Consider the following 567,500-nt stretch of genomic DNA (forward strand, 5'->3'; position numbering starts at 1 on the left):
CAGAAAGAGGCCATTTGGCCCATCGAGTCTGTACCCATTCTCCAAAAACCCTAACCTACGCATCCTGGGACACTAAGGGAGAATTTAGAATGGCCAATGCACGTCTTTCAGACTGTGGGAGGAATGGAGAGGATGTTTGCACTCGTAAGGAAAACTAGAACTACTACACACAACCTCAGGCTGAAGGGACGATCCTTTAAAACAGAGATGAGGAGGAATTTCTTCAGCCAGAGAGTGGTGAATCTGTGGAACTCTTTGCTGCAGAAGGCTGTGGAGGCCAGGTCATTGAGTGTATGTAAGGCAGAGATAGATAGGTTCTTGATTAATAAGGGGACCAGGGGTTATGGGGATGAGAAAAATATCAGCCATGATTGAATGGCGGAGCAGACTCGATGGGCCGAGTGGCCTAATTCTGCTCCTATGTCTTATGGAAACCGGAGCACTCGGAGGAAACCCACGCAGACTCCATACAGACAGTGACCCAAGCCGGGAATTGAACCCGGGTCCTTGGCGCTGTGAGGCAGCAGTGCTAACCACTGTGCCGCTGTGCAGTGCACCGACCATCAATGATTTCAAATGGAAATGGGGTGGTGGGGTTGGAGGGAAATTATCTTGTAGAGCTACAAGGAAAGAGCAGGGTGGGGACGGTAGAGTGGGATGGGCCTGCCTGGGATGCCGACATGAGTTTGGTGGGCTGAATGGCCTCCACCTGATAGATTATCACCAAAGATCGGTTATCTTTTCAGTCCTTTTGCTGGTTGTGGGATCTTGCTGTGCTGTGTGCACGTTGGAACTAGGATCTTCAAAATAATTTCACCTACTCATGGTCAAATTTAATGGTCAATGTGACATTTTCCTGGTGTTTGAACAGTCGAGTTTTTGATGTTTTTAAGTTTCCTTTGTACTTTGATTTCTGTTCGGGCTGTTCCCCCTCCTTTTTGGGGAGCTGCCCCTTTTACTTTGTCCTGATTTAATCTGAGTTTGTTTACTTGGTTTGGTTTGACCTAAAAAGAGGGCAAGATCAGGATATGGTGGATTACCTACTCATTACAGTTCTGTTTAATTGATGCCCTTACATCATTATCCTCAACATCGTTTTATTCCTATGTTTGGAATTAATTAAAAATTAACAAATTGTGCAACTGATTGTAGCAAGTAGTAATAACTGCTTGCTGTATATTTATTTCTCGGACAAATCAAAGCAGTAGTTGTGTGCTGTTTAAATTACTAGCACAGCGCTACAGTAATTAGAATCTTCCTTGTATCTTTAATACTGAGTGTCTTGTTTTAAAGTGTCACCAAAGGGATCTGTGTATTTCGTTGCTCAGTCTATCATCTGCAAAGTGGTGCGATACAGCAATAGTGAGAGACTACGGTTACTCTGATTGATGTGGGAAGACTGGAGTGTGTGGGCAGATTCAGAGAGAAACAGCAATGTAATCAAGTGGCGCCAACGCCACTACAAGGACGTAATAGTGGTGGGGCAGGTGGAGTGAGCCTATTTGTTCAGAGCAGAGTCTTAAGACTGTCTGTGACTTTACGTGATAGCATTTGAGTAGGTTCAGAGTGTCACTTCAGAGAGAAATAACTGGCGATGTTTGCACACTTAAGGTGAAATTGGAGCCATTAACTGCTTCCAGACCATTTGAGCCGATCGTTTGCAATCAAATTGCTTCGCATCTAAGCGGAAGAGTTCTCCCCAAGGTAAGTAACGCATTTGTTGTATAGAATGAAACTGGGTGAGCCTTTCCTCCATCTAATCCTCTTCCAGTATTGGCTGCCAGCTGATCTGAGCGTGTCATTTGGAGGAGAAAAAAATAACCCCGTGACAATTGTTTAGTTAATAGTTTGCGAGTCCTTGAGAGGGGGGAGGAGGGGGGAGTGCGGTTACTAGAATAGTTCCGGGGTTGAGGGATTTTACTACAAGGTTAGCTTGCAAAGGCTGGGGATGATCTTTTTTTGGAGCAAAGGAGATTGAATAGGGGTGTACAAGATTATGACAGGTTTACATAAGGTAGACAAAGAAAAGGTGCAGGGGGGATGTGAGAAATAATTTTTTATGTGGTGGGTGGTAATGAGCTTCAACTCTCTGTCGATCAATCAATGAATTCAAAAAGAAATTGGATGGATATATGAGGGACATAAGCGAGCAGGGCAAGAGCGGATGGGGGAGGGACTCACTGGATTGGGACCTGGTTCGATTCTGATCTTGAGTGACCATGTGTGGAGTTTGCATGTTCTCCCTGTGTCTGCGTGGATTTCCTCTGGGTGCTCCACAGTTTCCTCCCACAGTCCAAAGGTGTGCCAGTTAGGTGGATTGGCCATGCTAAATTGCCCCTTAGTGTCCCAAGATGTATAGGTTCAGGGAATTAGTGGGGTAAATATGTGGGGATATGGGGCCTGGTTAAGCTACTCCGTTGGAGAGTCGGTGCTGATGCGATGGGCCGAATGGGCTCCTTCTGCACTGTAGAGATTGCTCTAGAGACCCTGGCAGGGAGTCAGGGGGGGGGGCTGAATGGCCTCTACAATTTAAATCTGGAACACCCTCTTTAAGAATAGACAAGACACAGAAAAAATGAAGTAATTTGGAACTCGTGGGTTCATATTCTGACTTGATGCTGCAGGATAGGGACTGTAAAACTCAGATATCGGGCTGTACTCTGAGTCTGTCGCAGCCACAGGTATAAACAGAAGTGCTGCTGCACACATCTGTGTAAACACCTTGTGTCAATATATACTCAGTAAGAAGTTTAACAACACCAGGTTAAAGTCCAACAGGTTTATTTGGTAGCAAAAGCCACACAAGCTTTCGGAGCTCTAAGCCCCTTCTTCAGGTGAGTGGGAATTCTGTTCACAAACAGAGCATATAAAGACACAGACTCAATTTACATGAATAATGGTTGGAATGCGCATACTTACAACTAATCAAGTCTTTAAGAAACAAAACAACATGAGTGGAGAGAGCATCAAGACAGGCTAAAAAGATGTGTATTGTCTCCAGACAAGACAGTCAGTGAAACTCTGTGGGTGTTACAAATAGTGGGACATGAACCCAATATCCCGGTTGAGGCCGTCCTCGTGTGTGCAGAACTTGGCTATCAGTTTCTGCTCAGCGACTCTGCGCCGTCGTGTGTCGCGAAGGCCGCCTTGGAGAACGCTTACCCGAATACACGTTATACACGAGGACGGCCTCAACCGGGATATTGGGTTCATGTCCCACTATTTGTAACCCCCACAGAGTTTCACTGACTGTCTTGTCTGGAGACAATACACATCTTTTTAGCCTGTCTTGATGCTCTCTCCACTCATGTTGTTTTGTTTCTTAAAGACTTGATTAGTTGTAAGTATTCGCATTCCAACCATTATTCATGTAAATTGAGTTTGTGTCTTTATGTGCTCTGTTTGTGAACAGAATTCCCACTCACCTGAAGAAGGGGCTTGCAGCTCTGAAAGCTTGTGTGGCTTTTGCTACCAAATAAACCTGTTGGACTTTAACCTGGTGTTGTTAAACTTCTTACTGTGTTTACCCCAGTCCAACGCCGGCATCTCCACATCATCAATATATACTGCCATTCCCTCTCCAGTAAACCTTCCTTTTTTGATATCAAACAGGATCCCTTCTGGGAAGGTGCCCAGTTGATGGGACTTGTGAATAAGGCTGAGATCTGAACCTGGCAACATGTGGCTAATGCCCTTGGTCTCTGTTTAGTCTCAATCTGTGTACACCATTCCTGAATGTTTTAATTGCTTTGTTAATGCTTTGCCACTGGATCGCTGCAGTTTCCATTAAGCAGGTAAGTGGGTTGATCTTGAAACGATAAGTGGATTGGAAAATAATAAATGTTATCTGGGAATGAGCAATATCTCTGGCTATCTCTAATCTATATTCGTTGCTGCCAGAACCCTTAAAGATTTTTTTAAATTGAGTTTATAAATGATAAACTTATCAGTTCCTGAGATCCTTATTATTTTATAGAACCATTTACATCCTGAAGCTGTTGAGGAACCAGCCAGAGATCTCTGTAGAGAGCGATAAAGAGAAATTCAAACATCCAGTTAAATTCCCAAAGAGTGACAAGATTTCATGTTTTATAACTTTTACTGTAATAAATGACTAAAAAACTATTGACTAAACAATATTTTCTTTCTGTAGGCAATCTATGCTTTAAACTGCAGAAAATTGATTCCTCATTCAAACTTTTAGTACAACCGAAAATCTCCCGCTATAATTATGTTATTCTGCCCTGCTCCTGATGGCCTGCTTACTTTTTACTTAGTAAGAGTTTTAACAACACCAGGTTAAAGTCCAACAGGTTTATTTGATAGCAAATACCATTAGGTTTTGGAGCGCTGCTCCTTCGTCAGATGGAGTGGAAATCTGCTCTCAAACAGGGCACAGAGACACAAAATCAAGTTACAGAATACTTTTTACTTTCCCAGCTGGGTGACTCATGATCCCAGACTGACTTCCATTGCGAGGGATATTATGTGGGCTCCTTCCCTCTATCCCCACTCTTCTTTAAATCCTCTGAAACTCGATTTTCAATGTGTGTGCCAGCTCCACCCACATTCTGTGTGTTGAACAATAGAGTTAGCACTTTCTCTGTTTCATAAGACATAGGAGCAGATTTAGGCCACTCGGCCCATCGAGTCTGCTCCGCCATTCAATCATGGCTGATATTTTTCTCATCCCCATTCTCCTGCATTTTCCCCATAACCCCTGATCCCCTTATTAATCAAGAACCTATCTATCTCTGTCTTAAAGATACTCAATGACCCGGCCTCCACAGCCTTCTGCGGCAAAGACTTCCACAGATTCACCACTCTCTGGCTGAAGAAATTCCTCCTCATCTCAGTTTTAGAGGATTGTCCCTTTAGGTTGTGCCCTCTAGTTCTAGTTTTTCCTACAAGTGGAAACATCCTCTCCACGTCCCCTCTATCCAGGCCTCGCAATACTGGCAGCCCCTCTCTGTTGCTTTGTGTCTCTCTGGTGGTGACAAATCACACCCAAACCAAATACTGCTTTTTGTGATATTCATGTATTTTGTGGGGGGAGAGATCTGGAACTGGATCTCAGAACTGGGTTCCTCTGCCTCTTCCCCATGGCAACATGAAACACATTAGCCCCGTATCCAGGTACAAATGCTAATTAATCATCTTTGATCCCAATTTCATCTTCAGAGTAAATGAATAGTTTACAGCACACTGTGTACAACCTAACACCTCTTATACTTTTCTGGGACTTTGGGAGTCTCAGGGTTTACTCACGGTAGACTCAAACACACCTACTATTGTCTCCCTGCATAACACCTTACCTTCTCAGTAAAACAATCTAAGTCTATTGGTCTCTAACAATCAAATCACCCAGGCTTACTGTCGGGCAGACTTCACATCACATGACCCCCTTTATTTACCTTCATTATAAAACTACAATCCCAAACTAAAATAAGCCTCTTAATTGGGGCGGCGCGGTAGCACAGTGGTTAGCACTGCTGCTTCACAGCTCCAGGGTCCTGGGTTCGATTCCCGGCTTGGGTCACTGTCTGTGTGGAGTTTGCACATTCTCCTCGTGTCTGCGTGGGTTTCCTCCAGGTGCTCCAGTTTCCTCCCACAGTCCAAAGATGTGCGGGTTAGGTTGATTGGCCATGCTAAAATTGCCCCTTAGTGTCCTGGGATGTGTAGATTAGAGGGATTAGCAGGTAAAATATGTTGGGATATGGGGGTAAGGCCTGGATGGAATTGTGGTCGGTGCAGACTCGATGGGCCGAATGGCCTCTTTCTGTACTGTAGGGTTTCTATGACTTTCTATGAATTGTAATAAATGGAAGATATAGGGTTAGACAGGGTAGATTCAGAAAGAATGTTCCCGTTGGTGGGGGAGTCCAGACCTTGGGGTCATAGTTTGAGGATAAGGAGGTGAGGAGAAAGTTCTTCACCCAGAGAGTGGAATTTACAACCACAGAGTAATTGAGGTCAAAACATTGTGTGCTGTCAAGAAGAAATTAGATAATAGCTCTTGGGGTTCAAGGGGTATAATGGGGGGGAAGGGGGATCAGGATATTGAATTCGATGATCAGCCATGATCATAATGAATGGTGGAGCAGGGCCGAAGGGCCGAATGGCCTACTCCTGCTTCTCGGTTTTTATGTTTCTATATTCTCTGCAGTGAAAATGTTAATGAAAATCATAGAATCCCTACGGTGCAGAAGGAGGCCATTCAGCCCCTCGAGTCTGCACTGACCACAATCCCACCCAGGCCCTATCCCCATAACCCCATGCATTTGCCCTGCTAACCCCCCTACTACTTTTTAAAATATTCACCATTCCATTACAATCTCTCCATGTCTGATCATAGTTCAGTGATCTAGTCTCCTCGAATAATGTGTGTGGTGTAATTGATGGTGAGGGTATTCAGGCTGCTGTGACAGGGTTTGTGCCAGTAGCCGTGGTTTGGTTTTCGGATAAACGATGCCCCATTTATCTGCCTGACTATTCAGTCCCTCCGCCTCGCTGTTTTGCACACTCTGCATTTGAGGGAAGAAAGGCTGGATTTTCTATTGTCCAACCTCAGGACCTTCCCAAAACATTTCACATCAAGTTTTAATGCAATTGCTCGATGGGATGAATGTTGGCCAAGGCACAGGGGAAGAACTCCTTCTTCGTTGCTCTGTGTTGAAGCGTGGTGATTAGACTCAAAGTTGCTGTTTCCTCAGGAGGACTTTTTCGAGAACTCTGTACTTGACTCGCCCTTTCTGAATTGTCGAGCAGAGGGTGAGTGCGGTAGATAAGCGCTGAGGCTATTGCTCCTGTTTCCTCCCATAGTTGGAAAGACGTGCTGGTTAGGTGTATTAGCCATGCTAAATTCTCGCTCCGTGTACCCGAACAGGTGCTGGACTGTGGCAACTCAGGGATTTTCACCGTAACTTCATTACATTATTAATGTAAGCCTACTTGTGACACTAATAAATAAACTTAAACTTCCTGAATAAACTGATGTGCAGGATGTTGGGTTCTTTTTTTTTTTTTGCTCGCTGCTATTTTTAATGAAATTGGAAAAGTTGTGTAAATAAACATCTGAGTGGTTTGGGCGTAAAACACTTCAATTTTTATTTATTCTTTCATGGAATATGGGTGTCACTGTCAAAGCCAACATTTATGGTCCATCCCTAATTGCCTCTTGAACTGAGTGACTTGCTGGGCCATTCCAGAGGGTAGTTGAGAGTCAACCACATTGCTGTGGAACTGGAGTCACATGTAGGCCAGACCGGGTAAGGACGGCAGATTTCCTTCCCTAAAGGGACATTAGTGAACCAGGTGTGTTTTTACAACAATCGATTGATGGTTGTCGCAGTCGCCATTACCCAGCTGCCCCAATAGAATCTGACCCCGAGCGTTAGCCTAACCCTGTGGAGTGCTCATCCACCGACATTACCGCTATGCCACTGTCTCTCTCTATAGTGTAGCTGAAGCGCTGGACAGATAAATTTGACAGCTCTCAATGTGTCCAGAATCATTAAATGAGGGCATTTGGCTCATTCCTCCTTTGTTGGCTCTTTGGTATCGTTCGTCTGACTCCCCTGTTCTTTTCCCATAATGTGGAGATGCCGGCGTTGGACTGGGGTAGGCACAGTAAGAAGTCTCACAACACCAGGTTAAAGTCCAACAGGTTTATTTGCTACCAAGTAAACCTGTTGGACTTTAACCTGGTGTTGTGAGACTTCTTACTGTGCTTATCCCATAACCCAGCCATTTCTTTCCATTTCCCCTTTTGAAGGTTGGTATTGAATTTACTACCTCTTTTTGCTACCATTCATTGCTATCATTCAATCTTTCTCAGAAGACTAAGGAAATTTGGCATGTCGGCTACGACTCTGTCCAACTTATACAGATGCACCATAGAAAGCATTCTTTCTGGTTGTATCACAGCTTGGTATGGGGCTCCTGCTCTGCCCAAGACTGCAAGGAACTACAACAGGTTGTGAATGTCGCCCAATCCATCCCACAAACCAGCCTCCCATCCATTGACTCTGTCTACGCTTCCCGCTGCCTCGGCAAAGCAGCCAGCATAATTAAGGACCCCACGCACCCCGGACATTCTCTCTTCCACCTTCTTTCGTCGGGAAAAAGATACAAAAGTCTGAGGTCACGTACCAACCGACTCAAGAACAACTTCTTCCCTGCTGCTGTCAGACTTTTGAATGGACCTACCTTGCATTAAGTTGATCTTTCTCTACACTCTAGCTATGACTGTAACACTACATTCTGCACTCTCTCCTTTCCTTCTCTATGAACGGTATGCTTTGCCTGTATAGCGCACAAGAAACAATACTTTTCACTGTATGTTAATACATGTGACAATAATAAATCAAATCAAATCATTGCCCTTTCTTTCAGGCAACGGATTCTAGATTGCAAGCACTGGCTATGTCAAAAGAATGTTTCCTTATGTGGCCTCTTTCTTGTTTTGCCAATTCCCTTTAGTTTGTTTGCTCTGGTTACTGACCCTCGATCTACCGCCAGAAGCAGATTAAGGCGATGAGTTTAAATGGTATCGTGTTTCAACATAAACCACTTTCCATATCGTACTTTGTTTTTTTTTTAGAAAAAAGGTCTGCTCTCAAAATGGAGTCCTGCCCATTAAGAAACGATTAGGATAAGCTCACTGCGCTCTCCACTTGCTCGCAGTATAAGAATTGAAAAGTCTGTTTCTAATTTTGAAACAGGAAGTGTTATGAAGAGTGAGTTTGTTTTTAGCAGCATCCTGTCTGTTAGCTGGTGTAATCTCTTGCGTAGGAGCATAAAATGTTAGGCATAGGAATAGACCATTCTGTGTGTGCCTGCTGCCTTTCAATATTTTTCAGTTTGTTACTAGTTCTTGCTTTGAAGAGCAAGAGTTGAAAGTAAATAACGGCTACGCCGTTACAGAGTGACACGTTTAGCATCTGTATGGTTTCCGTTAGATGTCATTTCTTTCCTCAAGAATATGAAGTCCATTCCTGATTGGTGCATTTTTTTTAAAAAACGAGCAGTAATCGGGTCAGATCCTCCAGCAGGGTGGAGTGAATGACTCCAGTGGGCGGCTCCGGTTCACCTATCGGCAGCTCAGTTAGCAAAGGAAATAAGTGTCTGACATTGAGTGGAGCTGTACCCGAGCAGGGAATCCACACTGTCGGGAGGGCAGAAATGAGTAATAAAAGCGAGCAGCCTCTCCGAACCGCCCAGCATCTAATGGGTCAATTCCTCGACACTATCCTCATTGTATCCGAAAACGCAGCATGATGTGGAATAGTCAAACCAGAACTGACTGTATTTCAAAAGTGGTTTTATATTCACTTACAAAAATTTTTAAAAAACACTCTCAGAAGACAAGCGCAAGCTAAGCTAAGTTAAATTTAAAATTTATTCATTAGTGTCACAAGTAGGTTTACATTAACACTGCAATGAAGTTACTGTGAAAACCCCCTGGTCACCGCACTCTGGTGCCTGTTCGGGTAGACTGAGGGAGAATTTAGCACGGCCAATGCACCCTAACCAGCACATCTCTCGGACTGTTGGAGGAAACCGGAGCACCCGGAGGAGACCCACACCGACACGGGGAGAATGTGCAGACTCCACACAGACAGTTACCCAAGCCGGGAATCGAACCTGAGTCCCTGGCGCTGTGAGGCAGCGGCGCCACCCAAGCTAGTGCAACATACTGAAATATCCTGACTCCTGCATCTGTTGAACAGCTTTTTTAACAAAAAATGTTGATGGGAGGTGGTGTCACTGACACTGCCAACATTTACTGCCTGTCTCTGATTTGCTTCTGTCTCGCAGCTCTGAAATGGATCTGCTATTTACGATCGAGATGTTCGACGCTAAACAATGATCTCGAGGGGGAGGGATGTAGTTCACACAAAGGCTCATTCACATACAGTGACTGACTTTAACTCCAAGTTTAAATGTTCAAAACTGTTACAAGTCAGGTTGGATACTTCAGGGTGTTCTATGAAGCTCGCCTGACCTGTAACATTTTACATTGAATTTGGCTGGGACAAGCATGAGAGGCTTCACTCCAGGTGCGATTCCACTGACCCATGAGGAGCTTTTATCAAAAACAAAGTTTAATTAAGAATATTGTTGACATGTACAGTAAGACACTTAGAAAGAACTTTTAACAATTACAAACAAGGAAACCGCAACCACGATAATGTCTCAAGGAATAGGCAGCACAGTGGTTAGCACTGCTGCCTTACAACTCCAGAGACCCAGGTTCGATTCCCGGCTTGGGTCGCTGTCTGTGTGGATTTTGCACATTCTCCCTGTGTCTGCGTGGGTTTCCTCCCACAGTCCAAAGATGTGCGGGTTAGGTGGATTGGCCATGCTAAATTGCCCCTTAGCGTCCCGGGATGTGTAAGTTAGAGGGATTAGCGGGGTAAATGTGTGGGGTTGTGGGGATAGGGCCTGGGGTGGGGTTGTTGTCAGTGCAGACCCGATGGGCCGAATGGCCTCCTTCTGTACTGTAGGGTTTCTATGATTTCTAATATCTCTAATGTGTTCCAACCAAAGCCACCATCCAATACACAAAACCCTCCAAATAAACACAATACAGCCTAGGTTAATTCCCACTTGTTACAGGAATCCTGCCTCCTGGGCTGAATGCTCAAAATCCCTTGTGAAGAAACTCCGAAGAGGTTGTAGTCGAATCTGTTTCCCAAAACACAGCTTCTTTAATACAGAACCAAACAAAGAGAAAAAACACAGGGAGAGAAGGAAAGACTGCTTCTTAGCTTGCTGCTAAACTGCTTCCCAAAAACAAAACTAAAAACCCAAAGGAAAAAACCCCTATCACCTGACTGCCACAGCTTAGCTCCACCCCCAATGACATCACTGAAGCTGCATGATTTTTAAAAAGCCTTTCTTAAAGGTACACTCACATGACAAAACATCTCAGTAAATTGTTTACCATCTTAAAGTTTAAAGTTCTCTTTGTTTTCGAAGTATAGCCTTAGTTGTGATGTGAGGAAACCATAGAATCCCTACTTTGCAGAAGGAGGCCATTTGGCCCATCGAGTCAGTACCAACCACAATTCCACCCAGGTCCTATTCCCACAATCCCACGCATTTACCTGCTAATCCCCCTGACACTAGGGTCAATATTAGCATGGCCATTCCACCTAACCAGCACATCTTTGGACTGTGGGAGGAAACTGGAGCCTCCGGAGGAAACCCATGAAAACACGGGGAAAATGTGCAAACTCCACACGGACAGTGAACCGAGGCCAGAATTGCACCAATCTAATTGTACACAGCAAGCTCCCACAAGCAGCAATGTAATAAATGACCAGATAATCTGTATTCTTTCCAGTAATGTTGATTTAAGGGATAAGTATTGACTAGACCCCAGTCTGGCAGCATGATGGCACAGTGGTTAGCACTGCTGCCTCACAGCGCCAGGGAGCGGGTTCCATTCCCGGCTTGGGTCACTGTCAGTGTGGAGTCTGCACGTTCTCCCCGTGTCTGCGTGGGTTTCCTCCCACAGTCCAAAAGATGTGCTGGTTAGGTGCATTGGCCATGTTAAATTCTCCCTCAGTCTACCCGAACAGGTGCCTGAGTGTGGCGACTGGGGGATTTTCGCAGTAACATCTGTGTTAATGTAAGCCTACTTGTGACTCATAAATATATAAACTTTTTGTTAATAAGCCTTGTCTTAGTTTTCAAAGTAGCGCTGTGGGATCCGTCACATCCACCCGAGAGAGTGGACACGACCTCGATTTAATGTGTCTCTTGAAATAGCGTTGAATGTTGCGTAGTATAAGTGGGGCAACTCACTTCAAATAGTTATGGAATGTGGAAATTAAACAACAATGTGTTAACAAAGTGGTTAGTTTCAAAGTTGGGGCGGGGGAGCGGGAAACATGGTGGCACAGTGGTTAGCATTGCTACATCACGGTGCCAGGGACCCAAGTTCAATTCCCAGTTTGGGTCACTGTCTGTGCGGAGTCTGCACGTTCTCCCCGTGTCTGCATGGGTTTCCTCCGGGTGCTCCGGTCTCCTCCCACAGTACGCAAGACATGCTGGTTAGGTGCATTGGCCGTGCTAAATTCTCTGTGTACCCGAACAGGCACCAGAGTGTGGCGACTAGGGGATTTTCACAGTAACTTCATTGCAGTGTTAATATAAGCCTACTTGTGACACTAATAAATAAACTTTATCAAATGTAGCATTAGTTCATAAACTGCCTAGAATATTTTAGCTATATATATATAATTTCTATCTAAACTCATAAATATGGGAAGTATTTCTCTGCTACTGAGTAGTGTTTAGTGAACCACATGGAATGTTGTAATGATGGATTTTAAAAAAAATCTATGAACTGTTTTTGACACCTGATCTGTTATTGTGTAATTTAAAACTCAGATTCCCTTTCCCCTTGTGAATAGAGCAGGCTTCACTAAACTCCAACAATCATTTTAGTTGCACTATCCCAAGAGTGTGTTTGCTGTTTACGCGTTCAGTGGGACTGTTTTTATGCAGAAATGATAAATTTGGTGTGTGCTTTGAGAGCTATTTATATACGCGAACGCTCAGGATGATGGAATGGTTATGGTACAGAAAGAGGTCTGTTGTTTCTGTGTCAGCTCCCTGGAGATAATTTCACCCAATCCCACTCCCGTGTCCTTTATTCAGAGCTGTGAAAAAAATCTCTTAAGATAACAATCCAATTCCTTTTTCAAGCATCGGCAATAAGACTCTCTCTCTCCAGCAATATTGAGATATATCCTTCGGGATCAGGATGTCATTGACAAGACTGGCAGTTGTTGCCCAAGGCTTGCATAACCCTGTGAATGTGGTGGTGAGCTTCCTTCCTGGGTGGTCTTAGCTTTTGCCTTTGTTAAAGTCTGTCGTGCGAGTTCCACCAATAAGCCTGCACATTTTTTTGATGTGTTCCTGGATCATGGGCGTCGCTGGCTGGCCTGCATTTATTGCCCAACCCACATTGTCCAAGGGTAGTTGAGAGTCAACCACATTGCTGTGGCTCTGGAGTCACATGTAGATCAGGTCGGGTAAGGACGACAGATTTCCTTTCCTAAAGGACGTTAGTGAAGATGGGTTTTTCCAACAATTGACAATGGTCTCGTGGTCATCAGTAGGTTCTTCGTTCAAGATATTATTTTTTATTGATTTCAAATTCCACCATCTGCCATGGCGGGATTCGAACCCGGCTCCCCAGAACATTAGCTGAGCTTCTGGATTAACAGTCTAGCGACAATATCACTAGGCCATCGCTTCTCCCTTGTATTGCATGAGAATTCTCAACAGTCGGAAGCCTTGTAACTCTATCACAGGATTACATTGATGACTAATTCTCAGTCTGCCGCCATGACCATCAAATAATTAACTTTGGGTTCTGATGAGCTTAGAATTCACCAAGGTTGGTTCACCAATCTCTTTCTCTCTCATTCAAAGGTCTCTGAAACCTGAATAGCCACAGACTGATCACACAGCATTCCTGTTTAGTCTGGAGAGTAAATATGGCCGTGATCGCTCTGTAAAAATCATTATTTATTCTTAAAAAGCTTCAGATCAGCAAAACGAAATTGGGAAGTGTACATTTCCAAAAAAAGTGAAGTTTTTTTTTCATTCACAGGATGTGGGCTACGCTGGCAAGGCCAGCATTTGTTGCCCCTGGAGAAGGTGGTGGGGTGAACTGCCTTATTGAACCGCTGCAGACATTGTGGTGTATGAACACCCATAGTGCTGTTAGGGAGGATGTTCCAGGATTTTGACCCAGCGACAATGAGTGATATAGTTCCAAGTCAGAAATAAAATTAAAATGCTGGAAAAACTCAGCAGGTCAGGCAGCATCTGTGGGGAGAGAAGCAGAGTTAATGTTGACTTTTCTTCGGAATTGGTTCATCCAACAGATCTCCAGATCCACAGTGTTTTGCTTTTAGTTCCGAGTCAGGATGGTGTGCAACTGGAAGGGGAACTTGCAGGTGGTGATGTTCCTCTGCACCCTTATGCATCTGAGTGGTAGTGGGTTTGGAAGGTGCTTCAATGGAACCTTGCTGAGTTTCTGCAGTGCATCTTGTAGATGGTACACACTGATGCCACAGTGTCTCAGTGGAGGGGGTGAAGATATAAAGGGTGGAAGGGGTACTAATCAAGCTGGCTGCTATTTTTCTCAATGGTATTGAGTTTCTTGAGCATTGTTGTTTTGAATGTGTAGACTACTCCATCACACTCCTGCCTTGTGCCTTGTAGATGGTGGACAGGCTTTGGGTAGTTAGGAGGTTACTCACCACAGAATTCCCAGCCTCTGACCTGTACGATATTTATCTGGCTGGTCTAGTTAGGTTTCTGGTTGATGATAACCCCCTGGATGTTAATATTGAGGGATTCGGACATGGTCATTGAACATCAAGCGGAGATGATTGGATTCTCTCTCGTTGGAGATGGTTATTGGCTGGAACTTGTGTGGCGCCAATACTACTTGCCACTTATCAGCCCAAGCCTGAATGTTCTCTGGGTGTTGGTGGAGGACTGAACGTTTTATTAATTGTTTATTTTGTGTGATTAAACCCACTTTTGACAGTATTAATAAAACCAGATACTGCTCTTAAATACATCATATTGTGAAGAAAAGTTAAACGTCTTATTGAGAATGGGCTGGTTGATGGAAAATTTTGCATTTGTGATTTTTTTTTCACAGAAATTGAAACTGTAGACATTTGTGAAGACATAAATACATTACCTCTCGATCAGAGAAAAGTTAAAGTTTAGTTATTAGTCACAAGTAGGCTTATGTTCACAATGCAATGAAGTTACTGTGAAATTCTCCGAGTCACCACACTCCAGCGCCTGTTCGGGTAACACTGAGGGAGAACTTAGCATGGCCAATTCACCTAACCTGCACGTCTTTGGACTGTGGGAGGAAACCGGAGCACCGGAGGAAACCCATGCAGACACGGGGAGAACGTGCAAACTCCACACAGTGACCCAAGCCAGGAATTGAACCTGGGTCCCTGGCGCTGTGAGGCAGCAGTGCTAACCACTGTGCCATCATACCGCCCCTCTACAGTGTCAATTCTGTGCTGCTTACTCGCACAGAAACTCCGCTACCAATGTTCTTGAACTCCTAAACCTGGTATTGTTCTCCCTGTGGCAAGAAACTCATGGTTATGGGACCGGGTGTCAAATCTCTCCTTCAATCATGTTAAATGCCAACCAGCTGGATGTTAAATATTCCTACCTTGGGTGCACAGTGACAGAGAATTTGTTCCTCAACGCAGAACCTGATGCATTTACAGGGAAAGCAACCTACATCTTCATAAAATGTGCAGGGAGTAACATCAAACAGCATAATTAAGGACCCCACGCACCCGGACATTCTCTCTTTCACCTTCTTCCGTCTGGAAAAAGATACAGAAGTCTGAGCTCACGTACCAACCGACTCGAGAACAGCTTCTTCCCTGCTGCTGTCAGACTTTTGAATGCACCTACCTTGCATTAAGTTGATCTTTCTCTACACCCTAGCTATGACTGTAACACTACATTCTGTACCCTCTCCTTTCCTTCTCTATGCATGGTATGCTTTGTCTGTATAGCGCGCAAGAAACAATACTTTTCACTATGTTAATACATGTGACAATAATAAATCAAATCAAACTGACTCTGGGATCAGGTTGCTGATATAAGAATTCTCTGTTCTTCTCTGTATCTTACTCCATGGATGAAGTACAGCTATCCAGAAAGGAAGCTCATTGCTGCTAATAGTGCAGTCTAAGAAGCTTGTGGAAGGACAAGATTGGCCACTCAGCAGTGGGTCAGCATGCACCGCTCTGGCCATCAGTGGCTACAATCACTTGGCGACAGGTGCCAACACTGAAAACAACAACTAACGGTGATACTGGATACCCACTTCATAAGCAACACTTGCGGCAGAACCTGTCCCTTTCCAATTGGTCTCTTCACCCCATCAAGAAAAGTGCATCACATGAAGCTACCTCAACCTCATTGGATTTGATTTGCTGCATGTCTGTCACTTTACACAGAGGCAGGGTTCTGACAACCAACCTACTCTGCACAACTTTAACAGAACATTAGAAAGTGGGAGTAGACCTTTCAGCCCCTCTAGCCTGATTGGGAACACCTCATCTCAGCACCTACCCTGTCAAACTATCCCAGAATCTTGTTTCAAAGAGATTACTTCTAAACTCCAGTTAGTATAGATCTACTCTAATCAACCCCTCCTCATTGGTCAGTGCTCTATTGTTTGAGGGATTAATCTAATGATCCCAGTTTCATCACGGTGCCCAAAGTGAAATCGTGGCCGTGTTGCATATTTGGGGAAAATGTGCCAGAGATTCGCACCACTTCCAGTCTGGTGCTCCCTGTGAGTGGGGCGGCACGGTGGCACAGTGGTTAGCATTGCTGTCTCACAGCGCCAGGAACCCGGGTTCGATTCCCGGCTTGGGTCTCTGTGTGGAGTCTGCACGTTCTCCCCGTGTCTGCGTGGGTTTCCTCCCACACTCCGAAAGACGTGCAGGTTAGGTTGATTGGCCATGCTAAATTGCTCCTTAGTGTCCCGGGATGTGTAGGTTGGAGGGATATGTGGGGTGACGGGGATACGGCCTGGTGGGATTGTTGTCACTGCAGACCCGATGGGCTGAATGGCCTCCTTCTGCACTGTAGGGATTCTATGATTCTACAATTCTCAAAGGAAGCACCTGATTTGGCTGCAGTCTGGCCTCTGTTTAATGGTGAACATCTTTGCATGCTCACTTAAAATATGAATGCTTTACAACAATGTGTGCGTTTCAGTGATCACAGACTTATTGGGTAACAATCTAGATTGGGCGTCTGTACAAAACAGTGAGCTGAACTGCCAATTAAAATCCCTTGGCTTTGGAAGACTTGAGACTTTGGCTATGGAGAGTGCTGTATAAATTATATTTTATTCTGTTCTGTAAGTCAAACATATGCTAGACTTATTAAAAAAATTAAATTTGCAAATGGTGCACAAGGTTTTGAGGTGACTGACCAGTATTTTTCTAATTACTGGATTGAGAACTCTTCAGTAGTTTGTACCGGGAAGTTCTGTGATCGATTCCATCCCGACTTTGAGTAATTAATAGCTTCCCGCTGAACTAGAATGGCCGTCCCTTGTCCCCTTGAGTACCCTGTAATTTAAAATGTTGCAACTCGAGACTGATAACGTACATCTAATGACTGGTGGCACAGTGGTCAGCACTGCTGCCTCTCAGCTCCAGGGACCCGGGTTCAATTCCGGCCTTGGGTCACTGTCTGTGTGGCGTTTGCATGTTCTCCCCGTGTCCGCGTGGGTTTTCTCTTGAGTGCTCTGGTTTCCTCCTGCACTCCAAAGATGTGCGGGTTAGGTAGATTGGCCGTGCTAAATTAACCCTGAGTGTCAGGCGGTTAGCAGGATAAATATGTGGGGTTACGGGAATAGGGCCTGCGTGGGATTGTTGTCGATGCAGGCTTGATGGGCCAAACTGTAGGGATTCTATAATTCTGTTCTATTATTTCAATCAAATGTTATCTAAATCTATTTAAACTTCTGGATGAAGAGGAATTGAATCTTTTTTTTTGCTCCTTGGCCGCCACGGGATCCACTCTGCTCACAGACAAGTGGCTATGTTAGTATTTCCTGTTTTTCCTTTTTAATGAGACGGTGTCCAAGGTGGACAGTGCTCCCAGGGAACTGGAGTTTACCCTGTGACCCACTCAATAGACAAATAAATGCTATTTTTCTCGTTATTTTGGGAACTCTAAAACCGACAGGTGGAAGAACAACCCACTAAACGATTCTACATTTCAGGCTAAACAACAGGCTGTGTTTATTGTTATATAGATACATTAAAAAATTTATGTACAGAAATAGTCTGCTCACCCCGATTCCAATAATGTTGCTCTCCAAATGAGCTCTCCTGTATAATACCTCTGTTCTGATCATTCCCTGCACCCTGTGAGTTTGAGATGTAGTGTGTGGGGGCATGCGTATAATTTATATACGTCCTCTGTTCCAGTCCTGCCAATCCAGTTTCCGCTCTTGTCACAATGGCTCTCATCAAAGTTGCAAATGATATCCTGTGTGATTGTGCCAAAAGGTGCTTTCTCAATCATAAAAATACCAACATAGCCACTTGTCTGTGAGTGGATCCCGTGGCGGCCAAGGAGCAAAAGAATCCAGCAACTGAACTCGGAAAGCTGTTTTTCTCAGCTACAACCTAGCTCCTCCCATCTCTAGTATCACATGACTATATGACCCTCTATACCTAACTCACCTTCCATTCCTTTAATCAAGAAAACACCCCCAACAGTCGTCGTCTTTGATAAACAAAAGCTAATTAAGCTTTCTGCTAAATAAAGACTGAAATGGCTAAATTGAGTAATTATCCTGCTTTCCAGCATCTGTTGTATTCCCACCAGACAAACTGACTGCTTGTAGAAAAACACTGAATCTTAAAGCAGTCCCCCTTAAACATAAAATATATTTAAGCACAGTATCATCACAAGTGGGACTCGAACCCACAACTTTCTGACTGAGGTGAGAGTGCTACCCACTGAGCCATTGTTGACCATTGTGGTTAGCTTTGCTTTTGGGAACATGAAAAATTCTTACCTTTACATGTTCTGCTTCCAACTATGATACTCCTAAAATCCAGTGAAATCATAGAATTTCTACAGTACAGAAGGAGGCATTTCGGCCCATCAAGTCTGTACCGGCCACAATCCCACCCCAGGCCCTATTTCCATAACCCTCACTTACCCTGCTAATCCCCCTGACACTAGGGTCAATTTAGTATGACCAATCCACCTAACCTGCACATCTTTGGACTGTGGGAGGAAACCGGAGCACCCGGAGGAAACCCACGCAGACACGGGGAGAATGTGCAGACTCCACACAGACAGTGATCCAAGCCGGGAATTGAACCTGGTTCCCTGACGCTGTGAGGCAGCAGTGCTAACCACTGTGCCACCCGTGCTGCCCTTAAAATAGCGATGGTGTGGGATTTTTCTCCCTCTCCGCGGTGTGTTTTGGGGGGCGGAGGGCAGTGCGCTGCTTTTTGGCAGTGGGATCCTATGACCCCGCCATTGTCAATGGGGTTTCCCATTGAACGCACCCCTCTTCACCGGGAAACCCATGGTGGGGATGCGCCATTGGTGGGACCGTAAGATCCACTTGCGTCCGGCAATGGGCTTTTTGACTTACAATTATGGACGAATTCTGTACAAAAACAACCTCTCTGGGTTTACTGCAGGAACTGTTTTGAGTGTAAAAACTTGACAGATCTGTGGCTGATTCAGGAAATGCGTGGGATGCGCACTGAACAAATAAATCCATGAGGGTCAAGGCCAAGGATGAGCAGAAATCGATGGAACAGATGGGGGAATGTTAGCTCTGGTTACGTTCATGTTAATTTCAGTGTTTTTCAGTAACTGGTGCCTGGAGTAAAAATCCAAGAACCAAAATCGCAAATTAAGGTCAATTGAGATTTTTTTTAAAGAAAATTATTCGCAATGTGTGGGTGTTAGTAACCAACCTGGAATATACTGAAGGTAAGCATGCAGGTACAGCAGGCGGTAAAGAAGGCAAATGGCGTGTTGGCCTTCATTGCGAGAGGTTTTGAGTACAGGAGCAGGGATGTGTTGTTGCAATTATACAGGGCCTTGGCAAGGCCACACCTAGAGTATTGTGAGCAGTTTTGGTCTCCTTTTCTGAGGAAGGATGTTCTTGCTCTCAAGGGAATGCAGCGAAGGTTTACCAGGCTGATTCCGGGGATGGCGGGACTGATGTATGAGGAGAGATTGACTGGGTTAGGATTGTTTTCACTGAAGTTCAGACGAATAAGGGGGGGATCTCATAGAGACTTATTAAATTCTAACAGGACTAGACAAGGTAGATGCAGGGAGGATGTTCCCGATGGTGGGAGAGTCCAGAACCAGGGGTCACAGTCTGAGGATTCAGGGTAGACCATTTAGGACGGAGGTGAGGAGACATTTCTTCACCCAAAGAGTGGTGAGCCTGTGGAATTCATTACCACAGGAAGTAGTTGATGCCAAAACATTGAATGTATTCAAGAGGCAGCTGGATACAGCATTTGGGGTGAATGGGATCAAAGGTTATGGGGAGAAAGCAGGAATAGGCTATTGAGTTGGATGATCAGCCATGATCATAATGAATGGCGGAGCAGGCTCGAAGGGCCAAATGGCCGCCTCCTGCTCCTATCTTCTATGTTTCTGTGAATCTATCCACATCTCCAATTATCTCAAGGACGGGATCATTTAAGGAACAAATCTTTCTTCTCATCTTTCTCACGTGCACGCATGCACTCTCACACTCGCTCCCATCTCACACTCGCTCCCATCTCTCGCTCGCTCCCATCTCTCGCTCGCACGCACACACAGCCTCCGATTGGATGAGCTGGAAACAGCAGAAAACTCACATTGTATTAATCAGCTGGGCCTGCTGCTGAACCCAGTTTGGGCAAACCTGACATAAGGAATTGGCCTTGCTCAGCGCAGATGGCTTTTTGAAATTATCCTTGCGCAGACGTCTCTGGTAAGTGGATAGAGTCTTTGAGCCAAAGCCAAACACACAATGAGTCTGTACGAATCCTCACCGAGGAACTCATTAACCGATGGGCTGAAAAGTCTCCTCCAGTGCCTTTTATTTCGGGATGTGGAGATGCTGGCGTTGGACTGAGGTGAGCACAGTAAGAAGGCTCACTACACCAGGTTAAAGTCCAATAGATTGATTTGGAATCATGAGCTTTCAGAGCGCTGCTCCTTCATCAGGTGAGTCACCTGGAATCACCTGTTGAAGGAGCAGAGCTCCGAAAGCTCGTGATTCCAAATTATTTCCAACTTATTTTGAGAGTCTCGAATTGGGTTGAGAGGAGAGATTCCCAACACAATCCAAAACTGTTCTGATGATTGCACGCCAAGAATAAACTGAAGTTCAGCCAAAAGTGTCACGGTCAGGAATTGAAGGACACTGCATCTGTAACCCAGATGTTTTGGCTGGTCTAACCTACATTTTAGAGTGTTTTCTGCACTAGGTTACATCCCTCTGTAATTATTTACTGATCGCTAATACAATTTGTTCACAATACGCCAGTGACTGTGCTTTGGAAAAGGAACTTGATTGGCGGTCTAACATTTTGGGGATGTCCTAAGACTGCTCTAATAGCAGAACAAGTCCCAGTTAGTGCACTATTGCTGTGTTTGGTTCTGGTTGGGGAAAGAGCTGGAAGTTACGACTGGAACCCAAGAAAGTTTATCCCCCAAACAAGATGAATCTCATTTTTTGCTGTCTCTTTCTATTTCCCAGAATGGCAATGAATGAGGATCTTTCCAAGATACTGAATGAGCTTTGGAAAGCGGATGAAAATCGGCTTCTTCCTGGGAAAGACTATCAGATCTCTGTACAGGTTGGCATCTTTTTAAACCGGATCTTTAACAATTATGGTTGAAAATGTTGTTTGATGTGTTAACTGTGTTTTAGCCGTGTTGGGATTTGTATAGCGTGGTGTTGGACACCATTGTTTCTATTGGGATTTAACCAGAGCAGTTTTGTTTGTCATTTGTGAGATGTGATCATTGTTGCCCATCCCTAATTGTCCTTGGCGGTGGTGACCCGCTGCCTTGTACCGCTACAGTCTGTGTGCACTCGCAATGCTGTGAGGGATGGCATTCCAGGATTTAGGCTCTGTGACGGTGAAGGAACGGCGATAGGGTGGGGCTTGGAGTGGAGCTTGAAGGTGCAGTGTTGTGTAACATTGGTTATTTCTGCTGTGAGACCTGCAGTAAAAGCAGCCTCTGTGTCCCTCGCAGGGTAAAGCCTCTTATGTCCCTGCTGGAAGTAACAATGCAAAAGACAATGCCCGCAGACCACTCTTCTCCTACGTGAACGAGGAGCGTTTACGGACAATCAAGTCCTTTGCTGGTAAGTTCCCAAGTTTATTATGTAATATTCAATAACAGTTTCCCAAACTTTTCCAGCCACCGAATCCTTTTGGCTGCCCAAGAAAAGTGACGGAGCCCCTAAAAACATTCTTATTATGTTAAAGAGTTAGAACAGATATTGCACAATAGGTACACACATACAAAATAACATCTAGCGATTAGCGATCAATAAATGTTTACATTTATTATAATTAAAAAGATTTCTTATTCAACAAATACTTAAGTCTTACCTTTTTGTCGTTTGGAATGGGAGAGTGATGTTGATCTTTTGTTTACAAATTTGTTTACTGCTCGATAGAGGGCTGGATTCTCATACCAGACACGTACACACTCACTCTCACACCTAAAAGCATGCACGCACACACTCTCTCTCTCTCTCCCTCTCTCTCATGCTCCTTTCTCTCTCTCCCTCTCTCATGCTCCATTCTCTCTCTCTCTCTCCCTCTCTCTCTCTGTCTCTCTCCCTCTCTCTCTCCCTCTCTCTCTCATGCTCCTTTCTCTCTCTCTCTCCCTCTCTCTCTCACATGCTCCTTTCTCTCTCTCTATCCCTCTCTCTCCCTCTCTCTCTCTCTCCCTCCCACTCTCTCTCTCCCTCTCTCTCTCTCTCTCTCTCCCCCTCTCTCTCTCTCCCTCTCTCTCTCACATGCTCCTTTTTCTCTCTCTCTCTCTCACATGCTCCTTTTTCTCTCTCTCTCCCTCTCTCTCACATGCTCCTTTCTCTCTCTCCCTCTCTCATGCTCCATTCTCTCTCTCTCTCTCCCTCTCTCTCTCATGCTCCTTTCTCCCTCTCTCCCTCCCTCTCTCCCTCCCTCTCTCCCTCCCTCTCTCTCTCTCTCTCTCTCTCCCCCTCTCTCTCTCACATGCTCCTTTCTCTCTCTCTCTCTCTCTCACATGCTCCTTTCTCTCTCTCTCCTTCTCATGCTCCATTCTCTCTCTCTCTCCCTCTCTCTCACATGCTCCTCTTTCTCTCTCTCTCTCCTTCTCATGCTCCATTCTCTCTCTCTCTCTCTCTCTCACATGCTCCTTTCTCTCTCCTTCTCATGCTCCATTCTCTCTCTCCCTCCCTCTCTCTCACATGCTCCTTTTTCTCTCTCTCTCTCTCTCACATGCTCCTTTCTCTCTCTCTCACATGCTCCTTTTTCTCTCTCTCTCTCTCTCTCTCACATGCTCCATTCTCTCTCTCTCTCTCTCTCTCTCACATGCTCCTTTCTCTCTCTCTCTCTCTCTCTCTCTCTCACATGCTCCTTTTTCTCTCTCTCTCTCACATGCTCCTTTCTCTCTCTCTCCTTCTCATGCTCCATTCTCTCTCTCCCTCCCTCTCTCTCACATGCTCCATTCTCTCTCTCTCTCTCTCTCACATGCTCCTTTTTCTCTCTCTCTCTCTCTCACATGCTCCTTTTTCTCTCTCTCTCTCTCACATGCTCCTTTCTCTCTCTCTCTCTCTCACATGCTCCTTTCTCTCTCTCTCCTTCTCATGCTCCATTCTCTCTCTCTCTCCCTCTCTCTCTCACATGCTCCTTTCTCTCTCTCTCCTTCTCATGCTCCATTCTCTCTCTCTCTCCCTCTCTCTCACATGCTCCTCTTTCTCTCTCTCTCTCCTTCTCATGCTCCATTCTCTCTCTCTCTCTCTCTCTCACATGCTCCTTTCTCTCTCCTTCTCATGCTCCATTCTCTCTCTCCCTCCCTCTCTCTCACATGCTCCTTTTTCTCTCTCTCTCTCTCTCACATGCTCCTTTCTCTCTCTCTCACATGCTCCTTTTTCTCTCTCTCTCTCTCTCTCTCACATGCTCCATTCTCTCTCTCTCTCTCTCTCTCACATGCTCCTTTCTCTCTCTCTCTCTCTCTCTCTCTCACATGCTCCTTTTTCTCTCTCTCTCTCACATGCTCCTTTCTCTCTCTCTCCTTCTCATGCTCCATTCTCTCTCTCCCTCCCTCTCTCTCACATGCTCCATTCTCTCTCTCTCTCTCTCTCACATGCTCCTTTTTCTCTCTCTCTCTCTCTCTCACATGCTCCTTTTTCTCTCTCTCTCTCTCACATGCTCCTTTCTCTCTCTCTCTCTCTCACATGCTCCTTTCTCTCTCTCTCCTTCTCATGCTCCATTCTCTCTCTCTCTCCCTCTCTCTCTCACATGCTCCTTTCTCTCTCTCTCCTTCTCATGCTCCATTCTCTCTCTCTCTCCCTCTCTCTCTCACATGCTCCTTTCTCTCTCTCACACGCGCACTGTTTTGTTCAGATCAGAAATTCCAAATTGGAGTCCGCCTGGATCATACATTTTGCAATTTGAATTTACTCAGGTAAGCACGAGATGTTTCACTTCAGATATGATTCAAACGACCCACTAGGGAGCTTTTATCAAACAAAGTTTATTTAAGAATATAGTTCAACATAGGATCATAGAATCTACAGCACAGAGACGGGCCCTTCGGCTCCAACTGGTCCATGCCGACCAAAAAGCCTATCTAAGCTAACCCCATTTGCCTGCATTTGGCCCATATCCCCCTAAACCTTTCCTATCCATGTATCTGTCCAAATGCCCTTTAAATGTTGTCAATGTCCCTGCCTCAACCCCTTCTGACTCTAAAACCAAAACTGAAAGTGAGTCCTTGAATTTTTCTGGGCAGGAACTGCCTGACTTTGACTTTTCAATCAATCTTCCCTCTCACAATGCAAGGTCATAAAAGATCCCAGAGAGTATCTGAGGCCCAAAGTAACAATACGCAAAACCCCATTTAAGCCATTGAAGCAGCAATAAAAGGACTTCTAACCAGACAGCCCGTCAAAAATGAAACCAAAAGGCCTGCTTACAACTGCAGAGAACATGATTTAAAAAAAATACATTTCTTAAAGGTACACTCGGGTCACATGCGCGTGCGCGCACACACTCTCACATTCCGTCATCTCTCAGACATGCACAAACACACACCCCTCTATCTGCCCCTCAGAGCCCTCCTGTCTTCCCAGCCTCGGTCCCATCCACCCCCAGCCTCTGCGGCTGAGGGTGGATGCGACTTACTTTACTCCACCGTCTGTATACCTACCGTGGAAACTCTGGATGAGTACTCCGGAACCCAGTTTGGGAAATGATCCAATAGCTGACAGTGGGAATCTGGGTTTATTCAGTTTTATCATTGAATCTCAATTTGTAGATCTGACGTGATCTGTTCACTGCTTTCCTTCTGACTCTGTTTGATAACTGGCTCTGATTCGGGATTCTACGAGGGATTCCAAGCTGCTCACCAACAACAATTAACCTCACACCGATCTCTGAGTTGACAGTGGTTAAGGAACAGACCAATTAGTGGAGGGGGAGGTGATGGCCCAGTGGTATTATCACTTGATTATTAATCTAGAAACTCAGCTAGTGTTCTGGGGACCCAAGTTCGAATCCCGCCATGGCAGATGGTGGAATTTGAATTCAATAAAAAATATCTGGAATTAAGAATCTACTGATGACCATGAAACCATTGTCGATTGTTGGAAAAACCCATCTGGTTCACTAATCCCTTCCTTTAGGGAAGGAAATCTGCTGTCCTTATCCGGTCTGGCTGACGTGACCCCAGAGCCACAGCAATGTGTTTGACTCTCAACTGCCCTCAAGGGCAACGAGAGATGGACAATAAGTACTGGCCCAGCCAGCGACGGCCATGACCCATGAATGAATTTTTAAAAAGAGCACTGTTCCATGGTAGCAGAATAATGTATTGTGCAGTGTATGGTCTAATGTTCTTCAACTTACTGTGAGCAGGACCACAGACTAACTACAGCATTGTGGCTTCATTCCAGAACCATTCAGCACACGCTGAGTCCATGCTGTAGTTTTCCAGCATCTGTGCTGTTTTCCCAGGCAGACTGACTGCACTGTGGATTAGATTTCCCTTGACCTAGTTCTTCAATATCACTCTGGGAGTGGCTTTCTCAGAACATAAGAGCCAGGATTCTCTGCTCTCATTCACACACACACACAACATTTATCTGACCCAAATGGGCCTTTCTTCATAGAATCATAGAATCCTACAGTTCAGAAGGAGGCCATTCGGCCCATCGAGTCTGCACCGACCACAATCCCACCCAGGCCCTATCCCCATAACCCCATGCATTTACCCGAGCTAGTCCCCCTGACACGAAGGGGCGACTTAGCATGGCCAATCCACCTAACCCACACATCTTTGGACTTCATTGCTTCTACTTTTAGATTTTGCCAGCAGTGTAATTTTAAAACATATCTTAGTTGCGCTTTTTGTGTATTTTGAAAGGTGATTCTTTTGGTAAATTGTTCCATACAGTCGCGTAATTTTAACATTTAATCGTTTGTTTGAACAGCCTTCACTGCCCTCCTGGACAACTACGAGATGTCAACTGGAATTGCTGAGGTCGTGACTCCGGAAGAGAGAGCTGAAAACAGCCGCTTTCTCGATGTGATTCTCGAGACCAAGGTCATGCAGGTGAGTGCTGTCAGTATGTAGACCAGTGAATAGAAATTCAGCGATGTAAACTTTTCTTCCTGCTTTCACAAGCTGTGTGCAAAGTGCCCCGTTGTGGACCACAGTCCAACTTCCTTTCCTGAAGCAAAGTCCTGCCAAATCTCTCTGTGTTACTAAAAGTACTCATACAAACTCCAGGAAGTTTTTATAAAGCGTTACAACTTTGGCTGCATTCTTCAGTTTCACCGATCTGGTGTCCGAGCACTTTCACGTGCCCTGAAAGTGTTGGATATTTGTACCAACCATCCGCAATCACGTTCCTGACCAAATAATTGTCAAAGTTTTTATTTTTAATTCTTCGGCTATTCCTGCTGTGGTTTCTCCCACAGTCTGACACCATGGGTTAAATGAACCATTGGGTAACCAGTTGTAGCCTGCTCATGGGCGGCACGGCGCCACAGTGGTTGGCACTGCTACCTCACAGCGCCAGGGACCCGGGTTCGATTCCGGCTTGGGTCACTGTCTGTGCGGACTCTGCACGTTCTCCCCGTGTCTGCGTGGGTTTCTTCCAATTTCCTCCCACAGTCCGAAAGACGTGCTGGTTAGGGTGCATTGGCAATGCTAAATTCTCCCTCACTGTATCCGAACAGGCGCCAGAGTGTGGCAGCTAGGGGATTTTCACAACAACTCCATTGCAGTGTTAGTGTAAGCCGATTTGTGACACTAATAAATAAACCTTGAGCTTTGTGACATTGAGCCCAACAACCCGATCTGCTGCTGGTCCTTCTTATCCGTGTTTTGAAGGTGGCTGGTTGTATCTGATTGGCTGGGGGGTGAATTTTTAATCAGACCAGGCTGATTCCAGGGATGGCGGGACTGATGTATGAGGAGAGATTGACTAAGTTAGGATTGTTTTCACTGGAGTTCAGACGAATGAGTGGGGATCTCATAGACTTATAAAATTCTAACAGGACTAGACAGGGTAGATGCAGGGAGGATATTCCCGACGGTGGAAGAGTCCCAGAATCAGGGGTCACAATCTGAGGATTCGGGGGTAGACCATTTAGGGTGGAGGTGAGGAGACATTTCTTCACCCAGAGAGTGGTGAGCCTGTGGAATTCATTACCACAGGAAGTAGTTGATGCCAAAACATTGAATGTATTCAAGAGGCGGCTGGATATAGCACTCGGGGCGAACGGGGTCAAAGGTTATGGGGAGAAAGCAGGATTAGGCTATTGAGTTGGATGATCAGCTTTGATTGTGATGAATGGCGGAGCAGGCTCGAAGGGCCGAATGGCCTCCTCCTGCTCCTATCTTCTATGTTTCTATGACCCATGCAGCAGGAAACCACCAAGACCGGATCAGTGCTAACCACTGTGTAACGGAGAGTGATGTCAGGTTCAGTTGATCCCATCAGTCAGTTACCTACAGGTTGAATTAGGTTAAAACTCACCACCACCACTCTGGTGTCTGCATTGCAATTAATTGAGAAGATACAAAAGTCTGAGGTCAGGTACCAACCGACTCAAGGACAGCTTCTTCCCTGCTGCTGCTGTCAGACTTTTGAATGGACCTACCTCGCATTAAGTTGATCTTTCTCTACACCCTAGCTATGACTGTAACACTACATTCTGCACCCTGTCCTGTCCTTCTCTATGAACAGTATGCTTTGCCTGTATAGCGCGCAAGAAACAATACTTTTCACTGTATATTAGTGCATGTGACAATAATAAATCAAATCAGCAAATTAAACTGAGCAGTAACTGTTAAATCCAATACTTTAGCCATGACTCTCGCGATTGCTCTCTCTCTCCAGATAACTCACCAATACCTCACTAGTAAAAGTCTCACGTCGGCCAACCCACAGGAGTTCAAGCAACATCTGTACGACATCTGGTTTCAGCTTTATTCCCGAGGAGGAAACCGTGGGTATGTTTACGACAGTAAAGTGTCTAACAGAATTTAGTCTATTTCTAACATCTGCCTGCAGTAGGTATGATCAGCGTCCTTAAGCTGAGCTCTGTACAGTAGCAGCATTTTCCATTCTTTTGTGTTATTCATTCATGGGATGTGGGCATCGCTGGCAAGGCCTGCAGTTGTTGGCCATTCCCCTAGTTGTACCTTGAACTGAATGGTTTGCTAGACCATTTTCAGAGGTCATTTGAGAGTCAACCACATTACTGTGGCTCTACTGTGGAGTCACATGTAGGCCACACCGGCTAAGGACGGCAGATTTCCTTCCTTGAAGGACATTAGTGAACCAGATAGGATTTTACAACAATCGACAATGGCTTAATGGTCATAGTTAGACTATTAATTCTAGATTTTAAAAAAATTTCAGTCAAATTTCACCATCTGACACAGTGGGAATTGAACCCAGTTCCCCAGAGCATTACCCTGGGTCTCTGGGTGACTAGTCCAGTGGCAATACCACTACACCACTGTCTCCTCTAGCAGTGCATTCCTTATGGACACCATACAGAGAGTCATCACTGTGTAACCCTCAGGTAAAGGAAGGTCAGAGGGTTAATTGGTATGAGGCAGAAGGAAGGGGAGGAGCAGAGCATTGAGGAGGGGGGTGATAGTGAGGAGAGTAGACCGGGGATGGGCAGATGGGAAGGGGGTGAGGTGGGAGGCGGTGAAGGGAACAAGAGACAGAAGAGCAAACTGTATCAGGCTGGAGTGCAAAAGAGAGTCTGTCTTGAATGATAAATTCTGCAGGGGGGTTGTGAACTCTCTGTACGCAGGAAGGTTTGAGGGGCTGGAAACTCTGAAGCTTTCACAGTGGGGAAGGGGCAACTATCTGTCCAGAGAGGGAGGGGTGGGGAGGATGATGTTTGTGCTGCTGATGCAGTTGGCCGAACGAAGGAGTTCTGGGAACTACCTGAGAGGGGAACAAGCTACAAATCTTTGGTCAGTGGTTAATTTAAGAGTTCACTGAATTTAAACTCTCTGCTCCAGTTGAGTTGGTGACACTCTCACCTTTGTCTCAAAGTCCCAGGTTCAAGTCCCACTCCAGGACTTGGGTACAAAAATGAAGCTGATACTCCGGTGCTGTATTGAGGGAATACCGCACTGTCAGAGATGCCGTCTTTCAGAATAGGCATTAAACTGAAGCCCCATCTGCCCTCCCAGGTGGCACTATTGGAAGAGAAGCTGGGCAGATTTCCCTGATGTCCTGGCCAACATTTATCCCTCAATCAACACCACAAAAAACAAGTGATCTGGTTGTTATCATGTTGTTGATCGTGGGAGCTTGCTGTGCGCAAATTGGCTGCGTTTGTCCCAGGTTACAACAGCGAGTTTCAGAAGTACATAATTTGCTGTAAGGCACCGGTGGTTGTGAAAGGTGCTATATAAATGGCAAGCCTTTTTTTAAAAAGCACACTCCGCCATGCTAAGCTGTCAGGCTGCAAACAACAAAATGTGTGAACAGACTGAGCAACGTTTTTTTTGTGAGTTTGGTGATCGAATAGATTAAAGACATTTAACCGATTGATTTGGACTTAGAAAAGCCTCACATTGACCATATGGGCTTTGAGACGAGACTTTATATGTAGCCACCCAGTGGCTGGGCCATGCAAATGCAGAGACCCCAAATCATCTGTTTCAAATTCATAGAATAGAATCTTACAGTGCAGAAGGAGGCCATTCAGCCCATCGAATCTACACCGACAACAATCCCATCCAGGCCCTATCCCCATAACCTCATGTTTTTTATTCATGGGATGTTGATATCACTGGCTGGGTCAGCATTATTGCCCATCCCTGATGGTATCCACATTGCTGTGGATCTGGAGTCACATGTAGGCCAGACCGGGTAAGAATGGCAGATTTCCTTCCCTAAAAGTCATCAGCGAACCAGGTGGATTTTTACAAATATTTTTGGCAATGGTTTCGTGGTCATCATTTGCGGCACGGTGGCACAGTGGTTAGCACTGCTGCCTCACAGCGCCAGGGACCTGGGTTCGATTCCCAGCTTGGGTCGCTGTCTGTGTGGAGTTTGCACGTTCTAACCCGTGTCTGCACGGGTTTCCCCCGGGTGCTCTGGTTTCCTCCCACAATATGAAGGGTGTGCTGGTTAGGTGCATTGACACGAACAGGCGCCGGACTGCGGCAACTAGGGGAATTTGAATTAGGGCGGCATGGTGGCACAGTGGTTAGCACTGCTGCCTCACAGCGCCAGGGACCCGGATTCGATTCTTGGCTTGGGTCACTGCCTGTGTGGAGTTTGCACGTTCTCCCCGTGTCTGCGTGGGTTTCCTCCGGGTGCTCCGGTTTCCTCCCACAGTCTGAAAGACGTGCTGGTTAGGTGCATTGGCCGTGCTAAATTCTCCCTGAGTGTACCCAAACAGGCGCCGGAGTGTGGCGACTAGGGGATTTTCACAGTAACTTCATTGCAGTGTCAATGTAAGCCTACTTGTGACACTAACAAATAAACTTTAATACTCAGCTTTTTTTAATTGCTTCTCTTTGCCTTCTCCAGGAGAGATTCTTCAGGGTTTGAACACGTGTTTGTGGGAGAAACCAAACGAGGTCGAGAGATTATGGGGCTGCACAACTGGGTCCAGTTCTACCTGCAGGAGAAACGCGACCACATTGATTACAAAGGCTTTGTGGCCAGGAAGGACAAGAACAAGGTGTGAGCAGCAGCAGCCCTTGATCTACTGATGTTGTTGTCTTTGGAATATATTCCTGGCTCGTTCTCATGCATAGCCCATTTTTTCCCTCTTTTTATGAACTTTCTGGTGGTCCCTTGCTGCTCTTTAAAATGCTCACCACCCTCAGAGTTACTGCTATTCTTTGCAACATTATACAACCTCCTTTTATTCTGATTCGGGCGACACAGTGGTCAGCACTGCCGCCTCACAGCGCCAGGAACCCGGGTTCAATTCCGGACTCGGGTCACTGTCTGTGTGGAGTTTGCACGTTCTCCCCCATGTCTGCGTGGGTTTCCTCCGGGTGCTCCGGTTTCCTCCCACAGTCCAAAGATGTGTAGTTTAGGGGGGTTGGCCATGCTAAATTGCCCTTAGTGTCAGGGGGACTAACAGGGTAAATATGTAGGGTTATGGGGATTGGGCCTGGGTGGGATTGTGGTCGGTGCAGACTCGATGGGCTGAACAGCCTCATTCTGCACTGTAGGGATTCTATGATACTACCCTTAAGCACCTCAATGAACCTTGGATCGACCTTTCACACTGAGCTTTTGTTTTTCAATGAACCATATTTTTGTTGAGCATTTTGAATTATTTCCGTAGAAATTATTACTGTTCAGGGTTCCGACCAGCCTTTACTGATCCTTGTTATTCTTATTCTGCTCCCATACTGATTCTACTTCCTGATTTTTCTGAGCCAAGATCCTTTCTCACTAACGCTCTTGTGTCATTCCTTATGTCAGGGCTACCGCTCCTCCTTTCCCATTCTGCCTGTCAATGTTGTGTACCATGGAATATTTGATTCCCAGCCTTGGTCACCTTGTAACCATGTCTCTGTGATGGTGATTAGATCTAAACCATGTACCTCTATGTGCCACTAGTTCATTTAAGATTATTGTAAATGCTTCTGACAGGCAGATAAAGTGAATTCATTTTTTTTTTTTGCTGCTATTGTTTGGGTGGCACGGTGGCACAGTGGTTAGCACTGCTGCCTCACCGCTCCAGGGACCTGGGTTCGATTCCTGGCTTAGGTCACTGTCTGTGTGGAGTTTGCACGTTCTCCCTGTGTCTGGGTGGGTTTCCTCCGGGAGCTCCGGTTTCCTTCCACGCTTACAGGGTAGGTGGATTGGCCATGCTAAATGTGTGGGGTAACGTCGATAGGGCAGGGGAGAGGGCCTGGGTAAGATACTCAGTGACAGAGTCAGTGCAGATTCCTTGGGCTGAATGGCCCCCTTCCGCATTGTAGGGATTCTATGATTCCCTGCATGGACCTTTCACTCTGCACTATCACCGGTAAACTCTGTCCCTTCCTGTCCCACTCGGCTTATCTTTAGCCAAATCAAGATACGTTCCAACTGCTTCCAATTGGGTTGATGGTGAAACATACTCATCTTCTGCTTCCCTGCTGCTGAATTCACACTCTTGTCCACAGGAGCAGATTCAAGCTGATCCCTCTCAGCAGCGCCACCAGCGCTTAAACAAGCATTTTGAATTTTATACTGAGGTAGTATGGGGTGTCATGGTGGCGGAGTGGTTAGCACTGCTGCCTCACAACGCCAGGGACCCGGGTTCAATTCCGGCCTCGGGTGACTGTGTGGAGTTTGCAGATTTTACCCGTGTCTGCATGGGTTTCCTCTGGGTGCTCCGGTTTCCTCCCACAGTCCAAATTTGTGCAGGTTAGATGCGAAATTGCCCCTTAGTGTCAGGGGGATCAGGAGGGTAAATATATGAGGCTACGAGGATAGGGCCTGGGTGGGATTGTTGTCAGTGCAGGCTCGATGGGCCAAATGGCCTCTTTCTGCACTGCATGATTCAGTGTGTCTGCGTGGGTTTCCTCCGGGTGCTCCGGTTCCTCCCACAGTCCGAAAGACGTGCTGGTTAGGTGCATTAGCTATGCTAAATTCTCCCTCAGTGTACCCGAACAGGCACCGGAGTGTGGCGACTCGGGGATTTTCACAGTTACTTCATTGCCGTGTTAGTGTAAGCCTACTTGTGACTAATAAATAAACTTTATATTATTAAGAACATAAGAAATAGGAGCAGGAGTAGGTTAGGAACAGGAAGGGGTCGGTAACTTTGCTGGGTGTTTTCTATAGGCCGCCCAATAGTAACAGAGATGTTGAGGAGCAGATGGGGAAACAGATCCTGGAGAGATGTAGGAATAACAGAGTTGTCGTGATGGGAGATTTTAATTTCCCAAACATAGATTGGAATATCCCTAGGGCTAGGGGTTTGGATGGAGAGGAGTTTGTTAGGTGTGTCCAGGAGAGTTTCCTGACACAGTATGTGGATAAGCCTACTAGAGGAGAGGCTGTACTTGATCTGGTGCTGGCTAATGAACCTGGACAGGTGGAGGATCTCTCGGTGGGTGAGCATCTTGGGGATAGCGATCATAATTCTATCTCCTTCACGATAGCATTGGAAAGAGATAGGATCAGGCAGGCTAGGAAAGTGTTTCTCTGGAGTAAAGGGAAATACAGTGTCATCAGGGAGGAAATTAGACGGGTAAATTGGAAGGAGGCATTCTTGGGGAAAAGTACCGAAGGAAAGTGGAGGATTTTCAAGGAATGTTTGTCTGGAGCTCTGCATGACAACGTTCCGATGAGACAGGGGGGTGTTGGTAGGGTACGGGAACCGTGGTGCACGAAGGTTGTGATGAACCTGGTGAATAAGAAAAGAGAGGCGTACAGAAGGTTCAGAGAGCTAGGAGGTGTTAAGGATTTAGAGGAGTATACGGGATGTAGGAAGGAGCTTAAGAAGGAAATTAGGAGAGCGAGAAGGGGTCATGAGAAGACCTTGGCGGGTAAGATTAAGGAGAATCCCAAGGCTTTCTACAAATATGTCAAGAGTAAAAGGATGAGATGTGAAGGCATAGGACCCTTAAAAGGTGAAGGGGGAAAAGTTTGTGCGGAACCGTTAGAAATGGCGGAGGTGCTTAATGAATACTTTACCTCGGTATTCACGGTGGAAAGGGATCTGGGTGGTTGTACTGCTGGTTTGCGGTGGACAGAAAGGATCGAGCATGTGGACATAAAGAAAGAGGATGTGTTGGAACTATTGAATGGCATCAAGGTTGGTAAGTCGCCGGGACCGGATGGGATGTACCCCAGGTTACTGTGGGAGGCGAGGGAGGAGATTGCGGAGCCTTTGGCGATGATCTTTGCATCATCGATGGAGACGGGAGAGGTTCCGGAGGATTGGAGGATTGCAGATGTGGTCCCTATATTCAAGAAAGGGAACAGGGACAGCCCGGGAAATTACCGACCGGTGAGTCTAACCTCAGTGGTTGGTAAGTTGATGGAGAGGATCCTGAGAGACAGGATTTATGATCATCTAGAGAAGTTTAGTATGATCAAAAGTAGTCAGCACGGCTTTGTCAAGGGCAGGTCGTGCCTTACGAGCCTGGTTGAGTTCTTTGAAAATGTGACCAAACACATTGACGAAGGAAGAGCGGTGGATGTGGTCTATATGGACTTCAGCAAGGCGTTCGATAAGGTCCCCCATGCAAGACTTCTTGAGAAAGTGAGAGGGCATGGGATCCAAGGGGCTGTTGCCTTGTGGATCCAGAACTGGCTTGCCTGCAGAAGGCAGAGAGTGGCTATGGAGGGGTCTTTCTCTGCATGGAGGTCAGTGACCAGTGGAGTGCCCCAGGGATCTGTTCTGGGACCCTTGCTGTTTGTCATTTTCATAAATGACCTGGATGAGGAAGTGGAGGGATGGGTTGGTAAGTTTGCTGACGACACCAAGGTAGGTGGTGTTGTGGATAGTTTGGAGGGATGTCAGAAGTTGCAGCGAGACATAGATAGAATGCAAGACTGGGCGGAGAAGTGGCAGATGGACTTCAACCCGGATAAGTGTGTAGTGATCCATTTTGGCAGATCCAATGGGATGAAGCAGCAGTATAATATGAAGGGTACCATTCTTAGCAGTGTAGAGGATCAGAAGGACCTTGGGGTCCGGGTCCATAGGACTCTTAAATCGGCCTCGCAGGTGGAGGATGCGGTCAAGAAAGCGTACGGCGTACTAGCCTTCATTAATCGAGGGATTGAGTTTAAGAGTCGGGAGATAATGCTGCAGCTTTATAGGACCCTGGTTAGACCCCACATGGAGTACTGCGCGCAGTTCTGGTCACCTCATTACAGGAAAGATGTTGAAGCCATTGAAAGGGTGCAGAGGAGATTTACAAGGATGTTGCCTGGATTGGGGGGCATGCCTTATGAGGATAGGTTGAGGGAGCTTGGTCTCTTCTCCCTGGAGAGACGAAGGATGAGAGGTGACCTGATAGAGGTTTACAAGATGTTGAGAGGTCTGGATAGGGTAGACTCTCAGAGGCTATTTCCAAGGGCTGAAATGGTTGCTACGAGAGGACACAGGTTTAAGGTGCTGGGGGGTAGGTACAGAGGAGATGTCAGGGGTAAGTTTTTCACTGAGGGTGGTGGGTGAGTGGAATCGGCTGACGTCGGTGGTGGTGGAGGCAAACCCGTTGGGGTCTTTTAAGAGACTTCTGGATGAGTACATGGGATTTAATGGGATTGAGGGCTATAGATAGGCCTAGAGGTAGGGATATGATCAGCGCAACTTGTGGGCCGAAGGGCCTGTTTGTGCTGTGGCTTTCTATGTTCTATGTTCTATCTAGCCCCTCGAGCCTGCCCCGCCATTCAATAAGATCATGGCTGATCTGAAGTGGATCAGTTCCACTTACCTGCCTGATCCCCATAACCCCTAATTCCCTTACTGATCAGGAATCCATCTATCCGTGATTTAAACATATTCAACGAGGTAGCCCCCACCACTTCAGTGGGCAGAGAATTCCAGAGATTCACCACCCTCTGAGAGAAGAAGTTCCTCCTCAACTCTGTCCTAAACTTACCCCCCTTTATTTTGAGGCTGTGCCCTCTAGTTCTAGCTTCCTTTCTAAGTGGAAAGAATCTCTCCACCTCTACCCTATCCAGCCCCTTCATTACCTTATAGGTCTCTATAAGATCCCCCCTCAGCCTTCTAAATTCCAACGAGTACAAACCCAATCTGTGGGTTTGGGTTTGTGTCCGTTATCAAGTAGAATCTAATTGAATTTTGTTTCCTTTTACTGGGTTTTCACAGCCTGATGAAGATGACCACGTCTTGACCCTTCAGTTCAGCTGGAAGGAGATGGTGAAACCAGTGGGCAGCTCGTTTATCGGAGTGAGTCCCGAGTTTGAGTTTGCCGTCTACACTATCTGCTTCCTCCAGTCGCAAGCCAAGGTCTCCCGGGAGCTGGTGATGGTGGACGAATACCATTTGCAAATCGTCGTGTATCGCCACGGGAAGTACATCGGGACCTCCTACCCCGTCCTGCTCAGCAGCAACAACACACCCTTGGAGTGAACCCGCGGCAGTGCTGGTGTACTGCCCAATCTGCTCAGTTAGCATCCGTCCAATATGCAGGCTGTTTTTGTATGGTTGTGTATTCTTCAAGTCGCTGTAGGCTGTGCACTAAATTACTACATGTTTTGCAAAGACCTCAGTTAATTAATTAATTTGTTAGAAGTGCTGGAAAAACTCATCCCGTCTTGCAGTATCTGTGGAGAGAGAAACAGAGTTAACAGCTAGAGTTTTACTGCCCTGCCCGCCACGGGAATCAGAATGGGAGAGGGACGGACAATGGAAAGGATCTTACGGTTCCGGGATGAGTGAGGCTGTAAAAAAAAAAATCCCAACCTTTCAAGCCCAATGTGACTCTTATTCGGAACTGGGTCATGTTGGACTCAAAGTTAACTCTGTTTCTCTCTCCTCCGATGCTGCCAGACCCGGTGAGATTTTCCAGCTCTGTGTTTTTACTTCAGATTTTCAGGCTTCCGCTGTTTTTTGCTTTTATCGAATTGATTTGTTGCTGTGTGAAAGACAGCTCGGAACCAGCCTCCGAGTTAAAAATCCATTTGCCCTTTTATCTCTGGGATAACGTTCGGCGTGGAACTCGTTTCCAAAGTTGTCTAAGTGCCTCACGCTTCTAATAATCAACACATTCCACACAATATCTTCTTAAACGACAAGGCTGGCTGTTTGAATTTAATATTTTATTTTACCAGTCCTTTTTTAAATAATGCTGCAGTTCTGAAACTGCAGTATAAATTAGTAAAGTCTTTGTAAATTCTGTGAAGTTTTAAGAAAATTTAGGGTCACCCGCCGCCACTCACGTTAATAAAACCATGTTTTAATTTCTGTTAGAGTACAATCAGACTCCTGCTAACCCTCCGTAACCAGCTGGATTAGAAATATTTATTTCACTTCAAGTGAAATCAGTGCTTTATCTGACCCAGCGACCGAACGTTTTCAGATTGAATGTGAAACTCGGGCATGATTGTGAACTGGGAGAAATTTGTTCTCTCTCAATTCCACACACGAGCGCCAGAATTTTACCGGCAGGCCTGCCCTGATTCCGGGGACGGGCGCGGTTTGGAGCGCGGCATTCTCCGTTGGCCTCGGGCGGAATCGTGCGAACCTCGGGCGGACATGCCGGTAAAATTCCCCCCGAGGTTTCGCCAATCTGAAACAGACCTACGGCGATTAATTAGTTTGTGTTTCTAGCTGTTGGCAAGCATTTGCTTTTAGCTTCATGTAATTTATCTGCTTTAACCAATGAAGTAGTCAATGATTTAAGGGTTAACCCTATTTTGATAATCTGTATGATTTGTTCCATAGTCTGTGTACTAATATTAATGGAATTATTTGTACTGTGTTTGAACTTAAAACTTCTGCAGTTCAAACCATTTAGAAAGCGCACACTTTTTGATATTTCAGTTGGCCTTTTAAAACTAACTCAAGTTTTATGTATGTTTGTGTGGTCTTTTATCTGGTCCCCTTTGACCCTTTCTCAGTCACTGAGGTGAAAGTACAGTGCCTTAAACTTTTTCTTATGGAGCTGTTCCCGGAGTTCGAGATGGAGTGAGGGTGAATGAAGCTCAGAGGGAGTTCCCTTCCTGTTCAGAAACAGAGAGGTTTTTGACTCCAATATCGGAGTTGGTTATCGTGTAAACTGCCCTCCTGATCAGACCTTTTTCAGTAACTTATCACCTTGCACGCTGAACCTCCCGAGAGTTGCTGAGGTTCGAATCGGTGTCTGAAGTTTAGTTTTTGGATGTTTTGCTGAAAGACCTGTGCTTAAAGGTGTTTGGGGTTCACTTCGAGCTGGGGTGGGGGTGATTAGGCTTGCTCCAACCCAAAACTTGGGATTTTGAAAATCCTGAAATCATCCCTCTGCACAGCGGATCTGCTCCTGTTACACTCCCAGGACCCTCCAATCCTCACTCCTGAATCAGATTTTTTTAAAAATGTCAATACTTGTTTGACAATCTTCACTGAGGCTCTTTCAGAAAACATACTGCTTTATAAAATGTTCTGTTTTTATTTTAACCGGATGTGCCTGTGTCTCACACTCCTGGCTCAATTTCATATTTCAATGTTTGAGTTTGAAAAAAGAAGCTTCACTCCTGTTAAAGTTTAATCTTTGTTTTCCTGGAACCCTGAACACAGCAGTTGTGTTGTGTATGTTAATCTGAAAGGGTTAATTCCTGAGTAACTTTAGAGAATATTGGAGTAAGTGAAATGTTGATAAACACAGTTCGGCTATTGAAAGTTTTATCCTCTTGTCCCGAGCACTAACTAATACACGGCACGATGGCACAGTGGTTAGCACTGCTGCTTCACAGCGCCAGGGACCTGGGTTCGATTCTCGGCTTGGATCACTGTCTGTGCGGGAGTCTGCAAGTTCTCCCCGTGTCTGCGTGGGTTTCCTCCGGGTGCTCCAATTTCCTCCCAGTGTCTGAAAGACGTGCTGGTTAAGTGCATTGGCCATACTAAATTCTCCCTCAGTGTACCCGAACAGGCACCGGAGTGTAGCGACTAGGGGATTTTCACAGTAACTTCATAACTACTTGTGACACAGATAAATAAACTAATACAGGAGTTCTTGTTATTGTTGCTGTTTGGCGTCAGCCAGCTTTCATTCCTTAAAGTTCAGCAGAATTATGCAATACGTATTTGACTAAAGTTTACTCTGCAAATATTAACGCTTCCCAATTCTGCAATGCAAGTTCACCTTTTTATAAACTTGAATAAAGTTTGCTATAAACATATTAAACTTGATTTTTGCTTTATTTCTACACAGTTGTTTGAGGTTTTGGGACTGTAATCTGCTAAGATGTAATAACTTTCCTTCATTGTTATATCTCCACTCCTGAGAACAGCTCAAAGTACTGCACAGCTAGTTTTCAAACCACTAATACGACGACATAGTGCACAGTAAGATCCCACAACAGCAAAACTGATGACTGCCCAGTTTGACTCTGTTTTTGTGGAGTTGGTTGAACGGGAAAGGTTAGCTCACACATTGGGACTCTTGTCTCTTTGAATCAACCTCTCTGTCTTTTACATCCATCAGGGCAGTCAGGCTGAGTGCTGGGACAGCACCCAGCCAGAAAAAGGCAGCTGTAACAGTGCAGCACTCCCTCAGTACTGACCCTCTGACAGTGTGGCATTCCCTCAGTACTGACCCTCTGACAGTGCGGCAGTCCCTCAGTACTGACCCTCTGACAGGGCGGCACTCCCTCAGTACTGACCCTCTGACAGTGTGGCACTCCCTCAGTACTGACCCTCTGACAGTGCGGCAGTCCCTCAGTACTGACCCTCTGACAGGGCGGCACTCCCTTAGTACTGACCCTCTGACAGTGTGGCACTCCCTCAGTACTGACCCTCTGACAGTGCGGCAGTCCCTCAGTACTGACCCTCTGACAGGGCGGCACTCCCTCAGTACTGACCCTCTGACAGTGCGGCAGTCCCTCAGTACTGACCCTCTGACAGTGTGGCACTCCCTCAGTACTGACCCTCTGACAGTGCGGCAGTCCCTCAGTACTGACCCTCTGACAGGGCGGCACTCCCTCCGGACTGACCCTCTGACAGTGCGGCACTCCCTCCGGACTGACCCTCTGGCAGGGTGGCACTCCCTCCGGACTGACCCTCTGGCAGGGCGGCCCTCCCTCCGGACTGACCCTCTGGCAGGGCGGCCCTCCCTCCGGACTGACCCTCTGACAGGGCGGCACTCCCTCCGGACTGACCCTCTGGCAGGGCGGCACTCCCTCCGGACTGACCCTCTGGCAGGGTGGCACTCCCTCCGGACTGACCCTCTGGCAGGGCGGCCCTCCCTCCGGACTGACCCTCTGGCAGGGCGGCCCTCCCTCCGGACTGACCCTCTGACAGGGCGGCACTCCCTCAGTTGTGGCCATTCAGCCCACCTGCTCTCTGCTAGTGTTTATGTTTCATGTGAGTCTCCTCTGAATCCTCTTTGTGTAACCCTATCAGCATATCCTGTTACTTTCTCCCTTGGTGTTTATCCAGCTTCCTCTATAATGTGTCTGTTATTTACTTAACCACTCGCAGCCATGGTGTGTTCCACATTCTCACAGCTCTCTGGTTACAGCAGTTCCCCCTGAATTGGGGATTGGATTGATATGTGGCTACAAGTGAAACACCACCTTCCCTCTGTCTATCCCTATTGAAGAGCTGCAGGATTTTGGTAAATTTTCTCGAATCTCCGTGCTGGCTCCCGTTCACTATCATTTTCCACTTCCCTGCCCAGTTGATTGCGGTGGGAGTTGCAAGTTTTGACTTGTTGCAGAACCATAGAATTTACAGCACTGAAGGAAGCCATTCGGCCCATCAAGTATGTTCCCACCCTCTGCAAGTGCCATTCGGCTAGTTCCACATCCCTGCCCTTTCCCAGTAGCCTTGCGTCTCCAGTTGCATATCCAATTCCCTCTTGAAAGCCATCATAGAATCCCTGCAGTGCAGAAGGAGGCCATTCGGCCCATCAAGTTTGCACCGACCACAATTCCACCCAGGCCCTATTCCCGTCACCCCACATATTAACACTGCTAATCCCCCTGATACTAAGGGTCAATTTATTATGGCCAATCAACCTAACCCGCACATCTTTGGACCATGGGAGGAAACCGGAGCACCCGGAGGAAACCCATGAAGACATGGGAAGAACGTGCAAATTCCACACAGACAGTGACCTGAGCCAGGAATTGAACCCGGGTCCCTGGCACTGTTAGGCAGCAGTGCTAACCACTGTGCCACCGTGATTGGCCCTGCCCCCACCCCCTCCAGCAGTGCATTCAGACCAGAACCATCCGCTGCCTAAATATCTTTGCTCAGCCCCCTTACGTTCTTTCACCAATGCCCGTGTCCTCTCGTTCTCGAGCCTTCCACCAATGGGAACCCATTCTTTTTGTGTCAGCCGCAAACCTGGCATCAATGTCGCTGCCAGATAATCGCCTCCGGTGAGGAAGAGATACTTTGCGCCAATCTGGAACTCACAGTCTCGGAGGACGGTGGACGTGGGGACTTGAAAGTAAATTGGATGGATGCTCGAGTGGAGATGAATTTGTTCAGAGACAGAGCAGAGATGGGGCTAACTGGCTTTCCTGCCCAGAAGTGCAGTATGGGTTTAATGGGCCGAATGGCTTCCTTCATGCTATTCTGGAGTCATTTACAGCACAGAAGGAGGCCATTCAGCCCATGAAATCCATGTCAGCTCACTGCAGAGTAACCCGGTCAGTTCCACACCTCTGTTCGATTCCCATAGCCATGCAATTTTATTTTTTCCCAGCGTCCATTGATTTTCTTTTTGAAATTGTTGCTGTTCCCACCACCCTGGTGGGCAGTGAGTTCATGGTCGTTCCCATGTGGTATATGAAAGAATTCCTCCTCACCTTCCCCTGTATATCTTTCCCAAAACCTTAAATCTGTGTCTCTGAGTCCTCATACCATCCGCTAATGCGAAGATGTTTTTTTTCCTGTCTACCTTTATTTTAATCTCGTGCGCCTGGAACAAATCTCCTCTCAGTCTCCTTTGCTTGAAGGAGAACATCATGATGGGCCGAAGGGTCTCTTTTTGTGCTGTCTATGACTCTGAGTCTATGAAATTTTAACAACATCAGCCTTTCCATCCCAACCTTGTAACTAAACCCCCTCATCTGTGAAACCCTTCCGGTAAATTCCCTCTGCGTCCCTCCCAAGGACCCTCACATCCTTCCTGAAGTGTGGTGACCGGAACTGAACACAATTCTCTCGTTGTGGCCTCAGCAGAGTTTAATGACTCAATGTCACTGTCATTCCAGCCAGTAACTGGGAGGTATCAAGAACCGATCAAGTTACACATGCCAGACTAACTGTGTCAGATGGAAGCTGGATGTACTCTTTCAGTAATTGTATATCATAATAAGACCACCATCCAAAATTAAACACTAATCCCTGTTACTGATACCATGCCGTTATTTTTACTGTGTTATGGACACTGAGGACTGAAACCACTGCTAATAATAAATTCACAAGTAACACGCCAACATCTCTCATCTTGCATTTCAATAAGAAGTCTCACAACACCAGTCCGTACCGTCTTTCACAGTCTATGTATTGGTTGAATGAGGTTCAACAAGTACAGAACACACCTGGGGATACCTGAGAAATTTCCTCTTACACCAACATCCCTCATCTACTATTTCAATAAGAAGTCTCAACAACAGCAGGTTAAAATCCAACAGTCCAACATCACAATACTCGCCTGATGAAGGAGCAGCGCTCCGAAAGCTCGTAATTCCAAATAAACCTGTTGAACTTTAACCTGGTGTTGTGAGACTTCTTATCATACCCACCCCAGTCCAACCCCGGCATCCCCACATCATGGAGTCAATGGATGGGAGATTCAAGATCAACTGTAACTTTCATATGGGAGTTGGATAAGCTCAACATGTTCCAAGGGGCGAATGTTTAACTGGAGGTAGTAATTATTTTAGGATTCGAAATAGGGTTACCAACCCTCCAGGATTGGCTGGGATCCTCCAGGAATTGAAGATTAATCTCCAACACGCTGCTGTGTGTGAGAAAAGTCACCAGGACATTAAAATAATGATTGTTTTTATCCTCATTTCTTTGAGCATTTCTCTTTTCCAGATATTGCAGATGAGGGGAAAAAAGGAAGTTTGAGTGATGGTCAAGCAACTTCCAACTGGGTAATGAGTCTTTTTGCTTTCTGATTGGGGTAGGAAGGCCGTGTGTCACAAGAATGGACATTGTCAACTTTGACAAAGGGTCATCTGGACTCAAAATGTCAGCTCTTTTCTCTCCTTACAGATGCTGCCAGACCTGCTGAGATTTTCCAACGTTTTCTCCTTTGGTTTCAGATTCCAGCATCCACGGTAATTTACTATTCATACAAGGATGGACGTGTTGGGTGATTAATGGCTGAAGTGTGGGGACAAGTCATATGACGAAACCTCCAGAAATATATTTGATCACAGCTGCATCAAGTTTGATTCCAAAATAAGGAGAATCAAACCATGGTGGCATAGCGGTCAGCACTGCTGCCTCACAGTGCCAGGGACCCGGGTTCAATTCCTGCCTTGGGTCACTGTCTGTGTGGAGTCTGCACGTTCTCCCCGTGTCTGCGTGGGTTTCCTCCGGGTGCTCCAGTTTCCTCCCACAGTCCAAAAATGTTCAGGTTAGGGTTATTGGCCATGATAAATTGCCCCTGAGTGTCCCAGGGTGGGCAGGTTAGGGGGGATTAGTGGGACAGATACGTGAGGTCATGGGGATTGGGCGCGGGGTGGCCCTTGAGGGGATGCTCTGTTAGAGGGACAGTACAGGCTCGATGGGCTGAATGGCCATTTTCTGCAATGTAGGGATTCTAATTTGAAAAGAAACGTTGATTGCTGCAGGTTCAGCGGTGAGAGGGTGCAGTGAGGGAATAGAAACAGGGAAATACACAGCAGGATGGGAAAGATATCCCAGACACTAACACTCTGCACTGGCTGCCCAGCTCCACCCTCACACTGAACAGGGAGCGCGCCACTGCGGCGGGGGCGGGGCCAGGGGCGGGGCCTGGGGTATTGGGGCGGGGCCTGGGGCGGGGCATGGGGCATTGGGGCGGGCCCTGGGGCGCGCTCGGGGGCGGGGCATTGGGAAGGGTCGGGGCCAGGCGGTGGGGCCCAGGCCAGCAAAGAGGCGGAGCCAGGAGGCAGTGACAGTGTTCGGGGCCTGGAGGCGGGTCGAGGCCGGAGAGAGGGCGGGGCTACGGCCGAGGTGCGGCCAATGTGCAGGGGGCGGGGACCAAGGGCACGGGCGGGGAATGGGGCGGGGCCGAGACTGGATAGGGGCGGGGCAAGGAGGGGGCGGAGTCACGGGCGGGGCCAATGGGCAAGGGGGCGGAACCAGGGGGCCGGACCGTTTGTCCCGGAGCCCGGGGTTCCCGCCGGACGGTTTTGCCGAGGGAGTGGGTTCCGGCCGGTCGGGTTGGGGGAGCGGACACGCGGGGGGCCATGGAGTTTCTGGAAGCGGAATTCGGGAATCTGGATGCGGGATCGCTGGCGGCACCGATCCAGGCGGTAGAGGTGAGGGGGTGGGGACGAGGGGGTGGGGAGGGGGTGGGGACGAGGGAGTGGGGAGGGAGGGGGTGGGGAGGGGGTGGGGACGAGGGAGTGGGGAGGGGGTGGGGACGAGGGAGTGGGGAGGGAGGGGGTGGGGAGGGGGTGGGGACGAGGGAGTGGGGAGGGGGTGGGGACGAGGGAGTGGGGAGGGGGTGGGGACGAGGGAGTGGGGAGGGGGTGGGGACGAGGGAGTGGGGAGGGGGTGGGGACGAGGGAGTGGGGAGGGGGTGGGGACGAGGGAGTGGGGAGGGGGTGGGGACGAGGGAGTGGGGAGGGAGGGGGGAGGGGGTGGGCATTGCGGAGGGGTTGGAGGAGAGAGAGTGGTTGAGGGAGTGTGGGGGAGACAGGTTCAATCAAGATGCTTATCATAGAAATCATAGAATCCTATAGTACAGAAGGAGGCCATTCGGCCCATCGAGTCTGCACCGACCACAATCCCACCCAGGCCCTATTCCCATATCCACCCACTAATCCCTCCAACCTACGCATCTCAGGACACTAACGGCAATTTTAGCATGGCCAATCAACCTAACCAGCACATCTTTGGTCTGTGGGAGGAAACCGGAGCACCCGGAGGAAACCCACGCTTAGGAGGGAATTAGATGATTATTTGAATAGAAACAATGCGCAGAGGGACAGGGAAAAGGCAGGAGAATGGTACTATGTCATGATGCTGGCACAGTGGTTAGCACTGCTGCCTCACAGCTCCAGGGACCCGGGTTCAATTCCCAGCTTGGGCCACTGTCTGTGTGGAGTCTGCACGTTCTCCCCGTGTCTGCGTGGGTTTCCTCCGAGTGCTCCGGTTTCCTCCCACAGTCCGAATGGCGTGCTGGTTAGGGCGCATTGGACATCCTATATTCTCCCTCAGTGTACCCGAACAGGCGCCGGAGTGTGGTGACTGGGGGATTTTCACAGTAACTTCATTGCAGTGTTAATGTAAGCCGACTTGTGACACTAATAAATAAACTTTAAACTATAGCTCTGATGGGCCACATGGTCTCTTTGTACCGATTCTGAGTGCCTTTTACTCTTTGCCCTTTTTGTGGCATCAGCAATCTCTGTTTACAATGGCAACTTTAATGCACTAAAGTGTCCCGAGTGTAAATCAAACACACTTTGAGACTGAGCTGTATGTGCAGCAGTTGGGCCAGGTGACCAAAAACCTCATCAAACAGGTAGATTTTAAGGAATGATTTAAAGGTGGTGAGGTTTCGGGAATCAATTCCAGATGTTAGGATCCTGAAAGGGACCAATAACTTTTAAAAAGAGATGAATCTGCAGTCAGAAACAGGGGAATTTATAATAGAGAACAAAGAAATGGTGACCAACTGAATACATACTTTGGTTTTGTCTTCACAAAGGACGACACAAATAATGTACCTGAAATGTTGAGCAATACAGGGTTTAGTGAGAGGGAGGAATGGAAAGAAATCAGTATTAGTAGAGAAATGGTGTTGGGCAAATTGATGGGATTCAAGGGCGATAACTCCCCAGGGCCTGATAATCTACATCACAACGTATTTAAGGAAGTGGCCCGAGAAATAGTGGATGCATTGGTAGTTATCTTCCAAGATTCAATAAACGCGAACAGTTCCTACACATTGGAGGATAGCTAATGTAACACCACTATATAAAAGGGTGGTAGAGAGAAAGCAGGGATTATAGCTTGACATCAGTAGTGGGGAAGATTCTAGAGTCCATTATCAAAGATTTCCCAGCAGAGTACTTGATAAACAATGGCAGGATTGGACAGAGACGGCATGCAAAAGGGAAATCATGCTTGACAAATCTACTGGAATTTTCAAGGATGCAACTAGTAAACTTGATGAGGGGGAGCCAGTGGATGTGGTTTATTTGGATTTCCAGAAGGCTTTTAACAAAGTCCCACAGCAGAGATAAGCAGGTAAAACTTTAGCCAAGTGGCAGGCCGTGACTAGTGGGCTACTGCAGGGACTGGTGCTAGGGCCCCAGCTATTCACAATATATATTAATGATTTGCATGAGGGAACTAAATATAATATCTCCAAATTTGCAAGTGAGACAAAGCTGGGCGGGAGGGTGAGCTGTGAGGAATTTACAGAGATGCTTCAGTGTGATTTGGACAGGCTGAGTGTGGACAGATGCGTGGCAATTTTTTAAAATTATTCATTTCTGGGATATGGGCTTCACTGGCTGGCCAGCATTTATTGTCCATCTCTAGTTGCCCTTGGAGGGCAGTTGAGCGACAACCACATTGCTGTGGCTCTGGAGTCACATGTAGGCCAGACCGGATAAAGGACATTAGTGAACCAGATAGGTTTTTCTGACAATCGACAATGGTTTCATAGTCATCAGTAGATTCTTAATTCCAGATATTTTTCATTGAATTCAAACTCCACCATCTGCCGTGGCGGGATTTGAACCTGGGTCCCCAGAACATTAGCTGAGTTTCTGGATGAATAGTCTAGCGATAATACCACTAGGCCATTGCCGAGTATGATGCGGATAAATGTGAGGTTACCCACTTTGGTCGCAAAAGCAGGAAGACTGATTATTATCTGAACGGCTATAGATTGAGAGAGGAGAATGGGCAAAGAGACTTGGGTGTCCAGTTGCTGAAAGCAAGCATGCAGGTGCAGCAGGCAAATGATATCTTGACCTTCATAACAAGTGGATTTGCGTACAGGAGTAAGGATGTCTTGCTGTAAATATATACGGAGCCTTGGTGAGGCCACTCTTAGAATATTGTGTGCAGGTTTGGTTTCCTTATCTGAGGAAGGATGCTCTTGTTTTAGAGGGAGCGCAGAGAAGGTTTACCAAACAGACTCCTGGGATGACAGGTCTGTCTTACGAGGAGAGACTAAGTCGATTAGGATTATATTCGCTGGAGTTTAGAAGAATGAGGAGCGATCTCATAGAAACTTATAAAATTCTCCATAAAACTTTAGGAAATGTTTCACTGTGCAAGTTTTACTTCAACAGGTTTTTAATGTATTTTGATTAGACCACACCATATAATAGAGGCGTTGGAGAGGGTGCAGAGAAGATTTACAAGGATGGCACAGTGGTTAGCACTGCTGCCTCATAGCGCCAGGGACCCAGGTTCAATTCTGGCCTTGGGTCGCTGTCTGTGTGGAGTTTGCATGTTCTCCCCATGTCTGTGTGGGTTTCCTCCGGGTGCTCCAGTTTCCTCCCACAGTCCAAAGATGTGCGGGTTAGGTTGATTGGCCATGCTAAATTTCCCATTAGTGTCCCAGGATGTGTGGGTTGGGGGAATTAGAGGGGTAAATACTCGGGGTTTAAAGGGAGAGGGCCTGGATGGAATCACTATTGAAGAGTCAGTGCAAACTCGATGGGAAGAGTGGCCTCTTTCTGCACTGTAGGGATTCTATGATATCAGAAATCTATAGCTGCACACATCAGGAAAGGATTGACAGATTGTGCCTCTTCTCTGGAAAAGAAGGCGGCTGAGGGGTGACCTATCAGAGGTCTTTAAAATTCTGAAAGGTTTTGGTGGAATGGATATAGAGAAAATGTTTTTTCTTGTGGGGAAAAGCATAACCAGAGATCGTCAATAGAAGATAGTCACCAAGAAATGCAATTGGGAATGCAGAAGAAACTTCTTCACCCAAAGAGTGGTGAGAATGTTCAACTTGCTTCCAGCAGGACTGGTTGAAGTGAATATTATCGATACGTTTAAGGGGAGGGAAGCGAGACAATGTGTGAGGGAGAGGGAAATATGGCGTTCTGATGGTAGATTTGGATGAAAAAAGATGGGAGGAGGCTCGAGTGGAGCATAAACACCAGCATGAACTAGTTGGGCTGAATGGCCTGATTCTATGCTCTGTATCCTATTTAATTCTGTGTGCAAGTATTGATGTTTATTTTCTGTTATATTTTTCAGGAAAAATGGAAGCTGCTGCCTGCCTTTCTGAAGGTAGTTTTGGAGGTTTCTCTCTCATTGCTTTTGTGTTTTTGAAAGGGGAATGGAAGATGCCAATGCCTATGTTTAGTTGCTTCTGTGATTATAGGAATGTGTAACTCCCCCCATTCAGCCCACAGGCAACGTAACTGGGCTGGTGGGTTGAGCTGGGCAGGCTGTGGCTTTCTACTCCTGCTCCAGTGGGTGCAGCACAGATTCCGCAGAATCATATTGGGTTAAGTGCACACATACAACAGGCAGTAAAGAAGGTAAATGGCATGTTGGCCTTCACAGCGAGAGGATTTGAGTATAGGAATAGGGATGTTTTACTGCAATAATAGGGTGTTGGTGAGGTCACAACTGAAGTATTGAGTGCAGTTTTGGTGTCCTTATCTGAGGAAGGATGTCCTTGCTATAGAGGGAGTACAGCGAAGGTTTACCCGGCTGATTCCTGGGATGGCAGGTCTGTCACATGAGGAGAGACTGAGTCGGTTAGGATTATATTCGCTGGAGTTTAGAAGAGTGAGAGGGGATCTCATAGAAACTTATAAAATTCCAACAGGGATAGACAGGGTAGATTCAAAAAGAATGTTTCCAATGATGGGGGAGTCTAGAACTAGGGGTTATGGTTTGAGGATAAGGGGTAAACCTTTTAGGACTGAGGTGAGGAGAAGCATCTTCACCTGGTGAATGTGTGAAATTCACTACCACAGAATGTTGTTGAGGCCAAAACATTGTGTGGTTTCAATAAAAAAATAGATACAGTTCTTGGGGCTAAAGGGATCAAGAGATATGGGAAGAAGGGGGATCAGGATATTGAATTCGATGATCAGCCATGATCAAAATTAACGGCAAAACAGGCTCGAAGGGCCGAATGGCCTCCTCCTGCTTCTAGTTTCTATGTTCCTATACAAAAGGGTTAAGTTGCGAGGACAGACTGAATAGTCTAGGCTTGTATTCCCTGGGGTTTAGGAGGTGCGGGGTGATGTCACCAAGGTGCTTAAGACGTTAAAACGAGTTGCAAGGCTTGATGGAGGAAGCCTATATTTTGTAGTGAAAGTGTAACCTTCATATTAGCTAAGCCATCCAGGAGTGACAGCAGGAAACATAACGGGTAGTGGGAAATGGAACTCTCCCCCCCATCCCTCAGAAATCTGTGGAAAATTCCGTGATTAAACTGCAGTCGTGTTGTGTTGGATTAGCGCTTCAGATATATGGGTCAAAGGTGGGTGAATTGAGTTGAGGTGCTGATCACTCAGGTTCTCGTAGAATGATAGAGTAAGCTCAAGGGGCTGAATGGCCTCCTGTTCCTAACGTTCCCAAGTGCCACTCATTTATTTTAAAAAAGCTGTTTCTCTCAGGAGATGTGATGCAGACTCTCAGGGAGCCTGCATCTGTGTTAATACTAGCTCTTCCATTGGAGTCACCTGCTCCAGTCTCAGGTCTTTTCCTGTAACCTTTTATCATCCATATCCAGTTCCCTTTTAAATCATGTAGCCCCTGCCTGAACATCCCCTTATAATAATTCATTCCACATTCTAATAACCTTCCCTCTACATTGACACACTTTTTTTAAATGTTTGTCTTTTCTACTCTGGAATCTGCTTGATTTATTATTTTAATTACTCCATGGGTTGCTGTGTCTGAAGAGAAGTTTCTTTGTTCTTTGCAGGTCAAAGGCCTGGTGAAGCAGCACATTGACTCATTCAACTACTTCATAAATGTCGAGGTAGGAACGTCAGTGATACTCGGCACTGCAGCTCTGCCCTTCAGTCTCACCCAGCCCGACTGTTCTGCTCACTGCCTCTTCCCCTTTCTCCATAGATCAAGAAGATCATGAAAGCCAATGAGAAGGTGACCAGTGACGCTGATCCAATGTGGTATTTGAAGTGAGTGCCAAGGGCTGATTGTTTTCCAAGGAGAGTGATTTTTACTTTTGTAAAGAGCAGTTAAGGCTCAGCCACGTCATGTGAAGTCACAATGCAGAAAGAGGCCATTCAGCCCATTGAGTCTGCACCGACCACAATCTACACAGGCTCTTTGCCCATAAACCCTCATATTTACCCTGCTTATCCCCCTGACACAAGGGGCAATTTAGCATGGCCAATCAACCTAACCTGCACATCTTTGGACTGTGGGAGGAAACTGGAGCACCCGGAGGAAACCCACGCAGACATGGGGAGAACGTACAAACTCCACACAGACAGTGACCCGAGGCCGGAATCGAACCCGGGTCCCTGGCGCTGTGAGGCAGCAGTGCTAACCACTGTGTCACCATGTTGTCCCGTAAGCCAGACCGGCTGCTCCATTTCCTGAAGGGCCGTAGTGAACCAGGTCGGTTTTTAATGACAATCTGCTATATTTATTCCAAATTTATCTATTAATGAATTTAAATTCCCCAGCTTCATTGTGGGATTTGAAGGCTTGGCTCCACACATCGGCCCAGGCCTCTGGAATATTAGTCCAGTAACATAACCACTGTGCAGTCACCTGGTAGTGCAGAACATTGTTGAAAAGAGAGATGTTGCTGAAGCTTTTCATCTTGCACTCATCAGGACAAATGCATGAATACCAAATTTCAAACAATCGCAACAAGTTATATATCTCTCTTTTGGGTGCTGATTGGTTGGCAACTTGATGCTGATTTGCTGAGGCATTGCCATGGAGAAAACAACTATAGGCTCCCCAAACTCCAGATAATTCAAAAAAAGTCACAAGGCTTGAACATATTTTGTCTGTTGAGAGTGGGTTCCTATTTATAAATGTATGTTGCTTCTAGCAAGCAGAATGGAGCCACGTTACGAGCTCGACTGATTATATTAGATTGGTTGTTGGTGTAGCTATTAGCACAATCAAGATTGTTCAGAAAGTTCTGCCCAATCGCAGAATCCTATCAAACAGTCGACGTTTTCTTTTGGGTTTTGCAAGTGCGAGCTGGCTGCGTATGCTCTGTACTCTGCTGATTAGGAATAGTCAGAGGAACATGCTGTTTGATGCAATCAGCCAATCACTGGGACTTGCAGCCTGCATACCTGGCTTCACAGCGGCGCTGAAATTCACACGTGAGTGGGTGAGTTTCTGTGTCCCAGTCAATATTTATCCCTTAACCAACTTCACCAAATTCTCTAGGTCATTCATCTAATTTTGTTAGTAGGCAACGAGATAAACGACACAGAGAATGTGTTTTATGAAGTTTTCTATGGGCAGCATGGTGGCAGAGTGGTTAGCACTGCTGCCTCACTGCATCAGGGTTCGATTCCAGCCTTGGATCACTGCCTGTGTGGAGTCTGCACGTTCTCCCTGTGTCTGCGTGAGTTTCCTCCGGTGCTCCGCTTTCCTCCCACAGACCAAAGATGTGCAGGTTAGTTGGATTGGCCATGCTAAATTGCCCCTTAGTGTCCCAACATGTATATGTTAGATAGATTAGCCATGATAAATGTATAGGGTTACGGGGATAGGACAGGGGAGAGGGCCTGGGTAAGATCCTCTCAGGGAGTCAGTGCGGACTCGATGGGCTGAATGGCCTCTTCTGCACTGTCGCAATTCTATGAAGTTGGTTAAAGGATAAATATTGACTGGGACACAGAGGAACTCTCTCATTCCTCTTCAAAACAGTGCCATAGAATTTTTGGCATTCACCTGAGGGCAGAGGGGACTTGTTCAAATATGTGCAGCTTTGCTTCTGTGGATGTTTCTTTGAATGAAAAATATGTTTGTTGCAGATACCTGAATATTTATGTTGGAGTCCCAGATGTGGAAGAAAGTTTCAATGTAACCAGACCTGTTGCTCCACACGAGGTACAATGTGAAATTCTTCTCAATGGCAGTGTCTGATTTCTGGCTGTGGCTGTGGGTGTTTTTTAAATTAATTCACTGGCAAGACCAGCATTGGTTGCCAATCTGGAATTACCCGTTAGAAAGGTGATGGTGAACCCGAGTCTTGAACTGCTACAGTCTGTGTGGTGTAGCAATAATGGAGGAATGACCAATATATTTCCATATTGTGTGGTGTGTGTGTGTGGTAGGCCTCCACTGGATCAGACAAAGCATACCGTACATAGAGAAGGAAAGGAGAGAGTGCAGAATGTAGTGTTACAGTCATAGCTAGGGTGTAGAGAAAGATCATCTTTGTGTGAGGTAAGTCCATTCAAAAGTCTGACAGCAGCAGGGAAGAAGCTGTTCTTGAGTCGGTTGGTACGTGTCCTCAGACTTTTGTATCTTTTTCCCGATGGAAGAAGGTTGAGGAGAGTATGTCCGGGTGCGTGTGGTCCTTAATTATGCTGGCTGCTTTTCCGAGACAGCGGTAAGTGTAGACAGAGTCGATGGATGGGAGATTGGTTTGAGCAATGGACTGAGCTTCATTCACGACCCTTTGTAATTTCTTGCGGTCTTGGACAGAGCAGGAGCCATACCAAGCTGTGATACAACCAGCAAGAATACTTTCTCTGGTGCATCTGTAAAAATTGGTGAGAGTCGTAGTGGACATGCCAAATTTCCTTAGTCTTCTGGGAAGTCTTCTGACTTTGTCCAGTTTGCTGTGATTAATGGTTCTATTCAATTCAAAGTTTTCGACTCAGCAGTGTGACTACAATTGAGAAGTAATGATGCTGTTAGCAAGTATTGCAACCATCCTGTTCCCACATAACAAACACTGCTCCGAACTTGTAGCTAGTCTGCTAACCTTTTCTTGCAGTGACTGAATGAGTAACTGCTGTTTATGTATAATTTCTGTGTTCAGTGTCGCCTGAGAGATATGACGTACTCCGCTCCAATAACAGTGGACATTGAATACACAAGAGGAAGCCAGCGAATAATCCGCAATGCTTTACCCATCGGCAGGTAACCAGAACAATCTAACTAAAACTTTCACCCATGTTGGATATTTTCTTCTTAATTGCTAATATTTGATCTTGTTTCAATGGCAGGATGCCTATAATGCTGCGCAGTTCTAACTGTGTGCTTACAGGGAAGACCCCAGCAGAATTTGCAAAACTGAATGAATGTCCCTTGGACCCAGGTAATTAATGCTCATCCACATAACTGGAATTTTCACCCGTGTATCTTGGAACTCGGTGAATCCCATTCATTCGTGCCTGCTTATGCCATGAGCAATTTCTGCTCTTGATTGCAGTAGATTGTCTCCTCTTGAGGGCTTGTCACTAAAGAGATTGAACAGTTTCGGACCATACTCTGGAATTTAGAAGAATGAGGGGAGATCAACTTAAGATATATAAGATGATAAAAGGTATGGATAAAGTAGACGTGGAGCGATTGCATTCTAGGACGAGAGGTCATAGTCTTAAGATAAGGGGTAGCAAATTTAAAATAGAGTTGAGGAGAAACTACTTCTCCCAAAGGGTTGTGAATCTGTGGAATTCGCTACCCCAAAGTGCGGTGGATGCTGGGACAGTGAGCAAATTTAAGCAGGAGTTAGACAGAGTTTTAATTGGTTATGGGGATGAGGAGCATATCAGCCATGATCGAATGGCAGAGCGGATTCAATGGGCCAAATGGCCTAATTCTGCTCCTATATCTTAAGAAATTATAAACTATAAAGTTCACGAGCCTGCTTCATGAGATGAGAGGATCCTATGGGGAGAGGTTGAGTAGACTAAATTCCCAGGAGTTAGAAAGATTGAGAGGTCAGCCAATTGAACCATATGAAGTTCTTGAAGAGCTTGGCAGGATAGATGCTGAGAGAACGTTTTCCCTCACTGGAGAATCTATAACATAGGGTCCCAGTCGCAGAATAAAGAATCGGCCGTCCAGGTCTAGATGAGCAATTTCTTCATTCGCAGAATTGTGAATCTGCGTAATGACAAGAGTCAGAAATAGATGTAAGCCAAAGAGAGTACTGTTCGGACAAGTGAATGGTCAAATCTGTGGGTTTTATGGAGGAGAGAAGTTGAGAGGGTTATAGATTGGATAATGACGAACTTGGGGAGGGAAGTAACAAGTCAGCAATGAACAGTATCCAAGGATTTGGGATGACAGAATGTAAGGAAGAACAGGGATTGAATGCAGCGCTATGGGCTTTCTTGGAAGTGGCACCAGGCTGATGGGGTTCCACTGTGTCGGTGGGCAGGGCTGAAGCTGATGTTTTGTGAATAAGGTTTTTAACTTTTGTTATCGCCAGAAGGATTGCGAAATGGAGAAAGCAGTGCTTGTCTTTCTGTGTCGCGTTTGTCGCATTTCTCAAACAGCGCAACGCACTTCACACGCAGTGAATTGTCTTGACACAGTGTCTTATGTAGGCAAAGGTGGCACAGCAAGATCCCAGCAGTAGAATGAGTAGTCAGGAGGCATTTGCTGCTGTTAGGTTTGTTTGCAGGGAAGCTGAAAGGATTCCCTGCTTTTCAAATGGAGACGCGACAATTGGAAGGAATATGTAGCTTTGATAGAGGTATTTTTTAATGGAATATTTTCCCACGAAATCTGAAACCGAGTAGGTCTAATTAAATCTTTATGGTCTCTTGCAGGTGGCTATTTCATTGTTAAAGGTGTCGAAAAAGTTATTCTCATTCAGGAGCAACTTTCAAAAAACAGAATAATTGTGGATGCAGATCGGAAAGGAACAGTTGGTGCCTCTGTAACCAGGTACTGTGTTCAGTAATCTAAACTAAATTAGAACAGTAGAAGTCAGAGCCACATTTACTGATGAATGAGCTGTAAATCTTTAAATATTCAAGATCCCATATGTATTACAATTTAGTATTAAATCATCAAAAATGACAAGTGGTACATTTGAGCAAATCTGATTGCATAGGAAGGGCACAGTGGGGTTAACATAGAATCATAGAAACCCTACAGTGCGGAAGGAGGCCATTCGGCCCATCGAGTCTGCACCGACCACAATCCCACCCAGGCCCTACCCTCACATATTTACCCGCTAATCCCACTAACCTACGCATCTCAGGACTCTAAAGGGCAATTTTTAACCTGGCCAATCAACCTAACCCGCACATCTTTGGACTGTGGGAGGAAACCGGAGCACCTGGAGGAAACCCACGCAGACACGAGGAGAATGTGCAAACTCCACACAGACAGTGACCCGAGCCGGGAATCGAACCCGGGACCCTGGAGCTGTGAAGCAGCAGTGCTAACCACTGTGCTACCGTGCCGCCCGATTACACTGCTGCCTCACAGCGCCAGGGACCCGGGTTCAATTCCCGGCTGCTGCCTCACAGCGCCAGGGACCCGGGTTCAATTCCCGGCTTGGATCACTGTGTGGAGTCTGCATGTTCTCCCCGTGTATGTGTGGGTTTTCTCCAGTTTCCTTCCACACTCCAAAGATGTGCGGGTTAGGTTGATTGGCCGTGCTCAATTGCCCCTTAGTGTCAGGGGAATTAGCAGGGTAAATATGTGGGACTACAGTGACAGGGCCTGGGTGGGATTATGGTCAGTGCAGACTCGATGGGCCTCATGGCCTCATTCTGCACTGTAAGGATTCTATGATTCTCGTTATCAGAACTGTGGAGATCACGATGTTCATTTGAACATTGTTAACAAACTGTAACCATTCAAGCAATCCGAGGTATTGGTCCAGAGTTGAAAATTCGATGCATCGCTCTACGGGACGGGTGCTGTTGCATCTCACATTGGATGAGGAGGGCAGCCAATAGTGTTCGCCTCACCGTTATCAAGCGCGGAACAAGAAAAGTTTTAAAGTTAAAGTTTATTTATTATTGTCACAAGTAGGCTTATGTTAACACTGCAATGAGGTTACTGTGAAAATCCCCTAGTCGCCACACTCCGGCGCCTGTTCGGGTACACTGAAGGAGAATTTATCATGGCCAATGCACCCTAACCAGCACGTCTTTCAGACTGTGGGAGGAAACTGGAGCACCCGGAGGAAACCCACGCAAATACGGGGAGAACGTGCAAACTCCACACAGTGACCCAAGCCGGGAATTGAACCCGGGTCCCTGGCACTGTGAGGCAGCAGTGCTAATCACTCTGCCACCGTGCCGCCCCAAATATGTACAATTTGAGAAAGAAGCGCTCATTTAAATTTTTGGCATGAAAGGATTTCACCAGTACGAGTATGGCGGATAATTTACTTTGTTGATCCCAGGCCATTGAGAACCATTTTTGGTCCATACCAGGAAATTCCATCATTAGCTGCAAGTTGCCTCTAAAGATGGACGTTGATATTACCAGTGCATAATTATGAAATCAAGTATTGGAGATTGAAACAGCATGCCAACACAGATACCTTGTGGAGATTGTCATTTCAGCACAAAACCGAATCACAAGACCACTGCATTAAGATATTATATTTCTCCGAGGTAGAGAATGTCCAAATAATATTGTCTCAGGTGCAAAAGCACACAAGGAATGACCCGGTAATGGGCAGGGTCATGGACATGGCTTTAGGAGGAACATCATTGGGCAAACAAAAGAAGAATCCTAAATTTAGACCTCATATAATGAGGGAACTTGAATTAATTGTCCAAAATGAAGTGTTGCTGTGGGAGATCAGGGTGATCAGCCTTCCATACTTACTGAAGCCGAATCCTGGATCACCTGTACAAGGGTCATCGAGCTATAGTGTGGATGAAAGATCTCTCACAAAGCTGGGGCTTGACTCACAAATGGAAGAAAAAGTGGAGCAATGCCAGTCATGTACTAGAATACGGAATACTCTGCCTCTACAACCACTTCACCCGTGGGATCGGCCATTTAAAAAACCTTGGCAGAGGATCCATATTGACTTTGCGGGACTCAGTGAAGGCGACCTGTTCTTTGTCCTAGTGGACGCACATTCAAAGTAGCCTGAAGTCAGGATGATGAAATCCACCACGATGGAAAGAACCACGGAGGAGTTGGATGAGTTCACAAGATTTGGACAGCCTGAACAATTAGTCAGTGATAATGGAATGCAAGTCGCACCCCAGGAATTTGTGGATTACTTTGACAAGAATGGCACATAAGGACTGCTCCATAACATCTGTCTACTAACGGATTGGTGGAGAGACTAGTACAGTCACTGAAACATGCCATCAATGCGTCGAAAGGAGAAGGTCCATTATCCGAAAGACTTTCTCATGTCCTATCGGAACACGACTCAGGCCACCAGACAAAATTCACCCGCAATGTTGTTCCTGAGAAGGAAACTGAGAACTAAATTCGATCTACTCACAGCACCTGACACTACAATAGAGCAACAACAACAAGCACAAGTTACTCGCCGTGAATGAACATCGAAACTGAGGAGTTTTAAACAAGCAGAAAGAGTTTTAGCGAGAAACTACAAGTGAGAAGTGAGTACCTGTAACCATTCTAACTAAGACGGTGGATTTCTTGCACAGCGCGACATGTTGGAAGAGAATCTGGTGGAGACGCATGGATCAAATCCTCACTTCAAAAAGTGAATTAATGGAGACAATATCAGTAATCCTTGGTTCAGTGATTTCATGACCTCGGGTGTCTGAGGTCAGACACCTGAGGCCGTGAAATCACTGAACCAAGGATTACTACAGAACCGAGTTCAAATTCTACTCCAGTGGAACAAATCCTGGCAGCTGAAAACAAAACAACTTCACAAGATAAAGTACCCGATATTCGTGAGGAACAGGTTACCGAAGATGTCAAAGATCAGATTCTAAAAACATCTAATATATAACAGATTACATTTCTGTGTGTTATCAGGGGAGATGGGGGCATATTTGTAATGTCACTGGACTATAGCCCAGAGGCCCATGGGTTCAAATCCCACCGCTATAGTTGGAGAAAATTAAATTCAATTAATAAATCTGCAATTGAAAGCTAGTCTCAGCAACGGTGACCATGAAACTATCAGGACTTATCTTTATTGAAGGAAATCTGCCGTCCTTACCTGGTCTGGCCTACATGTGACTTCAAACCCACAGCAATGTGGTTGATTCCCAACTGCCCTCTGAAATGGCCAAGCGAGACACTCAGTTCAAAGGCAGTTAGGGATGGGTAACAAATGCTGGCCTTGCCAGCGATGCCCACGTCCTATAGAATAGGACTTTGTTTTAATATTTTCTTAAGGCGAGTGGGAGTGAGGCAAGACATATTTTGGGGCAGTGTTAGAGGAGGGAGCCTGTTTCCCTCAAATTCTGGTTAACTGACATCATGGACAAAGACACTCAAACTCTCGAATTATTAAATCTCCTTTATTGTACTCTACCAAGTTATCACCAAAGTATCAAACTCTGCTACACAAACTTTAGTAACCAGGCATCACACTTATACACACAGTATTTAACCTCTTTACTTTGTTACACATAAAGTAATTATCCTCTGACCTATTTCATTACACACAAAGTATTCAAAAGGTATCAAAAGCTTCACAAAATATCCAAACTCATGACTTGAACTTAAGAGATACTATCCCTGGCGAGGCGAATGAACTAATCAGATACCCTCCTGATGAGCTTTGTTCCGATGTCTCCGAACCCCAGACTCGGGGTCTTGCTGCTGCTTCTGCAGTGGTTGATCCCGGGTTACTGCTGTCAATGTCTCCAAATCTCTCCTCCTATACAGATGTTGCTGCCACTGATCATGTTTCCAGTCACGCCCTCGCAGGACAGGCACTGATCAATCACTGTCTTTTTGGTCACGAGTGCTGAGGAGTCGTGCCTCTGTCAGGGGGTTGTAATTCTCTCAGGAACACGGGGGTCTGTGTTCAACCACTATCTGTTCAGGCGCAGCAACAGCCACTGTCCAGTCAATGCCTGTGCTTGTTCCATGGCTACACATCCTGTTCCTTGCTGCTCCCACATCCCTTAGCCTGATACAGGGTTAGCTCTTTTAACCATCAGGCTGTGCTGGTGTCTTCACTTTGCTGGTGTCTTTATGAATACCCACCAAGCTTACGAGGCTTGTTCTGCGTCCAACTGTAGAAAGCCTGATTTGGGAACAGTTGATCCTTGGTACTGATTTCTCAAATAGAAAGCATTCCATCCTCTTGTGCTAACGCCCTTCACCTCAATCACCACAATAATTCAAGTTAAAAATATCATTAACTATTGATGTTAATCCTTTACCTAGTGACATGCTTTGGGTTTGTTGTTGAGGCTGTGAGTTTAGCTGCATCAATACATTATCCTGCAGCCCCTGTGTGCAGTTTGTACACATCGTGAAGGAGAATATCTTTAATATTAAATGGATTTTGGTCTGCTTTTAAAATAAAGATGCAATTTAGTTAAATAATTACATTTGGAGATCCCGGACCTTTTTTTCAAAGAAAATACACATCTTTTGAGTGTTTACTCTTCTCTCTGGAGCACCAGTAAGACAAAAATGGAATATGTGGGCTAATAAAATATAATGCCTTGCTTAGATATTCTACACTGTCCAATTCCTGTGGGAGAGACAGTGGACTGTACAGTGTCCAGGTGCTGTGGGAGTGACAGTGGATTGTACACTGTCCACTTGCTCTGGGAATGACAGTGGACTGTGCATTGTCCAGGTGCTCTGGGAATGACAGTGGACTGTGCATTGTCCAGGTGCCCTGGGAGTGACAGTGGATTGTACACTGTCCACTTGCTCTGGGAGTGACAGTGAAATGTGCACTGTCCACTTGCTCTGGGAGTGAGAGTGTGCTGAATCTTGTCCTGGTGCTCGCGAAGTGACAGTGGACTGTGCACTGTCCAGATGCTCTGGGAGTGAGAGTGGACTGTGCACTGTCCAGATGCTCTGGGAGTGAGAGTGGACTGTACACTGTCCTGGTGCTATGGGAATGACAGTATACAGTACGCTGACCTTGATCAACTATTGCAAAACAGAATGATTAGCTTTTAGTGAAAATATTTATATTATTTATAGACCAGCAAAGTGCATTTCTTATAGAACTTTCATCAACTCTGCAACGTGCATATCAGCGAATGTTTAGTAATGAAACTCTGCTCAAATTGCAGCTCTACACATGAGAAGAAAAGCAGAACTAATCTAGTTGTGAAGCAAGGGAGGTACTACCTGCGACACAACACTCTGTCAGAGGACATCCCCATTGCGATAATATTCAAGGTAATTGCGGAGCTTCATGATGAGATCTCTCCAATGTGAACATTTTAAATCCTATGTATTTGTATTTTGTGAGAATGGCCAGTGTAAATTGTATTGGCTTCATCAAGAACCCTCTGTGTTAACAAATAACATGACTAGAGTTTGAATTCCTAAGTATAGATAAATTCACTCTGCTCCAATCAGCTTTGTATATATATTTTTGGCTTTATCTATTATATCCTTAATTCATAAAATTGCACACTTATTCTTATCCAAGTCAGTTACTGGGAATTACATTCCTGGTTGGCTGAATGAATGTTTGAGAACTGATTTGAACTTTCATTCCGTAAAATGTGTTTGGTAAAATAAAGATAATCTCCAAATACATGGCAGGTCAGTCAGCACCTGTGAGAAGATGGGCTATGACAGGCCAAGATGGAACAGACTGGAAGGGCTGAATGGCCTTGAACTGTACTTTCAACTGTCTGATGAAGGGCGCTTGGCAAAATGCCTTTTCTTATTGCATTTTCAGACTAACCCGCTGTGCTTTTCCCACATTCGGTGCTCGTTTGTTTGAGAAGTGTGCTGGAACAAGTGAACAGAGTCCCCGGTGTCAGTAATGCTGTGCTTTATGAGCACACTCCATTCTCAAAGATGTCCATGCACGGCAAGCGGAAATAACTTTATACCCGCCCAGCCCAGAGACTTATGAGGGGCGTAGACAGGGTGGACAGGAAGGAACCTTTCCCGAGTAGAGGATCAATAACCAGGGGACATAGATTTGCGGTAAGGGGCAGGAGATTTGGAGGGGAGTTGTGGAAAAGCTTTTTCACCCAGAGGGTGTTAAGAATCTGGAATTCTCTGCCTGAAAGAGTGGTAGAGGTGAGAACCGTGACAACATTTAAGAAGCATTTAGATGAGCACTTGCAACGCTGCAGTATGCAAGGCTATGGACTAAGTGCTGGAAAATGGGATTAAAATAGATATGTGCTTGATGTCTGGTGCAGAGACGATGGGCTGAAGGGCCTCTTTTTGTGCTGTAAAACTCGATGGGCCAAAGGGCCTCTTCTGCACTGTCTGATTCTAAAACTCTCTGACTTTGGACCACAGACACAGAAGGAGACCATTCAGACTCAAGCTTGCTCCACCATTCAGTAAGATCATGACTGACTGATTTAACTTCATCCACCCGCCTTGAATCAGTATCTTGTCCAGCAAAATTCCAGCTCGGATTTAAAATTATTAATTGCGCCAACATCATCTCATTTTTGTGGAAAAGAATTCTGTAATTCCAGTAACCCTTGCAGGAGGCTTTAGGGTGAGAGATGTAGAGGAAAATGTGAGGGAGAGCTCTCCTCATTCAACGAGTGATATTGGTCTGGAATTCGCTGCCTTCAAGGGGGTTGGGAGGGGAGGCACACAGCTGTTTCAAAAGGAAATGGGATGGGCACATGCAGGGCTACAGGGAATGGAATGGCTGGGGAACGGGACTGATTGGGTTCCTCTACACTAAGCTATCCCTCTGTGCCATTATAATTTTATGATTCTAAGCCCCCTGTTCTCATTGCAGGACTTATCATGAAGTGCCTTCTTGAAAATCTTAAACTAGGACATCCACTGGATTTCTCTGGTCCATTGTGGCTATTGTTGGAAAAGACACCAAGTTATTTAAGTGTTCTGGAGTCCTTCCTGGCTGTCCTTTTATACTGTGGTTCTTCATTGTTAACCTGTAGTTTCATGAATATATTTTTAGGTTCTTTTATGGAACAATTACTCTCACTATCTGATTCTCTAGTTATCTCCTAAATCCAATTAACTTGCAACATGATGTTTTGCTAATTTCTATCATTATTTTCCTTCAAATATGATTATCCTTTAGAATGTATTTCACATCCTCAGGATATCTCCTGATGCCTTCTGAACTGCAGCCACTGTTATGATGCTGGGGAAATGTTGCTTTAAGAACATTAACCTCTTTACAGCCAGGCACTACCTTTCTGCTCTTTACAAGAATCTGATCCAAGACAGACGCAAGGTCTGCTGTTTGACAGCTTGCTATTTTCTTATGATCTGATTTCTGCTTCCTGTGCTGACCTTTGTGAGTGGACAGGTGTCACATCTGACCATTTTGTCTGTTGCCTATGGAGGCAGTAGTGCAAGGGGAGGCAGTGACACAGTGGTATTGTCACTGGGCTGGTAATCCAGAGACCCAGGGTAATTTCCTGGGGACTCGGGTTCAAATCCCACCACAGCAGATGGTTGAACGGTGACCATTGTCAATTGTCGATTAATGTCCGTTTAGGGAAGGAAATCTGCCGTCCTTACCTGGTCTACATGTGACTCCAGACTCCAGACCCACAGCAATGTGACTAACTCTCAACTGCCCCTCTGAAATGGCCGAGTGAGACATTCAGTTCAGGGGTCATGAGGGATGGGCAACAAATACTGGCTTTGTCAGCGACTCCCACATCTCATGAAATAATTTTTTAAAATTGGGGAAACTCTTTGGAGACTCTGGTGAAACTGACCCAGGTTTAAAGAACAAAGAAAATTACAGCACAGGAACAGGCCCTTCGGCCCTCCAAACCTGCACCGACCATGCTGCCCGACTGAACTAAAGCCCCCTACCCTTCCGGGGACCATATCCCTCTATTCCCATCCTATTCATGTATTTGTCCAGACGCTCCTTAAAAGTCACTATCGTATCCGCTTCCACTACCTGCCCCGGCAGCGAGTTCCAGGCACCCACCACCCTCTGTGTAAAAAAAATTGCCTCCGACATCTCGCACCTTTTTTTCCCCAGGGTGGAAGAGTTCATTTCAACTATCCATGACTCAAACAGCTAAATTAGTCAACTATGAAAGACCAGTTAGTTCAAATACCTAATCTCAATACTTGTGAAACGGTCAGCAGTCTGACTGGCAGTGTAACACTTTCTGGAACATCATTAACCACACCTCTCCCAAAACCTCTGGGTTAATTTGAGTTACTGGATTACTGTGTCCAATGCGCCTATCGGTGGGTGTCTTTTCCGTGGCTTTGCTATTTTTGCCGGCAATACTTTTCATCGTTACCCGAGATGTTTCTCTCATTCTGTTACCAGGAGAGGGCAGATGTTCCCCATGTTACAGTGGAACCTGGTGCTGTGTGTGAATGTTAATGTCTCTGTGGGAAGACAGCATAGCTCAAAGCCAGAGCTCTTGACTGCTGTACTGAGTCTCACGTTCTATTACTTGGTGCCCATTTCGACCCAAGATAGTGGTTTGCTGAATTTTTGTTGATGCTGTTGCCCTCTCTCCTGCTGGGTTTTTCTTGTGTAATCCAGCAATCCATGTAACCTGCTTCTCCCACAGTTTGGAAGCACAGTTCAATGTACAGAAAAGTGGCCATGATGTGGAGATGCCGGCGTTGGACTGGGGTAAACACAGTAAGAAGTTTAACAACACCAGGTTAAAGTCAGCAGGGGCAGTTCATTGTAGCATCCAGATGGTCCTGAAACGTCCCTTGTACGAGCTTCTCTGGAACTCTGCCATGTTAATACAAGTGAGGAAAAAGTCCCACAGAGGCTCCGAGCACCAGAGCAAGGATGGACCACTTGAAAAGTGGCCACAGGCACCATTTGTTCTCATCGAGCATCTTTTAACTGAGTGAGGCTGACTGCCAGTGCGACAGTGAGGTCAGATCCCATGAATTCATCCTATGCCCTGCGTTCTCTCCAAGCAGCAGAGTTTCACGATGCGTCCCTGGTGGAAATGAAGTGAATCGGGGGAGGGGTGTGGGGGAGGGGGGAGAGGGACATATCGAGAGAGTAAAAACAGTGAGGGGAGGAGGTTGGCTTCTGTGGCAACTTGGTGAAACTGAGCCCAGGGTCTCTGACCACGCAGCACTCCCTCGGCGCTTGCACTCAATTGCCTGATTTTGTACTCTGTTCTCTGAAGTGGCGAACTGTCTGACTTGGAGACAACAAAGCTACCCAATGAGTCAGGGTTGACACCTCCATGGGACGTGGGTGTTGCTGGCAAGGAATATTTATTGCCCATTCCTAATTGCCCTTGAATTGAGGTAGCTTGCCCTGTGATTTCTGTGGATCTGGAGTCACGGAGGTTTTGTGGTCATTGGACTTTTAATTCCAGATTTTTCTTGAAATAAAATTTTACCATCTGGCGTGGTGGGAGCATTACCCTGGGTGTCTGGATTACTGGCCCCGTGACGATACCACTACATCAGTCTGTTGGTGTGTTTTCCAGCATTGCTTTTTGCCAACAGTTTTGAGTCGAAGGTTTCAGAAAAATAAAATCACTGTCATGTTTGAATTGGTCAAATTGATGCGATTGTGTCATCTATACAAGTATCTGGCAACATCCCATAGTGATGCAAGGTACTTACGACTGATAAGAAATTTTAACACACACCCATCTGCCCCAGTCGCTGTAAACGCCCTCAGTCACGGTAATCCATCCTTGCTCTGGTGCTCGGAGCCTCTGTGGGACTTTTTCCTCACTTGTATTAACATGGCAGAGTTCCAGAGAAGCTCGTACAAGGGACGTTTCAGGACCATCTGGATGCTACAATGAACTGCCCCTGCTGACTAACATCCTGCAGGGCTGGCTTCTGTGAAAACTCCACAAAACCACTTTAGCATTTTCTTGGGTTTCACGCTGGCTTCAAAAGCGTATTCCTGTTATTGCTAAACAGCCTGGCACTAGGTGAGAAGTTGTAAAATAGTTCATACTTGGCACTGCAATGTGTTAAATAGGCAGCCGTCAAGACCACTTCATAAAGCAGTGCCTCAGTTCAATTTAATTACATTTCTGAGCCCCAAATTGTTGCAGTTCATAAAATGAATCAATATTTCCTCAAGCTTATTCCAAAGATCCGCAGAGTTTGAAGCATCAGTCACATTTGACATTAGAAACAGAAGCAGGTGTGGACCATGCGGCCCTTCAGGTGAAGAAATTTCTCCTCATTTCAGGCTTAAATAATCGGCCCTCTTATCCTGAGATTGTGCAGCCCTGTTCCCCTGATCAGGGGAAACAACACCTCAGCCTGTCTAGCCTGTTATTCTTCAAAATTCCAGAACATAAAGGCCAAATTTACTCGGCCTCTCATCAGAGGACAACCCCCTAGTCCTCAGGACCAATCTAGAGTACCCTCAACCTGGGATCAAAGGTTATGGGGAGAAAGCAGGATGAGGCTATTGAGTTGAGTCAGCCACGATCGTGATGAATGGCGGAGCAGGCGCGGAGGGCTGAATGGCCTCCTGTTCCTCTCTTCTATGTTTCTATATTTAAAAAGATACAATCCAAGTTTAAGAGACCACTATGCTAATTCCGGGGTGAAGGGGTTTGTCTAATGAGGAAAAGCTGAGCAGGTTGGGCCTAAACTCGTTGGCGATTTAGAAGAACGAGAGGTGATCTTACTGAAACCCTCTGAAGGGTTTTGACGCAGTCGATGCTGCCAGGATGTTCCCCTCATTGGGGAAATCTAGAACTTAGGGACACAGTTTAAAAATGAAGAGGAATTTCTTCTCTCAGAGGGACATTGATCTTTGGAATTTTCTTCCCCAGAGAGTAGTGGAGGCTGGGTCATTGAACATATTCAAGGCCGAGTTAGACAGATTTCTTGACCGAGGGTGTTGGGGGTTATTGGGGGGTTCAGGTGGGAAAGTGGAAAGGCCACAATTAGATCAGCCATGATCTTACTGTATGGCAGAGCAAGCTTGAGGGGCTGAATGGCCTATTCTTCCTATTTCTAACATTCTTATGATCTCTCCTCACAATTTAAGTCTTTTAGTCCTGGGATAATTCTGCTGAATCTGAGCTGTACTCACTCCCAAAGGCAACACATCCTTCCTGAGATTCCGTGCCCAACCTGAACAAAAGGATGCATTCTAATCAAGACTCCGTTAAACTGAAGCATAACTGCCTCACCTTTGTATTCCAATGCACTTTTGATAAAGTCCCACATTCCACAAGACTTTTTGATTATCATTTGTGCCACTCAATAATCTGTTGTTGGGAGGTACACTTTCAGCTAATGGTATCCATCCCTCCATTGGAACAGGAGGTGGCCAAATTATAATCTGATCTGCCATTTAATTTGATTATGCTTGATCTGCATCCTATTTCCCGCTGCTCCTTATCCCTCAATGTGCTCACCTAACTAAAGTCTGGTTGCTCTAACTTCAACATTTGAATTGGCCTCCAGTCTCGATGGCTTTCTGGAGGAGAGTTTTCCAGATTTCCACCACTTGTTGTGAAGAATCGCCCCTGAAAGCCCAGCACTAATTTTAAGGTTCTGTCCCCTTTCCCTCTCACAGGAGGAAATAGTTTCTATCCACTCTTTTCAAATTGTTTCATCACTTTAAATCCTCAAATTGGTTCACCCTTCAATCTTCCACGCTTGAGGACCAACAAATCAAGTCTTCCTTTTGTGTACTCGGTGTGTGTTGTGGAACTTCACATGGGTTGGTTCAGAATGGGTAGAACCTCTTACCGATTAGGATCAGTTGGTTGGTCAGTCACTTGGTGACTGAAATAAATCTCTCTCGGGAACTCGAACCCCCAGGAGCAGCCAGGGAATTGTGGGAGAAGGTGTCTGGAGGGTGGAAAGGGGGGGAAGGTTCAGTGGAGATGTGCGGGGGAAGTTTTTCACACAGAGGGTGGTGGGGCCTGGAATGCGCTGCCCAGTGAGGTGGTTGAGGCAGACACGTTAGCGACATTTAAGACTTATCTAGATAGACACAGGAACAGACAGGGAATAGAGGGATACAGGCGATTGGTTTAGATAGGACAATGTGATTGGCGCAGGCTTCAAGGGCCTGTTCTGTGCCGTACTGTTCTTTGTTCTAAGCAGTTGAGAAAAACGAATACTTGTTGCTGATGGTTTTTTCCTCATTGCTAAACATTTAGAGTAAATGAATATGCATTAAAGTATCTGGGGTGCATTTCAGCGAATAACTGGAAAATTAGCCAGCGCTCAAATCAGTTTAATATAAATTTGTATCATTGACAGGTGCCCTAGTTTAGAAATTGCAATTAGATTTCAAGGTTCTATATTGTCTGTTTCTGGTTTTAATAATCAGGCAGTGTGAGAAGCAGTGTTTGGTGCTGGACAGCTGTACTTGTTTGGGGAAATGTAAGGATGTATCACTCCTTAAACTGATGTATAGAATTGAGGACTTGACAAAGCCAAAGGAACAATCTAGTCGACCGTAGTCTTTATTGAATCATCGAGGGTGGCACAGTAGCACTGCTGCCTCACAGCACTAGGGACCCGGGTCTGATTCCCAGCTTGAGTCACTGTCTGTGTGGAGTTTGCACATTCTCCCCATGTCTGCGTGGGTTTCCTCCGGGTGTCTGGTTTCCTCCCACAGTCTGAAAGGTGTGCTGGTTCGGTGCATTGGCCGTGCTAAATTCTCTGTGTACCCGAACAGGCGCCGGACCAGGGGATTTTCACAGTAACTTCATAAGCCGACTTGTGACACTAATAAATAAACTTTAAAAAGCGTACAGCACAGAAGGAGACCATTCGGCCTGCCGCTCCTGTGCTGGCTCTTTGAAAAAAAGGAATCCTACTTAGTGTCATTTACCCTGATTTTGTCCATAATCCTGTAAGTGCCTCATCCTCACATAATTATCTAATTCCTTTTTAAAATTAATTATGGGATCCACTTTCATCACTGTTTCAGCTAGACCCTTCCAGGTCCCAACAACTTGGGAGAGAGAATATTCTCCTAATTTCCTCTCCAGACTTTTTGCCAATAATTTGGATTTTTGATCTAATCACTGATCTACAAGCCAGGAGGAGTCATCTTTCCTCTGTCTATATTATCAAAACCTCACACCATCTGCCTGGGAGGGTGGTGGAGGCAGGATGTCTCACATCCTTTAAAAAGTACCCAGATGAGTACTTGGCACGCCATAGCATTCAAGGCTATGGGCCAAGTGCTGGCAAGTGGGATTAGGTTTTGATTTGATTTATTATTGTCACATGTATTAGTATACAGCGAAAAGTATTGTTTTTTGCGCGCTATACAGACAGAGCATACCGTTCATAGGGAAGGAAATAAGAGAGTGCAGAATGTAGTGTTACAGTCATTGCTAGGGTGTCGAGAAAGATCAACTTAATGCAAGGTAGGTCCATTCAAAAGTCTGACAGCAGCAGGGAAGGAGCTGTTCTTGAGTCGGTTGGTACGTGACCTCAGACTTTTATATCTTTTTCCCGATGGAAGAAGGTGGGAGAGAGAATGTCTGGGGTGCGTGCGGTCCTTGATTATGCTGGCTGCTTTGCAGAGGCAGCGGGAAGTGTAGACAGAGTCAATGGATGGGAGGCTGGTTTGCGTGATGGATTGGGCTACATTCACAACGTTTTGTAGTTCCTTGCGGAGTTGGGCAGAGCAGGAGCCACACCGAGCTGTGATACAACCAGAAAAAATGCTTTCTATGGTTGTAAAAGTTGGTGAGAGTGGTAGCTGACAGGCCAAATTTCCTTAGTCTCTTGAGAAAGTAGAGGTGCTGATGGGCAGGTCAGGGCCTTTCTTGCGTTGGTGCAGACTTGATAGGCTGAAGGGCCTCTTCCGCACGGTAGTATTCTGTGATTCTGATTCTGTGATCTTGAAACACCTGCGTTTTGCTGCTGAAGTCGCAGTGTTTACAGTTCATCGGTAGGTGATTTGTGATTTATTTTATTAACTTTTTTGGAGGATTTCATTTTAATGGCCAAGATTGAAGTGCAGTTTCGGAGCAGTGAATATGAGACCTCTCATAATCTACACATGCACCCGTCCTTCTTTGTGGCCACCTTAAAGGCGACTCGTATTGAGTCTCTAATAGAGCTTCTTCTCCAAAGCCAGATGGCAAAGAGTGAGAGAGTAACACCAATCCTTGCTTTGAATCCATCCAGCCAACAATGCCTCATTAGCATAAGCAAATGTTACTGTGCCGACTGAAAAATGCTAATATTGTTGCTGTCTATCACTCCCATTGTAGGCTATGGGGGTAGAGAGCGATCAAGAGATTGTACAGATGATTGGTACGGAGGACCCCGTGATGTCTGCCTTTGCTCCCAGCTTGGAAGAGTGTCAGAAAGCTCAGATCTTCACGCAGATGCAGGTGTGTCTTTTTCCAGAAATGAACCCCTATTCCTTTGCCGTGTATGTTTAAACGCAGCCTGGCGTGCCTGACCCTACGCCAGCTGTCTAAACACAGTGAAAACACTGATTCCTGGACCTCAGTAAAGTCCCTCCTGCTGGAGCGCATGATTCCTTATTTTTGCTCATTAAATATTTTGACAATGATTTAACAAAAGTGAGCAAAACCAAACTTGTCATCAACCATAACACTATATTTCAAAGTCAATCTTAACACATCAAGGACAGCGCGGTGGCACAGTGGTTAGCACTGCTGCCTCACAGCGCCAGGGGCCCGGGTTCAAATCCGGCCTCAGGTGGCAGTCTATGTGGAGTTTGTACGTTCTCCCCGTGTCTGCTTGTATTTCCTCCGGGTGCTCCGGTTTCCTCCCACAGTCCAAAGATGTCCAGGTTAGGTGGATTGGCCATGCTAAATTGCCCCTTAATGTCAGGGGGATTAGCAGGGTAAATGTGTGGGGTTACATGAGATTGTCGTCGGTGCAGGCTCATAGAATCATACAGTGCAGAAGGAGGCTATTCGGCCCATCGAATCTGCACCAACTACAATCCCTGGGCCCTATCCCCATAACCCATACATTTACCCTAGCTAGTTCCCCTGACACTAAGGGGCAAGTTAGCATGGCCAATCCACCTAACCCGCGCATCTTTGGACTGTGGGAGGAAACCGGAGCACCCGGAGGAAACCCACGCAGACACGGGGAGAACGTGCAAACTCCACACAGGCAGTGACCCAAGCTGGGAATCGAACCCAGGTCCCTGGCGCTGCGAGGCAGCAGTGCTAACCACTGTGCCACCAATGGGCCGAATGGCCACCTCCTGCACTGTAGGGATTCTATGGTTCTATGATATCAAATGTAGAGAATTTTATGTTGGCATTCAATAAATACAGTAAGTGAAAGGCCTGCTTTTAATTTAAACATTGTTAAAGGTGAGATGTTTCTTAAGTCTTGCCCATTTAGCAGTGACATTGTGAGATATGATTTCATTCAGCTCCTTCCCTCTGACTTGCAGGCATTGAAGTACATTGGGAATAAAGTGCGCAGACAGAGAATGTGGGGAGGACCAAAGAAAACCAAGATGGAAGAGGCTCGGGAGCTGCTCGCATCGACTGTACTTACCCACGTCCCTGTAAGCAAGGCGCCAAGCTGGATAGGGCTGGTTGTGCAATGCTGGTATTTGCTGATACAATCCACAGTACTTTGAGCAAGTGAATTGCTGTGTACGCCATTTACCTACCCTCCGCAGTGAACTGTAAAACCAACAGAGGCACTGGAGAGAGTGCAAAAAACAGATTTGCCGGAACTGAGAGCTCGCGTCCAGCGGGAAAGATTGTACAGACTGGGAATCTTTTCTCTAGAAAAGAGAGGCTAAAGGTGACCTGATACATTTGTTTAAACAAAAGGGATTGACCGGACAGTTGTGGAGAAGATGTGCCCAGTTGTGGGGGAGATGAACTCGGGGGCTGTAAATATCAGATAAATAAGTAATAAATAACTCCCATTCTCCAGGGTGAAAAGAAGCTTGAGAGGAGATTTGATAGAGGTATTCTAAATCAAGAGCGTCCTGGACAGAGTGGATAGGGTGAAACTGTTCCCTTTGGTGGAAGGATTGAGAACCACCGGACACAGATTTTTGATTTGATTTATTATTGTCACATGTATTAACATACAGTGAAAAGTATTGTTTCTTGCGCGTTATACAGACACAACATACCGTTCATAGAGAAGGAAACGAGAGAGTGCAGCATGTAGTGTTACAGTCATAGCTAGGGTGTAGAGAAAGATCAACTTAATGCAAGGTAGGTCCATTCAAAAGTCTGACAGCAGCAGGGAAGAAGCTGTTCTTGAGTTGGTTGGTACATGACCTCAGACATTTGTATCTTTTTCCCGACGGAAGGAGGTGGAAGAGAGAATGTCCGGGGTGCGTGGGGTCCTTAATTATGCTGGCTGCTTTTCCGAGGCAGCAGGAAGTGTAGACAGAGTCAATGGATGGGAGGCTGGTTTGCGTGATGCATTGGGCTACATTCACAACCTTTTGTAGTTCCTTGCGGTCTTTTAAGATTTAAATTAATTGGCTAAAGGACCACAGGTGACATGAGTAAAAGTACTTCTACACAGCAAATGTTTAGGAACTGGGATACATTGTCTGAGTGTGTGGTGGAGGCAGATTCAGTCGTGACTTTCAAAGGGACTAGGTGACCTGTTCTTCCAGCGAGCCAGCACAGACACAGTGGGCTGAATGGATTCCTTCTGTGCTACAACCATTCTATGTTTCTACGATAGGAAATTCAGGTGAAATTTTATTCCGAGTGGTTAGAAAGTGGAGCTTGCTGCCATGTGGTTGAGACAAATAGCGTAGATGCAGTTAAGAGGCAATTAGATGAGTACATGTGGGCGAAAGGTATAGAAGGATGTGCTGATGAGATTTGATGAAGAGAGGTTTGAGCAGACTTGTAAGGAACATTAACACGCTGATAGACCACCAGTTGGGCTGAATGGTCTGTTTGTATACATTCTATATAATAGATTCTAAGAAAGAAACTTTAACTCTCTAGAACCTCTCCAGAGGATCGAGTGTAAACAGTTGGCTGGAGTTTGTAGATGGGCGCAAGGGGGGAATTGTAAATGATTAAAATGCTCAAAGAAAAAGGTACAGTAGAGGCCCGCTGTCAGACCCAGGGCACCGCTGTCAGACCCAGGGCACCGCTGTCAGACCCAGGGCACCGCTGTCAGACCCAGGGCACCGCTGTCAGACCCAGGGCACCGCTGTCAGACCCAGGGCACCGCTGTCAGACCCAGGGCACCGCTGTCAGACCCAGGGCACCGCTGTCAGACCCAGGGCACCGCTGTCATGTGGGCTCCCTTTCTTCTCTGTGGCATAATATTAAGCTTGGCCTTCGGTCCGTTCCTGTTAACTACCTTGCAGGAAAGCAGCCCCAGCGTGTAATTGGATCAGTCACGTTCCCAATCAAGAGTTTCTGTAATTTTAGAAAAGGCAAAGTGATTTTTATTCGCTGCGATTAATATGTTGTAAGCAGCACCTTTGTAATGGACTCCTGCGATGGTGGTAAATGGGTGGTCGCATTCCCCCCCTGAAATAAAAACAGACATTGCTGGAATTGGGGACTCGAGCACAAAAATCAAAACTGGCACGCCAGTGCATTACTGAAACAGTGCTGCACTGTTGGAGGTGCCATCTTTCAGATAAGATGTTAAGGAGGCCACGTTTGCCCCCTCGGGGTCAATGATCCTGTGGCACTATTTCAAAGAAGTGCAGGGGAGTTACCCCGGTGTCCTGATTAATATTCACCCCACAACCAAACCAAAATACAGATGATCTGGTCATTATCTCCCCGTGTGTGCGTAGGTTTCCTCCGGGTGCTCCAGTTTCCTCCCACAGTCCCAAGATGTATAAGTTAGGGGGGTTAGTGGGGTAAGTACATGGAGTTGCGTCGATAAGACCAGGGTAGGATGTGTTGTCAGAGTCGGTGCAGACTCGATTGGCCGAATGGCCTCCTTCTGCACTGTTGGGATTCTATGATTATCAAGTTGCTTCTTTTGCTGGGTGATTGAATATATCCAAGGCTGAATTAGTTGAATTTTTGATCGTCAAGGGCTAAAGGGATGTGGAGTAATAATGTGGAGTTGAGACCACAATCCGATCAGCCATGATTTTATCAAGTGGTCGAACAGGGTCAAGGGGCCAAATGGCCACTCGTGTTCTTAATCCTTGAGTTCTTGGGAGCTTGGTGTGTGCAAAATTCCTGCCACGTTTCCTGCAATACAACAGTGACTACACTTCAAAATGAATTAATTGGCTGTATATAAAGTACTAAGAGACATCTGGGGTCATGAAAGGCACTATACAAATGCAAGTTCTTTATTACTGTTTTGACAGTTGATGGATGTTTGAACGTTAACTGGTCCTGACCACACTGCAGTCCTTTTGTCAAAATGGATAAAGTTTGACACAAATGACATCAGAAATGTTCACCTGACATTTGTCCGCTACAATCTGGAATAGTGTAGGTTCGATGGGCTTTAGATTGGTTTCACTGGTCGGCGCAACATCGAGGGCCGAAGGGCCTGTACTGCGCTGTTATGTTCTATGTTTTCAGAATTTTCTGTTTTGATTTCAGATTTCTTCCCTTTCAACCATTACTAATCTCTTTAAGGTACATTTAGATCAAGGATAAAGTTTAATCCTCTGCTCGTTAATATTTCAGAGGCAGCTTGGACCCTTTTGCCATTTATTTTAATTGAAAAGCTAAATTTAGCAAGTTCCGTTTAAAAAAAAAAAGTGGACTAAATGACTAGCATCATTTCTGTTTGCAGTTTAAACTTGATCAATCCTCTAACTAATATCCCAAGAAGTGCGATAATGCTCGCTATTTCATTCAGCCAGTTTGACAGCACTATCTTAATCTCCAGCTTCCACGTTTACAAGTCTCTTGTGACGTACCCTCTGGGTAAATATATGTCTATATTTCAATCTCTCTATTATACATGCTTACAGCAGTCAGCACATGCCCTCTTTTTATTGGGCTATTTTATTTCCCTATATGAGTGAAACAAAGCTGCTATGATGATTCAAGTACTGGAACTGTTTCCTTACACATTGTGGACAATTCTGCAAAATGACAAATGTTCCCATAGTTACGCATTGTACTACCAATCAACAGCAGATTCCAGTTAACCAATTAAATTGGTCCCTACGCTTTCCATTACAACATGAGCGAAGCAATAACTTTTTCTTTTTCCCCCTTTTGAAAAGATTTGGATTTCATGAGGTTGGCCGCATCTTGGTTCATGGTACACCGCCTTCACTTTTATCACTGTTTAGTGACATTTCCTGAGGTCTATGTATGGTAAACAGCTTCGGGCTGGTTAAGACTTTGAGTCCACCAAGCTCTATTGCCAAGCTCTATTCCTGAATCCCATTTGTTGATGAGGACTGGCCTGGGGCAAGAGCCAGGCAAGGCACCCAGCTGTTTGTTGATGCCCCTTCTTGCAGTTTCCAGGACAGTACAAGGCAGCCGCAGTACAGAGCCACTGCCCTAAGACGGGCGGCACGGTAGCACAGTGGTTAGCACTGCTGCTTCACAGCTCCAGGGTCCCGGGTTCGATTCCCGGCTCGGGTCACTGTCTGTGTGGAGTTTGCACATTCTCCTCGTGTCTGCGTGGGTTTCCTCCGGGTGCTCTGGTTTCCTCCCACAGTCCAAAGATGTGCGGGTTAGGTTGATTGGCCAGGTTAAAAATTGCCCCTTAGAGTCCTGAGATGCGTAGGTTAGAGGGATTAGTGGGTAAAATATGTGGGGCTTGGGTGGGATTGTGGTCGGTGCAGACTCGATGGGCCGAATGGCCTCCTTCTGCACTGTAGGGTTTCTATGGTTAAGACATTGGTAGAGTGGATTGGAAATTGATTTTGGTTGATTTCCTGAGATCTCCAACTGTGCTTCTGTTTTCTTTAAATTCAATTATCCCTAAGATCACCTGACCAGCTTCCCATCTCCTACCCTCTCAGCACGAACGTATCCAAAACTCTGCCGTCCATGAACTAACTCATGCCAAGTTCTGTTGACCCCTCACCTCACTGACCTGTTCTGGCTTAAGACTATAAGACCATAAGATGCAGGAGCAGAATTAGGCCGTTCGGTTCATCGAGTCTGCTCCGCCATTCAATCATGGCTGATATGATTCTCATCGTAAGAAGTCTCACAACACCAGGTTAAAGTCCAACAAGTTTATTTGGTAGCAAAAGCCACTAGCTTTTGGAGCACAGCCCCTTCATCAGGTGAGTGGGAGTTCTATTCACAGACAGGGCATATAAAGACACAAACTCAATTTACAAAATAATGGCTGGAATGTGAGTCTTTACAGGTAATCAAGTCTTAAAGGCTTTGAGACTTGATTACCTGTAAAGACTAGCATTCCAACCATTATTTTGTAAATTGAGTTTGTGTCTTTCCATGCCCTGTCTGCGAATAGAACTCCCACTCACCTGATGAAGGGGCAGCGCTCCGAAAGCTAGTGGCTTTTGCTACCAAATAAACCTGCTGGAAATTAACCTGGTGTTGTGAGACTTCTTACTGTGTTTACCCCAGTCCAACGCCGGCATCTCCATATCATGATTCTCATCCCCATTCTCGTGCCTCCTCCCCGTAACCTTGATCCCCTTATTGATCAAGAACCTATCTATCTCTGTCTTAAAGACACTCAATGACCTGGCCTCCACAGTGCTCTGTGGCAATGAGTTCCACAGATTCACCACTCTCTGGCTGAAGAAATTCCTCCTCATCTCAGTTTTAAAGGAGCGTCCCTTCACTCTGAGGTTGTACCCTTGAGTTCAAGCCTCTCCCACTAGTGGAAGCATCCTCTCCACATCCGTTCTATCAGTATTCTGTAAGTTTCAATTAGATCCCCCCTCATCCTTCTAAACTCCATCAAGTATAAACCTAGACTCCTCAAATGCTTCCAGTCTGACAATGCCTTGATTTTAATATGGTCCTCCTCCTGTTCAAATCCCTCCATGGCCTCATCCCTTTGGCCTTGCAAACCTCCGAGATCTCTGCGCATCTCCACTTCTGGGTTCTTGCAAGTTTCTGATTTTCACTGCTGCACTGTTTGTTACCCTAATATCAACTGGTGGACCCTAAGCTCTGGAGTTCCCTCTCAAAACCCCTCGACCTCCTCCTTTAAATGACTTCTTAAAATCTATCTTTCTTGAACAAGCTTTTGGTCAGCTCTCCTCATGTGGCTTTGTGTCCAAATGTTGTTTGATTGTGCTCAACATAGGACTTGGGCGTGATCTGCTCAGCCTTTCGAGCCTGCTCCGCCCCTCAGTATGATGATGGCCGATCTGGTTGTGGTCCCAACTCCACTTTGCCTTCTGTCCCTCATAACCCTTGACTCCTCCGTCTGTCAAAAATCTGTCTAACTCTGCCTTGGATAGGTTCCGTGAACCCAGCCTCTAATGCTCCCTGAGTAAGGCAATTGTACATTCTTAATGACCCTTTGAGAGAAAAACATTTCTCTGCTGATCTTTGTTTTAATTTTGTCTCGGAGGAGCTATTATGACTTCTCTAAGGAAAACCCTGTGAATAGGTGGTTTAAAATCCATTGCTTTGCACAGCTTTCACTCAGCATTTCTTTGCTGGGGAATATTTGCGTTTTCCTCCATATTCGGATTATTATTAATCATGAAAGTGGAGTCACAGGTGGATAGAGTGGTGAAGAAGGCATTCGGCATGCTTGGTTTCATTGGTCAAAACATTGAATACAGGAATTGGGATGTCTTGTTGAAGTTGTACAAGACATTGGTATGGCCACACTTGGAATACTGTGTACAGTACCGGTCACCCTATTATAGAAAGGATATTATTAAACTAGAAAGAGTGCAGAAAAGATTTACTAGGATGCTACTGGGACTTGGTGGTTTGAGTTAGAAGGAGAGGCTGGATAGACTGGGATTTTTTTCTCTGGAGAGTAAGAGGCTTAGGGGTGATCTTATAGAGGTCTATAAAATATTGAGGGGCATAGATCAGCTAGATAGTCAATATCTTTTCCCAAAGGTAGGGGAGTCTAAAACTAGAGGGCATAGGTTTAAGGTGAGAGGGGAGAGATACGAAAGTGTCCAGAGGGGAAATTTTTTCACAGAGGGTGGTGAGTGTCTGGAACAAGCTGCCAGAGGTAGTAGTAGAGGCGGGTACAGTTTTGTCTTTTAAAAAGCGTTTAGACAGTTACATGGGTAAGGTGGGTATAGAGGGATATGGACCAAATGTGGGCAATTGGGACTAGCTTAGGGGTTTAAAAAAAGGGATGGCATGGACAAGTTGGGCCTGTTTCCATGCTGTAAACCTCTATGACTCTATGATAAATATTTTCGCTGGTCAGAGCATTCTCCTATAAAGTGTGAAAATATTACGATTGCTTGTATACATGGCTCTGAAATATTTTACTGTCACCGAGCACTACAAGAAGCAGCTTTGGTGCAGATTAGAATCATGCAATAAGCGGTGCTGAATTATTAGAAGCTGTGCCTAAAGGTAGAACAGTGCTCTGTCCTATCCTGATCAACATTCCTCCCATAACTGGAAACATGGGGTGGCACAGTGGTTAGCATTGCTGCCTCACAGCGTCAGGGACCCAGGTTCAAATCCCGGTTTGGGTCGCTGTCTGAACATAGAACATAGAACAGTACAGCACAGAACAGGCCCTTCGGCCCACGATGTTGTGCCGAGCTTTATCTGAAACCAAGATCAAGCTATCCCACTCCCTATCATCCTGGTGTGCTCCATGTGCCTATCCAATAACCGCTTAAATGTTTCTAAAGTGTCTGACTCCACTATCACTGCAGGCAGTCCATTCCACACCCCAACCACTCTCTGCGTAAAGAACCTACCTCTGATATCCGTCCTGTATCTCCCACCACGAACCCTATAGTTATGCCCCCTTGTAATAGCTCCATCCACCCGAGGAAATAGTCTTTGAACGTTCACTCTATCTATCCCCTTCATCATTTTATACACCTCTATTAAGTCTCCCCTCAGCCTCCTCCGCTCCAGAGAGAACAGCCCTAGCTCCCTCAACCTTTCCTCATATGACCTACACTCCAAACCAGGCAGCATCCTGGTAAATCTCCTCTGCACTCTTTCCAGCGCTTCCACATCCTTCTTATAGTGAGGTGACCAGAACTGCACACAATATTCCAAATGTGGTCTCACCAAGGTCCTGTACAGTTGCAGCATAACCCCACGGCTCTTAAACTCCAACCCCCTGTTAATAAAAGCTAACACACTATAGGCCTTCTTCACAGCTCTATCCACTTGACTGGCAACCTTTAGAGATCTGTGGATATGGACCCCAAGATCTCTCTGTTCCTCCACAGTCTTCAGAACCCTACCTTTGACCCTGTAATCCACATTTAAATTTGTCCTACCAAAATGAATCACCTCACATTTATCAGGGTTAAACTCCATTTGCCATTTTTCAGCCCAGCTTTGCATCCTATCTATGTCTCTTTGCAGCCTACAACAGCCCTCCACCTCATCCACTACTCCACCAATCTTGGTGTCATCAGCAAATTTACTGATCCACCCTTCAGCCCCCTCCTCTAAGTCATTAATAAAAATCACAAAGAGCAGAGGACCAAGCACTGATCCCTGCGGCACACCGCTAGCAACCTGCCTCCAATCCGAAAATTTTCCATCGACCACCACCCTCTGTCTTCGGTCAGACAGCCAGTTACCTATCCAATCGGCCAACTTTCCCTCTATCCCACACCTCCTCACTTTCATCATAAGCCGACCATGGGGGACCTTATCAAACGCAAACTCTGTGTGGAGTATACACGTTTTCCCTGTGTGTGCGTGGGTTTCTTCCCACAGTCCGAATGATGTGCTGATTAGGTGCATTGGCCATGCTAAATTCTCCCTCGGTGTACCCGAACAGGCGCCGGTGTGGTGACTAGGGGATTTTCACAGTAACGTCACTGCAGTGTTAATGTAAGCCTTACTTGTGACACTAATAAATAAACTTTTACTTTAACTTAACATTTTTGGAAGAGTAAATAGGGAGAAATTGCTTCTGGTTGTGGATTGGTTAGTAATCAGAGGGCACAGATTTGAGGTAATTGGTTAGAGAATCAGACTGGGGAGAGGAGAGTTTCTTTTTCTGCAATGTTCTGTCTGAAAGGGTAGTGGAAGCAAGTTGAATAAGTTTGAGGAGAAAATGAGATAAATGCACCGAGGGGAGGAAATTGCAATGCGGTGGGGTAAGGGGCAGAGGAATGGAACCAATTGGTAGCTCCTTCACAGAGCTGGCACAGATATGATGGGCTGAATGGCCTCATTCTTTTGCTGTATGCTTCCAACTTCCAACTCCTAATTAGCCTGATCTGCGTTTTGTGCCCCCATGCTATCTACAATTATTTCCCACTGAAGACAGCATTTCAGAAGTTTGTTCTAAGACACTTTAAAACATCCTCAGGATGCTATATAAATGAAGGCTTGTTCTTCCTCTAGGTCAAAGAATTCAATTTCCGTGCAAAGTGCATCTACACAGCTGTCATGGTACGCAGGGTAATTCTAGCCCAAGGAGCGAACAAAGTAGATGACCGTGATTATTATGGCAACAAGCGTCTTGAGCTGGCTGGACAGGTGAGTTTTGGTGCCCCTGTGTTTCTTCCATCTCCCCCAGCTTTTTCCCTTGTGTGGTCGTTATTTTCCCATTCCTGTTTGGATGGTCTTTTGTAACAGGTAACCATTTCCTCTGAATCCTGTGTTCCAGTCTACCCCAAAGCGATTCAAGAGAGAATGTAGCCCAGTGTCCTGAGCAGACTCAGTGAGCCGAATGGCCTATTTCTGCTCCCTGTGTCTCGATAGCGAGAAACTGTCCCTGCTGGTAAAAGGATCAAGATTGAGAGGGCATAAACTTGGTGATTTTCAAAAAAAAGCAAATGAGATGTGAGGAAAATCTTTCACGCAGTGAGTGGTTCGGATCTGGAATGCACTGCTTGGAACTGTGGACACAGGTTCAATCAAGGCATTCGAGAGGATATTGGATGATTGTTTCCATTCATATAATGTGCAGGGGTGCGGGCACAAGGCAGGGGGATGGCACTGAGTCATGATGCTTGTTTGGAGTACAGATGCAAACATGATGGGCCAAATGGCCTCCTCCTGCACTGTAACAGATCTGTGATACTGTGATCTTGTCTACATTCCAGGAATTCATCCTCCACAGCATTAATGCTAATTAAGATTAGATGTAAATTAAAGTCCCCCATGATTACTACATGGCCCTTGTTACATGCGCCTCTAATGTCCTGATTTATACCATGTCCTATATTGCCACTGTTGTTCAGTGGCCCATAAATAACTCCTGCCAAAGTTTACTGTTCTTTGCTGTTTCCATCTAAACTGATGCTGCATCTTGACCTTCCAATCCGAGATTCTCTCTCTGCAATGTAATGGTCAGATAGTTTCACAATGCTAGCCCACCTTCCTTTCCTTTTCACCTGTCCTTCCTAAATGTCAGATACCCTTGAATATTCAGTTCGCGACCTTTGTCACCCGGCAGCCACGTCTCCATAATTCGATCATCCACTTGTGTTTGTGTCGTCAATTCATCTGCCTTATTACGAATGCTACATGCATTCAGATAGAGTGCGTTTAATTCTGCCTTTTAACATTTTTCCATTTTTGACCCTATTTGATGCTGGCCATTGTCTCGCTGTCTTCCAATTGCACTTATTTTTTTCTCTGCCAACTTTGTTTCTCTCCTGTCTGAGTTCCCTCTTGGGTTCCCATCCCTCTGTCAAGATGGTTTAAACCCTTTCCAACAGCACTAGTAAACCACCCCACTTGGACACTGGTGCCGGTCCTGCTAAGTATACCTCGCCCTCCTTGTACACGCTGCATAATGTCCTACAGTGCACCATGACTTGGTAGACACATACAGTCCAAGCCACTCCATCTAATCACACCCAAAATCTCTAGTGGCAAAATAACGCTGCCCTGATCACCCCCCCCCCCCCCCCCCCCCCAGCAATCACCCCCACCTCCCCATCACATTCCAACCCCAATTTCCCCACCCACCACCCCAGCGCACTTGTATTCCCTCAGCACACTTTCAGCCCGACCCTTGCCACCAGCATATTCTAATTTGTACGCTGCTTGCACATTCCGACCTGATCCTCACCTTCCATTGAATCCTACAGTGCAGAAGGAGGCATTCGGCCCATCGAGTCTGCACCAACCACCATCCTACCCAGGCCCTATCCCCATAACCCTATGCATTTACCCTAGCTAGTCCCCCTAACACTCGGGTCAATTTTCCATGGCCCATCAACCTAACCCGCACATCTTTGGACTGTGGGAGGAAACCGGAGCACCCGGAGGAAACCCGCGCAGATACAGGGAGCACAGAGAAAGTGACCCGAAGCCGGAATTGAACCCAGGTCCCTGGCACTGTGAGGCAGAAGTGCTAACCGCTGTGCCGCCCCTGATGCACTGCAATCCTGGCTCATGCCAACCCCTGCTCAACCCCTGATGTGTGCCGACCCTCCTAACCCTGCCATGTGTGCAGTCAAATTTACAGCAAGCCTCAGCTAAATGGCTGTACATGCGAAGGAATAGCTAGGGAATTTCCTGGGCTTTTCACTGGGGGAGGGGGGTGGAGAGAGGGAAAGATGTATCCCACAGCTGCTGTTCATACCTCCCTGTCAGTAGGTTCCGAGTTATCCTGAAGGCCCCTCCCCCACCATCCTCAAGCACATGAGGTACCTACTCCAGATGTGGAGATGCCAGCATTGGACTGGGATGGGCACAACAGCACAACCTGGCGTTGTGAGACTTCCTACTATACATACTCCAGAGACATTAGAGCATCAAAGGAAAGAAAATTAGATTTTATTCTTTGTTTCGTCAATGAATGGTCAAACTCATAAACTTCATTAGCTATAACTTATCTGGATCGAGCAGGAAGGCTAAATATTTAATTCCAGTATAAAATTTAGTATTTCTATCTCTTTAATAATTGTCACTGTTGATAGCCTGGCTGTTGGTTTCAAACTTTCAAGGTGTTGTCATTTTGAAGTTAGAATGCAAACTTAACTTTCTCAATTACTCGGGGATAAGGCACGAGACTGCAATGAATGGTCCAAAGAGGGAGGCCTGGCTTCTATATTAGGAATGTAATGAAACAAAGAACTCTGTGTTCAAAATTGTGGAGACAATGGGTTTTAATTCCATACCACATGGGATAGAGGAAATCTGAATCTGCGTTGCCTTGTAGATAAGAATGGAGCGGCTAACAGTCAGCTCAGTTCCATAGTACCGCCTAAGCCCATCAACCACTTGAGATTTGGTAGGCTTTGAGCCAGTGGAGGTGTTTGTAAAACCTGCCAGTTTTCCGGCTTAATCTTTCACCTTAATATTCTGTGTTTTTAATGTGTTCATTATTTCCTCTATTCTTTGTTGTCAGTTTCTGTCCCTAATGCTGCTCGCTTTGTTGGTGAGAGATATGGAACGGTCCCAAAATCTGGGCACCCTGGAAAGCAAGGGATTTCCCCAGTGACAAAAGAATAAAACATTGACTTTGGAGATTGTCTAATCCTACCCTCTCCGATAATGTAATTAAATCTGCCCTCTGTCTTTAAATTCACAACGAGATTGTGTGAAAGGAGAATTTGGCACTCGGAAGGCTTCAAAGATAAATGGGGATTTCAAGGTACCTAATTAGAATTCCCTGACATTAAGCTAATTAGCGATGGTACATTCAGGAAGCTTAATTTCTATATTAAATATGTAATTGTTTTCCATGTATATTAAATGCCACTGACGCGCTGTTTGCAGATGGATGAATTAATTCCAAAGCATTACCAGATTTATTGAAACCCAAAGTGAAACCTGATATGAATGTTATCGTGGGTACTACATCCCTCTCTCTTATTTAACTCAACTCCTCATTGATTCCTTCCTCTCCCGTTCCACAGCTTCTCTCTCTGCTCTTTGAAGACTTGTTCAAAAAGTTCAATTCGGAGTTGAAGAAGATTGCGGATCAGATCATCCCCAAGCAGCGAGCAGCCCAGTTCGATGTCGTGAAACACATGCGGCAAGACCAGATCACAAATGGCATGGTTAACGCCATCTCAACAGTAAGCACTTCTGTTCCTGTGCAGCTGAAGTCTAAAGTTGCTTTTGAGTTTTGTTTATTTCTCAACCTTGTTTAAAAGTAAGAAGTCTCACAACATCAGGTTTGTTTGGAATCACGAGCTTTCGGAGCGCTGCTCCTTCATCAGGTGAGCGGAGAGGTAGGTTTCACAAACACGACATATATAGGCAAAGAAACAATTACAAGATAATTGCAAGATTGGAATGTGAAAAATGGTTGTAATGCAAGTCTTTACAGGTACAAACTGGTACAGCAGGTACAAATATGCCGTGGGTACAAATGATACAAACGGGTACAAACAGGTACAAATATGCCATGTTTGTGAACCTACCTCCACTCACCTGATGAAGGAGCAGTGCTCCGAAAGGTCGTGATTCCAAATAAACCTGTTGGACTTTAACCTGGTGTTGTGAGACTACTTACTGTGCCCACCCCAGTCCAACGCCGGCATCTCCACCTCTTGTTTAAAAATGTTTTGATTATTTTTTCTCGGAAGTGGCGTTATTCTCAAAGTATTATCACTGGTTTGTCTGTTGTAGGGAAATTGGTCTCTCAAAAGATTCAAAATGGACCGTCAAGGGGTGACTCAGGTGCTGTCGCGTTTGTCATACATTGCTGCTTTGGGAATGATGACCAGGATCTCCTCTCAGTTTGAAAAGACCAGGAAAGTGAGTGGTCCCAGATCACTCCAGCCATCGCAGTGGGGGATGCTGTGCCCATCTGACACTCCTGAGGGAGAGGTAAATACTCTAAATTTGAGGCTCTTAATGCTGTGCGTTATTTAGAAAATTCTCATGCCCACTGAGATTGTTAAAGCAACATGAGCGATAACACTTGAAGGGTAAAAGATTATAGGTTTAAGGAGAAAGAACAAAGGAGTGAGGATAGTCAGACTGCTCTTTCTAAGAGTCTGCACAAACCCATTGGACCAAATGGCCGCCCCCTGTGTGTTAAGATTCTATAATTACCTGGATTCTGTACATTTATTCATGGTGACATGATCAGGAAGAAGTAACTAAATTAATATTGTGTGTGCAAAGTGACTTTCTTAAAGTATGACAAAGAACAGAGAACAGTACAGCACAGGAACAGGCCCTTTGGCCCTCCAAGCCTACGCCGATCGTGTTTTTCTATCTAGACCAACCGCTTATATCCCGATATTCCCCGTTTGTTCATCTGTCTATCAAGATAAATCTTAAATGTGGCTAACGTAACTGCCTCAATCGCCTCACTTGGCAGTGCATTCCAGGCTCCCACCACCCTCCGTGTAAAAAAAACTTTCCCCGCACATCTCCACTGAACCTTTCCCCCCTTATCTTGAACTTGTGCCCCCTTGTAATTGTCATTTCTGCCCTGGGAAAAAGCTTCCAACTGTTCATCCTATCCACACCCCTCATAATTTTATAAACTTCTATCAGGTCGCCCCTCAGCCTCCGTCTTTCCAGGGAGAACAATCCCAGTTTATTCAATCTCTCCTCATAGCTAATACCCTCCATACCAGGCAACATCCTGGTAAAACTTTTCTACACTCTCTCCAAAGCCTCCACATCCTTCTGGTAGTGTGGCGACCAGAATTGGACACAGTATTCCAAACAACTTATGCTTTCTTCACCACCTTTTCCACCTGTGCTGTCACTTTTAAGGATCTGTGGACCTGTACTCCCAGATCTCTCTGTGTGTCGATGCTCCTGATGATTCTGCCATTTATTTTATGGCTCCCACCGGAATTGGATCGACCAAAATGCATCACCTTGCATTTGTCCGGATTAAATTCCATCTGCCATTTCTCCGACCAATTTTCCAGCCTATCTCTATCCTGCTGTATTCTCTGGCAATCTTCATCACTATCCGCAACTCCGCCAATCTTAGTAGTGATTTAAAGTTAAAGTTTATTTATTAGTCGCAAGTAAGGCTTACGGTAACACTGCAATGAAGTTACTGTGAAATTCCCCGAATCGCCACAGCCCGGCGCCTGTTCGGGTCAATGCACCCTAACCAGCACATCTTTCAGAATGTGGGAGGAAACCGGAGCACCCGGAGCAGACACGGGCAGAACGTGCAAACTCCACACAGACAGTGACCGCTGCTGGGAATTGAACCCGGGTCTCTGGCGTTGTGAAGCAGCAGTGCTAACCACTGTGCTACCGTGCCACCCTTAAAATTCCTTGCTTGGCAGCGGTGGGATTCGAACCCACGCCATCGAAATGACTCGAGCCTAAAACCAGCACCTTAGACCACTCGGCCGCGCTAGCACCTGGTAGCGACTGCAACTCGCATTCTTAATTTACTTCTGAATTATGGCCAATCAATGTGTGCATGGTGGGATCTGTTCATTGTCTTGAATTGGATTCAGTGAAGTCCATCATCGAAGTAGGTCTGTAGATATTTGACTGTAATAAGGATGTGAAGGATAGTTGGGTGATTTTACACTCCAGTTGTGGTGACTCACCAGCTGGGAGTGCTTATCAGGTATTCAAACTGTGCTCCATGATTCCTGACATAGAACGTGCAGCATTGGTGTATATTGGAAAGGGTTGCATGGTTACCTCAAGAGCTAATCACATAATTTGTAGTTGATGTCATTAGGGTGTTTGCAGAGGCTGCTGTTTTATTTTCAATTTGTACTTTGCAGTGCAGGAAAAAAATCTTTCAATAAATCTGATGTTGTCAGTTCAATCTGCATGTGCAAATTATGTTTTCTTTTTGTTAAAACCCACAACTCCTAACATAGTTTGGACATCACAGAGAGATAATTGACAACAGGTCGGGGTGTTGTTTCATCGAGAAAAGATGCTAAGTAGAAGAAAAGAATTGCGTCTCCTCACACTTCAAATATTAGAAGGCTGGGGAGAAGCGACAAGAGGATGAAAGATTGAAGTGCCAGTGAAGGAAGACCAAGTAAGGGAAAAAAAACTCTGGTTTTAAAAGAGGGATTTTTCCCAATATAAAGACAGAAGCTAGTGGCGTTTGCTACCAAATAAACCTCATCCAGAAAAACCAGGAATCAAAGCTTACGATGACTTGACAAAGATCCTTGAGGATCATCACTCTCCAAAGCCACTGATCATGACGGAATGGTTCAGGTTTCACTGAAGGAATCAAGTGGAAGGCGAAAGCATTGCTCAGCTTCTGGCAACCTTAAAAAGGCTGGCATAACATTGAGAGTTTGACATTGTAGAAGACTGTGTGCCACAAAGAAGCAAATCCATGTGTTCCCCAACCGGAAACCACGGATGAACAGGGATATCCACTGCTTGCTGAAGTCCAGGTCTGAGGCGTTCAAGTCGGGCGACACTGACCTATACAAGAAAGTCAGATACAATCTAAGTGACCATCAAAGATGCCAAAGGCTACCCACACCCACCCCCGCCAACTATGGCAAGGTTTGCAAGACAAAACAGGTTACAAGATGAAGGCATGTAAAATCGCCGGCTCCAACGCACCCCTCCCTGATGAGCTCAATGCATTCTACGCCCGTTTTAAGCAAGAGGTCAGCGAGAGCATGCCCTCCACCCTGGAAGCCCTGGATGAACCTGTATCTGCGGTCACCATTGCAGATGTCAGAGCAACTTTCTTGAAGGTCAACCCACGGAAAGTGACTGGGTTACCTGGACATGCACTCAGATCCTGCGCGGATCAGCTGGCGGGGGTATTCACAGACATCTTCAACCTCTCTTTACAACAATCTGAGGTCCCTATCTGCTTCAAGAAGACGACCATCATCCCGGTACCTAAGAAAAACCAAGCAGTGTGCCTTAATGACTATCGGCCGGTGGCTCTGACATCCATCATTATGAAGTGCTTCGAAAGGTTAGTCATGGCACAAATCAATTCCAGCCTCCCGGACTACCTGGATCCACTACAGTTTGCCTACCGCCGCAACAGATCCACAGCAGACGCCATTTCCCTGGCCCTGCACTCAACCCTGGAACACCTACATAACAAGGACACCTATGTCAGACTCCTATTTATTGGCTACAGCTCAGCCTTCAACACTATTATTCCCACGAAACTCATCTCCAAACTCCGTGGCCTGGGCCTCGGCACCTCCCTCTGTGCCTGGATCCTGATCTTCCCAACTCACAGACCACAATCAGTAAGGATAGGCAACAACACCTCCACGATCATCCTCAACACCGGTGCCCCACAAGGCTGTGTTCTCGGCCCCCTACTATACTCCTTATACACCTATGACTGTGTGGCCAAATTCCCCATCAATTCGATTTTCAAGTTTGCTGGCGACACCACCGTAGTGGGTCGGATCTCAAACAATGACGAGACAGAGTACAGGAATGAGATAGAGAATCTGGTGAACTGGTGCGGCAACAATAGTCTCTCCCTCAATGTCAACAAAACGAAGGAGATTGTCATCGACTTCAGGAAGTGTAAAGAAGAACATGCCCCTGTCTACATCAATATAGACGAAGTAGAAAGGGTCGAGAGCTTTGCGTTTTTAGGTGTCCAGATCACCAACCAACCTGCCCTGGTCCCCCCATGCTGACACTATAGTTAAGAAAGCCCACCAACGCCTCTACTTTCTCAGAAGACTAAGGAAATTTGGCATGTCAGCTACGATTCTCACCAACTTTTACAGATGCACCATAGAAAGCATTCTTTCTGGTTGTATCACAGCTTGGTCTGGGCTCTTGCTCTGCCGAAGACTGCAAGGAACTACAAAAGGTTGTGAATGTAGCCCAATCCATCCGCAAACCAGCCTCCCATCCATTGACTCTGTCTACACTTCCCGCTGCCTCAGCAAAGCAGCCAGCATAATTAAGGACCCCACGCACTCCGGACATTCTCTCTTCCACCTTCTTCCTTCGGGAAAAAGATACAAAAGTCTGAGGTCACGTACCAACCGATTCAAGAACAGCTTCATCCCTGCTGCTGTCAGACTTTTGAATGGACCTACCTCGCATTAAGTTGATCTTTCTCGATACCCTAGCTATGACTGTAACACTACATTCTGCACTCTCTCCTTTCCTTCTCTATGAACGGTATGCTCTGTCTGTATAGCGCGCAAGAAACAGTACTTTTCACTGTATGTTAATACATGCGACAATAAATTATATCAAGTCAAAAAGTCATTTGAAGATACTCTTCGAGGTTGTCTAGATTGTGGTGTCCAAAATGAGACTATCCAAAGCAGATTGCTTACTGATTTTAAAGACAGCAGCAGAAATTGCAGTGGCGATGGAACTGGCTACAAAAGAGGCTTCACAATTTGAAGGCATGAAGATCCACAAGTTGGGAACTGCCCATAAGAAGTCAAAACAGGAACAAGCATGTTACAGATGTGCCAGAAAAGGGCCATTCAGCAAGTGAGTGCTGGAGCAAGGACAGTCAATGCAAGAATTGTGGCAAAATGGGTCATATTGCAGAAGCTTGTTGGGCTAGACTCCGCTTTCTCTGAGAATGATATTCAGAAGAAGAATTTGGGATACCTTCAAGAAGAAGAACAAGTTGCATTCTACAGTTTAAAAAATACAACATGGAAGAAAAGAATTATGACTGTGAAGAAGAGAATGTTTAGAAATATGATGAAGATCTCCAACTGAGTGTCTTATCCGTACATGGTGAATCGCATAGATTCCGGGTGATTCCGAAGTTAAGTGAACAATATATTAGGATGGAGGTTGATGCTGGTGTTGCTGTATCTTTAATTCCCGAGACTACATACCAGCAAAGGAAATAGACCACCTTTGTCTCCTTTAGACCCCCGGGAGGGGCCTGTAATGCCACGGCAACATTTATATGTAGATTTTAGTGGTCTGTTTGAGGGTTACATGTTCTTAGTCATCATTGATGCCCACTCAAAGTGGCCTAAAGTTATCATGAGGTCTACTGCATCTGAATAAACCATCAATAAACTTGATGAAATGTTTGCAAGATTTGGTAAACTGGAACAGATTGTTAGTGATAATGGTTCACAATTTACTTCAAGCATTTGAGGATTATCTCAAAGTAAATGGTATTCAGTATATAAAATCTGCACCTTATCATCCATTAACCAATGGATTATTTGAAAGATTCATACATTCCTTGAAACGTTCTTTAAAAGCTTCAAAAGAGCAAGTTTCATTCTTATGTCGTGTGACTAGCTTTTTAGCATCGTATAGAGCTACTCGTGCAACTATCCAAAGTTCACCTGCATTACTACTCTTAAAGAGAAAGTTGAGAACTACTTTTAATTTGTTATTACCTCCAGAACCTTCAAAGATAGTCAACAACAATCTCAAGTTGCTGGATGGAGAGTGAGGGCAAAACAACGCTCATTTCAACAAGGAGATTGAGTATTAGTGTGCCATTATGCCACGAGTGAGAAATGGATACCAGCTATAGTTTTAGCAAAAACAGATCCTATTTCTTACACGGTTCAAACTGAAGGTTAACTAGTTTGGCGACGCCACGCTGACCAATTGTTGTAATTTCAAAACAATTTCTCAGAATCATCGTGTCTCAGGAAATTTGGCATGTCCACTACGGCTGTCACCAACCTCTACAGATGCACCATAGAAAGCATTCTTTCTGGTTGTATCACAGCTTGGTATGGCTCCTGCTCTGTCCAGGACCACAAGAAATTACAAAGGGTCGTGAATGAAGCCCAATCCGTCTCTCAAACCAGCCTCTCACCCATTGACTCTGTCTACATTTCCTGCTGCCTCGGAGCATAATCAAAGACCCCATGCACCCCGGATATTCTCTCTTCCACTTTCTTCCTTTGGGAAAAAGATACAAAGTCTGAGGATACGTACCAATTGACTCAAGAACAGCTACTTTCCTGCTGCCATCAGACTTTTGAATGGACCGACCTCATATTAAGTTGATCTTTCTCTACACCCTAATTATGACTGTACACTACATTCTACATACTCTCCTTCTCTATGAATGGTATGCTTTATCTGTATAGCGTGCAAGAGACAAACCTTTCACTGTATACTAATACATGTGACAATAATAAATCAAATCAAATCAGAAGTAACAACTCCTTTAGTCCCTGGTGTTGTAAAGACCACTAAGGATGACTTAATCTGAGTTGTCTGATTGTGTCTCTGCAACTATACCATGTGGGAATGATGTAGGATCGGTTCCAAGAGAAGATGCGTCTATTGAAGTTCCAAATCCTACTTCTAAGGCCAAAGACTGTAAAATTCCAGAGCATCATAAACAACACCAAAGAGGGATAGATGTCATCCTGATTGACTTTCTTATTGACTATGTATAATGATAATGGTACATAGTACTGTGTACAGAGAATTATTGATTTGATGTAAAACATTGTAGTAATTTGCTGTCATGACCACAGAAGTAAAGGGGGGAGGGAATATTATATATTTAAAAGGGTTGCAGGTTGCTTTAAGAGCTGAGCACATGATTTGATGGTAATGCCGGTTGGGTGTTCACAGAGGCTGCTGTTTTACTGTCAGTTTGTACTCTACAATGCAGAGAATATCTCCTTCAATAAAACCTGTTGTTGTTAGTTTGAATTGATGCATGTAAACCATGTTCTTTTGTTAAAACCCACAACTACCAAAATAAATAACCTCACGCTTCCTCATTTACTACTCCACCTGGCAAGTTGTTGTCCGTGGTCTTAACCTGTCAATATCTCTTTGCAGCCTCTTTGTGTCCTCCTCACAGTTTACATTTCCATCTAGCATTGCATCATCAGCAAACTTGGATATGTTGCTCTCGGTTTCTTTGTTGCCTTATCATAAGAACATAAGAACTAAGAGCAAGAGTTGACCATCTGGCCCCTCGAGCCTGCTCCGCTATTCAATAAGATCGTGGCTGATCTTTCGTGGACTCAGCTCCACTCACCCGGCCCGCTCACCATAAATCTTAATTCTTTTACTGTTCAAAAATTTATCTATCCTTGCCTTAAAAACATTCAATGAGGTAGCCTCAACTGCTTCACTGGGCAGAGAATTCCACAGATTCACGACCCTTTGGGTGAAGAAGTTCCTCCTCAACTCAGTCCTAAATCTGCTCCCCCTTATTTTGAGGCCACGCCCCTAGTTTTAACTGCCAGTGGAAACAACTTCCTTGCTTCTATGTTATTTATTCCCTTCATAATCTTACATGTTTCTATAAGATCTCCCCTCATTCTTCTGAATTCCAATGAGTATGCCCCAGTCTACTCAGTCTTTCCTCATAAGCCAACCTTCTCAACTCCGGAATCAACTTAGGGAATCTCTTCTGTACCCCCTCCGGTGCCAGTATATCCTTTCTCAAGTAAGGAGACCTAAACTGTACACAGTACTCCAGGTGTGGCCTCACCAGCACCTTATACAGCTGCAACATAACCTCACTGTTTTTAAACTCCATCCCTCTAGCAATGAAAGACAAAATTCCATTTGCCGCCTTAATTACCTGCTGCACCTGCAAACCAACTCCTTGAGATTCCTGCACAAGGACACCCAGATCCCTCTGCTGCAATTTTTTACTATTTAAATAATAGCCCATTTTGCTGTTATTCCTACCAAACTGGATGACCTCATATTTACCAACATTGTACTCCATCTGCCAGACCCTCGCCCACTCACTTAGATTATCTGTATCCCTTTGCAGACTTTCAGCGTCCTCTGCACACTTTGCTCTGCCACTCATCTTGGTGTCATCTGCGAATTTTAACATACTACACTTGGTTCCCAACTCCAAATCATCTATGTAAATCGTAAGCAATTGCGGTCCCAACACTGATCCCTGAGGCACACCACTAGTCACTGATCGCCAACCAGAAAAACACCCATTTACCCCCACTCTTTGCTTTCTGTTAGTTAACCAATCCTCTATCCATGCTAATACATTACCCATAACACCGTGCACCTTTATCTTATGCAGCAGCCTTTGGCGTGGCACCTTGTCAAATGCCTTCTGGAAATCCAGATACACCACATCCACAGGTTCCCCATTGCCCACTGCGCATGTAATGTTCTCAAAGAATTCCACCAAATTAGTCAAACATGACCTGCACTTCATGAACCCATGCTGCATCTTCCCAATGGGACAATTTATATCCAGATGTCTCGCTATTTCTTCTTTGATGATGGATTCAAGCATTTTTTCTACTACAGAAGTTAAGCTAACCGGCCTATAGTTACCCGCCTTTTGTCTACCTCCTTTTTTAAACGGTGGCGTCACATCTGCTATTTTCCAATCTGCGGGAACTACCCCAGAATCCAGTGAATTTTGGTAAATTACCACGAGTGCATTTGCTATTTCTCCTGTCATCTCTTTTAGTAGCCTGGGATGCATTCCATCAGGACCAGGAGACTTGTCTACCTTTAGCCCCATTAGCTTGCCCAACACTACCTCCTTCGTGATAATAGTTTCTGGGTCTTCGCCTGCCATAGCCTTCTTGTCATCAATTTTTAGCATGTTATTTGTCTTCCACTGTGAAGACCGACACAAAATACCTGTTCAATGCCTCAGCCATTTCCTCATTTCCAGTTATTACATCCCCCTTCTCATCCTCTAAAGGACCAATGTTTACTTTAGCCACTCTTTTTCATTTTATATATTTGTAGAAACTTTTGCGATCTGTTTTATATTCTGAGCTAGTTTACTCTCATCCGTCTTACTTTTCTTTATAGCTTTTTTCGTGACTTTTTGTTGACCTTTAAAGATTTCCCAATCCTCTAGTTTCCCACTAATCTTTGCCACTTTGTATGCATTTTCTTTCAAATAAATCCTCCTTTATTTCCTTAGATATCCATGGCTGATTATCTCTTTTTCTACAGTCCTTCCTTATCACTGGTACATGTCCTTCAATTTTATTTGTCCTCATGCATGCATCTAATTACCATCCTAATGGTTGCAAAATTGTAGTCAGCTGCCTGAATTCTGAGGTTTGCTCCTGTGTTGTAGCTCCACAACCAGTCCAAATTTCTACAGTGATCCTTTTTGTCGAATCCTGAAATGGTGAAGCAGAGGAGGAGACCACTTGGCCCACGTCTGAGGCAGTACTTCACTTGAGCATCTACTAAACTTTAAGAGTGGGAAACTAAGTTAACCATCTAGGCTGTTTATCGAGGGCTGGAGCTCTCCTGAATTTTCCTGCAGTTCAAGGAGTCTTTTCCTTGTCTCATATCTGCCTTCCTTTTACAAAGTAAATGATCACTTGTGTTGATATTTTAAAGTCATTGTTCCTTTTGCTTTGTTCTTGTTACAGGCTTGTGGTTTGGTGAAGAATTTAGCTTTGATGACCCACATCACGACGGATATGGAGGATGGACCCATAATCAAACTTGCCTTTAATCTGGGTGTTGAAGATGTAAATTTGCTTTGTGGGGAAGAACTTTCGTACCCAAATGTGTTCATTGTATTTCTAAACGGTAGGCATCTCTTATTTGTCCAACACTTGAGCATTTTTACAATCACTCTTAGCATTTTATTTATTTATTAATGTCACAAGCAGGCTTAAATTAACACTGCAATGAAGTTACTGTGAAAATTCCCTAGTCATCACACTCCGGCGCATGTTAGAGTACACTGAGGGAGAATTTAGCACGGCCAATGCACCCTAACCAGCACGTCTTTTGGACCATGCAGACACAGGGAGAACGTGTAGACTCCGCACAGAGAATGACCCAAACTGGGAATCTAACTTGGATCCCTGGTGCTATGAGGCAGCAGTGCTAACCACTGTGCCACCGTGCCACCTCTTAGTGAGAATGTCCTGAAAAGCCTGAACTGTGGCTTGTTCTATGGAATACCTAATAGTATCCCAGTGCTTGTGACCAAGTCTATTCTGAATATCACCTGTACTGTAAGGACCTAGATTCAAATTTGGCCCAAACCCAATGAATGTAACTCTTCTCAATCTCTGTAAGGATCCCAACTGAGTTGCAAACATCTCTGCTTCATTCTGCAGTGAATGCAGGATGACTTACAAAATCACCCCCAGGGCTGGATTATACACTGAAGGTGGACTCCCAGTATGTCAGCATAAATTTCAGAGGCGAGCCCACCTTCCATACATGAGGCATAAGCCTCTCCTGATGCCTCTTATATCAATCAGTGGTGGCAGGATTTCCCACTTAAGGGCCTCAATGAGCCGTGGCAGGCAGCCCAACCTACACTTCTGTCCTCGGCTGTCATAGAATTGTGTTGGGGCTGGATGAGCCCACTGCTGATGGCACGGTGCCATCATTTATGGATCCACCTGCTTGTTTTCTTGCCCGTGGGTGGCCCTTGGTTTCAGTATCCTGTGCTGAAGCCCTTTCCTGGTCTGGGAGTATTGCGAGGCAGGTCCGTGCAGCTGCTGTTGCACACCACCTCCATGTCTCTGCTGATCTGTCCTTGAGTTAAACTGTAGGCAGCCTTAAGCCCTGTTTATCTCTGCCTTTGTTTCTTTCAGGCTGCAATGATGGGGTGGTACAGTGGTTAGCACTGCTGCCTCACAGCCCCAGGGACCCAGGTTCAGTTCCAGCCTCGGTCACTGTCTGTGTGGAGTTTGCATGTTCTCCCCGTGTCTGTGTGGGTTTCCTCCGGGTGCTCCAGTTTCCTCCCACAGTCCAAAGATGTGCGGGTTAGGTTGATTGGCCATGCTAAATCGATCCTAGTGTCAGGGGGATTAGCAGGGTAAATGTGTGGGGTTAAGGGAATAGGGCCTGGGTGGGATTGTGGTTGGTACAGACTCAATGGGCCGAATGGCGGCCTCCTGTACTGTAGGGATTCTATAGTGAACATTGAAGCCAATTGAGAGGGTATTTTTGAGATGTCTGCTATGCATGGATGATAGCTGCCACTTTTGGCAGCACCAGGCAAGCATCTCCCTCTTTGTAACTAACTTAAAACTGGAAGAATAATCCAACTAAGCAGCCATTGGCGTGCATTACATCGAAGTTACAGACGGTTCCGCCCATCCAACTTTCTTGATATTTATCCTAATCCGATGTCCTCCTTGTTCCCAGATTCCGTTCTTCCTATTTCCCGTAAACCACTCAAACCTATTCCTCAATGTCGACATAGCTTCTGCTTCATTCATTAATCCCAGTCGTGAATTCTGCAACCTTGTCATCCTTGGTATAAAGGAAAATGTTACTCCTTTCCGTTCTACATCTCTTAGATTTAAAATTGTCCCTTAGTCTATACTTAATGCTATAAAATGCTTTTTTAGTGTTCCTTTCTACCTGAGGCACTGCGTTTAATATCTTCCCGACATGAATTTAAACCCCCAAATGCCCCTGCCCACTCTCATCGCCTAACTTTCCCCTATTCAAAGTATAATTATTATTTCAATTTTTTTTTATCTGAACATATAAGTTCGCACTTACTGCCAGTGAGTTTCACTTGTTGTCCATTCGACAATGACTTGTATTGCTAGTTGAGACTTTCGCCCAATAGAACATCCCAAGGAGTGTCACAGGAGTGTTATCAAAGAAGAATTTGCCATTGAGCCACAGGAGGTGGTAATGGGGAAGACCATCAAAAGCTTCTATACTTGGATCATATTCAAATTTCTTCTCTACTCCCTGTGCTGCTAGACCTAAATCATTGATGACAGTGCGCAGAAATGGCTCCAGAACCTTTGGTACCTTCTCGATATGTGTGAGTTAGGTGCATTGGCCATGCTCAATTGGCCCTTAGTGTCCCGGGATGCATAGGTTAGCGGGATTAGCAGGGTAAATATGTGGGGGGTTGTGGGGATAGGGGCTATGTGGGATTGTTGTCAGTGCAGACTCAATGGGCCGAATGGCCTCCTTGTGCACTTTAAGGTTTCTATGAATAGGAGCTAAGTTGACACTGCATAGGTTATAATTGACAGAAAGAAGGCAGCCCTCTGTTGTATCAGTTTGGGGTGAATTTGAGCTACAGCCCAGAGATGAAGCGATGCATTTTCATAATTGCTCGATAGAACCCAGAACATCTCTTTCACAGCCAGCATGTGGTAAACTGACCTCATTTCTTCTGGTAGAAATGTTTTACTTTCACGCGCGGTCTTTAAGGAAAAAGCAGATCAATCCATATCCAAGCTCAATAGAATTTTAAAGTACTCGTGAGCCAAATACATCAATGTGGATGACAAGATAGAGCACCTGTAATGGTTCAAAATATTGTTCACTCTCTCAGAATGGCTATGGTTAAACTGACTTCATTAGTGCGTACAACACCACACTAACAGAATAATGCAGATTCCACTCTGAAATGTTACTGGTGACACTTGCAGTAAATTCTGTGTTTACACAGATGATAGACTTTCTCCTAAGCTGTTTAATTCAATGGGCTGTCTATTCCTTTCCAATGCCACTGCAGCAGTGATAAAATACTTGCATTTCTGCAGCACCTTAATCACATCTAAACATTCCACAGTGCTTCTTACAATGAGTTATTTCACCGTCCTGTCCCACAATTAATACAAAACACAGAGAATCATAGAGGTTTACAGCATGGAAACAGGCCCTTCGGCCCAACTTGTCCATGCCGCCCTTTTTTTTAAAAACCCCTAAGCTAATCCCAATTGTCCACATTTGGCCCATATCCCTCTATACCCATCTTACCCATGTAACTATCTAAATGCTTTTTAAAAGACAAAATTGTACTCGCTTCTACTACTACCTCTGGCAGCTTGTTCCAGACACTCACCACCCTCTGTGTGAAAAAATTGCACCTTTGGACAACTTTGTATCTCTCCCCTCTCACCTTAAACCTATGCCCTCTAGTTTTAGATTCCCCTACCTTTGGAAAAAGATATTGACTATCTAGCTGATCTGTGCCCCTCATTATTTTGTAGACCTCTATAAGATCACCCTTCAGCCTCCTACGCTCCAGAGAAGAAAAGTCCCAGTCTATCCAGCCTCTCCTTATAACTCAATCCATCAAGTCCCGGTAGCATCCTAGTAAATCTTTTCAGCACTCTTTCTAGTTTAATAACATCCTTTCTATAATAGGGTGACCAGAATTGCACACAGTATTCCAAGTGTGACCTTACCAATGTCTTGTACAACTTTAATAAGACGTTCCAACTCCTGTATTCAATGTTCTGACCGATGAAACCAAGCATGCCGAATGCCTTCTTCACCACTCTGTCCACCTGTGACTCCACTTTCAAGGAGTTATGAACATGTACCCCTAGATCTCTTTGTTCTGAAACTCTCCCCAATGCCCTACCATTAACTGAGTAAGTCCTGCCCTGGTTCATTGCCCTTGCATTGGTAGAGTGCCTTTCACAAACACCAAACGTTTGGAAGTGCTTTACAGCCACTGAAGTATTTAGGATGTGTAATCAGCGTTGTAGAATTGAAAGCAACGGCAGCCAATTTGTACACAGCAAACTCCTGCAAAACAGCAAAGCCGCAGTCACTAGGTAAGCTGTTTCTTATAGTGCTGATTTCTGATTGAGGAGTAAATATTGGCCGGGACACCAGAGAGAAACAGCCCTGCTCCTCTTCAAAAACAGTGCCATGGGATCTTTTACATCTACCTGAGAGGGGAGAGGGAGCTTCAGTTTAACGTCTCGCCCAGAAGACAGAACCTCCAACAGAGCAGCAGTCCATCAGTACCTTTGGTCTTTATTTTTGTGCTGGTGTCTGGAGTTAACTTAAACCCAAAGCCTTCTGCCTCAAGCAAGAGTGCTACCAACTGAGCCACAGCTGCCATATAGAAATCTTTAGCAATAAGGTGACTGACAAGTGAAGACACCTTTTGGCTGTGTTGATTGCAGAAGGAATGTTGGCCACTACATCATCCTCGCTCCTCACCAAATACTGCCTTTAAACCAATTCTATAGAATAATCCCCTGAGTAATGAGTTCCTGACTAGCACCATGTCAGGGAATGGGAAGAGAGTGAGTGCCCTAACACGCTTCCTCACAGCAAGTTACAGACAACAATCTTCAGTCTGAGTTTTTGGATTTCTGGAGCTTACTTCATGTGTGAGAACAATGCCTGATTCACCGTCTGTGCTATGTTGGTTCTTTAAATGTAGTTTAGCTTCCAAATATTTGTACATCGGTACGTAGTTACAAATCCTTGCAGGTGACAGAGCAAGCTGATAACTTTGACTTAGTTGCTCCTTCATTAGAGATGTATGAGGCAGATAAAGCACGCCATTCTCTCCTATCCACAGCCAATGTTCTCACGTTGCTTCAGAGTCTGTCGTCCAGCTGGAGTTCTCTAACTGACGGTCTGGCACGAGTTCACCCTGGGTTGCCATCTGACCACAGCGTATCCTGATGAGTAGGCACGATGACAGACTCCAGCGATGTGGCCAAGTAGGCTGAGCCATCTTTTACAGATGATGAGTAAAATTGGAGGCTGTTCTGAGCATTTTCTTTCTTCAGTGCTGGGTATAAAATCCCACTGGTATATTCCTAAAATCCTTCAGACACAGCTGGTATCAAAGGCCTCCGGATTCCTGTCTTGGCAGGTTTTCAGGTTCCAACTATATGAGAGTGGAGAGCAAATCGCACTGAGCTTTGTTTTCCTGGAAAGCTTTGTACTGTTTCAAATCTTTTTTTTTGGTTGGTCGAAAGCTGATGATGTTTCCCCTGTTGTTACAACGAGCTATTTGTCCATAGCTCCTGAGATATTAGTGGAATTGCCCAGATAAATTAAGTCGTCTCAACTTAGTTATTATTCAGTCTCATAACACTAGGTTAAAGTCTAACAGGTTTATTTGGTAGCACAAGCTTTTGGAGTGCTGCTCCTTCATCAGGTGAGTGTCTCAAGGCAGAGCTCCAAAAGCTTGTGCTATGTGTTGGACATCTTGTGCAGGAGTTGGACATCTTGTTGAAGTTGTGCAAGACATTGGTAAGGCCACATTTGGTCACCCGATTATAGAAAGGGTATTATTAAACTAGAAAGACTGCAGAAAAGATTTACTAGGATGCTACTGGGACTTGATGGTTTGAGTTTTAAGGAGAGGCTGGATAGACTGGGACTTTTTTTCCCTGGAGTGTAGAAGGTTGAGGGGTGATCTTATAGAGGTCTATAAAATAATGAGGGGCATAGATCAGCTAGATAGTCAACGTCTTCTCCCAAAGGTATGGGAGTCTAAAACTAGAGGGCATAGTTTTAAGGTGAGAGGGGAGAGATACAAAAGGGTCCAGAGGGGCAATTTTTTCTCACACAGGGTGGTGAGTGTCTGGAACAAGCTGCCAGAAGTAATAGTGGAGGTGGGTACAATTTTGTCTTTTAAAACGCATTTAGATAGTTACATGGATAAGATGGGTATAGAGGGATATGGACCAAATGTGGGCAGTTGGGACTAGCTTAGTGGTAAAAACTGGGTGGCATGATCAAGTTGGGCCGAAGGGCCTGTTTCCATGCTGTAAACCTCTATGACTAATCACTGGTTAGGCCACAGCTGGGGTATTGTGTGCAACTCTGGGCTCTACGTTTTATGAAGATATCAGAACCTTGGTGAGGGTACCAGGGAAGAAAGTTATATAGAGAGATAGGAGAAGCTGGAACTGTTCCTCTTAGAACAGAGGAGATTAATCCCTTGCCAAGCTGTTCCAGGACAGCTACAATACTGGCATCTATCCAGCAATGTGGAAAATTTCTCAGGTATGTCCTGTACACAAAAAGCAGGACAAATCAAACCCGGCCAATTACCGCCCAATCAGTCTACTCTCAATCATCAGTAAAGAGATGGAAGGGGTCATCAACAGTGCTATCATGCGGCACCTACTCAGCAATAACCTCCTCAAGAATGCTGAGTTTAGGTTCCACCAGGGCCACCCAGCTCCTGCCCTCATCACAGCCTTGGTTTAAACACGCACAAAGGAGTGAATTCCAGAGGTGAGGTGAGAGTAACAGCTCTTGACATCAAGGCAGCATTTGACTAATTATGGCATCAAGGAGCCCTAGCAAAACTGGAGTCAATGGGAATTAGGGAAAACCTCTTCACTTACTGGAGTCACTTGGCAAAAGGAAGATAGTTATGGTGGTTGGAGGTCAATCATCTCAGCTTCAGGACATCACTGCAGGAGTTCCTCAGGATAGTGTCCCAGGGCCCAACCATCTTCAGCTGCTTCATCAATGACCTTCCTTTCATAAAGTCAGAAGTGGGGATGTTCGCCGATGATTGCACAATGTTCAGCACCATTCACGATGTCTTAGGTACTGAAGCAGTTATCCAAATGCAGCAAGACCTGGACAATATCCAGGCTTGGGATGACAAGTAACATTCACACCACACAAGTGCCAAGCAATGGCCATCTCCAACCAAAGAGGACCTGACCATCGCCCCTTGAGATTCAATGGCACCAGCATTTCTGAACCCCCCACTATCGACACCATTGACCAGAAACTGAACTGGACTAGCCATATAAATACTGTGGTGACCAGAATGGGTCAAAGGCTAGGAATCCTGCGGCGCGTAACTCATCTCCTGACCACCCCACCCCCCCAAAAAAACCTATCAACGTTCTACAAGGCACAAGCCAGGAGTGTGATGGAATACTGTTCACTTGCCTGGATGAGTGCAGCTCCAGACAACACTCAGGAAGCTCGACACTATCAGGAAACAGCAGCCCGCCATGTGTACCATCTGCAGGATGCACTGCAGGAACTCACCAAGGTTCCTTCGGCAGCACCTTCCAAAACCCTCGACCGCTACCATCTAGAAGCATAAGATACCTGGGAACACCACCACCTGCAGATTCCTCTCTGAGTCACGCGCTATCCTGACTTGGAAATATATCACCGTTCCTTCACTCTCGCTGGGTCAAACAGCACTGTGGATGTACTTACACCTCAGGGGCTGCAGCGGTTCAAGAAGGCAGCTCGCCAACCACCTTCTGAAAGACAAGTAGAAATGGGCAATCAATGTTGGTTTGGCCAACGACGCCCACATCCAGTAAAGTGAAAAGAAAATGGAGGCTTAATTGTGGTATTGTGGTGATTGTACCTCTAAGGATCAATCTGCAAACACGGGGAGCAGAGTGGGGAATCACCCTGGTGAGCTTGTGTTTCTGTTCCAGACCTTTCTCGGGAAATAGCTGCAAGCCGCTGTGTAGCCTTTACCTGTAAATAAACCTGTTGTTGTTTTTCCCTTAACTGGTGAACTAGAATTATTACAGGTGTTGAAAATTGAGGTGTTCCAATAGATCAAATGGGATGAAGTTGTTTCTGTCAAATGGCCTAGTAACCCAAAGGTCACAGATTTAAGATAATTGGCTAAAGAACTAGAAGGAAAATGAAAAATTTCCTCCGAAGATTGGAATGATCTGGAATCCTTGAAAGAATGGTGGGATCTGATTTGACAGCAACTGTCAAAGGCAATTAGGCATGTATTTTTTAATATTTGTTCATGGGACATGGGCATCAAGAGCTAAGCCAACATTTATTCCCTATCCCTATCAACCCTCGAAAAGGAAGTGGCGTGCTGCCACCTTGACACAGTGGCACAGTGGTTAGCGCTGCTGCCTCACAGCGCCAGGGACCCGAGTTCAATTCCTGGCTTGGGTCGCTGTCTGTGCGGCGCCTACACGTTCTCCCCGTGTCTGCGTGGGTTTCCTCCAGGTGCTCCGGTTTCCTCCCACACTCCAAAGATGTGCGGGTTAGGTGCATTGGCCATGCTAAATTGACTAATAGTGTCAGGGGGATTAGCAGGGTAAATATGTGGGGTTACGGGAATAGGGCCTGGGTGTGTTTGTGGTCGGTGCAGACTCGATGGGCCGAAAGGTCTCCTTCTGCATTGTAGGGATTCTATGATTGAACCACAATTTGTGGCACTGAATTGGATAGCTTTTTCGAAGAGATAGCACAGGCACAATGGGCTGAATGGGCTGGGAGATTCTGTCTGTTTCAGAAATCCACTTTGGGGTGGCAGGTGTTGAATATCTTCCAAATGTAACCTGTCGCTCTCTCTGCTGATCTCTAAAGGTAACATCTTGGGTGTAATACATGACCATCAGAAGCTGGTGAAAACCTTCCGTTTGATGCGGCGAGCGGGATACATAAATGAATTTGTTTCTATCTCCACAAATCTGACGGATCGCTGCGTTTATATTTCTTCTGATGGAGGCAGACTTTGCAGGTAGTAATAATCAGCGATTAATCATTTTGTGCAACTTCCAAGTGCAGCGCTGTTTTAATTCTAATGGTAGCGTGCAGAATCTCCCCGCATTGCTGTCTTTGTGCGATGTATGAATCTGTCCTGTTTGTCCTATTGAAGTACAGTAAGAGTTTTAAGAACACCAGGTTAAAGTCCAGCAGGTTTATTTGGTAGCAAATGCCATTAGCTTTCGGAGCGCTGCTCCTTCGTCAGATGGAGTGGAAATCTGCTGAGAGCAGATATCCACTCCATCTGACGAAGGAGCAGCGCTCTGAAAGCTAATGGCATTTGCTACCAAATACACCTGTTGGACTTTAACCTGGTGTTGTTAAACCTCTTACTGTGTTTACCCCAGTCCAACGCCGGCATCTCCACATCATGTCCTATTGAAGGGCAGGAACGATGGAATACAGTGCATTCTTTGGGATTTTCATAAAGTATTTGATAATGCTCGTAATAATGGGACAGGGAATTAAGGAGAAAGGAGGCGACATGAAGTAAAAGTTTATTTATTAGTCACAAGTAGACTTACATTAACACTGCAATGAAGTTACTGTGAAAATCCCCTAATCGTCACACTCCAGCACCTGTTCGGGTACACTGAGGGAGAATTTAGCACGGCCAATGCACCTAACCAGCACGTCTTTCAGACTGTGGGAGGAAACCGGAGCACCCGGAGGAAACCCACGCAGAAACGTGGAGAATGTGCAGACTCCACACAGACAGAGACCCAAGGGCGGGAATCAAAGCCGGGTCCCTGGCGCTGAGAGGCAGCTGTGCTAACCACTGGGTCACTGTGCTGGTGGATGAAAAGATGAAAGTTAGTCATAGAAGGAATTTGAGGATGGAAGGATTGATGAGGGGTGTTTGATGGTAAGTACCCAGGTTGGGCAACTCCTGCCTGGTGCATGAATAATCTAGAATTAGGAATTTAAATGTTCTTCAAATTTACTTCTACAAGGATAGTGGGAGCAGATTCAGTGGTGACTTATTTATATGTGTATATATTTTTAGATAAACTGGAGGAGAAGGAAGACTTTACAGGGCTGTGGGGAAAGAATAAGGGAGTAGGATTAATCGGATAACTCTTCCCAGCACAGGCGTGATAGGCTGAATGATCTTCTCCTATGCTGTATTATGTAACGATAACAAAAAATACTAAGGCACCAAGATGATTCGATGCTAATCTCTGAGCAAAAGAGGTAGACACGGAGCATATAAGCAGATACACATAGCAATAATAGGACAGGCGACAAAAAATTTGGTCAATGAGGTAGGTTTTAAGGAATGTCTTAAAGTAGGAGAGAGATTAATAGAAGCAGAAAAGCTTAGGGTGGGGCTTCTGGAGTTATTGCCCAGGCAACTGAGGATGCAGTTGCCAATGGGGATGTGCAAGGATCGAAAGATGTGTTGATTAATGAGGTGAAGGATGGTGAGAGGAGGCTTCTTTGGGACATAACGCCTTCATAAATTTGGTGGGTCAAATACCCGGTTTCTGTGCTGTGCTGTGCTGTAACTGGAGCTTGATGTCCAGTACCTTGTATATTCCACAGCATCCCAGTAGAAGAGAGAGTCACAGCTCAGCAAGCTAAATCCCTGGGCTAAAAATAATTCCTACCTTGGTACTTGTGACTTTGTGATTAAAGCAGGAGCTGGCTGCCGTTAACTGACTGCCTTACTAGTTATTATACATAATGGCACTTCCAGCGGCAAGGTAAATAAAGCAGAGTAAACTCATACTGCAGCCACCGGCCTCATTGTTTAGACGTATTGCAGAATGTTACAACTTATTTGGTTTATTCAAAATGCACAGCTTTTGGAAGAGAAAAATGTTAAACTCTCTTCCCTTGTCCGGTTGCCATGTGAATAGAGCATAAAACACATTGTTAATCCTACTTGGTACCAGCTAATAATCCAGAAAAGAAAAATCTCTTCGATTTCTGTGTTGTGACTTTGTGGTAAGAGTGGTAATTGTATTTCTGTTAGCTCTTTCCTGTAATACTATACTTGGGGTTGCATTGTTCCGATACAGTACTTAACTTTTTAAGATGTACTCATTAAAACTTGGGCGAGTGTTTGTACTTTATTTTTATACAAGTACCTACTGTTTATTTTCTGCTCCTTGCTGGAGCTTGCTGTACAAATAGCAAGCTTGCTGATGGTCCAATGTCGCATGCCCTTCTTTGTCCTCCTGGGTTGCTCCGGTGATAGTGTTAGAGCATGCGGGATACATGTCCCCATGTCAGACGCTGCAAATAGAAAGATTCGAAACACTTTCATAAATCTGCTCATTTTCATTAAGCCTTTCCAAGTTGCGCTCATTTTCTCTGACAGTCTATATTGACCAAGAGATGGACGGTGCACTCGCATTTTCCTGATTTTGTTTTGTACGGTAAATACAAAATGATATTGTGGGGGGAAAAGTCAGTCAATATAATTTAAAATTGAAATAAACTCAAGGTTATAAAAGTTGCACTGGCGATTCTGTTCTTTGAAGATGTTATGCAGAGTAGAACAATGAGGTTAAACCACATCTTATCCAAAGAAGGCATCATTTGCAATGCAGCACTCCCTCGTTTCTGTACTGGAAATGTCAGATGGCGTATGTGTTCAAGCCATTTGAATGGGACTTGAAGTCACTACCTGCTGATGCGGAGACAAGCGTGTTACTCATTGAGCCTTGGCTATAACCACTGGATAAAAGCAAATTACTGCAGACGCTGGAATCTGAAACCAAAAGCGAAAATGCTGGAAAATCTCAGCAGATCTGGCAGCATCAGATGTGCTGAGATTTTCCAGCATTTTCTCTTTTGGGCTCTTGGCTAGGTAACCCAGGTTGAGACACTTTGATGGTAACTAGCGGTATTTTGATAATTTTGGTTACAGTGACCAGATGGATGCACTGTGCAGTTTTTGTTTGTTTCTTAACTTAAATTCAAATTAATTTGTTATAACCAGAAATTGAAAGCAAATCGAATCACAGTACCTGAACTGAGTGGTCTGTGCGCCTCTTGTAATTACGCTAAAAATTTGAGAATGCACACTTGAACTTTGATCAACGGGGAGTCCAGGATTATGGGAGGGAGGGGCTGAATGGCCTACTCTATGCTTGCGTTGTGTTCTTGTATTTGGGATTTGGAGTGAAATTGCAATGATTTTTTTTTTAAATTCTCCAAATTCTTTGTTCTAGAAAAAGTGGCAGCTATTGATTGTACTGGAGAATGTTGCTCTCTAAGGGAAATTTCTTTGCTTAACTTTGCGTTTAGGCCCTACATCATTGTGAAGAATGGAAAACCAGCGGTAACAAATAAGCATATTGAAGAGCTATCTCAAGGCTACAGGTAACTCAATATCCATTTAATAATATTGATACCATGTTTTTGTTGAAGTGGGTAACTTGGGTGCACGCTCTGCAATGGCTGTACCGATATCAGGTCAGTCTGGGTGCTGCGGGGGAGGGTGGGGGAGGCACACGGTGGGCAGTGCTGGCTAATCTGTGCCGTTGGTGCTGCTGGCAAGCTTTACTATCTGGTGGCAAATTAGTACTTCCCCACAGAGGGAGGAAATTGCTGGCCAGCCCCCTTGCTGACCTTTTCTTCACTTAGTGACTGTCGAGCAGTTTTTCCATCGGTTTATTTGATTGCCCATCTTTTTAAATGTGTGTGGTTGTGTAGGAGGGGAGCGGGGGGAGGGGGGGGGAGGGGGAGGGGAGTGGGGGTTAGGGAATCTTGCATTTTGAGGTCTTGTTTTACTCTTCCTTCTGAATTGTTTTGCTGCTTGTATCATGAATCTGTCTCAGAGGTAAGTTCCAAATATCTCTGTCTTCAAGAGTATGTTTACTAACCTTATGAAATTGGTTTTTTAAAAAAATGATAAAATACAGGAAGAATAAACTAAAAATTGTGCCTCTGAATTACTTTAAAACCGAGGGATTTATTTCTGTGCCTCCAGGCTGTCTTTCCCGTCCACAACATTCAATATTAACTTATTTTCAGAACTATATTTTCTATTCTATTCTATTTGTTCATGGGATGTGGGCATCGCTGGCTGGGCCTGCATTTATTGCCCATCCCTGAGGACATTTAAGAGTCAACCACATTGCTGTGGGTCTAGAGTCACATGTAGGCCAGACTGGGTAAGGATGGCTGGTTTCCTTCCCTAAAGGACCTTAGTGAACCAGATGGATTTTTGCGAGAATCGACAATGGTTTCATGGTCAACATTCGACTTTTAATTCCAGATTTTTTATTGATTTCAAATTTCATCATCAGCCATGGTGATATTTGAACCGGGGTCCCCAGAACATTACCCTGGGTCTCTGGATTCCTAGTCCAATGACAATACCAGCCGCATTCGACCGAGTGTGGCATCAAGGAGCCCGAGCGAAACTGGAATCAATGGGTATCAGGGGACAAACTCTCCACTGGTTGAAGTCATACCTGGTACATAGGAAGATGATTGTGGTTGTGGGGGGGTCAGTCATCTCAGCTCCATGAGTGTCCGAGGCCCAACCATCTTCAGCTGCTTCATCAATGACCTTCCCTCCATCATAAGATCAGAAGTGGGGATGTTCGCCGATGATTGCACAATGTTCGACTCCTCAGTCCATGTTCAAATGCAACAAGATCTGGACAATATCCAGGCTTGGGCTGACAAGTGGCAAATAACATTTGCGCCACACAAATGCCAGGCAATGACCATCATCAATAAGAGACACTCTAACCACCGCCCCTTAACATTCAATGGTGTAACCATCACTGAATCCCCCACTGTCAACATCCTTGGAGTTCCCATTGACCAGAAACTCAACTGGATTCACCACAACACTGGCTACAAGAGCAGTAAGGAGTCTCACAACACCAGGTTAAAGTCCAACAGGTTTATTTGGTAGCACAAGCCACTAGCTTTCGGAGCGCTGCTATTTCATCGGTAAGTGGGAGTTCTGTTCACAAACGGCATATAAAGACACAAACTCAATTTTAAAATAATGGTTGGAATACAAGAGCAGGTCAGAGGCTAGGAATACTGTGGCAAGTAACTCACCTCCTGACTCCCCAGAGCCTATCTACCATCTACAAGGCACAAGTCAGGAGTGTCTTGGAATACTCCCCACTTGCCTGGATGGGTGCAGCTCCAAAAACACTCAAGAAGCTTGACACCATCCAGGACAAAGCAGTCAGCTTGATTGGTACCATATCTACAAGCATTCAATCCCTCCACCACCGACACTCAGTAGCAGCAGTGTGTACTATCTACAAGATGCACTGCAGCAATTCGCCAAAGATCCTTAGACAGCACCTTCCAAACCCACGACCACTTCCATCTAGAAGGACAAGGGCAGCAGATAAATGGGAACACCGCCACCTGCAAGTTCCCCTCCAAGCCACTCACCATCCTGACTTGGAAATTTATCGCCATTCCCTCGCAGTCGCTGGGTCAAAATCCTAGAATTCCCTCCTTAAGGGCATTGTGGGTCACTCCACAGAACATGGACTGCAGCGATTCAAGAAGGCAGCTCACCACCACCTTTTCAAGGGCAACTAGGGATGGGCAATAAATGTTGGCCAGCCAGCGACGCCCATGTCCCACAAATGAATCTAAAAAAATTACCACTACGCCACCGCCTCCCCTCTGGAACTGTATTAATATTTATTTAATTGTATGTATACATATATTTAGTGATATGTTATTTAGCTCCTCAAAAGTTAAAGCAAATTGCAAGTTGTGACTTATTTATGAATAAGCTTTCTAAACATATTTCCTTCCTTGTAACCTTGGGAGCTAGCTGACCCATCCTGCCTTTCTGTGAAATGCTCAGTTCTGTAACGCTCCTTTTTGTACCTTTTCAGCTCCCTCAATCAACTGTTGAAGTTTGATAGAACTTCATAGGTGCCAGCTGCCTTCAAAACAAGTTGTCATATGCGTCACTGAACCAATCGCAAATTCTATATAAATTGAGAAAGTAATGAGTAATGTAGATAAAGGGGAACCTGTAGTATGTGGTATACTTGAATTTCCAAATGGTGTTTGGTAAGGGACCGCATCAAGGGTTACTATACAAGACAAGAGCACCTGGTTGGTAACGTACGATAGAGGATTGGTTAGCTAACCGGAAGCAGAGAGTGGGTCATTTTCAGTTTGCCAAACTGTAACTAGTGGAATGTCACAGGGATCAATGCTGGGGCCTCAACTGTTTGCAATGTGTCTAAATGTCTTGGATGAAGGGACTGAATGTATCGTGGCTAAATTTGCTGATGATGCAAAGATAGGTGGGAGAGGATGTAATGAGGACTGGAGCCTACAAAGGGATTTGGCCACAAAAATTGGCAGATGGAGTATAATCTGGGAAAATGGGAACTTGTCCATTTTGTCAGGAAGAATATAAAAGCAGTGGTACAGAGGGATCTGGGAGTCCTGGTTCATGAATCACAAAAGGTTAGTATGAAGGTACAGCAAGTGGTTAGGAAGACAAATGAAATGTTGTCATTTATTTCAAGAGAATGGAATATGGAATTAGGGAAGTTGGTGAGACCACATTTGGGGTGTAGTGTGCAGTTTTGTTCTCCTTATTTAAGATGGGCTGTAATTACATTAAATGCAGTTCAGAGAAGATTCACTAGACTGATTCATGGGATGAAGGGGATATGAGGAAAGATTGGACATGCTGGACCTGTATTCATCAGAGTTTAGAAGAAATGATATTACTGAAACATTACGTGATCCTGAGGAGGTTTGGAGAGGGTTGATGCTGAGAGGATGTTTCCCCTTGGAGGGAGAGACTGAACCAGCGAACATGGTTTTAAAATAAGGAGTCTCTTATCTAAGATGGAGACAAGAAGAATTTTTTTCTCTGAAGGTCATTGGTCTGTTGAATTCTCTTCATATGTGGAGATGCCGGCGTTGGACTGGAGTAAACACAGTAAGAGGTCTCACAACACCAGGTTAAAGTCCAACAGGTTTATTTGGTAGCAAAAGCCACAAGCTTTCGGAGCGCTGCTCCTTCGTCAAGTAAGTGGGAGTGGATGGTGTTCTCACGTGAGATTTTGCAAGCCCTGTTGGGGAACACTTCAGCGGTCATGGGTATTCGGCCTCTGACCTTCAGGTAAGTGTTCTCCAAGGCGGCATTCAATCTTGGGTTCATGTCACACTATCTGTAACCCCCACGACTTGCTTGAGCTTGTAAATTCTCACTAACTGTCCTGTCTGGAGACAATGCACATCTCTTTAGCCTGTGCTTAACGCTCTCTCCACTCACATTGTCTGTACCTTTAAGACTTGATTACCTGTAAAGACTTGCATTCCAACCATTATTTTGTAAATTGACTTTGTGTCTTTATATGCCCTGTTTGTGAACTGAAATCCCACTTACCTGACGAAAGAGCAGCGCTCCGAAAGCTAGTGGCTTTTGCTACCAAATAAACCTGTTGGACTTTAACCTGGTGTTGTGAGAATTCTCTTCCTCAGGGACAAGTGGCGGCAGAGTCAATGAGATTGATTCCTGATTGACAAGGAAGTCAAAGGGGGCAGAGAGGAAGTCGATGTGAGGGCACAATCCAATCAGCCATGATTTTGTCGAATGGCCGAGCGAGTTTGAGGGGCCGAATGCCTTATTCCTGCTCTAATTCATATACTCATATGTTCAGAGTGTGCTAGTCCAGCCCTCAAACCAGTTACCACGGAAACTGCAATGACAAACAATGCAAGAGGCACAACAACATAGGCTGGTGCTTTTTGAAACTCTGAATTCAAAGGATAGGCTTCTGTACCAAAAACTGAGCAAATTTGTGCCATGGGGAAGAAGCAGCAAAAGAGAAGATGTGCATTTAAAGGCCTTGTTCAGTTCAGATGGATGTCACAAAATCTGCTCTGCAACATTGCCTTTGAGTTAGGATTTGCGCATCGTAAACTGAAGCAACGTCTTTTGGGGAAAATGAACAGAAAATGTAAATAGACCTCAAATAATGATGGGTTTAGGCATCGAGGTGCAGTGAACTTTTAAAACAGGGACACAAGTGGGGGAAAAAAAATCATGAGTAAGGGTGAATGGGATCCTTAGCAAATGGAATACAAAACCAAGATGGCTGCTTTGAAACTTCTGCACAATATGTGAGCTGAAATTTGTCCTTGTGATAAATATTGGCCAGAACATAGAGGATAACTCTCCTGCAGAACAGTGCCACAGAAACATTGTCTACCTGAGAGCAGCCTCGGTTTAACATCTCACCCTAAGGATGGACCTCTGGCAGCGCAGCACTCCTTCAGTACTGCACTGGAGTGTTGGTCTCAATTTTTGTTCTCTAGCCTTAGAGAGGAGATTGAACGCAGAGGCTAGTGACTCCATGATTAAGATTGATCTACTGAGCCACAGCTGACTCCCATGCCCTTTATTCCACTTTTTAAAATTTTAAAGTGAAAGTTGATTTATTATTGTCTCAAGTAGGCTTACTATTAACACTGCAGTGAAGTTACTGTGAAAATGCTCCAGTTGCCACACTCCAGTGCCTGTTTGGGTACACTGAGGGAGAATTTAGTATGGCCAATGCATCTAACCAGCACATCTTTCGGACTGTGGGAAGAAACCGGAGCACCCGGAGGAAACCCACGCAGACACGGGGAGAACGTACAGATTCCGCACAGATAGTGACCCAAGCTGGGAATCGAACCTCGGTCCCTGGCGCTGCGAGGCAGCAGTGCTAACCACTGTGCTGCCGTGAATTGTGCATAGTTTTAAATTATCCCGGGTTTAAAGCATGTTTTTGTGGTTTGTAAATTAGGATTGCTTTCCAAGTAGAGCTCCTCTGTTTTCGAATCTGTTCAGTCCATGCACACGCTCAATTTTTGTTTTAAAGCAGAACACAGTGTAGAGATTTGGATTCTGTACTAACCCCAGAGTATGAAAATTCTTGACAAAGAGTAACCATGATGGCAGAAAGCACAAACACTAATTTAGAATGCAAACTAGGAGCGTTAGTGGACAATAAAGATTGATACTTATGCCATTAGTCAGTTCACATGCCTGGCACAGTACACAAGTTCAACATGTGTCAGTGTGCCTTTCCTGTGGATCTCAGGACTTCTGGGATCATGGTTCTGTGAACCTGGTCACAACATCCTTCAAGATTTTAGCTTAACGAACCTGACTATAACATGCATACAGATCCCTTTGCAGACCATAACTCTCAACTTCCCAGTCTACCTTAATTGCTGAATCTTACAGTCCACCTTAACTGCTGAAGCTACACACTTCACAGCTGCCTGTTGAGTACTTTCTCTGTCTCTCCCTCGTGCTCCCTCGCTCTCGCACCCCCCCACTAATAGCTTATACGTTTTCTCTTCACTCTCTTAAATCAATTACTTTTAGCCCTGGCAATCCTGTATTTTACTGGATCGAGTGATCCCTAACACTGGGTTCTTATGGCAACCCCTGAGTTCATGACAAATACCCATTCACTGGCGATGTCCTACGCAAATGCTAACTTCTTAGCAAGTGCCCTGCTCCTTGCTCTGCACATAAATGCCTCCCAGAAAGTATCCTGTGACAAACACTAACCCTGGTAAGTGCAAAGACCTCAGTGATGCGCCCCAATTTTTATATATTTTATAGAGGTAGCTTTGTAACATTTAGCCCAAGTATGTGCACTGGATCAACACAACTAATGACTTCTAACCCAATATTTGCAGATCTTGACCAATGGAAAGAGTACTCCTTGGAGCCCCCACAACAGTTTTACCTTAATTTGTATCTCTTAGCCCGAGGTCCTCGGAACATCTAGTCTTCAGACCAGTCTTCCAGCCAATCGGTTTTGCGACCTTGGCTTCCCTTCTAAGCTATAACTTGTATATTTTGACCATTGTCCCTGGAAGGAACATCGAGTCTTCATGCCACCTTCCTGGCCAATCAGCATTGTAGTTTACTGTTGAGCTGGACTCACTGGAGTCCAAATGTGTCCGAGCTGTAACACCAAGTGTTCTTAAAGCTATATCACAGTATTTGGTACTGAAAGAGATGGCAACTTTAAGACTTCTCATCAACATATCCCAAAATTCACAAGTTAACCCAATACAAACAAATTAAGGCTTTCACCAATAAATGCATGTACAAAACAATTTGATAATTTAAATTTAAGCTTTGACAAAGATAATTGTCAAAGATAATTTAAGCATTATTTACTCAAATGAGCCAACAAGGTGTTTAACATGCCCTCCCTCTGCCGATTGACAACTTTTTAAGCATGGCTTTAGGCCATTGATGCTGATTCAATCAGAATTTAAGAGGGAATTAAATGATCATTTTAAGGAAATATCTGCTCAACATGGAGATTGAAATATCCCCAGCTGTAATAAAACACAAAATGCTGGAAATACTCTGAAGGCCAGGAAACATCAGAATATTTCCAGCATTTTGTGGAGAGAGAATCATAGAATTCCTACAGTGCAGAAGGAGGCCATTTGGTCCATCGAATTCATACTGACCAGCATCCCACCCAGGCCCTATTCCTGTACCTCTCATTTACCCTGCTAATCCCCGTGACACTAGGGTCAGTTTAGCATGGCCAATCAACCTAACCCGCGCGCCTTTGGATTGTGGGAGGAGACCAGAGCTCCCGGAGGAAACCCGCGCAGACACGGGGAGAATGTGCAAACTCTACAGAAACAGTGACCCAAGGTCAGAATTGAACGCGTGTCCCTGGCGCTATGAGGCAGCAGTGCTAACCACTGTGCCACCGTGCTGCCTTTAATACTTCAGATCGATGACCTTTCAGCAGAAGTGGAAGAAGTTAGAGATGTAACAGGTGGGTCAACCCATAGCACAGGGACTGCAGCAGTTCAAGAAGGCAGCTCACCACCACCTTCTCAAGGGCAACTAGGGATGGGCAATAAATGCTGGCCTAGCCAGAGATGTCCATGTCTCACGAATGAATTTTAAAAATGGTTTTAAGCAATCACAGGCAGTCCTCGACTTTGCTACGCTTGAGCTACAACAAATGGCACTTGCAACATGCATAATCTTGCGCCATATTTTGGCTTTACAACGCCAGTTTCAATGTTACAACGTCCTGCGCCGCCCACCTTTTATATTTTTGGGTTGCTGATCTCGAACGAGCCCATTGAAGCAGAGAAACCGCTGATTCTCTGGTAAAATGTGGCTTTACAGTACAGAGGTATGGGAACAGAGACAGACAGGGTGATAGATGGACTGGGAGGAGTGGAGTGGGAGAGGCACTGCTATCTGTCTTGGTTTTATGTGCCTAGTTTAGACAGACACTCAACGCCGAGAAAATGAGAGCACAGTAAATAGGCTCATCTCCTTGCATATCCGTGTGGTTTAATCTCCTGAAGTGACTCGCTGGCTGAAAAATAGCTTCAGACAAGTGGCTTACCAATACCGGGGACTGCCAGATAAACTCAAAAAACCCAACGGAAATTACATTAACATGTTCACGAACCAACCACCCATTTTTAACTTGTACTTATGGGAAAATCAGTTCCGAGGGACAAATAAAGGAACAAAAGCTGTCTCGAGAGGGAGTGTAAATACTTCGGGTGGTCAATCTCTGCATATTTTGCTTCTGTATCGGTGCAATAGTTGGTTTAATTTTTATGCTTTGTCTGCAGGTCTTTTGAAGATTTCTTGCACGAGGGGTTAGTGGAGTACCTCGATGTCAATGAAGAAAATGATTGCTATATTGCACTTTATGAGCATATGATCAAAAAGTAAGTTCAGAGACTGCTGCACTTGATGTAACTGCAGGAGTGAGTTTACACCAAAGTATTAACACCAAAGTACACCAAAGAGTGCAGAAAAGATTTACCAGGATGTTGCCTGGTATTTCTAGGGTATTAGCTATGAGGTGAGATTGAGTAAACTAGGGTTGTTCTCCCTGGAAAGACGGAGGTTGAGGGGCGACCTAATGGAAGTTTATAAAATTATGAAGGGCATAGATAGGGTGAACAGTTGGAAGCTTTTTCCCAGGTCAGAAATTACAAACACAAGGGGTCACAAGTTCAAGGTAAGGGGGGGCAAGGTTCAATACAGATATGCGGGGGACGTATTTTACACAGAGGGTGGTGGGGGCCTGGAATGCACTACCAAACAAGGTGGTTGAGGCAGACACGCTAGGATCATTTAAGACTTATCTAGATAGCCACATGAACAGACTGGGAATAGAGGGATACAAACGGATGGTCTAGTTAGGAACACATGATCGGTGCAGGCTTGGAGGGCCGAAGGGCCTGTTCCTGTGCTGTACTGTTCTTTGTACTTTGTATTCATTTCCAAGTATAATTGGTCAGTTCTACAAAAAAATATATATTTTTTAAAGATCCATGCCTTGGATGCTAAATGCTCAGAACACACAAAGAGGAGTAAGTCATTCAGGCCTTTCAGCCTGTTTCTCTGTCCTATCAGATGACTGATCTGTACCTCAATTCCCATTTGCCTGTCCCTATTCCTTGATATCCCAACCCAGTAAATTTCTGTCCATCCCAGTCTTGAAATTCCAAATTACCCCAGAATCCAAAGCCAATTGTGGGGGAGAGTTCCACATTTCCGTGAACAGTGTTCCTTATTCCATTCCTCAGTGGCCCAGCTCTGATTTTAAGATTGTGCCCCCTTGTGGTGAGGCAATGGCCTAGTGGTATTATCGTTAGACTATTAACCATAGAAGCTCAGCTAATGTTCTGGGGACCCGAGTTCAAATCCCACCACGGCAGATGGTGGAATTTGAATTCAATAAAAATATCTGGAATTAAGAATCTACTGATGATCATGAAACCATTGTTGATTGTTGTAAAAACCCATCTGGTTCACTAATGTCCTTTAGGGAAGGAAATCTGCCGTCCTTACCTGGTCTGGCTTACATGTGACTCCAGAGCCACTGCAATGTGGCTGACTCTCAATTGCCCCCCAGAAGCAATTAGGGATGGGCAATAAATGCTGTCCAACCAGTGATGCCCATGTCCCACAAATGAATAAAAAATGTTCTGCGTTTTGCAACCAATAAGAGTTCCTCAATATCTTGAACCTCTAGCATCAAAAATACCTTGATTGGATCACCCCTTCAACCTTCTAAACTCAAAGAAAATCAACTTATTGCAACCTGCCTTCACAATTTGACATTTGTAACCCTGGAATCATTCTGACATATCTATGCTGCAGCTCCTATGAGATGAATATACTCTTCCTGAGGTGTGGTGCCCAGAGCTGTGCACATTTACTCCAGATGGGGCCTGACCAGGGCTCCTGGCAGCCTGTTTCCTTATATTTTCATCAGGGCTCCATCTGTTCAAGGGTGTTGCTGCTACCAAATTCTCCCAACCATGAGGATGCCACACACTCCCACGTTGGTAGTCATGTCTCTGGCAAGGTCATTCTCGGGGCGATGCACGAGAGGTCCTCGCGGAAGGATCTGGTAACCGTCAGTCGGCCGAGAAAGCAGAGCTGTGTTGCATACAGTCGCGTTTGCGATTTAGTCCTGAGGCTTAACCTGCGCCATATGCAAGTTGATCTGACATCAAATCCATCCATTCACCTGCTCTGTGCTATAATATGGATATTATTAATGCATTGTAGAGCTGTAATTTTACATTGGAATATCCGCCTACTTAAACACATTAAGAGCTTTTTTTTTCATGTTAAAGGCACTTTATCAATACCAGCTATCCTTGGGACCTTACCACACAGTTGGAGGTCTATTGGCCCACCATGCCTAGTTAGCTCGTTAGTCAAGCTGCCTAATTGGTTAGTCCCTCACTTCCCTCTTTCCCTGTAGTCCTGCAATGTTTTCCCTTTCAAATATTTCAGAAAGGGAATTGGAGAAATTAAAATCTTCCTCAAATTTCCCTTTCAGACAGTGCATCCGAGCTGTCTAAAATGACATTCTCATCTCACCTCTGGTTCTTTAGTCAATGACCTTAAATCTGTCTCCTCTGCTTGTCGACCTGCCTACCATTGGAAAAAATCTGCTCCCTATTTACTGTCAAACCCCTCATTTTATGAACTTTTAAATCTTCCCTGAGCCACCTCCGTTCTGAGTAAAACTGTCTGGTGAAAATACTGCTTCCTGTTCTCGACATTACTTTTTTTTCTCATAATTATTCTAATGAATGCGCTAGAATTTATTAAATATCATACATTACCGCTGGACCTCTGATGTATGAGAGATTTTTCCATACACTGTTTTTCTGGTTAAAGTGTCCTAAATTAACTCTGTTGCTCATTATTACAGAACTACAACCCACTTGGAGATTGAACCGTTTACACTCCTTGGTGTATGTGCTGGGCTTATTCCCTATCCTCACCACAATCAGTCTCCGAGGAACACCTACCAGTGCGCCATGGGAAAACAAGCCATGGGTAAGAGCTGCTCACCTCATGAGAAATCCCTGCAATTCTTGCTTAAACAGGACGACGGAGAAACTCTGAATTACATTCCAATGTGACCAGCACATTCAGCCTGTCTCATCGTTTGGCTGCGACCTATTCAAATTTACCATTTATCAAAGAGCTCAGCTCAGAAGAAAATAAAGTTATAGTTGGGGAAGAAAGGCTCAGGAACAAGAGAAGGTGAAAGGGGGAATCTAATAGAGGTTTGCCAAGATCAGCTTTTGAGAAGGGGAATAGTACGGGTTTGTTCACACCACTTAGTTAATGGGATACAACAAAACGGGCTGCAAATCATCATTGGCTGAAATGAAGGGGGCGATTGGGGTAATTTCTGCTCACAGATCTGGTTATTCAAACAGTAAACACATTATCATAAGAAACTAGAGATATGGAGGCTGCAGCTTCATCTTAAAAGGAAATTTGATTTGATTTGAAAGGAAGATTGTAAAAGGATGGAGGGGGTGGGGGGAGAAAGGGCAGGAAAATAGGATTTGGAAAGGTCCAGTTTAACTGGATGGCTGAATGGCCATCTTTCCCCAGTGTAAATTCGATAAATCTGTGTTATATTGTGGAAGACAAGTTTATTTCTCACTGTTTCGGTCGTGATTCTGAGCGTTTGTTTCTCCAAGCGTTGTTTCTGTCACTGTTCTTTTCTGGGAGTGGGTCAGTGGTGCGAGACCGGCACTAAAGGTTTCTCCTAATTGCTTTCTGTGTTTGTACCCCGTTTGACATCATTTTCAAAGTGAACAGTTTGTTGCCACACACAGTTAAGTAGGATCAGTGCATACAGAACAGCAGATCGATATATATGCAGAGTCCCATTGTTGGTTTTGTGTGTGAAGCTTTTTGTGTTTTTGTTTTGGAGTGTCATTTGCAATTCATTGTCTGTTTTTTCTCCTCTCTGTGGCTGGTGTATTCAGCTGCCCAGACTCTGAGCTTGTACAATCAGCTCCCTGGATACGGTGCCCTGTCGTCACTTCTGACGTTAGCGAGCGGGGCGACTTGTCGGAACCTGGATGTAAATGTTGAGCAGGTTGAATGCATAGCTATGATTAATGGCACCATCACCACAATGTGCAGCCTTTGTGGAAAAAGAAGTTACGTTTAACTGGAACTGTGTTGACTATTGGCTGAACTAATGCACTGCACGATAAGATTTACTTAATGATGGCAGAGACAAGGGACTTCAGTTATGTGGAGACTGGACCAGAGAAGGTTAAGGGGAGATTTAATAAAGATCCTCAAAATTTCATGAGGTTTTTATGGAATAAATAGGGAGATTTAGGGACAGCACGGTGGTTGGCACTGCTGTCTCACAGTGCAAGGGACCCGGGTTCCATTCCGGTCTCGGGTGACTGTCTATGTGGAGTTTGCACATTCTCCCCGTGTCTGCGTGGGTTTCCTCCGGGTGCTCCGGTTTCCTCTCACACTCCAAAGATATGCGGGTTAGGTTGATTGGCCATGCTAAAATTGACCTAGTGTCAGGGGGATTAGCAGGGTAAATATGTAGGGTAACATGGATAGCACCTGAGTGGGATTGTGGTTGGTGCAGACTCAATGGGCCGAATGGCCTCCTTCTGCACTGTAGAGATTCTACGATTTAAAAGTTTTTTCCTTTATCCTATCATGGGATGTGGGTGTCATTGCAAGGCCAGCATTTGTTGCCCATTCCCTAATTGCCCTTAAATTAAGTGTCTCGTTAGGCCATTTCAGAGGGCAGTTGAGAGTCACATTGCTGTGGATCTGGAGTTGCATGTAGGCCAGACCAGGTAAGGATGGCAGATTTCCTTCCCTAAAGGACTAGACTGAACCAAATGGGTTTTCACAACAATGTCTTCAAGCGCTGTTAAGGAGATTAGCTTTATATTCCAGATTTATTAATTGAACTTGTATTTCACCAACCGCCATGGTGGGATTTGAACCCGTGTTCCCGGAGTGTTAGCCCCAGCCTCTGAATTACTAGTCTGGTGACATTACCACTGTATATCTCCTGGAAACTGGCAAAAGGAAGATAAGAATTTGTTTTACACAGCAGGTTGTTACAATCTTTGGAATGCATTGTCTGACAGGGGAGTGGGAGCAAGATGATTCAATAATAACTTTTAACAAGGAATTGGATATATTCTTGAAGGAAAATAATGCAGCGCAATGGGGAAGGGGAAACCCCTATAAACATTTCCTCTTAAATGCAGTAAAATGTACTCTAATTGGTCACTTTAATGTAAGGTACTAACATGAAAAAGCAGCTCTCACTTCAGCTTATAGATTTGCAGATTTGTGTTTTGAGATGTTCTTCATTGTGAGTTTTGAAGAGGAATTCTGCACTGACCCAAGTTCCGCAGAAACTGCTGATGGTTTTTATTTATTTCGCTGCTGTTTTAAATTTCGTATTTTGTTCAGGATCGAGGTGCATTCACAGTACCTTCCTCATGGCAAGTTTCAGAAGTTGTGTACCGATCAGAGTCCATCGGGAGCCAAAGTGGAGGATTTTTTCAGGGTTTTGAAAAAATGTTGGTAGGGCTCCCCAGCTCTCACTTCAGAAACCCCCATGCCGGCCTCAGTGGGTTAGTTTTGGAAATAAATCATAAAGCCATGGGGAGAATGAAATTGTTACATTTGACATATTTGTCCCTAAACTTTCCTACTGAGGTGCAAATTTACTAAGCAGCAATTTTCCAATATCCTGATCAACTATTTTCTTTTAAGTTTATTTATTCGTGTCACAAGTAGGCTTGTGAATAAATACATTAACACTGCAATGAAGCTACTGTGAAAATCACCGAGTCACCACACTCCAGTGCCTGTTCGGGTACACTGAGGGAAAATTTAGCACGGCCAATCCATCTAACCCACACGTCTTTCGGACTGGGAGGAAACCGGAGCACCTGGAGGAAACCTACGCAGACACAGGGAGAGTGTGCAAACTCCACGCAGACGGTGACCTGAGGCCAGAATTGAACCTGGGTTCCTGGTGCTGTGAGGCAGCAGTGCTAACCGCTGTGCCACCGTGCCACCCTACACATTTTACACCAGTAGGTGACAACAAGTGGATAATTTCAGCTATTGTACTCCCTGAGTGCAAGTGATTCGAAAGACAAATCTATGAACTCGGCTAATATAACTCGGGGGAAAACACTGAAACCCCGGTAAAAATTATTGAATTAAATCTAACCGAGGAAAGATCAGCTTTTATTTGTACCTGATTCGGAGTAGGACTTTGCTTTTTTTTCTCATTCTGATTTGATTTATACACCTGGGAATGAGATCACCAAAGGGCGTTGGTGTAGAATGGTCTGTAGGATTGCTTTCAGGAACGCAGACTGGTAATATTTTATTCATGTGTCCCTGCAGGTACGATAGGCTACAACCAGCGTAATCGCATTGACACCCTCATGTACCTGCTTGCCTATCCTCAGAAACCCATGGTGAAGACTAAATCCATCGAACTGATAGATTTTGAAAAGCTACCTGCGGGACAGAATGCCACAGTTGCTGTGATGAGCTACAGCGGTTATGATATTGAAGATGCTCTTGTCCTAAATAAGGCTTCTTTAGACAGAGGTATTTGAAGCCTTATCTTCACAACAGTGCGCGCATGCACCGGACTTGCAGGTAAAGTCGCCATAGTCCCAAATACCCTGAGGGTCACCACACCTCAGGCAAGCCGGGGCCTTCACAAATAACCTCAGCTGGTTCAGGGATTGAACCCACGCTGTTGGCGTTGCTCTGCATTTACAAACCAGACATCCAGGCAACTGAGCTAATCGGAATTTCCAAAGCTGACACTTTATTCTATGGACCGTCTGCCATTGCCGACCTGCCCTCAGCCGTGCTCTCCGCCCCTGCCTGCGCTCTCCGCCCGCGTTCTCCGCCCTCGCCCGCGCTCTCCGCCCCAGCCTGCGTTCTCCGCCCGCGTTCTCCGCCCCCGTCCGCACTCTCCACCCCCGTCCGCACTTTCCGCCCCACCCACCCATGCTTTGGTTTCTCAGTCCGTCAGTGCCACAGGAACAAACCTCCGAGGGGATTTTGGTGTCTGTGAGAGCTTTGGGCGCTGACTGATTGCGGCGTGATTGTAATAATTGTTGCGTTTATCTTTCCTCGAGGTTTTGGCAGGTGCCTGGTGTATAAGAACTCAAAATGTACGCTTAAACGTTACACCAATCAAACCTTTGACAAGGTCATGGGTCCGATGCTCGATGCAGCTACACGGAAGCCGATTTGGAGGCATGAAATTTTAGATGCGGACGGCATTTGCTCACCAGGTAAGGAAAGATGAGACGTGCTGGGGAAGGTTGAACAAACTAGCTTTTTTAAAGCACAGTGGATGGTGGGGGGTCGGGGGGTGGGGGGTGGCAATATTTAAGTGGAATTGGAGGTTAATATACTGGTGTGGATCAAACAGAATAGGAATAAATGGGTCATTCTCAGGCTGGCAGGCTGTGACAAGTGGAAACTACAGGGATCAGTGCTTGGGGGCCCTGCTATTCATAATCTCCATCAGTGATTTGGATGTGGGACCAAATGTAATATTTCCAAGTTTGCTGATGACACAATTTAATGGAAATGTGTCATAAAGTTTTACAGCGCAAAAAGAGGCCCTTCGGCCCATCATGTTCATGCTAGCCACCAAGCACCTATTTATTTGAACCCCATTTTCCAGCACTTGGTCCATAGCCTTGTATGCTGTGGTGTTTCAAGTGCTCATCTGAATATTTCTTAAATGTTGCGGGTTCCTGCCTCCACCACTCTTTCAGGCAGTGAGTTCCAGATTCCAACCACCCTCTGGGTGAAAAAGTTTCTCCTCACATCCTCTCTAAACTTCCTGCCCCTTACTTTAAATCTATGCCCCTGGTTATTTCCCCCTCTGGTAAGGGAAAAAGTTCCTTCCTATCCACCCTATCAATGGCCCTCATAATTTTTTACACCTCAGTCAGGTCCCCCCTCAGCCTTCTCTGCTCCAAGGAAATCAACCCCAGCCTAACCAGCCTCTCTTCATAGCTGAAACACTCCAGCCCAGGCAGCATCCTGCTGAATCTCCTCTGCATCCTGTCCAGTACAATCACATCCTTCCTATAGTGTGGCGACTGGAACTGCACGCAGTACTCTTGCTGTGGCCTAACCAGCGTTTTATACAGCTCCACCATAACCTCCCTGCTCTTGTACTCAATGTCTCGGTTAATAAAGGCAAGTATCCCATGTGCCGCCTTAACCACCTTGAGGACATTGAGGTGGAAGATCTGCCGTGATCTAGTTGAACAGAGAGTATAGAAGGTGGCAGGAATCTAACCTCAGGCAGAGTAAAAAAGGTGACAAGCATGAGAAGGGAGGTGGTCAACACAGTGCAAGGAGATGGTCTGAGGAAGAATAACCAGTCTGTCACAGGAAGGGACAGAGCATGCAAACAAAAGAATGCACTAACAAATCGGGTCCATATAAAGGCTAGCATAAAGACACTTTACCTGAATGCACGTAGCATTCAAAACAAAGTGAATGAGTTGATGGCACAAATCAGTACAAATGGGTATGATCTAGTGGCCATTACAGAAACGTGGTCACGGTGACCAGGACTGGGAACTAAATATCCAGGGGTATCAGACAATTCAGAAGGATAGACAGGAAGGAAAAGGAGGCGGGGTAGCTCTGTTAATTAAGGATAACATCAGGGCGGTAGTGAGAGACGATATAGGCTCTAAGGAGCAAAATGTGGAATCGTTGAGGGTGGAGATAAGGAATAGTAAGGGGAGAAAGTCACTGGTGGGCGTGGTCTATAGGCCCCCAAATAATAACTTCAAGGTGGGGCGGGCTATAAACAAACAAATAACAGATGCATGTAAAAATGGAACAGCAATAATCATGGGGGATTTTAACCTCCATATTGATTGGTCAACTCAAGTCGGACGCGGTGGACTTGAGAAAGAGTTCTTAGAATGCTGTCGCGATAGTTTCCTCAAACAGTATGTTACAGAACCTACGAGGGAGCGAGCTATCTTGGATCTGGTCCTCTGTAATGAGACAGGTAAAATTAATGATCTTCTTGTGAGGGATCCTCTTGGAATGAGTGATCACAATATGGTTGAATTTCTAATACACTTGGAGGGTGAGATAGTAGGGTCCCAAACCAGTGTCCTCTGCTTGAACAGAGGGGAGTACAATAGGATGAGGGCAGAGTTGGCTAATGTAGACTGGGAACACAGACTAATTGGTGGAACAGTGGAGAGTTTTTAAGGAGATTTTTCTCAGTACTCAGCAAAAATATATTCCTGTGAAAAAGAAGGAATGGAAGAAAAGGGATAACCAGCCATGGATAATAAGGAAATAAAGCAGAGTATCAAATTAAAAACCAATGCATACAGAGTGGCCAAAATTAGTGGGGAACTAGAAGATTGGGAAGGCTTTAAAAAATAACAAAGAGCTACTAAGAAAGCAATAAAGAAAGAAAAGATAGATTATGAAAGTAAACTAGCACAAAATATAATAACTGATAGTAAACATTTTTACAAATATATAAAAAGGAAAAGAGTGGCTAAAGTAAATGTTGTTGAAGGGGGATTTAATAATGGGAAACGAGGAAATGGCCGAGGCCTTAAACAAGTTTTTTGTGTCGGTCTTCACGGTAGAGGACACAAATAGCATACCAATAATTGACGGCCATGGGACTGTAGGGGGTGAGGACCTTAAAACGATCACTATTACTAAAGAGGTAGTGCTGGGTAGGCTAATGGGACTAAAGGTAGACAAGTCCCCTGGTCCGGATGGAATGCATCCCAGGGTACTAAAAGAAACGGCAGAAGTAATAGCAAATGCATTAGTTGTAACTTATCAAAATTCACTGGACTCTGGGGAGGTCACACAGTAAGAAGTCTAACAACACCAGGTTAAAGTCCAACAGGTTTATTTGGTAGCAAAAGCCACTGTGGGGAGGTGCCGGCTGATTGGAAAACAGCTAATGTAACGCCACTGTTTAAAAAAGGAGGTAGACAAAAGGCAGGTAACCACAGGCCAGTTAGCTTAACATCCGTAGTTGGGAAAATGCTGGAATCTATCATTGAGGAAGAAATAGCAGGACACCTGGAAAAGAATGGTTCAATCAAGCAGACGCAGCATGGATTCATGAAGGGAAAGTCATGTTTGACTAATTTACTGGAATTTTTTGAGGATATAACGAGTGCGGTTGACAGAGGGGGACTGGTGGATGTGGTGTATTTAGATTTCCAGAAGGCATTCAATAAGATGCCTCACAAAAGGTTGCTGCATAAGATAAAGGTACATGGAGTTGGGGGTAAAGTGTTAGCGTGGATTGAGGATTGGCTATCTAACAGAAAGCAGAGAGTCGGAATAAATGGGTGCTTTTCCGGTTGGCAATCAGTGACTAGTGACATGCCGCAGGAATCGGTGCTGGGGCCTCAACTATTTACCAGAGACATAGACAATCTGGAGGAGGGGACCGAGTGTAGGGTAACAAAGTTTGCAGATGACACAAAGATGAGTGGGAAAGCAAATTGCGTGGAGGACACAGAGTCTGCAGAGAGATTTGGATAGGCTAAGTGAGTGGGCAAGGATCTGGCAGATGGAGTATAACGTTGGTAAGTGTGAGGTTATCCACTTTGGAAGGAATAATAGTAAATTGGACTATTATTAAAAATTGCAACATGCTACTGTGCAGAGGGACCTGGGGGTCCTTGTGCATGAATCACAAAAACTCAGTTTGCAGGTGCAGCAGGTGATCAAGAAGGCAAATGGAATGTTGGCCTTTATCGCGAAGGGGATGGAGTATAAAAGCAGGGAGGTCATGCTGCAACTGTACAGGGAACTGGTGAGGCCGCACCTAGAGTACCCCTTATTTAAGAAAGGATATATTAGCTTTGGAGGGGGTAGAGAGAAGGTTCACCAGGTTGATTCCGGAGATGAGGGGGTTAGCTTATGAGGAGAGCTTGAGTAGACTGGGCCTGTACTCATTGGAGTTTAGAAGGTTGAGGGGAGACCTTATAGAGACATAAGATAATGAAGAGGCTGGATAGGGTAGAAGCAGCGAGGTTATTTCCACTTGCAATGGAAACAAGAATTAGGGGGCATAGCCTCAAAATACAGGGGAGTCAATTTAGAACAGAGTTGAGGAGGAACTTCTTTTCCCAGAGGGTAGTGAATCTTTGGAATTCTCTGCCCAATGAAGCAGTAGAGGCTACCTCGTTAAATGTGTTTAAGTCACAGATAGATAGATTTTTAACCATAAAGGGAATTAAGGGTTATGGGGAGTGGGCGGGTAAGTGGAACTGAACCCACTATCAGATCAGCCATGATCTTATTGAATGGTGGAGCAGGCTTGAGGGGCTAGATGGCCTACTCCTGCTCCTATTTCTTATGTTCTTATGTTCTAATTGCAGAGCAGGTTCAGGGGGGCGGAATGGCCTCCTCTTCCTATTTCCTGTGTACAGTTTGGCAATCCTTTCTTTTCAAGGTTGATTGCTGCTTTTAAGCTTTAATGAGATTTCTCTTGTCGTGTCTACATCACAGAAATAAGTCATTTGACCCAGCTGGTCAGTGTCTATCCTCCATATGAGCTGTCTCTCCCACCTATTCATCTCGCCCTATCACCATCTCCTATTTCTTTCTATCTTGTGTGTTTATCCCGCGTCCTCTTAAATAATCGGCGCTGTTTGCCTCTAACTCTGTGTGGGAGTGAATTTCACATTCTTACCATTTCCTGGGTAAGGAAGTTTCTCCTGAATTCCCTATTGGATTAATGATAGACCTGCTGCCTCACAGTGCCAGGGACCCGGGTTCAATTCCCGGTTTGGGTCACTGTGACCTTTGACAAAGTACCGCATTGTAGGTTGTTGCATAAGATTAAATCTCACGGGATCCAGGGTGAGGTAGCTAAATGGATACAAAATTGGCTTCCTGACAGAGAGTTGTGTTTTCAAACTGGAGACCTGTGACCAGTGGTGCGCCACAGGGATCGGTGCTGGGTCCACTGTTATTTGTCATTTATATTAATGATTTGGATGAGAATATAGGGGGCATGGTTAGCAAGTTTGCAGATGACACCAAGATTGGTGCCATAGTGGACAGTGAAGAAAGTTATTTCCGATTTGCAACGGGATTTTGATCAATTGGGCCAGTGGGCTGTCGAATGGCAGATGGTGTTTAATTTAGATAAATGCGGGGTGATGCATTTTGGTGGATTGAACCAGAGCAGAACTTACTCAGTTAATGGTAGGGCGTTGGGGAGAGTTACAGAACAAAGAGATCATAGAATCATAGAAACCTTACAGTGCAGAAAGAGGCCATTTGGCCCATCGAGTCTGCACCGACCACAATCCCACCCAGGCCCCATCCCCACATATTTACCCGCTAATCCCTCTAACCTACGCATCACTAAGGGACAATTTTAGCATGGCCAATCGACCTAACCCGCACATCTTTGGACTGTGGGAGGAAACCGGAGCAGCCGGAGGAAATCCACGCAGACACGGGGAGAATGTGCAAACTCCACACAGACAGTGACCCAAGCCGGGAATCGAACCCAGGTCCCTGGAGCTGTGAAGCAGCAGTGCTAACCACTGTGCTACCGTGCCGCCCACGGTAATGATCATGGGGAAATGTTCATAACTCCTTGAAAGTAGAGTCACAGGTGGACAGAGTGGTGAAGAAGGCATTCAACATGCTTGGTTTCATCGGTCAGAGCATTGAATACAGGAGTTGGGACGTCTTATTGAAGTTGTACAAGACATTGGTAAGACCACACTTGGAATACTGTGTACAGTTCTGGTCACCCTATTATAGCAAGGATATTATTAAATTAGAAAGAGTGCAGAAGAGATTTACTAGGATGCTACCAAGACTTGACGGTTTGAGTTATAAGGAGAGGCTGGATAGACTGGGACTTTTTTCTCTGGAGCATAGGAGGCTGAGGGATGATCTTATAAAGTTCTATAAAATAATGAGGGGCACAGATCAACTAGATAGTCAATATTTTTTCCCAAAGGTAGGGGAGTCTAAAATTAGAGGGCATAGGTTTAAGATGAGAGGGGAGAGATACAAAAGGGTCGAGAGGTGCAATTTCTTCACACAGACGGTGGTGAGCGTCTGGAACAAGCTGCCAGAGGTAGTAGTAGAAGCGAGTACAATTTTGTCTTTTAAAAAGCATTTCGACAGTTACATGGTAAGATGGGTATAGAGGGATATGGGCCAAATGCAGGCAATTGGGATTAGCTTAGGGGTTTAAAAAAAAGGGCGGCATGGACAAGTTGGGCCGAAGGGCCTGTTTCCATGCTGTAAACCTCTATGACTGTCTGTCTGGAGTTTGCACGTTCTCCTTGTGTCTGCGTGGGTTTCTTCCAGGTGCTCCAATTTCCTCCCACACTCAAAAGATTTTTTTATTAAAGTTTATTCGCTGGTCACAAGAAGGCTTACATTAACACTGCAATGAAGTTACTGTGAAAATCCCCTAGTCGCCACACTCCGGCGCCTGTTCGGGTACACTGAGGGAGAATTTAGCATGGCCAATGCAACTAACCAACACGTCTTTCGGACTATGGGAGGAAACCAGAGCACCCCGGAGGAAACCCATGCAGACACGGGGAGAACATGCAGACTCCACATAGACAGTGACCCAAGCGGGAATCGAACCCAGGTCCCTGTTGCCATGAGGCAGCAGTGCTAAACACTGTGCCACCATGCCACCCATATGCCAAGATGTGCTGGTTAGGGTGCATTGGCCGTGCTAAATTCTCCTTCAGTGTACCCAAACAGGCGCCGGAGTGCGGCGACTAGGGGATTTTCACAGTAACTTCATTGCTGTGTTAATGTGAGCCTACTTGTGACACTAATAAATAAACTTAAACTTAGTGTTAAATTAAAACATGCAGTTTATCCGTTTCTGTTGGTCAGAATAAGTCTTATTGATGTCAATTGCAATGAATCACTCAGTGGGATTTTTAGAAGGGTTTCATTCTTATCCCATGGTACAGTGTGAGCTCATGACTAGAAACCATTTCCACTTCACTTTTCTTTTTGGTTAGGTGAGAAAGTGGAAAACAGACAAGTGCTGGTGAACAAATCGATGCCGACGGTCACACAGACCCCACTAGAGGGAACCGCGCAATCTCAGCAGCCACAGTTCCGCGACGTTCCAATCACGTAGGTTTAAACACCGACCTCGGTCATGCCTGGAAGTGTGCCTCGGGGAAGAAAAAGGATGTTGATTGGCTGAATCCATGATGGAAAATTCTTACATTAAAGAGAAAAGAAAATACTACATTTATATAGCGCTTTTCACATCCTCGGGGATGGCCCAGAGTGCTTCACAGCCAATGAATGCTTTTGACCCTGCATATGTGGTGGGAGCAGATACGATAGTGGCATTTAAGGGGCAACTAGACGAATACATGAATAGGATGGGAATGGAAGGATACGGACTCCGTAAGTGCATACGGTTTTAGTTTAGGCAGGCATCATGATCACTGCAGGCTTGGAGGGCCGAAGGGCCTGTTCCTGTGCTGTACTTTTCTTTGTTCTATGTCTGGAGTAGCGTTACTCCCCCGTTCCTCCCGCTGCCCCCTCTCCAATCCTGTTGGGAGTGAGAGTAATCTGTATCCTCGCACTGAGCCTCTTTTGCTTTTGGCTGCGTAACACTTTGGGATAAATGAAATACTTTCATGTGATTGCATACTGTGCTGGACAGGATATAGCGGAGCTGACTAACCATCCTGGAATGGTCTTTAGCTCAGATTGCTAACATCACCAATGTTGCTTCCGTAACAGCTACAAAGGAGCAACAGATTCTTACATCGAGAAGGTGATGATCTCATCAAACTCAGAAGATGCGTTCTTAATTAAAATCCTGCTGAGACAGACGCGACGTCCTGAGATTGGTGATAAGTTCAGCAGCCGACATGGACAGAAAGGTAAGGTGGTAACATGTGGCGTGCAGTTCACGGTGTCCTTTACTCATTGTACACAACATAGATAAGTAACCGCTTACAGGAGGGCGGGCATTCAGAAGCAATAAAGAGATTCTTCTGTTGTACAGAGCTGTAGTCAACCCTCATTTGGAGTAACTGTATCAGTCGCAGTTGCCTCATCTCAGGACATTAACCTTCCAGGGGGTGCAACACAGCTTCTCCAGAACGGTACCATGGCTAAAAGGACTAAATTGGGAGGACAGGTTGTGTTAATGTGGCTTAATTTCCATAGAATAGTGGCTGATTTGGGGATCTGTTAGGGTAGGTACAAAGGAATGTTGGTGAAGGAATCCAGAACAAGATTTCACAACCTCAGAATTAGAGCCACTCCCTTCTACGCCCATGGATTTTGAAGTCTGGTGAAATTTTCATTTGGGTTGCCAACCCTCCTGGGATATCCTGGTGTCTTACTGGAATCGGCATCAATCTCCCGGTGACCAAAGAAAGCATTCCAGGAGATTGGAATGCTGTTTTCGCAGTACAAATGTGTCGTTGCAACTATTTCTGTTCATGGGAAGTGTGTCCCATGGACGCATCCTCCAACTCGGTTTGCGGCACGCTTGTGCACAGAAACACAGACTGTTCCCTTCCGAGTGGTCCCAGTCAGAAATCCATGCTTTCTCCACTGAATCCCAGTTACAGGTGCCTGTGTGTACAGGGCCACTCTGTGTGTGTCTAGATGGGTAAGAGCAGCAGATAGCTGGAAACTCCGCCACCTGGAGGTTCCCCTCCAAGTCACACAATGGCTACTCACCTCACTAAACAGATATAAACCAGAATAACCAAAACTTTTACATGCTGTGCTTTTCCAATCTTTTCCGATTCATGTTATTAATGTTGATATCGCTCATCATCCCGGCTACTTCTAATCTGTTGTTTTTATGTGATTCCGTTTTTTTTACTCCCTCTTGAAAACTCTTCATGTCTGCACACAAATAAACCTCTCTGAAGTAAAAGCTCATCCTGATTTGGAAATATATCGCCGTTTTTTTACTGACGCTGGATCAAAATCTTGGAATTCCCTCCCTAACAGCACTGTGGGTGTACCTACACCACATAGACTGCAGCGTTACAAGAATGCAGCTCACCGCCACCACTTCAAGAGGAAGGGGTGGGCAATAAATGTTGGCCTGGCCAGCGACCCCCATGTCCTGTAAATGAATAAAAAAATTACAAAACAAACCAGTTTTGATTGTGGCTATTTTAGATTTAGTGTGCAAAAAATCTTTGCCGCCCTTGATTTATTTTTCAGTGAGTTTTGACTTCAGAGAGGTTTATTTGTGTGCAGATGTGAAGGGCTTTCCAGAGGGAGTAAAAAAAACTGAATCACATTAAAAAAAAACAGATTAGAAGTAGCCGGGATGATGAGCGATATCAACATTAATAACCTGGATTAGAAAAGATGGGAACAGCACAGGGTGTAAAAGTTTTGGTCGTTATGGTTTATATCTATTTGATGAAGTGAGTAGCCATTGTTTTCTCTACTTTTTGAATCTAGCAGACTGCAAATTCATTCTGTCCAGTAGATATTGAGACGTCAAACTTGTTTCTCAATCAAGTGGGTCGGTGACCTGCCAGTTTTGAGGAGCTGCCCCCTTGCACTGTGCTGCCGGCTTTCCGTGATGTCATGTCCACCCATATCTCCTGGAATGTGTCCAGCCTGGGTTGGCAACCATCATTTCCATGGCTGAGGTTGCTAGATTTTTGTTGGGTAGGGTGTCAAAGGATACAAAGCGAAGGTGGCTAAGTAGAATTTAGATATATTAGACTACACAGGATATACAGCACAGAAATAGGCTGTTTGACCAAACTGGTCCCATGAATCTTAATTTTGTATAACCACCTGTGTGGCACCGTGTTGAATGCTTTTTGAAAATCCAATATCCTACATTCACTGGTTCCCCCTCAGCCATCTTGCACCGTGGTTAGCACCACTGCCTCACAGCGCCGGGGACCCAGGTTCCATTCCAGCCTTGTGTGACTGTCTGTGTGGAGTTTGCACATTCTCCCTGTGTCTGCGTGGGTTTCCTCCGGTGCTCCGGTTTCCTCCCACAATCCAAAGATAAAATAAAATGTATATATTAGTCATAAGTAGGCTTACATTAACACTACAATTAAGTTACTGTGAAAATTCCCTAGTTGCCACACTCTGGCGCCTGTTCAGGTACACTGAGGGAGAATTTAGCATGGCCAATGCACCAAACCAGCATGTCTTTCGGACTGTGGGAGGAAACCGGAGCACCCGGAGGAAACCCACGCAGACACGGGGAGAACTTGTGCAGGCTAGATGGATTGGCCATGCTAAATTGTCCCTTAGTGTCCAGAATTGTGTAGGTTAGGGGGATTTGTCTTTTTCTAGTCCATTCTTTTACTCCTTATCAATTTCTTGATCCTCCTTTTGCTGGGTTCTAAAATGCTCCCAATCCTCAAGCTTGCAATTATTTTTGGCACCATATAAGCCTCCCCCTTGACGTAATATTATTTGTAACTCTTCTCTGTTAGCTATGGTTGCCTGTTGGACCACCTTTTCTACAGGGTCTTTGTGCCTTAGAGGAATGTACTGGTATTTTTCTTTGCAATGATTTGTTACTTAAATCCTAGCCATTGCTTGTCAGCTGCCATATCTTTTAATCTAGTTTCCCAATCTATCCTACCAATTTGCCCCTCAAACCTAAGTAGTTTGATTTATTTTTATTTAATACCATAGTTTCAAGCTTAATTAAATCACTCAAATGCAATATTGAATTCTATCATATTATGGTCACTCTTTCCCAGAAGCCCCATTATTACAGGGTTAGTAAATACATTTTTGTTGCACGATAGCCCCTTTCCTAGTTTGTTCCTCGATTATGACTATTTAGTAAACATTCCATCAACTCATCCGCCACCTTTTCCTGTGAATTTTTTTCCCAGTCTATATGACGGTTGAAATCCCCCATGATTACTCTTTTACCCCTAATTACTTTGTGCTCTAACTTCCTGATTTATGACTGGCCTAATCCTTTGTCTTAATGGTGTTTCGAACTTTTAAAAGTAGCTCAGTGTTAATTATTACCAAGTTACTTGCTGCAGCGCGAACCCGAAGAATTTGACCATCGGAGGGTGATCAGAGACGTGCCCAGCATAAGGTGTGGAAATAAATAAATCACCCTAAAATGTTTTGTCCTGGGTGGTTTCTCCAGTTTAAAGTTGTAACTTTTTAAAATTAAGCACTCCTGCAATTTCCAGTAGGAACTTTTGACTTGTGCAACTCATTTTTCTTAAAAAAAGCCCCTTTTTTAAACTCTCCTCGGTCATTGTGACATTGCTGTGAAATGTGAATGGCGCAAACAGCTATAAAATGTCCCGCAGTGCATGTGTTCAGATACAAGTACTGAACTGGTAACCTTGTGACCTCCCAATTAAGTATGCAAAACAGTTACATTACCATTTTATGGAACATAATTGCCTCCCACAAACACAATCTGGGAGTGAAACAGTAAATGCAAACTGTGTAGCAAAGAAGCCCTTAACCCATTCTCTCCATTCGCAGCTCCGAAAGGCTAATTGTTTCGTAATAGCTGCTCACAAGAGCATTTTAATCTTTCTCTATTAATTAGCATTCACTCTCATTTGCTGCTTTATTTGGTGGGAAAATATAATCTGAAATGTTTTAAATAGAAGCCAGAGCACAACAAGATACAGAGATCAAAACGGTCTGATTCTTGTAGCAATTCTGGCTTTCCCTCCATTTAGTTACAGTCTTGGTGGGTTTTTTTTTGGAATTTTTGATAAGATCACAAGCTGTGACTTGAGTCGTTCCCGAGTATTACTTTAAATATTTAATTTCCTGACCGTCCGCTGAAAATCATATTGCTTTTTTAAAACGTTGTTGCAGGGTTTGGTTTCTTTTCACACGAGTGGTGGTGCATCTGAACCTTGAAGGCAATAAAATGGACTTGTGCAATTAAATTGGGGAAATGTTATTAAAATCCCTTGGATGTGGGTTAGCCCTGTCAGCACTTTCACTGGATCACAATAGGTTAATTATTTACTTTAGTCACCAGTCTCTTCATCTAATGAAACCCACAGCTGTGTTGGATCTGTGCTTGGCTATGTGGATCCCATTGTTATGCAGCTCACCAAAGGCTCCATGCTGCCTCTGATGAAGCAGCCTCGCTTCTTTCTGTTTTCCTGCCTTTCTGTGTCAATTTCATGCATCTTTTATCATCCCCTTTCACACAAAACAAACAACACACACTGGGTTCTCTGTAGCCTTCGCAGTCGACATTTTCCACAGTCTATTCACAGTTGTGCTTACTTCACCAGACAAGAAGGATGCGTAAAGTTTTCCCAAAGATGCTTATTCACCTGTTAAACCTGAAGTCAGAGTTGGCGAACTGGAGGGTTTTGTTTTTAACCCCCCCCCCCCCCCCCGCCCCACTTTTTGGCTGATGTTCATTGAGTGGCCTCACTAATCCACCACCCCCCTACCCCAAAGCTCCCCCATCCATGGGAATTTACAATCACGTGATTGGACCCTCGACCTTTCTGATCTGCTGCAGGTATTACCTGCAATACATTATCTCCCCTCCAGTTAAGCAAAGTTCCCTATTCTCTGGTAAAGTTCCCTATCTTAACGAGAATTCCCATCAGTGCTAGGTTTAAATGACTGTACCTGTAGCCCCGTCAATGATGTATTTGCTCAGATGCGAGGCAGCTCCTTGTATAGCGGAAAACCTCAATCCCCCCCCACTCCACACTGTCTAAGATTAATTCTCAGGTTGTGGTTGTCATTGCAGAGACCGGTGCTTACTGGCCGTTGCTGATTTGTTCTCCTGTAACTCCGACATTTATTAGGAGTTAGCGACATTGGTATGGGACTGGAGTCGGGTATCATTTTTACTGATACCAGCTCTTAATTTCCATATTATCTTAACCCATGAATTCAAAAGCTCAAACTGCCATGAACTTACATTCTCTGGATTTGGTCCCAGCCCCTAGTCCAGTAACGTAACCATTTAACGATAAAATTAGCCTACGAATGTGCTGACAGGGCTAACCATATCCAAAGGATTTTAATAGTTGTCCATTAGGTGTGTAACACCTTTTTAAAACCTGAAACTCTACAAACAGATGACACTCCACACTCGAGCAAAAATGTCCAAGCAAGCAGTGCAGTTTGGAAGTGTATCTCTGATAACCTAATCTTTGTGGCATACTGATGATTAGATAATGCATTTGTGAGTAATTGCAACACTGTAAGAACCTGCTGATAAATCTCTCTCTCTCTCGTGCTGCCTAGGTGTCTGTGGTCTGATTGTACCTCAAGAAGACATGCCATTCTGTGACAGTGGAATCTGTCCAGATATCATCATGAATCCTCATGGTTACCCTTCCCGCATGACAGTGAGTCTCTGATGTCTTATTGTGTGGTTTACTGCAGGTGTGTTGGAACGCAAGTAAACTGGTGATCTCCCTCAAGTTAATGGAATGGAGGCCAAATGTTGGTAAAGGGATTCCCACATTTGTGCGGCATTCTCTGAAAGCTGGAACACCAAGGGGCCAGTTACGCTGCTCGTTCGGCATCCATTCTGATGAATTCCACTTCATGCCAACACTAAGCTTGTAATTTAAATCTGGACTGGGGGTTCAGCTAGTCCTGGAGTGAGACTGCCTGGGGCCTGTATTATTGCAGCGCTCTAATTCGACATTGTAAATCCAATTTAGTGCCAACCCTGGTTTACAAAACCCTGAGGGGGTCAGTTAAAATTCTTGCACACTTTTTAAAGGTCCTTGATCCCGAGCTCATCATTTAGAGTTCTCACTGCACTTGAAATGTTTAATTTTAGTAGAGATCTGTAACAGTTGTGTATCCGAGCAGACAGAAGTTCACTCCTAAATGGCAGGGCTAGAGGTTCCAGCCAGTCAAGAGCGAATAAGTGCAAAGAGGGCACTGCCCCATTTTAACCCAAACAGCAGCTGAGACCAACAGCTGCACGGGTAGACACACATTCAAAAGACTTGCAACTCTTTGTGTTTCATTTTTAATGCGACCTCCAGGAAGCACACCGAGGGTGCCCAGTTAGCCTTTAATTCAAAAACACCAATGCAAAGTTTTTCTCAGTGTTATGGAATTCTGTAATAAAAGCAAAATGCTGCAGATGCTGGAGATCTGAAATAAAGACAGAATATGCGGGAAACAGATCTGGCAGCATCTGTGGAGAGAGAGACACAGAGGGCGGGATTCTATGGCTGTTCACACCCTGCCGCCGCTCCCAGAGAGGATAGGGAATTTGGCACTCAGCCAAATCTTCATTCACTGCAGCGGGACAGGAAAACCCCACTGGCCAGAAAATCCCGCCCAGAATTAACATTTCGAGCCCAGTGTGTTTCTGTGAAGCTGGACTACCGAAGAAGGGTCATACTGGACACGGAATGTTAACTCTCTTTCTCTGCCCACAACTGCTCCCAGATCTTCTGAGGTTTTCCAGCATTTTCTGTTTTTATTTATGGAATTCTGGAATTTTCTTTTCCAGAAAATTGTTGACGTTGGGGTCGATTGGGACTTTCAAGACTAAGATCGATGGATTTATGTTGGTATTGACAGGATATATTGTTTAAGGGGAATGTATGGAGTTGGGACACGGTCAACTATGATCCAATTGAGTATGCTTGAGGGGTTGAAAGATCTCCTCCTGTTCCGAGTGTTTCAAAGCATCTTGGGTGAGCAGGTTGTGCTGTCAAACACTGAATTATCACCAACAATGTCACTGCAATTAAATCAACAAATAACAAGTGAAGAGGATACTTTGAAGAGTGCATACCTCTGCCACACTGCGTTAACTCAATATTGTTACAGATACACAGCTCTTCCTTTAGGCTTTTCCCTGTCTAGTTGATGCTCTGTAACTACAAAGCAGGAAATATAAATATATTACTTAAGTGCTTCCATCTCCCCGAGGAGGTTTCCGGCCATTCCACATCCCAGCAACCTGTTCTGAAAACTCTGCTCACGTTTTGGCAGCTGTGACAAATTCCACTACAACAGCTTCCATCCACAGCATTATAAAAATGATCAGCAACATCACAGAATCATCATAGAATCCTACAGTGCAGAAGGAGGCCGTTCGGCCCTTCGAGTCTGCACCGACCACAATCCCACCCAGGCCATATCCCTGTAACCCCATGTATTTTCTCTTTGCTAACCCCCCTGACACTAAGGGGCAATTTAGCACGGCCAATGCACCTAACCCACACATCTTTGGACTGTGGGAGGAAACCGGAGCACCAGGAGGAAACCCACGCAGACACGGGGAGAATGTGCAAACTCCACACAGTCACCCGAGGCCGGAATTGAACCCGGGTCCCTGGCGCTGTGAGGCAGCAACGCTAACCGCTGTGCCACCATGCCAAATTCTCCGTCCTGTCTGGCAGTGGTACAACCCACTACGTTCTTTTAAATAAAAGGTCAATTTGCCCTATCAGCCAATGATCCTTTCAAAAATTCAAGGATCCAGGTCCAGATCCATAACTTCACCAAATACTAATCAGTTCTTCTTTGTCCCGTACCTTTCTGTGTACCAAGTTTTGTTGAAATACGTCCCAATATATTGTTTGCGAACCAGCCATCATAAATTGCCTCTGCCTACCTTCAATGGCAGGGGCATTGAAATATGATCAGAGTAAAATTAAAAGGGCGTTAAAAATGTTGATCGTGGTTTAATGATTTTAAAAGGCCTGTTGGAATATTTTTTTCATGATGTGGGTGATTGCGGCAAGGGCAACGTTTACTGTTTATCCATTAAGACAAAGGAGAGGCTCGAACCTCTCTCGTAATCAACTTCCTACAATCTCACCTTTCACCTTGTATGACATCGAAACAAAATTAGGACTGAATAAAGAGGTTTAACTGATGTCTAATTTTAATGTTTGTGTACGTGTTACAATCAGACAGATAGCAAAGGGACAGTTACTGGAGAAACGTAAAATAAATCCTATGCCTTTCCCAAAGGGCACCACTTTTGGGTGGGAGAGAATTGGCAAATGTTATAGAAAGCATGTACCAAAGGGTAGGAGCATGGTGGCTGAATAAGGGGCAGATAGAGTGGAGATGGAGGGATTTGATGTGGGGGTGGATGGGGGAATAGACAAGGGAGTAATCTGGAGTTTGGGGGGGGGGGGGGAGGGGCATATTTAGGAGAGTCACTAAGGTAGGGTTGACCAATGCAATGGCGGGATGTGAAAAAAAGGTTAAAAAGTGAGGTAGAGGTTATTGATTCTGAACTGTGGCTTTCCAGGAGTTGTTGGTGTGTTACTTGCTGTCACCTCCTTGTCTTTGTAGGTTGGCAAGTTGATCGAGCTGTTGGCAGGGAAGGCTGGCACCCTGGATGGCAGGTTCCACTATGGCACTGCCTTTGGTGGCAGCAAAGTCAAGGACGTTTGTGAGGACCTGATACATTACGGTTACAACTATCTGGGCAAGGACTATGTCACCTCTGGAATCACTGGGTATATCTAACTCTTGAACTTTGTTCTGATTCATTTTAATAAACCTCAGCACCATTCTGACTCTTGTGGAGAGACCAGGGAAATCGGGCTTGTGTCTGCCTCAAAGCAGTGAAGGAGAATTTTGGTAGATGTATTCAGCAGAGTAAATAAGGAGAAACTCTTTCCAGTGTCAAAAGGGTTGATGACCAGAGGACACGGATTTAAGGTAATGCTAACAGAACCAGAGGGGAAATTAATTTTTTTCACGCAGCGAGTTGTGATCTGGAATGAGTGTCTGGAGGTGGCTGGTCCAGACTTGATAGTCATGGAGAATTGGACAAACACTTGAAAGGCGATATATGCAGATCTATGGGGAAAGAAAGGGGGTGAATGGATAGCTCTTTGAAAGAACAAGCACAAACAAGATGAACTAAATGGCAGCTTCCTGTGCTGCATTATTCTGAGCGACTCCTGCACTCTGCTTCAATTACAGGATATCGTCCAGTCAGTATTACTGTAGGTATCCTTGGCTTTAAACAGTGAAAGTATACCCATATGTAATCTTGACTGCAAAGTATGCAATTCAAAGCAGTGTGACTTTAAGTGTGGGATTTGAAAACAATTGGAACTATCTCTTCAGTGTTAGCTTAAGACTTGTGCACACAAACTCATTCAACACCTCAGTGTAGTTCTGAGGGAGTGCCACACTGCCAGAAGTACCACGTTTTGGTCGAGAGGCAAAACGAAGGCTCTGTCTACCCATTTGAGTAAATGTGATAGATCACACGGTGTCTGTCTTATTCAGAGAACAGCCGGGCCGATCTCTTGGTGTCCTAGTGGATATTTATTCTTTATCAAAAAACAGATGAATGAATCATTTGTCTTGCTGCAGTGTATGCCAATGTACTGCTCTAGTTGTCTACACAAATGCACTTCGTAAAACATGGCTGTAGGTGCTCTCAGATGTCAGAAAGTTACAAAGCTTTGTCTAAGTGTAAGGTCCTTTTTTCAAATAGTGAAAACAAAGTATGGAATGCAAATTTGTTGAACTTTCTAGAGATGTAAGGATCTCTGAATAAACTGCAGTAAAAGTGATTATTCAATATTTTATGTTTATATTTGAGTGCATCTGATAGACATTAGATTTTCTGAGAGTAGAGTTCGAGGGAGTTAAAACAAACCACAGTGTCTCTTAAGTGCAGAGTTGCTGGGATTCCTGGACTGAATTTACATCACAACTGGAGTACGAATGTTATTTATATTCATTCATTCTGTGGACGTGGGCTATTGACAAAGCTGAACCTTGAGAGTTGCCCTTGAGAAGGCTGTGGTTGGCTATCTCCATGTTCCACTGTAGTCAATGTGATGATGTTACTCATTGGCCAAGTCTTGTTAGGGAGGGAGTTCCAGAATGGTGATCCAGGGTCAGGGTTTCACTTTGCACCAAGAACATAAATCAGTGTAAGGTGCTCATTATCCTGAACTCTGTCTCTGGCATTTTGTGCAAAGCCGTCGCCCACTATTGGTGGCTGTGCTCTCGGCCCTGAATTCTAGAATTTTCTCTGGAAATCTTTCTATATCTGGGATGGGGGTTGTGAGGTTATTTATCTTTCAGGAAAGTTTGGACAGGCCGGGCCTTTACCCATTGGAGTTTAGAAGAATGAGAGGTGATCTTGACAAAATAGATCCTGAGGGGACTTGACAGGGTGGATGCTGAAAGGATGTTTCCCCTGTGAGAGAGACTAGAAATAGGGGTTGAAAAATAAGGGACCTCTCATTTAAGACCAGGATGGGAAGGATTTCTTTCTGCGGGTCATGAATATTTTGAACTCTCTTCTTCAGAGAGCGGTGGAGGCAGGCTCAGTGAACATTTTTAGGGCAGAGGTAGATAGATTCTACCAACAAGTCAGTCAAAGGTTATCGAGGAGAGGTGGAATGTGGAATTGAGGCCACAATCAGATCAGCCAAGATCTTAGTGAATGGTGGAGCAGGGTCGAGGGGTCGAATCCTCCCAATCTGTACATCTGATCTTTGCATGGCTCATTCTCATTTTTACAAAGCACCCTAATATGTGTCGCTCTTGCTCGCCCACTCGCTCTGCTATTCTCGTGCTCAGATATGCTCAGTAACCAACTCCCCCTTTCGCTCTCTCTCCCAGTGAACCGTTGGAAGCGTACATCTACTTTGGTCCTGTGTACTATCAGAAGCTGAAGCACATGGTCCTGGATAAGATGCACGCTCGGGCACGAGGTCCCCGGGCTGTCCTCACCAGGTGAGTTCTCGTCAGTATTAGATTGATTTTGCGTTGATTATTAATCCTATTGTAGTGGAGACATCTGCAGGACAAATTACTGGCCAGCTGATTGGAACAGTTGCATTGTGTACAGAGAGACATACAACTCCTGAAGTTACTGGAACTGGATTTTAACTTTACACTTGTTGAAATCTATACCCTGTGTAGGTTAGTGAGAACTGGACTGTGGGTCCCCTCTCTGCATATTGAGTTCCTTGTACAACTTTCACTTAACAATGATCTGAAAATTAAATCAAAAGGACAGAGTTGAGGATTGGAATAAAAGATCATTAGATACACACAGGAGGAGGACATTCGGCCCCATGAACCCGTTCAATCACTTTGTTAAAGGTGGGCAGATCTGCCCCAAAACTCCCATTTATCTGATTTTGCTCCTTGATACCTTTTCCTAATGGAAATCTATCCGTTTCAAAGTGATAAAGGCATCAAGAGCTATAGGGAGAGAGCGCGAATATGTTGTGGAGATAGAGGATCAGCCATGATCACATGAAATCGTTGAGCAAGATGGGCCGAATGGCCTACACCTGCTCCGATTTTCTATGTTTCTAAAATTTAAACTTTATTTTATTAGTGTCACAAATAGGCTTACATTAACACTGCAAAGAAGTTACTGTGAAAATCCTCTAGTCGCCACACTCTGGCGCCTGTTCGGGTACATTGAGGGAGAATTTAGTATGTCCAATGCACCTAACCAGCACATCTTTTGGAGTGTGGGAGGAAAGTGGAGCGCCCGGAGGAAACCCACGCTCACACGGGGAGAATGTGCAGACTCCACGCAGAGAGTGACCCAAACTGGGAATCGAACCTGGGCCCCTGGCGCTGTGAGGCAGCAGTGTTAACAACCGCGCTGCCCTATATTCAATTTCAATTGGTCCAGAGCCAAAAAGAAATAATAAATAAGCAGAATGGATTTAATTGTGTTAAATAAACTGTTTTGAACTTACCACTGTGCTAGGTTTGAGTATCTTGGAGCAGTGTGTAGAATATTGAACGAAACAAGGTCCCAAATGGTATAGGTACCAGTGTTGGTATTTTCTATAAGAAGTCTCACAGCACCAGGTTAAAGTCCAACAGGTTTATTTGGTAGCACGAGCTTTCGGAGCAGCTCCGAAAGCTCGTGCTACCAAATAAACCTGTTGGACTTTAACCTGGTGTTGTGAGACTTCTCACTGGCCCACCCCAGTCCAATGCCACATCTCCACATCATGGTATTTTCTATGTAACTTGGCAGCTGGCAGAATTCTTTGAACTTTTAATATGGTAGTGATTCTTGCAAACATCTACCCCCCAGACAACCGACAGAAGGACGATCTCGCGATGGAGGTCTGCGTCTTGGTGAGATGGAACGAGATTGCCTGATTGGCTATGGAGCCAGCATGATGTTGTTGGAGAGGTTGATGATCTCGAGTGACGCGTTTGAGGTGGATGTCTGCGGGCAGTGTGGCCTCCTGGGGTACTCAGGCTGGTAAGCACAGCTGCTTTATTCCCTATGATTAAAGGCAGAACTGCGGATGCTGGAATCTGAAACAAAAGCAAAGCTGGCAAAGGGTCATCCAGACTCAAAACATTGGCTCTACTCTCTCTCCACAGATGCTGTCAGACCTGCTGAGTTTATCCAGCATTTTCTGTTTCTGCTTTATTCCCTTGTTGTGAGATGCCCCAAGTACATTAACTGCCCTTACCCCATCAGCCGTGGCTCAGTGGGTAACATTTCATTGCTTAGGTTAGAAAGCTGACTTAAAGTCCCTCCCTTGGGACATCAATATAAAGTGACTCCCTTAACACTGCAGTACAGCACTGAGGGAGTGCCGCACTGTCAGAGGGTCAGTCCTGAAGGAGTGCCATATTCCCAGAGGGTCAATCCTGAGGGAGTGCCACATTCCCAGAGGATCAATCCTGAGGGAGTGCTGCATTCCCAGAGGGTCAATACTAAGGGAGTGCTGTATTCCCAGAGGGTCAGTACTAAGGGAATGCTGTATTCCCAGAGGGTCAGTACAGAGGGAGTGCCGCACTGTCAGGATCAGTCCCGAGGGAGTGCCGCACTGTCAGAGGGTAGTACTGAGGGAGTGCTGCACTGTCAGAGGGTCAGTACTGAGGGAGTGCCGCACTGCCAGAGGGTCAGTATTGAGGGAGTGCCGCACTGCCAGAGGGTCAGTACTGAGGGAGTGCCGCACAGTCAGAGGGTCAGTACTGGGGGAATGCCACACTGTCAGAGGGTCAATACTGAGGGAGCGCTGCACTGTCAGAGGGTCAGTACAGAGGGAGTGCCGCACTGTCAGGATCAGTCCCGAGGGTGTGCCGCACTGTCGGAGGGTCAGTACTGAGGGAGTGCTGCACTGTCAGAGAGTCAGTACTGAGGGAACGCTGCACTGTTGGAGGGAACGTGCTGCACTGTCGCAGTTGATGCCTTTGAGATGAGGTGTTAATTCACAGCCTCATCTTTCCTTTTAGATATTAAAAAGCCACAACACTATTTCAAAGAGCGAGGGAATTCTCTGCAGTGTCCTGTCGCCAATATTTATCACTGAGACAAATGCTGTTAACACAGTGCTGTTTGTGGGATCTTGCTGTGCACACATTGTTTCCTACAGCAAAAGGACTTAATTGGCTGTGAAATGCTTTGGAAGGTCTTACGGTTGTAAAAATGCCAGTCTTTTCATTTTCTAGAGTCACAGAATCCCAAGAGTGCAGAAGGAGGCCATTCTGCCCATCGAGTTTGCACTATCTTTCTGGCCCTCTTTCTTTGAGTTTGGGTGGCCGAGTGAACCAATGTTTCACACACATTTCCAGAATGATTGACGTTTAACTCTATCACTGTGGCAGGATGGGAACTGAAGCTGATCTCTGATTGCTCATTTAGTGCCATAAGCTCCACACCGCTCTAATCTCTGATCTGTAGCAATTTGCTAATGCTTTGGAAATCTGATTTGTACTGTACATTTTACCAGAGTCAAAACTATATTTGAATTTTATCAAGTGTGCAGAGATGTGAGATTTTTGTAACGCTTAGCCATGTCGTGCAGTTTATCTGTAGCATGCTCGCAAAATATTAAATGTTTGTGCTTTCTTGAATAGTTTCTAAACGGTACAGAACTGCGCACACTGTGAACCCCCAGTGAATGTACTTTAATACTGGTTCAGTTCCTCTGCAGGTGAATTCGAGCCTTCGGCTCTCGTTGAAACCTACTGGGGTCTGGATATCTCGACTTCAAAGATTTGTTTCCTCCTGCATTCCTGGGGGGCGATGGATTTTTCTTTGCGAGAGCATTTTTGAAACTTAGTTGGATAATTTTCCTCTGTCCAGTTTAAAGCAGATGATTTAAGAATGTTTCGCCTTTCTAATTTAGTTTATTTATTAGCGTCACAAGTAGGCTTACATTAACACTGCAATGAAGTTACTGTGAAAATCCCCTAGTCGCCACACTCGGTGCCTGTTTGGGTACACTGAGGGAGAATTTAGCATGGCCAATGCACCCTAACCAGCACGTCTTTCCGACTGTGGGAGGAAACTGGAGCACCCGGAAGGAACCCACGCAGACACGGGGAGAACATGCAAACTCCACACAGAAAGTGACCCAAGCCGGGAGTCGAACCCGGATCCCTGGCGCCGTGAGGTAGCAGTGCTAGCCACTGTGCCACCGTGCCACAGTAACTTCATGCAATGTTAATAAAGTTTTATTTATTAGTCACAAGTAAGGCTTACATTAACACTGCAATGAAGTTACTATGACATTCTCCTAGTCGCCACAGGATGCCTGTTCGGGTCAATGCACCCTAACCAGCACGTCTTTCGGACTGTGGGAGGAAACCAGAGCACCCGGTGAAAACCAATGCAGACACGAGGAGAATGTGCAAACTCCGCACAGACAGTGACCCAAGCTGGGAGTCGAACCCGGGTCCCTGGCGCTGTGAGGCAGCAGTGCTAACACTGTGCCACCATGCCACAGTAACTTCATTGCAGTTTTAATGTAAGCCTACTTGTGACACTAATAAATAAACTAACTAAAATTTTCCTCCGTCCAGTTTAAAGCAGATGATTTAAGAATGTTTTTGCCTTTCTAGGTGTCATTACTGCAAGTCCTCGTGCCATGTCTCCTCGCTTCGGATCCCGTATGCCTGCAAACTGCTGTTCCAAGAGCTGCAGTCCATGAACATTGTGCCCCGATTGAAGCTGTCTCGGTATAACGAGTAATGAGTTCTGGAGAGAGCGGAAGATGTTTCGGCAGAAATGGCACAGATTCTCATGGCACAGAGCTTGTCTCCAGAATATCGCCAGCCTGGACAGGGGAGATGGAAACCTCTGATATGTCTGCTTTGAGCTCTCTGTTCTGCCCAAGCTGACAAGGAGCAAGAATAATTTGCTTGTGATTGATGAGTTGATACAATACAGCAACACTGAGTGTAGCTGCCTTCATAAAGATCTGGCCAGCTCTCTTGAACTGAGGGAGCAGAGTTAATAAATGGAAGGCCTTATGTTTGGTCACCAAAATTAGTTTTGCTATCAAACAAGAAAACAAAACCAGCTGACATTCAGTTAAAAGCGTCACAGCTGTAAATAGCTGAGTGGCCAAGGCAGACTCGGAGTAGAAGTGAGTTACTTAATTTAATATTTGGAAGGAAGGCTGTATTTTGTTTTATTCTGTACACTGTGAATACTTCAATTAAAAACATCTTTTATTTTACAAACAAAGTTCTGGAATTGAGTTTGCCTTGCAGTAATACTGCAACTGTGAACCTACCACAAGGAGAGGAGCTAAAGGAGGCCATTCAGCCCTCCTGAGTCCGCGCTCTGCCACTCTACAAGATCATGGCTGGCCTTCTATCTCAACTCCATCATCCTGCACTATCTCCATATCCCTTAATTCCAATTAATGACAAAAAATCTATCGACCTCTGTCTTGAATACACTCATGATGTGGGGATCCCGGCGTTGGACTGGGGTGGGCACAGTAAGAAGTCTCACCAGGTTAAAGTCCAACAGGTTTATTTAGAATCACGAGACTCGTCTGATGAAGGAGTAGCGCTCTGAAAGCTCGTGATTCCAAATAACCCTGTTGGACTTTGACCTGGTGTTGTTGAATACACTCAATGACTGATTATCCACAGCTCCCTGAAGTGGAGAAACCCAGTATTTCTGCGATGATGTCCAGTAAGATCTTTGCAACCAGTGGATGTGGGAGACTTCGTCATACGGGAGTTGTGGGAGCTCCAAAAGCCCTCATCGATGTTTGGCTTCAGCTTGCCCTCAGCGATGAGACTCGAGGTGTTCATCTCCTCCCCGGACACTTTTTCTCCACTTTGCACAGTCTCGAGCCTGGGATTCCCAGGTGTTGGTGAGGGTATTGCAGTTTTCCGAGGAAGCTTTGGAGAGTGTCCTTGAAATGTTCCCTCTGTTCTCCTGGGGCTGGTGTGCCATGTCGAAGCTCTGAGTGGAGTGCATGTTTTGGGAGGTCAGGTCAGGTCAGGTATGGGGATTATGTGGCCCTACCCAGTGATTGAGTGTAGTCAATGCTGGGGATGTCGGCCTGAGCAGAAACGCTGACATTGGTGCACCTAGCCTGCCAATGGATTTGCAGGATCTTGCAGGGTCAGCACTGGTGGAACCTCTCCAGGGTTTTGGAGGTGTCTGTTCTGCATGATCCGCGTCTGTGAGCCATATCGGAGGGCAGTATCGCTACTGCTCTGTAGACAATGAACATGGCGCCGGATCTGAGGTCCTGGTCTTCAAACACACATTTCCTCCGATGACTGAAGGCTGCACTGGCACACTGACTCCCATTGTCAATGCCTGTCCTTGTTGACAGTGGGCTCCCGAGATATAGAAAGTGCCCATATTGTCCAAGGCCTAGTCATGGATTTTAATAACTCGGGCAGCAGTGCTGTGTGGGCGGCACACTTTGCAGGAATGAGAAGCGACTTGGCTGAGGTGGACTGGACAGCACCGCTAGGAGATAAATCCGTGGAAAACCAGTGGGGGTACTAAGAAGTGAGATCCTAAATGTACAAAGTAGACATGTCCCCTCCAAGAATAAGAGTGATACTGCCAAATCTAGACCCCCCCCCCCCCCCCACCTTGTCTAGAGGAATACAGAGGAAGATCAAAAACGGGAAAAAAGCGTACAGCAGGCACAAAGAACGAAGCACTGCAGATAGCCGAGATGAATATAGGAAGTGGGAATATAGGGGGTGGCACAGTGGTTAACACTGCTGCAGGGACCCCGGTTCAATTCCTGCCTCAGGTGTCTGTCTGGGTGGAGTTTGCACATTCTCCCCGTGTCTGCGTGGGTTTCCTCCGGGTGCTCCGGTTTCCTCCCACAGTCCAAAAATGTGTGGGTTAGGTTGATTGGCCGTGCTAAATTGCCCCTTAGTGTCTCAAGATATGTAGGTTAGGGGGATTGGCGGGGTAAATACATGGGGTTATCGGGATAGGGGCTGGGTGGGATTGTGGTCGGTCCAGGCTCAATGGCCCGAATGGCCTGCGCTGTAGGGATTCTATGAAGTGCAGGGACGAGGGAGCAAGAAAATAAATCAAAGAGAGGGCGTGAGAAAAGATTAGCAAGTAAAGTAGCAGATAGATTTTAACACAAAGTGTGAGGTGTTGCCTTTAAGGGGGGTCAACAGATATAGGGAGTAAATAAATGGGAATATACTAAGAGGGGTAGATAAAGTGACAGATTTTGGCGTACAAGTACACATCTCTAAAGGCAGCAGTTCAACTAGACAAGGCTGTAAAGAAGCCTTATGGAATGCTCTCCTTCATTGGCAGAGGTATTGAAAATAAAAGTAAGGATATGATGTTGGAATTGTATAAAACATTGGTGAGGCCACAACTGGAGTATTGTGTGCAGTTCTGGTCACCACATTACAGGAAGAGAGTGCGGAGGAGGTTTACAAGAATGTTGTCAGGGTTGGAAAAGTGTAGCTATGAGCAGGGATTGGATAGGTTGGGGTTATTTTCCCTGGAACAAAGAAGGTTGAGGAGTGACTTATTGAGATGTACAGAATTATGAGGGGAAGAGAGAGAGTGGATAGGATCAAATTGTTTCCCTTGAGGGAGAACTCGAGAGCCAGGGGACATAGATTCAAGATAACAGGCAGAAAGTGTGGAGGGGACATGAAGAATTCTTTGACACAGAGAGCTGTGGGTGTTTGGAATTCACTGCCTGAGCTGGTGGTGGAGACAGAGATCCTAAACTCTTTTAAAAAGTACCTGGATCTGCACCTTGAGTGCTGTAAGCTACAGGGCTATGGGTCAAGTGCAGGAAGGTGGGATTAGAAAGGGCATCTGGGTGTCCTTGGGCTGGCATAGACAAGATGAGCCGAATGGCCCCCTTCTGTGCTGTAACTTTTCAATGGCTCTATAGCTGTTTAGTGTATGGCTCATGCTCTCGTACGCCTCATTCTAGGTGTTGACGATAGCTTGAGCCCGGCCTCTGAGTGTGTGTAGACGCAAGCATCGTCTGCATTCTATAGATCAATGCCAGAGGATAGGACGACCTTGGATCTGGCCTGCAGGCAGTGGCGGTTGAACAGATTCCTGTTTGTTCTGTAGTTTAGCTCCACTCCAGCAGGGAGCTTGCTGAGGGTGAGAAGGAAATCAAGAAGTGAGTCGGTGTGATCTCACAGCCTTGCTTGACCTCAATCCGAGCGTGAATTAATGATCATCTCTCCATTGTTAACCAGCAGTGGGGTGAGTCCCTGGGTGTTTGGGCCATAGGTGGTCTTGACTGCGCGAAAGAAACCTCATGCATCATTTGTTGGCTGGGTCTCCTGCACTTTCTTCACCCACCATCTGTTCTTTTGGGCGCAGGTATTTTATTGGACTTCACCTTTCAGCCGTCTGTGGAGCTGCTCTCTTGCTCTTGAGTTTAATTTCTGTTGGGTTTCTGGTTGAGGTTCAGAAAAGCCTTGTGCTTGCAACTGTCAGCTCCTGGATCTCCTGATCTTTCTGCTTGACCAATGTAGTTCAGATTTGCCAACTGTCATTAAATGTATTCATGGATTTGTCCCCAAACTCCAGCCATTAGTCAGTCAATACATCCATCCTTGTGACACACGGCCTTGTGAATACTACTACAGCAGACTTAGACACAATCTTCTGGCAATTCATATTCAACTATGTTACTATGCCATGTGAGAATGATGTAGAATTAGTTCTAACAGAAGATGTGTCTACTGAAGTTGCAAATCATATATCTAGGAGCTAGCCAAGTTCCAGAACATTGTATACAACCAGAGAGGAATAGACGTCCTCCTGACTAACTTTCTTATTGACTGTATATAATGATTAATGATGCACCGTGCTGTATCTAGAGTATTATTGATCCTAAGTATAACATTGCAGTAATTTGATGTCATGACCACAGAAGTAAAAGGGGGATGGATGTTATATATTTAACTGGTTGTATGATTGCTTTAAGAGCTGATCACATGATTTGATGGTGTTGTCATTAGGATGTTTCACAGGCTGCTGTATAGTTTGTTTCTGTTCTATGCAGCACAGAGAACATCTCTTTCAATAAACCTGCTGTGTGTTACTTTGAATCTGCGTGTGAAAACCGGGTCGTTTTCTTTTTGTTTAAAACCCACAACACTTAACATGGTTAGGACATTACATTCACCAACCTGCCTGTCGCAGGTGCATCTGCCCATGACAATATTGGTAGGAGTGAGTGAGCTACACAGTCCTTGTGGAGACAAAGTCCCAACTTCACACTGAGGATACCTTCCATCATGTTGTGTGGCACTACCGCCGTGCTGGATGGAATAGATTTTAAACAGATCTAGCACCTCAAAACTTGCTATTCAGGTGTTGCTGTGTGCCATTAGCAGCAACAAGATTGTCCGTAACCTCATAGTTCATCATACCCCTCAAATCAGCGTGACACTCAAATAAAAGCAAAATCCTGCAGATGCTGGAAATCTGAAACAAAAACAGAATGCTGGATAAGCTCAGAGGGTTTGGAAGCAAATGTGGAAAGAGAGAGAGAGAGACAAATGTGGAGAGACACTCTTCTACGGCGCTGAAGAAAGGTGGAAATGTAATAAATTATATTCAACCTGGTTCAATGAGGATTGTGGGAGAGCATGCTAGGAGCATTCATCTTAAAAGTGGTGAATCTACAATGGCGAATTCCTTGCATGCTAAACAGCAGACAAAGCATTCCAGAACTAACAGATTCCCACAACCAACAGATCAGAGGAGACTCGACAAATATTCCCATCCTGAATGATGGGGAAGCCCAGCATATTAGTGAAAAAAACAAGGCAGAAGCAGGACATACTGAGCCAATGGTTAGTAAAGCATATTTGATTTTGGGTTTCTCAAATAGGCATTGAGCACAAAAGCGGGGAAGTTATGCTGAACTTTTATAACACCAGGTTAAAGAACAACAGGTTTATTTGGAATCACGAGCTTTCGTAGCACTGCTCCTTCATCAAGTGAGTCACTCCTGCTCCTTCATCACTCACCTGATGAAGGAGTAGCGCTCTGAAAGCTCGTGATACCAAATAAACCTGTTGGACTTTAACCTGGTGTTTTGAGGCTTCTTACTGTGCCCACCCCAGTCCAACACTGGGGTGAACTTATGAACTTTTATAAAACTCTAGTTAGGCCACACAGCTGGAGAATTGTGCCCAGTTCTAATTGCCACATTTTAGGAAGGATGTGAGAGTCCCTGAGAGGATGCAGAGGAGATTTACCGGAATGTTCTCCGAAATGAGGGGTTTTAGTTACAAGGTTAGGTTAGGGTTGGAGAAGCTGGGGTTGTTCTCCATGGGGCAAAGGAGACTGAGAAGAGATTAGATCAAGGTGTACAAGATTGTGACAGGTTTAGATAAGATAGAGAAAGAAAAACAGTTCCAATGAGCTGATGGTACAAAGAGTAGGATTTAAGTTTTTGGGCAGGAGATGCAGAGGTTGCAGGGTTGAGGAGGGGGAATGGGGCAGGAGGAGGGAGATTGTGAGGAAGAACCTTTTTATGCAGCAAGTTGGATAATTTATAAACAAAATATCGTGAGTGCTGGAAATCTGAAATAAAAACAAAGTGCTGGAAAAACTCAGCATGTCTGGCAGCTTCTGTGAAGAGAGAAACAGAGTTAACATGTAGAGTCCAGTAGCACTCTTCTTTGGAACTGCAGAGAGGTAGGAATGTGACGAGTTTAGGCTGTTGAAAAGGCAGGGCGGTGGGACAGGTGGAATCAAAGGGAAGGTCAGGGCTAGGTTAGAGGGCAGGGGGATTAAATGACAAAGATGTCATGGAACACAAAGAAAAAATTACAGCACAGGAACAGGCCCTTCGGCCCGCCATGTCTGCACCGACCATGCTGCCCGTCTGAACTAAAACCCCCTACCCTTCCGGGGACCATATCCCTCTATTCCCATCCTATTCATGTATTTGTCAAGGCGCCACTTAAAAGTCACTATCGTATCTGCTTCCACTACCTCGCCCGGCAGCAAGTTCCAGACACCCACCACCCTCTGTAAAAAACCTGCCTCGTACATCTCCTCTAAACCTTGCCCCTCGCACCTTAAACCTGTGCCCCCTAGTAATTGACTCTTCCACCCTGGGAAAAAGCTTCTGACTATCCACTCTGTCCATGCCCCTCATAAAAGTGACATACAAGGCAAAGGGGATGGTGATTATAGTATTAAAATTTTAAGCTATGGTCCAGAGTACGTGTTAATAGTGAGATAAAGGTCAGCACTGTCTTAAAGCAAAATAGCAGAATATGTTAAGAGAAGAGGAAGGGTCAGCGCTGCCTGAAAGCAAAAACATGTGAACAAGATACAGACAGACACTTGGGGGAAACAAAAAATTAAAATAAAGAACAGGGTTCATGGTTCAGAGTTGTTGAAGTGAATGTTGAATAATGACCTAGAACGTGTATGGTGGAGACAACGAATGATTTCAAAGAGAAATAGTTTGGGCATTTGTAGATAATAAACTCGTAGGGCTACAAGGTTAGAGTGGGGGAATAGACTGACTGGGTTGCTATAGAAAGAACCAGAATATTTTCGATGGGCTAAAGGCCTCCTTCTGAGCCAGCATGACTCTTTGAAGCATTTGAAGTAAATTCAGCCAGAAGTGCTGAGTGGATAATCCATCTCAGCCTCTTGCTGAGGGCACCCCCCCCCCCCCCCCCCCCCCCGGCCCCCACCATCACAGATGTCAACTCTTCATCAATTCGATATACTCCAGGTTGTATCAAGAAACGGCTAAACAAATTATACTCAGCAAAGGCTATGGGCCCAAAAATGTCCCAGCAATAATCCTGAAGACTTGTGGTCCAGATGTAGCATGCCCCTAGCTAAACTGTTCCACTAGAGCTACAACACTGGCATCTACCCAGCAATGTGGAAAATTGCCCAGGTGAGTCCTGTCCACAAAAAAAGGACAAATCCAACCTAGCCATTTACCACCACATCAGTCTATTCCCAATCATCAGCAATGAGGTGGAAAGTGTAGTCAACAGTGCTACCAAGTGGCACTTATTCACCAATCACCTTCTCAATGATGCTCAGTTTGAGTTCTGCCAGGACCACTCAGCTCCTGACCTCAGCACAGCCTTGGTACAAACATAGAGAAAGGGCTGAACTCTAGAGGGGAGGTGAGAGTGACTGCCCTTGACATCAGGGCAGCATTTTCTCTTTATCTACCCTATCTATTCCCCTTCATTGCATGAAACCCATGATCAAATCACCCCTTAACCTTCTGAATTCCAGAGGTTACAACCCAGTAATCTCTCCCAATTTAACTCTTAGAGACCAGGTATTCTGGTAAATCTACACTGTACACCCGCCAAGGCCAATATAGAGTCATAGAGGTTTACAGCATGGAAATGGGCTCTTCAGCCCAACTTGTCCATGCCACCCATATCCTTCCTCAGATCCAGTATCCAGAACTGACCATCTTGCAGTCATGTCTCAATGCTGGCAAACACTTTATACCCTCCAAGTTTAATTTACATCTGGAATTCATTCTATTTGTTCCTTACACTTGGTGTATTTGAGCCATTCACTCTGACCTACCCTGCTCTGATGTTTTATCCAGCTATCGTATTTCATTCTCCTGGTTTAATCACTGTACGTAGTTTCACCTTGACCTGCATTTCTGATAGTACTTAACGCTATCTTTTCACTTATTTTTGAACTATTGTTAGTTAGAGTCAGCATAGCTTCATGACAGCCTGACTAATTTATTGGAGTTTTTTGAGAAAGTCCCAACCAGAGTGGATAGAGGGGAACCAGTAGATGTGTTGTATTTGGACTTCCAGAAGGCGTTCGACAAGGTACCTCACAAAAGGTTAAGTCATAAGATAAGAGCCCATGGGGGTAGCATATTGGCATGGATAGAGACTTGACTAATGGGCAGGAAACAGCAAGTTTCCCCACATCCTTCCTAAAATGTGGCGATTAGAACTGGACACAATTCTCCAGCTGTGTGGCCTAACTAGAGTTTTATAAAAGTTCATGAGATGAAGATGCCGGTGTTGGACTGTGGTGGGCACAGTAAGGGGTTCTTTTTCAGGTTGGTGACCTGTAACCAGATGGGTTCCACAGGGATCAGTGCTGGGACTGCAACTGTTTACAACACATATTAATGACTTGGAGGAAGGAAGCAAATATGTTGTACACAAAAATAAAGTAGAAAGGCAAGTTGTGAGAGGGATACAAACAGTTTACAAAGAGATATTGACAGGTTAAGTAAGTGATCAAAACATTGGCAAATGGAGTATAATGAGGGAAAATGTGAAATTGTTTATTTTGGAAGGGAGAACATAAGAACAGTATTATTTAAATTGAGAAAAACTGCAGAGAGCTACAACACAAAGGGACTTGGGGCGACTTCATAGAAATCATAGAAATCATTGTCCATGAAACACAGAAAGCTAGTACACAGGCGCAGCAGGTAATCAGGAAGGATAATGGAATGTTGATCCTTATTTCAAGGAGGTTGGAGTACAGGAGTAGGGAATTCTTGCTGTAACTGTACGATATATCGGTGAGACCACATTCTGAAATACTGTGAGCAGTTTTGGTCTCCTGATTTAAGGAAAGATATTACGAGGAAAGGTTAAAATGGTTCGGATTTTATTCATTGGAATTGAGAAGAATGAGAGGGGATCTCATTGAAACATATAGGTCTCTAATGGGCTTGACAGGGTAAATGCTGAGAGGATGTTTCCCCTGATGAGAGAGTCTAAGACCAGAGGCACAGTCTCAGAATAAAGGGGCGCCAATTTAAGACTGAGATGAGGAGGAATTTCTTCTCTCTGAGGGTTGTGGGTCTTTGGAACTCCTTGCCACAGAGAGCTGTGGGGGTGGAGCTCTTGTGTATATTTAAGGCTGAGATAAAGAGATTTTTGATCAGTAAAGGAATCAAGGGTTACAGGGAAAAGGCAGGAAAGCAGATGTGAGGATTATCAGATCAGCCAACATTCTATTGAATGGCGCCATTAGGCAAAGTCCAGTGGAGAGTCTATCCCAGTGGTACAGCTGTTTCCTGTCCCAGTACTGGGGGCACTGTCCCATCAAATGGAATTCCTCCTTCCCGCCCCAATCCTTCAGTCACGTGTTCACCTCCCTAAACTCTTCGTCCCTACACCAATTTACATGTGGCTTGGGTTACAACCCTTGAGATCCTGTTCTCTAATTGAGTTCAGCGTTAATGTTATTCTGTCGATACATGACCTCTTACCTACTCTTTCCCGTGTTGTTGGTCCCAGCAAGGATCACAAGAACTGGATCCCCCCCCCCCCCCCCCCGCCCTCTTCGCTCTCCAATACCAGCTGGTTAAAGATGTCCTTACCCTAACAACCAGCAGGCAACATATTGCAATCGGGGATGCGCAATTAATGTTAGCCTTGCTGGTGATGTCAAGATCCCATGAATGAATGATAACAAGAGATGGGTCTGACCAAAGTTCTTTAAAATTGAAGCATAACTTTGCTTTTAATTCATCCATGGGTGGTGAGCATCGCTGGCAAGGCCAACGTTGACTCATTGCCCTTGAGATTGGTGAGCCATCTTCTTGATTGCAGCAGTCCATGGCAAGTCTCCTCAGCATCTTATATATCTCAATAAGAATTACATAATCTCCTGAGGAGATTTGACCAGATGGATGCTGAAATGACCATTGATGGCAATGACCATCTCAGCAACAATCTAACCATCTCCATTGCCATTACTGAACCCCTCCACTATCAACATCCTGGGGGTTACCATTGACCACAAACTGAACTGGACTAGACATATAAATACTATGGTTGCAAGAGAAGGTCAGAAGCTAGGAATCCTGCAGTGAATAACTCACCCTCTGACTGTCCAAAGCTTGCCCACCATCTACAAGGCACAAGTCAGGAGTGTGATGGAATACTCTCCACTTGCCTGGATGGGTGCAGCTCCAAAAACACTCAAGGAGCTCGTTGTGGGAAAGACTAGAACTAGGAGACACAGTTGAAAATTGAGGTGTTGCCCATTTAAGACTGAGATGAGGAGAAATTATTTCAGTGAGAGTTGTGAGTCTTTGGAAATCTGTTCCCCAGAGAGGGTCAGTGAATATTTTTAAAGCAGGGGTAGATTAATTCTTGACCAAGAAGGGAGCCAAAAGTTATTGAGGGTTGGTGAAATGTGGAATTGTGGCCACAATCAGATCGGCCATGATCTTACTGAATGGCAGAGCAGGCTCGAGGAGCCAAACAGCCCACTCCTGCTCCTAATTCACGTGTTTGCATGCTCGTATGTGGTGTAAGTACATCCACAGTGCTGTTAGGGAGGGAGTTCCAGGATTTTGACCCAGTCACATTGAAGGAAAGGCGATATATTTCCAACTCAGGATGGTGAGTGACTTGGAGGGAAACTTCCAGGTGGTGGTGTTCCCAGATATCTTGTCCTTCAAGATGGTAGAGGTCGCAGGTTTGTAAGGTGTTGTCAAAGGAGCCTCGGTAAGTCACTGCAATGCATCTTGTAGATGGTGTGCATTAGTGATGGAGGGAGTGAATGTTTGAGGTGGTGAATGGGGTGTCAGTCAAATGGGTTGCTTTGTCCTGGGTGGTGTCAAGCCTCTTGAGTGTTTTTGGAGCTGCACCCATCCAGGCAAGTGGAGAGTATTCCATCACACTCCTGACTTGTGCCTTGTAGATGGTGGGCAAGCTTTCGACAGTCAGAGGGTGAGCTATTCACTGCAGGATTCCTAGCTTCTGACCTGTTCTTGCAACTATAGTATTTATATGTCTAGTCTAGTTCAGTTTGTGGTCAGTGGTAACCCCCAGGATGTGGATAGTGGAGGGGTTCAGTAATGATAATGGAGATGGTTAGGTTGTTGCTGGGATGATCATTGCCTGGCACTGTGAAGTGTGAACGTTATTGATCAGGTCCAAGCCTGGATGTTTTCCAGGTCTTGTTGTGTGGAACGGGAGTAAACAGCTTCCATTGGTTGGAGGGTTGGCAAGGGAGGGCTGCAGAGTTGGAGCTGCTTTCTTTTGGATGAGACCTAAAACTCAAGACACTGTCTGCCCGACCAGGTGGAATTAACAGACCCAATGTCCACTCTAAGAGGAGGTCTGGTGCTTGCTTTTACATCACTCCAACAGATTCCCTACTCAATGCTCTCTGTGGGATCTAGCCGTGCGCATCACCACATTATAAAGTGACTGTAAAGCGCCTGCGGGAAGTCCTGAGTGGGGGCAAGTCGCTATCTAAATGCAAGTCTTGTGTTTACTTCCGTGCTTGCACAGGGATAAGGGATCAGCCACGGTCCAGCATGGGAGCACACCGGAGGGGCCGAGCGGAGAGATTTATGATTTGGATATTTGTATAAGGTGTAATGTTGGATACAGATGAATGCTGTCAATGCTAATCTCGGTTTAATGAGGTGTGGGGCTGTAGAATCAGTAACCCATTAACAATCCAATTAGAATGAAAGTGATCAGCCTCTGGCCAGAGGAATACAATAAGATCAGACAACTCAGAGCGGCTCCGGCTCTGTAATGAGGGCGAGCACTTCAGTACATAGCCTGCAAGTCGTTACAGTTATAGATCTACAACAGATAGGAGGACACTGGGACATGGTGGAGATGTGTTGAAATCACACCCTGAGCTCTGATACACACACTGTCACACCCAAACCGTGACCATGAGGATTCTGGTAAAGCCCACATCGCAAACTGAACTTTCCTCGCATTTGGAGGTCTGATAGATTTCAGTCACTGAAGTGACCTCTGTTTAGCGTGTTATCAATAAAAATAAAGGATATTGTACAGTGTGTTGTGAACAGAAAATGAAGAATATTGTACAGGGGATGTCAGGTTGCCTTCTGGTGAAGACAGTGAGTGTGTGACTTGCTTTCCAGCCACACAACTTTGGACAAAAAAAAAACAGGTCCCAAGAATTCTCTCTTCGGTCAAATGTAGACAGTGTGACAGCCTCACATTGCCCTGAGATTGTCTTCTCTCTCTCTCTCTCTGGGTACAGCCTGTTTGCTGAGGGAGAGATTCGCCCCTAATCCTCCCCCCTTCGCCCCCCCCCCCCTCCCCTCCCTCCTTCCCCTCTCTCTCCCTCTCCCTCTCTCACACACACACACACAGCTTCATTCATATTCTAATCACTGCCAACTCCTGGCGAACACGCTTTGCATCAGGACTTTCCAGCGAGTCTTTTTTTGCACTTTAGACACGCAAATGTGAGCACAATTTCTTAAGGAAAGGCTTTGACCTTCCCTTCACTCCAACACATCAGCTACCTCTGAGAGATGCAATTTGAGGGGAGGGGGGATTCTATTGGGTGGGTGGGGGGGGGGGGGGGAGGAATGTGGACCACAAGGATACACAAAGTTCTGTAAAACAAGTGGGAAAGGGAAAGTCCCCCAGTTTGTAGAGAGAGAGAGAAAAGGAGAGTGGAGTACCCGGGTCTGGACTTGTGCGCCAGTGAATCAATTGGCACTGAACTGCATCGAGAACTAAGCCAACTTTCCTCCGGGAGTTTAAAACGGGCTGGCTGGAGGGAAGGACATTTCTTGGGGTATAATGGAAAGGGGAGGTTGAAATGCGAAAACTTGGCTATATCTAAGCCAACACACCCCCTCCCTCCCCTCCTTTTTTTTCCCAGGGAGAAAAAAAACCTTTTCTTATTCAAAATACCATCACAAAGGAACACAGTGCGCCCTGCCACATTGGCCCATATAGACTAGCTGCCATTCATCACGTTACTGGCCTATCAATGACACAGCTCTCATCGGGGTTTCTTCATCCCACTCCCCCCCCCCCCCCCCACCCCAGCATCGCCCCCTCCCCTCCTCCCCGGAACATCAGCAAACATTCTGACTCCGTTAGATTATACAGAGAGTTATCACAGAGAGAGAGTGAGAGTGTCTGGAACTAGCCCTACGCTACAAGGATGAACATGCATTGTGATATACTGGAAGATTCTGACATGGATTCTACAGGTTGGTTTCTTTGGGAAATGAGGATAAAGGCGAGGCGGGGGGAATCGGGGGGGGGGGGGGGGCAGAATTGAGAATTCAAGCTCCATCGCACTTAATTCTAAAGAAAAGTCGCTGTGATGCATTGAAAAAGATAACTTCTATTTTTATGTCGGATTTAAGTTATTTCTGCCAGTTAGTTTAACACTTTTGCGGTAAAGTCTGGTGCAGTCTTATTTCTTTTTAAAACGACCTATTTGGGATATTTCCTGGGGGTTTCCTGGGGGTCCCCCACCTCCCCCAGTTCCATGCTGCTGTGGCGGGTTGCGGGAGCTCAGTGCAGGCCCCACTCTCTCAAAGTGTGGTGAGAATTGATGGTGCCAGGACATTGGGAGCAAGTTCTGGGTGGCTGGCTCTGGGGGCAGGGGAGGGGGGCGGGGAGGTCGGTTTTGGGGGTGTCTGGGTGGGTGAAGGTGTGGGGGTGTCTGGGTGAATGTGTGGGGTCGGTTTTGGGGGTGTCTGGGTGGGTGAGGGTGTGGGCTGGATGTGGGCGGTGGGTAAAGTGGTACTGAATGGTCTAAACTGCAGCGATGTGTCTGTGTGTGTGAGTGAGTGGGTGAGTGTGTCTGTGTTTGTATTGGTGTGTGTCTGTGGGTGTGTGTGTGTGGGTGTGTTTGACTGTGGGTGGGTGAGTGTGTGTGTATCTGTGTGTGTGGGTGTGTGTGTGTGGGTGTGTTTGACTGTGGGTGGGTGAGTGTGTGTGTATCTGTGTGTGTGGGTGTGTGTGGGTGTCTGGGGAGTGAGTTGCCCCGGGTAGCTTCCTCCTGCCTTTGAGCTGCTTTCATGGACCTGGAGCGCCCAGGAAGAGGGCCATTCGGCCCATCCCACCGTGCTGGCTCTTGGAAGGAGCTATCCAATTAGTCGCACTCCCCTCCTCTGTCCCCACAGCCCTGTACATGTTTTCAATATATTTTGAAAGTTCTTATTGGTGATCACAGGCAGCGCAACCTGTGTTAAAACACACATTGCTAATTTTCCCTCAGCCCTGTATCCTCAGTGTGCCCGCTGGTTCCCTCCCTGCCAGGGAGAAGGTGCTCCTTATTTATCCTATTCAAGCGCTCTATGGTTTTGTCTTTATTTAATAAATTGCATTCTCTGCTCCAAGAACTTGAGACTTGCAAAAGGGAAACTCAGCATCTGTGGGGAAAGTGTTAGTGTTAAACCGCATTTTATCGCTCATTTCCCCCTCTGCTCAAGTCCCCAGGGAAAGTTTACATGAACTTTAAAACAGCTCCCAGAGAAATCCAGCCTCTCACTCTGGGATGTGCCTGTTTAACTGGGTGAGAATGTGCCTTTGTAAACTGGGTCTCACTTGCTGCACCGTGCCTATCCAAGCAAAGTGCAAAGTGCTCTCTCTCTCCCCCTCCCTCCCTCCCTCCCTCCCTCCCTCTCCCCCCTCTCTCCCTCCCTCTCCCCCCTCTCTCTCTCCCTCCATCTCTCTCTCGCCCCCCTCTCTTCCCCTTCTCATCCTCCCCATTCCCACTCTTTTCCTCCCTCTTACTCTATTCCTCTCTCTCCCCTCTGAGTCTCTCTCTCCCGCTGTTCTCACTCCCTCTTCCTCTCTCTCCCCCTTTCTCCCTATCCCCCTCTCTCTTCCTTCTCCCTCTCCCTCCACCTCTCTCTCGCCCTTCCCCCCATCTCTCCCCTCACTCTCCTCTCTCTTCCTCAACACTCTCCCTCTCTCCTGTCCTCCCCCATTCTCTCCCTCCCTCTCTCTCTCCCTCCCTCCTTCTCCCCCCTCTTCCTCTCCTCCTCCCTCTCCCCCCTTCTTTCCCCTCCCTCCCCCTCCTCCCCCTCTCTCCTCTCTCCCCTTCTCCTTCCCCTCTCCCCGCTCTCCCTCTCCCTCCCCCTCTCTCCCTCTTCCCCTCCCTCCCCTCCCTCTCGCTCCCCTCCCTCCCCCTCTCTCCCTCTCCTCCCCCTCCTCCCCTCTCTCTCCTCTCTCCCCTTCTCCTCTCCCTCTCCTCGCTCTCCCTCTCCCTCCCTTCCTCTCTCCCTCTGGCCCTCCCTCCCTCTCCCCCTCTCCTTCCCTCTCTCTCCTCTCTCCCCTTCTCCTCTCCCTCTCCCCGCTCTCCCTCTCCCTCCCTTCCTCTCTCCCTCTGGCCCTCCCTCCCTCTCCCCCTCTCCTTCCCTCTCTCTCCTCTCTCCCCTTCTCCTCTCCCTCTCCCCGCTCTCCCTCTCCCTCCCTTCCTCTCTCCCTCTGGCCCTCCCTCCCTCTCCCCCTCTCCTCCCCTCTCTCTCCTCTCTCCCCTTCTCTCCCTCTCCCCGCTCTCCCTCTCCCTCCCTCCCTCTCTCCCTCTGGCCCCAGTTCTCTGGGAAAGTTACAATGAGTGTAAGTCTGACAGACGCCCTCCATGAAACCCAAAGTGACTCCCTCTGTCTAAGTAGCGGACAACCCGCCCGGGTGCTCACACTGCCAAGTGGAGACATTTGAAAGAAGTTTACTTTTTGGAGACAGGTTGGGAAATGTTTTCGATTTCTGCCCAGGGTCCAAACAGTGAATTAAGGAAAACGGGATACACATTGCTCGCTTCGGGGAGCCGCGACTTTCACTAGTTAGAGGCTGAAGATTGTGGGAAACTTTCCGTTCATTTCAAACATCGGATTGAGAAGAAACTCCATTAATTTCAGCAATTGTATTCCAAAATAAATACAGTAATTTTCAAATCAATATTTAATGCTCTCAGTAATTAAATGCCAAATTAATTTCGAATAAAAGTATCACCTTAAGGGGTAATGTACCAGTAAATTACTCTGGTTCCCAATGTAACACAACATTGAAATATCGTTTCAGGAGTAATTCACCAAATAAATACTTCAATTTCAGGAGTATTGCATCAAATAGATAGACTACTTCACTACTGTCAGGAGTAATAATACATTGATAAATAGATACGTTTCAGGAGTAATTTCGAGTGTAATATGTGAATCTATGCATTCTTTGCAAGAGTAACATATCAAATAATTCAGTTTCGGGGTAATTCACTAAATGGCTAACCCCCTCACAGGTGATTTTAAACTCTGGGATACTTTTGGAGTCATTAATTTAGGATGATTTTAAATCTACAAACGCCTGTAAGATCCTTTCTGTGATCTTAAAATTTAAAAATATGAACACCCAAGGCGGAGAACACCCAAGGCCTTTACTTTTTAGTCTCAACACATTCCTCCGGATCCGACACTGGGGTTCTGAGTTTAACGTGTCTGCCCCATCTTCATCGAATCTTCCAGCGTCACAGAACTGGGGGGAACGGAATGGATTCAAGTGTTGTTCACTTTGCTTAGATTGGAGTGGATAAGTTTCTGAATCGCTCTCTCCCTGCCACCCCGAAATATCCGAATGTCTCCCCCTGGAGATTCCTCCAGAATCATTTGCCCTCCGTCCTGATTCTATTTGGAGTTTGACTTCCTCTGGGTAATTACTCTGAAAACACTTCCCAATCTTCCCTCAAACCCACTTTCGGTGTGTCGGTGCCAAGCGAGGGAATAAACCTGACTCAATTCCTAAATTCCTCGAAACTGCTCGAATTCAATCCCAAAAAATTCCAATCCTTTCTCTTAAAAAACCCCAAATTAAATCCGTTTAATCGAAATTTGGGGAAAATAAAATTCAGGATCGGGCTGTAGAAATAAAACCAATTTATTGTAAATTTATCCTGGGTGTCTTCACCAGTGATTTAAAAATTAATACATCATTAAAATTCAAAATGCACATCTTTTCAATTTACCTGCAGAGTTTATAGATTTTAGAATAAAGCATTTTACAACTAAAAATCTCAACAAAAAAAATGTTGGATTTGACCATAAAATATAAAGGATGAAATCCCATTTAAAAAGTTTCTGGGTTGTACTTGCAATGGTGAATGTATCTGCTACTTTCCCCCCTCTGACGAGTATCCGTGACAAAGTAAAGTTTCTTACAGTTCTCCCAGCCTCGCCTGTGTTGTTCCTCACTATTGTCCCAAACAACTGGCCAGAGAGGAGAGAGGTTGACAAATTAATGGGATTTACTCATGGAGTGACCATTGAGGTGTTTCGACTCTTGCAATTTTGTGATCTGCGAATTAAATCGTTCCCGGAATTTGCCACTCTGGGAATTAGTAATGTATCCAGCTGTATCCAGGGACAAGTTGCCAAGGGTTACCAGGACAGAGTCATGCTGCCTTGGTTACCGTTCGGCCTGTGTAGGGAACAGAATGGAGGGGTTTGGGGTGGACTCCAAACTGGCATTGGGGGGTCCCCCAGCCGAGTGTGAGTCCGGGGAGTGGAGTGGGGGCGGGGGGGGGGCTAATGTGGAGGGGACACAGAGAAATCCCAGAGGCTGGGATAGAAACCGGGAATGGGATAGAGGCAATGGGATTCCCCATTGAACTCAGCACCCTGACAGTCCAGTTCCTGCGATCATTGGGGAATCTGTGGTCATGTGGGCCAGGTCCCAGACTAATGTTCTGGGGTGAGACACAGGTTCAAATCCCACTAGGCTAGTTAATGGAATTTCAATTTGATGAACGCATATGAGGTAAGGTAAATTAGATATAGCTCTTGGGGCTGGGGGGGGGGGGGGGGGGTGGGGGGGTGGGGGGGGGGGGGGTCTGGATACTGAATTTGATGATCAGCCATGATCAAAATGAATAGCAGAGCAGGGTCGAAAGGCCAACTGCTGCTTCTATTTTCTATATATGTTAATCTGTACAATAATCTGACATGTTAATATGTACATTAATTTAACATATTAACCCATACAGTATTATGTATGTTAATCCATTCAGTGCAGGTTCGGTCACTTGACCTTGTAAAATTGTCCCTTAGTGTCCAAAGATGCCTGGTTTAGGGGGATTAGTGGGGTAAATGTATGGGGTTGCAGGGGTAGGGTGAAATACATTGGGTAGATACTCTGTCAGAGAGTTGGTGCAGACTTGATGGGCTTGATGGCCTCTTCTGCACTGTCGGGATTATATTCTATGATTCTACAGGAATTGAACCCGTGCTGTAGGCGTCGCTTTGCATCACCAACCAGCTGTCCAGCCAATAGGGTTAAACCAATCTAAAGCTAATCTCAGTGACATCAATTGTCATAAAACAATCCCATCTGGTTCACTCATGTCCTTTAGGGAAGGAAATCTGCCGTCCTTACCCAGTCTGGCCTACATTTGACTCCAGACCCACAGCAAAATGGTTGACTCTTAGTTGCCCTCTGAAAATGGCCCAGCAAAGCCACTCAGTTCAAAGGGCAATTAGGGATGGGTAACAAATCTGATGCCACAGCCCATGGAAAAGTAAAAAGAAAATCCCTGTCCTCGAGTTCCCCAGACCAAACGTTCGGGCTTCACAGATAGAGGCATTGAGCATAAAAGCAGGAAGGTTATGCTGCATCTTTACAAAGGCCACGATGAGAGAGTTCCATCCAGATCTGGTCACCACCCTTTCGACAGAATGTGAGGGTTTCTGAGAGTGCGCGCAGAAGATCTGATGGTTTCAGTGTCAAAGAGGTTTTAGCTCCAGGGTTAGGGTTGGAGGAATTGGGGATGTTTCCCTTGGAGCAATGGAGAGTGAGATTTGCTCGAGGTGCACAAGATTGATGGGTTTAGATAAGGTGGAGAAAGAAAAGCTGTTCCTGTTTGCTGAAGGTAGAAGGAGTAGAGGACACAGAGATGAGGTTTTGGGCAAGAGATAAAGTTTAAGTTTTTTTATTAGTATCACAAGTAGGTTTACATTAACGCGGCAATGAAGTTATGTTACTGTGAAAATCCCCTAGTTACCACACCCTGATGTTGTTCAGGTACACTGAGGGAGAATTTAGCACAGCCAACGCACCTGACCAGCCGGGGTGGGGAACAGTTTTACACAGTGCCTGATAGTGATCTGGAACCACCTTGATGGTGGTGGAAGTGGACACAATGAATGATTTCCAGAGGGAATTTGAGAGAATTAAACTTATTGATCAAGTGGGGAGTGGACATGACTGATTGCTCTACAGAGAGCTGGCAGGGACTCAATGGGCCGAATGGTTTCTGCCTGTACGATAATCACTCAATAACTCTAAGACTATTTATGATCCATATACCCAGGGCTTGTTTCCCAACTCGTCAGCACTCAGCCCTCCTCCAAGCCAGACATACACACCCAGGCACGCAGCACTCAGACACCCAGATATCCAGACACCCATCATCCAGACACCCATCACCCAGACACCCATCACCCAGACACTCAGACACTCAGACACCCAGATCCCGGACACTAAGCACCCAGACATTCAGGCACCCAGATATCCAGACACCCAGATATCCAGACACCCATCACCCAGACACCCATCATCCAGACACCTATCACCCAGACACCCAGACACTCAGACACCCAGATCCCGGACACTAAGCACCCAGACACTCAGACACCCAGATACACAGGCACTCAGACACCCAGCACCCAGACATCCAGACATCCCGAGACTGACTACCCTGAGACCCAGACACCCAGCACCCAGACATCCTGAGACTGACTACCGTGAGACCCAGACACCCAGCACCAGACATCCAGCACCTAGACACCCAGCACCCAGAAACCCAGCACCCAGACACCCAGCACCTAGACACCCAGCATCCAGACACCTAGCACCCAGACACCCTGACACCCAGCACCCAGACACCCAGTGATCCTGAGACACAGCACCCAACCCACACCCTGACCCAACACCCAGACACCCAGAACCCAGCATCCAGAGACCCAGCACTCTGAGACCCAGACACCCAGCAGCCTGATCTAGCACCCAGACACCCAGCACTCTGACCTAGCACCCAGACACCCAGCAGCCTGACCTAGCACCCTGACACCCAGTATTCTGACCTAGCACCCTGACACCCAGCAGCCTGATCTAGCACCCTGACTCCAGCATCCTGACACTCAGACACCTAGATCCCAGACACCCAGATACACAGACACTCAGACACCCAGCACCCAGACATCCTGAGACCGACTCCCCAGAAACCCAGCACCCTGACACCCAGCACCCAGACATTATGACACCCAGACATTATGACACCCAGCACCCAGCCCACACCCTGACCCAACATCCAGACACCCATCACCCAGTCCCAGCATCCTGTGACCCAGCACCCTGAGACTCAGACACACAGCACCCTGGCTTAGCACCCTGACACCCAGCACCCAGAGACCAAACTCCACCCCCAGCTTCCCAGTCCCCACAGGCTGCATGTGACCATTTTCAGCCAGATTTGCATACTTTAGGTCACTAGAGGTCACTTTACTCTTCATTCAAGCGGATGTTTCCTCGTGGGAGAATCTAGAACTAGGAGTCACTGTTTAAACATAAGAAGTCACCCATTTAAGACAGAGATAAGGAGAAATGTTTTCTCTCAGAGGGCAGTGAGTCTCTGGAACTCTCCTCCTCAGAAGGAGGTGAAGCAGAGTCTTTGAATATTTTTAAGGTGGAGTGAGATAGATTCTTGAGAAGCCAAGTGGCTTAATCCGGCTCCAAATTCATACGTTTATATTCTAAACATAGGGGGAAAGGATGAAATATTCCTCAATGTGAATTAAGAGGTTTCAGCACCTACCTGTGAGACAGTCCCAGACACTGGCCTGTGGGACAGTCCCAGACAGTGGCCTGTGGGACAGTCCCAGATGCTGGCCTGTGGGACAGTCCCAGACACTGACCTTGGGACAGTCCCAGACACTGGCCTGTGGGACAGTTCCAGACACTGGCCTGTGGGACAGTCCCAGACACTGGTCTGTGGGACAGTACCAGACACTGGCCTATGGGACAGTCATGATGTGGAGATGCCGGCGTTGGACTGCGGTAAACACAGTAAGAGTTTTAACAACACCAGGTTAAAGTCCAACAGGTTTATTTGGTAGCAAATGCCATTAGCTTTCGGAGCGCTGCTCCTTCATCAGATGGAGTGGAAATCTGCATTCCATGCATTTCCATTCCATCTGACGAAGGAGCAGCGCTCCGAAAGCTAATGGCATTTGCTGCCAAATAAACCTGTTGGACTTTAACCTGGTGTTGTTAAAACTCTTACTGTGGGACAGTCCCAGACACTGGCCTGTGGGACAGTCCCAGACATTGGCCTGTGGGACAGTCCCAGACGCTTACCTGTGGGACAGTCCCAGACACTGGCCTGTGAAAAGTCCCAGACACTGGCCTGTGGAACAATCCCAGACACTGGCCTGTGGGACAGTCCCAGATACTGGCCTGTGGGACAGTCCCAGATACTGGCCTGTGAAAAGTCCCAGACACTGGCCTGTGGAACAATCCCAGATACTGGCCAGTGGGACAGTAAGAAGTCTCACAACACTAGGTTAAAGTCCAACAGGTTTATTTGGTAGCAAAAGCCACTAGCTTTCGGAGTGTGCTGCTCCTTCGTCAGGTAAGTGGGAGTTCTGTTCACAAACAGGGCATATAAAGACACAAACTCAATTTACAAAATAATGGTTGGAATGCGAGTCTTTACAGGTAAGCAAGTCTTAAAGGTACAGACAATGTGAGTGGAGAGAGGGTTAAGCACAGGCTAAAGAGATGTGTATCGTCTCCAGCCAGGGCAGTTAGTGAGATTTTGCAAGCCCAGGCAAGTCGTGAGGGTTACAGATAGTGTGACATGAACCCAAGATCCCGGTTGAGGCCGTCTTCATGTGTGGGGAACTTGGCTATCAGTCTCTGCTCAGCGACTCTGCGTTGTCGTGTGTTGTGAAGGCCGCCTTGGAGAATGCTTACCCGAAGATCAGAGGCCGAATGCCCGTGACCGCTGAAGTGTTCCCCAACAGGAAGAGAATACTCCTGCCTGGTGATTGTCGAGCGGTGTTCATTCATCCGTTGTCGCAGCGTCTGCATGGTCTCCCCAGTGTACCATGCCTCGGGACATCCTTTCCCGCAGCGTATCAGGTAGACAACGTTGGCCGAGTTGCAAGTGTATGTACCGTGTACCTAGTGGATGGTGTTCTCACGTGAGATTTTGCAAGCCTGTTGGGGAACACTTCAGCGGTCACGGGCATTCGGCCTCTGATCTTCGGGTAAGCGTTCTTCAAAGCGGCCTTCACAACACACGATAACGCAGAGTCGCTGAGCAGAAACTGATGGCCAAGTTCCTCACACATGAGGACGGCCTCAACCGGGATCTTGGGTTCATGTCACACTATCTGTAACCCCCACGACTTGCCTGGGCTTGCAAAATCTCACTAACTGTCCTGGCTGGAGACAATACACATCTCTAACCTGTGCTTAGCGCTCTCTCCACTCACATTGCCTGTACCTTTGAGACTTGATTACCTGTAAAGACTCGCATTCCAACCATTATTTTGTAAATTGAGTTTGTGTCTTTATATGCCCTGTTTGTGAACAGAACTCCCACTTACCTGATGAAGGGGCAGCGCTCCGAAAGCTAGTGGCTTTTGCTACCAAATAAACCTGTTGGACTTTAACCTGGTGTTGTGAGACTACTTACTGTGTTTACCCCAGTCCAACGCCGGCATCTCCACACTGTGGAATGGTCCCAGACACTGGCCTGTGGGACAGTCAGAGACACTGACCAGTCGAACAGTCCCAGACACTGGTCCGTGGAACAGTCCCAGACACTGGCCTGTGGGACAGTCCCAGACACTGACCTGTGGGACAGTCCCAGATGCTGACCTGTGGGACAGTCCCAGACACTGACCTGTGGGACAGTCCCAAACACTGGCCGGTGGAATAGCCCCAGACACTGGCCTGTTGGACAGTCCCAGATGCTGACCTGTGGCACAGTCCCAGACACTGACCTGTGGGACAGTCCCAAACACTGGCCGGTGGAATAGCCCCAGACACTGACCTGTGGAACAATTCCAGACACTGGCCTGTGGGGCAGTCCCAGATACTGGCCAGTGGGACAGTAAGAAGTCTCACAACACCAGGTTAAAGTCCAACAGGTTTATTTGGTAGCAAAAGGGGCGGCACGGTAGCACAGTGGTTAGCACCGCTGCTTCACAGCTCCAGGGGCCTGGGTTCGATTCCCGGCTTGGGTCACTGTCTGTGTGGAGTTTGCACATTTTCCTCGTGTCTGCGTGGGTTTTCTCCGGGTGCTCCGGTTTCCTCCCACAGTCCAAAGATGTGTGGGTTAGGTTGATTGGCCATGCTAAAAATTGCCCTTAATGTCCTGAGATGCGTAGGTTAGAGGGATTAGTGGGTAAATATGTAGGAATATGGGGGTAGGGCCTGGGTGGGTTTGTGATCGGTGCAGACTCGATGGGCCAAATGGCCTCTTTCTGTACTGTAGGGTTTCTATGATTTCTATGATGAAAAGCCACTAGCTTTCGGAGCGCTGCTCCTTCGTCAGGTAAGTGGGAGTTCTGTTCACAAACAGGGCATATAAAGACACAAACTCAATTTACAAAATAATGATTGGAATGCGAGTCTTTACAGGTAATCAAGTCTTAAAGGTACAGACAATGTAAGTGGAGAGAGCGTTAAGCACAGGTTAAAGAGATGTGTATTGTCTCCAGCCAGGACAGCTAGTGAGATTTTGCAAGCCCAGGCAAGTCGTGGGGGTTACAGATAGTGTGACATGAACCCAAGATCCCGGTTGAGGCCGTCCTCATGTGTGCGGAACTTGGCCATCAGTCTCTGCTCAGCGACTCTGCGTTATCGTGTGTTGTGAAGGCCGCCTTGGAGAACGCTTACCCGAAGATCAGAGGCCGAATGCCCGTGACCGCTGAAGTGTTCCCCAACAGGGCTTGCAAAGTCTCACTAACTGTCCTGTCTGGAGACAATACACATCTCTTTAGCCTGTGCTTAACGCTCTCTCCACTCACATTGTCTGTACCTTTAAGACTTGATTACCTGTAAAGACTCGCATTCCAATCATTATTTTGTAAATTGAGTTTGTGTCTTTATATGCCCTATTTGTGAACAGAACTCCCACTTACCTGACGAAGGGGCAGCGCTCCGAAAGCGAGTGGCTTTTGCTACCAAATAAACCTGTTGGACTTTAACCTGGTGTTGTGAGACTTCTTACTGTGTTTACGCCAGTCCAACGCCAGCATCTCCACACTGTGGAATGGTCCCAGACACTAGCCTGTGGGACTGTCCCAGACACTGACCAGTCGAACAGTCCCATACACTGGTCCGTGGAACAGTCCCAGACACTGACCTGTGGGACAGTCCCAAACACTGGCCGGTGGAATAGTCCCAGACACTGGCCTGTGGGACAGTCCCAGATACTGGCCTGTGGGACAGTCCCAAACACTGGCCGGTGGAGTAGTCCCAGACACTGGCCTGTGGGACAGTCCCAGATACTGGCCTGTGGGACAGTCCCAGACACTGGCCTGTGGGACAGTCCCAGATACTGGCCTGTGGGACTGTCCCAGACACTGGCCTGTGGGACTGTCCCAGATACTGGCCTGTGGGACTGTCCCAGACACTGGCCTGTGGGACAATCTATTTCTCAGCAAAGAGCATTGGGTGCCCCAGGGAGGAGCCAGGGAAGCCTCAGATTTGGGCAGTGTGCTCAGTGGAGCAGGATGAGTGGAAGAGTCAGAAAGAGAGAGAAAAAGAATCAGAGGAAAAAAGAGAAAGTGACAGAGAGAGTCAGAGAGTTAAAGATTGAGACAGACAGAGAGCGTGAGCGAGAGTCAGGGTGAGAGTGAGAGTCAGAGAGAGAGTCAGAGGGAGAGAGTCAGAGAGACAGACAGACAGTGAGAGATGCAGAAAGTAAGACAGATAAAGAGAGTGAGGCAGACAGAGAGCAAGACAGACAGACAGAGAGAGAGGGTGGTTTCTGTCTCTCTCTGTCCATCTGTCTCCCGTTCTGTCTGTCTGTCTCTGTCAGTCTGTCTCTCTCCCTCCATCTGTTTTCTGTCCTGTCTGTCTCTGTCTCTCTGTTCTCTGTCTCTTTCTCTCTGTCCATCTGCCCCCTCTCTGTCAGTCGTTTTCAACCAGTCTGTCTCTCTCTGCCTGTCTTTCTCTGTCTCTGTCTGTCTGTCTCTCTCTCTGTGTGTCTGAAACAGAAACCAGACAGACATAGGGAGAGACAGACTGACAGCTAGAGAGAGACAGACAAGAAAGCGACAGGGGACAGATACAGGTAAAGATAGACAGACCGACAGACAGAGACTGAGACTGACAGACAGAGAGAGACTCACACTGACAGAGACAGACAGATAGAGAGGGAGACAGACTGACAAGAGAGACAGGCAGAGAGACAGCAATCTCTCTAGCAATGGGACTGCCTGAAACTAGGAATCTCCCTGACCTTGATTCTTTGAGCTAAGTTTACAATGCACTGCTCCATGCAGACTTATCTACATGATACTCCATGTAGATGCTAGTTATACTGCCTACACATCTGGCAGAGCACTTTGAAAGATTATTGGATGGGAGCAACCCCTTCCCCCCTTTAACAACAATCCAATCTAAAGGTATTGAGTTCCCATGAAGAGCGAATGACAGTTCTATGTCCTCACGGGAGCACACTCAAGTGAAACAAACTTGCAGCCTCGTGAGAGTGTTAGAAATCTGAAGGCAGCTGCTATCCTGGAGCTGTGATCCCCCTGGTAACTGGATCCAAACCAGTTGGGGAAGTATGAAACGAGACACTCTCTTTTCTTGCTGATAGGTTAATTCACAGAATGCCACATGAGATATCGCTATTCCTAATGACGGCAGCACGGTGGCACAGTGGTTAGAGCTGCTGCCTCACAGCGCCTGGGATCTGGTTCAATTCCCGGCTTGGGTCACTGTCTGTGCGGAATCTGCACGTTCTCCCCATGTCTGCGTGGGTTTCCTCCGGGTGCTCCGGTTTCCTCCCACAGTCCAAAAGACGTACTGGTTAGGGTGCATTGGCCATCCCCCATGATGTTGACAGTGAAGGATTCAGTGATGGTAATGCCATTGAATACAATACAGTGTACCCGAACAAGCATCGGAGTGTGGCGACTCGGGGATTTTTACAGTAACTTCATTGCAGTGTTAATGTAAGCCTACTTGTGACACGAATAAATAAACTTTAGTTTAACTTAATTAAACAGTGTCCCTCCCTGTGGAATGTAATTAACATACATTAACACCTCTCTGTTGCCAACTTGGGTATTTATAGATATGATTTCAAAAATTGGCCAAAAGAATAAAAAAGGAATTGCTAACTCTGAAATAAATACAGAAAAGATCAGAGTAGGAGTAAACCACTAGCGCGCTCTGCCAGTCAGTACAATCTTCGATCATCTGGATAAAATGATTCTCCTGAAATCTTCAGATGTGAATAATCCAACTGACTTTAAAACAACTGTCTCAGCGGGATGACTGAATGATCGGTGGACTTCCTTTTGTGTTTTTTTTTTGCAGAGAGTTGGATTGAAAGGTGCCTCAGTGAGAGCGAAAGCAAGCGGTTTCCAAACCACACCTCGTTGACGAATGTGTCCATTGGTGAGGAACGTGAGTACTGGGCAGGGGCTTTTACTGGGAACGGAACCCTGATACAAATCCCCAGGTAGGGCAGAGTTCAAGGACATTAGCAGTCAGTATGAATGAAATATAAAAGCACAGCGGCAGCACTGTGTGTCGTGGGAAAATGTGAAGTTGTTCATTTTGGAAGGGGGGATAAACAAATAGAGTGTTATTTAAATGGAGAAAAACTGCAGAAAGCTGCAACACAAAGGGATGTGGGGGTACCTGAGCACGAAACACAGAAAGCTCGCACACAGGAGCAGCAGGTAATCAGGAAGGCTAATGGAATGTTGCTCCTTATTTCAAGGGGGTTGGCTATAAGAGTCAGGAAGTCTTGCTGCAACTGCACAAAGTATTGGTGAGACCATAGCTGGAGCACTGTGAGCAGTTTTGGTCCCTTTATTTAAGGAAAGATATTATTTCATTGGAGGCAGTCCAGAGAAGGTTCACTAGGATGATCCCCGGTATGGAGGGATCGTCTTATGAGCAATTGCCCTTTAGAAGGTGGTGGTGAGCTGCCTTCCTGAACCGTTGTAGACAATGTGGTGTAGGTACACCCACAGTTCTGTTAGGGAAGGAGTTCCAGGATTTTGACCCAGTGATAGTGAAGGAACGGTGATTTATTTCCAAGTCAGAATGGTGTATGGTTTGGTACACACCGCTGTCACTGTGCGCCGATGGTGGAGGGAGTGGATGTTTGTGGATGGGGTGTCAGTCAAATGGGTTGCTTTGTCCTGGATGGTGTCGAGCTTCTTGAGTGTTGTTGGAGCTGCACTCATCCAGGCAAGTGGAGAACAATCCATCACACTCCTGACTTGTGCCTTGTAGATGGTGGACAGTCTTTGGGGAGTCAGGAGGTGAGTTACTCACTGCAGAATTCCCAGCCTTTGACCTGCCCTTGTTGCCACAGTATTTATATGGCCAGTCCAGTTCAGTTTTGGGTCAATGGTAACTCCCAGGATGTTGATAGTGAAGGATTCAGTGATGGTAATGCCATTGAATACATTAATGGGTGTGTTTGTTGGAGTGAGTGTGTTTTATGAGAGAGTGGGTGTTTGTGCAGCTACTCTATGGTTACTCTATGAATAAACATGCCATGTCACTGTATGGATTGCCATGATGTGGAGATGCCGGTGTTGGACTGGGGTGGGCACAGTAAGAAGTCTCACAACACCAGGTTAAAGTCCAACAGGTTTATTTGGTAGCACAAGCCACAAGCTTTCGGAACACTGCCTCTTCATCAGGTGAGTGAGAGTTGTGTTCACAAACAGGGCATATATAGATACAAAGTCAATTTACAAGATAATGGTTGGAATGCAAGTCTTTACAGGTAATCAAGTCTTAAAGGTACAGACAATGTGAGGAACACATTGTCATTGCCATGTCAGTTTACTGTATGATAAGTGTGTTGAGATTACCAAATGCATTATGTCACTGTGGTGATTAATATATTATGCTACAGTATGAATTAACATGCCAGGGTTACTGCATTGATTAACATGTCATCTTACTGTGTGGATTAACATGTTAAGGGGAGTTTTCCCGTCCCACCCGCCACGGGAATTGTAGCAGGCCGGGGGTGGGGGGGGGGGGGGGGGGGGCGCAGACCATGGAAAGGTCCATTGACCTTGGGTGGGATTTTCCGGTTTTGGGGCGAGCGTGGCCAGAAAATCCCACCCCTCATGCTACTTAATGGATTAACATGCCATATAACATCATGTGTCAGGTTATCATATGGATTAACATGTCAGTTTATTGTGTGGTTTAAATGTTGTGTTCCCATATGGATTAACATGTCCTGTTACTATATGGATTAATAAGTCGGTTTACAGTATGGATTAATGTGTCAGGTTACCTGTTTAATGTGCCATGTTATTGTGTTGATTAACATGTTTAATCCTGTTAGAAGTTTATAAATTTCTATAAAATCCCCTCTCACTTTTCTAAATTCCAATGAATATAATCCTAACCAACTTAGTCTCTCCTCATATAACAGACCTGCCAAGCCAGGAATCAGCCTGGTAAACCTTCGCTGCGCTCCCTCTGTAGCAGCAACATCTTTCCTCAGATAAAGACACCAAAAGTGCACACAATACTTCAGGTGTGGCCTCACCAACGCCCTATACAATTGCAGCGAAACATCCCAATCCCTGTACTCAAATGCTCTCACTATGAAGGCCAACATACTTTACAGCCTGCTGTACCTCTGTGCTTACTTTCAGTGACTGATACACAAGGACACCAAAGTCTCGCTGAGTATCCACTTCTCCCATTCAAATAATAATCTGCCTTCCTATTATTGCTACCAGAGTGGATAACCTCATACTTACCCACATTATATGTCAGGTTACTGTTTGAATTACCACGTCAGGTTACTAGAAAGATTGACATGTCATGTTAATGTACAGATTAATGTGTACGTATTAACATTTGATGTTACTGTATGGATCAATTGGGTTAATGGATTAACATTTCATGTTACCTATGGATTAACATGTCATGTTACCGTATGGATGAACATGTTAGAATATTGTATGGATTAGCATGTCATTTTACTCTATGGATGAACATGTCAGGTTCCTGTACGAATTACCACATCAGGACACTATTCAGATTGACATGTCAGGTTAATGTACAGATTAATATGTCATGTTATTGTATGGATTGACATGTCAGTTTACTGAAAGGATTAACATATCATGTTACTGAATGGATTAACATGTCTTATTACTGTATAGATTAACCTGTTGTTCTTTTGTAAGGATTAACATGTCTTGTAATTGTATAGATTAATGTGTCAGGTTACTGTATGATTAAAATGTCATGTTACTGTACATATTAACATGTCAGGTTACTGCATTGATTAACATTATTATATATTTAAATGGTTGTATGACTGCTTTAAGAGCTGATCACATGATTTGATGGCGAAGTGATTAAGGTCTTTCACAGGCTGCAGTTTTAGTTTCAGTTTGCACTCTGTACAGGTCCTAGAATAAACCGGCTGTGTGTTAATTTGAATTTATATGTGCAAACCAATCTTTACTTTTTGTTTAAAACCTACAACCCCTAACACAGTGAGGAATTATGAAAAGAATTGACTTTGAGTCAGGATTCTTTTTGTTTGAGAACATTGAGAAAAGATCCTAAGTAGAATAAAAAAACATTGTGGGCCCTCACACTTCAAATGTTAGAAGGCTGGGGAGAAGCAGGAACAGGATTAGAGATTAAAGTGTGAGTAAGGAAAAGACCAAGTAAGAAAAAAAGCACTCTATGTGTTTTTAAAAGAGGTTTTTTTCCCGATCAGAAAAGGGTGAGTCCAGGCAGTACCTGGCATATTTGAAAAGAAGGGTTGCTCTAATGTATGGCTGGGGTCATTTGGAAAAACTAATCAAGTCAATGGTCTCCGGGGTGAAAAGAGGAGTACTGGGGAAGACAGAAAAAAACAAATGTATGTACTGAGTAATCGTGAGTCGCTAATACCTGCAAGAGAATTGGCAGGTCAGTTAAAATTCACCGGCCCTTTCAATGAAGAAAATGAATCATTGAGTTCCTATGCAAAATGTTTTCAGTACTTTGTATGAGCGAATAAAATTGAAAACAAGTTGCTTGTACCAGCTTTTCTCAATACAATGCAAAGTAAAACTTGTAATTTGCTCCGGAGCTTGGTTCATCCAGCAAAGCCTAAGCTTACGATGATTTGACAAAGATCCTTGAAGAGCATCACTCTCCAAAGCCACTGATCATCACGGAATGGTTCAGGTTCCACTGAAGGAATCAACTGGAAGACAAAAGCATTGCTCAATTTTTGGCAACCTTAAAAAGGCTGGCACAACATTGAGAGTTTGGTGAGTTATTAGAAGATACTCTTTGAGAGTGAGTAGTTTGTGGTCTCCAAAATGAGGCTATCCAAAGAAGATTACTTGCTGAACATACTTCGACTTTAAAGACAGCAGTAGAAATTGCAGTGTCGATAGAACTGGCTACTAAAGAGGCTTCACAATTTGGTGCAGGAATGAAGATCCGTAAGTTGGGAACTGCTCATAGGAAGTCAAAACAGCAACAAGCATGTCATAGATGTTCCATAATGGGGCATTCAATGAGTGAATGCTGGAGCAAGGACAGTCAATGCAAGAATTGCGGCAAAATGGGTCACATTGCAGAAGCTTGTTGCGATAGACTAGCTTTCCCTGAGAAGAAGATTCAGAAGAAGAATCTGGGTACCTTCAAGGAGAAGAACAAGTTGCATTCTAAAAAAAGAATTTGCAATGTGGAAGAAAAGAATTATGACTGTGAAGAAGATAATGTTTAGAAATATGATGAAGATCTTCAACTGAACATCTTATCCATACATGGTAAATCACATAGATTCTGGGTGATCCCGAAGTTAAGTGGACAACCTATTAGGATGGAGGTTGATACTGATGTTGCTGTATCTTTAACTCCTGAGACTACATATCAACAAAAACTGAAGCATCTTCCTTTAAAACCAGCTGATGTAATTTTAAATACATACAAAGAAGAGATCATACCATTAAAGGGTTACATCATGGTCACCATAGAGTTGAGTGGTCAAACAGTGGAGTTGCTTCTCCATGTGATCCATGGTAATTTTCCAGCTCTATCTGGGAGACCATGGTTGGAGAAGATAAAACTTAACTGGAGTGCTGTCAACAGGTTAGTCAATGCCAAAACAGATCTACAGTATCTTCTGGATAAATACAAGAGTGTATTCGAAGAGACACTTGGCACAATGGGGGGAGTTCAAGTGAAACTCAGGAGAAGCCTAATAGTCAACCAAAAAGTCTCAAAGCAAGAGCAGTGCCATATGTAATTTGTCCCAAGGTTGAAGAAGAATTAGTGTGATTTGTTAACACCGGTGTGTTACAGCTGGCTACAATGAGTGGCTGGGCTACCCCTATCGTACCTGTCATGAAACCAGATGGTTCAGTTTGAATTGTGGTAATTTCAAAACAACCATCAATCTAGTGTTGTGTGTTGATTAATATCCGCTTCCTTCAATTGAAGATTTGTTTGCTGGGTTATTGGGTGGACAGAAATTCAACAAGGTTTATCTTTCGCAAGCATATTTACAGGTGCGTGCATTGTTGAATCTCAACCATTGCTTATCATTGCTACTCATAACGGTCTTTTTCATTATAAAACATTGCCTTTTGGAATAACATCCAGACCAGCCCTATCCCAAAGATTGATGGATCAGATTTTAAGTGGTCACTCTGGTGACAATGTTACCTGGGTGATATTCTAATTACAGGGTCCAGTGGACAGGAGCACTTGAATAATTTAGAAGCAACATTGGAACATCTTCAAGTATATGGTCTGTGTAACAAGAAGGAAAAGTGTGACTTTTTTCCAGACATCAGTCCAGTATTTGGATCATGTTATTGATAGTAAAGGCCTACATAAAGCAGATAAAAAGATGGACATTATTTTAAAAGAGACAAGTGATGCAATTAAGGTCCTTTCAAGGTTTAGTGAATTATTATAGCAAATTCGTTTCTAGCTTAGCTACATTATTGAAGCCATTGCCTAATTTACTGCGTGAAACAGTCATGGGGCTGGTCAACAGCATGTGAGAAGGCATACAGGGATGTCAAAGATACATTGCAGAAGTCTGAAGTATTGGTTTATTGTAGTCCAAAGCTTCCATTACTACTTGTTTGTGATACTTCACCTTATGAAGTTTCACATATTATGCCTTTGGGAGAAGAGCGACCAATAGCTTTTGTTTTGCGTACTCTGACTAGTGCTCAGCGAGATTAAGAAACATTGGGTGCACAAAGGTTTCGTCATGATGCATATGGTCATCATTTCACATTATTGACTGATCATTGGCCCTTAACTACAATATTGTGGCACAGTGGTTAGCACTGCTGCCTCGCAGCGCCAGGACCCGGGTTCGATTCCCGGCTTGGGTCACTGTCTGTGCAGAGACTACACATTCTCCCCGTGTCTGCGTGGGTTTCCTCCGGGTGCTCCGGTTTCCTCCCACAGTCTGAAAGATGTGCAGGTTCGGTGCATTAGTCATGTTAAATTCTCCCTCAGAACAGGGGATTCTCACAATAACTTCATGGCAGTGTTAATGTAAGCCGACTTGCGACACTAATAAATAAACTTCAAAACTTTAAACTTTAAAATATTTGGGCCGTATAAAGGCATAACATCATGAGCTGTTAGCCAATTGTAAAGATGGTCACTGACCTGATCTGCACTCTCCTACAATATAAATTATCCTCATTCAGAGTGCCATGCTAATGCTGATGCATTATCGTGCTTATCTTTACCTATTGAGAAGGTGCCACCAATTAATTTTGCTAATATTCTTTAATTTTTGTGAGTAGATCATTTCCCTGTGACAGCTTCTCAGGTTCACAGACATACCAGAAATGATCCTGTGATGGGGAAGGTGATGGATATGGTATTGAAAGGAATGATAGTTAGAACACATCGTACGCACCCTGATTTGAAACCTTGTGTCAGGAAAGCTTGAGTTGACTGTCCAAAGTGAGTGTTAATGTGGGGAATCTGAGTGATCATTCCTCCTAGTTTGCATTTCAGAATTCTTGAAGAACTACATGAAGGACATCCTGGTTATTATATTATATTATAGTCCAGATAAAGAAATTGGCACCTAATTATTTTTGGTGGCCAGGTCTGAATACTCAGATTGAAGAAAAACTGGGACAATGTCAATCCTGCGCATGAATAGGAACTACACCGCTGTTGTCCCCTTTACACCATTGGGAGTGGTCTAAAATGCTATGGCAATGATTGCATGTAGATTCTGCTGGTCCAGTTAGCCATATTGATGCATGCTCTAAGTGGACAGAAGTTGTTATCATGAGACCTGCTGCAGCTGAACAAACCATTGAAAAACTTGATGAAATGTTTGCAAGATTTGGTAAACCGGAACAGATTGTTCGTGATAATGGTTCACAGTTCACTTCACAAGTGTTTGAGGATTATCTCAAAGTAAATGGTATTCAGCGTATAAAATCTGCACCTTATCATCCATCAACCAATGGATTAGCTGACAGATTCATACAATCCTTGAAATGTTCTTCAGCGACTTCAAGAGAGCAAGGTTCATTATTACATCATGTAAATAGCTTTTTGGCATCTTATAGAAATATTACTCATGAAACTACCCACGTTCTCCTGCTTTACTACTCTTAAAAAGAAAGTTGAGAACTACGTTTGATTTGTTATTACCTCCAGAAATAGAGCATCAACAACAATCTCAAGCTGCTCGATGAGAAGTGAGGGCAAAACAATACTCATTTTAACAAGGAAATCGAATGTCAGCACGTAATTATGCCATGAGTGAGAAATAGGTACCAGCCACGAGCAAAAACAGGTCTGTTGGGGTTTTTCCAGAGGCTAACTTTAGCTAATACAAAGACCTGTGATTACAGCATCCTGGTGAAAGATGTTTCTTTATTGATCAACATACGCTGGGAGAAAAGGTTTGGGCGATCCAGCCCTTCTCTGGTTTCTGCCTGACTTTTCCAAGGCCACCTGCTCTGTACTCTTATCTGGTTTAATACTCTGCCTATTTATTAAGCTGGCTGGGATGACTAGCTTGTCCTTGCTCAATGAATGTCTCCTTCACTGAGCTGTCTGGTACCCATGCTGATAAGAGCTACGATTCTATGTGTGTATTGCTATAAAGAATGTGGTTCATTTTACTGGACTATTTTCCCTTATTACCTTAGAACTCTGTGCCATTAGCCAAGCTGTATGTCCTTAAAATAATACACTTGTCAGAAATACATGTATAAATTCTCTAACTGTGGTTATATGTGTTTCTATGCAGACGGTACCTCTGTAAGATATATATAAGACAGTCTGTGATTCTTATCCTAAACTAATCCACTCTGTTCTAATGATCTTTATTAGTGTTTAAATCCCAGAGTATTTTGTATCCCTCTAACAAGGTCCAATTTCTTACACAGTTCAAACTGAAGACGAGCTAGTAACTCCATGCTGACCAATTGTTGTCATCTCGAAATGAGTTCTCAGACTCATCTCCAGAAGTACCAATGTCTTTAGTCTCTAGTGTTGTGGACACAATTACAAAAGATCTAGTTGAATCTGAGTTGCCTGATGATTGTGTCTTAGCTACTATACAACGTGAGAATGATGCAGAATTAGTTCCAGGGAAAGAAGTGTCTACTGAAGTTCCAAATCATACTTGTAGGGTCAAGAAGAGCCAAATTCCAGAACATCATATGAAACCAAAGAGGAATAGATGTCCTCCTGATCGACGTTCCTGTTGACTGTGCATAATGATTAATGATGCATAGCATTGCGTCTAAAGTATTATCGATCTGATATATAACATAGTAGTAATTTGTTGTCATGACCACAGAGGTAAAGGGGGAGGGATGTTATATATTTAACTGGGTGCATGATTGCTCTGAGAGCTGATTACACGATTTGATAGTGATGCCATTAAAGTGTTTCACAGGCTGCTGTTTTAGTTTCAATTTGTTTCTGTACAGGGAAGAGGGCCGAGAATAAACCTGTTGTTGTTAGTTCGAATCTAGAGACCCGATTTTACCATCGTGTTGCGCCTGTTTTCAGGCACGAAAACTTGGTAAAGTCGGGCATGAGGTGAGTAGCATGATCTGCACCTGCCTTCACGCCGGTTCCCCCTTTACCAAGGCCCGAAAATGGCCGCGATCGGGCATGATGGCCATTTAAATGCATTTGCATGCATTTAAATTGAATTAATGGGTTGCACACCCAACTTTACCGGCACTTCCCCCTTTACCACCGTGTTCGCCCATCCAGAATCAGCCCGAAACAGACATGCTCCACTAACGTCCGATTCGGACGCTCCAGTTAGTGAGGAAGTAAGTGCCGAGCGTCCGATGGCTCTCTGCTTGAGATTGGTGGGGGGTGGGGGTGTGGGGGGTGGAGGTGGGTCTGCTGCCAGTCTGCCTGTGATCAGTGGGGGGGGAAGTGGGGTACACTGCCATTCTGCCTGAGATCGATGGGAGGAGGGGGGAGTGACCCGCGATTGGTCTGGGTGGCGAGGCTGTGGGGGGATAAGGGGGTCAGTAATGTTGTGGGTGGTGGGGCAATGTCTGTGGGGGCCAGCGGGAGGCATTATCCGGCCCGGGAGGGATGTGGCAGGGAGTCGCATTCTATCATTGTTTCTGCGCATGTGCAGTTGGAGGCGCCGATCGGAGCTGCAGGGTTTCGGGCACGTTAAGCCCCACCCACAGGCTTGTGCAGCGCGATTCGGAATCGCTGATATCTTTGCAGGCAGAGTGCGTATGGAGGCAACTGAGAACGGGTCTAAAAGATGAATCTGAAACACTCTCAGTTTCAAGTCCACCCAGCACTTAGAATCAAAATGGTAAAATAGGGCCCTACGCGTGCAAACCACATCTTTTCTCGTTGTGTAAAACCCACAATTCCCAACATAGTTAGGATATTACAAACGTGTTATTTAACTGAATGGATTAAGATGTCAGGATATTGTATGGTGGGTAACTCTATGAATTAACATCAGGCTACTCTGTGGATTAATGTGTTGTGTCACTGTAGGGATTAAGATGTGAGTTTACTTTAAAGCTAACATGACATTTTACTGTACAGATGAACATGTCCTGTTAATGTATGGAGAAAATTGTCATGTTACTGTATGGATGCACGGATCATGTTACTATATGGATTAATATATTGTGTTCCTGTATGGATTAACATGTCATGTTGCTGTATGAGTTAACGTCATGTTATCGTACAAATTAACTTGTCTTGTTACTGTGTGGATTAATGTGTTTGCTACTTTATGGATTGGGATTCCCACTTCTATTTGTTTCTTTATCTGCAGATGAAGAAAAAGAAAATAACCGAGCGTCAAAGCCCCACTCCACTCCAGCGACTCTGCAATGGTGAGTTCAGTGAGTTATTAAGTGAAGGAAGTTACTCTCCACTTTTACTCTTCCTCATGCTCTTGTCAATTCCCCTCCTTCTCCTCAGCTCTTCCTCCCACCACCCCCCACCCCCCCCTCACTCTTTCTACTTCATCATTAACAGTATTTCTAGTCCACATACCATCCTGTAATCAGCAGCAACTCTGCGTGGTTTCTATATAAATACTAAAGACTCCAGACTCTGAACAATCTGGGCTTGTGTGTGTGTCACTTGTCGATGTTAGCAGAGTGTTTCAGATAACTGTCTGAGGAATCACCATCAGGAAGCAACTTCTTAATGAGGTGATTTCTAAACGATGATCTCACTAACCATGATTTGCTGTTTCTGGTCCACATCTCCTGGAATGACCTGGTTAATCTGGTTTGTGTCCCAACTAGGCTGGAGGAGAACTATGAGATTGCTGAAGGGGTGTGTATCCCGCGCAGTGCTCTGTACATGCACTATCTGGACTTCTGTGAGAAAAACGACACGCAGCCGGTCAATGCGGCAAGTTTCGGCAAGGTGAGTAACGGATTGGTTACCGAGGGAGTGAGTTAGCTCAGTAACCGGGGGAGTGAGTTAGCTCAGTAACTGGGGGAGTGAGTTAGCTCAGTAACTGGGAGTGAGTTAGCTCAGTAACTGGGGGAGTGAGTTAGCTCAGTAACTGGGGGAGTGAGTTAGCTCAGTGACTGAGAGTGAGTTAGCTCAGTAACCGGGGGAGTGAGTTAGCTCAGTAACTGGGGGAGTGAGTTAGCTCAGTAACTGGGAGTGAGTTAGCTCAGTAACTGGGAGTGAGTTAGCTCAGTAACTGGGGGAGTGAGTTAGCTCAGTGACTGAGAGTGAGTTAGCTCAGTAACCGGGGGAGTGAGTTAGCTCAGTAACTGGGGGAGTGAGTTAGCTCAGTAACTGGGAGTGAGTTAGCTCAGTAACTGGGGGTGAGTTAGCTCAGTAACTGGGAGTGAGTTAGCTCAGTAACTGGGAGTGAGTTAGCTCAGTAACTGGGAGCGAGTTAGCTCAGTAACTGAGGGAGTGAGTTAGCTCAGTAACTGGGGGAGTGAGTTAGCTCAGTAACCGGGAGTGAGTTAGCTCAGTAACCGGGGGAGTGAGTTAGCTCAGTAACTGAGAGTGAGTTAGCTCAGTAACTGGGGGAGTGAGTTAGCTCAGTAACTGGGGGAGTGAGTTAGCTCAGTGACCGGGACTGAGTTAGCTCAGTAACTAGGGGAGTGAGTTAGCTCAGTAACTGGGGGAGTGAGTTAGCTCAGTAACCGGGAGTGAGTTAGCTCAGTAACTGGGGGAGTGAGTTAGCTCAGTAACTGAGAGTGAGTTAGCTCATAACTGAGAGTGAGTTAGCTCAGTAACTGGGAGTGAGTTAGCTCAGTAACTGGGAGTGAGTTAGCTCAGTAACTGGGAGTGAGTTAGCTCAGCAACCGGGGGAGTGAGTTAGCTCAGTAACTGGGAGTGAGTTAGCTCATAACTGAAAGTGAGTTAGCTCAGTAACTGGGAGTGAGTTAGCTCAGTAACTGGGAGTGAGTTAGCTCAGTAACTGGGGAGTGAGTTAGCTCAGTAACTGGGGGAGTGAGTTAGCTCAGTAACTGGGAGTGAGTTAGCTCAGTAACTGAGAGTGAGTTAGCTCAGTAACTGGGGGAGTGAGTTAGCTCAGTAACTGGGGGAGTGAGTTAGCTCAGTAACCGGGGGAGTGAGTTAGCTCAGTAACCGGGGGAGTGAGTTAGCTCAGTAACTGGGAGCGAGTTAGCTCAGTAACTGGGAGTGAGTTAGCTCAGTAACTGGGGGAGTGAGTTAGCTCAGTAACCGGGGGAGTGAGTTAGCTCAGTAACTGGGAATGAGTTAGCTCAGTAACTGGGGGAGTGAGTTAGCTCAGTAACTGGGAATGAGTTAGCTCAGTAACTGGGGGAGTGAGTTAGCTCAGTAACTGGGGGAGTGAGTTAGCTCAGTAACTGGGAGTGAGTTAGCTCAGTAACTGAGAGTGAGTTAACTCAGTAACTGGGGGAGTGAGTTAGCTCAGTAACCGGGACTGAGTTAGCTCAGTAACTGGGGGAGTGAGTTAGCTCAGTAACTGGGGGAGTGAGTTAGCTCAGTAACCGGGAGTGAGTTAGCTCAGTAACCGGGGGAGTGAGTTAGCTCAGTAACTGAGAGTGAGTTAGCTCATAACTGAGAGTGAGTTAGCTCAGTAACTGGGAGTGAGTTAGCTCAGTAACTGGGAGTGAGTTAGCTCAGTAACTGGGAGTGAGTTAGCTCAGTAACCGGGGGAGTGAGTTAGCTCAGTAACTGGGAGTGAGTTAGCTCATAACTGAGAGTGAGTTAGCTCAGTAACTGGGAGTGAGTTAGCTCAGTAACTGGGAGTGAGTTAGCTCAGTAACTGGGGGAGTGAGTTAGCTCAGTAACTGGGGGAGTGAGTTAGCTCAGTAACTGGGAGTGAGTTAGCTCAGTAACTGAGAGTGAGTTAGCTCAGTAACTGGGGGAGTGAGTTAGCTCAGTAACCGGGGGAGTGAGTTAGCTCAGTAACCGGGGGAGTGAGTTAGCTCAGTAACTGGGGGAGTGAGTTAGCTCAGTAACTGGGAGTGAGTTAGCTCAGTAACTGGGAGTGAGTTAGCTCAGTAACTGAGAGTGAGTTAGCTCAGTAACTGGGGGAGTGAGTTAGCTCAGTAACCGGGGGAGTGAGTTAGCTCAGTAACTGGGAATGAGTTAGCTCAGTAACTGGGGGAGTGAGTTAGCTCAGTAACTGGGAATGAGTTAGCTCAGTAACTGGGGGAGTGAGTTAGCTCAGTAACTGGGGGAGTGAGTTAGCTCAGTAACTGGGAGTGAGTTAGCTCAGTAACTGAGAGTGAGTTAACTCAGTAACTGGAGGAGTGAGTTAGCTCAGTAACCGGGACTGAGTTAGCTCAGTAACTGGGGGAGTGAGTTAGCTCAGTAACTGGGGGAGTGAGTTAGCTCAGTAACTGGGGGAGTGAGTTAGCTCAGTAACCGGGACTGAGTTAGCTCAGTAACTGGGGGAGTGAGTTAGCTCAGTAACCGGGAGTGAGTTAGCTCAGTAACCGGGAGTGAGTTAGCTCAGTAACTGAGAGTGAGTTAGCTCAGTAACTGGGAGTGAGTTAGCTCAGTAACTGGGAGTGAGTTAGCTCAGTAACTGAGAGTGAGTTAACTCAGTAACTGGGGGAGTGAGTTAGCTCAGTAACTGGGGGAGTGAGTTAGCTCAGTAACTGGGAGTGAGTTAGCTCATAACTGAGAGTGAGTTAGCTCAGTAACCGGGACTGAGTTAGCTCAGTAACTGGGGGAGTGAGTTAGCTCAGTAACCGGGAGTGAGTTAGCTCAGTAACTGAGAGTGAGTTAGCTCAGTAACTGGCAGTGAGTTAGCTCAGTAACTGGGAGTGAGTTAGCTCAGTAACTGAGAGTGAGTTAGCTCAGTAACTGGGGGAGTGAGTTAGCTCAGTAACTGGGGAGTGAGTTCGCTCAGTAACTGGGAGTGAGTTAGCTCAGTAACTGAGAATGAGTTAACTCAGTAACTGGGGGAGTGAGTTAGCTCAGTAACCGGGACTGAGTTAGCTCCGTAACTGGGGGAGTGAGTTAGCTCAGTAACCAGGAGTGAGTTAGCTCAGTAACTGAGAGTGAGTTAGCTCAGTAACTGGGAGTGAGTTAGCTCAGTAACTGGGAGTGAGTTAGCTCAGTAACTGAGAGTGAGTTAACTCAGTAACTGGGGGAGTGAGTTAGCTCAGTAACTGGGAGTGAGTTAGCTCAGTAACCGGGACTGAGTTAGCTCAGTAACTGGGGGAGTGAGTTAGCTCAGTAACTGGGGGAGTGAGTTAGCTCAGTAACTGGGGGAGTGAGTTAGCTCAGTAACTGGGAATGAGTTAGCTCAGTAACTGGGGGAGTGAGTTAGCTCAGTAACTGGGAATGAGTTAGCTCAGTAACTGGGGGAGTGAGTTAGCTCAGTAACTGGGGGAGTGAGTTAGCTCAGTAACTGGGAGTGAGTTAGCTCAGTAACTGAGAGTGAGTTAACTCAGTAACTGGTGGAGTGAGTTAGCTCAGTAACCGGGACTGAGTTAGCTCAGTAACTGGGGGAGTGAGTTAGCTCAGTAACTGGGGGAGTGAGTTAGCTCAGTAACTGGGGGAGTGAGTTAGCTCAGTAACCGGGACTGAGTTAGCTCAGTAACTGGGGGAGTGAGTTAGCTCAGTAACCGGGTGTGAGTTAGCTCAGTAACCGGGAGTGAGTTAGCTCAGTAACTGAGAGTGAGTTAGCTCGGTAACTGGGAGTGAGTTAGCTCAGTAACTGAGAGTGAGTTAGCTCAGTAACTGAGAGTGAGTTAACTCAGTAACTGGGGGAGTGAGTTAGCTCAGTAACTGGGGGAGTGAGTTAGCTCAGTAACTGGGAGTGAGTTAGCTCATAACTGAGAGTGAGTTAACTCAGTAACTGGGGGAGTGAGTTAGCTCAGTAACCGGGACTGAGTTAGCTCAGTAACTGGGGGAGTGAGTTAGCTCAGTAACCGGGACTGAGTTAGCTCAGTAACTGGGGGAGTGAGTTAGCTCAGTAACCGGGAGTGAGTTAGCTCAGTAACTGAGAGTGAGTTAGCTCAGTAACTGGCAGTGAGTTAGCTCAGTAACTGGGAGTGAGTTAGCTCAGTAACTGAGAGTGAGTTAACTCAGTAACTGGGGGAGTGAGTTAGCTCAGTAACCGGGGGAGTGAGTTAACTCAGTAACTGGGGGAGTGAGTTAGCTCAGTAACTGGGGGAGTGAGTTAGCTCAGTAACTGGGGAGTGAGTTAGCTCAGTAACTGGGAGTGAGTTAGCTCAGTAACTGAGAGTGAGTTAACTCAGTAACTGGGGGAGTGAGTTAGCTCAGTAACCGGGACTGAGTTAGCTCAGTAACTGGGGGAGTGAGTTAGCTCAGTAACCGGGAGTGAGTTAGCTCAGTAACTGAGAGTGAGTTAGCTCAGTAACTGGGAGTGAGTTAGCTCAGTAACTGGGAGTGAGTTAGCTCAGTAACTGAGAGTGAGTTAACTCAGTAACTGGGGGAGTGAGTTAGCTCAGTAACTGGGAGTGAGTTAGCTCAGTAACCGGGACTGAGTTAGCTCAGTAACTGGGGGAGTGAGTTAGCTCAGTAACTGGGGGAGTGAGTTAGCTCAGTAACTGGGGGAGTGAGTTAGCTCAGTAACTGGGAGCGAGTTAGTTCAATAACAGGGAGTGAACTAGCTCAGTCACTGAGAGTGAGTTAGCTCAGTAACTGGGAGTGAGTTAGTTCAATAACAGGGAGTGAACTAGCTCAGTAACTGGGAGTGAGTTAGCTCAGTAACTGGGAGTGAGTTCGTTCAATAACAGGGAGTGAACTAGCTCAGTAACTGGGAGTGAGTTAGCTCAGTAACTGGGAGTGAGTTAGCTCAGTAACTGGGAGTGAGTTGACTCTGACTGGGGGAGTGAGTTAGCTCAGTAACTGGGAGTGAGTTAGCTTAGTAACTCGGGGTGAATTGACTCGGTAACCGGGTAACTGGGAGTGAACTGCTATTTGAACACTTCTTCCTGGTCTGATTGTAAAATTGGGAATCAGTTAGTTCCTCTTGAAAGTTCCATCATATTGGAACAAACCATCTTAACAGGTAAACCCAAGAGGAAATGTTTCAAACGGATTGGTTTTTAGTTAATATTCATGCTGTTTTTTTCAAACAAGTATCTATCACTAAATCCTCTCTAAAGTCAGGTGAATAATATGTTAGACATTTAAATAGACAAATCAATTCTCTAAACCCAGGGAGATTTAGCCCGATTATCACCTCCACAAGGGGAACTCTCACTGTCCTGTGGATCCTTTCTCTCCCATTGTCACCTTAGAGTTTATGTCAATCTCTGTTTATCTCTCTGTCTCACTCTGTCTCAATCTCTGTCTCACTCTCTGTCTCACTCTCTGTCTCACTCTCTCCGTCTCACTCTCTCCGTCTCACTCTCTCCATCTCACTCTCTCCGTCTCTCTCTCTCTCTGTCTCACTCTCTGTCTCATTCTCTTTCTGTCACTCCCTCTCTGTTTTATTCTTCTTGTCTCACTCTCTCTATCTCACTCTCTCTGTCTCTCTGTCACTCTCTCTATCTCACTCTCTCTGTCTCTCTGTCACTCTCTCTGTCACACTCTCTGTCTCTCTGTCTGTCTCTCTCTCTCTCTGTCTCACTCTCTCTCTATCTCACTCTCTCTGTCTCTCTCTCTGTCACTCTCTGTCTCTCTCTCTGTCTCGTTCTGTCTCTCTCTGTCTCACTCTCTTTGTCATTCTCTCTCTGTCATTCTCTGTCTCATTCTCTTTGTCACTCTCTCACTCTCTGTCTCTCTCTCACTCTGTCTCTCACTCTCTGTCTCTCACTCTCTCTGTCATTCTCTCTCTGTCTCACTCTCTCTCTGTCTCATTCTTTCTCCCTCTCCATTTCATTCTTTCTTCCTGTCTCTCCCTCTCTGTCTCTCCCTCTCTGTCTTTGTCTCTCTGTCTCTCCTTCTCGCTCCCCCTCTCTCTGTCCCTGTGTCTTTAAGTTTGTGTATGTGTGTCTCTCTCTTTCCGTGTAACTCTGCCTGTCTTTCTCCTTCTCTCGCACTCCCTCTATCATGATTCTCTGATTATATATGCCTCCTCTCTGCCTGATGATCATTCTTGTGATGGTGTCCCTCTCTCTGTCTCTGTGACTCTGAATATTTCTCTGTGCCTGTTACATTCTCTCTCTCTCGCTCTCTCATGCTTTGATTCTGTGCATGTCTCTGTAAATCTCTGCCTCTCTCTTTGTGAAGTGGATTCGTGTTCAAACCCAATTGTTATGGAAACCACAACTTTTGTAACAAATAGATTTTTAGCCTGCTTTATTATTCTGACTCTTGCCAGTTTTCTCAAACAGATCAAGTCAAGGCTCTTTGAAGTTTAAAAGTTTGAAGTACATTAATTTATCTATTAATTTATCATTAAATTATACAAATGTATGTCCTTTGAACAAAGGTGGAGTCCCAGGTCATAGAGCAAAGCGGATGATTGCAGGGTTTATGCCGAACCCACCTGCTGATTGTCCCAGAGCAGATTCCCCAAAAAGTATCATCCCTAAATGATTTTACCTCTCTGTCACTCTCCGTCTCTCTCTCTGTCTCTTTCTGTCTCTCTCTGTCTCACTCTCTTTGTCATTCTCTCTCTGTCACTCTCTGTCTCATTCTCTTTGTCACTCCCTCTCACTCTCTGTCTCTCTCTCTCTCACTCTGTCTCTCACTCACTCACTAAAACATCAGAACTCGGCTGACCTCAGGTTTGCAAATGCCTGGGAGAGAACTGGGCGAGCTCAGGCTGGATGGGGTGGCACCGGCCGCAGAGGAGGATCTACGGTTTAAGCCTCTCCCGAGGAACCGACAAACCAGAGGTGCTGGGTGCGAGAGAAAGTTCTTTGTCTGCAAGGTTGGCCGGCGTAGGTTGTGTTTTCCCACAGCTTTGGGGAGTTCACTAAGACTGTACATGTGGATCTTAAAGCATAGGGGGGAGGGATTAATGTGTAATTAAAGAGGCAGTAGATGCACTGATGTTCTGGAATGTTAGATCAGTAGCTGGAACAGCGGGGGTGTCCTTTAGCCAAGCTCCATTGAATCTGTACAAAAAGCGAGGGCTGTCTATGTGTCTGCTCATTTATCACACGGCAACTTGCAAACTCCCATGTCCTGTTTCTAAAAACCTTCAGCAATGAAATTAAAACTAGATGCTTTGCCAGATTTGAGCCTGGCTTTTCACTAGGGAACATTTCCACCCTGACCATTTCCCAGAGAATCTGTTTGACTGCATGGATTTTACTACATTCCCCTGCAAACTCTCCCCCTCCCTCCCTCCCTCTCTCGCTCTCTCTCACGCAATATAATTTCCAGCCTTTGTTCCACCGGGATAGCCACGATTTACATAAATTTACATAAGTGAAATTATTCCTGGAATAAGTTTACTTGTGGAAGATATGCAAATAAGCAATATCCCTTTTAATCTCTCAGCGTGTACTTACTGAGAGGTTTCTGCATTTCAGACCTGATCTTACACTATGAGAATGAAAAACTTTCTCACAGCCTAATATGTGTGGAGAGTGACAGAAAACTATAGGTGATTGAAGCAATTTTTTAAAAATGGAAAATATCTACAGAAGCTGGAAAATTGCGATCAAAATCACGGTGGCACAGTGATCAGCACTGCTGCTTCACAGTGCCAAGGACCCAGGTTCGATTCCCAGCCTTGAGTCACTATCTGTGTGGAGTCTGCACATTCTCCCCGTGTCTGCGTGGGTTTCCTCTGGTTTCCTCCCACAGTTCAAAAGACGTGCCGGTTAGGTGCATTGGCCGTGCTAAATTCTCCCTCAGTGTACCCAAACAGTTGCCGGAGTTCAGCGACTAGGGGATTTTCACAGTAACTTCATTGCAGTGTTAATGTATGCCTACTTGTGACACTAATAAATAAACTTTAAACTTTTACTAGAAGATGCTGGAAGCAGTTTGCAGGTCGGAGAGGTTCCACAGAGAGATTGGACAAGTTGACGTATCCAGTGTGGATTATTGTCACTGCGATAGACTCACTTGGAGATATCCACAGCACAGGGGACATTTATTTTATCGGTTCATGGAGTGTGTGTGTGTCCTGGCAAGGCCAGCATTGATTGCCCATCCCTAATTGCCCTTGAGAAGGTGGTGGTGAGCCACGTTGTTGAACCGCTGCAGTGCCTGTGGTGTAGGTACACCCACAGTGCTGTTAGGGAGGGAGTTCCAGGATTCTGAGCCAGGGGCAGTGAAGAAGAGCCTGGTTTCTGCTTCACTTTCCAGTGAGTTGGAGGGTGGGGGGGTTAGTGTGCAAGTGAAAACTAAGGCGGTACTTTCAGATGATGTTGCTGAGATCACAGAATCCCTACAGTGTTGAAGGAGGCCATTCAGTTCATCAAGTCTGCACTGACTCCCACAGAGCATCCCAGCTACACCCTATTCCCGTAACCCCACGTATTTGCCCCATTAATCCCCCACACGAACACATAGAACATAGAAAAAATACAGCACAAACAGGCCCTTCGGCCCACAAGTTGCACCGGTCATGTCCCTACCTACCTAGGCTTATATATAGGCTTATCTATAACCCTCAAACCTATTAAGTTCCATGTACTCATCCAGAAGTCTCTTAAAAGACCCTATCGAGTTTGCCACTGACAGCAGCTGATTCCACTCACCCACCACCGTCTGAGTGAAAAACTTACCCCTGACATCTCCTCTGTGCCTACTCCCCAGCATCTTAAACCTGTGCCCTCTCGTAGCAGCCATTTCAGCCCTGGGAAAAAGCCTCCGAGAATCCACCCGATCTATACCTCTCAACATCTTGTACATCTCTATCAGGTCACCTCTCATCCTTCGTCTCTCCAAGGAGAAAAGATTGAGCTCCCTCAACCTATCCTCATAAGGCATGCCAACCAATCCAGGCAACATCCTTGTAAATCTTCTCTGCACCCTTTCAATCATTTCCACATCCCTCCTGTAATGAGGTCCTAGGACACTTAGGGGCAATTTATCATTTATCACCTAACCTGCACATCTTTGGACTGTGGGAGGAAACCTGACTCCTGGAGGAAACCCACGTAGATACGGGGAGAATGTGCAAGCTCCACACAGACAGTTACACGAGCCAGAATTGAACCCTGTGCTAAACACTTTGGCACCGTGCAGCCAAGATGCAGCATGTAGATAAGAAACATGCCAAATGAGTAAATCTCCTAGGAGACTGATACTGAGATTTGAGGAAAATTATGATCCAGGTCTCGGTGTGGGATTTGAATTCTGAACCCTTTGGCTGGGATTCTCCGATCTTGCCCGTGGCTGGGATTCTCCAACCTCACCCCACAGCTGGGATTCTCCAACCTCGCCCGCGGCTGGGATTCTCCAACCTCACCCACGGCTGGGATTCCCCGACCTCGCCCACGGCTGGGATTCCCCGACCTCGCCCGCGGCTGGGATTCTCCAACCTCACCCACGGCTGGGATCCCCCGACCTCGCCCGCGGCTGGGATTCTCCAGTCCCGCTGCTGTGAATGGAGGCTTGACTGAGCGCCAAATTCTCCGTTCTCGCTGACAGTGTTGGCTGGGCGAGCGAGACTGGAGAAGTCTGGCCTTTGTCTCACAGTGAAAAGAGCTGGCCAGCGAGCCACTGCTCACATGGACAGATAGATCTCAGGTAAGCCTTACGAGCAACACCAAATTAAATCCTCTCTGACAGACTTTCCTTTCTTTACTTAGATAATTCGTCAGCAGTTTCCCCAATTAACAACGAGGAGACTAGGAACAAGAGGCCAGTCAAAGTAAGCAATCAACTTCACATTTACGTTTGATGGGAATTTTACCTGGGCCGCTCTCAGTCTGAAGTGGTTTTTAAAGAAATTTTTATGTACCTCACTGAATAACAATTATTTACTTTTTGTAGAAGAAATTTAGTAACTGCAATAATCTAAGAAGACCCGGCAAATTCAGCCCCTCTCCTTGTAATAAATGCCAAATTACGAGGTATCTTGGATTAAACAGAATAAATAATATAATGCAAAAGAAATGGATTAAAATGTAATTGGAATGAAGGGTTTTGAATTAAGGGATAAATGGTACAAATATTAAAACAACGTAAAACAGGAAGTATTTTGCAGACACAAGTGCAGTGACTGCGTGTAAACTGAACCCAAATACAATGGCCATTATGCACACAACAAGGGTTTGGGCAGCACTTCTACTTAGCAGACCGTAGGCAAGAGGCAGATTTTAGAATCATAGAATCCTTACAGTGCGGAAGAAGGCCATTTATCCCATTGAGCCAGCACCAACAACAATTCCACCCAGGTCCTATTCCTGTAACCCCACATATTTACCCTGCTAATCCCCCTGACACCAAGGGGCAATTTAGCATGGCCAATCCACCTAACCCACACATCTTTGGAGCGTGGGAGGAAACCGGAGCACCCGGAAGAAACCCACGCAGACACGGGGAGAATGTGCAGACTCCACACAGTCACCTGAGACTGGAATTGAACGCAGGCCCCTGGCGCTGTGAGGCAGCAGTGCAAACTACAATGCAGATTGGCACAATTTTTTGATGAGACCAAAGGGTTAGATTTCCTTGTTTACTCCCACTCTGCCCATGGAACTCCTATTAACCTAGCCCCGTACAGAAATAGCATTTCTGCCAAAGTTGTGACAGAGATGGGCAGTGGGGGCGGGGCGGGGGGGGGGGGGGGGGGGGGGTGATGGAGGCCTGAGGAAACGTAAAGTCAGAACATCACACTGAGCCTTCTGGGTTAAGAGGATGAAAATGCTCATTAAAATGTATTTGCTTCAAGCTAAAAAACCACAAGAGCTGTCAATAGATTAGGTGTTGACCAGCAGAGTGATTTAACATCTCCAATTATGACTTTGGCCCTCCAATATTAACTGCTTGATCTTTATTTGTGGACATCTTCAATAATGTGAGCTGTGATATTTCAGTTCTGAGTGTCCAATTTTAACCCAGTGGCTTAGTGATTTATGTACTCTTTCATTCTTTCATGGGATGTGGGCGTCACCGGCAAGGCCAGCATTTGTTACCCATCCCTAATCGCCTTTGAACTGAGTGGCTTGCTGGGCCATTTCAGAGGGCAGTTAAAAGACAACCACATTACTGTAGGTCTGGAGTCACATGTAGGCCAGACCGGGTAAGGACAGCAGATTTCCTTCCCTAAAGGAAATCATAGAAACCCTACAGCACAGAAAGAGGCCATTCGGCCCATCAAGTCTGCACCGACCACAATCCCACCCAGGCCCTACCCCCATATCCCTACATATTTGCCCACTAATCCCTCTAGCCTACACATCTCAGGACACTAAGGGCAATTTTAGCATGGCCAATCAACCTAACCCGCACATCTTTGGACTGTGGGAGGAAACCGGAGCACCCGGAGGAAACCCACGCAGACACGAGGAGAATGTGCAAACTCCACACAGGCAGTGACCCAAGCGGGGAATCGAACCCAGGTCCCTGGAGCTGTAAAGCAGCAGTGCTAACCACTGTGCTACCATGCCGCCCCAGGACATTAGTGAACCAGATGGATTTTTACAGCGATCGATGATAGTTGTCATGGTCACCATCACTAAAACTAACTTTTCAATTCCAGACTTTATGGATTAAATTTAAATTCCACCAGCTGTCATGGTGGGATTTGATCCCATGTTGCCAGAGCATTGGCCAGGGCCTCTGGATTACATTACCGCTATGTCAACATCACCCTCTCCTGACTGTGAACACAGTCACAGGGCCTGAAATCCCTTTGCTGCTCCACAGTTCTGAATCTTTCACCATTGGAATATTCCACCTTGTCATGTTCAGATGGAACGTGGATGACCTCATATTCTCCCACATTTTCCTGCATGCAGTATGGTGGCACAGTGGTTAGCACTGCTGCCTCACAGCGCCAGGGACCCGGGTTCGATTCCTGGCTTGGGTCACTGTCTGTGTGGAGTTTGCACAGTCTCCCCATATCTGCGCGGGTTTCCTCCAGGTGCTCCGGTTTCCTCCCACATTCTGAAGGATGTGCTGGTTAGGTGCATTGACCTGAACAGATGCCAGAGTGTGGCAACTGGGGGAATTTCACAGTAACTTCATTGCAGTGTTAATGTAAGCTCTACTTATGACTAATAAATAAACTTATTAAACTTGGTCAGCCACTCCCTAAATCTCTCCTGTCTTTTTGTAACCACCTCATCACAACTTACTCTACCTCCTAACTTAGTGTCATCTGCAAAGCTGGATGTACAACTCTCAAATCCTTCATCTAAGCTGGCAATAAACACAGTGGAAAGACAAAACCCCAGAATGGTTGCTGGGGAACATCACTTGTTCCATTTTGCAACAGGAGCTCATTCGCACATTCATAGGACGGCACGGTGGCACAGTGGTTAGCACAGCTGCCTCACAGCATCAGGGATCCAGGTTCGATTCCAGCCTTGGGTCACTGTATGTGTGGAGTTTATACATTCTTCCCGTGTCTGCGTGGTTTCCTCCGGGTGCTCCAGTTTCCTCCCATAGTGCAAAGATGTGCAGCTTAAGTTGATTGGCCATGCTAAATTGCCCCTTAGTGTCCCAAGAAGTGTAGGTTAGGGGGAATTAGCCGGGTAAATATGTGGGGTTACAGGGATAAGGCCTGGGTAAGGTGCTCTGCCGGAGAGTTGGTGCAGACTCAGTGGGCCAAATGGCCTCCTTCTGCACTGTAGGGGTTGTATCCCTACTCTCTGTCTCCTGGCTCCCAATCCACAATCAAAATATGGCATAAGATCCCCTCCAATACCGTGTGCTTTTATTTCTGAGGAACAATTCTCTGCAGTTCTCCAGGGGAGAGTCCTATAAACAGGTGTCTGAAAACTGCAGCTGAGGGCAGGTGAACTGGTATTTATAGACCTTCTCAGGACATGGCATCACTGCTAAAGCCATATTTTTTGCACATCCTCAAATACCATAAGACCATAAGACGTAGGAGCAGAGGTAGACCATTCGGCCCATCAAGTCTGCTCCACTATTCAATGAGATCAAGGCAGATCTGAGAGAATCCTCAAATACATTTTCCTGCCTTATCCCCATAACCCTCGATTCCCTTACTGATTGAAAATCTGACGGTGTACCCTTGGTGAGTTACTGCAGTGCATGTTGTAAATTGTACACACTGGAGTCATGGTGCATCAGTGATCCCTTCTCTCTAAACAACCTGATAATCTTGGCATGGTGTAACCAGACCCCTGATCTTTGGAATATGGAAGTAAAGTGGGTGTTGAGTTCAGGGATAGGGGCACTGGCCAAAGCTGTTCCGTCCTGGCTAGTGTTGAACTTCTTGGATGTTGGTGTCCAGGGTAAGTGGTCAATATATTCATGTTCCTGATTGGATGCTGGAGTGGTTTTGTATGTCAGGAGGTGAGCCACTATCACAGAGTACTACCGACAACACTGTCTTAGTAACCACAGTGTCGAAACAACAGTTCCAATGAAATTTCTGATCAATAGAAATCTCTGAGATAGGGAGTCAGTGGATGTGACAATTTCAAAAGTCAAAAGGAGGAAAGATAAACGTGGGAATATTTAAATGTACAATGGTTTTGTTGATTAATGTATCTGTGGTTGATGATGTTTTGAGAAATCCAGATTATATTCAAATTGCCTCTTCCAGAAATACACACAGTGCAGGTTTACATCGGACTCATTTACAAATGTATTTATTAGTCACAAGTAGACTTACATTAACACTGCAATGAAGTTACTGTGAAAATCTCCTAGTCGCCACACTCCGGCGCCTGTTCGGGTACACTGAAGGAGAATTTAGCATGGCCAATGTACCCTAACCAGCACATCTTTGGACTGTGGGAGGAAACCGGAGCACCCGGATGAAACCCACGCAGACACGGGGAGAACGTGCAAATTCCACACACAGTGACTCAAGCCAGGAATCGAACCCGGGTCCCTGGCACTGTGAGGCAGCAGCGCTAACCACTGTGCCACCGTGCCGCCCTAGTGTTTGAGTGTTCTAGTGTTTTAGACACTATTCTTTTAGGATAAATTCAACCTAAACAAAAGCCCTGAAGGCTAGAGACTTAGAATTTGTTCAGGTATTAGATTCCTTTTTAAGCTACTGTCTATAACAATTATGGACAAATGGAATTTACCTTGCCTCGGCTTGAGTTGGTCCAAGTGAGTCAGAATGATGGGCAGGATTTGGGAATGCAATACCAGAAGCTTCATGGTCACAATGTCCTAATGGTGCTTTGAGCAAGTCTCGAGCTTGGCTTAGCATCAAAGCGATGTCCATCGAAATCCCAGTAGGCATGGCAACCAATCTAGGTATGATATGATAAATCGAATGGTCTTGGGGTGTAACCAATCTGGCAGCAATATCTCCATGGAAACCAGTCTATGACCAGTGTTGGTTTGTCTTTCATTAATGTTGGACAGGTGGCAGTAGTGTAAAGTTGACATGAATCCAGAGTGCCTTGTGCATTAATGCTGCAAGTTTACCACTGGTAGCAAGTGATTAGCTGAACTTCGCCTGGAGTGAAACAAGTTGACTCTTGAGGGAGTGGTGTCTCACCGCCTCGGAATATAAATCCTGCGTCGTATCGAACCTGGTTTACAAAGTCTGTTGAGCCTGTCCACCTTCAAGTTAAATGTTTAGAATGTAACAATGGCCCCTCCCTCACTCCCATAACATGTCAACACTCTAACTATTGGAGGAGAGATGTGCCCACGCTTGTGTTAGCTTTCTCCTAATAGAAGAGTGGAATCTAAATTTTCAAGGACCTGTTTATAGCAAGGACCCTCAAGAGACCAGAGACAGGTTTTCAGCCAAGAGGTGTGAACAGACCAGATATATGGTATTGTCCCTTTACCTGACCCCATGATGTGAGCTCAGTTTTAGTGTCCAGATATAGATGCAAAAACACATCAACGGTCATCATTTTCTCATTCATGGAGCCATTACTCCTTTTTAAAAATTCTTTCCCATCCCTAACTGCCTTAGAGAAGGTGGTGACGTGCTCCTGTATCTAAAGGACGGAGCTTTCCCTCTCCCCAGCGAGGGACTGGCTGCTCAAGCATGAAGGGAGTGAAATGTTTCCTCTGGGGTTAGACACATTTTGATTCAAGTAGTTCCGTTGTTGAACAAAAGAGAATGAGATTCTGGGAATGGGACTTCCCGGCTAGTCGAATACTGGCCTGTCACTTGCCACCAACGGTAAACTTGCAGCATAAATGCACAAATCACTCTCAAGATTCATGTCAAATTTACACTCCCGCCACCTGTCCAACATTAATGAAAGACAAACCGACACTGGTCATAGACTGATTTCCATGGAGATATTGCTGCCAGATTGGTTACACACCAAGATCATTCGATTTATCATTTCATACCTAGATCATAAAATCATGCTGCAGCTATCACAAAGCCCTGGTTAGATCACACCTGGAATTACTGGGAGCAGTTCTGAGTAGCACATCTTAGGAAAGGTATTTTGACCATGGAGGGGGTTGGGGGTGCGGATGGGGGGGTGGGGGGCAGGTGGAACAATTCACCAAAATGAAACCTGGAATTCAAGTGTTAATTTTCAAGGGGAGGTCACACTAGGGGCGTATTCCCTGGAATTGAGAAGATGAAAGGGTGATTTGAACAAATATTTCAAGATATTATGGGGAACAGGTAGGATAGATAAATATAAATTATTTCCATTGCTTGGGGAGCCTAGACTAAGTAGCATAATGGAAAAAGTAGAGCCAGTTTTGTTCAGGAGTGAATTTAGGAAACACTTCCACACACAACGGGCGATAGAATTTTGGAACTTTCTTCTGCAAATAGTAATAGATAATTAGCTACCTTATTCATTTTAAACTTAAAATTGATCACATTTTGTTATGCAAAGGTATTAAGGAATATGAAGCATATGTAGTTAGATGGATAGGAAACCTTTTGGAGCAGAGGTAGAACCCCCTGTCTCTGGACCAGAAGCCCCAGGTTCAAGTCCAACGTTGGGACTTGTTGGCTACGGAAGGAACATTCATAACGAGGTTCAATGAGCTGATAATCAGCTCAGGAATCCTTTTACCACCTTCTCCCCACTATTCCCCAAAGGGTAAAAAACATTGTTTGAGTGTCAAGCTACACTAACAAAAATGTTAGATGATCAGCCATGATCTCATTGAATGGTGAAGCAGACTCAAGGGGCTGAATGGGCCTCCTTCTGTTCCTATGCTCCTCTCTGCCCATAGGGAGGTTTGTATTGATGGGAGCAGATTAGAACCTGGCTGGTGTTTCACTCTGGGCAGTGTTGGCTGTTTATGGCTGAATCTCCATGACAATCCCACACAATCCAACCATACTTCTGTTTTACCTCAATTCAAAAGTTAGATTATTAGTTTTGAGTTGGAAAGCAGTTATGCTGTAACACATGGCATCTCCATTCATTTCAGACTCACTATTACAGGCTACTGTCCAGTTCCATCTCCTTGACTGGGGCAGCGAGTTCCAGATCAATGCAATATCCACTGGGAGATTGTGTAAGGAATTATCCAAAAGTATCTCTGGAGAGTTAGCCCCTGATCCCGGCCTCTTACTGTGAGGAGCATAGACCAGGAATTGCACTCATGAAGAGAAGCAGGGTTAGAACTGGGTGTTTTTCACAGTAACTTCATTGCAATGTTAATGTAAGCCTACTTGTGACTAATAAATAAACTTTAACTTTAATATCAGCAGTGATTTTACTGGGCCATTTAACCTGGGGACTGGACATTGCATCAATGCCTGGAAAGGGTTCATTCCCACATCGCAGGGATCTCAAATAGAAAGTTGCAAAATAATGAAAGATAATTTCTCCTTTCCTCTTCCTGCGCAGTTGGAGTCCCATTGGCGTTCTTGGCTCTGACTATATAAACAGAATCAGAAGGGGGCCATTCAGCCCATCATGCCCTGTGCTGGCTCCTTGTCAGAGCCATCCAATGAGCTGGTTTTTAGAGAATTTAGAGAACCTGTTATCTGATTCTGTAACGGTAACCCTGGTGTGTGTGTGTGTGTGTGCCGTTAACAGGTACCATTATTATGGGATAGCTGTGAAGGAGAGCTCCCCGTATTACGATGTGATGTATTCCAAGAAGGGTGCTGCCTGGGTAAACGAGACGGGGAAGAAAGAAGTGGCAAAGCAGACGGTGGCGTATTCACCACGCTCCAAGCTGGGCACCTTGCTGCCAGAGTTTCCAAATGTCAAAGACCTAAATCTGCCAGCGAGCCTCTCGGAGGAGAAGGTAAACACGCAATGAGTGACTGGTCCATTCTCTGCGCTGCTTCACGCCGATGCACAAATTAAATGTGGCTCATCCTTGTCTCACAGATAAAATGCGAGGGACAAAAACTGCGCAGCCTTTTTGCAAACAGAACAGTGTAGCTTTTAATGAGAATTCAGGAGCTGCCCCCTTGCTATCCATCAGAGACTGGGCAGATGGAAAAGTTAAATGTAGAATTAAATCCAATATACGCCAGGGATACAGGCCATTCGGCCCAACTGGATCATGCTGGTGTTTCTGCTGCACACCATCCTCCTCCCACTCGTCAATTCATTTTCCTGTTTCTTTCTCCGCCATGTGTTTGCCTTGTTTCCATTTAAACACACAAACTGTTCACTCCAATTACTCTATGACACAGGCAGTTCCACATTCTAGCACATGGCTTGTATATTTTATATCTCAAAGCTATGTGGCGATGGCACTAGTTTCTGTGTGTGACAGGTATCATTCACATTGCTTTAAAATGTCCACTCCATGCGTCCAACTCTTTGACAGCTTGCTCTGAGTTTACGCTCAGGTTTAACCAATCAGGCAAATCAGTTTCAATAGGAAACGGACTCAGCAAATACAACATAGTATACAACAATTGTCGCTACAGTTACTAATCTTCTATTTATGGGCCCCTAGTTTTGGGAAGGTTGAGGAGTGCAGCCTGTAATTACAGCTGTTCACTAGTTATTATAGCATTGCATTCGTGAATGTAGTCATTATTGTCTTGCAGTAATCATTGGAGTGTTGCATGAGTAATGATAGCATTGCATTAGTCATTGTTCCATTGCATTAGTCATTGTAGCATTGCATTAATAATTGTAGCATTGCATTAGTCATTGATTTGATTTGGTTTATTGTCACCTATACAGTGAAAAGTATTGTTTCTTGCGCACTATACAGCCAAAAACATACTGTTCATAGAGTACATAGTGGGGAAGGAAAAGAAAGGGTGCAGAATATAGTATCGCAATTACAGATAGCGTGAAGAGAAAGATTAGCTTAATATATAATAGGTCCATTCAAAAATCTGATAGCAGCAGGAAAAAGCTGTTCTTGAGTCGGTTGGTACATGTCCTCAGACTTTTGTATCTTTTTCCTGATGGAAGAAGGTGAAGAGAGAATGTCCGGGGTGCGTGGGGTCCTTAATTATGCTGGCTGCTTTTCTGAGGCAACCGGGATGTGTAGACAGAGTCAATGGATGGGAGGCTGGTTTTCGTGATGGACTGGGCTACAGTCACAACCCTTTGTAGTTTCTTGTGGTCTTGGTCAGAGCAGGAGCCATACCAAGCTGTGATACATCAGGAAAGGATGCTTTCTGCAGTACATCTGTAAAAATTGGTGAGAGTTGTAGCGGACAAGCCAAATTTCCTTAGCCTCCTGAGAAAGCAGAGGCATTCGTGGGCTTTCTTAACTATAGCGTCGGTGTGGAGGACCGGTTGTTAGTGGTCTGGACACCTAGAAACTGGCTTTTTATGAGTAATTTTAGCATTGCACTAATAATTGTAGCATTGCTTTAGTTAGTTCTGTTTTGAAGTGCAGAATGAATAGATGGGATGAATTATAGTCAGCGGTAAGGGGTATTGTTGTGGGATAAGAACATGTCTTGGAAAAGAAACAAGGCTTAATGTTGAGAATCTGGGAAAGGGTGGCTTTGTGTGAACAATGAAAACCACACGGATATTAGTTTTCTTTTAAAGTAATCTTTAAAAAAACAGGGTTTTTATGTCATGACAATATTATAAATTGTGAAACGCTTGAAATGGGAATTGAAAATCCATATCCTTTAGACTCTATGGTGAGAATCTTACCTAATAATCCATGGTTTACATAATCCCTTGATGTCAAGGTTTGCCTTACTGTTGCAAAAAAATCATCAAACTATGATGTAACATTGGACAAAGTTTGGTGTTTGTGAATATTATCAGACTTTTTCACCCTTTTTGATTTCTAGGTTTCCACCTTCATCATGATGTATCGAACTCACTGTCAGAGAATCCTAGACACAGTGATCAGGGCAAATTTCGATGAGGTAAGCATACTCCTCTGAGCCTAACTCTCGTCCGCTAATTCAGGGCCAACACCACATTTATTAACTCCTTTCTTCTCCTTCCCTGTGTGAACCAGGTTCAGAGTTTTCTTCTACATTTCTGGCAAGGAATGCCTCCGCACATGCTCCCAGTCCTGGGCTCCACCACTGTCGTGAACATTGTGGGTGTTTGTGACTCCATATTGTACAAGGCAATCTCCGGGGTTTTGATGCCCACTGTTCTACAGGCATTACCAGACAGGTTGGTCAAACCATCATCCATATCTACAGCATCCCCAATTCCAGACTCCAAGCAAGGGGAAGTCCAACTCCAGCCAGGGTGTGCAAGGGACAGTGGCACAGTCGTCTATTACACACTCCACCAATCAGGCAACTTTCCTGCCTTGCACCCCACTGTTATACCTGGGGGAAGCGATGGCCGAGTGATATTATCGCTAGACTATTAATCCAAAAACTTGGCTAATGTTCTGGGGACCCGGGTTCGAATCACGCCATGGTAAATGGTGGAATTTGAATTCAATATTTAAAAAAATCTGGAATTAAGAATCTACTATGACCATGAAACCATTGTCGATTGTCGGAAAAACTCATCTGATTCACTCATGTCCTTTAGGGAAGGAAATCTGCCATGCTTATCTGATCTGGCCGACATGTGACTCCAGAGTCACAGCAATGTGGGTGACTCTCAACTGTCCTCCAAGGGCACTAGGGATGGGCAATAAATGCTGGCCAGCCAGCGACGCCCATGTCCCACGAATGAATTTTAAAAAACACCTTATTAGCTCCCATCGAAGTCAATGGAGAGTAAAATCAGGGCCAGCCTCTGGTGGCTGATTGACCCACTAGTTTTACACTCCCGCAAATATTTACTTTCATTTCATAATTTATTCCCAGAGTTGGGAACAATCTTGGGTAAAATCCAACGGGACTCGGTTTATCCTGAGATGTTTCTATCTTTGTTGCTTTCCTAAACCATGATTGCACAGGTGTGTGTAGACACTTTAGTGTTTTTATATTGTAATCCATTCTCCAAATACTGTGAGATTACTGCCTGGAGGGTCCATTCCTCCCAACAGGTCACAATGGCCCCATTAAGAGTTAGAAGGAGCAGCAATTCCTGTAACTATTGAACCTAAACCAGTGAATGATATACCTGGAGGTTAGTTTCTGGTAGTTTTTCACATCAAGTCAATCTGGCAGCAATGAAGTACTGTATAAATGCCTTTATGTAATTGTTTCTAATGCATTCCACATGTCACACTTGGCTACAGATGCAACTTAAGCTGCTTAATATGAAATTAATCTTTGAATTCCGACCCCTGCTCTTCAAAATAATATCATAGAAACTTTCACATCTACCTGAGAGATCAGATGGGACTTCAATTTAATGTCTCATTGGAAAGACGGCATCTCGAGCAATGCTGCACTCCCTCAATGCTGCTCCTCCGACACTGCAGTGCACCCTCAATATTACCCTTCAACAGTGTAACACTCCCTCAGTGCTTGCCCTCTGACAGTGCAGCGCTCCCTCAGTGCTGACCCTCTGACAGTGCGGCACGCCCTCAGTGCTGATCCTCTGACAGTGCAGCGCTCCCTCAGTGCTGACCCTCTGACAGTGCGGCACGCCCTCAGTGCTTGTCCTCTGACAGCGCAGCACTCCCTCGGTACTGACCCTCTGACAGTGCAGCACTACTTCAGTACTGACCCTCTGACAGTGCAGCACTCCCTCAGTACTGACCCTCTGACAGCGCGGCACTCCCTCAGCACTGACCCTCTGACAGCGCAGCGCTCCCTCAGCACTGACCCTCTGACAGCGCAGCATTCCCTCAAGTACTGACCCTCTGACAGTGCGGCACTCCCTCAGTACTGACCCTCTGACAGTGCAGCAATCCCTCAGTACTGACCCTCTGACAGTGCAGCGCTCCCTCAGTACTGACCTTTTGACAGTGTGGCACTCCCACAGTATTGACCCTCTGACAGTGCAACATTCCCTCAACACTGACCCTCTGACAGTGCAGCACTCCTTCAGTAGTGATCCTCTGACAGTGCAGCACTCCCTCAGTACTGACCCTCTGACAGTGCGGCACTCCCTCAGTACTGACCCTCTGACAGTGTGGCACTCCCTCAGTACTGACCCTCTGACAGTGCGGCACTCCCTCAGTACTGACCCTCTGACGGTGCAGCACTCCCTCAGTACTGACCCTCTGACAGTGCAGTATTCCCACAGTACTGACCCTCTGACAGTGCAGCACTCCCTTAGTACTGACTCCTCGACAATGTAGACCTCTCTCAGTACTGACCCTCCCATTGTGCAGTGCTCTCTCGGTGCTGCACTGGGAGTATCAGCTGGTGTATCCCAGCCATTGAGTCAGAGCTGACGCTCATTAAGTTAACAGCTTCCCAACAATTTAGGATGCTCTTCTTGCGACCAGTATCTGATTCCCCCTTTCCTGTGTGAAAACAGATCCCCACCACTAAATCAATGAACTTGCAACATGCCTGAGATTAGGAACTCACCACATGAGAAGTCACAAATGAAAAGCTGCCCCTTGCAACTGCACAATCCTGAGTGTTGTGGAGTAAAGAGGACAGAAAGGGTTGGAAATGCACTGCAGCATCTATAAAGAGAAGAGATGGGTTACAATCATAGAATCATAGAATTCCTACAGTGCAGAAGGAGGCCGTTCGGCCCATCGAGTCTGTACCGACCACAATCCCACCCAGGCTCTATCCCCATGACCCCATGCATTTACCCTGTTAGTCACCCTGACACTAAGTGGCAATTTAGCATGGCCAATCCACCTAACCTAACCAATTGGTTAACATCAATATTGCGAGATAATGGTAATGATTACTTTTACATTAGACTCCCACTTACAGAAGGCTAGGTATGTATGTGATTGCTCAAATCAGTGACTGACTTGCTTTCTCTTTTTGCAAAGAGAAGATTATATTCAATCTGTAGCAATGTGTAAGGTCTACAGTGTCACATATTAAAAGTTTAAGGTTTATTTATTAGTGTCACAAGTACACTCACATTAACACTGCAATGAAGTTACTGGGAAAATCCCCTAGCCGCCACAGTCTGGCGCCTGTTTGGGTACACTGAGGAAGAATTTAGAAATGCACCTAGCCAGCACGTCTTTCGGACCGTGGGAGGAAATGGGGGCACCTGGAGGAAACTCATGCAGACACGCGGAGAAAGTGCAAACTCCACACAGACAGTGACCCAAGCCGGGAATCGAACCTGGGTCGATGTGAAGCAGCAGTGCTAACCACTGTGCCACCCCAAGAGAAGAGATTATTTTAAATCTGTAGCAACGTGTGAGGTCTGGAGTGTAACATATTAGTAATATTCCAGTATATTAAAGGTTTTATTTAAATGCAGAATGTTTTAGTGTGAGAATATCCTACAGGACTTGATTGATTTATTCCCTTTATCTCGTTTCAGTTTGACACAGGTGATTCGCAAGTTTGCTAAACAGCTGGACGAGTGGCTAAAAGTTGCACTGCATGAACTTCCTGAAAATTTAAGAAATATCAAATTTGAACGTAAGTTGTAGATCAGTGAAAATATTACCTGGGACATGCATGCACAACACGGGCATAAAATAAACCTCCGCGTGATTTATCTGTGTAACACTTTGTTACAGTGGAACTTGACTGAAGCAAACACAAATACCCGCGAGCTTGTATTGTATTGAATGGTAGGAGGTGAATAATATATACACACATTCAGAAATGTATATACAACTCTTGCACTTTGACCTACCCATCTCATTGTCTGGGAAAAACTGCAAATCTTTAACCCAAAGATTATCAAAAGAAACCCCCCTCCCTCCCCGAAAAACCATCAATCCCCATTATTGCCCAGTCTCTGTACAATGTACAATTGGTGGATTTGAGTTATACTGCTGGTTATACTGCTGCTGTTCTCTGATCATTGAAAAAAAGAACTCTGCAGCTGTTAGCTGTGGTTCAATGGGTAGCACTCTTGCCTCTGTCTCACCAGGTTCTATATTCATAGAAACATAGAAAATAGGAGCGGGTGTAGGCCGTTTGGCACTTTGCGCCTGCTGCATTATTCATTTTGATCTGATTTGATTTGATTTGGTTTGCTTTATTATTGTCACATGTATTAGTATACAGTGAAAAATATTGTTTCTTGCGTGCTGTACAGACAAAGCATACCGTACATAGAGAAGGAAAGGAGAGAGTGCAGAATGTAGTGTTACAGTCATAGTTAGGGCATGGAGAAAGATCAACTTAATGCAAGGTAGGTCCATTCAAAAGTCTGATGGCAGCAGGGAAGAAGCTGTTCTTGAGTCGGTTGGTATGTGTCCACGGACTTTTGTATCTTTTTCCCAATGGATGAAGGTGGAAGAGAGAATGTCCGGGGTGCGTGGGGTCCTTAATTATGCTGGCTGCTTTGCCGAGGCAGCAGGAAGTGTACACTGTGTCAATGGGTAGGAGGCTGGTTTGTGTGATGGATTGGGCGACATTCACAACCTTTTGTAGTTCCTTGTGGTCTTGGCAGAGCAGGAGCCATACCAAGCTGTGATACAACCAGAAAGAATGCTTTCTATGGTGCATCTGTAAAAGTTGGTGAGAGTCATAGCAGACATGCCAAATTTCCTTAGTCTTCTGAGAAAGACCACGCTGGACGAAATATACACCACTACAAATAGCCTTGAGACAAAACATCCCGAGGCCTTGAGCTGATATCAAATTCAATGGCATGGCTGATCATCAAATTCAGTATGCTGATCCCGCCTTCCCCACTCCACGACCTGAGCATAAAGGTCAAGGCTGAAATTGCAGTGCTGAGGGAGAGATGCTGTTTTTCCAGATTAGACATTAAACCGAGACCATGTCTGCCCCACCAGGTGGATGTCAAAGATTCAAAAGTGCTATTTGAAGATGAGCAGAAGTGTTATCTCTGATGTCCTGTTCAATGTTTATCCCTCAATCAACATCACATGAAAACAGGTCACCTGGTCATCATCATGTTTTTTTTGGGATCTTGCTGTGCACAAATTAGCTGCTGCATTTTCCACATTAAAACAGTGACTACACTTCAGAAGTAATTCATTGGTTGAGAGGGATTTGAGCTACCTGGTGATCAAGAAAGGTGCTATATAAATGTACAGCTTCCAGTTCTTTTTGTAAGCACCATGGACAGAGCCTCTTTCACCAGCTGGGAGAATCGGGTCAACTGCTATTAAAAACATTACCAGTTCCCTCTCCTTCAATGGACTGCCCTCGTCACTGTTACCTATCCAATTGTCATCATTGACAAGGTTGTGTCACCTACAGCAGAGGATCTGTGTGGTCCTCCAGAGGGGTCAGTCAGCAGAAACACTTCAGCACACCACTGTATCGATCTATTACATTTCGCATGACAGCATAACTTATATTGCATCAATGCTGCATGTGTGTGTGTGAGCGTCTGTGTGTGTATGTGTGAGTGTGAACGTGTGTGTATGTGTGTGTGTGAGCGTGAGTGTGTGTGTGTGTGAGCATGTGTGAGTGTGTGTGTGTGAGCGTGTGTGTGTGTGTGCTTTGCATACCAGAGTCATCAGCCGTGCGGCAATGATGACCCAATTGCCAAGGCTCCAAGTTTCCTTTCTTCTGCCGGATGACACCGTCAATGTGGTTGTCTCACTTAGTTTAATCAACATGTAACATCAAGTAACCCTGGTTTTTGGGGGGGTGTTGACTGAGGACTCTTCCTGAATTGTTGCTTAGTTCCCTTCTCAGCTGGATGGCTTTATTTTCCAATCTCTTTCTTTGGTCTTCCGTATTAACCGGTTTTCTGCTTAGACCTGAGCTGTCCTTCATTCTACACATCCACTTCCCCCTCCACTAGGTTTCCTGCACTGTGTCTTCACCAGTTGCAGTCTGGTCTGAGCCCATTCCAGCTCCATCTTCTCTGTTGGTTTTTAATAACTCGTTTCCTTTGTCTTGATAGTCATCTGAAGTATCCTGAGAACTGATCATTTTAAGTGGCTCCTCTTTGTTAAGAGAATTCTCTGCAGTGAATACAGTCCCTGTCTCCAAATTAGTTTCAACTTTGTTTTATTTCCCAATTGCTGCCTTCACAAACTGTTCTTCTTGGTTTCTGATTCTCATTCTCAGTGAGTGTAACGTTAACTCACAGTCCTTTCCTCTATCCTTTCAGTTTATCAGTTTCTGATATTTTCACCCAAGTTAAATCCATCATTCTCTCCTAACAACATTTGGTAACGATCTCTTCCTACTTATGCTTTGCATATTTTCAGACAACTGCCACATTCCTTTTGTTGAAGTTGCATCAAACTCTACTTCTACCTTCAACATTTCTTCCTCTTGTTTTATTTATTAGAATCATAGAATCTCTATAGTGCAGATGTTGGCCATTTGGCCCATCAAGCTTGCACTGACAGCAATCCCACCCAGGCCCTATCACCGTAACCCCACCTATTTACCCTGCTGATCCCCTTGACACTAAGGGACAATTTAGCATGACCAATGAACCTAACCCACACATCTTTGGAGTGTGGGAGAAAACCTGACAGGGCCAAGGACCCGGGTTCGATTCCAGGCTTGGGTCACTGTCAGTGTGGAGTCTGCACTTCTCCATGTGACTGATTGGGTTTCCACCGGGTGCTCTGGTTTCCTCCCACAGTCTGAAAGATGTGCAGGTTAGGTGCATTGGCTATGCTAAATTCTCCCTCAGTGTACCCGAACAGGCGCTGGAGTGTGGTGATTAGGGGATTTTCATAGTAACTTCATTGCAGTGTTAATGTAAGCCTTCTTGTGACACTGGTAAATAAATAAAATAATAAATACTACTGCTGTGGCTTGCCTGACTTTCTGACTGATTCTAGTTTTATCGTCTGCTTATAGTTTATTGCTAAAACTTCCAAGGACCTTCTCACTACAGTACACAGGATGGGATGCAGTTGAGTCTTGCTGCTTCAGCTCTTCATTTAGGGTCTTCTGTTGCCCTCATCCTGGGGACTTTCATTGCCCTCAAGGGGTTTTTCAGTGCCTTTCTTTACGGGTCTTCAGTAGCCCACCTTGTCTCCATGGCTTCTCAAAGTGGAAAATTTAAACTTACTGGAATATGGCAGCTCGTGTTGCAAGAAGGAAGAGTGACCCTGCTCGCTGATCCCACGCTGAGAAAGATTCAGCTCAATGGGGGAGGAAGCAACAATTAGTAAATCTAATTAAATCAAATTAGTAAATTGATAAATGTTGGTAATTTCATTACTCAGCCTGGAATTCCTGTTTTTGCTTTGATGCAGTGTGAGGGTCTATCACACAATGCAGATTACAAACAGTCCGAGGGTCTATCACACAATGCAGATTACAAACTGTCCGAGAGTCTATCACACAATGCAGATTACAAACTGTCCGAGAGTCTATCACACAATGCAGGTTACAAACTGTCCGAGAGTCTATCACACAATGCAGATTACAAACAGTCCAAGGGTCTATCACATAATGCAGATTACAAACAGTTTGAGGATCTATCACACAATGCAGATTACAAACAATGTGAGGGTCTGTCACATAATGCAGATTACAAATAGTTTCAGGATCTATCACACAGTGCAGATTACAAACAGTCCGAGGGTCTATCGCACAATCTGGATGACTAAAAGGCAAAATGCACACACAACAGAAGAAAGAAAAGTTCTGTTTGGAGGGATCATTAAACCTTTGGGAAGAAAGGTTAGAAGACATTGGAGGAGAGAATAGAATGCGTGGTATGTACCATATCAATCAATCAATATATAATTGGGCAACCTATCTACCCTCAGTGATTGAGCACAATAATGTGTATAATAATTTCCACAAGTGCACCAATTAACTCACTGTCTTCTCTTCACAGAGGGAGGGAGAAGATTCCTTTCACAAGAATGGAGGAGTTAAACCCTTTGGAGGACCCATTGCCACATCATGTCTTCCTTTATTGGGGAGATGGTGGCAAGTGTCATATCACTGGGCTATGCAGAGTCCCAGGCTAATACCCAGCAGCATGGGTTCAAATCCCAGCACAGCAACTATTGGAATTTGAATTAAATTCTGAAATTGAAAGCTCACCTCAGTCATGGTGAAAGCATTATCAATTATTGTTTTTTAAAAAATCTGGTTCAATGTAACACATTCCGATCTCTTAATGGACGCTCTTAGCACCATTCTCAGCCTTTATCACCATTTACATTCCCTTTGTTGTTTCGTCTATGCCATTCCAATCAGTTACAGCCCCCCACTCTCCCTCACCCTCACAGTATAAATCTTGTCTGATTTTCCTTGTCCTCAGCTTGGACGAACGGTCATCCAGACTCGAAACGTTGGGTCTATTCTTTCTCCACAGATGCTGTCAGACCTGCTGAGATTTTCCAACATTTTCTGTTTTTTTATCAGGTTCACTAATGTTGCTTTAGGGAAGGAAATCTGCTGTCCTTACCCGATCTGGCCTACATGTGACTCCAGACCCACAGCAATGCTGCCCTCTGAAATGGCCGTCACTCAGTTGTTCCAAACTACTACACCCTCACCCACCCATCTCGCCCCTATTCCACCCACAGAACCATCTGCCATTCTGCAGAAAAAATTCTAACACTGTGGATGTATCTAAACCACATGGACTGCAGCAGTTCAAGAATGCAGCTCAACACCACCTTCTCAAGAGCAATAAATGCTGGTCTGGCCAGTGACGCTCACATCCCAAGAAAGAATAATAAAATTTAGCAACACAGAGATATGGACTTTGTGAGAATGATGATTCACTTGTTCCTTCACATGGAGGGCAGGTTGTATGTGATGGAATGACTACAATTACACAATTGGAGTGTCTCTCATGAATGTTCCCATCTTGTCCACGGATGCTTTGCAGTCAGATCTCAAGAAGCATTTGGAGATTGTGGTCAACAAACTTCGTCTCTGCCTGAATTCTCTGCCTGAAAACATGTCCATAGTTCATGGCTCAACTTCCACCACAGGTAGACTAGGTTCCTCATCCACCCCAACTAGAACAGGGATCAAACCCCCTGAACTTGGCACTAATCTGATCTGAAGCAGCCAACCTGAGCCCCAAGGAGCCTGAGTTGCTGTGGCAACATTCACTTTTCCATGCATGTTGCAGCCTGGAGTTGGTGATGATAGAGGCTCCAACATTCTCTCTTCCGGACATTCTCTCTTCCACCTTCCAGACATTCCGAACATTTTATATACAAAAGTCTGAGGTCACGTATCAACCGACTCAAGAATAGCTTCTTCCCTGCTGCCGTTAGACTTTTAAATGTACTTACCTTGCACTAAGTTGATCTTTCTCCACACCCTAGCTATGACTGTAACACTACATTCTGCACCCTCTCGTTTCCTTCTCAATGAACGGTATGCTTTGTCTGTATAGCGCGCAAGAAACAATACTTTTCACTGTATGTTAATACATGTGACAATAATAAATCAAATCAAATCAACACTCTTTCCATCACCTGGCTGACTGCCATTGGCGTGTGGTGGAGGATCTACAGGTTGATACTCAACCTGTTGGGTCACGTTATGGACACATCTTCAAATGCTGGATCAGGACTTGAACACAGAGCTGAGAGGCAGGGACATTATCCGCTGCAGCACAAGACTCTCAGAAGACAATGTCAAGATGAAATCTATTCAATTATTTGTACTCAGCGGGAGATGCCTTCAGCAGTATTATTGGTGGAGCCAGTCAACCATAAAGAGTGAAAATCATGGAAGAGGCAGGTCTCTTGATCCAGTAAGAGTGTGGGCCCTGCCCTGAAAAGCAATGATCCAACAGCCGAGAAAGATCTCAGCGATCCAGGGATGGGTCTTTATTGCACATTTCACTCAGCAGCATCATTCTTACTCCCTCACTATGGGAGCAATCGGAACAGGAAACCAAGAAACCTAACACGCAGAAGGCCATGATATTTTTCTAAATCATATACATTGTTATCTGAAATGTGCTGCCAGAGAGGGAACTGGAAGCAGCTTCAATAATAATGCTCAAAAGAGAATTGGATCATTTGTAAAGGAAGGATTTGGAGAGCGACGGGGAAAGAGCAGAGGTCTGGGACTCATGGATAGCTCTTTCAGAGGCATGATGGGTTGAATGGTTTCCTTCTATCCTGTGTCATTCTATGGCAGGTGTCACATTCATAGAATCCATGGAATCATTGAATCCCTACAGTGCTGAAGGAGGCCATTTGGCCCATCGAGTCTGCACCAACAACAATCCCACCCAGGCCCTATCCTTGGAATCCCATGTAATCCCCCTGACGCTAAGGGGCAATCCCACCCAGAGCTGTTCCCCATAGCCCCAAGTATTTACCCCGCTAATCCCTCTAACCTACACACCTTGGGACACTTAGGGGCAATTTAGCATGGCCAATCCACCTAACCTGTACAACTTTGGACTGTGGGAGGAAACTGGAGAACCCGAAGCAAACCCATGCAGACACGGGGAGAAGGTACAAACTCCACACAGACAGTCACCCGAGGCCGGAATTGAACCCGAGTCCCTGGCGCTGTGAGGCAGCGGTGTGTTAACCACTGTGCCACCGTGCCGTCCCTACAGCTGCAAAACGCATTAAGCACATACGTCAAAACATGGAATAAAATGAACACAATTTCACCATTTTACCTTTTGCGTTTCTGTGCTGAAAGGAAAGTGTCTGTTGTCTGCAAGTGAACAGAATAGAGCAGGTGTAACACTCCAATGAAAAATGAGCCAGATTAAATAAATATAGGGCAAGTCTTTCCAGAAGGTAGGCGGTCCTGCCATTAGGATGCTCTGTATGGGCACGAGGTGGGATTTTGTCCGTATATTTGCCAGGAGAAGACGATTAAGAGCCAGCAGCTGGGGGTGATGTCCAATTAAAGATGGGGGTGAGGGGTGGGGGGCGCGCGGGGGGGCAGGCTTTCTATCCAGTCAGGGGACTGGTAGCTATGGAGCCTTGGCAATATCACTGAGAGAGCTGGTGACAGCAAGGAGAATGTAAGAGTGTCTCAATGTGCAGGCGTTCCTCGGAGAGCTGAGGATAACTTCCTTTTATTAATGGGCCGGGAAGTCCCAGCAAACAGAGAGGAAAACCCTCCAGCAACAGCTGTGGCCACACCAAAACACAAAGTTATCTGGTCATTATCATATATGGCTGTTTGTGGGAGCTCTTCGCGACAAACTACAAAGAACAAAGAAAATTACAGCACAGGAACAGGCCCTTCAGCCCTCCAAGCCTGCACCGACCATGCTGCCCGACTGAACTAAAACCCCAAATAGAACAAAGAAAATTACAGCACAGGAACAGGCCAATTGTGACACTTTCTGCATTACAATAGTGACTATACTTAAATTGATTGTAAAGTGCCTTGAGATTGTGAAAGGCATGAACACAATTTTTTTCTTTTTAATAATGCCCTCAAGACCCACCAAACCTTATTTTCACCAGCTTTTGCTAATGGATTTTAGGGGGTAGGATTCTGATATGAATCATTTGATTGTGAGGTGCAATCCCTTTCTGTGTAAATTTCAGCAGTTTTTTTACTCAGCTACCTTTTTACCGAGGGGAGGTGTTGTGGCGCAGTGGGTAGTGCCCCTGCCTCTGAACCAGGAGCACCAGGTTCGAGTCCCACTCCAGGTCTCGATGGCCAAGGAAGGTAGATTGATAAAATGATCAAACAGATTGGTTATCAGCCTGTGAATTTGTCCAATGGTAGTTGCTAAGACTGGGAGAGATTCCTGGTCAGTTATGTAATGGAAAGAATATCGTAACATCACCTTTCATAACTCCAGACTCAGGAATGTTTAAAAGGTGCATGTTGCCGCATCAACTCTGACCCCCCTGAGCGTACGGTGACTCACCACCACTGCTTTGTCACTCCAGTCTGCAAAAACGTCAATCTCAATTTTCTTTTTGTAAATTCGATCCAAACAGAGACGCAGAAAAATTCACATAAACGTTCCTTTAACAGAAGGGTTGAATCTGTTCAGACTGTCTCTTCCTGCGAAAGTCCTGATTGTGAAAATAAGCAGGTTTGCTGCTGAGATTGCTGAGAAGAGTTAAAGTTTAGCTGATAATGTGGGAAAGCATTGTAATATTTGTAATTTTATATCGTCCGACAAAACTAGGATATCCTGATTGAACTAAGTGGGGAAGTATGAATGGGATTGTGGAAAGATCAGCCGCCTCTTAGAGACTTGTCTGGTTCTTGACTATTGAAGTCAGGAGAATAAATAGTCGATGAGTTCTATAATGGGCGGGTGGTCAATTGGCCACATTATTTACGAGAAGGTGAAGTTGAAAATGACCAATGATTCCAGCCATTGGTCATTTTCAACCAATGAAAATGACCAATGGCTGGAATTGGTCATTAAGAAACCAATAATTAAGGAGATATTTTGTGATGTCCGGGACATTCTAGATAAACTTGCATTGGAAGTGGTCCAGTGAAGGTTCACTAAATAGATCTCTGGGAAGAGAGGATTGCCCTATGATGCGAGGCTGAGTAAATTGGACTTTTGTTCTCTGGAGTTTAGAAGAATGAAAGGCAACCTCATTAAAACCTTTAAGATTCTGGAGGGGTTTAATGGGGTGGATGCTGAGAGATTGTTTCAGCTGGTCAGGGAAACTGAAACACGGGGGACTATCTCAGGATAAGGGGTTGATCATATAGGACTGAGATGAGGAGGAATTACTTCATTCAAAGGGTTGTGAATTTCTGAAATTCTCTACTCCAGAGGGATAGAATCATAGAATCCCTACAGTCCAGAAGAGGCCATTCGGCCCATCGAGGCTGCACTGACTCCTTGACAGACTATCCTACCCAGGCCCTCTCCCCCACTCTATCTCCATAACCCCACACATTTCCCACAGCTAATCCATTTAGCCTACAGATCTTGGAACAAAAATGTGCAGGTAGGTTGATTGGCCATGCCAAATTGCTCCTTAGTATCAGGGGAATTAGCAGGGTAAATATGTGGGGTTATGGGGATAGGTCCTGGGTGGGATTGTTGTCGATGCAGGTTCGATGGGCCAAATGGCCTCCTATTGCATTGTAGGGATTCTATGATTCTATGACATTGATGGACAATTTATCGTGGCCAATCCACCTAACCTGCACATCTTTGGACTGTGGGAGGAAACTGGAGCACCCCGAGGAAACCCATGCAGACACCGGGAGAACGTGTAAACTCTGCACAAACAGACACCCAAGGCCGGAATTGAATCTGGGTCTCTGGCACTGTGAGGCAGCAGCGCTAACCACTGTGCCACCGTGCCGGGATGTTGATGCTCGTTGAATATATTTAAAGTTGAGATAGACTGATTTTTGGTGAGTCAGGGAATGAAGGAATGTGGGGAATGGGTGAAAAATGGAGTTGAAGCCCAAGATTGGCCATGATCACAGTGACGGAACCTATGTTTTGTTCCAGCTCCTATTTCTTGTGTTGTTGACTGCAGAGAACGACAAGTGGTTCGTTTCATCTGAATTTTACACGTGCACCTGTTATTTATTCCTCTGAAGTCTCCTTTGTGTTTCCCTTTCAGTGGCAAGAAGATTTTCACAGGTTCTCAGGCGCCAGACCTCATTAAATCACCTCTGTCAGGTAACGCATTCCATTGAAACACGAACCCATCTTTATCCTTCACCGTGGCTGGTTAGCCTGCTGATTATTTCCATCATTTCCTGTTTTTATTTCAGGTTTCTTACAAAATAAGTAATTCAGACATTTTTAAATGAACCATTTTCTCACAGTTTGTGTGGGCATTTAGGATAATTGACGTGTAAGTTGTCCACTAACTCATCCACTCCCCTACATTCCATATCCTTGACCAGCCTTTACTGCAATCACTACCCCCAAAGCATCAGATTATAAATCCTAATTCTCAGCTCCAAGCTTTTTGATATTTGGGTGTTGGGTATCAGTGTCGTTAGCAAGGTCAAAATTATTGCTCATTCTTAATTGCCCTTGAGAATTTTGCAATGCCACTTCAGAGGACAATCCAATTTCAACCATGTTGGTATGGGTTTGGAGCCGAATATAGGACCAGACTGGTTAGGAAGGCCACATTTCCTTCCCTAAAGGACGTTGGCGAACCAGTTGGGTTTTTATGATAATCTGACAATTTCATGGTCATTCTAACTGACTCCAGCTTTCTGCTTCCAGATTTGTTAAAACCCAATTCAAACTCATGGTGGGACTTGAACCCAGTTCTCTGGATTATTGGTCCAGGCCTCTACATTACTATTCCAGTAACACAGCCACTACATTACCCTCCGTGGCCATGCCCCACCCTATCTCTGCAACATGCTCCAGCTGTAAGTACCACTGCACACCCTCCACTCTTCCCACTCCGGACTTCTTTGCATCCATCCATTTCTTTGCTCCTTGTTTGGTTGCGCTGTTTTGGCTCCAGACTTTAGAATGTTCTCCCTGAACTCCTCCACCTTTACTAACTCCCCTGCCTCCTTACCACCTTTCGCTTTGGTCACATAATCATTACACAGAGTTGCATGGAATGTACAGCGCAGAAACAGGCCAGTTGACCCAACTCAGCCATGCTGGCCTCCATGCTCCTCCCAACTTGCTTCCACTCGCCCCATCAGCATAACCTTTTATTCTTTAGTCCCTCGTGTGTTTATTCAACTTTCCCTTAAATATATCTCTGTTATTCACCTCAACAATTCCACTGTGGGAGCAAGTTGCACATTCTCACTCCTCTCTGAGTAAAGATGTTTCTCCTGAATTCCTGAATAAATTTATTAGTGACTATCTTGTATTTATGGCCTCTGAAAGGGTTTGATGGAGTGGGTACAGAGAGAATGTTTCCTCTTGTGCAGAAGAGCATAATTAAAAAGCATCGCTATAATATAATCACCAAGAAACCCAACAGGGAATTCAAAAGGAACTTCTCCAACCAGAGCACGGTGAGAATGTGGAAGTCGCGACCACAGGGAGTAGTTGAAGCAAATAATGCCCATGATTCTCCGATCTCATTCGCCCCTCCACCACTGTCAGCGGAAACGGAGAATTTGACGTTCAGCCAAATCTCCATTCACTGCAGCGAGACCGGAGATTCCCAGATACGGACAAAGTTGGAGAATTCTGGCCAATACATATGTTTTTAAGGGGAGTGTGGATAAGCACAAGAAAGGGAAGGGAATAGAGGGTTTCACTGATCAATTTGGATGAGGACAGACAGAAGGAGGCTTGAGTGGAGTGTAAATGTCGCAAGGACTGGTTGGATTAAATAACCTGTTTCTGTACCACACATCCTATACCATCCTAATGGTATACCTTTTCCAAAGCCTGAGCTCCTTCCAATTTAAATTCTGAATTGAACATTTTTGCTTTATAACACTCAGCATGTTTTTATTCATTCTCCAGATGGGGGTGTCTCTAACATCCCAGTTGCCTTGAGAAGGTGATAATGGTTCTTCTTGAATCACTGGAGTACCTGTATTGACGGTGCTTCCACGATGATGCATAGAGGGTATTGAGGTGATGATTTTAAACACCCAAAGTCAAAATGGTGCATGAGGTGGATGTGACTGGCTGTTGGTGTAGTTATTAATGCACTCAGGATTGTTCAACAAATGCTGCCCAATCACAACATTCTGATTAGCTTAGTTTGTTGTTCAAGCCATTTCCCACTGCTATTATGCAGTCGCTATGTGAATTCTATTTTCTACTAACAGGATGCTGCCGTCAGTCCAAAAAGAAATGTTCATAAAAGGCAGAATATACACCGTACAACAACCAGCCTGCATTTGCAAAATCCAAAACTGTAATAAGTCCACGGAGGCGAAAGTCCCATCACCAAAGTTCCTTTATTTGCAAGATACCATACAGAGTGCTCACAGTGTGCTATCTGCATCAGGAGTGCAGAGGGACCAACACTCCTGTTTAAACACAGGACATGGGGCTCCCTGATTGGGCTGTCAATTAGCTCTCAATCAGGGAATGCTTTTCCTGAGCTCTCAATCAGGGAGTTCACACTCAAACAGGCCAACCTCAATTGCCTGATTAAAGCCATCACAAAAACAAAACATCTACTATTAGATGTGATTTCACGATTGGGCAGCAGTTGCTGAACAACTCTGATTGTGCTACTGGCTACACTAACAATCAATTGAAGATAATCAGCTCACAACGTGGCTCATTTACACTCATTAGAAGTGCCATGCATTGCGACCATCCTCTGCAAGCAAAATAAATACGTTTGAGCGCCCTGCCCTTTTCCCGTTACTCGGGAGCTTGGGGAGCTCATAGTTGCTCGTTACTTTCTCCATGGCAACATCGCAGCCAGTCAGAGTCGACTTGCCAATCAATCAGCACCCTTTACTCCTGTAGTATAAGTTGTGATTGTTTGAAATTTGGTATTCTTGTCTTTGTCCTGACAAGTGCAAGACGAAAAGCTTCAACAACATGTATAAACATATTTAACATGTATGTTAATTATACTTGTTTTGTACAAGTCTCCCTTTAGTATCACAGACCAGGAAATAACCATCGCAGACTAAAGAAGCCTGCTATTTGACCCCCTGTAGGCATCGCGGGCAGTGATCCACAGCGCGGATATAACTTTCCAGATGTTGGAAGACTGGCGGAATGTGGACCTGAACAGCATTACCAAACAGACCCTGTACACCATGGAGAATTCGCGAGAGGAGCACAGAAAACTCATCGTGAAATGTAAGAATGCAGTAAGCACACAATGGAAATTCTACCATAAACATTCTCTCTTAAATCTTTGTCGTAAAGACTTAGCAGCATTTAGAAACAGCCTGTGAGTGTGTGATCATTCCTCCAGTCACACTAGAATAAATGCCCCAAATTTCAAAGGTTTTCCAAATGGGTCAGTGCAGGCTCGATGGGCCGAACAGCCTTCTTCTGCACGGTAGGAATTTAACGATTTTATGGTTCTCTGTGCCTTGCTATTAGCATACAATGTATAACTTGTGTGGATCTAGCATGGACACGATTGTCTGAATGGCCTCATTTTCTGCTATGGCGTTGCTTTGTCTGTTATTTTATCAGAAGTTAAGTAATTTTTCAATAGCAGTCACTGTTGTAATGTAGGAAGCGGAGCTGCCAATTGGTGCAGAGCAAGATCCCATTAACAGCATTCCGATAGCTGTTCAGTTCACTTGTTTCTGGGTGGTTGGATGAGGATAAATATTGGGCCAGGGCACTGCAGCAAACTCCTGCTCTTCTTCGAAGTAATGCCGTGGGATCTGTTACACCCATCAGAGACAGCAGGTGCCTGATTTCAGACTGGCCAGGACCAGCTCGCTGAGATTTGTGTTGTAACCAAGTCCAGATTTAGACTGACCAAGGGGAATTTCCACCCCTTGTGTCTGGTGAAACTGGATCATTCTCCGCACTGAAACTGGATCACTCTCCGCACTGAAACTGGATCACTCTCCACACTGGAACTGGATCACTCTCCGCACTGAAACTGGATCACTCTCCACACTGAAACTGGATCACTCGCCTCACTGAAACTGGATCACTCTCCACACTGGAACTGGATCATTCTCCGCACTGAAACTGGATCACTCTCCTCACTGAAACTGGATCACTCTCCACACTGAAACTGGATCACTATCCACAGTGAAACTGGATCACTCTCCACACTGAAACTGGATCACCCACCACAGTGAGACTGGATCACCCTCCAAAATGAAACGGGATCACCCTCCATAGGGAAACTGGATTACCCTCCATAGTGAAACTGGGTCACCCTCCACAGCGGAACTGGATCACCCTCCACAGTGAAACTGGATCACTCTCCAATGTGAAACTGGATCACCCCTACAATGAAATTGGATTACTCTCCACAGTGAAACTGGATCACCCTCTTCAGTGAGACTGGATCCCCATCTGCAGTAAGGCTGGATCATCCCCTGCTGTGTGACTGGATTATCCTCTGAAGTGAGACTGGATCACCCTCTGTATCAAGACTTGATCACTCCCTGCAGGGTGATTTGATCACCCTTTGCACCAAGACTGGATCTCCATCTGCAGTGTGACTAGATCCTCATCTACAGTGTGATTAGATCATTGTATGCAGTAAGACTGGATGACAATCTGCAGTGTGACTGGATCACCTTCCGCAATAAGACTGGATCGTAATCTGTAGTGAGACTGGATCACCATCTGCAGTGTGACTAGATCCCCTCTGCTGTGTGACTGGATAATCCTCTGCAGTGTGACTGGATCACCCTCTTCAGTGTGATTGGATCACCCAATGCAGTGTGACTGGATCACCCATTGCAGTGTGACTGGATCACCACCTGCAGTGTGACTGGCTCACCCTTACAGTGTGACTGGATCACCATGTGCAGTAAGACCGGATCACCACATGCAGTGTGACCGGATCACCATCCTCAGTGTGACTGGATCATCTTCTGCAGTGTGACTGGATCATCTTCTGCTGAGTGACTGGATCACCCTGTGCAGTGTGACTGGATCACTGTGTGCTGCTGCGTGAATATCTGTGTAATTGCGAGTATTGTACCTGTGCCTTTACAATCACCATGGCTCACTCATCTATTTTGCTCCTTTTTGTCTCACTAGTGTATCAGGAATTTGATAATCTATTAGAGGAACAATCGCCCACTGAGTCCTACATTGAGTGGCTGGATTCCATGGTGGACAGATGTGTTGTCAAGGTTGGTAAGCTGAAGTTGACCTCACTTCCTAGTCCCAGAGCAGGTGACTATATTTAAGGATGAGATAGATGAAGTTTTGGTGTCAAAAGATGTGAGGAGTGGGTGGGAAGTGGAGTTAAAGCTCACGATTATATTGAGGGGTGGAGTAGGCTAGAGGGACTCTATGATCTACTCCAGCTCTTGTCTGTAATGCCCTTGCAAGTTGTGGTTTGCTGCCATGTAAAAAAGTCATAGGACAGATGTCCCACACACTGATGGGACCGTAGAGAGGGAACGTGTACAGACTATGCTAATCATTATAAAATTTAGATTGCAAAAATTAATTGACATGATTCGACATAAAAACCTACATTTATTGGCTGCCAATTAGTTTGCGGAAATAATTTAAAATCAAAGAATACAATATTCACATCTGGAAATGTAGAACATTAAGGAGTATTTTAAAAACCTTCTGTGCTGGTTCTTTCCTGGAATCTTAAACAGTACACCCCAGAAGCTTCTGCCCACAACTCCCTCCTCCACCCCCTCAATCCCTGAGCTGTTGATTCTAGTTGAAGTTTCAGAATATTTTGGTGATGTAGTTTGGGGAAGCACAGACTGAGGGCTCTCATTAGAGAAATGGAGGTGGAGTTAGACAAGCTTTCATTTTAAAAAGCCTGGGGAGATTATAACGTAATGATAATGTCACTGGAATTTCAGGCTCTGTGGGACGTGGGTTCAAATCCCACCACAGCAGTTGGTGGAATTTAAATTCAATTAATAAAATCTAGGATATAAAACTAGTATCAGTGATTGTGACCATGAAACTATCACCGTTTCCCATAAAAACCCATCTTGTTCACTAATGTCCTTTGTGGAAGGAAATCTGTCGTCTTTACCTGGTCTGGCCTACATGTGACTCCAGACCCACAGCAATGTGCTATGGGGCTAAAGGGATCAAGGGATATGGGGGAAGGTGGAATCAGGATATTGAATTGACAATCAGCCATGATCAAAATGAATGGCGGAGCAGACGCGAAGAGCCGAATGGCCTCCTCCTGCTTCTATTTTCTATATTTCTATGACTCTCAACTGTCCATGTGAAATGGCCTAGCAAAGCAGCCAATTCAAGGGCAATTTGAGATGGCAAACAAATGCTGGCCCAGTGATACCCACATGGGCAGCACGGTAGTTCGCATTGCTGCCTCACCGTGTCAGGGACCCTGGTTCGATTCCAGCCTTGGGTGATTGTGTGTGTGGAGGGTGCTCTGGTTTCCTCCCACACTCCAAAGATGTGCAGGTTAGATTGATTGGCCATGCTAAATTGACCCTTACAGTCCAAAGATGTATAGGTTAGATGGGTTAGCCATGGTAAATGTGTGGGATGGGGTTATGGGGATAGGATGGGGAGAGGGCCTGGGTAAGATACTCTGTTAGGGAGTTGGTGCAGACTCGATGGCCAAAAGGCTTCCTTCTGCACTGTAGGGATTCTATGACATCCCATGAAAGGTGATGGGCTGAATGGCCTCCTTTTGTGATATGCAGGTTATAATTTCCTTAAAAGGTAGAAACATTCATGTTTGTGCAGTCCCTTTTTAAAAGTTGTAATGACTTTAATCAGGCCATTGAGGTTGGCCTATTGGAATATGAACCCCCTGATTAAGGGGCGGGCGGCACGGTGGCACAGTGGTTAGCACTGCTGCCTCACAGCTCCAGGGACCCAGGTTCGATTCCTGGCTTGGGTCACTGTCTGTGCAGAGTCTGCATGTTCTCCCCGTGTCTGCGTGGGTTTCCTCCGGGTGCTCCTGTTTCCTTCCTCAGTCCAAAGAAGTGCGGGTTAGGTGGAACAATGTCCTTGATATCCCTGATTAAGGGGCCAATGAATGGGCCAAACAGGGAGTCTTTTCCTTGTATTTAACCAGGAGTGTCAGTTCCTCTGGCACTCTCGAAGGTAGACAGCTGACTGATAGCACTCTGTGCACTGCTGTTGGAATTGTAAATAAAGGGATTTTGGTGCCTCCGAGATCTTATTACAAAAGTTCTTCAAATTGTATTTGTTACAGTGAAGATGACCGCCTGTTTTTAATAGCTGTGGTCAATTTGCACGCAGCGTGGCCCTTCAAACAGCAGTGAGAAGATGGATTTGTTAATCTGATAGTCAGTGATAGTCAGCACTGAAGAGGAAGAGGATGAAAGAAGCACTTTGGAATGCGAGATAATTAACAAAAAACGCAGCCTCCCCCATGCCGACGTGCTAACAGTTTGAGAATGTTTATTTTGCAGGTTGCAGCGCTGAGGCCTGGGAGTCTGAAAAGAGTGGCCCGGCAGTTCCTCTTGATGTGGTCCTGCTTTGGGACAAGAGTTATTCGGGACATGACGTTGCACAGTGCGCCAAGTTTCGGTAAGCTGTCGCTAGGTCAGTCTTGTGCTGGAAAGTGGAGTTAAAGTCAAAATCAGATCTGCGGTGATTTTACTGAATGCTAGAGCAGACCCAAGGGGCTGAATGGCCTAACTCATGCTCCTAATTGTTTTAAATGATTTTATGTTCTTATTTCACCGTGACTGCCGATTCCTACCAGTGGGAAAAAAGAAAACAGAATATAGAGTAACCTATCAAGAATCATCGAAACAAGATCTTAAAAACTCCTACAAATGTGTCAAATGAAGGATTAAACCTGGGTCCCCAAGAGAAAGGGGCAGGAGCAATGGTAATAGTATAGAAATGGCGGAGGCATTAAACAAATTCTTTATAGCTATCTTCAGGGTAACAGAAACAAAAGACATGTCTAGAAATTAGGGGTCCAGCGAGAATGAGGAATGTGAAGAAATTAGCATCAGCAACGAAACAGCTTCAGAGAAATTAATGGAACTAAAAATCGACAAGTCTCCTGGACCAAACGAGCTGCATCCGAGGAGGTGACTACAGAGAAATTGTATTCTGGGAGATCATTGCATTGGCGATGATCCCCCAGAATTCCCCAGATTGTAGAACAGTTTTCCCAAGTTGGGAGGTAGCAAACATAAGAATGTCGACATTAAGAGCAGGAATAGGCCATTTGGCCCCTCAAGCCTACTTTGCCATTTAATAAGGTCATAACTGATATTCAACCTGAACATCATTTTTTGTCCAATCTCCGTATCCCTTTAAGATCCAAAAATATTTTGATCTCAGCCTTGACATATTCAATGTCTGAGCACTCAGAGCTTTCTGAAGTAAAGGATTCCCTGGATTCACAGCCATTTGGATGAAGAAATTTCTCCTCATCTCAGTCCGAAATGGACAATCACTTCTTTTGAGACTGTGACTCCATGTTCTAGGGTCTTCAGCTGATGAAACTTCCTCCCAGCGACTATCTATCAAATCGCTTATAAACTTCATAAGTTTCCATGAGATCATCTCTAATTCTGCTGAACTCCAGAGAATAGAAGCCTCATAGGACAATTTTCTCATCTCAGGAAGCAATCTAGTGAACTTGCTTTGAACTCTCTCTGAAGGCAAGTATATCCTTCCTTGGGTAAGGAAACCAAAACTGGACATAAGACTCCCGATGTTGTCTCAATAAGGCCCAGTGAAATTGAAGCAAGACTTACTTACTCTTATACTGTACTCCCTTTGAATACCTCTATCCAATCTCCCCTTAACCCTCTCTGCTCTGTGGGAAAGGACCCCGGCTTCTGCACTATCTCCATATTATAGAAGCCCCTCATCCTTGGGGGTGAATCCCCTCATTGCACAATCAGAACCAGGGCCATGGCGGTACAAGTGATGCAGTTGAACATGGGAGGAGGAGGAAGGGTGTGAGGGTAGGTGGGGGTTGTGAGGTGGGGAGGGGGAAGCAATAGGGGATTCTGTACTTTGGAAAACAGACGACGTCAGCAAACGTGATTCCAGGATGGTCTGTTGCCTCTCTGGTGCCGGGCTCCTGGATGTCACTGAGCAGGTGCGGAAGACTCTGAGGACAAGGGTGAACAGCCAGATCCATGATTCATAATGATACTAAAGACACAGATAAATAATTGGTTTATTGACAAATCATCTTGGCGGCAGGTGCTGAACTGTGATGACAATGCAAATAGAAAATGGTAATTCATAACATAGTTAGAGAGAATTATTAAAATAAAGTCTCAGATAATAAAAGGATTAGGAATTTGGAGCAGAAGTAGACAAATTCAGCCCGACGAGCCAGCCCAATTGTGGACATTCCAGTGTACAAGTATTTACAATCCGTTGCAAAATTCAGGGCTGGAATTCTCCGGCCATTCACACCGACGGGATTCTCCAGTCCTGCCGGCAGCACAACCCCACCTGCAGGTTTCCCACTGGCGGGGGGTGACATCAGTGGGAATTCCCATAGACAGCAGCGGGACCAGAGAATCCCACTGCTAGCAAACAACGCGCCACCTCCTGCCAGCGGGAAACACGCAACTGGGAGGCCAGAGAACCTCGCCCCAGATCTCCTTAATTTAAAGGTAGAAATCAAAGATCCACAGCACTGCATTTTGCTTGAAGTCCGTAGATCAAATATTGTCAAGTTTTATTAATTAAATTTGCTTAGAGTCATAGACGTACAGTTCAAGGAGCATCACTGCTTTTCTTGGTCTATAGCAATGACTCGGGCTTGGGTGTGCAAGTTCTGAAGTTGCAAGGTACAAAGTTTGCGGATGACACAAAAGGTGGAAGTATTGTGAATTGTGAGAAGGACAGTGATAAACATCAAGAGGGCATAGACAGGCTGAAATGGGCAGACAGGTGGCAAATGAAATTTAACACAATGAAATTGTTAAGGTACCAGATCAGAAACCCCAAAGTATGTTATAAAGCGTGACTAGATCCTAACATTTCCTTTATTTTGGCATTGGTGTGAGGATAAGGTGTTTCACACTAGGAAACTTTTATCAAAACAAACTTTATTTTAACAATACAGTTTAATTATAATGAATTAATTAGCTTAACATTTACCAATTAAACAATACTTAAACATGACAAGATACAGTTCTTAACTGCTGTCTTTATTAGTTCCAATACTCGTACAGACTTAAACTCCTCTTCACAATCAGTTAGCAAACAGTACAGGCTTAGGAGCTTGTACTTGGGCTGCCAGTTCTCAAACTCTGGAGAGAAAGATAGATAATTGGATAAGCTCCTGAAAAGAAAACATTTCTCCAAGCAGCTCTATCAAACAGCAGCCTCCAGAGAGAGAGAGAAAGAGACCTCTTGCTTCTTTCAGAACCTGCTTGTAACTGTCTGCTTTTCCTTGTAAGCTTAGCTCCGCCCCTTAAGCACATGACTCTGTCAATCAACCTAATCAAACTCCTACCCTGAAACCCCAGGAGAAAAACCAAATAAATAAAAATGCATGAACTCAAATTAAAACAAACACATTCCTAGCTAAAATCAATCGTTAGGCTGCATTCTCAGCATGTGAGCTGCCCGGTGCAGACAAATCAACGCCCTGTAAAACGGAGCTGAATTTTAAACATACCCTGCACAAGAAACATGATATAAATACATTTCTTAAAGGCACAGTATCACCACAAAGTGTAAAGTGATACATTCTGACCGAAAGAATGAGAAGAGAGAACATAAAATAAAGGAAACAACTAAGGGGGTTGCAGGAACAGAGGGACCTGGGGGGGGATTTTGCGCATAAGTCATTGAAGGTGGCAGGGCAAGTTGAGAAAGGATGTAGGAGCCGGGATTTTATAAATGGAACACACAAGTAAGGAAGTTATGGTGAACCTGTATAAAATGTTCCGTCCTCAACTGGAACATCGTGTCCAATTCTGGGCGCACATTTTAGGAAGGATGTGAAGTCTTTTCAGAGGGTGCAGAAAAGATTTACAAAAGTGGTTCCAGGGGTGAGGGACTTGTGTCATGTAGATAGGATGGAGAAGTTGAGGCTGTTCTCCTTGGAGCAGAGGAGTTTGAGAGGAGATTTCATAGCGGTGTTCAAAATCATGGGAGGTCTGGGCAGGCTAGATAGAAAATTGGTGCAAGGGTCAAAAACCAAAGCACACAAATTTAAAATGATTGGCAAATGATCCAGAGGCAACATGAGGATCTTTTTTTACACAGTGAGTGTTTAGGATCTGGAGTGCACTGTCTGAGATGGAGGCAGATTCAGTTATGGTTTTCAAAAGGCAATTGGATAAGCTCCTGGAAAGAAAGCATTTGCAATATTACTGGGAGGCACAGGAAGAATGGGACTAGCTAAATTCCTTTTGTAGAGATCAGGCAGGGACACAAAGGAATGAACAATCTCCTTCTTTCTAAAACCATTTATGCCCTGATGATGTGCGATAATATTTTGGACCACTATCTTGTTGGATCTTTAGACTCATAGAAGTGTAAAAACACAGAAGGAGGCCATTTGGCCCAACTGAATGAGCGATTCACCCAGTGCCATTCCTTCACCTTCTCTCCATAACTCTATACAATCTTCCTTCTCAGATAATAATCCAATTCCCTCTTGAATGTCTCGATTGATCTTGCTTCCACCACACTCTCAGGCAGTGCATTCCAGACCCGAACTTCTTGCTGTACGAAGAAGATTCTCCTTGTGTCTCTGTTGCTTCTTTTGCAAATCACCTTAGATCTGCACCCTCTCATTCTTGATCCTTCCACCAATGGAACAGTTTCTCCCGATCTCCTGTGTCCATGCCCCTTGTGGTTCTGCATATCTCCTCTCAACCTTCCCTTCTCTAAGGAGAACAGTCCCAACCTCTCCAGTCTATCCACGGAATTGAATTTGATGCCATCTTTCAACATCTTTCCATTTTCTTCCCCCTTTGTGGGCAGTTTTAAAAATTGCCATTCCTATTTTTGGAGAGAAAAGGCTGTTTTACATACAAGCTGGTAAACCTTGTCAAATCTTGCTGACTTTGTTCTTCCAGTGAGCTGCAGCGGAGAAGACAGCCAGTTTCCAACAAAGAGCTGCCCCCTCCTTGTCTCTGCATTTCAAAGGCACAGTTGGGGTTGGGGAGTATTTTGATAAAGGTTTACTCTTTCAGAAATGACTAATTGACAATAGCCACCCTCCAAGAATCACTGCATGTTAGTGTTTTATAGGGCTGCGTGTCGCTCTCTTTGTGAAGTGTCACTGATGTTTACAGTTGGTAACCTATAATATGGAGATTGTATTATCCAGTGCAACTTAATAGCATGAAGTCCCTTTCAAATCCAATTTCCTGGTCCCATCTGGTTAAGAACCTTTCTCGTTTAGTGTTGCTCTAGCCCTTTCTTGCTGTTCTATTCAGTCAATCCGTCATTTTTAATACATTAGCCGGTGCATTTTAATTAAAAGTCACTGGTTTGATGCAACTTAACACATTCATATTTCAATTGAAACAAAATCCACGGGAATTCCTTTGTTACAAGGAAATACCTAGTGGCACAAAAGAAAAGATTATGAATATTGATGCTTTATTCTGATAATTCTGAGTCTGGGAAAATCAACAGTAAAGATTGTATAATCCCCAAGAAACAAAGGAATAATTGGGAGCTTGAATGGGACCAGGTGAGCAGGCCCCTAGCCTTGCAAGAGCAACAGAAGAAAGGTTCAACTTGGCAGAATCACACCGCAGCAGCTGGTGGCATTTGAATTAGTGAATAAATCTGGAATATAAACCTAGTCTCAGTAATCATGACCATGAAACCATTGTAAGAAGTCTCACAACACCAGGTTAAAGTCCAACAGATTTATTTGGAATCACGGGCTTTCTGAGCGCTGCTCCTTCATCAGGTGAGTGGAGACGTAGGTTTCACAAACAAATCTGTTGGGTTTTAACCTGGTGTTGTGAGACTTCTTATTGTGCTTACCCCAATCCAACACCGGCATCTCCATATCATGAAACCACTGTCAATTGTTGCAAAAATCCATTTGGTTCACTAATGTCCTTTAGGGAAGATAATGCCCCAGACACCACCATCATCATTCCTGGATATGTCCTGTCCCCAGACCAGGAAGACTCAGCAGAGGTGATGGGCGGCACAGTGGTTTACAGTTGTGGGGGAATTGCCTAGGAAGATCTCAGCATCGAATCTGGACCACATGATGTCTCATAACATCAAACATAGACAAGGAAACCTTCTACTGGTTACTACCTATCAACCCCCTGCCCCTCAGCTGAGGAATCAGTACTCCACTTGCCTGCAGGGGTGTAGCTGCAACAACATTCATGAAGCTTGACACATCCAGGACATAGAAGATAGGAGCAGAAGGAGGCCATTGGGCCCTTCAAGCCTGCTCCGCAAAGGTCAAAGAGCTCACTTGATTAGCACCCCATCCACTACCTTATAAAATTCACACCCTCCACCACTGACGAACAGTGAGAAAATCAGCAAGGCAGAGGGAGGAAATTCCAACGCCTGAGGTCTGGACAATTGAAGGCACGGCCGCCAATGATGGAGTGATTATAATTGAGAGATCAGAAAGTGAGGAGAGCAGGGATGTTGGAAGAGAGATTGGAGGAGGAGGGGTGATGCCATGGAGGGATTTGAAAATGTAGATGGGAATTTTGAAGTTTGATAGGGAGCTAATGGAAATCAGTGAGTACGTGGGTGATAGGGGAAGCAGGACCTACCAGCCCAAATTTAATTGTTCGGCTCCTGGTCAAGCTGTGTTTTATAAATACCTCTGTGAAGTGCCGCAGGATGTCTCATTCTGTTAAAGACGTTATATAAATCTAGGGGAGAGGGGGGTCGGAATGGGAATGGCGGAGGTGACAGAGAATCAAACGGGGGTCCCAAAACGTCACTTATGATGATGGGATTCCCCTGCTCAATCATGCCTGCAAACCACCCCCCCATCCCGGCAATGACATAAGGGGCTCTTTGGATGCAATGGCGGGAACCCCATTGCAATACAATTACATATGATTAGCGGGCCTCCCCGCTGTGATAACTGCCCCCACGCTGGAAAGTGCCCTCCCCAACTGGCACTGGTAGGGTCACCTGCCATCGCTAATTAATTTTTTCTATTCTGGGCACCATGGTGGCACAATGGTTAGCACTGCTACCTCACATCGCCGGGGACCCGGGTTCAATTCCGGCCTCGGGTCACAATCTGTGTGGAGTTTGCACATTCTCCCTGTGTCTGCGTGGGTTTCCTCCGGGAGTTCTGGTTTCCTCTCACACTCCAAAGATGCGCGGGTTAGGTTGATTGGCCGTGCTAAATTGATCCTATTGTCAGGATTAGGAGGGTAAATATGTTGGGGTTACGGGAATAGGGCCTGGGTGGAATTGTGGTTAGTGCAGACTTGATGGGCCGAATGGCCTCCTTCTGCACTGTAGGGATTCTATGATCCTATTTATTCATGGGATCTTGGCTGTTGCTGGCTGGACCAGTATTTATTGTCCATCCCTCATTGCCCCTGAACTGAATGGCTTGTTTGGCCATTTCAGAGGACGGCTAAGAGTCAATCACACTCAGGCAACATCAAAATCTGTCCCACTGAACCAATACCCTCAGAGCATCTGGAACTGGATAATAAAAATGGCCTTCACAGATCCATCAGCAAAGAATTATTGATCAAAATGACAGTGCATCATAAATGTTTCAATAAATGTCTTTTATCTGTTCCAGGCTCGTTTCACCTCATCCATCTGACATTTGATGACTACGTACTTTATCTTCTGGAATCTCTGCACTGTCAGGAGAGAGCAAATGAACTAATGAGGGCAATGAAAGGAGAAGGCAGCTCAGGTAAAGACTGAAAATTACTATTGGTTTCATGACCATCGCTCCACCATTGGCGGCTGTACTTTCAGTTGCTTGGGCCCCAAGTTCTGAAATTTCCTCCCAAAACCAAAAAGTTACAGGAAGGATGTAAATAAGATTGAAAGAGTGCAGAGAAGGTTCACAAGGATGTTGCCGGGACTTGAGAAGCTGAGTTACAGAGAGAGATTGAATAGGTTGGGACTTTATTCCCTGGAGCGTAGAAGATTGAGGGGAGATTTGATAGAGGTGTATAAGATTTTGATGGGTATAGATAGAGTGAATGCAAGCAGGCTTTTTCCGCTGAGGCTAGGGGAGAAAAAAACCAGAGGGCATGAGTTAAGGGTGAAAGGAGAAAAGTTTAAAGGGAATATTAGGGGGGGCTTCTTCACGCAGAGAGTGGTGGGAGTGTGGAATGAGCTGCCGGATTAAATGCTTTTAACATTTAAGAAAAACTTGGACGGGTTCATGGATGAGAGGGGTGTGGAGGGATATGGTCCAAGTGCAGGTCAGTGGGACTAGGCATAAAATGGTTCAGCACAGACAAGAAGGGCCAAAAGGCCTGTTTCTGAGCTGTAACTTTCTATGGTTCTATGGTTCTAACCTCCCCGTCCCCTTTAAGTTGTCTATGAATGATCTGGACTTGGGTGTAACAGGCACAAATTTAGAAGATGGTAGATTTCACGAAACTTGGAAATGTAGTAAACAGTGAGCAGGATAGGAACAGATGTCAGAAATATAGAGACAGGTAGGTGACAGGAGCAGATGCAGGAGAGGTGAAATTAAATGTAGAGAAGTGTGAAGAGAGCTATTTTGGTTTGAAGACTGATTAAGGCAATCTGAACTAAATGGTACATTATAGAAGGAGCGTGCGGGAAATGTGCACTAATCTTTGCTGGCAGGGCAAGTTGCGAGGATTACAGTTACATAGAGTACATATAAGGAGAAACTTTCAGTGGCAGAAAGATCAGTATCCAAGGGATTTAGAATGATAGACAAAAGAACCAAAAGGAATAGGAGGAAATGTTTCTTCACACTGTCAACTGAATGCACTGTCTGAAACGGCAGTGGAAGCAGATTCAATCATAACTTTCGGAAGGACTTAATGAATACTTGAAAGAAGCATTCTCAATCAGGGGAATGTGGGACTAATTTGATAGTTTGTTCAAAGAGCCAGCACAGGGAAAGTGGGATGAATAGACTCATTCTGTGCTGCATGGTTCTATAATTCTAAGACTCTCTCAACTCTTTGACCAACCTTTTGGTCTTCTCTCCCCTTGTGTCGCTTGGCAAATTATGTTTGAACAAATTATGTAAGAGGGCCAATCCATGGCTTATAAAGGAAATTAAAGAGAGTACCCGATCTAAGGCAAAAGCATACAGAAACATGGGCGGCACGGTAGCACAGTGGTTAGCACTGCTGCTTCACAGCTCCAGGGACCTGGGTTTGATTCCTGGCTTGGGTCACTGTCTGTGTGGAGTTTGCACATTCTCCTCGTGTCTGCGTGGGTTTCCTCTGGGTGCTCCGGTTTCCTCCCACAGTCCAAAGATGTGCGGGTTAGGTTGATTGGCCATGCTAAAATTGCCCCTTAGTGTCCTGAGATGCGTAGGTTAGAGGGATTAGTGGGTAAAATATGTAGGGATATGGGGGTAGGGCGTGGGTGGGATTGTGGTCGGTGCAGACTCGATGGGCCGAATGGCCTCTTTCTGTAATGGATTGATTAGTAAGTTTGCGGACGACACAAAGGTTGGTGGATTTGCGGATAGCGATGAGGACCATCAGAGGATACAGCAGGATATGGATCAGTTGGAGACTTGGGCGGAGAGATGGCAGATGGAGTTTAATCCGGACAATTGTGAGGTAATACATTTTGGAAGGTCTAATACAGATAGGAAATATACAGTAAATGGCAGAACCCTTAGGAGTATTGGTAGGCAAAGGGATCTGGGCGTACAGGTACACAGGTCACTGAAAGTGGCAATGCAGGTGGAGAAGGCAGTCAAGAAGGCATATGGCATGCTTGCTTTCATCGGCCGGGGTATCGAGTTTAAAAATTGGCAAGTCATGTTGCCGTTTTATAGAACCTTAGTTAGGCCGCACTAGGAATATAGTGTTCAATTCTGGTCGCCACTCTACCAGAAGGATGTGGAAACTTTGGAGAGGGTACAGAAAAGATTTACCAGGATGTTGCCTGGTATGGAGGGCATTAGCTATGAGGAGAGGTTGGAGAAACGTGGTTTGTTCTCACTGGAGTGACGGAGGTTGAGGGGAGACCTGATAGAAGTCTACAAGATTATGAGAGCCATGGACAGAGTGGATAGTCGGAAGCTTTTTCCCAGGGTGAAAGAGTCAATTACTAGGAGGCAAAGGTTTAAGGTGCGAGGGGCAAGTTTTAAAAGAGATATACGAGGCAGATGTTTTACACAGAGAGTGGTGAGTGCCTGGAACTCGTTGCCGGGGGAGGTAGTGGAAGCGGATACGGTAGTGACTTTTAAGGACGTATTGATAAGCACATGAATGAGATGGGAATAGAGGGATACGGTCCCCGGAAGCGTAGGGGGTTTTAGTTAAGTCGGGCAGCATGGTCCGTGCAGGCTTGGAGGGCCGAAGGGCCTGTTCCTTTGCTGTAATTTTCTTTGTTCTTTGTTCTATAGATATGTGAAGAGAAAGAGGTTGGTGAAGACAAATGTAGGTCCCCTACAGACAGAAACGGGGGAATGTATAATAGGGGACAAAGAAATGGCCGAGCAACTGAATACATACTTTGGTTCTGTCTTCACAAAAGAGGACACAAATCAGATGCCAGAAATGTTGGAGAATGCAAGATTTAGTGAGAGGGAAGAACTGAGGGAGATCAACATTAGTAGAGAAATGATGCTGGAAAAATTGATGGCATTGAAGGCGGATAAATCCCCAGGGCCTGATAATCTACATCCCAGAGTACTTAAGGAAGTGGCTGTAGAAATAGTGGATGCATTGGTGGTCATCTTCCAGGATTCTATAGACTCTGGAACAGTCCCTGAAAATTGGAGGGTAGCTAATGTCACTCCAATATTCAAAAAGGGAAGGAATTATAGGCCAGTAAGCTTAACGTCGATAGTGGGGAAAATTCTCGAATCCATTATTAAGGACTTTATAGCAGAGCATTTAGAAAACAGTGGCAGGATCAGACAGAGTCAGCATGGATTTATGAAGGGGAAATCATGCTTGACAAATCTGTTGGAATTCTTTGAAGATGTAACTAGTAGACTTGACAAGGGGGAACCAGTAGATATGGTATATTTGGACTTTCTGAAAGTGTTTGACAAAGTCCTGCACAAGAGATTATCGTGCATGTGATTGGAGGAAGTATATTGAGATGGATAGAAAATTGATTGGCAGAGAGGAAACAAAGGGCCTGATTTTACCATTTTCATTCTAAGTGCTGAATCTGGGCGTAATGCAGATCCGACTTAGAAATCAGCTTTCAGGGGCCCCCCATACGCACTCAGCCTGAAAAAAAAATTGCGGGTCCCATTCGCGCTGTGGGCGGGGTTTAGCGCGACCAAAATGATCGGAGCTCTGAACTACGCATGCGCAGTTAGAAAAAAAGTTGAAAAAGCGCGCCCGTGTCAGATCGCTCCCAGACCGCAGAAAGCGAAGATAGCGGCCTGGGAGCGAAAAGCGGGAGCGATGGTCCCCACAGACATCACTGTCCCCCTTATCCACCCCCTCCCCCACTACCCACACCGATCGTGACCCCTGCCCCCTCCCTCTCCCCACCGATTGCCCGCAGAGTGGCAGCGGACCCCGCTGCCCCCCCCCAACCTGAGATCCATCTGCCCCCCCCCCACACCAGTGAGTGATCGGGCTTCCCTAACCCCCCCTCCACCAGAGATACATCTTACCCGACTCCCTCCTCCCCCCCCCCCAGAGAATGGTCTGGCCTTACTCACCACCTCCCCCGCACCCCCCCCCCCCCCCCCCCCCCCGCCCCACCGCCCGACAACGATCGGGCCTCACTCATCCTTCCCCCAGAGAATGGTCTGGCCTCACGCACTTCCCCCCCCCAAGACAACGATCTGGCCTCACTCATCTCCCCCCAGAGAATGGTCTGGCCTCACTCACCGGCCCCCCATCCCACCCCTCCAGAGGAACATCTGACCCACCTTCTCTGTTGGAAGGACTGAACGCGCTCTTCAGCAGCTGGAGCGCCCGATTCAGGCTTTTATTCAGCAGGTTCATTTTGGCGCGATTCCGGATCGACGAACGCGGCAGTAAAGGGGGAAATGTTGATAAAGTTGGGCGGGTAGTTCATTAATTCAATTTAAATGCATGCAAATGCATTTAAATCGCCGTTGCGCCCGTTTCGGGTGCGAATCAGGCCATTCCCGGGTTTCGGTAAAGTGGCAATCTGCGCGGACGTGGGCGCGGATCGCGTTAATGGCCTCACGCCCGACTTTACCATGTTTTCGCGCCCTTAAAGTCGGGACCCAAGAGTAGGAATTAATGGGTGCTTTTCAAATTGGCAGGCAGTAACTAGTGGGGTGCCACAGGGATCGGTGCTGGGACACCAGCTGTTCACAATATATATTAATAATTTGGATGAGGGAACAAAATGTAACATCTCAAAATTTGCAGATGATACCAAGTTGGGTGGGAGGGTGAACTGTGACGCGGATGCAGAATGATCTGGACAGGTTGGTTGAGTGGGCAAATCCATGGCAGATGCAATATAAGTTGGATATATGTGAGGTTATTCACTTTGGAAGCAAAAACAAGAAGGCAGATTACTACCTGAATGGCTGTAAATTGGGAAAGGGGAGTGTGCAGTGGGACCTGGGTGTCCTTGTGCACCAGTCACTGAAGGTAAGCATGCAGGTGCAGCAGGCGGTAAAGAAGGCAAATGGCATGTTGGCCTTCATTGCGAGAGGAGCAGGGATGTGTTGTTGCAATTATAGAGGGCCTTGGTGAGGCCACACCTAGGGTACTGTGCACAGTTTTGTCTCCTTTTCTGAGGAAGGATGTTCTTGCTCTCGAGGGAGTGCAGCGAAGGTTTACCGGGCTGATTCCGGGGATGGCGGGACTGATGTATGAGGAGAGATTGACTGGGTTAGGATTGTTTTCACTGGAGTTCAGACGAATGAGGGGGGATCTCATAAAGACTTATAAAATTCTAACAGGACGAGACAGGGTAGATGCAGAGAGGGTGTTCCCGATGGTGGGGGAGTCCAGAACCAGGGGTCACAGTCTGAGGGTTCAGGGTAAACCATTTAGGACGGAGGTGAGGAGACATTTCTTCACCCACAGAGTGGTGAGCCTGTGGAATTCATTACCACAGGAAGTAGTTGATGCCAAAACATTGAATGTATTCAAAAGGCGGCTGGATATAGCACTTGGGGTGAATGGGATCAAAGGTTATGGGGAGAAAGCAGGATTAGGCGATTGAGTTGGATGATCAGCCATGATCATGGTGAATGGCGGAGCAGGCTCGAAGGGCCGAATGGCCTCCTCCTGCTCCTATCTTCTATGTTTCCATGTAACATATGAACATACAAATCAGAAGCAGGAGTAGGCCATTGAATCCCACCAGCCTGCTCTGCCATTCAGTAAGATCATGGCTGATGTGATTGTGGCCCCAACTCCACTTCCCTACCTGCATCCCTTCCCCGCATTGACGCCCTTATCAATAAACATCTGTCTAACGCGGCCTTGAATACGTTCAATGACCCAGCACTGACCAATCACTGATGAAGACTCTGGATTTTTATGTGCAGGAGACAGAAGGGAAGATGCGGGACAGTCAGATCACAGTCCTCAAACACAATCACCAGGCCCTTTCTCTCCTGCAAAGTCTGTCTCTGCGGAAATTCAGCCAGCTTCACCTGTCAGCAGCCAGTCTCCCGAATACACTGGATTAACAGCGCCAGGTGAGCAATAGGATTACAACAGCCCTTGGGGCAGTGGTTCCCAACCAATGTGCCCCCAAGTGTTCTGGGAAAAAAGATTCAAAATGATTCAAACTTCATGTAATTAACCTAAAACTAACCTTCGTCTTCAGCTCTGCGGTCGGCATCTTCAAGACCTGATGAATCTTGGGCCTCCCGCGCAGGCGCTGGCCGGGAAAGAGACGCACATGCATGGTTTAGATATTTTATATTGATCAGGGCCATGCGCAACGAGACTTGGAGCTGAAGATAAAGTTCCACATGCACCCGCACAAAAAGCCAAAACTCAAAAAGGGCGCAAAAACCCTGGGAAAAACGAAAGACAGTAAGAAGTCTCACAACACCAGGTTAAAGTCCAACAGGTTTATTTGGTAGCAAATACCATAAGCTTTCGGAGCAATGCTCCTTCGTCAGATGGAGTGGTCTCTGACGAAGGAGCATTGCTCCGAAAGCTTATGGTATTTGCTACCAAAAGCTCCGAAAGCTTATGGTATTTGCTACCAAATAAACCTGTTGGACTTTAACCTGGTGTTGTGAGACTTCTTACTGTGCTTACCCCAGTCCAACGCCGGCATCTCCACATCAAAAACGAAAGAGACAGGGAGAGAATAAAAAGAATAACAGGCGAGAGGACAGGGAGAAGTTAGAAATGAAGTTCCCAGTAAGAGAAGAAGACAGAGAAAATAGGAGGGGTGTCTCAATTTTTAAAAATAGTTTGGAGATGTGCCACGACGTATAAAAGGTTGGGAACCACTGCCTTAGGGAATGGGCGGGGAGTACGTGCGGAATTGATGAACAGTGGAGAAAATCCGGTCAAATTTTGGTCTCCCAATGGAGGCACGAATCGGATTGTGAAAGGTTGAGCTTAGTTTCGTTTGCTGGAAAACCAATTTTCCTCTGCCTTCCTGACCCAACGTCATTTTTGCCATGGCCTTTTGGCGGGTCTTCTGAGATCAGAGTCCTCATTATGAGGACCACAGGAAAATTGTATTTCCTTCCCTTCCACACACTACTGTTGTGTGCTGATCCCAAATGTGTGGAATTCCTAAAAAAGAAACACACCTCTTTGGAGAGTTTGTGACTGCTGGGGGAAATCTGCTGAGGAGTCGAGAACGTTCTGAAAGGTAATTGTAAAATAATTTGACATCTTCAGATTTCAGTATTGGAGACTGTATTGTAATGTAGGTGTGTATAAATACAATGATTCATCATAGCGATCTGTCCAGCAAAGGTAAGTTGACCTTTATATTGGCCACCATTGTGTCAGTGTTGTCAGTGCTTTTTCCCTTGAAGAAAGTACCATAATGCATTAAAAATGTAAAATAATGTCAAAGAAAAGTCTTGTTAGCCTCTGCTATTGCATTTTGTGCTGTGATTTAAATTGACTGGCTATTAAAAAACCCTGCTTTTGAATGTTGGATAAAATATCTGCACCTGCTCCCCTGCATTAATTGTCAGGAACTCTTTTTTGCGAATGGAATGGGACACCATTCTGTTACGTTAGTGTCAGACAATGTAACTGGAAACCTTTAAAAAGGCACCCCGATGAGGCCGCCCCATCAGCATGATCCTGTGGGACCCACCCTTTAAAGTTTTAAAAACTTAGTTCCAAGCTACAGACTGAGAATAGGAAAGGCTGTTTCCATTGGCTGATAGTACAAAGACTAGGGGAACCAGATTTAAGGTATTGAGCAAGAGGAACAGGCTGATGTGAGCAAGAGCGACTTGGAATGACCTGGAGCCCCTTGGCCAATCAGGGAGGTGATAGCAGAGATGATGAATAATTGCAAAAGGACGTTGGAGGGAAATAAAGTTGTAGGGTCACTGGGATAGAGCGGGGTGAATGTGAGTGACTGGTTCTGCAGAGAGCCAGCATGGATTTGACGGTCAGAGTGGCTTCTTTCTGTGCTACGACTCTGTGACTCAACAATGTTGAAAGATCAGGAGTATATTGTTTTGTGATTTGGAGGAGAACCTGAAAGTGATGGCGGCGCCAAAGTTTGCTGTTTTTGGCTTCCATGGAACTGTACATCAGATACGCTGCATCCACTGTGTATTGGTGGGGCCCATTGTGTCTGTACAGGCTCTGTGCAAACTTTTGTACAAAATCCTCAGCTGACAGTCACAGTGTGGTACTGAGGGAGTGCCGCACTATTGGACTGTGCCGTCTTTCAGATGAGAATTTAGAGCGAGGCTCTGTCTGCTCTCGCAGGTGAATGTCAAAGATCCCACTGCACAATTCCAAAGAAGAGCAGGGGATTTCTTCCTGGACAATGTTTATCCCTCAGCCATGTAGACAAATGACCTCGTCATAATGTCATTGCCGTTTATGGGAGTTTCCTGTGAATAAATTGGTTGCCATGTTTCCTCCATTACAACAGTGACTGCTTTGCAAAAGTGATTCATTGACTGTAGAAACAAAGCCGCACACACTGGTGTTGGAGGCAGTGCACCATGAGAATGATTGGACGGAAGATCTTCCCTTTGATCTTATCCACAGATTTATATTCTTCACTCCTTGGTTAAGCTTGTTAACCAAATTACAGTCTTGGCCACAAAAATAATATTCCCTCCTTTATCAATTTGCATTAAAAAATCTCCAGTTAAATTGTTGCAACTTTACGCATTTCCCCCACACCAATTATTTGTTTGGAAATCCTGAACGTCATGAGCAAAGATATTTTTAAAAAAGCTATTCTCTAAGTATTCTCTCAATATGGCTGTGATTGTGTGCCCAGTTAAAACACCTGTTCTGGTTACGATTACATTCAATGTAAGGAATTGTGTGGTGGTTTAGTGTGTTGTCCCTATGTGTTTATGAATCTTTGTTTTGCCAGGAGCAGTCCAATCATACACTTGGTCTCTGACGTATACTGTTACAACAGGCTCCGCACCACCTGACAGCCCACAGCAGCTACCCTGTATGAGAAGCAATAATGTGCCCACGGCATCCTCAACTCACAGAATGCCAGTCTACCCCCACAGAGAGGAACACGGGTACGTCCTTCATTTCTTACTCAGCCCAGTTGTTTATTCGGTTTGGTTTCAGGCATTGGGTTGGTTTCCTTAATATGGCAGATCTGTAACCGGACATGAAATTGTGACTTAAATCACGGGCAATATGAATATGCAAACAAACAAGTTAGGGGCCAGAGTAAGCCATTCGGCCCCTCGAGCCTGCTCCCTCATTCAATAGGGTCATGGATGATCTGATTGTGGCCTCAACGTCACTTTCCTGACAACTTTTTATGTTTCTATACATATAGCTCTTGAGGCTAAAGGGGTCAAGGGGGGAGGGGGGGGGGGCGGAAGTGTAATCAAGATATTGAATTTGATGATCAGTCATGACTCGAAGGGCCGAATGGCCTCCTCCTGCTTCTATTTTCTATGTTTCTATTCCTAATATCCTTTGTCTCATTTGTTAGTCTAGAATTTATCCTTAAAAATATTAATTGACCCTGCCTCCACTACACTCTGGAGAAGAGAGTCCCACAGACTCATGACCCTCTGAGAGAAAATGTTTCTTCTCGTCTCTGTCATAAATGGGAGACCCCTTAATTTTAAAACAGTGACCCCTAATTCTAGTCTATTCTACAAGAGAAGACATCCACTCAGCATCCACCCTGTCAAAAACTGGATAAAAGCAAATTACTGCGGATGCTGGAATCCGAAATCAAAAGAGAAAATGCTGGAAAATCTCAGCAGGTCTGGCAGCATCCGTATGGAGAGAAAAGAGCTGACGTTTCGAGTCCAGATAACCCTTTGTCAAAGCTGCTTTGCACGTTCTCCCTGCTCTCTGGTCTCACCTCACCGGCTCTGTTCACCAGCAGCAGGCCATTTGGCCCTAATGTTCCTGGTGCATGTGTTCCTCCAGAGGGCCCTAGATCAGTGGGTTTCCCTCCCTAGTCAATGTGCATGGATATTGAGGGTGTAAAACCAAAGTTGCATTGCCCATTTTCCGACAGATAGGTTTGGCTGGAATCACAAATATGTAACGAGTAATACTTTTCTTTACATTTCTTTTGGTGTTGCCCTTTGAATGAAGAGCCAGCATTTCAACTGATGAACTAAAGTGGGCATTGTCATCCAATATAGGTTTTATATTTATGGCCAATGAATGATGCAATTTTTGAACTGAACCGTTTGTGCTGTCAACAGTGCAGATCATTGCGATAACCTGTTTTCTTTTATAGGTACACGGGAGGGTACAGCTATGGCAGTTACAGCAATCAGCCCCCCCTCCCCATTCAGAGTCAGTATCCAGCTCTAACACACGACAGCCTCTCCTCTCCATTGCCATATCCAGCTTATCACAGGAGTACCTCACAGGTGTGTCTCTTTGCTTCGCTTTATATTGCTGTATTTCACAAATACTCAGCTGACGTGAATTTGTCTGATAATTATGTGTTTGTAATGAACAAATGTAAAGAAAATGTTAATGTTGCAGAACAAGAAAATTGAATTTCAGAATTAATTCATTCAAAATGAATGCGGTTGTTACAAGGCGCTCTTTAAATGCACATAGATCGATCCAGATCTATAACTTGTGACTGGCTTGTGTTGACTGGAACGGGATCAAGATTGACCAGTTGACCAAATTCAATTCAACTGGAGAGAGACAGACAGACGGAGCAAGAGAGTGAGACAGACAGAGAGGGAAAAAACAAAAAGAGAGGTGGGCAGAGGGAAGGAAGAAAAAGAGAGAGATGGACAGAGGGAAGAAGGAAAAAGAGAGAGATGAACAGACAGAGGGACACAGAGCAAGAGAGACAGGCGGGCAGAAGGGGGAAGACTTCAGAGAAATTGATAAAAGAGAAAGAGAGAGAGAAAGAGACAGACCTTGAAAAGGAGTGAAGGAGAGAGGGACAGAGAGAAACCGACAGAGGTAGAGGAGAGAGAGAGACAGACACACAAAGGGACAGAGAGAAGGGGACAGAGGGAAGAAGAGAGAGACAAAGAGACAGAACGAGATGCCTCATTACTGCTGGTTGAGTTGAAACACAGATCCCTGATGTGAAAGGAATGTAAATGTAGCTGCTCTGACTTTCAGTCCCTTCAACTTTGGGTACTTTTCAACAACTCAACTATAAAAAAAGGAAACAACAGAATTAGTCTGTAAAAATTCATAGATTCTGAACTGCAATAAAAATTCCCAAGTGGAGGTAAAGATTTGCATGCTCAGGGCAAGCACAGTGTGACAATAAGGCTGTGGGTTCCCTGGGAGCTGCTCCCAATATGCGGTAACAGTTTAAAAAAATTTATAAGTGTCACAAGTAGGCTTACATTAACACTGCAATGAGGTTACTGTGAAAATCCCCAGTCACCACACTCCGGCACCTGTTCAGGTACACTGAGGGAGAATTTAGCATGGCCAACACACCCTAACCAACACGTCTTTCGGACAGTGGGAGGAAACTGGAGCACCCGGAGGAAACCCACAGACGGGGAGAACGTGCAGACTCTGCACAGACAGTGACCCAGGCTGGGAATTGAATCCAGGTCCCTGGCGCTGTGAGGCAGCAGTGCTAACTACTGTGCCACCGTGCTGCATGGTGGAGGTGAAATAAAATTCTGTTAGTGTTCATAAACAGGGTATATGGTGAAACTCTGGCAGAGTTATCAGGACAGCTCCAAGGAAATTCAACCTCTCGCCTGAATGAATCGTTCCCGTTTTATAAAAGAAGAAAGTGCCCGGGAAAAAGATACCAACACGGCTGAAATTCAAGATGGACTGTTCTGAATAGGCTTGGGTCACTGTCTGTGAGGAGTCTGCACATTGTCCCTGTGTCTGCGTGGGTTTCCTCCAGGTGCTCTGGTTTCCTCCCGCAGTCCCAAGGTGTGCGGGTTAGGTGGATTGACCGTGCTAAATTGCCCCTTAGTGTCAGGAGGACTAACTAGGATAAATGCATGGGGTTATGGGAATAGAGCCTGTGTGGGATTGTGGTTGGTGCAGACTCGATGGCCTCCTTCTGCACTGTAGGATTCTATGATTCTATGAATAAAAAGCTGCCTTTGAGTATTCCCAAGAGAGGCTTTCCCTCTCGAACAACAACAGATTGCATTTATATGGCATCTTTTAATATAATAAAACATCTCTCAGCAACAATAATCCAGAGAGAATTAATAACTTTGATGTGAAAGTAAGGTCCGCCAGATTGATTCATGGTATGAGGAAGTCTCACGAGGAGAGATTGAGTAGAATGAGCTTATATTCTCTGGAATTTGGGAGAATGAGAGGAGATGTCAGTGAAACAGGGTAAGGTAGTGGGCTTGACAGTAGATACTGTGAGGCTGTTTCCCCCAGACTGGAGAGACTAGAACCAGGGTACATAGTCTCAGGATAAGGAGGGCCGAAGGGCCGGTTCCTGTGCTGTAATTTTCTTTGATAAGGGGTCAACCATTTCAGATTGAGATGAGAAGACATTTCAATACTTGGAAGGTTCTTTGGAAATTCTCTATCCAATAAGGTTGTAAATGCTCAGTCACTGAGCATATTCAAGACAGAGGTTGGTAGATCTTTGGATTTTCGTTTACTCGTTCATGGGATGTGGGATGTGGATGTCGCTGGCCAGACCAGCATTTATTGCCTACACCTAATTGCCCTTGAGAACGTGGTGATGAGCTGCCTTCTAGAACCACTGCAGTCCCTGAGATGTAGGTACATCCACAGTACTGTTAGGAAGGGAGTTCCAAGATTTTGACCCAGCAATGTGAAGGATCAGTGACATATTTCTAAGACAGGATGGTGAGTGACTTGGAGGAGAACCTCCAGGTGGCGGTGTTCCAGGTATCTGCTACCCTTGTCCTATGAGATGATGGTAGCTCTGGCTTTGAAAGTTTCTGCCTAAGGAGCCTGGGTGAGTTGCTGTAGTGCATCTTGTGGGTGGTACACATTGCTGCCACTGTTTGTTGGTGGTGGAGGAAGTGAATGTTGAAGGTGATGAACGGGGTTGCTTTGTCCTGGACGGTGTCGAGCTTCTTGAGTGTCATTGGAGCTGCACTCATCCAGGCAAATGGACAGTACTCCATCACACTCCTAACTTGTGCCTTGTAGATAGCAGACAAGGTGTAGGAGTCAGGAGATCAATTACTCACCACAGAATTCCCTGCTTTTGTAGCCACAGTTCTGATATGGCTGGTCCAGTTCAGTTTCTGGTCAGTGGTAACCCCGCAGGATGTCGATAGTGGGGGATTCAGTGAGGGTAATGCCATTGAATATCATGGGGCGATGGTTTTGTTTTATTCATTTGTGGGACATGGGTCTCGCTGGCTGGCCAGCATTTATTGCCCATCCCTCGTTGCCGTCGTGAAGGTGGTGGTGAGCTGCCTTCTTGAATTGCTGCAGTCTACATGCTTTGAGTTGACCCACAATGCCATTAGGGAGGGAATTCCAGATCCCCGAGTTAGACTCTGTCTTGTTGGAGATGGTCATTACCCAGCACATGTGTAACGTGAATATTACCTGCCACATGTCAGCCCAAGGACTTTGGGAAACAAGGGATATAAGGATTTGGCAGGAATATGGAGTTGAATTGAAAATGGCGTTCTTATTGAATGCTGGAGCCTCCTCCGACTTCGATTTATTGTGTGAAGAGGGTTAATTTAAAACAGACCCCTAAAATTTCTCACTGCAGTTTAGGCTTTAAAACTTTATGCAGATCTTCGGAGCTGGTATTCTTTGATAAATCTGACCTATACTACTGACCCCACCAAGCCACAAGGGATCGATGAGAGATCATTCCATTTAAGTGTCAATGCCAGGTGCCACTGGGATTGCACTTCTGGTGAGGCCAGATGTTCCGGCAGACATACATAGAAACATACATAAAAAATAGATGCAGGAGTAGGCCATTCGGCCCTTTGAGCCTGCTGTGTTATTCATTATGATCATGGCTGATCATCAAATGTAATACCCTGATCCTGCCTTCCCTCACATATCCCTTGGTCCCTTTAACCCCAAGAGCTATATCTAATTTCTTCTTGAAATCACACAATGTTTTGGCTTCAACCACTTTCTGTGGTAGTAAATTCCATGGATTCACCACCCTCTGGGTGAAGAAATTTCTCCTCATCTCATTTCTAAAAGGTTTACCCCTTATCCTCAAACTATGACCCTGAGCTCTGGGCTCCCCCACCATTGGGAACGTTCTTTCTGAATCTACCCTGTCTAACCCTGTTAGAATTTTATAAGTTTCTATGAGATCCCCTCCCACTCTATAAACTCCAATGCATATAATGGATAGGCAAAGGCAAACATTCAAGGAGCGCATGGGGAAACTGCAGCAACTGTTTATTCCTGTCTGGCACAAAAGCAAAATGGCTCACAAAGGAAATTAGAGAGAGTATTCGATCTAAGGAAGAAGGATACAGATTGGCCAAGAAAAATAATAGGTCTGAAGATTGGGAGCAGTTTAGAATTCAGCAAAGAAGGACCAAGGAATTGATTAAGAAGAGGAAAATACAGTACGAAAGTAAGCTTGCAGGGAACATAAAGACTGACACTAAGGGCCCGATTTTACTACCATTCTACTACCGTTTTCGGGCGCGAAAACTTGGTAATGTTGGGCGTGAGGCGATTAGCGTGATCCACGACTGCGTCCAGCCCGGTTCCCCCTTTACCAAGGCCCAATAATTGACGCGATCGGGACGGCACCCGAAATGGGTGCAACGGCCATTTAAATGCATTTGCATGCATTTAACTTTACTTAATGGGCTGCGGGCCCAAACTTACCAGCACTTCCCCTTTACCACCCCGTTCGCTCATCCAGAATCGGCCCGAAACAGACATGCTCCGTAAAAGTCCAATTCGGGAGCTCCAGTTAGTAAGGGGGTGAGCGCCGAGCTCTCTCCTTGAGATTGGTGGGAGAGTGGGGGGGAATGTGAGTCCTCTGCTTGAGATTGGTTGGGTGGGGGGAGCAAGGGAGGGTTCCGCTGCCACTCTGCCTGAGATCAATGAGGGGGGGGTCTGCTGCCACTCTGCCTGAGATCAGCGAGGGAGAGGGGGGTCCGCTGCCACTCTTCCTGAGATCGGTGGGGGGGAGGGGGGAGGAAGGAAGGGCCTGCGATCAGTCTAGGTGGCAGAGGGTGGGGGGAGAAGGGGGTCACTAATATTGTAGGGAGTGGGGCAATGTCTGTGGAGGCAGGGGGAGGCATTATCCGGCCTGGGAGGGATGTGGCAGGGGAGCATTATTTTTTTTTTTCTGTGCATGTGCAGTTGGAGGCACTGATCAAAGCTGAAGGGGTTCGGGCGTGTTAAGCCCCACCCACAGGCTTGTGCTGCACGATGCAGAATTGCTGATATTTTTGCAGGCAGAGTGCGTATGGGGCCACCTGAGAACGGGTCTAAAAGTCGGATCTGAAACACTCCCAGTTTCAAGTCCGCCGAGCACTTAGAATCAAAATAGTAAAATGGGGCCCTAAGAATCTCTATAGATACGTGAAGAGAAAGAGGTTGGTGAAGACAAATGTAGGTCCCCTACAGACAGAAACGGGGGAATGTATAATAGGGGACAAAGAAATGGCCGAGCAACTGAATACATACTTTGGTTCTGTCTTCACAAAAGAGAACACAAATCAAATGTCAGAAATGTTGGAGAATGCAAGATTTAGTGAGAGGGAAGAACTGAAGGAGATCAATATTAGTGGAGAAATGGTGCTGGGAAAATTGATGGGATTGAAGGCGGATAAATCCCCAGGGCCTGATAATCTACATCCCAGAGTACTTAAGGAAGTGACTGTAGAAATAGTGGATGCATTGGTGGTCATCCTCCCAGATTCTATAGACTCTGGAACAGTCCCTGCAGATTGGAGGGTAGCGAATGTCACTCCAATATTCAAAAAGGGAGGTGGAGAGAAAACAGGGAATTATAGACCAGTAAGCTTAACATCGGTAGTGGGGAAAATTCTCGAATCCATTATCAAGGACATTATAGCAGAGCATTTAGAAAACAGTGGCAGGATCAGACAGAGTCAGTATGAATTTATGAAGGGGAAATCATGCTTGACAAATCTGTTGGACTTCTTTGAAGATATAACTAGTAGAGTTGACAAGGGAGAACCAGTCAATGTGGTATATTTGGACTTTCAGAAAGCATTTGACAAAGTCCCACACAAGAGATTATCGTGCAAGATTAAAGCGCATGGGATTGGGGGAAGCGTATTGAGATGGATAGAAAACTGGTTGGCAGAGAGGAAACAAAGAGTAGGAATTAATGGGTGCTTTACAAATTGGCAGGCAGTAACTAGTGGGATGCCACAGGGATTGGTGCTGGGACACCAGCTGTTCACAATATATATTAATGATTTGGATGAGGGAACAAAATGTAACATCTCAAAATTTACAGATGATATCAAGTTGGGTGGGAGAGTGAACTGTGACGCGGATGTAGAGATTCTTCAGAATGATCTGGACAGGTTGGGTGAGTGGGCAAATCAATGGCAGATGCAGTATAATTTGGATAAATGTGAGGTTATTCACTTTGGAAGCAAAAGCAAGAAGGCAGATTGTAAATTGGGAGAGGGGAATGTGCAGCGGGACCTGGGTCTCCTTGTGCACCAGTCGCTGAAGGTAAGCATGCAGGTGCAGCAGGCGGTAAAGAAGGCAAATGGCATGTTGGCCTTCATTGCGAGAGGTTTCGATTACAGGAGCAGGGATGTGTTGTTGCAATTATACAGGGCCTTGGCGAGGCCACACCGAGAATATTGTGTGCAATTTTGGTCTCCTTTTCTGAGGAAGGATGTTCTTGCTCTCAAGGGAATGCAGCGAATGTTTTTACCAGGCTAATTCCGGGGATGGCGGGACTGATGTATGAGGAGAGATTGACTAGGTTAGGATTGTTTTCGCTGGAGTTCAGACGAATGAGGTGGGGATCTCATAGAGACTTATAAAATTCTAACAGGACCAGACAGGGTAGATGCAGGGAGGATGTTCCCGATGGTGGGGGGAGTTCAGAACCAGAGGTCACAGTCTGAGGATTTGGGGTAGACCATTTGGGATGGAGGTGAAGAGACATTTCTTCACCCAAAGAGTGGTGAGCCTGTGGAATTCATTACCACAGGAAGTAGTTGATGCCAAAACATTGAATGTATTCAAGAGGCGGCTGGATATAGCACTTGGGGCGAATGGGATCAAAGGTTATGGGGAAAAAGCAGCTATTGAGTTGGATGATCAGCCATGATTGTAATGAATGGCAGAGCAGGCTGAAAGGGCCAAATGGCCTCCTCCTGCTCCTATCTTCTATGTTTCTATAATCCTAACTGACTTAGTCTCTTCTCATATTTGATTTGATTTATTATTGTCACATGTATTAGCAGACAGTGAAAAGTATTTTTTCTTGCACACCATACAGACAAAGCATACCATTCATAGAGAAGGAGAGAGTGCAGAATGTAGTGTTACAGACATAGCTAGGGTGTAGAGGAAGATCAACTTAGTGCGAGGTAGCTCCATTCAAAAGTCTGACAGCAGCAGGGAAGAAGCTGTTCTTTAGTCGGTTGATATGTTTCCTCAGACTTTTGTATCTTTTTCCCGACGGAAGAAGATGGAAGAGAGAATGTCCGGGGTGCATGGGGTCCTTGATTATGCTGGCTGCTTTTCCAAGGCAGTGGGAAATGTAGACAGAGTCAATGGATGGGAGGCTGGTTTGAGTGATGAATTCATATGATAGTCGTATGGCAGTTCTGCCATCCCAGGAATCAGCCTGATAAACCTTCGCTGTACTTCCTCTATAGCAAGGACATCTTTCCTCAGATAAGGTCAACAAAACTGCACACAATACTGCAGATGTGGCCTCATCTACGCCTTATACAACTGCAGTAAAAAAATCCGTTGGCCACTCTGCAGAGGCGTGGGGTTACTGGGTGAAGGAAGAAGCACCACCCCTGAAAACATCTCAATCCATCAGTCTCTTTTAACGGCGATCAAAGAATCTTCAGATATCATCTTCATGGTCAGGGATCCAGATCACATCCTGGGCCTGGACCCTCACAAGTGGGTTCCACCAAGCCCACTTGGGGGACTTGAGTCAAATCAAAATTATAACCTCTATGTAACTATCTATCAGCAGATGTAGGAGAGATGTGCTTTGCTTGTATGCTATGCATTGATGGCTTGGTTCAGTATCATATACTGGACACCCAGTTTAATGAGACTGTGGTTAAGAGTTCTTTGACTGTTGTACTATATTTATAAAACGTGGGTTGAGTCAAATTAATAATCAGCCCTTTGATTGAGGAGGCCATCAGAATATTTATGTGGAACAAAAAAAAAATCTATTTCAGGATGTGTCCAACAATTGCTGATCCCACAGCAAGCTATATCTGTGGAGTCCTCTGGTTTAGGGAGAGGAGGCAAAATGGGACCTTTTATTTTCTAAAACTGATTTTCCATGACCAATAATAGATGTAACAATGAAGAATGGTGTACTAAATTACAACTTGGAACTTTGGCCATCACTCACTCCTCAACTATTCTTGGCATGTGTTATTTAAGCAATAATGAACAAGCGTGTATATTGTCTCGCCAATTTGATGGTAGGTTTATTAACTCTAGGAAGGAACAAAATGTTGAGTCTATCAGACTTTCAACTATTTTTAAGACTCACACAAAGCTCATTGCTAATAAACATATTTATAAATGGTCTGTCTAATTGTTCACCAGTCAGAGGAATATCTATTTATTCTTCCCCCATATACGACCTCTCATTTTCATCAGCCACTTGTTATCCCAATGATAAAAGTGCCGGAATTCTACTGTCTTCCCGCCACGGAATCGGAGCGGGCGAGAGGCGGACAATGGAAATGCCCATTGACCTTGATCGAGAGGTGCTGTAAAATCCCGCCCAAGAGCTTATGTTCCGGCCTCTGTTGGCCATTGTCATTCCACCGCTCAGTTTTGCTAATGCAGTTTTGATTTCCGTCACCTTCTGAAGGATCTAATCTTCATCCAAGGGTACATACACTCTGCCCTTAATGATTTGTTCTCTCAGTGAATGTACATGTACTTTAGAAGTGGCAGTCTTCCAATCTGACAGGGCAACAGCTTTGTACACTTCCAGTTGATATCACAGCTGGAATTTTACTGCCCCGCCTGCCATGGTAATTTGAGCGGGCAAGGGGCGGATAATGAAAAGGTCCATTGACCTCGGGAGGGATTTTACAGCTTCGGGACAAGCAAGGCTGTAAAATCCCGCTCCATGTGTCTATCTCTCTCAAGATTAGCATAGTTATTTGAATAAAAAAAATGATACAAATACATAAAGGGCAAAAGAGTAACTAGGGAGAGAATAGGGCCTCTTAAGGATCAACAAGGTCATCTATGTGCATGCGGATCCATAAGAGATGGGTGAGATCTTAAATGAATATTTCTCATCAGTATTTACTGTTGAGAAAGGCATGGATGTTAGGGAACCTGGGGAAATAAATAGTGATGTCTTGAGGAGTGTACATATTACAGAGAAGGAGGTGCTGGAAGTCTTATAAATAAATCCCTGGGACCCGATGAAGTGTATCCCAGGATTTTGTGAGAGGCTAGGGAAGGAATTGCAGGATTGAATCATCGATAGCCACAGGTGGCTGAAGGTTGGAGGGTAGAAAATGTTGTGCCTTTGTTTAAAAAGGGCTGCAGGGAAAAACCTAGGAACTACAGGCCGGTGAGCCTCACATCTGTAGTCGGTAAGTTGTTGGAAGGTATTTTGAGAGACAGGATCTACAGGTATTTAGAGATGCAAAGACTGATTAGGGACAGTCAGCATGGCTTTGTGAGTGGAAAATCATGTCTCACGAATTTGAGTTTTTTGAAGGGGTAACCAAGAAGGTAGATGACAGCAGTGCAGTCGATGTTGTCTACATGGACTTTAGCAAGGCCTTTGACAAGATACCGCAGGGTAGGCTGTTGCATAAGGTTAAATCTCACAGGATCCAGGATGAGGTAGCTAACTGGATACAAAATTGGCTTGATGCCAGAAGACAGAGGATGGTTGTAGAGAGTTTTTCAAATTGGAGGCCTGTGACCAGCAGTGTGCCTCAGGGATCGGTGCTGGGTCCACTGTTATTTGTTATATATGTTAATGATTTGGATGAGAATTTAGGAAGTATGGTTAGTAACTTTGCAGGTGACACCAAGATAGGTGGCATAGCGGACAGTGAAGAGGTTATCTAGGATTGCAACGGGATCTTGATCAATTGGGCCAGTGGGCTGATGAATGGAGTTTAATGCGAAGTGATACATTTTGGTAGATCGAACCAGGGCAGGACTTACTCAGTTAATGATGGGTCACTGGGGAGTAGAACAAAGAGATCTCGGGGTATAGGTTCATAGCTCCTTGAAAGTGAAGTCACAGGTGGACAGGGTGGTGAAGAAGGCATTTGACATGCTTGATTTCATTGGTCAGAACATGGAATACAGGGGTTGGGACTTCTTGTTGAAGTTATGCAAGACATTGGTAGGCCACACTTGGAATACTGTGCACAGTTGTTGTCACCCTTGAAAGGATATTATTAAACTAGAAAGAGTGCAGAGGTCTATTAAATAATGAGGGGCATAGATAAGGTCAACATCTTTTCCCAAAGCTTGGGGAGTCTAAAACTAGAGGGCATAAGTTTAAGGTGAGAGAGGAGAGATGCAAAAGGGTCCAGAGGGGCAATTCTTTCACACAGAGCATGGTGAATGTCTAGAACGAGCTGCCAGAGGCAGTAGTAGAGGTGGGTACAATTTTGTCTTTTAAAATGCAGTTAGAGAGTTACATGGTTAAGATGGATAGAGAAGAATATGGGCCAAATGCGGATAATTGGGACTAGCTTAATGGTAAAAACTGGGCGGCATGGACAAGTTGGGCCCAAGGGCCTGTTTCCATGCAACAAACCTCTATGACTCTATGGGCAGGATTTTACGTGCTCGCTCAGACGAGACCGGAAATTCCTGCCCGAGGTCCATGGAGATTTCCGTTGTCGGACCATCACCCGCGCCGATTCTGCGACGGGCGAGGTGGTAGAGTTCAGGCCTGTGACTCTATGACAGCATAGAAAGATGCCTTCGTCCCTGTGATGGCTCTTTGAAAAAGCTGTCTAATTAGTCTCCTTCTCCTTAATCATAGCTGTTCAAATGTTCCTACAACAAGAAGGCGGCTCACCACCACCTTCTCAAGGGCAATTAGGGATGGGCAATAAATGCTGGAGCTTAGCCATCAACTTCTACATCCCATGAATGAATAAATCAAAAAAAAAGTTTTCTTTCCAAATATTTACCTTTTAAAAGTTTCTATTGAATCTATTTCCACTGTCCTTTCAGGCAGCGCCTTCCAGATCACAACAACTCACCGATTAAAAAAATAAAATCTCAACAAGTCACCTCTGATTCTTTTGCGAATTATCCTACAACTGTGTCCCTTGTTTATTGACCCTCTTCCCAGTGGAAACAGTTTCTCCTTATTTATTCTGTGTGAAATTTTCAATTCCTCTCTGGCCAAGGGGAAGGTGCCAGATGACTGGAGAACAGATAGTGTGGTTCCGCTGTTTAAGAAGGATTGTAGAGATAAACCAGGAAACTACAGGCCATTGAGTCTCACGTCAGTGGTAGGGAAACTATTAGAGAAACTTCTGAAGGAGAGAATCTATCTCCACTTGGAGAGGCAAAGCCTGATCAGGAATAGTCAGCATGGCTTCGTCAGAGGTAGATCATGCCTAACAAATTTGTTTGATTTTTCTAAGGAGGTGACCAGCTATGTAGATGAGGGTAGTGCAATCGATGTAGTTTATATGAATTTCAGCAAAGCCTTTGACAAGGTCCCACGTGGGAGACTTGTAAAGAAGGTAAATTCACATGGGATACAGGATAATTTGATAAAGTGGATTCAAAATTGGAGACAGAGGGTGATGACAGAGGGTGATGACAGAAGGCTGCTTTAGTGACTGGAAGCCAGTGTCCAGTGGCGTACCACAGGGATCTGAGGGACGGCACGGTAGCACAGTGGTTAGCACTGCTGCTTCACAGCTCCAGGGTCCCGGGTTCGATTCCCGGCTCGGGTCACTGTCTGTGTGGAGTTTGCACATTCTCCTCGTGTCTGCGTGGGTTTCCTCCGGGTGCTCCGGTTTCCTCCCACAGTCCAAAGATGTGCGAGTTAGGTTGATTGGTCAGGTTAAAAATTGCCCCTTCGAGTCCTGAGGTGTGTACGTTCGAGGGATTAGCGGGTAAATATGTGGGGGTAGGGCCTGGGTGGGATTGTGGTCGGTGCAGACTCGATGGGCCGAATGGCCTCCTTCTGCACTGTAGGGTTTCTTTCTTTCTTTCTTTCTATGTGTTGGGCCCCATATTATTCGTCATTTATAAAAAATAACTGTGGGGGGTAGGATTAGTAAGTTTGCGGATGACACAAAGATTGGCTGGGTGGTTAACAGTGAAACAGAGTGTCTTGGGCCAAAAGAAGATATAGATGGGATGATCAATTGGGCAGATAAGTGGCAGATGGAATTTAACCCTGAAAAGTGTGAGGTGATACACTTTGGAAGGAATAATTTGACAAGAAAGTACTCAATAAATGGTAGGACACTAGGAAGTTCTGTGGAACAAAGGGACCTTGGCGTCTTTGCCCACAGATCTCTGAAGGCAGAAGGGCATGTTAGTAGGGTGGTGAAAAAGGCATAGAGACACTTGCCTTTATCATCAAGGTTTAGATTACAAAAGCAGGGAAGTCATGTTGGAGTTGTACAGAACTTTGGTGAGGCCACAGCTGGAGCACTGTGTGCAGTTCTGATCGCCACATTATCGGAAGGATGTGATTGCACTGAAGGGTGTGCAGAGGAGATTCACCAGGATGCTGCCTGGGATGGAACGTTTAAGAGAGGTTGGATAGGCTTGGGTTGTTTTTGTTGGAGCAGAGAAGACTGAGGGGTGACCTGATCGAGGTGTACAAGATTATGAGACTTGGACAGAATGGATAATGAGCAGCTGTTCCCCTTAGTTGAACGGTTAGGCACAAGGGAACACAGGTTCAGGATGAGGGGCAGGAGGTTTAGCGGGGGATGTGAGGAAAAACCAGAGGGTGGTGACGGTCTGGAATGCGCTGCCTGGGAGGGTGGTGGAGGCAGAATGCCTCACATCCTTTAAAAAGTATTTGGATGAGCACTTGGCACATCATAACATTCAGGACTATGGGCCAAGTGCTGGCAGATGGGATTAGGTGGGAGGTCAGGTGTTTCTGATATGTTGGTGTGGACTCGATGGGCTGAAGGGCCTCGCCTGCATTGTTTGATTCTATGATTCTGTTAAAACCTTGCATGAATTTGGTGGATCGATGTTGCCTTTACTTTCGCTCATCGCACTGGAGTGGACAGCAAACCTTTCAAAGATAATCAGATTTCCACCACATTTGCAATATCACCTTGCTTCAGCTTCCACCAACCTTGTGCTTCCTCCCTCTGACCCCGCCTTGATGGTTTCCTCATTGACAGTGTAAAGACAACTTCCAATCCATTAAGTTCAGGTGCGCAAGCCCTGTTCCCCCATCAGTCCTGCGCGCGCTCTCGTAACTTGGCTTCAAGCAATGTCATGATTTTAAAATTCTCCCCCTCCTTTTCAAATCCCTCCATGGTCTCCTTGTTCCTTATCTCTTGCTGCCACTGTGTATCATGAAGGAGGGGTTGAATGTTAAGGTGATGGATGGGGTGCCAATCAAATGAGTTGCTTTGTCCTGGATGGTGGCAAGTTTCTTGCATGTTATCAAAGCTGCACTCATCCAGGCAAGTGGAGAGTGTTCCATCACATGTGCCTTGTAGATGGTGGACAGGCTTTGGGGAGTCAGGAGGTGAGTTACTCACCGCAGAATTCCCAGCCTTGCCCTGCTCTTGTAGCCACAATATCTCTCCACGTGTCATATTTTGTTTTATAATCTTCCTTGAAAAGTACATTGAGATGTTTTATTAAGTTAAAGACGCTATATAAATATAAATTGCTATTGGTCACATTCAAATGAGAAGGATTGTAGACAGTGTAAGAGGGAGAATAGACGGGTGATGGAGAAGGGGAGAGCTGAGACCAAAGGTTTGAGATGTGTCTATTTTAACGCCAGGAGTGTAGTGAATAAAGTGGATGAGCTTAGAGTGTGGATCGATGCTTGGAAGTGTGATGTGGTGGCCATTACAGACTTGGGGACAGGGACAGGACTGGATACTTCAGCTGCCGGGTTTCAGATGTTTCAGAAAGGACAGAGAGGGAGGCAAAGAGGGGGGGAGTGGCACTGCTGATCAGGGATAGTGTCACTGCTGTAGAGAAGGTGGAGGCCGTGGAGGGATTGTCTACGGAGACTCTGTGGGTGGAAGTTTGGAGAGGGAAGGGGTCGATAACTTTGCTGGGTGTTTTCTACAGGCCGCCCAATAGTAACAGGGATGTTGAGGAGCAGATAGGGAAACAGATTCTGGAGAGATGTAGGAATAACAGGGTTGTCGTGATGGAAGACTTTAATTTCCCAAACATCGATTGGAATATCCCTAGGGTAAGGGGTTTGGATGGGGGGGAATTTGTTAGGTGTGTTCAGGAGGGTTTCCTGACACAACATGTGGATAAGCCTACAAGAGGAGAGGCTGTACTCGATCTGGTACTGGCTAATGAGCCTGGACAGGTGTTGGATCTCTCAGTGGGGGATTTCTTGGGGATAGTGATCATAACTCTATCTCCTTTACGCTAGCATTGGAAAGAGATAGGATCAGGCAAACTAGGAAAGTGTTTATCTGGAGTAAGGGGAAATATGAAGCCATCAGGCAGGAGATTAGAGGCGTAAATTGGAAGGAGGCATTCTCGAGGAAAAGTACTGAAGTAAGGTGGCAGATTTTCAAGGAATGTTTGTCTGGAGTTCTGCATGACAACGTTCCGATGAGACAGGGAGGTGTTGGTAGGTTACGGGAACCATGGTACATGAAAGCAGCGCTGAACCGAGTGAGAAAGAAAAGGAAAGCGCACAAAAGGTTCAGAGAGCTAGGCGATGATAGGGATCTAGATGAGTATACAGCTTGTAGGAAGGGACTTAAGAAAGAAATTAGGAGAGCCAGAAGGGGTCACAAGAACATAGAACATAGAACAGTACAGCACAGAACAGGCCCTTCGGCCCACGATGTTGTGCCGAGCTTTATCTGAAACCAAGATCAAGCTATCCCACTCCCTATCATCCTGGTGTGCTCCATGTGCCTATCCAATAACCGCTTAAATGTTTCTAAAGTGTCTGACTCCACTATCACTGCAGGCAGTCCATTCCACACCCCAACCACTCTCTGCGTAAAGAACCTACCTCTGATATCCGTCCTGTATCTCCCACCACGAACCCTATAGTTATGCCTTGGCAGGTAAGAAGGCCTTGGCAGGTAAGATTAAGGAGAACCCTAAGGTGTTCTATAAATATGTGAAGAGTAAAAGGATGAGATGTGAAGGAATAGGACCTATAAAAGGTGAAGGTGAGAAAGTCTGTACAGAACCGGAAGAAATAGCAGAGGTGCTTAATGAATATTTTACCTCGGTATTCACAGTGGAAAAAGACCTGGGTGGTTGTACTACAGGATTGAGGCGGACTGAAAAGATTGAGTATGTGGACATTAAGAAAGAGGATGTGTTGGAAATTTTGAATAGCATCAAGACAGATAAGTCACCGGGATCGGATGGGATGTACCCCAGGTTACTGTGGGAGGTGAGGGAAGAGATTGCAGAGCCTCTGGCGATGATCTTTGCGTCGTTGTTGGAGACAGGAGGGGTTCCGGAGGATTGGAGGATTGCGGATGTGGTTCCTATTTTCAAGAAAGGGAATAGGGATAGCCCAGGAAATTACCGACCGGTGAGTCTAACCTCAGTGGTTGGTAAGTTGATGGAGAAGATCCTGAGGGACAGGATTTATGAACATTTAGAGAAGTTTAGTATGCTCAAAAGTAGTCAGTATGGCTTTGTCAAAGGCAAATCGTGCCTTACGAGCCTGGTGGTATTCTTTGAAAATGTGACTAAACACATTGACGAAGGAAAAGCAGTAGATGTGGTTTACATGGACTTCAGCAAGGCGTTCGATAAGACTTCTCGAGAAAGTGAGAGGGCATGGTATCCAAGGGGCTGTTGCCTTATGGATCCAGAACTGGCTTGCCTGCAGAAGGCAGAGAGTGGTTGTAGATGGGTCTCTTTCTGAATGGAGGTCGGTCACCAGTGGAGTGCCCCAGGGATCTGTTCTGGGACCCTTGCTGTTTGTCATTTTCATAAATGGCCTGGATGAGGAAGTGGAGGGATGGGTTTGTAAGTTTGCCGATGACATGAAGGTTGGTGGTGTTGTGGATAGGTTGGAGGGATGTCAGAAGCTGCAGCATGACATAGATAGGATGCAAGACTGGGCGGAGAAGTGGCAGATGGACTTCAACCCGGATAAATGTGTAGTGGTCCATTTTGGCAGGTCAAATGGCATGAAGGAGTATAATACCAAGGGTATGACTCTTAGCAGTGTAGAGGATCAGAAGGACCTTGGGGTCCGGGTCCATAGGACTCTTAAATCGGCCTCGCAGGTAGAGGAGGTGGTTAAGAAGGAACCTCTCCTGTCTCCAACGACGACGCAAAGATCATCGCCAGAGGCTCTGCAATCTCTTCCCTCGCCTCCCACAGTAACCTGGGGTACATCCCATCCAGTCCCGGCGACTTATCTGTCTTGATGCTATTCAAAATTTCCAACACATCCTCTTTCCTAATGTCCACATACTCAATCTTTTCAGTCCGCCTCAATCCTGTAGTACAACCACCCAGGTCTTTTTCCAACGTGAACACCGAGGTAAAATATTCATTAAACATCTCTGCTATTTCTTCTGGATGAAGGCCAGGTATGCTGGCCTTCATCAATCGAGGGATTGAGTTTAGGAGTCGGGAGATAATGATGCAGCTTTATAAGACCCTTGTCAGACCCCACTTGGAGTACTGTGCTCAGTTCTGGTCGCCTCATTACAGGAGGGATGTGCAAATGATTGAAAGGGTGCAGAGAAGATTTACAAGGATGTTGCCTGGATTGGTTGGCATGCCTTATGAGGATAGGCTGAGGGAGCTCGGTCTTTCTCCTTGGAGAGACGAAGGATGAGAGGTGACCTGATAAAGGTGTACAAGATGTTGAGAGGTATAGATCGGGTGGATTCTCGAAGGCTTTTTCCCAGGGCTGAAATGGCTGCTACGAGAGGACACAGGTTTAAGGTGCTGGGGAGTAGGTACAGAGGAGATATCAGGGGTAAGTTTTTCACTCGGAGGCTGGTGGGTGAGTGGAATCGGCTGCCGTCAGTGGTGGTGGAGGCAAACTCGATAGGGTCTTTTAAGAGACTTCTGGATGAGTACATGGGACTTAATAGGATTGAGGGTTATATGTAAGCCTATATATAAGCCTAGGTAGGTAGGGACATGATCGGCACAACTTGTGGGCCGAAGAGCCTGTTTGTGCTGTATTTTTTCTATGTTCTATGAGATGTAAATGAACTGCTAATTGAACATAAAAGTTGGAAACAGACAATTGGTGATTGTGGACATTTTCTGCTCCAGGTTTGATCCGTCTATAGTGGACTCCCATTTTTCAATTCTTCAGTTATAACCCTGGGTAATCAATGTCAGCAGCAGTTCGACTGTGGGAACAGCCGCAGTTGGGCATTGGAGATTATTTATTTCATGTATGTGTTCCTCCAATCTGTAGTAAGGCAGTGGTATCTACGATGGCACAGTTTTGTGACAAGCAAATTAAAGAAATGGATGCTAATGTGTGCAAAGCCCATCACAGACAAACTGGGCATCAAATAGACTAGCGTTCCCTAAAATCAGACTAAAAATTAGCAAGATGATTGGTGAGGCCAGTGCTCGGAAAAGTGAGAGTTGTTTTGGCTTTATGAAATTTAATTCTAACATCACCACTGTACATTAGAGGATTGGTATTATGTTAAAACATCCAAGCTGAAAATGTTCAGATTGTAAATCCTACTTTGTGTGCTGGGTCAGTGCAGAAACACTGCTGTTCTTATCAGAGGATTTCTCGGTGCGATGGGGGTGTGGGATTAAATGGGAAATAGTTAAATCGGGATTTAGCCAACTGAGTTAATTTTTTTTTTCTCTCTGAAAGGACGGTCTCAGAGTCTGTGAACCCAACGACGCACTTTGAAGGCAAATGTTTTGCTGCTTAAACAGAGCCCTCATTCACACTTTGCATAATGAGTGGCCCAGCAAATTTGAATAAGAGACTTTATTCTTTTCTCATGAACTTCAGTTCTGGGGAATTGTCGGCTGCTGGAGAGGGAGCTCAGATTTACATTACACTGCGTGTAGCTGTAATAATCTCCATTCGGTGCTATTTCTTTGTCCGTACACATCCCTCAAATCTTTCCCGTTCCTCAATGGGTTTTCAGATACAATCAAAGCGAAAGCCTAAACGCCAGAGAGTCCGAACTTTGTGCCCACGTCGTGAGTTGACCCGTCTAATGGTAACTTCCTGTGAAGGGCGCTCCAACAACCGTTGCCTTTGTGTTTGCTGGAGATCACTGGGACTCAGTGTTTTACGCCCAATGTGTTCAAGAACTCTTCAAGAAACCGGATGCAGAGTGTGAAGGGCAATTGTGACAGTCCAGGCAGACATCCGCACAGATGGCCATGCTCTGTGCACTATTGTGGGGTTCAATAGCTGCTTCACCAGCTGATGCGATGGTGGGGCGGGGAAATGGAGTGTTTAGGAAATGTTTTCCAGTGATCTGAGGAACAGTAAAGGTCTACATCCAGTCAGTGTCATTCGACAACACAGTTGCCGGTGTTAGGCTGGCTTTAACAGGAATCCTATTTTTGGGTCAGTTCTGTCTGCCCTGCTTTCATTCAGGGTTACAAATAAAATGTGGGCAGCTCCTCTTTCTTGCTGCTGTGGCAAAGAGTTAAACACAAACGCCATGGGCAGGACTGGAGCTCAGATTCAGCCTGGTGCTTCTCTGTTTGTCCAAATTTTGAACCTTTGCATCCAACATTGTGTACTGGATTTTTAATTTCCCTCAGAGGAAGGAGCCAGAGATGGGAAGGGCATGAAAATTGGCATGAGAGTGGCATGCCAGATTGCTGGCTTGTTTTTGGCCATTTTTGTTCAGATCAAGGGGTCAAATGGCTTACTCCTTCTCCAAGTTATCTGCTCCTGTGTTCTAGGATAAGGAGGTGGGTGGTGGGGGGTGATGGGTTCGGAAAGAGAGGGTTTGACAGCTGCCATGAATCCTGCAACAACAGATGGTGGAATTTGAATTCAATAAAAAATACCTGGAATTAAGAAACTACTGATGACCATGAAACCATTGTCGATTGTCAGAAAAACCCATCTGGTTCATTAATGTCCTTTAGGGAAGGAGATCTGCCATCCTTACCTGGCCTGGCCTACGTGTGACTCCAGAGCCACAGCAATGTGGTTGACTCTCAACTGTCCTTGGGCAACTAGGGATGGGCAATAAATGTTGGCGGCACGGTAGCACAGTGGTTAGCACTGCTGCTTCACAGCTCCAGGGTCCCGGGTTCGATTCCCGGCTCGGGTCACTGTCTGTGTGGAGTTTGCACATTCTCCTCGTGTTTGCGTGGGTTTCCTCCGGGTGCTCCGGTTTCCTCCCACAGTCCAAAGATGTGCGGGTTAGGTTGATTGGCCAGGTTAAAAATTGCCCCTTAGAGTCCTGAGATGTGTAGGTTAGAGGGATTAGCGGGTAAAATATGTGGGGGTAGGGCCTGGGTGGGATTGTGGTCGGTGCAGACTCGATGGGCCGAATGGCCTCCTTCTGCACTGTAGGGTTTCTATGATTTCTATGATTGGCGTATTGGAAGAATTTCCAAGTTGATAATCAATCTGTTTTGGTTGCGTTATGAATGCACCTTCCTTGGTCAACAAGTAGCACGATGAGAATTGAACCCAGAATTTTTGGCTCGGAGACAAGGACACTCCCCACTGCGTCAAAAGACCTCCAGAGGCAGAATACAGCGAACCGTAAGCCATACGTTAAACTGGCAGAGGTTAGATACTGGGGCAAACAGATGGAGGAGACTGCTCACACATGAGCAAGCAAAGCCCTGGGATGAAATGAAGACAAAGATGAGGACCCTGAAATCCTACTATTTTGGATTTCCTCATTTCAGTTACGTAGACGGAATGGAGAAATTGGGTCTGCTTTGATTGGAGAAAAGAAGGCTGAGATGAGATTAGACGGCGGTGTTCAAAATCATGAGGAGTCAGGGAAGAACAGAGAAGGAGAAACTGTTCCCATGGGTGGAAGGGCAAGAGGGCACGGATTTAAGGTAAGTTACAAAAGAAGCAACAATGACAGGAGGAAAATCTTTTTCACGCAGCGAGTGGTTAGGATCTGGAATGCACTGGAATGCACTGTGATGGAGGCAGGTTCAAGTGAGGCATTCAAGAGGGAATTGGACAGATATCTGAAAAAGGGAAATCTGTGTGGTGTTAGGTAAATTGGTTTCCTAAGCCGAGCTGGCATAGACACTGCGGGCCAAATGGCCTCCTTCTATTCTGTAACAATTCTGTGAATCTGCGATTCCTAATTGCTGGATTTTTGCTCTGGTCGACATTATTTAATTCTTGAAGAGAAATGTATTTTCTCAAGGAGGTGACTAGCTAACACTGTTTTTATTGTATTTCCCAGTATCCATTCAACAGCCAGGCACCGAGGATGGAACCCTGCCTAATGAGCAGTGCCCCAAGACTGCACTCTACTGCGGTGACACCCCGCTGGCCCGACGTGCCTTCAGCCAACAGCTGCTACAGCAATCCCACCATGCACTCGGCACGGTACGGGAACTCCAGCGAGATGTACACGCCCCTGGTCCCCCGGAGGAGTGCCGAGTACGAACATGCACAGCATTTTCCTGGTTTCGCCTACATCAATGGGGAAGCGACCACTGGGTGGGCCAAATAACTTCTTACCACAGTTGTGACCGCACCCAGACGGTGGAAATACAATTCCGCAAATACCTGGTCAATTATGGATTGCTATTGAAAGCGATGGACGAAGAAAACAAGACTTTTCTATTTTCTGCCAGTTGGGATTTGAAGAAATCCCTTGTGACACTGGCACCTCTGTAAAGGTCAGAATGGTGTCACTGGTCAACTTGATCAGAAACAAACCTGGGAATGGGGGTGGGGTGGGGGAGGGGTGACAGGGGAGAAACTATAATTATTTTTTCCTGTAAATTCTGCAGTAGCACTGCCTGCAATGTGGAGATCTGCACATGTAAACCTTTACCTATTCCTTTAGCACGTGTCCTGCTCTTTCTGACTCCTCTTTGGGATTTAACACTTGCTACTCGTCCGAAGTCAAAGCTATCGTGGACGTTCTGTGGAGTAATCTCATCAGCTCTTGGCCGAATAACACGAGGTGATGTTTACCACAGGCAGGAGTATGTTCCATTAGTGCCTCTCCATCCAGTGCCAATAAACATTCCGCCTCTCGGATCTGATCATCAAGACAGACATACTCGTTCCCTGTCCTGTCTTTTATCTGCGCTGATGTGATGATGGCAACTTTTGGGAGACCAGTTTTGCCTGATGCCCTACAGACCACGTTGAATATTAGGATTATTGCTTATTGGTCCACTCACCTTTCAGTATTAAAGGCCAGGAACATTCTACCGTGAGATTTTACACTTGGATTTAATCCTGCTCGACACTGCACAGCATGAAGAGGTACGGTACTGTGGACATCTGGGCAACTTCATTCGCTTGTTTTTTTGTGTATAGCCACAGAAACCCTTAAGATACTTAAAGCTGTGCCTTAGAAACTGTGCTATGTATGTGTGAAAATGTTTATCTAATTTTCTATTGTATTTTTGACAGACTATTTTGTAGAAATAATTTCTCTCTAGCCTGTCTCTAGTGTGTCTGTGTATACGGTTTCCATTATGGTTAATTAACATAGTATTTTTACCTGTACTGTTTTGCAATTACAAAATGCACTCAGCAGATTATATGGACAATATTACCCTATGGGTAAGGAGAATAATTGAAAGAATAACACAAGAAACTCTAGGCATTTTTTTTTTGTAAATAAAAGCACTGATAGCACCGAGTGTGGTAACAATGGCTGTGGATAAATCTGAAGTACATAGTATTATTTGTACAGATGTGCAAGATATATGAAGGCAAGACATTCTCAAAATGCAAATACATTTTTAAAAAAATATCCAGCCTTTACTGTTCTTAATATTAAAACTGTTCTCTCAATGCTTCTGCAGAAATGTATTCCAGGATTACACAGGTGAATGGGACACTGTATTTATTGAACAGGCTGGGTTGCAGGAGACAGAGGTTTATTAAATACAGTTTGTATATTTACATAGAAAATAGGAGCAGGAGTGGGCCATTCGGCCCTTTGAGCATGCTGCACCTTTCAGTATGATCATGGCTGATCATCCAACTCAATAGCCTGTTCCTGCCTTCCCCCATATATTCTTTGATCCCTTTCACCCCCAAGAGCTATATCTAATTCCTTCTTGAAATCACACAACGTTTTGGTCTCAACTAGTTTCTGTGATAGTGAATTCCACACATTCACCACCCTCTGGGTGAAGAAATTCCTCCTCATCTCAGTCCTAAAAGGTTTACCCCTTAGCCTCAGACTGTGACCCCTGGTTCTGGACTCCCCCACCATTGGGAATATCCTTCCTGCATCCACCCTATCTAGTTCTGTTAGAATTTTATATGAGATCCCCCTCATTCTTCTGAATTCCAACGAAAATAATCCTAACTTCGTCAATCTCTCCTCATACACCAGTCCCGTCATCCCCGGAATCAGCCTGGTGAACCTTCGCTGCACTCCCTCAATAGCAAGAACCTCCAATCTCAGATAAGGAGACTAAAACTGCACACAACATTCCAGGCGTGGCCTCACCAAGGCCCTGTATAATTGTATCAAGACATTCCTGCTCCTGTACTTGAATCGTCTCGCTATGACGGCCAATGTACCATTTGCCTTTTTTACTACCTGCTGCACCTGCATGCTTATCTTCAGCAACTGGTGTACGTACAAGGACACCCAGGTCTCATTGCAAATTTCTGCTTAAATGCAACCTAAGTTTGCTCCCTGTTGATGCAGTTGTGAATAATCTGCATCTGTATTTTCCCTGCAGGACTAACACCTTAATAAATGGGGGTTTGCTGATTCTTGTGTTGAATGGCCGGGGATTCTGGTTCACTAACGATGCTCCCATCCTCATGGGAGAGGCGGTATTAAGGCACAGCACTTTTCAAAGTTGTTGACACGATTAACAAACGGAGAATCGTAGAATCCCTACGGTGCAGAAGGAGGCCATTTGGCCCATTGAGTCTGCACCGACTTTCCAACAGAGCATCCCACCCAGGCCCACCCCACGCCCCATTCCCGTAGCCCCACGCATTTACTCCACTAACTCGCCTAACCTACACATCTTGGGGCACTAAGTGGCAATTAGCATGGCGAATCCACCTGGCGTGACCGCAAAGCGGGTCATCCAATCTGTGTTTGGTCTCCAATAGTTTGTTCCAATTTGGCAATTGAATATTACTATCAACAAAATTTTCTGCTGCTTTTGATCTCAGCTTGAAAATATATGGCTTACTTATTGCGTTAATAAAAGTGCACAGAAAGTAGAGGAGTCAAAGAATAGCACCCAAATAAATGCAAATCTTTTGAAGAAACTATAAAAGTGGGTTATTTTCATTAGCTTTAAGGGATGGAATCTTCAAGTTCTGATTATGAAAAGAGTGTCCGCTGGGAACCTGTCTCAGAGTAAAGCATGATATGGAGATGCCGGCGTTGGACTGGGGTGGGCACAGTAAGAAGTCTCACAGCACCAGGTTAAAGTCCAACAGGTTTATTTGGTAGCACGAGCTTTCGGAGCGCTGATGAAGGAGCAGTCCTCCAAAACCTCGTGATTCCAAATAAACCTGTTGGACTTTAACCTGGTGCTGTGAGACTTCTTACAGAATAAGACTGTCTGATATTACACAATACATTTGGAGAAATGGGATTAGCTAGCTTAAAAAAAAATAAATCAAAGGATTTGGGATCCTAACGACTGAATTTGCAACACTTTATATTATCAGGATCACAGGTCAGTGATTCAGTTCAGACTCTGAGACGTGCTTAATGGACATAGTTTCATTCGCGAGTCTTTGAATCAAACAAGCTTCTTTAAGTCTAATTAATCAAAAAGTACAAAGGAGAGGATTTCTATTTTAAAAGTTCTGTTGGATCTTCTAATTATGACGGCCTTTTGTGGTTGCATCTGATGGACAGTGACACCAAAGGCTTTGAAATCAGTTGAAAGGTGGGTGCGCAGCGCACCAGCAGAGTTCAGACAAATGTAAGTGCCGGCGAAGCCTGTAAAATCAGCTCTCAGTCGGTGTTGGGGCATCACTGCACACAGTGGTTAAAACATTTCATATCTCTCTCTAGAACATAGAACAGTACAGCACAGAACAGGCCCTTCGGCCCACGATGTTGTGCCGAGCTTTATCTGAAACCAAGATCAAACTATCCCACTCCCTATCATCCTGGTGTGCTCCATGTGCCTATCCAATAACCGCTTAAATGTTCCTAAAGTGTCCGACTCCACTATCACTGCAGGCAGTCCATTCCACACCCCATCACAAAATCTTAATAATGATGCAGTGTGGCTGCACAAAAGGAAATAAAGGAAATAAATCCTACACTCCGGATCCCACTGCCTCGGGGGACATCCTTGCCCATGTACCCAAAGATCTGTGGGTCAGGGTTCGGCCTGTTCTGTCACAAGAAGGCGCATGGCAAAAACTCACAATCCTGCGTAGATGTCATTCTCAAATTCAGGGACAGCCAGTGATCCAAGATAAACTGGCATGTTCCATCATCAAATGAACATCCAGTGCACGATTGTCCACCACAGGACTACAGAGAGAGAGACACGTGAAAAACTGCAAATGTGGAATTGAATTTGAAAGTGCTGCAAATGGACAGCGGGGATAATCGGTGTTTCGCAAAGGGAAGAGTTAAACATCTCAGAGTTAGATATTTCTTAACCTGAAACAACACTCTTCATTCTCCTTCCAGCACTGATTGGGTTTGCCGTGCACTCCCATTCACCTGATGAAGGAGCAATGCTCCGAAGGCTCGTGATTCCAAATAAACCTGTCGGACTTTAAACCTGGTGTTGTGAGACTTCTTACTGTGCCCACCCCAGTCCAACGTCGGCATTCCCACATCATCAATAATTTATGGCCTAACTTTGCATTTTTTGATATTTGAAGTTGTGTACATTTTACCCACTATATACCCACTGAAGGCAACTTGTTTGAATCTAATAGTGATGAAAGAAACAGTTTCTTGGTCATATAGACTTTCAGTGCAGGTGTGGTGGCAGGTAGGATAGAATTAATTGAACGTGGCCATTGAAATATGATAGAAAGATGGCATGGGTGGCAATTGTGCACTGGATGTTCATTTGATGATGGAACATGCCAGTTTATCTTGGATCACTGGCTGTCCCTGAATTTGAGAATGACATCTACGCAGGATTGTGAGTTTTTGCCATGGGCCTTCTTTGTGACAGAACAGGCCGAATCCTGACCCACAGATCTTTGGGTACATGGGCAAGGATGTCCCCCGAGGCAGTGGGATCCGGAGTGTAGGATTTATTTCCTTTATTTCCTTTTGTGCAGCCACACTGCATCATTATTAAGATTTTGTGACTCAAACATGATGCAGCTTGATGGGCAACTTGTCACCATTCTAAACAAAGGATGGCGGCTGGTGGCACCAGCCATTGACTCACCAAATCAGCAGAGTATAGAGCATACGGAACCAGCTCGCACTTGCAAAACCCAAAAAACGTCAACTGTTTGATGTGATTCAGCAATTGGGCAGCACTTTCTGAACAATCCTGATTATGCTAATAGCTACACTAATAACCGATTTAAAACAATCAGTTGAGACTGTAACGGGACTCATTTACGCTCGCTAGAAGTGACACGTGTTCGTACACAGGGATCCATTCTCTGCAAGCAAAAGGAATATGTTCAAGCCTTGTGTCTTTTTGAATTACCTGGGAGCTTGTGGAGCCTAGAGTTCCCTGTTGCTTTCTTCATGACAACACCTTGGTCAGTCAGAGTCAAAATCCAAAACAATCAGCACCCTTTTCCCCTGTAGTGTAAATTGTTTGAAATTTGGCATTCTTGCATTTGTCCTGATGAGAGCAAGATGAAAAGCTTCAACAACATGTCTGCCTTTTCAGCAAGATTCAAAAAATGTAAGATTTGTTACTAGTTTCTCATTCCTGTTTTGTTGCCTCCGCTATAAGACTTGTAACTCAGTTAGTCATTGGTAAAACCGCTCCTCGGAACACTTTACTACGGTAAAAGCACTTTATAAATGCAGGTTGTTGTTGCAATGTAATTCTGGGTTGCTAGCATAAGCCATCATCAATGTTGTCAGACTTCATTGGAGTTTTTTACCCCCAAGTTCCTGCCTTATGATTGTTTTCAGAAGTTGGTCAATGAAGAGGCTGCTGTTAGTAAATGCTCTGGGAGTTCATCCAGATAACGGTTAAGAGATGTGCTGACTCTAGGGCGGCACAGTGGTTAGCACTGCAGCCTCACAGCGCCAGGGACCTGGGTTTGATTCCTGGCTTGGGTCATTCTCTGTGTGGAGTCTGCACGTTCTCCCCATTTCTGCATGGGTTTCGGCCGGGTGCTCCGGTTTCTTCCCACTTTCCAAAGATGTGCGGGTTCAGTGGATTGGCCATGCTAAATTTCCCCTTAGTGTCAGGGGGACTAGCTAGGGTAAATGCATGGGGTTATGGGGATAGGGCCTCAGTGGGATTGTGGTCGGTGCAGACTCGATGGGCCAAGTGGCCTCCTTCTGCACTGTAGGATTCTATGATTCTAGAATTTTATTGTTCCTGGAGCCTTCCTTTGTTTCGTTATACATTTTTTCCCAAAGTGTGACACAATTAATTGAACGTGACCATTGAAATATGGTAGAAAGATGGCATGGGTGGGAATCGTGCACTGGATGTTCATTTGATGATGGAACATGCCAGTTTATCTTGGATCACTGGCTGTCCCTGAATTTGAGAATGACATCTACGCAGGATTGTGAGTTTCTGCCATGGGCCGCCTTGTGACAGAATAGGCTGAACCCTGACCCACAGATCTTTGGGTACATGGGCAAGGATGTCCCACGAGGAAATGGGATCCGGAGAGTAGGATTTATTTCCTTTATTTCCTTTTGTGCAGCCACACTGCCTCATCATTAAGATTTTGTGACTCAAACATGATGCAGCTTGATGGGCAACTTGTTGCCATTCTAAACAAAGGGTAGCCAGCTCTTCCTAGTCATTAATGTCAATGCCACTAGAAGGAGAGCTTCAGAGTGTCACTGAAGTGTTCTTTTTATCCTCTGCTGGAGCATTGGCCATTTGAGAGTTGGGAAAACAGGTCTTGGTGGGGGAGATAGTTTTCGACCATCTGGACACAATGTCCAGTCCATCAAAGTTAATTTTGCAAGAGTTATGCCTGATTGTTTATGGAGCTGATTTCAACAAGGACACTAGCACTTGTTCACTGTCCTCTCAGTGAATGGGGAGGATGCGGTAGAGGCATCGCTGATGGAATTTCTCCAGTTCTCTTATATGTCACTGATACACAGTCTCACTGCAGTACAGGAGGTTGGTGACAACAACTGCTCTGTACACTAAGACTTTCGTTGACTTGCAAAGATCTTTGTTGTCAAACATTCATTGCTATGGTTCCGAGAAAGCTAAACTGACATAACTGATCTGCTGTTGGACCTCCTGGCCATTGGTGGCCTTTTGACTCAGGTGTCTGTTGAGGTATGGGAAGTTCTCCTTGGATAACCTGGATAGATGGTTGAAAGAAGAGGGAGTGAAGGGATGTAAAGGCCAACAATGTTTAGAATTATTTGTTCCTGTGACCAGTACAGGCCCGTACAGGTTGGATGGGCTGAATGACCTGTTTTCACGTTATACATTCTGTGATTTTTTACATAACATCTGAAAACTCATTGGTCAAAATTAGTCAGAAACAAAATCCATTTAAAAATTCAATGTCATGATTTGTTGGGGTAATGTCAAAATTGAGAACTATTTTATTGTTGACCCAAATTTCCAAAACTACTTTCTCCAGGCATGGAAATAGAGTATAAATAATGAATAAACTGATTTTGTTCTGGGGATTCTCCAGTATATTATTGAACTAACTGGTAATGTCAAACAACTCGACTGATATGAAATAATTACATAAAAAAACAATTCAAATTAATCCCATTTGACTGCAGTGTAGTGAAACTTGATGAATTCAATGTTTCTTGCACCATAAAGTTGAAATTGTGCAACAATATGAATTCATCAATTTAACTGGCACAGTACAATGAGAATTTAACACTAAAAGTGAATGATTAGGGATCGGACTGGCGGTTATTTTGTGAACCTTAATATCACACAGCTGAAAAGAACAGATATGAATCAGTTAGTGGAAACAAACTGGACTCAATTCCAAGAAATGCCCAATTAAAGCATATTACGTATCATAGGATCACTACAGTGCAGAAAGAGGCCATTCAGCCCATCAAGCCTCCACCGACAACAATCCCACCCAGGTCCTATCCCCGTAACCCCATGCATTATCCTAGCTAGTCCCCTGACACTAAGGAGCAATTTAGCATGACCAATCCGCCTAACCCGCACATCTTTGGAACGTGGGAGGAAACCGGAGCACCCGGAGGAAACCCACGCAGACACAGGGAGAACGTGCAAACTCCACACGGACAGTCACCTGAGGCTGGAATCCCTGGCGCTGTAAGGCAGCAGTGCTAACCATTGTGCCCTCATGCCATATCATTTTTTTAAAGTACATAAACGTAACTCTTTTTATTGCTAAACGTGGAGTTGGGGATTTTGTGCAATGTGGTGTCGCTATATAATGGGGCTGAGTTTACAGCTAATAAAGAGTGTGGTGTAAGACTTACATTCACTTGAATCTGCCTGGGCTCTGATTGCCTTAAAGTGATTTGCATGTGCTTAGATTTTAATTTCGCAAGAAGCGGGTTTTCACAATAACTTCACTGCAGTGTTAATGTAAGCCGACTTGTGACACTAATAAATAAACTTTGAAAACTAAATAAAAACTTGTACCTGCCTGTGCACCATCCCCCCATCCCTCCTGCACCCCCCCATCCCTCCTGCACCTCCCCCCCCACCCCCACTCCTCCATCCACTCAGAGAATTAGTGACAAGGAGGCTTTTTACAAAAGCAGAAGATCTGTACTTGCGAGAATGAGTAACTTGCTTAAGGAGTGTTCATATTTCAAATGGGGGGGAAGGGGTATCGGGTTTTACATTTGGTGAGTTGCAGATGGGATACTCTTAATGTGGTGTGAACATCATTATTTTCAAACATCATTCAAACACCAGAGAGTTTATTAGCAAAGTGTGAAAGAGACCCAGCAAGGGGGAATGTGCAATGAAAGGTGCATGAGGCGGAATGTATTCAATCTCTTGGCAAGCTGTCTCTTGGTGGTGGGGTCAATGCCCTCCAACACTATGGCCTTTGACACAAGACCTAGTACGTCTGTTATAACTGACCCACAAATCCATGAAACTCACAGCCAGACACCGCTCGAAGGGTTCGGATTAAACAACTGCACATGGGAAAAGCACACAGAGTGTACTGCACAAAATAAGCACTGTCACGTCACTAATCGGAGGTGCAACTCACTATACCTTCCCCCCACCCCCTTCAATCCAGCGCTAAAGCAAAATTTTCTTTTCAAGTTAACTCTTAAAATGATGCAGCTGCTGAATTGTTAGAAGATTTAATCCAATAAAGCAGCCAATAAATCGGATTTACCCAACAGCAAAGTTGGATGATGAATGAAGTACACTAATCCGCTCAATGTAATCAGAAACCAGGAGCAGTGGCAAATTTACAATCTTAAACTTTTATTCAGTGGACAATGAGTATTCGTGAAATTTCCTGTTTCGACCAGCCCAGTAATGCTGTCTGTAAGTTGTGGTCTAATTGTGATATTAAAAGTTTATTTATTAGTCACAAGTAGGCTTACATTAACACTGCAATGAAGTTGCTGTGAAAATCCCCTAGTCGCCACACTCCGGCGCCTGTTCGGGTACACTGAGGGAGAATTTAGCATGGCCAATGCACCTAACCAGCACGTCTTTCGGACTGTGGGAGGAAACCGGAGCGCCAGGAGGAAACCCACGCAGACACGGAGAGAATGTGCAGACTCCGCACAGACAGTGACCCAAGCCGGGAATCGGACCCAGGTCCCTGGTGCTGCGAGGCAGCAGCGCTAACCACTGTGCCACCGCGCCGCCCTCTTACGTTACCGCTCTTACCAAATGGCTTCAGTCGCTCATCAGTGTGAAACCAGCATTGTAACTCTAAATTCAAACACTGATCTGAAGCCTGTGCAGTCCAGTGAGAGGCAGCTGAGAGTTTCACTGATGCACCGTCCACTTCACCCACCCTGTGCTCCCTGACCTGTGTTGGCTCCTGGCTTCTGAGTAATGAACTCCTTTCAGGTTTAGCATTCAGCTGGTCTATTAGACTCGATATACTTTTTTGTAAACATATTTAGAAGTATCGAGCAGAGAATATATTCGCATGAACAAAGGCAAAATACTGCAGATGCTGGAATACAAACAGAAAATGCTGGATAAACTCAGCAGGTCTGGCAGCATCTGTGGAGATTAACAGAGTTAAACCTTTCGAGTCCATATTTGTATCTGTGTTTCCTTAACATTAAAAATGATATGGTTGCTTCGCTAGTTCCACATATATCTAACGGTACTCCGAACTCTCTCTCCTCACTGGGCAAAATGCAATGATCCTACAACTGTACAGCACAGAAAGAGGAAATTTGGTCTCTCATGTCTGTGCTTCACTTTGAAACGGTTTGTACCACTTTCCCCATAACTCGCAATTTTATTTTCCCTTTTCAAGTACTTATCCAATTCCCTATTGAAAGTTACTATTGAATCTGCTTCCACCGCCCTTTCGGACACTACATTCCAGATCACAGCATCTCGCTGTGTTAATACATTTCTCCCCCTCTGGTTTTTGCTGATTAACTTCCACCCGTGTCCTCTGTATTATCGAGCCTCCTGCCAATGGGAACAGTTTCTGCTTATTTACTCCATCAAAAAAAAACCCACATGGACTGCAGGGGTTCACAAAGGTGGCTCACAACCACTTTCGCAAGGGCAGTTACAGATGGACAAGAACAAATAACAAAAAATATTGTCAAAGTTTCTTCGAAACTTCCTCTGTTCTAATGTGAACAATTTCAACTTCTCTCCTCCTTATTCCAATGCTCTCATCACCTGCGTCCCACCTTCCACCCTCCATAAAGTGAAGCCATTCCTAAAGAGCTGCCTGTGTCCTAATGTCCACCGTGCTTGTTGACTTACATTGGCTTCTAACCTCCAAATCCTCATTTTTAAATTCTCATCCACCACGGCTTTTCCCCTCCAAATCTCTTCAACCTCTCCAGCCTTGCAACTCTCTGAGATCTTTTCATTCTTTCAAGGGACATGGGCACTACTGCCTCGGCCAACATTTGTTGCCCATCTCTAATTGCCCTCGAGAAGATGGCGGTGAGATAGCTTCTTGAATTGCTGCAGTCAACATGGTGGAAGAACACACATATTGTTGTTAGGGAGTTCACAGACATTACTTCAGCTGCCTGCACCCTGAGCCCCAGAATTCCCTCTCAAAGACTCTCCATCTCTCTCTCTCTTCCTTGAGGATCCTGCTCAAAACCTTCCTTTTTTGAGGAAAACTTTGATTGCCTGTCCCAGTGTCTCCTCATAGAAACATAGAGGAGCAGAAGGAGGCCATTTGGCCCTTCGAGCCTGCTCCGCCATTCACCACGATCACGGCTGATTGTCCAACTCAATAGCCTATTCCTGCTTTCTCCCCATAACCTTTGATCCCATTCACCTCAAGTGCTACATCTAGCCACCTCTTGAATACATTCAATGTTTTGGCATCAAATACTTCCTGTGGTAATGAATTCCACAGGCTCACCACTCTTTGGGTGAAGAAATGTCTCCTCATCTCCGTCCTAAAAATGGTCCAGCCCAAATCCTCAGACTATGACCCCTGGGTCTGGACACACCCACCATTGGGAACATCCTCCGTCTAGATCATAGATCATAGAACCCTACAGTGCAGAAAGAGGCCATTCGGCCCATCGAGTCTGCACCGACCACAATCCCACCCAGGCCCTACCCCCATATCCCTACATATTTTATCCACTAATCCCTCTAACCTACGCATCTCAGGAAACTAAGGGGCAATTTTATCATGGCCAATCAACCTAACCCGCACATCTTTGGACTGTGGGAGGAAATCGGAGCACCCGGAGGAAACCCACGCAGACACGAGGAGAATGTGCAAACTCCACACAGACAGTGACCCAAGCCGGGAATCAAACCCAGGTCCCTGGAGCTGTGAAGCAGCAGTGCTAACCACTGTGCTACCGTGCCGCCCCTAAAAAAAAGGGGGAAAGTACCCAGGGAAAAACTATATTTACCCTGTTTAGTCCTGTTAGAATTTTATAAGTCTCTATGAGATCCCCCCTCGTTTGTCTGAACTCCAGTGAAAACAATCCTAACCTAGTCAATCTCTCCTCATACATCAGTCCCGCCATCCCCGGAATCAGCCTGGTAAACCTTCGCTGCACTCCCTCGAGAGCAAGAACATCCTTCCTCAGAAAACATAGAAACATAGAAACATAGAAACCCTACAGTGCAGAAGGAGGCCATTCGGCCCATCGAGTCTGCACCGACCACAATCCCACCCAGGCCCTCCCCCCACATATTTTACCCACTAATCCCTCTAACCTACGCATCCCAGGACTCTAAGGGACAATTTTTAACCTGGCCAATCAACCTAACCCGCACATCTTCAGAAAAGGAGACCAAAACTGCACACAATACTCTAGGTGTGGCCTTGCCAAGACCCTGTATCATTGCAACAACACATCCCTGCTCCTGTACTCAAAACCTCTCGCAATGAAGGCCAACATGCCATTTGCCTTCTTTACCGCCTGCTGCACCTGCATGCTTACCTTCAGTGACTGGTGCACAAGGACACCCAGGTCCCGCTGCACACTCCCCTCTCCCAATTTACAGCCATTCAGGTAGTAATCTGCCTTCTTGTTTTTGCTTCCAAAGTGAATAACCTCACATTTATCCAAATTATACTGCAACTGCCATTGATTAGCCCACTCACCCAACCTGTCCAGATCATGCTGAAGGATCTATGCATCCTCGTCACAGTTCACCCTCCTACTCAACTTGGTATCATCTGTAAACTTTGAGATGTTACATTTTGTTCCCTCATCCAAATCATGAATATATATTGTGAATAGCTGGGATCCCAACACTGATCCCTGTGGCATCCCACTAGTTACTGCCTGCCAATTTGAAAAGGACCTATCAATTCCTACTCTTTGTTTCCTCTCTGCCAACCAGTTTTCTCAGTAAGAAGTCTCACAACACCAGGTTAAAGTCTGTGTCGATATGCGCAATCTTCTTGGAGATCCTCTCCACTTGGAGCCGGCAGTTTGCGGTGTCGATGGTAGTCATGATGTGGAGATGCCGGCGTTGGACTGGGGTGAACACAGTAAGAAGTCTCACAACACCAGGTTAACCTGGTGTTTAACCTGGTGCTGTGAGACTTCTTACTGTGTTCACCCCAGTCCAACGCCGGCATCTCCACATCATGACTACCAGTTTTCTATCCATCTCAGTACACTCCCCCCAATCCCATGCGCTTTAATCTTGCATGATAATCTCTTAGGCGGGACTTTGTCAAACGCTTTCTGAATGTCCAAATGTACCACATCGACTGGCTCCCTCTTGTCGACTCTATTCGTTACTATTCCAACAGATTTGTCAAGCATGATTTCCCTTTCATAAATCCATGCTGACTCTGTCTGATCCTGCCGCTGCTTTCTAAATGCTCTGCTATAAAGTTGTCATTGTGTCCATGTCGGATTCTGTTTGATACTGTTCCTGTGGAGCACCCTTGGATGTTCCACAATGTTAAAGGTGCTATATAAATATAATTTGTTGTCGTTATTGAACTTTTGTCATTCACGTTCTCATTCCAGCAACCAGAAGTCTTGTATGACCTCACCCTTGCTTTCCAGAGTATAAAATCTTCTTCATCAGTCATAAAACAATAGGGAATGGTGAATTAAATTTTCTTTGGCCATGGCAATTTTCAGGCATCCAGGGAGGCAGCCGAAGAGTTAGGCCCTCTGCATAAGATGATGCTTAGTTTTTGTTTAATCATTTGTGGGACATGGGCATCGCTGGCTGGCCAGCATTTATTGCCCATCCCTAGTTGCCCTTGAGAAGGTGGTGGTGAGGTGCCTTCTTGAATCGCTGCAGTCCATGTGCTGTGGGTTGACCCACAATGCCGTGAGGGAGGGAATTCCAGGATTTTGACCCAGCGACTGTGAAGGAATGGCGATATATTTCCAAGTCAGGACGGTGAGTGGCTTGGAGGGGAACTTGCAGGTGGTGGTGTTCCCATGTATCTGCTGCCTTTGTTCTTCTAGATATAAGTGGTTGTGGGTTTGGAAGGTGCTGTCTAAGGATCTTTGATGAATTTCTGCAGCACATCTTGTAGATAGTACACACTGCTGCTACCGAGCGTCGGTGGTGGAGGGAATAGATTTTTGTGCCAATCAAGTGGGGCTGCTTTGTCCTGGGTGGTGTCGAGCTTCTTGAGTGTTGTTGGAGCTGCACCCATCCAGGCAAGTGGGGAGTATTCCATCACACTCCTGACTTGTGCCTTGTGGATGGTGAATAGTCTTTGGGGAGTCAGGAGGTGAGTTACTTCCTAGCCTCTGACCTGCTCTTGTAGATTAGGACCCCTTTGGCCAATGATGCCAGTTCCCTTGGGTTGTCCTGGAATAAATGTGGCCAAGCAAGATGACACCACCGAAAGTATAATTCCATTTGATCTGAAATTTGATTTGGAACCGGGAGGGAAAGGAACGCTTCCAGTGTCTTGGTTCCATCTAACACTTGAGCCCATGATCAGCATCCACCTTAATTGCACCGCTTCCACTCTCGCCCTCCCCTCCGTCCCCCTCATCCCCACACAGGACGCATAAAGAGTTTCCTCAAATCTGCTCCCACTGGCAATTTTCCAGCAGAGTTGAAATGGGAACATCTCTCAGGAAGTTTAGGCTGCTGCTGTGGATGTAAAAGATCACATGGTAGTATTTGAAGAAGAGTTTCTACCCGGCGTCCTGACTAAGAGTCATACCTCAGCTAACGCCACCAGAATCAGATTAATTAGTCACTCGCCGCATTATCTGTAACTCAATTGGTAGCACTCTTGTCTCTGAATTGCGTGGCTTTTGGTTTCGGATCCCAGGATCACAGAATACTACAGTGCAGAAGAGGCCCTTTGGCCCATCGAGTCTGCACTGACACATGAAAGGCCCTGACCTGCCCACCTAATCCCACTTGCCAGCACTTGGCCCATAGCCTTGAATGTTATGGCGTGTTAAGTGCTCATCCAGGTACTTTATAAAGGATATGAGGCATCCTGCCTCCACCACCCTCCCAGGCAGCGCATTCCAGATGGCCACCACCCTCTGGGTATAAAAGTTTTTGGCTTGAGATGTTAAACCGAGCCCCATTTGAATGGATATAAAAGACCTTGTGACATGATTTTGAAGAAGAGATGGGAGTTCTTCCTGACATCTTGGCCAAAACCTACTCCTCAATCAACATTACTGAAATGGATGATCACATTGCTGTTTGAGGGGCTTTGCTATGCGCAAATTAGCTGCCTTGTTTCCGACATTACAACAGTGACTATACTTCAAACAGTACTTCATTGGCTGTAAAGTGCATTCAAACATCCAGTGGTTGCGAAAAGTGGTAGAAAAGTGCAAGTCTTTCTGTTGTGTGGGATCTTACGCTGCACAAAATGGCAGCTATCTTCACAATACTGTGGGTGACTGTGCTTCATCATAGTTTAGCGGCACGGTGGCACAATGGTTAGCACTGCTGCCTCACAGCACCAGGGACCCGGGTTCGATTCCCGGCTTGGATCACTGTCTGTGCAGAGACTGCACGTTCTCCCCGTGTCTGCGTGGGTTTCCTCCGGGTGCTCCGGTTTCCTCCCATAATCCGAAAGGCATGCTGGGTTAGGTGCATTGGCCATGCTAGATTCTCCCTCAGTGTACCCAAACAGGCACCAGAGTGTGGCGACTAGGGGATTTTCACAGTAATTTCATTGCAGTGTTAATGTAAGCCTACCTGTGACACTAATAAATAAAAACTTTATATAGTTTTTTTTAATTATTAATTCGTGGGACATTTATTACCCCTCCCTAGTTACCCTTGGATGGCAGTTAAGAATCAACCACATTGCTGTGGCCCTGGAGTCACATGTCGCTGAGTTTCTGGATTAATAGTCTAGCGATAATACCATGACGTCATTGTCTTCCCTCCATTCCAGTGTTCTGGAATGTCCTGAGACATGTCGTAAGGAGCTTCAGAAATGCACCTTGGACAAAATCCTGCGGAATTACATTTAATATTTCACTGGCCTTCTGTTTGTTTGAGCCTCTTGAAAGGAAGAATGTCATTGCCGAGAAGTGGAAAGTGTTTCCGTTTTTATCTTCTGTTAGTCAGCCTCAAACCTTCCCAATGTGCCCAGGAGCAAGGGAATGGAACTGAGGGCAAAACCTTCTCAGAGAGTTGGCACCAGAGTGATGGACAAAATAGCCCCTTGTGGTGTTACAGAATTAATGGGCTCCAGGTTACATTGCTGTGCCTTAGCCCACGCAACTATTTAACTAAAGCATCGGGCTACACAACGGCTTTTAAAAGCTGTGTGTTTTTATTTTCTCATCTAAAACTGAAAGTGCTGATTTCCGCACGACTAAACGGTTTCAATTTGTTTCTATGTGTGAATTGAATCAGTTTCCATCAATTAACAGCAACAGTGAAAACTATTTTGTGGCTTGTGCCAGCTCTTTAGTTAACCGTACTTCACTATTTCAGCCCAGACGACCTAACTACCTTCTATTCACCCCTTGGTGGAAATGACGCACACACTTTCTTTGCCAGGATATGAATAATTGGTGCCCCTGGCATCACTGCAAAGGCTCCAGCTGAACCGCTGACAGGACAGAAATCCTCCTGATTTCTAGTTAGCCACAGGAAATTTTTCAGCACGGGAGGGAAGGGGGGGGATTCCTGATCCACATCAACCGAGTCCCGCACAAGCCCCCTACTTTAGCCTCACCCAAAATCATAGCATCCCTACAGTGCAGAAGGAGGCCATTCAGCCCATCGAGTCTGCACTGACCACAATCCCACCCGTGCCCTATTCCTGTACATATTTACCCTGCAAATCCCCCTGACACTAGGGTCAATTTAGCATGGCCAATCAATCTAACCCGCACATCATGCAGCAAAGAAAGATCTCCACAGAAGAAACTTTCTTCCAACTATTTTTACAAAATCTCACTAAAACTTTTACAACATTCTCTGAAAGGACCTCCTACCCAAAAAGTGTGACTGGAACCAATTTTTTTAAGCCCTTCTGCCCCTCAGGGGAACTTATCAAAAACATGACTTGCCTGCAGGACTTTCTGATTGCTACTTATAAGCAAGCATGTCTGATAAGGTGCTATTATTATGCAAAGTGATTCACATGGGGACCAAAATGCCTGTTCTTGCGCCATATTATTCTTTGTTCTTATCCAGACAGGACTCTAGAACCAATAAGAAGTCCCACAACACCAGGCTAAAGTCCAACAGATTTATTTGGAATCACCTGATGAAGGAGCAAGGCCCCAGAAGCTTGTGATTGCAAATAGACCTGTTGGACTTTAACCTGGTGTTGTTAGACTTCTTACTGTGCCCATCCCAGTCCAACACTGGCATCTCCACATCTAGAATCAGTTGTTTTGTTTGCCAGAGGAGACAGGAGGCAATGTTTGAGCTGGCTAAAAAGGTCTAAAACCTGGAAAGCTGTGTGAATAGATCGGAGATGCTAACCAGCTGGGTGTTTGCCCAGAAATGACCAAACCATGAATCAGTGTTATAGGTTGTTAGGTTGAAAAGGAACTCTGGAAAACTACACCATCAGGATTGTTGGGACCTGAAGGAGAGACATTTTGCAGAAGTATGTCTTGTTTATGATAATTGTGCGCATGAACCTTGAAGGTGAAAGCTGTTGTTGGACAGGACTCCTGACCTAGCCTGCACAAATAAAGAACAGTATATTGTGGGACTGTGTAACTAAGTAGTGCCACATTTACATGGGGAGTGATGCAGTTGCTTGTATCAGATGTATCTATTGTATCAACTATTGAAAGTGAAATTTATCTTTGTTTTTGGATTATCATTTGCTTGTTAATTCAAGTGTAATTTGCATTGGTTCTGATTCATGTCGAAAGAAAAGCTACAAAAAGTAGAATTATTTTGGTAATTTCTTCATTCAGTAATTTTGGTTTCAGATTGCTATTTATGTTTGATATGGTGCTATTATTATGCAAAGTGATTCACATGGGGACCAAAAAACCTGTTCCTATGCCGTATTGTTCTTTGTTCTTATCCAGGCAGGACTCTAGAACCAATAAGAAGTCTCACAACACCAGGTTAAAGTCCAATGGGTTTATTTGGAATCACGAGCTTTTGGAGCGCTGGTCCTTGGAGCAGCGCTCCGAAAGCTTGTGATTCCAAATAAACTTGTTGGATTTTAACCTGCTGCTGTGTGACTTCTTACTGGGCCCACCCCAGTCCAACGCCGGCATCTCCACATCTAGAACCAATATAACTGACCAGCCTTGCCACTTATGCCTGCAATCCAACAAATGAATGAATGAATATATAAGAAAAACTACCGTATCTTGTATTTTGGGGTCTTTGGAAGGTCAGTTATGGAACATATGTTTACGTTAACATTTCCTATAAGAACACAGTTAAATGGAAGTATGGAATGGATGTTTGCTCTTGCATTGAATCTATCAGATAGTCGAGTGGGTGGAATTTCCTGAAAGCCTCTCAATGGAGCTGGGGTGGAAACAGATGGAAGATCTGCCCATAGCAAATCTTCTCAGACAGAGGTCAGTTGTTTCGTTTGGCAGAGGAGACAGGAGCTCTTGGGGGCAACGTGTGAGCTGGCTAAGAAGGTCTAAAACCTGGAAAGCTGTGTGAATAGATCGGAGATGCTAAACAGCTGGGTGTTTGCCCAGAAATGGCCAAATCATGAATCAGTGCTATAGGTTGCGAGGTTGAAAAGGAACACTGGAAAACTACACCATGAGGATTGTGGGGGCCTGAGGGAGAGACATTTTGCAGAAGTATGTCTTGTTTATGATAATTGTATGCATGAAACTTGAAGGTGAAAGCTGTTGTCGGACAGGACTCCTGACCTACCTTGCACGAATAAAGAACAGTGTATTGGGGGACTGTGTAACTAAGTAGTGCCACATTTACTTGGTGAATGATACAGTTGCTTGTATATGTGTAAGATGTATCTATTCATATAATCCTTACAGAGCAGAAGGAAGCCATTCAGCCCATTGAACCTGCACAGACGACAATCCCATCCAGGCCCTATCCCTGTAACTCCACATATTTACCCTACTGATCCCCCTGAAATCCTCCTAACACTAAGGAGCAATTTAGCATGGCCAATCAACCTAACCCGCACATTTTTGGACTGTGGGAGGAAACCAGAGCACCCGGAGGAAACCCACGCAGACATAGGGTGAATGTGCAGACTCTGCACAGACAGTGACCCAAGCTGGAAATCGAACCTGGGTCCCTGGCGCTGTGAGGCAGCAGTGCTAACCACTGTGCCATCCTGCCGTATTGAAAGTGAAATTTATCTTTGTTTTTGGATTATTATTTGCTTGTTAATTCATGTGTAATTTGCATTGGTTCCCATTCATTTCAAAACAAGGTGACAAAAAGTGGAATTATTTTGGTAATTCCTTCATTCAAAGTGTATTTATTAGTCACAAGTAGGCTTACATTAACACTGCAATGAAGTCACTGTGAAATTCCCCGAGTCACCACAGCCCGCGCCTGTTTGGGTCAATGCACCTAACCAGCACGTCTTTCAGAATGTGGGAGGAAACCCATGAAGACACGGGGAGAACGTGCAAACTCCACACAGATAGTGACCCAAGCCGGGAATCGAACCTGGGTCCCTGACGCTGTGAGGGAGCAGTGCTAACCACTGTGCCACTGTGCCGCTCCAATTCCCACATGGGGAATTGCAAATCCTGATGTTGCCCCATTGTCTGGTCACCTCTGTATGTATTCCAGAGACAGATTTGGAACTGGATGGGAATATTTTCCCCTTTATCTTTGGAAAGCCTCTTTTGTAACTGAAACTGAAAAGTAAATCCTAGAATGAATAATGAGATAAGTAATGACCATCATACAAACTGGCCAATGATTGGATATATGACGTAGTTAATTTGCCTGTAATTAATCTTATTAAAATAATTAACAGCTTATTTTCTTTACCCATTAGGCGGTACAAAGAAATGACAACTGTGCCATTCTGTACTTGTTCGCAGCATTAATAGGCTCCACAATACGCCCTTACTTTAGAAGATGTTACAGGGAGGATCAACTGAGAAACTGGAGGAATTCATTTGTCTGTTTCACAGTGCGACTGTGTGCTTTGTTTTATTTTTCACACAAAGGAACAGAATAATTGAGCAGATTGTGCAGTCACCACTGGATAAAACACTGAATTGGACAATTAGTTTGGATTAATTGAATCCCTGAGAAGTGAGCATTTCTGTTTCACAAGCAGACTTTTATTTTAAAGTTTCAATCAGTTTAAATTCTTAAATTAATGTTTAATGTTTCATTGTGTTCAAATTCTTAAAAATGCTGTTCTGTGTGGTTGCTGTAGTGAGTCATTAAATTGTTTCCACAACACAGTATGGACGATCCGACAATTAACATTTAATTGCAAATTAATGTGGCTTTACATTATTTTACTGAAAGTTTAAAGTTTATTTATTAGTCACAACTAGGCTTACATTCACACTGCAATGAAGTTACTGTGAAAATTTACTAGCTGCCACACTCTGGCGCCTGTTCAGGTACACTGAGGGAGAATTTAGCATGGCCAATGCATCTAACCAGCACATCTAACCAGCACATTCCTCCAGCTGCTCCGGTTTCCTCCCACAGTCCAAAGATGTGTGGGTTAGGTTGATTGGCCAGGTTAAAAATTGCCCCTTAGAGTCCTGAGATGCATAGGTTAGAGGGATTAGCAGGTAAATATGTGGTGGTAGGGCCTGGGTGGGATTGTGGTCGGTGCAGACTCGATGGGCCGAATGGCCTCCTTCTGCACTGTAGGGTTTCTATGAATTCTATCTTTCGAACTGTGGGAGGAAACCAGAGCAGCTGGAGGAAACGCAGACATGGGGAGAATGTGCAGACTCCACGCAGATAGTGACCCGAGGCGGGAATTGAACCGGGTCCCTGGCTCCGTGAGGTAGCAGTGCTAACCACTGTGCCACTGTGCCCGCCCAGAGTCAAGAGAGGAATAAGAATGGATTTTTGCAGCGTCTGTTACTGTTTTGGAGGTACCAAGGTGTTGCAATCAACAGATTGTTTATTTTGAAATGCAGTCACTGTTTGAATGTGGATATATTTGGTAGCTGAGGGATCCTATGTATGCTTAGCCCTATTTGCTTCAGTCTATGCAAAGATTTCATTTTAAGATATTTCTGTCTATGCGACTAACTCTGCTAACTTGACTACATGTAGAATCAGAAGGCTAAAGGTTAGCTAAAAATTGACTGAATTCCTGAAGGGTACACAATGCAGCAGCTGCAAGAATTGTTTTTTCTAAGATGGAGACAGCCTGCGGAAAATATTTCTAATTACGAAATAAGAATTGAAGTATAGTTTGGATTTTAGCAGTGTTTTCAGTAGTGTGTTCCAGTTTCAGTGCGTTTAAGCTCAGTACAGGGCTGGCAGTAAAAGCCAGTCTCACAGTTCACTTTTCTTTTCGCTTCTGTCATGTTAATCTTTTTAACTTCTGTTCAATAAAAGAAAACCATTTTTAAACTTGTACCAAATCCTGTCCCCTTGTCTATTCAAACGAATGAATGGATAAAACAGTAGCTAATCGATGTACCACAACACTCCACATGCAGCAAAGAACTGAATAGTCAGTCGATCAGTCAGTTCAGATCAAACATGATTGACCTGAAACATTAACTCGAGGTGGGATCTTCTGTGCAACCTGCTGCGTGTTTCGCGTAAGCAGAGGTAGCTCACCATTTGCTGGCTGTGGGACCCGCCATTGTCAACAGGGTTTCTCCTTGAATGCACCCCCTCGCTGCTGGGAAACCTGTGGCAAGGGTGCACCTTCGGCAGGACTGGAAGATCCCGCCGGCATGACTGGCCGAAAAGTTCTGGCTTCTGTTTCTCTCTCTCCACAGATGCTGCCTGAGCTGCTGAATATTTCCAACATTTTCTGATTTTATTTCAGTTAATTTGCTTTGGTTGAGGAAGAAATGTTACTCAGGACACGGAGATAATCTTCTCTTATTTCTGGTAATTATACAAGGGCCGGAATTCTCTGGCCATTCACGCCGACGGGATTCTCCGGTCCAATCGGCAGCACACCCCTTCCCGCAGTTTTCCCAGCGGTGTGGGGGTGACATCAATGCGAAATGCCATTGACAGCAGCGGGACCAGAGAATCCTGTCGCCAGTGAACACCGCGCCACCTCCTGCCGCCAAAATACACACTCCTGGGAAGTCGGAGAATCCCGCTCAAGATCTTTTCACCATCCAACTAAGCAGGGTGATGGGACCTCGGTTTAACTTCCCTTCTAAAACTTGACGCCCTCAATAATGCTGCACTCCCCCAACATTGCACTATAGGGTCAGTCTAAATGATGAAAAAAACCCGCATTTATATAACTCCTTCCTCATCATAGGGATTCCCACTGTGATTAACAGCTAATTAAATACCGTTAAAATGTTGTTGCTTTTGTTAAGCAGAACACCACATCAGCCAATTTGCAAATGGTAAAGTTTTCAAAAATAGCAATTCAATGAGTTTCTTTCATTTTCTTGATTTATTCCTGGGATGTGGGCATCGTTGGCTAGGCCAGCATTTGTTGCCCATTACTAATTGCCCTTGAGACTGTGGTGGCGAGCTCGCTTCCTGAACAGTTTACTGCGCATTTGGTGTAAGTACATCCACAGTGCTGTTAGAACATAGAACATAGAACATTACAGCGCGGTACAGGCCCTTCGGCCCTCTATGTTGCGCCGACCTGTGGTACCAATCTAAAGCCCCTCTAATCTACACTATTCCAATATCATCCATATGTTTATCCAATAACCACTTGAACGCTCTCAACGTTGACGAGTCCACCACTGCTACAGGCAGGGCATTCCACGCCCTTACTACTCTCTGAGTAAAGAACCTACCTCTAACATCTGTCCTATATCTCTCACCCCTCAATTTAAAGCTATGTCCCCTCGTGCTAGCCAACACCATCCGAGGATAAAGGCTCTCACTATCCACCCTATCTAATCCTCTGACCATCTTGTATGCCTCTGGTAAGTCACCTCTTAACCTTCTTCTCTCTAACGAAAACAACCTCAAGCTCCTTAGCCTTTCCTCATACGATTTTCCCACCATACCAGGCAACATCCTGGTAAATCTCCTCTGCACCCTTTCCAACACTTCCACATCTTTCCTATAATACGGTGACCAGAACTGTACGCAATGAGAGTCGTTCCAGGATTTTGATCCAGCGACAGTGAAAGAACGGTGATATGTTTCCAAGTCAGGATGGGGAGCGGCTTGGAGGGGAACTTGTAGGTGTTCCTGCACATGTGCTGTCCTTGTCCTTCCAGACGGCAGAGGTCACGGATTTGGAAGGTGCTGTCGAAGGGGCTTTCCCTGAACTACTTCTAATATAATTATATATTTTTTTCAAATAAGGAGACCCAAACTGTACAAAGTATTCCAGATGTGGTCTCAGCAAGGCCCTGTACAGCTGCAGTAAAACCTCCCGACATTTAAATTCCATTCCATTTTCAACAAACATCAACATTCCATTTGAGTATAAGAAGAATTTTTGTCAAAGCTTTTTGCCTTGTACTCATCAGGACATTCGCAAGAATACAATTTATAGGAAATCAACAAATCTATACTGTATGAGAAGAGAGTGCTGGCTGGTTGAGGTGTTACCATGGAGAATGCACCAATTGATGGTTACTGGCATTTAACTGCCAAGGATTGATGAAATTTTCAGCATCAAACTTGCATGGTGTGCAAATGGCTTAGGCCCTATTTATAAGGTTGCTGAAGACTGGGCCCTGGTCCTTGCAACACTTTTAGGGGGAGTCAGTTTGTCCGTTTCCCATGCAAAACTGGGGTTACAGCGGTCCCAACAATACATAAAGGCTCCCTAGTGTATGTGGCCAGTCTAGCCTTGGTGTCCCGCAGGCTTAACGGCAAGATGCCCAATCTTGACGCCTAAAGGTTTGCTCCCCAATAATAGATACAGCGGCTCCTGTATCTATCTCCATGTCTAGGGGGTGGCCATTTTCCTGGAGTTTAATCTTGATTGGAGCTACTTTGGGTGCGGAGATGCAATTTAGCTGAATCAATTCCTCATTCTTGGTCTGGTTTATTTGCAAAGCCATGTCCTGAGATAGCTTCGCCCTTCAGGCTGGGCAGTATACATTTTGCCTGCATCGGTAGCCTTGTCTGGGGCAAACCCTATGCTTCCAACCCTATGCAGCACAGATATGCTCACTTTTCACTGTATTGCAGAAGAAACTTCCCGTCTAGTTCTAGAATCTCAGGATCTCCGACTCCAAATCGGTCTTTCTTGGCAGTAAATGGGAGGCATGAGCATTATCTGCTGGGGACTTGGTTCTGCGGTATGGGGTATGCCTAAGGCTCAGGACGGTACGATCAATGGACTTCTGAAGCTCCCAGGCCCTTTTTTTCACATTTTCACAGGAGATGGCCAGTCCTATGGCTTTTTTGAGGTCCAGAGTTGGTTCAGTCAGGAGCTTCCTTTGGGTCGCAATATTATCAATTCCACATACTCAACCGTCCCTTAACATTTCTGGAAGTGGTGACTTGTCTTCAATGTTCTGCCAAGCAGTCTCTTCAAGAATTCAGTGACTGGTTCCCCAGGCAGTCTAGTTGCCGGGTTAAACCTGTAGCATTGCAATATAACAGATTTGGGTCGTAATGGTCCATTATCATATCTATCAATTTGTCAAAAGATTTAGAATCCGGGGCTGCTGGGTAGGTTAAACCTTTTATGATGCTGAAAGTCGGGACCCCACAAACAGTCAGGACGATAACTTTTTGCCAGTCATCCCCTTCTATCCCCTTTGCCCAGATGAAATTTCTCATTCTTTCGGTGTACTGGGGCCTCGACATCCTCATCAAAGTTTCCAATTCGCAAACAGCAGCATTTTCAATATCTCCTCGTCACTGTCTTACCAGGTTTGTTGAAAGGCAAGGCAGTCTGAAACGTTTCTTGTTCCTTGTCACCAATGTAATGACTCAGGAAGCCCAACTGGAAAGGAACCTAGTTTATTACAGAATACAAAATAAAGCCACTACCATGGTATACCCACACCAGTCCCTGCATGGAACTATAGTTCAGCAGGCCCAGTCCTGGGCCTGTCTTCTCGAAGGCTCAGGTAATGAGTTCCAGCTGGGCAGGCCACTGCCTGTTACCAGGGAAACACATAATTAACATGCCCCACAGGGAGATCATTCAGTAATTCCCCATGGACCTTGTTGGGTTATCACAACAGGATTATTCAAGGCTGAGTCAGATAGATTTTTGGTAGACAAGGAGGTCAAGGGCTATGGGGGCACAGAAACTGAAGACACCCAGAAACAGATAAACTGCTGGGAACCAGACTGAAAAGAACATTGCTTTGTCATGTACTCTATTCAAACCATGGGAGAGGGATAATCTGTGGTGTCTTTTCACGCAGTAAACCGAATTTAAAGTTGAATTTTATTTATTAGTGTCACAAGTAGGCTTACATCAATATTGCAATGAAGTTACTGGGAATATCCCCTAATCATCATACTCCAGCATCTTTTCGGGTACACCGAGGGAGGATTTAGAATGACCAATGCACCTAACCAGCACGCGTTTCGGACTGTGGGAGGAAACCGGAGCACCTGGAGGAAACCCACGCAGACACGGGGAGAACGAGCAGACACCGCACAGTGACCCAAGTTGGGAATTAAACTGGGGTCCTGGTGCTGAGAGCCAGCAGTGCTAACCACTGTGCCGCCATGCTGCCCACACAAAGTGACCAAGCAGCAATCAAGAAAAGGTTTGCTTATACATTGTGATTTATTACACATCTGAAACATAGCAAGCAGTGGACAATGGGTCTTGCAGTTACTGTCATGTGGAAAAAATTGGAGCTATTTTGAATTCAGCAAGGACCCAGAGATAATGAGTAAATCTATTTCTGTTGGTCATTGAGTTAGCCAAAATATTGGGAAGGCTCGCATCCATCCTTCAAATAGTGCCTTTGGAGCCTCGTTTTAATATCTCAACTGAAAAGCAGAACCTCCAACAATGCAACACTCTTTCAGTACTGAAGTGTCAGCCTATATACTCAAGTCCTCGAGTGGGTCTTGATCCCATGACCTTCTGCCTCGGAGGTGAGTGTGCAGGTTAGTTCCAAGGGGGGTTGGGTGTTTAGTCTGCACATGATATCTTTGTCAGGAGCCTTTAACTCTGGCTGCTTAGACGATCTTGTCTTTGACTTGGTAATTCAGGGATGTAACCAAAAGGGTTCAAGTCCTATTGAGGTCAATTGGGTCAATCTGAGGTTCTGTTGTAATCTCTTGAGAGGGATGTAAGTGTTCCTCCTGAATGAGACTAGTCTTTGCGTGGGTGTTGTATGCATGCAGGTGAATGCATGTGTTCACTTTATGCCAGGTTACAGTCTCAACTATTACCAAATAGCATCCAGGTTTTGTATAGCACAATCTTTTACAGCAACTAACTAAATATACTGTGATGTAAACCAATATCTACAATGTCTGAAGAATTGTTCCTAACGCAGTTATATTGAAAGAATAGGTGTTTATATTTCAAAAATTCAAACTTCTGGAATCACAAAGAGAAAGAAGGAAATGTACCTTTATATATTCTGTTGTACATTCAGTTTGGGTTCTGCCAGGCCCATACAGCTCTTGACCTCATTACAGGCTTGGTTCAAACGCAGACAAAAGAGTTGAACTTCAGAGGTGAGGTGAGAGTGACATCAAGACTGCATTTGACCAGGGGGCCATCAAACAGCCCTGGCAAAACTGGAATCAATGGAATTCAGGGGCAAAACCCTCTGCTGGTTGGAGTCATACCTGCCACAAAGAAGATGGTTGTGGTGGTTAGAGGTCAATCATCCCAGTTTCAGGAATCCCACTGCAGGAATTCCTCAGGGTAGTGTCACAGGCCCAACCATCTTCAGCTGCTTCATCAATGACCATTCTTCCATGATAAGGTCAGGAGTGGGGATGTTCGCTGATGACTGTGCAGCTTTCAGCAACATTCATGACTCCTCAGTCCTGGAAACAGTCCGTGTCCAAATGCAGTAAGACCTGGACAATATCCAGGCCTGGGCTGACAAGTGGCAAGTAAAATCTATGCCACAACAAGTGCCATATTGTGGTCACAACAAGAGACCACAATATGATAGAATTTACCCTGCAATTTGAGAGGGAGAAGTTGGAATCAGATGTAACGGTATTACAATAAAGGTAATTACAGATACATGAGGGAGGAGCTGGCCAGAGTTGATGGGAAAGGGAGCCTAGCAGGGAAGACAGCGGAACAGCAATGGCAGGAGTTTTTGAGAGTTATTCGGGAGGCACAATTCATCCCAAGGAGGAGGAAACGTGCCGAGGGGAGGACGAGGCATCCATGGCTGATGAGGGAAGTCAAGGGCGGCATAAAAGCAAAAGAAAAAGCATGCAAAGTGGCAAGGATTAATGGGAAGCCAGAGGATTGGGAAGCCTTTAAAAGTGAGCAGAGGACAACTAAAAAAGCAATAAGGGGGGAGAAGATGAAATATGAGTGTAAGCTAACTAGCAATATAAAAGAAGATAGGAAGAGATTTTTTCAATATATAAAAGATAAGAGAGAGGCAAAAATAGACACTGGACCACTGGAAAATGAGACTGGAGAAGTAATAATAGGAAACAAAGAAATGGCAGAGGAACTGAATTGTTACTTTGCATCAGTCTTCATGGTGGAGGACACCAGTGGGATGCCAGAGCTCCAGGAGAATCAGGGGGCACAGGTGAGTGTAGTGGCCATCAATAAGGAGAAGGTTTTGGGGAAACTGAAAGGTCTGAAGGTGGATAAATCATCTGGACTGGATGGACGACACCCCAGGGTTCTAAAAGAGATAGTTGAGGAAATTGTAGAGGCATTGATGGTGATCCTTCAGGAATCACTGGAGGCAGGGAGAATCCCAGAGGATTGGAAAGTAGCTAATGTAACACTGCTGTTTAAGAAGGGAGGGAGGCAGCAGATGGGAAATTATAGGCCGGTTAGCCTGACTTCGGTCATTGGCAAGATTTTGGAGTCCATTATTAAAGATGAGATGGCGGAGTACTTGGAAGTGCATGATAAAATAGTACCGAGTCCGCATGGCTTCGTCAAGGGGACGTCATGTCTGACAAATCTGTTAGAATTCTTTGAGGAGGTAACAAGGAAGTTAGATAAAGGAGATCCAGTGGACGTGATTTATTTAGATTTCCGGAAGGCCTTTGACAAGGTGTCGCATAGGAGACTGTTAAATAAGTTAAGATGTTAAGGTAAGATCTTGGCATGGATAGAGGATTGGTTGACTGGCAGAAGGCAGAGAGTGGGGATAAAGAGGTCTCTTTCAGGATGGTAGCCAGTGACTAGTGATGTACCTCAGGGGTCGGTGCTGGGACCACAATGTTTCACAATATACATTAATGATTTGGAAGAAGGAACTGAAGGCACTGTTGCTAAGTTGCAGATGATACAAAGATATGTAGAGGGACATGTAGTATTGAGGAATCAGGGGGGTTGCAGAAGGACTTGGACAGGTTAGAAGAGTGGGCAAAGAAGTGGCAGATGGAATACAATGTGGAAAAGTGTGAGGGTTATGCACTTTGGAAGGAGGAATGGCGGCATAGACCATTTTCTAAATGGGAAAATGCTTAGGAAATCAGAAATCAGAAACACAAAGGGACTTGGGAGTCCTTGTTCAAGATTCTCTTAAGATTAACGTGCAGGTTCAGTCGGCAGTTAGGAAGGCAAATGCAATGTTCGCATTCATATCTAGAGGGCTAGTATACAAGAGCAGGGATGTATTTCTGAGGCTGTATAAGGCTCTGGTCAGACCCATTTGGAGTATTGTGAGCAGTTTTGGGCCACATATCTAAGGAAGGATGTGCTGGCCTTGGAATGGGTCCAAAGGAGGTTCACAAGAATAATCCCTTGGAATGAAGAGCTTGTCGTATGAGGAATGGTTGAGGACTCTGGGTCTGTACTCATTGGAGTTTAGAAGGATGAGGGGGGATCTTATTGAAACTTACAGGATACTGCGAGGCCTGAATAGAGTGGACGTGGAGAGGATGTTTCCACTAAAAGGAAAAACTGGAACCAGAGGGCACAACCTCAGGCTAAAGGGACGATCCTTTAAAACAGAGATGAGGAGGAATTTCTTAGCCAGAGAGTGGTGAATCTGTGGAACTCTATGCCGCAGAAGGCAGTGGAGACCAGGTCATTGAGTGTATTCAAGACAGAGATAGATAGGTTCTTGATTAATAAGGGGATCAGGGGTTATGGGGAAAAGGCAAGAGAATGGGGAGGAGAAAAATATCAGCCATGATTGAATGGCGGAGCGGACTCGATGGGCCGAGTGGCCTAATTCTGCTCCAATGTTTTATGGTGTTATAGAGTCTTAGAGTCATAGAGGTTTACAGCATGGAAACAGGCCCTTCGGCCCAACTTGTCCATGCTGCCCTTATTTTTTAAAACCCCTAAACTAATCCCAATTGCCCGCATTTGGCCCATATCCGTCTATACCCATCATATCGATGTAACTATCTAAATGCTTTTTAAAAGATAAAATTGTACCCGCCTCTACTACTACCTCTGGCAGCTTGTTCCAGACACTCACCACCCTCTGTGTGAAAAAACTGCCCCTCTGGACACTTTTGTATCTCTCCCCTCTCACCTTAAACCTCTGCCCTCTAGTTTTAGACTCCCCTACCTTTGGGAAAAGATATTGATTATCTACCATGTCTATGCCCCTCTATGCCCCTCATTATTTTATAGACCTCTATAAGGTCACCCCTAAGCCTCCTACGCTCCAGAGAAAAAAGTCCCGGTCTATTCAGCCTCTCCTTATAACTCAATTCACCAAGTCCCGGTAGCATCCTAGTAAATCTTTTCTGCACTCTTTCTAGTTTAATAACATCCTTTCTATAATAGGGTGACCAGAATTGCACACAGTATTCCAAGTGTGACCTTACCAATGTCTTGTACAACTTTAACAAGACGTCCCAACTCCTGTATTCAATGTTCTGACCGATGAAAACAAGCATGCCGAATGCCTTCTTCACCAATCTGTCCACCTGTGACTCCACTTTCAAGGAGCTATGAACATGTACCCCTACATCTCTTTGTTCTGTAACTCTCTCCAACACTCTACCATTAACTGAGTAAGTCCTCCCCTAGTTCAATCTACCAAAATGCATTACCTCGCATTTGTCTAAATTAAACTCCATCTGCCATTCGTCAGCCCACTGGCCCAATTGATCAAGATCCCGTTGCAATTGGAGATAACTTTCTTCACTGTCCACTATGCCACCAATCTTGGTGTCATCTGCAAATTTACTAACCATGCCCCCTATATTCTCATCCAAATCATTAATATAAATGACAAATAACAGTGGGCCCAGCACTGATCCCTGACGCACACCGCTGATCACAGGCCTCCAGTTTGAAAAACAACTCTCTACAACCACCTGGTCATTGTTATGGCCAGGCAATGACCAGCTCCAGCAAGAGAAAATCTAACCGCTGTCCCTTGACATTCAATGGCATTACCATTGCTGAATCCCCCACTACCAACATCCTAGGGGTTACCATTGACTAAATTGTTCTTTGTTCTTTGTAAAACAGAGCCAAAGAGACGGAGAAATGTAATGGATTTTATACTGTTGAAGACGCACAAGACAAAGGAAGTGTTAAAGGCAGCATTAAGGACTAAGGAAGGTGCTGATAGTGGCATAAAGATAAGATGGCAGAATGTGTTAAGATTGTTGCAATATGTCTTCAAGGGACGGCAGCATGACCTCATGAGATGGGAAGTGTGTCATTAGATCCAGTTTTAGTTTCGCTTTTGCCTAAGAGCAGAACACAGCATAGTTCTGATGCCTTCGACCTTTGTATATATGTTTCTATGTGCCCAGTCTTAATAAATGAACCCACAACATGTTTACACAATCACTTAAGAGTGACCGGTGCCTTTATTTCATTATAGAAACAAGACATAGTATTCTGAGGTGGTCAGAAATCCTGGCAGCAGGATTAAATACAGGTACGACATGGTGAACAGCCTTAGATCATGCTACATGGCATGAGACAATGCACCGATTTTGCAGCATCGGAGAGCATTGAAATCACAGCATGGTGACTGCACGGAAAAGCTTTGAGGATGCAGTGCAGGGATAGTGCTGAGGTAAAGATCCCTCATGGTGAGATTGCAGGCTATACACTGTAAATTCAACAAGTAAGTCTGTGGGTGGGATTTTCCGGCCACGCTCGCCCCAAAACCAGAAAATCCCGCCCGACGTGAACAGACCTGTGCATGGTCTGCCCTCCCGCCTGCTACGATTCCCGTAGCGGGTGGGACGGGAAAACTTCCCCCAGTGTGTCAAGAGGACCAGCAGTGGGTTAGCGCAGTGAAGAAAGACAAGTGATTTAAGGAAAGTAAAACAAAATAAAAACAAAGTCGCCATAAAAGACAGGCTGGCGAAGGTATCGATGTTGCTAAATAATCAATTGAATAAAACAAGCAGGAAGGTCAAAGGGATATTGTAACATCCATAAAATCCCCCATTTGAATTGGGATATATCTGACCCACACTCTGAATTCAAAATATTTAAACAGTTTACAGAGCAATAGTTTCTTGATACGGGTATATGGGATTAGCGTGTCTTTAGTGGTAGTTATTATTGGTGCAGACTCAATGGGCCAAAGGGCCTTTTCTGTGCTGTATGACTATGTCTGAGCCAGATAATGTGCCATAAAAATTCACCCAGCAATTGAGAATGAAGGTCTACACATCGGGATTAACAGCAGGAAACCCATGAAAGGTATGGAAGATCAGTTCAGAATCAGGTTAAACTTTTGTATTGATCAACTCGAGTTCATGTCATTTCAAGCACAGTCTACAGGATCCATAGACTACTTTATCTGCAGATGCAGAGAAAAGGGTACATACTGTGATCTTTCAGTCAGAGAGCTAACAGACAGAATTGTTGAGCTGATGACACATTCGTGAGAACACCTAAAGCTAGCAAAACATTTGGAAGGTTTGACCTTCTGCACCAAGGCAATGCCCAGCTTTCTTGACTTGTCTTGTAAGGCATGTGGAAGAAAGGGCCAGCTGCAGTGACAGTGCACGAAAGCAAAGGATGATGCAGCCAAAAAGAGCTGTGCACTAATCCAAACAAGCCATTTACAATGGGCACTTCAATGCGATTGGAATGACAACCTGGTGTCCAGTCAGAAACATATACATGAGATGAGTGACAAACTAGAAAGGGGCAATGATGAACAGGATTAGACGAAGGGTGGTTAACACATTTCACACCATCGGTCTCGTGGGAAGCATAGATGATGTCACTCCATCCAAACTGTTTGCCAAGATTCAAATGATCTGACTTAAGAAATTTGGCAACTTTGCGTTATTGGTCTAGACTGACACGGGGCAAGTGCCAACGTACTACCTCTGTGGAAGCTACAAGACATGTATCCATAGGCATGGAAGGCCATGGTGAAACCTACTACCGCACAACTTTCACCATACAATGGTTCGCTTATTCCATGTGCAAGATCCGTAGTTCTGGAATGCAAGTGCAATCAAGCTCCTTCGGTGCCACAGATGTTCTACATTGTGAAGACTGAAGATTGTAGGTCTACAGCCATGCCATGACTCGCACAAGTGATAATGGGTGGAATCAGTCAGACATCATGAAGCAGGTCAATCTATTCCTACTCTTATCACTAAGTTCACAACTTAACATTGAAATTTCCAGAACATTGTGACAAAATTGGCAGTTTCAAGGGCACGGCAACACTATACTGTTATGATCCCAGCTGATGTTACTAGTGGACAAGTCAAACCCAGGGTGGAACCTGGTTTAATAGATTATTTTTTTGGACATGTGGAGGGCGGCTACTGAACGAGCCTGGAGCTTTCAGTCCCGGGCTCGCTAATAGCATTTAAATACCTGTAAATGTAAATAACATGTAAATAATCAGGATGAGAGAATCACCCACAAGCTATTTTACACTATTCCTTCACCCCACTGTATCTAGACAGATATATGCAGATTGGTAAGGATAACACAAGTTATGAAATTTATCTTGTTCTCAGTAAGTACACAGTCCAGGTAAACTAATAGATGAACTGTGGTCAGGCACCCCACACTCTGAAACCAAATGCGATTCCCCCCAGGCACTTGTCACACTGGTCTCACTGGAACTCTGTCTTTCACAGAGGGGAAGCGATGGCCTAATAGTATTACCGCTAGACTATTAATCCCGAAACTCAGCTAATGTTCTGGGGACTCGGATTCGAACCCGCTATGGCAGATGGTGGTATTTGCATTCAATAAAAAACATCTGGAATTAAGAATCTACTAATGATCATGAAACCATTGTCAATTGATGGAAAAACCCATCTGGTTCACTAATGTCCTTCAGAGAAGGAAATCTGCCATCCTTATGTGGTCTGGCCTACATGTGACTCCAGAGCCACAGCAATGTGACTGACTCCCAACTGCCCTCTGAACAAGAGTAACTAGGAATTGGCAATAAATGCTGACCGGTGAGCAATGCCCATGTTCCACGAATGAATAAAAATAAACACGAGGTTTTCCAACCACCGCTCTCAAAGAACACGCCTTGGAATCTTCCCCCAAATGATGCTTTCTCTTGGTTATACTTACCAAAGATCCACCTCCAGGGTTTCAACCTCACTTCTGGTATTCCTCTGCCCTGAATTGCCATGTGCATTCAAGCTTCCATGCAATTCCTCAGATAACCAGCCATGCCAACAAAACATCAATGTTTCACACGGCCTATTAAGCCATCACCAAACTTTGGGTCGCCTTGGATCTCTCGCTTCTTGCAAGCTGACATGCCCAGGTCTGCATCTTGCAGTCCTGAATTTAACTTGGAGCCTCTCTGCTCCTCACTCTCCATTTTACTGAACAGAAACATTTTTCCAGATTCCTGTTCTTTTGTTCCTTGGCTTCACTGCCTTCCTGGAGCTTTCTTCTCGTTTCTGGACTTTCTTGTTGTTTAGTTTAGGATCTGCTCTCTGCAGTCTCCCTGTTTCATCAGGTTCTGTGAAAAGCTCCTTACCTCTGGGTTACATCTTGTCAACTGCTCAAACTGCTTTCTGTTCCCCTGTGGCCTCTCTGTTACCAGGCAACAGCCCACATTTTTAAACCCTGTGTTTGCTTTGGGGTCATAAAATCTCATTATAATGCAGGCATCAAAACAATGCCACAGACCTATAGGCAATCTTAAAAAATGAAACTAAAACTTAAAGCTATAGGTTATGTGCAACACAGATGACACTAAGATTGGTGGCATAGTGGACAGTGAAGAAAGTTATCTCCAATTGCAACGGGATCTTGATCAATTGGGCCAGTGGGCTGACGAATGGCAGATGGAGTTAAATTTAGACAAATGCGAGGTGATGCATTTTGGCAGATTGAACCAGGGCAGGACTTACTCAGTTAATGGTCGGGCATTGGGGAGAGTTACAGAACAAAGAGATGTAGGGGTACATGTTCATAGCTCCTTGAAAGTGGAGTCACAGGTGGACAGATTGGTGAAGAAGGCATTCGCAATGCTTGGTTTCATTGGTCAGAACATTGAATACAGGAGTTGGAATGTCTTGTTGAAGTTGTACAAGACATTGGTAAGGTCACACTTGGAATACTGTGTGCAATTCTGGTCACCCTATTATAGAAAGGATATTATTAAACTAGAAAGAGTGCAGAAAAGATTTACTAGGATGCTACCGGGACTTGATGGATTGAGTTATAAGGATAGACTGGGACTTTTTTCTCTGGAGCGTAGGAGACTGAGGGGTGATCTTATAGAGGTCTATAAAATAATGAGGGGCACAGATCAGCTAGATAGTCAATATCTTTTCCTAAAGGTAGGGGCATCTAAAACTAGAGGGCATAGGTTTAAGGTGAGAGGTACAAGTGTCCAGAGGGGCAATTTTTTCACACAGAGGGTGGTGAGTGTCTGGAACAAGCTGCCAGAGATAGTAGTAGAGGCGGGTACAATTTTGTCTTTTAAAAAGCATTTAGATAGTTAAATTGATATGATAGGTATAGAGGGATATGGGCCAAATGTGGGCAATTGGGATTAGCTTAGGGGTTTTTAAAAAGAAGGGCAGCATGGACAAGTTGGGCTGAAGGGCCTGTTTCGATGCTGTAAACATCTATGACTCTATGATATATAAATACAAATGTAACTTACTCATAACAGTGGATGGAATCTTACTGAAAAATGGCAAAGTGTCAGGATCTGACTGAAAACAGGCGTGCTTCTCTCCAGGGAAACAGGCAGGTTTTCTCTCCAAATCTTATGGAACTTTGTTAAAATAAAATCAGTTTGTGTTTTCATGCCACCATTTTTAAGGGCGGGACCGAAAGACACCAGCAAAGCTGGCTCCAGAGAGATTGGAGCACCTCCAATCCCTTTGTTAATCTCCCTCTCTCCGCGCTCACCCTCCCTTCCTCCCCCCAAAACAGTCGTTGCCAGCATCTCCCTCTCTCCCCCTCCAGCTTCCTATCATCATTAACACCTCCTTCTCTCCTCCCTGGACCCCCCAAACAATCATCGCCAATATTTCCCACTCACGTCCAATTATCACTGGCATCTCTATTTTTTTCAAAACACCCAACACTTCCTCCTTTTTTATATCGACATGCCCTAGAATATCAACAAACCCAGCTCGAGACTCACAATCCACCATATCCTTCTCCTTTGTGAATACCAATGCAAAGTATTCATTAAGGACCTCACCCACTTACTCTGGCTCCAGGCATAAGTTCCCTCCTTTGTCCAGAGTGGATCTACCCTTTCCCTAGCCACCCTCTTGCTTCTTATATAAGTATAAAATGCTTTGGGAGTTTCCTTAATCCTGTTTGCCAAGGACATTTCATGGCCCCTTTCAGCCCTCCTTCATCTTTGTTTAAGTACTTTCCTATTTTCTTTCTTCATATTCTTCGAGGGCTATGTCTGTCTTCAGTTTCCTAAACCTTATGTCTGCCTCCTTTTTCTTTTCGACTAAGCTCACAATTCCAGTAGTGGGAACTTGTGTATGGAGTCAGTAGAGATAGGAGAGGTGATGAATGAATACTTTTCTTCAGTGTTCACCAAGGAGAGGGGCCATGTTTTTGAGGAAGAGAAGGTGTTACAGGCTAATAGGCTGGAGGAAGTAGATGTTCGGAGGGAGGATGTACTCGCAGTTTTGAATAAACTGAAGGTCGATAAGTCCCCTGGGCCTGATGAAATATATCCTAGGATTCTTTGGGAGACAAGGGATGAGATTGCAGAGCCTTTGGCTTTGATCTTTGGGTCCTCACTGTCCACGGGGATGGTGCCAGAGGACTGGAGAGTGGCGAATGTTGTTCCTCTGTTTAAGAAAGGGAATAGAAATGACACTGGTAATTATAGGCCGGTTAGTCTTACTTCGGTGGTTGGTAAGTTGATGGAAAAGGTCCTTAGGGATGGGATTTACGACCATTTAGAAAGATGCGGATTAATCCGGGATAGTCAGCACGGATTCGTGAAGGGCAAGTCGTGCCTCACAAATTTGATAGAATTTTTTGAGTAGGTAACTAAGTGTGTTGATGAAGGTAGGGCAGTTGATGTCATATACATGGGTTTTAGTAAGGCGTTTGATAAGGTCCCCCATGGTCGGCTTATGATGAAAGTAAGGAGGTGTGGGATAGAGGGAAAGTTGGCCGATTGGATTGGTAACTGGCTATCTGATTGAAGACAGAGGGTGGTGGTGGATGGAAAATTTTCAGACTGGAGGCAGGTTGCTAGCGGAGTGCCACAGGGATCAGTGCTTGGTCCTCTGCTATTTGTGATTTTTATTAATGACTTAGAGGAGGGGGCTGAAGGGTGGATCAGTAAATTTGCTGATGACATCAAGATTGGTGGAGTAGTGGATGAGGTGGAGGGCTGTTGTAGACTGCAAAGAGACATAGATAGGATGCAAAGCTGGGCTGAAAAATGGCAGATGGAGTTTAATCCTGATAAATGTGAGGTGATTCATTTTGGTAGGACTAATTTAAATGTGGATTACAGGGTCAAAGGTAGGGTTCTGAAGACTGTGGAGGAACAGAGAGATCTTGGGGTCCATATCCACAGATCTCTAAAGGTTGCCACTCAAGTGGATAGAGCTGTGAAGAAGGCCTATAGTGTGTTAGCTTTTATGAACAGAGGGTTGGAGTTTAAGAGCCGTGGGGTTATGCTGCAACTGTACAGGACCTTGGTGAGACCACATTTGGAATATTGTGTTCAGTTCTGGTCACCTCACTATAAGAAGGATGTGGAAGCGCTGGAAAGAGTGCAAAGGAGATTTACCAGGATGCTGCCTGGTTTGGAGGGTAGGTCTTATGAGGAAAGGTTGAGGGAGCTAGGGCTGTTCTCTCTGGAGCGGAGGAGGTTGAGGGGAGACTTAATAGAGGTTTATAAAATGATGAAGGGGATAGATAGAGTGAACGTTCAAAGACTATTTCCTCGGGTGGATGGAGCTATTACAAGGGGGCATAACTATAGGGTTCATGGTGGGAGATATAGGAAGGATGTCCGAGGTAGGTTCTTTACTCAGAGAGTGGTTGGGGTGTGGAATTGACTGCCTGCAGTGATAGTGGAGTCCGACACTTTAGGAACATTTAAGCGGTTATTGGATTGGCACATGGAGCACACCAGGATGATAGGAAGTGGGATAGCTTGATCTTGGCTTCAGATAAAGCTCGGCACAACATCGTGGGCCGAAGGGCCTGTTCTGTGCTGTACTGTTCTACGTTCTATGTTCTATGTTCATCCAAGGTTCCTGAATCTTGCCATCCTTATTCTTCATTTTCACAGGAACATGCTGATCCTGAACTCTAATCAATTGGCCTTAAAAAGATTCCCATATGACAGATGTGGATTTACCTCAAATAGTGCCCCCCCTCCAATCTACATTCTCCAGTTCCTGCCTAATTTTCACAGTAACTTCATTGCAGTGTTAATGTAAGCCGACTTGTGACACTAATAAATGAACTTGATATTATCGTAGTTAGCCTTCCCCCAGTTTAATGCTTTCACCTGAGGACTACTCTTATCCTTATCCACAAGTAACTTAAAATTTATGGAATTACCGCCACTGTTCCCGAAATGCACCCACCCTGAAACTTTGATCACCTGGTCAGGCTTATTTCCCAATAGTAGGTCTAGTATGGCCCCTTCCTTAGTTGGACTACTTACATATTGCTTCCAGAAACCCTCCTGGATGCACCTAACAAATTCGCCCCATCCAAGTCCCTGGTATTAAAGGGAATCCGAGTCAATATAGGGGAAGTTAAAATCACCTACCACCTGTTTTTTTCCATTTTCCATGATCTGTCCACGTATCTTTTCCTCTATGACCCGCTGGCTGTTGGGAGGACTGTAGTACAATCCCATCAAAGTGATTGCACTCTATGACCTCGCTGGATGGGCCCTCCAAGGTGTCCTCCCTCTGCGACTGGATCCTGTACTTCCTAACACACAGACCACAATCAGTAAGGATAGACAATAACACATCGTCCACGATCATCCTCAACACCGGTGCCCCACAAGGCTGTGTTCTCAGCCCTCTACTATACTCCTTATACACCTATGACTGTGTGGCCAAATTCCCCTCCAATTTGATTTTCAAATTTGCTGATGACACCACCGTAGTGGATCAGATCTCAAATAATGACGAGACAGAGTACAGGAATGAGATAGAGAATCTGGTGAACTGGTGTGGCGACAATATCGTTCCCTCAATGTCAACAAAATGAAGGAGATTGTCATCGACTTCAGGAAGCGTAGAGGAGAACATGCCCCTGTCTACATCAACGGGGACAAAGTAGAAAGAGTCCAGAGCTTCAAGTTTTTAGGTGTCCAGATCACCAACAATTTGTCCTGGTCCCCCTATACCGACACTATAGTTAAGAAAGCCCACCAACGCCTCTACTTTCTCAGAAGACTAAGTAAATTTGGCATGTCAGCTACGACTCTCACCAACTTTGACAGATGCACCGTAGAAAGCATTATTTCTGATTGTATCACAGTTTGGTATGGTTCCTGCTCTGCCCAAGACCACAAGAAACTACAAAAAATCGTGAATGTAGCCCAATCCATCACGCAAACCAGCCTCCCAACCATTAACTCTGTCTACACTTCCCACTGCCTCAGCAAAGCAGCCAGCATTATTAAGAATCCCACGCACCCTGGACATTCTCTCTTGCACCGTCTTCCATCGGGAAAAAGATGCAAACATCTGAGGTCACATACCAACCGACACAAGAACAGCTTCTTCCCTGCTGCCAAAAGACTTTTGAATGGACCTACCCTGCATTAAGTTGATCTTTCTCTACATCCTAGCTATAACTGTAACACTACATTCTGCACTCTCTCGTTTCCTTCTCTATGAACGGTATGCTTTGTCTGTATAGTGTGCAAGAAATAATACTTTTCACTGTATGCTAATACATGTGACAATAATAAATCAAATCAAATCAGTACAGCCGCGATATTCTCTCTAATCAGTAAGCTGCCAGTCTTGTCCCTCTCTCAACCAAGTTTCTTTAATAGCTACAGCATCATGGTTATATGTACTAATCCAAGCTCTAAGTCCGTCTACCTTACCTGCTGTACTCCTTGCATTAAAACAAATTTGTTTCAGACGGTCAGTCCTGTTGTGTTCAGTAACCTCTCCCTGTCTGTTCTTCCTCTTAGCCTTACTGGCCGTAGTCTCTAACTCCTGCTAATAATACTTGCAGGAGAATGCATGCCCGTCAATTGATCCACTACATAAGTGTAGCATCCACTTGCAAGACAAATGAAATGTCAAATTAGACAAAAAGGAGAAAGATGGAATCATTTGGAGTGTACCACAGCACGCAGACTAGTGTGGATGAATTAAATGTCACATGAAGAAGAGATCTTTGAGATTATGCCTCAATCTGTGATGGTTAAACGCACCTTTAAAACTATATCCTTGTGAAAAACCCACATTAAAAGAGTTAAATCCGAAATTTGCAGATGCAAAGTTCTTCTTAAAGCTTGGTGTCAAGCATGGCTACTGGTCAGTACATTTCACGGAAAAGTCCCAAGAATTTACCGCATTTTGTACCCATGTGGACCATACTGTTTTCAATGAGTTCCTTTTGGGCAATTTGTTAGCCAGGATCATCTTTCAATCTCACTTGCGATACATGCATGTTGGCAGATGCATCTGAATTACCGACGGCATTGCTGTTGTAGGAATAACATCACCATAATTTGCACTTACTGATGCTAGTGGCACATAACGAAGGTTTGGTGTTCAACAATTTGAAATGTGACATTAAGGTGAAGCAGATCAATTTCTGTGGTTCTGTTTATTCCAGTGATGGCATACATAACAATCCAAGTAAGATGGGGGATATTAAAGTCATACCAACTTCTCAAGATAAAGAAGATCTTTGAAGATTTCTAGGTTTCTTCGTCTCTGTCATTCTCAATTTCGCTCAGAAATCATCCTAAGGAATTGTTCAAACCTGGTTGTTGGGTCAGAAAGTGGTCATCCAGACTAATAATCCACACACCCAGGTTAATGTTCTGGGGACGTAGGTTCAAATCCCACCATGGCAGTTGGTGGAATTTATATTAACTCAATAAAATCTATAATATAAAGCTAATCTCAGTGATAATGACCACAAAACCATTGTCAATTGTTGGAAAAACCCATCTGGTTCACTAATGTCCTTTAGGGAAGGAAACCTGCCATCCTTACCCGGTCTGGCCTACATGTGACCCCACAGCAATGTGGTTGACTCTCAGCTGCCCTCTGAAATGGCCGAGTGAGAATCTCAGTTCAGGGGCAACTAGGGATGGGCAACAAATACTGCTCCAGCCTCCATGTCCTAAAACATTACATTACCCCGACCCTGGAGCCGGGGGAGAGGGGCATTTATTGAGGTGAGTGGATAGGCCTGTTACCAGGGCAACAGAAAGGGGCGATTGTCAGGGTGAAAGAAGGTGGGCCCGAGATGAAGACGGGGGGGGGCGGGGGGGGTGAAGGGGCGGGGCCAGAAGGGGGGGTGAAGGGGCGGGGCCATTGTCATGGTGCCAGGGCGGGGCCGGGATGAATAGAGGGGCGGGGCCAAAGTGAAGGAGGCGGGGTGGTTGTCAGGGTGACAGAAGGGGACGGGGCATGGGTGGAGAGAGAGGTGGGGCCACGCTGGTTGCTGGGGTGACAGGAGGGGGTGCATGGAGGGCTGAGAGAGGGGCGGAGCAATTGTGGAGAGAGGGGCGGGGCCAGGACGTTGCCAGGGTGACGGGAAGGGACGGTTGTCAGGGTGACGGGAGGGGGCGGGGCAAAGGAAGAGAGAGGAGGGGAAGGGGTGGAGAGAGGGGCGGGGCCACGGCGTTGTTGGGGTGACGGTAGTGGGCGGGGCGGTTGCCGGGGTGACGGGACCGTGCAGGTCGGGGGTGAAGGGTCAGGCGGGCGGAGTCCTCTCCCTCAGGCTCGCTGCTGCCTCTCTCATCCAGGCCCCAGCCATGGATACTGACCCGGCGGCAGCGGCTCTGGCGGTGCTGGAGGGCGGGAACCAGGCGGAGATCGAGCGGCTGCTTCAGGAATACAACCGGCAGGTGAGCGGCCCGAGCCGGAGGCCCGGCCCGACTGAGGAGAGCGGATCGCAAACCTACCACCTCCCCCACCCCGCTTAACCTGTAATACACCCCCCCCCCACCCACCCCCACAATCAACTACCCCCCCCAACCCCGGGATCCACCTCCGAACCCAGGAACGTCCCCATTCCCAGACCCGGGAACATCCCCCATTCCCGGACCCGGGAACATCCCCCATTCCCGGACCCGGGAACATCCCCCACTCCCGGACCCGGGAACATCCCCCACTCCCGGACCCGGGAACATCCCCCACTCCCGGACCCGGGAACATCCCCCACTCCCGGACCCGGGAACATCCCCCACTCCCGGACCCGGGAACATCCCCCACTCCCGGACCCGGGAACATCCCCCACTCCCGGACCCGGGAACATCCCCCACTCCCGGACCCGGGAACATCCCCCACTCCCGGACCCGGGAACATCCCCCACTCCCGGACCCGGGATCATCCCCCACTCCCGGACCCGGGAACATCCCCCACTCCCGGACCCGGGAACATCCCCCACTCCCGGACCCGGGAACATCCCCCACTCCCGGACCCGGGAACATCCCCCACTCCCGGACCCGGGAACATCCCCCACTCCCGGACCCGGGAACATCCCCCACTCCCGGACCCGGGAACATCCCCCACTCCCGGACCCGGGAACATCCCCCACTCCCGGACCCGGGAACATCCCCCACTCCCGGACCCGGGAACATCCCCCACTCCCGGACCCGGGAACATCCCCCACTCCCGGACCCGGGAACATCCCCCACTCCCGGACCCGGGAACATCCCCCACTCCCGGACCCGGGAACATCCCCCACTCCCGGACCCGGGAACATCCCCCACTCCCGGACCCGGGAACATCCCCCTCCCCCGTTTCCCCCCAAAACCCGGGAACATCCCCCTCCCCCGTTTCCCCCCAAAACCCGGGAACATCCCCCACCCCCACCCCCCATAAACACGGGAACATCCCCCCCCAAAACTAGGAACTCCCTTGACCTGGGAGCCTAAAACGTGGATCCTCAGCACTCTCTGTCACTACCCCTATCAGGCAATAAGTGATGTTTCTATTTTTATATCTAATGATTTTCACTGTAAATATTTTGCAGAGATGCTGCTTTTTTTATCATTAGTTAAACTGGAGTCTTTCCTGCTCTATATCAATTATTGGCAAATTATTAGATGCTCCTCTGTACCAGCATGAAACATTCCTGATTCCACAACAACTCTTGCTCTTTATTTACTTATTAGTCACAAGTAGACTTATATTAACACTGCAATGAAGTTACTGTGAAAATCCCCTAGCTGCCACACTCCGGCGCTTGTTTGGGTACACTGACGGAGATTTAAGCATGGCCACTGCATCCTAACCAGCATGTCTTTCGGACTGTGGGAGGAGACCGGAGCACCCGGAGGAAACCCACGCAGTCACGGAGAGAACATGCAGACTCCACGCATTCACAGGGAGAATGTGTAGACTCCGCACAGACAGTGACCCAAGCCGGGAATTGAACTCGGGTCCCTGGCGCTGTGAGGCAGCAGTGCTAACCACTGTGCTGCCGTGCCACTTTACTGTCCGAGTATAATCCCCTGTTGGTGTCAAGTTATGGACAGTGTGTACTGAGATCTCTCTCCAGTCTGAGCTGATGCTGCAGGATACACTGGGGGCTGCTCCACAGACTCTGATTTCAAATCCAAACCAGAGAAATGGGAGTGAGTTAACTCCAGTGCTCATGTATAGTTCCAATAGACTTGTTGTTTGCAATCGTTCATGTCCAGTCTTTTGATGACTAAAGAAGATCTTCTGTTCTTAATCTTGAATCATTGCGGTAATTTTATATTGGACGTGTCTAAAACATATAATACAATATAAATATTATATATATAGTGCAAAGGGACTTGGGAGTCCTAGTCCAGGATTCTCTAAAGGTAAACTTGCAGGTTGAGTCCGTAATTAAGAAAGCAAATGTAATGTTGTCATTTATCTCAAGAGGCTTGGAATACAAAAGCAGGGATGTACTTCTGAGGCTTTATAAAGCACTGGTTAGGCCCCATTTGGAGTACTGTGAGCAATTTTGGGCCCCACACCTCAGGAAGGACATACTGGCACTGGAGCGGGTCCAGCGGAGATTCACACGGATGATCCCAGGAATGGTAGGCCTGACATACGATGAACGTCTGAGGATCGTGGGATTATATTCATTGGAGTTTAGGAGGTTGAGGGGAGATCTGATAGAAACTTACAAGATAATGAACGGCTTAGATAGGATGGACGTAGGGAAGTTGTTTCCATTAACAGGGGAGACTAGGACGCGGGGGCACAGCCTTAGAATAAAAGGGAGTCACTTTAGAACAGAGATGAGGAGAAATTTCTTCAGCCAGAGAGTGGTGGGTCTGTGGAATTCATTGCCACAGAGGGCTGTGGAGGCCGAGACGTTGAGCGTCTTCAAGACAGAAATTGATAAATTCTTGATTTCTCGAGGAATTAAGGACTATGGGGAGAGAGCGGGTAAATCGAGTTGAAATCAACCATGATTGAATGGTGGAGTGGACTCGATGGGCCGAATGGCCTTACTTCCGCTCCTATGTCTTATGGTCTTATGGTCTTATAAACACAATATCTGAAATGAAAAGGGCATTTCCACATTCTTCACACGCCTGCACCAATTGTCCATTCAGCCATTCACTTTGTTTTGCCATTCAGTTAGATCATGGCTGATCTGCACTGTGGGGTCCACCTGCAAAATTTTAAGTCTTTTTTACTCCGCAAGTGGAACTCATGACCACAAGGAGTGTTGAGGGGATTAGTATTTAGAGACACATTTAATGGGAACCTAGATAGATACTTGAAGGGGAAAGGATTAGGGGAGTATGCTAATGGGGTGAGAGGAGCTCTTGAGGTGAATAAATAAAGACATGGACCAATTCCTGTGCTGTATATATCTCGGGGGGGGAAAAAGCTTCTGACTATCCACTCTGTCCATGCCCCTCATAATCATGTAGACTTCAGGAAGTCTGGGACATTCACTGGGACATACACTCCCAAAGAAGCCCCACTTCATGGGGAACATTGAAACTTGCTGAGTAGCCACCTTCTTCACAATTCCAATTCTCTTCCTGAACCGAGTGGTGCACTAAGATAGACTTGCATCTGTTTCGGTAGCTACTTATTCCTGGAACAGGTTGCAAATCCTGGAACTCCCTCCCTAACAGCACTCTGGGTGTAGCAACACCACAGGGACTGCAGTAGTTCAAGAAGGTAGCTCACCACCACCTTCTCGAGGGCAATTAGGGATGGGCAATAAATGCTGACCCAGCCAGGGACGCCCACATCCTGTGAATGAATTTTTTTTTTAAATCATCACACAACCAGGCCCAGTGATTCTGGGATTAGAGTGCAGTATTGGTCCCCTTATATGAGGAAGGATATATTGGCATTGGAGGGAGTGCAGAGAAGGTTCACCAGGTTGATACCGGAGATGAGGGGTTTGGATTATGAGGAGAGGCTGAGGAGATTGGGTTTGTACTCGTTGGAGTTTAGAAGGATGAGGGGGGATCTTATGGAGACTTATAAGATAATGCGGGGGCTGGATAGAGTGGAGGCGGAGAGATTCTTTCCACTTAGTAAGGAAGTTAAAACTAGAGGACACAGCCTCAAAATAAAGGGGGGTCGGTTTAAGACAGAGTTGAGGAGGAACTTCTTCTCCCAGAGGGTGGTGAATCTCTGGAATTCTCTGCCCACTGAGGTGGTGGAGGCTACCTCGCTGAATATGTTTAAGGCGCGGATGGATGGATTCCTGATCGGTAAGGGAATTAAGGGTTATGGGGATCAGGCGGGTAAGTGGTACTGATCCACGTCAGATCAGCCATGATCTTATTGAATGGCGGGGCAGGCTCGAGGGGCTAGATGGCCTACTCCTGCTCCTATTTCTTATGTTCTTATGTTCTAGAGTCTGGCTTGGGATTGTCATAGAATCCTACAGTGCAGAAGGAGGACATTCGGCCCATGGGGTCTGCACCGACCACAATCCCACCCAGGCCCTATCCCCATAACCCCATGCATTTACCCTAGCTAGTCCCCCTGACAAAACGGGGCAATTTAGCATGGCCAATCCACCTCACCTGCACATTTTTGGACTTACATTTAAGGAACATTGTTTTTTTCCTGCATTTTCGAGTACCCCCCCCCCCCTTACTAAACTAGACTTCATTTTTAAACTTTTTGCTGTACCCTATGCTAGTTGAGGAACTCTGTGGAGTTTGTCTTTTGAATTAATTCTTTGCTGTATGGGGATACTGCTCTGTACTGGCTGTACCTGTGCTTGAGGAACCTGTTGTAAACTTGGTATTTTCAAGAGCTCTCTGCAAGGAAGAAGCCTGCAGGCGAGGCAACAATTATTAAGTCACTTGCTGCACTGTACAGTATTCCAGACTTGTGATCCCGCCTGTCTATGATCCAGAAACAACCAGCAAATGGTGGCAGTGAGCCTGCTGTAATAAGGAATAAGGAAAAACCATCACCTCACAGTGAAACTAGATGTTTTAAAATGGCTTGAAGCCAGAGAATGCATAGTGAATGTTGCAAGAGTGCTTGGGCTCTCCCCTGCGGCGGTGGGAACAATCTGTGGTAACACTGGCAAAATCAAGCAAAGTGTTCAAAGTCTTACACATTTACGTGCTGGCAGGGTGAGTCAGTCTGGAAGGAGCATCATGGAGAGTATTGGGTGGCTCTTAGTAATTTGGTTTGAAGACCAAAACCAGCGCTAGGTGACTCGTAGTGTGATGGTGATCCAAGAAAAAGCCATAAGCCCATAGAAAACCTTGCAGAATGAGCAGGGTGAGAGTTCACAGTCAGAAAGTTTCGATGCTAGTCATGCGTGGTTCAACCGTTTCAAGAAGCTTGCCTGTCTGCACAACATTCCAATGTTTGGCGAGGCAGCTACTGCTGATACACAAGTGCCTGTTGATCTCTCTGCCCATTTGAAGAGTCATTGAAGAAGGTGGCTACTCAGCAAGTTTCAATGTTCCCCATGAAGTGGGGCTTTGAGAGTGTATGTCCCAGTGAATGTCCCAGACTTCCTGATAGAAGTCTACATGATTATGAGGGGCATGGACAGAGTGGATAGTCAGAAGCTTTTTCCCAGGGTAGAAGAGTCAATTACTAGGGGGCATAGGTTTAAGGTTTAAAGGAGATGCACGAGGCAAGGTTTTTGCACAGAGGGTGCCTGGAACTCGCTGCCGGGGGAGGTAGTTAAAGCAGATACAATAGTGACTTTTAAGGGGCATCTTGACAAATACATGAATAGGATGGGAATAGAGGGATATGGTCCCCGGAAGGGTAGGGGGTTTTAGTTCAGTCGGGCAGCATGGTCGGTGCAGGCTTGGAGGGCCGAAGGGCCTGTTCCTGTGTTGTAATTTTCTTTGTTCTTTGAATGTACAAAATTGGGGGTTGTTGTAAAAGCCCTACAGTGTAGGAGGAGGCCATTCGGCCCATTGAGTCTGCACCGACAACAATCCCACCCAGGCCTTATCCCCCAAACCCCACATATTTACCCTGCTAATCCCCTGACACTAGAGTCAATTTAGCATGGCCAGTCCACTTGCACATCTTTGGACTGTGGGAGGAAACCAGAGCACCCGGAGGAAACCCACGCAGACATGGGGAGAACATGCAAACTCCACACAGACAGTGACCCAAGCCGAGAATAGAACCCAGGTCCCTGAAGTTGTGAGGCAGCAGTGCTAACCACTGTGCCACCGTGCTGCCCTGGTACATTTCACAAGAGGAGAAGATGGCACCAGGATTTAAAGCTGCCAAAGATTGCCCGGCTATTTGCAGATTCTAGGTTTAAGCCGAGCCAAGGTTAAAACTGTTGTACCAGTCCGTGACACCAGGGACACTGCGGGGTTACTCCATGGAGGATCTGCGAGTTACTTGGCGCTCAAATAAGAAAGCCTGGATGACGGGCACACTTTCAGGAACGGTTCTTTATACCATCCATGCCTGGAGGGCATTTTGTGCCCAAGAAAATCTTGCCTTCAAAATATTGTTCCTGTTGGAGGTCACCCCATCAGTCTTGATGAAGTCTCTGAAAATCTGAAGGTGATTTTCATACCACTCAACATGACTTCATTGATACAGCCCACAGATCTGGGAGCATTAGCAACATTCAAGGCCTACTACCTTCACCCAACTCATCAAGGACATGGTGAGAATGTGGCATTAGTCAGGACATTTTGGCATGGCTACAACATCCTCAAGGGCATCAACAACACCACTGACGCATGGGATGAAATCATGTCATCATGGCATGTGGTGGAAATTGTGTCCTGAGTGTGTTAATGGCCAGGGAAAACCTCATGACATTGTCGCTAAAGTTCAGCATGAAATCATGACCTTGACAAGGGAGGCTGGCTTTGCTGACATACTGGAATTGCTTGCATCCTGTGGAGAGGAATTGTCCAACGAACCAGAAACTTAACAAACTGAAGAGGAAGGCTGCACTGAAACACCAGCCGCTCTGTTTTGTCAAAGAAACTGTTAAGATTTTTCCAACTTGTAGATGAAGCAATAATAATAATGAAGAATGACCCCAACAGCGAACAAAGCGTTCATTGATGCCATGAAATGCTCCAAGACGATTTACTGGAAAAAGCAAAAGAAGGGTGTCTAACAATCATTGGATACGTTTTTCAAGCCTCCTGAAGATCTTGGCCTTTCATCCCATGAATTCCACCAGTACCTTGTTGCATGCTGCCTTCAATTCAAAACCAGTGGTGTCTTCAAAAGATCCTCAAAATCCAGTGACCAGAAAGGTTGTGTGACAGCAAGGTCTTCTCCCAAGTCACAATGCCCAGCACTGAGGTTCTAACTCATCAAAGCTTCCTCCTCTGAACAGCTTTAGGGATGTCCTCAGGTATTTCTGAAAATTTCAAACATCACCAGCAACTCATGGTGGCCAACCAAAATGGGAAAAGGTACCGATGAAAAGGGACACTTGCCTTCTAAGTTACTCTTGCCCTCGTGGTAGAGTCTGCAGATTGCTCATTGCACTTACTGTAACAGCCATCTCAACCCATCAGCCAGGGCAGAAGCAACTCATCCCTGAACCAGAGGGACTGTTTAAGAGAGATTGGTGAGTGTTGCCTTATTTAAATTTGTGCAGTATTTTATTTTGAGCTATTTCAGCTGGGAATGCACAGTGCTGCACATGTATGGTTTCAATTCCTGCATTGATTTTTCTGGGCAAAACATGTCCTCAGGAACCTAACTCTGGCTTTAACATTGATTCCTGTGGGAAATCGAGCTTCACTTGGAAGGGTTTCACTTGGTGACGATTTCTAGGAACACAACCAAGTGAGGACTTAACGTAATTAAAAATCTAGGGCAGAATTTTACGGCCTCATTCATCCAGAAACCGAAAAATTCCGCCCAAGGTTAATGAACCTTCCCCTCGCCCGCGCTGATTCCCGTGTCTGGCAGGGCGATAAAATTCCGGCCCTGGTGTCTCATTCTTCAGGTAGCAAATTGTTGGAGATTTATTCAAAAATTCACATTAAAATTATAAGTATTACATTTCCTTTCTGTCTCGTTTTTTTCTCGATCATTTATTTATCTTTCTGTATTTGATTTGACTCTAAATCATTTCACTCCTTTCTCTGGTGTTCTCTGTTCATGTCTCAGTGCTTAAATCTCATTGTTTAAACAGAGACAGTGTTGGTCCTGTCACTCAGCAAGGTCCCAGAGGCTCTGTTGCCATTGCTGTTCCATTATCAGCTCATACTTCCTGTAGTTTTGTGGGGGTTTTTTTAGCTGAAAGATATAGGAACAAGTCTAATTAATGGGGCATGCTGTGACATGTCCCATTCCAGCAAAAAATTGGGCCATTGTGATCTGATAAGTATGTGTTTGAAAAGATTAACATTTTCCAATGGAGAATTGTTGCTGCTAGATGCATGCCAAAGTTTGTTACGGAGTTTACTCCTTGTGGACAATACACATTTACTGCAAGGCTATCAGAATTCGATGGTTGAGATAGGAAAAGGTAATAATTGTCATAACTTCCTTGTCAACACCCAGGAGTTGCACAGAAAATTGGACTTGACTACACATTTCAATGCAGTGAATCATCCTTATGTATCACACAGAGATCAGAATGGGAAGTGTGCAGTACGGGTTTTGAAGCTAGTGAGATTTAGTAACCATTCCAAAGTGCAGGAATAAATTGGCTGAAGACTTTGTCACCAAGGGTGGAAGGAGAGGTGAGACTTCAGTGTCCATCGCCAAAAGTGGCCTGGTAGCACCACTTGACCAAGCTGGCCAAGATCTAAAGGACATAGCTGCTAGACAGGGTCTGCACCAGGTGGTGAAGAACCAACAGAGGGAAGAACATACTTGATCTCATCCTCACCAGCCTGTTTGTCACAGACACATCTGGCCATGACAGTATCGGTAGGAATGATTACTGCATAGTCCTGTCTTCACATTCACGGTGCCCTCCAGCATGTTGTGTGGCACTACCACTGTGCTAAATGTGATAACAAGTTAAGACTGGACATCCATGAGGTGCTGTGGGCCATCAACAACAGCAGAATTATACTCGACCACAATCTGTAACCTCATGGCCCAGCATATTGTCCTTACCACCAAGCCAGGGGATCACCCTTGGTTCAATGAAGAATGCAGGAGTGCATGCGAGGAGCCGCACCAGTCACACCTAAAGATGAAGTGTCGACCTGTTGAAGCTACAACACGTGACTACTTGTGTGCCAAACATCAAGTGTTACACTGAACTAAGCACTCCCACAACCAATGGATTGGATCTAAGCTCTGCAGTCCTGCCACATCCAGTCGTGATGGTGGTGGACAGTTAAACAACTCACTGGAGAAGGAGGCTCCACAATTATCCCCATCCTCAATGATAGAGGAACCCAGCACATCAGTGCAAAAGAGAGAAGGTTGAATGAAGCGTTTGCAACGATCTTCAGCCGGATGTACCAAGTGGATGTTCCATCTTGGCCTCCTCCGGAGGTCCCCAGCATAAGAGGCAAATCTTCAGCCAATTTGATTCACTCTACGTGATATTGAGAAATAGCTAAAAGTACTGGATCCTGCTGGAAGATTTTGATAAGTTTACGAATTTTTAGGGCCTGTATCACGTATGGATTTTGTTCCTTAACCACTTTTTCAACGGTTCAGTTTCAGTTTCTGCTAGTTGGGGTTCTTTGCAGGACAGCATTTGTTTGTGACAAACAGACATTTTATCATTTAACAACTTTTCCCGAACTCGAGTTGGAGCAGCTGTATGTTGTCTCAACTCACATAATACAGTTGTGCTGTTATAATCTGAAGGAGTGGTTTGAACTTTAGAATGGCACATTAGAATCATAGAATCTACAGCATGGAGACAGGTCCTTTGGCCCAAACTGGTCCATGCCGACCAAAAAGCCCATCTGAGCTAACCCCATTTGCCTGCATTTGGCCCATATCCCCCTAAACCTTTCCTATCCATGTATCTGTCCAAATACCCTTTAAATGGTGTCAATGTCCCTGCCTCAACCACTTCCCCCGGCAGCTCATTCCTCACACGCACCACCCTCTGTGTAAAAAAGTTGCTCCTCAGGTTCCCATTAATTCTTTCCGCACTTAACTTAAACCTGTGCCCCTCTAGTTCTCGATTCCCCAACCCTGGGAAAAATACTGAGTGCATTCACCCTATCCATGCCTCTCATTAACTTATACACCTCTATAAGCTCAACCCTCAGTCTCCTACGCTCCAAAGAAAAAAGTCCTAGCCTGTCCAATCTCTCCCTATAACTCACCCCCTTGAGCCCTGGCAACATCCTTGTAAATCTCTTCTGCACTCTCTCCAGTTTAATCACATCTTTCCTTTAGCAAGGCGACCAAAACTGAACACAATACTCCAGGTGCGGCCTCACCAACATCCTGTACAACTGCAACATAACTTCCCAACTTCTATACTCAATGCCCTGACTGATGAAGGCCAGCATATCAAAAGCTTTTTTCACTGCCCTATCTACCTGTGACTCCACCTTTTAGAGAACTGTACACCTGAACTCCAAGATCTCTTTGTTCCACGATACTCCCTAAGATCCTACCATTCACCGTGAAAGTCCCACCTTGATTTGACTTTCCAAAATGCAACACCTCAAACTTATCTGTATTAAATTCCATTTACCATTTCTCGGCCCACTTCCCCAGCTGATCAAGATCCTGCTGCAATTTTTGATAACCTTCCTCACTGTCTACAATATCACCTATTTTAGTGTCATCTGCAAACTTACTGATCATGCCTTGTGCATTTTCATCCATTATATATATTTTTTAAAAATGCATTACTTTAATTGATCTGTACCAGAAGGAAACCTTTAATTTTGATAATATAGTGTTGTTAACTTTCGATCTTAATGGCTTTTGTGTGGAGTTTGGGTTAAAATATGCTGGCAAGGGAATGTCTTGGAATCTCCACACAGACAGTCACCCGAGGCCGGAATTGAACCCAGGTCCCTGGCGCTGTGAGGCAGCAGTGCTAACCAATGTGCCACTGTGCTGCCCTTTGCCTTTAAATACAGAAAAGTCATAAATATAATTTATCATGTGTTTTGAATGGAATGTAAACTCTGAGGGTCCCTGAAGGGTTAAGCACCTCTTTAGCCTGAATGGTTCTCGTTACAAAGGTGGGATGACACAAGATGACTGAGACACTCTCGCCAATGGAGGAGGTGGATTTTGTTTATTTCCAAATAATTGACGAATAATGAGTGACTGAGGGATAAAAGTTGAGAAATTGTAGTCCTTGTTGGCATAGTGTTACTATGGCTTCTCGGTATGACTCATCTGGACACCGTTCAACATCACTTCAAAGGCAAAGAGAGAGAGGGATATCTGTGCTGACAACATCAAAAATTCCTAGGATCTTGAGAGATGAGAAACTTGTCTTCACTGCTCCCTGTTAAGTGTATTTAAAATCTTACTTAATAAATTCTACTTGATTCTTAGATACGAGTTATTCGTACCTTGTCGATCAAGAACAACTGAGCACCCTCATGTTAGACATTAAGAATTTGGACCTTAAAGTTTTTACTTGGGGGTTTTATACATCAAAATCCTGAAATCTTACGCTGCTAGGGCTATGGGCCCTGACAATGTGCCGGCAATAGTACTGAAGATTTGTGTTCCAGAACTTGCTATGTCCTTGGCTAAGCTGTTCGAGCAGAGCCACAACTTTGGCATCTACCCGGCAATGTGGAAAATTGCCCAGGTATGCCCTGTACGCAAAAAAGCAGGACAAATCAAGCCCGTCCAATTATCACCACATCGGTCTGCACTCAATCCTCAGTGAAGTGATGGAAGGAGTCATCAACAGTGCTACCAAGCGGCACTTGCCTAGCAATAAAAGTGCTCCTTGATGCTCAGTTTGGTTTTTGACGGTGTCACTCAGCTCCATTACACCATTGCAGCCTTGGTTCAAACAAAGACAAAAGAGCTGAATTCCTGAGGTGAGAGTGTCTGCCCTTGACATCAAGGCAGCATATGACCCAGTGGGGCATCAAGGAGTCCTAGCAAAACTGGAGTCATACCGAGCACAAAGGAAGATGGCTGTGGTAGTCGGAGGTCAAGCATCTCAGTTCCAGGACATCACTTCAGGAGTTCCTCATGGTAGTGGTCTGGGCCCAATCATCTTTAATGACCTTGCTTCCATCATAAAGCCAGATGTGGGGATGTTCGTCGATGATTACACAAAGTTCAGCAACATTACAACTCGGATACTGAAGCAGTCCATGTCCAAACACAGCAAGACCTGGACAATATCCAGGCTTGGGCTGACAAATGGCAAGTAACGTTCATGCCACACAAGTGCCAGGCAGTGACCACCTCCAGCAAGAGAGAATCTAACATCACCCTTGGCACTCATTGGTATCGTCATTGTTGAAGTCCTTGTTGCAACTAGGACTGGACAGCAAGGTCCCAGAATGGAACACTGGCTCAAAAGATCATAACATTTTACTATTTTTAGAAAACGTGGAGGAATAGAGTTACAGAACTGCCAATTAGTTTTTAATAAGGAAAAAACAGTTATTAAACATGAAAAGTTTAGTCATATTATAATACCCCTTCACTCCACCTGATCTTTATAGGCACGTAGATTTTAAGGATAAAACCCACTTAGAAACCAAATGGCTGATGCCTCTCAATTGATCTTTCATTGATTTTTTCTCTAATTTCCCAGATGACTTTCTCATGAATGTTTCCAAACTCCACTCTCAAAAAGACATACTTTGAAACCTTGTTTCAAACAATGTTTTCCATCTGCTGTTTTCATCAGGAATCCACCTCCAGGTTTTCTATAACTATCCTTTCAAACAAAGCTTCTTCTCCACTGTTCTAACAAGAATCAGTATCCAGGTTTTCCAACTCTCCTTTCACGATTCCCTTTGTCTTGAATGCTTTTACACAGACTCCAAAATCCAGCCACCGATTGCTCCACAATTGTTTCAACTAACGTCCAACAAACTGTAGTAAGATATTGGAAACCTTAGAACTACTTCACATATCTTTCCGGCTTCTCAACTCTGTCTGTCTTCACTGAATAGCGAACAGTTCTAGTTATGATTTCTCCATTTCTCTTTTAACTTCAGGCTTCCTGGAAACTTCTCTTCATTTGTTTAGTTTCTTTAACTAGCTGTTCTTTCAATTTTTGGCAGTGGCTTTCTTAACCACTACACCATTGTATGGCTTTTCTTTTAGCAAAGCTAACAGTTGCTTACCCTTCTTGTCATCCACTGCTATGAATTCAGTTGAACACAATCACAAAAATGTCTTCCTACCCTAAAAGTGCCCCTGGTTTCTAAGCAACCACTCATTCCTTCTCCAAGCTTTTATTTACTTTTCATGCCATAAACACACTCAGCACAATAGAAACACAGTTTTAACTGAAAGCAAAATGCCCAGTTGCAAACACCTTTGTCTAACATGAATCTAGCTATAAGTTTACCTTCCCTTACACAGAAACACTAAATTAAACCCACTTAAAATCTATAACTTATTTCTAATATTTAACAATACAAATATAGTTCATCTAAAACTACCTCTGTTTTTCTGATACACCCACTGTCAACATCCCATTGACCAGAAACTGAACTGGAGTATCCATGTAACTACTGAGGTTACGAATCCCGTGGTGAGTAACTCATCTTCTGACTTCCCAAAGTCTGTCCACCATTTGCAAGCCACAAGTCAGTAGTGTGATGGAATATACCTCCCTCGCCTGGGTGAGTGCAACTCTAACAACACTTGAAGCTTGACACTATCCAGGACAAAGCAGCCTGCTGAATGGCATTCCATCCACAAATTGTCACCCTCTCCGTGGTCAACACGCAGTGACAGCAATGTGTACCATCTACAAGATGCACTGCAGGAATTCACCATTGTTCCTTAGGCATCACCTTCCAAATCCACGACTGCTAACATTTAGAAGGACGAGAGCTGCAGATGCCTGGGAGCACCACCATCTGGAGGTTCCTCTCCAAGCCACTCACTGTCCTGAATTGGAAATCTAGTGCCCTTCGAAATCATGCAGCGCCCTCCCTAACAGCATTGTGGGTGCACCTACACTACATGGAATGCAGTAGTTCAAGAAGGCAGCTCACCACCACCTTCTTGAGGGCGATTAATGATGCCCGCATTCCATAAGTATCTGCATGGGTTTCCTCTGGGTGCTCTGATTTCCTCCCACGTTCCGAAAGATGTGCAGGTTGGGTTGATTGGCCATGCTAAATTAACCCTTAGTGTCAGGAGGATTAGCAGGGTAGATACGTGAGGTTACAGGGATAGGGCCTGGGTAGGATTGTTTGTCAGTGAAGGCTTGATGGGCCAAATGGCCTCTTTCTCCACTGTAGCGATTCAATGCTCTAAACTCCAGCTCCAAGATTGTAATGTGATGGGTAGCTGAGTGGGCCTGGCAGTACCCTGCATCATCAGGCAGGTTATTACAGTATAGGTGCTGCTTGACAGCACTGTTGATGGCACCTTCCATCGCTTTCCTGGTGATCGAGAGGAGGCTGGTGGTAATTAGCCAGATGGGATTTGTCCTGCTTTTTGTGGACAGACCAAACTTTGGCGTTGTCCACATTACCGGGTAGGGTATTTGATAAATTGAATGTGGGGGTGATTAATAGTTTTGATGAGGCTTTCAGCAGGGGTGTGCTGGAAGCGTGCAGTGTTGTGTAGTTGAAGGTCGGCAGTTTTGGTGATGGATTCCGGCTTAAACAGGAATTAATGAGCAGTTAGGAAGAGAACGGTAGAACTTTGCAGTCAAAGCATTTATTGCATCCTAATCCTGCATCTGCTTCTCTCTCAAATTGAGTAACTTTGGAATAAGTTAATGACTCTGGTACATCATTCTGTCCACTCACTCACAAGAAAAGTTTTTTATGTAAGGAAAATTTTTGAGAAGAATTTACCCGTAATGGTACAAAAACAGTGCTTTTTTTCTACATCTTGCTGCTTTCCTCAGTTGCTGCAGCTCAGGATGAAATATAAGCAGCAACTTAATACTGTTCTAATGAGAAGACTTGCTCTAATCCTGCCCTCTAATCTTATTCATGGGGCGTGAGCTCAATCTAAGATGAGGGAAGGTGCACAGGCAACTTAGATTTAAGTGATTTACACCAAGGGACATTAAAGCTTGTGGTCGACTTCCCGGGGATGCAGTTGTGGGCGTACTGTGTGGGGAAATTTAACAGAATTGGAGAGAAATTTGAGAAGACTTATTAATAAGTAACTCAAGGGTGAAAGAGTCAATTACTAGTGGGCACAGGTTTAAGGTGCGAGGGGCAAGGTTTAAAGGAGATGTACGAGGCAGGTTTTTTACACAGAGGGTGGTGGGTGCCTGGAACTCGCTGCTGGGAGAAGTAGTGGAAGCAAATATAATAGTGACTTTTAAGGGACGTCTTGACAAATTCATGAATAGGATGGGAATAGAGGGATATAGTCCGGGGAAGGGTAGGGGGTTTTAGTTCAGACGGGCAGCATGGTCGGTGCAGGCTTGGAGGGCCGAAGGACCTGTTCCTGTGCTGTAATTTTCTTTGTTCTTTGTTCAAGAGTTATTATGTTTTAAAAACTGGCTAGATGGATTATGGAGCTTTTCGTAATAGCGTGCTGTACTGTAATCATTTACTGTGTCTTATTAACAGAACAGTCGGACTTTCACCTTTGATCAAAACGAGGAAGAAGTGAGGAAGGTAAGAAACTGATCAAAGGCCTTTTATTGTTGAAAGGAAAACTTGCTTGAAATGCAGTGCCATTTAACAGTCAATAAATATACTGTTGAGTTGTATTGGCTTGGAGATCTGAAACATCAATCCTGTGGACTTGGAAATATCTGAAATGTGATCATCCCTGTCCATAAAATGCTTTTATATTTTGTTCAGTGCAGTTTTAGCTAAGAAAATCAGTGTTTGTGTTGCAAGAGGCCTGTGCAGATGACACAGGGTTTCTGAAGCACAGCAACAAGCTGAAAGTTTTAAAGTTTATTTACTATTGTCACAAGTGGTCTTACATTAACACTGTAATGAGGTTGCTGTGAAAATAGATAAAATTGCTGGGATTTTCAAAGACCAAAACCCTGATCTATCAGACCGCTGGTTTTAGAGTCCAATAAGAAGTTTAACAACACCAGGTTAAAGTCCAACAGGTTTATTTGGTAGCAAAAGCCACACAAGCTTTAACTTCTTACTTCTTACTGTGTTTACTGTTAAACTTCTTACTGTGTTTACCCCAGTCCAACGCCGGCATCTCCACATTTAGAGTCCAAAACAGCCTTTGCATTTAGCTTGGAACCTACTGCATGAGGCCAGTGGTGCAGGAACCTGAGAACAAAGTGCAGCATAAAGCCATCTCCACAACCTACTGTAGGGTTTGGTCTTCAGCTTAAGCCTCAAGGCGGCCTCTAGAGGTTCAAGTGAGGGAAGACTGATCTTTCGGCTCAGAGCTTCGTCGTTTGTTTTACTGTGTTGCGTTTTGCAATGAAACCGACTTGCAAATATCTTAAATGTACCAAAAGGCTCTTTAAATTTATTCAGTTTCTAGTTTGCAGCAAATATTAAATAATGATTTCACTTTGGTGTTTACCAAGGAGATGGAACAGGTTGACAAGACATTGAATGATGAGATCAGCAGCGAAATAAGGCCATTTAAAATATATTTAAAAAATGGGGGATGTATTGAATAAACTGAATGAATTCAGAGGGTAAAGATGTTGATTCTGATTGATTGCATCCATGTAGTTTAAAAGAATCTAGCGTAGAAATAGCAAAAGCTACTTCTCGTATTTAAGAACTCATTAAAAAATGGTGTAGTTCAGGGGACTGGCAGGCAGCTAATGTCGTTCTTATATTTAAGAAGAGGGACAGAATATGTCCACGGAATTATAGATCAGTCAGCTGAACATAAGTGATAGGAAAAGTAGTGGAATCCCTGCTAAAGGAGAGAAGTGAAAAACATCTTGAAATAAGAAATAGAAGAATGAATAGCCAGCATGGATTTCAAAAGGGAAAGATTTTCCTGGACCAATCTTATCGAATTTTTGACCAATCTTATTGAAATTTTTGAGGAGGTAATAGAATAGACAATCGTAATGCAGTAGATATAACTTATCTAGATTTTTAAAAGACCTTTGCTAAGGTGTCCCATGATAAACTAATGGATGAATTCCGAGAATTGGTGGAGAGGGTGGGGAGATGTTGATCAGAAACTGAACTGGACTAGCTACATAAATACTGTAGCTTCAAGAGCAGGTCAGAGGCTGGGAATCCTGGGGCGAGCGAGTAACTCGCCTCCTGACTCTGATGCCTGTGTCCGTCATCTACAAGGCACAAGTCAAAGTGTGATGAAATACTCTCCACTTGCCTAAATATGTGCAGTTTCAGCAACACTCATAAAACGCAATACTGTCCAGGGCAAAGCAACCCGTTTGCTTGGCACCCTTTTCACAAACATTCATTCCCTACACCACAGTTGAACAGTGGCAGCAATGTGTACCGTCTACAAGATGCTCTGCAATAGCTCACTGAGACTCCTTAATCAGCACCTTTGAAACCTACAACCACTACCATCTAGAAGGATAAGGTCAGCAGGCACATGGGAACATAGAATTATGGAATCTCTATGGTGCAGAAGTTTCCATTCAGCCCATCGAGTTTGCAGCGACCCTCCGAAAAGAACTGTACCGAGGCTCACTCCCCTGCCCCAATCATTGTAACCTCAATCCACCTGACTTACACGTCTTGGGACACTGCAGGGCAATTTATTGTGGCTAATCCACCTAACTGGCACATCCTTGGAGGAAACCGAGCACCTGGAGGAAACCCGCACAGGGAGAATATGCAAACTCCACACAGACAGTCACCTGAGGCCGTAATTGAATCTGGGGCCCTGGCGCTGTGAGGCAGCAATGCTAACCACTGTGCTGTGGAAGTTCCCTTCCAAGCCATTCGTCATCCTAACTTGCAAATATACCTACACCACAGGGATTGCAGTGGTTAAAGAAGGCAGTTCACCAGAATCTTCTCAAGGGCAGTTACGGATGGGCCATAAATGCTGACCCAGCCAGCGATACCCACATCCCATAGATGAATTTAAAAATTGGCCAACTTGTGTTGTATATCCAATGTATTTATATAATCTGCTGTCAAATATTAACTCTGACAGCATGATTACAAGGGCACACATTCAAACTAATAAAAGCAAAAGATCGGATCTGATACCAGGAAGGCGTTTACCCAGAGAGTGTAAAGGACTTTGGGCAAAAAATCCTGAAATCACATAAGGAGTTGGATTTGATGATGAGAGCTCTGAGAAGCTAAAAATGACCTTCCTCTCCCATATTCATCTTGTTACCTCGGGATGAAGTACATTTTTCCCTCCTTGGATTTCTGTTCCTTTTGTTCTTCGGGCACAAGTGATGTTTCGGTGTCACTTTTTCCACCCACTTTTGATCCCAATTCTAGCTGCAGTTCAGGCTGAGAGGAGATTTGAAAGAGATGTCCAAAATCACGAGAGGGCTGGACAGTAGATAGGGAGAAACTGTTCCCGCCCCTCGTGTAAGGATCAGGAATGAGCGGGCACAGATTTAAGGTGACTTACAAAAATAATGTGATAATGAGCAGTTCATTTGTTTTATGTGATCTTGGTTAGGGGAGAAAAACCTTTTCACGCAGCGAGTGGCTGGGGACTGGAATGCTCTGCTGGCAGGTTCAATCGAGGCGTTGAGAAGGGCATTAGATGATTACTTGAAGAGAAACAATAGGCAGGGATGCAGGTGGGAAAGAAGCCACGGAGAGCCAGTGCTGATATGATGGGCCAAATGGCCTCATTCCGCACTGTAACAATTCTGTGCTTCTAATTCTGAGTTTTTGGAATTTTGATTTTGTATTTATTCTGAGCTGTCTGATTTTAAGATAACTTGAGGGCCAATTGCTGCTTCAATATCCCAACGTCTGTGGGACAATAGGCAACAGAAATTCCCTGCTGCAGAAATGAAGAGGACACGGCTTGTGTATAAGATGCTTTCTACCTTTAGTGCCCAACTAAAAATCTGGGATTCTTGTCCTGCATGTCGATATGGTGCTTGAAATGGCTGATTGTTGTGTGTGTGTGTATATTTTCCTCGTTGCGTTTAAGAGCCCTATCTTCTCAATGAAGCACTGACAATGAGGGTTAATCTGGCTGAGCTCAAACACTCCAGGTGGTTCTGGCTGCTGTGGGTTAGTAAGAGAAGTGTAGGCAGCAGCTTCACGAAAAGCCCCCAAACTTGTTGCTAGGAGACTTGACTAAATACTTTTAGCCATTTGTGTTATTTATAGATTTTTTAAAAAATTGTCTGCCAGTGGTTGTGAACATGCAAGGCTTGTACAAATGCAAACTTCATTCAATGTGATTCTAAAGTCCCTTTTATCTTATTTCAACTCTTTGTACTTTCTTTTGTTTGCTTGTTGCACACCAGTGGCTTAGAGGATGTTTAGCTAGGCAAAGTTATGCTGCAGCGAAAAGACAAGCTAACAGTACAGTGGATCTCCTCGGGGCCCCTGAGCTGGCTGGCAAGGGCAGCAGAATCCTTTGTCCCTGCTCGAGATTTACGGTGACCTTCGGGCACCCTGTTATTCTGGTCTACTTTGTGCTGCTTTATAAGTCAAATGAGAAGGTGATCACCGACCACACCGTTTCTGATTCCTGGTACAGTCTCGGACACTTGGTTTAGCTGCTGCTTTCAAGATTAGCAGCGTGGGTGACAATGGGAATTCAAATCCCAGTTACGAATCATTGAGCCTGTTCGCCATTTAACCAGAATGCCTGGCTCATTCTAATTTCCTCTTGCCTCTTTCCCCGTATCCCTTCAATCGTTCTGCAGCAAGGATTTCCATGTGCAAGTGTGAGCAAAGGGACTGTCGGGGCACAATTAGCAACTAGACAACTATCAGAATCGGTGGCAACTAAGCAATGTTTAAGTTTATGTATTATTGTCACAAGTAGGCTTACATTGACACTGCAATGAAGTTACTGTGAAAATCCCCTAGTCGCCACACTCCGGCACCTGTTCGGGTACACTGAGGGAGAATTTAGCACAGCCAATGCACCGAACCAGCGCGTCTTTTGGATGACGGAAGGAAACCGGAGCACCCGGATTAAACCCAAGCAGGCACGGGGAGAATGTGCAAACTCTGCACAGACAGTGACTGAAGCCAGGAATTGAACCCGGGTCCCTAGAGCTGTGTCATAGAAATCATAGAAACCCTACAGTACAGAAAGAGGCCATTCGGCCCATCGAGTCTGCACCGACCACAATCCCACCCAGGCCCTACCCCCATATCCCTACATATTTTACCCACTAATCCCTCTAACCTACACATCTCAGGACACTATGGGGCAATTTTTAGCATGGCCAATCAACCTAACCCGCACATCTTTGGACTGTGGGAGGAAACCAGAGCACCCGGGGGAAACCCACGCAGACACGAGGAGAATGTGCAAACTCCACACAGACAGTGACCCAAGCCAGGAATCGAACCCAGGTCCCTGGAGCTGTGAAGCAGCACTGCTAACCACTGTGCTACCGTGCTGCCCATGTGTGTGGAGGCTTTTACAAAAAAAAATTGAAAAAAAAAAGAGCATTGTCAGTTTCTGGAAAGCAATCGTACATTTTCAAAGAACAAAGAAAATTACAGTGCAGGAACAGGCCCTTTGGCCCTCCAAACCTGCACCGACCACGCTGCCCGACTTAACTAAAACCCCCTACCCTTCCGGGGGCCGTATCCCTCTATTCACATCCTATTCATGTATTTGTCAACTCACTATCGTATCTGCTTCCACTGTCTCCCCTGGCAGCGAGTTCCAGGCACCCACCACCCTCTGTGTAAAAAAAACTTGACTCGTACATCTCCTTTAAACCTGTGCCCCCGAGTAATTGACTCTTCCACCCTGGGAAAAAGCTTCTGACTATCCACTCTGTCCATGCCCCCTCATAATCTTATAGACTTCTATCAGGTCGCCCCTCAACCTCGTCGTTCCAGTGAGAACAAATCAAGTTTCTCTAACCTCTCCTCATGGCTAATGTCCTCCATGTCGTGTGGCGACCAGAATTGAACACTATATTCCAAGTGTGGCCTAACTAAGGTTCTATAAAGCTGCAACATGACTTGCCAATTTTTAAACTCAATGCCCCGGCTGATGAAGGCAAGCATGCCGTGTGCCTTCTTGACTACCTTCTCCACCTGCGTTCCCACTTTCAGTGTACCTGTACACCCAGATCCCTCTGCCTATCAATACTCTTAAGGGTTCTGCCATTTACTGTATACTTCCTATCTTTATTCAACCTTCCAAAATGCATTACCTCACATTTGTCCGGATTAAACTCCATCTGCCATCTCTCCGCCCAAGCCTCCAACTGATCTATATTCTGCTGTATCCTCTGATGGTCCTCATCGCTATCTGCAAATCCATCGACCTTTGTGTCATCCGCAAACTTGCTAATCATCACTTTAACTTTGCAGTAAAGGGACAGACGTGAGTGGAAACCTCACATCATGGTTGGCAAGACTGGGAGTGGGGGGGTGATCCTCAATTGAGGAAAAAAGGAGGCACTTTGGAAGTGCCTATGTGGACGATAACGTGGTCAGCAGAGATGACAGGGAAACCAAAGAATGGGATAAAATCCTCAAAGGAAATTGTGGGTAGTGGTATAATCGAGGTAGCTGTAGGAGTCATCTGGCTCATAGTGGTACAGTATTTATGGAAGAAGACATTTTTTAGAATAGAAAGCCCACCTAGTTATTTTAAATTTATACTGTAAGTTAGCTAAATATTTTTGTGGAATATTCACAGCACAGAATTGGGCCATTCACATATTCCGGTTTCACGCAAGCAGTTTTAAATGCCTTGTCAAAACGTCAGTCATTTTCCTAACACAGTCGTGATCTTTTCAGGTGTTGGTTCTGAAATGTGATGTTTAACCTTTGCGGACAATTTCATAACTGCCTGTCATTTTATGGTTGACAGAAAATCTGTGACGAATTGCTGAAAGTGCTGCAGAAAGACATGGGACCGTCCTGCCAAGCCACCTGTTTAGAAACAATCCGTATTCTTTCCAGGGACAAGAAGGTTTTGGCTCCTTTGACGACCAGGCCGGCAATGTTGGCCCTAATGAGGCTGGCTGGATTGGAGTACACGCAGAGCTCAATGCCAGAGAAGGCCAAGTTTAGTGTTATAACTGAGGCTTTAAAATGTCTGTGCAACATTGTGTTCAACAGTGAGAAGGCGCAGCAACTTAGTGTGGACTTCAAGATCGCCGTTGGAGTCTGTGAGCGCTTAAAGATGCACAGAGACAAAAACTTGCCTCATGAGATTAAGTTCTTTGACTTGCGCCTCCTTTTCCTGCTGTCAGCATTGAAGATGGACATCAGGACTCAGGTAAAGGAAGAGCAGGGGCTCCTGTTGCTGACCGATATCCTGGAGAGTACACTGGACATCAAGTGGTCAGATACGTATGTGGTGGCCGAAGATTGCGGGCATGATCCCTTGTCTAAAGAGAAGGCGGATTTTGCCATGGAAGCACTAAAAGCTCTTTTTAACGTCACCTATGACAACAGCCAGAAGAAAACTGACGAAGTAAGCTTCCTGTATTAATCTAATGCTTCATGGCTTTGTGCAGAGATATTCAGATCGGAGAACAGATGTTTGAGAGATTATCTTGTGTTGCCCTCTGAAGATTTTGCTATGTTGAGGTACAGTAAACAATAGTAGTCTCAGTTTTGGAGCTGAGAGGGCATTGTGCCTCCTTAGTACCAAAGATTCACGACCCTTTGAGAGAAAAAAAAATCTCCTCATCTCTGTCTTAAGTGGAAGATTCATTTTTAAACAATTTCCCCTAGATCTCCTCAGGATCTTACATGTTTCAATAAGATCACCTCTCAATCTTCTAAACTCCAATGGATTCAGGCCTATCTTTCTTCATAAGATAACCAAACCCTCCCATTCCAGGTATTGGTTGATGTACCTTCTCAGAACTACTAACACATCAAAATCCTTTCTTAAATAAGAAGTATTGTGTACAGTTTTGGTCTCTAGACGTGGTCACACCAGTGCCCTGTACAACTGCAACAAAAGATTCCTACTTTAATATTCCATTTCTCTTGCAGTAAATGACAACATTCCACTTGCCTTCCTGATCATTTGCTGTACCTGCATACTAACGTTTTGTGATTTATGTGTCAGGACATCCAGAATCCTGTCTATCTTTTAAATATTTCCAGCTAGCTTACACTCGTATTCTAATTTCTCCCTTCTTATTAATCAAACCTTTAGTATTTTTTGCTGTTCTTTATATACTGTCCAATCTTCAGACCTGCCACTCATCTTTGTAGAATTATATGCTTTTTCTTTCAATTTGGTACGGTCAGTGACTTTAGTTAGCCACAGATGGTGCATCCTTCCTTTAGTCTTATTTTCTCACTGAAATGTATCCTTTCTAACTGTTCTGAAATATTTCCTTAAATATCTGCCCACTGCATCATGATTCATAGAATCCATACAGTGCAGAAGGAGACCATAGAAATCATAGAAACCCTACAGTGCAGAAGGAGGCCATTCGGCCCATCGAGTCTGCACCGACCACAATCCCACCCAGGCCCTACCCCCACATATTTTACCCACTAATCCCTCGAACCTACGCATCCCAGGTCTCTAAGGGGCAATTTTTTTTAACCTGGCCAATCAACCTAACCCGCACATCTTTGGACTGTGGGAAGAAACCGGAGCACCCGGAGGAAACCCACGCAGACACGAGGAGAATGTGCAAACTCCACACAGACAGTGACCCGAGCCGGGAATCGAACCCGGGACCCTGGAGCTGTGAAGCAGCAGACCATTCGGCCCAATCTACACTGAAAACAATCCCACCCAGGCCCTCACCCTGTAACCCCACCTATTTATCCCGCTAATCTCCCTGACACCAATGGTCAATTTTAGCATCGCCAACCAATCTAACCCCGCACATCTTTGGACTGTGGGAGGAAACTGGAGCACCTGGAAGAAACTCACGCAGACACTGGGAGAACATGCTAACTCCACATAGACGGTCACCTGAGGCCAGAATTAAACCCGGGTCCCTGGCACTGTGAGGCAGCAGTGCTTGCCACTGTGCGGCTCACTGACCTAGCCCTTAATTCATTTTAGCCATCTCTGCCTTCATGCCCTCACAATTACCCTTATTTAAGTTTAAAACATTAGTCTTAGATCCACGCCTCTCTCCCGCAAACTCAATGTGAAATTCACTAACAGTACGATCTCTGCTACCAAGTGGTGCCTTCACAATGAGGGCGTTAATTAATGCTGTCTCATTACACATTACCAGATCTCGTATATCCTGCTCTCTGATTGCTGTTGGAACATGCTGCTCTCAGAAACTGTTCAGAAAACACTATGAGCTCATCATCCTGGCTACCTCTGCCAGTCTTCCCAAACTGATTCTGCATCTTGATCACCAGAACTAAAGTCATTTCTCTCTGTTGTATCAATGTCATCCTTAATTAATAGTGCCACCTCTTCACCTTGTCCAGGTTCCCGTCCTTCCTAAATGTCATGTGCTCCCGAATATTCAGGTCCCAGTCTTTGTCATCTTACAGCCTTGTCTCTGTATCAGATAACGCATTTTCTTCTATCTGTGCTGTCAATTCATCAATTTTATCCTTTATCATTTACTATCCAAGGAACCTGCCATCCTTGTCCAGTCTGGAACTGTGTGTGTGACTCCACTCACCCAACAAAGTCATCGTATCTTTGTATCAAATTGCTACAATTAGCACAAATAAGGATGGGCGATAAGTACTTGTGATGCCCACGTCCTGAGAATTAATAACTTTAAAAACGAGAGAGCAAACATGTGCAGGCTTGTGTGAGAGCGCGAGTGAGGCTGAGAGAAAAATCAAGCTTAAAATCCTGCTGTACTCTCCTGATGCCATTCCCGCTGGCTATACAACAAGGAACACTTGCGATATACCGGAGCTTTTCTTTCCAGTAAATTGTTTATTTTAGTAGCACTAATTTCTTTCGGGCAGGATGACGTCCATCAACACCGAAACCTTGCTGCTATTCTCTGCCACTGCTTGCTACTAAAGGCCCAGACTGAAGACAAAACTGAAGAATTCCACAGGTGAGTACATGGCTTGTAACAGCAGCGCCTTTTTCCTTCCTTCCTTCCTTCCCCCGTTCCCCGCCCCCAACCTCACTTACCAACGATGTGGAGATGCCGGCGTTGGACTGAGGTCGGCATAGTAAGAGGTCTCACAACACCAGGTTAAAGTTCAACAGGTTTATTGATGCTACCAAATAAACCTGTTGGACTTTAACCTGGTGTTGTAAGACTTCTTTACTGTGTCATTTGCCGATTGCGCGCATGAGTGAAAATGGGAATGAAACTGGTGTGGAAAAACAATTATTTTGGACTTTTGCCTTGAAGCCTGTCTACATTAGTGGTCAGGAGGAAGCTTCGAACCAGCATTACAGTTGGTCGCATCTTCAGTCAGCACAGCTGTTACCTGACAGAGGGGATCAGAAAATAGCGGGGGGGAGGGGGGGGGGAGCGGTTTCCGTCGTGCCCAAGGTTTATTTTAAATTTGTTTCCAGGATGTGGATGACCCCTGGCAATGGCTTCATTTTACTGCCCACTTTCTGTCATAGTTGTTTGTGGAACTTGTGAAAAGGGCTAACCATGTCCTCGTGGGTGGACCCGTGTTCAAGGCTCCCTTTGCTGAGGGGTGTTAGTGAAGCAGTTGGGTTTTTCTGACAGCCTTGCAGCTTTGTGATCCGAGTCCCGATCTGTTGAAGTTGTTACTTGACTGCGTATTATCTTTTTCCAGCTGAGAGGTGCAAAGAAAGCTGCCCGTTCAGAGAAGGTTTTAGAATCTCATAAGCTGCAGTAGGGCTGCAATTTCATAATTCACATTTTACTCTCAAAATCGAGACAGTCGCAAGATGCCTCAGCACTTAGAAGTCACTTAGTCAAAGTTTGTTGATGTCTTTGCTCCTTTGAAGGGTTTTCATAAAATACCTCGCCATTAAAGTTAGAAAAGCGTGTTTCATCTGGGAGCTCACTGCTGTAGTGCAGAAATGTGAGCTTGTTTTATTTCTGTGCTTGCTGGGGACATTTCACCGAAATGAGGCAGGCATGGCTGTTTGTCACAGACTTGATGCATTCTCTCTCCTCTGGCAGGAGGCCTGAATTGTTGCAACTTTTTTTAGTACAAAAGTATGGCATGATTATTGCTGTAAAAAAAAGTACGGAACATTCATTCTCCTGAAGATAATTAACAATAATTGTGTGTAAAAAAAAAAATGAAACCCGTAATATAAAAGACTAACAATTAAATAAATGCACCCTATGTAGAAGGTATGGCGATACGACGGTTTGGAGATTGACCAGTGATTTTTTAAAAATTTGTTCATGGGATGTGGGCATCGCTGGTTGGGCCAGCATTTATTGCCCATCTCCGAGGGCATTTGAGAATCAACCACATTGCTGTGGGTCTGGAGTCACATGTAGGCCAGACCAGGCAAGGGCGGCCGATTTCCTTCCCTAAAGGACATTAGTGAACCAGATGGGTTTTTACAACAATCGACAATGGTTTCACGGTCATCATTAGACTTTTTAATTCCAGATATTTTTTATTGAGTTCAAATTTCGCCATCTGCCGTGATGGGATTTGAACCCTGGGTCTCTGGATTACTAGTCCAGTGACAATACCACTACGTCACTGCCTCTCCCTTGTGATTGTGAAGTCAAATCCCATCAAGAAAACGGTAGCACAGTGGTTAGCACTGCTGCTTCACAGCTCCAGGGTCCCGGGTTCGATTCCCGGCTCGGGTCACTGTCTGTGTGGAGTTTGCACATTCTCCTCGTGTCTGCGTGGGTTTCCTCCGGGTGCTCCAGTTTCCTCCCACAGTCCAAAGATGTGCGGGTTAGGTTGATTGGCCAGGTTAAAAATTGCCCCTTAGAGTCCTGAGATGCGTAGGTTAGAGGGATTAGTGGGTAAATATGTGGGGGTAGGGCCTGGGTGGGATTGTGGTCGATGCAAACTCGATGGGCCGAATGGCCTCCTTCTGCACTGTAGGGATTCTATGATTCTATGAAATTAAATTCAATAAGGGAAACACAGATGACCACTGCTGTAAAAATGTGACTGCTTCACTGATGCCTTTCTAATTAGGGGAACACGTCACCCTTCCACAGTTTGGCCCATGTAGTTTACTCTGAAGAAGCGTCAGAGCTGCTCTGTTAATAAAGAAAACGCAGTATCGGAAGGCAGCCCATCACCATTGGGGATGGGCAATAAGTAATCTTATCACCATCTCAAGTATGATTGTTGAAGCTCCACTCATTTATAATATTTTGCTGCTTCTATTGGTATTTGGCACGTTCATTGTGGATGGAGGGATGCCCAGGGCGCTAGAGGCGATGGGAAGTCTGCTGCCCACCTTTTATCCCCCCACTACCTGGAGACCTCTTTGTGAAATTGGCATCTAGAAGATCAGAGAAAATAAGCCCATCCAAATGGGGAAAAAATCATTGAATTTCTGATCTTTCTGTTCACATTGCAATTGCTACAAGCAGCAGGTGCGGATGTGATAATACAGGAGCCCTCATTATCAGCTTCGGGCTCACTGGAGATTGGGATTAAAATTGTAAAACCAGTGATGTTCACCGTGCTAAACCAAATCTCTTGTAATATGGCATCCACTTTCATCGCCAACCAAGGAGAATCTAGTCACAATCTGTCCAGTCACTAGTGTTTAAGCTGGCATTTATATCAACAGCTTGCCAGTTGAGTGGGTAGCCACCCAGTAATACTGCTCCTCCAACCTGGCAAGTACTCAGTACTAAAACATGTGAATGTTCACAAAATATAACGAGCAGTAACGCACATTATAAACATGTCCACCACTTGCCGACCTTCCACTAATTTCTCTCTCCTCCTCTGCTCTTGCGAGTTCAATAAAACCTCTGGTCCTATTGTTATCCTTCTCATAATCCTCGAGCAATGTATCTCCAAACTTCAATAACTCATTCTGCCCATCTTCCCTTTCTTTGGAAATGTAGGTGTATTCATTTAACCTGGAGAAAGATCATTCTCTCCCAGCCTCCCAATCATTGCCATCTGGAAATGCAGAAATATTCATGCAGGAGCTTTCACTGAGTTTCCTAATGTTATGGAAGCAGCTAATCACCTCCAATTATTCGTCAGATATCAGCCTGATCCATGATTGCCAGTATGTCCTTTGGTACAAAGCAGATTCTGGTGCTCTTTTCATCTTTTAATACACGTCTCCAGAATCCTGCTGATAATCTTCTGTTACTGTCCTGGTGATTTCTACATCCTTGAATAGAGCCTTGCATTTCTAAACACGTTAGCACTGTAAGGTCTTTAGTGCTGACTCTCTCATGGAATTGCATGTCCTACTCCTGCTCCTGTTTCTTAGTTCCTCTCATTGTTTTACCTCCATTACATGCTGCCAATCCTCCGACTCTTTGTGCCTTTGACTTCAGTGTTTCTTGGAGCTCTTTCCTGAAAATTGTTCCTGATCTAAGTTCCAGTTCCACTCTTTCACATGAACTTACTTCAGATTGTTTAATCTCACTGCTCCAAACCCTTCAGTTTTCTCAATAATTGAATTTTTAAAAATTAATTTGTGGGACATGGGCGTCGCTGGCTGGTCAGCATTTATTGCCCATCCCCAGTTGCTCTTGGAGAGCAGTTGAGAGTCAACCACATTGCTGTGGATCTGGAGTCACATGTAGGCCAGACTGGGGAAGAATGGCAGATTTCCTTCCCTGAAGGGACATGAGTGAACCAGATGGGTTTTTCTACAATCGACAATGGTTTCATGGTCATCAGTAGATTCTTAACTCCAGATATTTTTTATTGAATTCAAATTCTACCACCTGCCGTGGTGGGATTCGAACTCGGGTCCCCTAACATTAGCCGAGTTTCTGGATTAATAGTCTAGCGATAATATCACTAGGCCGTCGCCTCCTCAGTGCATCATTGTCTCACTGAAGACTGTGGAAAGGAAAATGTCTGCAAAGAATTGTTAGAAATGGGTTGTTCCTCTAGTCCCCTGTACCTCTAATCAACAGATAGCTCCAGTTATCCCTCGTGCATACATTTTCCTCTGGATGTTAAGATTGCAATAGTTGATTTTGACTTAGTAGCTCCCATGTCTGAGATGCATGAGGCATACTCCATTCTCTCTGTCCAAAGCCAATGTTCTCTCATCATTCCAGTGTTTGTTGACTATCTGACGATTTCTACGGACAGTCTGTTACCGGTTCATCTTGGGTTGCTCGGTCAGAGCTCACTGTGTGACCTGATGAGCCGTCCACGATGTTGGAAGTTTGACGACATGCCTAAACCAACTGTGAATGAAACTGGAAGCTGTCCTAGCATTTTCTTGCCTCGATGTTAAGTGTAAGATCCCACTGATACATGCCTAGGATGCTTCAGATTGGCATCAAAGGCCTACAGTTTCCTTTCTTGGCAGGTTTTCAGGTTCCAGACTTCACAACTTTATGGGAGAGTGGAGAACGCATCGCACTTTCAGACCTCAGCTTTGTTTTCAATAGTTTGTTTTTACAAGAGTTGGAATGCATGTAAAACAAACTTTTAAAAAATGTTTTTTTTCCCCCTTTATTAAGAACAACCAGAGGCAAATTAGATTTTTGTCCTCCGTTTATCAACATTCTTGACCTCCCTATTTTCCTCTCCTGGAAGTCTAAGTCTGTCCAAGAGTTGAATACTGCTCCCAAAGCTATGGAGATTCCCAAAGCATTTCTGTCTTGCTCCTAAAATTGATCCAGTGGAAAGCTGGCCATCGATTGAACTCCTCAGTGTAAGCTTTCCCTTTTCTTTTACTTGACCCCTTCTCCTTTGAACTTTCCTCGCTCATCTCATTCAGTCTCCTACACTGCTACACACTCTATCTGTGTTGAAACCGTGAATAGCCTTGCAAACTCTGACTCCAATTCATTCCCTGTCAGGACCATGGAAAGCTAAGCTAGTGAAATGTAATTAATACTTTGTGATGCACTTTAACTTGTAAATCTTTTCAGCTGCTGTGGTACTCTACAGAATGGACTGTCTTGTTTCTTTTACACTTTAGGGTAGCAGTGGAATTGAATTAAAAAATTTAAAATAGTATATTTTATTTGATTTTTATTTTAATAAAATTGCAATACAGACTGAATGTTTTAAACAATGAATATAAAGAATTGTTTCACTCCAGTCTGGATTATGATTCTTGGGGGAATACAGAATCAGGAATTTAAGAAACCATTATAATTTATGCTCTCACTTTTCTCTCTCAATTCAGCTTGCTAGTTGCTTGATTTTTGATTACCCGTTGTAAAGAATTGTGCATCCTAGACTACCTCCCCTTCATCACAGGCTCTGGGGGTAACAAAACAGTAAATAAATAACAAATAAGAGCAAATTGGGTCCCCTTTTAATGCAACGTGGCACAAGACAGATTAAATGGTTCTCGATCTGTGATTAACTGGATTTAATCTGCAGCAGGCCAGGAGAACCACGAGTCATAAGCTCCCTCTTTTGGAACGTTTGAGTTGTTAAATCGAGTTGAATATAGCCAGCTGACTGATCTGTGTCAATGTGTGCACATTGTGGACGGGTTATGAGAAGTGACTAGAAGTGTCGAGAGCTTTATTCAGTGTATTGGTCAGGAGGGGGCTGAGAGCTGAGGGGGTGAGTGTCATCCAGGGATGATTAATGGGCTCTGTAGGGTGCAATAAGGACTAATATATGCTCAATACCAGTGTGCATTTCTACCTCCTAGGGGAAGAATGCTAATGGCTTTGTGTCGACCTATGTATGGTGGCAGACTTGGTGGAAGCTCAGGAATTTCATACTCTTTTCTGCAAATAAAACTGTCAGTGGAGTGACAGAGATCAGAAAGTCAGGCATCCATTACTGAAAAGAATAACTGAAACACACTGATCCATAAAATTAAGTTTAAAGTTGTTGGAGAAGCTCCTTTGCATATTACTGCATGAAAGGGGACCTCACAGCAGAAAAGAGTGAAATATGCACACTCAGGAATTGCAAGGAGGCAGACTCTGGATCAGACACCTCAACCTCTGCTAGTTTAAAAGATCAGAAAATGAACAAAACATTTAGAAGATCAGACGAATTCCTTCCACAGGAGTTACTGGAGATAGCATTAGGTAAGAGCTTGGGCTACGTTTTACAGCTGTTTGCGAGAGCTGGTCTAAGCTAAGAATTGGGATAACACTCCTCGCTTCTGATTACGTATCCGCATCTGAAACCCTAGTGTTGGGACTTGTTGTCTTTTGAGAAAAGCGTGCAACAGGCTGTCTGCATTGTAGTATCTTCAGTCCCAGTTGTGTTCATCAGCTTGTAATGGCTGTTGTGTTAAACTGGACTAAAAACAAGTGATATTCAGGCATTAAATACAGTTTGTGACTTGTTAATTTTAATCTGAGGTCAGCTTTGTAATAATCCTTTGTGATGCTATCAGAACCAGTAATACTGGTGTTACCTGTGAACTGTTCAAAGCCTGATTTGGGTGCAAAGCACTTTGATGGGAGATGGAATACAGAATTAGAATGTAGCAGTCAGGCATGGAATACGGATTCAGAGTTGTGGGGGGTTCTCTGTGTGATTGGGAGAGCTTTTGACACAATGTACTGTTTGTGTGGACTTGTGAGTTTGTGTTTTTTTCACACAATTATTCAAATTTTACAATTGGTGTTCTTCACATGCCCTGAACGTGTTGCTCTATGGCAAGTTGCAGATGCTAAACTAATGATGGATGAGAATTGAGACCCTATAGGTTGCAAGTAGTTCTGTTCTTTTGAGAAAAAATGAGGGGTATATATACAATCCTACATTTGGAAGGTGGCACCATCATGCTGAACACAGCTGTGGAAAAAACCAAAATCCCGGTTAATGGTGAAAGGAAGCAGATTTCTTTCTGCTGGTGATAGCAAGCTGATGCAAAGAGTTGTGTCCATTTTGAATGGTTGATGTAGCTTTATCTGCTTGTTCTTTATAGTGGTGAAATTAGGGCTCAGGTTTTCCAGTCCACGCTTGCCAATCTTGCCTTTCTCTCATGAGCAACATTTGGTAAGAACGTAAGATATAGAAGCAGAATTAGGCCATTCAGCCCATCGAGTCTGCTCCACCATTCAATCATGGCTGATATGATTCTCATCCCCATTCTCCTGCCTTCTCCGCGTAACCCTTGATCCCCTTATTGATCAAGAACCTATCTATATCTGTCTTAAAGACACTCAATGACCTGGCCTCCACAGCCCTCTGTGGCAAAGAGTTCCACAGATTCACCACCCTCCGGCTGAAGAAATTCCTCCTCATCTCAGTTTTAAAAGAGCGCCCCTTCACTCTGAGCTCATGCCCGTCTCTCCCACGAGTGGAAACATCCTCTCCACGTCCACGCTATCTAGACCTCTCAGTATTCTGTAAGTTTCAATTAGATCCCCCCCCCCCCCCCCCATCCTTCTAAACTCCATCGGAGTATAGTCCCAGACTCCTCAACCGCTCCTCATATGATAATATGGTGTGCACGTAAAAGAAAGACTTGTGTTGCACAAGGAAGTAAGGAAATTATACTGGTGCAGATCAGAGTTCCAGAAGGACTTTCCCAACATGGGTAGTTAGTGTACTGCATTGTCTAATTTCCATTTATGATCAGTTTGAGAGTGGTGTAAATTATGGATCAGTTTTCCTGTTCTTGCTAGTAAAAGCACATGGGGTAGACACGTGAACTGAGTTTTTAGTTTGTTTCCTCTTGTTGTGTTTTTAATTATTGTGAACTGAATCCAACGGGACACTCAGGATTCTAATCTTCTTTCTTCAGCCACACAATCAATCTTCTGAGCAGCATTCCGGTGTCAGGCCTGGATCTCCTCTTCAGCCCGAACATCAAATGTGGAACAGTCGACTACGATGGGAAGAAAATGGATGCAATTGAGGTTTTGCTGGGTTTCATGGAAAAGAGAATAGACAGAGTAAGAGAATGGTCTGTTTATTTAACAGCACATTTGCCAGCGCGCTTGAGAATGATGTTATGTTGGTGCCGAGGGAGAGATTCCCCCAATTAGGTTAAGACACAACGTGTGCCAAAGTCTTCATATCAGTCAGCAGCCCATTTTTTGTTGTTGTTTTCGGCCTGTAAATGTTTTTCTTGGCTGATATCATTAATTGTAGCAAACATTTATTTGGGTTCAATAGGAATATAGTAATCCGTTTGCTTTCATCTGTCGCTAATCTTATGTCTGTGTATGATTCCCGTCAGTGCTTCCCATTATAAATGCCTGTAATCCCCTCTTATAATAGGAACTGTCCACATAAACGTACCACGTTCTAAGACCATAAGACATAGGAGCAGAATTAGGCCACTCGGCCCATCAAGTTTGCTCCGCCATTCAATCATGGCTGATTTTTTTTTTCGCATCCCCATTCTCCTGCCTTTTCCCCATAACCCCTGATCCCTTATTAATCAAGAACCTATCTATCTCTGTCTTAAAGATACTCAATGACCCGGCCTCCACAGCCTTCTGCAGTAAAGAGTTTCACAGATTCGCCACTCTCTGGCTGAAGAAATTCCTCCTCATCTCTGTTTTAAAGGATCGTCCCTTTAGCCTGAGGTTGTGCCCTCTGGTTCTAGTTTTTCCTACTAGTGGAAACATTCTCTCCACGTCCACTCTATCCAGGCCTCGCAGTATCCTGTAAGTTTCAATAAGATCCCCCCCCCTCAGCCTTCTAAACTCTAACGAGTACAGTCCCAGAGTCCTCAACCATTCCTCGTATGACAGGAACGGTTATATTCGCACCCCAATTTGTAAGTACAGTGCCACCAATGGCAGGAGGGCTTAATTACACTGTAACACGTTTACATCGGAAGATTTTACAATAAATGACAACACAGCCTAAGTAGGCCATATGACTTCTCAAGCCTGTTCTACCATTCAGTATGACAATGGGTGATCTTCTGTGTGAAGACATTTATCTTCATCTCAGTTTTAAATGATCAACTCCTTATCCTGAGGCTTTGTCTCCTGTGTTCTAGATTCCCCAGCCAAAGGAACAGCTCTATCTGGGGCCTGTTTGGCGCTGAGGCCAAGAGAGATGGGAAAACAACCTGAACAGTTCCTGAATATTGGCGTGGGAAGGACTTGTACAACAATTTTATTTTCACACAAGAGCTATGATTTTTAATTTGATTATTTACACCTTTTGTTTTTGGCAGGGGTCCAATTTAAAGGAAGGATTGACTCCAGTTTTAAGCGTTCTGACAGAAGGTTCCAGAAAGCACAGAGATATGAGAAAATATATCCGTTCACGGGTAAGGACTTGAGAAATTCATAAGAAAAATAAATAATTTGATTCTTGCTTTTCCCTTCCCTGCAGTAGAAGGTAACAGAATTCAAATGAAGTATTGTAAAACAATCTAGTTACCAACTGGGAGGTGAACATTCATATTAGAAAAATAAAGAGCATTCCGAGAACCCACACTTTTCCCATTTGTTGTGCAGCTTCCTCGAATCTCCATGGATTTCAAATTAATTAGTCATTTTCATTGTGAGGCTTTGCCAAAGAATTTCTGGAAGGTTAAATAAACTGCACCGTACAAGCTCTCCCCATCTATTCCACCTGTGGCATCTTTGAAGTCAAGGAGGTTTGTCAGACAGGATATTCCCTGTCCTAATTCCATGCTTATTCAGTGATTACTGTGCCGGTTCCCCTCCAAACGACTCCATAGCACCTCTGTTATAGATCTCTTGCAATTAATCTTGTATTAATGGCCCCTTGTCCTTAATTTCTCAACTATGATTTTCTTATTGACTTCATTGACATAATCACAGAATTGTTACAACTCAAGAGGCAGACATTTGGCCCGTAGTGTCTATACCAGCTGTCTGAACGAGAATCCCGCTGGGAGCCACTGCCTTGCCTTCTCCCCTCAATCCTGATGTGGAGATGCTGGCGTTGGACTGGGGTGGGCACAGTAAGAAGTCTCACAACACCAGATTAAAGTCCAACAGGTTTATTTGATAGCACGAGCTTTCGGAGCACTGCTCCTTCATCAGGTGAGTGCAGGATTTGGTTCACAATCAGGGCATATATAGACACAAGCACAATTACAAGATAATGGTTGGAATGCGAGTCTTAACAGGTAAACCCTCAACCCTGAACATTCTTCCTTTTAGATAACAATCCAATTCCCTTTTGAATGCTTCATACAGAAAAAACATAGTTCGCAATTTAATATTCAGAGTATAACAACATAGAAACTAGAATCAGGAGGAGGCCATTCAGCCCTTCGAGCCTACTCCGCCATTCACTTTGATCATGGCTGATCATCAAATTCAATATCCTTCTCCCCCCTTTACCCCATATCCCTTGATCCCTTTTGCCCCAAGAGCTATATCTAATTTCTTCTTGAAATCTGACCGTTTTGGCCTCAACTATTTTCTGTGGTAGTGAATTCCACACATTTACCACCCTCTGGGTGAAGAAATTTCTCCTCACCTCAGTTCTAAAAAGTTTACCCCCTAGTTCTGGACTCCCCCACCATTGGGAACATTCTTTCTGAATCTACCCTGTCTAACCCTTTTATAATTTTATAAGTTGCTCCTCTCACTCTTCTAAACTCCAGTGAATATAATCCTATCCGACTTAGTCTCTCCTCATATGACAGACCTGCCATCCCAGGAATCAGCTCAGTAAACCTTCGCTGTACTCCCTCGATAGCAAGGACATCCTTCCTCAGATAAGGACTCCAAAGCTGCACACACTACTCCAGGTGTGGCCTCACCAACACTGTACAATTGCAGCAAAATATCCCTATCCCTATACTCAAATCCCCTCGCTATGTAGACCAACATGCCATTTGCCGCCTTTACTACCTGCTGTACCTGCGTGCTTACTTTCAGTGACTGATGCACGAGGACACCAAGGTCTCGTTGAGTATCCACTTGTCTCAATTTACACCCATTCAAGTAATAATCTGTCTTCCTATTATTGCTACCAAATTGGATAACCTCACATTTATCCACATTATACTGCATCTGCCATGCAGATGCCCATGCACTCAGCCTGTCCAAATCACACTGAAGCATCTTTGCATCCTCCTCACAGCTCACCCTCCCACCCAACTTTGTATTATATCCAAATTTGCAGATGTTACATTCAGTTCCCTCTTCCAAATCATTAATATATAATGTGAACAGTTGGGGTCCTAGCACAGATCCCTGCGGAACCTTGCCAGTCACTAACTGCCAATCAGAAAATGACCCATTTATGCCAACTCTTTGCTTCCCATCTGCTAACCAGCTTTCTATCCATCTCAAGACATTACCTGCAATCTCATGTGTTTTAACTTTACATAATAGTCTATAGATTAGATCAATTAGTTTGCTCTAATACAGCAAAGCTATGAAGTGTGAGCTGAATGAATTCACGTACCTGCGTGTTAAGTATTTCCTTGCAATATATGTGATTTTTAAGATTAATAATACATAAAAATATCCAAGCACACTTTAGTTAAAGTTGCATTATGTGACCCAACAAAACAATTCCAGCTTCACCTCCCTTTCTCTGCACTGAAACCGTTCTCCACAGGTTCTCCAATCGTCTCCACAGTGAACTTTTGGGATCCACTCTGCATGTACTCCAGCCCGGCCAGAACTCCAACATCCTGTCCTACAATGAGTCCCAATTGCTTGTCACATGTAACTTCTGCTATTGCGTTAAATTCATCATCATCATTCCCCTTTGTAGATCACCCTGGAGCCTTGTGCCAGTCATCTTTGATAAATCCGTGTTCTCTGGTTCTTGGCCTTTCTGCCAATGGGGACAGTTTCCCTCTATCTCCTCTGTGTCCACTCCCTGGTGATTTTGAACACCTCCTAAGAAATCCCCTCTACACCTTCTCCATGGGGGGGGGCAAACCTAGCTTTTCCATTCAATCCATGTAATGCGAACCCTTTCAAAGAGCATAGCTGTAAACGCAATCCAACTGCATATCATGGTGTTCCTGATCTGACTTTGAAATGTTGCTGTCGTGAAAATAAATAATTTATAATAAAGTGCGAGTTTTACATGGTTAACTGACTCTGCTAACTATGAAATGACAAAGCTGATTGATTAAGTAAAGACAGAAGCTGGTGGCAAGGCAGAGAATAGGGAGTGTCCACATAGCAGCTGCCACACATCAAATGGCCAATTACACAGCTTCAGACGAGAATAACATTGCAGAGATGGAATGATGGTGGAACCCACTCAAAATACGAAAAATTTAATATCTGGTTTATCTTAACATTTTTAAGTATTTTAAGGTTTGCAATTCTCAAAGCACAATCAGGAACCTCAACTTGTATGTGATATGTTTTTGTGACATTTGAGGTGTGAAGAAGTGTTGGTATAAATGCCAGTCCATTTTTAAAAGTTTATTTTTCAGTTGTATTCAATATCTGGTGTAATCTAAACTGTTTGCCCTGCAGTTATGTTGATAATTGCCAATGAGTGATCTACCATTAAATAAATATTACCCAGTAAGTTCAGACCATTTGTGTTGTAGTTCATCTACTATCGTGTCAAAACATCTTCCTAAACTATTGTCATTTTTTGCATTGGCAGGTCCTTCCTCCTTTAAAGGATGTAAAGAATCGTCCTGAAATTGGCACCACGCTTAGAAATAAGCTGGTACGCCTCATGACCCACATCGACACTGGAGTGAAACACACTGCAGCAGAGTTTCTGTTTGTACTGTGCAAAGAGAGCGGTGAGCATGACTGTATCTCCTCCTCCTGTATCCTTTATAGTGGTTAATGCGAGAGGCTGAGCATTTATCATAGAATCCTACAGTGCAGAAGGAGGTCATCTGGCGCATCGCGTCTGCACCGACCACAATCCCAGCCAGGTCCTATCCCCATAACCCCATGCATTTACCCTAGCTAGTCCCCCCCTGACACTAAGGGGCAATTTAGCATGGCCAATCCACCTAACCCACACATCTTTGGACTGTGGGAGGAAACCGGAGCACCCGGAGGAAACCCACGGAGATTACGTGCAGACACAGACAGTGACCCAAGCCGGGAATCGAACCCGGGTCTGTGGCGCTGTGAGGCAGCAGTGGTAATGACTGTGCCACCGTGCTGCCCATAAAATAGTACCGCCCAACATGGGGCTCGAACCCACAACTCTGAGATTAAGAGTTTCATGCTCTTATCGACTGAGCTAGCCGGGGCCATTTAGTTTCTGATCAACAAGACATTGATTAGTGACACTTTGGTTGCTAAATTGTATTAAGCCATGTGATGGGAAAGCAATATCTGGTCACTATCTATCTCAATGTATTAAAAAAAAATCTGAGATTACATTCTGTCAACTGCTTTCAGTGAAAACTTTCTATATAAAACTGTCACATTGTAATCACACCCTGCCACCAATGGTGGTGGCATAGGGCCTGGTTTTTACATGGAATAGAACAAAATAGCACAAAGGAAGGACATTGGTTCATCGTGCCTCTGCCAGCTCTTTGAAAGAGTTATCCAGTTAGTCCCATTCGCTTGCTCCTTCGCTCAGCCCTACACCTCATGTCTTCTCTATCTGCACTACCACAGAGAAGCTGTCAATGCTCCAACCATTTGGTCTCCCAAATTGTTATTCCTTTCTCCTCTTTAACTAAATGAAAATGCAAAATCTTAACTACTATGATAAGTTCATGACTTTTTAAGATGCCAGCTCAGTCTCATCTGTGCACACTGGGCCGCTCAACCTGTACCCTTTAACCGGAAGAGTCTATGTTGTCTTATTCCCCGAGTGCTAATAGATAGAAGCAGGTATTTTGGCATGTGGATGGAGGGAAGAAAAAAACTGGGTAATATTTTGGATGTAGCATCCATAACAGAACAGGATCTGAGCGTGGGCAATTGGTGAGTCTATGGTCAAATAAATATTTTGTTACTAAGAAAACCAAGACGAAGTTAACTCTCCCTTTCAAATATTTTGCTTATCCCCAATTGATCAAGTTAGTGGCAGCATAACAACTTAATTTACATTTTTCCTCTTGACTCTAAACGATGCTAATTGATTTTCAACTTCTATTAGGAGAATATATGTCCAGGAATGTATGTAACATACTGACGAATGTTGCTTTCTTCTAGTTGATTGCTTGTTGAAATACACAGGCTATGGTAATGCAGCGGGACTACTTGCTGCCCATGGGCTACTGGCTGGAGGGAGGGGCGACGGGCAGTATTCTGATGATGAGGACACGGATACCGAAGAGTACAAAAGTGTCAAATCTTTGTAAGTATCTTCTCAAAGCTATTTTGGTGTTTTGAGGAATGCAAGTGTAAGGAGTATTTAAAACCTCAGTTTTTGCAACATTGAAGAGGAGTGGTTGCTAGCAAACCTAGCAGAGGGTGGGTGAAAGTATTGTTTAGATTTAGGCAAAGGGTGTTGAACTTATGGGACGGGCTGCCAAGGGAGGGAGAGAAGCTGTGAGCTGGGGTGAGTCTTTGGAGAAGAATCTAATGGGAGAGATAATGTAGGATATGAGAGTTCCTGGACACTGATGCTGCCATGGCCTTGTATGTTCCCACACTCCTGTGTCCATGTTCTTGATACTTTGGTGAGAAAAAAAAATCTATTCCTAGTTGTGAAAATAATCCCATTTTCATGGTAGAAATCGAGGAATAGACTTGTTTTGGAAATAGAGATCGTTTTAAGTAAGTTGTATTTGTAGGTGTTAGGAATAAGCTATAGCTTTAAGTTTAAGTCTCAGCTTTAAGTTTCAGTTTAATTTAGATTTCTATATTTGAGCGATAAGAAAGGGGGAACCTGAGTTTTAGTTTCAGTTTAAAATATGCCTGCATTCTATTGAGGTTTTATGGACTTTTGAAGTCTTGCAACAGGAGCCCCACAGAAACAAAATAACAGGTTGGAGTTAGTTGGAAGAAGGTGCCCGAACAAGCAGCACAGGAAAGGGACGAATAGCAAATCCCAAACTGAGGAAGAAGCCCCAAAAACCAGGGAGTGGGAGCATGAAAAAACCCCAAGGTGACTTGCTAAATCAAGGAACAGGGACAGAGAACAAAAATGGGTCTTATTCAGTGAAGCTGAAGTAAGGAGCAGAGCAAAAAGGCTGAAAATTTAAGAGAAAAAGCAGCAGGAACAGGTGAAAAACAAAAGCTTGTGAGAAGCCAGAGATCCAAGAAGACGAGCAAAGGTCTGTCATTCTTACTATGAACCTGTGAAGCAGTGGTGTCCTGTTGGCGTCGCTGAGCGTTTAAGATCAAGTATGTGAGGCAAAGTTTGAATGTACGTGGCGATCCAAGGGAGATAAACATCAGAAGGAGAGATTGAAACCCTGGAGGTGGATCCTTGTAGAAGGAGTCCAAGTGAAAGCATCGTTTGGGAGGAAATTCCATGGTGAGTTCTTCAAGAGAGGAGATTGGAAACCCAATTTAAAACCTCAATGAAACCTGGTGCCTCACAGTGTGATAGGCATTGGCAGGGAGGGGGTCCATTGTGGTTGCTTTCAGTGGCATCTGTGGTGATGTCCGACCACAGTTCGCCTGTTGGTTTACACTTACTGTGAATGTTAGATTATAAGATGGCTTTTATAACTTACGTTATCCTTATAAATTTGTAAAGGTATAGTTGGGGTGAAGGAGGTGTAATATAGTTCATCTTGTTTGATAAATGTTTTATTCTTTTGTTAAAAGTTTTTAAGCAGTGACTATGTTTAGTAGCTGAATTCCAAATATCTAAACAAAAAGTAAAAGTTAGGATCTATCCAGCTGGGTTCCACCCTGGGATCTGATTTGCCCAGTACCAATATCAGCTGGGATTGTAACATTTCGAAATTCTGCCCTGCATCCTTCAAACTGAGTCTCTGCTATTTACAAAACCAGAGAGAGGCGGCTTGACCCTTTTCCTGACGGCTTGTTGTAGGAAGCTCTAAATAGAGACTTCTCAGTTAAACCACCAGATGAGGAGAGAGGAAAGGGAGCTGGTATTATTCCAGCTGTCATTATAACAAAATTAACTCTCCTCTTGCTTGGAGCAAAGTCTGTGTAATGTCCGTTTGCTAATTCCTGATTCTGTGCATCATTTGATCTGCAGTATTAATCCCATCACTGGTCATGTAGAAGATCCGATGCCCAATCCTATGGATGGAATGACAGAGGAACAGAAAGAATATGAAGCAATGAAACTCGTCAATATGTTTGACAAGCTGTCCAGGTATTCCTGCCATTGCTGCTTGTAACACAGGATTGTAACAGATTTAGTTAATAGATAATTGCTTCTGTCAGTGAATAATTCCTCGTTTTCCAAAATTGAAAGTGTGTTTGTTAGGTTGTCCTGTCTTAGGTCCACGCCTATCTTTTACATTCCCTGGATAATGCATTGCATTTGGCCTATTTTCTTTGGATTACTAAGAATGGCTTGATCTTGTTAGCAAAGGCAGCAGGTCCCCCTTTAATTCCAGCTACTCTGGAACAGAGCAGTGTTTTATATAACACCAGCTACTCTAGAACAGAGCAGTGTTTTATATAATACCAGCTACTCTGGAACAGAGCAGTGTTTTTCATAACACCAGCTACTCTGGAATAGAGCAGTGCTTTTCATGACACCAGCTATTCTGGAACAGAGCAATGTTTTATATAATGCCAGCTACTCTGGAACAGTGCAGTGTTTTTCATAACACCGGCTACTCTGGAACAGAGCAATGTTTTATATAATGCCAGCTACTCTGGAACAGAGCACTGTTTTTCTTAACACCAGCTACTCTGGAACAGAGCCGCATTTTATATAACACCAGCTACTCTGGAACAGAGCAGCGTTTTAAATAACACCAGCTACTCTGGAACTGGGCAGTGTTTTTCATAACACCAGCTACTCTGGAACAGAGCAGTGTTTTATAAAACACCAGCTACTCTGGAACAGAGCAGTGTTTTATAAAACACCAGCTACTCTGAAACAGAGCAGTGTTTTATAAAACACCAGCTACTCTGGAACAGAGCAGTGTTTTTCATAACACCAGCTACTCTGGAACAGAGCAATGTTTTATATAATGCCAGCTACTCTGGAACAGAACAGTGTTTTATAAAACACCAGCTACTCTGGAACAGAGCAATGTTTTATATAATGCCAGCTACTCTGGAACAGAGCAGTGTTTTATAAAACAACAGCTACTCTGGAACCGAGCAATGTTTTATATAATGCCAGCTACTCTGGAACAGAGCAGTGTTTTATATAACACCAGCTACTCTGGAACACGGCACTGTTTTATATAACACCTGCTACTCTGGAACAGAGCCGCATTTTATATAACACCAGCTACTCTGGAACAGAGCAGTGTTTTTCATAACACCAGCTACTCTGGAACAGAGCAATGTTTTATATAATGCCAGCTACTCTGGAACAGAACAGTGTTTTATAAAACACCAGCTATTCTGGAACAGAGCAATGTTTTATATAATGCCAGCTGCTCTGGAACAGAGCAGTGTTTTATAAAACACCAGCTACTCTGGAACCGAGCAATGTTTTATATAATGCCAGCTACTCTGGAACAGAGCAGTGTTTTATATAACACCAGCTACTCTGGAACAAAGCTGTGTTTTATATAACACCAGCTACTCTGGAACACGGCACTGTTTTATATAACACCTGCTACTCTGGAACAGAGCCGCATTTTATATAACACCAGCTATTCTGGAACAGAGCAGTGTTTTTCATAACACCAGCTACTCTGGAACAGAGATGCATTTTATGTAACACCAACTACTCTGGAACAGAGCAGTGTTTTTCTTAACACATGCTACTCTGGAACAGAGCAGTGCTTTTCATAACACCAGCTACTCTGGAACAGAGCCGCATTTTATATAACACCAGCTACTCTGGAACAGAGCTGTGTTTTAAAAAACACCAGCTACTCTGGAACAGAGCTGTGTTTTAAAAAACACCAGCTACTCTGGAACAGAGCAGTGTTTTAAATAACACCAGCTACTCTGGAACAGAGCAGTGTTTTATAAAACTCCAGCTACTCTGGAACTGAGCAGTGTTTTTCATAACTCCAGCTACTCTGGAACAGAGCAGTATTTTATATAACACCAGCTACTCTGGAAGAGAGCCGCATTTTATATAACACCAGCTACTCTGGAATAGTGCACTGTTTTTCATAATATCAGCTACTCTGGAACAGAGCGGTGTTTTATAAAACACCAGCTACTCTGGAACAGAGCAGTGTTTTTCATAACACCAGCTACTCTGGAACAGAGCAGTGTTTTTCTTAACACCGGCTACTCTGGAACAGAGCAGTGTTTTTCATAACACCAGCTACTCTGGAACAGAGCACTGTTTTATATAATGCCAACTACTCTGGAACAGAGCAGTGTTTTTCATAACACCAGCTACTCTGGAACAGAGCAGCGTTTTTCATAACACCAGCTACTCTGGAACAGAGCCACATTTTATATAACACCAGCTACACTGGAACAGAGCAGTGTTTTATAAAACACCAGCCACTCTGGAACACAGCACTGTTTTATAAAGCACCAGCTACTCTGGAACAAAGCAGTGTTTTAAATAACACCAGCTACTCTGGAACACGGCACTGTTTTATATAATGCCAGCTACTCTGGAACAGAGCCGTGTTTTATATAACACCAACTATTCTGGGACAGAGCAGTGTTTTTCATAACACCAGCTATTCTGGAACAGAGCCACATTTTATATAACACCAGCTACTCTGGAACAGAGCCGTGTTTTATATAACACCAACTATTCTGGGACAGAGCAGTGTTTTATATAACATGCCATTGATCAGGAGAGATAGAATTCGAGAAATCAAAGGAGGAAAGAAAAGAAGTTGGGAAGCTCGGAGATTGCTGAAATCATTGAGGAAGTGCCAGGGACAGTCAGTTACTGAGAAAGGGAGTGACGCAGGAATGACTTACATTTTGGTAGCACTTCTCCAAAAGACCATAAGACATAGAAACAGAATTAGGCCACTTGGCCCATCGAGTCTGCTCTGCCTTTCAATCATGGCTGATATTTTTCTCGTCCCCATTCTCCTGTCTTTTCCCCATAACCCCTGATCCCCTTATTAATCAACTACCTATCTATCTCTGCCTTAAAGACACTCAATGACCTGGTCTCCACAACCTTCTGCGGCAAAGAGTTCCACAGGTTCACCACTCTCTGGCTGAAGAAATTCCTCCTCATTTCTGTTTTAAAGGATCGTCCCTTAAGCCTGAGGTTGTGCCCTCTGGTTCTAGTTTTTCCTACTAGTGGAAACATCCTCATAATTGTGCCAGATTTACTTCCGTGTGTCATTTTTATTAACTTGCTGTTAGAGCTCAGTTTTAAACTAGTGAGTTTAAATTAATAAATCAAACTGTCATATCACTAGTCTAGCAGGATAACTAATTAGAGATTCTGTTGATATTTTTGTAGAAATGTATACTGTTGAAATGGAAAGGTGCCAGACCGCGGAGAGTGCGCAGTGTAGTGAGTTTAGTTCTGAATTTCTCCAGCAAAGAGCCAGCATGCACTTGATGGGCCAAATGGCTTCTGGCTAGACTGCAAATATTCCAGGTTCGTTACTGTAACCCTTGCTATTTGGTATGTATATTCTCATTACCTTCCAATCCCAGAATTTTCAAACTTACAAAAACAATGGGTGGAATTCTGCCCATGGTCCCGCCAGTGGGTTCGGGGGGGGTGGGGGTGGCTGGTGGTTGGGGAGCAGGGACAAATTTAACATGAGTCCAAAAATCAGTTTTACGCTGGCATGAATTTATGAATTTCCCACGGGATCCTCCGCTGATGCCTGCCGTGGCAGATGGAGAAACCCACTGGAGACTGGCATGAAACTGATTTGTGTCCCGCTAATGGGATGCAGATGAAAGTTTGCTTGGAATCTTCCACCCACTCCTGATTCTCCATGACACTGGCTGGAATATCCGCCGGTCCAGAGCACATCAGGAACAACATGGCGGACAGGAGTCGGAACTCACCTGACCAATGCTTGGGACCGCCTCCAGAGTTCAGGATGGAGGTCACCAGCAACCCTAGACCCTGGAACACCACACAAGGGGGTGGGGGGAGCCTCTACAGGTGGATCTTCCAGATTCCGTGTTCATCGAGGTCGTCCATCTTCCAGCTTTAGATCGAGGAAGTCCATCTTCCAGCCGGAGATCCATCTTCTGAATTCAGGAGGTCCATCACCTTCCTTCAATGGTGGGTCCATAATATTGGGCACCTGTTCAATATGGCACCCAGATGTGATGGTGGGACTCATGCCATCATGTCCGCCCTGCCACGGAATACGGCGCTAAACCCCCGAGTGCATAATTAATGAGGTTGGAGCCAGAAGATATGGCGTGGTTTCCCATCAGCCTCTGCAGCGGGAAACATTCCTCGTTCCCGCCCTCTGCCACAGGACGGGAGAATTCAGCCCAGGTCACTTCCAAAGTATATTTGTCATCTGGCTCTTTTTGTTCTTTCCCTCCTTTTTAAGAAGAGTTCCACACTGATATTGTCCAATTCCATAGGGGTAGAGCTGCATGTACAGCTTGGCTTAGAAAGAGGTAAAAGGACAACGTTCATTTATTAGTCACAATTCGCTTACATTAACACTGCAATGAAGTTACTGTGAAAATCCCCTAGTCGCTACACTCCGGCACCTGTTCGGGTACACTGTGGGAGAACTTAGCACGGCCAATGCACCCTAACCAGCGCGTCTTTCTGACTGTGGGGGAAAACCGGAGCACCCGGAGGAAACCCACGCAGACACGTGGAGAACGTGCAGACTCCGCACAGACAGTGACCCGAGCCGGGAATTGAACCCGGGTCCCTGGCGCTGTGAGGCAGCAGTGCTAACCCACTGTGCCACCGTGCCAGTAATGTGTAGCAAATAGGGGAAAAAACCTGTCTTAAATGTGAAAAACAGCTTTGCAATAAGTGGAAAAATGGTGTGGGGGAGAATAAAACTCGGGGCCATAGTTTTAAAAATAAACGGTCTCCCGTTTAATATGTCCATGAGGAGAAACTTTTTCTCTTATAGAGGGTGTTTGGTGTGTGGAACTCTCTTCCCCAGAGAGCAGTGGAGGCTGGGTCTTAGAATTTACTCAAGGCAGAGTTTTGTTTGGCATGGGATCAAAGGTTATAGGGATAGATCGAAAAGTGGAGCTGAGACCACAAACAGATCAGCCATGATCTTATTGCATGGTGGAGCAGGTTAGAAGGGCTGAATGGCCTACTCCTGCTCCAATGTCCCTACAAAGGAAGCTAATTGAGAGCTCATTTACATGTTACAATATTGAAGGATTCCTTTACTGTTTTGCTATTTAAATGAGAGGCATCTGAATGGTTTCAAAAATTTGCATTACTTTTTGCACAAACATTACAGGCAAATGCGCAGCGTCTGTGAAATGACAGCTTAGTGTTTTGGGTGAGTTCCTTTTCGTCGGAAGCCAAGCAATTGTTTTGCCTTTCCTATCAGTCAAACATTAACCCTTGACACACGGATGTAGGAAGAGGCTGTCTAACCCTTTGAGCCCGTGCTGCCATTTAAATGAAATCATTGCCAATCTCCAAGGTAACTCTATTTACCTGCCTTTGCCCTGGATCCCTTAGTACCTTTGACTAACAAAAATCTGTCACCGTTTTAAAATTAATGATACATTGTCATTAAATGATTCCTTGCCAACCTTATCCAGAAGCCTGGAATCTGTGTAAATTAGTGTGGACCAATTAACTTGAGCCAGACATAGGCGGAAACTCAAACAAAGGTTAAAACTGAGCAGATACAGCAGGACCTGTGCGACTGGCAACCTCTCATTAAAAGCACCGGTTTAATTAACAGATCATTCAGGCCGACAGTACAGCTTTGAATTTTTCTTTCTTCAGAATGCATCTCACAGTCGATGCCTTGTGAAAAGGTCGGAACTATTATGTGGCACTCAATTAGAGAAAGATAAACTAGTCCCTCCAACACTAACCAAAGCGATTTACCCGGGGAGAGCGGGGTTTTGCTTTGTTAAACTGGCAAAGGTACGAACGGTGTAATTAATTCCAGGTATTGGCACTGACAGACGCACAACAGGCCAGGAAGATTGTTGTACAAAAGGGTCTGACTCACAGTCATAATCAGGCTAAATGGCAAAGCGAAGATGTAACCTGCATCAGTGAAAGGGGCTCTCGGGAGACCTGAAGCCGCAGGCAGGAATGCAAGTACCCAGCTCCTTTAATTGAGACCTCCTTTCCACAAAGCCACTCAGAAGATGATGTTTTATTTATAGTGAATAATTAGCAAAGTGAGCTGGAATGTGATGCTGGTGGCTATGTCAGAGGCAGGTTGGAGGGTGCATACACTTATTTCTCAGGATGTTATCGTGTCCTTTCTCCCTTCCTTCCTGCAGCCACGGTTTATACACCTGAGCTACCTGAATGCACTCATATTCTGAATTACACATTCGATAAAGCCCTTTCTGTTGGCTAACAGTCAGTGCACACACATTCCCAGAGATTGTGACAGTAATGATTCATGAGTCTGACTTGTTGAAGTATTGAACTTTACACGAAACAATTCTTAATCGAATCTCCAACAACAAAAGCTTGCATTTATATAGCACCTGCAACATTGTAGAACATCCCAAGGTGCTTCACAGGTGCGTAATCAACTAAAATTTGACACTGAGATATTAGGACAGATGACCAAAGGTTTGGTCAAAGTGGTAGCTTTTAAGGAGCATGTTTTTGATTTGATTTGATTTATTATTGTCACATGTATTAACACACAGTGAAAGGTATTGTTTCTTGCGCGCTGTACAGACAGAGCATACCGTTCATAGAGAAGGAAATGGGAGTGCAGAATGTAGTGTTACAGTCATAGCTAGGGTGTAGAGAAAGATCAACTTAATGCAAGGTAAGTCCATTCAAAAGTCTGACAGCAGCAGGGAAGAAGCTGTTCTTGAGTCGGTTGGTATGTGACCTCAAACTTTTGTATCTTTTTCCCGACGGAAGAAGGTGAAAGAGAGAATGTCTGGGGTGCGTGGGGTCCTTGATTATGCTGGCAGCTTTGACTTCATCTTGGAGTCATCAAAGGAGTGGCTGCTGAAGTAGTGGACAACACAACGGTACAAAAGGGAAGATTGAAATATTTGCAAAAATATTCAGCCAGAAGTGTCAAGTGGATGATCCATCTCGGCCTTTTCATGAGGTCCCCAGGATCACAAATGCCAGTCATCAGCCAATTCGATTCACTCCACATGATATCAGGAAACAGCTGAAGGCACTGGATACCGCAAAGGCAATGGGCCCTGGAAATAGTCCGGCAATAGTCCTGAATACTTGTGCTCCAGAACTTGCCCTCCAGAATCCCAGCTGTTCCAGTACAGTTACTACACTGATCTCTGCCTGACAATGTGGAATATTGCCCAGGTATGTCCTGTACTCAAAAAGCAGACAAATCCAACCGAGCTGATTACTGCCCCATCAGTCTATTCTTGATCATCAGTAAAGTGATGGAAGGGGTCCTCAACAGTGCTATCAAGCAGCACTTACTCAGCAATAACCTGCTCACTGGCACTCAGTTTGGGTTCAGCCAGGATCACTCAGCTCCTGACCTCATTAAGCCTTGGTCTAAACATGGACAAAAGAGCTGAACTCCAGAGGTGAGGTTTTAGTCACTGTTCTTGACATCAGGGCAGCATTTGACCGAGTATGGCATCAGGGAGCCCTAGCAAAACTGGAGTCGATGGGAATCAGGTGGAAAACTCTCCACTGGTTGGAGTTGTACCTAGCACATCCAGAAGCTGATTGTGGTGGTTGGAGGTCAATCATCTCAGCTTCAGGACATCACTGCAGGAGTTCCTCAGGCGAGTGTCCTAGGCCCAGCCATCTTCAGCTGCTTCATCAATGACCTTGCTTCCATAATGAGGTCAGAAATGCAGATGTTCAGTGATAACTGCATAGTGTTCAGCACTGCTTGCGACAGCTTAGGTACTGAAGCAGTCTATGTCCCTATGAAGCAAGACCTGGACAATATTCAGGTTTAGGCTGCTAGGAGGCGAATAACATTCATGCCACACAAGTGCCAAATGACGACCATCTCTATCAAGAGAGAGAATCGAATAATCTCTGCCAACACATAATGGCATTGCCATTGCTGAATCCCCCATTATCAACATTGTGTGTGAACTGGACTAGCCATGTAAATACAAGAGCAGATCGGACACTGGGAAATTCCCCCCATCTACAAGGTACAAGTGGAGAGTATGATGGAATACTTGCCTGGATGAGTGCAGCTCCAACAACATTCATGAAACTTGACATCATCCAGGACAAAGCAGTTCACTTGATTGGTACCCCAATCCACCACCATAAACACTCACTCTCTCCATCAATGATGCACAGTGACAGCCGTGTGTGCCATCTACAAACCCACAACCTCTTGCACCCAGAAAGCGATGGGCAGCAGCTGCATGCGAACACTATCATCTACAAGTTCCCATCCCAGCCACAAACATCCTGATTTGGAAATATATGGCTGTTCCTTCACTGTCGCTGGGTCAAAATCCTGGAATCGCCTCCCTAACAGCACTGCGGGGACGTCTCAATTTAATCGAGGTATGCAAAATCATGACAGGCCCAGCTAAAATGGAGAGGTAGACCTATCTGAATAAGCAGCAAGGCCAATAACAGGGGACATTGTTTTAACAGAATTGGAGTGGAGTTGAGAAATGATTTTGTCCAGAGGGTAGTTGAGGTCTGGATTTCGCTGTCTGAAAGGGTGGTACAGACAGAAACCTTCATTATATTTTTTAAAACATTTGAATAGGCACGTGATGTGCAATAACCTACAGGCTACAAACCAAGAGCTGGAAAGTGGGATTAGGTTGTCTCTCTCAGCATTGCATTTTTCGAATTAGATATCACAGAATCCCAACAGTGCAGAAGCCCCATTGAGTCTGCACCGACTCTCCGACAGAGCATCTTACCCAGGCCCACCCCCTACACTGTAACCCCACACATTTATCCCACTAATCTCCCTAACCTACACATCTTGGAACACTAAGGGGCAATTAGCATGGCCAATCCATCTAACCTACACACCTTTGCAGTATGGGAGGAAACCAGAGCACCCGGAGGAAACCCACATAGACATGGGGAGAATGTGCAAACTCCATACAGTCACAGTCACCCGAGGCGCAAATTGAACCCTGGCACTGTGAAGCAGCAGTGCTAACCACTGTGTCGTCCTTACATACTGGAGAGATTATAGAAACATAGAAAACGACAGCACAAAACAGGCCCTTCGGCCCCACAAGTTGTGCCGAACATATCCCTACCTTCTAGGCCTACCTATAACCCTCCATCCTATTAAGTCCCATGTACTCATCCAGGAGTCTCTTAAAAGACCATATTGAGTTTGCCTCCACCACCACTGACGGCAGCCGATTCCACTCGCCCAGCACCCTCTGTGTGGTCATTCCGCCACCCATCTCAGCAATCCCATTTCCCCATATTCTTTTGTCGTCTTCATTTTGTTACAGTCCCCTTAGAGTCCAATGACTTGTAAAAAGTGAACTGACTCCAAAGATTGCACTAGATTCCACATTAAGATTTTTTTACAAACGTAGACTAAACATTACTGAATAGGCAACTAATCTACAAAAAAGGTGTCCTCTAGTAAGTTCCTAGCACTGAAAATCCTCACTGTGTTTATATATTACACCGCACTGTCCACGGACATGAAGTCTGAGTTCAAGTTCAAAGCTCCTGGCTTTAACAGGATCATCTTCTACCTGCTTTACTCAGGTGAATCTTTCGGGATCCTTTTAAACCAAGGCCTCTTTACTCAACACTGAAGATAATAACATGGATTTCCTGTTGCCAGGTTTCCTCTGATGATTCCGTGCTTGTCAACTCTTCACGCTCCTCGTTTCCTCCAACATGGATTCCATCCTCACCAGCCCTCCACTCGGATGTTCCCACAAAACCAATCCTTTACTTCTGCCTGGCATCAAAGTACTTGCCTTCCCCAAATCTTTCAATCTGATGACCTCTTGAGAGACTGCAAGCAGCAAGAGCAACAGTCTTCTCCTTTTCTGTTCAGATGTTAAAACTTACTGCACCGTACTTTCAATAACATTTGATTTGGGCCTCTGCCACCATGACAAGCAGGTCATATGGGCTTGTCTCTAGGCAGACTTTGAGGTTGCATGCCCATCGCCACGACTCCAGTTTTGCCTTGAATTAAAGGCGACAGGTTAAAACAACCATCTTCTGTCTGGTGGTCATCATTCTCAATTTAGCTGATGTTACGATCACTCCCTCTGCAGTGCCTTTGTTTTGATCTCACTGTCGTATCATGGTATGATTGGATTGTAACTTTGTGGCCTAGTTTTGAAAGTGATGGAAAGGGTGAAGTGTCTGGTATAGACCTGCCCTTCAGTGATCACAAGGCAAGTCCCAGATATATAGATGTGATTTAGGAGGGGAGGAAGAGGAGGAGGCCATAGATTTCCAGCATTTTTACTGCTGTTGTGGTAATCTGCGTGTTGTGTGGATGGGTGAGGAGCATTTTTGTTATTCAGTGTGGAGTATGTGGGACATATTTTATATATAAGCAGTAACTTGTTGAGAATGTACACTTGATCAGTTCCCCATTCACCACCTTAAACATATATTTCCTCCGTCACCAATGCACAGTGTCAACAATGCGTACTGTCTGGAAGATGCACTGCAACAACTCACCAAGGCTCATTCAACGGCACCTCCCAAATCCATGGCCTCTACTCCCAAGAACATGATGTGGAGATGCCAGCGTTGGACTGGGGTGGGCACAATAAGAAGTCTCACAACACCAGGTTAAAGTCCAACAGGTTTATTTGGAATCACAAGCTTTCGGAGCGCTGCTCCTTCATCAGGTGAGTGCATTGAGTAATTCCAGATAAACCTGTTGGACTTTAACCTGGGTGTTGTGAGGCTTCTTACCAAGAACAAGGACAGCGGATATATGGGAGCACAACTACATGCAAGTTCCCCTCCAAGCCACTCACCATCCTGACTTGGAAATATATCACCGTTCCTTCACTGTCACTGGGTCAAAATCCAAGAACTCCCTCCGAAACAGTACCGTGGGTGTATCTAGACCAGATGGACTGCAGCTGTTTAAGAAGGCAGCTAGCTCATCACCACCTTCTCAATTAAGGATGGGCATTAAAAAGATGTCCTTAAAGGAAATGCCTACAATCTATGAAAGAATTTAAAAAACACCTTAAATTCACAAGATTGAGTGAAGACTGAAGCATAAACGTATGTGCATTAAAAGTTTTATTGGATGCTTTTTGTTGTATTTGTGCACAAACAGCTAATGTTTTTAATTAATGTTTAATCTTTAAGGCAGAACACAGGATAGATGTAATTGGATTAACTGTGAAGAGGTATAAAACGTTCCTCTGAAGAGATTAAACTGACTGACAATTTTACAATTAAACTCTCCCGAACAATGACGGTGTGCGATGGAGCTTGCCAGAGTCAGCTAGCAAACACTTAAACATCACTCGAGTTTACAGGGAATGCATTCTGGAGGATGTCATCACTCGATTTGCTGAAATTAAACAAATGTACTTGCGAGGGAGCATTTAATAATTGGGTTAGTCGCAGATACTTGAGGGGTGGGCACACTGGGGCAGCAGGTTGTGTAAGGCCAGGAGCGTGGGGGCGGTGAATTATCCGAAACAATAGCACTGCATCCTGTTCATTAGGATTTGACTTTCCATTCATTACTTAATTGGCTTAGTGGGTCTAATGAGACTCTTGGAATGAAGACTTGTTTTGAGGATATTTTGGCTTTTATTTCTGCCCTAAGCTTTTGGTAAGCACCAGCCACCAGTCAGGAACCCACTCATGGAAATTAACTCTTTTATTTTACAGGGAGCAGATCATTAAGCCAATGAGAGTTAAGCCAGACGGCACAATGGGCCCATTGGAGGAAGTAGCCAATGAGTACACCAGTGATCACGACTCCGATTCTGAGGAGAATATCTAGCGGTGTACCTGATATCCCTTTTCCAAACTCTACCTTTATTTAATTACTTTCACAGGACGTGTTTGGCAGAAAAATAAATGGTTTCCAGCATGGAGCATGGGTAACGCATTCAGTCACCTCTTTAATGCTGTATGTACAGAAACACAGCTCTTACCCGCAGAGAGGACATTTTCTACCTATTTCTTTTTCACTGTGTTTATACCGTTGTTTGTAAAGCCAGACAGACAATATTCGATTTCCAATGTCGTCCAGTTCCATCGCTGACAGCATGAACAGTGCACACTGCCCAGCAAGTACATTCCCAGGCTGGCACTGGAATTGGAATGAGAGGAATGCCATTCTGGATCGATTTCTGCCGGGAAGCAATATGAGCAGAACAGAATCAGTGCCTCGTGCCAGAGGGGGTGAAGTGACTGCTCCAGAATTAACACTGTACAGAATCATGCTTCACTTTGTATATTTAAATTATCCAGCATATTGAAATTATTTCCAAGAACATCTAAATCTTAAAAACTTGCATTTTCAGGGTACTTCAAAGCATGTCGCAACCAGTTCTTTATTCCTGAAATGTAGTCACTGCCGTTATGTAGGTAAACAAAACAGCCATTTTGTGCACTGCGGGGTCCCACAACTAACACGAAGGACCAGTTGATCTGTTTTTGCTGCTGCTGTTGTAGATAATGTTGGTCAGGACACCAAGAATGCTCTGTTCCCCAAAACATCGTGATGCTTTCTTGAAAAGAAATGAGACCAGAGGATTCAAAATTAGTGGCAGGAGGAAAGATCTAGTTTAGTATCAATTATAAAAATGAGTGGAAAGAACACAGCAACGCAGTGTGATGCTGAGCAATGGGTTGATGCCTCCTTGTGATCCAAATTGTACTAGTCTGGCTAAAGCTTTAATCTGATCTCTGTCTTGCCTTCAGTGAGGAAGGAACTTAAATTTAATTAAATATAATGGAATATCACAGAAGCTGTTTGCAATGCAGCAGAAAGGGAGTTTGGGGAACCTGTAGTTCCCTGTTCCTTTCTACATAACGGCATGGCCAGAGTTGATTTGCCAGCACCCTCTTCTCCTGTAGTATAAATTGTGATCATTTGAAATTTGGCATCCTTGTGTTTGTCCTGATGAGTGCGAGACAAAAAGCAGTATTCAAATTCTGTACTAGTTAAATAGAATTGATTAAATAGTGTGTTTCAGAGTTTGCAGGTTTGAGAAATAGATATATTCTATCAAATGCGCATCCAGCAGAGTTTATTGCATGTGTGCAAACTTATATCAGGCAATGGTTTAAACAAAGCTCAAACTTTAACTTTTAACAGCCCGAATTGGAAATGGGAAACGTGATCCTATTGTTTGAGTTGGGTTATTTATAAATTCTGGAATTTAAAAACTTGCCCTGATTTTTAATGTTTTAAAGGTGGGATAATCAGATTTCTCATTATCTTGTAACTGAAAGGGAGAAAAATGGCTTCTTACCTCCTGAGCATTAACCAGTCCAAAGATATGCAGGTTAGGTTGATTGGCCGCGCTAAATTGACCCTAGTGTCAGGGGATTAGAGGGTAAATGTGTGGGGTTATGGGGATAGGGCCTGAGTGGGATTCTGGTCAGTGCAGACTCAATGGGCCAAATGGCCTCCTCCTGCGCTGTAGGGATTCTATGATTCTATGAATTCTCTTTGGTGTACCCTGGTGATGACTCTATAGTAGCCACTACAGTTTCTGATCTGTTTGAATATAATCAGCTTAGGCTGACACTCTTTCAGGAAGGCTTACTGCCAGATCAGCACCACAAGTTCAGCTTTAATCACTGGCCGGTTTTTAATCGTCAGTATCTGAAGTCGATCTTTTATTCTGGTGGAAACTACAACAAGTGTTGATAGAAAACTTGCATCTGTGAAACTTTCAATACTTTTATAGGTTTTAGTGATTGGAAGAGAGGTTTGAGAATCTGCCTTCCTTCAGTACTTCACAAATTTGCACCCTGTATCATGTTAGTAGTGATAACTGAAATATATCTCAGTCCAATGGAGGCTTTGGCTTCAGCTGAACAGTGGCCCAGGCTTGATAGATTGAATGGACACCACCTGTACTGTCACTCCCATGATTTATATCTACATTAAATCTCTAAGCAAAATATGCTGTGTTGTTCTTTTTTCAGAGCTTTTTCTAATTTCTCAAGCCTGTGTGTGTTAAAAGATGCACCATCAAGATTGTCCAATTTACAGGAGGTTGTCCTCGTATTAGAATCCAGGTCAGAAACTCCAAGATGTTTTATGAAGTCAGTCTAGATCATAAGTTTTGCATTTTGAATTTTGGCTTGGGTGAGCATAAAAATGTGTTTCTCTCCAGGTATGATTCAAATGATCCACTAGGGAACTTTTATCAAAGTTTATTTAAGAATACAGTTAACACTGAAAATTAGCAAAAACTTTTACCAATTACAAACAAGAAAAAAAGCAACCATGATATTGTATAAACCTTAACAGCTCAAAGTACTGTTCCAACCAAAACAAACTACCTTATAAACAAACACCCGTCCCAGGTTTAGCACAGAAAATAAGAATGCTCACGTGCTGCTTGCAGCTTTTGCAACACCTGCTATGAATGAGTCCTTTGGATGGAGAATTGAAACTCTGACTTCCCTGTCCTGGAGCTCCCAGCACACCAAGGTAGAAGAGAGAGCCACTGCTGGCCAGCAAACTACTGACAGCAAATGTTTCACTCCAGAGAGGCAAAGAATGCTTCCATTGGTGAGGCCGCAGCTGGAATACTGTGTGCAGTATTGGTCCCCTTATTTGCGGAAGGATATATTGGCCTTGGAGGGAGTGCAGAGAAGGTTCACCAGGTTGATACCAGAGATGAGGGGTGTTGATTATGAGGAGAGACTGAGCAGATTGGGTTTGTATTCGTTGGAATTTAGAGGGCTGAGGGGGGATCTTATAGAGACCTATAAGATAATGAAGGGGCTGGATAGGGTAGAGATGGAGAGATTCTTTCCACTAGGAAAGGGAACTAGAGGGCACAGCCTCAAAATAAAGGGGGGTCGGTTTAGGACAGAGTTGAGGAGGAACTTCTTCTCTGAGGGTGGTGAATCTCTGGAATTCTCTGCCCACTGAAGTGGTGGAGGCTACCTCGTTGAATATGTTTAAATCACGGATAGATGGATTCCTGATCGGTAAGGGAATTAGGGGTTATGGGGAGCAGGTGGGTAAGTGGAACTGATCCACTTCAGATCAGCCATGATCTTATTGAATGGCGGGGCAGGCTCGAGGGGCTAAATGGCCTACTCCTGCTCCTATTTCTTATGTTCTTATGTTCTAACTGATCAGCAGAATTTCCAATACCCGGGAGAGAGACAAACACACCTTTTGCAGTCTGGAGTCCGACAGCTTCTAACTAAAACGGAAAGTAACTCTGGATTTCCCTATGTCCAAAGCACCAGACCTACCAAACAGTCATAAAGCTAAAAGGTTGTAAACTCCAGGAGAGTGCATTAGGCTCAGATTAAAAATAAATAAGAAGCCTATTATGACTCTGACGGCAACAAAAGGACATCGGTTCAGACAGCTCAGCAACCAACACAAAAAGCCAGACCCTCTTTTTAAAAATAATTGTAGAGAAACAAGATTAAAATACATTTCTTAAAGGCACAATAGCATCACAGAAGACCCAACCATCTTCAGCTGCTTCATCAATGATCTTCCGTCCATCATAAGGTCAGAAGTGGGAATGTACGCCAATGATGTTCAGCACCATTCGTAACTCAGATACTGAAGCAGTCCAAGTCCAAATGCAACAAGATCTGGTAGGCCATGTGTATCTCCAACAAAATATATCCTAACACTCTCCCCTTGACATTCAGTGGCATTGCTATCACTGTCTCCTCCACTATCAACATTCTGATGGTTACCAGTGACCAGAACTGAACTGGACCCAACCATACATTGGCCTGCCCTTGCAGCCAGAGTAAGAGGCTGGAATCCTGCAGCAAGTCACTCACCTCCTGACTCCCCAAAGTCTGAGCACATCAACAAGTCAGGAGTGTGATGGAATGCTCCCCACTTGCCTGGATGGGTGCAGCTCCAACAACACTCAAGAAGCTCGGCACCACCCAGGACAAAGTGGCACACGTGATTGGCACCCCATCCACCACCTTCAACATTCATTTCCTCCACCACTTACGCACGGTGACAGCCATGTGTACCATCAACAAAATGCCCTGCAGCAATGTGTAACGACCCTTTTGACTGAACTTCAAACCTGTGACCACCTAGAAGGATAAAGACAGCAGGGACATGAGAACACCACCACCTGCAAGTCCCCTCCATTACATATATTCGCATATAATTCCTGACTTGGAACTATATTTTGACTTGATTTATTATTGTCACATGTATTAGCATACAGTGAAAAGTATTGTTTCTTGCGGGCTATACAGACAGAGCATACCGTTCATAGAGAAGGAAACGAGAGTGTAGAATATGAGCACTTTCACATTATTCACTGCCGCTAGGTCAAAGGTTTAAAGTAAATCAACTTAAAGGCACAAACTGCAGTGGTTCAAGATGGCAGCTCACCACCACCTTCTCAAAGGTAACTAGGGGTGAGAAATAAATGCTGGTCTTACCAGGGATACTCATCCTCTGAATGATTTTTAATGAACTAAGGAAGAGGAGGAATTGTGGTGTTACAATACTGGTCTGAGTAAATGGTGTGTATTGTGATAACTGAGTTTAAAGTTTATTTATTAGTGTCACAAGTAGGCTTACATTAACACTGCAATCAAGTTACTGTGAAAATCCCCTGGTCACCACACACTGGCGCCTGTTCGGGTACACTGAGGGTATTTAGCATGGTCAATGCACCTAACCAGCAGATATTTCGGACTGTGGGAGGAAACCGGAGCACCCGGAGGAAACCCACACAGACACGGGGAGAACGTGCAGACTCCACACAGATAGTGACCCAAGCCAGGAATCGAACCCGGGTCCCTGACGTTGTGAGGCAGCAGTGCTAACCACTGTGCCACTGAATGGTGTATTATCAGAGTTTTATATGAACAGATCTAAAGATAAGTCAGAGGGAGTAAGTGGTTCTGAATTTCATTTGGATGAAACATAATTATTTCAAGTTCTTTCTGCTAAGTTCGTTGCATGTGGATTAAAACAGCAACAACACAGGTCACATTCTAACTCGCTTCCCTCATACTTGTTACACTTCTGTGTTTGAAGATTAAATGGACCAATCTTCTGGTTCTTTTCCGATGACTTTCCCAATCAGTTCCTGGAGGCTGTTCCACTGTTGCAATCAGATCATCCTGGATTTGTCTCTCCACTTCATCGACCCACCTCAACATTTGTACCCACAGTTTTGACATTTTCAGTTCACCCCTAGCCCCAGCACTTTGGAGAAAGTTTACCAGATTTCCACCACCCATCGTGTGAAGAAGTTCCCCCTACTTTCACTCCTGAACAACCCAACTCCAATTTTGAGGCTATGGCCCGATTACTCTGGACTCACATTGAATATAGTTTCAGTCTAATCCATTAATCACCTTAGAATCATAAAATCCCTACAGTGCAGAAGGAGGCCATTCAGCCCATTGAGTCTGCACTGACAACAATTCCACCCAGGTCCAATCCCCATAACCCCACGCATTTACCCTAGCTAGTCCCCCTGATTTGATTTGATTTATTATTGTCACATGTATTAACATAGTGAAAAGTATTGTTTCTTGCGTGCTATACAGACAAAACATACCGTTCATAGAGAAGGAAACAAGAGAGTGCAGAAAGTAGTGTTACAGTCATAGCTAGGGTGTAGAGAAAGATCAACTTAATGCAAGGTAAGTCCATTCAAAAGTCTGACAGCAACAGGGAAGAAACTGTTCTCGAGTCGATTGGTACGTGACCTCAGACTTCCGTACCTTTTTCCCGACGGAAGAAGGTGGAAGAGAATGTCCGGGGTACGTGGGGTCCTTAATTATGCTGGCTGCTTTGCCGAGGCAGCAGGAAGTGTAGATAGAGTCAATGGATGGGAGGCTGGTTGGCGTGATGGATTGGGCTACATTCACGACCTTTTGTAGTTCCTTGCGGTCTTGGGCAGAGCAGGAGCCACACCAAGCTGTGATATGGTGCATCTATAAAAGTTGGTGATAGTCGTAGCTGATATGCCAAATTTCCTTAGTCTTCTGAGAAAGTAGGTGGGTGGCAGAAAGGAAGTTGGTGGGGCTTTCTTAACTATAGTGTTGGCATGGGGGGGGGAGACCAGGACAGGATGCTGGTGATCTGGACACCTAAAAACGTGAAGATTGATGCCTCTCAAAACAATAGATTACATACTACATTTGTAAAAATAATTTTATTAAGTTAAAATAGATTCACAATTTGCGCAAAATTATAAAAATACCTTTTCACAATTTGGTGCAGTTAATTTCAGAGCTAAACTGTATTATTTGTCCAATATTCATCAGTTTACTATCAAACGTACTGCAGAGTTTCAGAAATAAATTGTACATTAAAATTTAAAATGAACAACTCATTAAAACACTTCATGTCAATAGTGGACAATGCCATTCCTACAGTGCTGAAGACATTGAGAAAACATGAAGGTGAGAATCGCGTTGAGAAAACTTGGTGTGATCTCTACACCGTACATCACATCAAAGTGTGGTTAGAATGAATACCTCATCGACCACCTTGCCTGTTGAAAGTTGCTTTTGTCAACAGCCCAGGTGGTAAAACTTCATTCAGTCTCCGATTCAGATGTTCCTGATGTAGGAGAGCTCTCTCCAGAGCTGCTCTAAATGCAACAGTGCTTGGTGATGTTAGTGGATGAGCTTCTTGATGCAGTACAGTTCTGCCCCTGGGCATTTCTACCTGGTCCCGTGTAGAGTCTGGATGCCACTTGGGCAGAAATGGGTGGCCTGGTCCACAGCAGATGTTTGTTTAGCTCAGGGTAGCCTGGAATCCTGGGTCAGCTCTGTTCTACACAGGAGCACCAGTTTCACCCTGCGATACATGTGAATAGGTCAGGTGGTTTATTACAGGACACAAAGGCACTTGCAGCCACATCTGGAAGTAGGTTCCTGAAAGGCTAATCTCACCACAACGTTAATCAGATCTTTAACTGAGAAGTACAAATACTGCCAAACAGGTGTTACAAAAAGCTGCTCAGCCAATCACCACGCTCCCTCACCTCCAGCCAATCACCACGCTCCCTCACCTCCAGCCAATCACCACCCTCCCTCACCTCCAGCCAATCACCACCCTCCCTCACCTCCAGCCAATCACACGCTCCCTCATCTCCAGCCAATCACCACGCTACCTCACCTCCAGCCAAACATCGCCCTCCCTCACCTCTGGCCAATCGCCACCCTCCCTACCTCCGGCCAATCGCCACACACCCACCCCCCCCATTCACCTCTGGCCAATCGCTGACCTCCTCACCTCTGGCCAATCACCACCCTCCCTCACCTCCAGCCAATCACTGCCCTCCCTCGCCTCCGGCCAATCACCACCCTCCCTCACTTCTGGCCAATCGCCACCCTCCCTCACCTCCAGCCAATCGCCGCCCTCCCTCACCTCCGGCCAATCGCCGCCCTCCCTCACCTCCGGCCAATCGCCGCCCTCCCTCACCTCCGGCCAATCGCCGCCCTCCCTCACCTCCGGCCAATCGCCGTGCTCGCTCACCTCCAGCCAAATGGGATCAAATTGGGGTGAATGGGATCAAAGGTTATGGGGGGAAAGCAGGATGAGGCTATTGAGTTGGACAATCAGCCATGATTGTGATGAATGGTGGAGCAGGCTCGAAGGGCCGAATGGCCTCCTCCAGCTCCTATCTTCAATGTTTCTATGTGCTATCTCACCACCATTTCCTCCTCATTCCAATGAAGGCTCATTTGGACATTTTTCATCCCGGTTCTGAAACCTCCCTCCTCCTCACCTCTGTAACCTCCTCCAGCTTAAACTCTGTGTGATCTCTGCACTCCTCCAATTTTGATTGGAACCCCATTAGTGGCTGTGACTTCAGCTGCCTGGGTCTTGGAATTCCTTCCATGAGCTACTTTACTCCGGTCTCTCTGACAAAGAGTTTAGTCACAATATCTGTCGCAACATCTACTCTAGCATTTAGGCCAATCATCAAGTCTGCTTTGACAGAGCATCTTACTCGGGCCCGATTCCCGTAACCCTGTGTATCGACCCCATTGACCCCCCCTAACCTACACAGTCTGGGACATTAAAGAGGCAATTTAGCATGGCCAGTGCACCTAACCCACACATCTTTCGACTGTGGGAGGAAACCGGAGTACCCAGAGGAAACCCACGCAGACACGGGGAGAACATGCAAACTCCACACAGTGACCCAAGCCGGGAATCAAACCTGGGTCCCTGGCGTTGAGAGGTAGCAGTGCTAACCATTGTGCCAGATAATGTCAGGAGTGTAATAGATTTGCAAAGGTATCCAGAAATACAGGAGATATTGCAGATTTGAATTGACATCGATGAGACCTTTCCACAAGCACCCACCTTGATCAGTTCATCCAGGTCAGTGATCCATCCCACAAGTTTCACCAACAGTCGCACGCTGTCGATCAAGTCGCCTAATTTTCGCACATCTGTTCGCTTCAGAGGAATTTGTTTAAAGGGGCCAACGGCATTCCGGTTCAGGAGCAGGCGAGGTATGTGAGGCTGCACAGAATTCACAATGCTCGCAAAGGGTTCAATCTGCATTCAGGAATGGAAGGTGCGTAAGATTACATAGAGCATGCAGCACAGAAACAGGCCATTCGGTCCAGCCAGTCAATGCTATCGTTTGTCCTCCATTCAAGCCTCCAATCTTTCCTCATCCATATCAGTCTAAGCCTCGATTCCCTCCCCAGTTATATGCTAACCCTTCCCTTAAATATATCTGTGTGAATTGCTTCAGCCACTCCCTGTGGTCACCAGTTCCCACGCTATGGATGAAAAAGTTTCTTCTGAATTCCCGACTGGATTTCTTGGTGACTATCTTATATTGACCTTCCCCAGTCATGCTCTTCCCCACATTCTCTCTGTATCTATTCTATCCAAGCCCTTTCAGAATTTTAAATACCTCTCTTGGGTCAAGAGAAAAAGGATACAGGTTCTGCAATCTCTTCTGAGAAAATAAAAATCAAACCTCTGCCTCCTGTTATCATCCTCGGAAAAGATTTTTGTTTCGCTCCTTCTCCAGCACCTCTCTTTTTTACAATATGGTTTCCAGAATTGTCCATGTGGTTTAACCAAGGTTCAGTTCAACTTTCAAACGGCTTCCTTACATTTCCATACTTCTTTTAACCCATGCTGCCATTGTTAATGGTTCGTGTATTTTGCATTCCCAGATTACCAAAAACTCAGAATAAATCCAGCAGGGCTGGACAACGGCACGCAAGAACACGCAAACTTGGGGTCAAGTCAGATGTTAACATTTTACACAATCTAATCTCTGCTCCCCCCTCCCCGCCACCTGTCCCATGATGGTTTCACCAGGATTGGGCTACTAAGCTGCTTCTCGAAGGCATGTTGGCAATTTAAATTTTATTTTATTCACTAATGGGATGTGGGCATCCCTAAACCCAGCATTTGTTGCCTATCCCTAATTGCCCTTGAACTGAGTGATTTGTCAGGCCATTTCAGAGGGGCAAAGAGCAGTACAGCACAGGAACAGGCCCTTCGGCCCTCCAAGTTTGCACCGATCACATTTACCTGTCTAGACCAACTGCCTATATCCCTCTATTCCCCGTCTGTTCATGTGTTTATCCAGATAAGTCTTAAATGTCGCTAATGCGTCTGCCTCAACCACCTCACTTGGCAGTGCATTCCAGGCCCCCACCACCCTCTGTGTAAAAAACTTCCCCCGCACATCTCCACTGAACCTTTCCCCCCTCACCTTGAACTTGTGCCCCCTTGTAATTGTCATTTCTGCCCTGAAAAAGTTTCCAACTGTTCACCCTATCAATACCTCACATAATTTAATAAACTTCCTATCAAGTCGCCCCTCAGCCTCTGTCTTTCCAGAGAGAACAATCCCAGTTTATTCAATCTCTCCTCATAGCTAATACCCTCCATACCAGGCAACATCCTGGTAAACCTTTTCTGCACTCTCTCCAAAGCCTCCAGGTCCTTCTGGTAGTGTGGTGACCAGAATTGGACACAGTATTCCAAATGTGGCCGAACCAACGTTTTATTCGACTCTAACATAATTCGCCCACTTTTATACTCGATGCCCCAGCCGATGAAGGCAGGCGTGCCATATGCTTTCTTCACCACCTTTTCCACCAGTGCTGCCACTTATAAGGATCTGTGGACCGGTACTCCCAGATCTCTCTGTGTGTGTCTATGCAGTTAAGAATTTCCCACATTGCTGTAGCTCTGCGTCACATGTAGGCCAGACCGGGTAAGGACAGCAGATTTCCTTCCCTAAAGGACATTAGCGAACCATGTGGGTTTAGTTTCATGGTCACCATCACTGAGACTATCTTGTATTGCAGATTTAATTCAACTTAAATTCCACCAGCTACCATGGTGGGATTTGAACCTACGTCCTCAGAGCATTAACCTAGGCCTCTGGATTACTAGTCCAGGGACATTACCACTATGCCACCATCTCCTTCAAGGCATGGTAATGAGGCTGGCAGCCTCAGAATTCACCTAATTTTAACCCACACATGAGGAAATCCAGACCTACATCACCTGCTAATCTGCAGACGGAGCTGAGATAGGGCACAAGATGGGCTGAATGGCCTTTTTCCATTCTGATTTCCCAGGGTTTGCAGGGGGACACACACTCACACACCCTTCCGGTTATTGCACAGAAATGACCATAGAGTCATAGAGGTTTACAGCATGGAAACAGGCCCTTCGGCCCAACTTGTCCATGCCGCCCTTTTTTTTAAACCCCTAAGCTGTTCCCAATTGCCTGCATTTGGCCCATATCCCGCTATAGCCATCTTACTCATGTAACTGTCTAAATGCTTTTTAAAAGACAAAATTGTACCCGCCTCTACTACTACCAGCTGAACAGTACAATAGAAGCAGGAATCTCTACCTCCAATGATGTTCCCATTACAATCAGCAAGTCACTCTGTTTAAATTCCTTTCTGTATGAGTAGAAATCTTTCGGGAGACTTTCCCCGAAAAATGCAACGTCTGGCTTCACAATTCCCAAACAAGTTTCGCATCTTGGAATTTCGTCCTGTAGAATTGCCGCCTGGAAGAGAAACATGTTGTAGCAGCAACAACAACATGGCCATGTGAACTTTCGCACAGTGTTCAGCGCGATAACTGAGCTACAGCGATTTTTAACATTTATTTATTAGTCACAAGTAGGCTTACATTAACACTGCAATGAAGTTACTGTGAAAATCCCCTAGTCGCCACATTCCGGCGCTTGTTCGGGTACACAGGGAGAATTTAGCATGGCCAATGCACCCTAACCAGCACGTCTTTCAGACTGTGGGAGGAAACCGGAGCACCCGGAGGAAACCCACGCAGACACGGGGAGAATGTGCAGACTCCACACAGACAGTGACCCAAGCCGGGATTTGAACCCGGGTCCCTGGCAGTGTGAGGCAGCAGTGCTAACCACTGTGCCACCGTGCACTCAATCTAATGACATTCTTCATTTTTATCATGAGATATTTCAGAGCACTGAGCTGATAGATGATTCCTAAAGTTCTTTTGTCATTCGTGAGTTTGTCCCTTCAGTGAAACTTGGAGTGACAGCAGGTTTTAGCACAGCTGCAACAACCAGTGGTTACAGGACTGAGGCCAGTGAATCAAGAACTCAGAGAGCGAGAGTTCAAAGGCCACCAGGTCAAAGTGTGAAAGTGAAGTTATTAAAGTGTGTCCAGTTCCCTGATGCCGTTCAGAGAAGGAACCAACGCAGTCACTATGGACCAAAGGGCATATTTCTGTGCTGTAAAACTCAGATGACTCTATTAGGGCGGCCCAGTGGTTAGCACTGCTGCCTCACAGTGCCAGGGACCTGGGTTCGATTCCGGCCTCGGGTGACTGTCCATGTGGAGTTTGCACATTCTCCCCGTGTCTGCCTGGGTTTCCTCCGGGTGCTTCAGTTTCCTCCCACAATCCAAAGATGTGCTGGTTAGGTGGATCGGCCATGCTAAGTTGCCCCTTGGTGTCCAAAGACGTGTAGATTAGGAGGATTAGCCGTGGTAAATGTGGGAGTTTATGCATTTAGGGCGGGAGTGGGGTCACGGGAGTGGGCCTGTGTAAGATGTTCTTTTGGAGAGTTGGTGCAGAATCAATGGGCTGAATGGCCTTCTGCACTGTAGGGATTGTATGGATTCTATGACTTTGACACTTTACCTAATGTGATAGACAATGGGCGGGATTTTAAGGCCTCGCTCGGGCAAGACCGGAAATTCCCGTCTGGGATCAACAGAGATTTCCGTTGTCGGACCCTCGCCCGCTCCGATTCTGTGGCGAGCGAGATGGTAGAGTTCTGGCCAATGTGTTTTATTAAATTTGTTTTATGGGATGTGTGTCACTGTCTAGGCCGGCATTTATTGTCCATCCCTAGTTGCCCTTGAGAAGGTGATGGTGAGCTGTCTTCTTGAACTGTTGCAGTCTGTGTAGTGTAGGTACACCCACAGTGCTGTTAGGGAGGGATTCCAGGGTTCTGACCCAGCAACAATGAAGGAATGGAGATATATTTCCAAGTCAGGATGGTGAGTGGCTTGGAGGGGAACTCCAGGTGGTGGTGTTCCCATGTGTCTGCTGCCCTTGTCCTAGATGGTAGCGGTCGTGGGTTTGGAAGGTGCTGCCTACGGAGCCTTGGTGATTTGCTGCTGTGCACCTTGTAGATGGTACACACTGCTGCTACTGTTTGTTGATGGTGGAGGATTGAATGTTTGATGAAAAGATAGCACTCAAATGGGCTACTTTGTCCTGGATGGTGTCGAGTTTCTCGACTGTTGTTGGAGATGCACCCATCCAGGCAAGCGGAGAGTGTTCCATCACACTCCTGACTTGTGCCTTGTAGATGGTGGAAAGAATTTGCGGAGTCAGGAGGTGAGTTACTCACCACAGGATTTCTATCCTTTGAGGAAGAGGGAAAACGAGAGAGGGGGAAACGAAAGAGGGGGAAAACGAGGGAGAAAAAGAGAGAATGAGAGAATGGGGGAGACAGGAGAGGAAAAGAGAAAGCGAGAGAGAGGGAAATAGAGAAATATTCTGTCAGTGCGACACAGGAAGTGTCAGTCTGGATTTGAACCAACAAATTTCTGGCTCAGAGCAAAGAGAGAAATACACTGAGCTATAACTAACAGCTTATAGAGCACGGCCGTGTGGATTCCAGAGCTCAGAGTGACTCTCCGCCAGCCACTCTGTCCATTTACCTTCGCTTTTTCTGATGGATATGGTGAGTTACACAAGGAACACGAAGCAGTAGAAAAAGTCCCGTGAGCCTCGATCAGTTTCTCCGAAGGAATCCCAGCCGCTGCACAAAAACACGGGCACATTAACCGCCAGCACCCCAACCCCCGGCACCACAACCCCCGGCACCCCAGCCCCCGGCACCCCAACCCCCGGCACCCCAACCCCCGGCAATTCCGAATTCTGAAATGGAAACATTATTCTAAGTCAGTATAATTTACATCAATGTCTTCTCCCATCATCGTGTCATCATCGGGGAACCCCTTCTCACTATCAGGTGTACTCTGGGGCCAATGCACAGGAAAGGCTGGAGCTCTGGCCCTTTTAATGAACCAATGTCCTAGAAAGTTCTAGAAGGACAAGGGCAACAGAAACCTGGGAACACCACCATCTGCATGTTCTCTTCATGGCCACTCACCATCCTGACTTGGAAATGTATCGGCCGTTCCTTTACTGTCGCTGGCTCAAAATCCTGGAATTCCCTCCCTAACAGCACTATGGGTGTACCTACACCACAGGGACTGCAGCGGTTCAAGAAGACAACTCACCACCACCTTTTCGAGGCCAATTAGGGATGGAGAATAAATGCTGGACTAGCCAGTGACTCCCACATCTAGTGAACAAACAAAACAAATTGTTACACCTGTCTGTGGAGAATTAAAAGGCTCCCTACCTCGCTCCAGTCCGTCGATGTTCTGTGTATATAACCGCAGTAAGAGACCCTTGTCATGCAGAAGTCGCAGGAAGTAATGGATGTCATTGGGCTTGTAGTTTCCAGGATAGAGACTCTTTGCGAGACAGAAGAATGGCTTTGGATTCCAGACGAAATAGTCAATGTCGAAGATGGCCTCAGGGTATGGGATGTCATACTGCTTCATATTATCATACAGCCCAGTGCCTGGCGTTCTGTTTGAGGGGGAAGAGTTGGGGGGTGGGGGAGTTAAGGATGCAGTAAAAGACTGTGGTCACTTTCACTAAAGATGCATCCCCTTCTAGTGAGTCACATAACACAGAGCCACGCAATAAAACACCTCAATGAGTGTCCCAGGAAGCAGGTGTATTCATGAAGATAATGTCCATTGCGCTTTCAACCCTGCTCCTGGGCTCCAAGTCCTGGGTAACCAATTGAGAATATCTCAAGACTTGAGCTCCTGCACCAAACCTTCTTAGGAACATCATTCTTCCAATTCGCTGGAGTGGTAGAAAAGCCCTAGTGATTGCCCTCTTGGTTTGCCCTCTCATTTGCCATTGTAGCTGTTCTGGAAATTGAAGCCCTATCTCACTGGCCAGACCACATGGGCCAAAATTTCAAAATCCCAAAACAAATATTAGGGACCAGATCAGAAACTCCAGGGTATTTTATGAAGTTAGACTAGACCCCAACTATTTTGATTTTGGCATTAGTGTGAGGGTAAGGTGTTTCACTCCAGGTGTGATTCTATTGACACACTAGGAAGCTTTTACTAAAACAAACTTCATTTAACAACACAGATAACAACATGAACTACTTTAATTTTTACCAATTGAAATACTTAAACATGACAAGATACAATTCTTAACTGCTATCCTATCTCCATTAGTTCCAATGTAAGCAATATTCCTCATATAGACTCTTTGGCCATATTTTTGGTCACCTTCCCCAATATCTCATGTAGGTCGGCGTCAAATTTCACTGGAAATTCCTGGGACTTGGATGGTTTATGCTGAAGGTGCAATGTAGACACAGGGGCAGGACTTTCCCCATTACCCTTGGCGTATCTTCCGGTGGTGGAGGTGGCCCGCCATTGGCCAGCGGTGTGATCTTCCAGTCCCATATCTATGGGGTTTTACATGTCCCACACCTTCCACCGGCAGGGAATGCACTACTGGGTTGGATGGCGATGGGGGGCGGGGGGGGGGGGGGGGGGGGTGGTTTGCCATCAGCAGGTTGGAAGATCCACTGATGAGAAGGGCCAGAAAACTTCTGCCAAGTTGTTGCTGGAGAAGACGGCCATTCAGCTCCAACCTGCTAGCTCTTTGAAAGAGCTCCCTGATTAGCTGCACTTGCCCCAGAAACCTGCAATGATTCCTTCTTCAAGTGCTTATCCAATTTTGAAAGATACTATTGAAAGATACTGCTTCCATTGCACCTGGCTTTTGAAATATTTGAGCTCCCTCCAGGATTCCACTGACGGAGAGAGTCAGCCTTTCCGAATATTGTCTCTCCGATTGGACTCACCTGAAATCAGGGATCCCACTGGGTGTGCTGATTCCCGCTCCGGTCATCACCACAATCTTCCTGTAATCACCATTCCCAATTTGCGCAGCGATATCGCGGAGGCTCAACAGCTTCTGGCCAACCTTGACCGATGAATCTGGGAGACTTTTCAGACGGGAATCGGTGGTTTTTTTCTTTCTTTCTCTTTATTACAAATTGACAGAAGTTCACTCACAAAGTTCAAAACCACATTTACAATAAAGCTAACAGCAAGGTACTGCCCTCGTCACCCACAGATCTGATGGATTCTCAGTTCTGTCTGAACATCACCCCCAGGTGGTCTTTGCCATCTGTTTGTACAATAGTTTGTATTTTAACAAGTGGTCAGAAGACAATTGTTTTCAAACAATCGCTTGGCAGCACATGGATGGCACAGTGGCACAGGTTAGCACTGCTGCCTCACAGCGCCAGGGACCCAGGTTCAATTCCAGCTTCGGGTCACTGTCTGTGCGGAGTCTGCACGTTCCCCCCGTGTCTGCATGGGTTTCCTCTGGGTGCTCCAGTTTCCTCCCACAGTCCAAAGATGTGTGGGTTAGGTTAATTGGCCACACTAAATTGCCCCTTAGTGTCAGGGTAAATGTGAGAGTGACGGGGATAGGGCCTGGGAGGGATTGTTGTCGGTGCAGACACAATGGGCCAAATGGCCTCTTTCTGCACTGTAGGGATTGTCTGAATCTATGACTTGAATCTTGCTGAAAAGACAAACATGTCGCTGAAGCTTTTCATCTTGCACTCATCAGGACAAACACAAGAATACCAAATTTCAAACCATCACAACAATTTATACTATGGGAGAAAGGTTGCTGATTGGTTGGCACGTTGACTCTGGATTGGCCAATGTGTTGCGATGGAGAAAGCAATGGGGAACCGAGGCTTGCTGAGTTCCCTGGGAATTGAAAAGAAGTGAAAGACTTGAATCTATTCCTTTTACTTGCAGAGAACGGGTCTCCGTGTATGAATATATATCACTTTCAGCAAGCATAAGTCAGCCACATTATGAGCTTGACTAACTATCTTAAATCAGTTTGTTGGTATAACTATTAACACACTCAGGGTTGCTGTGGTAAATTTGTTTGAAATTTGATATTCTTGCATTTGTCCTGATGAGTGCAAGATGAAAAACTTTGGAAACACGCTTCTCTTTTCAGCAATATACAACTGCATTCGTATAGCAACTTATTACATCCTCAGTGCAATTGCACCCAAGACAACCCAAGTTGTAATTGTATAGGGTGTTGGTGGGACCACATCTGGAGTATTGTGTCCAGTTTTGGTCTCCTTATTTGAGGAGGGATGTGGTGACATTGGAGGCAGTTCAGAGGAGGTTCACCAGATTGATTCCGGGGATAAAAGGGTTGACGTATGAGGAGAGATTAAACAGTTTGGGTTTGCACTTGCTGGAGTTTGGAAGGATGAGAGGGGATCTGATCGAGGTATATAAAATTTTAAAAGGGATTGATAAAGTAAATGTGGACCAAATGTTTCCTCTTGTGGGGCAAACTAGAACAAGAGGTCACAGGTATAGGTTGAGAGGCGGTAGATTTAAAACTGAGATGAGGAGGAACTACTTCTCGCAGAGGGGGGTGAATTTGTGGAACTCGCTGCCCCATCGCGCGGTGGAGTCTGAATCATTGAATGGTTTCAAGGAGGAGATGGATATATTTCTAATTTAAAAAAAGGAAAGAGGGATATGGGGAACAGGTGGGGAGGTGGATTGGAGACCAGGGAGAGATCAGCCATGATCTGAATGAATGGCGGAGCAGGCTCGAAGGGCTGAATTTGCCTTTTCCTTCTCCTAATTCCTATGTTCCCATGAACACACTTAGTGATTCATAATCACTTCACAGTCAATGATTTATTGTTACAACATGGCTGTTAGCTTTCACACAATAAACTTCCACAAACAGCGTGCTGAATAACCATTCTGTGTTTGCTCCTGCTATTTGAGGGAGGAATGTTGGCCAAGATACTAGATAGCAATTCCTTCTTCTCCATGACATGGGACCCATCACCTCTGACTCTTCTATACAAGCCTAGTCGGTCTCATTTTCTCATAAGACAATCCGCCCATTCTTGTTATTGGTCTCATTAAGAAGTCTCACAACACCAGGTTAAAGTCCAACAGGTTTGTTTGGAATCACGAGCTTTCGGAGCACTGCTCCTTCACCGGGTGAGTGCAGCAGCGCTCCGAAAGCTCGTGATTCCAAACAAACCTGTTGGACTTTAACCTGGTGTTGTGAGACTTCTTACTGTGCCCACCCCAGTCCAACGCCGGCATCTCAACATCATGGTATTAATCTGGTAACCCTTCTCTGAACTGCTTCCAATGCATTTCCATCCTCCCTTAAATCAGGTGACCAATACTGTACACAGTTCTCCAAGTCTGGCCTCCCCACGCCTTTTGCGTGGCTTGCCCACCCCGCCACCGGGGAACCTGTCGTGGTGGGGTGGTCTTCAGTGAGACCTGTACAACTGAAGCATTATCTCCCTACGTTTGTATTAAATTATCCTCACTATTCTATTCGCTTTCCTAATTACTTGCTGTACCTGCATACCAGCATTTTGTGATTCCTGTCCTCTGACACCCAGATCCCTCTGTATCTCAGAGCTCTGCAATCTCTCACCATTGAGATAACGTGCTTCTTTATTATTCTTCCTGCCAAATGGACAATCTCACATTTGCCCACATTATGCTCCATTTGCCAGATGTTTGTCCACTCACTTTATATCTTATTACAACCTCTTTCTATCTATTTCATAACTCACTTTCCTACTTGCAAATTTGACAATCATTCCTTCAATCAAGTCATTTATATAAATTGTAAACAGCTGAGCTCTCAGCACTGATCCCTGTGGCCCACCATTCGCCACACCGTGGCAATCTGAAAATGACCCATTCATTCCGATTGGCTAGCCAATTTTCTGTCCATGCCAATATGTGCGGCGCGGTGGCACAGTGGTTAGCACTGCTGCTTCACAGCGCCAGGGACCCGAGTTCAATTCCCGGCTTGGGTCACTGTCTGTGTGGAATCTGCACATTCTCCCCGTGTCTGCGTGGGTTTCCTCCGGGTGCTCCGGTTTCCTCTCACATTCTGAAAGACATGTTGGTTAGGGTGCTTTGACCTGGACAGGCGCATGAAATTGCATGAAGAGATTGCATGAATTTATATTTTTTGCAATCTTTGTTGTGACACTTCATCAAATGCCTTCTGGAAATCTAAGTACATCCACAGGTTCCCCTTCATCCACAGCATAAGTTACTTCCTCAAAGAACTCCAATAAATTGGTTAAACCTGATTTCCCTTGTGCAATACCATGTTGACTCTGTCCAATAACCTTGAGCTTATCCAAGTGTCCTGCTAAAGCTTCTTTAGTAGTTTTGAACATTTTCCCAATGGCAGATGTTAAGCTAACTGACCTGTGGTTTCCCACTTTCCGTCTCCCTCCCTTTTTGAATAAAGGAGTTGCATTTGCGATTCTCCAATCTAATGGGACCTTCCCCACATCTTGGGAGTTTTGGAAAATTAAAACCAATGCATTAACTATCTCACTCGCTACTTCAGTTAAGACCCTAGGATGAAGTCCATCTGGACCTGGGGACTTGTCAGCTACAGGTCCAACAATTTACCCAGTTTAAACCCAAGGAACTCACGTTCTTCCCACCTTACCATGCCCTGGTTACAGCTGCCTCTGGAATGTTACTTGTATCCTCAATAGTGAAGACCAAATATCTGTTCAATTCATCGGCCATTTCCTTGCTTCCCATTATCAATTCTCCAGCCTCAATCGCTTCAGACCAATGCTCATTTTGTTATCTCTTCTTTAAAGATTTATAAAAATTCTTACTTTAATTTTTTATATTTCTGGCTCGTCCTCTAATTTTTCCTTCATTAATCTTTTAGCCACCCTTGACTGTTCCTTACATCCTGTCCCACTCTTCTGACCTTCAACCTATTTTTGCACAAGGGCATGGGTGGCACAGTGGTTAGCACTGCTGCTTCACAGCGCCAGGAACCTGGGTTCGATTCCCAGCTTGGGTGACTGTGCAAACACCGCACATTCTCCCCATGTCTGCATGGGTTTCCTCGGGGTGCTCTGGCTTCCTCCCACAGTGAATTGGCCATGCTAAATTGCCCCTTAGTGTCAGGGTAAATAAGTAGGTTTATGGGGATAGGACCTGGGTGCAGACTCGATGGGCCGAATGGCCTCCTTCTACACTGTGGGGTTTCTATGATTCTATGACATGTTTTTTTCTTTAAGTTTAATACTATCTTTAATCTTTCTGGTTAACCACAGACCTTTTCTTACTTATTGGAATGTGCCTATTCTGTGTATTCTGAAATATCCCCTTAAATGTCACGTTTGACCTGTGCCTCACCCTCATTGGCCAGTTCACTTTAGCCCGCTCTGTTTTCACGCTCTCAGAATTGCCCTTGTTTCAGTTTAAAGACATGCAGTGGGATTTTCTGTCCCTCCTGTGGTGTGACCTCATTGCACAATGACAGGTCCAGTATAGCCCCCTCTCTGGTTAGCTCCAGAACGTGCCGTTCTAAGAAATTATCCCGGAAACACTCAATGAACTCCTCACCTTGACTACCTTTGCCGGTCTGACTTTTCCAGTCCCTGTGTAGATTAAAATCTTGCATGATTATTTTGACTAGCTCCAATTACTTCTTTTTTTTATGCTTCACCCTACCATGCGGTTACTGTTCGGGTTCCAGTACACCACTCCCACAAGTAACCTCTTTGGCTCCACCATTTCTGGCCTCAACCCAAACCGTCTCCACATCCTGGTTTCCTGAATTTAGGTCATCGCTTTCTAATGTGCCAATCCCATCACAGAGCTACCCCCTCCACCTTTTCCTACACATCCTGTACTGCCTACACATCCTGTACCCTTCATATTCAGGCACCCTGGTGCCCTGGACATTAGTGCATCCACCCTGCAGCCCCCATTCTCATCCAAACAAGCTGAATAAAAACTCAAACCTGTTGAACAATTGTAAAGGTTGAGCCTCCCATTTCCCTGCCCTCTGGGTCCGCTGGCCAGCCTCACTCGCAGTCACATTCTCCTGTTCCTGACTGCTGATCAAATCAGAAGACCCTGACCCAAGAGGCGTGACTTCCTCCTGGTACAGAACCTCCAGGTAACTCTCCGCCTCCCTAATGTGTCTGCAGCTCAGCCTCCAGCTCAGTAACTCTGAGTTAAAACTGCCAAACGCCTACTGCAGACACCTTTGCCCTGGATAAAACCAACTGAGACATGGCTAACACACTGGAATACCCTCTTGGGGACATTGTCCTACATTAAATCCGCTATGCAAATGCAAGTTGTTGGTGTTTGTTGTTGAGGACTCGCCTACCTGGTTACAGAAAGTGGTTTTTCATTGACCGCTAATCGACTGATGTTTTTCACCAGTTCTGCTGTCTTCACTTTCACCTCAGCCAGGGGCCTGGTCTGTCTGATCCCAGTGACTGGTTTCCCTGTACAGAGCTTCCCAGGATCTGCTCCTTTCCCAGTTTTCGTCCCCTTTCCCGTGACTGTTGCAGAGCTGCACGATGAAGCCATGGGGAGAGCTAGATGGATGTGGATAAAACAAGGATAATTAGATCCCGAAGTTACAAAACACTTTATATTAAGAGAGAAGTCCAAGGAATCGCAAAATTATACCCCAACATCAAGATTCAACTCAAACTGTTCAGAACAAATAACAAAAATAAAACCCCAATCACCAAAAATAAATCCCTTCAAAATGAGACAAGTTCCAAGTATTAAAAACTCTATCTTTGTCGCAATTTCTATTTATGTCCATTAGTATTCAATGAGGCGATGGCCTAGTGGTATTATCGTGAGATTATTAATCCGAAACTCAGCTAATGTTCTGGGGACCCGGGTTCGAATCCCGCCACGGCAGATGGTGGAATTTGAATTCAATAAAAAATAAATCGGGAATTAAGAATCTACTGATGACCATGAAACCATTGTCGATTGTGGGAAAAACCCATCTGGGTCACTAATGTCCTTTAGGGAAGGAAATCTGCCATCCTTACCTGGTCTGGCCTACATGTGACTCCAGAGCCACAGCAATGTGGTTGACTCTCAACTGCCCTCAAGGGCAACTAGGGATGGGCAATAAATGCTGACCAGCCAGCGACGCCCATGTCCCACAAATGAACAAAAAATATTAAAAGATTTCACCATGAAAGACCCCCGCAGGGGTCACCATGAAAGACCTCCGCATGAACTTTCCCCCCACCTGCAGGATTCCCCCCCACCCCCGCGGGATTCCCCCTCCCCCCACCTGCAGGATTCCCCCCCACCCCCACGGGATTCCCCCCCATCCCCGCAGGATTCCCCCTCCCCCTGCCTGCAGGACTCTCCCCGCAGTCCCCGGGGTTCCACCTCTTGAACCACTTCAGATCAGGGTTGTCAATAGATAATCCCATCCAACGGGAACTGCACAAAATATAAATCAACAGAGGGAAGGACCGTGGGGAAGTTAACGAGTGGCCGATGGGCACATCATCATTAGCTGGCTTCCTGACTGAAATAAGAAACTTGGTGCAGAAAAACTCCTGGGCAACAGGCAAAAGGAGCTGCAGATTAACATGACTGAGGGAGGGGCTTGGACAGACTTAATGAAAGCTTTGTGTTGTGTGAAAGGTCGATGCTACTCATTCTGACACGCTTTGACATTTGTGACGACTGAGCTTGTCTAATAAGAGTGGCATTAACATGTGGGATGGCGGGAGCGTTAGTTTGAGCAGGTGTGACAGCATTAACTAAATCGACTCCCAGGGTGAAAGCCAGAACTTTCCAAACTCAAAGTGTCAGGCTGAACATGTCAAAGAAAACTGGAATGGGAGCGAAATGACCTCAGATCCACCGGGAGGGAACCGTGAGCAGTTTTAGTCCAAATAAAGATATACCAGCATTGGAGGCAGTCCAGGCAGTCCAGAGAAGGTTCATTTGGTTGATCCCAGGTTGAACCCAGGAGAGGTTGAGTAGGTTGGGCAGAGAATACAACAGGATATAGATAGGCTGGAAAATTAGGCGGAGAAATGGCAGATGGAATTTAATCCAGAAAAATGCGAAGTGATGCATTTTGCTAGAACGTAGGGGGAAGCTATACAATAAATGGCAGAACCATCAGGAGTATAGACACACAGAGGGACCTGGGTGTGCAAGTCCACAGATCCTTAAAGGTGGCAGCACAGGTGGAAAAGGTGGTGAAAAAGGCATATGGCATGCTTGCCTTTATTGGACGGGGCATAGAGTATAAAAGTTGGCATATGATGTTGCAGTTATATAGAACGTTGGTTAGGCCACATTTGGAATACTGCGTCCAGTTCTGGTCGCCACACGACCAGAAGAACGTGGAGGCTTTGGAGAGAGTGCAGAAAAGGTTACCAGGATGTTGCCTGGTATGGAGGGTATTAGCCACGAGGAGAGATTGAGTAAACTAGGGTTGTTCTCCCTGGAAAGACGGAGGTTGAGGGGCGACCTAATAGAAGTTTATAAAATTATGAAGGGCATAGATAGGGTGAACAGTTGGAAGCTTTTTCGCAGGGCAGAAATGACAAACACAAGGGGTCACAAGTTCAAGGTAAGGGGGGGGGCAAGGTTCAATACAGATATGTCGGGGATGTATTTTACACAGAGGGTGGTGGGGGCCTGGAATGCACTGCCAAGCAAGGTGGTTGAGGCAGACACGCTAGGATCATTTAAGACTTATCTAGATAGCCACATGAACAGACAGCAATGAACAGAGGGATACAAACGGATGGTCTAGTTAGGAACACATGATCAGTGCAGGCTCAGAGGGCCGAAGGGCCTGTTCCTGTGCTGTATTGTTCTTTGTACTCATTGGAGGTTAGAAGAATGAGAGGCGACCTTATTGAGACATATTGGATTCTCGGGGTCTTGACAGGTTAGATGTTGAGAGGCTGTTTCTCCTTGTGGGAGAGTTTGGGACCAGAGGGCAGAATCTCAGAGTGAGGGGGTCACCCATTTTTAAGACAGAGATGAGGAGGGATTTTTTTCTCTCAGAGGGTGGCGAATCTGTGGAATTCTTTCCCGCAGAGGGCTGTAGAGGCTGGGTTGTTAATTATGTTCAAGGCTGAGACAGACAGGTGTTTAATAGAACATAGAACATAGAACATTACAGCGCAGAACAGGCCCTTCGGCCCACGATGTTGCACCGACCAGTTAAAATAAAAATAAATAAAAAAACTGTGACCCTCCAACCTAAACCAATTTCTTTTCGTCCATGAACCTATCTACGGATCTCTTAAACGCCCCCAAACTAGGCGCATTTACTACTGATGCTGGCAGGGCATTCCAATCCCTCACCACCCTCTGGGTAAAGAACCTACCCCTGACATCGGTTCTATAACTACCCCCCCTCAATTTAAAGCCATGCCCCCTCGTGCTGGATTTCTCCATCAGAGGAAAAAGGCTATCACTATCCACCCTATCTAAACCTCTAATCATCTTATATGTTTCAATAAGATCCCCTCTTAGCCGCCGCCTTTCCAGCGAAAACAATCCCAAATCCCTCAGCCTCTCCTCATAGGATCTCCCCTCCATACCAGGCAACATCCTGGTAAACCTCCTCTGCACCCTCTCCAAAGCCTCCACATCCTTCCTGTAATGTGGGGACCAGAACTGCACACAGCACTCCAAGTGCGGCCGCACCAGAGTTGTGTACAGTTGCAACATAACGCTACGACTCCTAAATTCAATCCCCCTACCAATAAACGCCAAGACACCATATGCCTTCTTAACAACCTTATCTACTTGATTCCCAACTTTCAGGGATCTATGCACACATACACCTAGATCCCTCTGCTCCTCCACACTATTCAAAGTCCTCCCGTTAATCAGTAAGGGAATCGAAGGTTATGGGGATAAGGCGGGAAAGTGGAGTTGAGGATTATCACATCAGATCAGTCATGATCTCATTGAATGGTGGAACAGACTCGATGGGCCGAATGGCCTACTTTACTCCTCCGTCTTACGGCCAAAACCAGGGGCAGAATTTTACGGTTTCTGGTGAAGGGGGTAGAACAGGAAGTTTGTGGTTTACTCAATCTAGTCCCTCACCTCAACGCGGCTAATCGAGCAGCACAAAGGTGGCCAATCAGCATGAGGGGAGGTTATGGGGGGAGGGGAGGGGGAGGGGAAGGGGAGGGGGAGGTGCCCAATTGGGCATCTAGGGCAGGGTGTAGAGGGCAGAGGGGTTATACCATGAATCAGAAGTCAGTCCTGGTCGCCAACTTAATGGTTGCCTGATATTTCACACTCTCAACCCAAACAGAAACTGTAACAATGAGGTCCACCGGCAGCCGAACTCTCCCACCTTCTGCAGCAGCCTCTGTGAAGTAAAGTATATTTATTAGTGTCAAAAGTAAGGCTCACATTCATACAGCAATGAAGTTACTGTGAAAATCCCCTAGTCGCCACACTCCGGTGCCTGTTCGGGTACACTGAGGGAGAATTTAGCACGGCCAATGCACCTAACCAGCACGTCTTTCGGACTGAGGGAGGAAACTGGAGCACCCGGAGGAAACCCACGCAGACACGGGGAGAATGTGCAAACTCCACACAGACAGTGACCCAAAGCCGGAATCGAACCCGGGTCCCTGGCAGTGTGAGGCAGCAGTGCTAACCCACTGTACCACTGTTGTTGAAATCTCTTGTGCCAATGTTTCATGCAAATTAATTTATCGATGGCGTCATTAGTAAAAAACGTTTTCTATCAGTAATCCCCACAGGCCCGCAGTAATCCATCGAACTTTACCTTTAGCAAGTTAAATGGTTGGATCAATGTTCAAGTTAGTTCAGCAAAATGGTTTAAAAAGTTCTGGAGGCAAAATCTATCGAGGCTCATTGTTTATCTAAGACACTGCCTCATGTTTGCAGTAACACTGCTTTTCAAGCCTTGAACTTTTCCACCCTGCTCCTGATCTATATTTAAAAGCATTTACAATTAAATTAGTGCTTTTCATTGGTGGTTCTAGCTTGCAGTGTGAAAGGCCAAAATGTTTTATAACTGTCACCTTTAGACAGCAGGGACGAAAGGCCATATATTTAGTCCCCAACAGGTTTTATTCAGTGAAGCTCTGCCAATAATGACCACAGCTGTAGATGCTTTATGGACCATTGGGGAGGGGGGGGAGGGGGGATGGGGGGGTCCCAGAGAGACGACACCATCAACAAATGCAACCTAGAGAGAAAGGAGTGGCTCTTTGAAAGCTTTCATCGTGATGCGGAAAAAAAAAAGCACAAGATAAATTATGCTCCTATTTAAGAGCTCGATGTGGAATTCAATAAAGGCGCACTATAGGGCATTGCCAGACCCAAAGCCTTTCTTTACTTCCAGACAGCTTGCAAGAGAAATGAGCAAAATTAGCTGAAGAATAAAGGATACAGGAGCCGCGAATGAACACAAAGGATCCTTCCAGCAAAACGTTTGAGAATCGCCACAAAAGGGCGAAGTGTGTTAACTCTTCCAATCCTGGTTCATCGGTGGCACAGTGGTTGGCACTGCTGCCTCACAGCGCCAGGGACCCGGATTCAATTCCCGGCTCGGGTCACTGTCTGTGCGGAGTCTGTACATTCTCCCCGTGTCTGCGTGGGTTTCCTCCGGTTTCCTCCCACAGTCCGTAAGACGTGCTGGTTAGGTTGACTGGCTATGCTAAATTGCCCCGTGGGGTCAGGGAGATTAGCAGGGTAAATATGTGGGATTACAGGAACAGGACCTGGGTGGGATTGTTGTCAATGCAGGCTCGATGGGCCAAATGGCCTCCTCCAGCACTATAGATTCTTTGACGTGCTAGTTAGATGCATTGGCCATGCTAAATTCTCCCTCAGTGTACCCGAACAGGCGCTGGAGTGTGGCAACTAGGGGATTTTCACAGTAACTTCATTGCAGTGTTAATATAAGCCTTACTTGTAACACTAATAAATAAAGTTAAAAGGGTGGGCCATCGATGGAACAGAACCGCTTCTCAAAACCAGGCAGCGTCGATGGCTTGACCTTGTGCCACTGACATGCCCCAATCAGGAAGATCCCACTTGCGTTCCACAGCCCGTGTAGTGTCTGTGGATCTCAGCTGCCGTGATGGTCAGGAGATTATAGAATCTTGCAACATGCAAGGAGGTCATTCAACCCATTGTACCTGGCTCTTTGTAACAACTATCCAATAAGATTCACTCGCCATGCTTGACTCTTGAATCTTGCTCCCTCAAAATCTAATCATGTCCCAGTACAGAACTGTCTAAAATAGAACTAAAAAGATATACCCAGTTGTACTGGTCAAAGACAGCCCTTGTCCTCAGATCCTCAGGGTGGGGGGAGGTCATCATCCAAATTGCCCCCTGATCCGTGGATAACGAAAAGTGTCTATTGGCACCCGCTGTACCTATTCCCAGTACATAGCCACATGGGAACACCACCATCTAGGGGTTCCCCTCCAAGTCACTCACCATCCTGACTTGGAAATGTATCACTGTTCCTTCACTGGGTCAAAATCCCAGAACTCCCTCCCTAACAGCACGGTGGGTGTATCTACACCCCATGGACTGCAGCGGCTCAAGAAGGCAACTCACCACCACCTTCTTGAGGGTAACTGTGGATGGGCAATGAATGCTGAGAGCCAGCGACGCCCCTGTCCCATGAATGAATTTTTAAGAATTGACCTCAGTGTGGACCAAATGGACTGAGTGACCTGATTCCGTGCTGCGAATGAGCTGCTCATTGGTCCGTGTATTTCACCTGTTGGCCAAAATGCAAAGTATTTCACTGGGCTGGGAGAAGGTAAAACCAAGAGAACATTTAATTTGTCCATATCCCCTTGCCTTTCAAACTAGTCCCATCGTTCTACACTCCCCCGACACCAATCTCTTATCCAAGGGTTAACTCAACTCATGGCCATTCTTCTCTGATGATAGAATTGAGCCAGGAATATGAAGCTATGCCAGCAGGTCACAGTGCGATGGATGAGAGGTGCAGTCACAAAGACAACATGAAGACAATTTTTCTATCAGCCAGACAGATAGCTGCAGCCAGGCTGCACCGAAGGACGGCACTGCCAGTAATGGCCAGGATTACTGTCACCCTTAACCATTCACCCTCCCACATTTCCAGACTGCAGGAGCGCCCAATGTGATGACACAGCAATTTGCCTTTGCAAAGAAGGTCTGGAGACAGATGCTGTGCCATTTCAAGGAATAATAGAATCCCTAAAGTGCAGAAGGAGACCATTCAGCCCATCGAGTCTGCACTGACTCTCCACCAGATTGTCTTACCCAGGCCCTCTTCCCCACCCTATCCCCGTAATCCCAAACATTTCCTATGCCCAATTCATCTAACCCACATATTTTGGGGCAATTTAGCATGGTGAATCCACCTAGCCCGCACATCTTTGGACGCTAAGGGGCAATTTAGCATGGCCAAGCCACCTAACTTATACATCTTTGGACTGTGGGAGGAAACCGGAGCAGCCGGAGGAAACCCACGCAGACACGGGGAGAACGTGCAGACTCCACCCAAGCCGGGAATCGAACCCGGGTCCCTGGTGCTGAGAGGCAGCAGTGCTAACCACTGTGCCATCCACAAAGAAGCATCTTAAGTTTTCATTTAATTATGTCGTGAATTCACTTGCACGGGGAAACCCCATTGGATTTCAGGTCCAACGCCCTAAACCACTCGGCTATCACAGCTGGGCCATGGCTCATCCTGAGCAGCTGAGTAACACGAGAAGGACTCTGTGCTCTGCGGGCTGTTTCCAGGGATGCACTAACAAGACAAACATTAACTGCTGCTGGAGGAGAACTTGCTGAAAGACACTCTTTGGGTCTCTGCGTGACACTTGTTGGTGTCACGGTGCAGAGGGCTGTCCGTGACCATGTGTTGGACACTGGCACATTTCAACGTTTAGAATTGCTTACTGAGGATGTGCTAAAGCTTGGGACATCCTCCGCAAAAAAGGGGAGCTCACCATCTAAGGCCCTCCTGCCGTCCACAGCACATTGAGGGTTAAGAACCTAGGTAAAGATCTTCAGCACCAACTATTGTTTGACATGAAAACATAAGATGTAATAATAATAGAGTTGTGTACCACGTTGAAAGGAATTTAACTGTATTATAGAATCATAGCATACCCACAGTGCAGAAGGAGGCCATTCAGCCCAATGAGCCTGCACCGACAACATAGAACATAGAACATAGAACATAGAACAGTACAGCACAGAACAGGCCCTTCGGCCCACGATGTTGTGCCGAGCTTTATCTGAAACCAAGATCAAGCTATCCCACTCCCTATCATCCTGGTGTGCTCCATGTGCCTGTCCAATAACCGCTTAAATGTTTCTAAAGTGTCTGACTCCACTATCACTGCAGGCAGTCCATTCCACACCCCAACCACTCTCTGCGTAAAGAACCTACCTCTGATATCCGTCCTGTATCTCCCACCACGAACCCTATAGTTATGCCCCCTTGTAATAGCTCCATCCACCCGAGGAAATAGTCCCACCCAGGCCCAATCCCCGTTACCGCACATATTTACCCCGCTAATCCTCCTGACATCCCCCTGACACTAAGGAGCAATTTAGCATGGCCAATGCACCTAACCCGCACATTTTCGAACTATGGGAGGAAACCGGAGCACCCGGAGGAAACCCCCGCAGACACGGGGAGAACGTGCAGACTCCACACACAGAGTGACCCAAGCCGAGAATCGAACCCGGGTCCCTGGCGCTGTGAGGCAGCAGTGCCAACCACCGTGCCGCCGTGCCGCCCCTTTTGCATTTATTACAATCCAGTTGATGTTATAAGTGGATGAGGAGATCCCAGAATGGAACCCTGGGTTTTTTTTTAAAACATGGAGGAATGGGGTCACAGGAGAACTTTGGTAGCAAAAACAGGAAGGCAGATTCTTCTCTGAATTGGTATAGATTGAGAGAGGGGGAATGTGCAACGAGACCTGGGTGTCCAGTCACTGCAGGTCCAGCAGGCGGTAAGGAAGGCAAATGGAATGTTGGCCTTTAAAGCGAAATGTTTCGAGTACAGGAGCAGGGATGTGTTGTTGCAATTATACAGGGCCTTGGTGAGGCCACACCTAGAATATTGTGTGCAGTTTTAGTCTCCTTATCTGAGGAAGGATGTTCTTGCTATAGAGAGAGTGCAGCGAAGGTTTATTAGACTGATTCCTGACGTATGAGGAGAGATTGAGTCAGTTAGGATTATATTCATTGAGGGAGGATCTCATGGAAACTTATAAAATTCTAACAGGACTAGACAGGGTAGATGCAGGAAGGATGTTCCTGATGGTGGGGGAATCCAGAACAAGGGGTAACAGTCTAAGGATAGGGGGCAAACCTTATAGGACTGAGCGGAAGAGAATTTTCTTCACTCAGAGTGGCAAGTCTGTGGGAATTCACTACCACAGAAAGCAGTTGAGGCCAAAACATTGTATGTTTTCAAGAAGGAGCTAGATATGGCTCTTGGGGCTAAAGGGATCAAAGTGGGGGAAAGCGAGAACAGGTTACTAAATTGGATGATCAGCCATGGTCAGAATGAATGGCAGAGTAGGCTCAAAGGGCCGAATGGCCTCTTCCTGCTCCTATCTTCTATGTTTCCAATTAATTTTAACAACACGAAACAAACCTTTATTAAACATTAAACAATTGGATTATGGTACAATGCTCCTTTACCCACTCCTTAGTTTAACAATTACACACAGATTTTAAGATTAACCTGGATTACAAAGTACATCTTAAACTACAACTGTCTCATTAACACAAAGTCCTTTTTAAATGCACAGGATGACTGTGGTCAAATACACGCACTGTGCGCTGAACCCAAGTTAGTACCCGTGGATCCCCAGATAATTGTCACAAGAGGGTTTCTAAACTCTGCTCCCAAAACACACTCTAAAACCTTCTCTCACAATAAAGCTTTCCCTCAGCGGTTTGCAATCCGAAATCCAGCTCAGGTTTTCCAAATGACACTTTTAAACAAAGCTTCTGCTCCACCTTTAATAGCAAATCCAGTCCAGGTTTTACACCACCCACTTTAGGATTTCTTTGTCTTGACAGCTGTACAAACTGTTCAAAATTGCTTTAAGTCGAGATTCCCAGACTCTAGTAAAATGGCGTCGGACATTTGTTTCACCCTTGAAGGCTCCTGTCCCACTTTAAATCTGGTTACTACAATTGTCTCTTTAACTCAGAACATTTTGCTTACTCTTCCTCGAATTCTTCTGAACATTATCTTGGTCTCTGTTCACTTAACACCAGACTTCTTGGACATTTCTCTAGTTTGTGTAACCAGCTGAACTTTAGATTCCAGCTTGCTTGACCAATTCTCCATAGTATGGCTTTTCTTCTAGCAAGGCTGAGAGAGATGTTCCCTCTTTAGCCGTCTAGAATCAACTGCTTCTCGCAGAGCTGTAAGAGCTGCCTTCTCTCTCACTACCTATCTTCAACTGCAATCAAATTAACTAAACTAAAATTTAACAGCTTTTCTATTTTACAAAGCCCCAGTTGCTAAGTAACCACTGCTGGTTATTTATTCTTCATGCCATAGCCTCTCTAAGCTCAGTAGAGAAGCAGTTGGAACTTGATCAAACCCCATACATAGGAACATCTTTGTCCAGCATGAATCTAAGTATAGGTTGTACCCTTCCAGGAACAGAAACATTAAATTAAACACACTTAAATACAAATATTCACCCCATAAAACTACCTTTGTTTTCCCAACACACTTTACGGAACAGCAGATTAGACTGTTATGTATTTTTACAAATTTATGAATATACTGGCCAGGATTTTCCAGATTTCCCGCCAGCAGAATCTTCCGGGTCCGTAGAATGGGAAATCCCCACAGGCCAATGGCAGGCCACCTCTGCCACTGCGAACATGCCGCAGGGGGCATGGAAATTCCCACCCCCTTTATTTTTGCAAAAACAATGCGATGATACATGCATCCACTGAGCACAGGAGGAGGCCATTCCAGCCATCATGCCTCTGCTAGCCCTGTGAAAAGGCTTTCTAATTGGTCCCCATCCATTGCCCTTTCCCCCACCGTCCTGTGGACGTTTCCTCCTCAGTGACCCAGCAAGGAGGTGAGCTTAAAGACCTGTCCAGTTCTCCACACCTAACCCTGGACTGGACTTTTACTCGCAGACAACTTGAGACAACTCTGAGCCAGTCTGCCAATGACAGGAAGCAAAGTTCCCAACATTGCGAACGGTGCATGAAAAGAGATTTTAAATCCTGAATCCCGGGAGAGAGAGATAAATACGAAGAACACTATAGATCGGTCAGCCACTGAGGGAAGAGGAGACTGATTGAGAGCCCAATCACACACAGCGGTGTGTACAATATACGAGATGTCCTGCAGCAATTCACCAAGGCTCCTTCGACAGTGAAGTAAAGTTTATTTATTAGTAAGGCTTACATTAACACTGCAATGAAGCCACTGTGAAATTCCCCTAGTCGCCACACTCCGGCACCTGTTCGGGTCAATTCACCTAACCAGCGCGGCTTTCAGACTGTGGGAGGAAACTGGAGGAAACCCACGCAGACACGGGGAGATCATGCAGACTCCACACAGACAGTGACCCAAGCCGGGAACTGAACCCGGGTCCCTGGCGCTGTGAGGCAGCAGTGCTAACCACTGTGCTACCGTGCCATCCTGTGCCAGCGTGCTGCACCTTCCAAACCCACAACAACTACCAACCAGGAGGACTGAGGCAGAAGGTGCATGGGAACGCCACCACCTGCATGTTCCCCTCCAAGCCACTCAGCATCCTGATTTAGAAATATATTGCCACTGGGATTCCTGGAATTCCCTCGCACTGTGGGTGTACCTACACCACATGGACTGCAGCAGTTCAAAAAGGCAGCTCAGCACCACCTTCTCAGGGCAATTGGGGATGGGCAATAAGTGCTGGGCCTGGCCAGTGACACACATATCCAGTTAATACATTTTTAAAAGTTTGGGTGCTGAAAATAGCCCACTTACTCACACGAAGGGGGAAACCTGGACTTGGATAGAAAAGTGATCTCAGAGCAGAATCAGAACCGAACTGTTGTGTTTGTGGAGCCTCTTCCTGCAACCGTCAGCAACATCACACATTAATATCCCGCGTCTGAAAGCAGGAAGTTTGTTTAATTATAAACCTGCTGAATCAACAAACAAGACCATTGTGAAAAAAAACCTAAACATTTCAAAACAGAGAACAGCAGCTGATTTGATAGGAGAAAAGTTAGCTTTGACAAAGGGTCATCTGGACTCGAAACGTCAGCTCTTTTCTCTCCTTACAGATGCTGCCAGACCTGCTGAGATTTTCCAGCATTTTCTCTTTTGATTTGATGGGAGTATGTGCGCACTCAAACCAACTCACCTTCATGATATTGGCAGGACTGATGGTCACTTGTTAACTGCTTTGGTTGTGTGGGGTCAGAGTATTGAGTGATTTCAAAAAAAATTCTGAGTTAAGTTTATTTATTAGTGTCACAAGTAGGTTTACATTAACACTGCATTGAAGTTACTGTGATAATCCCCTGGTCGCCACACTCTGGCGGGTACACTGAGGGAGAATTTAGCATGGCCAATGCACCTAACCAGCACAGTCTTTCGGACTGTGGGAGGAAACTGGAGCACCCAGAGGAAACCCATGCAGACACGGGGAGAATGTGCAGATTCCGCACAGACAGTGACCCAAGCCGGGAATCGAACCCGGGTCCCTGGCACCGCAAGGTAGCAGTGAAACATAGAAACCCTACAGTACAGAAAGAGGCCATTCGGCCCATCGAATCTGCACCGACCACAATCCCACCCAGGCCCTACCCCCATATCCCTACATATTTACCCACTAATCCCTCTAACCTACACGTCTCAGGACACTAAGGGCAATTTTTAGCATGGCCAATCAACCTAACCCGCACATCTTTGGGAGGAAACCGGAGCACCCGGAGGAAACCCACGCAGACACGAGGAGAATGTGCAAACTCCACACAGACAGTGACCCAAGCCGGGAATCGAACCCGGGTCCCTGGAGCTGTGAGGCAGCAGCGCTAACCACTCTGCCGCCGAGTTAGTTCAACTGAGCAGGAAAGCTGCACTGATTTCTCGGGCAGAGGTTACAAAGTGTGGAGGTGAAAAAGGGGAAGGAATCGTGTGTCTTTGTGAATGTTTCGTACCCTGACGTTGGAGACAAAGCCAATAGTGGTGAGAACTGGGACAGGTTTTAAAAACCGAAGCCAAGGGATGAGGTGGTATAGCTCTGATTCTCTTTGTGAAATCCTCACCGTCAGGCTCGGGGGGGGGGGGGGGGGGAGAGAATGAGAGACCTGTCCCGTCCAATTAGATGAGGAGCAAAATATTTGGTTGTGGGTGAATGGAATTGCAACAAAAGAGCAAACAGGAGAGTGACAATCAGACGTGACAAAGGCCCCGGATGCAAAGTGTCACCACCTCCGCAAAGCCGAGATTATCTCTGCTGGACAATGAGGCAGTTCCACGCGGGACATGAAAATGTCCTTGTTTGTGATCCAGGTTTGGACATTCCCAGCTCAGATTCTGAAGGCGCGCAAGAATCTGCTCCAACTATCATCATCGTTTGCTGGCAGGCTTCCACCGGATTGTTTAGCCAGCGATTCCCGTCAATAATCTCCGACATTTCCACACAGGAAAGTTGGCTTCTGGTATCCGTGGAGATGGGACATTTCTATCCATAGGGAGCAAAATGCAACAATCATTGGAGTTTCTGTTTGGTTACAACTATAGTGAGGGTGCTCCACAAGTTCACATAACAGCCCTTTTCTGAAGTTACCTCAGGGTACGTACAGAAAGTTAATTCAATTTAAGCACCATCGCATTATATACTTCCCGTCTTTCCTGAATCATTTCAGAATCAACCCGAGGATAATGCAAATCAAGAGGGTGGGGGTGAGAGGGGAGACGTGGGAAGAGATACAGAGACACTTTCTTTTCCCATTCATTTATAGATGTGGGCATCGCTGCCTGGGTCCAGGATTTATTGCCATCCCTAATTACCCTTGAACTGAGTGTCTCACTCAGCCATTTTCAGAGGGCAGTTGAGAATCACCCACATTGCTGTGGCTCTGGAGTCACATGTAGGCCAGACCGGGTAAGGACGGCAGATTTCCTTCCCTAAAGGACATCAGTGAACCAGATGGGTTTTTCCGACAATCGACAATGATTTATTGGTCACCATTAAACTTTTAATTGCAGATTTTTATTGAATTTCAAACTTGCGCCATGCTGGAATTCAAACCCGGGTCCCTATAGCATTAACCCGGGTCTCGGGATTACTAGTCCAGTGACAATACCACTACACCACTGGCTTCCCTGCAGAGATTAGATGGATTGGTCATGCTAAATTGCCCTTTGGTGTCCCCAAGATGTCGAGGTCAGATGGGTCAGCTGTGGTGAATGTGCAACGTAACAGTTTTAATAACACCAGGTTAAAGTCCAAAAGGTTTATTTGGTAGCAAATGCCATTAGCTTTCGGAGCGCTGCTCCTTCGTCAGATGGAGTGGATATCTGCACTCAAACAGGGCATATAGAGACACAAAATCAAGTTACAGAATACTGATTAGAATGCGAATTTCTACAGCCAACCAGGTCTTAAAGATACAGACAATGTGAGTGGTGAATGTGCAAGGTTACAGGGATAGGGCCTGGGTAAGATTCTCTGTTAGAGAGTCGGTGCAGACTCGATGGGCTGAATGGCCTCCTTCTGAACTGAAAGGGTTCTATGATTCTATGAGGGTAGTACAAGTGCGTGGTTTACAAGATGTTGCAGATTTTAACACTCCATCTCTCTCTCCCCCAACTCTTCCCCCCCCAATCCCAGGTCTATTCTCCCAACCCCTAGGTGTCTCTCCTTTGGACTCTGAGACGTTCGCAGTAATTGAAAAATCAGCCATTGTTGAAAGGAATATCTGGCTGTTTCAGGCCACGTGACAGGTGTCTGGATCAAGGGCAAAATCATTCATTTACAGCAAGAAATTCAGGCCATTCAGCACATCGTAGCTTATCAACAGGAGCCCGGGGCTCCACGTATCAGGGCCAGTGGCGATACTTGGCGCATCAATGCTGCTGTGACCAATGGGGGTACCCCACCCTAACCCCTACCCCCACCCCATCATCCACACCCTTTGCCACAAGGACATCTGCAAAGAGAGACAGGAAGATAGCGGACATCCACCCAGACTTCTGGGTGACAGTAACCGAGTAATCTGCCATTTGGCCATTCACACCTTCTATTCTCTCTATGGGCTGCCATTAGCAGCCTTTCCCCCTGGTTTCTGTGGCTATTGACTCTTTCGTTCCCTCCCCCTGCAGTATGAATATCTCCCACTGTCTCTGCCTTTTAGCTTTGACAAAGGGTCATCTGGACTCGAAACGTCAGCTCTTTTCTCTCCTTCTGGATGCTGCCAGACCTGCTGAGATTTTCCAGCATTTTCTCTTTTGGTAACTGGGTGACAGTCGCTGAGGGACATGAGATCGAGGGACTGGCTGCTCAGGAGAGGCAAGGCGAAACTGGAAGTTCATCTGGTTGAGGAGAGAGCCCAGAGGAAACTAGATGTCAGTAAATTCTGCACCTTCTCAGCTCCCCCCCCCCCCACCCCACTCCCCCCGCACTGTCTTCGTCTGGACAGCACTCCGAAAGCTAATGGTATTTGCTACCAAATAAACCTGTTGGACTTTAACCTGGTGTTGTTAAAACTCTTACTTTGTCTGGATGCCCGTGGCAGAGTGGCCCTCCAGAGCCACGGCAGGCGATGTTGAACCACAGCACAAACCACAGTCACACGGGACAGAGGCTGCTGGGAGATGGTGACCAATAGGCCCACTTTTCCTATCCTAACCTGCTTGAGCAGCCACACACGGAATCATAGAATCCCTACATTGCAGGAGGAGGCACCTGTACAAGAGGGAGGGGTCACAACTAAGTTGGAAGGGCACAAATATCCTGGCTGGGAGCTTTGTTAATGCAGTTCGGGGGGGTTTAAACTAGTATGGCAGGGGGGTGGGGATCAAACTATTAGGTCTATAAGTGTGGTGGCTGGGGACGAGCTTGGGGCTGGGACAAGGCTGGCAAAGAAGAAGAGCACTCTGGGGGAGGACGACCTCACTGAGCCTGGGGGTCTGGAGTGCTTATACTTCAATGCAAGGAGCGTAGCAGGTAAAACAGACAAACTTGGGGCCTTAATGCGCACGAGGAATTTGGATGTGGTTGCGGTGACGGAGACTTGGTTGAAAGAGGGACAGGACTGGCAGCTGAATATTCCAGGGTACAAGTGTTTTAGGCGAGACAGAGGAGGGGCCAAAAGAGGTGGGGGAGTAGCGGTATTGGTTGGAGAGCATATTACAGCGGTGCAGAGGGAGGACAATTCGGAGGAGTCGTGTAGCGAGTCACTCTGGGTGGAGCTTAGAAACAGGAAAGGCGCAGTCACTATGTTGGGGGTGTACTACAGGCCCCCCAACAGCCCAAGGGAAGTGGAAGAATGGATATGTCAGGAGATACTGGATAGGTGCAGGAAATATAGGGTTGTTGTAGTGGGAGACTTCAATTTCCCTGGTATAGACTGGAAATCGCTGAGGGCAGGGACTCTGGATGGGGAGGCATTTGTAAAATGTGTACAGGAGGGTTCGTTGGAACAATATGTGGACAGCCCAACTAGAGAGGGGGCTATACTGGACCTGGTGCTGGGGAATGAGCCCGGTCAGGTCTTCAAAGTTTTGGTCGGGGAACATGTGGCAAATAGTGACCACAATTCTGTTAGCTTTAGGATAGTGATGGAAAAGGATGAGTGGTGTCCCAAGGGTAAGGTGTTGGATTGGGGGAAGGCTAACTTTATTGGGATCAGGCAGAAATTGGCAGCTCTTGATTGGGAGAGGCTGTTTGAGGGTAAATCCACATCTGGTATGTGGCAGTCTTTTAAGGAACGGTTGTTAGGGCTACAGGACAAGCATGTGCCTGTAAAAAAGAAGGATAGGAAGGGTAGGATTAGAGAACCGTGGATAACCAGGGAAATTGAGGGACTGGTCAAAAGGAAAAGAGAGGCGTATGTTAGGTCCAAGCAGCTAAAAACAGAGGGAGCTCTGGAGGAGTATAATGAAAGTAGGAAAATACTCAAACGGGGAATTAGAAGAGCAAAAAGGGGTCACGAAATGTTCTTGGCGGACAGGATTAAGGAGAATCCCAAGGCATTTTATTCATACGTTAGGAACAAAAGGGTTGTAAGGGAAAAAATCGGACCTCTCAGGGACAAAAGTGGGGACTTATGCTTGGAGCCCAAAGAGGTAGGGGAGATCCTAAATGAATACTTTGCGTCGGTATTCACTAAGGAGAGGGATGTGTTGACTGGGAGTGTCTCGGAGGGGAGTGTTGAACCGTTGGAGAAAATCTCCATTACAAAGGAGGAAGTGTTAGGTTTGTTAGAGAATATAAAGACTGACAAATCCCCAGGGCCTGATGGAATCTATCCAAGGCTGCTCAGGGAGACGAGAGGTGAAATCGTTGGGCCTCTGACGCAAATCTTTGTCTCGTCACTGGACACAGGTGAGGTCCCAGAGGATTGGAGGATAGCTAATGTGGTCCCGTTATTTAAGAAGGGTAGGAAGGATAACCCGGGTAATTATAGGCCGGTGAGCTTGACGTCCGTGGTGGGGAAGTTGTTGGAGAAGATTCTTAAAGATAGGATGTATGCGCATTTAGAAAGGAATAAACTCATTAACGATAGTCAACATGGTTTTGTGAGAGGGAGGTCATGCCTCACGAACCTGGTGGTGTTTTTTGAAGAAGTGACCAAAATGGTTGACGAAGGAAGGGCCGTGGATGTTGTCTATATGGACTTTAGTAAAGCGTTTGACAAAGTCCCTCATGGTAGGCTAGTGAAAAAGGTTGGATCCCATGGGATAAAGGGGGAGGTGGCTAGATGGGTGGAGAACTGGCTTGGTCATAGAAGACAGAGGGTGGTAGTGGAAGGGTCTTTTTCCGGCTGGAGGCCTGTGACTAGTGGTGTACCGCAGGGCTCTGTATTGGGACCTCTGCTGTTTGTGATTTATATAAATGATCTGGAAGAAGGAGTAACTGGGGTGATCAGTAAGTTTGCGGACGACACAAAACTGGCAGGACTTGCAGATAGTGAGGAACATTGTCAGAGGCTACAGAAGGATATAGATAGGCTGGAAATTTGGGCAAGGAAATGGCAGATGGAGTTCAATCCTGATAAATGCGAAGTGATGCATTTTGGTGGGAATAATGTAGGGAGGAGCTACACGATAAATGGAAGAACCATAAAGGGTGTAGAGACGCAGAGGGACCTGGGTGTGCAAGTCCACAGATCTTTGAAGGTGACGTCACAGGTGGAGAAGGTGGTGAAGAAGGCATATGGCATGCTTGCCTTTATAGGACGGGGCATAGAGTATAAAAGTTGGGGTCTGATGTTGCAGATGTATAGAACGTTGGTTCGGCCGCATTTGGAATACTGCGTCCAGTTCTGGTCGCCACACTACCAGAAGGACGTGGAGGCTTTGGAGAGAGTACAGAGGAGGTTTACCAGGATGTTGCCTGGTATGGAGGGGCTTGGTTATGAGGAGAGATTGGGGAAACTGGGGTTGTTCTCCTTGGAAAGACGGAGGATGAGGGGAGACTTAATAGAGGTGTATAAAATTATGAAAGGCATAGATAGGGTGAACGGTGGGAAGCTTTTCCCCGGGTCGGTGGTGACGTTCACGAGGGGTCATAGGTTCAAGGTGAAGGGGGGGAGGTTTAACACAGATATCATAAGGACATATTTCACACAGAGGGTCGTGGGGGCCTGGAATGTGTTGCCGGGCAAGGTGGTGGAGGCGGACACACTGGGAACGTTTAAGACTTATCTAGACAGCTATATGAACGGAGTGGGAATGGAGGGATACAAAAGAGTGGTCTAGTTTGGACCAGGGAGCGGCGCGGGCTAATTGTTCCTGGTTTCTCGTTTCAAGGCTTCATTCTACGATCATCTTGCTGGTGCCAGTACAGAGTGAGACTGCGGATAGTTGGGAACCTGTCTCGGGGGCAGGGAATTCATATGGTGTTCGTGGAAGTGGAAATGACTAGGGTTGGGAAGCATTTTCCGATCGGGGCCATTGTGATCTCCTGGACTCGTTTCGATCGCCTCAGGGGGTCGGAGAGGAATTTCCCAGATTTTTTTTTTTTCCCCATATTGGCCCTGGGGTTTTTCACTCTGGGTTTTCGCCTCTCCCTGGAGATCACATGGTCTGGAATGGGGGGGTGGGGGTAAGTTAATAGGTTGTAATGAACAAAGCATCATAGCTGTGAGGGACAGCTCGGTGGATAGGATATTGGTATGTAGATAGGCTGGAAAATTGGGCGGGGATCCTGGATTCAGGATTCAATCCTGGACCGGGGAGCGGCGCGGGCTTGGAGGGCCGAAGGGCCTGTTCCTGTGCTGTATTGTTCTTTGTCTTTGTCTTTGCCATTCGGCCCATCGAGTCTGCACCGACTACAATACCACCCAGGCCCTATCCCCGTAACCAAACGTATTTACCCTGCTAGTCCCCCTGACACTAAGGGGCAATTTAGCATGGCCAATCAACCTAACCCGCACATCTTTGGACTGTGGGAGGAAACCGGAGCACCCGGACGAAACCCACGCAGACACGGGGAGAATGTGCAGACTCCACACAGACTTTGACCTAAGACCGAAATTGAATCCGGGTCCCTGGCGCTGTGAGGCAGCAGTGCTAACGAACCCGGGTCCCTGGCGCTGTGAGATGGCAGTGCGAATAACTGCCACGTATCATGCTTATATTCCAGAAAGATCAAAACATTTTTCTCCACGGTTGAGCTCATTCCTTTTTTTACATTAAGAGAGAAGTGGTTAGCACTGCCATCTCACAGCGCCAGGGACCCGGGTTCGATGCACGGTGGCACAGTGGTTAGCACTGCTGCCTCACAGCGCCAGGGACCCGGTTCGATTCCCGGCTTGGGTCACTGTCTGTGTGGAGTTTGCACGTTCTCCCCGTGTCTGCGTGGGTTTCCTCCGGGTGCTCCGGTTTCCTCCCACAGTCCGAAAGACGTACTGGTTCGATGCATCGGCCACGCTAAATTCTCCGTCAGTGTACCCAAACAGGCGCCGGAGTGTGGCGACTAGGGGATTTTCCCGGTAACTTCATTGCATTGTTAATGTAAGCCTACTTGTGACCAATAAATAAACCTTAACTTTAAGACCAACATGTCTGTGGCGGAGAGGTGATTTCCAGGGAATGGTGATAACTAACCGGTCCTGGCCTTTAACGGGGCAGCAGAGAGAGACAGGGCTGCCACGCAGAGAAACCATGGTGAAGAAACGGCGAGGGAGAGGGCAGATTGGAATGAGTGGGGAACAGCTTTTCAATGTGTAACTGTGTCTGTTCATTTCCAAACACATTGACCGATTGTTAAAAGGGTGTCGACTAATTGACTCAAATTAGTTTAGCATGGGCTGGGCAAAGTTTAGGCTTTCAGAATCCTGCAACATAGCAACAGCAGACAGAGAGACAGAGAGAGAGTGCGAGAGAGCAAGAGAGCCTTTTGATAATCTCAAACCAAGGAATAAAATAGTTACAAATGAAATCGCTGCAAATTCGACAACACTTGGAATGGTTCATTTCATCCCTGCCTTGTTATTGGATTCTGAAACCAGTGCGCTTTCTTGATTTAATTATGCTGCTTGAAGCAGGCGAAATCCTCTTGATTGTTACTTAATGACAACTAAATCCCCCGAGAGAATTGCAAAATAGATTAGAAAGGATTTTCAGATTTTCACTCCGCATTCAGTCAGACTGCAGAGGCACAGGAGAGTGCAATCCCCCAGTGCCCTGGGACCTTCGGACCACCAGGATAAACTACTTATTCTGCTTACAGTAATCTAATTACACCTGCCCTCAATTCACAGCCCATCTTCAGTCAACAGCTTTGCTTGGATCTCCCTTCCCCCAGCCTGGAGCACAGACTAATCCCTTTAACTGAAGTACTTGCTGAAACAAAAGTGGCCTGACTGTTTGCTCAGTTTGGACCAGGCCAGGCAGCAGCTGAACGGGGAGATGAATACCCGCCTTAGTGAACCCACACCACACTCAAACCCAGGCTCCGTCTCCCGCTGTCTCCAGCGCCTCGCAATTCTCCCAACTCCACGCCACATTCTCCATTCCTGCTTTTCCCCATCCGGTTGCAAACTATCCCAGCAGGGTGGCACGGTGGCACAGTGGTTAGCACTGCTGCCTCACAGCGTCAGGGACCTGGGTTCCTTGGGTGACTGTCTGTGCGGAGTTTGCACGTTCTCCCTGTGTCTGCGCAGGTTTCCTCCCACAGTCCAAAGATGTGTAGGCTTGGTAGATTGGCCATGCTAATTTGCCCCTTAGTGTCCCAAGATGTGTAGATTAGGTGGATTGGCCATGCTAATTTGCCCCTTAGTGTCCTAAAATGTGTAGATTAGGTGGATTGGCCATGCTAAATTGTCCCTTCGTGTCCCAAGATGTGTAGATTAGGTGGATTGGCCATGCTAATTTGCCCCTTAGTGTCCTAAAATGTGTAGATTAGGTGGATTGGCCATGCTAAATTGTCCCTTAGTGTCCCAAGATGTGTAGATTAGGTGGATTGGCCATGCTAAATTGTCCCTTAGTGTCCCAAGATGTGTAGGTTAAGGGGATTAGTGGGGTAAATACGTGGGAATGCAGGGTAAAATACTCTGTTGTTAAGTCGGTGCAGACTCAATGGGCCCAATGTTTCCCTTCTGCACTGTTGGGATTCTATGATTCAAAGGGTAGTGGGTATAGATAACCTCAAGGTTGTGGAGAATAGACCCATCCGTTGACTCTGTCTACACTTCCCGCTGCCTCGGAAAAGCAGTCAGCATAATCAAGGACTCCACGCACCCCGGACATTCTCTCTTCCACCTTCGGGAAAAAGATACAAAAGTCTGAGGGCACGTACCAACCGACTCAAGAACAGCTTCTTTCCTGCTGCCATCAAACTTTTGAATGGACCTATCTCGCATTAAGTTGATCTTTCACAACACCCTAGCTATGACTGTAACACCACATTCTGCATTCTCTCCTTTCCTTCTCTATGAACGGTATGTTTTGTCTGTATAGGGTGCAAGAAACATTACTTTTCACTGTATGCTAATACACGACAATAATAAATCAAATCAAATAGAAATTAGGAGACCAGCCAGGAATAGTCAAGTTCAGATCACAGAATTACAGGGCAGGAGGCGGCCATTTGGCCCGTCGAGTCTGCACCAGCCACAATCCCACCCAGGATCTATCCTGTAACGTCTGCCTGACACTTAGGGACAATTTACCATGGCCAATCCACCTAACCTGCACATCATTGAACTGAGAGAGGAAACTGGAGCACCCAGAGGAAACCCACGCAGGCACGGGGAGAATGTGCAAACTCCACACAGTCACCCAAGGCCGGAATTGAACCCAGATCCCTGGCACTGTGAGGCAGCAGTGCTAACCACCGTGCACCCGTTTTCCCCATGTGTGCGTGGGTTTCCTCCGGGTGCTCCAATTTCCTCCCACACTCCAATGATGTGCAGATTAGGTGGATTGGCCGTGCTAAATTGCCCCTTGGTGTCCCAAGATGTGTAGGTTAGGGGGATTAACGGGGTAAATGCGTGGGATTATGGGGTAAAATGCTCTGTTGGAGAGTTGGTGCTGACTCAATGGGTCGAATGGGTTAATAGTGAGGAAGAAAGCTGTGGACGGCAGCAAGTCATCAAGATGGACTGGAGCAATTTCCCAACCAGAAATCCAAAAGTCTGAAACACTAGAAACAGGAGCAGGAGGAGGCCATTCAGCCCATTGAACCTGCTCCATTATTCAATACGCTCATGGGCTTCAACTCCATTTTGCTACCTGCTCCCCATGTCCCTTTATTCCCTGAGACCCCAAAATGTCTCTCCGCCCCCAGCCTGGAATATATTCAACAATGGAGGACCCACAACCCTCTGGGAAATTCACAACCCTCCGAGTGGGGTAAGGGTAACTTCCTAAAAACACTTAAACAGTTAAGCCCCAAGCAGAAAGCCAGGCCACAGCTGCCCCTCTTCCCCTCTAACCGTCCTTCCTTGGTCATCCTCTGAGCAACTTACATTACCGCTCTCAATCGTAGGCCGACACGCCCCACAAGGACAATGCGGCGGCAACTCACCGTTCACCACGGAAGAGGGCTAGCTCTTCGAGTACACGCCACTTCGTTGGGAAAGTGAACACAACGGTGGGGGGAGGGGGGGGGGGGTACTTAATTCCGGCCAAGTGGGTTTTTAGTGAGCTTGCATGGCTTGCAAAAGGGGTTTCCCGACATAAGGGTGGGTTGAGTTACTCAACGAACGAGATCTTAATTCCTAAAGTTCATCCTGCCGTCAGAAACTGATTTTTGGGCCTCACGCCATATCCCCCTCCCCACCAAACTCCCCCACCGCTGATGGGGCCAGCACACTCTGCCCCTGGTGTCTGATCAGATATAGGAACGTATAAAATTCTAACAGGGTTAGACAGGGTAGAAACATTCAGAAAGGATGTTCCTGATGGTGGGGGGAGTCCAGAACTAGGGGTCATAGTTTGAGGATAAGGGGTAAATCTTTTAGAACTGAGGTGAGGAGAAATTTCTTCACCCAGAGGGTGGTGAATGTGTGGAATTCACTACCACAGAGAGTAGTTGAGGCCAAAACATTATAAAAGTAAACTTTATTTATTAGTTACAAGTAGGCTTACATTAACACTGCAATGAAGTTACTGTGAAAATCCACACTCCGGCACCTGGGTACACTGAGGGAGAATTTAGCATGGCCAATGCACCTAACCAGCACATCTTTGGAATGTGGGAGGAAACCGGAACACCCGGAGGAAACCCACGCAGACACGGGGAGAATGTGCAAACTCCACACAAACAGTGACCCAAGCCGGGAATCGAACCCGGGTCCCTGGCGCTGTGAGGTACCAGTGCTAACCACTGTGCCACCGTGGCATCCCATTGTCTGATTTCAAGAAGAAATTAGATACAGCTCTTGGGGCTAAAGGGATCGAGGGATATGGGGGGGGGGGAAGGCGGGGATCAGGATATTGAATTCAATGATCAGCCATGATCAAAATGAATGGTGGAGCAGGCTCGAAGGGCCGAATGGCCTCCTCCTGCTTCTAGTTTCTATGTAATAGGTTTTAGTCAGATTAATGAGACGCACTGAGTCAATGTTTCATGTGTGGTTCACTGTCTGAATGTCAGAAACAAGGCAGGCAACTTGTGAGCAGCAAGCTCAGACCGACTACTTTTCAGAGTGATGTTGATGGAGGGAAAATTCTCCTTCTCCCCTTAAATGGCACCATGGGATCTTTTACAGCCACCTGGGGCCTTGCATTACTGTCTAATCCAAAACACATCACCACTGACACTGCAATTTGGAGGAATATTAACATAAATGGGAGAGGAAATCTGGTAGGAAAAAGCTTCCTGATGTCATTCCTAATTGGTCTTTCTCTAATTTTATTATTGCCCCTTGTTCTGGACTCCCCAGCAGAAGGAAGAGTTTCTCTCTATCGACACGGTGGGGGCGGCACGATAGCACAGTGGTTAGCACTGCTGCCTCACAGCGCCAGGGACCTGGGTTCAATTCTGGCCCCGGGTCACTGTCTGTGTGGACTTTGCACATTCTCCCCGTGTCTGCGTGGGTTTCCTCCGGGTGCTCCGGTTTCCTCCCACAGTCTAAAGATGTGCGGGTTAGGTTGATTGGTCATGCTAAATTGACCCTAGTACCAGGGGGGTTAGCGGGGTAACTATGTGAGGTTGTGGGAATAGGGCCTGGGTGGGATCGTGGTCAGTGCAGACTCGATGGGCTGAATGGCCTCCTTCTGCACTGCCGGGATTCTATGACATTATTAACTCCTTTAAGTTAAAGTAAAACTATAAACTCATCCGAGAGACAACTAGAGCATGATCTAAACGAAAAAATATCCTAAGCTACTTCATTTGAATGACATGGACTTTTCAGGGAATGAGGGAGGGAAGTCGGGAAGGGGATTCCTCAAACTCTGGATGTATGAGATGACAATCCTCATCAGGACGTAACCCTGTGATCTGGTGTCTGGAAGAGAAGCCTTGGCTCGATACAGAGATGCTGTGAGCGGGGGGGTCTGATGTATTCCGTTAGCTGTGAGCATCCTCTGCAGTCCAGACCAAGAACTACATCAGAAAACGAGACTGTTCGAAACACTACATGAACTATTTTCCTTTAGCGATGAGCAAAGCTCATTAAAGCAAAAAGACTGGTTGTTACTGGACAAGTAATTCAGAGAAGACGGCTTTCCTAACCGATTGTGGTCTATGGGGGGTATATAATATCCTCCTGAAGAGAGCTTGGTGATAAAAACACAGGAACTAGAAGCAGGAGGAGGCCATTCGGCCCTTCGAGCCTGCTCCGCCATTCATTTTGATCATGGCTAATCATCGAATTCAAGACCCTTTCCCCCATATCCATCAATCCCTTTAGTCCCTAGAGCTGTGGTAATGAATTCCACACTTTCATTACCCTCTGGGTGAAGAAATTTCCCCTCACCTCAGTTCTAAACGGTTTACCCCTTATCCTCGAACTATGACCCCGAGTTCTAGACTCCCCACCCAACCCTGATGGGGTGGGCACCCAACCACCTTCCTGCCTCTTTTCTGATCAAGAACAAGGCGAGAAAGCTCAAGAATGGCCTTGTCACTCTGATGCCAATTGAGGACACTTAATTGGGCAATTAACAGATACTTAACCAGCAATGAACAATGGGCAGTCACCGTGTGGTGAGTGTGGGTTTGCCTGTAGCGCGATCACACCAGCCCTGTTCTGACCCTCCCTCTCTCTATGAGCTGTGACTGAACTGTCCAGATATAGATCCCCCCTCTCATACCTGTCAGAATGTCTCCAACTCACACTGCCGCCCAATGACACCGAGGCAGATTCCAGATGGTTCACGGTCCACAACCTCCCACAAACTGCAGTCCAGACATGCCACTGCTCTGATAGTCTAGACTATACCTAGACTAAAATAGCTCAGGAAACTATTCCATCCACCATGCCTATTCCAGCTCTCCAAAGAGCCATCCATAGTGACCTAGTCTATTCCCGTATCTCTGCAAGCTTATTTCCCTCAAATGCCCATCCAATTCCCTTTTGAAATGATCAGTCCATTCGCCCTCAAAGACAGAGAACTCCAGGTCAGTCCAGCCCCTTGCATTTAAACCTGTGTCCCTTATCCTTGTACCATTAGCAAATGCGGACAGCTTTGCCTTGACTGCCTTACCTAAACATTATCTTGTCCACCTCAGTCAGATTCCCCCTCAACCTATATAGAATTCCTACAATGCAAAAGGAGGCTATTTGGCCCATCGAGTCTGCACCGACAACAATCCCACCCTATCCCTGTAACCCCACATATTTACCCCACTAATCCCTCTAACCTACACATCCTGGGATACTAAGGGGCAATTTAGCATGGCCAATGCACCTAACCCGCACATCTTTGGACTGTGGGAGGAAATTCACGCAGACACGGGGAGAACGTGCAAACTCCACACAGACTACTTATATCTACTTTTGTTTCAGATATGGTCACTTGCTGGTACAGAACTTGAATATTGCTGAGGAGAGGCATATTTCCCAAGCTGCAGGAGCCTGGCCTGTCTGTAGTTCCACATGGCAACCCCTCAGCCAATCAGAACCAACTTGACAACCATTCAGTATATAAATTGTGATTGTATGAAATGTGATATTCGGGTATGACTGTAACACATTCTGCACTCTCTTCTTTCCTTCCCTATGTACAGTAAGAAGTCTCACAACACCAGGTTAAAGTCCAACAGGTTTATTTGGAATCACGAGCTTTCGGAGTGCTGCTCCTTCCTCAGGTGAGTGGAGATAGGTTCACAAACACGGCAGATATGAAGGAGCAGCACTCCGAAAGCTCGTGATTCCAAATAAACCTGTTGGACTTTAACCTGGTGTTGAGACTTCTTACTGTTCCCACCCCGTCCAATGCCGGCATCTCCACATCATGTCCATCTCTATGAACGGTATGCTTTGTCTGTACAGGGTGCAAGAAATAATACTTTTCACTGTATACTAATACATGTGACAATAATAAATCAAATCAAATCAGTTTGTCCTGGTGAGTGTGAGATGAAAAACTTCAACAACTCGTGTGTATATTTTTGGATTGCCCAGGATATTTTTTCTCAACAAATGTGCACTAAACTACTGGAGAAAATGTTAAATATTTACTGCCTCAGGTTTGTATTAATTATCACAATGATTGGAGGTGAAAAGCCCAATTCTTACCTCTGCATCACATCCCACTCTGAGCCAATTTCCTCAGATTTTTCACTCAATTTACAATATCCCTGCTGTTCAGGTTCCTCTTCAAACCTCTCACCCCTCATCACTCTCTGTGCAAAGATATTTGATGGTGCTTATTTGACATTTTTGTCCCTTTGGTTTAGTTTTACCCACAAGAGGAAATTGTTTCTGCAACTCCAAACAATCCAACAATTCCAGCATTTAAACCTTCTCCAGCCCCCTGCAACCTCAGCCTCTCCATCTTTCCAGAATATCGAATGTTCTTCATCCTCATCCTGAACTAATTCCTCAATGTCATATTTCTGGTTTCAAAACCCGAACATGACACAATAATCCAAAGCTCCAAATATCAAAAACATTTAAGGTCATGTCTCTGCTTTCGCCCCGAGGGGTGAAGGGCAAGGGCAGGGGGGCGAAGGGCAAGGGCAGGGGGGCAAAGGGCAAGGGCAGGGGGGCAAAGGGCAAGGGCAGGGGGGCAAAGGGCAAGGGCAGGGGGGCAAAGGGCAAGGGCAGGGGGGCAAAGGGCAAGGGCAGGGGGGCAAAGGGCAAGGGCAGGGGGGCAAAGGGCAAGGGCAGGGGGCAAAGGGCAAGGGCAGGGGGGCAAAGGGCAAGGGCAGGGAGGCAAAGGGCAAGGGCAGGGGGGCAAAGGGCAAGGGCAGGGGGGCAAAGGGCAAGGGCAGGGGGGCAAAGGGCAAGGGCAGGGGGGCAAAGGGCAAGGGCAGGGGGGCAAAGGGCAAGGGCAGGGGGGCAAAGGGCAAGGGCAGGGGGGCAAAGGGCAAGGGCAGGGGGCAAAGGGCAAGGGCAGGGGGGCAAAGGGCAAGGGCAGGGGGGCAAAGGGCAAGGGCAGGGGGGCAAAGGGCAAGGGCAGGGGGGCAAAGGGCAAGGGCAGGGGGGCAAAGGGCAAGGGCAGGGGGGCAAAGGGCAAGGGCAGGGGGGCAAAGGGCAAGGGGGCAAAGGGCAAGGGCAGGGGGGCAAAGGGCAAGGGCAGGGGGGCAAAGGGCAAGGGCAGGGGGGCAAAGGGCAAGGGCAGGGGGGCAAAGGGCAAGGGCAGGGGGGCAAAGGGCAAGGGGCAAAGGGCAAGGGCAGGTGGTGAAAGTGTGGGGAACAAAGGGGGGGGGGGTTAAGCAGAGGAGGGTCAGGAATTGGCTCCGTCGGTACCTGAACCAAATCCGGTTGCAATTTCAGAGAAATTCACCTCAGAATGAAAACTCCCCAAACTCTTGGCAGTTAGACCCAGCTCCTCTCTGCCTCTATCTATCCCTGTCTCCCTCACTCTATCACTCCCACTCTAGCACTTCCCCCCATTCTCCCTCCAACTCTCCCTCCTGCAGACTCTCTGTAACTCTCCCTCCCTCCATCACTCTTTGTATCTCTCTCTCTCCCTCTATCTCTCCCTTTCTCTCCCTACCTCCCTCTATCACTCTCTCTCCCTCTATCACACTCTCTGTAACTCTCCCTCTCTGTAACTCTCCCTCCCTCTATCTCTCACTCCATCACTCTCTGTATCTTTCTCTCCCTCTATCACTCTCTGTATATCTCTCTCTCTCTCCCTCTATCACTCTCTGTATCTCTCCATCACTCTCTAAAGCTCTCTCTTACCTGCTCTCAGCTCTGTGTTCAGGCTCCGCCCCTGCATTGACCGGAAGTGACCAAGATGAAATGTTGACACATGAAATTAACGAGTTGGTTGCCATGGTGACGGGTGTAGCGGCTCCTGCCCCGGGGCAGCTGACTGTCAGTTGGAGCGGGGATGCGGAGCCTGTCCCGGGACCATGGAGCTGCCCTGTGTGAGTTACTGAGACTGCCAGCACCTTCCGGGGCTACACTGGGGAATTCCCTGGATAGTTTACTGGGGATTCACTGGATAGTTCACTGGGGAATTCCCTGGATAGTTTACTGGGGAATTCCCTGGATAGTTTACTGGGGAATTCCCTGGATAGTTTACTGGGGAATTCCCTGGATAGTTCACTGGGGAATGCACTGGATAGTTTACTGGGGAATTCCCTGGATAGTTTACTGGGGAATTCCCTGGATAGTTTACTGGGGATTCACTGGGGAATTCACTGAGTAGTTCACTGGGGAAGTCACTGGACAGTTCACTGGGGAAGTCACTGGGTAGTTCACTGGGGAAGTCACTGGGTAGTTCACTGGGGAAGTCACTGGACAGTTCACTGGGGAAGTCACTGAGTAGTTCACTGGGGAAGTCACTGGACAGTTCACTGGGGAAGTCACTGAGTAGTTCACTGGGGAAGTCACTGGACAGTTCACTGGGGAAGTCACTGGACAGTTCACTGGGGAAGTCACTGGGTAGTTCACTGCAGTCTAGACTGTAGCAGAGCTTTAGATGAAAGACAAGGAGCCGAGCCTTGTTCATTCCTGTGATTAATCTGCTTTGCGGAACTAAACCACTACAATCTTCGAAAATTATCATAAAAGTTTCACATACGGGCAGCCATTTTCGCCAAGAAATTTAAAATGTTTCTGGGTTCTCCCTGGGAAACACGGAGGAACAACAGTCCAGCTCCACATCCCCCAAACAATTATACATCGACTGGGAAAAGATTGGGTGATGTGGGGGAGAGATCTGGGGGTTCCAGTTTCAGATTAACTGGACTTAACTGGCTGTAAAAAACAAGGTTTTATGGGAATAAATAGAGTGTAATAGTTAAGATGTAATGGTGAATCTGTGTAAAATGTTCGTAAGGTCACAGTTGGAGATAGAGTATATAGAAACTAGAAGCAGGAGGAGGCCATTCGGCCCTTTGAACCTGCTCCACCATTCATCACGATCATGGCTGATCATCAAATTCAATATCCTGATTCCCCCGATCGGTAGGTTTAGGCTTCACACTGTCGGAAGGATTTTGAGGCTACGTAAAGGGATTTATTTATGCTTTCTGCCAAAATGCACCACTTCGCACTTCTCTGTATGAAATTCCATCTGTCTCCTTACCATAGAACCATAGAACCATAGAACCCCTACAGTACAGAAAGAGGCCATTCGGCCCATCGAGTCTGCACCGACAACCATCCCACCCAGGCCCTATCCCCATATCCCTACATATTTACCCACTAATCCCTCTAATCCTCCCTGTCCTCCCTGCGAGCCTCTCCATGTCCTGTTATCGTTGATCTGTATCATCCTCACCATTTGCCATATGGTTTACAGTCAATGAAATATTCTCACAGGGTGGTCGCTGTTGTAATGTAGGAAGCTCAGCAGCGAATCTTTTTTTTACACAGCAAGATCCCAAAAACAACAATCTGCCAACAACAAGATGTTTGTGATGTTGATTTAGAGATAAAACATGGGGCCAGGACATTTTCATACCTTAGGTATGTATGCTGTGCTCAAAGACAAGCTCTCTGCCTCACTGTCTCCTGAGACTTCAATCTGAGCTGGATTTTTGGCAGTGATAGTTTGCCATTGCCTTCCTGTGCCAGGGACAGAGCCGGGGGCAGGCCCTAAGGAGGCAGGCCCCAAGGAGACTGGCCCCAAGGAGGCAGGCCCGAAGGAGACAGGCCCCAAGGAGGCAGGCCCCAAGGAGACAGGCCCCATGGAGGCAGGTCCCAAGTCTCCCCAAGTCAGAACAGGAATTGAACCCAAGCTTCTGCCAAAGGAGCCTTGGCGAGTTCACGGAGTCACAGAACCACAGAATTGCTACAGCGCAGAAGAGGTTATTCAGCCCATCGTGTCTGCACTGGCTCCCAGAATGGGCATTTCACAGTGCCAGATGCTAGGGAACCAAGTTTGAGTCCCGGCTTGGGTCACTGTCTGTGCGGAGTTTGCACGTTCTTCCTGTCTCTGCGTGGGTTTCCTCCGGATGCTCCGGTTTCCTCCCACAGTCCGATAGATGTGCTGGTTAAGTGGATTGGCCATGGGAAATGTGGGGGGTTACGGGGATAGGACGGAGGTGGATCTGGATAAGATGCTCTTTCGAGAGTCGGTGCAAACTCGATGGGCCGAATGGCCTCTTTCTGCACTGTGGGAATTCTATTCTATATAATATAGGATGAAGAGAAAGTGCAGTTATTTAATCCCAAGTTTTGAACTGCACAGCAGATACTCGGTTGGTCTTAAGTCACCCCGGTGGGAGTTCAGAGGAAAGAAACTATTTGTTTATAGCATAAGGAAACTAAATAAAGATTTATATCATTAGCAATTGTTCTGAAATGCTTAGCATAGCAAACTAAAGAACAATCATGAGTCCCTGCTTCAGGACTGCTAACTCTGCCAGGATGGTATTCTGGAGGTTTCATCACATGACCTTTACCCTCCAATTGTCCCGCCCCAACTCTCCCCCAATTGGTCAGCTGACATCCATCCTTGCGACTCTCTGCCTTACCACAGCCAATGGGAAAGCAGCGAACATGCTCCTTATTATCTGATTGGATGATTCTTAACTGTTTGGAAAACAGCCATTTCTCATAGAATCCCTACCGTATCGGAGAGGCCATTCTGCCCATCGGATCTGCACTGACTCTCCGGTAGAGCTTTTTACCCAGGTAATATCCAATACCCTATCCCTGTAACCCCACACATTTCCCATGGTCACTCCACCTAACCAACACATCTTGGGACACTAATGGGCAATTTATTATGGCCAATCCACCCAACCTACACATCTTTGGAGTGTGGGAGGAAACTGGAGCACCCAGAGGAAACCCACGCAGACACAGGGAGAACGTGCAAACTCCACACAGACAGTGACCCAAGAACAGAATGGAACCCTGGTCTCTGATGCTGTGAGGTCAGCAGTGCTAACCACTGTGCCACCGTGACGACCCAACTCTGCCATTTTAGTTAACAATCATAGAATCCCTACAGTGCAGAAGAAGGCCATTCGGCCCATCAAGTCTGCACCAACCACAATTCCACCCAGGCCCTATCCCCATAACCCCAAGTATTTTACCCTAGCTAATCCCCCTGACACTAAGGGACAATTTAGCATGGCCAGTCAAGCTAACCTGCACATCTTTGGACTGTGGGAGGAAACTGAAGCACCCGGAGGAAACCCACGCAGACACGGGGAGAACGTGCAGGCTCCACACAGACAATGACTCGAGGCTGCAATTGAACTTGGGTCCCTGGCGCTGTGAGGCAGCAGTGCTAACCACTGTGCCACCGTGCCGCCCAATGAAAGAGAATGAATTCATTTAGTTGGCCCAGTGATCCTGGGATTTATCCCTCTCCTCTGCAGCTGTGCCTTGGAGAATCTTCAATTTTGTGTGAAATGAAAGGAGAGAACACTTTGAAAACTTCCTGTGACCTTTAACTTCCAAACCAGGTGATGGGGCAGTGCGGTGGCACAGTGTTTAGCACTACTGCCTCACAGCGCCAGGGACCTGGGCTCGATTCCCGCCTTGGATCTGTGCAGAGTCTGCACATTCTCCCCATGTCTGCATGGGTTTCCTCCGGGTGCTCTGGTTTCCTCCCACAGTCCGAAAGACATGCTGGTTAGGTGCATTGGCCGTGCCAAATTGAACCTTGTGTCAGGGGATTAACAGGGTAGCAGGGTGGGATTGTGGTTGGTGTAGACTCGATGGGCCGAATGGCCTCCTTCTGCATTGTAAGGATTCTATGAAACTCACAATGCCTGCTGAAATAATTGGGAATAAACAGTCCCCGGACACTCCTGTTGCCAGTGGGATGATGAAGGTTCCCTGCTGATGAATACCGGAGAATTCCCCACCCTCCAGATCCCCGGACTGCAGCAACCCTGCGGTTCCAGGCACTGGGTGCCCTCAGGAATTGTCTCCAACTCTGAGAAGCACGTCAACTCCAAGCCCAGTCTTTCACCAGAGGCCTGAGGCAGGTACGTGATGTGGGAGCCACATTTTCCGGGTGAACTGAGTTCCGGAGTTGGGAAGGACTTCTGTTAAAACCTTTGCTCTTGTTGATTTTTCGCACAGGACCTCCCAGCTGGCTTGTACAACATCGGTGAAAGAACAGAGAATGCCCCTCAGAGACGACGCAAGTATATTGAGGTGAACTTGTCCTGAAATCCCGCGGGAATTTCCTTCCCCTCCTGCCCTCAGGCCCCCCTCCCACCTTCCCCACTGCACATTTCAAAGCAATGTTCTCCTGCTCTGGGCTTCTGCAAGGTGCCTAACCAATAGAGGTGGGGCAGGAGTCAAAGAATCATGGAATGAAACAGCACAGCAGACATTCAGTGCAATGAACATAAGATAAGGAATGGAGCAGGTGTAGACCATTCAGCCCCTCGAGCCTGCTCCGCCATCCTATAAGATCATGGCTGATCTGACTGTGGCCTCAACTCCACTTTCCTGCCTGTTGACCACTGTCCACCCCCTCCTCACCCGATGCCCACCCCCTCCATCCACCCCCCTCTCCACCCGCTGCCCACACCCCTCCATTCATTGTCCACCCCCCACCCGCTGCCCTTCCCCACCTGCGGCCCACCCCTGCATCCATTGTCCACCCCCTCGACCTGCTGTCCACCCCCTCCATCCACTGCCCACTCCCCATCCACTGTCCACCCCCCCCCTTCATCCATTGCCCATGCCCCTCCATCCACTGTCCACCCCCTCCATCCACTGTCCACCCCCTCCATCCACTGTCCACCTCCCTCCATCCATTGTCCACCCCCTCCATCCACTGTCCACCCCCTCCATCCACTGTCCACCTCCCTCCATCCACTGTCCACCCCCTCCATCCACTGCCTACCCCCCCCATCCACTGCCTACCCCCTCCATCCACTGCCTGCCCCCTCCACCTGCTGCCCATGCCACTCCCCATCTGCTGCCCAGCCCCTCCATGCACTGCCCACTCCCCTCCATCCACTGTCCACCCCCTCACCACCCGCTGCCCACCCTCTCATGCCTACTTCCCATCCCCCTCCCCATCCACTCTCCACCCCCCCCACCTGCTGCTGTTCCCTCTGCCCCTCCTGCAGAGGTCAGTGGCTATCAAAATGAAGATGTTTGACTGCCAATTCACTGTTCCCCATTTTACCCCATCACTCAGAGTCAGGATTTACCCCAATACATGACTGAATTGGGTCCGTTATCCCTTCCCCAACCCTCTAACCACTCTGCACCCACACGCCACTAGACCCGGGGAGTGGGCCCTTACAGGAAAGCCACTAGACTTTAGAAAATGCACTCCATCTGAATGTCTCCTAAGACACTCCATTTTTTTCTTGATTGAAGCCAATTGAACAAGTAAATGGAGATCAGAAGGACATTCCCTGGTATCTGAGGGAGCTTCCATCAGAAGAGGGTGAGTACCATGACTGAAGGTCACACCAGACACATTAGCAAGAGCTGCGTCTGCTCCCTCGGTAGTCAATGTAGGAACCAATAAAACAACCGAGTGACAAGTCAACAGTGGTGCCCTAATGCACCTTTGAGCTTGTCAGGTTTGAATTTGAACAGAGGTTTGGCAGTTAACTGTTCCCTGGTGCCTTCTCTGTGCCAATGACTCTACCAATTCGAGTCCAATTGCACTCTCTTCTCATGCAGTATAAATTGCTGTTCCCTTTACAATTGGTATTCTTGCAAATTCTCCTGATGAGTGCAAGGTGAAAAGCTTCTACAGGGCGTCTCTTCTTTCAGTGATACAAAAGGATTTGGGATATAAAGAAACTAGTTCCTCGGGATTGGACGTTTCATTGTTTGGGTCACGGTGCTGGATGAGTGACGGCACTTCCACTGGGGGGAGCCATTGGATCACAATTTGTGGGAATGCCGACTACTGGACAATTCCGGTATTCCACAGATTCCCGGCTCCTCGGGTCCGGGAGTGCAGAATCGACCCAGGGTAACCTGCATTTCTTCAGTTTAAGAACATAAGAAATAGGAGCAGGAGTAGGCCATCTAGCCCCTCGAGCCTGCCCCGCCATTCAATAAGATCATGGCTGATCTGACGTGGATCAGTACCACTTACCCGCCTGATCCCCATAACCCTTAATTCCCTTACCGATCAGGAATCCATCCATCCGCGCTTTAAACATATTCAGCGAGGTAGCCTCCACCACCTCAGTGGGCAGAGAATTCCAGAGATTCACCACCCTCTGGGAGAAGAAGTTCCTCCTCAACTCTGTCTTAAACCCACCCCCCTTTATTTTGAGGCTGTGTCCTCTAGTTTTAACTTCCTTACTAAGTGGAAAGAATCTCTCCGCCTCCACCCTATCCAGCCCCCGCATTATCTTATAAGTCTCCATAAGATCCCCCCTCATCCTTCTAAACTCCAACGAGTACAAACCCAATCTCCTCAGCCTCTCCTCATAATCCAAACCCCTCATCTCCGGTATCAACCTGGTGAACCTTCTCTGCACTCCCTCCAATGCCAATATATCCTTCCTCATATAAGGGGACCAATACTGCACACAGTATTCCAGCTGCGGCCTCACCAATGCCCTGTACAGGTGCATCAAGACATCCCTGCTTTTATATTCTATCCCCCTCGCAATATAGGCCAACATCCCATTTGCCTTCTTGATCACCTGTTGTACCTGCAGACTGGGCTTTTGCGTCTCATGCACAAGGACCCCCAGGTCCCTTTGCACGGTAGCATGTTTTAATTTGTTTCCATTGAGATAGTAATCCCATTTGTTATTATTTCCTCCAAAGTGTATAACCTCGCATTTATCAACGTTATACTCCATTTGCCATATCCTCGCCCACTCACTCAGCCTGTCCAAATCTCTCTGCAGATCTTCTCCGTCCTCCACACGATTCACTTTTCCACTTATCTTTGTGTCGTCTGCAAACTTCGTTACCCTACACTCCGTCCCCTCCTCCAGATCATCTATATAAATGGTAAACAGTTGCGGCCCGAGTACCGATCCCTGCGGCACGCCACTAGTTACCTTCCTCCAACTGGAAAAACACCCATTTATTCCGACTCTTTGCTTCCTGTCGGATAGCCAGTCCCCAATCCACTTTAACACACTACCCCCAACTCCGTGTGCCCTAATCTTCTTCAGCAGCCTTTTATGGGGCACCTTATCAAACGCCTTTTGGAAATCCAAAAACACCGCATCCACCGGTTCTCCTCCATCAACCGCCCTAGTCACATCTTCATAAAAATCCAACATGTTCGTCAAGCACGACTTTCCCCTCATGAATCCATGCTGTGTCTGATTGATCGAACCATTTCTATCCAGATGCCCTGCTATCTCCTCTTTAATAATGGATTCCAGCATTTTCCCTACTACAGACGTTAAGCTGACCGGCCTATAGTTACCCGCCTTTTGTCTCCTTCCTTTTTTAAACAGCGGCGTAACATTAGCCGTTTTCCAATCAACCGGCACTACCCCAGAATGCAACGAGTTTTGATAAATAATCACTAACGCATCCACTATTACCTCTGACATTTCTTTCAATATCCTGGGATGCATTCCATCCGGACCCGGGGACTTGTCCACCTTCAGTCCCATTAGTCTACCCAGCACTGCCTCTCTGGTAACATTAATCGTATTAAGTATTTCTCCTGCTGCCAACCCTCTATCGTTAATATTTGGCAAACTATTTGTGTCCTCCACCGTGAAGACCGACACAAAAAACTTATTTAAAGACTCAGCCATATCCTCATTTCCCACTATTAACTCCCCCCTCTCGTCCTCCAAGGGTCCAACATTCACTCTAGCCACTCTATTCCTTTTTATATATTTATAAAAACTTTTACTATCATTTTTTATATTAATTGCTAGCCTAGCTTCATAGTCTATCCTTCCTTTCTTTATCGCTTTCTTAGTCTCTCTTTGTTGTTTCTTAAATTTTTCCCAATCACTTGTTTCTCCACTATTTTTGGCCACTCTGTACGCAGCTGTTTTTATTTTAATACTCTCCTTTATTTCCTTCGTTATCCACGGCTGGTTCTCCCTTTTCTTACAATCCTTGTTTTTTGCTGGAATATATTTTTGCTGAGAACTGAAAAGGATCTCCTTAAAAATCCTCCACTGTTCCTCAGCTATCCTACCTGCCAGCCTGCTCTATTTAATTCTAGTTTATTTCTTGGATTTGACGGGTTGGACAGTGTAATAATTTAACCGGCGCTGGGTAATGGGTTGATGTTTGTGGTGAAGACGTGGGGCACATTCAAGCTTTCTGTGAGGGATCAGAGATGTAGGTTTTTATAAGGTTGCCTCACAGCGCTGTAAGTATGGGAGTGAATTCTCCGGACAATGTTAGTCTGTGTCAGGGGAAAGGGAAACTCTGAAACTGTCTCTCAAGACAGCAGTTTTGCTTTATTCATTCATGGGATGTGTGAGTCGTTGGCTGGGCCATAATTTCTTGCCCATCCCAGAGAGAACATAAGAACATAAGAAATAGGAGCAGGAGTAGGCCATCTAGCCCCTCGAGCCTGCTCCGCCATTCAATAAGATCATGACTGATCTGATAGTGGTTTAGTTCCACTTACCCGCCCGCTCCCCATAACCCTTAATTCCCTTATTGATCAGAAATCTATCTACCTGTGACTTAAACACATTTAACGAGGTAGCCTCCACTGCTTCAATGGGCAGAAAATTCCAGAGATTCACTACCCTCTGAGAGAAGAAGTTCCTCCTCAACTCTGTTCTAAACTGACTCCCCCTTATTTTGAGGCTGTGTCCTCTAGTTCTTGTTTTCTTTCTAAGTGGAAAGAATCTCTCTGCCTCTACCCTGTCTAGCCCCTTCATTATCTTATATGTCTCTATAAGATCTCCCCTCAGCCTTCTAAACTCCAACGAGTACAGGCCCAATCTACTCAATCTCTCCCCATAAGCTAACCCCCTCACCTCTGGTATCAACCTGGTGAACCTTCTCTGTATTCCCTCCAAGGCCAATACATCCTTCCGCAAATAAGGGGACCAATTTATTGTAAGAGTATTTAAGAGTCAACTGTATTGCTGTGAGTCTGGAGTCACATGTAAGCTAGACCGGCTAAGGCACATTTCCTTCCCTTGAGGGTGGCACAGTGGCACAGTGGTTAGCACTGCTGCCTCACAGCGCCAGGGACCTGGGTTCGATTCCCGGCTTGGGTCACTGTCTGTCTGGAGTTTGCACATTCTCCCCGTGTCTGCGTGGGTTTCCTCCGGTTTCCTCCCACAGTCCGAAGATGTGCAGGTTAGGTGGATTGGCCATGCTAAATTGCTCCTTAGTGTCCAGCTAGGGGACTAGTTAGGGTAAATGCATGGGGTGGTGGGAATAGGGCCTGGGTGGGATTGTGGTCCATACAGACTTGATGGGCCAAATGGCCTCCTTCTGCACTGTAGGGATTCTATGATTCTAAAGGACATTAGTGAACCAGATGGTTTCATGGTCATCATTCGACTTTTAATTCCAGATTTTTATTGAATTCAAATTTCACCATCTGCCGTGGTGGGATTCGAACCCGGGTCCCCAGAACATTAACCCAGGCCTCTGAATTACTAGTCCAGCGACAATATCACTATGCCCCCACTTCCCCACAAGGGCAAGTTCACACGTCAACTCATAACATTCAATGTTCCTATCAATGGGGCTGATGATAACTGTTCTATTACTGTGGTTGTAATCATTCACTGCGATGGGGATCAGGTGCTCAAACCTCCAAAGTCAGGCCTCAAACCTAACCCTGAGAACGTAACAGAATCGGAGCCAGGAGTAGGCCACATGATCCATTGAGCCGGCTCCACCATTCAAAAGGATCGTGGTGAACCTCATCTTGGCCTCAACCAAGGTTCCTTAGGCTGCACTTTCCAATCCCATGACCACTACCATCTGGAAGTCAAAGGCATCAAATACCTGGAAGTTCCCCTCCAAATCACTCACCATCCTGACTTGGAAATGTATCAGCCATTCCTTCACTGTCACTGGATCAAAATCCTGGAACTCCCTCCCTAACAGCACTGTGGGTGTACCTACACCACATAGACTGCAGGGGTTCAAGAAGGCAGCTCACCACCACCTTCTCAAGGGCACTTTGGGATGGGCAATAAATGCTGGCTTAGCCAGCAATGTCCACATCCTGTGAATTATTTTTAAAACTGCGCATTCTTGCCCTCCTCCCCATGACCTTTGACTTCTCTATAACCTTTGCCTCCGTAACCTTTGACTTCTCTATGTTTAAAGATTTGCCCATTCTCATCCTTGAATATACTCAATGACCCAGCCTCCACTGCCCTCTGGGGAAGAGAATTCCAAAGGTTCTTGACCCTCTGAGAGAAGAAATTCTTCCTCATCTCCGTTTAAAATGTGTCGCGATCGCAGCAGATGTTATTTACCGAGTCAGCAAGATCCCAGGGGGAAAACTGTCTAACTGAACCTTTTACCTGTACTTTGAAAATGAGGAGGAAGAGTTACTGACCCCAAAAGCATAGAGTTCCAGTAACTCCTTTGGATTTTAAAAATGAAAAGATTTATTAACAAGTGAAAATCTTTAAAGATGTAAGATTACACAACTAAAGAACAACATCCAAAAAACTCACTTGGTCAGAACACACAAGTAAATGACTTTCTTGGCAACAACTGCACCAATAGATTTTTAACTAAAAAAATCCAGTAATATTACCCAAAGCAAAGAACTTAAATAAAGTCAAACATGATTTCTCTTTCATGAATCCATTCTGACTTTGTCTAATCCCGTTGATATTTTCTAAGTGTCCTGTTATCACATCCTTTATAATAGACTCCAGTATTTTCCCGACTACTGATGTGAGACTAACCAGTCTGAAATTCCCTGGTTTCTCCCTCCCTCCTTTTTTAAATAGTGGGGTTACATTTGGCACCCTCCAATCTGCCGGGCCTGATCCAGAATCTTGTGAACTTCAGGAGATGACAATCAACGCATCCCCTCTTTCCACAGCCATCTCCTTTAGTACCCTGGGATATCGATTATCAGGTCCCATTAATTTCTCCCGTACTTTTTTTTAGTAATACTAATTCCATTAATTCCTCCTTCTCATTAGACTCTTGGTTCTTTAGCATTTCCGGGAAGTTTTTTGTGTCTTCCTCCATGAAGACAGAACTAAAGTAGTTGTTTAATTGCTCTGCATTTCCTTGTTCTCTATTATAAATTCTCCTGTTTCAGACTGTAAGGGACCTACATTTGTCTTCACTAATCTTTTTCTTTTATATACATATAGAAGTGTGGTAAACCACTGTTAGCTTATTGCCTGTGTGTGTGTGTGTGACATACCTGGACATGCCCCTGCCGGCCTTGCCTGGGACTACTCCTCCCCCCCTGGTCCAGGTATAAAGGTGACTGCTCCCCACCCCCTGCCTCAGTCTCTGGACCAGTTCATCGGCATGGGTGTGCTCCAAGTCTTTTGCTAATAAAAGCCTATTTGTTCTTGCACACAAACTAGCCTTTGCTTGATTGATAGTGCATCAAGAAGATTTTTATGTCTGTTTTTATGTTACTTACAAGTTTACTCTCAAACACTTGTTTTCCCCTTTTACTGAATCTAATTGTCCTCCTTTATGGAATGTTGAACTGTTCCCAATCCTTAGGCTTGCTACTTTTTCTAGCAACTTTATGACTCTTTTGATCTAAAACTATCTTTAATTTATTTTGTAAGCTATGGTTGGGCCTCTTTTCTTGTTATGTTTTTTCACCGTATTTGGATCCAATAGACCTGTTGGACTTTAACCGGGTGTTGTGAGACTACTTACTGTGCCCACCCCAGTCCAACGCCGGCATCTCCACATCATGGTTTTTCGCCAGAAAGGAATTTAACATACAATCAAAGTGCTCATTTTTAAATTTGTTCTGGGAGTGTGGGCGTCGCTGTCTAGACAAGTATTTATTGCCCATCTCTAATTGCCCTTGAGAAGGTGGTTGTGAGTTGCCTTGAACTGTTGCAGTCCGTTTGGTGTAGGTACATCCACAGTGGTATTAGGGAGAGAGTTCCAGGATCTTGACCCAGCGACAGTGAAGGAACGATAGATTTCCAAATCAGGGTGATGTGTGACTTGGAGGTGAATGGTGTTCCCATTAAATAACCCCTCTGAATAAAGGATTCACACCAATATAGCTTTACTTCCAGTGACCTGTGCAAACCTCCAGATTAATCATAGAATTCCTAGCGCGCAGAAGAGGCCATTGGGCCCATCGAATCTGCACCAACTCTCTGACAGTATTTTACCCAGGCCCTCTTCCCCTGTCCTATCCCCGTAACCCCACACATTTACGACGGCTAATCCATCTAACCTATATATAGGAGCAATTTAGCATGGCCAATCCACCTAACCCACATATCTTTGGAGTGTGGGGGGAAACCGGAGCACCCGGAGGAAACCCACGCAAACATGGGGAGAACGTGCAAACTCCACACAGAGAGTGACCCAAGCCGGGAATCGAACTCATGTCCCTGGAGCTGTGAAACAGCAGTGCTAACCACTGTGCTACCGTGCCGCCCTGCTTCATTCCCAGCTGTGGCAAGCAACCTCAACCCATCTGATACTCACCGGTCGAACTACTTCGATGAAACACAAATCAATAAATTAAACTAAAAAATGAAACTCAGAGAAACAAATTAAATAGTCTTTCCCGGGGCAGCTGTTGCTCCACAGCTATTCCCAATGTAAATGCTGTTTATGAAACCAATAAAACAAATAAACTAATTAACCAGTTGAAACACCTTAACACAGGGGCATTGTACAAAAAGACAAAATTTCGAAGAAAGTTTATCAGTTCAATTAAAATCCAGTCACTTATTCATAGACTTTTTCGAATAAAATAAATGATCAATAGGATGAGAAATTAAAAAGGGGCGATGTCCCCCGGTGGTGCGACCCCTATTTATACATTTTTTTTCAAACGATAATCAAAAATTAAATAAAAATTACAGGTTGACAGCCCCTGGTGAAGTAAAGTAAAAGTTTATTTATTAGTCACGAGTAGGCTTACATTAACACCGCAATGAAGTTATTGTGAAAACCCCCTAGTCGCCACACTCCGGTGCCTGTTCGGGTACACTGAGGGAGAATTTAGCACGGCCAATGCACCTAACCAGTCTTTCGGACTGTGGGAGGAAACCGGAGCACCCAGAGGAAACCCACGCAGACACGGGGAGAACGTGCAGACTCCACACAGGCAGTGACCCAAGCCGGGAATCGAACCTGGGTCCCTGGCGCTGTGAGGCAGCAGTGCTAACCACTGCGCCACCGTGCTGTTGGTGCGGCAACAAAAGGAAACTTGATAAATTAAAGCAAAATATCAATCCTGGAGTGATGCTGCTCTGCACTAACCGACTCAAGAACAGCTTCTTCCCTGCTGCCATCATCAGCCTTTTGAATGGTCCTATCATATATTAAGCTGATCTTTCTCTACACCCTATCTGTAACTGTAACACTACATTCTGCACCCCATCCTTTTCCTTTTCCGCTATGTACTTTATGAATGGCATGTTTTTTCTGTATAGCATGCAAAACAATCCCAATACATATGACAATAATAAATCAAATCAAATCAAATCAAAATGTTCTCCACCCCTGACGATGCCCATCAGTCACGGAATAGAGTCAGAGAGGTTTACAGCGTGGAAACAGGCCCTTCGGCCCAACTTGTCCATGCCGCTTTTTTTTAAACCAATAAGCTCGTCCCAATTGCCCGCGTTTGGCCCATATCCCTCTATACCCATCTTACCCATGTAACTGTCTAAATGCTTTTTAAAAGACAACATTGTACCCGCCTCTGCTACTACCTCTGGCAGCTTGTCCCAGACACTCACCACCCTCTGTGTGAAAAAATTGCCCCTGTGGACCCTTTTGTATCTCTCCGCTCTCATCTTAAATGTTAAATGCCAAAAGATGTGCGGGTTAGGGTGCATTGGCCGTGCTAAATTCTCCCTCAGTGAATCCGAACAGGCTCCGGAGTGTGGCGACTAGGGGATTTTCACAGTAACTTCATTGCGGTGTTAATGTAAGCCTACCTGTGACACTAATAAATAAACTTTAAAATTGCCTGAAGTAATCCCCTCTTTATACGTGCTCAAAGAAGATTAATACCATCACCCGTTTCTCTCAACCTGAACAATGACATTAACAAACGGTAACAATGTAATTGTGAGGATGTGAACAAGGGAGAATTGTGCAACTAGTTCTGCCGATCGGGAATCACGGAATCTTGCTGGAACCCGTTCCAGGAATAATCAGTTGCGGTTACGCTGAGGCAGCTTTAATTGAAGTCTGTCCCACAACAAATGCCTGACTTTCAAAACGCGAGTGCTCGCTCGGTACGACACTCATCCTGCAATGCAGACCCAAATTATATTGCAGAGAGACTGCGGAGTGAAGGAATAATCCCCATTAACCACACTCCGTTCCCTCGTTCTCAATAAATATTTCAGATGGTTTAGAAAGATAACTGCCTGACAGTCAAGGTGCCTTGTTAAGTCTCTGTGGTACCCCTGCATACTTCTTGCTGTTATAAATTATGAATTGTTTTCTGTTTTGATTTGCCCAGTGCACCTGCAGTACCGAGTTATTCTCCAAGAGAAGCTACTTGAATGGGAAAAACGATAACTCCAAAGATTTTCATTAGTTTTATTCTGGTTTGCCACTGCACTTTACAGTGCACTTTACAGTTGGTGCTATTAGCTTTTGAAGAAACTTTTGAGGAAGGACTTGCAAATCTATCTTGCAAAGAACTTGCATGTCCTGCATGACCCCAGGATACCCGAAAGAGCTTTACGTCCACTGAGATACAGAGACATTGTCGTAACAAACTGCTGTTATGAAGTAACTCCTCCTTACACATTAGTGCTGTAAATGCATGGGGTTTTGGCAGAAGGTTTGGGCTTAAGGAACTCAGTGACAGAGAGTTGGTGTACACTTGATGGGCTGAATGGCCTTCTTCTGCACTGTAGGGATTTGATTTGATTTGATTTATTATTGTCACATGTATTAACATACAGTGAAAAGTATTGTTTCTTGCACGCTATACAGACAAAGCATACCGTTCATAGAGAAGGAAATGAGAGAGTGCAGAATGTAGTGTTGCAGTCATAGCTAGGGTGTAGAGAAAGATCAACTTAGAGCAAGGTAGGTCCATTCAAAAGTCTGACAGCAGCAGGGAAGAAGCTGTTCTTGAGTCAGTTGGTACGTGACCTCAGACTTTTGTATCTTTTTCCCCACGGAAGAAGGTGGAAGAGAGAATGTCCGGGGTGCATGGGGGCGTTAATTATGCTGGCTGCTTTTCCCTGAGGCAGCGGGAAGTGTAGACAGAGTCAATGGATGAGAGGCTGCTTTGCGTGATGGATTGGGCTTCATTCATGACCTTTTGTAGTTCCTTGCGGTCTTGGGCAGAGCAGGAGCCATACCAAGCTGTGATACAACCAGAAAGAATGCTTTCTATGGGGCATCTGTAAAGGTTGCTGAGAGTCGTAGCTGACATGCCAAATTTCCTTAGTCTTCTGAGAAAGTAGAGGCGTTGGTGGGCTTTCTTAACTATTAGTGTTGGCATGGGGGGACCAGGACAGGTTGTTGGTGATCTGGACACCTAAAAACCTGAAGCTCTCGACCCTTTCTACTTTGTCCCCGTTGATGTAGACAGGGGTGTGTTCTATGATTCTATGATGAAAGATAATGGCAGCAGAAGCCTGGGAACATCACCACCAGCAACCCCACCCCCCGACACCCCAAACACACACCCCCTTCAGAATTCCACTGCACCCCCTCTTCCCCATGCCCCCTGCCATACCCCTACTCTCCCCGGCACTCCTACCCCCAACTAGCCTCCCAATGCCCTGACCACCTGCCCCTCCAACCCTACAACTCTAGAACCATAGAATCTCAACAAGTGCAGAAAGAGGCCATTTGGCCCATCAACTCTGTACTGACTCTCTGGAAGAGCATCTCACCCAGGCCCTCCCCTCTGTCCTATCCCCTTAACCCCACACATTTACAATAGCCAATCCACCTAACCCGCACATCTTTGGAGCGCGGGAGGAAACCGGAGCACCCGGAGGAAACCCACGGAGACACGGGGAGAACGTGCAGACTCCCCACAGTGACCCGAGGCCGGGAATCAAAGCTGGGTCCCTGTGGCTGTGAGGCAGCAGCACTAACCACTGTGCCACCGTGCCACCTCCAAAACTACCCCCCCCCCCCCCCTCCTTTCCTAACCCACTTACCTTACATTCTCCCTGGCTTCTCAAACTGGCTGGAACCTGTAAACTTACCGCTTTACCGCAGCTGCTGTTATAAAGAAAGGGCTGCCTCACTTCGCCCCAGCACTGCTGCCCGGTACTGGCAGGAGCCAGGAGTTGCTGCCCTGCACATTTCCTCCCAGGCCCTTCTTCAGGCGAAGAAGGAGCAAGACTCCGAAAGCTTGTGCTACCAAATAAACCTGTTGGACTTTAACCTGGTGTTGTGAGACTTCCTCGGGACTAGAGGACCAGTGAGCAGTGACTGTGATTCACCCTGAAATCAAACCCACCAGCCACCCTCTTTTACCTGTTATGTTGTTTCCAATGTTTATATTCAAAGAGGGTTATTGACCAGGGAGTTCCCTAATCTTCTCCAAACGGTGGCTCAATGAGCAAGCAGCTGAAGCGTGTGACGACATGGTGGCTCAGTGGTTAGCACTGCTGCCTCACAGCACTAGGGACCTGGGTTCAATCCCCAGCTTGGGTCACTGTCATAGAATAGAATCATAGAATTCCTTCAGTATAGAAGGAGGCCATTCGGTCCATTGATCCTGCACTGACAACAATCCCACCCAGGCCCTATCCCCATGTATTTACCCTGCTAATCCCCCTGACATTAAGGGGCAATTGAGCATGGCCAATCAACCTAACTCGCACATCTTTGGACTGTGGGAGGCACCCGGATGAAACCCATGCAGACACGGGGAGAACGCGCAGATTCCACACAGATGGTGACCCGAGGCTGGAATTGAACCTGGGACCCTGGCGCTGTGAGGCAGCAGCACTAACCACTGTGCCATGCTAGCTGTCTGTGCGGGGAGTCTGCACTTTCTCCCCGTGTCTGCGTGGGTTTCCTCCAGGCGCTCAAGTTCCCCCCCACAGTCCAATAGACGTGCTGGTTGGGTGCATTGGCCATGCTAAATTCTCCCTCAGTGTACCTGAACAGGCACCGGAGTGTGGCGACTAGGGGATTTTCACAGTAACTTCATTGCAGTGTTAATGTAAGCCTACTTGTGACTAATAAATAAACTTAAACTTTAATGTTTCATCCAAACATTGGTGCCTGTGACAGTGCAGCGTTCCCTCAGCGGGCTCGCCCTTTCAACGTGGATTGAAGTTTCTGGTCTTGACTTTCCAACTCAGGGGCAAGAGAGCTTCCCATGGAGCCCAGGCTGCCACCCGAGCTGCTGTCCCGTGCTGTAACCTCCCGTTACACATACGTACAATTAGGGAACAGTTAGTGTGGAGGCCATTCAGTCTATCACAACCATGTTGGCCCTCTGCAAAGGCTTCTCAGATGGTTCCACACTTCCCAATCCTTTCCCCGTCGCTCTACAATATTTCTGTCTTCAGGAGCTTATCAGGAGTTGGAATACTGTGTACAGTTCTGGTCACCCTATTATAGAAAGGATATTATTCAACTAGAAAGAGTGCAGAAGAGATTTACTAGGATGCTACCGGGACTTGATGGATTGAGTTATAAGGAGAGGCTGGATAGACTGGGACTTTTCTCTCTGGAGCGTAGGAGGCTGAGGGGTGATCTTATAGAGTCTATAAAATAATGAGGGGCATAGATCAGCTAGATAGTCAATATCTTTTCCCAAAGGTAGGGGTGTCTAAAACTAGAGGGCGGCACGGTAGCACAGTGGTTAGCACTGCTGCTTCACAGCTCCAGGGTCCTGGGTTCGATTCCTGGCTCGGGTCACTGTCTGTGTGGAGTTTGCACATTCTCCTCGTGTCTGCGTGGGTTTCCTCCGGGTGCTCCGGTTTCCTCCCACAGTCCAAAGATGTGCGGGATAGGTTGATTGGCCAGGTTAAAAATTGCCCCTTAGAGTCCTGGGATGTGTAGGTTAGAGGGATTAGCGGGTAAATATGTGGGGGTAGGGCCTGGGTGGGATTGTGGTCGGTGCAGACTCGATGGGCCGAATGGCCTCCTTCTGCACTGTAGGGTTTCTATGTTTCTAGAGGGCATAGGTCTATGGTGAGAGGGGAGAGATACAGAAGGGTCCAGAGGGGCAATTTTTTCATAGAGGGTGGTGAGTGTCTGGAACAAGCTGCCAGAGGTAGTAGTGGAGGCGGGTACAATTTTGTCTTTTAAAAAGCATTTAGACAGATACATGGCTAAGATGGGTATAGAGGGATATGGGCAATTGGGACTAGCTTAGGGGTTTAAAAAAAAGGGGGGCATGGAGAAGTGGGGCCGAAGGGCCTGTTTCCCTGCTGTAAACCTCTATGACTAGATCCGGAGCTTTTGAAATTCCACAGTTGAATCTGCCTCCATCACACACGCAAGCCGCAACGTTGTCGGTAAGTCCTCATGTTAAACATTTAACTAAAGCGGGAGAGGAATATTCTGCTTCATTCCCTGCGTGCTGATTGGAAGAGGTCTTGTTCCACAATCATACTGGGACGTTGTATCCTGGGTGTTGTTCTGCAGATTGTAAATGGGACAGTTCCCCGTTGTGAGCCAGCAGACCTGATGATACCTCCTCCCGGGGATTAGCTACACACTCGGATATTTTCACTCCGCTCCGTGCCAACTGATGCTCTCATTTTCAAGCATCGTGCTCCGCGCTGTCGCAATTCGCACCAATCCCCCAGATTCACATCTGGGTTCTGATCTGTCCGACAAATGTCCCGGGGGGGTCCAGGATATTGCCGATGCTTTCACCCTAATTGAGACTTCAAATAGGCAGAGCGTCACAATTTGTGAGACTGAATTGGATGGGGGAATGATGTGTCTGACAAACCCAATGGCCTGCTGCTCACCATTTTACCTGCAATAAAGTTGGACTGGTATCACTGAGCTGATTCATGATCAGAAATGGAAGCCTTGTTTTAACATTAAGTTGTAATAAAGTGCATTAATCCCCTAAATGTCTCTGATTCTCATTGATATGAGAGGCAACAAGGAGGCAGATGGTGGACGATGCGGTAGAGTTTTAAAAAAAACTGGAATATGTTGTCAATGCAGCAAGCAACCTCCCAGGAGGGATCTGAGGGAGTGTTTGAGCAATGCCACTTCTATTGAAATCGTTCTTTACCCTATCACTAACTAGTAACTGGATGAGGAGAAATTGCTTCTCTCAGAGAGTCAAGAGTGTCTGGAACTTCCCTCCTCAAAAGGCCATGGAAGCAGAGACTTTGAATATTTTTAAGGATAGAGCTAGATAGAATCATAGAATCCTACAGTGCAGAAGGAGGCCATTTGGCCCATCGAGTCTGCACCGACCATAATCCCACCCAGGCCCTATCTCCATAACTCCCCGTATTTACCCTACCGGTCCCCCTGACAACTAAGGGGCAAGTTAGCATGGCCAATCCACCTAACCCGCACATCCTTGGACTGTGGGAGGAAACCGGAGCACCCGGAGGAAACCCACGCAAACACGGGGAGAATGTGCAGACTCCACACAGACAGTGACCCAAGCCGGGAGTTGAACAAGATTCTTGATTAACAAGCGGGGGTTGGGGGGGGGGGATGCTGTGAAACGTTACCGGGAGTAGGCAGGAATCTTGGGTTGAGAATCATACAGTGCAGGAGAGGCCCTTCAGCCAATTGATTCTGCACAGGCTGAGAGAAACACCTGAACTCCCACCTAATCCCATCTGCCAGCACTTGGCCAATAGCCCTGAATGTTACGATGTGCCAAGTACTCATCCAGGTACTTTTTAAAGGATGTGAGGCATCCCGCCTCCACCACCCTCCCAGGCAGCACATTCCAGACCGTCACCACCCTCTGGGTAAAAAGGTTATACCCACATCCCCCCTAAACCTCCTGCCCCTCACCTTTAACCTGTGTCCCCTCGTGACTGACCCTTCAACTAAGGGTTGAACTAAGCTGCTCCCTATCCACTCTGTCCGCACCCCACATAATCTTGTACACCTTGATCAGGTTGCCCCTCAGTCTTCTAAGCTCCAATGAAAACAACCCAAGCCTATCCAACCTCTCTTCATAGCTTCAATACAGGTTACAATCTTCAATACTGTTTACAATGAGATCAGCCATGATCTTATTGAATGGGAGAGCAGGCTCGAGGGACTGAATGGCCTGCTCCTGTTCCTAATTTGTATGTTCATAATGTAGCGGCAGAAGCTAAGATGTGAGACATTTCACTGGAGTTGCAAAATAAAGAATCAGAGTTCAAATTCTAACCAGGGCAAATAGTGAAATTGAATTCACAGCACCTGGTTATTGTGGGAGGTTAACTGTCTCTCAAAGCAGGAGTCTTGATGGAAGGATCAACTCCATCATCAACACTCTTCAAATCAGGAAACATGCTGACCTCAGGATAAGGTGACTCCAGCCCCACATCTTTCTTCTGGCCGTCACAGAGCAGCATAGGACGGGTACTGATTGTAGATGATATGGGTAACAAATATATCTTGCAGGCAAACCACCAACAGCTGATTAGATAGAATTGCATTTATATAGCCCCTTTCACAACCTCAAACATGCCCCAAAGTGACTGAGAGCCAGTGAAGTACTTTTGAAGGGTAGTCACCATTGCAGTTAGGGACCAGATTAGAAACTCCAAGGTGTGCTATGAAGGTAGATCAGACCCCAACTATTTTTGATTTTGGCATTAGTGTGAGAATGTGTTTCACACTAGGAAGTTTTTAGTAAAACAAACTTTATTTAACAATATAGTTTAACGATAACAAATTAATTAGCTTGACTTTCACCAATTGAAATACTTAAACATGACACGAGACAAATCTTAACTGCTGGCCTATCTCTATTAGTTCCAATTTAAATAATATTCCTCATAGACGTAAACTCGGCTGGTACGCAGGCTGCTAGGCCTCCAGTTTCCAGATAATTTCTGCAGAGAGATAGCTACTTTCTTGCAGGTCCCAAACTAGAGTCTCCAGAGAGAGAGAGAGAAAAAAGAGCTCTTGCTCCTTGATGACCCAAGCAGAAAACTGCCTGCTTGTCTCTTCCCAGTAGCACATGACTCATTCTTATCAATCAACCTAATTAAACCCTACTCTGAAACCCCAGGGGACAACCCAAAAAAAAAACTACATTAGCTCAGATTAAATAACACCCCAATATTTTGGAGCAGTTATGCATTCTCAGTGGGCTGCCCAGCAGACAGATTGGCACTGTAAAACAGAGCTGAATTTTAAACATACCTTTCACAAGAAACATGACACAAATACGTACCTTCAAGGCACAGTATCGTCACACAATGCCGGAAACCTGTTCTGCCAATTTGTGGGCAGCAAGATCCCACAAACACCAGTTGGATAGATGATTTTTTTTTCCCTGATATAAGGTGAAGGATAAATATTGGTCCCCAGATTGCTGCCTGCCGTCCACTAACTGTGGAGAGTTCTGAGAAGAGAGGGTAAAGGGTTGTGTTTTTGCCATTTTCAGATAACAAGAAATGCCACAAGGAGGAACAGGCCGGGCTGTTTTCGCTGGTGACCAGTGGCATCTTGGGAGTGACCAGAGGAGCCGTCAGGGCCACGGTGGGCGGAGTGGCCTGGCTGAGCATCAAAGGCTACCGAGTCACCAAGACAGCAGTAACGGCGGTGCCCTCGCTGGGCATTGAGCTGGTGAGAGGCGGGGCCTCCAGCCTGGCCGGTGGTGTAACCACAGTGGGATCTGTGGTCAAGTATAAAGTGCCGCTTTCCGGGAACAGTAAAGACAAATCAGATTAAAAGCTGCCTGTGGAATCCATCATTTCCAAAGCTGAAATGAGTCGACTAATGGCGAAGCGGAGAGAGCGGGGGCGGTGCGTCAAAGACAGCGGCTGGAATCTTACCACCGTTCACACCAGCGGGATTTTCCCATCCCGCCGCAGTGAACGGAGATTTAGCCGGCCGGCAAATTCTCCGACCTCGCTGCAGCGGGAGCGTGGCGTGAAGGGCCAATAAGATCGTGCCCTGTGTTCCCTCGCACTGCGCCAACGGGTATTATTATAATGAGGCGCTTCCAAAATAACTCACGATAAAAACAATTCTCTCAGTCTCCGGTTCTAGAAGTGAACTCAGACAGAAAATCAGTGCAGAAACAGGTGGTTGGATGTTGTCGCGCTAAACAGACAGAAATCCAGGATCTAGATAGCCTCTGCCAGAAGCTGAATTAAATTTAGCTTTCATTCCCCCCCCCCCCCCCCCCCCCCCCACAACCGCCCCCCCTTCCCAAGAACAGTAATTGACAAGCGAAAAGAGGAACAAGTGAGAATCGGGTGAATTTATGCACTGGATTGAGTGAGACTCGTGTCTCAAAGTGTCAATTTTATTTTTAATGAGTTTGCCGGCATGAAGCTAATGGTTTCTTTAATTCATGATCATTCTGTGAGACATTCAGGACACCTCTCTCTCTCTCCCTCTCTCTCCCTCTTGATTAGGTAGTGCCAATCCCGGCAAATCTCGATTTGAAATGTAATTGTGGGAGTGGGGGAGATGTGGGAGGAGGGGATAAAGTGGATGACATGATTTTGGTGTCGCCGATGGTCGAAAGGAATATAATGAATCATCCCATTGAATCTTTCAGCGTTGAACCATAGGATCCCTGCAGTGCAGGAGAGGCCATTCAGCCCATCACATCTGCACCAACTCTCCGAAGAGTATCTTACCCAGGCCCTCTTCCTCACCTTATCCCTGTAATCCCAGACATTTACCATGGTTAATCCCATCCCAGCCCATGGTGGCACAGTGGTTGGCACTGCTGCCTCACAGCGCCAGGGACCCGGGTTTGATTCCCAGCCTTGGGTCACTGTCTGTGTGGAGTTTGCATGTTCTCCCCGTGTCTGCGTGGGTTTCCTCCGGGTGCTCCAGTTTCCTCTCACAGTCCGAAAGACGGGCTGGTTAGGTGCATTGGCCGTGCTAAATTCTCCCTCAGTGTACCCGAACAAGCGCCGGAGTGTGGCGACTAGGGGATTTTCACAGTAACTTCATTGTAGTGTTAATGTAAGCCTACTTGTGACACTAATAAACAAATAAAAAATCTTACTTACATATCCTGGGACACTAAGGGCCAATTCACCTAACCTGCACATCTTTACCCTGCGAATCCCCCTAACCTGCACATCTTGGGACACTTAGGGGCAACTTAGCATGGGCTAGTCCACCTAACCCGCATATCTTTGGACTGTGGGAGGAAACCGGAGCACCCGGAGGAAACCCACGCAGACACGGGGAGAATGTGCAGACTCTACACAGACAGTGACCCGAGGCCAGAATTGAATGTGGGTCCCTGGCGTTCTGAGGCAGCAGTGCTAACCGTCCTTTGAGATCAGGGACGCGTGAATTTTGAACGTGGGGAATTCAGCACTGTATGATTTGAGAATTGCAACATTGCAATACAGTTACATTCATGTGGTAGGTACGTGAAAGTGTAACAGACTGTATTGGGGTTTAGCTTCAATGAGGATCCTCGAGCAATGCAATAAAGATTTCCAGCTTACCGGTGAACATGTGTCAACGCTAAAAGACTCAAATCATATCGACTGTGAGTCCAATAATATTATAAATAAAAACTGAATATGCTGGAAATTCTCGGCAGATTTTAGTTGTGGGGAGTTTGGAACTTTCCACAGAGTCCCAGAACTCAATGTCGAGTGAGATCCCTATCCCGGTGTGGGATAGAGGCTGCCTCACTGAGGGAGTCTGAGGCTGAGTTGGATGGATTATTTTGTCTGTGAGGGTGCCGAGAGTTGTGGAGGGTGGGGAGGCGGGAGGGTGGATGCAAACGGGACCACGGGTCAGGTCAGTCACCTCGCTGGGTGGTGGACAGGCTCGAGGGGCCGATTGGCTACTCCTGTTCCTATTCTTCATGCTCAGACCGTAACTTCGGTGACCATTTTGTTTCCTTTCCTTTGGCATGTTCAGATTCTCTCTTATCCGTTCTCAGACTCATGAAGACCAATTTCCAATTCCCAGGGAGGAAAATCTCTTCTGTCCTTCAATCTATTCTGCCTGCCCCACTCCCCCCGGCGAGGCTATCACGACTGGTCCCCGTTCTTGGGGAGGGGGTGTTTTCCTTGCCGGAGAGAACCTCCCCGAACGAGGCCACAAAGGCGCGTGAGCCCAGACGATTGCGGCCCAGACTCATCTGTTACATTAAAATGAGCATTGCCATACTCCCTGACAGAGCATCTTACTCACATCCTATCATAACATCTCAGAATCCCCACAGTGCAGAAGGAGGCCATTTGGCCCATCGAGTCTGTACCGACCACAATCCTACCCTGGCCCTAGTCCCGTAACCCCACACATTTACCCTGCTAATCCCCCTGACACTCGGGGCAATTTAGCATAGCCAATCCACCGAACCCGCACATCTTTGGACTGTGGGAGGAAACCGGAGCACCCGGAGGAAACCCACGGGGAGAACGTGCAAACTCCACACAGACAGTGACCCGAGGCCGGAATTGAACCTGTGTCCCGGGCGCTGTGAGGCAGCAGTGCTAACCACTGAACCACCGTGCCGCCCTATCCCCTAACCCCACATATTTACCCTGCTAATCCCCATAACCTACACATTTTGGACACTTTGGAACACCCAGAGGAAACCCACGCAGACACGGGGAGAAAGTGCAAACTCCACACAGACAGTCATTCAAGGTTGGATTTGAACCTGGGCCCTGGCGCTGTGAGGCAGCAGTGCTAACCATTGTACCACCGTGCCAAAGGATCATAATTCCATTCTAGAATTATGGAGTCCCTATAGTGCAGAAGGAGGCCATTCAGCCCAATGAACTTGCACCAACAATAATCCATGTAACCCCACGTATATATCCTGCTAAACCCCCTGACACTGAGGGTAAATTTAGCATGGCCAATCCACCTAACCCGCACATCTTTGGACTGTGGGAGGAAACAAGAGCACCCGGAGGAAACCCACGCAGACACTGGGAGAACATGCAAACCCCACACAGACAGTCACCCAAGGAATTGAACCCAGGTCCCTGGTGCTGGAAGGCAGCAGTGCTAACCACTGTGCCACGTGCCACCCATTCTCTGTATCCCTGTACAATTCCCAAATTATCTCTCTGCCCACAAACCTGTACCAATCCCAAACTAACCCCACTGTCCCATTCTCTCCCCATATCCCTGTATCAATCCTCAAACTAATCCCACTGCTCCACTCTCTCCCCATAGCCCTGTACCAATCCCAAACTAATCCCAATGCCCCACTCTCTCCCCATAGCCCTGTACCAATCCCAAACTAATCCCAATGCACCAGTCTCTCCCCATAGCCCTGTATCAATCCTCAAACTAATCCCACTGCCCCACTCTCTCCCCATAGCCCTGTATCAATCCCAAACTAATCCCACTGCCCTGATCTCTCCCCATTGCCTTGTATCGACCTCAAACTAATCCCACTGCCCCACTCTCTCCCCATAGCCCTGGATCAATCCCAAACTAATCCCCCTGCCCCCACACTCTCCCTATAGCCCTGTATCAATCCCCAAACTAACCCCACTGTCCCACTCTCTCCCCATAGCCCTGTATCAATCCCCAAACTAACCCCACTGTCCCACTCTCTCACCATAGCCCTGTATTAATCCCAAACTAATCCCACTGCCCCGTGCTCTCCCCATAGCCCTGTATCAATCCCAAACTAATCCCACTGCCACACTCTCTCCCCATAGCCCTGTATCAATCCCCAAACTAATCCTACTGCCCCGTGCTCTCCCCATATCCTTGTATCAACCCCCAACTAATCCCACCGCCCCTACTCTTTCCCCATAGCCCTGTATCAATCCCAAAACTAACCCCATTGCCCCGTCCCCCCTGGTATCAATCCTATACTAATCCCAGTGTTCCACTCTCCTGTGGCCCTATGCCCATTCCGTACAGCAGGCATTGTAAATTATTCATTTCTGAAGCCGGTTCTAATGCACATAATACTTTTCTGTTTTGCGACTGGGAATAAAAGTAAAAGTTGTAAATTCTGATGAAAGCTAATCAGAACTTTGAGTCCAAATAAATTGTTTCTTGAGCTCTGACCCAACCCTCTCCAGACTTCCTCCTTTCCATCTTTTTGAACATAAATGGATCCCAGGGCAGCCAGTTACGAAGTTGAAATCACTGCTGGATTTTAGCTCCCCGCAGGGGATGGGGATGAATTATCCGGCTTGTTTCCTGACAGAAGCACTCAGAACATTCCAGAAGATATATTTACATTCAGCCTGGGGTGGGCAATAAATGCCGGCCCTGCCACTGATGTATCCATTCCGAAAATTGATAAGGAACCAGCCTTCCCATTTGCTTACGAGCTCATCAAACAACCCTGAGAATCTCAACGTTCGAATCTCTCGTTTATTAATAATTAACTGCACTGATTATTTTATTTTATTTTGTGGGAATAAAAGCAAAATACTGCGGATGCTGGAAGCCTGAAATTAAAACAAAGTGCCGGAAATGACAGAATCACAGAATTGTTACGGTGAAGGCAGAGGCCATTTGGCCCATCATGTCTGTACTGACTCTCTGAATGGTAACATGACTCACTGCCATTCCCCTGCCTTTTCCCCGTGCCCCTGCACATTGTTTCCACTCAGATAATTATCTAATGTCCTCTGGAATGCCTCGATTGAACCTGTCTCCACCACACCCTCAGGCAGAGCATTCCAGACCCCAACCACTCGCTGCTTGAAATATGTTTTTATTCACATCGCATTTGCTTCTTTTGCAAATCACTTTAAATGAGTGCCCTCTCGTTCGCGATCTTTTCATTCTCAATCCTCTTGTTCTCAATCCTCTCGTTCTCGATCCTCTCGTTCTCGACCCTCTTGTTCTCGATCCTCAGTGGCTCTGCCCAATGTCACTCACACTGGGCTAATGCTTCGTTTCTTTAATGCCACCATTACAACCCCCTTTACCTTTTGTTCCATGACATATTTACCATTTAATCTCTCCCACCCTCTATCCCCCACTCTCTGTCCCTATCCTATCTCCCACCCATCTCCCACCCTATCTTGCACCCTCGATCCCAAATCCCACTCTTTATCTCCCATCATCTAACTCCCATCCTCTAACTCCCACCTTCTATCTCCCACCCTCTGTATCCCAGCCTCTGTCTCCCACCCTCTATTGCCCTCCATCTATCCCCACAGTATCTCCCACCCTCTATCTCCCACCCTCTATCTCCCACCCTCTATCACCCACCCTCTATCTCCCACCCTCTGTCTCCCACCCTCTGTCTCCCACCCTTTATCTCCCACCCTCTGTCTCCCACCCTCTGTCTCACACCCTCCGTCTCCCACCCTCTGTCTCACACCCTCTGTCTCCCACTCTCTATCTCCCACCCTCTATCTCCCACCTCTGTCTCCCACCCTCTATCTCCCACCCTCTATCTCCCACCCTCTATCTCCTACCCTCTATCTCTATCTACCCGATCCCAGATCTCCCCTTTTGTCCTTCCCTCACTCTGTCTCTCCGCACTTTAGAACCTGTTGTGTATTGATGTTATTTTTAGTGTTTCCTCACTAGCAGCTTTGCAGTGGAACAGGGGCACTTTAAGAAACCGATTACATGACATCACTGATGCCATCATCAGTTGTCTGCGTGGACACACGGACATTAGCAGCCTGTAGACTTCACATCCTTTCAATAAAGCTCATTGCTCGTTTGAACCATCAAGGCCTGCAGTCTACCTTTAAAAACCACCTCATAGAAAACTGGCGACGAGGACCACACTTGCAGCCTCTCCAAAAGAAAAGAATAAGTGGAAAAGCTCTGACAGTTTTGTAGACAGCCGACAGAAGAATAAACAATTGAAATCATCGCTACACGCAACAGGGTTGATGCCAAATAATGGTCACAACCAACAGAAGAACCGAAAAATAATCAAAGACTGTTGAGAAAATAACCTTGGAAAGAAGCTCACCACGTACTCTGCTCGAAAAGATCTGTAACAGTCACGGAGCAACGTGAGTAGCAAGTATCCTGCAACAAGATGTTTTGAGTTAGGAGCATTGCAAAACACAAAGGAAAGCAGGCTAAGCTCAAATTTACCTCGGTTCATGCAGGTCCTTTCCATAGTAAAAATGGTGGGAATTTTTTATGTGATGAGAATACAGAGCGACGGAGCTCATACACAGAGAGATTCAAATATCTTGTCCATGTGAACAGACTAGTGGCAGATATAGTGGTCCCGACTTTCCTGAGCATAATGGGGGGGGGGGTGGCGGGGGGGAAGTATTTAACCTTCTGAGAAGCCCGGTACAGCCAGGAATGAAAACCTATGATGCTACAGTGGAAATATTGCAGGGTCACTATTCACCAAAATCTTTGGTCATCAACAAAAGGTTTAGGTTCCTTCGGCATAACCAACAAGAAGGTGAACATCCCCAAACAAGAAGGTGAATCGATCACGCAGTTTGTAGCTACCTTGAAGAGACTAGCTGAACACTGAATTTGGGGATGTCTTGAACGACCCCATTAGAGATAGATTAACCTTTGGCTTAAGGAGCGAGGCTATTCAAAAGTGGTTGTTAATAGAAAGCAACCTAACCCTAAAGAAAGCTTTGAAAGTTGCTGCATCCATAAGACCATAAGACATAAGACATAGGAGCGGAAGTAAGGCCATTCGGCCCATCGAGTCCACTCCACCATTCAATCATGGTTGATTTCAACTCCATTTACCCGCTCTCTCCCCATAGCCCTTAATTCCTCGAGAAATCAAGAATTTATCAATTTCTGTCTTGAAGACGCTCAACGTCTCGGCCTCCACAGCCCTCTGTGGCAATGAATTCCACAGACCCACCACTCTCTGGCTGAAGAAATTTCTCCTCATCTCTGTTCTAAAGTGACTCCCTTTTATTCTAAGGCTGTGCCCCCGCGTCCTAGTCTCCCCTGTTAATGGAAACAACTTCCCTACGTCCATCCTATCTAAGCCGTTCATTATCTTGTAAGTTTCTATCAGATCTCCCCTCAACCTCCTAAACTCCAATGAATATAATCCCACGATCCTCAGACGTTCATCGTATGTCAGGCCTACCATTCCTGGGATCATCCGTGTGAATCTCCGCTGGACCCGCTCCAGTGCCAGTATGTCCTTCCTGAGGTGTGGGGCCCAAAATTGCTCACAGTACTCCAAATGGGGCCTAACCAGTGCTTTATAAAGCCTCAGAAGTACATCCCTGCTTTTGTATTCCAAGCCTCTTGAGATAAATGACAACATTACATTTGCTTTCTTAATTACGGACTCAACCTGCAAGTTTACCTTTAGAGAATCCTGGACTAGGACTCCCAAGTCCCTTTGCACTTTAGCATTATGAATTTTGTCACCGTTTAGAAAATAGTCCATGCCTCTATTCTTTTTTCCAAAGTGTACGACCTCGCACTTGCCCACGTTGAATTTCATCAGCCACTTCTTGGACCACTCTCCTAAACTGTCTAAATCTTTCTGCAGCCTCCCCACCTCCTCAATACTACCTGCCCCTCCACCTATCTTTGTATCATCGGCAAACTTGGCCAGAATGCTCCCAGTCCCGTCATCTAGATCGTTAATATATAAAGAGAACAGCTGTGGCCCCAACACTGAACCCTGCGGGACACCACTTGTCACCGGTTGCCATTCTGAGAAAGAACCTTTTATCCCAACTCTCTGCCTTCTGTCTGACAGCCAATCGTCAATCCATGTTAGTACCTTGCCTCGAATGCCATGGGCCCTTATTTTACTCAGCAGTCTCCCGTGAGGCACCTTGTCAAAGGCCTTTTGGAAGTCAAGATAGATAACATCCATTGGCTCTCCTTGGTCTAACCTATTTGTTATCTCTTCAAAGAACTCCATGGAGTTAGTAGGCAAAGAAGCTCAACAGTTGAGTTCATGCACAAGAATTCATAAAAATTCTTGTGCATGAATGGGTGGCGCGGTGGCACAGTGGTTAGCACTGCTGCCTCACAGCTCCAGGGACCTGGGTTCAATTCCAAGCTTGGGTCACTGTCTGTCTGGATTTTGGACATTCTCCCCGTGTCTGCGTGGGTTTCCCCCGAGTGCTCTGGTTTCCTCCCACAGTCCAAAGATGTGTGGGTTAGTTTGGTTGGCCATGCTAAATTGTCCCTTAGTGTCCCGGGATGCGTGGGTTAGAGTGATTAGCAGGGTGAATATGTGATGTTATGGGGATCGGGCCTGGGTGGGACCGTGGTCGGTGTGGGCTCAATAAGCAGAATGGCCTCCTTCTGCACTGTAGGGGTTTTATGATTATATGATTCATAAGATGTCAGCTGAAAACTGAACAGACTTGCGATTGCTGCAGGCTTGCAAAAATCAGGCACCCAGTAGCACATCATTGGTTCAAGGATTGTGACTAAAACAGACCCATTGAATGTGCTCATTGGAAAAAGAAACAAGTTTCAGATCAGAATTACAGGAACCAAAAGCCGAACACCTCAAATAGAAAGCTGAATAAGGGAGAAAGTATCCAGGTGGTACAAAAAGGGCAACGAGAAAGAACCTGAGTCACATTCCAAAGGTAAACTGTCATTAAACGTACTGGCTATTGGTGAAGCTAACCATTACCGGGTCCTTCTTTACTGGATGGGCAGCCGGTGAAAATGGAGGTGGAGCCGCAGTTTTGTTGGTACCAGAAACTGTTTACCAAGAAAAGTTTCAACATATTACCCTGATGCCCTCGAAGATAGCATTGAAAACCTATACTGGACAAGTGGTTCTGTTGAGGGGACGTATTGATGTAACCAGGCAGCTGAATGGACAGACTGCAGACTTGTCCTTGCATATCATTAAAGGAAACTATCCAGCACTAATGGAAGGAATTTGGCTGGAAAAGATCAAGTTAAGAGAGCTGAGGTAAATTATGTGACAGATTCCAACTGTGGAATCAGAGTGTGAGCAAGGCCAGATTTTTCCATAACAAATACATAAGGTGAGATATGGGGATATGCTGTGCAAATGAAGGATTAATAGAAGTCAATTTTTCATCGAATGAGAAAGGGCGAAAAGCCAGGATTTAATTGGCAAATATGTGAAAAATCGCTTGTTCCTGATTTGCTGTCATTGACTTTGATGGCTAAGTTGTTTTTCTGTAATGTCAGAAGCATTTCAAAGAACAAAGAACAAAGAAAATTACAGCACAGGAACAGGCCCTTCGGCCCTCCAAACCTGCACCGACCATGCTGCCCAACTGAACTAAAACCCCCTACCCTTCCAGGGACCATATCCCTCTATTCCCATCCTATTCATGTATTTGCCCGGACGTCCCTTAAAAGTCACTGTCGTGTCTGCTTCCACTACCTCCCCCACAGCAAGTTCCAGGCACCCACCGCCCTCTGTGTAAAAAACTTGCCTCGTACATCTCCTTTAAACCTTGCCCCTCGCACCTTAAACCTGTGCCCCCTAGTAACTGACTCTTCCACCTTTCGATGGCGAGGAGGGGGGTTCTCCTTGTGCACAAGTCATTAAAGGCCTCGTGTTGGATGCATGGTGCCTAGTGCTGTTTGTACAAGAGTTGACTAAGAGTGCCTAAGGTTTCTGGTACCCAGGATCTCTGACACAACCAGAAAAGAACAGAAAGTGGCAGCGGCTGCGAAAGCTCTAAAAGCAGCTGTGGCCAAGGCTCAGGTTGGAGCCAAGATGACAAAGACTCAGCAATTCTGTAACAAATCTTGTTCAGGATCAAGAAACAGAAGATGAAGAACTTTGAAGAATACTTTGACAAAAAAACCTGAGAAGTACGGTGAAGATTACCAGGATGCATTTCCGTGCTCCCTTTGTAAATTCCAAACCTACAGAGGACCAGGAAATTGGGGCTCACCTCAAAACTCCTTACCATAAAGAAACTCTGGAGTTCATTGGAAAGAACATTGGAACAAGAGATGGTGACCAATGGTGAACAGGAATAAAAAGATTGCTGATCAGAAACAACGACAGCAAAAGCAGTCAGCACAGAAACTCACACAAGATGTTTGGATGAGAGTTTCTCCAAATGAAAAGAGTTGGAGCTGCTCAGAGTGCAGTCGACAACCCCAATATTCCATTCCTATTTCACACTGTACAGCAGCATCTGAAGTCCAGTGAACTTCAATGAACAGCAAGAAGGATTACCATGATGTGACCTTGCTCGCCAACCCAACCCAGAAGGCTAAATTTGATACGTTCTTAAAGGGTCAGAACCCTTTGTTATAAAGCGGAGGTTGATTCCCCCTCTGAGAACTAACACTGGAACAGCCGAAGAGGAATACCTCGCCTTATAATCTGTAAAAAGTGTGTGTGAAGTGGTGTGACCTGCTCTTCAGCAACTTCTGGTGGTTAAATACAAAATAAATCCCTGACACTCTCTCTAAAATCAACACGTAACAATTTATTTACCTAACTAACAATGAACAAATTAACTAAACTATTAACAAACCGAGTAAATTCCTTCTAACTATTAACTATTCCTGAATGAAACAAGATTCTAAAACTGCGCTATTCAAATAAATACAACTCCCACTCACTAACAAAAAATAGAATTTAGTCACTCTCAAAATTACACCCAGGTTTTGTGTCTTCTGGAATATTCTCGGCCTTCTCTGTTGATTCTTCTGTCTGGAACTTTTTTCTTCTTTGGTACCTTTGCTATCTGGATGGAGCTTTCTCTAAGACATAGATGAAGCTGTGAGAGCCAGTGATTCTCTCTCTCTCGAGAGAGAGAGAGAGAGAGAGAGAGAGAGAGAGCTGAGTCTCTGGCAGGTGGCAGTTATTCTACCTCTCTATCCCACTGCCCCTTCTTTTATATCTGTGATGACATATCAATATTTCCCACAATAGGATTGGTCCTTGGTTGTCGAAACCATCAGATTTAAATTTAATAGGTTTTTGGTATCTAAGTGCCTGATTCAAATTGATTGGCTAAATTCAAAAGCCCTTTGTCTTGGTAACCTTGCTGCTTGGCCTTTCGATACTAATGTTTCAGTCTGGGCTCTCTGTGTGCTTACATTTTAAATCTCTAAGCACAGAAAAAGCGCCTTTTAACGTACAATTTTACTAACACCAGATCTGCAACATCTTTTGGAAATCCTCAGAACCAGCAACTTCAACTGGATAGTTTAGAAGTTGCATTCCAGAAACGAAACCTGAAGTGTGAAGGTGAATGTAACCCCGAGAGGAGCGACACAGGGCGGAATTTTACCAGCACGTCCGCCCAAGGCCAACGGAGAATGCTGTTCTCCGAGCCTCGCCCGCCCCCGGAATCAGGGCGGGTGTGCCGGTAAAATTCCGGTCACAGGGTCTGATGGAGGCAGGCCCACGAGATTCAGGCAAAGGAGGTTCTGAAATGCAGCCTGGAGGGGCAGCTGTTGGCAGAGCTAAAGAAACTGGAAACTGAGCTTGAGCAAAGTCAAAGAATTCCATCATCCCGCAGGACACCAGCTCCACCTTACTCCAGCTGAGATCTATCCTGGGGAACCACATTCAGCAGTGCGAATGAAGGTTTGAAATAAACCGCAAGGAGGGAGAGAAGAAGGAGTCGCCTATGGCGATACTAGCCCAATCTCGTCTGATCTCAGAAGCTAAGCAGGTTCAGGCTTGGTGAATACTTGGATGGGAGACCGCCTGGGAATACCAGGGGCAGTAAACTTTGGGTAGCACCGTGGTTAGCACTGCTGCCTCACAGCTCCAGGGACCCGGGTTCGATTCCTGGCTTGGGTCACTGGTTGTGTGGAGTCTGCACGTTCTCTCCGTGTCTGCGTGAGTTTCCTCCGGGAGCTCCGGTTTCCTTCCACAGTCCAAAGATGTGAGGGTTAGGTTGATTAGCCATGCTAAATTGATCCTAGTGTTAGGGGGATTGGCAAGGTAAATATGTGGGATTGCAGGAATAGGGCCTGGGTGGGATTGTGGTCGGTACAGACTCGATGGGTCGAATGGCCTCCTTCTGTACTATATGGATTCTATGGAAAGTCAGCCTCTGAAGTGGAAGCTCTGGAAAAGCAGCAGGATCATGTTATACAACAAGAGAACAAGACAAAACGTTGTGTTTTTCATCAGGGTTGAGAAGTTCTGGTGAGGAACTATACCACAAATGAGAAATGGATACCTGCAATCGTCTTAGCACAGGCAGGAGCGGTCTCCTACAACATACAGACACAAGACAATGTAATATAGAGGAGACGTGTGGACCAACTTTTGGCAACAAGAACCAATCTGCCAGAGACAGAACCGACAGAGAGTTTGCATCATTGATTGATTTTTGATTGATTTGATTTGATTTGATTTATTATTGTCACATGTATTAACGTACAGTGAAAAGTATTGTTTCTTGTGCGCTATACAGACAAAGCGTACCATTCATAGAGAAGGAAAGGAGAGGGTGCAGAATGTAGTGTTACAGTCATAGCTAGGGTGTAGAGAAAGAGCAACTTAATGCAAGGTAGGTCCATTCAAAAGTATGACAGCAGCAGGGAAGAAGCTGTTCTTGAGTCAGTTGGTACGTGACCTCAGACTTTTGTATCTTTTTCCCGAAGGAAGAAGGTAGAAGAGGGAATGTCTGGGGAGCGTGGGATCCTTAATTATGCTGGCTGCTTTGCCAAGGCAGCGGGAAGTGTAGACAAAGTCAATGGATTGGAGGCTGGTTTGCGTGATGGATTGGGCTACATTCACGACCTTTTGTAGTTCCTTGCGGCCTTGGGCAGAGCAGGAGTCATACCAAGCTGTGATACAACCAGAAAGAATGCTTTCTATGGTGCATCTGTAATGAGAGTTGTAGCTGACATGCCAAATTTCCTTAGTCTTCTGAGAAAGTGGGGGCATTGGTGGGCTTTCTTAATTATAGTGTTGGCATGGGGGGGACCAGGACAGGTTGTTGATGATCTGGACACCTAAAAACCTGAAGCTCTCGACCCTTTCTACTTCATCAAGACCTAGACCTTCCTGAGAACCTAACACGACCCTAACCAATTGGGGAAGGCAGTACCTCAGTGATGAACACTTCAACACCAAGTCAACCTCAGAATACCTCACCAACTCCGGTTGGGATAACTACGGACAGCATTCAAACCAAGCCAAAGACGCCAGAGATTGCAGTAAAGACTAAAAAGCTGATGCCTGAAGTTCGCTGACAACCACACAGAGAACGGCGGCCTCTGGAACATCTGACCTTTTGTTGTTTATTAACTGCCCATATTGCTAATTGTAATTGAGAACGTTATACTGTTACTGTTGTCAGGAACCTTTGACTTAAAGGGGGAGGGAAGGTGTTGTATATTGATGTTATTTCTGGTGTTTTCTCCCCGGCAGCTTTGCAGTGGCAAGGGGCACTTTAAGAGGCTGATCACATGACATCACTGATGATGTCATTGGCCGTTTTTGTGGGCAAACGGTCAATCTTAACAGCCTGTAGCGTGAATGTCCTCTCAATAAAGCTCATTGTTTGTTTGAACCTTCGAGGCCTACAACTAAACCACCACAAAACCCATCACATCTCCTCCCACCTTCTGTTCTGTAGAAGAATCGAAACATTAACTCTCTTTCTCTCTCCACGGATGCTGCCAGATTGGCTGAGTAATTCTACACTCACTTGCTATCTGACTTTATGCTTTTCATTGTCTATGCCCTGTTCACTGCAGGCAATGACTGGGTTCAGTATTGAAGTTATACTAGGAACAGGAGAGTTGGCCATTCTGCCCATCCAGCTTGTTTCACCATTCAATTAAATCATGGCTGATCATCGACCTCAACACCAATTTCCTGTGTTATCTCCAGATCCCTTTCTGTCATTAGATCTCAGAAATTTACCGATTCTATTGTGAACACAATTACTGAGCTCCCTCAGTGGGAGCAAATTCCACCCACTGGCTGAAGAAATTCCCCCTCATCTCAGTGTTAAATGGCCTGCGTCTTATCCTGAGATTGTGGTTCCCTGCGTCTACACTCACCAGCCAGGGAGATATCTGGAGGGGGGAGAGTTCTCTGGCCTCCGCGTGGTGTTTTTCTCATGGTAGGGGAGGGGTGGGGGGGGGCGACACACCATTGGTCGCCGGCAGGAACTTCCAGTCATGCCATTCTTTATGGGATTTCCGATTCACTCCACCCCATGCCATCTGGAAACACGCAGTGAGGATGCTCCATCAGTGGGACAGGAAGATCCGGCCCCGCTGGAAAGTTCCTGCTCTTATCTATATCTTCCTCGTCACGCCCTATAAGAATTTTGTAAGTTTCAATGAGGTCACCTCTCATTCTTCAAAATTTGAGAGATTACGGGCCCAGATTCCTCAATCTCTGCTCTGAAAACAATCTCGGCACCCAGCGATTAACCTGGTGAACCTCCATTGCACCGTGCTAAGTATATACCTCCTTAAATAATAAACTAACTTGCGGTAAAGATTTACACTGTCTTAGAATTCATGCGGGGATGCGATGGCCTAGTGGTGTTATCGCTAAACTATTTACCCAGAAACTCAGCTAATGTTCTGGGGACCCGGATTCAAATCTCACCACGGCAGATGGTGGAATTTGAATTCAATAAAAATCTGGAATTAAGAATCTAATGATGACCATGAAACCATTGTCAATTATCGGAGAAACCCATCTGGTTCACTAATGTCCTTTAGGAAAGGAAATCTGCCATCCTTATCCGGCCTGGCCTACATGTGACTCCAGAGCCACAGCAATGTGGTTGACTCTCAACTGCCCTCGGGCAACTAAGGATGGGCAATAAATGCTGGCCAGCCAGCGATGCCCATGTCCCATGAATGAATGAAAAAATGAAGAGAGACTTACACACAAAGGAGAAGGGGGAGAGATTCAGGACCATGTGGGAAGTGGGAGTTTGAACAGGAGGGGGCTCATGTGGCGTTTACTCATTGGGTACAGTGTCATGGTGTTTATGTTACTGGACATGTAATTCATAGAAACCCTACAGTACAGAAGGAAGCCATTCAGCCCATCGAGTCTGTACCGACCACAATCCCACCCAGGCCCCAGTCCCATAACCCCACACATTTTCCCTGCTAATCCCCCTGACACTAGGGTCAATTTAGCATGGCCAATCAACCTAACCCGCACATCTTTGGAGTGTGGGGAGGAAGCAGGAGCACCCGGGGGAAACCCACACAGACACTGGGAGAATGTGCAAACTCCACACAGACAGTGACCCGGGACTGGAATCGAACCTGGGTCCCTGGCGCTGAGAGGCAGGCAGCAGTGCTAACCACTGTGCCACCCAACAATTCAGAGGCATGGATGAATAACCATGATGTGGAGATGTCGGCGTTGGACTGGGGTAAGCACAGTAAGAAGTCTCAATACACCAGGTTAAAATTCAACAGGTTTTCCAAACCTGTTGGACTTTAACCTGGTGTTGTGAGACTTCTTACCATGGATGAATAATCCAGAGAACATGAGTTCAAATCCGACCAGGGCAGTTTCATAACTTCATTCAGTTAAAAATAACTGATACATGAACGTGGAACTGATTTAAATACCCACCTGGTTCATTAATATCCTTACCTGGTCTGGATCTATCTGATCATGAGCATCTTAACTGGGGTCTAAAGTGGCCAAGGTGGAAATTCACTTGGACCAAATCTGCTGCAAAAATACCTTTGCCTCAGAACTGCCAACGAGAAAGGAAACTTTGCCAAGTCCTTGTCAGCAACACCCACATCCCACAAATAAAAGACCAGCTTAACCAGTTCCTTCAGTGTTATATATTTCACACAGACCAGATTTTAATTTGCTGTTACAAACATCAGTGTTGGAACGTTTGATTATTATTCTGAGGCGGGGAGCCTCAGTGTTCGATTGATAAACACTGGCAGCCATTCATAACTCAGAGATACAGCGGCACAAATCTGGGAGGTGTCTCTGCATCTGCAACTTTAAAACTTACACTCGCAACTTGGCTCAGTGCTGAGGGAGTGCTGCACTGTCAGAGGGTCAGTGCTGAGGGAGTGCCGCACTGTCAGAGGGTCAGTGCTGAGGGAGTGCCGCACTGTCAGAGGGTCAGTGCTGAGGGAGTGCCGCACTGTCAAAGGGTCAGTGCTGAGGGAGTGCCGCATTGTCAGAGGGTCAGTGCTGAGGGAGTGCTGCACTGTCAGAGGGTCAGTGCTGAGGGAGTGCCACACCGTCAGAGGGTCAGTGCTGAGGGAGTGTGTACTGTCAGAGGGTCAGTACCGAGGGAGTGCTGCATTGTCAGAGGGTCAGTACTGAGGGAGTGCCGCACTGTCAGAGGGTCAGTACTGAGGGAGTGCTGCACTGTCAGAGTGTCAGTACCGAGGGAGTGCTGCATTGTCAGAGGGTCAGTACTGAGCAGGTCTGTAACTGTCAATTTCTAGGTTACAAACAGCATGGAAAAGTGCACCTCACACATTGTTATCAACCATCTACTAATATATGTTACTTATAGGAGCAGGTGCTGGCACATTGAGTCTGCTCCACCATTCAATGTAATCATGGCTGAAGCTCCTCTCAATGCCAGGTTCCTGCACTCTCCCCACACCTCTTGATACCTTTCGAGTCTAAAGTCTATCTATTTACTTCCTAAACATATCCAGTGACTTGGCCTCCACAGTTTTCCGTGGTAGAGAATTGCACAGGTTCATTGAGGAAGAGCGCTGTCAAAATACACACTTTTCACATTTAATATTGAGGTGTGGTGAATGAGGCAATTCGACTATAGATCGAGCAGCAAGGAGGAATCATTACAACCCTATTTCCATTCAACAGGAGCCCAAAATCTATCTGGGTAATAATTCTCTGCACTAATCTCCAAATCCTTCAGAGTGCCGAATGAGCAAAAAAACCTTGTGACAAATTGGAACCAATTTTTATTTGTTTCAAAGATCAGATGGAATTCTGTTCTGATTAACTTCCTTCTGCATTGTAAGCATTTTCCATGTCTGCTGATTTATATTCAATCATTCAACTGCATGGATATCATAGAATAGAATCCCTAGAGTGCAGAAGGAGAAACATATCAGCCATGATTGAATGGCACAGCAGACTTGATGGGCCGAGTGGCCTAATTCTGCTCCTATGTCTTATGGTCTAATGGTCTAAGCTAGTCCCAATTGCCCGCATTTGGCCCATATCCCTCTATACCCATCTTACCCATGTAACTATCTAAATGCTTTTTAAAAGACAAAATTGTAACTGCCTCTACAACTGCCTCTGGCAGCTCGTTCCAGACACTCACCCACCCTCTGTGTGAAAAAATTGCCCCTCTAGACACTTTTGTATCTCTCCCCTCTCACCTTAAACAGATGCTCTCAATTTTTGGACTCCCCTACCTTTGGGAAAAGATATTGACTATCTAGCTGATCTATGCCCATCATTATTTTATAGACCTCTATAAGATCACCCCTCAGCCTCCTACGCTCCAGAGAAAAAAGTCCCAGTCTCTCCAGCCTCTCCTTATAACTCAAACCACCAGGTCCCGGTACCATCCTAGTAAATCTTTTCTGCACTCTTTTTCTAGTTTATTAATATCCTTTCCATAATAGGGTGACCAGAACTGTACACAGTATTCCAAGTGTGGCCTTACTAATGTCTTGTACAACTTCAACAAGACATCCCAATGAAACCAAGCATGCCGAATGCCTCCTTCACCACTCTGTCCACCTGTGACTCCACTTTCAAGGAGCTGTATCCCGTGATCTCTTTGCTCTGTAACTCTCCCAATGCCCTACTATTGACTGCGTAAGTCCTGCCCTGGTTCAATCTACCAAAATGCATCACCTTGCATTTATCTAAATTAAACTCCATCTGCCATTCATCAGCCAACTGGCCCAATTGATCAAGATCCTGCTGCAATCCTCGATAACCTTCTTCACTGTCCACTATACCACCAATCTTGGTGGCATCTGCAACTCGCGTCAAGAACTGTTCTTGCATTACACCTGTGCTAGCTGACCTAGTTCCCAGTCCTGCAATACTCACAAGGGCAGATGGTGGTGTTGTGGTAATGTCATTGCGTCGGTTAGGATTGTTTTTGTTGGAGTTCAGACGAATGAGGGGGGAATCTCATAGAGACGCATAAAATTCTAACAGGACTAGACAGGGTAGATGCAGGGAGGATGTTCCCGATGGTGGGGGTGTCCAGAACCAGGGGTCACAGTCTGAGGATTCAGGGTAAACCATCTAGGACGGAGGTGAGGAGACATTTCTTCACCCAAAGAGTGGCGAGCCTGTGGAATTCATTACCACAGGAAGTAGTTGATGCCAAAACATTGAATGTATTCAAGAGGCAGCTGGATATAGCACTTGGGGCAAATGGGATCAAAGGTTATGGGGAGAAAGCAGGATTAGGCTATTGAGTTGGACAATCAGTCATGATTGTGATGAATGGCGGAGCAGGCTCGAAGGGCTTCCTCCTGCTCCTATCTCCTATGTTCCTATGTCCCTATGTCACTGATGAAGTGACTGATGAAGCAACTGAAAATGGGTGAGTCGGGAACCCTGCCCCGAGGCACGGTCGCGATGTCTTGGGGGCTGTAATAATTAGGCTCCTTTGTTCCAGGTTCCTCCCCCCGGTTCTCAGTGACCTCAGTTTGGTCATGACTCATCGATCCAATGCTGTCTTGATGTCGAGGGTAATCTTCCTCAACGAGGGTGGACAACCCTCTCAAACTGGCTGGGACCTTCCTGAAATTGTTAACAGGTCTCCTGGTAGATATTGAAAGGAATCTGGGCGATTGTAAACCATTATTTTAAACAAATAAATGAATATGCACAATAATTCACACACAGGAGCCCAGCTCACTGTCGGACGATGATCTGCTGGCGTAATTGGCAGCATGATGACATCGATTTGATTTGATTTGATTTAATTTATTGTCACATGTATTAACATACAGTGAAAAGTATTATTTCTTGCACGCTATACAGACAAAGCATACCATTCATAGAGAAGGAAAGGAGAGAGTGCAGAATGTAGTGTTACAGTCATAGCTAGGGTGCAGAGAAAGATCAACTTAATGCGTGGTAAGTCCATTCAAAAGTCTGACAGCAGCAGGGAAGAAGATGTTCTTGAGTTGGTTGGTACGTGACCTCAGACTTTTCCCGACGGAAGAAGGTGGAAGAGTGAATGTCCAGGGTGCATGAGGTCCTTAATTATGCTGGCTGCTTTGCCGAGGCAGCGGGAAGTGTAGAGTGTCAATGGATGGGAGACTGGTTTGCATGATAGATTGGGCTACATTCACGGATCTAGCAGTGTAAGGGACTTCACCTCACAGGGTACAATGTTCCAATGTTTCTTTTTTGATGTGAAATGCCCTACAAAACCTAACTACAGCTTATACATTGGTTTTAATGGGAAAAGGTGATTCATTTAAAGTTGTTTCATTTAAAGTTGCAGTTTTCAGGAACGCAATTACAACTTTAAGAGACAACTTACAGTAATATGCCTACCATAACCTGGTGTTGTGAGACTTCTCCAGGAACATTCATTTTACATTGTCTTGGGAAATAAGGGGGATTGAAACAATAAAGGAGTAATTTGTCCCTGGTGGTTTGGGGAGAGACAGATTGCATGGCAGAAACTTCTGAGACACTTGTCAAATGTGATTCCAAACTTATTAAGCGACATCGAAACAGAAAGTGCTGGAAACACTGCAGGACTGACAAGAGTCGGAAGACAGAAATGTTGGGTTAATGATTTGAGGATTCTAAAGCTGATAGATTACCCACTGCTCCCTTGACAGGCAATTGGGAGGAGGCCATTCAGCCCCTCCAGGCTTGGCTGGCATTCAATTAAATAATGGATGACCGGTACCTCAACTCCACCTACCTTAGTCACCCTTTCCAAATATAAATCCATTCATAGGATTGCAGGAGAAAGGCCATTCAGCCCATCCAGTCTATGCTGGTGTTTATGCTCCACTTGGACATTCACCCATCTCTCCTCGTCTAAACCTATTGTGGGAACCTCTTCCCTCCTCTCTCATCGGTTTGTCCAGTCTCCTCTTAAATGCGTTATAATCTTCACTTCAGTCACGCCTTGTTCTAGAGAGTTCCATACTCTCACCACTCTCAGGATAAAGGCGGTTCTTCAGAATTGGATTTCTTGGCGATGATATTATACTGACGGTCTCTAGTTTTGCTCTTTCCCTCAAGGGGAGACATTCTCCACGGGCAGAAGTTAATGGTCCCCCAGGAGAAGGCTGCAAGGCAGGGCTGCCTTTCAATGGGGCGAGGTGGAGAGAGAGTTGTGGCCTTCTCAACTACCTCCCCCCTCAACAACCCCACCACATCGCCTTCCCACCCCCAGGCCCTCCTCTGTCAGCCTGTATCCCCTGTACAATTGTACCATTTATTTCACATTGTCTCTCCTCCTGTTTCCTATCCAAATGTATCACTTCCTGTTTAGCTCTCTCTGTGGTGTCTAAACTCTCCTGAAGTCTGGCACTATCCTCCACACTGATGACTACGTTTCAGAGTTTTGTAACAGCTGCAAACTTTGAAATTGCCTCCCTTACAGCCTGGTCCAGGTTATTAATAGATATCAAACAGAACCGTGATCCTAACACTGACCCTGGAGAACACACTGCGTACTCTCGCCCTCAGAGAAACCACCAGCACTCCCCTCCTTTCTGTCCCTTAGCCAATTCTGTATTCGTGCTGTCGCTGTCCCTTTGTATCACAAAGTTTCCTTTGGTTTCCAAATCAGTTGGAGCAGCCTTAGATAGACAGGGGAGAATCTTCTGCCAATTTCCATTTGGATCCTGAGTGGTAAAGAGTTCTCGGGCTGATTGGGAAGAATATTGAACTGTCTTCAGTTATTTGTGAGCATGCGGTTGATAATGTGACACACGGTTGGCGAGTCGGTGTGTATCTGCTGCATTGTTACATCAATCCTTCCTGAGCTGCCATCCCCCTCGACTGGAACACACACGGTCCAGGGTGGGGTGGCGGGGGGGAAGGGGAGGCGCTAGGCTGGGGTGCAGGGGGGCTCGGGGGTGTCACAAACTTTCCTATTGCGTTAAGTGGTTGACACACAATCAGCAGCTCCTTTTTTAACATGAACCCCATTCGGGGGGGTGGGGGGGGTGGGGGGGGCGGGTATGAGATGAGCTCCCAACATACAATCTCCCCCAGTGTTACACAGCCAGACAAAGTCACAGTGACCGCAGTGTTTCCCAGCCCGTTTAATTGTGGACTCGTATCACGTGATAGTTATCAACGATATCACATGCTATCGTGTGATGGTTCTCAATGTTATCACATGTTATCACACGATGGCTATCATGGTTATCGCATGTTATCACGTAGGTTAGGTTGATTGGCCATGCTAAATTGCCCCTTAGTGTCTCGAGGTGCATAGGTTAGAGGGAGTAACGGGTAAATATGTGCGGTTATGGGGATAGGGCCTGGGTAGGATTGTGGTCGGTGCAGACTCGATGGGCCGAATAGCCTCCTTCTCCTCTGGAGGCATTCAATGATTCTACGATAGTTATCAATGTTATCACATGTTATCTCATGATGGTTGTTAATGGTTTTTTTTATTTGATTTATTATTGTCACGTATTAGTATGCAGTGAAAAGTATTGTTTCTTGCGCGCTGTACAGACAAAGCATACCGTTCATAGAGAAGGAAAGAAGAGAGTGCAGAATGTAGTGTTACACTCATAGCTAGGGTGTAGAGAAAGATCAATTTAATGCGAGGTAGGTCCACTTAAAAGTCTGACAGCAGCAGGGAAGAAGCTGTTATTGAGTCGGTTGGTACGTGTCCTCAGACTTTTGTATCTTTTTCCTGACGAAAGAAGGTGGAAGAGAGAATGTCCGGGGTGCGTGGAGTCCTTGATTATACTGGCTGCTTTTCTGGGGCAGCGGGAAGTGTAGACAGAGTCAATAGTTGGGAGGCTGGTTTGTGTGATGGACTGGGCTTCGTTCACGAACCTTTGTAATTTCTTGCGGTCTTGGGCAGAGCAGGAGCCATACCAAGCTGTGATACAACCAGGAAGAATGCTTTCTATGGTGTATCTGTAAAAGTTGGTGAGAGTTGTACCTGACATGCCAAATTTCCTTAGTCACCTGAGAAAGTAGAGGCAAGGGGAGCTTTTTTCACTCTGGCATTGGCATGGGAGGGAACCAGGACAGGTTGTTGGTGATCTGGACACCTAGAAACTTGAAGCTCTCGATCATTTCCACTTTGTCCCCATTGATGTAGACAGGGGCATGTTCTCCTTTACGCTTCCTGAAGTCGATGATGATCTCCTTCATTTTGTTGACATTGAGGGAGAGATTATTGTTGCTGCACCAGTTCACCAGATTCTCTATCTCATTCCTGTACTCTGTCTCGTCATTGTTTGAGATGCGACCCATTAGCAAACTTGAAAGTGAAGTTGAAGGGGAATTTGGCCGCACAGTCATAGGTGTATAAGGAGTATAGTCGGGGACTGAGAACACAGCCTTGTGGGGCACCGATGTTGAGGATGATCGTGGAGGAGGTGTTGTTGCCTATCCTTACTGATTGTGGTCTGTGAGTTAGGATGTTCAGAATCCAGTCGCAGAGGGAGGTGCCGAGGCCCAGGCCACGGAGTTTGGAGATGAGTTTCATGGGAATAATGGTGTTGAAGGCTGAGCTGTAGTCAATAAATAGGAGTCTGACATAGGTGTCCTTGTTATCGAGGTGTTCCAGGGTTGAGTGCAGGGAGATGGCATCTGCCGTGGACATGTTGTGACGATAGGCAAACTGTAGTGGGTCTAGGTAGTCCGGGAAGCTGGAATTGATTTGTGCCATGACTAACCTTTCGAAGCACTTCATAATGATGGATGTCAGAGCCACCGGCCGATAGTCATTAAGGCACGCTGCTTGGTTTTTCTTAGGTACCAGGATGATGGTCGTCTTCTTGAAGCAGATAGGGACCTCAGATTGTTGTAAAGAGAGGTTGAAGATGTCTGTGAATACCCCCGCCGGCTGATCCGCGCAGGATCTGAGTGCACGTCCGGGTCCCCATCCGGGCCAGTCACTTTCTGTGGATTGGCCTTCAAGAAAGCTGCTCTGACATCTGCAATGGTGATCCCAGATACAGGTTCACCCAGGGCTTCCAGGGTGGAGGGCATGCTCTCACTGACCTCTTTCTCAAACCGGGCGTAGAATGTATTGAGGTCAGCGGGGAGAGGTACACTGGTGCCGGCGATTTCACATCCTTTCATCTTGTAGCCTGGTATGCTTTCATGTTATCACATGTTATCACATGTTATCACATGATGCCTATTTCTCCAGCCTGTCCATGTTTTCCTGAAGCCTGTTACCATCCCCCCCTCAATGTTCACTACACTCCTGGCCTTTGTGTCATCTGCAAATTTTGAAATTCTGCTCTATATACCCAAGTGCTTAAAATACATTCGAAAGAGCGTTGGTGCTAATATTCCCCGGGGAGCACCATTGTATTTCATCCTCGAGCCTGAATTCACCTTGACTCTGCTCTCTGCCGCTAAGCCAATTTCTGACTAACAGCCACTCTCCACGTAATCTCATGCAGTTCCAGGTCACTAACAGGTCTATGATGTCGTACATAACCAAACGCATTTAGAAATTTGATATATACAACATTATTTGCACTCCCTCATTCATTAAGAACTCACTCACCTGAGTCAAACATGAATTACTTTTCACACATCCATGCTGAATTTCAAATACTGCTCCTATTTTTCTGAATGCTGATTAAATTTTGCCAGATTATTGTCTCTGAAAGTTTCGCCATCACAACATTGACCTGTTGTTGCTAGGTAGTTGTTATAGTTGCTAGGTAGTTACTAGGTAGTTGCTAAGTAGTTGTTATAGTTGCTATAGTTACTAGGTAGTTGTTGCAGTTGCTAGTAGTTGCTAGGTAGTTGCTAGGTAGTTGTTATAGTTGCTATAGTTGCTAGGTAGTTGTTATAGTTGCTAGGTAGTTACTAGGTAGTTGCTAAGTAGTTGTTATAGTTGCTATAGTTGCTAGGTAGTTGTTGTAGTTGCTAGTAGTTGCTATAGTTGCTAGGTAGTTGCTAGGTAGTTGTTATAGTTGCTAGGTTGACCCCTTCCCCATTTTTAAACAATGCTCCACCACCTGACACCAATGGAACTGTGCCTGGATCTCAGCTCCCAAAGCAAGTGCCGTAGAAGCCATCTCAGGTCCCGCCTATTTCCACGTTGTTTAAGCACACAGAATCTACGAGACTTGTTTAGCTGTGTAACCAGTAACCGATACATTACCAGTGAGACTAGATCATTGCATCGTCAAATAACTTGTTTTGGTAAGAGCAGCTTTGCTAGTTTAATGAGAATGAGGATAAAATGTTCCATGGTGCAGATCTTAATGGAAAGGCGCTCAGAAACAATTATCTTCTCAGGGTGGTAAGAAATACGATTAAATTAATGGTCACAACACAAGAACACAAGAAGAAGTAGGAGTGGCCACCAGCCCCTTCAAGCCTGCCCCACCATTCAGTACAACCCTGGCTGATCTATGCCAGTCTCAGCTCCTTCTCTGCGCCATTTCCCCCGTCGCCCTCTATTGCTCGATCTATCAAATATTTATCCATCTCCACTTTAAATACTTCTGGGCAGCGCGGTGGCACAGTGGTTAGCACTGCTGCCTCACAGCGCCAGGGACCTGGGTTCGATTCCCGGCTTGGGTCACTGTCTGTGTGGAGTTTGCACATTCTCCTCGTGTCTGCGTGGGTTTCCTCCGGGTGCTCCGGTTTCCTCCCACAGTCCTAAAGACATGCTGGTTAGGTGCATTGGCCATGATAAATTCTCCCTCAGTGTACCCAAACAGGTGCCAGAGTGTGGCCACAAGGGGATTTTCACAGTAACTTCAATGCGGTGTTAATGTAAGCCTACATGTGACACTAGTAAATAAACTTCTAATGATCCAACCTCCACCACCCACGGACAGAGAATTCCAGAGATTCACCACCCTCTGCCAGAAGAAATTTCTGCGCACCTCAGTTTTAAATGACCAGCCCTTTACCTTGTAGCGATGTCCCCTTGTTCGAGACTCTCCCACTAGTGAAAACATCTCACCATCTACTCTGTCAAGAATTCACTCGGTAGATTTCAAAATAAATATTTTGTACAAAACGGTTATTAGTTTTGTGTTAAACGCAGCAATTAGTACAAATGATAAATGCCCCTGTTTGCTGGAGGCTGTTTCATTTCCCCCATTCTCGGGCGATAGTTTCTGAAGCCATGGGCTGGATTTTCACATCCTGTCAAGGAAATAGAAATTGGGATTGTTTCCGGAGACTGAACCCATCCCCTCAGGGAATCATAGAATCCCATAGAATCCCTACTGTGCAGAAGGAGGCCACTCGGCCCATCAAGGCTGCACCGACCACAATCCCACCTAGGCCCTAATCCCATAACTCCATGCATTTACCCTATCTCATCCCCCTGACACTAAGGGGCAATCCACCTAACCTGCACATCTTTGAAGTGTGGGAGGAAATCGGAGCACCCGGAGGAAACCCACGCAGACACGGGGAGAATGTACAGACTCCACACAGACAGTGACCCGAGGCTGGAATTGAACCCGGGTCCCTGGCGCTGTGAGGCAGCAGTGCTAACCCACTGTGCCACTCTGCCACCCCTTTTGGATCAGACCCCTTTGGGATTCTCATGGAGACAACTAACTGAGAGGAGGCATCAACATGGAGGGACCCTCTCACCAACAGTTTAAATTTTTAAATAAAAATCAGAAAAGAAATCAGGCCACTGCCGTGTGTGAGGCAGTGTGGGGGGTGGGGGGGGGGGGGGGGGGGGCTTGCTACAGGGTGGCACGGTGGCACAGTGGTTAGCACAGCTGCCTCACAGCGCCAGGAACCCGGGTTCGATTCCCGGCTCGGGTCACTGTCTATGTGGAGTTTGTACGTTCTCCCCATGTCTGCGTGGGTTTCCTCCGGGTGCTCCGGTTTCCTCCCACAGTCCAAAAGACGTGCAGGTTAGGTTGATTGGCCATGCTAAATTGCCCCTTCGTGTCAGGGGGGTTTACAGGGCAAATATGTGGGGTTACGGGGATAGGGCCTGGGTGGGATTGTTGCTGGTGCAGACTCGATGGGCCGAATGGCCTCCTTCTGCACTGTAGGGTTTCTATGTTTCTAGGTTGGGGGGTGGATCTGGGTGGGTGTTATTGGTTGGCAGCAACAGAACATACAAACACACAGGGTTGCCAACACTCCGGGATTGACCTGGAGCCTCCAGGAATTGTAGATCAATCTCCGGAACACTGCCGCGTGAGATCCCGGAGAAATATCATCCGGACGTTAAAACAGGATTGGGGTTTTTTTTTGTCATTTTCTGTGAACATTTCCCTTTACCAGATATAAAAGTATCAATAAATGGGGGGAAAATGGCTGATCACCAGCCATTTTGGAAAAAATTATAAGGGATAGGATTTATAGTTATTTGGAGAGTAATGAATTGATAGGTGATAGTCAGCATGGTTTTGTGGCAGGTAGGTCGTGCCTTACTAACCTTATTGAGTTTTTTGAGAAAGTGACCAAGGAGGTGGATGGGGGCAAGGCAGTGGACGTGGTATATATGGATTTTAGTAAGGCGTTTGATAAGGTTCACCATGGTAGGCTTCTGCAGAAAATGCAGATGTATGGGATTGGGGGTGATCTAGGAAATTGGATCAGGAATTGGCTAGCGGATAGGAAACAGAGGGTGGTGGTTGATAGTAAATATTCATCATGGAGTGCGGTTACAAGTGGTGTACCTCAGGGATCTGTTTTGGGGCCACTGCTGTTTGTAATATTTATTAATGATCTGGATGAGGGTATAGTTGGGTGGATTAGCAAATTTGCTGATGACACCAAAGTCGGTGGTGTGGTAGACAGTGAGGAAGGGTGTCGTAGTTTGCAGGAAGACTTAGACAGGTTGCAAAGTTGGGCCGAGAGGTGGCGGATGGAGTTTAATGCGGAGAAGTGTGAGGTAATTCACTTTGGTAGGAATAACAGATGTGTTGAGTATAGGGCTAACGGGAGGACTTTGAATAGTGTGGAGGAGCAGAGGGATCTAGGTGTATGTGTGCATAGATCCCTGAAAGTTGGGAATCAAGTAGATAAGGTTGTTAAGAAGGCATATGGTGTCTTGGCGTTTATTGGTAGGGGGATTGAATTTAGGAGTCGTAGCGTTATGTTGCAACTGTACACAACTCTGGTGCGGCCGCACTTGGAGTACTGTGTGCAGTTCTGGTCCCCACATTACAGGAAGGATGTGGAGGCTTTGGAGAGGGTGCAGAGGAGGTTTACCAGGATGTTGCCTGGTATGGAGGGGAGATCCTATGAGGAGAGGCTGAGGGATTTGGGATTGTTTTCGCTGGAAAGGCGGCGGCTAAGAGGGGATCTTATTGAAACATATAAGATGATTAGAGGTTTAGATAGGGTGGATAGTGATAGCCTTTTTCCTCTGATGGAGAAATCCAGCACGAGGGGGCATGGCTTTAAATTGAGGGGGGGTAGTTATAGAACCGATGTCAGGGGTAGGTTCTTTACCCAGAGGGTGGTGAGGGATTGGAATGCCCTGCCAGCATCAGTAGTAAATGCGCCTAGTTTGGGGGCGTTTAAGAGATCCGTAGATAGGTTCATGGACGAAAAGAAATTGGTTTAGGTTGGAGGGTCACAGTTTTTTTTTTAACTGGTCGGTGCAACATCGTGGGCCGAAGGGCCTGTTCTGCGCTGTAATGTTCTATGTTCTATGTTCTATAAAATTTGATTGGCGTCGGGAGGACGTGTATCACAGGGATGGATGTGTTGGCCGACTAATGGCTGGAGCGTTCAGGCAAGTTAATCACAGCTAACAACTCTAACGTACAAATTTACAAATTAGGAACAGGCCATTCGGCCCCTCAGGTCTGCCCTGTCATTTGATAAGATCCTGGTTGATCCTATAGTTGTCTCAATGTCACTTTCCTGCCCACCCCTGATAACTTTTGACTCACTTATTAGTCACGAATCTGTCAATCTTTGCCTTATAAATATTCAACGATCCAGCCTCCACCACTCTCCGGGGAAGAGAGTTCCAAAGATTCATGGCTTAATGAGAGAAAAATGTAGAAAATAGGACATCACATCAAATACACAAAAATGAAATATTTTGATCATATCATATGGGCGGCACGGTAGCACAGTGGTTAGCACTGCTGCTTCACAGCTCCAGGGACCTGGGTTCGAATCCCGGCTTGGGTCACTGTCTGTGTGGAGTTTGCACATTCTTCCTGTGTCAGCGTGGGTTTCCTCCGGGTGCTCCGGTTTCCTCCCACAGTCCAAAGATGTGCGGGCTGGGTTGATTGGCCATGCTAAATTGCCCCTTAGTGTCCCGGGATGCGTAGGTTAGAGGGATTAGTGGGTGGATATGTGGATAGGGCCTGGGTGGGATTGTGGTTGGTGCAGACTCGATGGGCCGAATGGCCTCTTTCTGCACTGTAGGATTCTATGATTATAGCAGATGGTAGACGGGGATTATTATTGGAAGGAAAGGTCAACAGAAAATGGGAGGAGAGAGAAGCAGAAGAGAAAAGAGATGATGGCTAATAAGAATTGGATGGATTGAAGTATGTGGAATGTGTAAGACCAGCATAAGACAAACTGAGGTGCGGGGGTCCATTGTAATCAACCTTCTGGGAAAAAGGTGACAATAATTAACAAATTAAACCATCTCCATCTTAAATGGGAGTTCTTGTCTCTATATGGTGTCCCCCAGTCCTAGATTCTCCCATGAGGGGAAACATGCTCCCAGCACCCACCCTGTCAAGTTCCGCCAGGATCTTACATGTTTCAGTAAGATCACCTCTCATTCTTCCTAAATTTCAATGGATGCAGGTCCAACCTGTCAGTCCTACATTACTGGAGGAATCCCTTTGGCTGCACCCACACCCAGGCGGGCAAGGGAGGCCTCAAGGGCTACCTGGAGCATTGGCATTCTGGCCCACTGCTAGGTGCCTGCCTCTGCGCAGCTAACCTACCCCTGTCAGTTTGTGGGAGGTTAGGAAAATTCCAGGCCTCCTTACAGTGGGTTCAGCAAGGGCTGATGTTCATGTTAGCTATACTCCCCAGTTTGCTGGGGAGGGATCTGGGTGTGCAAGTCCACAGATCCTTAAAGGTGGCAGCACAGGTGGAAAAGGCGGTGAAGAAGGCATATGGCATGCTTGCCTTTATTGGACGGGGCATAGAGTATAAAAGTTGGCATATGATGTTGCAGTTATATAGAACGTTGGTTAGGCCACATTTGGAATACTGCGTCCAGTTCTGGTCACCACACTACCAGAAGGACATGGAGGCTTTGGAGAGAGTGCAGAAAAGGTTACCAGGATGTTGCCTGGTATGGAGGGTATTAGCTATGAGGTGAGATTGAGTAAACTAGGGTTGTTCTCCCTGGAAAGACGGAGGTTGAGGGGAGACCTAATAGAAGTTTATAAAATTATGAAGGGCATAGATAGGATGAACAGTTGGAAGCTTTTTCCCAGGTCAGAAATGACAAACACAAGGGGTCACAAGTTCAAGATAAGGGGGGCAAGGTTCAATACAGGTATGCGGGGGACGTATTTTACACAGAGGGTGGTGGGGACCTGGAATGGACTACCAAGCAAGGTGGTTGAGGCAGACACGCTAGGATCATTTAAGACTTATCTAGATAGCCACATGAACAGACTGGGAATAGAGGGATACAAACGGATGGTCTAGTTAGGAACACATGATCGGTGCAGGCTTGGAGGGCCGAAGGGCCTGTTCCTGTGCTGTATTGTTCTTTGTTCTTTGCTATCATCTGAAAATGTTGACACTGTGTGACTTATTCCTCATTTCAAACCTTATTGAATACAAATTATGAATAAGAGTGGGGCCAGCACTGATTCCTATGAAACACTGCTTTCTATCTTACTCCAATGTGATTAGCTATCCTTTGCTCCTACTCTCTGCTTTCCAATTTTTTAAGTCAAATTTACAATCAGTCAGATATTCATTCTCCTGATTTACCACCATGTCCGAACCTTTTTTCATGAGACTAACATGCTGTGTCTTATCAAAGGCCCTTTGCAAATTCAACTACATGATCTGCACTGCACCACGCTTATCCTATCATTCATTTCAAAGTATTTTATCGGTTTAATTAAGCATAGCTTAGCTGTTTGGAATCAATTCTGACTGTTCTTTTATGTTATACTTTCTGAATTTTCCATTACTTTTTTGTACTGATTCCAGTATCTCTCACTGACATTAGGTTGACTGGTCCATAGTTCGCAAGTTGTGTTCTGCCTCCCTTTTTATGTATGAGAAGAACAAGATGGCACAGTGGTTAGCGCTGCTGCCTCACAGCGCCAGGGACCCGGGTTCAATTCCGCCCTTGGGTCACTGTCTGTGTGGAGTTTGCATGTTCTCCCCGTGTCTGCGTGGGTTTCCTCCGGGTGCTCCGGTTTCCTCCCACACTCCAAAGATGTGCGGGTTGGGTTGATCAGCCGTGCTAAATTGACCCTAGTATCTAGGGGATTAGCAGCGTAAATATTGGGATTACAGGGATTGTGGTCGGTGCAGGCTCGATGGGACGAATGCTCCCCTTCCACACTGTAGGGGTGCTATGATTATCTGTATTCAGTCAGTTCTTTGTCACTGTGATACCTACCCTGGAACTTCTTTGGGTACGTGTGGACACATATCATCCCACACCCCAGGGTTTATTTTTTTAGTTTTGGTATCTATCAATTATTTTCCCTATTTTTTCCCCGACTGGATTGACATTCTTTTAAATTTCAAGCTCGTTTAAACTCATCAGGGTTTGGACACTACGGGAACATTTCCTCTTGTGGGGAAGAACATCACCAAGAGACAGTCAATATAAGATAGTCACCAAGAAATCCAAAAAAAAGTAAAGTATATTTATTCGTCACAAGTAGGCTTTCATTAACAATGCAATGAAATTACTGTGAAACTCCCCTAGTCGCCACACTCCGGCACCTGTTCGGGTACACTGAGGGAGAATTTAGCACGGCCATTGCACCTCACCAGCGTGTCTTTCGGACTGTGGGAGGAAACCGGAGCACCCGGAGGAAACCCGCGCAGACACGGGGAGAACGTGCAGACTCTACACAGACAGTGACCCAAGCCAGGAATCAAACCCGGGTCCCTGGCACTGTGAGGCAGCAGTGCTAACCACTGTGCCACTGTGCCACCCACGATTGAGAATTACAGAAGAAAATTCTTCACCCAAAGAGTGGTGAGAATGTGGAACTGGCATCCACAGGGATAGCATCCGAGGAAGAAGGAACTGTTGGGATTTGATGATAGACTTGGATCAGGACAAGGTTCAGATTCAACATAAACACCAGCATAGACTGATGGGCTGAAGGGACTATTTCTGTTCCGGATCTCCAATGTAATTCTATGCTCTGGTGAAGTTCCAATTTCATTAGATTCTTTAATTAAAAGCTGATGTGGATAACCATTCAACACGTCTGCTATTTCTCGGCGAGCTTATCTTGCTCATTCTTTCCCGCTCTATCCCCAGTTTAATTTTTTATTTATCTGTGGAGAATGTTTGATTATTTTTGAGGTGTATCTATACCTCAGGGACTGCAGCGGTTCAAGAAGGAAACTCACCACCAGTTAGGGATGGTCAATAAATGTGGTTGAGCCAACAATGCCAGCATCCCATAAAATTAAACGTTAAAAAAAATTCCACGGCATTATTTGGTTGAAGAGCGGGAGGATTCTCCCTGATGCCCTGGCCAATATTTATCCCTCAAGATACATCACTGAAACAGATGATCGGAACATTGTCACTTTGCTGTTTGTGGGAGCTTGCTGTGCACAGATTGGCTGCCACATTTGCTGCATTATAATGGTGATTACAATTGAAGAGTATGACATTAGCTGTAAAGTATATTGGAAGTGTTCGATAATCATAAATAGTGTTATAAATGCAAAATATTCCTTACCTAATTTCTCTTCTAAGTTCTGGACATCCGTACTCTACGGCCGGAACTTTCCGTTCCCACGCAGGGTGATTCACAGCGGTGGAGGTACCCCGCTATTGGCCGGTGGGGGGGGGGGGGGGGTCTTTCAGTCCCGCTGCAGTTAATGGAGTTTCCCATAGCATGCACCTTCCCCCTCCCCCACTGCTGCCGGGAAACCCACTGCATTCACCATTGTCTAGACCGGAAGATCCCACCGGCAGGAATGGTCGGGAAATTCCAGCCTATGTAGGTGGACGATCCGTGCATTCCAATGTCTAACGACATGAGTAGCAGCCTGGCTCAGGTGTAGAACACTTGCCAAAGGTTCCGAGCTGCGATGTCCAACACCCAATTCCTCATTGACAAAGGGGCTACCAACAGAGGGAAATCTGGCTGAGATATTTGTCCAATTGGATCCCTTTCCCAGGCTGGAGACTGTGTAAGTAAACAAATCAAGGTCGCACATCATTTTGATGGTGAAATTAGCAGGACGCTTCTCACACCTTCTCCCAATGGACTATTTGCCATCCCATTCCATGTGCACTCTGCCCCCAGGTTGGCGTTGCACCCTGACCTCTCTTATTTTTGGCAGTTTTTGGCCAGTGGCTATTTCCATCTATTCTCAGGGGCAGGTGCCAGGTTTACCTCAGCTGGAACAAGATTCAAAACTGCACATTTGGTGTTATTCTGAACCATGTACTGGCTATCTGCCCAACTGAGCCACCTGGCCCCACTAGTGGCCTAAGCAGCGGCTCTTAAAGGGACCCTCAGAATGGCTCACCAAGCAGACAATGCATTTCCTGTGTTCATTTTCAGAAAGGTTCTGGGCTCATTGGGGCCAGGAGTTCTCTCATTCCACCCATTCCAGAACTTGTGTCGATTATTCGATTGGGCATTCTCCCAAAAGGCACAGTGCCTCACAGTGCCAGGGTCCTGGGTTCAATTCCCGGCTTGGGTCACTGTCTGTGTGGAGTTTGCACGTTCTCCCCGTGTCTGCGTGGGTTTCCTCCGGGTGCTCCAGTTTCCTCCCAGAGTCCGAAAGACGTGCTGGTTAGGTGGATTGGCCATGCTAAATTCTCCCTCAGTGTACCCGAACAGGCACCGGAGTGTGGCGACTAGGGGATTTTCACAGTAACTTCATTGCAGTGTTAATATAAGCCTACTTGTGACACTAATAAATAAACTTAATTAACATGAATTCTGGGATGGGTGGAATGGGAAAACTCCAGCAATGTTTCCTGGTATCCGATGGCCCCCCGCAAAAACATTTTAAACATCTTGAGAAATTAAGGGGGCGATTCTCCCAAAAGTGCTGAATTGGCGGGAAAACTGGTCTAAATCCCGACAGTTCTGACAGTTCAACTTCTCACTCGAATCTCCGCCCTCTGTGCAATGCAGAGGTCCCAGTCGTGAATCTCATTAAAAACATGCCGGAGTTTGAAAGTTCTGGAACTCTGTGCATGCGCAGTTGTCCTGATCTGTCAGTCTTCCCATTTGCTGGCTAGCCCGATCGCTGGCCAGCCCGGGACCCCCGCAGTGCTGCCCCTCCAGCCCCTCCTCCCCCACAGCCCGATCGCTGGCCAGCCCGGGACCCCCGCAGTGCTGCCCCTCCAGCCCCTCCTCCCCCACAGCCCGATCGCTGGCCAGCCCGGGACCCCCGCAGTGCTGCCCCTCCAGCCCCTCCTCCCCCACAGCCCGATCACTGGCCAGCCCGGGACCCCCGCAGTGCTGCCCCTCCAGCCCCTCCTCCCCCACAGCCCGATCGCTGGCCAGCCCTGACACCCCCTGCCCCGGAGCGCCCCAATGTCCAGCCCATCCCCCAGCAGTGGCGATCCCCCCACCCCCCTCAACTCGGCTGACCTCCCCACCCTCCCCCCCCCCCCACCCCGGTCAGACCCCCCAGAGGCAGCCCCCTGTCCCGGCAGACCACCCCCTAACTCACCCCAATCGCTGCCCTCCCTCCATCCCAGGCCGATTCCAATGCAGAGTGGCAGTGGGATTCCCCCACCTACACCGATCACCCCTAGGCCCCACCCACAATAGGCCCCACCCCCTTGGCACTGCCCGATGCCTGATGGGCTGTGCCAAGGTGCCCCCTGGGTATGGGCACATTGCCCCTTGGGCAGTGCCATGGGGGCACAGGTTGGCACTGCCAGGGTGCCCATGCTCAGGGGACACCGTCCCCTGCCACCCCATCCCCCAAAGGGCCCCCGATTGCTCCCCCTTCATTCCTGTTGGGTCTCCTGCTAGTTCCCCGAACGTGGGGAGCTAGTCTGGACCCCTCCGGGATGAAGTACTCCTGGTGGGATGGGAGAATCAGGTCCCGATAATTAACGAATCTACATATTTAAAATCATAGAATCATAGAAACCCTACAGTGCAGAAGGAGGCCATTCGGCCCATCGAGTCTGCACCGACCACAATCCCACCCACCCAGGCCCTACCCCCACATATTTACCCACTAATCCCTCTAACCTACGCATCTCAGGACTCTAAGGGACAATTTTTAACCTGGCCAATCAACCTAACCCGCACATCTTTGGACTGTGGGAGGAAACCGGAGCACCCGGAGGAAACCCACGCAGACACGAGGAGAATGTAAAAATACAATTTAAAAAGATTTAAATTACTGACCTGCCTTCCTGCCGGTTTCCAGTGTGGTCTGACCGGCGGCTGCTCGCCGGCTCTGGGAGATGTGCATGTATTCCCCGCGTTTGCACAAATCCCCGTTCAAGGCCGCAGATGCGCACCTCCTGGCCGGACTCACCAGGAAAGTGGCGGGCGCGGATGAGAGAATCGCGGCCTAATTATCTGTTTGATCAATGATGAAACTCGTGCCTTTCTCCCGCAGCCTCCTTCGCCACAGCATCAGGAAGCTTCGCTGCTTGAGCCTTTCTACAATATTTTAAGCCTGGGATTGAATGTAATCATTCCGATATAAGTGTTTGTTTATCATCCAGAGAATTCTGAAATGAGGGGCAATTATGACGGAGACAGATGCGGGGAGCTGAGTCCCGCTTAATCTCATGAATTTCAGGCAGATAATTGAAATTTCTCTAAATGACAAACAAAACCCAGGAAAATTCCCTCGGGAATGCTCTTACAGGTTGGAACAGCGATCTCGATTCCGGGATTTACTGAGGTACTGCTAAACTCGCTGAATTTTGGCAGTGGTGTTAATTAGCCTTTTCCTTTCATTCATATCTTTCTTGTCGCCAGATGTGATTATTCTAATACATTCCTGACCTGCCTCCCACCCTCTGCCAGCTTCAACATCCAAAACTCACGGTGGCACAGTGATTAGCACTGCTGCCTCACAGCTCCAGGGACCCAGGTTCGATTCCCAGCTTGGGTCACTGTCTGTGTGGAGTTTGCACGTTCTCCCCGTGTCTGCGTGGGTTTCCTCCGGGTGCTCCGGTTTCCTCCCACAGTCTGAAACACATGCTGGTTAGGGTGCATTGGCCTGAACAGGCGCCAGAGTGTGGTGACTTGGGGAATTTCACAGTAACTTCATTGCAGTGTTAATGTGAGCCTTACTTGTGACTAATAAATAAACTTTAACTTTAACCTGTCCATTCGCCCATCACCACCTCTGATCATTGACCTGCTCTTAGTGAAGCAACGCCTTGTTTTCAAATTTCTTCATGTCTTCACCCCTCCCTATCTCTGTAATCTCCTCCAGCCCCGGCGCCCCTCCCTATCTCTGTAATCTCCTCCAGCCCCAGCACCCCTCCCTATCTCTGTAATCTCCTCCAGCCCCGGCGCCCCTCCCTATCTCTGTAATCTCCTCCAGCCCCGGCACCCCTCCCTATCTCTGTAAGCTCCCCCAGTCCTGACACCTCTCCCTATCTCTGTAATCTCCTCCAGCCCCGGCGCCCCTCCCTATCTCTGTAATCTCCTCCAGCCCCGGCGCCCCTCCCTATCTCTGTAATCTCCCCCAGTCCTGACACCTCTCCCTATCTCTGTAATCTCCCCCAGCCCCAGCACTCCTCCCTATCTCTGTAATTTCCTCCAGCCCCGACACCTCTCCCTATCTCTGTAATCTCCCCCAGTCCTGACACCTCTCCCTATCTCTGTAATCTCCTCCAGCCCCGGCGCCCCTCCCTATCTCTCTAATCTCCTCCAGCCCCGGCGCCCCTCCCTATCTCTGTAATCTCCTCCAGCCCCGGCGTCCCTCCCTATCTCTGTAATCTCCTCCAGCCCCAGCACCCCTCCCTATCTCTCTAATCTCCTCCAGCCCCAGCACCCCTCCCTATCTCTGTAATCTCCTCCAGCCCCGGCGCCCCTCCCTATCTCTGTAATCTCCTCCAGCCCCGGCACCCCTCCCTATCTCTGTAATCTCCTCCAGCCCCGACACCTCTCCCTATCTCTGTAATCTCCCCCAGTCCTGACACCTCTCCCTATCTCTGTAATCTCCTCCAGCCCCGGCGCCCCTCCCTATCTCTCTAATCTCCTCCAGCCCCGGCGCCCCTCCCTATCTCTGTAATCTCCTCCAGCCCCGGCGTCCCTCCCTATCTCTGTAATCTCCTCCAGCCCCAGCACCCCTCCCTATCTCTCTAATCTCCTCCAGCCCCAGCACCCCTCCCTATCTCTGTAATCTCCTCCAGCCCCGGCGCCCCTCCCTATCTCTGTAATCTCCTCCAGCCCCGGCGCCCCTCCCTATCTCTGTAATCTCCTCCAGCCCCGGCGCCCCTCCCTATCTCTGTAATCTCCTCCAGCCCCAGCACCCCTCCCTATCTCTGTAACCTCCTCCAGCCCCTACACCACACTCTACCTCTGTAATCTCCACCAGCCTCACAGCCCTCCCTATCTCTCTCCTATCTACATCAAGGGGCCGAATGGCCCTTAACTCATATGTTCATTTATTTTAACAGCCAAATCAAACACTGCTGAGTGGCATACATTCGGGTTACTATTTTAAAGAAAGATATTGTGAAGCCGAGGGTTTATTTTTTCCTTACAATTTGAAGAGATTATTTCTGAAGAAGGCTATGCTGATTTGACATTGATAAATTTTTCAGCAATGTCCCAGGAACCTCGCTGTCAGTGAATTGTAAACACTCCCGTTCCGTGGGTGAACATGGTTTTCAGAATTAATTGATCAACAAAGATCAAACAGACTGAGCACAGCACTGGCATCACAACAATGTGCTGGCTGATTCCAGGGACACTGCACTGAAAACTAACAGAAAACCATGTCTGTGATAACCCTCCATGGTGAATCACTGATTGATCTCCCTCTGGGGCTCGCTGAGTTCCCCTGGTAACAGGCAGTGGCCTGCCCAGCTGGAGCTCATTACCTGAGCCTTCTATAAGGCAGGCCCAGGACTGGGCCTGCTGAACTGTAATCCCTAGCAGGGACTAGTGTGTGTACTCCATGGTAGTGGTTTTACTTTGATCCTGTAATAGAAACATAGAAACTAGAAGCAGGAGGAGGCCATTCGGCCCTTCGAGCCTGCTCTGCCATTCATTATGATCAGGGCTGATTATCAAATTCAATATCCTGATCCTGCCTCCCCCCACTATATCTCTTGATCCTTTTAGCCCCAAGAGCTATATCTAATTTCTTCTTGAAATTAGACAACATTTTGGCCTCAACTACTTTCTGTGGGAGTGAATTCCACACATTCACCACCCTCTGGGTGAAGACATTTCTCCTCACCTCAGTTGACCCTTTATCCTCAGACTATGACCCCTAGTTCGGGACTCCCCCACCATTGGGAACATTCTTTCTGAATCTACCCTGTCTAACCCTGTTAGAATTTTATAAGTTTCTATCAGATTCCCTCTCACTCTTGCAAACTCCAGTGAATATAATTCTAACCGACTTAGTCTCTCCTCATATGACATACCTGCTATCCCAAGAATCAGCCTTCTCTGCACTCCTTCGGTGGCACAGTGGTTAGCACTGCTGCCTCACAATACCAGGGACTCAGGTTCGATTCCCGGCTTGGGTCACTGTGCGGAGTTTGCACATTCTCCCCATGTCTACGTGGGTTTCCTCTGGGTGCTCCGGTTTCCTCCCACAGTCCAAAAGACGTGCTGGTTAGGTGCATTGGCTGTGCTAAATTCTCCCTCAGTGTACCCGAACAGGCGCCGGAGTGTGGCGACTCGGGGATTTTCACAGTAACTTCATTGCAGTGTTAATGTAAGCCTACTTGTGGCACTAATAAAATAAATTCTACAGCAAGAACATCCTTCCTCAGATAAGGACACCAAAACTGCACACAATACTCCAGGTATGGTCTCGCCAATGCCCCATAAAATTGCAGTAGAACTGCAGTAGAATGGGGCGGCACGGTAGCACAGTGGTTAGCACTGCTGCTTCACAGCTCCAGGGACCTGGGTTCGATTCCTGGCTTGGGTCACTGTCAGTGTGGAGTTTGCACATTCTCCTCGTGTCTGCATGGGTTTCCTCCGGGTGCTCCGGTTTCCTCCCACAGTCCAAAGATGTGCGGGTTAGGTTGATTGGCCATGTTAAAATTGTCCCTTAGTGTCCTGAGATGTGTAGGTTAGAGGGATTAGTGGGTAAATATGTAGGGATGAGGGGGTAGGACCTGGGTGGGATTGTGGTCAGTGCAGACTCGATGGGCCAAATGGCCTCCTTCTGCACTGTAGGGTTTCTATGATTTCTATGAACTATGTTCCTTACCAGTCGGGTTTCTTGAGTTATTACAGTTTCAAAGAAATCCCGAGACTGTTCACCTAGCCCGAATAATTATGGTCTGGGAGCTTTAGTCGGTTAAATATCTTATCTCCGTTGAACACGTTTAGAGTGTGCCTCCCTCTTGTGGCTATGGACTCTCTCTCTCTCTTATCTCCATCGACTGCTCACACCTTTGATGGGTGTCTGTGATCCCTCAGGGCTGGACCCTTCAATCTTAGGAGCCCACCCATGCTCCTTAATTGGATGCACCCTGGCCACTGATTGGCCAACCTTTCAGAAATTACACTGGGCCCCAGAAAATCCCGCCAATTGAGGCAGCTTTGATGGACAAGTTATTTCCGGATCCATTACCCCCATGTTCTGCTCCATGTTCCCAAAGATCCTCAGCCCAGTAGTCGGCCTGTTCAGCCACATGAAGACCCGTGGCAGAAACTCACGACCCTGAGGAGACGTCATCCTCGAACTGGGGGACATCTGGTAGCGGTGGGATATTGGGCGGGATTTTCCCATCCAGGGCTAAGTCCCATGGCGGGGCTGGACCCCGTTTCCTGCCACAGAAGCCACAAAGAATTTGTGAGGTATCGCGTGCCCCCGGCCTCAATAATTATGCTGTCGGAGGTTCCCTCACATATCGAGTGGTGGTGGGGCAGGGGTGGCCTGGATGGCGTGTGCCTCACTGTCTAATCCAGGCACCATTTTGTGTGTGGAAGTAAGGTGTCACAACAATGAAGTAAAGTACTTTCCACAACCAGCTAGCTTCATGTGAAGCAGTCACTAAGTGTACAGGGCAACCAGTCTGATGCACACTGTTAGCGGGGTTTTCCAACGAGGTGGCAATTAGACTCAGGAAACCAGTGTTACAGTATAAAGGAAAAACTTTATCATAAACAGTGATCAAAGTTAAGATTATTTATTAGTGTCACAAGTAAGGCTTACATTAACACTGCAATGAAGTTCCTGTGAAATTCCCCTCGTCGCCACACTCCGGCCCCTGCTTGGGTCAATCCACCCTAACCAGCACGTCTTTCAGGCAGTGGGAGGAAACTGGAGCACCCAGAGGAAACCCACGCAGACACGGGGAGAATGTGCAAATTCCACACAGATAGTGACCCAAGCCGGGAATCGGACCTGGGTCCCTAGCGCTGTGAGGCAGCAGTGCTAACCCACTGTGCCATCGTGCTGCCCAACGGGAGAAATTATATCGATGGTCTCAGATACAGAATACCCGGACCACTCGAATAAGTTCTAATGTTATCAGTAAAAAACAGGACCCTAGTTATACATTTTCTTAATCTGATTCTCTGCCTTACATTAGTTTAAAAATAATTTAATTTAATGCCCATACGTCAATATAAATCTTTGTCAGATAAATCAGCCAATTGCTTAGTATTTTCCAGCATAATGGTTTCTCATTTGTCCATTACTAACTGGACGTTATTCCCATTCCAGCTATGACTACTTCCCTGTTGCCTGGATACGGCAGACATTACTGTAAGGGCCAACGTGGAAGTTCCCACCGACTCACTGCCAAACTGAATAGACATTTGTCCCGCCTCCAGGGTTACGCCTAATCTGCGTCTAGGCTGCGAACCAACTATTCATAAGGTTACAAAATATGTTCCCTTATAATGATCTCCCAGATATGAGGTTGCAAACTAAGGGTTCCCAGACCTTTGGCTCTAAACTATTCAACTTTCCCATCATGCCTTTCGGGTACCTTGCATTGACTGAAAGCAGAATCATAGTAAAATACTTCGAAGTGCATTTAAAATATCGACTTATATGTCTGAAAATCATAGTTACTTGTTTTAATTCATAGAAATCATAGAAACCCTACAGTGCAGAAGGAGGCCATTCGGCCCATCGAGTCTGCACCGACCACAATCCCACCCAGGCCCTACCCCCACATATTTACCCGCTAATCCCTCTAACCTACGCATCTCAGGGACAATTTTAACCTGGCCAATCAACCTAACCCGCACATCTTTAGACTGTGGGAGGAAACCGGAGCACCCGGAGGAAACCCACGCAAACACGAGGAGAATGTGCAAACTCCACACAGACAGTGACCCAAGCCGGGAATCGAACTCGGGACCCTGGAGCTGTGAAGCAGCAGTGCTAACCACTGTGCTACCGTGCCGCCCTAATTCTCCAACTGCATTCAGAATAAGTTATCATTCCTCCTCCTGTTGTTAGCTCCGTCAGTGTCGATATTCTGTCTAAACTAAGAGAAATCTAAAATAATCGCTTCCAGCCACAATATCATTGAGCTTCTCCCTGGGGCAGAGGGGGTTAAGGGGAAGGATGACAGAAATACTCAAAATTGGGAGAGGCTTTGACAGAGGGAGTAGAGAGGAATTATTTCCTCCGGTCAGTCTCAAAACAAAATACTGCAGATACTGGAGATCTGAAATTAAAACAGAAGATGCTGGAAACACTCCGCAGGTTATGGCAGCGTCTGTGGAGCAAGGAACCAAGTCAGGAGTAAATGCAGCTAAGCTCTAGGGTTCAGTGATTGGACGAAGCCAGGTTGTAGGGTCATAGGGTCACAGCGTTTCACAGAACAAAAAGGGGCCCTTCAGCCCATCATGCCTGTGCTGGCTGTCCAGCACCTACTTATCCTAATCCCATTTCCCAGCACTTGGTCCGTAGCCTTGTATGCTATGACATTTCAAGTGCTCATCTAAATACTTTAATGGATTGGAACTGCACACAGTGCTCGAGCTGTGGCCTAACCAGCGTTTTATACAGCTCCATCATAACTTCCCTGCTCTTGTACTCAATGTCTCAGGTAATAAAGGCAAGTATCCCATGTGCCGTCTTAACCACCTTATCTACCTGTCCTGCTGCCTTCAGAGATCTTTGGTCCCTCTGGTCTTCTGTAATTCCCAGTGGTTCAGCCATTGGAAGAAGCCAGGTTGTGGACAAGGACTGCAGCGGTTCGAGAAGGTACCTTCTCAAGGCAGTTAATGATGGACAGTAAACGCTGGCCTCGCCAGTGACGCCCACATCCTGTGAATGAATCAAAGAGAAGGGTTCAGCTATCGGAGGAAGCCGGGCTCTCGGCAGCCAGCTATCGCCCTGTCGGGACTGGAGGCTGCGAATACTGGAGGTGTGTGTTGTGAAAGAATGAGTTAAGGAGACTCTAAGGCTGCCTCACTTTTTGAGGGAGATGTAGGAGTTGGTGAGGCTGGGAATTGGCCATGTTTTCATAGCATCATAGGATCCTACAATGCAGAAGGAGGCCATTCGGCCCATCCAGTCTGCACTGACAACAATCCCACCAGGCCCTATCCCCATAACCCCATGTATTTACCCTGTTAATCTCCAGACATGAGGGTCAATTTATCATGGCCAATCAACCTAACCCATACATCTTTGATCTGTGGGAGGAAACCCACACAGACACGGGGAGAATGTGCAGACTCCACACAGACAGTGACCTGCGGCTGGAATCGAACCTGGGTCCCTGGCACTCTGAAGCAACAACGCTAACCACAGTGCCACCGTACCGCCCCACATCATTCCTAAAGTGTGGTAACCAGAACTGCGCACAGTACTCTAACTGTGGCCTAACCAGTGTTTTATACAGCATTTGCAGCTTTGACAAAGGGTCATCTGGACTTGAAACGTCAGCTCTTTTCTCTCCTGACAGCTGTTGTCAGACCTACTGAGATTTTCCAGCATTTTCTCTTTTGGTTTCAGTGTTTTATACAGGTCCATCATGACACCCCTGCTCTTGTATTCTATACCTTTAACACGGATATCAGAAGGACGTATTTTACACAGAGGGTGGTGGGGGCCTGGAATGCGCTGCCGGGCAAGGTGGTGGAGGCGGACACACTGGGAACGTTTAAGACTTATCTAGACAGCCACATGAACGGAGTGGGAATGGAGGTATACAAAAGAATGGTCTAGTTTGGACCAGGGAGCGGCGCGGGCTTGGAGGGCCGAAGGGCCTGTTCCTGTGCTGTATTGTTCTTTGTTCTACCTGAGTGCATATCTGATCATATAGAGCATTACTGACTATCCAAACTTGCTCTGGAGGAGGCGACTGCACGATGACCTTAAGTGAAATTATAGTGCCAATGTCTCGTTGGGCCCGATTTTGCCATTTTCACTCAAAGTGGCGAATCCGGGCGTAATGCAGTTCTGACTTAGAACTTTGCTTTCAGGGGCCCCCATACGCTCTCAGCCATCTCCAGTCCCATTTGCGCTGTGGGCGGGGTTTAGCGCGGCCGAAACGATCAGAGCTCTGAACTGCCCATGCGCAGTTAGAAAAAAATTGGAAAAAGCGCGCCCGTGTCAGATCGCTCCCGAGCCGCAGAAAGCAGAGAAAGCGGCCCGGGAGCGAAAAGCGGGAGCGAGGGTGTATCTCGGGGGGAGGGGAGGGGCAGATGGATCTCTGGTGGGGAGTGGGGCTGATGGATCTCTGGTGGGGGGGCAGGGGGGTCTGCTGCCACTCTGCGGGCGATCGGTGGGGTGGAGGGGGGCAGGGGTGGCGATCGGTCTGGGTAGTGGGGGGGTGGATAAGGGGGACACACACACATCACTGTCCCCCTTATCCACCCCCCCACTACCCAGACCGATCACCACCCCTGCCCCCCTCCTCCCCCACCGATCGCCCCAGAGTGGCAGCGGACCCCCCAGCTCCGCCCCACCCCCACCAGAGATCCATCTGCCCCCCCCCCACCAGAGATCCATCTGCTCCCCCCACCAGAGATCCATCTGCCCCCCCACCAGAGATCCATCTGCCCGCCCCCCCCCCCCGAGATACATCTGAACCGCCTCCTCCTCCTCCCCCCCGCCCCCAACCAGACAACGATCTGACCTCACTCCCCTCCTCCTCCTCCCTCCAACCGGAGAATGATGTGACCCGCCTCCACCCCCACCCCCACCACTGATCTGAGTCAGGGAGCCATTGGAAGGTCGGAACGCGCTCTTCAGAGGCTGGAGCGCCCGATTCAGACTTTTATTCAACAGGTCCATTACGGCGCGGTTCCGGATTGGCAAACGCGGCGGTAAAGGGGGAAATGCTGATAAAGTTGGGCGGGCAGTTCATTAATTCAATTTAAGTGGATGCAAATGCATTTAAATCGTCGTTGCGCCCCTTTTGGGCGCGGATCGAATCGCTGCCATTCCCGGGTTTCGGTAAAGTGGCGATCTGCGCGGGCATGGATCGCGATAATGGCCTCACACCCGACTTTACCACGTTTTCGCACCCGAAAACGGGCACGAGGCAATGGTAAAATAGGGCCCTTTGTTTCTCTCTCTCTCTGTTAATAATTGTACTGCTGTGTTGCTTTATGGTTAGAACGAGGCAGAATTAATCTCCAAAACAACAGGTTCATCGCTCAGGGTGAAGTATTTATCAGCGCTGACAGCACGGGGGAAGGAGATTGTAAAGAATTGTCTCAATTGATCCACAAGAAATCCTTCAAAATCAAACGGACATTATCCATTTTAGTTTAAACTGCAAGATATGAACAACAGCAGCACTGGGTCAGTGAGGCACTGAGAATTGTGTGTTAACAGAGGTGGAGATTATAAAAGACTTTTATGAACAGTTAGGTTCAATTCTGACGGTGTTGTCCATTGATTTAGAGATACTGTCTGCTCCGTAAATGTTCCTGTTGCAGGGAAGACAGACAGATATTTCTCAGAACCTCCTGGGATGCTAGAAGCTGATTTTTCAACACTTTTAATGAGTTGGATGTTCTCGGTATAAACAAGGAAATCATTCACTGCCCTCCCATAGCTGCAGGAGCAGGAAAATAAACCCAGCCTAATTCCACCGATGTCCCAGAAAATAATCAGCACAACGGCACAGTGTATTAAAAATTAAAAATAGCAAATCACTCTGGAACGCTGCCACTTTGGTTTAACTGAGATTCATGCGCCGTGGGACAAGACTTAAACAATTCATTAAGTTAAAGATCCCGCCCCCCGGAGACGCAGGGTTTGCTTTGCTCTTTTCCTCTATATCCCGAGGAATCTATATTCAGGGTTGGGATAAATCGCTGCCCCCTTCCTGTGGCGCTGTCAGTCGGTGTGACAAGGGGCAGGATTTTATGACCACGCTCCACCCAAGACTGGAAAATCCCGCCCGAGGTCACTGTAGCTTCCCATTGTCCGCCCCTCGCCCGCTCCGATTCCCGTGCTGGATGGGGTGTTAGAGTTCCAGCGAAGGTGCCAGTGTTCGCCAAGGTGTGGGAAGTGTTTTTTAAAATTCATTTATGGGACGTGGGCATTGCTGGCAAGGTCAGCATTTATTGCCCAGGGAGTCGGTTTAGCTTCGTTGGGTTGGATGTTTGGTTTGCGATGCAGAGTGACTCCAACAGCATGGGTTCAATTCCCAGTACCGGCTGATGTTATTTGTGAAGGCCCCGCCTTCTCAACCTCGCCCGAGGTGTGGTGACCCTCGGGTTAAATCACCACCAGTCAGCTCTGCCCTTTGCGAGGGTCTATGGTCATCTGGGGCTATGGTGACTTTTACCTTAATTTCTTGCCATCCCTGATTACCCTAGGGTGAGCTGCCCTCCTGAACTGCTGCAGTCCGTGAGGTGTAGGTACACCCACAGCGCTGTTAGGAAGGGAGTTCCAGGATTTTGACCCAGTGACAGTGAAGGAACAGTGATATATTTCCAAGTCAGGATGGTGGGTGACTTGGAGGGGAACCTCTAGGTGGTGGTGTACCCATGTGCCTGCTATCCTCGTTCTTCTGGATGGTAGAGGTTGTGGGTTTGGAAGGTGCTGTCTAAGGAACCTTGATAACAAACACTTCCATCTAGAAGGACAAGGGCAGATACATAGGAACACAACTACCTGCGCCCGAGTGTGGCGACTGGGGGGTTTTCACAGTAATTTCATTGCAGTGTTAATGTAAGCCTACTTGTGACACCAATAGATAAACTTTGGGAGAGATTGGGAGAGATTCCTGATCAGTCATGTGATGGAAAGAAATACTATCCACGACATACTATCCACGGCTCCAGACTCCAACATGCATGTAACAGTGCATGTTGCCACAGCAACTAGGACTCCTTATTGGTGGTGGCGGTGGTGGTGGTGGGGGGGGGGGGGGGGGGGGGGCGCTAGGTTGGGGGGGGGGGTTGAGGTTAGTGGATACTCTCGGGTCAGTTGGCCGGATACCGGTGTGGATCAGTTTGGTGGCAATGCTATGGGGTTTGATTCCCCTTCTGGGCTGAGGCAGATTCGGGACCTTCCTCCTGGTCCCTTCCCTTGATGTCAGTCATGGGTCTGTGGGCGGCCTGCACTGGGGCAGAGGACTGTAAAAGATTAGCTAGATATTCATGTAAAGGTGTGTGTAGCCGAGTTCTGTGAGCGATCTTCACCTTCATACTCTGTTGATCTTCATTCACAGGTGACCTTCGTCCGTTGGAAATGTTTGTTCAGATCAGACAGTGGCCCAGTGGTAAAGTCTCTGGACTATAATCCAGAGACACAGGCTCATGCTCTGTGGATATGGGTTCAAATTCCACCATGCCACAATGGGAGCTGGTGGAATTTAAATTCAATTTATAAAATCAGGAATATAAAGCTACCCTTAGTAATGGTGACCATGAAATGATCATTAATTGTCAGAAAAACCCATCTGGTTCACCATAGGGAAGGAAATCTGCTGTCCTTACCCAGTCTGGCCTACATGTAACTCCAGACCCACAGCTCTCTGCAATGGGATAGGCAATGAATCCCAGCCAGTGATTCCCACATCCCGTTAATGAAGTTTAAAAAAATCATCGGATCACAAGCCACCAACCAGGACGTAGATTGGCCATTCCGTCTTCATTGCTGGATGGAAATCCTGGAATTTCCTCTCTAATTCCGATATATTGGATGGGGTCACGGCCATCGCACAGACTCTAGAATTCCAGAAAGAAGGACTCGCCACTCGCTTCCCAGCTGGAATGTTGACCTCACCAACACAGCTGTAAAAATGTATAAGTAATGGGCAGATCATGTGGAGGTTTACCGTTTCTCCCTGCATTCCCTGCCCAATGGTCAATCTTTTGCAATTATTTGCCATCCCACGGCAAAGTGCCGGGATTTTTTTTACGCTGGATAGGGCATCCAGATGGGCCCTGAATCTGCCTCCACCGGAAGGGGATTTGAACCATGTGCAGTTGGTGTTAATCTGATTCACAGGCTAGCCGTCTAGAATCTGAACTCGAGAACAACTCAGCTAACCAGCTCCCTAAATTCACCTCCTCAACCAGAAAAACACTGAAAGGTTTTCAGATAGGGCTCACTCAGGGAGTTGTCAAAAATGGGGGTGGCACAGTGGGTTAGCACTGCTGCCTCACAGCACCAGCGACCAAGGTTCAATTCCCAGCCTCGAATCACTGTCTGTGTGGAGTTTGCACGTTCTCCCCGTGTCTGCATGGGTTTCCTCTGGGTGCTCCGGTTTCCTCCCACAGTCCGAAAGACGTGCTGGTTAGGTGCATTGACCTGAACAGGCGCTGGAGTGTGGCAACTAGGGGAATTTCACAGTAACTTCATTGCAGTGTTAACGTAAGCCTTACTTGTGACTAATAAATAAACTTCTAACTTTAAAATATCATTCAGGACATTCAGGGGCAGCACGGTGGCACAGTGGTTAGCACTGCTGACCCAGAGCGCCAGGGACCCGGGCTCAATTCCCGGCTTGGGTCACTGTCTGTACGGAATCTGCACGTTCTCCTCGTGTCTGCGTGGGTTTGCTCCGGGTGCTCCCGTTTCCTCCCACACTCCAAAGATGTGCGGGTTAGGTGGATTGGCCGCGCTAAATTGTCCCTTAGTGTCAGGGGGACTAGCTCAGGTAAATGCATGGGGTTATGGGGATAGGACCTGGGTGGATTGTGGTCGGTGCAGGCTCGATGGGCCAAATGGCCTCCTTCTGCACTGTAGGATTCTATGATTCTATGAGGATACAAAGACAAAAAAACCTCAATCATACTTACATCATTACTGAATCTTAACCTCAAACCCGGCTTCTACTTCTTTGAGTTACAATGATGAATGAGATATTCATTACTCGGTGGCACAGTGGTTAGCACTGCTGCCTCACAGCGCCAGGGACCCGGGTTCAATTCCCACCTTGAGTCACTGTCAATGTGGAGCTTGCAAATACTCCCCGTGCCTGCGTGAGTTTCTTCCGGGTGCTCTGGTTTCCTCCCACAGTCCAAAGGCATGCTGATTAGGTCCATTGGCCATGTTATATTCTCCCTCAGTATACCTGAACAGGTGACTCGGGGATTTTCACAGTAATTTCATTGCGGTGTTAATAAATAACACTGTTAATATGTAGGAGGAAATGAATGAACTGAGTCTTCCAAGATCATGCAGAACTTCAACAAAGATGGCTTTATTCAATATGCATGAGGGAGAACATGTAACTACAACTTGCTTCCAAGCTACTCTACTGAGCATTGGCTCTAACAGATTCTCATACCCCTTTCTTTACATTACAAAGCATTATATTCACATCAGCTCAGCATATTGTTACTTTGAATGGGTTACAGTTCTGTTTTTGATTACACTATACGGTTCCATTGTCTTGTGTGCTTTAGTTTTTAATCATTTTCTGGACATCCCCTGTCTACCCCGTTTACAATATCAAAATGTTGTGTTTGTCAAACTGATTTCGATGGGGTGTTAATTGTCCCATTCCTAGACATTTGATGAAATTTTCAGACACACAATGGTTCCTCCAGACCTTTTGGAGCCTTGATAATTGATATCAATTCTCATGTGGTTGTTGCAACCTTGGAAAGATCCCACCTGGGATGTGACTGTTCTAGTCACATCCCAGGGTAAACTGGGGTTGTTCTCCCTGGAAAGACGGAGAATGAGGGGAGATCTAATAGAGGTGTACAAGATTATGAAGGGTATAGATAGGGTGAACAGTGGGAGGCTTTTTCCCAGGTCGGAGGTGACGATCACGAGGGGTCACGGGCTCAAGGTGAAAGGGGCGAAGTATAACTCAGATATCAGAGGGACGTTTTTTACACAGAGGGTGGTGGGGGCCTGGAATGCGCTGCCAAGTAGGGTGGTGGAGGCAGGCACGCGTTTAAGACTTACCTGGATAGTCACATGAGCAGCCTGGGAATGGAGGGATACAAACGATTGGTCTAGTTGGACCAAGGAGCGGCACAGGCTTGGAGGGCCGAAGGGCCTGTTTCCTGTGCTGTACTGTTCTTTGTTCTTTGTTAGTGCTGTCTGAGGTGTAGTTATTTGTATTTTGTCCTGTCTGCCTGCACTGAGTGTGGATGCTACAGAGCTGTCTGTTTAACCCTTTCCATACACTCCTCTCCTGCTGCAGCCCACACTCCCTGGGCTTTGCTCTATTACAAATAAATAAAAGTAATTTTAAAAAAAATTGAATCTGCTGTTGTTGTCAACATCAAACCAATCCAAGTACAGGAAAGCTGATCAGTCATAAGGGTTATAAAAGAGGAACTCAACTGCCTTGAGTCCAGTTCCACCAGGGGTTGAGCCAAGAGTTCAACCAGAAGCAGGTCCTGACCACCTGAAGCAATTAAGGGCAGTTAGATCAACTGGAGCAGTTGGTTATTAACTCTGCCAGCTTCAGGCAGGTCTTAAGATAAATTACCCTCTAACCAGCAAAAAGTACCAAATCAGACAGCACTTACAGACAGTGGGCAACTACCAAAAAACTCCAAAACTTCCAAATACTATCAGACCTGGGTGTATATTTTCTTTGAGACTGACTAAAATTCAGTTATTACTGTTTTGGTGATGGATGTTCCTTGTATTATTTGAACAGCATTTCAGTCGAACCGAACCTTAATTAATATGTTACTTGCTTGGTTAAAGTTCTTGGTTATTTAAATAAAATACCTTGTTAATTATTCACTTAAAGCGAGCCTTTATATTATAGTAATGAACCTCCAACCGTTAATTAAGATAACAGCTTCCCAAATAATTGTAGCAGATTATGACACGAGGTAAAGGGGATTAACCTCTGTGCCGTAACACAGACCATAATTTCTGCCCCCATCTTGTTTCCTTTCTCATTGCTAGTTTCAGTTTATCCTTCTTGTGTTGCTTTTGGACAGCAGCTGTCAATCATTCTGCCATTCACGCCTCCTCTGGTCACATGTGGTGTTTCTTTACTTTTTAATTTTTTCGTGGGCCATGGGCATCGCTGGCTGGGCCAGCATTTATTGCCCATCCCTAGTTGCCTGAGGGCAGTTGAGAGTCGACCACATTGCTGTGGCTCTGGAGTCACATGTAGGCCAGACCGGGTAAGGACGGTAGATTTCCTTCCCTTAAGGACCATTAATGAACCAGATGAGTTTTTACAACAATCGGCAATGGTTTCATGATCATTAGTAGATTCTTAATTCCAGATATTTTTTGTTGAATTCAAATTCCACCATCTGCCTTGGCGGGATTCGAACCCGGGTCCCCCAGAACATTAGCTGAGTTTCTGGATTAATAATCTAGTGATAATACCACTAGGCCATCGCATCCCCAGCACTTGCTCCATTATTACCCACTTTGACCCTGAGCCATGAACCCACGCAGACATGGGGAGGACGTGCAAACTCCACACTGACAGTCACCCAAGGCCGGAACCCAGGTCCCTGGCGCTGTGAGGCAGCAGTGCTAACCACTGTGCCACCGTGCTGCCCATAGACCTTCCTTTTTCCACCCGCTCTCGCTCACCTGCTGAAAACCTATTACTTTTTTTTTCCTAGTTCTTTTCTTTAATTCTTTCACGGGCTCAACCCGAACTTTCCTTCAGAAGTTGGTGGTGATCTGCCTTCTTGAACAACAGCCCTCCCCGCACAGTCGCCATTTGAGGTGAGCGAGTGGCTTGCTCAGATTCAAACAGCGATTGCTGACACATCTGGAACAGAGTCCCGAGGAGAAGCGATTCAGCCTGAAGTGACTGCAACTCTTCCATATTTATTGGAGCAGTTACAGAACTCATTGCTTCGATCTGCTCCCAGTGGATGAATATCAAACCGCTACAGAGTGATAGAAAAATGTCGTGTGGAGTCTCGCATCAGGGAAAATCTGTACAGATTATATTCATGTAAAAGCCTGAAAACTGTACTGCAATTTTGTTCTTCCTTTGATCTTTTCAGTAGTCAGATGATGCAAGAAGCATTTAGTTCCATGGAGGCAGGCGAGAATTGTCTGCGCGGTTTTCCGAAATATGGCAATCCAAAATTTTTTACGTTTTTCGAATAATGAAGATCTCAATGTGTGTCTATTGCTCTCACAGTTGTACTCACTGGGCAATTTAGTCACTTATTCTTTGGAAAGACCAATTTAGAAGTCTGTTGACTGTCTCTGAGGTTGGCAAAGATCCCATCAGTCTTTGTGCAGGGGTTACTCATGATCGTCCAAACTAGGGTTCACATTTATTCAATAAACATCACAAATTCTTATTCCAGCATCAGCTGGACACTAGTCCTTAGACCATAAGACCATAAGACATAGGAGCAGAATTAGGCCACTCGGCCCATCGAGTCTGCTCCGCCATTCGATCATGGCTGATATTCATCCCCATTCTCCTGCCTTTTCCCCATAACCCCTGATCCCCTTATTAATCAAGAACCTATCTATCTCTGTCTTAAAGACACTCAATGATCAGACCTCCACAGCCTTCTGCGGCAAAGAGTTCCACAGATTCACCACTCTCTGGCTGAAGAAATTCCTCCTCATCTCTGTTTTAAAGGATCGTCCCTTTAGCTTGAGGTTGTGCCCTCTGGTTCTAATTTTTCCTACTAGTGGAAACATCCTCTCCACGTCCACTCTATCCAGGCCTCACAGTATCCTGTAAGATTCAATAAGATCCCCCCTCATCCTTCTAAACTCCAATGAGTACAGACCCAGAGTCCTCAACCGTTCCTCATACGACAAGTTTTTCATTCCAGGGATCATTCTTGTGAACCTCCTCTGGACCTTTTCCAAGGCCAGCACATCCTTCCTTAGATATGGGGCCCAAAACTGCTCACAGTACTCCAAATGGGGTCTGACCAGAGCCTTATACAGCCTCAGAGGTACATCCCTGCTCTTGTATTCTAGCCCTCTCGACATGAATGTTAACATTGCATTTCCTTCCTAACTGCCGACTGAACCTGCACATTAACCTTAAGAGAATCTTGAACAATGACTCCCAAGTCCCTTTGTGCTTCTGATTTCCTAAGCATTTCCCCATTTAGAAAATAGTCTGTGCCTCCATCCCTCCTTCCAAAGTGCATAACCTCACACCTTTCCACATCATATTCCATCTGCCACTACTTTACCCACTCTCCTAACCTGTCCAAGTCCTTCTGCAGCCCCCCTGCTTCCTCAATACTACCTGTCCCTCTACATATCTTTGTATCATCATTCTTCATGATGCTTTGCTCCAGGACACCTGACCCAGGTTTACAGGCATTTTCCTTTATGTACAGGCACATTGAGCTGGAAGAATCTAAAGGTGCAGGCAGCACGGTGGCACAGTGGTTAGCACAGCTGCCTCACAGCGCCAAGGACCCAGGTTCGATTCCCGACTTGGGTCACTGTCTGAGCGAAGTCTGCACGTTCTCCCCGTGTCTGCATGGGTTTCCTTCGGGTGCTCTGGTTTCCTCCCATAGTCGGAAAGACGTGCTGGTTAGGGTGCATTGGCCGTGCTAAATTCTCCCTCAGTGTACCCGAACAGGAGTGTGGTGACTAGGGGATTTTCACAGTAATTTCATTGCCTAAACTTTAACCATAATGTAATTGGAAAGGTTTTCAGTATCACCTCAATGTACCAGGATTGACAAAACCCTTTCCCTCACCTTATGGGGTTGTGAGCGAGACGCAGCCCACGGTTCTTTGCAACAGCAGTGATAACGTTATGCTGCTCCTTTAATATAATTAATACCATAATATTTTCAGGCAAATAAGCAAAGGTTTGCTGAGCTTTCTCTTTCATGGACAGCAGTCCTTTGATTTATTAATGCCCTGGTTCTATTTCCAAAACATTAATCATGATTGTCTAATTTGTGAATCAGCACTTTTCAAACTAGCAATATTTCACAAAGCTCCCTGAAGACACTCACGGTTAGATTATATCATCATTCTTCCATGGGATGTGGACATCGCTGGTTGGAGCAGCGTTGGTTGCCCGTCCCTAATTGCCCGTTTGAACTGAGTGCCTCACTCGGCAATTTCAAAGGGCAATTAATATTTATTTATTGATTTATTGTGTCACAAGTAGGCTTACATTAACACTGCAATGAAGTTACTGTGAAAATCCCCTAGTCGCTACACTCCGGCGCCTGTTCGGGTACACTGAGGGAGAATTTAGCATGGCCAATGCACCCTAACCAGCACGGCTTTCGGACTGTGGGAGGAAACCGGAGCACCCGGAGGAAGCCCACACAGACACGGGGAGAACGAGCAAACTCCACACAGACAGTGACCCAAGGCCAGGAATCGAACCTGGATCCCTGGCGCTGTGAGGCAGCAGTGCGAACCCACTGTGTCCACCGCGCCACCCCATAATAGTGAGTATTGTCATGGGTCTGGAGTCACATGTAGGTCAGACCAGGTAAGGATGGCAGATTTCCTTCCCGAAAGGACATTGGTGAACCAGATGGATTTTTTCAACAATCGACAATGGATTTATGGTCACCATCACTGGTCTAAGGCTACACATTACTCTGTTGACCATTATTTATTTTTTAATATATTATATATATTATATCTATATATACTAGTAAGTTGTAATTGCATTCCTGAAAACTGCAACTTTAAATGAAACAACTTTAAGTGAGTCATGTTTTCCCATTGAAACCAATCTATAAGCTGTAGTTAGGTTTTGTAGAACATTTCACATCAAAAAAGAAACATTAAAATATTGTACCCTCTAAGGTGAAGTCCCTTCCACTGTTAGATTCCTCTATTGGTAAATTAATTAAAACAAAATACATTTAAAATTCTGAAGGAAATTTGGTAACTTTCTGTTTTTTCCGTACCTTCTGCTTGCTACCAACTCTGCGTCTCAAACATCCCACCCAGACACCACACATCCTGCTGGCTGACCCTGCAGGTTATTGCGGATCCTTCCACACACTGACCCTCCAATTCAGGGCCTCTCCTCCTCCTGAATGCACTCTTCCCCTCCTGACCTCTGAACCCACGGTCCCACACACACCGTGATCTCTGAACCCACTGTCTCACCTCCACTGTGACCTCTGAACCCACAGTCTCACCCACACCGTGATCTCTGAACCCACGGTCTCACCCCCACTGTGACCTCTGAACCCATGGTCTCACCCACACCGTGACCTGTGAACCCACTGTCTCCCCCACACCGTAACCTCTGGACCCACAGTCTCCCCCACACCGTGACCTCTGAACCCACTGTCTCGCCCACACCGTGACCTCTGGACCCACAGTCTCCCCCACACCGTGACCTCTGAACCCACGGTCCCATCCACGCCATGACCTCTGAACCCACTATCTCACCTCCACTGTGACCTCTGAACCCACGATCTCACCCACACCGTGACCTCTGAACCCACTGTCTCCCCCACACCATGACCTCTGGACCCACAGTCTCACCCACACTGTGACCTCTGAACCCACTGTCTCACCCACACTGTGACCTCTGAACCCAAGGTCTCACCCACACCGTGACCTCTGGACCCAGGGTCTCACCCAGATTGTGACCTCTGAACCCGGGGTCCCACCCCACCATGACCTCTGGACCCACTGTCTCCCGCACACCATGACCTCTGAACCCACAGTCTCACTCACACCATGACCTCTGAACCCATGGTCTCACCCACACCGTGACCTCTGAACCCACTGTCTCACCCACACCGTGACCTCTGAACCTACGGTCTCACCCACACTGTGACCTCTGGACCACTGTCTCACCCACACCGTGACCTCTGAACCCAGGGTCTCATCCCACTGTGACCTCTGAACCCACAGTCCCACCCACACCGTGACCTCTGAACCCAGGGTCTCACCCACACCGTGACCCATCCTCTTGCCAAACCTCCCCCTCCCCAATTCCCCAGTTGGCCATTTCCCTCTCCTGAACGCTCGCTGACCTTTGACCAGCAGTGACACTGCTTTACCCTCTCACTGCTCATCCCCAGAGACCTCGCTGACAAAGAGGGTTCAGGAGAGGGAAGCAGTGAGAGGAAGCATTTAAAAAAAACATGGATTACAGCAGCCCAAATTCAGCACTTGTTCACTATAGGGACCCGGAGTTGCAGCTTCAGAGCAAGTCTGACCTCAAAGGAGTTCAGGAGGCAGAGTACGTGAGTGTGAGAGTTCCGTTTGAGCCGTACAAACAATTGGACCCGTTCTTGCTGAAACCATAGCTGGTACCAATTTCTCACTCGTGCCATATTTACGCACTAACTCTCAATCTCCTTGTGATGAGTGTTGTTTTGCCCTCACTTCCCATCTAGCAACTTGAGATTGTTGTTGACGCTCTACTATCTCTGAAGTTTCTGGAGGTAAAAACAATTTAAACATAATTCTCAACTTTCTCTTTAAGAGTAGTATTGCAGGTGAACATTGGGTAGTCTCACGAGTAGGCTTTCTAGAAGATGCCAAAAAGCTATTCACACAACTTGATAATGAACCCTGATCTCTTGAAGCTTTTAAAGAATGTTTCGAGGATTGTATGAATCTTTCCACTAATCCATTGGTTGCTGGATAATAAGGTGCAGATTTTATACGCTGAATACCATTTACTTTGAGATAATCCTCAAACACTTGTCAAGTGAACTGTGAACCATTATCACTAACAATCTGTTCCAGTTTACCAAATCTTGTAAAAATGTCCAATTTGATAGAGGTGTTCTAAAGCAAGAGGGAGCAGATCGGGAGAAACTGTTCTCATTGAAGGAAGGGCTGAGAACCAGAGGCCACAGAGTTAAAGCAATTAAATGAATCAATGGCGACAACATGAGGAGAAACCTCGATAATACAGCGAGTGATTGTGGTCTGGAATGCACTACCAGGGCATGTGGGAGCAGCTCGATCGTGGCTTTCGAAAGGAAATTGGATGAACACCTGAAAATAAAAATATTGGGGTGGCACGGTGGCCTAGTGGTTAGCACTGCTGCCTCTCAGCACCAGGGACCCGTGTTTGATTCCCGGCTTAGGTCACTGTCTATGTAGAGTTCGCACATTTTCCCCGTGCCTGCGTGGGTTTCCTCCGGGTGCTCCAGTTTCCTCCCACACTCCGAAGACGTGAGGGTTATGTTGATTGGCCGTGCTAAATTGACCCTAGTGTCAGGGGAATTAGCAGGGTAAATGAGGGTTATGGGGATAGGGCCTGGGTGGGATTGTGGTCAGTGCAGACTCGATGGGCCGAATGGCCTCCTTCTGCACTGTAGGGATCTGATGCGGGGCTATGGGGCAAGAGCAGAGAAGGGGGACTTGTTTGGCAGGAAGCCAGCACACACACAATGGGCCGAATGGCTTCCTCCTGTACTGTACCAGTTCTGTGATTCCATGATAATTGTATCACAGATGCCTGAATCATTATCGGTCGGGATACATTGTTGGTCATCGCCTCACTCCTTTCTGACACCCCCTCCCACTCTCCTGGTAACAAACCGAGCACAGACCGAATCTCCGCTGCCCATTAAACACTGAGTTCAGGTTGGGGCAGGGGCTATAAAGCCTCTGCACTGATCTTCGGACCCTCATTCATGCTTAACCAAGTATCACAATCTGATGCAACGACCCACCTCTCGCTCCCGACCCTTTCGCCGGTGACAACAATGATCTACTTGGCCAAGACATCCCCGTGATTTGGAACACCTCTGTAAAATCTCCCCTCAGCGTTCCCTTCTCCAGGGAGAAGAGGCCCAGACTCTCCAACCTTAACTGCAAGTCCCTCATCCCTGGAACCATGCTGGTTGTTCTTTCCTGAAACCCCTCTCATGTCTTCAACTTACTTCCTAAAGCACGTTACCCACTGCCCCCAAGCCCCAGCCGCCCACCGATGTGGAAATGGCCGATTCAGACAGACGCAACAGAGGAAAGCAATATAACAAACAGAGTATCAAAACGAAATTGAGTTTACAACCCTATGAATAATTACACGGCCTGTCTGATTGGTTAGTCACCGAGAATCTCCTATGATTGAAGGCCCTTTGAAAGTATAGTTTATGCGCAAAGCTAATTTCGTTGTTCAATAAATGGAACACAAATGCCAAGATTTTGGAAATCAAGTCAAAAGTGTGAAATACGTTTTGTGCGTGTGAGAAAGTGTTGCCTATCTGCCCCCATCAGTTACTGTTACAAACTTATTATTTTACAGCTTACACCCCCTCATTTGGTCCTAACAGCATTGTTACTCTTATTTATGTTCAGTGGCTCCTGTTCCGGTATTTTGTTTGCTTGCTTTAATATCTTTTCATTCTCAGTGTGAGACTTTCTCCTTATACCGTTTCTCTTTCCTTTGCCTTCCCTGAATTGTTTTTCATTTGTATTCCGCAGCTTCTCATGTTAGTCAGTGGCTTCAAATCATTTCCCAACGTCTGAAGATGGTCCCAGCTGAGGAATTGTGGTTTTCAAGCTCTCACTTATCCGTCGTGTGTGTACAAAGAACAAAGAACAAAGAAAATTACAGCACAGGAACAGGCCCTTCGGCCCCTCCAATGCTGCCTGTTTGAACTAAAAACCCCCTACCCTTCCGGGGACCATATCCCTCTATTCCCATCCTATTCACGTATTTGTCCAGACGCCCCTTAAAACTCACTATCGTATCTGCTTCCACTACCTCCCCCGGCAGCGAGTTCCAGGCACCCACCACCCTCTGTGTAAAAAACTTGCCTCGTACATCTCCTTTAAACCTTGCCCCTCGCACCTTAAACCTATGCCCCCGAGTAATTGACTCTTCAACCCTGGAAAAAAGCTTCTGACTATCCACTCTGTCCATGCCTCTCATAATCTTGTAGACTCCTATCAGGTCGCCCCTCAACCTCCGTCGTTCCAGTGAGAACAAATCAAGTTTCTCCAACCTCTCCTCACAGCTAATGCCTTCCATACCAGGCAACATCCTGGTAAATCTTTTCTGTACCCTCTCCAAAGCCTCCACATCCTTCTGGTAGTGTGGCGACCAGAATTGAACACGATATTCCAAGTGCAGCCTAACTAAGGCTGCAACATGACTTGCCAATTTTTAAACTCAATGTCCCGGCCGATGAAGGCAAGTACGCTGTTTGCCTTCTTCACGACACAAAGTTGTGTAGTCAAGAAGACTATTCAAAGTTTGTTCGCAGAGCTCTGTTTGAAAATTTCTCACTTCACTCTATCAAAACTTTCACCATCTCTCAGTAAACACAAGTCGCAGAGTGTTTAAGTTCTCTCAGAGAACAACACTTTCTCTCCAGTTAGGCACCCGCTGTCTCCATCCTTCATTCAAACATCAACATCTTGCAGGAGAAGAAATCCAACACATGTGCCTCATCAATCACTGTCCACCTGGGTCAAACTCCAGGAATGGAGCACTGTGGGTGTACCGACACCTCGGGGACTGCAGCGGGTCAGAAAGGCAGCTCACCACCACCTTCTCAAGGGCAACTAGGGGCGGGCAGTAAATGCTCTCATAGCCAGTGATGCCCACATTCCAGGTATGAATAAGGCAAAAATTTGGACTAGGTTTGAGTTTGACCGATTTCACCAAGGGAGGGCCCGATTCCGACCTGCCCTCGCTCACTGGGTTAGATTCAGGGCCAAAAGTCCCATAAATATCGATGTCTGTGGGATGAATTGATGGCTGCCCTGCCCACCACGGGCCTCAGCACGGTCAGGAAAGCCTGAGCTACTTTACAGCTGTTAGTCTGCTAATTGGATCAGGGTGAGACACACCCCCGCCCCCCCAGGAGGAAGCCTAGACAAAGCCTAGACACACAGGCTAGGCACACCACCCAGACACACAGTCCAGCTCGATACACAACTCACAGGCCAGACGCAGAGCTCAGACTCAGGGCCCAGACTCAGGGCCCAGACACGGGGCCCAGACTCAGGGTCCAGATGCAGGGCCCAGACACAGGGGTCAGATTTGGGCTCAGACACAAGGTTCAGACACTGGACTCAGACATAAAAGACACACAGCCCCAGACACATGACCCGACACACAGCCCATATAAACAGACAGCTAGGATGGACACACAGCCTAGACACAGGCCTCAGCTACAGGACGCACGCCAAGTGTTGGAAATCTTTCCGTTGCTGTTGCCAGATGCTGCCAATTTCCTCAGTGTTTAAGCAATGCCCCTTCCAGTGATACTTTGGCAGTTATTCCCTCCCCATCCTGCACTAAATTGAAGGCTGGTGCGATCTGACCCTACAGTACAGAGACGCTCTGAGATCACTTCCTCTCTACCGACACAATCAAATCCTTTCTCATTTTAAACTCCTCAATCAGTTCACCACTCAATCAGCTAAACCAATCTGGTCCAGACAACCTGCCCTGATAGTTTAATCCTTGGGGCCCCGGTACCATTCTGCTGAAGCTGGGTTCACACCCCCTCCAAGACCAATTCTTCCCAAGGTGCACGATCCAGAATTGACTTGATTACTCCACAAGGGGTGAGGAGGGTCTGACCAAGCCTCTGTATAACTTTCTCCCCTTCCTGCTACCCCTCGAGATAAAGGCCACCAGAAAGAAGATTCACCAGGGTGTTGTCTGGTCTCACGGGCATTGGCTATGAGGAGAGGTTGAATAAACTTTGCTTGTTTTCACTGGAAAGACAGAGGCTGAGGGGAGACGTGATAGAGGTTTACAAAATGATGAGAGGCACAGACAGGGTGGATAGTCAGAGGCTATTTCCCCAGGGTGGAAGTGTCAATTACAAGGGGGCACAGGTTCAAGGTGAGAGGGGGAAAGTTTAAGGGAGATGTGCGGGAGAAGTTTTTCACGCAGAGAGTGGTGGGTGCCTGGAACGCGCTGCCAGAGGAGGTGGTGGAAGCAGGAACATTAGCAACATTTAAGAGGCATCTGGATGGGTACAGGAATAGGGAGGGAATAGAGGGATGCGGACTGAGTAAGGGCAGAGAGTGTTTTGCTAGTTTAGTTAAGACATAATGGTCAGCGCAGGTTTGGAGGGCCGAAGGGCCTGTTCCTGTGCTGTACATTTCTTTGTTCTTTGTAAAGTTGAATGCATCTTTTCGAATGTACATTGCCAACATTTTTGATCCCAGTTGGTGATTTTTAGCAGTGCAGCTAATTACCCAGAAAACATTGCTGTTGCTAAGCAATTAAGCTGCACTCTTTGAAATTAAAACCGCACTCGTTTCTGCACCAGTCGCTGACTGAGTTGTGTGTCACACTGATACGTTTGAGTGGAATTCCCCCCATTTGTTACAATTCTGACAAGATACCCCTAAATTGTTACGCCCTGCAGGTGAAGAGGGATCTTTATTCAACCCCTCGTTTTTTCAACCACCGACGCCTCTACTTTCTCAGAAGACTAAGGAAATTTGGCATGTCAGCTACGACTCTCACCAACTTTTACAGATGCACCATAGAAAGCATTCTTTCTGGGTGTATCACAGCTTGGTATGGGCTCCTGCTCTGCCCAAGGCCGCAAGGAGCTACAAAAGGTTGTGAATGTAGCCCAATCCATCACGCAAACCAGCCTCCCATCCATTGACTCTGTCTACACTTCCCGCTGCCTCGGCAAAGCAGGCAGCATAATTAAGCACCCCACGCACCCCGGACATTCTCTCTTCCACCTTCTTTCAATGGGAGAAAGATACAAAAGTCTGAGGTCACGTACAAACCGACTCAAGAACAGCTTCTTCCCTGTTGCTGCCAGACTTTTGAATGGACTTACCTTGCATTAAGTTGATCTTTCTCTACACCCTAGCTATGACTGTAACGCTACATTCTACACTCTCTCCTTTCCTTCTCTATGAATGGTATGTTTTGTCTGCATAGCACGCAGGAAACAATACTTTTCACTGTACGTTAATACATGTGACAATAATAAATCAAATCAAAATCGAATCAAAATCAAAAGTTTGGCCGCAACAAGGTTTTTTTTAGTCCAAATGTATTTACGTTTTTAAAGGAGCTAATTTCACCAGGTTTTCTTGAGCTGAAGAACTATTAGATACTAAAACACGAGAACAATATAATAAAAACACAACACACAGATTAGAAATGAGTTTTTTAATTCTTTGGTGGGATGTGGGCATCACTGGCCCAGTCCTTAGTGCCCTTGGTTTCCGAGGCAACTAAGAATCAACCACATTGCTGTGGATCTGATGTCACATATAGGCCAGACCAGGTAAGGATGGCAGATTTCCTTCCCTACAGGACATTAGTGAACCAGATGGGTTTTTAACACAATGGTTTCATTTTTATTTAATTCAAAATTCCATCATTTGCCTTGGGGGATTTGAACCCAGGTCCACGGAGCATTACCCTGCACTGCAGTGCAGTGACAATACCACAACACTGCTGCCGCCACCAAAAATAAAAGTTAAAAAAGATACACAAATCAGCCTTCAACACTATTATTCCCACGAAACTCATCTCCAAACTCTGTGGCCTGGGCTCGGCAGCTCCCTCTGCGACTGGATCCTGAACTTCCTAACTCACAGGCCACAATCAGTAAGGATAGGCAACAACACCTCCTCTACGATCATACTCAACACCGGTGCCCCACAAGGCTGTGTTCTCAGCCCCCTACTATGTCCTCATACACCTATGACTGTCCGGCCAAATTCCCCTCCAATTCGATTTTCAGGTTTGCTAGTGGGTTGGATCTCAAACAATGACGAGACAGAGTACAGGAATGAGATAGAGAATCTGGTGAACTGGTGCAGCAACAATAATCTCTCCCTCAATGTCAACAAAACGAAGGAGATTGTCATCGACTTCAGGAAGCGTAAAGGAGAACATGCCCCTGTCTACATCAATGGGGACGAAGTAGAAAGGGTCGAGAGCTTCAAGTTTTTAGGTGTCCAGATCACCAACAACCTGTCCCGGTCAACCCATGCTGACACTATAGTTAAGAAAGCCCACCAATGCCTCTACTAAATCAAATCAAATCAAATCAGTCTTTGGCTTGTTCGTGAAGAGTAGATGGTGAAATGTTGGATGAGAGGTAGCATTGCTTGCGGAGTGAAGGGTTTATTAATCAGAGAATGAAGGATATAGATTAACGAATGAGGAATATTATTGGCTGGGGGATAATGGGTTGCTATGTCCAACTACATCTGATGATATTTGCAACATCTTTTGCCCACAATGTTAAAAGTAACATCGAACCAGCTGTGATTATCACTGACCAATTTAAAATCAGTATCTTAGAGTTTTCTGCTGACTCATTTCACTGACTCATTCTCATCTGTCCTGCAGTGGTGTTACTGCTTGCTTTGAAAGATTGTGGCTTTGTCTGTCATGCAGATTGTTACTTTATAACCTTAACGTGATACCCAGCATCTCAGTGGCAGAACAAAATAATTCAGGCGAGATCAGTGTGGCGGGAGGAGTCACAGTCTGAGTGAGATATCGGAAGAGTGAGCGAGGTTTGAGTGTAGACAGTGAAATGTGTGGAGGGCAGTTAGAATCTTAGAATCCCTACAGTGCAGAAGGAGGCCATTTGGCCCATCGAGTCTGCACCGAACACAATCCCACCCAGGCCCTATCCCCATGACCCCATGCATTTCCCCTAGTTAGTCCCCCTGACACTAAGGGGCAATTTAGCACGGCCAATCCACCTAACCTGCACATCTTTGGACTGTGGGAGGAAACCGGAGCACCCGGAGGAAACCCACGCAGACACGGGGAGAACGTGCAGACTCCGCACAGGCAGTGACCCAAGCCAGGAATCAAACCCGGGTCCCTGGCGCTGTGAGGCAGCAGTGCTAACCCACTGTGCCAGCGTGCCACCCCGGGTCCCTGGCGCTGTGAGGCAGCAGCGCTAACCACCGTGCTACCGTGCCACCCTTATCCATATTGAGCAATGCAGTAAGTGAAATCTACCTGCTGTTCAGGGTTCAGTACACGTTCCACGTAGCACTGTGATGTTATCTGCCTGTGAGTGAGACAGGCTGGACAGTATCATTATCCCTCTGAATGCCCAATGTGTATAAAACCAGTGGTTCCCTCCCATGTGCTTCAAGTGGGTGCTGGACTGTTTTTTTCCTTGACTTCCTAGATGTTTACAGCACAGAAGGAGGCCATTCAGCCCATCGTGTCCACACTGGTCAACAAAGATCTGACCACACTCATCCCATTTTCCAATGCTTGGCCCATAGCTCTGGAAGTTACGGCAGCACAAGTAAATATCTAAATACTTCTTAAATGTTGCAAGAGTTTCTGACTTAACCACCTATCAGGCAGAGAGTTCCAGACTCCCACCACCCTTTGGGTGAAAAGTTTCTCCTCAGCTCCCCTCTTCGCCTTCTATTTCTTAGCTCTAATCCCTGCCCCCTGGTTAGTGACCCCTCTACTAATGAAAAAGGTGCCTCTATCCACCCATTTATGCCCCTCATAATTTAATACACCTCGATCCGGTCCCCTCTCGACCTTCTCTGCTCTAAGGAAAACAGCGGCACAATGATACACGGTGGTTAGCGCTGCTGCCTCACAGCACCAGGGATCCCAGTTCGATTCTCCGCTTGGATCACTGTCTGTGTGGAGTTTGCACGTTCTCCCCATGTCTGCGTGGGTTTCCTCCCAGTCTGAAAGACGTGCTGGTTAGGAGCATTGGCCATGCTAAATTCTCCCTCAGTGTACCCGAACAGGCACCGGAGTGTGGCGACGAGGGGATTTTCACAGCAACTTCATTGCAGTGTTAATGTAAGCCTACTTGTGACAGTAATGAATAAACTATTCTAAACTAAACCATCCCCAGCCTTTCAAATCTCTCTTCATAGCTCAGACCCTAAAGCCCAGGCAGCATCCTGGTACATCTCCTCTGCACCTTCTTCAGTGCAAACACATCCTTCCTATAACGCGGAAACTTGATGTATCACCAGCACCATCCCCTGTGCCAATATGAAGCCGCGCTCCATTATCCAGAGATTTGCCTGTGGAGGTTCCAGCTCCAGGTACTGACACCTTTTTTTTGATTTGATTTGAGTTATTATTGTGACATGTATTAATACACAGTGAAAATTATTGTTTCTTGTGCGCTATACAGTCAAAGCATACCGTTCATAGAGAAGGAAAGGAGAGGGTGCAGAATGTAGTGTTACAGTCATAGCTAGGGTGTAGAGAAAGATCAACTTAATGCAAGGTAGGTCCATTCAAAAGTCTGACAGCAGCAGGGAAGAAACTGTTCTTGAGTCGGTTGGTACGTGACCTCAGACTTTTGTATCTTTTTCCCAACGGAAGAAGGTGGAAGAGAGAATGTTCGGGGTGCGTGGGGTCCTTAATTATGCTGGCTGCTTTGCCGAGGCAGCGGGAAGTGTAGACAGAGTCAATGGATGGAAGGCTGGTTTGCGTGATGGATTGGGCTACATTCACGACCTTTTGTAGTTCCTTGCAGTCTTGGGCAGAGCAGGAGCCATACCAAGCTGTGATACAACCAGAAAGAATGCTTTCTATGGTGCATCTGTAAAAGTTGGTGACAGTCGTGGCTGACATGCCAAATTTCCTTAGTCTTCTGAGAAAGTAGAGGCGTTGGTGGCACGGTATGGGTACGGTATGGGCGGCACGGTAGCACAGTGGTTAGCACTGCTGCTTCACAGCTCCAGGGACCTGGGTTCGATTCCCAGCTTGGGTCACTGTCTGTGTGGAGCTTGCACATTCTCCTCGTGTCTGCGTGGGTTTCCTCCGGGTGCTCCGGTTTCCTCCCACTGTCCAAAGATGTGCAGGTTAGGTTGATTGGCCATGCTAAATTGCCCCTTAGTGTCCTGGGATGCGTAGATTAGAGGGATTAGCGGGTAAAATATGTAGGGATATGGGGGTAGGGCCTGGGTGGGATTGTGGTCGGTGCAGACTCGATGGGCCGAATGGCCTCTTTCTGGAATGTAGGGATTCTATGATTCTACGATTCAATGATTCTATGATGGTGAGCTTTCTTAACTATAGTGTTGGCTTGGGGAGACCAGGACAGGTTGTTGGTGATCTGGACACCTAAAAACTTGAAACTCTCGACCATTTCTACTTCGTCCCCGTTGATGTAGGCCCTGGCGAAAGGTGATTTTCACTAACCAGATTCTTGTCTTGTTTGTTGATGCACTATCAATTAGGCAAAAGACTACTTGTGTGCCAATACAACTGGAGGCTTTTATTCATAACAGAATCAGGAGCACATCCCAACAGGTAACCGACCCGAACTGAACAAGGGGGAGGAGACAGCCACCTTTATACTAGGTGACAAGGGGAGGAGCAGAGCCGGCAGGGGATGTGTCCAGGCATAACTGAAGTCCACCACATTTGTCAGATAACCTTTAACCTTCTTCCTGAGGCTTGCCGCTCTCTCAGACAATGACAAATCTCTGGCAATAAACACAGCAAAGAATATGTGGAGATGTCAAAGAATATTGTTTCATGAACCTGCGGCTGCCGATATAAAAATAAGAAAACAGGGCAGCCAAACACAACACACAGAATATAAAACAAGGATTAAGGACGTGGAAGCTTTGGAGAGAGTGCAAAGAAGGTTCACCAGGATGTTGCCTGGTCTCAAGGGTGTTGACTATGAAGAGAGTTTGAATAAACTAGGATTGTTTTCACTGGAAAGATGGATGTTGAGGGGAGACCTGATAGAGGTCTACAAAATTATGAGAGGCGTAGATAGGGTGGATAGTCAGAGGCTTTTTCACAGAGTGGAAGTGTCAGTTACAAGGAGGCATGGGTTCAAGGTGAGGGGGAGAAAGTTTAAGGGAGATGTGCGGGGGAGGTTTTTCAGTGGTGGGTGCCTGGAATGCGCTGCCAGAGGAGGTGGTGGAAGCAGACAGATTAGCAACATTTAAGAGGCATCTGGATGGGTGCATGAACAGGGAGGAAATAGAGGGATACGGACTGAGTAAAGGCAGAAGGTTTGTTTTAGTTGAAACCAAAAGAGAAAACGCTGGAGAACCTCAGCTGGTCAAAGCTTTAACAAAGGGTCGTCTGGACTCGAAACGTCAGCTCTTTTCTCTCCTTACAGATGCTGCCAGACCTGCTGAGATTTTCCAGCATTTTCTCTTTTGGTTTCAGATTCCAGCATCCGCAGTAATTTGCTTTTATCGTTTGTTTTAGTTGAGGTAAGGCACGGTCTTGGAGGGCCAAAGGACCTGTTTCTGTGCTGTACTTTTCTTTGTTCTTTGTACTTTGATTGGAAGACTAAAGTTAGTGTTAATCACGCAAAATTTTTATTTGAAAAATTAATTGTGATGAAATAATTTCTTAGTCCTGAAGGTGTTTCCAGTAATTATTAGAATTAAGAACCAGCAATGTGAATGTCTGCCGCAGTGACTACATTTCAAAAGTACGTCATTGGCTGTAAAGTGCTTTGAGGTGTCCTGTGGATGCGAAAGATGTTAAATTAATGTAAATCTTTCTACCCGAGTGGACCAAGAGAATGTTGCCCTCCTCAACCGCCATCAATCACTTTTACTGGTGTTGCAAGGATCTTTCGAGACATGTGTAGCCGTGTTATTCCTCCAACGCTGCTTTTTATTATCTACTCATCTGAACGCAGCTGCGCATTTTGAATTATTAACGTGTTTTCCACCGTCCTGGAACTTTGAAAACCTTCCGGAGTTTCTCTGCCTCGAATCCCCAGGCTCCCTCACCGACTGCATTGCTGAGAAAGGGAGAAAAAAACAAAGACTCAGTCAATCCCGATAAAATATTCCCAAAATGTAGTCGCTGCTGCAATGTAGGAAATGCAGCAGCCCATTCAGCGCACAGCAAGATCCCATAAACTGCAATGTGGTAGCAGCCAGATTATGTTTTTTTTTGGTGATGTGGGCTGAGGGTTAAAAATTGACCGAGGGCAATGGTGAAAACTCTCCCCCTCAACAACCTGTCCTGGTCCCCCCATGCCGACACTATAGTTAGGAAAGCCCCACCAACGCCTCTACTTTCTCAGAAGGCTAAGGAAATTTGGCATGTCAGCTACGACTCTCACCAACTTTTACAGATGCACCATAGAAAGCATTCTTTCTGGTTGTATCACAGCTTGGTATGGCTCCTGCTCTGCCCAAGACCGCAAGAAACTATAAAAGGTCGTGAATGTAGCCAAATCCATCACGCAAACCAGCCTCCCATCCATTGACTCTGTCGACACTTCCCACTACCTCAGCAAAGCAACCAGCATAATCAAGGACCCCACGCACCCCGGACATTCTCTCTTCCACCTTCTTCCGTTGGGAAAAAGATACAAAAGTCTGAGGTCACGCACCAACCGACACAAGAACAGCTTCTTCCCTGCTGCTGTCAGACTTTTGAATGGACCTACCTTGCATTAAGTTGATCTTTCTCTACACCCTAGCTATGTCTGTAACACTACATTCTGCACTCTCTCGTTTCCTTCTCTATGAACGGTATGCTTTGGCTGTTTCGCGCGCAAGGAACAATACTTTTCACTGTATGTTAATGACAATAATAAATCAAATCAAATCAAATCCTTTTTATCTGCCTACGAGAGCAGCCAAGCCCCCGGTTTAATATCTCTGAAAGATGGCGTTGCCAACAGTGCAGCATTCCCTCAGCACTGCCTGGATCATTGCTCAGCTGTCTGGAAAGGGATCTAAACCCATTACTGTCTGACTCTCAACCGTTTTTCTCTCTCAGGCCGATGGGGTGAGTCTTTTTCAGCCACTCCTGCATTTTATAGTCAAGCAAAAGAGGTCTACAAAATTATGAGGGGCACAGACAAGGTGCATAGTCAGAGGCTGAGGAGAGATTGACTGGGTTAGGATTGTTTTCGCTGGAGTTCAGCCGAATGAGGGGAGTCCTCATAGAGACTTATAAAATTCTAACAGGACTAGACAGGGTAGATGCAGGGAGGATGTTCCCGATGGTGGGGGAGTCCAGAATCAGGGGTCACAGTCTGAGGATTCAGGGTAGACCATTTAGGGTGGAGGTGAGGAGACATTTCTTCACCCAAAGAGTGGTGAGCCTGTGGAATTCATTACCACAGGAAGTAGCTGATGCCAAAACATTGAATGTATTCAAGAGGCGGCTGGATATAGCACTTGGGGTGAATGGGATCAAAGGTTATGGGGAGAAAGCAGGATTAGGCTATTGAGTTGGACGATCAGCCATGATCGTGATGAATGGTGGAGCAGGCTCGAAGGGCCGAATGGCCTCCTCCTGCTCTGAGTTAAATATAATGGACGGAATTTTCCCCAAATTCTGGGTGAGAAAACCGGTGTGATTGGTGCCTGCATGTTCTTCCCACATTTAGTCATTTTTTGGGAAAGGGATGGGATTTGTATCAGTTTTGAGAGGGGCGGGGCCTAAACAGGCCGGTAAGCCCAGCTTCATAGAGATTGGGTGTCATTTTTAAAGGGAGCCCCAATCTCAAAATGAACTTGAAGACCCCCTCCCTCCCTCCATGGATATCAGGGAACCCCCTCATTGAAGGCATATTTCCCCACCAACCCCCCAACATAGATTGCTGACATTGGGGCATTAGGGCCTTCCTAATTGGTCCCCCTTCATGCCCTACCCCCGCTATGGACCCACATCCTGCCCCTCTCAGGCCACACCCCCCTCAGGCCCCACCCCCCCTCAGGCCGCACCCCCTCAGGTCCCACCCTCGGGTCCCACTCTCGGGTCCCACCCCCTCAGGCCGCAATCCCCTCAGGCCCCACCCTCAGGTCCCACCCTCATGCCCCACCCTCATGCCCCACACCCCCTCAGGCCCCATCCCCCTCAGGCCCCACTCCCCCTCAGGCCGCACCCCCTCAGGCCCCACCCTCAGGTCCCACCCTCGGGTCCCACCCCCTCAGGCCTCATCCCCTTCAGGCTCCACCCCCTTGGCACTGCCTCTGGTGCCCTGGCAATACCCAATTAGGCACTGCCAGGGCACTAAGTGGCACTGTTAGGTTGGCCCTGCCAACTGGACATTGCCCAGCCATGTCCCCAGGAACCCAAGGGCTTCAATGACCTCTGAGCAGCCATCTTGTAGACAGTGCAGACGGCTGCTACTGAGCGTCAGTCGTGGAGGGAGTGAATGTTTATGAATGCGAGGCTGCTTTGTCCTGGATGGTGTCGAGCTTCTTGAGTGTTGTTGGAGCTGCACCCATCCAGGCGAGTGGGGAGTATTCCATCACACTCCTGACTTGTACCTTGTGGATGGTGAACATGCTTTGGGGAGTCAGGAGGTGAGTTACTCGCCATGGGATTCCCAGCCTCTGCTGTTTTGGAGTTAACACAGAATAGCCAGTCCGAGTTCAGAGTTAGCACAGACTAATTAGTAACTGTGCAGAGTTAATGCAGCGCAATCCAGAGGCTGTGTGATTACTCCCAATAATCCACAGGGAGCTTGTAAACTTTCTGATTCCAGTATCCATTTTGGTGAAAGCTTTTGCTGCTGAGTTTTTACCTGAAACTCTCACGGGGTCTGCCAGGCAGACAATGTTGAAGAAATCGTGTGGGATTCCACACAGGAAGAGAGACAGGGAGGCTGAGAGAGATGGAGCAGAGTTGAACTAGAGTAAAGTGACTTATCAATGACTTGGAGGAGGGGGCTGAAGGGTGGATCAGTAAATTTGCTGATGACACCTAGATTGGTGGAGTAGTGGATGAGGTGGAGGGCTGTTGTAGGCTGCAAAGAGACATTGATAGGATGCAGAGCTGGGCTGAAAAATGGCAGATGGAGTTTAACACTGATAAATGCGAGGTGATTCATTTTGGTAGGACAAATTTGAATGCGGATTACAGGGTCAACGGCAGGGTTCTGAGGAATGTGGAGGAACAGAGAGATCTTGGGGTTCACATCCACAGATCTCTGAAGATTGCCACTCAAGTGGATAGAACCGTGAAGAAGGCCTATAGTGTGTTAGTGTTTATTAACAGGGGGTTGGAGTTTAAGAGCCGTGGGGTTATGCTGCAACTGTACAGGACCTTGGTGAGACCACATTTGGAATATTGTGTGCAGTTCTGGTCACCTCACTATAAGAAGGATGTGGAAGCATTGGAGAGAGTGCAGAGGAGATTTACCAGGATGCTGCCTGGTTTGGAGGGTAGGTCTTATGAGGAAAGGTTGAGGGAGCTAGGGCTTTTCTCTTTAGAGCGGAGGAGGATGAGAGGCGACTTAATAGAGGTTTATAAGATGATGAGGGGGATAGATAGAGTGGACATTCAGAGACTATTTCCTCGGGTGAATGTAGCTGTTACTAGGGGGCATAATTATAAGGTTCATGGTGGGAGATATAGGAGGGATGTCCGAGGTAGGTTCTTTACTCAGAGAGTGGTTGGGTTGTGGAATGGACTGCCTGCTGTGATAGTGGAGTCGGACACTTTAGGAACTTTCAAGCGATTATTGGATAGGCACATGGAGCACACCAGGATGATAGGGAGTGGGATAGCTTGATCTTGGTTTCGGACAAAGCTCGGCACAGCATCGTGGGCCGAAGGGCCTGTATTGTGCTGTACTGTTCTATGTTCTATGACGTATGTGAGTTTGATCCTGGGATCAGTGCAGACAGCTGGGCCACATGTAACACATTCTGCCTGGACTCTGGAATGTTGTCCAGCCTGAATTCTGAAATTTACAGCAAATCGGAATGGATGTGACAACAAAAACTGGCATTTATATAGCACCTTTAGCATTGTAAAACATCTCGACAGGGTTATTGTAAAACAGTGTACGACACAGGGCCCCATGGGGAGATATCAGGCCAGGTGGCCAAGATCACGGTTAAAGAGATTTTAAGGAAATCCTTTAAAGAGGAACGGGAGGTAGAGAGACTGAGAGATTTAGGGAGGAAATTGCAGAGCTCAGGAGCCAGGTAGCTGACGGCACGGCCACCAATGTTGGAGTGGTTAAAATCGGAGATGGTCAAAGGACAGGCCCTCTGCGCTGGGAAGGGGCCACCCCCTGACTGTGAATTACCTGCTGGAAGATGTCCTCCCATCCCACCTCTCCTCCCCCAATGTTCCAGGGCCTTCCTCCCTGGGCCCAGCCAGAGCAATTGGAATGTGGGAGGAAACCGGAGCACCCGGAGGAAACCCACGCAGACACGGGGAGAACATTCAGACTCCACACAGACCCAGCCAGAGCAATTTAAACATCATACCTCACACAGCCGCCCCCTCCCTGGCACCCTCCCCACCCCCCCCCACGGGCCAATTCAGCAATGGCCGCACCTAAGGGTGGGGCTACCAAGGCTGCTGAGCCTCAAGCCTTGCGATTGGGCCACTGGCCCTGGGAGGTGGGTTGCCATCCTCAGTTGGGATACATTCCCACCATCCCCTCATAGAAACTAGAAGCAGGAGGAGGCCATTCGGCCCTTCAAGCCTGCTCCCCCATTCATTATGATCATAGCTGATCACCAAATTCAATATCCTGATTCCACCCCCTTCCCCCCCCCCCCCCCCCCCTCCATATCCCTTGATCCCTTTGGTCCCAAGAGCTATATCTAATTTCTTCTTGAAATCACACGTTTTGGCCTCAACTACATTCTGTGGGAGTGAATTCCACTCATTCGCCACTCTCTGGGTGAAGAAATTTCTCCTCACCTCAGTCCTGAAAGGTTTACCCCTTACCCTCAAACTATGACCCCTCGTTCTGGACTCCCCCACCATTGGGAACATTCTTTGTGAATCTACCCTATTGATGCATGGCACGGTGGCACAGTGGTTATCACTGCTGCCTCACAGCACCAGGGACCCGGGTTCGATTCCCGGCTTGGGTCACTGTCTGTGTGGAGTCTGAATGTTCTCCCCGTCTCTGCGTGGGTTTCCTCCGGGTGCTCCAGTTTCCTCCCACATTCCAAAGATGTGCGGGTTGGGTGGATTGGCCATGCTGAATAGCCCCTTAGTGTCAGGCGGACTAGCTGGAGTAAAATGCATAGGGTTATGGAGATAGAGCCTGGGTAGGATTGTGATCGGTGCAGACTCGATGGGCCAAATGGCCTCCTTCTGTGCTGTAGGATCCTATGAACTCAGAATTTTATAAGTTTCTATGAGATCCCCTCTCAATCTTCGAAACTCCAGTGAATATAATCCTAACCGACTTAATCTCTCCTCGTATAACAGACCTGTCATCCCAGGAATCAGCCTGGTAAACCTTCGCTGTACTCCCTCCATAACAAGGACATCCTTCCTCAGATAAGGACTCCAAAACTATACACAATACTCCAGATGTGGCCTCACCAACGCCCTGTACAATTGCAGCAAAACATGCCTCTCGTGCAGGATCAGGTCCCGGATAAAATTCCGGCCAATGTTTCAGGGTGATGACTATTTGCAGTCAGATGTGCCTTTCACATCATGGAATAAAGTGCATTCCGGGTTTTCCGTAAACAGGTGCGAAAGGGGCCAGTGTTCCTCATTTCCAACTCTTACACGAATGACCCTCATTTACTTTTCAGTCTGGTCTCTATGGATCCCGCGCTTTAATAGCACAACTCGTAAACAACCGATAGTGCAGCTATCCACAAGCCCATCTCTGGCTGCCTTCATTTCCTTTTATCCTTTTGATGCTTTTCTTCCTTTTGGGCTTTTTCTAAGTGAATTCTGACAAGATCGGATCTGAATTTAGAGGGTTATTTATAGATAAAGTCCATATTTCTGGGAGATATTAAGAGCTTGTGGGACCCCTGTGTCTTGGAGTGGGTGAGTAACTTGCCACTAAAAGGGCTGAATTTGCATCTGGGTCCAGGCCCAAGCTCTCTCTTCAATGTTTAAGATTCCGCTGGGAGTCAGAGGTGAATGTGAACTGGTAAATTACCCACCTGTGAGAGTAACTGCACCAGCAGGGGTTGGAGAAGATGCTTTCAGTAAAAGTTCCTAATTTCAGGAACATAAGTTTGGAAAGAGTGTTACCAACTCATTCAGCCCGGAGTAGGATGTACATGACAGACGCAGACGGATACAGGGAGAGGGACAGCGAGAGAAATAGAGAGGCTGAGGCCAATAGAGCAGAGTTCAACTAGAGTCGTTACAGTGCAGAAGGAAGCCATTCGGCCCATCGCACCTGCACCAAAAACATCTCACTATATATCCCCAGGCAGCATGGAGGCACAGTGGTTAGCATTGCTGCCTCACAGCGCCAAGGACCCGGGTTCGATTCCTGGCTTGGGTTGCTGTCTGTGCGGAGTCTGCACGTTCTCCCCGTGTCTGCGTGGGTTTCCTCCGGGTGCTCCGGTTTCCTCCTACAGTCCAAAAGACGTGCTGGTTAGGTGCATTAGACATGCTATATTCTCCCTCAGTGTACCCGAACAGGCGCCGGAGTGTGGTGACTAGGGGATTTTCACAGTAACTTCATTGCAGTGTTAATGGAAGCCGACTTGTGACATTAATAAATAAACTTTAAACTTAAACTTATTTATCTTGCTAATCCCCCCCTGACACTAAGGGCCAATCCACCTAACCTGCACATCTTTGGACTGTGGGAGGAAACCGGAGCACCCGGAGGAAACCCACGCAGACACAGGGAGAACGCGCAAACTCCACACAGACAGTGACCCGAGGCTGGAATTGAACCCTGACATTGTGAGGCAGCAGTGCTAACCACTGTGTCAGCCAGATTAACGAGATTAACATATTTGAGGCCGTGTATACCCAGGTAAGCAACTCATAAATTACTGGGGGTGGATTATCGGGAATGGATTATCGGGGGTGGATTATCGGGGGTGGATTATCAGGCGCGGATTATTGGGGGTGGATTATCGGGAGTGGGTTATTGGGAGTGGATTATTGGAGGTGGATTATCGGGAGTGGATTATCGGGAGTGGATTATCGGGAGTGGATTATCAGGGGTGGATTATCAGGTGTGGATTATCAGGGGTGGATTATCGGGAATGGATTATCGAGGGTGGACTATCGTGGGTGGATTATTGGGGGTGGATTATCGGGAGTTGATTATCGGGAGTGGATTATCGGGGGTGGATTATTGGGAGTGGATTATCAGGGGTGGATTATTGGGAGTGGATTATCAGGGGTGGGTTATCGGGAATGGATTATCGGGAGTGGATTATCGGGGGTGGATTATTGGGAGTGGATTATCAGGGGTGGATTATTGGGGGTGGGTTATCGGGAATGGATTATCGGGAGTGGATTATCGGGTGGATGATCGGGAGTGGATTATTGGGAGTGGATTATCGGGTGGATTATCGGGTGGATTATCGGGAGTGGATTATTGGGAGTGGATTATTGGGAGTGGATTATCAGGGGTGGTTTATCGCGGGTGGATTATCAGGAGTGGATTACCGGGGTGGATTTTTGGGGGTGGATTATCGGGTGGATTATCAGGAGTGGGTTATTGGGAGTGGATTATCAGGAGTGGATTATCGGGTGGATTATCGGGTGGATGATCGGGAGTGGATTATTGGGAGTGGATTATCGGGTGGATTATCGGGTGGATTATCGGGAGTGGATTATTGGGAGTGGATTATTGGGAGTGGATTATCAGGGGTGGTTTATCGCGGGTGGATTATCAGGAGTGGATTACCGGGGTGGATTTTTGGGGGTGGATTATCGGGTGGATTATCAGGAGTGGGTTATTGGGAGTGGATTATCAGGAGTGGATTATCGGGTGGATTATCAGGCGTGAATTATCAGGCGTGGATTACCGGGTGTGGATTATCAGGAGTGGATTACCAGGGTGGATTATCGGGGGTGGATTATCAGGCGTGGATTATCAGGGGTGGATTATCGGGAGTGGATTATCGGGAGTGGATTATCGGGAGTGGATTATCGGGAGTGGATTATTGGGAATGGATTATCGGGGGTGGATTATTGGGGGTGGATTATCAGGAGTGGATTACCGGGGGTGGATTATCAGGGGTGGATTATCGGGGGTGGATTATTGGGGGTGGATTATCAGGAGTGGATTACCGGGGGTGGATTATCGGGAGTGGATTATCGGGAGTGGTTTATCGGGGGTGGATTATCAAGGGTGGATTATCAGGGGTGGATTATTGGGGGTGGATTATCGGGGGTGGATTATTGGGGGTGGATTATCGGGAGTGGATTATCGGGAGTGGATTATCGGGGGTGGATTATCGGGATGGTTTATTGGGGGTGGATTATCGGGGGTGGATTATCGGGATGGGATTATTGGGAGTGGATTATCAGGGGTGGATTATCGGGGGTGGATTATCGGGGGTGGATTATCGGGAGTGGATTATCGGGGGTGGATTATCGGGAGTGGATTATCAGGGGTGGATTATCGGATGTGGACTATCGGGAGTGGATTATCGGATGTGGATTATCAGGAGTGGATTCTCGGGGGTGGATTATTTGGAGTCCATTATTGGGGGTGGATTACCAGGGGTGGATTATTGGGAGTGGATTATCTCAGTGTATGATCTAATGGATTATCTCAGTTGATTACTGGGGGTGGATTATTGGAACTGGATTGTCGGGAATGGATTATTGGGGGTGGATTATCGGGAGTCGATTATTTCAGTGGATTATCAGGGTAGATTATCTCCCAGATGAGTATAATCAGGCTGGGAGATAGGGGGCCCTATTTTACCATTTTGATTCTCAGCACTGGGCAGACTTGAAACTGGGAGTGTTTCAGATCCGACTTTTAGACCCGTTCTCAGGCACCCCCGTACGCACTCTGCCTGAAGAAAATTCAGTGATTCTGAATCATGCTGCAGAAGCCTGTGGACGGGGATTAACAAGCCCGAAATGCTACAGCTCCAATCGGAGCTTGCAACTGCACATGCGCAGTATAAAAAATAGAAAAGCGCTCCCCTGCCACATCGCTCCCAGGACCAATAATACCACCCCCTTGGCCCCCACAGACATTGCCCCACCTCCACAGCATTACTGACCCCTTTATCCATCCACACCCCCCGCTACCCAGACTGATCGCGGTCCCCTGCCCCCCTTCCCCCCCACCAATCACACACAGAGTGACAGTGGACTCCCACTTCCCCCCCACCGATCACACGCAGAGTGGCAGTGGACCCCCCTCCCCCCGGCTCCCACACCAGAGAGCCATCTGACCCACCTCCCTCCCCCCACCCCCCACCGATCTGAGTCAGAGAGCCGCTGGAAGCTCTGAACTTACCTCCTCAGAAGCTGGAGCGCCCAAACCAGACCTTTGCCGAGCATGTCTGTTTCCCGCCGAATCTGGACGGGCAAACGTGATGGTAAAGGGGGAAATGCTGGTAAGTTTTGGCATCCAGGGCATTGAGCTTAAAAATTGGCAAGTCATGTTGCAGCTTTATAGAACCTTAGGCCGCACTTGGAATGTAGTGTTCAATTCTGGTTGCTACACTACCAGAAGGATGTGGAAGCTTTGGAGAGGGTACAGAAAAGATTTACCAGGATGTTGCCTGGTGAGAGGACATTAGCTATGAGGAGAGGTTGGAGAAACTTGGTTTGTTCTCACTGGAATGACAGAGGTTGAAGGGCAACCTGATGGAAATCTACAAGATTATGAGAGGCATAGAAAGAGTGGATAGTCAGAAGCTTTTTCCTAGGGTGGAAGAGTCAATTACTGGGGGGCACAGGTTTAAGGTGCGAGGGGCAAGGTTTAAAAGAGATGTACGAGGAAAGGTTTTTTATACAGAGGGTGGTGGGTGCCTGGAACTCGCTGCCGGGGGAGGTAGTGGAAACAGATATGATAGTGACTTTTAAGGGGCATCTTGACAAATATATGAATAGGAGGGGAATAGAGGGATCTGGTCCCCAGAAGGATAGGGGTTTTTAGTTCAGTCAGGCAGCATGGTCGGTGCAGGCTTGGAGGGCCAAAGGGCCTGTTCCTGTGCTGTAATTTTCTTTGTTCTTTGTTCTTCTTTGTCCAGTCCATTAAGTCAATTTAAATGCCTCACGTCCGACTTTACCAAGTTTTCGTGCCTGAAAACAGGCGAAACGTGATGGTAAAATCGGGCCCAAAGATTCTCATAACGACCCCTAAAGGCCAAGTTTTGACACCGTGGTTATTTCAAATTAAATCTTCCATCAGAATCTGCCAAAGGAAGTTGTAAAAATGATGTTTTTGAACAGAAGGGGTAATAATTCACCAACAGACAAGCAGAATGTCATTAGTGCAAGTTTCTCCTCACACTTCACCTCATCTGCAAGTCTCTTCCAAAAATGGGTAGTGTAAGCATCTGTCTCCGGATCCAATGTGTTCGTTTTGGACGCTTTTCTGTGAACTGACACTCCTGATAGTAAAATGAAGAGTTGCGTTGAGAAATCCAGCCACGGAAACCATTAGACTCCAGGATAATATTATTCTCTCATTCCGACAACTATTCCTGCACCGGTCAATTTGTCCTTGAAACCTGATCAAAACCCAAGAGGTTTCCTCTGGAGTCAACATGACTTATTCTTCAATAAAAACCGATGCTTGTAATGGAAAAGCTGACATTCCAATCTTGTCATGTCCTGGAATAATTGGGAGTAATTCCCAAATCCGTGTAGAGGTGAAGCAGTTAATGACAAATTGGTATGAATGGGATGATTGGATTTGTTACAAGTTGCCAGGCAGTTTGGTGATGATTAATTCATGGGAAATGCGATGATTGATTGATTGAAACAGCACACTGAGAGACAAGATGAGTTCGTCCTGGGAAACAAGTCATTCGGATGAACAGAATGTACACTCTCTGAAGGTGGTTTTGAGCCCGCACTCTCCCTCTGCGGGAACGGCGGCGCCCACTCAAAATGCGGAGAGTGCGATTCGCGCTGGCGAGATTCCAAATTCCAATCTGTCCGGCCCCTCGTCAGCGGAGTGCTGTTAATCATGGAGGGCAGTTAGGGGACGGGCATTAAATGCTGGCCCAGCCAGTAAGGTTCCTGTTTTGCAAAAAATAATTATTTTTTAAATTCATTCATGGAATGTCAGTGTCGCTGGCTGGGCCAGTTTTTATTGCCCATCCCTGAGGGCATTTAAGAGTCAACCACATTGCTGTGGCTCTGGAGTCACGTGTCGGCCAGACCGGATAAGGATGGCAGATTTCCTTCTCTAAAGGGACATTAGTGAACCAGATTTGTAAAACATAAAACTAAAAGAATAACAGCGACTTTAACAAATTGGAAAGATACAAAAAGCAGCAAAAAGCAGATAGTAGGAGCTACAGTCGTTTAAGTTCAAGTTTTATTTATTAGTGTCACAAGTAGGCTTACATTAACACTGCAATGAAGTTACTGTGAAAATCCCCTAGTCACCACACTCCGGCACCTGTTCTAATACACTGAGGGAGAATTTAGCACGGCTAATGTACCTGACTCTGTGCATTTACCCTAGCTAGTCCCCCTGACACTAAGGGGCAATTTAGCATGGCCAGTCCACCTAACCTGCACATCTTTGTACTGTGGGAGGAAACCGGAGCCCCCGGAGGAAACTCATACAGATACAGGGAGGACGTGCAGCCTCCACACAGACAGTGACCCGAGGCCGGGAATTGAACCCGAGTCCCTGGCGCTGTGAGTCAGCAGTGCTAACCACTGTGCCATTGTGCCAAAAGAGAGTATGATAGGAATTTGCTGATGACGCAAGCAAGGATAAACAGTACTGTAAACTGAGTGGATGGAAATATAACATTGCAAAGAGACAATGATAGATTGAGTGAATGTGCAAGACAGTGGAAAATGGATTCGAATGTAGGCAAACAGGGCACAGTGGTTAGCACTGCTGCCTCACAGTGCCTGGACCTGGGTTCGATTCCCGGCTTGGTCACTGTCTGTGTGGAGTTTGCGCGTTCTCCCCGTGTCTGTGTGGGTTTCCTCCGGGTGCTCCGGTTTCCTCCCACAGTCCAAAGATGTGCGGGTTAGGTGGACTGGCCATGCTAAATTGCCCCTGAGTATCAGGGGGACTAGCTAGGGTAAATGCACAGGATTAGGGGGATAGGGCCTAGGTGGGATTGTGCTCAGTGCAGACTCGATGGGCCAAATGGCCTCCTTCTGCACTGTCGGGATCCTATGATTCTCTCAAACGTGAGATCATCTTAAAAAAGGACCTAAAAAGGGCAGAACAGAAGACTTTCTAAGTTTTGTAAAACTAGAAACATTGGAAGTCCAAAGAAACTTAGGAATCATTAAAATATAATGAGCAGGTGCAGAAAATAATCGTCAAGGATGATGGAACGCTGGCCTTGATAGTTAGAGGACTAAAATCCAAGGGGATGTTTCAACCCCAGTTACACCGCACCTGGATTTTCTGTGAGCGGTTCTGGGCACCACAGCTTAGGAAGGGTATATTGGGGGGGATTCTCTGGTCGTCCATGCCGACGGGATTCTCCACTCCCGCGGGGTTTCCCAGTGACATGGGGTAACATAAATGGGAAATATCACAGACAGCGGCGGGACTGGAGAATCCCGCCGCCAGTGAATGGTGCACCACCTCCGACAACATTGGGAAACATGTGGCTGAGAAGTCAGAGAGTTCCCCCCATTGTCCTTGGAAGGAGCGCAGTGTAGCTTTACTAGAATGATACCTGGATTCCAAGACTTACACAAACTTGGTTGGATTCACTGGATTTTGGAAGTTAAAAGGTGATTTGATTGAATCATAGAATTATAGAATCCCTACAGTGCAGAAGGAGGCTATTCAGCCCATCCAGTCCGCACTGACAACAATCCCACCCAGGCCCTATCCCTGTAACCCCACATATTTATCCCGCTCATCCCTCTAACCTACGCATCCCAGGGGACCAAGGGGCAATTTAGCACGGCCAATGCACCTAACCCACACATCTTTGGACTGAGGGAGGAAACCGGAGCACCCGGAGGAAACCCACGCAGACACGAGGAGAATGTGCGAACTCCACACAGACAGTGACCCAGGGCTAGAATCGAACCCGGGTCCCTGGTGCTGTGAGGCAGCAGTGCTAACCTCTGAGCCACCGTGCCGCAAATAGAATCTATTGATGACCATGAGGCTCTCAAAACATTAAGGGAACAGATAAGGCAGATAGCGAGCCAAAAACAGAAAATGCTGGAAAATCTCAGCAGGTCTGACAGCATCTGTGGAGAGAGAATTGAGCCAGCGTTTCGAGTCTGGATGACCCTTTGGTTGACCGGCCGATCTGCCTGGTCCTTTTGTGAGCAGCCAATTAAAAAATGCCTTTCCCCATTCTTTGTATGTTCATCATTGTTCCAGAACCTTCCTGGCACATTGGAGCAGTGAAAATCTCCCAGTGGTTCATATCCATTACCTTTTTAATAAGCATATAACTCAATGGGTAGATTTTGCAGCTTATTTATTTACAAAGCCAGAGAGGGACCCTGGCGAACAGACAGACGTGAGTAAATGTAATTTAATGTGGGGAGCGATGAAAACAAAATGCAAAATCTTTAATAATGCATTTCTCAACCTGCGCAGTTCTGCATACATTAGCATCACAAGTTAAGAAAATTTCTGGATTCCAAGCTGAGATGTACACATCGTTGTGTATTACATTACCAGCTGACAAGATTAAGTATGGCAGCAAATAAAGAGCAGTGCAAAAAGCAGATCATGAAGTTATAAACTCTGTAATAATCCGTCCTCTCAATGCTCGCCTGGGATTTGATTATCCAGACAATGATAGATGGATTCATTTACAATTCCAAAAATGTATAATTTAGTAAAAGTCAATAAAGATGCTTGTCAAAAGGTTGCCGCTGTTGTGTGAGCAAAGGTACGCTGAGCGTTATATCGAATGGGGAGAGAACCGGTTCTGTCCGTGTGTATGGTGGAGGCAGCCTCAGCAAGACCACAACTTGTACAGATGTGGATTGAGCAAGTGAGTCCTGTTGCAAAGTTGAGTAGAGTAATTGTAGATTGGTGTTTGCAAATTTATAAAAGCTAGGGAAGAAGCATTGCATAGTCCCTTTAAAAGGTGCTGCTTTTTCTGTGCTTAGAAAGTAAAAAAGAAATGCAAATACATACAGAGTGCCCAAAATGAAACATCTGTATCGAAAGACCAAGCTGCAGTGTTACCAAGGCAACAGGCTTTCGAAATTATTTTGAATTCAGCCAATCAATTTGAATTAGACAGTTAGATACCAAGAACCTATTAAATTTAAATCCGATGGTTTTGGCAACCTAGGACCAATCCTATTTTGGGCAATATTGATATGTCATCACAAGTATAAAAGGAAGGGGGCACTAGGACAGGGAGGGAGAGCAACTGCCAGAGTAACAGCTCTTAGTTCAGCTCTTAACTTCATTTATGTCTTAAAAGAAGGTACCAAAGAAGAAAGAAGAATAAACAGAGAAGGCCTAGAATATTCCGGAAAGCACAAAACCTGGTCGTAATTAAGAGAGTGACTAAAAGTCTCTTTTTTTTGTTAATAAGTGGGAATTGTACTTATCTAAACAACATTCCATTAGAATAGTGTTTTATTTGGTTTGTTAGTAGTTTAGGTAACTTGTTCACTGTTAGAGAAATAAATTGTTATTTGTTGATTTTTGTGAGAGTATCGGGGGTTATTTTGATTTAACCACTAGAAGTTGCTGAAGCACAGATCGTACCACTTCACACTCCCTTTCACAGATTATGAGGCGAGGTACTCTTCTTTGAGTGGTTAGGTGTCACTTCCTGGAAGAGTTAAACTCAGGTTAAACATCGGAGAGGTGATGGCCTAGTGGTATTATCACTTGACTATTAATCCAGAAATTCAACTAATATTCTGGGGACTCAAGTTTGAATCCCGCCACGGCAGCTGGTGGAATTTAAATTCAATAAAAAATAGGATCTATTGATGACAATTGGAAACCTTTGCCGATTGTCACAAAAACCCATCTGGTTCACTAATGTCTTTCAGTGAAGGAAATCTGCCATCCTTACCCGGTCTGGCCTAAGATGCACGATGGCACAGTGGTTAGCGCTGCTGCCTCACAGCACCAGGTACCCGGGTTCAATTACCAGCTTGGGTGAATGTCTGTGTGGAGTCTGCACGTTCTCCCCGTGTCTGCATGGGTTTCGTCTGGGTACTCCGGTTTCCTCCCACAGTCTGAAAGAGGTGCTGGTTAGGTGCATTGGCCATGCTAAATTCTCCCTCAGTGTACCCGAACATATGCTGGAGTGTGGCGACTAGGGAGATTTTCACAGTAACTTCATTGCAGTGTCAATCTAAGCCTAATTGTGACGCTAATAAATAAACTAAACTCAAACTATAAGTGACTCCAGAGCCACAGCAACTGCCCTCTGAACAAGGGCAATGAGGGATGGGCAATAAATGCTGTAAGAAGTTTAACAACACCAGGTTAAAGTCCAACAGGTTTATTTGGTAGCAAAAGCCACACAAGCTTTCGGAGCTCTAAGCCCCTTCTTTGGGTGAAGCCCCTTCTCACCTGAAGAAGGGGCTTGGAGCTCCGAAAGCTTGTGTGGCTTTTGCTACCAAATAAACCTGTTGGACTTTAACCTGGTGTTGTTAAACTTCTTACTGTGTTTACCCCGGTCCAACGCCGGCATCTCCACATCACAATAAATGCTGGCCAGCCAGAGACACCCATGTCCCATGAATGAATATAAAAAGGATCCTGCAGCACAGAAGGAGGTCACTGACTCCATTGTGTCTGCAGAGCAAGCTATAGCCATTGCTAGATACTGTTACAATCCCAGTCGCTGTTCTAACTGGACGGGAAATCCCAGAATGGAACCCTGGCTCAGAGTGCCGTAACTTTCACTTTTGTTTGGAAAATATGCAGGAACAGAGTCATAGGATTGCCAATTAGCTTTTAACAACTAAAAACCATTTATTAAACATGACAAGTTTGACTACAATACAATACTCCTTCACTCCCATTTAACTTCACAAATGTTTACACATTTTAAAGATAACACAGGGTACAAAATATGCCTCATGCTACAATGTCCTTGGTAAACACACAGGGCACGATCTTACTGGCCATTCACACCACGCTCCCACTGCAGCGAAGTCGGGGAATTTGGCGCTCAGCCAAATCTCCGTTTACTGCAACAGGATGGGAAAATCCCACCGGCGTGAACGGTTGGAACATTCTGGCCACCATCCCTGTGACTGTCTGTGTGGAGTTTGCACGTTCTCCCCATATCTGTGTGGGTTTCCATCGGGTGCTCTGGTTTCCTCCCACAGTCAAAAGATGTGCAGGCTAGGGGGATTTGCAGTGGTGAATTGCTCCTTAGTTTCCAAAGATGTGCAGGTTAGGGGGATTAATGGGGTAATTACATGGGGTTGTGGGGATAGGGCTTGGGTAAGGTGCTCTGACAGAGAGTCTGTGCAGACTCAATGGGGTGAATGCACTGTATGGATTCCATGATTCTAACCCAATAGGCTAACTGTGGTCAGACAACTCCTCACTCTGAAACCAAGTGGCAGATGCTACTCAATGAATCTTCTCTGGATTTCATATCAAATTCCCTCCAGATGATTGTCATACGAGTGTTTCCAAATTCGGCTCTCAAAAAGACATGCTTTAAAATCTTCTTCCAAACCAGTGTTTTCTTTCAGCTGTTTTCAGCAAGGATCCACCTCCAGGTTTTCCAACTATCCTTTCAAACAAGCCTCTCAGTTGTTTTAGAAAGGATCCACCTCCAGGTTTTCCAACTCTCCTTTCATTATTCCTTTATCTTGAATTGCAACATATATCCAACTCTCAGGTATTCAGTCTCCAACAGAATACTGTTTCAACAAAAACTGGAAATAAAGATACCAAACTTACAATTACTTCTGATGTTTGGCTTTTCTGTAGCCAATCTCAACAGCTCCCATCTTCCCAGGTCAACTCAATAACCTGATCCCCCTTCCTCCCAGATCCTTTGATCCCCTTTCACCCAGATGCTATATCTAACAAAACATACAAGTTTGGACTCAACTACTTCCTGTGGTAGCAAAGTCCACAGGCTGACCACTTCCTGGGTGAAGACATTTCGCCTCATTTCTGTCCTAAACGGTCTCTCCTGTATCGTCAAACTGTGACTCCTGTTTCTGGATATCCCCACCATTGGGAACATCCTCCCTGCATCTAGTCTGTCTAGAGTAGGGCAATTTTTAAAATTCATTCGTGGAACATGGCCATCACTGGCTGGCCAACACTTATTGCCTATCCCTAATTCTTGAGCGCAGTTAAGAGTCAACCACATTGCTGTGGCTCTGGAGTCACATGTAGGTCAGACCGGGTAAGGACGGCAGATTTTCTTCCCTAAAGGACGTTGGTGAACCAGAATGGTTTTTTTGACAATCGACAATGGTTTCATGGTCATCAATAGATTCTTATTTCCAGATATTTTTATTCATTCCAGATATTTTTCTTAATTGAATTCAAATTCCACCATCTGCCGTGGTGGGATTCGAACCCTTCGAGTCTGCTCCGCCATTCAATCAGATCATGGCTGATCTCTCCCTGATCTCAAATCCACCTCCCCACCTGTTCCCCATATCCCCTTATCCCTTTTTCCATTAGAAATATCTCCCTCTTGAAACCATTCAATGATTCAGACTCCACCGCACGATGGGGCAGCGAGTTCCACAAATTCACCACCCTCTGTGAGAAGTAGTTCCTTCTCATCTCAGTTTTAAATCTACCGCCTCTCAACCTATACCTGTGACCTCTTGTTCCAGATTGCCCCACAAGAGGAAACATTTGGTCTACATTTACTTTATCAATCCCTTTTAGCATTTTATATCCCTCGATCAGATCCCCTCTCATCCTTCTAAACTCCAGCGAGTACAAGCCCAAACTGTTCAATCTCTCCTCATACGTCAACCCTTTCATCCCCGGAATCAATCTGGTGAACCTCCTCTGAACTGCCTCCAATGTCACCGCATCCTTCCTCAAATAAGGAGACCAAAACTGGACACAATACTCCAGATGTGGTCTCACCAACACCCTGTACAATTGCACCAACACTTCTCTGCTTTTATACTCCAGTCCTTTTGCAATAAATGCCAACATCCCATTTGCCTTTTTTATTACATGCTGCACCTGCGTACCAACTTTCTACTATTCATGAACGAGGGCACCCAGATCCCTCTGTCCAGATGCATTTTGAATCTGCTTTCCATTTAGGTAATAATTTGCCTTTTTATTTTTTCTGCCAAAATGGACAACCTCACACTTATCCACATTAAACTCCATCTGCCAAAGTTTGGCCCATTCTCCTAGCCTATCTATATCCGTCTGTAGAATCTTCATCTCCTCTTCACTGTCTGCTTTCCCATCTATTTTAAATCATCTTCAAATTTTGCTACGTTACACTCTGTCCCTGCTTGCAGATCATTTACATGTAGAGAGATAGTGCCTTGGGCCATAGATTTATAGTCATAAGTGATTTGTAGAAGGATTGGAGGAGAGATAAGGTTTCTTTCACCCAGAGTGTTGTGGGAGTCTAGAACTCACTGCCTGAAAGGATAGTGGAGGCAAAACCCCACAGCTCACTTCAAAGGTGCATGGAGTGCTGTAACCTGCAGAGCTACCGACCGAACGCTGGACAGTGGGATTAGAATGGGCGGCTTGTGTGTTGACCAGTGTAGACATGATGGGCCGAGTGGCCTTTTCCTGTGCCCTAATTTTCTGTGATTCTAAACGCAATGATAATCAGGATCGGGCTGTATAAAACTGGGGGATTTAGGAAAGGTCATTTTAGTTGTTGGCGAACTTGTAGAGATGTGAAATGGAAGGTAATTTATTCCTGCATGCAAACTAAATTTAGCTCTCGACTGTCTAAACACAATCAACATCTGTGTTTATAACTCACGGCTTAAACTTGTAAAGTAAATTTCAACATTGACTTATGTTCTGTTTTGACAAACACTGCTTGCAAATCTGCAGTTCATTTGGTGCAAAATTTAATAACTGATCTAATTTATCTCGAGACTAAATTAAATTCCAAATGGTAAAATGCAAATTTTGAAATTCATATTTCTCCGTTTCTTACTAAATCATCACAAGCAGAATAATTGACCTGAGTTTGAGTCAGTGATAAGATTGAACTGCACAATTTGATGTTTTATTCTGTACAATATAGTCCTGTCTAATCTGAGGCCTGGAACAGTGGTGTATGAGTGATTAATCGTGCAGTCACTCCATGCAGATTCTCCACACGATAGCCTCCCTCAGGCATATGGCACTGAAATTCTATCCGATTTCATCTATTATTAGGTCATTGGTGATGGAACAATTCATCAGGTTGAACAAGAAAGTTGCAGGTTGTTCATCAGAGATCTAGGCTTTTCACACCTCCCACCTAAGGACACTGATGGCCCACTGATGGCGCAGTGGGGAGCGCCCCTGCCTCTGAGCCAGAAGCTCTAAGAAGTCCCGTATCTAAGGAAGGATGTGCTGGCCTTGGAAAAGGTCCAGAGGAGGTTCACAAGAATGATCCCTGGAATGAAGAGCTTGTCGTATGAGGAACAGTTGAGGACTATGGGTCTGTACTCGTTGGAGTTTAGAAGGATGAGGGGGGGGATCTTATTGAAACTTACAGGATACTGCGAGGCCTGGGTAGAGTGGACGTGGAGAGGATGTTTCCACTAGCAGGAAAAACTAGAACCAGAGGGCATAACCTCAGGCTGAAGGGACGATCCTTTAAAACAGAGATGAGGAGGAATTTCTGGTGAATCTGTGGAACTCTTTGTCGCAGAAGGCTGTGGAGGCCAGGTCATTGAGTGTCTTTAAGACAGAGATAGATAGGTTCTTGATTAATAAGGGGATCAGGGGTTATGAGGAAAAGGCAGGAGAATTGGGATGAGAAAAATATCAGCCATGATTGAATGGCAGAGCAGACTCAATGGGCCGAGTGGCCTAATTCTGCTCCTATGTCTTATGGTCGCAGGGTTCCAGTCCCACCTCAGGATTTCATGGTCAAGGAAGATGCATTCATAACGCGGCCAAACAGGTTGAGTGTCACCCTGCAAATCCTTCCAAACACGCCAATGGCTGGCAGTAAGAGCAGGAGAGACTCCTGGTCAGCCACGCTTGATGCAGTGCGGCTCCCTCAAGCGATAATCCCCCAGGCGACAGACTAGTGACCTGTTTCAGGAATTACTAGCTATGGAAACAGAGGAAAGTCTGCTAGCGCACCACTAGGTGCGGGAAGAGATGTGGAATTGGAACATAAGGACGTTGGGGCTGGAGTTCGCCCCCTCAAGCTTGTACAGCGCCATTTAACCAAGATCCTGACTAATCTCCAACTTCAACTCCACAATCCCCACATCCCTGCATTCACTTTGTATCCATAATTCTATCACCCTCGGATTGGAATATACTCAATGGGGGGAGTTATCCTGTGCCACTCACCATGGGAATTGCAGTGGGGGCAGGGGGACGGACCATGCAGAGGTCCGCTGACCTCGGGTGGGATTTTCCGGTTTTGGGACGAGCATAGCCGGAAAATCCCGCCCAATGGCTGAGTTTTCACAGCTCCAGAGAATTAACAACCCTCTATAGGTTATAGGGAATATAGGTCCAGTCCACTCAGCCTGTCTTCTTCAGGCACATCGCTCATGCAGAAGTTAGTTATTTCAAATAATAATCCAGAGGATTGAGTCATTATTGGCCAGATCCGGTTTCCTGAACACAGCAGGCAGTCTCCAGGTCAGCCCAGTTTGGAGGAGGGGTCCTGAATCCCACCTGGTTAAGGCTTGAGTGTCCTCACCAATATAGTGGGCATGTTCTCACCAATATGGTGGGCGAGTGTCCTCACCAATATAGTGGGCATGTTCTCACCAATATGGTGGGCGAGTGACCTCACCAATATGGTGGGCGAGTGCCCTCACCAATATGGTGGGCAAGTGTCCTCACCAATATGGTGGGCAAGTGTCCTCACCAATATGGTGGGCGAGTGTCCTCACCAATATGGTGGGCGAGTGTCCTCACCAATATGATGGGCAATACCTACCTGAAGCAGAACATCGCACATTCAAGCCACCAACCCATGCTGGTGCTTTGGTACCCATTTTATCCCTTTCAAACTAGGCACCGCTGGTACGTATGCCTGTGCAAAATGTTCCGGTTCCTTTCATCATAAGATTATCCATCCTTTGTCAGAAGGAAGCTCTGAGTGCCAAGAACTAATCTTAAAGTGTGAAATTGGATGCTTGTTCAGACCACAGTTCCTTTCCTTAATTTTTATCGGACTGGTTCAGACATGAGGAAAGTGACACTTTCAGTCGATGAGCTGTTCTCTCTCTGAAACATCTACTCCCCAGCTCCATCTCCCTCTGGGAGAATGGTGTGAATGGAACTGAATCCTCACTCTAATCCTTTGCTTCTTCCCAGGCTGAATTTATGAAGTGGTAAATCGTACGTCAGCACTTGCTGCGCTTATCCAGAACAGGTGTTCTTCACCGGTTTAGTTTCTGTGCCAATTGCAACTTTATCAAATATTCGATTCAGCCCGATCCACGTCACAAATCTTAGAATTTACTGCATGAGGAGGCCCTTCTGCCCACAGTGCTCATGCTAGCTCTTCAGCTGGAACTCTCCAACTCCATTTCCCTACTTTATCTCATTTTATATACTTCCTGTTTCAAATCCTCCTCAAATTCCTTTTTGAATGTTGATTACTGCCTGGATAACCTCTCAGAGTGAATCACTCCCTGTTCTACTGATTCTTTGAATGAAGACACTTCTTCTAACTCCCCTTTTCATTCTTCGAGTGAGAGCCCTCATTCTGTGACCCTTGTTTCTGATTTATATGTTTATATTACATTGATTTATATCAATTCTGAACCCTTCTAGGGACGGAGTTTCCCCCTCTGTCACCATGTCTTGGGTGATATCTACCTCCTTGGTAAAGACAGGTGCAAAATATTCATTTAATTTCTCAGCCATGACCCCAGCCTCCATGTGTGAATTCCCTTTTAGCTCCCTAATCAACAATACTCCTTTTACTATTTATTTCCCCATCGAAGCTTTGGGATTCCCTTTATGTTGGCTGCCAATCTTTTCTCATTATTCCTCTTCGCTTCTCTGATGTGTTTTTTCACCTCCCCTCTGAACTTTCTGTATCCTTCTTAGTTCTTGGTAGGGTGGCACGGTGGCACAGTGGTTAGCACTGCCGCCTCACAGCACCAGGGACCCGGGTTCGATTCCCGGCTTGGATCACTGTCTGTGTGGAGTTCACATATTCTCCTCGCGTGTCTGCCTGGGTTTCCTCCGGGTGCTCCGGTTTCCTCCCACAGCCCAAAGATGTGCGGGTTAGGTAGATTGGCCAAACTATATTGCCCCTTACTGTCAGGGGGGCTAGCTAGGGTAAATAAAAGATACAAAAGTCTGAGGTCACGTACCAACCGACTCAAGAACAGCTTCTTCCCTGCTGCTGTCAGACTTTTGAATGGGCCTACCTTGCATTAAGTTGATCTTTCTCTACACCCTAGCTATGACTGTAACACTACATTCTGCACTCTCTCCTTTCCTTCTCTATGAACGATATGCTTTGTCTGTATAGTGCGCAAGAAACAATACTTTTCACTGCGTGCTAATACATGTGACAATAATAAATCAAATCAAATCAACATGGTGTTATGGGGATAGGGCCTGGGTGGGATTGTGGTTGGTGCAGACTCGATGGGCCGAATGGCCTCCTTCTGCACTGTCAGATTCAATGATTCTCAAGTATATTTTCTACCTGACACCTGTCATAAGCACACTTTGTCTTCCTTATCTTAATTTCTATCTCCTTTTTCACCCAGGGAGCTCTGGATTTGTTTGCCCTGCCTTTCCCTTTCGGGGAATATACATTGATTGTGTCCAGGCTGTTTCTGTTTTGAAGGTAGCCCATTGTTCAGCTCCAGTTTTTCCCGTTAACATTTCATCCCAGTCTCTCTGGCCCAGCTCTGTTCTTGCTCCATTGAGGTCAGCTTCCCCTAGTTAATTATTTTTACTCTGCATTGCCTGTTATCCTTTTCTATCATCATCCTAAACCTTACAATACAATGATCATTGTTTCCTAAATGCCCCCCACTTGCACTCAATCTATTTGGCCCACCTCATTTCCAAGAATCAGGTCCCATAGTGCATCAGTCAGTGTAAGTTAGTCCCAGTAATGGTGACCATGGAACTATTGGATTGTCGGAAAAACCCATCTGGTTCACTAATGTCCTTTCGGGAAGGATATCTGCCGTCCTTACCCGGTCTGGCCTACATGTGACTCCAGAGCCACAGCAATGTGGTTGACTCTTAACTGCTCTCTGAAATGGTCTAGTTGAGTTACACCAACGACAGAAAAGTCGAAAAGGAATAAAACCAGACATCCAATATCCATTGACCAAAAACTCAACTGGACTAGCTATAAAAATACTGTGGCTACAAGAACAGGTAAGAGGCTGGGAATCCAGCAGCGAGTAACTCACCTCCTGACTCCCAAAAGCCTGTCCACCATCTACAAGGCACAAGTCAGGAGTGTGATGGAACACTCTCCACTTGTCTGGATGAGTGCAGCTCCAACAACACTCGAGAAACTCAACGCCATCCAGGACAAAGCAGCCCCACTTGATTGGCACCACATCCACAAATAATTACTCCCTCCACCAATGCATAGTAGCAGCCGTGTGTACTATCTACAAGATGCACTGCAGCAGGCTCCTTGGGCAGAGCCTTCCAAACCCACGACCACCACCATCTAGAAGGACAAGAGCAGTACCACCTGAAGGTTCCTCTCCAAGTCACTCACCATCCTGACTTGGAAATATATCACCGTTCATTCACTGTCGCTGGGTCAAAATCCTGGAACTCCCTCTCTAACAGTACTGTCGGTGCACCTACACCTCAGGAACTGCAGTGGCCCAAGAAGGCAGTTCATCACCACCTTCTCAAGGGCAATTAAGGATGGACAATAAATGCTGGGCCCAGCCAGCGACACCCACATCTTGTGAATGAACAAAGAAAATGGGCAGCACAGTGGCACAGTGGTTAGCACTGCTGTCTCAGAGCGCTAGGGACCCGGGTTCAATTCCAGCCTTGGGTCACTGTCTGTGTGGAGTTTGCACGTTCTCCCCGTGGGTTTCCTCCGGGTGCTCCGGTTTCCTCCCACAGTCCAAAGATGTGCGGGTTAGGTGGATTGGCCATGCTAAATTAACCCTAGTGTCAGGGTTATTAACAGGTTAAACATGTGGGGTTACAGGGATAGGGCCTGGGTGGGATTGTGGACAGTGCAGACTCAATGGGCCGAATGGCCTTCTGTACTGTTGAGATTCTATGAAAATGACAATCATTTAACGTTAATTTTCATTGTGATTTGCAGCGGTATTTGCTCACACACACACAAGCTCATGGACACAGTTCACCATTCACACATCACTGCTAACACAGCCAGAGTGAATGAGCATTGGGTTGTCCATCAATACCTTTAATTGAAATGAGGTTATAGTCAGATACACTCAGTCTCCAAGATGCTGATTGAACTGACTCCTTTGGCATTCTCTTGTATAACATCAGATAAAATCTTTTGTTTAACATCTCAAAATATTTCACATACAATAAATTACTCTGAAGGGCCTGTCATGTTTTTATGGAAGCTTTAGCAGCATAGCAAGATCCCAGTAACATTTCAGAGACCAATGTCCGGTTTATGACCTATTTGTTGAGAGAGGAATGGTGACCATTAGAACCTTCACTGGTGCTCTTCGCCTAATCACCCTCTCTCTCTCTCTCTTGCCATCCTTTCCACCTTCTCTCTTTCCCCTAATCACTCGCTCTCTCTCTGTCCTAATCACTCGCTCTCTCTCTGTCCTAATCACCCTCTCTCTTTCTCCATCCTAATCACCCACACTCTCTTTCCATCCTTCCCACCTTCTCTCTTTCCCTTAATCACCCGCTCTCTCTCTGTCCTAATCACCCTCTCTCTCTCTGTCCTAATCACCCTCTCTCTCTCTGTCCTAATCACCCTCTCTCTCTCTCCATCCTAATCACCCGCTCTCTCTCCATCCTTCCCACCTTCTCTCTTTCCCCTAATCACCCTCTCTCTCTCTCTCGACCCTAATCACCCTCCCTCTCTCCATTCTTCCCACATTCTCTCTTTTCCCTAGTCACCCCTTCTCTCTCCATCCTAATCACTCTCTTTTTCCTAATCCCCCTCTCCCTCTCCTTCACCCCCGTCCATTTCTCTTGAAAGCACTCTTTCCCTCCCTCGATGCTCCTTTGCTGAATATGAGGCCATAAAACAAAGGAGGAGAAGTAGGCCATTCAGCCCATCGAGTCTGCACTACCATTCAATGAGATCATGACTGATCTGATGTGACATCGCTCTCTCTGCCTAATCTGCCCTTTCAGTCTCTTCCTCCTATTCACCTCAATCTCTCTCCCTCCTAATATCCATAAATACTTCTAATCTCCCACTTAGCCTATCTCTCCCTCCAACTCATCTACTCTCTCGCTCTCCATTCTTATCCCTCCCTCTACTCATCATTCTCTCTGTCCCTCTCTCCTTCCTAATTCTTTTCCCTCTCCCCTAATTACTCCTTAATCATCACCCCTCTCCCTCTGCCATCTAATCACCCTCGCTCTCTCTCTCTCTCTCTCCTAATCCCTCTCTCCCCTGATCGGTGTTACTACCAGGGATTCAGTCAGCCCAGTTTTGCTCCCAGGGTCTGGGTGAGCTTCTTCAGAAGTCTGACTGGAGACCACAGGCCAGGGGCAGGAAGCCTGGGGGCGGGGACACAATTCCAGGTGTGACCTGAACCTCTGGAGTGCAGCGCACTTAGTTCAGGCTCGCTGACGGACTCGAGCCAATTTCCACCCCACAGTTCCCAGCTCCCCCTCCTGTGGGCTCCACCTATCCCCCCTGGAAACTCCACCATTTCAGGAAACTCTCGGATGACCGTTGGAAAGGTAGTCAGGGAGGAAGTGGCTACAGGAAAGGGGCGAACGTCTTGGATTCCACCAAGCTGTTGGAGATGTTCCGCAGTTCCTCCAGTGAGTGCACCAGTTGGTAGCCCAGTTGGAACAGAGTGCCATTGCAGAGGTGTTGTACAGTCTGGACTATCTGGAAGGAAAGGTTAAGTCTCCAGCTTTCTGCAGTAGCTGTCGAGTTTCTTGTGGTTGTGTATTTATAATTCCTCATTGCACCATTTGTTCCCCTGGTGTTCTGAAGGATCCATTTCTTAACCTGACTGTCCATATCCAGGCCGATGAAATGGTAAATCTCAGCGGTTTTTTTGATGGGCTCTCTGGCTAGTTCCTCATACCTCACCAACATATACTTCCCTCTCAGCCAGGCCGGCTTGCTGAAGCCCGTTCCCACCGAGTTGAGGAGGTCGTTGCAGGTGGTCGCTATTTGGGACAGATCCACGCTGCGTGGCTTCCTGCCGGTGGCGTTCCAGATTTTCCAGGCCCGGAAATTATCCGTGAAAGTTCCCATCCTGGAGGCGAGGATCCCCCGGGGATCTCGGACCAGGTGGACGATCTTCAGATTGAGCCTGGGGTCCTCGCTCAGCAGACGGAGGTCTTTGACCTCAGGAATCCTGACCGTTTTTATCGCCACGTGTGAGCGCGCCTGGCAAGCCTGAGAGGCCAAGGTGAGGTTCAGCGCCTTGCACTGCTTGGCGCAGAGGTGTTCAAGAGGCTCCTTCGAATTCTGACTCAAACGGCAAAGCGGGGGCTCGCACAGAGCGTTGCTGGCGCCCCGGCGGAAGAACACCGTGGTCTCGTGGTCCCTGGGCGCCGGTTTCATGTAGTTTTCCAGGAAGTTCAGGTTGCAGTCGTAGAGATTGCTGAGCAGGTCCCTGTGAGCCCCCAGGAGGGCGCGTCTGTCCACCACGTTCCTCAATCTGACGCTGGAGTTTGCAAACACCTGCTGCACGTGATAGAGGGGCTCAAACAGGTAAAAGATGTTGGGGTGTTGATTGAATAACTGACCCAGGAAGGATGATCCACTCCTGGTGGTGGCAAAGACTAGGATGTGCTTCCTGTCGGGTGTCCGGTCATTGTTTCTGGCTTCCCTGCGCAGGTGAGACATCTCAGAGCAGCGACTCAAACCTGCAACAAAACAGAGGAGAGGCCATCGGTTTGGTGTTGTGGCTGGCTGTGGAATATAGAAACATAGAAACATAGAAAACTACAGCACAAAACAGGTCCTTCGGCCCCACAAGTTGTGCCGAACATATCCCTACCTTCTGGGCCTACCTATAACCCTCCATCCTATTAAGTCCCATGTACTCATCCAGGAGTCTCTTAAAAGACCCTATTGAGTTTGCCTCCACCACCACTGACGGCAGCCGATTCCACTCGCCCACCACCCTCTGTGTGAAAAACTTCCCCCTGACATTTCCTCTGTACCTACCCCCCAGCACCTTAAACCATCTGACTCAATAACTAGCTACACATTCCCTGCAGCTCTGTTTAAAGATCAGACTGTCTTCACACAGAGGGTTGTGAATTCTCTAACCCAGAGGGCTGTGGCAGCTAAGTCAGTTTAAGGTAGAGAGTGTTAGATTTCGGATTAACAGCATGGCAGAGGGCTATGGGAATACTACGGGTAAAGGTATTGAAATGTCCCATCAGACATGACTTTACTGAATGGCGGAACAGCCTCGATGGGCTGATTGGCCTATTCCTCTTCCTATGATCCTATACAAAGAACAAAGAAAATTACAGCTTAGGAACAGGCCCTTCGGCCCTCCAAGCCTGTACCGACCACGCTGCCCGTCTGAATTAAAAACACCTACCCTTCTGGGGACCGTATCGCTGTATTCCCATCCTATTCATGTATTTGTCAAGACGCCCCTTAAAACTCACTATCGTATCCGCTTCCACTACCTCCCCAGGCAGCGAGTTCCAGGCACCCACCACTCTCTGTGTAAAAAAATCTGCCTCATACATCTCCTTTAAACCTTGCCCCTCGCACCTTAAACCTGTGCCCCCTAGTAATTGACTCTTCCACCCTGGGAAAAAGCTTCTGACTATCCACTCTGTCCATGCCTCTCATAATCTTGTAGACTTCTATCAGGTCTACCCTCAACCTCCAGTGAGAACAAACCAAGTTTCTCCAACTTCTCCTCATAGCTAATGCCCTCCATACCAGGCAACATCCTGGTGAATCTTTTCTGTACCCTCCCCAAAGCCTCCACACCCTAACTATAACTCTACCTGTTAATCATTTACTTCAGGTGTCCAAAGATGCACATGTTAGGTGGATTGGCCATGCTAAATTGCCCCTTAGTGTCCCCGGGGGATTAGTGGAGTAAATACGTAGGGCTACGGCAACAGGGCCTGGGTAAGATGATCTGCTGGAGAATCGGTGCAGGCTCGTTGGGCCGAATGGCCTCCTCCTGCACTGTAGGGATTCCATGGTGATCGAGTACCACGTGTTCCGGGTGTAATGATATCGACTCATTTCCTCTTGGGGTTTGTTCCTAACCTCCCAACTGGACCTGTCTCCTTTCAGAAGCCCAATACACAGGAAACTTCCCATATCAGGTGGTAGCATCCTCACCCTCACCGATCAGAAGTTCATGTCCAACCCCACTCCAGCTCTGAGAGCCTGCAAGGTTCAGGGGAGGGGAAATTCAGAGAGAAATGCTGAGGGTGCAGATCGTTGTAGCGATTTGAGTAACGGTTAGCAGAGAGTGACGGGGAGGGTCAGGAAGATCGATGGTCAGATTGCATCAGTGAAGAGAAATGGTAAAAAAATTGTTCAAATGGAAGATGCTTTATCAGATTGCTTGAAGCATTCATAAGCAGGTAGACAAATTAATGACACAATAGATACTGCACAACAGACCAAGGCCATTTGGCCCTTCACAGTGCTACTCGCCCACCTTTTCCCGCGACCCTTCAAATCTTTCCTTTTTCGATAATGATCCAACTCCCTCGCTGTGTGAATCTGTCTCCACCACACTCTCAGACAGCGCATTCCAGATCCTAACCACTCGCTGTGTGAATCTGTCTCCACCACACTCTCAGACAGTACATTCCAGATCCTAACCACTCGCTGTGTGAATCTGTCTCCACCGCACTCTCAGACAGTACATTCCAGATCCTAACCACTCGCTGTGTGAATCTGTCTCCACCGCACTCTCAGACAGTGCATTCCAGATCCTAACCACTCGCTGTGTGAATCTGTCTCCACCACACTCTCAGACAGTACATTCCAGATCCTAACCACTCGCTGTGTGAATCTGTCTCCACCGCACTCTCAGACAGTACATTCCAGATCCTAACCACTCGCTGTGTGAATCTGTCTCCACCGCACTCTCAGACAGTACATTCCAGATCCTAACCACTCGCAGTGTGAATCTGTCTCCACCACATTCTCAGACAGTGCATTCCAGACCCTAACCACTCGCTGTGTGAATCTGTCTCCACCACACTCTCAGACAGTGTATTCCAGATCCTAACCACTCACTGTGTGAATCTGTCTCCACCACACTCTCAGACAGTACATTCCAGATCCTAACCTCTCGCTGTGTGTAAAAGGTTTTCCTCGTGTCTCCAATGCTTCTTTTACCAATGACCTTAAATTTGTGCTCTCTAGTTCTTCATCCTTCCGCTAACAGTTCAACAGTTTCTCCCCATCTCCTCTGTCCAGACCCTTCATGATTCTGAACATTTCTTTCAGACCCCCTCTCAACCTTCACTTCACAAGGGAGAACAGTCCCAGCCTCTCCAATCTGTCTTCGTAACTAAAGTTCCTCCTCATCCCTGGAACCGTTCTTCTGAAGCTAATTTTGCTCTCATAGCCATTACAGAGATGTGGATGCACGGTGACTAAAGTGGGAATTAAATATTCCAAGATACTTGATGTTTCAGAAAGACTGACAACATGGAAAAGGGGATGGGGAGTGGGGGCGGAGAGGGAGATAGCTCTGATAATAAAGGATGATATAAGAACAGTAGTGACAAGGATCTAGGTTTGGAAACAGCAGAAAGCAGATTCAGAATTGTTGGAGAAAAGAAAAATACGAGGGACGGAATGTTCTGGTAGCCCCCATAACGGTTCATGTGAACAGACAAATTAGGAGCAGGAGTAGGCCACTCAACCCCTTGAGCCTGCTCCACTATTCAATAAGATAATGACTGTGGGGCGGCACGGTGGCGCAGTGGTTAGCACTGCTGTCTCACAGCGCCAGGGGACTTGGGTTCGATTCCAGCCTTGGGTCACTATCTATGTGGAGTTTGCACATTCTCCCCGTGTCTGCGCGGGTTTCCTCCGGCTGCTCCGGTTTCCTCCCACACTCCAAAGATGTGCGGGTTAGGTTGATTGCTAAAATTGACCCTAGTGTTAGGAGGATAAGCAGGGTGAATATGTTACAGGAATAGGGCCTGCCTGGGATTGTGGTCGGTGCAGACTCGATGGGCCAAATGGCCTCCTTCTGTACTGTAGGGATTCTAAGATTGTAACCTTTACCCCACATTCCCACCTGCCCCCAAAAACCTTCAATAGTAACTAATAACAGTAGCTATATTGTTGTATCGAGTATCAAGCAAGAAATAAGAGGATGTTGTAACAATGGCCAAGTCATAATCATGGGGAACTTTAATCTTCATGTGGATTTACCACCTTTGCTTTGGCTAATGTTATGGAATGTATTTGGGACAATTTCCTGTAACAACACATTGTGAAGTTGATCAGAGCAAAGAGCATATTTCAGATTTCATCCTGCATAATGGGACAGAGTTAATGAGTCATCTCATATTAATGAATCATAGAATCATAGATGTTTACAGCATGGAAACAGGCCCTTCGGCCCAACTTGTCCATGCCACCTGTTTTTTAAACCCCTAAACTAATCCCAATTGCCCGCATTTGGCTCATATCCCTCTATACCCATCGTACCCATGTAACTATCTAAATGCTTTTTAAAAGATAAAATTGTACCCGCCTCTACTACTACCTCTGGCAGCTTGTTCCAGACACTCACCACCCTCTGTGTGAAAAAATTGGACCCTTTTGTATCTCTCCCCTCTCACCTTAAACCTATGCCCTCCAGTTTTAGACTCTCCTACTTTTGGGAAAAGATATTGGCTATCTAGCTGATCTATGCCGCACATTCCGTTGATTTCCGTCTGCGTAGATTTTTTTTCCTACCGGAGTGGTTGAAGTGATTCGCACGTAAAGCAAGGGCGAGTGAAGTGAGGTGGGTGCTGATTGCTCACAACATTGACTGTGAGAGCCGTGTGCTCCCTCTGTGTCCAAAGTGTCAATATTTCTTTTGTTTTTACCATTTGAAATTGATGAGAGTTCCATTAATATATAAATGATGAAGCATTTTCTATAACGTGTTATGAAATATTCGGCGTGTGTTAAATGTATTTAATTTTATTCATGGGGTCCCGGTTAGTGGACAAGCCCGATCTCAATCTTATTACATGGATGGAAATCAGTGGAATGTGGTGACCCTATGCATGGGCAACGGTCAGCAAAATGTTTGGTGGGTCCATATACAAAACCCGGGTGGGTGGTATGTGGCCCCCAGGCCGCAGGTTACCCACCACTGTCCTAAGTTCCTATGTCGGGGCACCCTGTAGTTGCGAAATTCCCAATGGACAGGCAAACCAGTCCAGGGAGGTTTTTAAAGAGGTGAAACATCCCCGCTGACTCCTGGGAGTCCCTGGCCTGTGATCGACCAAAATGGAGAAGGTTCGTTTGGGAATACAGCAGACACCTCAAGAAACTTCACGGGAACATGCTGAGGTGAAGTTGAGAGGTGGGAGGAATCACAGAAACATCCAAACAACCGATCGACCCAACAATTCAAGCACCATTTTTCCCGCGTGTGGCAGAGTCCGGGGGGGGGGAGGCGGGGGGGGGAATTCTCCGCCGTCTCAGGACCTGTCACACTGAGATGGGAGCAAATCAGCCTGGATCCCAAGGAGCTGCCCAAGAAGCAGATATAACCGCAAGCTGTTTTCCTTCATTCTCCAGGTCTGTTGTTTCCTCAGAGAATGAGAGAATTCCGTGAAGGAAATCCCTCCTCTCCTAAACCCTACCTCTGGGTTTCATTATCCCCAACCCTCTCCCTAATATTTTACTCATTCGCAGTCACACCATCCGGGTTTTAAAATGTATTATTCTGCGCAGTGTGTGGAGAATATTTCTTTGATTGTCAGTGGGCAGCAGGATGACCGTGGCTGCGACTCGCTGATTCCAGTGGGAATTCTGGGAAGAGCAGGCAAACATGGAGGTCTAAACCGAGACCTCCCCTCCTCCAGCTCACTAATCACCCAATGTCACATTGACTCCACTGGGCAAGTTGGAAGGAGGAAGGTTCAGCAACAAACAAAACTGTTCCCTGGGTTCAATCCCATTCAAAATGACAAAGGGGTCATTGGGCTGTCCCGCTGACACAGAGGGGCACCGAGGGCGGGTCACTCTGAAACTGTATCCCAAACACCGGTGGGTAGAACAACACCTTCCCCAGGGCTGGACTCTGAAATAAAGATCTGCTTTTTGAAACAAAGGTCTGAATAGTGTGAGTGTGAGAAACCTGAAACAGAGAACGGAAAATCTTAGAAACACTCAGCAAGTCAGAAAAGGGGGGGGGGTGGTGGTAGTGAGAGCGGGGATGGAGGGGGAGAGGGGGAGAGGAGAGGGAAGGGGGAGAGGAGAAGGGAGGGGGAGAGGAGAGGAGGGGGAGGGGGAGAGGGCAAGAGGAGAGGGGAGGGGGAAGGAAGAGAGAGGGGGCAAGCGAGGGGGGGGAGCGAGGGGGGAGCGGGGGAGTGAGGGGGGAGCGGGGGGAGTGGGGGAAGCGAGGGGAGAGAGGGGGGAGCGAGGGGGGAGCGAGGGGGGAGCTGGGGGGGAGCAGGGGGAAGCGGGGGGAGCAGGGGGGAGCAAGAGGGGAGCGAGGGGCGAGAGAGGGGGGAGGAGAGAGGGAGAGAGAGAAAGAGAGAGTGAGGATTGGCAAGAGAAAGATAGAGGAGAGAGAAGAGAGATAGAGAACAGTGAAGAGAGAGTGAGGGAGCGAGAGAGAGATAGATAGAGAGAGAGGGAGATAGAGAGAGAGGGAGATAGAGAAGAGAGGGAGGGAGGTGTAGGGATAATGTTTTTGCCCAATGACTTATCATCAGAACCCGTGATGCTGTCTGATCTTTGGAGTTGTTCCAGCAGTTTCTATTTGGGTTGAAGCTTCACTTCTGGATGAACTCGCTGAGAATCGGGACACTCTGTTGCTCCAATAGCTGATAGCCTTCATGGAATTTTCCACTATCCAATCACATGTGTTGGAGAGTCTGAGGTGGTTTTGAGCCCTTGTTAAAATCCGCAACGCGGCAAGATTAAGGGATGTGCTCATTCAATCTCTGCTCAATAAAACTGTCTCCTCGGCCATTGAGAATAAAACACATACAAACTCATCATGGTTGAATGAATTACAAAAAAAACTAATGGTACCCAAGATAATCAACAAGATCATTAAATTGTTTATGTACTTTTGTATTGTTGTGACCAGTAGACTTAACGAGATGGTTATGTTTTAAACCGTCTCTTTTAATTTAAGGTAAGATTGCCCTATAATGAGGGAATGGCGTGGAATTGTACTGAACCTGCCCAACAACAGGGGATTGGGTCAGACCCTATTGAAAATCAGGTGCAAACTTTAACACCTGGGTTTAATCTTACATTCTGTGCAAGAATTCTGTACAATTATAACCCATGTAGAGATTGATATATTTTAAAAAGTGAGATAAATTTCCTAGTGGCCCATAATTCTCATTTTAAGACTTTTACTGTAACAATCTGACTAAAATTACTATTGACCACACATTACTTGGTTGGTGTGGCACGGTGGCACAGTGGTTAGCTTTAAACACCTGGACCTAATGGAGAACACAGTAAGAAGTTTAACAACACCAGGTTAAAGTCCAACAGGTTTATTTGGTAGCAAATGCCACTAGCTTTCGGAGCGCTGCCCCTTCGTCAGATGGAGTGGGAGATCTGCTCACAGGGCAGACAGAGACACAAATTCAACTTACAGAATAATGATTGGAATGCGAGTCTTTACAGATAATCAAGTCTTAAAGGTATAAACAATGTGAGTGAAGAGAGCATTAAGACAGGTTAAAGAGATGTGTATTGTCTCCTGACAGGACAGCCAGTGAGATTCTGCAAGTCCAGGCAAGCTGTGGGGGTTACAGATAGTGTGACATGAACCCAAGATCCCGGTTGAGGCCGTCCTCATGTGTGCGGAACTTGGCTATCAGTCTCCGCTCAGCGACCCTGCGCTCTCCTAAAGGAGAAGCCAGCCGTTTGTACTCCTTGCAATCTCAGGCTCTACTCACAGACTCTCGAAGGCAATCAGACTGAGCTTTGGGGAAAAGGACCAACAACAGGTGCTGCTATGCCAGGCAGAAGAAAAGGACTAACCGCTACTTGGAGGCTGGTGAAGATGACACCAATGCTTGTGGGAAAAAGGACTATGAAGAGTTAAAGACCATGGAATCACCAGGGAACAGGAAGTCCATTTAATTATGTTCAAAGGGCTCAGTAAAAGGGAATTGGTCTAAACGGGCACTGGAAGATTCACCCTCAGGAAGCAGAGAGAAGGGATCCTGTTAGCGTCAGGAGAAGCTTTGGACTTTAACGCAGGACTTCATGTCCAAAGACAGTGCATGAGATTTCCTATTGTGTTAAGATAAGGGGTGGAGGGATGGATATCTTTTCTGTAGGTTAGTGTATTGCCCATAGGATCCCTACAGTGCAGAAGAAGGCCATTCAGCCCATCAAGCCGGCACCAACAACAGTCCCATCCAGGTCCTATCCCTGTAACCCAATGTATTTACCCTACTAATCGCCCTGACACAAAGGGGCAATTTTAGCATGGTCCATCAATCTAAATCACACATCTTTGGAGTGTGGGAGGGAACCGGAGCACCTGGAGGAAACCCACGCAGACATGGGGAGAACTTGCATACTCCATACAGACTGTGACCCGAGGCCAGAATTGAACCCGGGTCCCTGGCATTGTGAGGCAGCAGTGCTAACCACTGTGTCACCGTACTGCCCCAACTAAGTAATGTTTGGTCAATAGTAATTTTAGTCAGTTTGTTACAGTAAAAGTCTTAAAATGAGAAAGCTTGCCATGCAATTATGGGCCACTAGGAAATTTTTGAAAATTTGTCAATTTCTACATGGGTTATAATAGTACAGAATTCTTGCAGAGAATGTGAGATTAAACTTAGTGTGAGCAAGATCTATCTCCAGCAATCTCAGTTTCCCGGCAACCCATTGGCACCAGATTCAGTTATTAGCTATCTCTAGATTATTACTGATTTCATGGCCCACAATCTGAACATTGTCCATCCAAACACCCAATTGGCAAATCACCCTCTGGAGGCTTTGGGTCAATGAGTCAATGTAAAAAGTGGCACCTTGTGTATTTATCACCACCAAGCCACAGCTAAGTTCTGGTGGGTAAATTTCCTCTCAGTTTAACCCAAACTCTGACTTGTAGGTATTGGAATAAACCACAAAAAAATCCACCCAGCAATACCCAGTAATAATCACAGCAAGATCCTTTCTGACCTTAGACACGGCCTATAGGAGTCTCTGATCACAAGACAACAACCACTGGAACCAAAAGTGAGACAAATTTCAACCAATCGTTAGAACAAAAATGTAATCATCGCAGAGAAAGTGCATGGAACAGGACTGAGGGAGAACTCTCTCAGAGAGAGAGGGTACAGAACGATGGAGAGTGGGACTGAGGGAGAACTCTCTCAGAGAGAGAGGGTACAGGACGATGGAGAGTGGGACTGAGGGAGAACTCTCTCAGAGAGAGGGTACAGGATGATGGAGAGTGGGACTGAGGGAGAACTCTCTCAGAGAGAGAGGGTACAGGACGATGGAGAGTGGGACTGAGGGAGAACTCTCTCAGAGAGAGGGTACGGGACGATGGAGAGTGGGACTGAGGGAGAACTCTCTCAGAGAGAGGGTACGGGATGATGAAGAGTGGGACTGAGGAAGAGGTCTCTCAGAGAGAGGGTATGGGATAATGGAGGAAGGGCCAAATGGACATGGGAAATAGTGGGAATCTGATCACCTCAAACACTTTACAGCAATTGAAGAAAATAATTTCAGCAGGTTTTTCTATTTCATACTGGTTTCTCAGACCACTAGAGATTTGCAGGCATGTTCTTTTTTGCATGTTGACCAATTACAAGAAGAGTTAATGATGAGTTTAAAGCCAGCTGGTGAAATTTCAGCCTGGGATCGGATGCCTGGTCCTCAGTGCATTGTCCAACGTCCCACTGCTTTCCCAAGGACAATTCCCTGAAACATCTTTGGCAATCTCCTCCAATGGCTCCAAGAGTAAACAGACAACCTAACACTGCACGGTGCTATAGAGGTTAGCAAATTCCCGGGATCAGTCACTGCCTCCGTGTTGTTAGTTGCTCTACGATGAGAGTGCTGCAGAGATGATCATAACTTGGAGACAGGAAGGATTAAAATAATTAACTAGAGTTCTCTCCTTGATCACCATCCGGTGATTCTTCCCCCCCCCCCCTCCCTAATCTCAGTTTGTCCAACTCTCTGATGTCTATATCCTATAGCCTCCAGGGGAGGCGATAACCTAGTGGTATTATCGCTAGATTATTAACCCAGAAACTCAGCTCATGTTCTGGGGACCCAGGTTTGAATCCCGCCACGGCAGATGGTGGAATTTGAATTCAATAAAAAAAAATCTGGAATTAAGAATCTACTGATGACCATGAAACCATTGTCGATTGTCGGAAAAACCCATCTGGTTCACTAATGTCCTTTAGGGAAGGAAATCTGCCGTCCTTACCCGGTCTGGCCTACATGTGACTCCAGAGCCACAGCAATGTGGTTGACTCTCAACTGCCCTCCAAGGGCAATGAGAGATGGGCAATAAATGCTGGCCAACCAGTGACGCCCATGTCCCACAAATGAATGAATAAAGAAAATTCGTATCAAATTCAGCTGATCCATCAGTCCCTGTGCTCACTGAGCGACATTGGCTCCTGGGACAACAAAACCTTGATGTTAAAATTCCCATTCCTTCTTTCCAAATTACTCCAGGGCCTCATCCAACACCTTACTCCACTTCCCAACTCTACCCTCTCCGTAACCTTGTCCAGTACCATGGCCACCTTACCCACATACAACCCAATCCTACCCCCACCCCAAACTCTCTCCTGTTGACCCTGGGCCTCTGATGAGCAACTTTCATCCCATAATTGGCGGCTGTACCTTCAGTCACCTATGTCCCACACTCAGGAATTCCCTCCATAAAACTCTCCACCTCCGTGAAGACGTTCCTTAAAGCCACCCTCTTTGACCAAACCTCTGGTTATCTGATCTCTCATATTCCCAGCAAGTTTTCCATGTTAAGTTTATTTATAAGTGTCACAAGTAGGCTTAGATTAACACTGCAATGACGTTATTGTGAAAATCCCCTAGTCGCCGCACTCTGGCGCCTGTTTGGGTCAATGCACCCTAACCAGCACGTCTTTCAGACTCTGGGAGGAAACCGGAGCACCCGGAGGAAACCCACGCAGACACGGGGAGAATGTGCAAATTCCACACAGACAGTGACCCAAGCCGGGAATCGAACCCAGGTCCCTGGCGCTGTGAGGCAGCAGTGCTAACCACTGTGCCATCGTGCCGCCCATGTGCCTCCCACCATGTTAAAGATGCTCTACAAGGGCATGGTGCCTTTGTAGAGGCACACATCAAAACTCACACATCAGATTTCATGATCAGTCAAATGAAGGATCTAAGCTCAGTCTGTCAATATTAATCAATTTACTTCACATTTCCAGCCACTGCAGTTATTTTTTAAATTTAGTCTGCTGAGGTGAATATGTTCCATGACATTCAATATTTACATTAAATTTTCATAGAAAATCAACTGCAAAGAAATCGACAACATAAATAATCCACTCCCCTTCACCCTGACAATTCTCCACATCACACTTACACAGACACTATCCTTCACTCCATCATCATCACAGCTAAGTCTGTACTGTTTGTTCTTGTTTTAACTTTCAAATGCCTTTCTTGAGTTGAGAGCAGTTTGGGTTCAAATTGCAAAGGCCCTCTCTCTCTCTCTGTACCACTTTGATCTAAACCAGCCTCCCAGCCATTGACTCTGCCTACACTTCCCGCTGCCTCGGCAAAGCAGCCAGCATAATTAAGTTCCCCACGCACCCTGGACATTCTCTCTTCCACCTTCTTCCTTCAAGAAAAAGATACAAAAGTCTGAGATCACGTACCAACCGACTCAAGAACAGCTTCTTCCCTGCTGCCGTCAGACTTTTGAATGGATCTACCTTGCATTAAGTTGATCTTTCTGTACACCCTAGCTTATGACTACAAAACTACATTCTGCACGCTCCTTTCCTTCTCTATGAACGGTATGTTCTGTCTGTATAGCGCACAAGAAACAATACTTTGCACTGTATGCATGTGACAACAATAAATCAAATCAAATAAAAGAACTGTCTTGTCCCCAGTAACAACATGTGGTTTAACATTCACACCAGAATCTTCACTCCACACCACCGACCTCCTGTAAATTCACGATTTTCGTCAAGTTTGCTTCCTCAGTTTGATAGAATGAATTCTCAAAGTATTAGTGAGAGGCAACATGGTTTTGTGAAGGGGAGGTCGTGTCTCACGAACTTGATCGAGTTTTTCGAGGAAGTGACGAAGATGATTGATGAGGGTAGGGCAGTGGATGTTGTCTACATGGACTTCAGTAAGACCTTTGACAAGGTCCCTCATGGCAGACTGGTGCAGAAGGTGAAGTTGCATGGGATCAGAGGTGAGCTGGCAAAGTGGATACAAAACTGGCTCGGTCAAAGAAGACAGAGGGTAGCAGTGGAAGGGTGCGTTTCTGAATGGAGGGCTGTGACAAGTGGTGTTCCTCAGGGATCAGTGCTGGGACCTTTGCTGTTTGTAATATATATAAATGATTTGGAGGAAAATGTAAATAGTTTGATTAGCAAGTTTGCGGACGACACAAAGGTTAGTGGATTTGCAGATAGCGATGAGGACCATCAGAGGATACAGCAGGATATAGATCAGTTGGAGACTTGGGCGGAGAGGTGGCAGATGGAGGTTAATCCACACAAATGTGAGGTAATGCATTTTGGAAGGTCTAATACAGATAGGAAGTATACAGTAAATGGCAGAACCCTTAAGAGTATTGATAGGCAAAGGGATCTGGGTGTACAGGTACACAGGTCACTGAAAGTGGCAATGCAGGTGGAGAAGGTAGTCAAGGCGGCATATGGCATGCTTGCCTTCATCGCCTGGGGTATTGAGTTTAAAAATTGGCAAGTCATGTGGCAGCTTTATAGAATCTTAGTTAGGCCGCACTTGGAATATAGTGTTCAATTCTGGTCTCCACACTACCAGAAGGATGTGGAGGCTTTGGAGAGGGTACAGAAAAGATTTACCAGGATGTTGCCTGGTATGGAGGGCATTAGCTATAAGGAGAGGTTGGAAAAACTTGGTTTGTTCTCACTGGAGCGACGGAGGTTGAGGGGCGACCTGAAAGAAGTCTACAAGATTATGAGAGGCATGGACAGAGTGGATAGTCAGAAGCTTTTTCCCAGGGTGAAAGAGTCAATTACTAGGGGGCACAGGTTTAAGGTGCGAGGGGCAAGGTTTAAAGGAGATGTACGAGGCAGATTTTTTACACAGAGAGTGCTGGGTGCCTGGAACTCGCTGCCGGGGGAGGTAGTGGAAGCAGATACGATAGTGACTTTTAAGGGGCTTCTTGACAAGTACATGAATAGGATGGGAATAGAGGGATATGGTCCCCAGAAGGGTAGAGGGTTTTAGTTCAGTCGGGCAGCATGGTCGGTGCAGGCTTGGAGGGCTGAAGGGCCTGTTCCTGTGCTGTAATTTTCTTTGTTCTTTATTTTGATACGTTGCAGCAATCTCCTGCGCTAATTAAAATGTACAAGAATCTGATTTGATCCAAAAATCAGGAAGGCATAAAAATATTGAAACTGGGGCTGCGGGATATAGGAAGCGGAGGAGGCCATTCGGCCCCTCATATCTGTTCTGCCATTCAATGAGAGCCTGACAGATGTGTCTCTTAATTTCGTCCACTCATCTCGGCTGCATATCCTTGACAGCGTGACTCTCAAATATCGAGTGTTTTAACTGAGTTAGCGCTTGTACCACTGCCTGTGGGACAGAGATTCAAACCTCAACCATTCTTCATGTAAAGGAATGTTTTAGAACCTCACTCCTAAATGGCCTGGTTCTATTTTAAGGTTATGTCCTCGAGTCCTGGACTCCCACTGGATAATAGAACACAGAACATTACAGCGCAGTACAGGCCCTTCAGCCCTCGATGTTGCGCCGACCTGTGAAACCAATCTAAAACCCATCTAACCTACACTATTCCTATATCATCCATATGTTTATCCAATAACCATTTAAATGCCCTTAATGTTGATGAGTCCACTACTGTTGCAGGCAGGGCATTCCACGCCCTATCTACTCTCTGAGTAAAGAACCTACTTCTGACATCTGTCCTATATCTATCACCCCTCAATTTAAAGCTGTGTCCCCTCGTGCTAGCCATCACCATCCGAGGAAAAAGGCTCTCACTGTCCACCCTATCTAATCCTCTGATCATCTTGTATGCCTCTATTAAGTCACCTCTTAACCTTCTTCTCGCTAACGAAAACAGCCTCAAGTCACTCAGCCTTTCCTCATAAGACCTTCCCACCATACCAGGCAACATCCTGGTAAATCTCCTCTGCACCCTTTCCAATGCATCCACGTCCTTCCTATAATGCGGCGACCAGAACTGTACGCAATACTCCAAGTGCGGCCGCACCAGAGTTTTGTACAGCTGCAACATGACATCATGGCTCCGAAACTCAATCCCTCTACCAATAAAAGCTAACACACTGTACGCCTTCTTAACAACCCTATCGACCTGGGTGCCAACTTTCAGGGATCTATGCACATGGACACCGAGATCTCTCTGCTCATCCACGTTACCAAGTATCTTACCATTAGCCTAGGAATTAATGTCTATCTCTCTTCCACACTTACAAGAATGATGACTTCAAAAGTATATCATTGGCTGTAAAATCCCCCACTGTCAACATCCTGGGGGTTACCATTGGCCAGAAACTCAACTCGACTCACCACATAAACACAGTGGCTACAAGAGCAGGTGAGAGGTTAGGAATCCTGCGGCGAGCAACTCACCTCCTGACTCCCCAAAGCCTGTCCACCATCTACAAGGTACAAGTCAGGAGTGTGATGGAATACTCCCCACTTGCCTGGTTGGGTGCAGCTCCAACAACACTCAAGAAACTTGACACCATCCAGGACAAACCAGCCCCGCTTGATTGGCACCACATCCACAAACATTCACTCCCTCCACCACTAATGCTCAGTGGCAGCGGCATGGTGGCACAGTGGTTAGCACTGCTGCCTCACAGCACCAGGGACCCAGGTTCGATTCCTGGCTGGGTCACTGTCTGTGTGGAGTTTGTACATTCTCCCCGTGTCTGCGTGGGTTTCCTCCGGGTGCTCCAGTTTCCTCCCACAGTCTAAACATATATGGGTTAGGTGGATTGGCCATGCTAAATTGCCCCTTAGTGTCAGGTGGACTAGCTAGAGTAAATGCTGGGGTAAATTATGGGGAAAGGGCCTGGGTGGGATTGTGGTCGGTGCAGACGCCATGGGCCGAATATCCTCATTCTGCAATGTAGGATTCTATGGTTCTATATACCAGCTACAAGATGCACTGCAGAAGTTCATCAAAGATCCTTAGACAGCACTTTCCAAACCCACAACCATTTCCACCTAGTTGGACAAGAGCAGTAGATTCATGGGAAAACCACCACCTGCAACTTATCCTCCAAGCCATTCACCATCCTGACTTGGGAATATATCGCCATTCCTTCGCAGTCGATGGGTCAAAATCCTGGAATTCCCTCCCTCATAGAGTCATAGATGTTTACAGCATGAAACAGGCCCTTTGGCCCAACTTGTCCATGCCACCCTTATTTTTTTTTAAACCCCTAAGCTAATCCCAATTGCCCACATTTGGCCCATATCCCTCTATACCCATCGTACCCATTTAACTATCTAAATGCTTTTTAAAAGATAAAATTGTACTCGCCTCTACTACTACCTCTGGCAGCTTGTTCCAGACACTCACCACCCTCTGTGTGAAAAAATTGCCCCTCTGGACACTTTGTATCTCTCCCCTCTCACCTTAAACCTATGCCCTCTAGTTTTAGACTCTCCTACTTTTGGGAAAAGATATTGACTATCTACCTTGTCTATGCCCCTCATTATTTTATAGACCTCTATGAGGTCACCCCTCAGCCTCCTGTGCTCCAGAGAAAAAAGTCCCAGTCTATTCAGCCTCTCCTTATAACTCAATCCATCAAGTCCCAGTAGCATCCTAGTAAATCTTTTCTGCACTCTTTCTGGTTTAATAATATCCTTTCTATAATAGGGTGACCAGAATTGCACACAGTATTCCAAGTGTGGCCTTACCAATGTCTTGTACAACTTCAACAAGACGTCCCGACTCCTGTATTCAATGTTCTGTCCGATGAAACCAAGCATGCCGAATGCCTTCTTCACCACTCTGTCCACCTGTGACTACTTTCAAGGAGCTATGAACAGGTACCCCTCGATCTCTTTGTTCTGTAACTCTCCCCAACACCCTACCATTAACTGAGTAAGTCCTGCCCTGGTTCAATCTACCAAAATGCATCACCTTGCATTTGTCTAAATTAAACTCCATCTGCCATTCGTCAGCCCACTGGCCCAATTGATCAAGATCCCGCTGCAATTGGAGATAACGTTCTTCACTGTCCACCATGCCACCAATCTTGGTGTCATCTGCAAACTTACTAACCATGCCCCCTATATTCTCATCCAAATCATGAATAGAAATGACAAATAACAGTGGGCCCAGCACTGATCCCTGAGGCACACCGCTGGTCACAGGCCTCCAGTTTGAAAAACAACCCTCTACAACCACCCTCTGGCTTCTGTCAAGAAGCCAATTTTGTATCCATTTAGATACCTCACCCTGGATCCCGTGAGATTTAACTTTATGCAACAACCTACCATGCGGTACCTTGTCAAAGGCCTTGCTAAAGTCCATGTAGACAACATCAACTGCACTGCCCTCATCTACCTCCTTGGTTACCCCTTCAAAAAACTCAATCAAATTTGTGAGACATGGTTTTCCACTCACAAAGCCATGCTGACTGTCCCTAATCACGGTTAATCCACAGCACATGGACTGCAGAGATTCAAGAAGGCAGCTCACCACCACCTTCTCAAGGGCAATAGGGATGGGCAATAAATGCTGACCTAGCCGGCGAGGCCCATGTCCCACAAATTAATAAAGAAAAAAATGCTTTGAGACATCTTGTTGTGACAGAAACTGTAGAATTGCAAGAGCCTTTCCTTTCCTTTTTCTTCTTTCTTTCCCTGATCAACTCCTTTCAAAGTTCTAATGATCTCAACAATATTAATCTGTCCAACAACACTCAAGAAGCTTGACACCATCCAGGACAAAGCAGCCCACATGATTGGCACCACATTCACCAACTTCAACATTCACTCTCTCCACTGCCGACGCTCAGTAGCAGCAGTGTGTACCCATCTACAAGTTGCACTGCAGCAGCTCAACAAGACTCCTTAGACGGCATTTTCCAAACCTAGAAGGACAAGGACAGCAGACACATGGGAAAACCACCACCTGAAGGTTCCCCTCCAAGTCACTCACCATTCTGACTTGGAAATATATCGCCGTTCCTTCAGTGCCGCTGGGTCAAAATCCTGGAACTCCCTCTCTAACAGCACTGAATCCCGACCATGCAGAAGGAAGCCATTCGGCCCATCGAGTCTGCACTGACAATCCAGGCCCTATCCCCCAAACCCCACGTATTTACGCTAGCTAGTCCCCCTGACATTAACGGGCAATTTAACACGGCCAATCAACCTAACTCGCACATCTTTGGACTGTGGGAGGAAACTGGAGCACCCGAAGGAAACCCCCGCAGACACGGGGATTTCACCATCTGCCGTGGTGGGATTCGAACCTGGGTCCCCAGAGCATTATCCAGGGTCTCTGGATTACTTGCCCAGCGACAATACCACTTATGCCACCCGCCTCCCCCTAAATGACCAGAGCTACGGAATTTTATAAAGAAGGAAACGTGATGCATTTTGATACCTATGTTACTGTTGTATTTACAAACCGTCAGGGTGGAAAAACGCACTTGCGATACACCTTCCCCATTCTTCATCCTGAAAATCCTAAATTCCAATTCATGAAGCGGCCCCCTCCTACCCCCACTTTGTACCCCTCCCCAACACCCCCCACCCCCCTCCCTCTCCGTACCCCTCCGCCAGGAAGAGAATTAGTTTATGAAGTGCAGTCACCAACAGCAAAGAACAAACACTGGAACAAAGTTAGACGCTGTGTCAATTAACCCATTGAGGGCTCTTTCTCCCTCTGTCCCTCTCCCTTTCTCTTTCTGTGCTTCTGTCAAACCTTCAGTAATTGCTGCCTGCTCGATGGCTGGTTTTACTTTTTGTAAATAAATTAGTAATGGCTCCAGAGAGGAAAGTATTGACCCAGTCCTGGCGATATTGATTGGCAGAGGAGCTCCGTGGAGATCTGTCTTTGCTCCATTAGTCAAAGGGCCGCTGGGGTGGAACTTCTTAATCCCACAGGTCAACAATGAGGCAGGAGGGTCAGTAAACAGAGCATCGAGATTTAAGATAATTGGCAAAAAAGGTCAGAGGGGGAACGGAGGAGGATTCTTTTTAGACAGTGAGGTGCAGTGATCTGGAACACGCTGCCCGAATGAGTGGTGGAAGCAGATTCAATCGTAACTTTCAAAAGGAGATTGAATAAATACTCACACTGGGAGGAGAAGAAACCTCACGGCTATGAGGAGTGAGCAGGGGAGCGGGACCAAATGGAGAGCTCTTTCGAGGGACTGGCATGGGCATAATGGGCCGAATGGTCGGCTTCTATGTCAAGCTCTCAGTCAGAAGGTTTCAGGTTCAAGTCCCACTCCAGGACTTCCACACACAAATCGCGCTTAACACTTTGGGGCAGGGTTAAGGGAGTGCTGCATTGCCGCAGTGTCATCTTCAGATGAGACATTAAACAGAGGCCCCGCCCACCCTCTCAGGTCGACGTAAAAGATCTCATGTACGCTATTTCTAAGATTTATCCCCAGTAACCCTGGCCAATATCTATCCCTCGATCCATATCACAAAAGCAGATCATCTGGTCATCATCATGTTGCTGTTTGTGGGATCTTGCTGTGCACAAGTTGGCTGCTGTGTTTCCGACATTACAACCGCTGCTACACTTCAAAAGAACTGCTTTGGGTTTCAAGTACTTTTGAGACATCCAGTGATCGCAAAGTCTTTCTTTCTGTAGGATAGTGGGGCAGGTACAGGCGCTGACCAGTACAATTAAAATACTCTTTATTCGACTAAATCAAGCCTCAAGCTGTAATACAAAATAGAATCTCGGCCACACTACCACTGCTATCCAAGGCCAGCATTTGTTGTCCATCCCTAATTGCCCTTGGACTGAGTGTCTCCCTCGGCCACTTCAGAGGGCAGGTAGGAGTCACACACATTGCTGTGGGTCTGGAGTCACATGTAGGCCAGACTGGGTAAGGACAGCAGATTTCCTTCCCTAAAGGACATGGTGACACAGTGGTTAGCACCGCTGCCTCACAGCGCAAGGGTCCCAGATTCAATTCCGGCCACAGGTCACTGTCTGTGTGGAGTCTGCACGTTCTCCCCATGTCTGCATGGGTTTCCTCCGGGTGCTCCAGTTTCCTCCCACAGGTCCAAAGATGTGCAGGTTAGGTTGATTGGCCATGCTAAATTGACCCTTAGTGTCAGGGGGATTAGCAGGGTAAATGCTTGGGGTTACGGGAAAAGGGCCTGGGTGGGATTGTGATCGGTACAGACTCGATGGGCCGAATAGCCTCCTTCTGTAATGTAGGGATTCTATGATTAGTGAACCAGATGGGTTTTTCTTTAATGATAATTAACAATGGCTTCATGGTCATCATTAGACTTTAGACAACAACTTCCAGATTTTTTATTGAAATCAAATTTCCCCATCTGCCATGGTGGGATTCGAACCCCGGTCCCCAGAGCATTACCCTGGGTCTCTGGGTTACTAGTCCAGTGACAATACCACTATGTCACTGCCTCCCTTTATGGTTGAAGAAAAAGCAGGTTATTTTCCAGTTTTCTCAAGTTAACAACTGAAAGCTTATATCCTCAAACACTATAACGCTTTCAATTTAAATCCTGAATTAATGCCTAACCCCTGGGTCTTAGTTTAAACAATACAGTCTCTCGCCAGTGTGAATGCATTTAGTCAGGGTTGGAAAATTATTGACCCATAACTGGAACGAATAAGATAATTACTGGAAAAAGCACTTATCGTTCTGCTGTAGTGGGAGTTGCGAAAAGGTTAATGAAATTGTTACATTAGTTTGTCAATTGCCTTTTCTTAAAATCGCAAATATAAAGCGAGAGTCAGGATGTTGAAATTTAACAGCATAACCATCACTGAATCCCCCTCACTATCAACATCCTGGGGGTTACCATCACTGAATCCCCCTCACTATCAACATCCTGGGGGTTACCATCACTGAATCTCCCACTATCAACATCCTGGGGGTTACCATCACTGAATCCCCCTCACTATCAACATCCTGGGGGTTACCATCACTGAATCCCCCACTATCAACATCCTGGGGGTTACCATCACTGAATCCCCCACTATCAACATCCTGGGGGTTACCGTTGATCAGAAACTGAACTGGACCCAGCCACACTGGCCCATTGATCAATTGGGCCGGTGGACTGACGAATGGCAGGTGGAGTTTAATTTGGATAAATGTGAGGTGATGCATTCTGGTCGATCAAACCAGGACAGGACTTACTCAGTTAATGGTAGGGTGTTGGGGAGAGTTACAGTGCAAAGAGATCTAGGGGTACATGTTCATAGCTCCTTGAAAGTGGAGTCACGGGTGGACAGAGTGATGAAGAAGGCATTCAGCATGCTTGGTTTCATCGGTCAGAACATTGAATACAGGAGTTGAGACATCTTGTTGAAGTTGTACAAGACATTGGTAAGGCCACATTTGGAATACTGTGTGCAATTCTGGTCACCCTATTATAGAAAGGATATTATTAAACAATAGCAAAAGTGCAGAAAAGATTTGCTAGGATGCTACCGGGACTTGATGGATTGAGTTATAAGGAGAGGCTGGATAGACTGGGACTTTTTTCTCTGGAGCGTAGGAGGCTGAGGGGTGACCTTATAGAGGTCTATAAAATAATGAGGGGCACAGATCAGCGAGATAGTCAATATCTTTTCCCAAAAGTAGGGGAGTCTAAAACTAGAGGGCATAGGTTTAAGGTGAGAGGGGAGAGATACAAAAATGTCCAGAGGGGCAATTTTTTCACACAGAGGGTGGTGAGTGTCTGGAACAAGCTGCCAGAGGTAGTAGTAGAGATGGGTACAATTTTGTCTTTTAAAAAGCATTTAGACAGTTACATGGGTAAGATGGGTATAGAGGGATATGGGCCAAATGCAGGCAATTGGGACTAGCTTAGGAGTTTTAAAAAAAAAGGGCGGCATGGACAAGTTGGGCCAAAGGACCTGTTTCCATTCTGTAAACCACTATGACTCATATAAATACTGTGGCTACCAGAGCAGGTGAGAGACTAGGAATCCTGCGGCAAGTAACTCATCTCCTGACTCCCCAAAACCTGTCCACCATCTATTTATTTATTAGTCACAAGTAAGGCTTACATTAACACTGCAATGAAGTTACGGTGGAATTCTCCTCGTCGCCACACTCCGGGTCAATGCACCCTAACCAGCACGTCTTTCAAACCGTGGGAGGAAACCGGAGCACCCGGAGCACCCGGAGGAAATCCACGCAGACACGGGGAGAACATGCAGACTCCACACAGACAGTGACCCAAGCCAGGAATCAAATCCAGGTCCCTGGTGCTGTGAAGCAGCAGTGCCAACCACTCTGCAACCAGGACATAAGTCATGAGTATGATGGAATGCTCTCCACTTGACTGGAAGAATATGCAGCTCTAATAACACTCAAGCAGCTCAACACCATCCAGAACAAAGCAGCCCACTTGATAAGCACCCCATCCACCAACATGCAGTCCCTGCACTACAGGTGCACAGTGACAGCCGTGTGTACCATCGAGAAGATGCACTGCAGGAACCTGCCAAGGCTCCTTCAACAACACCTTCCAAACCCACAACCTCTACAACCTAGAATGACAAGGGCAGCAGATACCTGGGAACACCACTAGCTGGAGATTCCCCTCCAAGTCATTCACCATCCTGAGTTGAAAATACATCGGCCATTCCTTCACTTGTCGCTGAGTCAAAATCCTAGAATGCCCTCCCTAACTGCACATTGGGTGTACCTACACTTCAGGGTCTGTGGCAGTTCAGGAAGGCAGCTCACCACCACCTTCTCAAGGGGCAATTAGGGATGGGCAATAAATACTGGCCAGCCAGCGACGCCTATATTTTATGAGGGAATAAATAAGTATCTTCCTCTGCTTCCTCTCTGGGTAGAGATAATTCAAAACAATTACATTTTGATAATAAAAAATAGAATCAAAAACATAACAATAAATGTAATTACATCAATGTTACCATCAAATTTAAACTCAGTTTTAATTAAATGTCATTGTCCCAGGAGCAAGACAATGGCACTATATCCAAACTCAAACAAAATGACACACAATCATTCCCCATTCCCCATCCCCACCTCCCCACTCTCATTCCTCATCCCCCATTCTATTCCCCCATCTCCCACTGTATTCCCCAATCCAAAACCCCATTCCCATTCCCATCCCCATTCCCCACTGTATTCCTCATTCCCCATCCCCTATTCCCCACTCTATCCCCCCCACTCTATCCCCCCCCACACTATCCGCCCCACACTATCCCCCCACTCTATCCCCCCCACTCTATCCCCCCCACTCTATCCTCCCCACTCTATCCCCCCCACCCTATCCCCCCCACCCTATCCCCCCCCACTCTATCCCCCTCACTCTATCCCCCCCACTCTATCCCCCCCACTCTATCCCCCCCACTCTATCCCCCTCACTCTATCCCCCCCACTCTATTCCCCCCACTCTATTCCCCCCACTCTATCCCCCCACTCTATCCCCCCCACACTATCCTCCCCACTCTATCCCCCCCCCCACACTATCCTCCCCACACTATCCCCCCACTCTATCCCCCCCACTCTATCCCCGCCACTCTATCCCCCCCATCCTATCCCCCCCCCACTCTATCCCCCCCACTCTATCCTCCCCACTCTATCCCCCCCACTCTATCCCCCTCACTCTATCCCCCCCCACTCTATCCCCCCCACTCTATTCCCCCCACTCTATCCCCCCCACTCTATCCCTCCCACTCTATTCCCCCCACTCTATCCCCCCCACTCTATCCCCCTCACTCTATCCCCCCCACTCTATCCCCCCCACTCTATCCCCCCCACTCTATCCCCCCCACTCTATCCCCCCCACTCTATCCCTCCCACTCTATCCCCCCCACTCTATTCCCCCCACTCTATCCCCCCCACTCTATCCCCCTCACTCTATCCCCCCCACTCTATCCCCCCACTCTATCCCCCCCACACTATCCTCCCCACTCTATCCCCCCCCCACACTATCCTCCCCACACTATCCCCCCCACTCTATCCCCCCCACTCTATCCCCCCCACTCTATCCCCCCCACCCTATCCCCCCCCCACTCTATCCCCCCCACTCTATCCTCCCCACTCTATCCCCCCCACTCTATCCCCCTCACTCTATCCTCCCCACTCTATCCCCCCCCCACCCTATCCCCCCCCCACTCTATCCCCCCCACTCTATCCTCCCCACTCTATCCCCCCCACTCTATTCCCCCCACTCTATCCCCCCCACTCTATTCCCCCCACTCTATCCCCCCCACTCTATCCCTCCCACTCTATCCCCCCACTCTATTCCCCCCACTCTATCCCCCCCACTCTATCCCCCTCACTCTATCCCCCCCACTCTATCCCCCCCACTCTATCCCCCCCACTCTATCCCCCCCACTCTATCCCTCCCACTCTATCCCCCCCACTCTATTCCCCCCACTCTATCCCCCCCACTCTATCCCCCCCACTCTATCCCCCCCACTCTATCCCCCCCACTCTATCCCCCCCACTCTATCCCTCCCACTCTATCCCCCCCACTCTATTCCCCCCACTCTATCCCCCCCACTCTATCCCCCTCACTCTATCCCCCCCACTCTATCCCCCCCACTCTATCCCCCCCACTCTATCCCCCCACTCCCACATTCTTACCTCTCCGTTGGGAGTGACAGTGTCTCCCAGTCTCTGTGGCTGGACAATGGGAAGTGAGGCTGGCAGTCAGGGATCGGATGGCTGTGTACTGAATCCCTAGGGAAGCACAGACCAGCAGGAGGATAGTTTTCCAGGAACACTCCATCCTCTCAATATTACATTGCGGCTGCAATCTTCTCACTCCCACCTGGAAAACAGGAAGAGGACATGGGATCAATGACCCTGTCAGCCCAACACTCCCACTCAGACAGACTGCCAGGAACACAGACTCGAGGACTGAGCGATTATACTGGCTCTCAGAGCTGTCGGACAGTTAGAACCAGCTGTATCTCTATTTTAAATAATTGAGATAAAGCAGGGGAATCTAAACATTAACTGTGTGATTGGACATCCCGGTATTCTGTGTAGACCCCCGGTGCTAACTGACTCAGCAACTGCTGCCCTGATACAGTGAGAGTTTATCAAATCACAGGGACAGTTTAAATCATACAGAACACCGTGTATAATTATTAATCGGCAGATTAACTACCCGAACCTCAGTCAGTGACACTGTTTTAGCAGAGCAATGGTGGGGCTGAGAGAGGGGAAGATATAGAGGAGAGTGGCTGGGGGAGAGTGGCTGGGGGAGAGTGGCTGGGGGAGAGTGGCTGGGGGAGAGTGGCTGGGGGAGAGGGGCTGGGGGAGAGGGGCTGGGGGAGAGTGGCTGGGGGAGAGGGGCTGGGGGAGAGGGGCTGGGGGAGAGGGGCTGGGGGAGAGGGGCTGGGGGAGAGGGGCTGGGGGAGAGGGGCTGTGGGAGAGTGGCTGGGGGAGAGTGGCTGGGGGAGAGTGGCTGGGGGAGAGGGGCTGGGGGAGAGGGGCTGGGGGAGAGGGGCTGGGGGAGAGACTGACGGGGAGGCTGAGGGGGAGGCTGAGGGATTGGGGCTGAGAGAGGGCTATACACTGACAGCACAGACGCACAGTGTGTACACTCTGACAGTGCAGGGGCACAGTGTGTACACTCTGACAGCGCAGACGCACAGTGTGTACACTCTGACAGTGCAGGGGCACAGTGTGTACACTCTGACAGCGCAGACGCACAGTGTGTACACTCTGACAGTGCAGACGCACAGTGTGTACACTCTGACAGTGCAGGGGCACAGTGCGTACACTCTGACAGTGCAGGGGCACAGTGTGTACACTCTGACAGTGCAGGGGCACAGTGTGTACACTCTGACAGCGCAGGGGCACAGTGTGTACACTCTGACAGCGCAGACGCACAGTGTGTACACTCTGACAGTGCAGGGGCACAGTGTGTACACTCTGACAGCGCAGACGCACAGTGTGTACACTCTGACAGTGCAGGGGCACAGTGTGTACACTCTGACAGTGCAGGGGCCCAGTGCGTACACTCTGACAGCGCAGACGCACAGTGTGTACACTCTGACAGTGCAGACGCACAGTGTGTACACTCTGACAGCGCAGGGGCACAGTGCGTACACTCTGACAGTGCAGACGCACAGTGTGTACACTCTGACAGTGCAGGGGCACAGTGTGTACACTCTGACAGTGCAGACGCACAGTGTGTACACTCTGACAGTGCAGGGGCACAGTGCGTACACTCTGACAGTGCAGACGCACAGTGTGTACACTCTGACAGTGCAGACGCACAGTGTGTACACTCTGACAGTGCAGACGCACAGTGTGTACACTCTGACAGCACAGACGCACAGTGTGTACACTCTGACAGTGCAGACGCACAGTGTGTACACTCTGACAGTGCAGACGCACAGTGTGTACACTCTGACAGTGCAGACGCACAGTGTGTACACTCTGACAGCACAGACGCACAGTGTGTACACTCTGACAGTGCAGACGCACAGAGTGTACACTCTGACAGTGCAGACGCACAGTGTGTACACTCTGACAGCACAGACGCACAGTGTGTACACTCTGACAGTGCAGGGGCACAGTGCGTACACTCTGACAGTGCAGGGGCACAGTGCGTACACTCTGACAGTGCAGACGCACAGTGTGTACACTCTGACAGTGCAGGGGCACAGTGTGTACACTCTGACAGCGCAGGGGCACAGTGTGTACACTCTGACAGTGCAGACGCACAGTGTGTACACTCTGACAGTGCAGGGGCACAGTGTGTACACTCTGACAGTGCAGGGGCACAGTGTGTACACTCTGACAGTGCAGACGCACAGTGTGTACACTCTGACAGTGCAGGGGCACAGTGTGTACACTCTGACAGTGCAGACGCACAGTGTGTACACTCTGACAGTGCAGGGGCACAGTGTGTACACTCTGACAGTGCAGACGCACAGTGTGTACACTCTGACAGTGCAGGGGCACAGTGTGTACACTCTGACAGTGCAGACGCACAGTGTGTACACTCTGACAGTGCAGGGGCACAGTGTGTACACTCTGACAGCGCAGGGGCACAGTGTGTACACTCTGACAGTGCAGACGCACAGTGTGTACACTCTGACAGTGCAGGGGCACAGTGTGTACACTCTGACAGCACAGACGCACAGTGTGTACACTCTGACAGTGCAGGGGCACAGTGTGTACACTCTGACAGCACAGACGCACAGTGTGTACACTCTGACAGTGCAGACGCACAGTGTGTACACTCTGACAGTGCAGGGGCACAGTGTGTACACTCTGACAGCACAGACGCACAGTGTGTACACTCTGACAGTGCAGGGGCACAGTGTGTACACTCTGACAGCACAGACGCACAGTGTGTACACTCTGACAGCACAGACGCACAGTGTGTACACTCTGACAGCACAGACGCACAGTGTGTACACTCTGACAGCGCAGGGGCACAGTGTGTACACTCTGACAGCACAGACGCACAGTGTGTACACTCTGACAGCACAGACGCACAGTGTGTACACTCTGACAGCGCAGGGGCACAGTGTGTACACTCTGACAGTGCAGACGCACAGTGTGTACACTCTGACAGTGCAGGGGCACAGTGTGTACACTCTGACAGCGCAGGGGCCCAGTGCGTACACTCTGACAGTGCAGGGGCACAGTGTGTACACTCTGACAGCGCAGGGGCCCAGTGTGTACACTCTGACAGCGCAGGGGCCCAGTGTGTACACTCTGACAGTGCAGGGGCACAGTGTGTACACTCTGACAGCGCAGACGCACAGTGTGTACACTCTGACAGCACAGGGGCACAGTGTGTACACTCTGACAGTGCAGGGGCACAGTGTGTACACTCTGACAGCGCAGGGGCACAGTGTGTACACTCTGACAGCGCAGGGGCACAGTGTGTACACTCTGACAGCACAGGGGCACAGTGCGTACACTCTGACAGCACAGGGGCACAGTGTGTACACTCTGACAGCGCAGGGGCCCAGTGCGTACACTCTGACAGTGCAGGGGCACAGTGTGTACACTCTGACAGCGCAGGGGCACAGTGTGTACACTCTGACAGCACAGGGGCACAGTGCGTACACTCTGACAGCGCAGGGGCCCAGTGCGTACACTCTGACAGTGCAGACGCACAGTGTGTACACTCTGACAGCACAGACGCACAGTGTGTACACTCTGACAGCGCAGGGGCACAGTGTGTACACTCTGACAGCACAGACGCACAGTGTGTACACTCTGACAGCGCAGACGCACAGTGTGTACACTCTGACAGCGCAGGGGCCCAGTGTGTACACTCTGACAGCACAGACGCACAGTGTGTACACTCTGACAGCGCAGACGCACAGTGTGTACACTCTGACAGCGCAGACGCACAGTGTGTACACTCTGACAGCGCAGGGGCACAGTGTGTACACTCTGACAGCGCAGACGCACAGTGTGTACACTCTGACAGTGCAGGGGCACAGTGTGTACACTCTGACAGCGCAGGGGCCCAGTGTGTACACTCTGACAGCACAGACGCACAGTGTGTACACTCTGACAGCGCAGGGGCACAGTGTGTACACTCTGACAGCGCAGGGGCCCAGTGCGTACACTCTGACAGCGCAGGGGCCCAGTGCGTACACTCTGACAGCGCAGGGGCACAGTGCGTACACTCTGACAGCGCAGGGGCACAGTGTGTACACTCTGACAGTGCAGGGGCACAGTGTGTACACTCTGACAGCGCAGGGGCACAGTGTGTACACTCTGACAGTGCAGACGCACAGTGTGTACACTCTGACAGCGCAGGGGCACAGTGTGTACACTCTGACAGCGCAGGGGCCCAGTGCGTACACTCTGACAGTGCAGACGCACAGTGTGTACACTCTGACAGCGCAGGGGCACAGTGTGTACACTCTGACAGCGCAGGGGCCCAGTGCGTACACTCTGACAGTGCAGACGCACAGTGTGTACACTCTGACAGCGCAGGGGCACAGTGTGTACACTCTGACAGCGCAGGGGCCCAGTGTGTACACTCTGACAGCACAGACGCACAGTGTGTACACTCTGACAGCGCAGACGCACAGTGTGTACACTCTGACAGCACAGGGGCACAGTGTGTACACTCTGACAGCGCAGGGGCACAGTGTGTACACTCTGACAGCGCAGGGGCCCAGTGCGTACACTCTGACAGCGCAGGGGCACAGTGTGTACACTCTGACAGTGCAGACGCACAGTGTGTACACTCTGACAGCACAGGGGCACAGTGTGTACACTCTGACAGTGCAGGGGCACAGTGTGTACACTCTGACAGTGCAGGGGCACAGTGCGTACACTCTGACAGCGCAGGGGCACAGTGTGTACACTCTGACAGTGCAGGGGCACAGTGTGTACACTCTGACAGCGCAGGGGCACAGTGCGTACACTCTGACAGTGCAGGGGCACAGTGTGTACACTCTGACAGTGCAGGGGCACAGTGTGTACACTCTGACAGCACAGACGCACAGTGTGTACACTCTGACAGCGCAGGGGCACAGTGTGTACACTCTGACAGTGCAGGGGCACAGTGTGTACACTCTGACAGTGCAGGGGCACAGTGCGTACACTCTGACAGTGCAGGGGCCCAGTGCGTACACTCTGGCAGTGCAGGGGCCCAGTGTGTACACTCTGACAGTGCAGGGGCACAGTGTGTACACTCTGACAGTGCAGGGGCACAGTGCGTACACTCTGACAGTGCAGGGGCCCAGTGTGTACACTCTGACAGTGCAGGGGCACAGTGTGTACACTCTGACAGTGCAGGGGCACAGTGTGTACACTCTGACAGTGCAGGGGCACAGTGTGTACACTCTGACAGTGCAGGGGCCCAGTGCGTACACTCTGACAGTGCAGGGGCACAGTGTGCACACTCTGACAGTGCAGGGGCACAGTGTGTACACTCTGACAGCACAGGGGCACAGTGTGTACACTCTGACAGTGCAGACGCACAGTGTGTACACTCTGACAGTGCAGACGCACAGTGTGTACACTCTGACAGTGCAGGGGCACAGTGTGTACACTCTGACAGTGCAGACGCACAGTGTGTACACTCTGACAGTGCAGGGGCCCAGTGCGTACACTCTGACAGTGCAGGGGCACAGTGTGTACACTCTGACAGTGCAGGGGCACAGTGTGTACACTCTGACAGTGCAGGGGCACAGTGTGTACACTCTGACAGTGCAGGGGCCCAGTGCGTACACTCTGACAGTGCAGACGCACAGTGTGTACACTCTGACAGCGCAGGGGCACAGTGTGTACACTCTGACAGCGCAGGGGCCCAGTGTGTACACTCTGACAGCACAGACGCACAGTGTGTACACTCTGACAGCGCAGGGGCACAGTGTGTACACTCTGACAGCGCAGGGGCACAGTGTGTACACTCTGACAGCGCAGGGGCCCAGTGCGTACACTCTGACAGCGCAGGGGCACAGTGTGTACACTCTGACAGCGCAGGGGCACAGTGTGTACACTCTGACAGCACAGGGGCACAGTGTGTACACTCTGACAGTGCAGGGGCACAGTGTGTACACTCTGACAGTGCAGGGGCACAGTGCGTACACTCTGACAGCGCAGGGGCACAGTGTGTACACTCTGACAGTGCAGGGGCACAGTGTGTACACTCTGACAGCGCAGGGGCACAGTGCGTACACTCTGACAGTGCAGGGGCACAGTGTGTACACTCTGACAGTGCAGGGGCACAGTGTGTACACTCTGACAGCACAGACGCACAGTGTGTACACTCTGACAGCGCAGGGGCACAGTGTGTACACTCTGACAGTGCAGGGGCACAGTGTGTACACTCTGACAGTGCAGGGGCACAGTGCGTACACTCTGACAGTGCAGGGGCCCAGTGCGTACACTCTGGCAGTGCAGGGGCCCAGTGTGTACACTCTGACAGTGCAGGGGCACAGTGTGTACACTCTGACAGTGCAGGGGCACAGTGCGTACACTCTGACAGTGCAGGGGCCCAGTGTGTACACTCTGACAGTGCAGGGGCACAGTGTGTACACTCTGACAGTGCAGGGGCACAGTGTGTACACTCTGACAGTGCAGGGGCACAGTGTGTACACTCTGACAGTGCAGGGGCCCAGTGCGTACACTCTGACAGTGCAGGGGCACAGTGTGCACACTCTGACAGTGCAGGGGCACAGTGTGTACACTCTGACAGTGCAGACGCACAGTGTGTACACTCTGACAGTGCAGACGCACAGTGTGTACACTCTGACAGCGCAGACGCACAGTGTGTACACTCTGACAGCACAGGGGCACAGTGTGTACACTCTGACAGTGCAGACGCACAGTGTGTACACTCTGACAGTGCAGACGCACAGTGTGTACACTCTGACAGTGCAGGGGCACAGTGTGTACACTCTGACAGTGCAGACGCACAGTGTGTACACTCTGACAGTGCAGGGGCCCAGTGCGTACACTCTGACAGTGCAGGGGCACAGTGTGTACACTCTGACAGTGCAGGGGCACAGTGTGTACACTCTGACAGTGCAGGGGCACAGTGTGTACACTCTGACAGTGCAGGGGCCCAGTGCGTACACTCTGACAGTGCAGGGGCACAGTGTGTACACTCTGACAGCGCAGGGGCCCAGTGTGTACACTCTGACAGCGCAGGGGCACAGTGCGTACACTCTGGCAGTGCAGGGGCCCAGTGTGTACACTCTGACAGTGCAGACGCACAGTGTGTACACTCTGACAGTGCAGGGGCACAGTGTGTACACTCTGACAGTGCAGGGGCACAGTGTGTACACTCTGACAGCGCAGACGCACAGTGTGTACACTCTGACAGCGCAGACGCACAGTGTGTACACTCTGACAGTGCAGGGGCACAGTGTGTACACTCCGACAGTGCAGGGGCACAGTGTGTACACTCTGACAGTGCAGGGGCACAGTGTGTACACTCTGACAGCGCAGACGCACAGTGTGTACACTCTGACAGCGCAGACGCACAGTGTGTACACTCTGACAGTGCAGGGGCACAGTGTGTACACTCTGACAGTGCAGGGGCACAGTGTGTACACTCTGACAGCGCAGGGGCACAGTGTGTACACTCTGACAGCGCAGACGCACAGTGTGTACACTCTGACAGTGCAGGGGCACAGTGTGTACACTCTGACAGCACAGGGGCACAGTGTGTACACTCTGACAGTGCAGGGGCACAGTGCGTACACTCTGACAGTGCAGGGGCCCAGTGTGTACACTCCGACAGTGCAGACACACAGTGTGTACACTCTGACAGCGCAGGGGCACAGTGTGTACACTCTGACAGTGCAGGGGCACAGTGTGTACACTCTGACAGCGCAGGGGCACAGTGTGTACACTCTGACAGCGCAGGGGCACAGTGTGTACACTCTGACAGCGCAGGGGCACAGTGTGTACACTCTGACAGCGCAGACGCACAGTGTGTACACTCTGACAGCGCAGACGCACAGTGTGTACACTCTGACAGCACAGGGGCACAGTGTGTACACTCTGACAGCACAGGGGCACAGTGTGTACACTCTGACAGCGCAGACGCACAGTGTGTACACTCTGACAGCACAGGGGCACAGTGTGTACACTCTGACAGCACAGACGCACAGTGTGTACACTCTGACAGCACAGACGCACAGTGTGTACACTCTGACAGTGCAGACGCACAGTGTGTACACTCTGACAGCACAGACGCACAGTGTGTACACTCTGACAGCGCAGACGCACAGTGTGTACACTCTGACAGCACAGGGGCACAGTGTGTACACTCTGACAGCACAGACGCACAGTGTGTACACTCTGACAGCGCAGGGGCACAGTGTGTACACTCTGACAGCGCAGGGGCACAGTGTGTACACTCTGACAGCACAGACGCACAGTGTGTACACTCTGACAGCGCAGGGGCACAGTGTGTACACTCTGACAGCACAGACGCACAGTGTGTACACTCTGACAGTGCAGGGGCACAGTGTGTACACTCTGACAGCACAGGGGCACAGTGTGTACACTCTGACAGCGCAGGGGCACAGTGTGTACACTCTGACAGCACAGGGGCACAGTGTGTACACTCTGACAGCGCAGACGCACAGTGTGTACACTCTGACAGCACAGGGGCACAGTGTGTACACTCTGACAGCGCAGACGCACAGTGTGTACACTCTGACAGCGCAGGGGCACAGTGTGTACACTCTGACAGCGCAGGGGCACAGTGTGTACACTCTGACAGCGCAGACGCACAGTGTGTACACTCTGACAGCACAGACGCACAGTGTGTACACTCTGACAGCACAGACGCACAGTGTGTACACTCTGACAGTGCAGACACACAGTGTGTACACTCTGACAGCACAGACGCACAGTGTGTACACTCTGACAGCGCAGACGCACAGTGTGTACACTCTGACAGCGCAGACGCACAGTGTGTACACTCTGACAGCGCAGGGGCACAGTGTGTACACTCTGACAGCGCAGACGCACAGTGTGTACACTCTGACAGCGCAGACGCACAGTGTGTACACTCTGACAGCGCAGACGCACAGTGTGTACACTCTGACAGCGCAGGGGCACAGTGTGTACACTCTGACAGCGCAGGGGCACAGTGTGTACACTCTGACAGCGCAGGGGCACAGTGTGTACACTCTGACAGCGCAGGGGCACAGTGTGTACACTCCGACAGCGCAGACGCACAGTGTGTACACTCTGACAGCGCAGGGGCACAGTGTGTACACTCTGACAGCGCAGGGGCACAGTGTGTACACTCTGACAGCACAGACGCACAGTGTGTACACTCTGACAGCGCAGGGGCACAGTGTGTACACTCTGACAGCGCAGACGCACAGTGTGTACACTCTGACAGCGCAGGGGCACAGTGTGTACACTCTGACAGCACAGACGCACAGTGTGTACACTCTGACAGCGCAGGGGCACAGTGTGTACACTCCGACAGCGCAGGGGCACAGTGTGTACACTCTGACAGCACAGACGCACAGTGTGTACACTCTGACAGCGCAGACGCACAGTGTGTACACTCTGACAGCGCAGGGGCACAGTGTGTACACTCTGACAGCACAGACGCACAGTGTGTACACTCTGACAGCGCAGGGGCACAGTGTGTACACTCCGACAGCGCAGGGGCACAGTGTGTACACTCTGACAGCGCAGACGCACAGTGTGTACACTCTGACAGCGCAGACGCACAGTGTGTACACTCTGACAGCACAGGGGCACAGTGTGTACACTCTGACAGCGCAGACGCACAGTGTGTACACTCTGACAGCGCAGACACACAGTGTGTACACTCTGACAGTGCAGGGGCACAGTGTGTACACTCTGACAGCACAGGGGCACAGTGTGTACACTCTGACAGCGCAGACGCACAGTGTGTACACTCTGACAGCGCAGACGCACAGTGTGTACACTCTGACAGTGCAGGGGCACAGTGTGTACACTCCGACAGCGCAGACGCACAGTGTGTACACTCTGACAGCGCAGACACACAGTGTGTACACTCTGACAGCACAGACGCACAGTGTGTACACTCTGACAGTGCAGGGGCACAGTGTGTACACTCTGACAGTGCAGACGCACAGTGTGTACACTCTGACAGTGCAGACGCACAGTGTGTACACTCTGACAGTGCAGACGCACAGTGTGTACACTCTGACAGCGCAGGGGCACAGTGTGTACACTCTGACAGCGCAGGGGCACAGTGTGTACACTCTGACAGCGCAGGGGCACAGTGTGTACACTCTGACAGCGCAGGGGCACAGTGTGTACACTCTGACAGCGCAGGGGCACAGTGTGTACACTCTGACAGCACAGACGCACAGTGTGTACACTCTGACAGCGCAGACGCACAGTGTGTACACTCTGACAGCACAGGGGCACAGTGTGTACACTCCGACAGTGCAGGGGCCCAGTGCGTACACTCTGACAGCACAGACGCACAGTGTGTACACTCTGACAGCACAGGGGCACAGTGTGTACACTCTGACAGCACAGACGCACAGTGTGTACACTCTGACAGCACAGACGCACAGTGTGTACACTCTGACAGCACAGACGCACAGTGTGTACACTCTGACAGCGCAGACGCACAGTGTGTACACTCTGACAGCACAGGGGCACAGTGTGTACACTCTGACAGTGCAGACGCACAGTGTGTACACTCTGACAGCACAGGGGCACAGTGTGTACACTCTGACAGCGCAGGGGCACAGTGTGTACACTCTGACAGCGCAGGGGCACAGTGTGTACACTCTGACAGCGCAGGGGCACAGTGTGTACACTCTGACAGCACAGACGCACAGTGTGTACACTCTGACAGCACAGACGCACAGTGTGTACACGCTGACAGTGCAGGGGCACAGTGTGTACACTCTGACAGCACAGACGCACAGTGTGTACACTCTGACAGCGCAGACGCACAGTGTGTACACTCTGACAGCGCAGACGCACAGTGTGTACACTCTGACAGCACAGGGGCACAGTGTGTACACTCTGACAGTGCAGGGGCACAGTGTGTACACTCTGACAGCGCAGACGCACAGTGTGTACACTCTGACAGTGCAGGGGCACAGTGTGTACACTCTGACAGCGCAGACGCACAGTGTGTACACTCTGACAGCACAGGGGCACAGTGTGTACACTCTGACAGCACAGGGGCACAGTGTGTACACTCTGACAGCACAGACGCACAGTGCGTACACTCTGACAGCACAGGGGCACAGTGTGTACACTCTGACAGCGCAGACGCACAGTGTGTACACTCTGACAGCGCAGACGCACAGTGTGTACACTCTGACAGCGCAGACGCACAGTGTGTACACTCTGACAGTGCAGGGGCACAGTGTGTACACTCTGACAGCGCAGACGCACAGTGTGTACACTCTGACAGTGCAGGGGCACAGTGTGTACACTCTGACAGTGCAGGGGCACAGTGTGTACACTCTGACAGTGCAGACGCACAGTGTGTACACTCCGACAGCACAGGGGCACAGTGTGTACACTCTGACAGCGCAGACGCACAGTGTGTACACTCTGACAGCACAGGGGCACAGTGTGTACACTCTGACAGCGCAGGGGCACAGTGTGTACACTCTGACAGCGCAGGGGCACAGTGCGTACACTCTGACAGCGCAGACGCACAGTGTGTACACTCTGACAGCGCAGGGGCACAGTGTGTACACTCTGACAGCGCAGACGCACAGTGTGTACACTCTGACAGCGCAGACGCACAGTGTGTACACTCTGACAGCGCAGACGCACAGTGTGTACACTCTGACAGTGCAGGGGCACAGTGTGTACACTCCGACAGCGCAGACGCACAGTGTGTACACTCTGACAGCGCAGACACACAGTGTGTACACTCTGACAGCACAGACGCACAGTGTGTACACTCTGACAGTGCAGGGGCACAGTGTGTACACTCTGACAGTGCAGACGCACAGTGTGTACACTCTGACAGCGCAGACGCACAGTGTGTACACTCCGACAGTGCAGACGCACAGTGTGTACACTCTGACAGCACAGACGCACAGTGTGTACACTCCGACAGTGCAGACGCACAGTGTGTACACTCTGACAGCGCAGACGCACAGTGTGTACACTCCGACAGCACAGACGCACAGTGTGTACACTCTGACAGCGCAGACGCACAGTGTGTACACTCTGACAGCGCAGACGCACAGTGTGTACACTCTGACAGTGCAGACGCACAGTGTGTACACTCCGACAGCACAGACGCACAGTGTGTACACTCTGACAGCACAGACGCACAGTGTGTACACTCCGACAGCGCAGACGCACAGTGTGTACACTCTGACAGCGCAGACGCACAGTGTGTACACTCTGACAGCGCAGACGCACAGTGTGTACACTCTGACAGTGCAGGGGCACAGTGTGTACACTCTGACAGCGCAGGGGCCCAGTGTGTACACTCTGACAGTGCAGACGCACAGTGTGTACACTCTGACAGCGCAGGGGCACAGTGTGTACACTCTGACAGCGCAGGGGCACAGTGTGTACACTCCGACAGCGCAGACGCACAGTGTGTACACTCTGACAGTGCAGGGGCACAGTGTGTACACTCTGACAGCGCAGACGCACAGTGTGTACACTCTGACAGCGCAGACGCACAGTGTGTACACTCTGACAGCACAGGGGCACAGTGTGTACACTCCGACAGCACAGACGCACAGTGTGTACACTCTGACAGCGCAGACGCACAGTGTGTACACTCCGACAGCACAGACGCACAGTGTGTACACTCTGACAGTGCAGGGGCACAGTGTGTACACTCCGACAGCACAGACGCACAGTGTGTACACTCTGACAGTGCAGACGCACAGTGTGTACACTCCGACAGCACAGACGCACAGTGTGTACACTCTGACAGTGCAGGGGCACAGTGTGTACACTCTGACAGCGCAGGGGCACAGTGTGTACACTCTGACAGTGCAGGGGCACAGTGCGTACACTCTGACAGCGCAGACGCACAGTGTGTACACTCCGACAGCACAGACGCACAGTGTGTACACTCTGACAGTGCAGACGCACAGTGTGTACACTCTGACAGTGCAGGGGCACAGTGTGTACACTCTGACAGTGCAGACGCACAGTGTGTACACTCTGACAGCACAGACGCACAGTGTGTACACTCTGACAGCGCAGACGCACAGTGTGTACACTCCGACAGCACAGACGCACAGTGTGTACACTCTGACAGTGCAGACGCACAGTGTGTACACTCTGACAGTGCAGGGGCACAGTGTGTACACTCTGACAGTGCAGACGCACAGTGTGTACACTCTGACAGCACAGACGCACAGTGTGTACACTCTGACAGTGCAGACGCACAGTGTGTACACTCTGACAGCACAGACGCACAGTGTGTACACTCTGACAGCACAGACGCACAGTGTGTACACTCCGACAGCACAGACGCACAGTGTGTACACTCTGACAGTGCAGGGGCACAGTGTGTACACTCTGACAGTGCAGACGCACAGTGTGTACACTCTGACAGCGCAGGGGCACAGTGTGTACACTCCGACAGCGCAGACGCACAGTGTGTACACTCTGACAGCGCAGACGCACAGTGTGTACACTCTGACAGCGCAGACGCACAGTGTGTACACTCTGACAGTGCAGGGGCACAGTGTGTACACTCTGACAGCGCAGACGCACAGTGTGTACACTCTGACAGTGCAGACGCACAGTGTGTACACTCTGACAGCACAGGGGCCCAGTGTGTACACTCCGACAGTGCAGACGCACAGTGTGTACACTCTGACAGCGCAGACGCACAGTGTGTACACTCTGACAGTGCAGACGCACAGTGTGTACACTCTGACAGCGCAGACGCACAGTGTGTACACTCTGACAGCGCAGGGGCACAGTGTGTACACTCTGACAGCGCAGACGCACAGTGTGTACACTCTGACAGCGCAGGGGCACAGTGTGTACACTCTGACAGTGCAGACGCACAGTGTGTACACTCTGACAGCGCAGACGCACAGTGTGTACACTCTGACAGCGCAGACGCACAGTGTGTACACTCTGACAGCACAGGGGCACAGTGTGTACACTCTGACAGTGCAGACGCACAGTGTGTACACTCTGACAGCGCAGACGCACAGTGTGTACACTCTGACAGCGCAGGGGCACAGTGTGTACACTCTGACAGCGCAGACGCACAGTGTGTACACTCTGACAGCACAGGGGCACAGTGTGTACACTCTGACAGCGCAGACGCACAGTGTGTACACTCTGACAGCGCAGACGCACAGTGTGTACACTCTGACAGCACAGGGGCACAGTGTGTACACTCTGACAGCGCAGACGCACAGTGTGTACACTCTGACAGCGCAGACGCACAGTGTGTACACTCTGACAGCGCAGGGGCACAGTGTGTACACTCTGACAGCGCAGACGCACAGTGTGTACACTCTGACAGCGCAGACGCACAGTGTGTACACTCTGACAGTGCAGACGCACAGTGTGTACACTCTGACAGCACAGGGGCCCAGTGTGTACACTCCGACAGTGCAGACGCACAGTGTGTACACTCTGACAGCGCAGACGCACAGTGTGTACACTCTGACAGCGCAGACGCACAGTGTGTACACTCTGACAGCACAGACGCACAGTGTGTACACTCTGACAGCACAGACGCACAGTGTGTACACTCTGACAGCACAGACGCACAGTGTGTACACTCTGACAGCGCAGGGGCACAGTGTGTACACTCTGACAGTGCAGACGCACAGTGTGTACACTCTGACAGCGCAGGGGCCCAGTGCGTACACTCCAACAGCGCAGACGCACAGTGTGTACACTCTGACAGCGCAGGGGCACAGTGTGTACACCCTGACAGTGCAGACGCACAGTGTGTACACTCTGACAGTGCAGACGCACAGTGTGTACACCCTGACAGTGCAGACGCACAGTGTGTACACTCTGACAGTGCAGGGGCACAGTGTGTACACTCTGACAGTGCAGACGCACAGTGTGTACACTCTGACAGTGCAGACGCACAGTGTGTACACTCTGACAGTGCAGACGCACAGTGTGTACACTCTGACAGTGCAGGGGCACAGTGTGTACACTCTGACAGTGCAGACGCACAGTGTGTACACCCTGACAGTGCAGACGCACAGTGTGTACACTCTGACAGTGCAGGGGCACAGTGTGTACACCCTGACAGTGCAGACGCACAGTGTGTACACTCTGACAGTGCAGGGGCACAGTGTGTACACTCTGACAGCGCAGGGGCACAGTGTGTACACTCTGACAGCGCAGACGCACAGTGTGTACACTCTGACAGCGCAGACGCACAGTGTGTACACTCTGACAGTGCAGGGGCACAGTGTGTACACTCTGACAGCGCAGGGGCACAGTATGTACACTCTGACAGCACAGGGGCACAGTGTGTACACTCTGACAGCGCAGACGCACAGTGTGTACACTCTGACAGCGCAGACGCACAGTGTGTACACTCTGACAGTGCAGGGGCACAGTGTGTACACTCTGACAGCGCAGGGGCACAGTGTGTACACTCTGACAGCGCAGACGCACAGTGTGTACACTCTGACAGTGCAGGGGCACAGTGTGTACACTCTGACAGCGCAGGGGCACAGTGTGTACACTCTGACAGCGCAGACGCACAGTGTGTACACTCTGACAGCGCAGGGGCACAGTGTGTACACTCTGACAGCGCAGACGCACAGTGTGTACACTCTGACAGCGCAGACGCACAGTGTGTACACTCCGACAGCGCAGGGGCACAGTGCGTACACTCTGACAGCGCAGACGCACAGTGTGTACACTCTGACAGTGCAGGGGCACAGTGCGTACACTCTGACAGTGCAGGGGCCCAGTGCGTACACTCTGACAGCGCAGACGCACAGTGTGTACACTCTGACAGTGCAGGGGCCCAGTGCGTACACTCTGACAGCGCAGACGCACAGTGTGTACACTCTGACAGTGCAGACGCACAGTGTGTACACTCTGACAGCGCAGACGCACAGTGTGTACACTCTGACAGTGCAGACGCACAGTGTGTACACTCTGACAGCACAGGGGCACAGTGTGTACACTCTGACAGCGCAGACGCACAGTGTGTACACTCTGACAGTGCAGACGCACAGTGTGTACACTCTGACAGCGCAGACGCACAGTGTGTACACTCTGACAGTGCAGACGCACAGTGTGTACACTCTGACAGCACAGGGGCACAGTGTGTACACTCCGACAGCGCAGACGCACAGTGTGTACACTCCGACAGCGCAGACGCACAGTGTGTACACTCTGACAGTGCAGACGCACAGTGTGTACACTCTGACAGCGCAGACGCACAGTGTGTACACTCCGACAGCGCAGACGCACAGTGTGTACACTCTGACAGCGCAGACGCACAGTGTGTACACTCTGACAGCACAGGGGCACAGTGTGTACACTCTGACAGCGCAGACGCACAGTGTGTACACTCTGACAGCACAGGGGCCCAGTGTGTACACTCCGACAGTGCAGACGCACAGTGTGTACACTCTGACAGTGCAGACGCACAGTGTGTACACTCTGACAGTGCAGACGCACAGTGTGTACACTCTGACAGCGCAGACGCACAGTGTGTACACTCTGACAGTGCAGACGCACAGTGTGTACACTCTGACAGTGCAGACGCACAGTGTGTACACTCTGACAGCGCAGACGCACAGTGTGTACACTCTGACAGTGCAGACGCACAGTGTGTACACTCTGACAGTGCAGACGCACAGTGTGTACACTCTGACAGCGCAGACGCACAGTGTGTACACTCTGACAGTGCAGACGCACAGTGTGTACACTCCGACAGTCCTGTACACTGCAGCCTGGTTCCCCCACACTGGGTTCCGCTGTTTCCCGGAGTGGTGGGGTCAATCAGGGGGATCTGTCGGATGGAGAGCCAGCCCAGCCAAGGGAAGGGGGTCAGAGATTCCCCAGGATCCCGGAACCCAGTCTGAGAGCCGGAACGAGGGTTCACATCCTGGGACTGAACATCTGTCTCTCCCATTCATTCCGCAATTAGAAACCAGAGAGAGAGGGGAAAGTTCTGCAGAATCTTCCAGACTCAACTAAAGCTAAACATTGGCACAGGAATCTTTTTACTTGTTGGGAGTTTTGGGAAAGTGCAGTAGGACTGAGGGAGTGGAGTACAAACACCCAGAAACTCCACAAGCTGCCTGGCACAGCACTCACACTCACTCACTCCGACACTCACTCACACTCACTCACGCCGACACTCACTCACACTCACTCACCCCGACACTCACACTCACTCACACTCACTCACTCCGACACTCACTCACACTCACTCACTCCGACACTCACTCACACTCACTCACTCCGACACTCACTCACACTCACACTCACTCACTCACTCCGACACTCACTCACACTCACTCACTCCGACACTCACTCACACTCACTCACTCCGACACTCACTCACACTCACTCACCCCGACACTCACACTCACTCACTCACTCCGACACTCACTCACTCACTCACTCACTCCGACACTCACTCACACTCACTCACTCACTCACTCCGACACTCACTCACTCACTCACTCACTCCGACACTCACTCACACTCACTCACTCACTCACTCCGACACTCACTCACACTCACTCACTCACCCCGACACTCTCACCCACCCACTCACTCACTCACTCACTCCGACACTCACTCACACTCACTCACCCCGACACTCTCACCCACCCACTCACTCACTCACTCACTCACTCACTCACACTCACTCACTCACCCCGACACTCACACTCACTCACTCACCCCGACACTCACACTCACTCACTCACTCCGACACTCACTCACTCACTCACTCACTCCGACACTCACTCACACTCACTCACTCACCCCGACACTCTCACCCACCCACTCACTCACTCACTCACTCCGACACTCACTCACACTCACTCACCCCGACACTCACACTCACTCACTCACTCACTCCGACACTCACTCACTCACTCACTCACTCCGACACTCACACTCACTCACTCACCCCGACACTCACACTCACTCACTCACCCCGACACTCACACTCACACTCACTCACTCACCCCGACACTCACACTCACTCACTCACCCCGAAACTCACTCACACTCACTCACTCACCCCGACACACACTCACACTCACTCACTCACCCCGACACTCACTCACACTCACTCACTCACCCCGACACTCACTCACACTCACTCACTCACCCTGACACTCACACTCACTCACTCATCCCAACACTCACACTCACTCACTCACCCCGACACTCACTCACACTCACTCACTCACCCCGAAACTCACTCACACTCACTCACTCACCCCGACACTCACTCACACTCACTCACTCACCCCGACACTCACTCACTCACCCCGACACTCACACTCACTCACTCACCCCGACACTCACACTCACTCACCCCGACACTCACACTCACACTCACTCACTCACCCCGACACTCACACTCACTCACCCCGACACTCACACTCACACTCACTCACTTAACACTCACTCACTCACACCCCGACACTCACTCACGCCGACACTCACTCACACTCACTCACTCACCCCGACACTCACACTCACACTCACTCACTCACCCCGACACTCACACTCACTCACCCCGACACTCACACTCACTCACCCCGACACTCACACTCACACTCACTCACTTAACACTCACTCACTCACACCCCGACACTCACTCACGCCGACACTCACCCACTCCGACACTCACCCACTCCGACACTCACCCACTCCGACACTCACTCACTCCGACACTCACCCACTCCGACACTCACCCACTCCGACACTCACCCACTCCGACACTCACCCACTCCGACACTCACTCACTGCGACACCCACTCCGACACTCACTCACTCCGACACTCACCCACTCCGACACTCACCCACTCCGACACTCACTCACTGCGACACCCACTCCGACACTCACTCACTCCGACACTCACCCACTCCGACACTCACCCACTCCGACACTCACCCACTCCGACACTCACTCACTGCGACACCCACTCCGACACTCACTCACTCCGACACTCACCCACTCCGACACTCACCCACTCCGACACTCACCCACTCCGACACTCACTCACTGCGACACTCACTCACTCCGACACTCACTCACTGCGACACTCACTGCGACACTCACTCACTCACCTGATGAAGGGGCAACACTCCAAAAGCTCGTGCTACCAAATAAACCTATTGGACTTTAACCTGGTGTGGTGGGACTACTTACTGTCTCCTCACACTCACCTGCCTCTGGCGTCCTCACCGTCCATCTGACTGTCCTCATCCGCATGTTGCCTCGTCCCAGTCACACACACAGCCCACAGAGAGAGAGAGAGGCTGGGGCAGTGAGACTCTCACAACCCAGAGAGAGAGAGGCTGGGGCAGTGCGACTCATACAGCCCACAGAGAGAGAGAGAGAGACTGGGGCAGTGAGACTCTCACAACCCAGAGAGAGAGAGGCGGAGAAGTGAGACTCTCACAACCCAGAGAGAGAGAGGCGGAGAAGTGAGACTCTCACAACCCAGAGAGAGAGAGGCGGAGAAGTGAGACTCATACAGCCCACAGAGAGAGAGAGAGGCTGGGGCAGTGCGACTCACACTGATTCACACACACACTGTATGAATCCAGGCCTCTCTGCAGTAGGTTTAACACATTCCTGGACACACAACAGGACAGGAAGGACCCCTGGCTCCACTCTGCAATTAATGAGATTGGAAAAGTAGCCGGGGACACTTAAATAAGAGCAAAATGGAGAGGTGTTTGATCAGCGAGGGAACCCGGGGCGATAGGGGGAGGCAGGGAAATGGAGTTGAGGATTATCGCAGTCAGGTCACTCCTGGTCTTTTTGAATTGGCAGAGCAGACTCGATGGGCTGAATGGCCTACTCCTGCTCCGACATCGTGTGGTTTCATGGAAAAATACTGAGGATGCCGGAAATCTGGAATTTAAACAGAAAATGCTGGAAAAGCTCAGCAGGTCTGGCAGCATCTGTGGAGAGAGAAACAGAGTGAATGTTTCGAGACCAATATGAATCTTCTTCAGAAACAGTTGTGTGGAAGGGTCATACAGACCAGAAACCTTAACTCCGTCTCTCTCTCTCTCTCCGCAGAAGCTGCCAGACCCGCTGAGTTTATCCAGCATTTTCTGTTTTTATCTGAGGGACCCTATTGGCCAGTAAGAAGTCCCACCACACCAGGTTAAAGTCCATCAGGTTTATTTGGTAGCACGAGCTTTCGGAGCGCTGCTCCTTCATCAGGTGAGTGAATCAGCGCTCCGAAAGCTCGTGCTACCAAATAAACCTATTGGACTTTAACCTGGTGTTGTGAGACTTCTTACTGTGTTTACCCCAGTCCAAAGCCGGCATCTCCACATCAGGACTCGATGGGGGAAGAAAGGCTGGGTGGTGGGGGGGGGGGGGGGGGGGGGTCACTCTCTTGCCCCCACCCCCACCCACCCAAGGATGTCCTGGACAATATTCACCCCCACCCGCCCCAGCAACAATTACACCCAACAGCCCTCATGTGGGATCTTGCTGTGCGTGGATTGACCACAGTGTATCTCCCATGGTGGGGAGTGGGGGGGGGGGGCATTAATGGAGCAGGTGGGGACTTGAGCAGCACATTCCACAGTCCATCATTGGGGCTGATTTATCGGATTAAAAATTCAATTTCCCTACCTGCTGCAGTGGGATTTGAACCCAGGTCACCTGTGGGAGGGAGGGAGGAGGTTTAACCCCAGCCCCAGTGTCACACTGGGGCAACACATGCACCCCCACCCCCCCATCCTGCCCACAACCCCACGGTTTATCTCCCAGACAGACCTCAGTGGGTTGGATTCGCTCCCGCACGGTATAAATGGCAGGCTGATTCCCTCCCATCCAAAAACCTGCTGAACGATAACAAGAGAGTTGCAGATCCTGAGGCTATTTCTGCCCCCATGTTAAATCCAATCACCAGAAACAAGTGCAAATGTGTTGATAGCAAAAAGTCCTACCTTGCCCCTCGGTCACAATAAACTGCGCAGAAACTAGTTAGTGTCTGTCCCTCCTCAGAAAGACACTCGGAGATAACTCTGTTACACGGTGCTGTTTGGCAAATCCTGTCTCTCTCTCTAACACAGAACGCCTGATAGTTGAGCCTGTGGCTCTGCCTCTCAGACAGGCAACTGCTGTCCACACTGCTCCTCGGAAACCCTTCCCCATATTTATATACAGCCCCGATGTAAACAATCCGTCTCCACTCCCCGATCCTGTCCGGAACCCTACCTGTCAAAGGCTCGGCTCTTCTTCCTCTCTGAATCGATAGTTTGCTCAGATTTATCCTGCATTCGCCGGCTGAGGTGCCATCCACTGACTTTGCAAACACTGTTGTTATCAATGACACTGCTTTTCCCCAACTCTGTGTGAGAAGTCTGTCCTTATTTGCTCAGTCCTTACACACACACACACACAAAGGGAGTGTAAGTTAAGGCCAGCTGACGAGATCTGTGGAAGATAGATCCATCTGTCTGCATACTCTAGGGAGGCAATTACTGAACCGCCCAATGTACCAGATCATTGGAGGGAGAGAGTTCACTGTGGTCAAAACTGTTTTGTGACTCCTGGGTCAATCCAATCCCTGGGGATGCTCCGTGGACAAACAGAACCATCCAGCTGTATTCAGGATGTATGGCGATGATTGCTTGGAAAAGCCATAACATTTATGCTTTCACCCAGACCCTTGGGAGCGATCGGTTCTTTCCTCCAGTGGTTATGTTGAGTTTAATACCATACATCAGACACAAAGAAAAGAGGCAGTGGACTAACGGTAATGTCACTGGGCTATTAATCCAAATTGCCAGCCGAATGACTGGTTCATTCCCCCTGGCAATGCCTTGACCAATCAGTCCACTTACCTGTTTTGAATCTAAACAAAATCTTGGCAGTTAACTGTTCCCTGGTGCATTCTCCATGGCAACGCCTTGACCAATCAGAGCCGACTTGCCTGGACTGGATTTAAACGAAAGCCTGGCAGTTTATTTACTAGTGTCACGAGTAGACTTACAGTAACACTGCAATGAAGTTACTGTGAAAATTCCCTGTTCCCTGGTGCATTCTTCCTGGCAATGCCTCGACTAATCAGAGTCGACTTGCCTGGATTGAATTAAAACAAAAGCTTGGCAGTTAACTGTTCCCTGGTGCATTCTCCATAGCAACACCTTGACCAATTAAAGTTCACTTGCCAACCAATCAGCACTCTTTTCTAATGCAATATAAATCACTGTTCACTTTGAAATATGGCATTCTTGCGAATCTGTCCTGATGAGTGCAAGATGAAAAGATTCGCAAGAATTGCATATTTAATTCTTTTTACAGCAGGAGACATAATCAGACAAAGGATATCCGGAGGTGACAGAGAGCTGAGTCATGTTGGATGGATGTTAAGAAGAGTCTCAATGGAAGAGAGAGACGCAACATAAATTCAGAGGAGAGAGGGCAAGAGGAGGAGAATGACTGATCTATAGTTATAGAACCATGGGATTACAGAGAGGTCACTGCACTAAAGGAGGCCATTCACTCGTACTGTCCATCCCAAGTCTCTGTAAGAAATGACTCAGCCTGTCCCACTCCCCTGGCCTCTCCCCGAAGCTTTGCGACGGTTTTCATTTCAGAACCTCATCCAATTCCCGATGGAAAATCACAACTGCACCTGTTCCCACCACGCTGCCAGACAGTGTGTTCCAAATCCTAATCACTCACTGCACGATAACCTTTTCCCTCCTGTCACTGACGCTTCCTTTGCCAATCACCTTAGATCTGCACCATCTGGTTCTCGATCCTTCCACCCATGGGAACAGTTTCTCTCGATCTACTCCACTCCGACCCCTCATGATTCTTAATACCTCCGTCAAATCTCCTCACGACCTTCGCTCCATCGAGGACAGTCCCAACTTCCAAACCCACCCACGTAACGAAGACCCTCGTCCCTGGAACCAGCCTCATAACTATTTTCAGAACCCTTTCTAGGGTGGCACAGTGGTTAGCACAGCGCCAGGGAACAGGGTTCAATTCTGGCCTCGGGTAATTGTCTGTGTGGAGTCTGCACGTTCTCCCCGTGTCTACATGGGTTTCCTCCAGGTGCTCCGGTTTCCTCCCACAGTGCAAAATACATGCTGGTTAGGTGCATTGCCGTGCTAAATTCTTCCTCAGTGCACCTGAGTGCGACGACTATGAAGTTTTCACAGCAACTTCATTGCAGTGTTAATGTAAACCTCCTCGTGACTAATAAATAAACCTTACTTTAATACATCCTTCTAAAGATATAGATATAAAAGTTTTCGAATGCACTTAGCGCACGAGGTCACATGTGTAAGCTTTGTGTAATGCAACAAGGAAACCTACTTGATCTCTACTTGACCTAAGCCTTTGCATAGCGCAGTTGTCCACTAACTGGCCCAGGGAGACACAGCAGTGTTAGCGTTTCAGATTAAGGAACTTTCACCAGCCATATTAACAACACTTGTTGCTTGAGTATTGCTGGAAAATATATTTTCGTCTTGTCAGGACAGATTTGCAGGAATAGCAACAATGAATGGACCAACAATTCATATTGCCTGAGAAGAGAGTGCTGATTAGAAGCGGCACGGTGGCATGGTGGTTAGCACTGCTGCCTCACAGCACCAGGGACCCGGGTTCGATTCCTGGCTTGGATACCAAGTTGAACATCCAGTCCATAACCCAGCCCGTCACCTGGAAACCTGTTTCCACCTGGGTAACCGCACCTGCCTCCCGCCCCCTCCCAGCTCACCCACCCACTGCTTAACTACTCACCCATAACTGCTGTTGCATCTGGACTTCACCAGTGCAACAATTCCAACCTTGCATCCCTGTAACCCCGCACATTTACCCTGCTAATCCCTCTAACCTATACGTCTTTGGACACTCAGGGGCAATTTCGCATGGCCAGTCCACCTAATTTACACATCGTTGGAGTATGGGAGGAAACTGGAGCACCCGGAGGAAACTCACGCAGACACGGAGAGAATGTGCAAACTCCACACAGGCAGTCACCCAAGCCAGGAATCGAACCCGGGTCCCTGGCGCTGTGAGGCAGCAGCGCTAACCACTGTGCCACCGGGCCGCCCCTAAAATATCAGATTGTTACTGAATTCACATGGCTTGAATCCACGTCCCTGATTCCCAGAATCTCTGGATTACTCGTCCATTCACAGCACCGTTGCCCGGACTTCATTACCTCCGCCTGATATCCCCGTGTGAGATTCAGTCTCAATATCTGTCTGATAAAGCTCCAGTGAAGCATTGTGGGACATCTTGTTACATCGCAGGCGTTATATAAATGCAAGTTGTTTTTGTGGGAAAGTTGGAGAATGCACACTGCTACAGGGAAGGATGAGATACTTTGTCAGAACAGTAAAAAGCTTCAAGCTGCTGCCAGACTCTTGGCATTACCGTGTCTTTGTAAGTGTCAATGTATACGGTGCTCTCCAAAGCTGCAGTGAGATCCCATTTCATTCCCCCGAATACTCAGGGAAATGTCAGTGTTCCTTTCGAACGGGAGACCGGCTGATGAGACCTAATTGGAGATGAATGACTTATCGCCCTTACTCTAGCACATTCCGTCTGTTACTGAGCATCATCTACATCTCGAAGGACAACACTCGCAGGAAAACACCACTCAGGACCCACTCGGCACAGACACACACACTCTCCTGATCACATTCTACATGATGTGGAGATGCCGGCGTTGGACTGGGGTAAACACAGTAAGAAGTTTAACAACACCAGGTTAAAGTCCAACAGGTTTATTTGGTAGCAAAAGCCACACAAGCTTTCGGAGCTGCAAGCCCCTTCAGGAGACAGTTGTCTGGAGACAATACACATCTTTTTAGCCTGTCTTGATGCTCTCTCCACTCATGTTGTTTTGTTTCTTAAAGACTTGATTAGTTGTAAGTATTCGCATTCCAACCATTATTCATGTAAATTGAGTTTGTGTCTTTATATGCTCTGTTTGTGAACAGAATTCCAACTCACCTGAAGAAGGGGCTTGCAGCTCCGAAAGCTTGTGTGGCTTTTGCTACCAAATAAACCTGTTGGACTTTAACCTG

At 46.4% G+C, this 567,500-nt stretch overlaps 6 protein-coding genes and 1 non-coding gene across 11 annotated transcripts in view; 4 read left to right on the plus strand and 3 right to left on the minus strand.

Moving 5' to 3' along the window:
* The first annotated feature begins 1,508 nt into the window (after positions 1–1,508).
* On the plus strand, positions 1,509–39,164 carry endouc (endonuclease, polyU-specific C). 2 transcript variants are annotated; one of them, XM_078219561.1, is made up of 7 exons: positions 1,509–1,704; positions 21,344–21,443; positions 21,847–21,958; positions 26,300–26,421; positions 28,217–28,329; positions 30,887–31,040; positions 36,156–39,164. In XM_078219561.1, exons 2-7 carry the CDS (start codon positions 21,345–21,347, stop codon positions 36,417–36,419), a joined length of 864 nt encoding a protein of 287 aa, XP_078075687.1. In that variant the 5' UTR covers positions 1,509–1,704; position 21,344; the 3' UTR covers positions 36,420–39,164. The 2 variants fall into 2 exon arrangements, with proteins under 2 accessions (XP_078075687.1, XP_078075685.1); XM_078219559.1 differs by lacking the exon at positions 1,509–1,704 and having other exon boundaries at positions 21,182–21,443.
* A 5,122-nt stretch (positions 39,165–44,286) lies between these two features.
* polr3b (polymerase (RNA) III (DNA directed) polypeptide B) lies at positions 44,287–144,038 on the plus strand. The gene is made up of 28 exons (XM_078219562.1): positions 44,287–44,479; positions 48,399–48,431; positions 50,089–50,145; positions 50,241–50,305; positions 52,139–52,214; positions 53,155–53,255; positions 53,342–53,433; positions 54,896–55,013; positions 60,305–60,413; positions 69,383–69,505; positions 70,555–70,671; positions 79,565–79,699; positions 83,038–83,199; positions 83,756–83,956; positions 93,391–93,553; positions 102,053–102,206; positions 105,491–105,565; positions 113,840–113,938; positions 116,452–116,579; positions 119,961–120,170; positions 120,713–120,871; positions 127,631–127,748; positions 128,373–128,515; positions 133,857–133,960; positions 136,896–137,062; positions 139,200–139,313; positions 140,647–140,820; positions 143,418–144,038. The coding sequence occupies exons 1-28, from the start codon at positions 44,408–44,410 to the stop codon at positions 143,545–143,547; spliced, it is 3,399 nt and encodes a 1,132-aa protein (XP_078075688.1). The 5' UTR covers positions 44,287–44,407; the 3' UTR covers positions 143,548–144,038.
* Positions 144,039–144,443: 405 nt separating this feature from the next.
* On the plus strand, positions 144,444–259,316 carry rfx4 (regulatory factor X, 4). The gene is made up of 18 exons (XM_078221077.1): positions 144,444–144,618; positions 170,157–170,246; positions 180,124–180,184; positions 180,605–180,728; positions 190,466–190,527; positions 197,801–198,014; positions 199,996–200,073; positions 200,169–200,332; positions 203,543–203,643; positions 213,651–213,709; positions 216,655–216,799; positions 218,687–218,781; positions 221,044–221,161; positions 228,345–228,464; positions 234,234–234,386; positions 237,242–237,401; positions 238,598–238,733; positions 259,044–259,316. The coding sequence occupies exons 1-18, from the start codon at positions 144,444–144,446 to the stop codon at positions 259,314–259,316; spliced, it is 2,328 nt and encodes a 775-aa protein (XP_078077203.1).
* Positions 259,317–300,493: 41,177 nt separating this feature from the next.
* ric8b (RIC8 guanine nucleotide exchange factor B) overlaps positions 300,494–567,500 on the plus strand; it is a 470,590-nt gene continuing 203,583 nt past the window's right edge. For 2 of the 4 annotated variants that reach the window (XR_013498701.1, XR_013498700.1), the window contains exons 1-10: positions 300,494–300,692; positions 315,930–315,977; positions 322,288–322,896; positions 325,344–325,438; positions 333,193–333,343; positions 334,585–334,680; positions 337,977–338,121; positions 339,506–339,650; positions 341,472–341,591; positions 353,298–354,976. Coding sequence is in view for 2 of the 4 variants with exons in the window: in XM_078219593.1 (XP_078075719.1) it covers positions 300,600–300,692; positions 315,930–315,977; positions 322,288–322,896; positions 325,344–325,438; positions 333,193–333,343; positions 334,585–334,680; positions 337,977–338,121; positions 339,506–339,650; positions 341,472–341,591; positions 353,298–353,412 (1,617 nt within the window). In the remaining 2 variants the exon portion in view is untranslated. Of the gene's footprint in view, positions 300,693–315,929; positions 315,978–318,964; positions 319,055–322,287; positions 322,897–325,343; positions 325,439–333,192; positions 333,344–334,584; positions 334,681–337,976; positions 338,122–339,505; positions 339,651–341,471; positions 341,592–353,297; positions 355,547–567,500 lie in introns of those variants that run through there. The other 2 variants (XM_078219593.1, XM_078219596.1) reach the window with 2 other exon arrangements.
* On the minus strand, positions 338,513–338,587 carry trnak-cuu (transfer RNA lysine (anticodon CUU)). Its single transcript has one exon. It is a non-coding gene; the product is annotated as a tRNA-Lys (tRNA).
* On the minus strand, positions 353,919–374,469 carry LOC144499020 (NAD-dependent protein deacetylase sirtuin-3). Its single transcript, XM_078221078.1, has 8 exons — positions 374,452–374,469; positions 369,050–369,232; positions 367,505–367,737; positions 366,795–366,895; positions 364,484–364,645; positions 361,945–362,142; positions 357,599–357,686; positions 353,919–354,145 (listed from the first exon to the last, which is right to left on the minus strand). The coding sequence occupies exons 2-8, from the start codon at positions 369,094–369,096 to the stop codon at positions 353,919–353,921; spliced, it is 1,056 nt and encodes a 351-aa protein (XP_078077204.1). The 5' UTR covers positions 369,097–369,232; positions 374,452–374,469.
* On the minus strand, positions 517,604–542,652 carry LOC144499069 (carbohydrate sulfotransferase 1). Its single transcript, XM_078221130.1, has 2 exons — positions 542,436–542,652; positions 517,604–519,071 (listed from the first exon to the last, which is right to left on the minus strand). The coding sequence occupies exons 1-2, from the start codon at positions 542,578–542,580 to the stop codon at positions 517,945–517,947; spliced, it is 1,272 nt and encodes a 423-aa protein (XP_078077256.1). The 5' UTR covers positions 542,581–542,652; the 3' UTR covers positions 517,604–517,944.

This window comes from Mustelus asterias, chromosome 9 (assembly GCF_964213995.1).
Source record: "Mustelus asterias chromosome 9, sMusAst1.hap1.1, whole genome shotgun sequence".
Classification (NCBI taxonomy): domain Eukaryota; kingdom Metazoa; phylum Chordata; class Chondrichthyes; order Carcharhiniformes; family Triakidae; genus Mustelus; species Mustelus asterias.

Coding starts and splice junctions, on each gene's coding strand:
- endouc (XM_078219559.1), top strand. CDS start 21,306: ATGAATCTCATTTTTTGCTGTCTCTTTCTATTTCCCAGAATGGCAATG. Junction 21,959..26,299: donor GACAATCAAGTCCTTTGCTG/GTAAGTTCCCAA, acceptor TTGTTTGAACAG/CCTTCACTGCCCTCCTGGAC. Junction 31,041..36,155: donor CCAGGAAGGACAAGAACAAG/GTGTGAGCAGCA, acceptor GGGTTTTCACAG/CCTGATGAAGATGACCACGT.
- LOC144499020 (XM_078221078.1), bottom strand. CDS start 369,096: ATGACCGGAGCGGGAATCAGCACACCCAGTGGGATCCCTGATTTCAG. Junction 364,646..366,794: donor ATCCATCAGAAAAAGCGAAG/GTAAATGGACAG, acceptor TTTCTCTTCCAG/GCGGCAATTCTACAGGACGA. Junction 354,146..357,598: donor ACACATGGCTGTCACCGTGC/GTAAGTGGTGGA, acceptor TTTCTTTTCAAG/AAAGCATCACGATGTTTTGG.
- LOC144499069 (XM_078221130.1), bottom strand. CDS start 542,580: ATGGAGTGTTCCTGGAAAACTATCCTCCTGCTGGTCTGTGCTTCCCTA. Junction 519,072..542,435: donor CTGTCACTCCCAACGGAGAG/GTAAGAATGTGG, acceptor GTTTTGTTGCAG/GTTTGAGTCGCTGCTCTGAG.
- rfx4 (XM_078221077.1), top strand. CDS start 144,444: ATGACTGATTATCCACAGCTCCCTGAAGTGGAGAAACCCAGTATTTCT. Junction 198,015..199,995: donor CGAGCCTCTCGGAGGAGAAG/GTAAACACGCAA, acceptor TTTGATTTCTAG/GTTTCCACCTTCATCATGAT. Junction 237,402..238,597: donor CCCCACAGAGAGGAACACGG/GTACGTCCTTCA, acceptor TTTCTTTTATAG/GTACACGGGAGGGTACAGCT.
- polr3b (XM_078219562.1), top strand. CDS start 44,408: ATGGAGTTTCTGGAAGCGGAATTCGGGAATCTGGATGCGGGATCGCTG. Junction 55,014..60,304: donor GTTGGTGCCTCTGTAACCAG/GTACTGTGTTCA, acceptor CTCAAATTGCAG/CTCTACACATGAGAAGAAAA. Junction 139,314..140,646: donor CCCCGGGCTGTCCTCACCAG/GTGAGTTCTCGT, acceptor TCTACCCCCCAG/ACAACCGACAGAAGGACGAT.